The 576716-nt window shown below is 42.1% G+C and overlaps 3 protein-coding genes across 4 annotated transcripts; 1 reads left to right on the top strand and 2 right to left on the bottom strand.

The window, feature by feature from the left end:
- The first annotated feature begins 93867 nt into the window (after positions 1-93867).
- LOC126277046 (heat shock 70 kDa protein 12A-like) lies at positions 93868-312359 on the top strand. The gene is made up of 13 exons (XM_049977324.1): positions 93868-95015; positions 163443-163536; positions 175781-176010; positions 187007-187182; positions 189189-189413; positions 192756-192900; positions 194324-194449; positions 231108-231319; positions 237684-237806; positions 256932-257072; positions 267141-267273; positions 289016-289191; positions 311136-312359. The coding sequence occupies exons 1-13, from the start codon at positions 93920-93922 to the stop codon at positions 311319-311321; spliced, it is 3063 nt and encodes a 1020-aa protein (XP_049833281.1). The 5' UTR covers positions 93868-93919; the 3' UTR covers positions 311322-312359.
- Positions 312360-313249: 890 nt separating this feature from the next.
- LOC126277025 (Kazal peptide Pr13a-like) lies at positions 313250-387573 on the bottom strand. Of its 2 annotated transcripts, none has more exons than XR_007550610.1 (3): positions 387435-387573; positions 324079-324249; positions 313250-313381 (listed from the first exon to the last, which is right to left on the bottom strand). XR_007550610.1 is itself a non-coding variant. In XM_049977323.1 (3 exons), the coding sequence occupies exons 1-3, from the start codon at positions 351435-351437 to the stop codon at positions 313332-313334; spliced, it is 252 nt and encodes an 83-aa protein (XP_049833280.1). In that variant the 5' UTR covers positions 351438-351456; the 3' UTR covers positions 313250-313331. The 2 variants fall into 2 exon arrangements, 1 of the variants encoding a protein (XP_049833280.1); XM_049977323.1 differs by lacking the exon at positions 387435-387573 and adding an exon at positions 351407-351456.
- A 5635-nt stretch (positions 387574-393208) lies between these two features.
- Positions 393209-456164, bottom strand: LOC126277009 (uncharacterized). Its single transcript, XM_049977322.1, has 4 exons — positions 456007-456164; positions 430342-430515; positions 414961-415062; positions 393209-394022 (listed from the first exon to the last, which is right to left on the bottom strand). Exons 1-4 carry the CDS (start codon positions 456065-456067, stop codon positions 393892-393894), a joined length of 468 nt encoding a protein of 155 aa, XP_049833279.1. The 5' UTR covers positions 456068-456164; the 3' UTR covers positions 393209-393891.
- Positions 456165-576716: the final 120552 nt, after the last annotated feature.

The following is a 576716-nucleotide window of genomic DNA, read 5'->3' as shown; positions in this document are numbered from 1 at the left end:
AGAATATAGATAGGGAACATATAGAGTGATCCAGTTGCCCCTACTTATAGGTTTTATGCAACTCCTTAAACAACCACGAATAGGGTTTTCATATTCTATCATTCGTTACCTTCAAACTGTTAGTCCTACAGAAAAAATGAACGCGACCTTTTTTGTAATAAATTTAGTGAAATTAAAAGTTTGCACAGGAATACGTTTTCGCTGGAGGTCACGGTTTTCGAATTATTGCAGAGAAACGTATTTGAAGGCCGCTTTTTTGCGTTTTTTCTTGAATAACTCGAAAACCATGGTCTCTATCGCAAAGGTATCGCGGTACAAAATTTAACAACTTTAAATTTCTTACAAAAAGGACCTGTTCATTTTTACTGTAGGTCTACTAGTTAGCGCTTAGCGAGAGAGACATGTTCTGTCCGCCCCCACCGTCAGATTGACTGCCATCTGATTGTGTTGGGGGCACGTGACGCTGTAAGGTAAGTACATAAGTGGAGCAGAGACGAATGGAAGATTCATTCTAGCAACAATAAGGGCTGAAAATGTGGAAAGCCTCTGACGTAAGCGACTTTGTCAAAAGACAGATCACTGTAGTCAGGCACCCGGGAACGAGCATCTGGGAAACGGCGAAGCTGGTCAGCTGTTAGCATACTACTGTCGTCTACTTGTACGGAAGTATTTCAAGGATGGTAAAATCACGAACAGGCTACGAGGTACTGGACTTCCACGTCTCGTTACAGGACGCGAAGATCGGCGGCTTCTATGAAGCAGGGTAGGCAGCAATCTGTGGCAGATATGACGGCAAACTACAGTGCCGGTTCAGGCACAAGTGTTTCGGAACACACTGTTTAGCACACATTCTAAAACATGTGGCTCAGCAGCAAACGTCTGTTACGTTTTCTCATGTTGATCCAGCTACATCGTCAGTAACTATTGCAGTAGGCACGGTGTCGTCGAGACTGAACCGTGGATCGATGGAAACGTGTCGCCCGGTCAGATGAATCACGTTTTTCGTTACATCAGGCCGATGGTCTTTTCCAGATACGTTGTCTTCCAGGCGTCACATGCACCACGCGACAAACGCAGACCCTTCGTGTGCATCAACGCTAGCCTATGATATTCGGCCATCTGCTAGTTGCAGGTGACGTATCGTAGCATGGTTCATCTGAGATTTATTATCTTGGGCAAGTTTAATTATTTCCGCAGAATATAGATAGGGAACATATAGAGTGATCCAGTTGCCCCTACTTATAGGTTTTATGCAACTCCTTAAACAACCACAACAGATCGAGGCCAAGTATATCGGACAGTAGTTTTTGGATCACTTCTGGTACCTTACTTATAGGCTGGTTGACCTGTGTTTTCTTCCAACAACTAGGTTTTATGTTCGAGAGATGTACAACAGATTATAGTTAACGTAGGGACAAACTCAGGTACAAATTCAGTACAGAATATAACAGGGATTCCATCAAGCGCTGGGGCTTCGTTCAGTTTTAGAGAATTCGGGTGTTTTTCAACACCATTGAAATTACTATCTACATTGCTAATCTTTTCAGTGGTATTTGAATTAAATTGGGGCAACACTCCTGACTTTTATTTTGTACAAGAAAATGCGAAAACAGAGTTAAGCATTTATGCTTTTGTTTTGGTACTCTCAATTTCAGTTCCGGTTTCGTCCTTAAGTGACTGAATAGTGACTATGGTATTACTAACAGCGTTTACACGCGACCAGAAACTCTTTGGGGGTTTACTAAAGATATTTTGACAATATTATGCTATGGCTTTGTTTTATACCTGTTATGCAGTAGTCTTTGTTTCTTCACAAGTTTATTTACATTTACTGTATATCATGGAGGGTCCCTCCCATTATGAACTATTCTATTTGGTATATATTTATCTTCTGCATGTTCCACTATTCTTTTAAGCCTGAGCCAGTTTTCGCTGTGGGGTCATCTCCTTGGCTGTTGGTGACGCCAGAACCTGTTTCTTGAAACCAGCGAGGTAGGCTTTGTTCAGCCTGTGAGCAATGGGCCACTCTTTGCATATTCTGTCTAAATGGTTTGTGGCTAGAGTGTGCTAGACTGTTGTGCTGTGTGTGGTGTGTGTGCTGTGTGCCCCAGTATGTTAGGTGTTTTCCAGCCCCTGTTGGAAGTATATCTTCACAGCAAGCAGCACTTTGCAGAGGAGTATTATTAGTAGGTGCAAGAGATGGCTAATGAAAAAGTCGGTTTTACTAAATTTCACCCTTTGTAACGTTACCGTGAATGATCGAAATTGGAGAATGTCGACTTTCACCTGTGAATGTCAACAGATACTAAATACGTCGGTGAAAGATCGAATATTTCATTATTTCACAGAAGAGTAAAAAAAAAAACAAGCGACTGGCTCTCTCCCACCAAATCCTTTATTGTGCTCGAAGTCAATCAGCTTTGTCAGTCATATGCAAGCTTTGACAATGCGAGCAACGTTTTCTTAATTTTTTTTCCGATACTAAAGGAATACTGCAGTAAATCGTGATTTTTTTTCATGAAAAGTTAAATGCATTAATTGCGGGTGAACGAGAAAAGTATACTAAAATACTTTCTGTAGTTGTTCCTGCTAAAATTAAATACAACACACCTTTGGATTACAGACTATTAAAACGTTTTGATATTTTAAAAATTAATTGTACCATTAAAACCAGGGGAAACGAACAGTATTACGTTACCAATGAAGAATTGTACAGTATACTCCATGAAAGTCACATCAGAATAGACCACATAGGAAGATCACGTATGCTTAAAGAGTTGCAAGTTAAATACAAAAATATTACACATGAAGTTGTATGTTGTATTCAAATTTATGCAAACAGTGTCAAATGAAACACAGTGCACCTAAGAAAGGTATTGTTGTGAATCCAATGGTTAGATCTGAATTAAACTCAAGACGGCAAGTTGATCTGATAGATCTGCAGTCAAACAAAGACGGCGAATATAAGTTCATAATGTGTATCAAGATCATTTAACTAAGTTTGTCCAGCTACGACCTTGTAAAACTAAAAGAGCTGAAGAAGTAGCGCATCACGTTCTTTCAATATATTTAACATTCGGTGCACCAGCAATGTTGCAATCAGATAATGGTAGAGAAATTAGTAATGAAGTCATATCCGAAATATGCGCCATGTGGAAAGATGTTAGAACAGTTCATGGTAAGCCTCGTCACAGTCAAACACAAGGCTCAGTTGAAAGGGCCAATCAGGATATACAGAATATGCTAACTGCATGGATGAATGATAACGATACAAATAAATGGTCAAATGGTTTATCCTTTGTTCAATTTGCCAAGAACGTTATATACCACGAAGGAATACGCCAAAGTCCTTATGAAGCTATGTTTGGCGTTAAAGCAAAAAAAGGCATAGCATCGTCCTTTTTGTCTGGCGAACAAATCACAAATATTGAAACTGAAGGACAACTCGAAGAAATTGCCAATACTTCTGAAACCGAAGAACAGCTTGAAGAAACTGTTAATGCGGTGGTCATACCGAAAACCATATTCCAAAGAAAAATATTGAAGAGGACCTACAACCTACAACGTCTTCACATCAAATTCTGTCTGAAAACCACGAGTTGATTTCTAGAGCGACCGCGAAAGAAAAACTTCTACTACAAGCAACAAAGATGTTACGAACCTCACAAATCATTTTACTGCTGCACAAATTGGCGATAATGTACGACTACAAGTCCCTGATGTCTAACGTGGTCGTACAGATAGCCTAAATGTGTTAACGGTTGTTGTTGGAATAGAAGACTCAGACTTCTATGAACTGGCAAATAAAAATGGTACCCTCAAGCAGCTTTACATACGTTATCAGTTCGTAATTTGTAAAGAAAAGTTACTTTCCATAGATGAGATTTATTTTCAAGAAGCGGGGGACAAGACTATACACGCTGCCATTGCAAAAGGAAGTGTTCCAGAAATAAATGCAGTTGTAAAAGCAAGGGACTCTTGTGCAATTCAAAATGTCATAATAGTTTAAGTTGTTGCAATGAATAATATTTAAATCACATAAGTAAGTAATTTTTATAACTATTATTTTCTTTTCTCATGTAGAATGTAATGTGTATTTTAAATTCTTGATCATTCCTTTCAGAAAGAGAGGCTAAAAAGTTCCGTCACCCTTGTGACGTTTCATAGCGACTGAATTACGGAGAAGAAAATATAAATCTCCAACATGTTAAACATTCACCATTAGTGCATGCTGAATGTAAGCGTTTACCGGTGTTAATCAGAAATAAAGGTATTTAGCAAATATTTCGGACATACACCAAGCGACTATGTGAATGTTGACATTCACCGGTGAAAGTCGACATTCTCCAGATTTCGGTGTTTCACTGTAACTATACTACTTGCCTAACCCAGCACTGCCTGAGTATTGATATTGCCAATTTTCTACTAGAAACGTACAGTTTCTGAACACTAAGCGCAACTTTTTCGCGTATCTACAACGCGATTTTGCAAACGTCTCTATGGAAAAGTCTCTTCATTGTTCTGTAGACGGCTATCGATTTCTCCTACAGCCGCTCACTCTTTGAAGTTAAAGCTGCCAAAAGCGCTGTCACTTGTCAGGGATTTCCTTAAGCTGATTCGACTGTAGGAGTGTTTTGGTAGTAAAGAATAAAAATATTAGAACTTCATGCATAAAGTGTCACTTTTTTAAGGCATCTCAATATTTGTGACTTCTGATCTATGTGTCACACAATAACATAATTTAGTGGGTTCATTTAGCCGGTTTTGTGGATACTGTCTGCAAAAAGTATTGAGAGTACAGTTAAGAGCAAAGAAGTAATAAATTTTGAACGCCATGCACAATGTGGCAGTTTTTCACGCATTTCAGTGTTGATGACCTCACATCTTATGAACTATGTGTGGTACCACGATATAATTTTGTAAATGAATTAGTGGCATGTGTGATACTATCCGCGAAATTTATTGCACGTTATTAGCAATCTGAATGTGAACGCCATGCACGATGTGGCAGTCTCCAACGCATGTTACTGTTTATTACGTCACGTCTCCTGAACTATTATAAGAAGATGGTTCTTACCCCACAGCCACTGTTACCTGACAGTAAGGGATATGTGTACCAAGTTTTGTTGAAGTTGTCCCAGTGGTTCAGGAGGAGACGTGGAATACACACACACATACAAACAGAAACACACACACATCAAATTTTATAATACGAATGGATATATACAGTACACATCGATGAGCCCAAACATTGTGACCACCTGCTTAATAGCTTGCTTGTCCGTCTTTGGAACAAATACATCACTGATTTCGACAGTTTGTTGGCAGGTTTGCGGAGGTATGTGGCTTTAGATGTCTACAGACACGGGCACGTAATTCGCCTAAATAACGAACCAATGATGGCACCCGATAACAAGCCACTTGGATAGTGTTTTCATCAGGCAAATTTGGTCGCAGAGACATCAACATGAATTGATTACGACGCTCCTCAAACCACTGTAGCACGTTTGAAGGTCCGAGACAACGGCAACTATAGTGCTGAAAGATGATATCGCCTTCGGGGAAGACATCAAGCATGAAGAGGTGCAGGTGGTTCGCAGCTGTTCGCGTGTCTTAGATTTCTACCACAGGTTTAATTGACGATGTCGTTGGATCAACATGTGGACGCGTAGGGGTTGTCTGTTGAGGATCTCCATGTTCGATGTACGATGAACGGTGTGCTCCGAAACACTTGCACGTGTACCAGCATTGTGCTCTTTCGGCAGAGATGCCACAGCTCACCATCTATCCTACTCTAGAGAGTAGACAAGCCTCCGAATCTCACATTTTTGAAGAGCCGTGGACGTCAAACAACTTAGCGCCTAAGGGTAATTCCACTACTGTTCTACCTCTTTCCATACATGCTCACGACAGTAGCACGTGCACATTCGACCACCTTCGCCGTTTTCGATATACTCGTCCGCACGCTCTGCCATTTGTCAGAGTTTCTTATCTCGATGAATTTCCCCATCTTCAGCCTATATCTTCGCTAGGGTGATACCGCGTCCGTGTCTGCTCAGCTTACATACTTTTGTTACCGCGTCACGTTCTCGCAACGCCACTATGCGGCATCCAACCTCGCGGTGGGCACTGGTCGTAATGTTTTGGCTTACCAGTGTTTACATAGTTGCCGTCAAAAAGCTTAAGGCGTGTTCTGCTTCTAGGACGTTGAACTTTCGCAACAGTGGTAAATACATTCACGAGGATATCACCGAGGAACAATTTGTTGCATGCATTGTCGCATAATTTAGGTTTTAAATTGTATTTTCTACATCTACATCCATACTCTCCAAGCCACATGGTAGTGCGTGGAGGAGGGTACCCTGAGTACCTCTATCGGTTCTCCCTTCTATTCCAGTCTCGTATTGTTCGTGAAAAAAGGACAGTCGATATGCCTCTGTATTGGCTCTAATCTCTCTGATTTTATCCTCATGGTCTCCTCGAGAGATATACGTAGGAGGAAGCAATACACTGCTTGACTCATCGGTGAAGGTATGGTCTCGAAACTTCAACAAAAGCCCGTACCGAGCTACTGAGCGTCTCTCTTGCAGAGTCTTCCACTGGAGTTTATATACCATCTCCGTAACGCTTTCGCGATTACTAAATGATCCTGTAACGAAGCGCGCTGCCCTCCGTTGGATCTTGTCTATCTCTTCTATCAACCCTGTCTGGTACGAATCCCGCACCGGTGAGCAGTATTAAAGCAGTGGGCGAACAAGTGTACTGTAACCTACTTCCTTTGTTCTCGGACTGCATTTCCTTAGGATTCTTCCAATGAATCTCAATCTGGCATCTCCTTCACCGACGATTAATTTTATATGATATTTCCATTTTAAATCACTCTTAATGCCTACTCCCAGATAATTTATGGAATTAACTGCTTCCAGTTGCTGACCTGCTATACTGTAGCTAAATGATAAAGGATCTTTCTTTCTATGTATTCGCAGCACATTACACTTGTCTATATTGAGAGTCAATTGCCATTCCCTGCACCATGCGTCAATTCCTTGCAGATCCTCTTGCATTTCAGCACAATTTTCCATTGTTACAACCTCTCGATATACTACTGCATCATCCGCAAAAAGCCTCAGTGAACTTCCGATGTTATCCACAAGGTCATTTATATATATTGTGAAAAGCAACGGTCCTACGACACTCCCCTGCAGTACACGTGAAATCACTCTTACTTCGGAAGACTTCTCTCCCTTGAGAATGATATGCTGCGTTCTGTTATCTAGGAACTCTTCAATCCAATCACACAATTATTCTTGTAGTCCATATGCTCTTACTTTGTTCATTAAACGACTGTGGGAAACTGTATGAAACGCCTTGCGGAAGCCAAGAAACACGGCATCTACCTGGAAACGCGTGTTTGTGGCCCTCTGAGTCTCGTGGACGAATAGCGCGAGCTGGGTTTCACACGATCGTCTTTTTTGAAACCCATGCTGATTCCTACAGAGTAGATTTCTAGTCTCCGGAAAAGTCATTATCCTCGAACATAATACGTGTTCCAAAATGCTACAACTGATCGACATTAGAGATCTGTTCGACGTCCCTTCTTGAAAACTGCCCTTTACCAATCTTTTGGAACGCGACGCTCTTCTAGAGACCTACGGTACACTGCTGCAAGAAGGGGGGCACGTTCCTTCGAGTACTTTGTGTAAAATCGAACTGGTATCCCATCAGGTCCAGCGGCCTTTCCTCTTTTGAGCGATTTTAATTGTCTTTCTATGCGTCTGTCATCTATTTCGATATCTACCATTTTGTCACCTGTGCGACTATCTAGAGAAGGAACTACAGTGCAGTCTTCCTCTGCGAAACAGCTTTGAAAAAAGACATTTAGTATTTCAGCCTTTAGTCTGTCACGCTCTGTTTCAGTACCATTTTGGTCACGGAATGTCTGGACATTTTGTTTTGATCCACCTACCGCTTTGGCATAAGACCAAAACTTCTTAGAATTTTTTGCCAAGCCCAGTTAGTGCTTGAGCGTCCAGCAGCAGTATGGACAGCAGAAAAGAAAAACAACAGAAGAGTCACGGAGTGCATGTTACGGAGTGGTGGGTAGCAGGTGAGGCGTATGGGGAGAGAGAAGTCGTCCAGGTCGTGGTAGGAAAGTGTGAGAGATGCATGTACAATTAGACAGACTGCGTACCGGGGAAACGGCGGAAGTGTGACGCCTTGCACAACGGTACAGAGCACGCGCTGCTTAATGTGGCGGTGCGTACGCCACTCTAGACCTGAGAAATAGAGCTAGACGAGGCGAGCAAGCGTGCTGGAACGAAATGGCTGCTGGCTGTAAAGGCTCTGCAGTTCATATCTCTCTTCTAATCTTTGTAACTTCCGCGTTTTATTCTGTGCCAAGGATTATATAACAAAGGTAACCTCCGGGTAAATGCCTTGAATTTTCTCGTTAGTAAGCTAATTAAATGTAATGACTGCGAGTAGTTATAATAAAGAAGGCTCCTTACGTTTTCTAAGAAAAGTAAATTACGCACTGGTTTCGGAATGCCTTTGAGGCAAAAGAGTGCACTGGGACTTTTCGTACTGAGACCTTACTCTTAACGGTACATCTTTCGATATCACATACAAAGGCGACTGATACGGTTCTTTTTGGTTTTAGTGATCTCGTGGTGGGAATGCAGAATACTACAGGAGGATTGAAAACGTGGCCTTAGGTTCATACTTCCATATGTCAAGAACTTACTCGTAAGAGAATTTGAATATATGCGGTTCGAAAATTTATAAGTGTTCAATGTGTTCTCTGCAGACGGTAGTTGAATTCATTGAGCGTCCGCCGTATTGTTCCTGAGTATGCCTCCGAAGTGCTGGATTTTCTAATTCTTCTGGCGTTGCTGTTAGAGGTTACAAACCATTTCTGTGTACCCACAAAGACAATAATCACCGTGGGATGTTACCAGGAGACCTTAGGATGGTCGCCGAGAGTTTGCTTCCCCCTTCCGAACTAACAATTATACACTGTGCATTGGTAATTGGAAAACTGATGAACGTTGAAGCGGTCTCTCTTTAAAATTTAAACGCGTCCACGTTTAAATGATCTAAATGCGAGACAGAATTCAACTTATGGTCAAGTGCTGCAACCATTTGAAATTGACTGTACTGTAGAGCAATGCCTGTGTTGTATGCATGTCGGAAGGAACAGATACTATACAGACAATCGACAAACGCATTTCAATTAAAAATGAATCGCAAATAGGGGTTTGGTTCCGGATCAGCTGTAGAAAATTTCAGAAGAAATGAAAATTTGTGCCTGACGAGGACTCGAACCCGTATTTGCCGCTTATCGCCAGTGGTCGCCTTGATCACTTCGGCTATCCGAGCACAAATCCAGGAGCGACCCAAATCTCCATTTGTCCTGGTGTCTACACTCCCTAGCGCTCGCGCTGTACTACTGTGACACCCGCTCAGTTTGAGACACTGTTCCTCGATCGTTACATTGTCCTGCTATGGCGTGAAATACTGCACTGTAGTGCGGTGTATGGGATGTACCGTGCTTCCCGAAGCAAGATTCCTTTAGACAAGCAAGCGTGAATACATCTTTACGTGCCCAGAATTATCCCGTAAACGATTATAATTATTATTTTAAATCCGTCTGATCGCATAAATTAACAAACACCGTGGCAACCGTACTAAAGAAGCAGGGCCTCCCTATAGCACATAAAACTGCTCAAAGTCTACAAATAATCAAATCTAATTTATTCGTCAGTCTCAGTTGTACATTTTTAATTACTTGACCTGTTCCACTCGCTTCAGATCATCTTCAGATTTACGTTGTTATATGAGCAATCCGCCTTGTCTGTTCAGTACCTCATATCGGATTACTCTGACATGGGTGTCTGAACAGACAAGATGGGTTGCTAATACACTTACTTAGACGTGAAGATGATCCAGGATGATCGAAACAAGTCACGTAATTAAAACTGTGCAACTGATCCAGAAGAATAAATGAGATTTGTTTTATATATCGACACAGTTGCTGATTCTGTCAAGATGATTTGGCGTCTATAGTCTCCAAACAAACTTAAGCCAACCAACACTCAGGACAAATTCCTTGGATCGGGAATATACCAACTTGAATGTCAAAATAGTGATGCAGTGTACACAGACATGCCATATAGTAATTTTAAAACACAGAGCAAAGAACACATCAGGTTTCATAATTATGAAACAAATCATTACACGTTTTCACAACACTTAAAACACCATAACTATCATCCTACCAACTTAGAACAAGATACGAAAATCATTAGGTGAAACAACTACAACAAATGTATTATACCACTGAATGAACACTACTATATAAAGAAACCTGAAGCAGAGAACAAACATTTGATAAATGGTAAGACACACTGTAACGCCGGAAATACATATCCTCCTATTTCCATCTATTGTACTATAATTTTTTTTCCTTATTTTGTTACCTGAAGATATGACATTTCTGTGTCTTTATATATATAATTGGTATGTTTTGTAAATATTATTTGTATTTTTACGATGGGTCTGGCCTAGAGAAAACTATGGTATCGAACGATTACATCGATAGGTCGTGTGGAGAATCAAAGTGTTTAGGATCTTTGGTAGGGTTAACTCTGCCGCATGGAGTGCAGGCAGAGGGAGTCTGGCTGGAGTAGGGCGGTGGAGTAGGTGTGTTGTGTGACGCTCCCGAGAGTTTACGCGCTTTAGGGGTTTGGCAGCATATAATTGCGCTCGACTTGCTATGATAGTTTCTGACACAGTGTCGCGGACGGGAAGCATTAGCTAGCGCACATCAAGAGCCCGTTTCGCCTGGTGACCGTGTCGAGAAGAAGGCGCGCCAACATCCAGATTCTGCAACAGCGACGGCCGACAATGAGTGACTGTCGCAACCTCCCAAATCGTCGACTGCAAACCATCAATCAACCAACAAGGAAGACTAAAAGTACGTGAAGTTTTAGAACTGTATTGCAGACCTCAGCTTTTCAAACTGTTGCATCACAAAAAATACAGCAACTTAGGATGAACCTTTGTTACTCATTGTCCCAATTGCATTACCAAGCAGGGTCTCTTCCTTTTCTGGGATGAACCCGAGTGTCGTTGAAATTCATTCGCGAGCATTAAAGTAATATCATTCCATTTCACTGCTTTAATTTCAAAGTTCAGTTAAAGTATTCATAGCTGGCTACAATATTTAGATTACACAAACACAAATTAAGAGTGCAAGTTTTGTTACCACATTCTAGTTTACCTGTGGCTGCAGCTCAGCTTGGTACGTACTAAATTTTACTATTCTTAATTGTTCAGAATCATTTAATTCAAGTTCAAAGTTAAATCTCTTATTTCTAAATTGCGTAGATTCAAGTAGATTTTGAAATGATTGTTGAGGTAGCCCAAGACTAACCTTGTTTTATTGAATTTCGTAGTGCTTCAGTAACAAAGTTCACTATTAATTTCAGTCACTAAATTAACTTTCAATTTTCCGGTTTTATTAATTCTTTTGCTAAATTAAGTCAGAGTGTAACGAAATTTATTACTTCTGACACACATTCAGTTTTCACACAACACGTGTCAACCTTCAGTTGCCACGCTTTCAGTGCTAATTGTATGTGCATTAATCTTTCATTTTCAGTTATTATAGTAGTTCTCCATAGGACTAGCGACCGTAATTTTCCCCAAATCTCAAATATACAATTAACGCCAATTAATTGTTAACGTAACGAGCGCACATTTACTTTCTTTATTAATTTTACCCTTTTCTCAAAATTAATTTCCACCATTTCATTTGCATTTCTCCTTTCAGTTAGATGTAACCCTTTCAGCCCTCTTTACCGACAAATTAACTTCGGTGACGATTGCTTTTCCCAAATTTCCATTAGTTGCACGCCGTTTAATCTTTCACTGTCATTAAGGTCGATACGTGAGGGGGAGGTTACAACACCTAAACACAAACTCTCAGTTAAACTTAAACAAAGAATTGAAAAAGTAATTTAAAAATTCTTGCACACATGTTGTTGTTGTTGTGGTCTTCAGGCCTGAGACTGGTTTGATGCAGCTATCCATGCTACTCTATCCTGTGCAAGCTTCTTCATCTCCCAGTACCTACTGCAACCTATATCCTTCTGAATCTGCTTAGTGTATTCATCTCTTGGTCTCCCTCTACGATTTTTACCCTCCACGCTGCCCTCCAATAGGAAATTGGTAATCCATTGATACCTCAGAACATGTCCTACCAACCGATCCCTTCTTCTGGTCAAGTTGTGCCACAAACTTCGCTTCTCCCCAATCCTGTTCAATACTTCCTCATTAGTTATGTGATCTACCCATCTAATCTTCAGCATTCTTCTGTAGCACCACATTTCGAAAGCTTCTATTCTCTTCTTGTCCAAACTATTTATCGTCCATGTTTCACTTCCATACATGGCTACACTCCATACAAATACTTTCAGAAATGACTTCCTGACACTTAAATCTATACACGATGTTAACAAATTTCTCTTCTTCAGAAACGCTTTCCTTGCCATTTCTAGTCTACATTTTATATCCTTTCTACTTCGACCATCATCAGTTATTTTGCTCCCCAAATAGCAAAATTCCTTTACTACTTTAAGTGTCTCATTTCCTAATCTAATTCCCTCAGCATCACCCGACTTAATTCGACTACATTCCATTATCCTCGTTTTGCTTTTGAAGATGTTCATCTTATATCCTCCTTTCAAGACACTGTCCATTCCGTTCAACTGCTCTTCCAACTCCTTTGCTGTCTCTGTCAGAATTACAATGTCATCGGCAAATCTCACAGTTTTTATTTCTTCTCCATGGATTTTAATACCTACTCCAAATTTTTATTTTGTTTCCTTCACTGCTTGCTCAATATACAGATTGAATAACAACCCTGTCTCACTCCCTTCCCAACCTCTGCTTTCCTTTCGTGTCCCTCGACTCTTATAACTGCCATCTGGTTTCTGTACAAATTGTAAATAGCCTTTCGCTCCCTGTATTTTACCCCTGCCACCTTTAGAATTTGAAAGAGAGTATTCCAGTCAACATTGTCAAAAGCTTTCTCTAAGTCTACAAAGCTAGAAACGTAGGTTTGCCTTTTCTTAATCTTTCTTCTAAGATAAGTCGTAAGGTCTGTATTGCCTCACGTGTTCCAGTGTTTCTATGGAATCCAAACTGATCTTCCCCGAGGTCGGCTTCTACTAGTTTTTCCATTCGTCTGTAAAGAATTCGTGTTAGTATTTTGCAGCTTCGGCTTATTGAACTGATTGTTCTGTAATTTGCACATCTGTCAACACCTGCTTTCTTTGGGATTGGAATTATTATATTCTTCTTGAAGTCTGAGGGTATTTCGCCTGTTTCATACATTTTGCTCGCCAAATCGTAGAGTTTTGTCAAGACTGGCTCTCCCAAGGCCATCAGTAGTTCCAATGGAATGTTGTCTACTACGGGGGCCTTGTTTCGACTCAGGTCTTTCAGTGCTCTGTCAAACTCTTCACGCAGTATCGTATCTCCCATTTCGTCTTCACCTACATCCTCTTCCATTTCCATAATATTGTCCTCAAGTACATTGCCCTTGTACAGAATCTCTATATACTCCTTCCACCATTCTGCTTTCCCTTCTTTGCTTAGAACTGGGTTGCCATCTGAGCTCTTGATATTCATACACGTGGTTCTCTTCTCTCCAAAGGTCTCTTTAATTTTCCTGTAGGAAGTATCTATCTTACCGCTAGTGAGATAAGTTTCTACATCCTTACATTTGTCCTCTAGCCATCCCTGCTAAGCCATTTTGCACTTCCTGTGGATCTCATTTTTGAGACGTTTGTATTCCTTTTTGCCTGCTTCATTTACTACATTTTTATATTTTCTCCTTTCATCAATTAAATTCAATATTTCTTCTGTTACCCAAGGATTTCTACTAGCCCTCGGCTTTTTACCTACTTGATCCTCTGCTGCCTTCACTACTTTATCCCTTAAAGCTACCCATTCTGCTTCTACTGTAATTCTTTCCCCATTCCTGTCAATTGTTCCCTTATGCTCTTCCTATAACTCTGCACAACCTCTGGTTTAGTCAGTTTATCTAGGTCCCATCTCCTTAAAATCCCACCTTTTTGCAGTTTCTTCAGTTTTAATCTACAGGTCATCACCAATAGATTGTGGTCAGAGTCCACATCTGCCACTACAAATGTCTTACAATTTAAAACCTGGTTCCTAAATCTCTGTCTTACCATTATATAATCTATCTGATACCTTTTAGTATCTCCAGGGTTCTTCCATGTACACAAACTTCTTTCATGATTCTTAAGCCAAGTGTTAGCTATGATTATGTTGTGCTCTGTGCAAAATTCTACCAGGCGGCTTCCTCTTTCATTTCTTAGCCCCAATCCATATTCACCTACTACGTTCCCTTCTCTCCCTTTTCCTACTACCGAATTCCAGTTACCAATGACTATTAAATTTTCGTCTCTCTTCACTATCTGAATAATTTCTTTTATTTCATCATACATTTCTTCAATTTCTTCGTCCTCTGCAGGCATATTAACTTGTACTACTGTAGTAGATGTGGGCTTCGTATCTATCTTGGGCACAATAATGCGTTCACTATGCTGTTTGTAGTAGCTTACCCGCATTCCTATTTTGCTATTCATTATTAAACCTACTCCTGCACTATACTATTTGATTTTGTGTTTATAACCCTGTAGTCACCTGACCAAAAGTCTTGTTCCTCCTGCCACCTAACTTCACTAATTCCCACTATATCTAACTTTAACCTATCCATTTCCCTTTTTAAATTTTCTAACCTACCTGCCCGATTAAGGGATTTGACATTCCACGCTCCGATCCGTAGAATGCCAGTTTTCTTTCTCCTGATAACGTCATCTTCTTGAGTAATCTCCGCCCGGAGATCCGAATGGGAGACTATTTTACCTCCGGAATATTTTACCCAACAGGACGCCATCATCATTTAATCATACAGTAAAGCTGCATGCCCTCGGGAAGAATTACGGCTGTAGTTTCCCCTTGCTATCAGCCGTTCGCAGTACCAGCACAGCAAAGCCGTTTTGGTTGTTGTTACAAGGCCAGATCAGTCAATCATCCAGACTGTTGCCCTTGCAACTACTGAAAAGGCTGCTGCCCCTCTTCAGGAACCACACGTTTGTCTGGCCTCTCAACAGATAACCCTCCGTTGTGGTTGCACCTACGGTACAGCTATCTGTATCGCTGAGGCACGCTTGCCTCCCCACCAACGTCAAGGTCCATGGTTCATGGGGGGGGGGGGGGCTTGCACACATACCAGCATGTTAAAATGAACACACACACACACACATACATTCATACATACATAAACACAGGGATAGATCTCTGATATCACAAACACACATTCAAGAGTTAGTAATAACTTTCAACAGTTGCTAACACCATCCAAAACACACCATCAAGTAAGCAAACAATCATTTTATTTCCTAGCACCATGAAAAACGTATTTTGTATGGCAGTAAGCAGAAGAGGAACAACTCTAAAACCGTAAAAAGTACACACGTAAAGCAGCAGCTACGGAATTGCCTAGTACAAATAAGTGCCACAACTGTTGATAGCCTCAACAATGTGTCTAAAATGTACAGGAAAATAGTTTGTAACTACTGAAGATGCTCTGCAAATAGTAAAGGAGAAACGCGAATGGCAAGAAAAATTTGATTTATTCAGCTGTGATTACTCGGATGTAAAGTAATAATTATCAACATAGTACATGCAACTAAGGACGGGAGTACAACTAATAGTTCATGAAATTAAAATTAAAATGTTTAGCATCCTAGTAAAAGAATTTTGATTTTGTTCAACATCTTGCCGCATCAGCACTGAAGCGCCTGCAAAGACACTTTTCCACCTAAGATAGGTGCATATATTGATGATTACTAGAGGTCTTCACAACTCCGGCTTAGGGGTCCTCAGAATTCACTAACAGCGTGAATTCACGATAATGATATTTTCTCCTGTTCTGAACAGTACCAGAATTTAGGGTGAGTCTGCTATTTCCTACGTTTTTTATTCATAAGGGTCAGGGTCTGTGTTTTGGATTAATGTGCATTCAATTCCAGTTTCTGGTGTTTCCCGCTGAGCAATGTCGTCGAGGCAGTGATGGAAACATTAACATTCAGTGCAGGCACCAGGTGTTTCCCGCTGAGCAATGTCGTCGAGGCAGTGATGGAAACATTAACATTCAGTGCAGGCACCAATGATATGTTTCGACCCCGAGGCACAAATTATTTTGTTTTACCTTTACCATAGTCCTTCTATATACTTCCTGCACACGTCTCCATCCTTTTCCCATCAGTATATTACAAATTTGAGGAACTTGCTTAGCTCAAAGCGATATGTTAAGTTGCTAAAAAAATTATTTGTTTCTAAATAATATATACACAATGCCGTATGGCTATGTAGGTCAACCGGCAGGTCATCCTAAAGATTACGACGAAAACACTAGCGCTGCATTAGGCATAATGTGGAATTCATTTTTAGCCCCAGAGGTGTTATCGTTCCGTTACAGCTCGTACAAACAATCCGATATCAATTTGTAAACATTTGACATCATAATAATCATCAGCCATGTATCATCAACAGCCATTTATCATCCACTGCCGGATATAGAACTCTCCTAGAATTCTCCATACAGTCTTAATCTTTTCCGACACAAGTTTTTCCTGTTTCTTCCAAATTTTTTCGTTATCACGAGGATGGTTCAAATGGCTCTAAGCACTATGGGACTTAACATCTGAGGTCATCAGTCCCCTAGACTTGGAACCACCTAAACCTAACTAACCTATGGACATCACACACATCCATGCCCGAGGCAGGATTCGAACCTGCCGACCACAGCAGCAGCGCGGTTCCAGACTGAAGCGCCTAGAACCGCTCAACCACAGCTGCCGGCTCCTTACCACGAGGAATCCAGCACAGAGCTCTCTAGTCCATCCCCCACCATATCGATTACAGCTTCGTAACAGCCACTCTGACGTCCCTAACACACTTGTTTCTTGTTCTGTTCTTTCTTGATAGGCCCAACATTCGTCTTTCCATTGCTTATATGGAATTGCCGGGGTGAAGAGGCGACTGAATGGTGGTAACTGGTCGTGAAAGAAGTGTTGCCACGCATGTGAAACTAAATCACACGCAACGATGATTATTAAATAACTTATGAAATGCATATTTGACCATAGCTGTTTTACTGAAAACGTTAAGCATCAATGAGTTTAGGTCCTAACCATAATCAACACATATCAGGTTAAAATCAGTTCAAGTAAAAACAGCCCTCATGTCATTGTTTGACAGTCGATACTTCTCAGATATTATAATATGTAATAAATTCCAGTATGGTAAGCTCTGCACAGTAGTTCCTGTATAGAACTTACCTTACTGGAATGTAACATATTGTAACACCTGAGATACATCAACTCTCACATAATAACATGAGGGCTGTATTTACCTGGACTGATTTTAACCTTATATCCGTTGATGATAGTCTAAGATTGAAACTGGCTGATGCTTCAGGTTTTCAATAAAACAACTGATGATCAAGTACGCATTTCGTGAATTACTTAACTGCTGTTAACAGTCACCTAGCAAAAATGTTTAAATTGTTTACTCTTTGTCATGCTATGTAGGCTTCTTTAACTACTTTCAGGAGGGGTTAATATCCTATGATTTTGTTAATAGTATATTTCCTATTTACAGTATACGGAAAGCATAAAGAGACCTCCTTCCTTCCGTCGTTAATTGCCACTATAAAGCGATATATTCTTCAGTTAAAAACAAATACAAGGAGTTTATGAAGGAGCACGTCAATGGCCTACCAGAACCGTGTTCAAATATGTTTAAGTTAGCACCTACCGGAGGACAAAGGGTGCATTCAAATTAAATGAAACAATACGATCAAGCACTCACAAGGACGCACATTATACAGGAAACTTAGATACAGCACATTTCTCTACTGCAGCTAGCCACAGGGGCCACTTTATCAAGAGCCTAACCAGAGTGGAAACAATACAGTATGCAGCAAGAGAGAGTAATGGCAAGACGAGCTCGCCACACGGAAAGCTGTTCGCATGTCAGCGTGGCAGCAGTGACGTAGATGGACCGAGAACAGCTGCGTAACTGCACCGAGATTAAGCACTGAGTAGTGTGAGCTGGCCGACGGGGTATTGGCGGCTTACAGCCTCGCTATTCAAGTTTTTCCATAGAGTCCTGTAGGTCCCCAACCACCTGGCACTCGATGCCTGCTCAGTCAGGATGACCAGTAAAGAGCCACACTCGGGTCTTTTTTTCCCGCGTTCTGGGCGATCATCACCTGCGCTTGGTAAGACTTGGACACACAGTGTTTGGAACACTTGGCGCCAGGTTGTTGGGACTTCAGTTATCCCTCCGCTTAACGGTCAAAACTGGTGTTCTTTTTACCGTCCCAAGACTTTCGAGGCAGCTTTCGTGCCCTTACTTGCAATATTATGCTTTATTCAATTAAATGCCCTACCGATTTCGCATTTCACGGAATGAAGTAGGGGGGGGGGGGGGAGGGGGTGCGGTTTGGTGGGATGACTAGCTGTTCTGACAATTCAAGATTATTATGTTTCATTCACTGATTAAACATCGGTACTACAAAGATAAGCCTTTCGTAGTTGATTATTTTCCATAAATATATTGAGTGTATACCAATGATTTTATTTTCAAACTGACAATGCCGTCTCAATTTTTATATTTAAACTATGTCATTTTGAAGAGAGGACAACAGCTGCAGTCTATCGTACCTGTTTTGGATGTGAAGTGATACACTTGGTTAACACAAGCCTTCTTTCTTTTTAAAATTTTTGACAGATGATTTCTCAGAAGTACATGCTCCAGAATCAATACGTAATGCTAATTCTGTAAATTACTTTACATGAATTCCATAACATAAGGATTTTTCACAAAAAGATTTCACATGTTAAAAATTTAATTAATTAAAGCACAAATAACAATATAATTTCAGTCCTCATTTATATTTTTAAAAATTATTAAGACATGAAGGAATTATAGATATTGGCTGCGAATGGGAGTTGATTTAAACAACAGGGAAAGCTGAAAATTTGTGCCGGACCAAGGTTCGAACCCAGGTCTGCTGCTTACTGGGCAGAGACGCTGAACGAGGAGCCATCCGCACACAATGGTCATCCCAACTGCATGGCGTACCCTGGCACGTCTCGTCAGACCCAAATTTTCATCTTATTCACACACTACTGAAGTAGTGTCGCTTGAAAATTATGCTCGTTACTCGCTGCATTCCACCGACTGCAGTAAAAGGTGGAGCTTGGTGCGTATTTCCACCTAAAGGCTTAGTGGTCAGTGCATCCGCCTGGTAAGCGGGAGACCCAGGCTCGAGTCCCGGTCCAGCACAAATTTTCAACTTGCATCACTGAAATAAATCAATGCCAACTGGGAGCTAATGCATTTAATTGCCTTATGTCTTAATTCATAGTGGCTGCTGTATCAAAATGGTGTTTTTTCTTTCAGACATGTCTGAAGGAACAGAAACCATCTATACATATGATTTAGAATTAATGTTTTATATTTTTAGAAATATACTTAAAATTCTACAGACATCTCTCTCAGCTACACTATCACTACTCTGTCACATGTAATATTCAAATATTCTCTTTTCTGCTTTCCACATAGAACCTTCAGCTTCACTGTCCCTCTTCATCTACATCTACATCTACATCCATACTCCGCAACCCACCTGACGGTGCGTGGCGGAGGATAAAAGATCTTTTCTTCTATGCATTCGCAGCACATTACACTTGTCTACATTGAGATTCAATTGCCATTCCCTGCACCATGCATCAATTCGCTGCAGATTCTCCTGCTTTTCAGTACAATTTTCCATTGTTACAACCTCTCAATAGACCACAGCATCATCCGCAAAAAGCCTCAGTGAACTTCCGATATTATCCATAAGGTCATTTATGTATATTGTGAATAGCAATGGTCCTACGACACTCCCTCGCGGCACACCTGAAATCATTCTTACTTCGGAAGACTTCTCTCCATTGAGATTGACATGCTGTGTTCTGTTATCTATGAACTCTTCAATTCAATCACACAATTGGTCTGATAGTCCATATGCTCTTACTTTGTTCATTAAACGATTGTGAGGAACTATATCAAACGCCCTGCAGGAGTCAAGAAACACGGCATCTACCTGGCAACCTGTGTCTGTGGTCCTCTGAGTCTCGTGGACGAATAGCGCGATCTGGGTTTCACACGATCGTCTGTTTCGAAACCCTTGCTGATTCCTACAGAGTAGATTTCTAGTCTCCAGGAAAGTCATTATATTTGAACATAATACGTGTTGCAAAATTCCACAACTGATCGACGTTAGAGATAGTGGTCTATAGTTCTGCACATCTGTTCGATGTCCCTTCTTGAAAACGGGGGTGACCTGTGCCCTTTTCCAATATATTGGAACGCTACCCTCTTCTAGAGACCTACGGTACATCGCTTCAGGAAGGGGGGGGGGGGGGGGGCAAGTTCCTTCGAGTACTCTGTGTAAAATCGAACTGGTATCCCATCAGGTCCAGCGGCCTTTCCTCTTTTGAGCGATTTTAATTGTTTTTCTATCCCTCTGTCATCTATTTCGATGTCTACCATTTTGTCACCTGTGCGACAATTTAGAGAAGGAATTACAGTGCAGTCTTTCTCTGTGAAACAGCTTTGGAAAAATATATTTAGTATTTCGACCTTTAGTCTGTCATGCTCTGTTTCAGTACCATTTTAGTCACAGAGTGACTGGACATTTTGTTTTGATCCACCTACCGCTTTGACATAAGACCAAATTTCTTAGGATTTTCTGCCAGGACAGTACATAGAACTTTACTTTCGAATTCGTTGAACACCTCTCGCATAGCCCTCCTCACACTACATTTCGCTTCGGCCATAATCAGTTATTTAACTGTCAAAATAGCAAAACACATCTACCGCTTCAAGTGTCTCGTTTCCTGACCTAATTCCCTTAGCATCACCTGATTTAATTCGATTACATTCCACTATCCTTATTATTCTTCTACTCACCATTCGAGACATTGTCCATTCCGTTCACCTGCTCTTCCAAGTCCTTTGCTATCTCTGACAGAATCACAATGTCATCGGCAAACCTCGGAAGGTTTATTTCTTCCCCATGAATTTTAGTTCCTACTCCAAAATTTGCTTTGGTTTCCTTTATTGCTTGCTCAATCTAAAGATTGAATGATGTCGAAGACGGACTCAGAAGCCTGTTTCATTCCCTTCTCAACCACTGCTTCCCATTCACGTTCCTCGGCTCTTTTTAACTACCGTGTGGTTTCTGGAAAAGTTTTAAATAGCCCTTCGCTCCCTGTATTTGACCCTGCTACCTTCAGAATATGAAAGAGGATGTCCAGATCAACGCTGACAAAAGCGTTTTCTAAGTCTACAAATGCTGTAAACGCTGGTTTTCCTTTCTGTTACCTGTCTCCTAAGATACGTCGTAGGGTCAGTACTGCCTCGCGTGTTCGTACATTTCTCCAAACTGCTCTTCCCCGAGGTCGGTTGCTAACAGTTTTTCCATTCTTCTGTAAAGAATTCGTGCTAGTGTTTTGCAACGAACTATTAAACTGGTAATTCGGTAATATTCTCATCTGTCAGCGGCTGCTTTCTTTGGAATTGAATTATTAGATTCTTCTTGACGTCCGGTGGTATTTAGCTTGTTTTATGCATCCTGCACAGTAGATGGAATCGTTTTGGCATGGCTGGCCCTCCCAAGGCTGTCAGTGGGCTGACGGAATGTCGTCTACTCCCGGGGCCTTGTTTCGACTTAGGTCTTTCAGTGCTCTGACAAAATCTTAAGTCCTCTTCCAGTTCTATAATACTGCCCACAAATTCCTCTCCCTTATACGGACCCTCCATATACTCTTTCCACCTTTCAGCTTTCCCTTCTTTGCTTAGGATTATTTTTCCATCTGACGTCTTGATATTTATATGCAATTGCTTCTCCTTTCTGTTTTACTGTAGCTAGTATGTACCTTTGCCTAGCCATTTTGCGCTTCCTGTCAATCTCATTTTTCAGATGTTTGTATTTCTTTTCGCCTGCTTCATTTGTTGAAGTTTTATATGCTCTCCTTTCATCAGTTAAATTCAATATTTTCTGTGTTATCCAAGGGCTTTCACTCGGCCTTGCATTTTTATCTGTGTGATCCTCTGCTGCCTTCACTATTTCATCTCTCAAAGCTACCCAATCGTCTTTTACTGTATTCCTTTCCCCTGTTCTTGTCAATCATTGCTCCCTCTGAAACTGTCAACAGCCTCTGGTTATCTCAAATTATCCAGATCCCATCTCCTTGATTTCCGACAATTTTTCAGTTTCTTCAGTGTTAATCTACAGTTCATAAACAACAAATTGTGTACAGAATTCTCATCTGTCCACACAAATGTCTTACAATTGCAAATCTGGTTCCTAAATCTCTGTTGTACAGTTCTATAATTAGTCTGAAACCTTCCAGTGTCTCCAAGTCTCATCCACGTATACAACCTTCTTTCATGATTCTTAAACCATTTGTTTGCGACGTTTAATCCAACTCTGTGTGCAAAATTCTACCAGGTGGCTTCCTCTTTCATTCGTTTACCGCAGTCCATATACACCTACAATTTTCTTTCTCTTCCTTTCCCTACTATCGAATTCCAGTCCTCCATCACAATTAAATTTTCGTTTCCCTTAATTATCTGAATACTTTCTTTTATCTGATCTTACATTTCTCGAATCTCTTCATGGTGAGTGTCGGCTTCATGTGTATCTTGGCTACGATAATGCGTTCACTATGCTGTTCGTAGTAGATTACCCGAATTCCTATTTTTTATTCATTATTAAGCCTATTCATGCGTAACCTCTATTTGATTTTGTATTTATAAACCTATATTTAAATGACCAGAAGTCCTGTTACTGCTGCCTTCGGACTTCACCAATTACGTCTGTATCTATTGTTTTGTATGGAACTGGGGACCTAGAAACGACGGAGAGGCCTCGTCCCAGCCGCAACCCACGACACGCTACAGCAGTGCACTCACCCCTCACCCAACACCGCAGTGCACTTACCCCTCACCCAACACCGCAGTGCACTCACCCGTCACCCAACACCGCAGTGCACTCACCCCTCACCCAACACCGCAGTGCACTCACCCCTCACCCAACACTGCAGTGCACTCACCCCTCGCTCAACACCGAACCCAGGGTTATTCTGTTGTTTGGCCCCCTGTCGACCTCACCTCACCCCCCCCCCCCACCCCCCAAACCGTCTCACACCAGACTAGTGTAACCTCAATGTTTAATGTTTGGGCAGCAATCGTTGCCATAGTGTAACTGAGGCGTAATAAGGGGAACCAGTCCGCATTCGCCGAGGCAGATGGAAAACTGCCTAAAAACAATCCACAGACTGGCCGGCTCACCGGACCTCGACACTAATCCGCCGGGCGGATTCGTACCGGGAAACGGCACGCCATCCCGCCCGGAAAATAGTGCGTTAGACCGCAAGGCTAAACGGGCAGGCCCCGACTGTATCTAACATTAAGCTTTTCATTTCTCTTTTAAAATTTTCTAATCTACCTGCCAGGTTAGTGAATCTAAAATTCCACTTTTCGATCCGTAGAACGCCAGTTTTGTTTATCCTGATGTCGACATCCTCTTGAGTAGTCTCAGCCCAGAGATCCGAATGGAATACTATTTTACCTCCGGAATATTTTACCGAAGAGTATACAATCATCATTTAACCAGAGAGTAGAGCTACATACCCTTTTGAAAAGTTACGGCTGTAGTTTGTCTTTGCTTTTAGCCATTCGCAGTGCCAGAACAGCAAGGTCGTTTTGGTTGACGTTACAGGGCCAAATCAGTTAGTGATCCAGACTGTTGCCCCTGGGACTACTGAAAGGGCTGCTATCCCTCTTCAGTAACTGTAAGTTTCTCTGGTTTCTCGACAGATACTCCCCCATTGTTGTTACAGCTACGATAGATCTATATGTATCACTGAGACACTCAAGCCACCCCACCAGCGGCAAAGCCCATGGGTCATGTTCGACATGATTCCAGACACTCGGAATCATATTGGAAATCTTTCACTAGAACTAGTTTCTGAACTGAAATAGTTCTGTTCTGTTATTAACTCTATCATCTTGTCTGTTTCCTTAATGTATTCGTGTTGAAGTGTACTGCATGTCTTAAGATTGTGTCCTTTAGTTATTGCTTCAGTTACTGGTGTATTAGAAAACATGTTCTCCACATCAAATGAGAGTGGGGTGGCTATGTCCGGAAGCTAGATGTCTTTTATGTACTTTCTTTCCAGATGAAAATGCTCTCCGAACATGGCTCGACGAGTTCTACGTCTCAAAACGACGTGATTTCTACAGTCGCGAGTCGAGATGTTACATCAGCGTTGGCTGGCTGTTTTAAATACTGAAGAAGAATAAACTGTTAATGACTGAAGTCTCTGTTATGTGTGTCTGTTGTGTTTATTAAACTTACGTAAAAACTCTACAAATTTGTGCAGCAACCCAATACAACGAAGTTTCTTTCGATCTCAGCCTCCGCTGACAACGAATGAAAAAGCAATGGCTTGCAGAATATGTGAACAAGAAGCAGAGACACCTTGCTAAATTGCACACCAACTTAGTAAATACTGTTTTTAATCTGAAACAACCAAAATATAGAAACCTATGTATCTACATTTTCAGAAATGAAATGATCGTTGGGCATTACTGGCAGGTAGGCCAAATCTGGGAAGTTCGACCGCCGAGTGCAAATCTTATTTCAGTCGACCCCACATTGGGCAACTTGCGTGCCTGTGATGAGAGTGAAATGAAGAGGACAACACAACACCCAGTCCATGACCGGTGAAAATCTGCAACCTGGCTGGGAACCGAACCCGGGCGCAATGCATGGGAGCACGTTTCCACTGAGCCTTTTTTTTTTAATATTATTTTGTTCGGCATTGTTCGCTGCGTTTGTTTGGGGCGGATGTCCCGTTACACCCATTGAAGTTGATTGCTGATTCTTTTACTTAGTTTTTTTTTATCACAGGAAGCAGCTAACCCTCTGACAGAACACTCTAAGCTACCGTGCTGGCATCTAAGGAGATGGACTATGTTTCCAGAATGATCACAGAGAACATTTTGTAAATAAAAAAATAAATAAAAAATAAGAAAAGCAAGACGTGTCTGGTGTAAAATCCTCTTTAATTGACTGCAGTAAGCTTAAGACGTAGAAACCAATAACAATTGACTCTTGATGATGTTTCGGCACAGTAGTCGGTGTTTCGATTGGTTCAATGTCTCTGTTCCGCTAAATGTACTTCTATGTTAGGCACTTATTACACACACACATATGACTAGAATAATAATAAATGAAAGGCCTCTGCTGTGCGCAGTCCGTAACTGGTGCACCGCCTGTGTCCTCCGCTGTGCCACCTGACAGTCCCTACTGGTACTGTGTGGCCCAGTGCGTGTCTGGAGAGCACGAGCCACGCTGCTCCGTGTTGTGCGGGCCGTCTCGCTCCGGCGCGGACTGCGCATGCGTGCAGCCGCTTCCGCTCTCGAGCTGTCGAGTGAGCCTTCGGCTCTGCTGGCATGCATCTCGTAGCGAACAAGTCTTTGTCTTTAAACTATCCAGTAGAATATCTGTGAAACATCGAAAGCTACATTTTAGTTCAGTAAGCCGCTTTCGAAGAACCGCATCCAGCACAAAGCATGCGTATTCGTCTCTAGTCGAGAGTTTCAGCGACACAGAAGAAAACCGCAATTTTTTGAATTGTGCATGTAGATACTGACACCAAACAATATCGACAGTACAGAGAATTTCTTTGGTCACAACTTTCCGGCCAAGAGGCCACACTGGTCGATTTACAGCACTATTCACCGACATTTACATCTACGTCTACATCTACACTCCGCAAGCCATCTTACGCTGTGTGGCAGAGGACGCTTCTGGTATCACTGTCCTTTTCCTCCTTCCGTGTTCCACTCACGAATGGCGGGTGGGAAAAACGATTGTTGGTGAAACTTCGAATGAAATCCATTTTCTCGAATTTTCTCGTCGCAGTCATTTCGCGCGACTTTTGTGGGAGCACGTAATACGTTGTCTGACGCTCCTTGGAACGTAAGCACTCCAAATTTCCGCCATAAACCTCTCCATGACCCACAACGCCTCTCTTGTCGCGTCCCCCGGTGGAGTTTGTTGAGCATCTGCGTAACACACGGCCACCGAAAAAACGATCCCGCCGATTTTTGTTGGATTTGCTCTACTTTTCCCATCAATCCAATTTGGTAACAGTCCCAGGCAAATGAGCTATACTCACGAACTGGTCGACTGATTGTTTTGCAGGCACAATTTTTCGTGAATAAATTTCATTTCCTAAAGTTTCTCCCGATGAATCTTAGCCTGGCATCCGTTTTCCCTACTGCATGTTTTATACTGCCATTCCAGTTAAGGTCACTCCGTTGGTACCCCTTGGTAATTTACGGCAGTTGCTTTTTGCAGTGATTAGCTCCCTATAATGTATTTTAACAGCAGTGGCTCTCTTCTCCTGTCTATTCTACATAGAATGCGCTAAATTTGTTTATATTCGGAGTCAACTGTCTGACCGTCAATCAATAGCTGATCTTCGACGTTCCAGTCTTCCCATGGCAACAGTAGGGTCCGCGAATAGCGTTAGGGAGCTTCCGAGTTTATCCACTACGCCATTAACATAAACTGTAAATGGCAGCGACCCTGTAACACTCTCTTGGGGTACTCCCGAAATATTTGTCTATTTTGTTCCGTTAAAAACGACGTGTCGAGTTTGCCAGCAAGGAAGCCCTGTATCCAATAACAAATCTGGTCCGATATTCGGTAAGCTCATATTTCTTCACTACACGACAGTGTAGGATGCACCGAGTGCCTTCCAGAAATCAACGAACACGGCACGAATCGGAACGCCTTTGACTGCGGCGCTCTGGGCCTCAGGACTGTCAGGCCTAGCCGAGTTTCAAATGGTTCAAATGGCTCTAAGCACTATGGAACTTAACATCTGAGGTCATCAGTCCCCTAGAACTTAGAACCACTTAAACCTAACTAACCTAAGGACATCACACAAATCCGTACCTGAGGCAGGATTCGAACCTGCGACCGTAGCAGCAGCGCGGTTCGGAACTATAGCGCTTGGAACCGCTGGGCCACAGCGGCCGGCACAATAAAAGGAAACGCTCAAGTACGTCACATATTTTGATAGTCGCAAACTCACTTATCAAACCCTGTACATGAACTGTCGTAATACATGCTGGTCATGGTCGTCTAGCGGTAAAACGCGTGCGTGGGAACCGAGCGGCCTCGGGATCGAATCTTGGTTGGGCCGCAGATATTTTCCTAGTCTTCACGACTCAGCGATGTGAAGAGTCACCAGAAAGAATGCGTGGTACGGTTAAATAAACACTTATTATGCTTGCAGACACAGCCATGGAAGTTTAGAGTTTTTCAAATATGGTCGTAAAAATTTGTGACTTGTTATGCTATTTGCAAAATTTGATATAACATTGAAGAGTATTTTTACGGGTACATTTCACAAATTGTAAACGTTATTGTGTCGATAGCCCATGTTTTTGGTCTCTGATATCATCATCTGGCTCATTCTTGTGTTTACCACTTTCACGAGGTTGCTGCCGAGGACAATTTGGATAGCGACGTCTCATCTATAACAGATTTTTTGAATTTGCGCTTCACGCGTACATCTCACATAAGAGTCTATATTACTTGTACTGCTTGCTTTTGTAAGCATTTTCATCAATTTCTATGTACTTACTTTACAACATGATTTTCGTTCTTGCTACTACTTAATCTTTTCTTTGTCATATGTCCTAACACGTTCTGTTTACCAGTTTTGTATTTTCGTTTACTCATAGAGCTTTCTGAAGATGATACGTCCCAAAGTGTCACAATAAATAAATTTGTCCGTGACCATGATGTCTCGAAGAATTTATTACATATGGAGTCTGAATAGTCGCGTACCAAACATGGGTCAACTCATTTGTCAAATAGAATAAAATGGGACGGCTGCCTTTGTCTTGGGAATCGCATATGTATCGCACAGTGGATGAGGAGGGGTTAACAGCTTTAGACTGAGTACTACTGGAACAACAACAAAAACTAACCTCTCGTGAGGAAAGTCAAAGAAGAAGAAGAAGAAGATGCTCTTCCACCAGAAAAAAATGGGTCTTACAGCCCATGAAGAGGAACGCTGGGGCAAATAAACCTCTGTAACGCCACACTTGAGGCTAAGATAACTCGTCTCTGTATCTCAGAACGTTGAAAGTATTCGTCCGACCACAAAAGAAGATACAAAGTTCTGTTCTCTTTCAACGTGATGCCTCTCCGTCATTAATGTAATTTCGTTCTATTTCTGCTCCAGTTGTATGACAAGAATGTCTATGAAGAGCATTTTCCTACAACCACTTATGGTCCACTAGTTCACGAACGAGTGCGCAATTGCTCTGTCGTATCGGGTCACACACTACCCTACGCCTGGCACACAGACCAAGTGATCTGAGCCTTCGATACACAGTTTACTGATTAATTAAAAAGGTAGGAACAAGCACTGTGCACAACTGATGCGGCTACAGGCAAAAATCACATTCTCTGTGCTACCAAATACACTCCTGGAAATTGAAATAAGAACACCGTGAATTCATTGTCCCAGGAAGGGGAAACTTTATTGACACATTCCTGGGGTCAGATACATCACATGATCACACTGACAGAACCACAGGTACATAGACACAGGCAACAGAGCATGCACAATGTCGGCACTAGTACAGTGTATATCCACCTTTCGCAGCAATGCAGGCTGCTATTCTCCCATGGAGACGATCGTAGAGATGCTGGATGTAGTCCTGTGGAACGGCTTGCCATGCCATTTCCACCTGGCGCCTCAGTTGGACCAGCGTTCGTGCTGGACGTGCAGACCGCGTGAGACGACGCTTCATCCAGTCCCAAACATGCTCAATGGGGTACAGATCCGGAGATCTTGCTGGCCAGGGTAGTTGACTTACACCTTCTAGAGCACGTTGGGTGGCACGGGATACATGCGAACGTGCATTGTCCTGTTGAAACAGCAAGTTCCCTTGCCGGTCTAGGAATGGTAGAACGATGGGTTCGATGACGGTTTGGATGTACCGTGCACTATTCAGTGTCCCCTCGACGATCACCAGAGGTTATTTTTATGCAGATAAAAGTTTAAGGATCATTAAATATCAAGACATCGGCTCTGATAACGTATATTACATGAGTGTGAACTGACGTTACTAGTGCCTTTGTGTACTTTTTGCCACAAATGGGTTAGTTAGTGGTTTACAACTTTCAAGTAACAATGGAAACCAATTATGTGAATCCTGATATTGGAAACCTTCCAAACTATCACGCATTTATGAATTATGCAGCACCGTTTCACAACGAAGTCAGCCTACGTTCCTGTACACAATACTACAAGAATAGAGCAGTGCGTATCTGTTGTTTGGCGCGGCCAAGTGGTTAGCGCGCGGGAATGCGATACGAAAGGACACGGCTACGCGCATAGGTGGAGGCAAAAATTTTGTTTTCCTTTTCATATATCCAAAACGTTCTGAGACATTGTTATTCGTGTAAGTTAAGATTTTTCTGCAATGTTCGTTATTACTCACATGTAAGAGCGCACTTTCTCAGTAATAATTTCGTAATTTCTGTGTGTTTAAAATACGAAATATTCTTGGAGATGAAATTGCTGTTAGTGAAACAACCGACAGTGACCTTTATATTTTCTCTTGTCGGAAATAATTCACCATTTTTGCCGAATATGTAGCGATTTCCGAGTATGCGGTTAGACAGGAATCTAAGAAAAAATGGCTCTTAGCACTATGGGACTTAACATCTGAGGTCATCAGTCCCCTATAACTTAGAACTACTTAAACCTAACTAACCTAAGGACATCACACACATCCATGCCCGAGGCAGGATTCGAACCTGCGACCGTAGGAGTCGCGCGGTTCCGGACTGAGGGCCTTAACCGCGAAACCACCGCGGCCGGCAGGAATCTAAGACAACTTACATTACTGGGAATGTAACAAGCACCAGTCATCTTCATAATCTTGTTTGTCACAAGTATTTATCTATGATCGCATCCTCAACCACAGTAGACAGAGATGAAAGATCTTTGCCGTAATATTTTTAGACTGTAGCACCATATACGAAACATTTTCATTCATGAGATGCATGTCATAAACTTCGAAGAACTGCAGGAGCTCTCGAAAATGCGTTTTTTTTTAATTTGTTTTTAAGACCCAAATAGTTAACGTATCATATAGGGAAGTGGACTACTTAATCATTTGGATCCCTAGGAGCGAGTTATAGCCACATTCTGTTTATCTCCTTATTCTTTGAAACTCTCAGAATCAATTTTTCGGGTGTTTTTATAGATGTATTAGTATAATGTTGTACTACACACTATACCTAACTCATTTTACGAAACCTAAAATCCAAAACACGATGTCAATGTGAATGAGAAGAAGACCACATGATGCCGCATTTACGACAATCTGCAGAATACAGCCAAATACGCTATCTTTATTATGCATGCATGGAAACATGCGGTCAGAGAAACTGTAAAAAATTTTATGCATTTCGGTTGAGAATCATGGAAATGGATATACTGCGCCTGATACGGTTAAGGAGGAGGCAACGACGATGAAGGAGGGCACGTCGGCTCGATGGAATGCGGCGTCATGCGTTATGGCAAAGTAAACGCAATTTTCGGTAGTTGGAAGACTAGCGCGCCTGTGTCGTCTGTATCCGCTTTGTGTTGGTGGCGCTGTGCACGCTGCAGTGCGCATGCACGGATCTGCGGCCGCTTGCTTTTGATTGGCTTGCGCAACACAAACCGACAACAGCGATTCGGTTCTCTAGACACGAACGGTATCGTTACCGAAATGCTTATTGAGCAATGCAGGGACTCTAATTCGAGTACTAGACCATTCGGTGCTCTTAAGTACCGGAACTATCGGCACAATGGCGGAAAGATACATAATAGGCAACCAGGCAACATGTTTCCACTCATCAACAGTCCAATGTTGGGATTGACGGGCCCAGGAGAGGCGTAAAGCTTTGTGTTGTGCAGTCATCAAGTCTACACGTGTGGGCCTTCGGCTCCGAAAGCCCATGTCGACGATGTTTCGTTGAGTGGTTCACATACTGACACTTGTTGATGGCCCAGCATTGAAATCTGCAGACATTTGCGGAAGAGCAGCACTTCTGTCACACTGAACTATTGTCTTCAGTCGTCGTTGGTCCCGTTCTTGCAGGATCTTTTTCCAGCTGCAGTGATGTTGGAGATCTGATGTTTTGCCCCATTCCTGATATTCACAGTACGCTGGTAAAAAGGTCGTACAGGAAAATCCCCATTTCATCACTACAGCAGAGATGCTGTGTCCCATCGCTCCTGCGCCGACTGTAACACCACGTTCAAACTCACTTAAATCTTCATAACCTCCCACTGTAGCAGCAGTAATTGATCTAACAACTGCACCAGGCATTTGTTGTCTTATTTACGCGTTGCCGATCGCAGCACCGTGTTCTGCCTGTTTACATATCCATGTATTTCCGTATGCGTGCCTATACCAGTTTCTATGGCGCTTCAGTGTATTCTGACTGAGGTATAAAGCACGTTCGAAGTCACTGACCTCTCCTGACCAATTAATTTTCTGCTGCTGCTTCTCTACTGACATCACAATACTCCTCGCCTCCTGTTACATTGGGGGATTCGCCTTCGTGATATCTGGTGGTCAGTTTCGCTTTATGTAATGGTGTCCGGATACTTTTGATCTGATAATTGTATACAGCGCCAGAGGATTTTCACTAGATTTACACGCCAGAGGTTAGGTCACTAGGTAAGAGACATTCTCTTACCGGTGTGACTTAGCCCGCCTCGGTGGCGAAGCGGTTCTAGGCGCTACAGTCTGGAACCGCGCGACAGCTACGGTCGTAGATTCGAAACCTACCTCGGGCAAAGATGCGTGTGATGTCCTGAGGTTAGTTAGGTTTAAGTAGTTCTAAGTTCTAGGGGACTGATGACCTCAGAAGTTAAGTCCCATAGTGCTCAGAGCCATTTGAGCCATTTGAGCCGGCGTGACATAGTTCCTAGTAGTCAGAAAATCAGGAGACAGTGTTATCTATAGAGCCATTATCCAATGTAACTAGGAGGAGCACTGCGAAATCGGCGGCCAGCGGAAGCTGCTCGCGTGCGAAACGCTATGCAGATGGAAGCCCGCCCTATCGCTCTCCATCACGTTTGTCCCGTTTCTGTCAGTTGCTGCAACTGCTATCGGACTCAGAAATAGAAGGAAGGCAGCTACTGTCTGGCTGTCTGGGAGCAGAAGGGCGACCTAAGGCGCGGGGCGGCGCCTTTCGACACTTCCGGTCGGAACAATGGTAGCCAGCGTTACAGAACAATGCGTGTCGCGCCACTCCGCCTCATCGCTCTAGCGTCCTGTCCTCTCGTATCTCCAGTCTGTGCCTCTGCGATTTATTATGACGTCGCTACGAGAGAGCGCCTCAGCAGCCGAGAAAGTCCATAACAGACTGTGATGCAAAGGAAAATTTGTGAAGAAAACTTTTCTGTAAGCTAATTTCCTCGTGTCAGATGTAAGGTAATAGGCCTGGTACGCCACCTAACTTTGGCGTCTGCTACAACTATGTTAATTTTCATGTAAGCAAAAAAGATTCAGGCAAAAATTTGTTGATCCAGAATCCTTATTTGCTTACGCTACATTAAATCAAAAATGGTTCAAATGGCTCTGAGCACTATGGGACTTAACATCTGTGGTCATCAGTCCCCTAGAACTTAGAACCACTTAAACCTAACTAACCTAAGGACAACACACACATCCATACCCGCGGCAGGATTCGAACCACCGACCGTAGCAGTAGCGCGGTTCCGGACTGAAGCGCCTAGAACCGCTCGGCCACCGCTGCCGGCTACACTAAACCACTCGAACAACGTTTTACTGAAAAACACTATCCTCACTAGCGTTTTTTAGCAGGCAGTGTGGTTTTTATTCACTAGAACAGCAGATCCATATGAGACTAATTCAGTTCTCTCATTTGTTTATTTGGCAAGCAATCACATAGTTAAAATACAGGGTTACTCATAAGTACCTCTGAGGTTCCAGAAGACGGTCGAAAGACCGTTGCTATTCACAATATACATAAATGACCTTGTGGATAACATCGGAAGTTCACTGAGGCTTTTGAGGATGATGCTGTATATCGAGAGGTTCTAACAATGGAAAATTGTGCTGAAACGCAGGATGATCTGCAACGAATTGACGCATGGTGCAGGGAATGGCAATTGAATCACAATGTAAACAAGTGTAATGTGCTGCGAATACATGGGAAGAAAGATCCTTTATCATTTAGATACAATATAGCAGGTCAGCAACTGGAAGCAGTTAATTCCATAAATTATCTGGGAGTAGGCACTAGGAGTAATTCAAAATGGAATGATCATATAAAGTTGATCTTCGGCAAAACAGATGCCAGACTGAGATTCATTGGAAGAATCCTAAGGAAATGCAATCCGAAAACAAAAGGAAGTAGGTTACAGTACACTTGTTCACCCACTGCTTGAATATTTCTCACCAGTGTGGGGTCCGTAGCATATTGGATTGATAGAAGAGATAGAGAAGATCCAACGGAGAGCAACGCGCTTCGTTACAGGATCGTTTGGTAATCGCGGGAGCGTTACGGAGATGACAGATAAACTCCAGTGGAAGACTCTGCAGGAGAGACACTCAATAGCTCGGTACGGGCTTTTATTGAAGTTTCGAGAACATACCTTCACCCTGGAGTCAAGCAGTATATTGGTTCCTCCTACGTATATCTCGCGAAGAGACCACGAGGATAAAATCAGCCACACAGGGGCATACCGACAATCTTTCTTTCCACGAACAATACGAGACTGGAATAGAAGGGAGAATCGATAGAGGTACTCAAAATACCCTCCGCCACACGGCGTCGTGTGGCTTGCGGAGTGTGGATGTAGATGCGGACGTAGAGGAAAATGACACATGTCAGTGAACAGAACATCTCTCCAAGTTTCAATGCATAATCTGCCGTGGCGTAGTTGCAGTGCGCGCCAATAGGGACAGGCAAGTCAGAACATGTGGACATACGATCCACTTCTTGCATCGAATTAGTTCGCGCCTACAGGTAGGCAATCCAATGAACAGATTTGTAAAGCGGGCTGCTGCCGCGCCTTCCCATTCAGCCGCAGTAGCCGCTTCAATTAATTAGTCGCATGTGTTAACGTTTCCTGTGTCACAAACGCAGTCCATACTGTAATACGAGTTAAAAACTTAGAGAGGTGCTCTACCCACTGATCTGTGGATATTTTCAGTGTCTTTTGGTTTGCACGCAGTTACCGTCTGAAATCCTAGTGGTAAATATGAGTGATCCTGTGTATTGAATACGGTGATTTCTTTGCTGCTATTGTGGTTGTCTGCAAGTTGCCCCACCCGAAAATGGTGGAAACTCTCTAAAGAAAGCACTGCCGCTGAAGTAACCTCAAAAATTTCCTTTTTCAATGTGTATTTGCTCCGTAAATTCTTTGAGATTTACAAATAAGTTGTATGACAGAATTTGTCTCCTACATATCGGGTATTCTGCTGAAAAAATACCATAGTCACATTTAAAAAAATGCTAAGACGATTGTGTTCGTTTAGAATACACCATTCAAGTGATTTTCAGTAGCGTGTCTAAACTGAGGTTTTTGAACCAAATAGCCTTTACTAGAAAAATTTAGTTGCCACATCAAAATACTCCAGATGCCAGAGTAGGGAATACATCATCTTTGTTGTAAGTCAGGACGTTTGTGACACACTCCGAAGGAATACTACAGTTCGTTTATAGCTTTCTTCATATGAATAATTTTGGTTTTATGGATTTCTTAAGCGTATCATACAGGGTAGTTTTATGTCATAGAGTTTCTTGGCATTGTGTTACCCTATCTAGATATTTTGAGCTAACTTTATTGTGAAGTTATTTGCTAGCATGACCCTCAGCTGTTTGAAGCTCAGTTGCCGAAAATGCGTTAAAACTTATAATGATCGTAATCAGGACTAAAGTCTGAAGTCTTCCAATGAATAAGCGTCTGACTTTCGCCACATTTTATTTACTGTCGCTGCCGTTTTTGTACTGAGATTCAGTAAAGTTATAAGTGTTTGGCGCCATGTGTCTGATGCAGCGGTTAGCTGAGTTTTTACGCTTGTAGGAATCTGCGCATAAGACCTAGTGATTTCGAGATTTATACTGAAGGTGATGAATGCTATTAGTGCCACTGAGTCATGTGAACAAGTCTTACGCATCTGCCACGTACATTATCAAGTTATTTAATCTCAAAAGTGCTTTTACTTTATGAAAGGATCTCTCGCTATGAAGTTTCTTTTCGCTGTGAGTAAGATAAAGGAAACTTAATTTACTACAAGTTTTCATATTTGTCTACTTGTAATCTATTAGTATTAATAAAAGTATTACAAATTAAATTACTTAAGAAATGTTTCTTAATAGGATCGAGAGTAGTCGAATATATATGAAGTGTTCAACTATGAAAATACATACTGAAGCAAAAGTAGTTAGGCTCTATATGGCAATATGACTGATAAGCGACATGAGTCCATCAACAACTGTTCAATGATTTAACAGGACTAAAAATTTTAGCCTTGTTTTGATCACAATGTATGATGATATAATGGTATCTCTTATTTACTTGAAAAAGTCACGTAATTATACAAATAAAACTTCCAATGCTTCATCTACTGAACACTGAATAATGTGAAGATGTCAATACTTCTGTGGTTTTACTTATTTAATGACAGTATCACACGTCCACAAGACTCTTATTAAAACATAGTCATGTAAACTGTAATAAATACTTTAATCATAGGCAAAGCACTGCTGCCTCCTTAATATCAGCTATGCTTCGAACACGCAAAACAACTTGATAGCCATCGAACGAACAACACTGTCAATGACCATGTAACGAGACTGAACTTGCTCTTACCAAGAAAGAATAAACACACAACTAAACTTGAAACAAAACTACACAATACATTTTCTAAGAGCAGTAAAGAGGTTACAAACATAAAAAACAGTTTATAAGTACCTGTTACATAATACATTCGCTACGGAGAAGGATTACTGTGATAGATGTTTGATAAACAGTAATACAAGGAAATAACAGCAAAATAACTTTGTTATTTCACAACGTACTTCCGCATTGTTTGTTCACCTGGGAACCCTTACAGCAAAGCTGTGCAATGTGAACAGCAGCTTCTCCTTTCTGAGCTGAACGACTCATTCATTACTGAGGCTGGCTGACTCAGTTTTTCAGGTAAGCCGATGGGAACATGTAACACACAAAATGGAAACAGTACACTGTACACTTTCATGATTTCATCTAACAGTCTGTATACAGTGTGTCTGTAAAGGCTGGTATTGAGCAATCGATGAACAGAATAGCACTGTCTTTTTACGTTATAAAATGACACCTTTTCAAGAATGGATACTCAAAACATTGTTGTAAACTAGGTACGAGGATTGAATAAAATGTAATCCCTCCACTTTCGTTAATGGTTTGGATGGGAATATTTTAATAAATCAAAAGCAGAAATAATCCTTAGGTTGTGATCTTTAATTACCAATATTCACTTTTCCACATAGTCACCACCCAATTAGATACAATTCTGCCAACAGTGAACAAATTTTCTGAAGCCGTCACAGAAGAAGCCGACACTCTGTTTCTGCAACCACAGTCTCACAGTTCTCTCAATGTCTTCATCAGAAGTATAATGATGTCCCATGATTGAATGTAGAAAGATGTCACCTCCATTCTTGTAAGACGAGGGGAGTTCCTGGCAAATTTCCAGTCTGTGCTCTTACATTTCAGGAGTCAGCATTCGGAGAACCCATCGTGCACGGATCTTCAGATAGCCAAGCAAAGCGATAATGTGACCCACACGTTCTTATGAAACGCCGATTGTGCTTGCAATTTCTCTCTGAGTGATATGACGATCGTCGTGAATCAATTTGTCAACATTTTGCTTGTGAAACTCCGTGGTTGCTGTCACAGGGCGTCCAAGTCTTTGTTTGTCACGCAGGTCAGATATTCTCGCCTCAACATTTTCAAATTTACTCCCCCATCGACGCACAGTACTCCTATCAACACTGTCATCATAAACTGTTTTCATTCTATGATGAATCTACTTTGGGGTTACACCTTATACTGTCAAGAATTCAATGACTGCACGTTGCTTAAATTGCATTGACCGACCGTCTGCGCAGGGTTCCATACTTTACACTGCAACAACACTTCCCGCAAACTGGAGCTGTAGAGAAGAGGCTACGGAACAGGTCAGTACCTGCCACATACCAATGCTGCCAACTGTTGAAGAGTTACGAAGGTGGAGGCATTACTTTTCAGTCAATCCTCGTATAAACAGAACGATGCGTTGTTTTTAACAGACAGTCCTTTTATTCTGGAGGTTAAAATATCTAATCCCTACCTGACCATCGCGTTTGAAGTTCTCCTTGGTTTCCAACAACTGATTCAGCAAATATCGTAATGGTTCCTACTACAGCCCCATTTTAAAGTCCATGTCAAACTAGACCTCTAAGTATATAAATGCCTTTATATATGTGTTTTGCTGTAAAACTGTGACACCATGGTAGGCATTAACGGATAAATAAAACTACTTCCACTATTTCATTTCCATGTTCTGCGAAGAGGCTTGGTTCACAAGATAATGCTGTCGTATACGGGAAGAGTGGAGCACAAATCTAACAGAAGCGACATTCATATAGATTTCCTTCGGTTTCCTTTATCTGTTCGAGCCAGTGATGCGACGAGCCGGCCGGTGTGGCCTTGCGGTTCTAGCCGCTACAGTCTGGAGCCGAGCGAACGCTACGGTCCCAAGTTCGAATCCTGCCTCGGGCATGGATGTGTATGATGTCCTTAGGTTAGTTAGATTTAATTAGTTCTAAGTTCTAGTCGACTGATGACCTCAAAAGTTAAGTCGCATAGTGTTCAGAGCCATTTGAACCATCTGACGCGACGATAACTGCGAAAAGGCTACATGCAATCTTCTTCATCATCCTTGCCCATCTTAGTAGACGATGTCTAGGGACATCAGTGCCGACAAGACGTTAAATTTCCATGTTCCATTCTTCCTTCTTCCCTCCCTGGAATAGCTCACGCTTTCATAGAGAATAAAGCATTTCTGTACATATTATACTGAAATTACAAAGTGCCTACGAATCCGTTGATAACAGTAGCAATGATGTCGAGAAGTACTGACATAGATTTGAAAGGACAGTGTTAGTTGTCAGTGGTAATGAGCACAACAACAAAAAAGTTGGCTCCACCAGGAGACACCATGTAATATGACCTCAATTCGGGAAGAAACAAAGTCCATACGTTTCTTCAGGTACGCTGTATTTAGCTCAAACCAAACATTGGGGGCTGGATCCCGTAGAGCTAGTAAACTGCCAGGTGCTGATTGCTAAGTTTCACTCGCTATTCCAAACAGTTCTAGATATTTTCTATGGGAACAATGTCTAATGATTGAGGGGGGCAGTCGAGGTACGAGAAGGGTGCAGAGTATTCGTCAATCCAGGAGCGCATGCGTGCGACTCTGTGAACCCATCTGTTGTCATCTGGAGTGCGGGAGAACCCACACCACACTCGTTATGATGCAAAAGGAGAAAGGGTGCACATATTCACTGAGAACGTTGAACCGTACAACCTGATTCATCAACATTCCTGGCAGATTAAAACTGTGTGCTGGATCGTGACTCTAACCTCGGACTTTTATATTTCGTGGCCAAGTGCTGTTTCGACTGAGCTTTCCAAGCACATCTCACGACCCGCCCCCACAGTCCGACTTCCGGCAGTACAAACTTCACAGAAGCTTTTCTCGCCTAATTTCATGGACTAGCACATCTGCAGCAAAGGATATTCAGATATGTGACTTACAAGGTGGCCGCGCCTACTTTTCGCTACCGATTTCTTTTGAATATATAATACATACAAAGCTTGGCCAGAAATGAAAGTGACAAAAGTGGAAGATGGCCAAGCGTTTAGAAAAATAGTATTTTTGGCGCTGGTCGGGCAAGGCACGAGCCTTTTATTTTAGCATAGTTTCTAGGTAGCGCTTGGCGCAGCGGTAAGAATGAACAACGGTAATACGAAGGACGTGGGATCGAGTCCCTAACCGGAAACTTTTTTATTTTCAATTTTTGCGTTACGCATACCAAAAATGAATCGAGATAATGCTCAGTATACTGTATTTGATTGATAAAAGCCGTAGTATGGGAGAAGAAATTTCTTCTGTTAACTAACTCGTGGGGAGGACTAACAGGTCCACAATTGTACGACGTGATTTTTCAAGATGAAGAAGGATTGCTGTATTAAAGTGATTCCCCCCAGCCAAAATGTATTCTGCTAGTGCAATCCTGCGACGTCTCTTTTTATTGTCAGCTAAGGAATTTGATCCAAAGATTCAAAACTACTCTTATCTCGTACAGGGAGGAAAATAAATCACATCCCGAGAAGGCTGCATCAAAATACGTTCCATGTACACTCCTGGAAATTGAAATACGAACACCGTGAATTCATTGTCCCAGGAAGGGGAAACTTTATTGACACATTCCTGGGGTCAGATACATCACATGATCACACTGACAGAACCACAGGCACATAGACACAGGCAACAGAGCATGCACAATGTCGGCACTAGTACAGTGTATATCCACCTTTCGCACCAATGCAGGCTGCTATTCTCCCATGGAGACGACCGTAGAGATGCTGGATGTAGTCCTGTGGAACGGCTTGCCATGCCATTTCCACCTGGCGCCTCAGTTGGACCAGCGTTCGTGCTGGACGTGCAGACCGCGTGAGACGACGCTTCATCCAGTCCCAACATGCTCAATGGGGGACAGATCCGGAGATCTTGCTGGCCAGGGTAGCTGACTTACACCTTCTAGACCACGTTGGGTGGCACGGGATACATGCGGACGTGCATTGTCCTGTTGGAACAGCAAGTTCCCTTGCCGGTCTAGGAATGGTAGAACGATGGGTTCGATGACGGTTTGGATGTACCGTGCACTATTCAGTGTCCCCTCGACGATCACCAGAGGTGTACGGCCAGTGTAGGAGATCGCTCCCCACACCATGCTGCCGGGTGTTGGCCCTGTGTGCCTCGGTCGTATGCTGTCCTGATTGTGGCGCTCACCTGCACGGCGCCAAACACGCATACGACCATCAGTGGCACCAAGGCAGAAGCGACTCTCATCGCTGAAGACGACACGTCTCCATTCGTCCCTCCATTCACGCCTGTCGCGACACCACTGGAGGCGGGCTGCACGATGTTGGGGCGTGAGCGGAAGACGGCCTAACGGTGTGCGGGACCGTAGCCCAGTTTCATGGAGACGGTTGCGAATGGTCCTCGCCGATACCCCAGGAGCAACAGTGTCCCTAATTTGCTGGGAAGTGGCGGTGCGGTCTCCTACGGCACTGCGTAGGATCCTACGGTCTTGGCGTGCATCCGTGCGTCGCTGCGGTCCGGTCCCAGGTCGACGGGCACGTGCACCTTCCGCCGACCACTGGCGACAACATCGATGTACTGTGGAGACCTCACGCCCCACGTGTTGAGCAATTCGGCGGTACGTCCACCCGGCCTCCCGCATGCCCACTATACGCCCTCGCTCAAAGTCCGTCAACTGCACATACGGTTCACGTCCACGCTGTCGCGGCATGCTACCAGTGTTAAGGACTGCGATGGAGCTCCGTGTGCCACGGCAAACTGGCTGACACTGACGGCGGCGGTGCACAAATGCTGCGCAGCTAGCGCCATTCGACGGCCAACACCGCGGTTCCTGGTGTGTCCGCTGTGCCGTGCGTGTGATCATTGCTTGTACAGCCCTCTCGCAGTGTCCGGAGCAAGTATGGTGGGTCTGACACACCGGTGTCAATGTGTTCTTTTTTCCATATCCAGGAGTGTATATCATCAGGTATCTTCGCAAACATCTGGTGGAATGGTGTGTTACGTGTGGCTTGCTGCGAAACTGTGAGTACCTTTTATGAATGTAAACCACGTTTGTTTTTCTACAAAAGCTTTAAAACAATCATGTAACTATAAAAATGCAGTCTTTATAGCGTGTGCAAGATGCCGAGAAAATTTCTGCTTCCCCTCTTTCTAAGGTGAATATTACCCACGCACGTGTAAATCATCAGTTGTAAGATAATAAAACCATTTAATTTTATGATTCAAAATTCTCATGTATGCCTTACAATCCATTCCTGGAAATTTATTTGCAATTTCAAATTCTTCTTTTCTTTACTTTTCTTGCCTTTTATGGAATATTAATAAATACAGTATACTGAGTACTATTTAGTTTTCTTGCAGTGTAAGTAACGGGAAAATTGAAAATAAAAAAAATCCCACCTCGGTACTCGAAACCACGACCTTCACATTATCGTGCTGTACTCTTTCCGCTGCGCCAAACGCTAACTGCAATGTAACATCAATGGCTCCTGTTTGTTTTTCTACAGAAGCTTTAAAACAATCATGTAACTATAAAAATGCAGTCTTTACAGCGTGTTCAAGATGCCGAGAAAATTACTGCTTCCCTGTTTCTAAGGTGAATATTATCCACGCACGTCTAAATCATCAACTGTAAGAAAATAAAACCATTTAATTTTATGTACGAAATTCTCGTGTACGCACGTTCTGAAGAATTTACTCACGCACAGCTCTGCGAGCTTTAAAATCTCTCTTATTTCATTCTTGGGTAATCATCATTTTGTAGGCGTGTATGTGAAGATAGTCCTATCATCCAACCCCCAGGGCAGCCGTATGTTTGCTGTGATTAGCCTGAACATTGTGACTATCGATATAAACCCGTCCAGGCGATAGCAGCGTCACCTGGCGACGACTGACCGCTAATGAGACACACACCCGGTGCTTACAGTATGAGTGAGCGTGCTGTGCTGTCCGTGTGCAGAACGGGGAAGGCGTGCAAGCTATCTGAGTTTGGCTGAGGGGAAATTGTGATGGCAAGAGCATTTCGGAAATTTCTCGATTTGTTGGGTGTTCAAGGAGTGCGGTGGTGAGTGTCTTCAACTCGTGGCGAAATCAAGGTGAAACCATCTCCAGAAGTCGTGGGTTTGGCCGGTCACCCCTCATTACAAATGCTGTACGTCGTAGGCTGGGCAGACTGGTAAAACAGGACAGACGGCGAACTGTGGCGGAACTAATACCAGACTTCAATGTTGGGTAGAGTACAAGTGTGTCTCAACACACAGTGCACCAAACATTCCTAACGATGGCCTCCACAGCCCACGACATATGTATGTGCCAATATTAACACCACGATATCGGCAACTATTAATTGAAATGGACACGTGACCATCGGGATTGGACATTGGCGCATTGGCAGATGGTTGCTCGGTCTGATGAATACCGACACCTTCTTCATCATGCTGATAGGAGGGCGCGAATCTGTCGTCTTCCAAGAGAACAACTCATTGACACCTGTACTGCTGGACGGACACAAGCTGGTGGTGGCTCCATTGTTCTCTGGAGGAACATTTACGTGGGCGTCCCTGGGTCCAGTGGAGCTCGTGTGAGGTACCAGGACGACCAAGGAATCTCGTACACTGGTTGTAGACCACGTACACCCTGTCATGACGATCATGTTTCCCGAGGAAGTGGCATTTGTCAACAAGATAATGCGCCATATCACAAGGCCAGTAGTATGGTGGAGTGGTTCGAGGAACACAGTGGCGAGTACCAGCAGATGAGCTGTTCCCCCAACTCCCCAGATCTGAAACCAATCGAACACATCAGGGATTTGACTGAATGTGACGTCAGAGCTCACCGCCCTACCTCCCCGGAATTTACTGGGTTTACGTGACTTCTGTGCGCAGATGTGGTGTCGAATCCCTCCAGCGACCAACCAAGGCCTCATTTCTCCCATGTCACGACGTGACGCCGCTGTCATCCGTGCTAAAGGTGGACATATCGGCTATAAGGTAGGTGGTCATAATGTTCTCGCTGATCAGTGCTAGTTCTGAACGCTATGGAGATTTCTGTACCGACGCTGTCGCACGCGCCAGAATTTGCCGCGTCGTTATAGTCCGAGTTCGTCCAATAGATTTTCTTTTCAGTGCAGATCCGGTATCCTAGAGCTTGATATCCACGTTCGAATAATTTTGCTATCATGAACAGAATCATGCAGGCCAATTTAGAACTAATTGCGAAATACTCGCTGAACAGTAATCACAGAACTCCCATTACGAACACACTCCTCCACAACCAACGCATAATAATCACCTAGCCAAATCATTGAAAATGGTACGTACACCGCTGTCAAGATGTACCTCCTCCACTCCAGTGAACTCATCACAAATCACACAGAGGCCTCTCCAAACACGGGACGTCTTTTTGCCTCAAATGGCTCTGAACACTATGGGACTTAACATCGGAGGTCATCAGTCCCCTAGAACTACTTGAACCTAGCTAACATAAGGACTTCACACACATCCATGACCGACGCAGGATTCGAACCTGCGACCGTAGCTGTTGCGCGGTTCCAGACTGAAGCGCCTAGAACGCTCGGCCGGCGGTGGTCTTTTTGCCGGGTCATGTAGAAAGTGTGTAGTATCGACTGGCCGCAGATTACCGTAAGCAACGTTCGGCATTCGGCATCTGCCCGCCTGAATGCAATAACAGCCACATGTCTCACAGCCTGCGGAGCGCTAACAGAGAGACCAGTGATTAAAATATTGTTTGGTGAGCTTATCCAGATACCGAGTGATTTGTGGTACTGCCGGTAACAGTAGCTATGCCATCGAGAAGTGTTATTGCCTTGGACGGGCAGTGTTAGTTGTTAGTGATGACACCGCTAAGTGGAGCTAGCGAGAGACTAGTGGTGGTTAGCAGTGGTGGCAGTACCTGAGTCTCCGGCTGCGGGCTGGGGCTTTCGCCACTGTGACCGCACCATGCACGCCACATGTTGAAACGCGGGCCTACCAGCTAAAGAGCCGGCGGCGGCGGCGGCGGCGGCAGCGACCGCAGGGCGGAGTCGCTGTGGGCGTGCTCCCGGAAGCACGCTTCCCCTCGCCTCGCCGCCCCCACAGTGCTGCTCCGTTTCGAAACCAGATCGCTGGCTACGCCTGTCTTCATAGCTGCAGGCTGCTCTTCGTCAAATAGTGACTGCCAACGGTCCAAATCTATTCATTCCAGAGGTGCATCAGAATCTCTCTGCTCCTCTGTTTCCACCAAAACGCGAAAGACAGATTCTCATCATGCGAGAAGCGAAATTTATACTATTCAGTCAGCCTTGACTGGAGCATAATTACTTTGGGAGGTAAGGCATTCTCCCACTAATCGTTATACAAGTTCACAGGCTAATGTCGCTCATTATGGGAACCAGTTGACAGATTTTAAGTTCTTACGTCAGGATGGGGATTAACAGGAAAGCGTCAGAGGGATTGCAGGTCAGGTGTGCACAGACAGACTTAATACTAAGTGAAATTTTGTCAACTACATTGCTCAAAGTAGTAGGTGGAATCTAGATATGGCGCAGGAAGATGAAGGTAAGATGGGGAATTAGCTGTTCCATATGCTAAGATGGGGCACTGGGGTAAACAGTTTGCTTGGTTACGTCATCCTCTATTAGGCATGATGAAAAAGGTAGTTTCCCACATATTCGATTCGAGAAACAGTGCTTTTCTTGAACTGTATGGTATCACTAACTGAGCAGAAGTAAATGTTCAGGTTTGGAGACATATAAATTCAGCAAATCTTTTAGGGGCCTGGCTTTTCGCCAGAGGCCGTAGTTTTCGATTTATTAAAGAAATGCGTTCAAAAGTGACCTTAAAACGCACGCCCATTTCCACATTCAGTCCCCACCGCTCAGTATTTCTAGTATGTTGTTCATGGCACTCCTTCCCACCACTGTATAAAAATTTGTGACTTCACGATTTATTTCCCACATTCAACCTTTTTTGAGTTCATTGGCTGGCTTTATTACGCCACCATCTTAGTTGAGCACTTACAAATTGTAAAATTTTGAATTTTCACAGCATAAAATAAACAATTACATAGTTGTATTCGTCAAGCCTTCTCGTTACGAAGGTACTGTGCTTGTAAAGAGTTAAGTTTGGATCGAATTGTCCACGTAATTGGTTTTAGCCTAAAGTCGTTTCTCTTTCATTACACTCACGGGCAGGTTTAAATTAATAACGATAACAAACTAGCCGACTATGGTGGTCGCGTAATAGCCCCATCAAGAGAGACCAAAACAGGTCGAATATCGGGAATAGTTCCTGCTATCGGAAATTTTTGTGTAGTGGTAGAATGGAGTCCAACGTACTAAAAGTCCTGACTGGTGTCGAATGAACTGTAGGGTTGGTGTTTGAAGGTAACTTTTGCACGTTTTTCTTGAACAACTTGAATTCCATAGCATTTGGCGAAAATGTGTCCCAGTACAAAATTTAACGACATTTAATTTCCTACAAAGGTTCCTGTTCATTTTTTGTAGGTTCAGTAATCTACGCGTGGGTAGCATAAGCCGACATCAGTAGCGGCAGCTCAATCAACCTGTACACAGAGGAAGGGGTTGTAACGAACAGTAGAACGGTCGCTTATGATGTTTGCTCAACAGACCCAAACTTTAGAAACTCTTGAAGAAATGGCCTACAAAATCGAATGCATTATTTTGATAAAGATGGGAAAGGGGGGGCGGAGGTCGTCAAGAAGTGGGAAGGCTAGTGATCATAAAGGAAACGGATAGTAGTCTCAGGAGGTGAGGCCAAATGGTTGCGGTGAGCCAGGGCAGTTCAGGTGACATTTTCCACAGAAAAACGGAGATGGATGTATGTCTAGATGACAGTTTCTCGAGGGTGTGGCATGAGGTATTAGTTCACTCACTGCCTTAGGCGGTGCTGAGAATGGAGGCAACAGCAGAGTGCCAGGCCCATTGTCCCAGTTAAGCTGACACGTTTTATTTCGTTTCTTGGAGACAGGTAAGGATGTTTCTTATTGTTGTGTTCGTTACAGCGATCAGCCGGAACATTATGACCACCGACCTACTATCGATATAAACCCGTCCAGGCCATAGCAGCGTCACCTGGCGAACGATGACTGCTAGTCAGACACACGCACTGTGCATGTAGTACCAGTGAGGATGCTGTCCGTGTGTAGAATGGGGAAGGCGCGCGCTCTACCTGCGTTTGGCTCAAATGGCTCTGAGCGCTATGGGACTTAACATCTATGGTCATCAGTCCCCTATAACTTAGAACTACTTAAACGTAACTAACCTAAGGACATCACACAACACCCAGCCATCACGAGGCAGAGAAAATCCCTGACCCCGCCGGGAATCGAACCGGGAACCCGGGCGTGGGAAGCGAGAACGCTACCGCACGACCAGGAGATGCGGACTACCTGAGTTTGACTGAGGACAGATTGTGATGGCCCACAGGCTCGGCACGGACATTTTGAAAACTGCGCGACTTGTCGGATGTTCGAGGAGTGCTGTGGTCAGTGCCTTCAACACGTGGCGTACCCTAAGTGAAACTACTTCCAGACATCATGGGGTTCGGTGGCCACCCATCATTACAGTCGTCGAATGTCGTAGGCTGGGCAGATTGGTAAAACAGGAAAGGCGGTGAACTGTGGTGGAACTAATATCAGACTTTAATGCTGCGCAGAGTACAAGTTTGTCTGAACACACAGTGAACCGAACACTCCTAATGAGAGGCCTTCACAGCCGACGAGCCACGCATGTACTAATGTTAAGTTAACACCACGACATCGGCAACTGCGACTGAAATAAGCACGTCACCATCGGCACTGGACTTTGGCGCAGTGGCAGAGTGTTGCATGGTCTGATGAATGCTGGTCGCAGATAAGCTGGTGGTGGATCCATTATCCTCTGGAGAACATTCTCGTGGACAGCCATAGGTCCAGTGGAGTTCGCGCAAGACATCATGACGGCCGAGGATGATCGCGCACTGGTTGCAGACAACATACATCCCTCCACGACGATCATGGTTCTCGACAGCAGTGGTATTTTTCAGCAAGATAATCCGCCTTGTCACAGATCCACAAGTGTGAGTAAGTGGTTCCAATTAATGTGATGGCCCCCAAACTCGCCGTATCTGAACGCGATCGAATACGTCTGGGATGTTATTGGACGGGGCGTCAGGGATCATCGTCTCTATCCACGGACGGGACTGTGGTGCCAGCTCCCTCTAGCGACCTTCCAAGACCCCCATAGCTTCCGTGACACGTGCACATCACAGCTGTTACCGGTGGCAAAAGTGGACATACAAGCAATTAGGCAGGTAGCCATACTGTTCAGGCTGATCATTGTACGTGTGTATTGTATTTTAATTGTAGTAGCAGTACTGTGGTTTTCACTCTCTCCTGTGACATAGGGGATGGTGATTAGTTTGCACGGCATACTTTATGTCGTGTGTTGCTAATTCGGAGCACAGTTGATTTCCCTCCCCACCTATGGTTGAGTCGGCTAACACTGAACCCTGCAATGTGGCAATTGTGGCACTACAGATCACAAACGGTTGCAGGCGGAAACAATGTAAAATGGTGCAAGATGATCGAAATTCTGAGAAAAATAGAGCTAAGCTGTAGGGAAAGATGAGTAATATACATGTAGTACAAGAGTCAAGAGGGAATAATAAGAATGGATAACCAAGAATGAAGTGCTCTGATTAAGACAAGGATGTAGTCTTTCGTTCAATCTGTACATCGAAAAACCAGTGATGGAAATAAAAGAAAGTTTTAGGAGTGGAATTAAAATTCGAGATGAAAGGATATCAACCATACGATTCGCAGGTGACATTGCTGTCCTGAGTGAAAGTGAAGAAGAATTACATGAACTGCTGAATGAAATGAACAATTTAACGAGTACAGAATATGGACTGAGAGTAAATCGAAGGAAGACGAAAAAGAGAAGTAGCAGAAATGAGAAGAACGAGAAACTTAAGATCAGGATTGATGGTCACGAAGTAGATGAAGGAATTCTACTGCCTAAGCAGCAAAATAACCTGTCACGGACGGAGTAAGCGGGATATGAGACCAGCACTGGCGAAAAGGGCATTCCTTGTCAAGACAAATCTACTAGAATCAAACATAGACCTTAATTTGAGGAAGAAATTTTCGAGAATGTACGTGTGGAGCACAACATTGTATGGTAGTGAAACATGGACTTGGGAAAATCGGAACAGGAGAGAATGGAAATATTTGAGATGTGGTGCTACGCACAAATGTTAAAAATTAGGCGGATTGATAAGATAAGGAATGAGGAGGTTCTGTGCAGAATCGGAGTGGAAAGGAATATGTGGAAATCACTGACAAGGAGAAGGGACAGGATAACTGTTAGGACATCAGCGAATGGCTTTCACATTACTATAGGGAGCTGTAAAGGGTAAAAACTGTAGAGGAAGACAGAAATTGGAATACATTCAACAAATAATTGAGGGCGTAGGTTTCAAGTGATACTCTGAAATGAAGAGGTTGGCACAGGAGAGGAATTCGTGGCGGGCCGCATAAAACCAGCCAAAAAAAATGGTAATGTTTCCACATGAATAGAACATTTCACCCACTTCGTGGAGGAAGCAAATCATACACAGACTAGGGCCCTCAGCCATATGCTCTTCAGAACATGTGCCTCAAGTTTAATATTTAACACTTCATTTACTGTAACTATATTATTTTTCATTCGATAGATAATGCCCTTTACACGAATCAGAAACATACATCTGGAGAACCACTGGGCGTGTGCTATCCACGGATCACATTTTTCATGCTAATGATTCAACCCACCACCGCAACGAGAAAACACGGTTTCATCACCATTACACATGCTAATGTAGGCTCCTGAGTGCTGGGTTTAGGCCATGGTGGTCCTGGCACGGTTTCAACTGAACTGCATTGATGCGTTGATTCTGAATGGTTACATGATCGTTATCGATCTGCAACTGCTCTGCACTGGAATCGTAATGCACACTACTGCGCCATATGCAGCTCTACTGGAATTGCAGTAATGACGACTCAAGTCAGCCCTGCCATGCCCCTGGTGCAACCGGAGAGACAAATCAGGTCTGTAAGGCCAAAGCTGAGAGCCGACAACTTCGCCTGTTGCCTGTTGGTGCCTACTGTTGAAGCCGCACAACAGGCACGTCTCCCACTTAATAGCATGTTGTGCTGTGTCTGCTGAAGACACGAGGGCCAGGAAGCGAGTTCACTTTCCGGACCCTGGGTGCACATCAATTTACGTATTGGACGACTGAGATTTTACCACATACAGAGAGGCTCGCAAAAGACCCTGGATGCAAGTAGCAATCGACCGCTTTGATCGAGGTAGTGACGATGTCCCAAAATTATTTCGCCTAGTCTCCAGAAGCCTGTAAGGGGGGATGTGGAAAATGGGAAGTGAATAAATAAATACAAAGTACTGTTTCCAAAAAAGTTATTCGTGGACTACATGACGGTATTTTGCAGAAGCAACCAGTCCAGTGTATACGCCCACACCACAGCTGACCACGCCCATTTGCGCGCCCTCAGCACTCACTCAAAGCACAATACATAGAACGCCTAACGCCCGATGCCTGACGCCCGACGCCTGATGGCTGACGTCTGACGTAGGACGCCAGTTGCCTGTCACCTGAAGCCTACTACCAAATACAGTAGTTAAACATTAAAACCGTAAGGCACAGATAGATGTTTGTCGCCCGATAGATAACATATAACAGTTTGTAAGACTTGAGATATGGAGATATGGATGCAGGCAACTAACGATACTCAAGAAGCCTGTGGTTTTTTCATCAAGCATCTGCTTTAGAGAAGGCACGTATTTTTTCAATATTTATCCATGTTTTCCGTATTCCAAGCGTAAATATTCAAGTATACACGTGCCTTTATTGTTTACATAAGCTCCATTGTTACAACGTGTAGTACCTGTACGCCAGGAAGAGGTGTTGCCTTCCTAACTACTACTAATGGAATGCCACCGTTCCACTTCCAGCCATTTATATTCGGAATACTATACTGAACAAGTAGCAGCTTTGTGTAGATGACTATCGCCCTAGATGAGGTATACACATGTATATATATTTGTGTGTGTGTGTGTGTGTGTGTGTGTGTGTGTGTGTGTGTGTTGTGTGTGTGTGTGTGTGTGTGTTAGGTGATTCACACCTAAAATTTGCACCGCAAATATTGCGGAAATGAAAAGTGCTATTGATGTGCGGTTTTCACAGAATGCATTGGTAGTCAGGGATTGGTATCGTCAGCCAATAAACACATTGTGATAATACTTATAAAGTGCTTTTTTGTGCAAACATACACCTTTTTAAATAGAACAATGCCTGTTGACATTAACAAGCTATTTGCTGCGGGATTCTAGTGCGAGTCTTTTGCGAGATACCGTATTTTGAAAATTTCTGCAGTATTTGCGGTACAAGTTTTTGGTGATTCACCTTGTATGTACAAAACTTTGTCTGTGCTTCAAATTTATATAGGTACAAGTAATAAAAAGAGTTTTTCTTTTTAATAGAAAGAAACAGCCCACTGATGACATTGAAACTTCAGCGAAATGTATACGTGAAATAAACCAAAAGATAAAATTGTGAACTGTGTTTTGCTCAAGGGGGACCCCCTCCAAAAACAAATCTATTAGGAAGCAAACACAGACAGTGGAGCTTCAACCTCAGATTAGTGATTTTAGTGATTTATGTTGTCTAATAATTATGTAAAAGGAAATTTGTACATTTAGCATAACACCCTGAAGTCTTACATATAAAAATTTTCTCAGCAAATTTTGCGGCCTCAGTTATCAGTTGAGTAACAACTTCGGCATTCAGAGAAACGTCGGTAACTCATTGAAAACTGCGGCGACCGTTAAATTTGTTCTCCGCCGCTTGGGAGCGCAGAGATACAAGGACAACCGATTTTGACGGTTGGAAGTGAGGCAGAATGGGAAACCTATGTCTGCAAAAGACGTGGGTAGTTCCTTATGGCGCAACAGGTAGCCTTTGACGTACGTTCCACCCTGTGGTTATCAATGGGCCTATTTTGTAGGATCGAAAACCCAGTGAAGTGCAGTGTCTCCAATACCATTAAAGCAATCACCGCCCTCTTTCTCTCAGTCGTTATCCTGCATCCGTATCGTCTCGCGATAGAGGCTGCAGATGCGTACGCGCTTTACTCCAAACATTGCCGCCTTGCAGCTGTTCCTGTATTCCTCCTCATCACTTCGACGTCATTCGCGCTCAGGTGTCAACCGTTTTACTTTGCATGAAATATCGTCAGCGCCAGCCGTGTGATAAGAAATCACCGCAACCACTCTCTTTGTCGCCCTGAAGTCGATCTCCGGGTTTCAGTACTACCTCTCTGGCAGGGTATCAACAACTCATGCGCACTCTCTCAGGGCGAGTACTAAGGTTCCGTACGTTTTTTTGCTTTAGATCTCATTCGTGTGTTTTTAAGAAGATATTATCACTCTCTGGTTCACCTCCCTATTGATACACCTTGTGAATGTTATCTATCACTGGTCACAAGGCTGCTCTCCGTTCATGTTTATAACTCCATTCTCACAATATATCCCATCGTTATTCTTTTCCCCTGTCCAACACCTTCAGCGTCCATCCTGCAAGTACGTGAAGATACGATGCTATACACGGTCTGTAGCTAGAAAGTTGTCAGGTTAAATCCCAGTGGCGTGAAAATATTACCTGTCCGGGATGGCAGGGCAAGCTCTGTAGAAACTGTCGAGAGCGAGTACTACAAGGACTCTTCCATTGCCTTGATATGTTTCATATTTAAGATATAAAAACTTTTAGGCTTATTGTGACAGCAGATGACTAGCGTCCACAAGTACACAAGAAACCAAACGTCGAAACAGTAGAAATTAAGAACAATACTGAATCTGAATGCAGTCATGTATGGGCTATTTGTCTGTACTAGTACCCACATTTTACGCAGTGTATTATTCTGCTGAGACTTTTCGTCTTAAATGATTGAAATTTGACGTTTGAATTTGCTGAGATTTTTTGGCTCAGAAATGATAGCACTTTTATGTTGTTATCTGTAGTCGCAATTCCTGCAGTTACCTATTCCAAAAAAAAAATTACGCTCCAAGCTATCACTTCGCTGTGAACTTTATTCTTAAAAATATTATTGATACTGTATAGGCTTACCTTGAAAAGCAGCCAACAAGACTGCCTACATGACATAAATAATATACGAGGTGCGAGAATAAAGTAATGAGACTGATTTTATTTGGAAGATGTGGCAACCCTGCAGGCTTGCGTAGGCACAATATCTTTGACCTTGGTCTATAAGCTGCTTGTAGTCTAAACGGCACATAGATGCAACTGCTCAGTCGTGAGTTGTGCTGTAATAAGTTAAGACGTGTTTGTGTCTCTCGTCACGGAAATGGAACCGCATAATATTGAGCAACGGTATGCCATTTCTTTTTTCGTTTAATTGGGTGAAAACGTGACAACAACTTACAGTAAGCTTCAGAAGGCTTTTGGAGAGGAGGTTATGTCAAGAGCTCAAGTTTTTCGTTAGCATAAAATGTTTAGTGAAGGCAGAATGAATGTTGAAGATGAAGACCACAGTGGACGACCGTCAACCTCACAGACGAATGTCAACTTAGCCACTGTGCGTGAACTCCTACGATTTGATCGAAGATTATCCGTGAAAATGATTGCAGAAGCACTGAACATCAATTAAGTAACGGTTCGTCTAATAATAACTGAAGATCTTGGTATGAGAAAGATTTGTGCAAAAATGGTCCCCAAAAATGTCACACGACAACAGCGAGAAACACAGAAAAATGTAGCAGCCGATCTGTTAGACAGAGCAAACGGAAATCAATCCATAACTGTTGAGCCGTGTTAACACTAGTGATGAAAGTTGGTTTTTTCAGTACGATCCAGAGGCAAAACGCTAAACTTCGCAATGGTGCTCAAAGGGATCACCCAGACCAAAATATCCTCGCATGTCAAAGTCAAAAGTGAAATGCATGCTTGTGTGCTTCATTGATTCCAAGTGCATTGTTCGTAAAACGTGGGTGCCTTCTGTACAAACAGTTAACCAATATTACTGAAAACAAATTTTAAAAAGACTTCCTGAAAGAATTCTTCGTGTCCGTGCCAACATTGCTGATAATTGGATTCTGCATCACGATAATGCGCCATCCCGTACTGCACTGTCAGTACAGCAATTTGGAACCTCAAAACAAATTGCAGTACTACCGCAGCCATCTTATTCACCAGATATCGCTCTGTGCGACTTTTGTCTATTTCCAAGAGTCAAAACGGCGGTCAAGGGACACCATTTTCAAACAACACAAGATGTCCAAAAAGCTGTGACGAGGGTCTTGGAGGATATTACAGAAGATGAGTTCTAGAAATGTTACCATCAATAACAGAAGCCCTGGAAAAAGTGTGTGCAATCTGAACGAACTACTTTGAAGGAGACAACACTAAACTTGACTAAAACGGTAAGCAACATTTTTTTTCACATCAGTCTCATTAATTTATTGTCACATCTCGTATACTCCACGTTTTTGTTGTTGGGACAAAGTGTAGGGGAAAACAAAGCTTGGGTCACACCTATGTATACGTACAACCGTCCATAGCAGAGTATTACTTGCACCTATTTATGGGAACTGTTATGAATTCAAACTATGTCCGAGGAAAGGACAAATTTATACTTGAGGTTTCTTAACTTGTCACTAATACCTCCAACAGTGAAGTGTTGGTTTTAAGTGCACTGGTTTATACTATTTTACCATGTTATTTTGTGTTCTCTTAACGCTGCGTCCGTTTTCTTTGCTTCTACGGCACCGCGTGGTTCATACTTGTGTTTTTTGTTCCTTACTTGATGACAACCCACCTGTGTGGATCTCATTTTAACATGAAGTCAATCTTTCTTTGTATTTCAGTATAATAGGTACTTAACTTATATTTCCAGTGTAAGGATAGCTATAACCTTATTATCGTATTATTATATTTTTGTGACTTTCAGTGTCATTTTTTTACAAAAAAAAAGTAGTTTGCATGCAGGTAGAGTTGCTATATCATCAGTTTAGAGTATGCACCAACCCCTTGCGTCCATAATATTATCGCCTACATTATGACATAGCGATTACCCCACGTATCTCCCAGTGTAAAGATCTGCTGTAACTTTTTGTCTTAAATGGTTGTACTGTTTTTATAATGTCTGATACTTTTTGCACAAAAGTGAAAGTACTTCTATGTTGGACTTTAATTGCACTCCTGAAGATACCCACTGCAGAAATAATTTGCACTCGGAAGCTGCCACTTTGCTGAGACCTTTATTCTAAGAAATATTTTTCATCCTGAATAATCTAACCTTAAAATGCAGCCTTGTTACTATCTGCATAACATAAATAATATGTACTGCACAATTTTATTATGGTAGGTCACATACTGTGCAAATACTCTCTCATACATGTCTATACATTCTTCTATCTTGTAGTACAAGTTGTTTCACATCTATGTACGCACAGCCCGCCAAAGCAGAGTTTGACTTGAACCTATATACATCAAGTTTTATTAGGTAAATCTCTGTCCAGCTAAAGGACAGTTCTATACTTGTCAAGCCTGAAGTGCGCCTCTTTTTTAGTCTCATCAGACTCACCACGTAATGTTTGCATTCTATGCTATTATACACATATGTTATCAATAATTATACCTCAAGGCTTGAATAATCTACAAGAAAGGTTCGCACATATTTTGTAGTTTGGTGGCATCTACAGAACCTATACACTGCAAGTCCTACTTTGCCATTGTCCAGGGTACATGTTCCCAGTTCCTACCCCCTTCCCTCCTCTTCGCCATACCGCAATGCCTTATCATCTCTAAGATTGGACTCTGGATTTTGGTGGGTGCTGCTGTTTGGAGCGCGCGAACCATGCGGGACTGCAACACGAAAATGGGAAAGGGATACTGGTACATGAAGTACCCTCCACCACACACGGAAAGTCCGCTTGACAAGTATACATGGTGAAAATTATTTAAACCGACGAACCCAGGGAGGATGCGCGGGGCACCAAAGCAAACATTTTTCTCTGATGTCATAATTACCCGTTCGCAATTTTTAAATCCGATAGAGGACGTAATCGCTATCAGCACTCGTGCAATTGCGCGCAACATGGGTTCGAACCGGACAAATGTAAGAAACGTCCTTCATGAGGAGCTGTTAATCCGTGTCACTTTCAGCGTGTGCATAACCTGGAACAAGATGATTATCAACTCACAGCACAGTTTTCGCAGTAGCACCTGAAACAGTGTCAGAAGCATCCTACAATTCCGTCCTCTGTGCTGCTTACAGGTGAAGCAACATTCAGATACGATGGGGTCTTCAACATCCACCATTCGCATGCTTTGAGTGAGGTTAATACACATGCCACCGCCGGCCGGAGTTACCGTACGGTTCTAGGCGCTACAGTCTGGAGCCAAGCGACCACTACGGTCGCAGGTTCGAATCCTGCCACGGGCATTGATGTGTGTGATGTCCTTAGGTTAGTTAGGTTTAATTAGCTCTAAGTTCTAGGCGACTGATGACCTCAGGAGTTAAGTCGCATAGTGCTCAGAGCCATTTTTGAACACATGCCACATTTACTCTCGCTCATCAATTGCGGTTCTGTCTGAATGTGTGGGCAGGTGATGTTGGTGACCGCTTAATTAGGCCACATCTCCCACCCGGCCCATTAAATAACAGCCTTCATTACATCTTCCTCCCCAGAGCATTGCCAGTGTTGCTGGATGTCGTACCACTCGCTACAAGACAGCGCGTGTGGTTCCAGCACGACGGGGCGCCGGCACATTTCAGTCATCTTTCAAAAACCCCTATTGAATCAGAAGAGGATGTGGTTGCCCGGATAGTGGCAGCGTCAGTAGGAATTAAGAACATTTCTGCAGTCTTTCACCTGTGTTAGACGGTACATGACGCAACGGTGTAACCTCCGTTTACAAGTCAATGGAGCCATTCCTGAACCTCTACTGCAACTAAAATAATTGTATTCTGCTAATGTTGTTGTCTCTTGGTAATAAAGAATGAAACTTGTTCGTCTTATTCTTTGTTCTCGCAGCAAAACACATGAGAAAAAGGGTTTCCTTTGTGTCATAAACCTCTCAGAATTTGATAGATTAATTAATTTTCATAAAAAACTACCTCTACCGGTTTAAGAAATCCTTACAGTAAAATATGGACCCTTCAAGGCCATTTCTGAGGGACCGAAGCCGTCATAATCGCATAGGGGGAGAAGAAGACTATTGGGAGGGTGCTCGAACGTCTCCCACTTGATTTGGCGTAACTTCTGCATTACGACATTTGCGATATGGGGACGTGCGCTATCATGAAGCAACAACATCCTCTGTCGTGTACCAGTCCACAACAGTGGTTTTTCAGGCATCTTGCACTGTACACATTCTTCATTACCGGTTAGATACCTACTGGTGTTTGTCCTTCGGCAGCCAAGAAAATAATAACAGCACGGTGGTCCTATTTCGACGCATTTGGTAATAACGTTGCCTTACTTCACGTTACCGCACTTACCGTACGGACGTCGGAAAGACAGGAACGCCACACTAAACCCTTGCCTACATGTCGGTGCTTATATACCTGCATCGGAGTACGCGCTACGTTGCATATGCGCTACAGCAACTGAAATCACCCCTTGTGTGTTAAACAACGTAGGTTCCAAAAGAAAACCTTATGGTTCTCTGGAGCTTGTAGCCACCAGAGGCAGCATCACTAACGAATACACTTAAAGTTCGGCCTTTAACATACGAACTAACTACATACTGAAGGAATTTTAATTTTATTAACTGGTACAGAAAACCTACCCCCCACGAACCATGGACCTTGCCGTTGGTGGGGAAGCTTGCGTGCCTCAGCGATCAGATAGCCGTACCGTAGGTGCAACGACAACGGAGGGGTGTCTGTTGAGAGGCCAGACAAACGTGTGGTACCTGAAGAGTACCGGTAGCTTTTTCAGTAGTTGCGTGGCAGATCTGACCTTTTAGCATCGACCAAAACGGACTTCCTTGGCTGGTACTGCGTACGGTTGAAAGCAAGCGGAAACTATAGCCGTAATTTTTTTCCGTTGGGTCAAATATTCCGGAGGAAAGATAGTGCCCGATTCGAATCTCTGGACGGGGACTACTCAGGAGAAACGAAACTGGCGTTCTACGGATCGGGGCGTGGAATGTTAGATCCCTTAATTGGGCAGGCAGGTTAGAAAATCTTAAAAAGGGAAATGGATAGGTTAAACAAAAAAAAAACAGATAAAAAGACAAGCCAAAGTGGAAATCTTTGGATAACACAGGAGATATGGAATTTAACTGATGAAAGGAGAAAATATAAAACTGCCCTTCATGAAGGTGCAAGTAATGAAGCAAAGTGAAAATGAATACAAACATCTAAAAATGAGAGTGACAGTAAGTGCAAAGCGGCTAAGCAGGCACGGCTAGAGGACAAACGTAACGTAGATACTGCCTACGGGAAAGTTAAAGAGAACTCTGGAGAAAAGAGAAGCTGCTTCATGAATAACAAGAGCTCAGGAGGAAAACCAGTCTTAAACATAGAAGGAAGAGCTGAGAGCTGAAGAAGTATATGGAGGTTTCATACAAGGGAGATGTACTTAAGGGCAATATTATAGAAAAGGAAGAGGACGTAGGGGAAGATGAAATGGGAGATATGATACTGCGAGAAAAATTTGACAGAGCACTTAAAGGCCTAAATTGAAACTTGGCCCCAGGATTAGACAACATTCCGTCAGAGCTGCTGATAGCCTTGGGGCAGCCAGCCATGATAAAACTATTCCATATTGTGTGCAAGATGTACGAGACAGGCGAAATATTCTCATACTTCAAGATGCGTTTAATAATTCCAATTGCAAAGAAAGCAGGTGCTGACAGGTATGAATATTATCGAACTAGCAGTTTACTAAGTCATGGTTGCATAATATTAACACGAATTCTTTACAGAACAATGGAAAAACTATTAGAAGCAGACCTCGAGGAAGGTCAATTTGGATTCCTAAGAATTGTAGGAACACGTGAGGCAATACTGACCCTACGACTAATCTTAGGTGGCACAGAGGCAAAATAACGTTTATAGACTTAGAGAAAACTTTTGACAATGTTGACTGGTTACAGTCTTTTCTCTTTGAAATTCTTAAGGTATCAGAGATGAAATGAAATGAAATGAGAGCTTGGCGTCATTGGCCGAAAGGCCCCTTGCGAGGCAGGTTCGACCACCTTGTTGCAGGTCTTATTACATTCGACGCCACATAGGGCGACCAGCGCGCCGGATGGGGATAAAATGTTGATGAAGACAACAACACTCAGTCCCTGAGCGGAGAAAGATCTCCGACCCAGCCGGGAATTGAACCCGGGCCCGTAGGACAGCAATCGTCACGCCCGCCACTCACCTATCGGAGCGGACAAGGTATCAGAGATAAAACACAGAGAGTGAAAGGCTATTTACAGCTTGTAGAGAAACCAGACCGTAGTTATAAGAGTCGAGGGACATGAAAGGGAAGCAGTGGTTGACAAGGGAGTGAGACGGGAGTGTAGCCTATCCTCAGTATTATTCAGTATGTACGTTGAGCAAGTAGTAAAGGAAATCAAAGCAAAATTTGGGGTAGGAATTAAAATTCAGGGAAAAGAAATAAAACTGTGACGTTTGTCGATGATATGTTCATCCTCACAGAGACAGGAAAGTACTTGGCAGAGCAGCTGAACAGAATAGGCAGTGTCTTGAAATGAGGTTCAAATTGTTCAAATGGCTCTGAGCACTATGGGATTTAACTTCTGAAGTCATCAGTCCCCTAGAACGTAGAGCTACTTAAACCAAACTAACCTTAGGACATCACACACATCCATGCCCAAGGTTGGATTCGAACCTGGGACCGTAACGGTCGTGCGGTTCCAGACTGTATCGCCTAGAACCGCTCGGCCACCCCGGCCGGTTTGAAATGACGATATGAGATGAACAACAAAGCGAAACAAGGATAATGACACATAGTAGAGTTAAAGCAGGTGATGATGAAGGGCTCAGATTAGGAAACGAGACAGTTAATTGTAGATAAATTTTGTTATTTGGGCAGAAAAATAACTGAATGGCTGAAGTAGAGAGGATATAAAATATAAACTGGCAATGGCAAGAAAAGGGTTTCTGAAGAAAAGAAATTTGTTAACATTGAATATAGACTTAGGAGTGAGGAAGAGTCTTCTGAAAGTATTTGGATGGAGTGTAGCCATGTGTGGAAGTGAAACAAGGACGATAAACAGTTTAGACAAGAACAGAATAAAAGCTTTTGATATGTGGTGCTATAGTAGAGTGCTGAAGATTAGATGGGTAGATCACATAACTAATGAGGAAGTACTGAACAGAATTGGGGAGAAAAGAAATTTGTGTCACCACCTGACTAGACGGAGGGATCGGCTGGTAGGAGACATTCTGTGGCATCAAGGAAGCACCAATTTAGTTCTAGAGGGAAGAGCAGGGGATAAATCGTAGAGGGATATGGGTCAAATGGCTCTAAGCACTATAGCACTTAACATCTCAGGTCATCAGTCCCCTAGACTTAGAACTACTTAAACTAACTAACCTAAGGACATCACACACATCCATACCCAAGGCAGGATTCGAACCTGCGACCATAGCAGCAGCGCGGTTCCGAACTGAAGCGCCTAGAACCATTCGGCCACAGCGGCCGGCGTAGAGGGAGACCAAGAGGTGAATACAGTAAGCAGATTCAGAAGGCTGTTATGTTGCAGTAGTTATTAGAGGATGAAGAGGCTTGCACAGAGAAGAGTTGCATTGTGAGCTACATCAAACCAGTCTTCGGACAACAGTAAACGATTGTGGCTCACTCCTTCCAGGTATGCTGTGGATTTACCACCATGGCTACCTATGACTGCTCCCAACAGGCAAAACAACTGCAGTATAGTTCGAAGTTTTGTACGAAACTCGAACTGAGTATTTGGTAGAAATGTTGTTGAATAATTTTACCTTCAGGTAGTAGTAAATACCGTAAATTTCACTGCTAAATTAAATCTGACGATATGCGAATTCACTCTGACGGTGGACACGGGTGCCACCGAGACAGATTTCGTGCTCTACGTAAAAGCTAGGCAGCAGCGACTTGAGGGCTCCATCAGACGAGTCGTGGTGCCATGTTGCGGCCCACCTTCGACATATCGGAGCGTACGGAAGCGGCGACACCACATGCGGAAGGGAGCGCAGTACGGGGCAGAAGAGCGGGCTGCTGGCGTTTTGTTCGCGGGAGGTGGCGCGTGAAGATGCCCGGCGCGCCGCCCAAGGTGACCCGGCCACGTGCGAAGCCGCGTCGTCGATTTGCGCAACGTGTGGCCTCTGCTCTGCCTGTGCCTCTGCCGCCGCTGATGGCGTCGTGTCACGTCGCGTCGCCCAGCACCGCACAGTGCCGGGCTGATCGCCGTCCGGGCGACACGTACTGCAGTTGCTCACGCCGCCACACGCGAACTCGACCGCCAGCAAGGTAGGCACACCGGCGGACTCTTAGACATCAGAAAACGGAGCGAGCGCGGATCTCCTGTTGAGGGTTGCATACATCACAGATCAAGGAGCTATACTGGCTTCTGAGGGTTGCCTACCTTAGAATCAAGGCGCCGCTGTTACGGAAGTGCTATACTGGCCTCCTTCCTTCCCGCTGTAGTTCCAAGAATATGACGAGTCTGAGAATGATAGTGCTGCAGTTGATTCTCACTGATAAACTCTTCCTCTCTTACTGAAGCGTGCAAGAGTTTAAGGTTAGACGCGCCTAACTGTACGATCCTGCTCTTGTAAAGCAGCACTGACAGATTGAAATGATCGATAATCTAGATTAGATGGCCTCTAACAAATCTCTGTTCCGTGACTTGGAGGGTGTAAGTCGAAAATTAAGTGATTCAGTGTATACTATTGCAAATATGATCCACTAGAGGAAGCGTGATGTGTGGTAAGTTTGATGCTACAGTGCACGCTTCAGATGAAGAACAAACATTTTTCGTTCATTGTCAACAAAGAGGTTGAATTCTTCTTTATTGCACCTCCACCATGAGAGAACATAAAATGGTGTGCTCATTCAAATGAAAAATGGGTACAAAGAAACGTCAATGTTAGGTCCCTGGGACCAAAAAGTGCGTCACTTATGCATTCCTTCGATTATGGGATAATAGCGAGATGTGTAACTTTTTCGAAGTTTTCTGTAAATTCATTGTAATAATTTATCGCCATTTTAACAGTACTCTTCATTCTCATGTCCTGATTTCTTATACCATTAAACAATGAAATAAAATTACAGCAACGAAACTTCCTGGCAGAAAACACCTACGGGTCAAACCGAGATTCGAAGTCGGTATCTTTGCCTTGGTAGAGTACTTGCCTGCGAAAGGCAAAGGTCTCGAGTTCAAGTCTCGGTCCGGCACACAGTGTTAATCTGCCAGGAAGTTTCATATCAGCAAACACTCTGCTGCAGAGTGAAAATTTCATTCTACAAATTTAGAGCAATCTTCGAAAAAGTTATGCACATATATGTACTTACAGAGATATATAGATATACATACACACATACATATATAAAGGAAAGGGGAGATCAGAAAAAGGTTTACTGGCCCTCAGAATAATCACTATAATCTACAACACACTTCCGAGATCGGTTGTAAAGCTTTAGGAACCACCTTGATCACGTATTACTGGATATCAGCAACGTCTGCGAATGATCGTGGACAACAGTGCTTACACTGTCTATGCTTATCTCCATCCCATCCGCTCTCATTATCAAAGAAAGATGCCGAACATCGGCAGTCATGCGACTCACTCGTGTCATTGCAAAACGTAGCGCAAAACGAGCAATGCGTTAACATGAATTTTTGAATTAAACTGGGGTAACGGCGATGATACTACGAGAAGATAGTGCAGGTGTACGGCGTTGAAACATGAATAAGAAGCGTGTGTTTGTCCGGTTTAAACGCTTTCGAGACGGAAAGGGCTGTGTCGAGGATGAGCTGCGTACGGCGTAACACGCACGATCCCAAAGACCATCGAATGAGTGCGACATATGCTTACGGATGATCGGTGACTGTCTTTGAATTGTTGTTCACGAACATTCGCAGACGTTGCAGATATCCAACAATGCGTGACCACGATGCTTCGAGCGATTCTACAAGAAACGTTTGCTGACAGTTTCCAACAGCTTTAGAGTCACGTCAGAAGTGTGTTGTAGTTACTGGCGATTACTTTAAAGGCCAGTAAAGATATAAGAGGTAATCGTATGAAAACAACACACATGTAAAAAAGTAAGTAAACTATTTATTACTTCAAAAGGAATCGTGAAACTATTAACGTTTATCCCACAGTGAGACATGACGCTCAATAACTTCATGGAAAAACGTTTGCTGTTGCCTGCGGAACCATGATTGATGGTTCAGATAGTTTAAATGTCTCTGAGCACTATGAGAGTTAACTGCTGAGGTCATCATTCCCCTAGAACTTAGAACTATAACTAACCTAAGGACATCAAACGCATCCATGCCCGAGGCAGGATTCGAACCTGCGACCGTAGCGGTCGCGTGGCTCCAGACTGTAATGCCTAGAACCGCTCGGCCACTGCGGCCGGCAACCAGGATTGAACCCAGGCGTACACTGAAGTATATCGACGCCACGAATGTCTTTCTTCAGGGCTCCAAAAATATGGAAATCGTACGGGGAAAGATATGGAGGATGTGTGAGGGCTTCCCAGCGAAATTTTTGGAGTGTGGTTGATACAACGTTCGCAACAAGCGGGCTAGAATTATCCTGCAACAGAATGATGCCATCCGTCTATCAGCGGTTTTTTGACTTTCTGGAATATGGCGCCACAATTAACGCACGGCGGTACGTGGACGCTTTACAAAAATTGAAGCAAACCAACGAGCCCAAACGCCCAGGACTGTTAATGGATGGCATCAGTCTGTTACAGGATAACGCCCCTCCAGATGTTGCCAAAATTGTTTGTGCTACAATCCAAAAGTTTCGCTGGGAAGGCCTCACACGTCCTCCATGCAGTGCCGATCACTCCACACGCAATATCTATGTCTTTGGAGCACTGAATAAAGACTTTGGCGGTCGTCGACTTGCTTCTAACGATGAGGTGCACTGCTGGGTAGAATCATGGTTGCTTAAGCAACAGCAAACGTTTTTCCATTAAGATATTGATCGTCTTGTCTCACACTGGGATAAATGTATTAACTATGGCAATTACTTATGGAGTAATAAACAGTTTACTTACATTTGTTACTGCCGTCTCGTTTCCATTTGACTGACCCTTATATTTTGTTTGTAACTCTTGTTTCCTGTATTTTTTGAGACCATTTACCGAAGTTATCAAACGCGTCTTTGTATATATGTACAAACAGATACGCATACATCTGTATAAATGTATATATAAACAGAACACTACTCAATGCTAACCGATCGGTCTTTGTACTGGTACAGAAAAAAGCGCCATGCCCAATAGTTGCGCATGTAGTGGCAATGCAGCGAGTCCTCGGTTATACTTGCAAACTCGTGTACTCTCTCTCCTTTCTACGCTGGTTTTAGATCATTTGTACCCGACAATAGACTCAATTGACGAGTTTTCAGTGACTTTAGTCGCGTTAGTCGCCGAGCGTACGGAGACGTCGAATTATGTGATGACACCATAGGGTTCGCTGGCGAGTTTAAATCGAGAACACAGATCTCATTTCTGATCTCTACGGCAGATTCGCCTTCACTCACGCTCCATCCTGAAAAGGGTCACGAACTATCTATCTGCTCGTCAAAAAAGTCACATATTAATGGACATAACTTCTAGTTGTATATATAACATGCAAACCATTTAGCAATTTCCAGTTCATCTCCCTGTCACTTCACGTACATCCACACCCTACAGATCCTAAAACGCAGTATTCAAGCTCTGTCCTCATCTCCAGCGCAAGATCCGTAAATATCTGTAATTTTATACTAGCTGAATTTCAGGTGAAACGATGTAGTGCCTTGTATACCGATGATACAGCGACTCGTGTTTCCATTAACATTAATACAAGCAATACTTATTGTGCCTATTCTAAACGTACTTCTACACTCACCAAACTATCATTGGATGGATGCTTTATGTACCAGCAGCGTAACTCTCTTTGCGTATTGCACACGCAAGTGTGGCTTAGGAAAGTTACTGTAGGCTGATCTCTGTACGAGTTCTGATTGCTCTGATTTTACTATCATAATCATATCGAGAGATTTGTATTGAAGTAATGTGTAGCTTGAAATTTTTAGAGCATATGCTCCCTGACTGTTAACACCAACCACTACTTCATAATTCTTTGTTTCCTTTGTAATTTCAAAAAGTAAGCGAAGTCATATTTAATTATGACAAGTAACAGTGTAGTATATGATTTAACAATGGCTGAGTAGCGCATCTGTTTAAAAACTGCTCATTTCAAATTTGTTTCTCTGTGTATGTCACTCTACCCCATCAGTCCAAGAAGTTTCGGGACTAGATTGATAAAAGATAGAGAAAAGTTAACAGGGTGGTTTTAATACTTCAGCTATTCTACGAAGTGTTCTATTACTTGAGCACAACGCAAAGAACGTTCATACAACCAACTGAAACTATAAGAAAACTCCTTCTTAATGTTTTATTGCTCAATTCGCGTATCACAGTGTCTTGGATGTCAGCAGTTAGTTAGTTTCATGCTCCACAGACCATATGAACGACTCTTTTATCGAAATTATGTGGAACGTGTCAGTTTTCAGGATACGTATACATGATTAACATCAGTGGACACACGTTTCAGTTGTACTCATGAAAATACATTTAAAAACATTTTTTATGTTGTCAAAGTGCTGACCCGTCCTGTGAATTCCGCACTTTATCCTTTTTGTGGACCGTTCGTTCTGATAACACCAAGTCTCGTCACCCGGAACGTTTTTTTCCAGAAATGAACTGCCGCTATTTGCGTTTCAGTCAAGTCCCGCAAGAGTCCACGCGTTGTCGCTTTTGTTCGATAGTCGAGTGCATAGGACAAACTTTGCACACACTCTTGTATTTTTTTAAAACTTTCTGGATAATGTTCTTAGCACATGATTTAGAGATGTTGCTCCATTGCGATTTGTGACACAACAACGTTGACACACTACGGCCTAATACACCACTTAACATTACCTACTCATAACTGAGTGGTTGAATGCAGATCTGTTGTTTACAAGTGTTAGTCCAAGCCACTACCGTAGTTACCGCTCTGACGTCGCTTATACGGCAGGAGTAAAATCATTCTCCGAACATTTTGAAAGGGCTGTGTAAACAGCTCAGCTGTATCAGCGTAGGTTTGTGCCCACAGTGAAAAGATGATTCGGCTGCTCCTGGTAACAGCAGTTGCATCACCGGCAGTGAACTCTGAGTACAATTGCTCATCTATTCACGGAACTCGACACCCGGAAGCGAATGAATAGACTCGCCCTGTTGTATGCCTATGACGCCACTGCGTCCGCTAGCAACGTTCCCACCAACCGCGCAACGCCTTCTCCGAATACTTCACCATAGTATGATTTTTGAATTATTCCACTGGCTATGAATCACTATACTTTAATCCTTATCGACTGAATATCAAACAAATACAAAGAATTACGCCAGAACTACTCTTAGCTCCCTTTAGTTCCATTTCCTCTTTTTTAAATTTAATTAACAAAGATTTCATTGGTTTTCATCTTGTACTGTATTCCATCACCTGGTGTTGTAGCTTTTACTCTAAGATTATGGTGACTCTTTATTTTACGCATCTACTCAGCCTAAGAAAGTAATAGACATATACGGAAAACTCTTCCTCCTAACGAAGTTTTTTGTATGTGAGCAGCTACAGTTGCGTAACAGATCAGAGTCTGGACAACCTTTCTGAGATGAGTGGTATACCAGTTAGACCTCTGAATGAATACTTCATACTGGTTATAACTCCGGAATTCTGTATCAGTTAAATTCTGTTACATCGAAATTGTTGAAGATGCTAGCTCCACAGCATTATGAGACATTTTACGTGGAATTTAAAAGGGGTGAAGAACATTCAGAGGTAAGTTCAAGCTTTGAGGCAGTCAGTGAACGGTTTCCGTGGCGATCAACTAGCAGTAGACTGCTCTCGATTAGTAGGTGTCCAGCTTTGAGTTCTGGTACGGCGAATACCTTTTTATATGTCACGTGCTAGCCACAAGCAGACTGTTCATTTCTTTATCCTCTTTGACACAATTTCTTCTCCTTCTGAGTATTTACCCAACAGTGTTGGATCAGCGTTTCTGCGTTGTACCTCCCTGTTTGTAAGTTCCATTTCATCGAAAGAAAGGAAATAAGATAGGGTTACATCTGCCGTCAATGTCGAGGCCTTCACAGACGGAACCAAAACTCTATTTGGATAAGAGTGGGGAAAATCCATTTTTGAAAACATATGCTCGGGGTAGTTAACCTTAAATCTGGATGAACGATCAGTGAGTTGAATTCCACTTCTCCTAGACCCGACCCTGTGTCTTAACCAGTGAGCCGTGTCACCTGATTTCACCGAGTTTGTAAGTTGAACTTCCAAGCGTTTCGTGTCTGCCTCCGCGTTTACTACGAAGTGTTCCTGCACTCGACTTCGCCGTCGATTACCGGATGGCTGGGATTTAATACCCTGAGCCGTGGTAAAAAAACTGCTGTTTTGAAGAGCGCGCCGCAGCGCGTAGTGTGAAGCAGTCGCCCACCGTTTCTGGCGGTGGCGCCGCTGTGGAAATCGCACCTTTGATGTCTTTCTCTGGTGAGAAAGGGGAAAGGTTGCCTGTTCATGTGCATTTAAGGGGCACGTGAGCTCGCCAGTCGGTCAGTATGAGTGAGTCTGAGCCAGTCTGGGTCTGTCTCTCGTCTGCATTTGTTAGTGTCTTCCTGTCGTTCGGAGTGCTAGTATGTCTGTCGTTCGGATCAACCTTTATAGCCGGCAAAATGAGAGTCTTTCCACTCCGCCAGTAAGAGAACTCAGCGAGTGGTCGCCCGGTCGGGGCTGAGTTCCTGCATCTGAGTCTGCACGTTAGGCCGCCAGTCTGCTCGAGTTTGCTCAGGCAATGGTCATTGGCGGTTGGATCGATCGGTTGGTCGGTCGCGCACTGAGACACAAGATGATTGGTCCGTCTTGAGCGTCGGCGCATGTGAGGTCGCCACGTTAGTCCAGTGGGCCGCGGCGTATAGCGAGGGGTAGTGACTTCGCGGTCGACACGAGAGCAACAGGAGTCAACCCACGACATCAGTCTGGCCGGTGCGAGCTGCGACGCCGTGAGACGGGAGGTCGGCGGGCCTTCCTGCGTCCGTTGAAGCGGCTGGCAGCGGACAGTTCGGGAGAGTGATTTGGGGTGCTGCGCCAGATCTTCTCGAGAAATCGCAGTTTATTAGAAGTTAAGTGATACGTTATATGTTGTTTGATTTACACTTGTTAAATTCTAGTTGTTTTCTTTATGAGGCCACCAGCCGTTTTGCTTTGGGGTCGTCCCACCGTTCTTCTCCGTTTGCCCACCCGCGGGAAGATGTTTGTTTATAAATTGGGTGGTCCGTTTTTCCCTTGTGGGGTAGGGGCGGGTTAGAGCAACCTGCGGTTCGGGTTGTTCGGTAATCTCCATATCAATCTACCGTACGTTAGTAGCTGCCTCTGTCATGTTTGTCGGATTTGGTGTGTTAACGAATTTATTGCTTGGAGTGTAACGGCCTAATACCTGAAATATGTTCTGATCTTTGGAAACTTTGATATTATTGCCTATGATATTGAGAGGCGGTATCTGTGTACTGTAGAGCATCTTAACTATTGTTTGGCCAACCTTGTTGAATTTTATATAAGATTGCATTTCATGGGCTTTTATTTAAATAATCATTTTAGTATATAAAGTTGCCTCCCTTTCACCTTAAGACTTTTCTTAGAAGTTAAAATCAAGTTGCACCTTCGGTGGCAAGGTTAATATTTTAATTGTTAGTGTTTTGCACCATTTACATCCCTCCTACAGGGGGTGCATAGTTTGTGTGCTGGTGTAAATGGTTAAAACTCTTAGTTTAAAGTTATCTGGTGTGTTGCAGATTTGCACCAGTGTAGTCTTTCAGAGGCTGTTGTGAGCGGTCGTGACTACGGCTGTGTCAAAACGGAGCGGCAAGGTGCTCTGCCCGAAAGCTCATATAGTCAAAACGTGTTTCTTTGTGCCTCTGAATAAATTGTAACTTTGATATTTAGAGGGTGCTTTCTGACTATAATTTTAAATCTGTTTCTTTTCAAAATGCTTTTAGGCACTACTAAAGTGAATAAATTTCCATTTGTTAAAAGGAATTTGGTTATGATTTCATCAGTTACTCCCTGGAAACTACTTCCATGCATACATAGTGTGATTAAATGTGTTAATGTTCTTGATGAATAGCTAGTAAATAAAATAAATTCTTAAGAATATTCTTTGAAAATAAATCACGATTCATACCCACTTCACGGTAATGTATCAGCTGCGCCCTAAACTCGATACCAGGTCTCCTCGCTCATTATTTCGTACATTAGGGCGATTCGGTCGTGTTTCTTACTGTTTCGTTGCTGACACGGTCTTCGTGACGTATACTAAACCTGCATTATCCATATGCGTCTCCACAGTATGTGACGTCCAAAGTTGCTTGCAACATTTGTCAGCTTCCTTTTTCCCATATTTTCCACATCCGTAATTGGTGAGCAATTTTGCTGTGACATTGTGTGCCCACTAGTCGATATCTTTGGTGTAAGCAGTCATTTATTAGTTGTGATGGATATTCTTTACAGCGTTCTTTGGTGAGCGGTGTGGTTCGAAATCGACGCTGTCAGTGCGAGGGCAGCCGAACAGGGAACAAAGGTTCTCGTCTACTGTGTTTTGTGGTGTCTTCGGTGTAAGATGGAGAGTTGTGGTTGGTCTGATGCATTTGTGGAGTGAGCTATGGGCAGGCGGTTGCAACTTCGGTTTCTATGAAAAACTTACACTGAGAATTGCGTCTTGCGTTCTCTGTCCGTGAGCGACGAGTAATAACGCAACATTGCAATGCACAGCTTGTCGTGCCATATAGCTGCGAAGTATTCACATCTGTACTGCGTCACTGCTGACGCTATTATGCATGAAATGTACTGTGTCGTGTCCATCTGGATTAATGTGGGCCACAATGAATTTCCGTTATTGTATGCATTAGAATTGCATGCGAACTACACTCATGCTTATAATTAAGGATAATTGCAGAACGTGGTGCCACACAACGTGGCACTACACAAAATTGGCGCTAATAGCTTAGGCACACCGGGAACACACACAAAGACGTGCAGTGATACGTCAACCGCGAGCATCCCAGACGTGCTCGAGGGGGTTTAGGTCTGGAGAACAGGCAGGCCACTCCATTCGCCTGATATCTTCTGTTTCAAGGTACTCCTCCATAATGGCAACTCGGTGGGGCCATGCGTTATCATCCATCAGGAGGAAGGTGAGACCCACTGCACCCATGAAAAGGCGGACATACCGGTGCAAAATGACGTCCCGATAAACCTGACCTGTTACAGTTCCTCTGTCAAAGACATGCAGGGGTGTACGTGCACCAATCATAATCCCACCCCACACCGTCAAACCACGACCTCCATACAGATCCCTTTCAAGGACATTAAGGGGTTGGTATTTGGTTCCTGGTTCACGCCAGATGAAAACCCGGCGAGACTCAGTGTTCAGACTATACCTGGACTCGTCCGTGAACATAACCTGGAACCACTTTTCCAGTGACCATATACTGTGTTCTTGATACCAGGCTTTACGGGCTCTCCTATTACCAGGGGTCAGTGGAATGCACCTTGCAGGTCTCCGGTTGAATAAACCATGTCTGTTCAGTCGCCTGTGGACTGTGTCTGGAAATACCTCTTCGAGTGGCTGCAGTAAGGTCCCGAGCAAGGCTACCTGCAGTACTCCGTGGCCGTCTGCGGGCACTGATGGTGAGATATCGGGCTTCTTGTGGTGTTTTACACTGTGAACGTCCCGTACTGTTGCGCCTGAACTCGTTTCCTGTCTTCTGGAATCGTTGCCATAATCTTGAGATCACACTTTGTGGGACACTGAGGGCCCGTGCTACGACCTGCTGTGTTTGACCGGCCTCCAGTCGCCCTAGTATTCTACCCCTCATAACGTCATCAATATGTGTTCTTTGAACCACTTTCAACACACAGTCACAATTGTGACGTGTGAAAACGTCTGCACACTTACTCGCTGCACCGTACACTGACATGCACCAACACACCTCTGCGTACGTGGACCGCTGCCAGCGCCACCGTGCGACGACCTCAGGTCAAATGCACCGAATGGTCATACCCCGAGGTGATTTAAACCAGCAAATCGCCCAACAGAGCGTTGTTTCACCATGTATCAGCATTATCCTTAATTTATGAGCATGAGTGTATATAAATCCGTTTGTCATTCTTCTGACGAAACTCAGCATTTAATTAGTTTCACGAGTACTTTGTGAATTAAGTCTTTGTCGTCCAGTGGTATAGATACCATGCATTTCATGTAACTTTAACTACGTTCTTCCAAGCAAAATGAGATACGTTTTGAATTGAAATGATCAATAAGTGGTAAGCAATCTTTCTGGAAGCATTCATACTCCTCACTGCTGTGTACGAGCTGTACGCACTACAGACCGGCAACCCTTCTGACAGCGGTTGTGTACCAGTGGTCTAACCTCCAACGGATTTCATCAGCAGACGATAGAGGTTGGATAACGCACGCTGCCTCGGCCAGCGGGCGACAGCGCGAGCATCGCCAAAGATAGCTGGAGCTATTAGCGTCCGCGGTCCACGTGATCCCACATTGCTCCTCTAGTAGCTCTACGCTTCCTGGGCATTCAGAGCAGCGCAAAGACAATCCGAGGCCTCTTCCGTTGAGCTCTGGGCCACATGCCAACTGCACCTGTAGTTCCGTAGTCAACGTCTCGATCGGAACCTCTGCTTCATACGACGCCTTGTCGCGCCATCCACTGCTGTCCGAGGGAGGAGCCAGTGTGTACCTTCACCATCACCAGAACTTCGCATCCACATTATAGAGGACCAGGAACTCGATATCGGCCGTCGACTTTCATTACATTATTTTCTTCTACTTCGGGTAAGTATTAACCTCATTACAGCCTTCAGTCAAAGTTCCGACTTGTGTAAACTCAGCGCTAACCCCGAACGTTTACAAACTGTTTTATTGATAAGCTTCTCCAGCGTAGTATTTTGGTTTATGTACTATTCAATAAATCCGTTCTACACTCTTCATATGGACTGCAGTTTCATTGCGTCTCAACTGGCTAAAAACTTTGCAAGTGGTGATGTGAAATTTCTCTGTGAACCAACATTTTCACACGTGTTTTATGCCCTGGGTGCAGAGCGACAGTGTGCGTGTGACTCCTTCGTCACGAATACCTTGATAGTGAATTTTTGCTCCACCGTGTCTAACCTTTCGGACGTTACTACCCAAGAGTTACTGCTACCCCACAACATCCAACAGGCCTTCATACGATGGTGGACAAGGTGCTACCATCACCACATCCAACCCCGAGCTGTCCAACCGGCTACCTTGCATCGATCCACTGGTGAAATTATTCAGAGGAGCGCCACCGCCGTTCCAGATGTTTAACCAGAAGATAAAGCCCTTAGCGAACTACATAGCCACGATGGTGCAACATTTCCTGGCCCATGGTATCACATGTGGCACGCAGCAGCGCGCATTCTTCTTGGCCTATGCAGAACCGTCAATTTATCATTTACTGCAACAAGGTCATGGAGCCCTACGCCTTCTCTAGACGACCGCTTAAAGGCTTTAGTACTACAAAATTTCTAAGTGCACGTTGCGAGTTTTCTGACGCCTTTAAATAACCAGACCTTATCAGCTAATGGAGTTAACCCAGAGAACAAATCCTGATCTTCCTAGAAAAAGGGGTTGAGCAGACGGCTGGAAACCAGCTCTCGGAAAATACACACTACTCCTAGTACCTCGAAAACAGGGTGACCTCAAAGGTTAATGACGAAGCTGTGAAAAAGAACGAACAAAAATGAACAACGGATATACCAAAGTAGCAACATGGAATGTCACAGGAGTTTCCCAAAAAGAGATAGAACTAGAAAACATACCAGAAGACATGAATATTGACGCTGAAAATGAGAGGTAATAAATATGTAGGCGATTATATTATCCTCTATAGTGCAGCCGAACAAAACGAAAAAACAAGCAAAGGTATGGGGTTACTCCTCCGTAAGTGATGTGAAAAAGAGATCAAAGATTGCACATACATAAGCGAAAGATTCCTCATAGTGAGACTGAAACTGAAAAGAGGCAACGCCAGCGTTAGAAGCGTATAAGAACCAGAAAAAAGAAAAAAAATCGTGAGTCTAGAATCTTCTAAGGACAACTACGGAAGACACTGAATAAATACAATGCTAGTTCAAAAATGGCTCTGAGCACTATGAGACTTAACTTCTGAGCTCATCAGTCCCCTAGAGCTTAGAACTACTTAAACCTAACTAACCTGAGGACATCACACACATCCATGCCCGAGGCAGGATTCGAACCTGCGACCGTAGCGGTCGCGCGGTTCTAGACTGAAGCGCCTAGAAACGCTCGACACCCCGGCCGGCACATTGTTAGTGATAAGATTTTTTTGATGGGTGATTTCAAAGCCAGAATAGGAAATATCGCAGCAACATATGTTACAGGGCCGTGTGGAGAACCGATATGTAAGGAAATGGAAAAATATAGTAAGAAATTTCGCCACTTACAACATTCTAAAAATAACAATATGACTTTTTAAGAAAATAGTTACACATAAATATACATCGGCCAGAGAGGTCTTAGATCAATAATTGACTACATTTTAATAAATGATAAGTTAACGAGTCAACTAAGGGCTGCAAGTGCTTGTAGAGGACAAGATATACGATCAGAACTTTTTATAGTAATCTCCAGAATAGATCATTTTGCGAAATGGAAGAAAATGACAAAACAAATAAGTAACCGAAAAGATCAAAGCATTTTTTATTTATAATGGGTAAAGAGGAAACCGTCAAACATCTGTACCAAAGCAAGTAAATAAAGTGATAGAAAACTTGCAAACTAGAGATATTGTAGGCAGAGAATCGCAAAAATCTAAAGAATGTGATACATGTAGAGTAGCAGATAAAGCTCTCGGTAACAAGAAAAAGAAAGGAAAAGGAAGGGCCTAAAAATTTGGAACGGGAATGTAAGAAACGCTGTCAGAGACATACAGGATGCATACACAAAATATTTAAGCAACCCCACAGCTGAGAAGATGCAATCCTGTAAGGAGAAAAGAAATATAGGTAAATGTGTAGTACGAAAAGCAAATCAAGAACTTTGGGATAGATTTATTTCTGATGCCGAGAAGATGTTCACGAAGCACAGAAAATGACCTACAAGGTTGTAAAAATTTTAACAAAACGGAAAAACAGAAGATACAAATAAACAATACTGAAGGAGAACAATGATAAATTATTGCAAAGGAATATGTTATGAGGATGCCGCATAAGAAACTGAAACTGTAACAATTGATGACAAGGGATTGCATGAAATAGAGTCTAATGACATAGCACATGCCTTAGCATCACTTAAGAAAAAAAAAGCGACAAGAAGAGATGGTATTAACAATTAATTGTTAAATTATGGATTAATGATATTACATCCACGGCGGCTGCTCTTCTTAAATAAATATTGAAGAGTAAGCGTATCTCCTAAGACTGGAAGACTGCTAGAGTGATATCAATTTTTTAAAAAAGGGCACAAAAGCCTATGCAGCAGCTACAGAGGAATAGATTTATTTGATCAGTATACAGGATACATGCTACGATTTTAAACACAGGATGTAAAAACATAAAGGAAGTAGTATTGTATGAGAAATGAATGGGTTCTAGGAAAGGACGCTCTACGATAGATGCAGTCTTTATTTTACAACAGGTAATACAAAAACGAGGAGAATATAATTAAGAACACATATTACCTTTACTGATTTAAAAAAAGATTTTGACGGTGTCAATATGCAGAAAATTTGGAAGATAATGACGAATCGCGGATATCCATAACATCTAATAAATCCGATAAAAAGTTTGCACCAAAACACGACTAACACGCTAGACCTCAAAGGAAAAGTGACTAATGAGATGCCAACTAACAAAGGAGTACTACAAGGCTGCTGTATCTCATCAACATTGTTTAAGATTTACATACATGAAATAATATGTATATGGAAAACAGAATTTCTAAAAGGTATATACCTAGATAGGAGGACTCTTTTTAAACAACTTACTATATGCCGACGATGCATTGATCCTGGTAGATAAACAAGAGGACCGCCAGAAAGGAATTTAGTTACCAAAGCAAATAAGTGTGAAATATGATATGGAGGTCTCAGCAGAAAAAACTAAGACAATGGCCTTCACGGAGAAAGGACACATTATAACCAATATAGTGGTAGATCAGAAGATTTTAGAGCAAGTAAACCACTTCAGTTACCTAGGATGTGAGGTGGCATATGGCTACAGCAAAGATACAGAAAATAACTTGGTAAATTCATTCGGATATGTGAAACGATTGACAGTAACCTTAAAAACAAAATCAGGAAATATACTCAAATTAAATTCTAGAAAACAATTGCAGTCCCCAAGCTGTTCTATGGATGCGAGACCTGACGATTAGTAAAAAGCAAGAAAGCCGATTTCAGTCTCAAGAAATGAAATTCCTGAGAAGATTTGAAGGTTGAACGATAGCAGACACACCAAAGAATCACGATGTATTAGAGAAGATCTAAAAACTTTAGTTTAATTATAAAATTCTAGATTACAGGAGAAAATGGAATGAACACCTAGAAAGAATGGAGAGTTACAGACTCCCTTTAAAGACTAGACATTATAAGTGCCAAGGACGAAGAGATAGAGGAAGACCCAGACAACCTAGGGTACCATAACAGAAAAGAAGAAGAAGAAGTGCACGTTGCAGTCGCTAGAACCAATGCAAACTCTCCATCCTACGAGAACTCCGTCTCCCCATCCGCAGTTTTGACTACATCTTATTCCGTCAAAGATGATTCTGGGCGTTGTTTTTCTCCAAATTTTCTGCCTATTGACACCGTCAAAATCTTTTTTTAAAATCAGTAAAAGTTTCTGGTAAGGATCACCCATTTATTGGGACAGGCCATGGTGGATGTACGACGACACAAAAGCTCCATTCATCGCAAGCATGTCAACTAGGTGCGACTTGGTTCCTGAGTCAGACATCCCCTCTTCCGGGACTTTGCGCACACTATACAACAAACACAGCAGCCACAGGGCTCATATCCTTCGACCTCTGGCAAAAAAAAAAAAAGTTATCAATCCAGACACCATCTGCGATGGGCATCGACCTCAGTCCCTCAGGATCACCAGTTCCACTGGCGGTCAACGAAGCGGCGCCAGGTTCCTTGGATATCGATATGTGTCTCATCCACTCATTCTTCGAGGGCGGTGAGGGAGAGGGATGAGGGGAGGGGGGAGGGATGCTGTTTACAGGCTGTACCCTTACAGACCCTCAGCCTTTCTCAAAGCAATGGTGTGCCTGCGGCCTAACCTCGAAGTGGTTACATTAGCAGATGAGAGCTTCAATCATGCACACTGTCTAGGCCAGTAGAACGAGTGCCGCCAGAGGTTTGTGGCCAAGCAGAGTTGTTTGCGTTCAAAGGACATTTGACGACAAATAGTTGCTCTAGTATCTCTATGCAGCCTGGGTATTTAGGGCGCCACAAAGCCGCTCTGAGGCTTCTTCAGTCGAGCTGTGAGCTAGGCGCCAACTGCACCCGCAATTCTTCAATCAAAGTCTCGATCAGAACTTTAGCTACATATGACGTCGTGTCACGCCAGCCATTGCCGTCAGGCTGCCTTCACCTCACCAGGACTTGGCTTCTGCATTGGAGACAACCAAGAACTTGCTATGGCCTGGACATTCACAACATTATTTTCCTCTCCTTCCTAGGGAAAATTATCTTTCACTGTTCCGTCATTACAGCCCTCAGTCTAAGTTCCGACTTGTGTAAATTCAGTGCTAATCCAGAATTTTTACAAAGTATTGTGCTGGCCGTTGTGGGAGAGTGGTTCTAGGCGCTTCAGTCCGGAACCGCGCTGCTGCTACGGTCGAAGGTTCGAATCCTTGCCTCTGGCATGGCCGTGTGTAATGTCATTAGGTTAATTAGGTTTAAGTAGTTCTAAGTCTAGGGGACTGCTGACCTCAGATGTTAAGTCCCATAGTGCTCAGAGCCATTTGAACCATTTGAAACTATTGTAGTGATTAACTCTTCTCCAAAGGGGCTATAATTTGGTTTATGTACTTTTCAGTAAATCTTTTTCACATTGTTTACCTGGGTTGTGTTCTCATTGCGCCTCAAAAGGCCCAAGACTTACCAATCACTAGTATTAGGTTAAGAGCATTCATATGATTCTTTTCAATGACCCACGAGCAAGAGTTTTTCAGCAAGATTATCTATCGAGAGAAAATTGATTAGCATTGTCTACACTCATTCACTCAGCCTAATGTTACTAGCGGCATTTTCGTGCAGCTCATTGAGATTCCGGAAGCTAAGTCTGCGTCGAAATCGTAGGAGCAGCAAATGTTACACCATGTTCCGCTCAGTGTCTTTTGTTATTTAGTATTTTCATTCTTTTTGTATAAAAGTGTTCAAATTTCAATTGTGAGCCAAGCATGTTCAGAGCATTTCATAATGAAGTGATGGAGTCATGGACATGAAATAGGATAATTTCAGTGCGTTTAAACATTTTTAAGCAAATTAATTAACCACCGCACAAAGTAAGTTCAAATGGTTCAAATGGCTCTGAGCACTATGGGACTTAACATCTTAGGTCATCAGTCTCCTAGAACTCAGAACTACTTAAACCTAACTAACCTAAGGACATCACACACATCCATGCCCGAGGCAGGATTCGAACCTGCGACCGTAGCAGTTCCGCGGTTCCGGACTGCAGCGCCTAGAACCACAAGACCACCGCGGCCGGCACAAAGTAAGTGGTATGTATGTTAACGTATTCTTGAAATGAAGTCAGATCGCATCACAATAATACTTTCATGGGTCAATATTCATAGATCCAGAGGGTCATTTAAATCCGGACAATTTTCTTGTGCACACTCGGGTTAAACAACACATGGACCTCTTACAAAGCCTTTTCGTGGAGTGTCACTGAGTCACTCCAACCAACTCTTTCAATGAAAGCAGTGTTTTATGTGTAACTGAGTCCAAATGTGAGCAAGAATCGGTGATTTGCATCCCTTCTATCAGCACAGAGAGTGACGTGTGCTCCTTCCAGCAATGAACCATCAGTTAGGAAATGTGTGATCCGGAGTAACGAGTGATATCGATTGATACTGCTACAACAAATATTGTGCCACTGATATGAATACCTTCTTACAGGATATCTAGTTGTGTTCGCTACTGGATCGAAAATTTCGTGACAGTCAGGATGCAGGACGACATCCTGGGTGAAGAGTCATCTACAGGCAGTGGAGTAAATCTAGTGGGCCTCATGGGACTGTGAATAGACCGTTGATGTTCATATTAAACAGTAACCATCCGGCGGAATGTGTTAGTTACAATCTCGGGCTTCTCTCGGGTTCAAATGGTTCAAATGGCTCTGAGAACTATGGGACTTAACTTCCGAGGTCATCAATCCCCTAGAACTACTTAAACCTAACTAACCTAAGGACATCACACACATCCATGCCCGAGGCAGGATTCGAACCTGCGACCGTAGCGATCGCGGGGTTCCAGACTGAAGCGCCTAGAACCACTCGGCCACACGGGCAGGCCTTCTCTCAGGTACTGCAGGTATCTAAGAGAATATTCCATACGGTAAAAATTGTAGTGAACTCTAGTTAGGTGAAGCCGCAGGTGTAGATGCTGTAGAAATGAGAACTGTGTCTATCTTGCATCTTAATAACAGTTTGTCAACAGAAAGGAGGCGTATAACAAATTATTAATGGTCGCAATGCTCTTGCTAAACCTTTTGTAAACGACACAAATGGAGGAAGAAGCATTAATAGTGCAAGAAGCATAAAACTTGGACCGGAAAAACAATAAAGACATGTACTGTGATCTACGAGCTAATATTACTTTGTTCTCTACTGTTTCATATGTTTACTTACGGATAATACCAAAGGCTGCGTCTAATCCGTATTATGTTCTTCCCATTCAAATAAAAGGGGTCTATTGTTTTTGACAGTGTGGAGTAAACTTGCAGGTACTGGTCCACGATAGTAACTGCACACACGAAATGCTAAAATTGTGCAAGATTTGTTTCTTGAAAACGTCAATGAAAAGGCAATATTTCAGTACCCTCCATACTCTCTGAATTTGCTTGCTATCTGAGCATTACAGCCTGTGTTTTAAGGGCAATAAGGGTGAATTTGCCTGGTTTCCCTGCTTTAGTATCTCAGAAATATCACCATCCATCATTTTAATGCACCAACCGTCAAGATATTCAGCGTGTTTTAAAACGTGGTCGTACACCATATTACGGGGTCGTTCAAGTTATTTTCTCGTAGCGTCGTAAGAGAGTTTGAGAAGGGGGAGAGCAGAAATGGCCATGCTCTTATAAGAGGAACAATCTCCGCATTTAATTAACGTGTTTTAGGGAAACGCCCAAAAACTTAAATTCGGGTGGTGGGACGAGAATTTCAATGCAGCCTCTTCGAAATTCGAGTCTAATCCGTAGGACATAATGTGCTGCTTACTGGTGTCTTTCTTATTATGTGTTATTGCAATTTCAGCTTTTTATGTCATTCTGAAATACAATCACTTCGTGCCATTGAACGTCGTAAATGGCGAGTTCGACAGTATATAAAAACTGATATTACCAATAGAACTAATATAGTTAAGACAGTCGTGGCCACTGATACTCTACCTCAAATGCAAATACTCTCTAAGAAAAAAAAACAAAAAAACAAAAAAACGCACTACTGAGGGATTATCCGAATAGGACGGAAATCGATAGATGTGATGAACATGTACAAACAAACAAATGGTTCCAATTTGAGAAAAATTTGATTATTTATTCAAGAGAATGAGCTTCAGAAATTGAGCAAGTCAATAATGCGTTGATCCACCTCAGGTCCTGAGGCAAACAGTTCTTCGATTTGGCACTGAATGACAGAATTATTGGATGTCGCCCTGAGAGATACCGTGCCAAATTCTGTCCAACGTACGCGTTCGCGCGTCAAAATCCCGTGCTGGTTGTAAGGCCCTGCGCATAATCCTCGAAGCGGTCTCAACTGGGGAGAGATCCGGCGGCCTTCCTGGCCAAGTATGGTTTGGCAACTAAGAATACAAACAGAGTGCCGGCGGACATTATCTTGCTGAAATGTTAAGCTCAGGATGGCTTGCCACGAAGGGCAACAAAATGGGGAGCAGAATATCATCAACGTGCGGATGTAAGGGTGCAGCTGATGAAAACCAAAGGGGTCCTGCCGTGAAATGAAATGGCGCCCCAGACCATCACTCCTGGCTGTCTGGCCGTAGAAAGGGCGTCAGTCAGGTTGTAAGGTGGGCATGTTATTTTGAATTTGTAAGTTATCGGTGTACTTGTCAGAGAGGAAGATACGTTACTGTTGAACAGTCTTACGTCTTGTTGTAGCACAGTATTTGCGTCTGCGCAGTCTGTTACATCTTATTTGAAATGCGGTAGGTAACGGACGTATTCGAAAATGGTTCAAATGGTTCTGAGCACTATGGGACTTAACTTCTGAGGTCATCATACACCTAGATCTTAGAACTACTTAAACCTAACTAACCTAAGAACATCACACACACCCATGTCCGAGGCAGGATCCGAATCTGCGACCGTGACGGTCGCCCGGTTCCAGACTGTAGCGCCTAGAACCGCTCGGCCGGCACGGACGTATTTGGTAGTGTTGACTTGGGATTGTATTTGTTTGATGAAGAAAGATTTATTGTTAAGAACAGCAAGGATGAATATGATGTACAAAATGGAAAGTGAAGAGAATATAAATTTTGAATACTGTTGTTATTTTTGAAGAGGGGAAATCTGAGGTAAGACTGCAGCACTGCGCAGCTAGTTTCTCGAAATAATTATTGTCAGGGAGTTAACTTGCTCTGAGCTGAGAGAGAGACCACTCACATTGCTGAACCACACATTAAGATATCACTTGATTAAGCTGTTTGAATTTTATAGAAATCTCTGTTAAAAATTGTACCCGTTTCAAATCATTTTTTACTTCGTTTAGCATAATATAGTTCAGACCAACCTTATGTGTGAAGGTTAACCGAAGTTTACGGTGTCTTTTTAAACAGATACTTCACTGTAAAATCGTTGTCTTGGAATATCATTTCATAGTAATAGGTATGCCGATCATGTTTAAAGAAGGTTTATCACTACCCATTACCACCATGTGGTATGTAAAAGTTTGGGTATTGTTTGGAAATTATTTTTTTTTTTGAAATAGTGATCTTGCTTATCCACTGCCTGCCTGCTATTTGCTATGGTGCTTTCGAGAAATCTGCAACAATGTTGTCAAGACGCGAGGTAAGGAGAAATTTTCGCTAGGGTCAAATAATTACTTTACTTCAATTGCGCATTTAATATAAAGACAAGTTGTATTCAGACCGGTTATAATTCAATTAAAATTAGGTTCTCTTTAGTCAAAGTTTAGCATTCAAATTTAAATTGGATAACAGTTTGTGGGTACATAATTTTGGTAATATGTAGGTTTTTTTTATGGGAGGCAAATGTGAACTAAATTTCATACAGAAACGTAGAGTGGAGAGGTTACAAGATTGGCATTCCACCGCTATCTAAGATGTCCCCAGACACGTCTACAGCGTGGAAACTCATTGAATGGAGCAGAATTGTCTTCAGTGATGAGTCCCGGTATCGAAATGAGCACCGATCATCAGTGAAGACGTCTCTGCGTACGTGCCGGGCAGGGGTGGGATACCAAAATGACAGTCACCCGCCCTACGGCCAGACAGCCAGGAGTGACGGTCTGGGGCGCCATTTCATTTCACGGCAGGACCCCTTTGGTTTTCATCAGCTGCACCCTTACATCCGCACGTTGATGATATTCTGCTCCCCATTTTGTTGCCCTTCGTGGCAAGCCATCCTGAGCTTAACATTTCAGCAAGATAATGTCCGCCGGCACTCTGCTTGTATTCATAGTTGCCAAACCATACTTGGCCAGGAAGGTCGCCGGATCTCTCCCCAGTTGAGACCGCTTCGCAGGGCACTATAACCAGCTCGGGATTTTGACGGTGTAACGATCCAACTGGACAGAATTTGTTATGATATCCCGCAGGAGGATATCCAACAACTCTATTAACGAACACCCAGCCGAATAACTACTTGCATAAAGGCCAGAGGTGGACCAACCCGTTACTGACTTGCTCAGTTTGTGAAGCTCTTTCTCTTGAATCAATCATACAGTCTTTCTCAAACTGTAATGATTTGTTTGTACATGTACATCACATCCATCGATTTTCGTCCTATTCGGATAATTCCATCGTGGCGCGTCTTTTTTTCGTTTTTAGTGTGTGCGTGGTGATTCTGAATTCCACTGATAAAATTCTGGAGGGTGTTCGATTTCCTGAGTATTTTGGTCTAAAGGACCAGTTGTCTCCATAGGCTGATTAGAGTGATTTCATTTCGTTGATTTTTAACACTCTCCCCCCCCCCCCTCCGCCACCCCCGCCATCCACATTTATGTTAGTATTTCTATTATATTGATGACGATGTGTAAATGTCGACGACATACGTTGTGTGTCTTGTTTACAAGCAAACTTGTTGCAATCACTCACGTACTTACTGTTGACAACAGTAATGTCCACTTTACTCCTCGGCCTCAAGCTTGCATCCATTACCGTCCGGTTTCAGTCTCTGGATTGTGTTTTTTCCAGCGGTGTTAGTTGTACGTTAACAGTGATACATGGTAGTAAGATAGGTTCATTGACGAAGAGACGGCCGATATCACCTCGTCTACGGGTTCACTGAATGCACCGGCAGAATGACAGACCGATGGTATGATGAGCTGATCTCGCAGCGACGACAGTCACACTACTTTTGCACCTGAGGGTTGATGAGTTGCTCTGTGTTTGGTCGTGCTCGTTTGGTGAGTGCATATTAGAGGGCTTTTCATCGTATTTTCGCAGAAACAAAGGTTATTCGGGTAATGACCAAAATAAATCTATTTTACATCCTTACCCTGCAACAAGCCACCATCGACCATACACCGGTACCACAATGCTCAAAAAATATCTCTGAACAACCTCCGAATTTTTGTGGGTGCAGATGCGACTTGCCCCGTGTTTCACTCATCATGTATGTCAGTGATCACTGTTTAGTTACATTGTTAATGTCCGTAGCTTGACACTGTGCTCTGATTTGCGTTCACGGTTCTCATCATTTACGCCGCGAATTTATAACACGAAGCGGCAAAAACGGGTTATGTATAAGACTGTCATAAATGTTGCAATTACAATAGCAAGGACGAAAGGAAGATTGGAGAAGAACGGGTAAGGAAGACGGCCGAATCATTTTTGAAGAAACTATTCTAGCATCTGCTTTTACTGTTTTGGGAAACTACGGAAATACTACACTTCTGGCCATTAAAATTGCACTATCAAGAAGAAATGCAGATGATGAACGGGTATTCATTGGACAAATATATCATACTAGGACTGACATGTGATCACATTTTCACGCAGTTTTGGGGCATAGATCCTGAGAAATCAGTACCCAGAACAACCACCTCTGGCCGTAATAACGGACTTGATAGGCCTGGACATTGAGTCAAACAGAGCTTGGATGGCGTGCACAGGTACATCTGCCCATGCAGCTTCAACACGATACCACAGTACATCACGAGTAGTGACTGGCGTATTGTGACGAGCCAGTTGCTCGGCCACCACTGACCAGACTTTTCAGTTTGTGAGAGATCTGGAGAACGTGCTGGCCAGGGCAGCAGTCGAACATATTCTGTATCCAGAAAGGCCCGTACAGGAATTGCAACATGTGTCGTGCATTATCCTGCTGAAATGTAGGTTTTCGCAGGGATCGAATGAAGAGTAGAGCCACGTGTCGTAACACATCTGAAATGTAACGTGCGGTCAATGCGAACAAGAGGTGACCGAGACGTGTAACCAATGGCACCCCATACCATCACCCCGGCGATAGGACAGTATGGCGATGACGAATACACGCTTCCAATCTGCGTTCACCACGATGTCGTCAAACACGGGGACGTGTTACCAATGGCATCCCATACCATCAACCGGGTGATACGCCAGTACGTCGATACCGAATACACGCTTCCAATGTGCGTTCACCGCGACGTCGCCAAACACGGATGCGACCATCATAAGGCTGTAAACAAAACCTGGATTCATCCGACAAATTGACGGTTTGCCATTCGTGCACCCAGGTTCGTCGTTGAGTACACCACCGGAGGCGCTCCTGTCTGTGATGCAGCGTCAAGGGTAACCGCAGCCATGGTCTGCGAGCTGATAGTCCATGCTGCTGCAAACGTCGTCGAACTGTTCGTGCAGATGGTTGTTGTCTTGCAAACGTTCCCATCTGTTGACTCAGGGATCGAGACGTTGCTGCACGATCCGTTACATCCATGCGGATAAGATGCCTGTCATCTCGACTGATAGTGATACGTGGCCGTTGGGATCCAGCACGGCGTTCCGTATTACCCTGCTGAACCCACCGATTCCATATTCTGCTAACAGTCATTGGATCTCGACCAACGCGAGCAGCAATGTCGCGATAGGATAAACCGCAATCGCGATAGGCTACAATCCGACCTTTATCAAAGTCGGGAACGTGATGGTACGCATTTCTCATCCTTACACGAGGCATCACAACAACGTTTCAGCACGCAGTGCCGGTCAACTGCTGTTTGTGTATGAGAAATCGGTAGGAAACTTTCCTCATGTCAGGACGTTCTAGGTGTCGCCACCGGCGCCAACCCTGTGTGAATTCTCTGAAGATTTAATCATCTGTATATCACAGCATCTTCTTCCTGTCGGTTAAATTTCGCCCGTCATCTTCGTGGTGTAGCAATTTTAATGGCCAGTAGTGTAAATATGGTTTGTGACCTGGGATCTGAAACACTGCCATAACGAATGCAATTCCAGTGCGTTAACCACTGAGACTATTCGTAATACAATGCTGGAAAAAATTAGTACTCCTGGAAAGACGACTTCGATTTTGATCCGACGACGGCATACGCCACCTGGGGATAGCAGATGACCGGCGGAGGTGGCCGGGCTGTTCTAGGCGCTACAGTCTGGAGCCGCGTGAACCGGTGCGGTCGCAGGTTCGAATCCTGCTTCGGGCATGGATGTGTCTGATGTCCTTAGGTGAGTTCGATTTGCGTAGTTCTAAGTTCTAGGGGACTGATGATCTCAGAAGTTAAGTCACATAGTGCTCAGAGCCATTTGAAACATTTTTGATAGTAGATGTACTGATAATTGTTTCAACGTCGTCTTCCCTTTAATAGAAAGTGCTCACAGCCAGTGTGGTGCAAATGTGTGAAGCAAGCAGGCAATCATGCCACTGACACCCACTTGTGCTTGCGCTTCCTAGAGCCAACTGGGCGAGTCTGAAAGGGGTCAAATTCTGGTCTTCCGGGCAGCGACATGGTGCTTTCGGAGAACTGCCACAAAAGTTGGACGTGCCCATTAGTTGTGCAACAGTGCTGGTATCAGTGGTCACGTGAACATTCTCACACCCGTAGATAAGGATTTGGACGTCCATGCAGCACAGATGCCCACCACGATCGTTGTACTGTAAGGGCAGCAGTGGCAGGTCGTACAGCTACCACAGCACAGAAAAGAGGACTTGTGAGCCCAGGCGTGTCAACACGAACTTTTTCCGACCGGTTATTAACAGTGGAATGGAATGTAGTCGAATTAAGTCTTGTGATACTGAGGGAATTAGGTTAGGAAATGAGTCACTTAAAGTAGTAAAGGAGTTTTGCTATTTGGGGAGCAAAATAACTGATGATGGTCGAAGTAGAGAGGATATAAAATGTAGACTGGCAATGGCAAGGAAAGCGTTTCTGAAGAAGAGAAATTTGTTAACATCGAGTATAGATTTAAGGGTCAGGAAGTCATTTCTGAAAGTATTTGTATGGAGTGTAGCCATGTATGGATGTGAAACATGGACGATAAATAGTTTGGACAAGAAGAGAAGAGAAGCTTTCGAAATGTGGTGCTACAGAAGAATGTTGAAGATTAGGTGGGTAGATCACGTAACTAATGAGGAGGTATTGAATAGGATTGCGGAGAAGAGAAGTTTGTGGCACACCTTGACTAGAAGAAGGGATCGGTTGGTAGGACATGTTTTGAGGCATCAAGGGATCACAAATTTAGCATTGGAGGCCAGCGTGGAGGGTAAAAATCGTAGAGAGAGACCAAGAGATGAATACACTAAGCAGATTCAGAAGGATGTAGGTTGCAGTAGGTACTGGGAGATGAAGGAGCTTGCACAGGATAGATTAGCATGGAGAGCTGCATCAAACCAGTCTCAGGACTGAAGACCACAACAACAACATTAGCAGTGGGAGTACAGGAACACACACCTCTAGCCCGTCTTCCACTCACGCCACACCAACACCGTGCACGGTCGACTTGTGTTGTCAGAGGATCACTCGGAAGATGGAATGGCACGCCGTGGTCTTCAGCGATGGAAGCAGATTGTGCCTGCACGCAACTGACGGTTGACGTAGGCCTATTTAGCGTTGTCTCTTAGAGTGCATTCGACAAAGACACACTGGCCCCACCCTAGGCCTTATGGTGAGCTACAACTCTCGTACTAACCAGTGGTCGGTACGTGCAGAAAGTTGTTAGACCGGATCTTTTGCTGCCCTTGCAACAGGAAGGTGATGTGTTGTTCCAAAACAAAAATGGTCCCCACACACACTGCCCGTGAAACTCAACGTGCTGTGCAGGACCTGCAGAAACTTCCCTGGCCAACACGATCTCCAGACTTATCTCCAATCGAACACATGTGGGATACAATGGGACGAGAAACAACTCGTGCGACCCTTCAACCTGAACTCTTACAGAACTACGTGAACAGGTTGAGCAAGCGAGGCACGACATATCCAAGGACAGTATTTGCCATCTGTATGATCGACTGAATACTAGAGACAGCACCTGCATTGCCACCCGTGGAGGCCACACCACGTTCCAGTAGAGGTGTTGCAGCATGGGTCGATCGATACCTGGCACCTCAGAACTGCTTGTGCTATTGATGTGTAAGTGTAATCATTTCGTATACTCTACATGCACCGTTGCAACAATAAATCGTCAGTGAATTGGAAACCTCTAAATGTGTGTACTAATTTTTTACCGGTGGCGTATTTAATAAAGGAAAACACTTGTAAGCGTCACTTAGCACTCGTAAGCTGTGTAATCTTCCCTGACCCATTAACGCTTTAACTGCTAGCGACATGTATATCTGTCACTAACTTTAGCGCGCTCTGAGCTACCGACGTATACAGGGTTTCAAGAACGATTGCATGAAAACAACAAGACATTCAGAACATTCATGTCAGCGGATGGGACATCTCTCCAAGTTTCTAACTGACATTACAAGTGCGCAGTAGGGCACCGTTTATAATGCGGCAAACGTCAATACGTGCTGCAGTTCAATGAAGTCGTTGACATGAATTGCTCCAGAAAGGCCGACATCAGCGCACTTCGTAAATCTGTTTATTGGATTACCTATCTGCAGGCGTGCAATACAACATGGGACTGACGATACAGGGGTTGGGAAAAAAACCTGGAAAAACCGCGAGAAACGCGTGCTTGAATATAAATGTAGACGATAGCCAAGGCTGCAGGTAGCGCTGTTGTATTTCACCACGAAGGCACCTGTGCAATGTCCTCAATACGTTGCAAGTGTAGTGGTTTAAACTGCCTGGGCATTTACAAGTTGGTGCAAATGTCCGGAATAAATTCTTGGAAAAATGCCCCAAATTCATAAATGCCCGGGAATTTATGGATTTTAAAGATTAATTGATAAGTGGCTATTATAAAAAAAAACTTTAAGCTGATATTTTGTTTTCAACAAGGCGTTTTGCAACTCTGCTTCTTTAGTGTTTGGATAATCAAGTCACAAAAGCCGGTTGAGAGTCAGGGGAGAGTAATTAGGGGAAATGAACTGACCTGTAAACGTAACTTTTTACATCTATAATGGGGTCAATTTTATTTTCACAGCACTGCAGTCATATGAAAGTAGATAAATAAAGGAACAGAATAGGGAACTATGATCTGACTCAAATGTCGCTGCCTCTGACACTAAAGCTTTTTTTTTTTGCTGAAAACAGTTAAACATTTAAGAACACATTTATCATCAAGAAACATGTGCCAGATGTTTAATACACTCTGTAATAATTTTGTTATTAACCATCATTATTCAGTAATATTCAGAGATTTGGCACGGATTATAAAGAGATAACGGAAGGACAATGTTTATCTATTAGTAATAAAGGCAATGAATGATATACGTATGTATAAGTGTAAACATTTACTAATTTTCAGTATTAGGAGTATCATCCTATCCCTTATTTTAACTGGTAAATTACACACTGAAGACCCATAGAAACTGGTACATCTGCCTGATATCGTGTAGGACCCCGCGAGAACACACATGTGCCTCAAAACAACTTGGCATGGATTCGACTAATGTCTGAAGTAGTGCTGGAGGGAATTCACACCGTGAATCCTGGAGGGCTGTCCACGAATCCGAAAGAGTAAGAGGGGTTGAGATCTCTCCTGAACAGCACATTGAAAGACATCCCAGACATGCTCAATAGCGTTCATGTCTGAGGAGTTTGGTGGCCAGCGGAAGTGTTTAAACTCAGAAGAGTGTTCCTGGGGTCATTATGGTCGTCTGAGGTGTCGCATTGTCCTGCTGGAATTGCCCTAGTCCGTCGGAATGCACAAGAGACATGAATGGACGCAGGTGATCAGACAGGGTGCTTACGTAGGTGTCACTTTCAGAGTCGTGTCTAAACGTATCAGGGGTCCCATATCATTCTAACTGCACACGCCTCACTTTACAGAGCCTGTAACAGCTTGACATGCTGACATGCAGGGTCCATGGATTCGTGAGGTTGCCTCCATACCTGTACATGTCCATCCGCTCGATAGCATTTTAAAGGAAACTCGTACGACGAGGCAACATGTTTACAGTCATCTACAGTTCGCATCCTGATACTTGTTGATGGCCCAGCATTGAAATCTGCAGCAATTTGGGGAAGGGTTCCACTTCTGTCGTGTTGAACGATTCTCTTCGGTCGTCGTTGGTCCCGTTCTTGCAGGATCTTTCTCCAGCCGCAGCGATGTCGGAGATTTGGTGTTTTACCGGATTCCTGATATTCACGGTACACTCGTGAAATGGTCGTACGGAAAAATCCCCACTTCATTGTTACCTCGGAGAGGCTGTGTCCCATCACTCTTCCGCCGACTATAACACCACTTTCATACTCACTTAACCGATCTGACGACTGCATCAGACACTTACATGCGCATTGCTGACCGCAGCGCCGTATTCTGCCTGTTTACGTATCTCGGTATTTGACTTCGTTTGCGCTTCACTGTACATTCTAGCATTAAAAGATCTGGAAAGTACTTTTTTTGTAAATGTTTAGATTTTGGGCATTTAAGACTTCTTTGGGAGAATTCCCGTGCAAATTCCCCTTTTGGTAAGTGTCAGTAACTGCCAGAACAATGTCCCTCTAGTTTTGAGTTCATTATGTCGGAGGTAAGCGACTTCGAAAATGCAAGCTGTCTCATCGCCCAGGACTGGTTAAATGAGCAAGAGGATGAATTGTCGCATCTCCCCTTGACGAGTCACCAGTTTTCAATATTATTAAGTCCTTGTGGTCTACTTTGAAGAAATGGGTTCATGACCGCTATCCACTTTGATCATCGTTACCTTACCTTGGCACTGTTTTGTAGGAATAATGGTATGCGATTCCTTTGAAAACCATACAAGACCTGTATTTACCCATTCAGAGACGACTAGAAGTTGTTATGAAAGCCAATGACTCTCCTACACCGTATTAGACATGGAAATGTGTTGTGTTTTTGGTGTTTCTATACTTTTGTCCACCCCTTTAATGTAACTACTTGTTGGTGCGTACTCCAGATTGAAACTTGGGGTAATGCTCTACCCACTGACATGCGTCATTTTTCTGTATATCTTACAGTTTTCATCCAGCCTTCCTCTGAAACCTTGGAGATACTTATGAATGACAATTTATATTTGACAGAAACCAACAGCTCCAGGAGAGAGATTGTCTGATACGTATGTTTCGATGTTTTAAGGTAACATAAATATACGAAATGACCAACAGCACTTCATTGAGTTATTAATCATGCTAATAATAACATTAATAGTTTATTAGTTACATGTTTCATAGATCATTTGACCGATTCTTTTATTGAAATGCTGTGGAACGATTCAGTTTGCAGGGTATGTATACATGATAAGTGTCAAAATTAATGAACTGGAAGGGGATGTCTAATCCCTTGACCTACGCGCTCCGCAGACCTGACTCCTCTTGGCTTTATCCTTTGTGTAGTCAGCAACAGTAGGAATAGTACCTAAGAATCTTCTGCACATCTTTGAAGTGTTTGATACGACTGTGCAATCTTAAAGAGAACTGGACAAAACATGATTCGTCGTTGCATATAATATAATGAAGTACATGGTTGTCATATTGAATACTTACTCCACAGTAGTGTAGCTTAAATTATTAAATTGCACTCTACTGCCAATAAAATTTTTCAAACTACAGCGTTCTGGTGTTTCATTTAGTCTACTAAATGCGTAGAATTGGCGTAGTTCTGTTTAAACTTAACACACATAAGTTTCTTCCGTCCAATCATTTAAAATTTCATCCTCTACAACCTCCCAAATTATTTAAACGTCATTCTGTTATCCTCTTGTATAAAAGCAAGATGAGATTCTCGTCTCATTTCTATAACTTATTGTAGTTTAAAAACGTTGTCAATAGTAGATCGTCACATACTGGAACGTTATTGATCTTCAGACATTCGTAATTATATATAAATCTTATAAATGCGAAAGTCGTGTGTGAGGGGAAGAGGGTGGAGGTGTGAGTTAGTATGTTTGTTACTCATTCACTCTGAAACGGCAGAACGGATTTTGAAGAAATTTGGAATGGAGATAGCTTATTCCCTGAATTAAAACACTTGCTACCTTATATACACCTACCTATCAAAAGAATGGAAGTGAAGAAGAAGTGTAGCCCACGAGTTTATTCATCCAGTATTTGAGAATGAGAGCACTTTATGGAAAACCTTAAACGTTGTATCAGACTTTTTCTCTTTGACAGCCTCCACAAAATTATGAAAGGAAAAAAAGTTACCGCTTACTAAGTTTCTACAGTTCATGCAGTAAAACTGCCACATAAAGCTTCATGCAGTAAAATTGCCACATGAAGCATGGTACTCTATTTTAGTACTTCTTTACCACAAACTGTATTCGCAACAGATTCTGCAGACAGTAGTCACATATGCTGTTGAATTCATCAGCAAAATTACATCACTGTACGACAAATAATTCAAGAGGTATACCGTCATAAACACTGAAATGCTTGAAAACTTGCCGCATCATTTACGTCGTTCAAATTTATTTCTTGTTTGCTACTAACTCTATTCGCAACAAATTTTGCAGATAGTATGCGTATATGTCGCTCAATGTACTTACAAAAATATGACATTCTACTACACATAGTACCGGAGATATGGCATCAAATACTAAGACGCGTGAAAAGTTGCCACATCATGCATGAAATTTAAATTCGTTACTTCTTTAGAACTAACACTGTTCATGGCGAATTTCACAGTTTGTAGTCACCACTAGATATACCTGCAGAGTTATATCATTGTACGAGCCATAGTTCAGGAGGTATGACGTCATAGACGTTGAAATGCGAGAAAATGAAAGTGCAGGGCGGAATTCACTAGAGAGACAGGTCAAATATATGTACCAATACATGTGAAATAAGTTAAATACATGTGAAATATATCTGAAATGTGCGTGAGCCAGCAAAGCCATGGGTAGAAAACTCATCCTAAGCCCCTGGAATGATTTCAACCAAATTTGGTACAAATACTTGTTACGAAATACTGTGGTGTAGCAACCGCCAAACTACTATTAGGGTCGGGTGATAACGTGGAGAAAGAAGGGCGATGAGGAGATGGACAGACAGCGAGAGGAAGCAGGACATAGGCACAGATAGGAGGAGGAGAACATAGACAGAGATAGGGGAGGGTGAGATAGAGGAGAGAGAAGGAGATGGACAAAGTCAGGGGTGGGAAGAGATAGTAACAGAGATGGGAGAGAGGAGATGAACAGAGAAAGGGAAGAGGAGGAGATGGACAGAGAGAGGAGAGAATAGGAGGTGGATGAAAAAAGGAATGTGGAACAGATGAACAGGGACAGTGGGTTGGTTGGTGGGTTGTTTGGGGGAAGAGACCAAACAGTGAGGTCATCGGTCTCATTGGATCAGGGAACGATGGGGAAGGAACTCGGCCATGCCTGTTCAAAGGAACCATCCCAGCATTTGCCTGGAGCGATTTAGGGAAATCACGGAAAACCTAAATCAGGACGGCCAGACGCGGGATTGAACTGTCGTCCTCCCGAATGCGAGTTCAGTGTGCTACCACTGCGCCACCTCGCTCGGTGGAGAGTGGGAGGACATGCACAGAGGGGGAAGTAGCAAATGGACAATGGGGAGGAGCAGATTGACAGAGAGAGAGGAGAGGAGCAGCCACACAGAGAGGGAGGAGAAGGTTATGGACAGAGAGTGTGGGTGGAAGGGGCGGACAGAGAGAGGGGAGTGGGAAATAGACAGAGATAGGGGGAGGAGGAGTTTAGGCATGAAGATATGGGAGGAGGAGATGAACAGACAGATGGGAGGTTCAAAATGGTTCAAATGGCTCTGAGCAAAATGCGACTTAACTTTGGAGGTCATCAGTCGCCTGGAACTTAGAACTAATTAAACCTAACTAACCTAAGGACATCATACACATCCATGCCCGAGGCAGGATTCGAACCTGTGACCGTAACGGTACCTCGGCTCCAGACTGTAGCGTCTAGAACCGCACGGCCACTCCGGCTGGCTACAGATGGGAGGGGCAGGAAATTGACAGAGAAGGGGGAGAGGAGAAGATGGACAGAAAGAGGGGAGGAAAGGGCACATATATGAAAGTGGAGGAGATGTGTAGGGAGAGGAAATGGACAGAGATAGGGAGAGGAGGAGATTAAGCACAAAGGTATGGGAGGAGGAGATGAACAGACAGAAGGGGTTGTAGGAAATGGACAGAGAATGGGGAGAGGAGAAGATGGACAGAAAGAGAAAAGGAAAGGGCACAGATATGAAAGTGGAGGAGATGTGTAGGGAGAGGAAATGGACAGAGAGGCGTGAGAAAGTGGACGAAGAGAGGTGGAGGAGGTGATTGACGAAGAGGATGGAGGAGATTGACATTGACAGAGGAGTGGATGGTATTAAAGGAGTGAGAAAAGAGATGGGCAAAGAGGGGGAGCAAATTGACATAGAGGGGTTGGGAGAGAGGTGTAGATGGCCTAACAGGAGACTGGGATAAATACATACCAGCGCAACAGCAGGTAGTCAACTAGTTGCTTTATAAGTACCTGTTTAACTGCGGATAAGCCATGTATGGAAGTGAAACATGGACGATAAATAGTTTAGACAAGAAGAGAATAGAAGCTTTCGAAATGTGGTGCTACAGAAGAATGCCGAAGATTAGATGGGGAGATCACATAACTAATGGGTAGGTATTGAATAGGATTGGAGACAAGAGTAGTTTGTGGCACAACTTGACCAGAAGAAGGGATCGGTTGGTAGGACATGTTCTGAGGCATCAAGGGATCATCAATTTGGTACTAGAGGGTAACGTGGAGGGTAAAAATCGTAGAGGGAGACCAAGAGATGAATACACTAAGCAGGTTGAGAGGGATGTAAGCTGCAGTAGGTACTGGGAGATGAAGAAGCTTGCACAGGATAGAGTAGCATGGAGAGTTGCATCAAACCAGTTCAGGACTGAAGACCACAACAATAACAACAACAACAACGCGGGCGCACCTAATTCCGCGATATTCTTTTGTCTTGCGTTCTGGTTGTATCCTATTCACGGCTCGAGTCGCTAACCTCTACGCTACCCCTTCCAGTCTGTCATGTCGTCGAAGCTGAGGTAGAAGTAATGTCGTCGACCGCAGAAGGACTTGTCCCGTTGTCCTCCCTCCACAAAGCGTCACATGCGCAGAGACTTGGAGAAAGACTCGAATATTCCGGCAGTGCGCTACTGGTTGCGCTGCGCAGTAGCCTCGCGTGGCTCGGCGTGGCCAGGGCGGATGCGCGGACGGTCCAGCAAAACAACAGCAGGCAACAGAGCAGGCAGAGCGCGAAAGGCGGTCAGTTACATAAGGACGCTGCGGCGCCGTGGCGTGTGACGGTCGCCCGCGGGCGGCGAGGCCCACAGACCCAGTCAGTCGGCGCCTGGCCAGCCATGCCGCTGCAGACGCGCTGGCCCGAGGGCGCCGAAGAGGAGGAGGAGGGGCCGGCGCCGCTGGAGCACAAGGGGCTGTGCGTGGCCGCCGGCGCGCGCCCGCGCAGCCTCTACCTGCCGGGGGACGGCTCGCTCGAGGATATATTAGCCTCCGGGCACTGCGCACGCCAGTCGGTCGCCGCGTCGCCACTCGACGAATACACAGGCGTCCGGGCCGTGATGGAGGAGCTGTACAGCTACCCCAGGAACCACCACCCCTACCACCGCGCAGAGGCCACGACCGGCGGCGCGAGCAGCGGCAGCGACTCGCCACCCGGCGTCGAGGACTCCGATCACCGGAAACTCGGCACCGTGGCCGGCTTCTCCACCTGCTTCGCCGTCGGCAGTCTGTCAGACCCGACAGTGCGCGAATTCTACCCCGCCGCTGCTCGTCCCGGAAGAATCGCAGATGTGTCTGAATACACTCGACCAGCTACTGCCGACTACCGAGAGGCTTACGGCTACAACCTGTACGAGTCGCTGCAGTTTATAGACAAGGACCAGTCGTGGAAAGAAGCTCACGCGTATCCGGCCATAGCCGACGGTCGACGTGGGCCTCACTGCTACCTGGACGCGGCCGTGCAGACTTCCGACGAAGAGGGTTCCGTGCCGTCGGATGACTCGCGCAACCGATCGGATCGGTCTTCTTCGAACGGGTCGAACCAGTCACTGGACTTCCCAGAAAACGATCACTCCGGCGACACTGCTCCCCATGCGCTGCGTCCGTGGTTTCCCGACAACCCGATGATGAGCATAATACACGAGGAAGAAGGCGAGTCCAACGAAAAGCTCAGTTCAGATTCGAGTCACAGGTCGCATAGTTCTGTCGAAGTACCGGTGGGCGAAAAGCGGGAGACGGTGAAGCAAGAGTCCGCTGCGCTGTACGAAGAAGTGAAAAGTCCTCGAGTTTACGAGAACAACGTGCAATCTGAAACTCCAAACGACGAGAAGAGGTACCCGCTACCGCTGGATAAGCTCTCATCAACAGGAGATGCGGAAGCTGCCTCCAACGGCCGATACTTCTGCCTGGTGTCCACGCCACCTCCACAGGAGCCAGGTAAGGGGTGTCACTCATGTTCCATCGAGAAACTACGCACTGTACTTCGAAACAGTTTTGAGTGTATTTTGCCGAGATCCCAGTAAACGGCGAACTGAAAAAGCAAAAGAGTTATGGTATTTCACAGTTTTGTTCTCTTGACATTTCAGTGTTAGATGTACTTGAAGTATTGACTATATCCCCTGCATTGTGTCATCGCAAACTAGCGATTTTTTAAAAAAAAAAAAAAAAGAGGCAATTACGAAGGCCTGCTGGAAAGTAATCCTTGTTTCCGAATTTTTAAGGTCAAAACTCTGAAAGCTTTTTAAGTAAAACAACGTTATTACCATTCTACATGTTTATTCCTCACGTCTACATAGTGTAAGGTGGGGTAAATGCGACCTAGTTAAGTCTTGTGGCTATAAAACGCTTATCCGAGGTCAGATCTTAACGTTATATACGTTAAATTATACATAATACGAAGGAGCAACTGTTTGGAAAATATTATTGTTATTCCATCAATTGTTTTTGAAATATCCGTATTTTACGAAACGTCCATTTTTTGCCATTTGCAAAAATGGTGGGATAAATACGACCCCCTATTTTTTTGGCCGATTTTGCACGGAAATAGTTCTAAATGAACGGTTTCTTTGGGAAATAATCATAAGCAATTATGTTTTTTTACATAATCGAACAAAACGTATTCAAAAAATAATGTTTACAGTGCTAAATGTACTGAAAGTTAAATGCATGTAAATTTTATTCGATGAGATTTCGGGATTGCAGCCGGATCACGTTGACTTCTTGCCACGATATTTCGGCTGGCAATCGTCCAGCCATCTTCAGGTGAGTGTGCGTCACTGGAGACTGCAAGTTCCGGGAGTCAGCTTTATAGCAAAAAATTGGCGCGAAAACGCATGCGCATTGGCCACCGTCACAGGAGCGTCCTCTGTCGAAGTCCGCGCCCTCTGGAGCTACTGTTCTATCTTTGGAGCGCAGGCACATGCGTAAAGGTGAAAACTACATGTCCGCCCTCTGTCGGAATGCGCGCCCGCGTCGCTAAAAACAGACGTCAGTTGTCGCTAGACGTGTCATTTAGAATAAACCGTCTTCTCTCAGAGGAAATTAGAGAGATCACCGGGTCCCAAGCCTTGTCTAGTTGAAAACCGCCGTCACGATTTATAAGATTTTGCGCTAGGCGTATCTCCACAGATTCTTTAATAACGGAATCCCAAAAAGTTTTCGCTGGGGCCAAGATTTTCGTGGCCGAAAATTCCATAGCGTGTCCTGTGGTAATACAATGCTCAGCTACGGCCGACTTACTGGGCTGCAAAAGGCGAGTGTGGCGTTCGTGTTCAACGCACCTTTCATGTACTGTGCGCGTCGTCTGACCGATGTAAGCTTTGCCACACTGGCAAGGAATTTTATAGATTCCGGCCTTCCGCAGACCCAGATCGTCCTTTACCGAACCGAGAAGGGCACTAATCTTCGCCGGTGGCCGGAAGATTACTTTTACTTGATGTTTCCTTAGGATCCTGCCTATTTTAGATGAAAGGTTGCCGGCGTATGGAAGGAACGCCCTGGACCTGAAAAGCTCCTTATCTTCTTGATGTGAGTGGTCACGTTTCTTCCTTTTTAGCGCTGCTCTAATCTGATGTGGAGAGTAACCATTACCTCTGAACACCGACTCTAAATGTTCCAGCTCCTTTGTAAGGCTGTCTCCATCAGAAACAACATGAGCCCGGTGCACCAACGTTCTAAGGACACCAGTAGTTTGTGAAGGATGATGACAACTCGACGCTTGCAGGTAGAGGTCCGTATGTGTGGGCTTACGGTAGACAGAATGCCCTAATGACCCGTCCACTCTCTTGGTAACCAAGACGTCCAAAAACGGCAAGCAACCATCCTTCTCTATTTCCATCGTGAACTGGATGTTATTGTGGATTGCATTCAGATGCTGCAAGAACCGTGACAGTTCTTCTTCACCATGGGGCCACACTACAAAAGTGTCATCTACGTACCGCCAGAATACACTCGGTTTAAGTTCTGCCGAATCTAGTGCCCTTTCCTCAAAGTCTTCCATAAAAAAGTTTGCTACCAAAGGCGAGAGAGGACTTCCCATGGCAACACCGTCAGTCTGCTCAAAATACTCGTTATTAAATAAAAAGTAGGTTGAGGAAAGGACGTGATGGAAAAGTGCTGTTATGTCGGCCGTGAACTTATTGCTGATGAGAGACAAAGAGTCCATAAGAGGAACCTTAGTGAAAAGTGAGATGACGTCGAAGCTGACTAGTAAGTCAGTTTCACTGAGCCGAAGTGACTTTAGTCTACTAATAAAGTCAGCCGAATTGCGAACATGATGCGCACACTTCCCCACAAAAGGTCTCAGTAGAGAGGCGAGATGTGTCGCCAAATCATACGTGGGGGCGTCGATATTACTGACGATCGGCCGTAAAGGAACCTCTTTCTTATGGATCTTCGGAAGACCGTATAACCTGGGTGGCACAGAACTGTGAGGTCTTAGTCTTTTCGCCACTTCTTGCGGAATAGAAGAAGAATTCAGCAGTGCTGATGTTTTCCTTTCCACTTTCGCTGTGGGGTCTTTGCCAATCTTCCGATACATTGGTTCATTCAGCAAGTTGTAAATCTTCTGATTATAGACCTCACGTGGCAAAAGCACTGTAGCGTTTCCCTTATCCGCTGGTAAGATCACTGTATGAGGATCTTCTCGTAGCTTTCGTAATGCGGCCCTTTCCATGGCAGAAATGTTGCTCTTCTGACGTGGAGCTTTCGTGAGTGCACGGCAGGTTTCACGTCTAATTTCTTCTGCAGCATCACTAGGAAGAGGTCTTACAGCTTCCTCAACAGCACTAATAAAATCAGTTAAAGGCAGGGTCCTCGGCGTAGGAGCGAAGTTCAGGCCTTTCCCAAGCACAGACAGTGTTACGTTGTCCAAAACTTTATCCGTTAAATTGACCACGGAGCGTCGTAAAGCATCTTCTTGCGGTAACGTTGCTGACAGCCGGGTGAACTTCGAAACCTGTCTTGATGTAGATTCTTTATGAACCCAGTCCGATTTAGCCCAGGTCACGCCATCGACCCATGCCCAGGAAAGTGGACTGGGTTCATAAAGAATCTACATCAAGACAGGTTTCGAAGTTCACCCGGCTGTCAGCAACGTTACCGCAAGAAGATGCTTTACGACGCTCCGTGGTCAATTTAACGGATAAAGTTTTGGACAACGTAACACTGTCTGTGCTTGGGAAAGGCCTGAACTTCGCTCCTACGCCGAGGACCCTGCCTTTAACTGATTTTATTAGTGCTGTTGAGGAAGCTGTAAGACCTCTTCCTAGTGATGCTGCAGAAGAAATTAGACGTGAAACCTGCCGTGCACTCACGAAAGCTCCACGTCAGAAGAGCAACATTTCTGCCATGGAAAGGGCCGCATTACGAAAGCTACGAGAAGATCCTCATACAGTGATCTTACCAGCGGATAAGGGAAACGCTACAGTGCTTTTGCCACGTGAGGTCTATAATCAGAAGATTTACAACTTGCTGAATGAACCAATGTATCGGAAGATTGGCAAAGACCCCACAGCGAAAGTGGAAAGGAAAACATCAGCACTGCTGAATTCTTCTTCTATTCCGCAAGAAGTGGCGAAAAGACTAAGACCTCACAGTTCTGTGCCACCCAGGTTATACGGTCTTCCGAAGATCCATAAGAAAGAGGTTCCTTTACGGCCGATCGTCAGTAATATCGACGCCCCCACGTATGATTTGGCGACACATCTCGCCTCTCTACTGAGACCTTTTGTGGGGAAGTGTGCGCATCATGTTCGCAATTCGGCTGACTTTATTAGTAGACTAAAGTCACTTCGGCTCAGTGAAACTGACTTACTAGTCAGCTTCGACGTCATCTCACTTTTCACTAAGGTTCCTCTTATGGACTCTTTGTCTCTCATCAGCAATAAGTTCACGGCCGACATAACAGCACTTTTCCATCACGTCCTTTCCTCAACCTACTTTTTATTTAATAACGAGTATTTTGAGCAGACTGACGGTGTTGCCATGGGAAGTCCTCTCTCGCCTTTGGTAGCAAACTTTTTTATGGAAGACTTTGAGGAAAGGGCACTAGATTCGGCAGAACTTAAACCGAGTGTATTCTGGCGGTACGTAGATGACACTTTTGTAGTGTGGCCCCATGGTGAAGAAGAACTGTCACGGTTCTTGCAGCATCTGAATGCAATCCACAATAACATCCAGTTCACGATGGAAATAGAGAAGGATGGTTGCTTGCCGTTTTTGGACGTCTTGGTTACCAAGAGAGTGGACGGGTCATTAGGGCATTCTGTCTACCGTAAGCCCACACATACGGACCTCTACCTGCAAGCGTCGAGTTGTCATCATCCTTCACAAACTACTGGTGTCCTTAGAACGTTGGTGCACCGGGCTCATGTTGTTTCTGATGGAGACAGCCTTACAAAGGAGCTGGAACATTTAGAGTCGGTGTTCAGAGGTAATGGTTACTCTCCACATCAGATTAGAGCAGCGCTAAAAAGGAAGAAACGTGACCACTCACATCAAGAAGATAAGGAGCTTTTCAGGTCCAGGGCGTTCCTTCCATACGCCGGCAACCTTTCATCTAAAATAGGCAGGATCCTAAGGAAACATCAAGTAAAAGTAATCTTCCGGCCACCGGCGAAGATTAGTGCCCTTCTCGGTTCGGTAAAGGACGATCTGGGTCTGCGGAAGGCCGGAATCTATAAAATTCCTTGCCAGTGTGGCAAAGCTTACATCGGTCAGACGACGCGCACAGTACATGAAAGGTGCGTTGAACACGAACGCCACACTCGCCTTTTGCAGCCCAGTAAGTCGGCCGTAGCTGAGCATTGTATTACCACAGGACACGCTATGGAATTTTCGGCCACGAAAATCTTGGCCCCAGCGAAAACTTTTTGGGATTCCGTTATTAAAGAATCTGTGGAGATACGCCTAGCGCAAAATCTTATAAATCGTGACGGCGGTTTTCAACTGGACAAGGCTTGGGACCCGGTGATCTCTCTAATTTCCTCTGAGAGAAGACGGTTTATTCTAAATGACACGTCTAGCGACAACTGACGTCTGTTTTTAGCGACGCGGGCGCGCATTCCGACAGAGGGCGGACATGTAGTTTTCACCTTTACGCATGTGCCTGCGCTCCAAAGATAGAACAGTAGCTCCAGAGGGCGCGGACTTCGACAGAGGACGCTCCTGTGACGGTGGCCAATGCGCATGCGTTTTCGCGCCAATTTTTTGCTATAAAGCTGACTCCCGGAACTTGCAGTCTCCAGTGACGCACACTCACCTGAAGATGGCTGGACGATTGCCAGCCGAAATATCGTGGCAAGAAGTCAACGTGATCCGGCTGCAATCCCGAAATCTCATCGAATACTCAGTACGCCGGGAAAACTTCAAGAATCACATGTAAATTTTAATTTGAAAAAGACGATTTCATTGCACGGCGTTCCAACAGCGGTGTCGATCTCGGAATGTTAAAATCTCGAGCGACAGCTCGTAAAGACATCCCCAATTGCAGTGTAGCAACTGCTCGGCGAATATAATTTTGATTGAGTTTTGTCGTTTTTCATCTGTAATTTCGTACCATTTTCCTGAAAATAAACAAAAATTCACTGTTTTCCATAAAAAATAATTCCATATAGACAAACGATAAAAAATATGCGGTCGGATTCACTCCACCATTTAGCGATCGAATATACCCCAGCATGCCATTTTTCATTTAACACACATAGAAACAAGTTACAAGAAATTTCCAACAAATACGATACATACACTGAATAGGTCACTAAATGCATTACAAAATCACTTACCGTTTGTTTCGTGATCGTTTTATTTAGTAAGGTAAATCTAGTGATGCAATTTGCACAAAAATTAAATTGAAATAATCGAAAACACACTTGTTGTCTTTCGAGTGTGTGAATGTCAAATGCGGCAAAGCTGTCAAGGTGGCATTTTCGTTATTTCGAATACACTATATGGTAACAAAAAATGTTCAAATGTGTGTGAAATCTTATGGGACTTAACTGCTAAGGTCATCAGTCCCTAAGCTTAACACTACTTAACCTAAATTATCCTAAGGACAAAGACACACACCCATGCCCGAGGGAGGACTCGAACCTCCTCCGGGATCAGCCGCACAGTCCATGACTGCAGTGCCTCAAACCGCTCGGCTAATCCCGCGCGGCTATATGGTAACACTAATGTGAAATCGCTCCGCTTAGCCCTTTCTCACAAATAGAAGGCGGTCAGGTTTACCCACCCGGTCGGATTTACCCCACCTTACCCTATTTATTTCTCAACATAGTCACCATGGCAACAAACACATTTTTCCCAACGCGAGGGCAGCTTGTTGATACCCTCACCGTAGAACGTTTCACTACGATGACGGAGCCACAGCCTCACGTTTGCTTGCACCGCTTCACCACTGTCAAAGCGAACTCCACAAAGATGTTCTTTAAGTTTCGGGAATAGATGAAAATCGGACAGGGCCAAGTCGGCACTTTACAGAGGATGATCGATAACAGTGAACCAAAGGTGACGGAATGATGCAGATGTTGCAGCGCTCGTGTGTGGTCTGACATTGTCATTCTGAAGAACAGGATGCTCCAACCGTGGGCGAACGTTTTCTGTGGTTAGAAACTCAATTGCAGCACACTGTTTCTCACGCACCAGCATTGTTATCTTACACACCGTCATGTTACACGCTACGATACGGTGTCCTCTAACGTTAGAAGGCTGCTGTAGAACGTTAATAACGCTTGATTTATTTAAAAAGTTTTACAAATTTTCATGTAAAAAATTCGGAGGCGCCACTTTTCACCGCGCCCTCGTGCGTTGTCTGACAAAAGGCGAGCTAATAGTTCGGCTAAATATATTGACACTGGTTACGACTCTTTTTCTTTGTTGAGGTCCAGCTAAGTTTCGCGGTAACGATAGTTGGAGACGCAGTGCGTCCTCAGTTTGAAAAATAAGGAACTTAACTGTGTTTTCGTTGAAGTGATGAGGCGTTCAGTTATTAAAAAGTCGTTGTTTCTCATGTATCAACAATTCATATTCTCGGATTTCGTCGATACAACTAACTGTGGGTGTTTATCTTTACCTTGTTTGTTGCATGTTGGAATGTACACACAACCTCAGTACTGTACAAATATCGCATTCGTCAGCGAGTATTTTTTTGTTGTTGAGTTTATGTAAAGAAGTTTTTTTTTGTTCTTTAGGTTTAGTTTCGTTTCGATTTTGTTTAGGGTTACATACATCTGGCAATGTCATCTGGTTACACATTCTTTCCCCATCACCAGCATAATTCTACGTGACTCTTTCGCCATTGCTTCCTTGCAAGCAAGGAAAGATATGTTACCTTCTCTGTGTTATCTAGGCGGCTAGACAAAAGCGAGGGAGGAAATGAGCAACTTATTTTTAGGAGGAATCGCCCTCATTAAATTTTCAATTGTGTAAGGAAATTATGAGCAATTATACGAGAGTGGTCGAACCGTATTTGAAACGAATTTCAACGGAATACGAATTTACTGTTTCAACCATTATCATTAGTACTGTCATGTAGCACCACACATTTTGCGGGTTGTTAGCAGACATAGTTCAAGCACAAGATCAGTCAAAAGAAGAGGCTTGTGGGTTGAATACAGAGAAAAGTACAAGAAAAGTACAAAAGTATAAGAGATTTTATTTGTCAGTCTAAGATCGCTAGTTTCGTATTCATAATATTCTTGTTACGAAGTAACTCGTCAGCTCAGTAGCCACCACATGTGGATGAGTTGTTTAGTAGAGAGAATAGGTTTCCAGATGTATTGTTTAGAAATCGGAAAGCTGTACTATATGTAAGAGATCGGTAATTCCAAAGAAGTAAATACAAACAGTTTTTGCCACAGTGATCGCTGTTCTCCTTCCGACATAAAATGTGTAACTTTGTAGAGTGTACAAAAAGAGAGACAAGATGATAAGAGAGAAAAACACTCGTCGGTAAAAAAAAAAGACTATCAAGCGTTCTCAAGTTTTTGACGAAATACGTAGCAATGGAAATTCTGACAAGCAGATAATTTTACGAAAGGAACAGTTTGGGTTTCTCAGCAAACAACAATGTGAAAAAATTCTTACGTCTGGAAATTTTTACTCCAGTATCACTGGAAACAACTGTTGATCGTAAAATCGACAGAAATTGTACAGCTGATATAATGGAAAACAAAATGCGGATAGAAATCGAACTGTAGGCCTTCACAATCCCTTAGACTGCGTGCTGTCGCGCTAACCATGCGCTGGATGTACACACTGTATCGTCTTGCGGTGAAATTACATTCTCATTGCCGCAGAACATTATGTATTGAACGACCACATATTTTTCCCTACCGAATCGAAGTCGCATACCTGCCTTTCGCATATTTTCGCAAACTTTTATATCTAATGCGTTGTAAGTTAACAGAACTTCACTAGAAATATTGGGATGAAACAAAAATTTTCAGTCTGTCAATTCCGTTTGTAGAAATGACAGCGAGTTGCATTTCCTTGTGTGGAAATATTTCATTAAGGTTGATGTTACATCCTGCTTCATTGCAGAGGATATTGGAGCTCAGACGATAGCATTTCTCCGTGCGTAGATCTACAAGTTCACTTTAGAATGTTCTTGTCACTCAGATGGACCGTTGTCCTTTTCAAATCTGCTACTTGTAAGGTTACAGATCATCCGAAATCTGGATTTGCATTGTGCCTGCTGTTCTATTATGGATGTACAAGAGTATTTCTCTGTATTGTGCGTAGACACACTCAATTTCATAATATACTAACTTACTACTTCTAAGGCAGTGACTAAGCATTTCTAAAAGCCCGAAATATCATTTTTATCATCTATCACGCAAGCAAGAGTGTCAATTTTTTGTCTGTTTATACTTCACGATAACTTTCTCTGCGAGATAACACTATTCACCTAAGGTAACAAAAGACCAGCGTACTGCCGGCCACTGGTGGCCGACCGGTTCTAGGCGCTTCAGTTTAGTACCGAGCGACCGCTACGGTCGTAGGTTCGAATCCTGCCTCAGACATGGATGTGTGTGATGTCCTTAGGTTAGTTAGGTTTAAGTAGTTCTAAGTTCTGGGGGACTGATGACCTGAGATGTTAAGTCCCATAGTGCTCAGAGCCATTTGACCAGCGTACTGAAACACTGCTATCATAAGCCAATGCATCTGCGTGACGTCAAGAGAGAAGTTAATCTCCTTCGTAGGCACACTTTTGTCTCGTGTCCGACATTCTGATGACCTACGACGAAAATTTCCTGTGCTACAAAGCTTTGAAATGATTCTTCATAGCACATTAAATGCTTCAGAGGCCGATGCATGAGTCAGATCTGTATCAAAGAATTTGGGGATTCTCCGTCGCTCATCAGGACTTTACGAACTTAACCGACACTCTGTGCTCTTCTTTCAACTTGAGTGCAAGCAACACTGAGAAATTATGGGTGAAATGTATTGCATCTTTGTAAGTTTGAATCACACACTTATCCGAAGAAGGGAGTACTCATTTCCGAGGTCGCAGTGATTAGTATGCAGAACTTCTATTTTCTACATCTACATCTACATGCTTACTCTGCAATTCACACTTAAGTGCCTGGTAGAGAGATCATCGAACCATTTTCATACTACTTCACTACCATTCCACTCTCAAAAGGCGCGTGGGAAAAAGGAACACATAAATTTCTCCGTTCCATCTGTTATTTCTCTTATTTTATTATGATGATCATTTCTCCCAACGTAGGTGGGTGTCAACAAAATATTTACGCATCCAGAAGAGAAAGTTGGTGATTAAAATTTGGTAAATAGATCTCGCCACAAAGAAAACCGCCTTTGTTTCAGTGACTGCCACCCCAGCTCGCGTATCATATCAGTGACGCTCTCACCCCTTCTGCGCGATAACACGAAACGAGCTGTCCGTCTTCGCACTTTTTCGATGTCCTCCGTCAATCCTACCTCGTAAGGATCCCATACCGTGCAGCAATATTCCAGCAGAGGACGGACAAGTGTAATGTAGGCTGTCTCTTTAGTGGGTTTGTCGCACCTTCTAAGTGTTCTGCCAACGAAGCGCAGTCTTTGTTTCGCCTTCCCCATGATATTATCTGTGTGGTCTTTCCAATTTAAGTTGCTCGTAATTGTAATTCCTAGCTATTTAGTCGAATTGACAGCCCTTAGATTTGAGCGATATTTCGTATACCCAAAATTTATCGGATTCCTTTTAGCACCCATGTGGATGATCTCGCACTTAACTTTGTTTAGTGCTAATTGCCACTTTTCGTACTATACAGAAATTCTCTCTAGATCATTTTGTAACTGGAACTGATTGCCTGATGATTTTACTAGACGGTAAATTACAGCGTCATCTGCAAACAATCTAAGGGAGCTGCTCAGATTATCACCTAGATTATTTATATAAATCAGGAACAGCAGAGGGCCTATGACACTACCTTGCGGAACGCCAGATATAACTTCTATTCTAATCGACTTTACCGTCTATCACTACCTACTGTGACCTCTCTGAGAGGAAATCACGAATCCACGCACACAACTGAGACGATACTCCATATGTACGCGATTAGATTAATAGTCGCTTGTGAAGAAGGGTATCAAAAACATTCTGGAAATCTAGAAATATGAAATCGATATGACATCCCATGTCGACAGCACTCATTACTTCATCGGAATAAAGAGCTAACTGTGTTGCACAGGAACGATATTTTCGGTATCCGTGTTGGTTGTGTATCAATATCTCATTTTTTTCAAGGTGATTCATAATGTTCGAGTACGGTATATGATCCAAAGTCCTACTGCAAACTGAGGTCAGTGATATGGATGTGTATTTCAATGGGTTACTCCTGTTCCCTTTCTTCAATATTGGTGCGACCTGTGCTACTTTCCAGTCTTTAGGAACAGACCTTTCGTCAAGTGAGCGGTTCTATGTGACTGTTAAGAAAGGCGCTATTGTGTCTGCATACTCTGAGAGGAACATGATTGGTATACCATCTGGACCGGAAGACTTGCCTTTCTTAAGTAATTTGAGTTGTTTCGCAACACCTAAGATATCTACCCCTACCCCCCCCCCCATGAACCATGGACCTTGCGTTGGTGGCTAGGCTTGTGTGCATCAGCGATACAGATGGCCCTAACGTAGGTGCAACCACAACAGAGGGCTATCTGTTGAGAGACCAGACAAACGTGTGGATCCTGAAGATGGGCAGCAGCCTTTCCAGTTGTTGCAGGGCAACAGTCTGGATGACTGACTGATCTGGCCTTGTAACAGTAACCAAAGCGGTCTTGCTGTGCTGGTACTGCGAACGGCTGAAAGCAAGGGGAAACTACAGTCGTAATGCTTCCCGAGGGCATGTAGCTTTACTGTACGGTTAAATGATAATGGCGTCCTCTTGGGTAAAATATTAAGGAGGTAAAATAGTCCCCCATTCGGATTTCCGGGAGGGGACTACTCAGAAGGACGTCATTATCAGGAGAAAGAAAACTGGCGTTCTATGGATGAGAGCATGGAATGTCAGCTCCCTTAATCGGGAAGTTACGTTAGAAAATTTAAAAAGGGAAATGGGTAGGTTAAAGTTAGATATAGTGGGAATTAGTGAAGTTCGGTGGCAGGAGGAACAAGACTTTTGGTCAGGTGAATATAGGGTTATAAATACAAAATCAAATAGGGGTAATGGAAGAGAAGGTTTAATAATGAACAAAAAGATAGGAGTGCGGGTAAGCTACTACCAACAGCATTGTGAACGCATTATTGTGGCGAAGATAGACATGAAGCCCACGCCTACTACAGTAGTACAAGAGGAAGCCGCTGGTAGAGTTTTGCACAGAGCATAATTTAATCATAGCTAACACCTGCTTCAAGAATCATGAAAGAAGGTTGTATACATGGAAGAATCCTGGAGATGCTAGAAGGTATCAGATTATATAATGGTAAGACAGATATTTAGGAACCAGGTTCTAAATTGTAAGACATTTCCGGGGGCAGATGTGGACTCTGACCACAATCTATTGGTTATGAACTGTAGATTAAAACTAAAGAAACTGCAAAAAGATGGGAATTTAAGGAGATGGGATCTGGATAAACTGACTAAACCAGAGGTTGTGCAGAGTTTCATGGAGAGCACAAGGGAACAACTGACAGGAATGGAGGAAAGAAGTACAGTAGAAGAAGAATGGGTAGCTCTGAAGGATGAAATAGTGAAGGCAGCAGAGGATCAAGTAGGTAAAAAGACGAAGTCTAGTAGAAATCCATGGGTAACAGAAGAAATATTGAATTTAGCTGATGAAAGAAGAAAATATAAAAGTACAGTAAATGAAGCAAGCAAAAAAGAATACAAACGTCTCAAAAATGAGATCGACAGGAAGTGCAAAAGGGCTACGCAGGGATGGCTAGAGGACAAATGTAAGGATGTAGAGGCTTATCTCACTAGGGGTAAGATAGATACTGCTTACAGGATAATTATGGAGACCTTTGGAGAAAAGAGAACCACTTGTATGAATATCAAGAGCTCAGATGGAAACCCAGATCTAAGCAAAGAAGGGAAAGCGGAAAGGTAGAAGGAGTATATAGAGGGTCTATACAAGGGCGATGTACTTGAGGACAATATTATGGAAATGGCAGAGGATGTAGTTGCAGATGAAATGGGAGATACGATACTGCGTGAAGAGTTTGACACAGCACTGAAAGATATGAGTCGAAACAAGGCCCCAGGAGTAGACAACAATCCACTAGAATTACTGACGGCCTTGGGAGAGCCAGTCCTGACAAAACTCTACCATCTGGTGAGCAAGATGTATGAGACAGTCGAAATACTCTCAGACTCAATAAGAATGTAATAATTCCAATCCCAAAGAAAGCAGGTGTTGACAAATGTGAACATTACCGAACTATCAGTTTAATAAGTCACAGCTGCAAAATACTAACGCGAATTCCTTACAGACGAATGGAAAAACTAGTAGAAGCCGACCTCGGGGAAGATCAGTTTGGATTCCGTAGAAATGTTGGAACACGTGAGGCAATACTGACCCTACGACTTATCTTAGAAGGAAGATTAAGGAAAGGCAAACCTACATTTCTAGCATTTGTAAACTTAGAGAAAGTTTTTGACAATGTTGACTGGAATACTCTCTTTCAAATTGTAAAGGTGACATGGGTAAAATACAAGGAGCGAAAGGCTATTTACAAGTTGTACAGAAACCAGATGGCAGTTATAAGAGACGAGGGGCATGAAAGGGAAGTAGTGCTTGGGAAGGGAGTGAGACAGGTTTGTAGCCTCTCACCGATGTTATTCAATCTGTATATTGAGCAAGCAGTAAAGGAAACAAAAGAAAAATTCGGAGTAGGTATTAAAATCCAGGGAGAAGAAATAAAAACTTTGAGGTTCGCCGATGACATTGTAATTCTGTCACAGACAGCAAAGGACTTGGGAGAGCAGTCAATGGAATGGATAGTGTCTTGAAAGGAGGATACAAGATGAACATAAACAAAAGCAAAACGAGGATAATGGAATGTAGTCGAATTAAGTCGGGTGACGCTGAGGGAATTGGATTAGGAAATGAGACACTTAAAGTAGTAAAGGAGATTTGCTATTTGAGGAGCAAAATAACTGATGATGGTCAAAGTAGAGAGGATATAAAATGTAGACTGGCAATGCCAAGGAAAGCGTTTCTGAAGAAGAGAAATTTGTTAACATCGAGTATAGATTTAAGTGTCAGGAGGTCGTTTCTGAAAGTATTTGTATGGAGTGCAGCCATGTATGGAAGTGAAACATGGACGATAAATAGTTTGGACAAGAAGAGAATAGAAGCATTCGAAATGTGTTGCTACAGAAGAATGCTGGAGATTAGATGGGTAGATCACAGAACTAACGAGGAGGTAATGAATAGGATTGGGCAGAAGAGAAGTTTGTGGCACAACTCGACCAGAAGAAGGGATCGGTTGGTAGGACATGTTCTGAGGCATCAAGGGATCACAAATTTTCCATTGGAGGGCAGCATGGAGGGTAAAAATCGTAGAAGGAGAACAAGAGATGAATACACTAAGCAGATTCAGAAGGATGTAGGTTGCAATAAGTACTGGGAGATGAAGAAGCTTGCACAGGATAGAGTAGCATTGAGAGCTGCATCAAACCAGTCTCAGGACTGAAGACGACAACAACAAGATACCTACTTTAATGCCACTCATACTAACAGCTGTTCTGGTTCGTATTCTGGAATATTTACTTCGTCTTCTTTCGTGAAGGAATTACGGAAAACTGTATTTAGTAACTCCGCTTCAGTGGCGCCATCATCGGTAACATTTCCATCGCTCTCACGGAGTGACGGTATTGACTGTTTTTGCCACTGGTGTACTTTACGTATTACCAGAATCCCTTTGGGTGTTCTACCAAATTTTTAAGCAATATTCATTGTGGAAACTATTGAAAGCATCTCGCATTTTACAGAACAGCTGAAGAGATTTTCAGATGGTGAGAACGTTCACATGGCGGTTGTCGAATGGCACTGGACCCAATGAGTGGATTTCTATCGTCGAGGAATTGAAATATTTGTACATCGTTCTAACGGTAGATTACAAAGACTTGGCGACTCTGATGAAAAACAGTGTGATGTATCTGTGATACTTAGTAGTGTAATGCAGCGTTCAAAAAAAGTTGGTTGGCTTGCATAACACAGTAATGTGTAACTTACCTTACGAAGTCCACTCATATATCTTGAGCAGCCGCAACTTTCAAAGAATTTTCTTATTAAAAAGAAGTGAAATAAAAACCTGTCAAATGGAGGGTAATATGAAATTCTTGATCAATATTTAATAGTCGGTTAAAGAAATAATAAATAAACTACATTTGGTAAAAAAGATGTAATGAGGCTTAGACAATACACTACGTTTAGTTCCATATAATTTTGGTGTTTAGTAAGCCAGCCCTGTCTCTTTCATTGCAAATACCAAAAATATAGTCTTTCTTCACTGTGCCAGTAAAAACGGAATGGGCCTACAGAGAGCAAGCCAAACAGAGCACGTAGATATCTCCCCGTCCGAAAAATTTTCCGTCGCAGAAGAGTACTGGTTACAGTCTGTAGGTTTTAATGGTGTACATAAATTATAAATATGTCTTGCTGATGAAGATATTTCAGAATTGGTGTGAATTGTAAGCCAAGACACTTTTAATTATTTTCCAATTCAATTCAATTTTTAAAACATTATGTACAAAACTGTAACAGTTAAGCTTTTTGTTCTTGTAAATATGCATTTCTGTATTTGTTTATTCAATTTTGTGTACACTGTCACGATGTGTTGCCGATGGCTAAATTGAGCACACACTCAAAGGCCAAATAGACAAAAAAATATATTCCGCATAGTTGTCTCACAGTGCAATAATATACGATACGATCTGCAAAATTCAAAATGGAATGACTCATCATCACCTCTTCACTCATCCCCCCAAATAAACTGTGATTTATTAAACAGGTTTCTTTCTTATTTTGTTGAGTGGTTTCTGATTTCTTCCGTTTTAGATTGTAGCCGTTAGAACCTTTGTTGCCTTCGGGTTACTTAACTCTCAGCCAGATCTCTAATTGACTCTTCATGGACAATAGATTCATATAGATGATGTCCCACCTGGACAGCTTCTTTTTCGGTGATAGTTATTGAGAGTGGAATCAAAGCTTTCATTGTACAAGGAGCGAGCGCATAAGAACAATTAGAAGAAAGAAGAACAGTTGCCTCAGATCTCTTAGATGTTCCATGTAAACCGACACGCTACCTTGGCAAAATATAATTTCTGCTGATAAAGAGAAAGTTCCTAGCTAAAAAGTGGCCTGTGCGTAATTTACTAATACTCTCTGAATGCGCATTACACTTAATTATGGGATATAAGTTCCGCCTTGTGTGCAAAACTTTGTTTTTTCCTTGTTAGCCAAACATGCTTCAGTACCTCTATGCCATCCTCAGTGGGTTTTGTTTATTGGACAACTGTAAAAATGAACAGATTTTAGGTTGTAACTGATCCAACAGAATAATGCCTCAAGACAGTTTTTGTTCGTTTTTGTTCTTACATTGATTTTACATTATATTGTTTTGCAGGACTAACTGTATGAGTGCTGCACTGATAGCTTGTCATCTATAAATCAACAATTGTAAATGTGAATTGTATCAGCGAGTTAACCTAAGCCTTTATTTTTTTTTAAAAAAAACGTGATTTCGGTGTGGCAACATGTTTTGTGTACTTATTTGTTATTACTCACATTTTTTGTGACTGATCCTTCTTCTTTCTCGTTCCGAGGGCACTGCACACTCATATTACATGTACTTGGCATATTTTCAGTTTTGCAATCGTTTTTTCACTTCGCAAAACACTGTGTACACGATGTTGTTGTGTGTCCTAATCCCTCCAGCGTTCATTTGCTCCCGAGTGAGTTTGGCGTAGAATTTGAATTTTAGTTACTTTTTTCTCTCTCTCTTGTGTGTGTGTGTGTGTGTGTGTGTGTGTGTGTGTGTAAAATCTCCTTTAGCTGCTTATGTTGCCTTTTCTGTAAAGTTCCTTTAATCTTTTAAATAACGTGCCCTTACAGAGTGTAGTGTATTCATTTGAAATTTGTTTGCCTTCTTTATGTGAACGTTTTCTTCTATTGTTAGTTTGTGGTATAGGTTGTGATTGGGGAGACACAACATCGTGTGCAACGTGTCTTGCGAAGTGAAAAGGCGATTGCAAAACTCAAAATACGCAAAGTGCATTTAATATGTGTGTGCAGTGTTCTCGGAACGAGAAAGAAGAAGGGTCAGTAACAAAAAATGTGAGCAATAACAAATAAGTACACAAAACATGTTGCCACCCGACATCACGTTTTTAAACATATCAGAGCTTAGGTTAACTCACTAATAAAAATTCACAATTACATAGTTTGGTTTGCAGATGGCAAGCCATCAGTGCAGGACGTCATACAGATAGTCCTGCGAAACCATATAATCTAAAGTCAAGGTAAGAACAAAAACGAACAGGAATTGTCTTTAGGCTTTATTTTGTTAGAACAGTTTCAATCTAAAATCACTTTTAAGCTGACCAATAAAGAAGACCCACTGAAGATGGCACAGAGATGCTGAAACATGTTTTGGTAACAAGAAAAAAAACAGTGTTTTACATTAAAGGCTGATCCTATAGCCCATAATTTTAACTGCAAATGCGAAAGAATTACAAGAACCGCAAATCCAAAAGATGAACATTACACTTAATCTCAAAGTCTAAGACATACATCTGATAGTTGATATAAATTTTTGAAAACGTACCTGAGAAATTTCGCGAAAACAAAAACACAAACTTTCTTCAACAGCGTGGAAGCCAATGCTTGCAAGCAATCGACACTCATTACAGACATCATGGGACAACTGTGAAAAGGTGATTGATTCTCCTACGAGATAGCAACGCCTAATAGAGCAGAAACGTCGCTATTACAGATTGTTCGACTATTCCACAATAACTGAATATATCTTTAGGTGTGCCAAAAATAAAGACCACATTTTGATTCTCTTGTTCTCTTTTGCTACTGTACGACATGTACACGAGTGAAACTTCATTCAGTTCTATCTACGACGCTCAAGCAAGAATCATTGGCAGTTGCTGGGTTCACAATCTCTGCTTGTCAATACTCCATAACGGTTATGCCAGGCATGAATTTCATCTTCTGTTCGTAATCGTTTAATAAGGTCTGAATTAGCTCTAGTGTGCCGCATTCACTTTTGACGATAAGTTGTAGCTTCTTCTGCGTTTCTTTTTCTGCTGGACACTATCCCGATTCATCACGGAGTCGCATGTTAATTATTGGATTTGGCAATGTTAGTGGTAATGAAGTAGCCGGATGCCCTTCCTGTTGCCACATCTGATGAAAGCGAATCGTATTGTTTATATTGGCTTTTGCCAACAGGATAGTGGGTTGTCCACTAAATCGTAGAACTAACAAGAATATCATTTTTACGTTTCCTATTCCTGCTGGGTTAGCAGCTCTGAAAAACTTAATACGAAATAGTACCACACAATAGTTTCGTCAGAAGCCGGCTAGGCACATAAGTAGGAAATTGTATTATTATCAAGGGAAGAAAAACTTTTGCTGTTTACTTAACAATGAAAGGAAACCTTTTGTTCATCCCCTGCCTCCAATGGCTTTTTTCTGTCCTTTTCTCAGACGAAATTTAAGTATACGGTTGCTACGACATCTGCAAGTAGTCACGTTCTTCCCCGACTCCGCCTGTCTTTTAGCAATGTAACGAAAGTATATTGTTACTGTAATCAATGTGTGCTTCCGAGTGTACCTCCTAGATGATATTTCGACGACCGGCACAGCCGTCCTCTTCAGGTGCTGTGAGTTTTTCTATTATTTGTGGACCTATTCGTTTCCTGGACTCCAACCAGATTGTGAACTATTGTTGGTTTCGCGCCGCTATTAATAGCTGACAAGGAGACCACATAACAGTCGGATTTTTGTTTTTCTTTTTATACTTATGATACCTGAATTTGCCAACCGCTGTGGCCGAGCAGTTCTAGGCGCTTCAGTTCGGAACCGCCCTGTTGCTATGGTCGCAGGTTTGAATCCTGCCTCGGGCGTCGATGTGTGTGATGTCCCTAGCTTAGTTAGGTTCAATTAGTTCTAAGTCCAGGGGACTGATGACCTCAGATATTAAGTCCCATAATACTTAGAGCCTTTTGAACAATTTATTTAATACCTGAATTTCAGAACTCAAATATCGGTCTATTAAACCAAACCAATATTCTCCTTAAAATCGGCTGTGAAATTCCCGGGGCGCCCTTAACATCCTAAAGCCACGTTGTTATTTCCAGGAGCTGTGTGGCTCTGTGACAGAATGGCCTTCTTCCATGTGGGTAGCTGTGTTCGATGCGTGGCCATGATAGAGTTTTAAGCAAAAGTGTGTATTTCACGAGCATTTCCGTGAAGCATTAAATACACAAACATGAAAAAAGTATTTGTAAAATTTTTAATATAAAAAGTCCTTTGTTCCCATCTTTCATAAAAGATCAGTATTCAAGAATTTATATTTGCAGCTGAAACAGGAATTATGTCTGTGATATGTAATTAAAAATAAGAAGTCGTGCGTATTTCATAAAAATGACAATTACACATATGTTAATTAAAATATATTTGACGAATTTTACAGTAAGTGTAACGGATATAAGCGAAGATATTTTAGGGGTGGCCGAGCGGTTATAGGCGCTACAGTCTGGAACCGCGTGACCGCTACGGTAGCAGGTTCGAATCCTGCCTCGGGCATGGATGTGTGAAATGTCCTTAGGTTAGTTAGGTTTAAGTAGTTCTAAGTTCTAGGGGACTGATGACCTGAGTAGTTAAGTACCATAGTGCTCAGAGCCATTTGAAAAATTTTTTATGAAGATATTTTTATGTATGGTACCTTAATATGTACAAACATTACTGTATCGGTATTCCTCTGCATCAAACAGTCTTCTCACAAATACATCATAAACTTTATGACATTATGTTTTCTGCATGGCCATAACTGCACCACTAAGTAGGCTACGCCTATCAGTATAGACTAATGGTTTTGCTTCCAAGTGTCCACACTTCAGCATCTGACCTGCTGGCCAGGGAAAAATAAGCATTAATGTCATGCTCTTGCCACATGTGTTTGGAGATAGTAACTAACTTAAAATGCATGACTTTCAATATCTATAATTATTAGTTTGCAAATGCCCGCCAGGGTAGCCGAGCGCGCTAACGCGCTGCTTCCTGGACTCGGTTAGGCACACTGGCCCCGGATCGAATCCCACCGGCAGATTAACGACGACGGCCGGTGTGCCGGCCAGCCTGCATGTGGTTTTTAGGCCGTTTTCCACATCCCGCTAGGTGAATACCGGGCTGGTCCCCACGTTCCGCCTCAGTTACGAGCGTCGCAGACATTTGAAACACGCCCGCGCTATTTCACGCTTTACACTAGACGCAGATAGTTGGGGTACACTGATTCCGTCCTGGGAGGTATGGGGTGGCGGCAGGAAGGGCATCCGGCCATCCCTAAAACTAACATTGCCAAATCCGTTGTAACCACGACGACCCTGCAATCACTGCGGGACTATGGGGTAAGCGAAAGAAAGAAAGAAGGAATTATTAGTTTGTAAATGACATAGATACTGATGTATGTTGTTTAGTGCACCGTTCTCATTCACCAACTAAAATATCTGCAATTAGACCTATCACACCCTGTACTTAAATGTCATTGGTTTTCGAACTGAAGGAAATATAATGACTAAAACGAGACTCGAACCAACAATCCAGCGACTACCAGTCTCGACTGCTACAGATTTTTTTCTTCGTCTTTATGTGTATTACGCATCATTAAAATACTTGTATAACATAGACCTTTGTTCAAAAATTTGCATTTGCCAGGATTAGAACCCAGACTTTCTCCAGGGCAGCCGGTCACTTTACCACACATCCACGCTACCTGTCAAAATACCAAACTTACCATAGAGAATTTAAGTCGCCCTAAAAACTTCAAAGCCGATTTTCTCGAGGATTTTTGAGAGCTGCATCGAACTACTTTGGGCTATTGATATTTGAGTTCTGATCTTCACATACCGTAAATACACAGTGTAACGGATATGAGTACAGATATTTCTACTGGTGACTGAGGACTGTGTACAGAACAATATTACATCAGCATTTACGTCATCTGCAGACTAATAATTATAACTTTACAAGTTGCATATTTTTAGGTTGGTTAGTAGCTTCAAGTAAATGTGGCAACGACAACACATCAACACTTATTCTTCCTGGGCATCAGGTCAGGTGTTGAAGCGTGCACACGTTGACGCAAATCGTTTAGTCTACACTGACAGATGTAGTCCACTTTGTGGTGCAGTTATGAATGTGCAGAAAACATCTGGTAGCAAACTGAGACTTGTATGGGGAAGACTGTTCTACTCAGATGAATATGCATATTAAGGTAAGACGTATAAAAATATATGTACTTATATCAGTTACAACCTGTATAAAAATATTACAAAAACCCGATTTGGACTCCTTCTGAGTGCCAATCTCGATGCCCACTTTGTTCTTTGATGTTATTTTGTTTTTCAGAGCTCGTACTGATCTTCTCTGAAACGCACATTCTCTTTGCGGGCTCCTTGTTGTTGTTGTTGTGGTCTTCAGTCCTGAGACTGGTTTGATGCAGCTCTCCATGCTACTCTATCTTGTGCAAGCTTCTTCATCTCCCAGTACCTACTGCAACCTACATCCTTCTGGATCTGTTTGGTGTATTCATCTCTTGGTCTCCCTCTACGATTTTTACCCTCCACGCTGCCCTCCAATACTAAATGGGTGATCCCTTGATGCCTCAGAACATGTCCTACCAACCGATCCCTTCTTCTGGTCGAGTTGTGCCACAAACTTCTCTCCTCCCCAATCCTGTTCAATACTTCCTCATTAGTTATGCGATCTACTCATCTAATCTTCAGCATTCTTCTGTAGCATCACATTTCGAAAGCTTCTATTCTCTTCTTGTCCAAACTATTTATCGTCCATGTTTCACTTCTAGACATGGCTACACTCCATACAAATACTTTCAGAAAAGATTTCCTGACACTTAAATCTATACTCGATGTTAACAAATTTCTCTTCTTCAGAAACGCTTTCCTTGCCGTTGCCAGTCTACATTTTATATCCTCTCTACTTTGACCATCATCAGTTATTTTGCTCCCCAAATAGCAAAACTCCTTAACTACTTTAAGTGTCTCATTTCCTAATCTAATTCCCTCAGCATCACCCGACTTAATTCGACTACATTCCATTATCCTCGTTTTGCTTTTGTTGATGTTCATCTTATACACTCTTCTCAAGACACTGTCCATTCCATTCAACTGCTCTTCCAAGTCCTTTGCTGTCTCTGACTGAATTACAATGTCATCGGCGAGCCTCAAAGTTTTTATTTCTTCTCCATGGATTTCAATACCTACTCCTAATTTTTCTTTTGTTTCCTTTACTGCTTGCTCAATATACAGATTGAATAACATCGGTGAGTGGCTACAACCCTGTCTCACTCCCCTCCCAACCACAAAATTCCTTGTGAGAGCTAATCTCGATGCCCACTTTGTCTTTTGATGTTCTTTTGTTTTTCAGAGCTCGTACTGATCTTCTCTGAAATGCACATTCTCTTGGCATTTACTAGCTATAGCGGCTGTGGTGGCCAGCGACGTTTTAGAGTGCCGGTTCAAATTGTTTCAAACTGAAACCTCCATTCCAATTTATTAGATTTTCCTACAATTTACTTCTATATACTCCGTAACTACGATGTCCAAAAAACTTGGCATTTGCACCATACCGGTCTCCCTCTACTTTTTGTGGATTGTAGCGTCTACAAATGTCCGATTCACATCCTAGCTCGCTTGTAAAAAGTTCGTTTTCATGTGCGGCCGCGCAGAGGCGTCACGTCTCATGTAGTACTTCGTCCCTAAAACCGGCATTCTGTTGTCTGTAAAAGCCGTAGATAATTTTCTAAATCCGGCAATCTGGAGTCTGTACAAGCTCTAGATAGTTAACTTTCTGTTATTTGTATTTTACCCTTTCTACCTTCAGAATTTCACAGTATTTTCCTGTCAACATTGTCAAACTCTTTCTCTACATCTATAAATGCAATAAACGTAAGGTTGTCTTTCTTCAGTCTACTAAGTTATGTCGAAGGGCGTGTTCCCACATTTCTCCCGATACTCCGGAAAGCAAACGGATATTCCCCAAGGTCCTATTTGTTGTTCCTATTTTCTGCAAATAACTCATATCAGTATTTTGCAGTAATGACTTATTAAATTGACGGTTCGGTAATATTCACACCTGACAACATATGTCTTGTTTGAAATAGGACTTACTACATTCTTTTTGAAATTCAGAGGTGATTCGTCCGTCTGATGTATCTTGCGTATAAGTTGGAATAGTTTTACCACAGTTGGCTCTATCAAGGGTCTCAGGTCTCAATAATTCTGAGGTAATGTCGTCTACTCCAAAGGATTTGTTTCTACTTAGGTCTTTTGGAGCTCTGCAGTATCGTATCTCCCGTCTCATCGTCATTTACTTCCTCTTCTCCTTTTACAATATTATCTTCAAGTTTCTTTCCCTTATGCAGACTATCTATACAGACTACCTAATCTTCAGCAGGTAGTCTTTATAGATAGTCTGTATAAGGGAAACAGAAGATTAGACGGGTAGATCACATAACTAATGAGGAAGTATTGAATAGGATTGGGGAGAAGAGAAGTTTGTGGCACAACTTGACCAGAAGAAGGCATCGGTTGGTAGGACATGTTCTGAGGCATCAAGAGATCACCAATTTAGTATTGGAGGCCAGCGTTGAGAGTAAAAATCGTAGAGGGAGACCAAGAGATGAATACACGAAGCAGATTCAGAAGGATGTAGGTTGCAGTAGGTACTGGGAGATGAAGAAGCTTGCACAGGATAGAGTAGCATGGAGAGCTGCATCAAACCAGTCTCAGGACTGAAGACCACAACAACAACAACAACAACAACAACATACAGACTACCTATGTACACAGACCACCACTCAGTTATTCATTCTTTTGCTAATACGTTTTTGCCATCTGAAATATTAATATACGCAGATACTTCTCTTTCCTCCAAAAGTCTCACTGATTTCCCTGAACGTTGCGTCTATCTTTTCCCTAGTCATGTATGTTTCTACATCCATGCACTTCTCTTTTAGTCAGTCCTTGGTTTTCCACGTTGCAGTTCCTGTGAGTCTCATTTTTAGGCACTGTATCCCCTTTTGCCTGCTTCATTCGCTGGGATTTTATATTGTCTCGTTTCATCTATTAGACTCAGTATCTCTTGCGTTATCCAAGGAATTCTCCTTACCTTTTAGCTATTTCAGCCTCTGCTGCCTTCAGTATCGCATCTTTCAAGGCTTCCCATTCATCTTTTATTGTGTTCCTTATCCATTTTTCAGTCAATCGGTACCTAATACTCCGTTAGAAACTCTCAACAACCTCAACGTATTCGGGTCCAGTCTTCTTAATATTCTAATTTTGTGCAGTTTCTTCAGGTTTAGTAGGTCATAGCCAATAATTAATAGCTAGAGTCCACGTCTAACCCTGGAATTGATTTGAAGTTTAAAATTTGGTTCTGAAATCTTTGTCTTATTATTATGTAAAATATTTTAAATCTTCCTCTGCCCCCAAGTCTCTTTCACGTATACCACATTCTTCCATGAGTCTTAAAAAAGAAACGATTAAATTGTGCTCGTCACAAAATTCGATCAGGCGACTTCACCTTTCATTCCTTTATGCCAGTCCGTGTATTCCCACTATTTTTCCTTCTCGTCATTTTCTTCTTACTGAGTTCTAGAGGGCGCTCTCATCATGAAACCAGACAGTGGTGCTGCATGTCCACGGAAATAAGAACGGCTGTAGCTTTCCCTTGTTTTCACTCGTTTGCAAGCCCATGTCGGCTAACATAAGCTACGAGGCCAGAATAATCAATCACCCAGACCAGAGCCCCTGTAGTAACTGGGAAGGATGTGACCCCTCCTCGACAGTCTACTCCGACTTCTAGAATGTTATTGTTTGTTCGTTATTCTCTCTTTCCCTCGTTGTCACTTCTTGAGAGTCCTTTGCCACACATTCGACCGGGGGATTAGTCCAGAATATTTTGCTGATTGAGAAATCTTTATGACACATTCTTAAATTGTTGGCCACCTGTACTTGGGTATACATTACAGGCTTTGAATGCAAAGGTTTCCATTGATTTCTCCTCATTCTGTTGATCACTGCTTATTCTGCCACCTTTTAGGGGTAGTTTTCTACCCCAAGGACATGGGAGTGTCCCGCACCTCTTCCACCATTTTTGAAAAGGCTGTTAACAGAGCGAAGGTGTTTCATTACACCAAAAGTCTGCTGCTGCCATTGCCGATGACTTTATTCACAAATTAAGCAATGGCTGATTTCGAACCCAGGACCCAAACCGTTTTTATTACGAGTGGAAGACGCTACCCTTAGACCCTAGAGAAGATATTGGCTGCAAATGAGAGACCCCATGGAGATAAGCAACTTTGACAAAGGGCAGATTATTATCACGCAGAGCATGTGAGCGAGTATTTCGAAAACGATGAAGCTGGTCGAATGTTCACGTCTCTACTGTCATGAACATCTACGAAAATAGGGAGAATGACAGTCAAACTACCACTAGGCGTCCACGACTCTTTACAGAACATGGTGTCCGGAGGCTTTCCTACCCTGTAAAGTAGAATGCATGGTGATCTGTGGCATCTCTGCGGAAAGAGCACAATGCTGGTACACGCGCAAGTCTTTCGGAGCGCACCGTTCATCATACATGTTTGAACGTGGAGCTCCGCAGTAGACTACCCCTACGTGTTCGCATGTTGAACCAGCGACATCGTCGATTACGACTGCAGTGGGCTCAGGACCAACGGGATTCAACCATCGATCAATGGAAACATTTCGGCTCTTCGGGTGAACCATATTTTTGTTACGCTAGGTCGATGATCGCCTCCACAAACGCCTTCATCGAGATGAACGGCGGCTCGAAACGCGCTACGGGAGACATTCTCCTGTGCTTGCATGGGACCTGTGGTAGGAATCAAAGACACGCTGACTTAACCACCTGCATCCCTTCGTGCTTGATGTCTTCTCCGACGATGATGTCATCTTTCAGCAGTATAACTGTCCGTGTCTTCGAGCCATAATCGTGTTACAGTGGTTTGAGAAGCATTACAGTGAACTCATGTTGATGTCCCAGCGACCAAATTCGGATGATATGAATCCCATGGAACCCATCTGGGTCGTTATCAGGCACCACCGCAACGCAATCAAATCAGCGTTCGGTTATTTAAGAAAATTACGTTACCTGTGTAGATGCCTAATGCCACATACCTCCACAAACGTACCAACAAACTGTCCGATCCCTGATACGCGGAATCAGTGATGTATTTCGTTCCAAAGACAGACAAACATGCTATTAAGCAGGCTCTTCAGTGTATGTCGTAGATAATGACAATAATTTCGTTTGGCTCAATGACCTGGTGCACTTCAGCGACTTGCGAGTCGCTAAATTATCCCAGTTAACCAACCGGGGAACGGTGATCTGCAGCTTAATGTGGAATCTGAATCAGGTATCGTATCTGGAGACTCATCGCGTCGTTAAGAGGTGAAAGCTAGATTGAAACGAAAAACCCACGATCCGATTGAGATTCAGTCCCACGCTCTATCGGATGACAGGCACACCCATTACCTCTGGACCATCAGACCCGAAATATATATATACAGTTCATCTGTAACAGGGATGCGGCCCATTCCTTTAGCCTTCGTTCTCGTAAAGTGACTAACATTGAGCCAAACGTCACAGCAATTGTACAATACGTGGAGCGTCATGTCTCAAATTAATTGTCTAAATAATGTTTCCATACAATTCATGCTTGTAACTTCATTTGTTAAAGAAACTGAATATTTGTGAAACAAATAATGTGAACTATTTCTTTTTTTCTTCTTTTCTTTGTTTCCTGGGGCTCTTACATAGTCACAGTGCAGGGTTTGCGACCCGCAGCATTAGAAAGTCTGTACACCCTGACCTATAGGTTCTGATGAGTAAGTTTGCAAGTACCAAAATATGTGACATATATGTCCGTATATTTTGATTGCATTGACTTAGAAGCTGAAATTATTTACTCCGCCAAGGAACCATAGACCTCGGAGTTTGACATGAATTTCAGCTTACACCTCTACCCGTTCCTGGGAAAAAGTGTTCGTAACAGTCGGACAGAATAACAAACAGGCATCCGGACAACAAAGAGGTCCTAGACGGTTCAGTCACCTAAATGTGACCACTGCGTATGTTCGGCGTCAACGTACAGTAACCACTAACAGACGGCAGGTAATAGCGTTATGGTTTTAGGGCTTCAGGGCGGTATGTGACAGCGTGAGCAGTTTAGGGTATGCAGGGTATAACAAAAACGTGCGGCGAAAATTGCGGGACACATTCCCCACACGTAAACGAAGAAATTATGCTATGTAAAATGGGTCTGGAAACGCTTTGATTCCATGTTACATCTCATTTTCTCCAACTCCTTAATCGTGGGAAATTATGCTCATAAATTTTCACAATCGGCATATATAGGCAGACGTCAATCGTCACGCAACTGTTGAAGCAAGTCATCAACAAAAATTATCTGTCAATGCTTGAGCCGGCATTGTTGGTGACTGTCTGGTGGGGCCTCAGTTATCTTCCACCCAGGCTCAACGGACAAAGTTATCATAATATCGGAGACAATGTTCTACCTGAGCTGTTAGCAGATGTGCCTCAGGCTGTGCGACAATACATGTACTTCATACACGATGGAGCATTCCTCATTTTAGTGTTAGTATCCGTCGGCTTCTAAATATCAGACTCGGTGACAGATGGATAGGTAGTCATGGACCAATTGCCTGGCCTCCACGCTATCCGTAGCTAAACCCACTGGACTTTTATTTCTGGGGGCATTTAGAATCTCTTGTGTATGGAACCTCAGTACAAGATTCCAGGAAGTTTCAGGTCTCAGTACAAGATGTTCAGAGTCTCCGTGACGGTATCATGAATGGCTGCGAAACCATACGCAATACTCCAGGCATGTATCAGCACGTCCTGGATTGACGACGACGGAAGGTTGATGCGTGTATCAATACCCACGTAGGCCGTATTCAACATCTCCTTGTGCATGGAACACTTACAACTTACATAGGTAGGAATGATCATCAAAATAAAATAAGAGAAATCAGAGCTCGAACAGAAAGGTTAAGTGTTCGTTGTTTTCCGCGCGCTGTTCGGGAGCGGAATGTTAGAGAGATAGTATAATTGTGGTTCGATGAACCCTCTGCCAAGCACTTAAATGTGAATTGCAGAGTAGTCATGTAGATGTAGATGTAGATGTAGATCTCCTGTGAAAAAGAGGTGCTTGGGGTAGGCTGATGCGTTCTGTTCGTGTGTGTTCCCCAAGATTACGGAGATGGAGAAAATGAGTTGTAATATGGAATCAAAGCGTTTCCAGACCCATATTCATGTAACATAATTTGTTCGTCTGCGTATGAGGAACGTGTCGTGCGGTTTGTGCCCTAGATTTTTGTTCCACCTTGTATAAACCGTAACGGGGGACGCGGAAAACAGAACAGGTTTTGCTTAATATAGAAGCGGAGCGATTTATCCGAGGTCTAAAAGGGCATGCTCATTGGCTTTCCGGCCAAGGGTAGAGACATTTCCGAAACAGCTATGTTTATGAACTGTACGCATGCCGACGTGTTTAAAGTACACTGTGTACGGCAAAATGGCGCTATCCAAAACCGGCACCTTGGCAACTGTGGTGCACTAAAGGCAACAGATAACTGATGAACAACGGCTGCGAATGTTGCAGGGGCCAATAGCGTGCAACTATTGAGCAATCGACGGCCCACATGAATCAACGGGCTACCGTCGGTGTCTCCTCAACTACCGTTCAGCGAACGTTGCTGCGTATGGGCCTCCACAATAGGCACCTAGTTCATGCATCCATACTGACTGCTGTTCGTCGGCGACGAAGGCTGGAATTAGCACAGCAATACAACAGTACGTCCACTGAAGGCAACAAAAGGCCTTTCCGTATGAATCACGCTTCGGAATATGGCCGTTGGTGCGTACGTCGTGAAATACGAGTTTACGGAGTATCGGAGCAGACCTCGACTGGGTTCAAGACATTCTTGCAAGTAGAACTCAACACGTCGCTCTTAACGGAACTAAATCGACATTTGTAAAGGTCATATCCGGAGTAGCACGGGGAAGTGTGATAGGACCGTTGCTGTTTGTAATATACAAGGTGTTTCAAGACGAATGTAGAACATGTTACCAAAAAAAAAAAAAAAAAAAAAAAAAAAAAAAAAAATGGTTCTAATGGCTCTGAGCACTATGGACTTCTGAGATCATCAGTCACCTAAAACTCAGAACTACTTAAACCTAACTAACCTAAGGACAGCACACACATCCATGCCCGAGGCAGGATTCGAACCTGCGACCGTAGCGGTCGCGCAGTTTCGGACTGTAGCGCCTAGAACCGCTCAGCCACTCCGGCCATCAGAACATGTTACATTCACCTTAAAATTAAAAATAATACATCAAATGAAAGAGAAACACAAACAGTTTTTCTTACAAATATTCAGTGTGAACACCGCTAACAAAACGAGTCGATAGACGAGTTGTTCCGAAACCTTGATCAATGTGTCAGGAGTAACTGTTGCAATAACACTGTTTCTTAAGTCCGATAGATCAGCTGGTATCGGAGGCACAAACCCATGATCGCGTCAGATCGTGTGTGAACGTGGAGGTCATGCATAAAATGCTGTGTCAGCAGTCCCCTTGCGGCCAATCCACGGGTCGGATACAACATCGTTTAACCAGTCGCGCACTGAGTTCCCACATAAAGATGTGTCGTTCAGCTTCTTCCCATTGAGGCACGGGCCATAGCTGTACCACATCAAGATAAGAAACATCATTTACAGTTGATTCAACTAAAAAGAAAGGCCCATAAACTTTCCGCGGGGATAGTTCTAGGGACTAAGCGTGAAAGATTCGCACTCTTTCAACTCGTTTTTTAGTCACTCTTTGTCATTCCCATTGCGCACAGGTATACAAACAAAACTGTGTTGCTCTTTCATTCGGTGTATTATTTACAATTGTAAGTTGAACATAATAAATGCTACGGCATCTTAAAACCGGTATGTTCATTTTGAAACACACTGTATATAAATGAACTAGTAGAAAACGTCAGATGCTCTTTCAGACTATTCGCAGATGATGCAATTCTCTTCCGGCCGTTGTGGCCGAGCGGTACTGATGACCTCAGATATTAAGTCCCATAGTATTCAGAGCAATTTTTTTGCAACTGTCTATACTAAAGTAGCAACGCCAGAAGACAATAAGAATTTGCAGAACGACCTGCAGAGAATTGATGAATGGTGCACAATGTGGCAGTTGACCCTGAACGTAAATAAATGTAACACATTGCGCATACATAGGAAAACAAATCCACTACTGTCCAGCTACAGTATTGATAAGAAACAGCTGGAGACAGCGCTTGCCGTAAAATATCTAGGCGTAACTATCCTGAGCGACCTTACGTGGTATGACCATATACAACAGATTGTCGGGAAAGCAGACACCAGACTCAGATTCATCGGGGGAATCTTAAGGAAATGTGACTCATCCACCAAAGAAGTGGCTTATAAGCCTCTTTTTCGCCCGATTCTTGAGTGTTGTTCATCTACGAGGGTTGGAACTTTAATAGTGCCAACTATTTATTTACAGCTCGTACACAATAGATACGTGTTTCATACTTTTACTGACCTTCAAAGTAGTCACCAGCATTGTGCATAACCCGTTCCAACGGTGTGGAAGTCGCAGGATACTCTTAGCAGTACCAGTTGTGTTGACAGTTCGAGCGGCGCGGTCTATTGCCCGACGAATTTGTAGTAGTTCTAAAGCGAATGCCGTGAAGTGTTCCCTTCAGATTAGAAATCGAATTGAACTCACGAGAGCTTCAATGTTCAAATGTGTGTGAAATATTATGGGACTCAACTGCTAGGGTCATCAGTCCCTAAGCTTACACACTACTTAACCTAAATTAACCTAATGACAAACACACACACACACACACCCATGCGCAAGAGAGGACTCGAACTCACGAGAGCTTAAAACAGGGGAGTGCAGTAGGTGGTATAGCACTTAGCAGCCCATTCAGTAAAACAGATCAGTAACAGCTTGCACTGTACGTGCTTGAGCACTGTCCTGCAAAATGATGTCAGGTGCTGCAGAAAGTGTCATCACTTCTGTCTCTATGCTGTTCTATTTTGGAACACAAACTACGACCAGCTTAGAGAGAGTTCAGCTCTATTTCTAAACTGAAGGAAACACTTCACGACATTCGCTTCAAAACTGCTACAAAATTGTTCAAATGGCTCTGAGCACTATGGGACTTAACTTCTGAGGTCATCAGTCCCCTAGAACTTAGAACTACTTAAACCTAAATAACCTAAGGACATCACACACATCCATGCCCGAGGCAGGATTCGAACCTGCGACCGTAGCTGTCACCGGTTCCAGACTGCAGCGCCTAGAACCGCTCGGCCACGTCGGCCGGCGAACTGCTACAAATAGACCTCGCCGCTCGAACTGTCATCACAACTGGCCCTGCCAAGAGTATCCTACGACTTCCACATCGCTGGCAACGGGTTATACACAATGCTGGTGACTACTTTGAAGGTCAGTAAAACTTTGAAACACGTATCTATTTTGTACGAGCTGTAAATAAATAGTTGCCACTATTTAAGTTCCAACTCTCGTATCTGGGATCCCTACCAGATAGGACTGATAGAGTAGATAGAGAAAATCCAACGCAGAGCGGCGCGTTTCGTCACGGGATCGTTTAGCTGGCGAGAGAGCGTTGCGGTGTTGCTAAGCAAACTGCTTTGGCTGACGTTACAAGAGAGGCGTTGTACGTCATGGAGAGATTTACTATTGAAATTTCGGGACAGCACTTCTCTGGAGGAGTCGTACAACATATTACTTCCCCCTCACATGCATCTCGAGTATTGACCACGAGGAGAAATTCGAGAAATTAGAGGAAATACAGAGACTTACCGATAATCATTCTTCCCGTGCACTATTCGCGAATGGAACAGGGTTGGAGGCATCAGGTACCGAAAGTACCCTCCGCCACATACCATTAGGTGGCTTGCGGAGTATGATGTACACTCATGCTCGTAAATTAAGGATAATGCTGATACATGATGAAACAACGCTATAGTGGGCAGTTTGCTGTTCAAATCACCTTGGGGTATGACCACGCGGTGTATTTGACCTGTGGTCGTCGCACGGTGGCGCTGGCAGCAGTCCACATACGCAGAGGTGTGTTGGTGTATGTCAGTGTACGGTGCAGCGAGTCAGTGTGCAGACGTTTTAAGACGTGCTAATGGTGACTGTGTGTTGAAACTGGCTCAAAGAACACATATTGATGATGATATGAAGGGTAGAATACTAGGACGACTGGAGGCTGGTCAAACACAGCAGGTCGTAAAACGGGCCATCCATGTGCCACAAAGTGTGATCTCAAGATTATGGTAACAATTCCAGCAGACAAGAAAGGTGTCCAGGCGCTACAGTACGGGACGTCCACAGTGTAAAACACCACAAGAAGGCTGATATCTCACCATCAGCGCCGGTAGACAGCCACGGAGTACTGCAGGTGGAACAGTTGTCTCCAGACACACAGTCTACAGACGACTGAACAGACATAGTTTATTCTCCTGGAGACCTGCAAGGTGCATTCCAGTGACCCTGGTCACAGGAGAGCCCGTAAAGCCTGGTGTCAAGAACACAGTACATGGTCACTGGAACAATGGTCCCAGCTTATGTTCGCGGACGAGTCCAGGTGTAGTCTGAACAGTGATTCTCGCCGGGTTTTCATCTGGCGTGAACCAGGAACCAGATACCAATCCCTTAATGTCCTTGAATGGGACCTATATGGAGATCGTGGTTTGATGGTGTGGGGTGGGATTATGATTGGTGCACGTACATCCCTGCATGTCTTTGACAGAGGAACTGTAACATGTCACGTGTATTGGGACTTCATTTTGCACCAGGGGTGCAGTGGGTCCCACCTTTCTCCTGACGGATGATAACGCGCGGTGCCACCGCGCTGCCACCGTGGAGCAGTACCTTGAAACAGAGGATATCAGGCGAATGGAGTGGCCTGCCTGTTCTCCAGACGTAAACCCCATCGAGCACGCCTGGGATGCTCTCGGTCGACGTATCACTGCATGTCTTCAGACCCATAGGTCACTTCAGGAGCTACGACAGGCACTGGTGCGAGAATGGGAGGCTATACCCCAGCAGCTGCAGGACCACCTGGTTCAGAGTATGCCAACCGGTTGTGCGGCCTGTGCATGTGTGCATAGTGAACATATCCCATATTGGTGTCGGGGTACATGCGCAGGAAACATTGGCGGTTTGTAGCACATGTTTCGGGACGGTTTTCTCAACTTATCACCAATACCGTGTACTTACTGATATGTCAGATGAGAAGTTAATTACGAATTTGTGTCATGTGTGTTCCCTGTGTGCCTTTGCTATTAGCGCCAGTTTTGTGTAGTACCACGTTGCGTGGCACCGCATTCTGCAATTATCCTTAATTTATGAGCATGAGTGTAGATGATGTAGATGTAGATAAAACGTCTGAAAGCAAATACCCTGCAACAATCATCAGAAGGCTCCAGACTAGACGAAGGAGAGATATGGTCTGGGGAATTTTTTCGTGTCATTCCCTGAATGATCTCATCATTCTGAAAAGCCCAGTGGATCAACGTAAGTATGCATCTGTCCTTGTAGACCACATCGATCCCTTCATTCACTTCGTTTTTACTCGGCACGATGGCATCCACCAGCAGGACAATGCAAACTCACAGTGTACCTGCTTGTTTCGAAGAGCACCAGGATGAGCTTACTGCACTCCTTTGGCAGCCAAACTCCCCGGTTTTAAAACCATTCGAAAAACTGTTGGACCGTCTTGATCGGACTGAGCGTGCCATGTATCCTCAACCGAGAAACCTAGCACACCTGGCTTCAGCACTGGTGTCCCCATGGCTCCACATCCCTGTCAGTACCTTCCTGCAGGTCTGGAACAGCGGTCTGCGCTGCAGAAGGTGATTATTCAGGCTTTTGCCAAGTGGCCACATTAATATAACTGGACGGTGTGCGAGAGTTCCGTTTCTACCCACTGGGGTAAGGAACGATGAGAACAGCCCTCGTATCTTGGCGTAGACAGTGGCAGCTCCCTGCTGGAGGACAAAGGTGTCCCGTTCGCAGCTACCCAGCGTAGTGGCTGCTGAGGAGGAGCGGAGGCGCCCCAGAGCGGAGCAAAGTGTTGCAACCGGCGCCGAGTGCCGCGCCGCCCACCGACCGCACTTCCTGCCCGCGTCCTGTCCTGACACTCTCACCTAGCAGAGCTAACGCTTCCCGTCGGCGCATGTTATTCTGGCGCCGCTGGAGGAAAAATGTGGTTCCCCACACAGGCAGTACGAGTGCTACCGCGTGTGCGTGCCGAAACGTAGCATAGTGCAAACGTACGACAGTGGAAAATGAGATACACTACTGGCAATTAAAAATGCTACGCCAAGAAGATGTACAGATGATAAGTGGGTATTCATTGGACAAATATATTATACTATAAATGACATGTCATTACATTTTCACGCAATTTCTGTGCATAGATCATGGGAAATCAGTACCCATAACAAACACCTCTGGCCGTAATAACTGCCTTGATATGCCTGGGCGTTGAGCCAAACAGAGCTTGGATCGCGTGTACGGGTACAGCTGCCCATGCAGCTTCAACATGATACCACAGTTCATGAAGAGTAGTGACCACCGTATTGTGACGAGCCAGTTGCTCGGCCACCATTGATCAGAGGTTTTCAGTTGCTGAGATATCTGGAGAATGTGCTGGCCAGGGCAGCAGTCGAACATTTTCTGTATCCAGAAAGGACCGTACAGGACCTGCAACATGCGGTCGTGCATTATCCTGCTGAAATGTAGGGTTTCACAGGGATCGAATGAAGTGTAGAGCCACGGGTCGTAATACATCTGATCCACTGATTAAAATGCCGTCAATGCGAACAAGAGGTGACCGAGATGTGTAACCAATGGCACCCCATACCATCACGCCGGGCGATACGCCAGTATGGCGATGACGAATACACGCTTCTAATGTGCGTTCACCGCGATGTCACCAAATACGGATGCGACCATAATGATGCTGTAAACAGAACCCGGATTCATCCGAAACAATGACGTTTTGCCATTCGTGCACCGAGGTTCGTCGTTGAGTACACCATCGCAGGCGCTCCTGTCTGTGATGCAGCGTCAAGGGTAACCGCAGCCATGGTCTCCGAGATGATAGTCCATGCTGCTGCAAACGTCGTCGAACTGTTCGTGCACATGGTTGTTGTCTTGCAAACGTTCCCATCTGTTGACCCAGGGATCCAGACGTGGCTGCACGATCCGTTACAGCCATGCGGATAAGATGCCTGTCAACTCTAATGCTAGTGATACTAGGCCGTTGGGATCCAGCACAGCGTTCCGTATTACCCTCCTGAACCCACCGATTCCATATTCTGCTAAGAGTCATTGGATCTCGACCAACCCGAGCAGCAATGTCGCGATACGATAAACCACATTCGCGATAGGCTACAATCCGACCTTTATCAAAGTCGGAAGCGTGATGGCACACATTCCTCCTCCTTACATGAGGCATTACAACAACGTTTCGCCAGGCAACGCCAGTCAACTGCTGTTTGTGTATAAGAAATCGGTTGGAGACTTTCCTCGTGTCAGCACGTTGAAGGTGTCGCTACCGGCGCCAACTTTGTGTGAGTGCTCTGAAAAGCTAATCGTTTGCATATCACAGCATCTTCTTCCTGTCGGTTACATTTCGCGTCTGTAGCACGTCATCTTCGTGGTGTAGCAATTTTAATGGCCAGTAGTGCATGAACTCAGTATACCAATGTTCCCACGCAAATGAAGTTTTATTCGCTATTTGACATTGTGCAATTACTTATTCGTCGGCAGGAAGCCATTGGATATTATCTCTTGCACGTTTAGTTCATCTTTACTTTCCTACAAATTGTACTAGTTTCTATAAGTTTTCCGAAGATTACAAAGTTCTGGTCGTTCTGTCCCGTAGACCATACATAACCTGGACTCTGCATGACGTCATTTTAATGAAACCAATATCTAAGTCACGTGACACGGGGCATGAAGCCGAGCATGTCATTACGCTTTTATAGTGAACAATTTATGACATTTTTATTGCAGATCAAATGTTATGCTTTTTACTAGATGCAGAAGTAAAAACCTTCACGTATGCTCAGATTAGTCTTGTTTTGCATCCTACAGGTTCAGTAAAGTGACGAAAATCTCACTTGTGTAAGTGAATTACTTTAAAATACTTGCAGAGTTATTTCCATAAGGTTCGATGTCGGTTTTTGGATGTAAAACTTGGTGAATGACTAAGTTTTTGAGACGAAATATCGTTTACATCTAGCTCACTAACCAGTATAATCAACATTTTGTTACATGGTACAAATGGCTCTGAGCACTATGGGACTTAACTTTTGAGTTCATCAGTCCCCTATAACTTAGAACTACTTAAACCTAACTAACCTAAGGATATCACACACATCCATGCCCGAGGCAGGATTCGAAGTTTGCGACCGTAGCGGTCGCGCGGTTCCAGACTGTAGCGCCTAGAACCGCTCGGCCACCCCAGACGGCTTTTTGTTGTATGTTACGCTTCCTATCTTGATATCGTTTCGATGTCTGTAATGGATTAAGCAAAATACAGAAAATATACATGCTGATTTTGTGTAACTACCTGGCATTATGCTCGTAAACGAACAACCTTTCTTACAAAAGCTTACTAGAGCATTTCGCATACTTTCTTGTGGAATCGTTAGAAAACTAATGCTGCGTTCGAAATTGTAATTTTTTTCCCACTCCTGTGGAAGCGGCGAACTACAGGAATACACAGTGCAAAAAAGAAAGTAAATATTCACAAAATAACAGTCATTCTGTCGCTTGTTAAAAGAACTGTCAATGCGTTTCAACTTGGCCACATGTAAAACCGATAACCACGGCTTTGTTATCAGGAATTTCGGAGAAAATGTGTTACATACATACTACATGAGTAAGAGTAGTACTACAGTTCGTTGAATTGTCAAAATTAGTGCTTTATTTCAGCTGTAAATGAGAAGAACTGTAGTTGTCAGCTCCACGTCGCACTGTGCTTAACGATTGGAACTCAGCTTTCTACCCCGAGTCACGTGACTTAGATGTTCGTTTCAAGCGTTAACATGGCAGAGATAGGGACAGGCGCGGTCTATGTTATACACGGTACAGAAAAATTGGGTCACAATATTTTAACCCTTGATAACTAATGACAGTAGGAACCAAAATTACCAATGCTGTGTAGGTCGACATCGCGCCAGTTTTAAACTACGGAAACTTGGCGCCACGCGGTCCAATTGGCCATGGGATTGCCCTGTTGCCGTTCGTCAGTTGACGGACAGCGCTATGGTCGTCGTTTCACACATACAAACGTCCCTCTCCCCTTCACTGCCCCAATGTTGTACGCTCACGTATCCAATAGGCCATGCTGTTTGTCTCGACCCAATGTCAGAGGCATCCACACGTAAGCTCCGCTTCGGAGCACACACACTTTACCTGTGATTTAGTCATATAGTAAGCATGGTGGCACAGTATTAGTTTGAAGAACAACGAGATATGGTTTTTCTTTATGGACTAGCCGACGGTAATGCGTTTGAGTCTCGACGGTTGTATGAGGAACTGTACGCAGCAAGACGCCGCCCACGCCCGCAAACTTTTACAGCAATTCATCGGCGACTTGGCGAAACAGGCTCGTTAGCGGGATATTATGGTGACGCAGGAAAACCTCGAACACGACGGGATGCTACATTTGAAAAGACTGTTTTCGAGCAGTTCGAGGAAGCACCTACGACAAGTACTCGAGTAGTTGGACATGGAGGTCGCTCATCGGAGGTTTCGAGGGCCAGCACCCATTTAGCTTCCACCGTGTCCAAGATCTAAATCCTGTGGTGGAATATGAACACAGGCTATACTTTTGCCGGTGGTTTCTGCGACGTGTTGCTCGAGATCTACATCTACATCCATACTCCGCAAGCCACCTAACGGTGTGTGGCGGAGGGTACCCTGAGTACCTCTATCGGTTTTCCCTTCTATTCCAGTCTCGTATTGTTCGTGGAAAGAAGGTTTGTCGGTATGCTTCTGTGTGGGCTCTAGTCTCCTTGATTTTATCCTCATGGTCTCTTCGCGAGATATACGTAGGAGAGAGCAATATACCGCTTGACTCTTCGGTTAAGGTATGTTCTCGAAACTTTAACAAAAGCCCGTACCGAGCTACTGAGCGTGTCTCCTGCACAGTCTTCCACTGGAGTTTATCTATCATCTCCGTAACGCTTTCGCCATTACTAAATGATCCTGTAACAAAGCACGCTGCTCTCCGTTGGATCTTCTCTATCTCTTCTACATATCAACCCTATATGGTACGGATCCCACACTGCAGAGCAGTATTCAAGCAGTAGGCGAACAAGCGTACTATAACCTACTTTCTTTGTTTTCGTATTGCATTTCCTTAAGATTCTTCCAATGAATCTCAGTCTATCATCTGCTTTACCGACGATCAACTTTATATGGTCATTCCATTTTAAATCACTCCTAATGCGTACTCCCAGATAATTTATTGAATTAACTGCTTCCAATTGCTGACCTGCTATTTTGTAGCTAAATGATAAGGGATCTATCTTTCTATGTATTCGCAGCACTTTACACTTGTCCACATTGAGATTGAATTGCCATTCCCTGCACCATGCCTCAATTCACTGCAGAACCTCCTGCATTTCAGTACAATTTTCCGTTGTTACAACCTCTCGATACACCACAGCATCATCTGCAAAAGCGTCAGTGAACTTCCGATGTCATCCGCAAGGTCATTTATGTATATTGTGAATAGCAACGGTCCTACGACACTCCCCTGCGGCACACCTGAAATCACTCTTACTTCGGATGACTTCTCTCCATTGGGAATGGCATGCTGCGTTCTCTTATCTAGGAACTCTTCAATCCAATAACACAATTGGTCTGACAGTCCATATGCTCTTACTTTGTTCATTAAACGACTGTGGGGAATTGGATCGAACGCCTTGCGGAATTCAAGAAACATGGCATCTACCTGTGAACCCGTGTCTATGGGCCTCTGAGTCTCGTGGACGAATAGCGCGAGCTGGGTTTAACACGACCGTCTTTTTCGAAACCCATGCTGATTCCTACAGAGTAGATTTCTAGTCTCCAGAAAAGTCATTATATTCGAACATAACACGTGTTCCAAAATTCTACAACTGACCGACGTTAGAGATATAGTTCTATAGTCCTGACTTCCCCGCCATTGTGTTGTTTACCGACGAGTGTACCTTCGATCGGGGTGGCCTTTACAACACTTGAAAAGTGCATTAATGGGCAAGGGGAAATCCTCACGTCACGTACGTCCACGGACACCAGGAACGATTTTCGCTCAACATTTGAACAGGCGTTGTGGGTGACCATCTGACTGGGCCGATCCGTCTACCTCCTCGACTTATCAGGGCAACTTACCTTCACTTTTTGCAAGAAACTCTACCCGGCGTGCTGGAAGATGTTCCCTTGAGCATACGGCTACGCGTGTGGTTGCAGGATGATGGGGAGCGCATAACAGTCGTACTGTGCGAGTGTATTTAAATAAACTCTTCGACGGCTGGGCAATTGGCAGAGGTGCTCATAGAACATGGCCCCCGCGATCACCAGACCTCATGCTACCAGACTTTTTCCTGTGGAGATTCTTCAAGATTCTAGTTCACCCACCCGGACGCGAACAACCTAGAAACGAAGAGGAATTAATGGATCGCATTCAACAAGCCGCCAATCCCATCACGGAAATGCCAGGAACCTATGAAAGAGTTCGGCAAAACACCATGCTACGTTACCAAACGTATGTTGCCTCAGAGGGTTACCAGTTCGAGCACCTGCTTTAAGTAAACAATGCCCTAGCTGCAGAAAAAGGCCCTTTTCAGGGCCGACACAATTTGTAAAAGACTTTCTGTGCGCGAGATAACAGCTGTTGACAGGTTTGTTCTCGTTACGTCTTATCAAGAAACTAGAAACTACAGTGGACGTCCCCAGACCCCCAAAGTGGAAGGCTGGTGCGCTACCACCGAGCGTGCTGTCCGCCTTGGTTACATTACGATATCCGGCAGGCAAAGCATTCGCGGCCATGCGTTGTCCAGAGCATACAGCAACAGGGCTTTCCCGCGACCAAACGGAACACGTGGCGCCAAGTTTCCGTAGTTTAAAAGTTGTGCGTTGTCGACCTACACAACATTAGTAATTTTGGTTCCTACTACCATGAGCTATCCAGGGTTAAAATTTCGTGACACAATTTTTCTCCACCCTGTATATGGCCTATGTTCTCTCCGATTAACAGTGAACGTAAATGTGATCTTGACTGATACCAATGATTCAAGTGATCCTAGGAACTAGGGTTTCATCTTGTGTATCTCTTCATTTCGATACTTTTTGTTTATTTTAATTTTTTACTTTTTTATGACAACGCAGCATACCACTTCATCTGTACATGCTCTCAGTCATAACTGGAAAATTATAATATTTTATTTATTCCGCAGACGATTTTTCTTCCTCTTCAGAAGCATCTGTGAACGTAGCGATTGCCTTGTTAGCTACGGTTGTCTACTTCGAGCTCTCTGACTTTCTACCTTTGCATTGAAGGTCTGCAAGGAGTTAACGCTAGTTACACAGTAATTCCCGCAAATGTAACGTCGTTTCGACGCCACGTGGCAATATCGACAACCGCATGATAGGTTAGCATTCGATACGGGCCTCTCACAAGATTTCATGCGCGCATCCTGGAGATTATTCAAAATTTGTCATTCTTGGAATGATTTGTTGTAACTATTGCAGTGATAAAATGTCACGTAGTGATTTATCGACGATTAAGGCCTTCATATAAGAGAGCTCTCTTGGGACTGAGTCATTATCGTCAATAATTTACAAATTAACAATAAACATACATGTTTTATAATTTGCAGTATGCCGCTTCAATGTAATGGAGCATTAAAAATTTATCACTAACACATCACCGTTATCATTAAATGTCACTTAATAATACATCAACGATACAAGCCTTCAAGATAGCATACGATAACCAAGACCGGAGTCAAACATCGTATGGTTAATGAAGTATTGGTTTCTGGAGTCGAAAGTTGTTCGTTCGCATCCCGTTACGCGCAATTATTTTCTTTCATTTTAGCGTCGTTAACATGTTCTGTTACTTTCTTATGAATATAATAAAAGCATAGGCTGCAATGTTAGATGTTATTTACATTCAATCTAATCTGAGAACGAAGTATGAAACAAATATTTACCGATTTAGGAGTGCGTAGTTAGGCAGGAACCTAAGAGGACAGCTTAAATTTGTGCGACTGAAACGAACAACAATAAAATTCATATTCTTTCTTCTGACAAATATTTGAGTCTTTACTTCCAAATATGTGCCACCTTTCGATTGTGTGGCTAGGCAGGAACCTAAGAGGACAGTTTAATTTTCTGCAGGTGAAATGAGGAACATTAACGTTCATATTCTTCTTCTCGCAAACATTTCCCAGTTTATTTACGAATGTGTGATGTTTTCCAGTGCTATGGTTAGGCAAGAACCTAACGATACAGCTTTAAACACTGCGAATAAAACGAGCTGCAATAAAATTTTTCTTCTCACAGATATTTGTATCTTTACTTCCGAATATGTAGCCACTTCCGAGTGTATGGTTAGGCAGCAACCTAAGAGGACAGCTTAAATTGCTCCGAGTGAATCGAGGAGCAATAATATTCATATTCTTTCTTATCATAAAATCGAAAATGACGTCAGATTTGCGGGAACTGTTGCGAAACGACCATTATCCTCTGCAAGATCCACCTAAAGATTCTCTTTACCCACGATAGATCAGCTAGGACTACTCAATCAGACTGCCGTAATCTGAACTCGAATCGAGTAGTTTGTAACATCAGGACCACTGAGAGAGGAAACCGTGGACTCTTGCTGCACACAACTCCAGCTACCACCAGCAACGAGCTTTCTTTGTGGGGACCCTATGGGCTATTGCATAGAAAAGAGGCATGCAACACGGGAGAATCGGAGAGCATAAACTAAAATACCAAAGGTGAGGAGATCTTCACTCAAGCTGATGGAAATGGAAATGCCGTGTGGCTATAGCCTCCCGTCGGGTAGACCATTCGCCTGGTGAAAGTCTTTCGAGTTGACGCCACTTCGGCGATTTGCGTGTCGATGGGGATGAAATGATGATGATAAGGACAAAACTATACCCAATCCCTGAGCGGAGAAAATCTCCGACCCAGCCAGGGATCAAACCGGGGCCGTCGCGCTGACCACTCAGCTACCAGGGGCGGACAATTAAGCTAATGTTACGTTCAAAGATGCTACTGGACGAAAAGAATGGTTGGTAGAACAAAATACTATTATAATTTTAGTTTCTCGCGTGACAATGAGGGTGTATGGACAAAATGGACAACTTTCACACCTCATTTTCACTCCTGTTCCCAATCCTAGCGATGGAACTTAGTTTTAACTCTCACCAGTTAGTTACTGTAGCGACCTGACAACAATGGATTAGACACGCAGGTCTTTCTTGATTATCTATACTAATCTAGTTCATATCCATTCTCTAATGAAATGTTTCGTGACTGTCACCAATTACTCTCAGTATCCCGGAAACTAAGAGATGCTTATGTCAGTCCTTTTCGAAAGAGTTTTGACATACTATGCTTCCTTTTCCACTCCCTACTACCATTCCCGAGAATATCAGGGCTATTCAATCTCTACAGTAATTTATCCCCAAGTAGTGAGTTCTATTTGCATCAAGTTTATATATTCCTAAATTATTAGAGGTTACCACTTCTCTCTCGCACCTCCAGTCCTAGGAATATTGAAGGCATATTACGATACCTGCTTAGTATTTTTTCGCGGTTAGTAAACCACAACGTAACACTTGCCTTTCCACTTGAAGCAAGGGGACGTCAGACAGTGCCGCACTAGATGTCACGTGACCGGCGGAACACGTCCCTATAAAATGTTCACCGTGCCCTGTCCTGGTACGTTGGTAGACAAGCATTTGACATAAAGACCATCATTAAGTCTTTGAGAAAGTTCGGTGGACACTTTAAGCGTTCAACGGAGCGTCCAGAATCCCAAACATACGACGCTGTATGGTCTACCGGATGTCTTATCTTATTTGTCAAGTACTTCGCTACTCTTATATAAAATTTGCTGCCATCACTAAACAAAACTTCGTACCGTCCATTGCGTCTGTCTCTATACGATCACAGGTGGTTTGCACGATGATGTGTGAGTAAGCTCACCATGCGACACAGTTGCTCGAAGCAAAGCTTCCAATAAATGGTTCCTCATGGCCACAGCTCACACTAAGGTTACGGTACCGCCATAATCTGAGCTTTGGTCTCCTTGCGATCACCAAATGCTGCTCATCTATGCGGCGGTCCGGCTCCGAGCTGCATGCTGCCTGCGTACGAAAACAGGAAGACCAGCATGTGAACCTGACTTCCATTGGCGACACCGACACTGAGATAACTCATGTCGGATGATCTTGGCATTTTTTCAGAAGTATCGTACAATCTTGACAAAACCAAAAGAATTGTGCTCTTCTATGTCGTCCTGACGTGCGTACAACGATTCTAAAGCAGTTCATCTCCGCTCAGTTCGTCTGTTTAACTTTCCCACCCACCTCCACTTCGATTTCATTATTATTATTATTATAACAAACTCAGTTATTATTATACACTCACGTATTACACTAAAGAGCCAAAAAACTGGTACATCTGCATAATATCGAGTAGGGCTCCCGCGAGCACGCAGAAGTGCCGCAACGCGACGTGGCATGGACTCCACTAATGTCTGAAGTAATGCTGAAGGAAATTGACACCATGAATTCTGCAGGGCTGTCCGTAAATCAATAAGAAAACGAGGGGGTGGCGATCTCTTCTGAACAACACGTTGAAATGCATTCCAGACATGCTCAATAATGTTCATGACTCGTGAGTTTGGTGACCAGCTGAAGAGTTTAAAATCAGAAGAGTGTTTCCTGGAGCCACGATATGTCAATTTCGGACGTTTGGGGTGTCGCATTGTCCTGCTGGAATTGCCCAAGTCCGTCCGAATGCACAATGGTTCAAATGGCTCTGAGCACTATGGGACTCAACATCTATGGTCATCAGTCCCCCTAGAACTTAGAACTACTTAAACCTAACTAACCTAAGGACATCACACAACACCCAGTCATCACGAGGCAGAGAAAATCCCTGACCCCGCCGGGAATCGAATCCGGGAACCCGGGCGTGGGAAGCGAGAACGCTACCACACGACCACGAGCTGCGGACTCGGAATGCACAATGAACATGATTGGATGCAGGTGATCAGATAGGATGCTTGCATATGTGTCACCTGTCAGAGTCGTATCTAGTATCAGGGGTCTCATATCACTCCAAATGCACACGCCCCAAGCCACTACAGAGCCTCCACCCACTTGAACAGCCCCCTGCTGACATGCCAGACCCATGGATTCATGAGGCTGTCTCCATACCCGTACACGTCCATCCGCTCGATACAATTTGACAAGAGATTCGCCCAACCAGGCAACCTGTTTCCAGTCATAAACAGTCCAACGTCGGTGTTGACGAGTCCATGCGAGTCGTAAAGCTTTTCGTCTTGCAGTCATCAAGGGTACACGAGTGGGCCTTCGGCTCCGAAAGCCCAGATCGAAGATGTTTCGTTGAAAGGTTCGCGCGCTGACACTTGTTGACGGCCCAAAATTGAAATCTGCAGCAGTTTGCGGTAGGGTTGCACTTTTCTTACTTTGAACGATTCCCTTCAGTTGTCGTTGTTTCGGTTCTTGCAGGATGTTTCTCCGGCCGCATCGATGTCGGAGATCTGAAGTTTTACCGGATTCCTGATATTCGCGGTACACTCGTGCAATGGGCGTAAAGGAAAATCCCCACTTCATCCCTACCTCGGACATCATGAATCCCGTCGCTCGTGTGTCGACTATAACACCACGTTCAAACTCACTTGAATATTGATAACCCGCCATTGTAACAGCAGTTTTATATGTGCAACTATAGAAGAATGTAAAACAATAAATGGCCAGAAAAATATGTGGGATGAGAAGTGTATCAAAATCTATCAAATAGAAGAAAATATTGGAGTAAAATGTGTCAAGGCATCGAGGTAATAAGGACTAGGGACTGCAAGAAGCAGCGAATCGGAAAAGTTGTAGAGCAAGACTTTGTTCAAATATATCAAATTTTCAAAGTCGTATAACATGTTTTTGTTGTTGTGCTCTTCTTTGCGAAGAATGGTTTAATGCAGCTCTTCAAACTATTCTATCCTATTCAGATTTCTTCATCTTTGCATAACTATTGCAGTCCACATCCACTTGAGCCTGCTCACTGCAGTCACGCCTTTGTAACTTTATACAGTTTTACACCCCCACACTTTCCTCTATAACCAAATTGACTATTCCTTGATATCTCAGGATGTGTCCTTCTTTTAGTCGTGTCGTAAATATCTTTTCTTCCCAGATCGATTCGATTACGCACCACTTGATTTGTTATCCGACCTATCCATCTAATCTTCAGCATTCTTCCGTAGGACCACATTTCAATAGCTTCTATTCTCTTCTTGTCTGAACTATTTACCGTTGCTTCAGGCAAATGCCAGGATAGTTCCTTTGAAAGAGCACGGCCGACTTCCTTCCCCATCCTTCCTTAACCCGATGGGACCGATGACCTCGTCGTTTGGTCCCGTCCCCCAAATCTACTAACCAACCAACTATTTATCGTCAACATTTCACTTTCATACAAAGACATACTTCATATATATACCTTCGCAAAAGAATTCGTAACACTTAAATTTATACCAAGTGTGAAAAATTTATCTTTTTCGGAAACTGAGGAGGAGGAGATTAGTGTTTAACGTCCCGTCGACAACGAGGTCATTAGAGACGGAGCACAAGCTCGGATTAGGGGAGAATAGGGAAGAAAATCGGCTGTGTCCTTTCACAGGAACCATCCCAGCATTTGCCTGAAGCGATTTAAGGAAATCAGGGAAAACCTAAATCAAGATGGTCGGACGCGTGTTTGAACCGTCGGCCTCCAAATGCGTGTCCAGTGTGCTAACCACTGCGCCACCTAACCCGGTTGCAGAAGCGGTGTTCTTACTGTTGTCAATCTGCTTTTTATATCCTCTCTACTTGATGCATTGTTAGTTATTTTGCTCCCCAAATAACGAAATTCGTCTCCTTCTTTTAGTGTCTCATTTCCCAATCTAATTCCCTCAGCACCGCTCGATTTAATTTAACCACGCTCCATTGACCTTCTTTCACTTTCTTTGATGTCCCTCTTATAAAGTCTTTTCAATACACCGTCCATACAGTTCATCTACATCTACATCTACATCCATACTCCGCAAGCCACCTGACGGTGTGTGGCGGAGGGTACCCTGAGTACCTCTATCGGTTCTCCCTTCTATTCCAGTCTCGTATTGTACGTGGAAAGAAGGATTGTCGGTATGCTTCTGTGTGGGCTCTAATCTCTCTGATTTTATCCTCATGGTCTCTTCGCGAGATATACGTAGGAGGGAGCAATATACTGCTTGACTCTTCGGTGAAGGTATGTTCTCGAAACTTTAACAAAAGCCCGTACCGAGCTACTGAGCGTCTCTCCTGCAGAGTCTTCCACTGGAGTTTATCTATCATCTCCGTAACGCTTTCGCAATTACTAAATGATCCTGTAACGAAGCGCGCTGCTCTCCGTTGGATCTTCTCTATCTCTTCTATCAACCCTACCTGGTGCGGATCCCACACTGCTGAGCAGTATTCAAGCATTGGGCGAACAAGCGTACTGTAACCTACTTCCTTTGTTGTCGGATTGCATTTCCTTAGGATTCTTCCAATGAATCTCAGTCTGGCATCTGCTTTACCGACGATGAACTTTATATGATCATTCAATTTTAAATCACTCTTAATGAGTACTCCCAGATAATTTATGGAATTAACTTCTTCCAGTTGCTGACCTGCTATTTTGTAGCTAAATGATAAGGGACCTATCTTTCTATGTATTCGCATCACATTACACTTGTCAACATTGAGATTCAATTGCCATTCCGTGCACCATGCGTCAATTCGCTGCAGATCCTCCTGCATTTCAGTACAATTTTCCATTGTTGCAACCTCTCGATACACCACAGCATCATCTGCAAAAAGCCTCAGTGAACTTCCGATGTCATCCACCAGGTCAAGTGCTATTCCATGTCCTTTGACGTCTGCGGTAAATTTATAATATTCTCCCTGAACATTGGTTCCCTTTAATACTTGTCCAAAGTGGATGACGAGTAACACTCCCTTATTAAGTGCTACCTCCCTTCTATGTCCGCATGTTCCAGCAACTGCGGTCTGGTTCCTGTACAAGTTTTAAATAGCCTTTATCTCCCTTACTCTAATTCCCAAGACCTTCACAATTTCAAAAAGTGTAATCCAATGAACATTATCAAAAGATTTTACCTAAATTTATAAATGCTGTAAATTTACGTTGTCTCTCTTCAATCTGCCTTCAGATTTACGGCAAGTGTTTCTATTAGTCTCCGGTATCCAAACTGATCTCCCCAAAGTTCAGCCTCTGTCAGTCTTTCCGTTCTTCTTAAAATAAGATATGTTTTGTGTGTGCGGTGATAGACAGCTTTGATAAAGGTTACAAATTGCGACGTAGAATACACAGCTTTACTTCATTATTTTTATTGAAGACTATAGATTTCAGGCATGAATCTGACCATCTAGGGATCACAAAAGTCATTCAGCTATGCACTGCACAACTGAAATGCCCAATGAAACTCTTAAAATATTCCATTCTTAATATAGCAACCCATGTGTAACAGTTATGTCATGTAAACATTAAACAAGCTTGTGCAGCACTATTTTGTTCGAGGAGATCCTTATTTGGTTCGAGGTGCGTGAAAAGAGCTGGCGCAAGCATGTTCAGTGTTTACATGCCATGTTACACGCATGCAGCTACATTAAGAACGGAACATTTTAATTGTACAGTGCCTAGCTGTATACCTTTTTATGATGACCTATATCGATTGTCTTTAATAAAAATGAAAAAGTGCAGCTGTGTATAATACGAAGCAATTTTTAACCTTAAGAAAATAATGCGCGTTAGACAATCAGTTATTCACAAACGTCTTAATCGCATTTGGTGGGTTTATGACAGTTATGGACTCTAAAGAGTCATGAAAGTAGCACGTCGTCATCTAGCGCTCACCGCCGTCGGTCAACATCAACTGACCAGTGACGAAAATGAGTGCATGACGAGAACATGTTACTTCCGTAACAAGCTACTGTTTCTGAGGATGACTTATTATATTCAAAACCAGCCAACTGTCATAAAACCACCAATCACGGTCATTAAAAGGGTGTATTTCAAATAGATCACGTACTCTAGTTTTATGGTGTCAAATTTCTTCGGGTCGTGTTAATATTTTGCAGCCATGATCTACTAAATTGGTGTGTGAAAGGTATACAAGACCCATGAATAATGAAAACCATCTCAGCTGTATTATTAATGAGTAATAAGTAATGAATATTAACACGCTGCTAAAGTGGTTTCCACTAATCGTTAACATTAGTGACAGTTGAGGCACTCGACATGGTCGAAGTATAAGAGGGCTATTGTTTTTTTCTAGCTCCGATCGGCGGCAAATTTGAGACCACAGAGACGATCCCGTGAAGGTTTGCACAGAAGCGTTGTGCAGTGTGTCTCTAGCATGCCCATCTATCGCATCACGTCGCACTTTTCAACACTGAGCGCACAGTGAGCATGTAAAGATGCCTAGAAAATAATGTCTCCCGGGGAAGTGTGAAGTCGTGCTGACGGATTTCACCTAATTTCCTGCAGACCACGTAACGTACCTGCCATGCGTTTCTTTCTTCATGACATTTCTCTGCTGCATAATGCAGGGGCAACAAAGACGCTACTGCAACGTTTACAGTGGCAACTGTTTCATCACCCACCATACGGCTGATGCTTGGCACTCTCTGACTTTCATCTCTTCGCTCACATGAACTACAGCCTTTGAGGACAGCATTTTTACCCAGACAACAAGCTGCAGTTCAGCGTAGGGAATTGGCGGAAATCACAGGTGGCTGCCTTCTGTGAAAAAGGTGTTGGAAAGTGGGTACCACGCTACAACAGATGTCTAAGTCGGAGCGGCGACTATGTAGGGAAGTAGCCAGAAGGTGTAGCTAAATGTTGTAAATAAAACATTTTTGATTTTGACTGTGATTTCCATTTCGCTGCCGGTCGAAGGTTGAAAAAGAAAAAAAGAGCCCTCGTATAATGAAAAACGTCTATCACTAAACGAACAAAAGGTGGAAAAACGCATAAAATTTCCCGGAAGATTTGTGGCTATGTATAAGATGGAGCGAGATAATTGCAGCCGACAAACGACAGTGGATTCTAAAAATAAGTTTATAGGTCAGACATACATTAATCATTGCCAAGGTGTGCTATTAGGTGCATAATGGCCCACCTAGATTTCGATAAGCAGCACCAGATACGGGAAATGAACACAGACCTCTGTGTGGGAGTGGTGACGAGGCGCCAGCAGTCGTAACCGCTGCATCGCATGTCGCGGGCGCGCCGCGCGACCTTTGCGCCTGCAGCCGCGTCGGTCGATTGCCCCGCATCGCACGCTACAACTCCTACCCGCTGGTTCGACCTCGGTACTGCGCGAGGCACGCCAGCTCGCAGATACACACAGACAGCCAGATAAGACCTGGCGCTGCCCATGCTTGTATCTGACCCATCGCTAACAACGTGGTGTAGGTTCCAAAAACACGTAATACAACGGAAGTTCGTTAGCTTCACGTCTGTATGGTTCATGTAGGCGTCGGATGAATTTAGAAAAGCGCGACCATTCCTCAGTTCTTCTTGGCAGGAGAGATATGCAACCTGCAGTGCTTCGTATTTACGGAGAGTCCCAAAAGAATTTATCAACTTGCCCATGAAATAAAAGGATGAAAGCTCACCGGACAAAATATTATTCAACCCATGAATGAGCACAGCCGGCCGCTGTGGCCAAGCGGTTCTAGGCGCTTCAGTCAGGAACCGCGCGACCGCTACGGCTGCAGGTTCGAATCCTGCCTCGGGCGTGGATGTGTGTGATGTTCTTAGGTTAGTTAGGTTTAAGTAGTTCTAAGTTCTAGGGGAATGATGACTTTCCGATGTTACGTCCCATAGTGCACAGCGCCATTTGAACCATTTTTGAATGAGCACACTGGTTGCTTTGGAACTCTGTAGCTGGTACCGTGCTAGTACCAGGTGATCCTCCACTAAAAGTCATAGCAATGAAGCAGTGGTGTGCGAGGGCCAGTCGGCTGTATGGCACCAGTGCAGTAAGATGAAGCAACATGGGGAAGTGACAACATGCCAAAACATATATCGTATTTGGATGTGCCCATGACCACTGCGTGAATAAAGTCCCTCGACTTGTTGACATGTCAACGTGTACATTCTAACGTGACTACAAGAAATGATGTACAACTCGCAACCACGCCACATGGAGTAAGAACGGTGAGTCGTGTCCTGCCACAGGACAGAGGGAAGACAGGGGGTTTGAGATCAGTCTTCAATTTCCGAGCGGTGATGAACAAATGCTGAAAGACAAACTCCCAGTCAAGGCAGGCTGATGACTTGGATCAGCGCCAAGCACTGTCACAGGCATCTACGAGAGGCGCGGATTCTGGGACTCGACAGCATATTTTCAACAGGAGACTCATGGAATTCAGGGGTCTGATTAACACTACTTATTTGCGACCATACTAACTACTACGCTGAAAGCTAATTCTAAACATTAGAAAAAGCAAAGGGGCCGACTGGTTGCCACATCAAAGTCAGTGTCTGAAGCCAGGGGTTTGTTGCTAACAGCCGCGCGGGATTAGCCGTGCGGTCTTAGGCGCTAAGCGCTTCAGTCATGTACTGTGCGGCTGGTCCCGGCGGAGGTTCGAATCCTCCCTTGGACATGGGTGTGTGTTTGTCCTTAGGATAATTCAGGCTAAGTAGTGCGTAAGCTTAGGGACTGATGGCCTTAGCAGTTAAATCCCATAAGATTTCACACACATTTGAATTTTTTTTTTTTTTTTTTTTTTTTTTTTTTTTTTTTTTTTTTTTTTTTTAACAGAAGTAGCGAACACTAGCAGCACGTTCAGTAGTTCTGAGAGCAGCACTCCGGAGCTTACGGAGCGACACGGAGTCGACGCCTGAGCAATCTGACTGAGAACTCTTTCTTAATACAAAAATGTGGGTTTTTAAAGAACCTTCGTATAGTCGACCCACGTATCCACCTGCACGTAACAAGCTTCGGCCCATCTGGCGAGTCACTCTGCACCTCAAGGGCGCCTCTGGCCGACCACATTTAGATTCCTCCCCTTCTACTCGGTAGGTAGAGATGCTTCTGGATTTTGCATTAAAAAACTTCAACTTTGCTATCATCAGCGTTCAGTTGGAAACCTATTATGGCCAGCAACAGAAGTATTTTACGTCACTCGGCCCCGTCCTCCGTCCTTTTGTGAGTGGAGCCTACCGTAGAGTGCTCTACCTTGTGTAAACCCAGTGATGTTGCTGTTTTTAGGAGCAAGTATCATGCTTGTTGCCTCTGCTAAGACGTCCCCTTTTTTGGCCGTCTTCTACTGCGACGCCTTACAGCAGCGTTTAGGCGGTGGATGGAGTTACCAGTTAATTCTCTGAAGTGAAACTTCTCCCCTGAGACCACTGCCTAGAGCATCTGCAATTTCCAGGGCTCTAATGTTACTAATTAGCTCCGATAACCTAAAAGCTAAAACTTTTGCTGGTCTCTGCATTTGTCACTGATTTCCTATCGTGAAGCACCCTTGATGGCTCCCAACAGCCTTCAGCGTAACAACTTACAAGCAATTAAGTCATCAACATTTGACAGGTGGTCGTAAAAAGAACCTACGTAACTGTGACTGGAAACGAGTGTCATGCATTGTCAATGACAGTCGGTGTCAATAAAAGTAGGTCCCTCTTAACCAGTCTCCCAGTGAACATTACGAATGAAACTGCTTGCAATGGATATCTCATAGCGGTACAGAAAACTGCTCGTCTGCAAATTACACAGAAATTGGCCAGTAGTTGACTGTACGTTTATAGTGCAATCCGATGAGTCTCGATTTTTGCTTCTTTTCAAATCATACAAGCCGCTTAGTGCACCCATTGAGGAGTTTTTGCCTCAAACCACCATCTTATTATTTTTACTTTGAAATAGACGTGTCTTTTCCATGAAGCCATCGATATTATTGTGAGACAGACACATCTAGAGGTACATTGTGGTATTTCTACGAATGTAGTGAATTGTATCAGCCACTTACCAGCGTTCAAAGCAACAATCGGCACGGAGATGGTGCTACCTGACTGTGGGGTGAGGGTTTCTTTTTTTATACTGAACAATTTGAGGAGATCATTGGTAGTGACAGTAAGTACATCAAAAGTTACTAAAATGCAAATCTGAATTTGTACTACTGCTTTTATGAGAAGTTTCGAAATGGAACCACTTGGGCAGTATGTAAAATGGGTTGTCAAAAAGTTTTCGTTTCAGGGTGTTGCTGTAGCATATATGCAATGTTGCATAACTTCGATGCGGGTATATAAGCACCGACATGTGGGCAAGAGATTAGTGAGGCACTTGTGTCTTTCCGATATGTATGCGGTAAATGTGGAAATTAGAACTATGGTGAGGCTATTACCAAATGCGTCCAAACAGGACCAACGTGCTATCATCCTTTTCTTTGGTAGACATCCATCGGAGCATTAAGAAGTTGTATTGAGCAACATGTCTGTCGAAATTCATTGATGGAAATGGTGCGTCAAGGTCCGTGGTAGCTTACGTTCCCTTATCGCAAATGTCGTAACTCAGAAGTTAACGCAAACTCAACTGGGAGACTATCTGGCACCCTTCCTATAGGCCTGATAGTTTTCCATACGACTATCACGCCTCTGGTCTTTTAAAAAAGGGTCTTGATTCCTCTCATACGAGAATGTGCAGCAGGTTGTTACGGACTTAATCGCGAAACAGAACACAAAGTTTTATCAAACGGTTTATCTTCAGCGGGGTGCGGCGGTGGGATGACTTTCTCAATGCTCACGGTGATTTTGTCTGACTGGCATACCGAGTCTGGGCTGAACGGCCTTCGAACAGAAACTTTTTGATCGTCCCTTACATTGTTTATATAAATTATTAAATTTTAGAACCACTTTTGTTTGTTATTTAGGACCATAATTTATTTTAGGCATTATGAGTTTCACGGTAGTTCTGCAATGCAGGATTTCGTCTAGGAGAAATGGGAAATATTTCATATGAAATCATGGCTAGTTGAAAACTTTGTGTCCCAGTACTCCCAAAGTAAAACCCCCTCCACAAAGCCCACTCGGTAGCTGTTGGGTCAGTGCGGCAGTTCACTAACCGGAGGGGTCCGAATTCGATTCAAAATCGAGGCGAATATTTTCTCTGCTCCGGGAGTGGGTGATGTATCCTCTTCATTATCAGTTACACGCAAGTTGCGTAAATTGCTTCGCATAATAAGACTTGCATCCAACAGTGAGGCCTACATGCGACAGAGATAAAAAGTGAGAGAGAGCGAACCCTTCCTATAACAACTGATTGTTTTCTTTCTATCATCTTCGTCTTGTAATAGTTGCTTACTATGATAATAAAGGTTAAATTGTGAAAAAATTTTAAGTTGTATTTTTTCCTATTGTTGCCGGCCGCGGTGGTCTCGCGGTTCTAGGCGCGCAGTCCGGAGCCGTGCGACTGCTACGGTCGCAGGTTCGAATCCTGCCTCGGGCATGGATGTGTGTGATGTCCTTAGGTTAGTTACGTTTAAGTAGTTCTAAGTTCTAGGGGACTAATGACCACAGCAGTTGAGTCCCATAGTGCTCAGAGCCATTTGAACCATTTTTCCTATTGTTGGCACGCAACGAGTTAACCAGCAATGTACAAAGCGAGTAGTTCAGGGTGTTTCAGTACCACGACCCAGTCGCACTCGTTCAGTGAGCGTGAACGTGAATCATGGTGTTTATTTTTACATTCTCGTTGACCATCTGTTGCCCTTTCTACTGCGTCGTCATGATGGGTATTCTGTGACAACTGCCGCCTATCAAGGTGACAACAGCGGTGTTCAAGGGGATGCACACTTGCGTTCTTGACTTGACGAACGAATAGGCACCTAACGCGCTTCTACCGAAATGTCTCAGGCTGTTTGTAACAGCTACAGCAGCGTAGCAGTCAACATCCACGCAGTAAGTTAGCTCTCCTGGATATAATCATGAATAAGTGTGTTCACCTGGATGTGATATACCTGAACGAACTTATGGACTCTCTTCTTTACTGAATTGAAGCCATTATCAAGGCTGCTGGGGGTGCTATACCGTATTAGCGTGATGTCTGCTGGGACGATTAATTTCGTTCAGTGTGCTGGTAATGTATGTGTGGAAGAACGCACTGTGGTTGATCTGATGCATATACGGCGAGCTGATGTCTACGGCTAACAAGCCCGGCCGTGATCCCGCAAGATCCTTCCGATTTACTCTACCCCCAGCAGACAGACTACTCTTGGAGCAGCGCGCGCGCTTAAATGCCGCTCGAGGTGCCTCAAAGGCGCCATTTCAGGAGCCACCAGAAGAAATTGTAGCTAAGCAATGAACCCCCAGAGAGGTTCTGCAATCACAGGTCTCGATCGCGCTGGCTCAGTTGCTTTAAATGTCATTAATTCGGGCACCCGCTAATAACGTAGATTGCCAAACTCAACTTCCTTGGACGTACTTACCTTCTTGTCCAGAGTTGCAGGTTTGAGGCTCTATATGTTTGTTTGAGGTGGTCTTTTAACTTTAAAAATGACAAAGATAAACTTCGAATAACCTTAGTTTATTATTGTTCTGGACATAAACAGTGGAATCGATACACTGAAATATCTTTTTTCCTGAGTCAGTGTTGCCACCGCCACTATAAGAAAATGCATTGCTGTGCAACCTTGGAAACATAGGCACGTCTGGCGCATGCTAAAGCGTCTGCCAAGACCCTCACGACAATAACCGCCCACATAAGTGCTTCTGCCAAAAAGTGCCCCACTTTAGTTGAGGTTGTGCCATTTATTCTAGTTGATACTGACCTAATTCCCATGGCGGCAGACAAGCCCTACGTCAGAAGTACGATTTGGCTACTGATTCAAATGAAGCAATGTGTAAATTTAAGTTATATTGATGGCTAACTACACAAACAGTTCAGCGCATTCAGCTCACACTGGCAGTCCCTTACAAATTGTTGGTTCTGATCATATGAAAATCGTGTTTATAAAATGCTGATTGAGCTGGCTTGAAACGCGTGAAAATGGCTAAAAACGTACAAAGCAAAAAAACACTAGAAAAATTACAAATTAAACTTGATGTACGTTAAACTGTTCCGTTTGATCAGAGTATTACAAAAATGTAATCGAATTTCGTATAGGCAAGTTACTACCATGTCTTCATCGAGTTTTTAATTCAGTAACAGTGATTAAAACATCATCTTTTAAGTGATACTAGCTGTCGGAATCGAGGTATTTTGGCCTCCCCGAGCCGCGGTACCGTACCACGTCGCTAGAGGAGTGAAAACAACTTCGCACTGATCATTGATAAAGCTGGATACTATGCAGTAATTCGAATCCAAATGACTTCTTTAGTCATGTTTCCTCTTCACGAATAATCAAAAACGTAAAGAGGTCGGACAGAGCCAATAGACACTCGTGTTGTCTGCTAAGTCTGAAGAGGACCAGTCCAAGGGAGAGCAATGGACTGTGACGTCTTTCGGAAGAATCCTACCAGCATCTCGTCTGACGCTTCAGCTCCCAGACAGTTAGAGTCTTGACAGCAAGGCAGAGGGAAGGCATAGACTAACCTTATCGACAAAATGACCCGTACGCTGCAATGGATCCTCAAAGGGTTCGGAATACGTGGAGATTGACTAGTACCGTAAGCACTGGGAAACAATTGGCGGCTAGGTCTTTAACACACAGATTTTATAGTGATGTTTCTGTATTAGAAAATCTTTAGCCTCCGCCGGAACGTTATCTAAGTGGAAAGTAGCTAAAGGGGGTGTACATATATGCGTTAATGACACTCATTAAAGCTCACTTGTCCTAACTTGCAAGCAGTCTCTGCAATAGCCGACGTTGCAAAATATGCACACCTTTTCCATAATGGCACTATAGATAAAACGGATTATCCATCCTCTTCTGGGGGAACTTTGATGTTAACCAGTTATTAACTTCCGTTACCATCTGCCCCACGGGTCGATCTGTGGATGGCCTTGTAAATCTCTATGTTGAATTTTTCACTCTGCAGTGGAGTGTGCGCTTCTATGAAAGGTCCTAGCAGATTAAAACTGTGTGACTAACCGAGAATCGAACTAGGGACCTTTGCCTATCTTTGGAAGGTATGAGATGAAGTACTGGCAGAAGTAAAGCTGTCAATACGGTCTTCATCGTGCTCGGATAGGTTGGAATGTTATTAAAAGTGAAACAGGAGAACCAAGAGCACAGGAAGACTGTATTACCGTCTAATTGAATGAAAAGTTTACTACCAAAAAGACCGAGGTTGAAAATAATTTTAATAATCATTTTTAAAGGTGGAGGAAATAGGATCAAGCTTTCATTACAAAAATCAAAGACGTGTTTGGAAGAGACAATGCAATTTGATAAAGTTGAAAATCTACCCATCTCTCATTCTGAAGTTAGGAAAATAATAAACTCAGTCAAAAGTAAAAGCTCGCATAGAACTGATGGCATCTACAGCTACATAGATACTCCGCAAGCCACCGTACGATGTGTAGCGGAGGATCTCCTTTACCACTACTTGCCATTTCCCCTCCTGTTCCACTCGCAAATAGAGCGAGGGAAAAACAACTGCCTGTACGTCCTTGTGAGACCTAATTTCTCGTATCTTATTTTCGTAGTCCTTACGCGCGATGTATGTTGCCGGCAGTAGAATCTTTCGGCAGTCAGCATCAAATGCCGGCTCTCTAAATTTTCTCAATAGTATTTATTGAAAAGAACGTCGACTTCCCTCCAGTTTCCGAAACATCTCCGCGACGTTTACTGTTGTTCGAACATACCGGTAGCAAATCTAACAGCCCGCCTTTGAAATGCTTCGATGGAAACTCCAACAAAGTTCTAAAAATTTGTTCCCAACAAATAAACAGGATTATCAGCCACATATGTAATATCGCACGGAAACAGGACATTTTTCCCGATAGAATGAAATACACTATTGTTAAACCCTTGTATAAAAATGAAGATAGTCTAATGCCAACAGCTACCACCTAATTTCACTTCTGATAGCTTTATCCAAAATTCATGAAAAAGTAATATATTCAAGAGTAGTTTCACATATTTGTAAAAATAAAGTACTAACAAAATGCTGATTTGGTTTCCAGAAAGGCTTTTCAACATAAAATACTATCTAGATAAGCTTAAGTATTGTGGTATGAGCGAGACAGTGCACAAATGGCTTGATTCATATTTAACTGGGAGAGTACAGAAGGTTGAAATAAACAGTTCACATAATGCGAAAAAATTCAGCAGATTCCTCAGCCTAAGGAGGTATTAAGAAAGAGTTCCCACAAGGTTTATCTTAGGTCTAAATATGTATTAATGACTTGCCACTCTACAGTATATTCACGAAGATGTGAAGCTAGTTCTTTTTTCTGGTGACACAAGTACAATAATCATACCCAACAAGCAGGAATTAGCTGAGGAAATTGTAAGTAATGTTTTTTCAGAATATTATTAAGTGCTTCTCTGCAAATAGACTCTCATTAAATTTTGATAAAACACAGTATATACAGTTTGTGCAGTAAAAGGTACAACACCATTAATAAATATAGAGTTTGAACAGAAGTCTGTAGCCAAGGCAAAATATTCCAGATTTTTAGGCATGTGCATAGATCAGAGATTGAATTGGAAGGAACACATTGATGATCTGCTGATTCGTTAGAGTTCAGCTATTTTTGCTATTACAGTTATTGAAAATTTTGGCAATAAACATAGGACTAAATTACCTTACTATGCCTGTTTTCATTCACTGCTTTCGTATGGCATCATATTTCGGGGTAATTCCTCTTTAAGGAAAAAAGTACTCATTGGACAAAAGTGTGTAATCAGAATAATAGCTGGAGGCCAACCATAATCATCTTGTGAACATTTATTTATGGAACTAGGAATATTCACAGTACCTTCGAAATACATACATTCACCCATGAAATTTGTTATTAGTAACCCATCCCAAATCAACAGCAATAGCAATTTGCATAGCTTCGGCACTAGGAGGAAGGCTGGTCTTCTGTACTTCGGGTTAAATCTAGCTTTGGCACAGAAAGGTGTGAATCATGCTGCCACAAAAACCTTTGGTCACCTACTAAATAGCCTCAAAAGTCTGACAGACAGCCAATCATCATTTAAAAACAATTTAAAAGAATTTCCGAATAACAGCTCTTTCTACTCAATAGATGAAGTTTTAGGTATAAGTTAGTAATCTTATAACTCTAAAAGGGTAGGATACCAGTGTCAGGTGTGTCGTGCGTTTCGTTATGGATAATAATAGTATCCTATTTTCCAGTTGAGCTATATAGGTCAGCTGAAGTGCAGGATACTAATGTTAGACGTGTCGTTGTTTTCTACGCACTAGGTAATATATGTGTCAATTGAAACAAAGGATGCCAATGTTAGTGATGTCGCTTTCTCTGAATTAGGAAATATCCATGTCAACTGAAGCACAGGAGACCAATGTAAGAGTTGCAGTTTTTTCGCAACAGGTAATTACAGATCTACAGAAAAACAGAGACCAGTGTTAAGTATGTTGTTTTCTTCGACGTAGGTAAAACTAATATTCTGTTTTTTCAGTTGACCTACATAGCTCTCAATAGAAGACATAAAGACTCAAAATGAGTCCGTGACCGTGTCGTGGCACTTTATTTTAAGGTCTGTCTTGATCTCACAAACTTCTACACTTCACTATTACCAGTTTCGATTACTGTCTGCATAGGTCAACTGAAGTAGAGCATACTAATGTTAAAGTAGGCGTATGTTGTTCATATCCCTGTTGGTAATATAGAGTCCCGTTCAGTTGACCTATGTAGGTCATCTGAAGAAGAGGATACCGATGTTAGGTATGCTGTTCTTTTCACCGTTGGTGATGCCAATGTTTGGTCGGTTGCTTTTTCCTTCGTGGGCAACACTGACATTCTCTTCCTATTTGAAGAACAGTATACCAATGGATATCAATGTTAGGTGTGTCGTAATTTTCATGTACTGTAATATGTTTTCTTGATACTTTCGTTAGTATTTTCTTTTGTGTTCATGTTTGTGGTTCTGTTTTTAGGTCGAGCCCGCCTGAAACGTCCTAATTCCGAGGTCTGTCTAATTAATTTCGTTTATTTTTTGGATTTCGATAAATCGCGTTTCCTTATTTTTCCTTTGCATAAGTTCCTTTTAGAATTACACTGGCCAACTTCATGAGTCAGTTCTTGCTAATTTTGGGTCGAGAAAAACAAATATAACAATGAAAAATTTTCCTTGCTCTCGTTTCTGTGATACACACTAGGTGGAAATATTTCATATTAACGGATTAAGTCAAAAAGAAACATATTAATTACATATGCTAACAACATGGAAAGTGTATTTGAATTTTTCTAAATGGTAGTTTACATTTTAAGAGCTCTAAATTGCTAGTTGCATGAGAATGTCGTCTTTTAGCTTGCCTCTTGCAACGGAGTTCTGGAGCATTCCTGCACAAAGACCAACAGCAATCCGGAAGAATTGCTTAATTCCAATAGCTCTGATGTCTTTGTTCCATAACAGAAATGTCCTGATGGAATTTTCTCCATTTTCATCACTGACAGCTCCACAACTAGAAGGGAAAAAGCCCAGATGGGGAGGGGAGAAAATGGATTTCAAGGGACATGTTGCATCCAAGGTTACAGTATTTTTGCAGGAGCACTGCCACCAACTGAGTGTAGTTATCATCTCTTGTGTTGCCTAAACATTCACGAACAACTCCCTTGAAGTCTTCCCAAGCGCCCTTTTCTTTTTACCTCCAAAACTTGGTCAAATGCGGGATCCTTTACAAGTTCTCGAATTGTAGCCCAATAAACACCTTCCTTAACTTTTGTGTCACTTAATTTCGGGAATTTCTCTCATATGTACTTATTGGCCCGTCCTTCTTGGGTCATACCCTCGACAAAAGTTTTCATCAAACCCAGCTTGATATGCAGGGATGGAACAAGAACATCCTTAGGGTCCACGAAAGGCTAGGTTTAAGATTTCTTGCAGGCTATAGTCCGCGACAGCGTTAATGGCCTGTCGCCGCGCAGCTTTCAAGGTGTGCTGAGTTGTCAACTCGGCGCTGGCCGATTTGTCGGCAGCTATGCTAAGGACAACTGCTTTAGCCGATGTTTGACCTGTCTCGCTACTGTCAGGTTCATGGTGCTCTATTCCCCGTTCCGTGGTAAATTTATTAAATGTACCTAATAACTGCAACATACACATAACAGAGTGGAATGTCTATTCAATCTTTCCCAGCCATAACTACATTACGAAATAGTGATACATACTCTCTCACTGCAGAATGGACTCTATAATAAATTGCACCTTACAGAAAGATTATGCCTTCCGTTCCTCTTGCTTTATAAATAAAAAGACGAAAGAATCAAATCTAAAATACTCAACCCAGTACCCAGGACAAACAGCATTATCGTAAGACAGAATAGAGAGAGAAGTAAAATAAACAAATTTGTTTGAATGGCCATTATCAGCAGCAAGTATATAAATAATCGTTTTTTGAAGTAAACGCCTTTTCTAGCTGCAATTTGTTTTATTAGTCCAGACGCGTACCACTTCTTTTTAAGTCATTATCGGTGGACATCATCTGAAATAATACACTGTGGCTACATGCCGTCATTGTAGACTTAGGAACAGATCACGCCCTTATTTTTGCATATAATCGTAAGTAATAATTTATTTATGCAAAAACAAGGGCGTAAACTGTTTTCAAATCTACATGACGGCATATAATAGCTACAGTGTACTACATCAGATGACATCCATCGATGATGCCTTAAAATAAAATTCTAAACGCGTCTGGATTACTAAAACAGATTGCAGCATGAAAAGGCGATTAATTTAAAGAAAAAAACGAAGTAAAATAAAATTGTCATTACAGAGTAGATATTCCAGTGAACTACTTTCCACGGCACAGACAGCTTAGGAAAAAAGTAAATATTCATGATAATTGCAGAGTAAGTTTACATTCCATTCACATACCTTTTTACTCGGACCTTTCATTGTCGCTGCCTTCGGAACTGGAGTCCCTGCATGTGAGAGCTAGCCCGACGATTAACGAATCCATTATTTCGTCTTGACAACTTCTTTCTGGCAATCTTCTTCTTGCAGTTTGTCGGTGTGACGCACGCAAGCTTCCCAATCAACAACGATGATTTTCTCTATTGGTTCATGGGTGAGTTTTCCAGTGTCGGCTATTTTAAACGTAGTATTTTTGTCTGCCACGTATTTCTTCACCTGTACCCATACAAGTTCAGTGGGGTTATAACGGCAGTGATAAGGAGGTACTCGTATCACTCAGTGTCAATGTTGCTTAGCTATGGAGTCAATTTCGTAGTTTTTAACGCTGGTCTTTGACATCTTCACCAGTTCCAAAAGCTTTGCTCTTGTTTGTTTTTCACTGTGCGTTACATTATTATTTTGCAACCAAGAAACAATATCACTTTTCCTTGTGCTTGTAGTAGGAGGCCTGTTGAGAACAACAGAGTAATAGTTTGCATTATCCATAACAATGACAGAGTCTGGATGCAAATAAGGCAACAGCTGATTCTGAAACAATTCTCGAAATGTTTCTCCATTGATTTCGGTATGGTAGTCAGATGTGGTTTTTGATTTTGATTTGAAAATAAGTTTACTTTCAGGCACAAACCCGATAGCAGCAGAACCAGCGTGACATATTATAGGACGCCCTCCTTCTCCCACTGGAACTTTCAAACCACCTTGTCCATCTGTTGTTTGCCAAATAACATTTCTAGTATGGTTTTGATTTACCCAAGTCTCATCCAAGTAATAGAGAGTTGACGTTCCTTTTGATCTGATATCATGCATTTTTCTTACAAACGTAACCCTAGTAGCAGCAGTATCATTACGCTCCATTAAAAATTTGTGCCCATTATTGGACTTTACATATTTAAAACCGATGTTCTTCAACATTCTTTGCATTGATCTTGCACTTCCATCAAACCCAGCAGCTTCGTGCATAGCAGAGCACAATTCCGCTGCTATGGGGAACTCGCCTCTTTCATAAAATTCGAAAACCTTGCGACGTAACACATTGTGATCGAAGTCGTCGATTCCTGTTACCCTCTTTCGAACGCTATGATTCTTCCCTGGAGACCGAAACACCACATTGCCAACTGCCTGCTCTGACAGCTTCGCCTCCTGTATAGCTCGCCTGACAGTTCGTACACCAGTATCGCCACAGGCCGCTGCAGTGGGTCCCTGCACATTGGCAACCTCGCAGATCGGCTCGCCTGAAACTGACTCACGCTTGAAGAAAGAGTACACTCTAAAAATAAGGTCTCTTGCCTGTTTGTGAAACACTTGACGACGTTTAGGTGTTTCAGCCATTACGAAAAAAACTCGGAGAAGACCCCGTATACAGCAGAAATCGGCCAGCCGCACTTTTCTGCATGCAGAACACGGTAGAACTCTGAAATATGACGGAGATTCACACAGCACGAGGCGCAGAAACCGAATGAGCGTTCATTGTTCAGCTGCGCAGCTGTCTAGTGCGCATCGTCGGCCAAGAGGCCGTCAACGCTGTCGTGAAGTATAGTCTGCTTGAATACAATGAGATTTCCCATCCCTACTGTCCCATATACATAACTTGCATCCCAGTTGCATTCCTAAGAGTATGGCAACGACTTTTAGATCACCACAGATTTCCTGTTTGTGTTCATTATATTTGATTGAGTCCGAGAGTGATGTTGTATCTGCATTGTCTTATTCATGTGAACTGCATGACCAACAGGGCCGCGCAGGATTAGCCGAGCGGTCTAGGTAGTGCAGTCATGGACTGTGCGGCTGGTCCTGGTGGAAGTTTGAGACCTCCCACAGGCATGAATGTGTGTGTTCATCCTTAGAATAATTTAGGTTAAGTGGTGTATAAGCTTAGGGACTGATGACCTTAGCAGTTAAATCCCATAAGATTTCACACACATTTGTTTTTGACCAACAGGCGAACAGGAGTAGAAAGAAAACGATTGCCATTGTGAAGTAACACAGCTTCCAAACGGTTTATCATTCAGTTGGATCATGGTTCAGACTCAAAGATTTCATCAAGCCATTATGTCACAGCAAACAACAAGACTGTTTTCCTTCTCTAAAAAGGGAAGCAGTTCCAAGTGAAGTTTTCTATACTGTGAGACTGACACATCACTTTAGAGGAAATTCCATTGCCTTAGTCGAGGCCCAATAATTTCTGCCTTCTCCTTTGTAAAGTCAAGGTCTCTAATCAGACCACTCAATTCCGCTTGACTCAGTTTGTGAGGTTTATCATCTTTTCCCTAAAAATCAGAATCACGGGTTACGGAAGGCTTGTTTGGTTTTTCTTCTGCTTCTTTTCTTCTTTCACTCTACCTTCATTTTGTACTTCAAATACACAATTTTTGGGTGTAGTAGGAACTGGTAAACTACCTGAATTTGGAATGGGTCAATTAGCAGATCGAAGATTCGGGTACTGAACTGTTCCCCCCATCTTCATAGGGAATCCAGTCTTTGCAGGTGGAGTCAAGCTGAAATAGCAGTCATCTGTTAGTTTGTAGGCTCCCGTCAAACCACAGGCACAGCAAAAGCCATAGGTTGTTAGTTATTTTTCAGCCATTCTCACAGTGTAACTGGACATACGTTGCAACATACACTGAAGAGCCAAAGGAACAGGTACACCTGCTTAATATCGTGTAGGACCCCCGCGAGCATGCAGAAGTGACACAACAGAATGTGGCATGGACACGACTAATGTCGGAAGTACTGCTGGAGGGATTTGTCACCATGAGTCCTGCAGGACTATCCATAAATCCATAAAAGTATGAGGGGGTGGAGATATCTTGTGAACAGTGTGTTGCAAGGCATCCCAGGTATTGTATTGTATTGAAGTGGGGACCTAGAAACGATGCAAGGGTTTCATCCCCACTGTAGCCTCAGTGGTATACAACCCCACAACAAGCTACAGCAGTCCACTCACCCCTCCGCTGCCCCACACTGAACCCAGGGTTATTTTGCAGTTTGGCCCACATGGATACACCCCCCCTCCCCCCCCACCCACCCCCCACCCAATGGAAATGTCTCACACCAGACGAGTGTAACCCCAAAACCCCAATGTTTGCATGATAGGGTAATTATGGTGTACGTGTACATGGGGAAAGTAGGCAGTCGATATGTAGGCATGACTTTTAACATCCTCAGAGCTATGAAGTCTCACTGTCTATATAAATCCTGCAGGAGCCAGTAATTATCAAAAATCTTTCTTCTTTCCTCTCTGGTAAATTTTTCCCTATGTTTTAGTCTACATCTGTCAGGGCAAGCCTCTTTTAATTCACTGTCCCTTACTTATTTCTTAGTTCTGTGGGAAATGTATAGCTTACCAGTATTTGTAAGCTTCTTGCTAGAATGAGTTAACCAATTGTTCATATTTTTTGTTTTCTTTTTCTCCCTACTTTTATTGCAGTCAATGTTTCAGTGCTGTTACCATTCCTGTGCCTGAGATCATTATCAGATCCTGATGAACTTTCATTAGGGCTGCTGTACTTGTAGTTGGTATCAGTATTAAATATCAATTCTTAATGTTCCTCATTTGCCAAGTGTTTATCTGGGTTGCTTTCCTTGTTTACTTCTACCTTATTTACTCCTACATCCATTGGCCCCACTAAAAATGAAATAAACAATGTTAAAATTATTGTCACTTTGTGTTAAAATTCAAATAGTTGTTAACAAAATAGATATGTGGAAAAATTATCTTCTGGCATGTCATAATTACATTATTTTATCCTTGCCTATTTAGATAAATTACAGTTACCTGCCAGATTGTCATAATTAGATTATTTTATCCTTAACTATTTAGATAAATTACAGTTACATGCCAGATTGTTTTCACAAACATTTTCCCAGACTTCATTGATCTTTACATTGTCATCTCGTACATTCTTATTAGAGACTTTGCAAAGCTTTAATATCAGTGGAGTTCTTGCTTGGGAAGACTGGATGCTTTCAACATAAAAATATATAAAAAAGAAAAATAGTAAATGATTTAAACTCAAATTAATTGTTATATATAGGCACAACTCAAAAATGATCCTAACAAGACTTTCATTTAATCATTGGTAGAGGCACAGTTCTAAATAACATTTTATTAATGACAAAATATGATATAAGAAATAACAGAACTTACCATGAATGTTAGAACAACTTGAATTGTCTCATTTTCAAAGAAACAAATATAATGCAAACTCGTTCTAACAAGAATTGTGCCATATTCTAGTGGCACGTATGCCATGTAGTGGCATACCACAAACGACAGAAATATGATGGTTTATGTGATAAATCTTTGGTATGTAAGTACTTTATTCCTCTTTTTTTAATTTTTTTTATTTTTACAGAAAACACAAAAACGGTATTTTTAAGTTGTGGCACTATCAAAGCAAAGCAGTGAAATGTTTTCTAGCTTCCAGAGACATACTTACTTCATTTTTGTATTTGAATTATACAAAAACAAACTGCAATGGTTGCTATGTTTTTTTGACTTGTAAATTAGTTTATTTTATTTCAGTGTCTGACATGAGATGTAGTCAATAGAAGTTCTGAGTTGCTTCTCAGCTTAAATATAGCTGAAGATGGCTCGTGCACAGAAGTTGTTGGTTGTGACAAAAAATAACTATCATCATGTTAGGCTATTGCCACTCTTTGCTCTATGCTTAAACAAGCTGTCTCTGACAGTTAGTTCAAAATGAAATTTTATTAAATTCTGATTTTTTTCTAACTATACCTTTTGGCTGCTCTTCATGTACTTCTACATGTATAATAATTAGTGCAGCATAACTGCTATGTGATGACTAAAGGTGCCTTACCAGCCACACTGTTTCATAAGAAGATCTCAAGTGTGTGAAACAGTGAGTCGCTTTCTACAAGAATGTTGAAGCGAAACAATGGCAAAATCTCTAAAAATATGTCACTGACTGAAAAATAAGTTGTGTAGAAATGTACATAGAAAATTTTCCAACTGAAATAAGACTGAACAGTGTCCAAACAATAAATTTGGAGGAAAAGGAGAGAATTCTCTTGGAATTAAAGTAACAAACAAGTAACAGAAAAGGTGGCACAGAACCAAAAGAAAGTGATGATAGACATGTGAGGGTGGGGGAGGTGGCCACATGGGAGGGAGGGGGGAGGGTTAACATAAGTAAAATACTCAAATGGTTATCATCAGAGCTTAAATCAAGAGCTTCCCATAATTGCACAGTAGGGTGTGTGAGGCAGTGTGGAAAAGTTTCTGTGGAGTGGACTGAGGGAAGGCTGAAGAGAGATAGGTTGGTTATTTAGTTTCATGTTCCATAGATCATTTGCATGATAAATGATGTGTTACGAATCATTTTATATTCACATTGTAAATTAATTTGTAAAGGTGGCTCTAAAAGCACAACAAAGAACAAAACAGATAAGAAGAGAGAAGGTAATAGAAACATAAAGGGTATCCCAGGAATAATGGTCAGTATTTATGGATATACTCATTTGAAGCAAAAATCTTCATATAGACATATGCTCTGTTCTGAATGGTTTCCCAGATAGAACACATTTAATGTCACTTTTGTGCATTTTTCTTAAATAACTTAAAAACTGCCTCTAGTGAAAATGTCATATTACAAAATTAACCTACATTAAATTTTCTATGAGAAAGGTCCTATTCATTTTTTCTAGGATTTATAGTTTGCATGAATAGAGTGAGAGAATATTAAAAATCAAAAAATGGAAAATCCAGAATCCAACAATCAAGATATTATGAAAAGGATAGTTGTTACTCATCATATAGCGGAGATGCTGAGTTGCAGATAAGCGCAACAAAAAGGTTGTCAAATAAAGCTTTCGACTAAACAGGCTTTCATCAAAACTGGACAACATACACACTCACAGACATAAATACAACTCCCACACTCATGGCAGCAGTCGCTGGCTGCAAAGGCCAGACTCAGCCATTGCAATGAATGCCTTTCTGGCCAAAAGCTTACTTGTTTGACCACCTTTTTGTTATGCCTACCTGTAACTTGGCATCTCCACTGTGCAGTGAGTAGCAACTATCCTTTTCATAACTTTGTCAGAAAGTTGAAAACCTTGTGTGAGGTGCAAGCACTGTAGCTTAGGTAGTTTTTGTAGGCCAGTTTGATATAGTTTTCTGACTTAATATAACACAAATCCCCTGTATCTACATCTCCACCTACATAAAATTGTATGTCTCAACTTCCACTACACTAACGTGGTGTGTTGTAAAGAATGATAGTGTATTGAATAATACAGAAAATAAATGACAAAGTACATTAAATGTGTTCCATCTCTGAAACCATTGAGAATAGGGCACATGTCTATCAAGATTTCCCCTTCAAATGATGATTCCTGTCATACTTCTGAATACTGACCATTCACCCTGTGATACCTCTAGAAAAAAACAACCACTAATCATAGTGACTAAACTCATTCTTATCTGTCAGAACTACTATACAGTTTTATTTATTTATTCATCCTTTGATCACTGTTCAGAGCAATACTGGGTATATCAGCATATGTTTGCAATTACAGTTACAGGATAAATTACAGTTTTAACACATATATTATTATTTTACTATACGTGTACACATATATCTATAGTAATTAAAGAAAACATTGGCAAAAAAACTTTTTATGCTAATTGAATCTACTAGGTACAGGTCTTCAAATTTAATTTCTGCTGCGATGAAACACAAGAAAATTTTCATTTTTACTTTTCATTGACACAGTACTTACAGCACAGTTCTCAGGATATTGCTTTATTACTGCAAATTATTTCTAATTCTTTTGGACTAGTATCTGTGTATTATGGTTTATTTTTCATTTTTCTAGCAGTTACTCCATTACAATCTCAAAAATCATTTACCATTTTTATGTGGGCTTTTAACACTCTTCATGACAAATCTTCCAGAAAGATCAAACTTTTAAAGTGGTTAACTGGAGTGGCAAGTTTTTTAGAATTCATATTTACCTCCTCAGAAGAAAACTCACTCTTACAGGATGTGATAAACAGTTAGGTACTCTGTAATAATATTGAACAAATTATGTAAAAAAGCATAATTTAGTTTGCTCATGGGCTTATGAAAATCACTAACATTTAAGAGAAATCTCTGAAAGTGAAGACATAACATTTTTTCAGCCTGTGGTCCAGAAGACAGCTGTGCAGATGAAGTTTGCACATGTACAGATGAGTCTTTGGATTCAGGTGTTCAAGAAGATCTAACTCCTGTGAGGTAAGAACAATACTTTTAAATTATTTATATGGTGCAAAATGTAACTATTGTTTGGAAAAATGACAGGTTTTCATCATTAGAAGGTTAATGCCATTTACTGCAATCACCTGTAAGCATTTTAAAATCCATGTGTATTTTCAGCAAATTGCTAAATTCTGACACAAAATTAGTAAATTAATTTTACTCATATAGTTGATAACAACAATATATAGAATAGGCCATAACTAATGATAAAACTAGGTATCAGAAAAGAGTAGTTACAGCAAGTAATGATTGACAAGGCAGACCAGGACTCACTTTTAAAGTGAAGTGCTGTGTGTCAAACTGGTAAAATAATATCACAGCTCCTAAGTTTTTAAAATCTCTTTCTGCTGCATGCTACAGCTGCAAAGGTGAGGCTCATACTTCTGATTCCATCTCTGACACAAGTGATTACATAAGCAGTATGAGTTACTGGAGATGACAGAAGATTGTATAAAGCAAGGGAGGAGGTGTATCAGCACAGGGGGATGAGAATACCGTGACAGCTCACAGGTATAAATGAACACACATGAGCATTTTCTGACTGAATTTTTCCTTTTTGATTTCCAATAGTTATGTACCTCATGCTTTCAGCTGTCATCAGTTCCTCAGTTCACATGCCCAAGCATTTAAATTTGCAATATACCAACTAGCTAACCTGATATTTCCTAACTTTGTAAACCTCACTTGTATCTACCCTCATTTGCTACTATCCATTTTATTGCTGTTTTTTTCTTTATAATTGGGACAATAATGATCATAATAATAACAATTACTAACAGTAAAATTATACACAAGGAATTACTGGTTATTATTTCCTGAATTCCCCCTTTTCTCCATGTTTCTTACTCCTAAATCACATGCCTACTACCGCATCATTTATTTTCTTTTTTTTCTTCACAGGACACAGTTGCAATGTGATTGTGCTTCTAGGAGACTCAGGTGGCTTCTTGTTACTTTTAACTCTTTCTGAGCAGCTGCGCTATCTTGGCCCTAGATCCTGTGCCACATACTTTCCTATACTCTTTCGTCATTCTTTATGATGTAGGATTACTATACAAATTCACATGCCATGTTTAAATCTCTCATTTGATAAGAAACTAATTGTTCTGATTCAAAAAATTCAGAATTACTGTTAATTATATCCTGCAACTCATATGTTAAGACTGTGACGATATCCTTGCATTTCCTACACTCTGTATACCTTATGCAAGCTTCTACCCGTCTTTTCCCATTCTTCATTATTCCTGCCATCTACATCTCCTCATTCTAGATCACTGGCAAAAGCCAGTAATTCAGTGTTATTACAAGTGTGAGTACTGTAAAATTCCTCTTCTGAAGAGGCATGAAAGATTGGAGGAATGACGGTTACACTAATTTTTTATGCACCTATTGACCAAACACTACTTTGCCTTGAAAGTAATTGGTGATTGGCCTTCCAATTATTATTTGCATTATAATGAGAAGTTTCCATTTTTGGAGCAGTTATGAAACATATTCAGTCTAATTTGTATATGTATTGTGTACTTATGGCAGTATTTGGGTCTATGGCAGTAACATACCTGTTATTATTATTATTATTATTATTATTATTATTATTATCATAATCATATTTGTACCCTTCTCATATTGACAATGAAAATTAAATAAGTTACTCTTATGGACAGGGTGTTTTTAATGACTTGACTAAGTATCTTATCCCCCTAAACATTTGACTGATAACTGGATAATCTTTCTTTGAAATGACTCTGTTCACTAAATCTTTGAACACCATTTTCATAATTATCTTGATATATAAATAAAAACACCAAAATGCTCCTTGATTTCAGTGATATATACAGCAGGAAGTTGTAGCCATACTCACTATTTAGCACACCTATAGAAAACAATGGCAAACTTGTTCCATTTGATCTTTTTTTTAATTGAATTCATTCAGAAATACAAATACAAGAAAGATTAACTCAGAGGATTGACAGAAATATAAGCAGCCATGAACCAAAAACAACTGCTGGCCCTTGGGATTTTTGAAAATAGAACACTTACTGTCAAACTCGAAGTGAAATAATTTGCTGATAGCCAAAGGCTGCTGTGAGGACCATAGTGCTTCACCAGGTATAATCCTACTGTGTGTGTAAAACACTAATTTTCATAATCATAAACAGCACCTTGTTAAGCTATTCTGGGATGTTATGCTGTGATTAAATGATTTTCTTACAGGAATATATAGTTTTGTCATCATCTGTAGAGGACATTTTCAGTGGCAGTCAAATCATCTGTGAATGTGGGACAAACATCCTGACTCACTATCAACTTAGTTTTCTTCATGCTCCCATGCATTAATGTGATGAAACATGTTTTCAAAACTCTAGAGCAATTGCTGTTGTTGGTTGCTGTCATCTGCTATTGCTATTGTTTCACATCTGAACATTGGTACACATCTACATTCCATGACAAAAAAAGTGAAGCATCCAGAAGACATGGTTGAATGTCAATGTAACTTTGTACACACACACACCAGAGTGCACTAATGTTGCTCATGTTTTGTGTTGCTACCAGAGCTGATGGGGTATATAAGGGAAATGAACACTGTCAGATACTGAGTGATCACTCTGAAGGATGGGAAGAGGCTGTGTTCTACTGTGAAACAGTGTTATCATCATCTGACAGCATTTCAAAAGGACCTCATTGGGGTCTCCAGTTGGCTAGATGGTCAAATTGTGCAGTATCCAGATCTACAGGGCATTCAGATGTGACAGTGGCCTGATGTTGGACTGCATAGGAACATGGAGGCAGACAAACTTTTCAAGGTTCCAGCCGATTATGAATGAGCAACACGGGAGAGGTTTGCCATATTGTGCACCTCTTAACCTCTTCCTATCAGCACCTGCCATCCAAGAATGAGTAGTGGACTCCCTGGAACATTTTGTGTCATCCAACATCACTGGTTAGAGACTAGCAGTAGCCATACTAAGGAATTATGGTCCAGGCAGAGGATACCCTTATAACTACAGTACAAAAGGTGCATTCGGAGTGGTGCAATAGCTGGGAAGCATGTTTTGCTGAAGAATGGCATTGCATTTTGCTCAACAAATGAATCACAGTCCTGCACTGTCCTGTATGATCTGGAGAGAGAGAGAGATCTCACTTTACCAAGGTTTTGCAGAAGCACAATGTTGTTGCTTCTGGCTTCATAGTGTGGGGAGCCATTTAATATGACTTCAGGTTCAGGTGGTAGAGATTGAGGGAACTCTGACAGCACAACAATGTGTCACAGGCATCCTGCTCCCTTATGTATTACAACTCATATAGCAATATCTTGGTACCATTTATGAACAGGAAAATGTTTGTTCCCATGTCACATGTCTCTGTGGACTGTCTGTGTGATGTTGAGGTACTCCTGTGGCCATCAAGATGCCCAGATCTGTCCCCAACAAGACGTTTCCAAACAGATTGAACATCAACTCCATCCCAGTGCCAGTATCCTGGAAATCAAGAGGTAGTTGCAACAGCTGCGGACCAGCTTGCTTCAGAAGAGGATAAAATGGTTTTATAACATCCTTATTAACCAAATCAATGCTTGCATCCAAGCCAGAGAGGATGCAACATTATACTGATAAGCAGGCTCATACTGCTAAATTCTTTGCAAATTTAATTCGATTTTGTTAGCACTTAAGTAGTGTCACACATCCTCTGAAACTGCGAAGCTTAATTTTGTTTCTTCCTCCTCTTATGTATCTTTGCCTTTTTTTTCAGGCAGTTTATTTCAGCACTGAAGTCCTGATACCATTCAGCTGTTTTACACCCACTTCCATTCATGGTAGCCAGGACTTGAGTTTTATCTAATCAAATGTGATGGTCTCCAGGCTGCAAAGCATGTTTCGTAACACCTAATCTATCTCTTTTCCCCCTTCTGCAGTCTTCTGTACATTCTCTGGGCATTTCTGAGTGTTCTTTATTAAATGTATGCATGCAGGATCCCACAACTGCATGGTATCTTGAAAATTCTTGTTTTTGCAGCAGTTTGCAAGTGTCCTTCACCAACCTATCTTTCAGGTGGATTTGTGAACTGCAGTGATATTCCATTTCTCCAAGATCTACTCTGTCCAGTTACTAATGTATTTAATGAGTAGTAGTAAAATCTTTATTTTGCAGATGATTGTGTGACGAAGCAAGCTGGGATAATTTTAACTCCTCTCTTGTTTTGCCATCTGCCTCCTTAAATTCTTTTTTTCTTTTTTTTCTTTTTCTTTTGTGTAACTAATTACCACTAACATACATGAATATAATCTGCATTTTCATAACAGGGAAAGATTGGCCCATAGTTCTAAAGAATATAACACCAGATCTAATTTTGTGCTTAGTTTTAAGTATGAAATAGATTTTCTAATTTATTTTGGCTTTTCCTAGGTAGTATCTTTCATTATAGGATGAAATCAGTAATTGTTTCATAACTTCAATTCTGTGTTGACGTATAAACAAATATAAACTCTGCAATAGTTGTAAACATTTGGAAGACGATATGTTAGTAATCTTAAAGTATCTGTTTGACTTTATTCGAAAACATCTTAGCAAAACCAGCCCTTAATTAATTCCAAAGTAATTAACAATTTTGTCCAAAGTATGTTTTGTGTAACTATATATATATATATATATATATATATATATATATATATATATATATATATATATATATATATATATATATATTGATTTCACCATTTAAACAAATAATTGGGCCTAAACCTTGCAATAGAAGAAACTGTTAAAAAGACGGAATTTTTCAATGTATTCAGTTAATTTAATGAGTTTAATTTTTAATTGTAATTTCTGTAAATTTAACTTCAAAAAATTTGTAGTTTCAATACCTATTATTGTGATGATTTATAAGTGCCCAATGTTTGGTCACGAGACAGTCAGTCCATGGCCGAGTTTCAGACGAGGAATCTGTGTTGCTTGGAAAGACAACAATGCATCCACTTAACAGTGAAATATGGGTTACACTAACAGGCTATGTGCTAAAACACTGACAGTGTCTGCTCCATACATAGTTTCTATTCTTCAAGGACTGTGAACTTAGCGGTTAGGTTTTTACTGCTCATTGTGTTCAGTAGTTAACTACTGTAGCAGTATGTGAGGTTTGCCTGAAAACTACCAATGAGGCTCATCGAAAGTTAAACAATAGTGCACTGGCCATATGACTGTGTATTGTTGGGGAGCTCTGAACAGGGAAATCGAAGTACTGTGAAATGCAACTGTGCACCTATCGGCTACATTATTTACAGTATACAGTGTCAGAATTACAAACCCCATCTTTCAGCCAGCGTAGCAATGCACTATGTCGACACCGAGGACAGCAAATGAAATAAACAAAGCAGGTGGAACCACTACAACTGTACATCACTGATCTTTTATATGTTGATGTGAAGCTCTCTTTATTTCAGTGCAATAGACTTCTGCAGTAGACCGATGATGTATCCCAATTCAGCATCAAGCAACTCTGGTTGAAAAAATGTTTCACACTCTATCCACTGATGCTTTAATAACACCACAATTTTCCCAAAGTGTGAATCTCAATGTAGATAATAGTCTATAATTGTGATTTTTCAGAGTACTGTGTTGCTGAAGCCACCATTTTCCTTTTGTGACAAGAAGTTCATCCAAAAAATGTAATCTGCCACCAACCTCCTTCTACATCTTCAAGTTAAATTTATTGACATGCTAATGAAGATAAACTAGTTCCTCTCTGCCATGTCACCAAACCATGAACATATCATCCACGTAACAAAATCTAATTTTCAGTTATTCGGTATCACTTTCTAGTACTTGTTCTTTATATTTTTCCATAAAGAGATTTCCTACCATGGGCTTAAGGAGCTGCCCATGGACAAGCTATTTATCTGTTCTTACCTGATATTATAGTATGTCGATGCAATGACCCTTAAGCCCAGTGGCAGCAAGTTTCTTCATAGCCACTTTTTACTAAGAGGCGCAATTGTTAATTGCCATAGCCGTGTTGGGAAAGTACCAGAACTCCAAGTGCTAATAGAAAGCACTGATTCTCAAATCATTATAGGCACTGAAAGCTGGCTAAAGCCATAGATAAGCTCAGCCTAAATTTTTATGAAGAACCTAACTTTGTTCTGAAAGGATAGGATAAACATGGTTGGTGGTGGTGTGTTTGTTGCTGTTAGAAGTAGTTTATGTTGTCGTAAAGTTGAAGTAGATGTCTCCTGTGGGTTAGTATGGGCAGTGGTCATTGTTGGCAACTGGAAAAAAAATAATAACTGGATCCTTTTGCCAATCTCCCAATTCAGATGATACAGTTGTTGAAAGGTTCAAAGAAAACTTGAGTTTGATTTGAAACACATACCTCATTCATACAATTATAGTTTGTGGTGACTTTAATTTAGCCTCGATATGTTGGTAAAAATACATGTATAATTCTGGAGGTACACATAAAACATCATCCTAAATTGTGCTAAATGCATTCACTGAAAATTATTTCGAGCAGTTATTTCATGAGCCCACACAAATAGTAAATGGCTGTGAAAACACGCTTGACTTCTTAGCAACAAATAATCCTGAGTTAATAACAAGCATCCAGATGTATACAGGAATTTGTGAACATGGGATTGTCGTAGCGAGATTGGGTATTGTAACCCCAAATCATCCAAAAATAAACAAAAAATTTACCTATTCAAAAAAGCAGATAAAAATTCACTTGACACCGTCCTGAGAGACTATTTCACCTCCTTCAAAACTAATAATGTAAGTGTAGACCAGATGTGGCTTGAACTCAAAGAAATAGTATCAGCAGCAATTGAGAGTTTTATACCAAATAAATTATCAAACAATGGAGCCAATCCTCCTCGGTACACAAAACAGGTCAGAACACTGTTGAAGAAACAATGAAACCAACATACCAAACTTAAACAGAAGCAAAATCCCCAAGATTGTCAATCTTTAACAGAAGCTCGAAATTTAGCATGGACTTCAATGTGAGATGCTTATAAGTTTCCACAACAAAACTTTGTCTTGAAACCTGGCAGAAAATCCAAAGAGATTCTGGTAGTATGTGAAGTATGTTAGCAGCAAGACACAATCAATGCCTTCTCTGCATGACAGCAATGGAGATACTAAACTTCCTGGCAGATTTAAACTGTGTGCCAGTCCAAGACTCGAAATCGAGACCGTTGCCTTTCGCTGGCAAGTGCTCTACCAACTGAGCTACCCAAGCGTGACTCACACCCTGTCCTCACAGCTTTACTTCTGCCAGTACCTTGTCTCCTACCTTCCAAACTTTTCACAAGCTCTCCTGCTCATTCTGGAAACATCCCCAAGGCTGTGGCTAAGCCATGTCTCCGCTATATCCTTTCTTTCAGGAGTGCTAGTTCTGCAGGGTTCGCAGGAGAGGTTCTGCAAACTTTGGAAGGTAGGAGACAAGGTACTGGCGGAAGTAAAGCTGTGAGGATGGGACATGAGTCGTGCTTAGTTAGCTCAGTTGGTAGAGCACTTGCCCGCGAAAGGCAAAGGTCCCGCGTTTGAGTCTCGGTCCGGCACACAGTTTTAATCTGCCAGGAAGTTTAATATCAGTGCACACTCTGTGGCAGAGTGAAAATCTCATTCTGTTAATGGAGATACTATCTAAGACAGTGTTTCCAAAGCAGAGTTACTAAACATAGCCTTCTGAATTGCCTTCACAAAAGAAGATGAAGTAAATATTCCAGAATTTGAATCAAGAACAGCTGCCAACATGAGTACCATAGAAGAAAAATATCCTCAGAGTAGTGAAGCAACTTAAATCACTTAGTAAAAGCAAGTCTTCTGGTCCAGCCTGTACACCAATGAGGTTCCTTTCAGACTATGCTGTTGCATTAGCTCCATACTTAATAATAATATATAATCGCTCATTCAACAAAAGATCTGTACCCAAAGACTGGAAATTTACATAGTCACACCAACATTCAAGAAAGGTAGTGGGAGTAATTCACTTAATTATAGGCCCATATCATTGATGTCAATATGCAGCAGGATTTAGTAACATATATTGTGTTCAAACATTATGAATTATCTTGAAGAAAACGGTCTATTGACACACAGTCGACATGGGTTTAGAAAACATCATTCTTATGAAACACAACTGTCTCTTTATTTGCATGAAGTTTTTCATGCTATTGACAAAGGATTTCAGATCGAGTGTGTATTTCTGGATTTCTGGAAGGCTAGACACTGTACCACACAAGTGGCTTGTAGTGAAATTGCTTGCTTATTGAATATCATATCAGTTATGTGACTGGATTTGTGATTTCCTGTCGGAGAGGTCACAGCTCATAATAATTGACGGAAAGTCATCGAGTATAACAGAAGTGATTTCTGGTGTTCCCCAAGGTAGTGTTATAGGCCCTTTGCTGTTCATTATCTATATAAATGATTTGAGAGACAATCTGAGAAGCCATCTTAGGTTGTTTGCAAATGATGCAGTCATTTATTGACTAATAAAGTCATCAGAAGATAAAAACAAATTGCAAAACAATTTAGAAAAGATGTATGACTGGTGCGAAAATTGGCAGTTGACCCTAAATAATGAAAAGTGTGAGGTCATCCACATGAGTACTAAAAGGAATTCATTAAACTGTGGTTACATGATAAATCAGTCAAATCTAAAGGCCGTAAATTCAACTAAATACATAGGAATTACAATTTGAACAACTTAAATTGGAAGAAACACACAGAAAATGTTGTGGGGACGGCTAACCAAAGATTGCATTTTATTGGCAGGACACTTAGAAAATGTAACAGATCTACTAAGGAGACTGCCTACACTACACTTGTTCGTCCTCTTTTGGAATACTGTCGCGCAGTGTGGGACTCTTAGCAGATAGGACTGACAGAGATCATTGAAAAAGTTCAAAGAAGGGCAGAATGTTTGTTACTGTTGTGAAATATGGGAGAAACTGTCACTGAAATAATACAGGATTATTAAAAGAAAGGCATTTCTCATTGCAACAGAATCTTCTCACAAAATTCCAATCACCATCTTCCTCCTCCGAATGCAAAAATGTTTTCTTGACACCAACCTACATAGGGAGCAATGAGCACCATGATAAAATAAATGAAATCAGAGCTTGTCGGGAAGATATAGGTGTTCGTCCTCTCCGTGCAATATATGAGATATGAAGGTGGTTCGATGAACCTCCTGCCAGGCACTTAAATGTAATTTGCAGAGTATCCAAGTAGATGTAGAAGTGGAAACAGCAGCAAAAAACTGGAAATCTGGGGCTCTTCTATACAATCAAAATCATCTGTTTCAAATCATTTCTCACTTTCATAACTTTAATTATTTGTACTTGGTTCAATATATAACAGCTTATAAACTACAATGAAATACACTGGAATTGTCCTTTTCATGTTTTTTAATAGGAAAGAGTTTATAAATGTTATTTACAAATGTTTGTAATGTTTTCCTTTTTTGAAAAATATCAGTGTCAGTGTGCAACTACATTGCCAGACAAAAAGAGTGAAACATCTGGAAGGGAAGGGGAAACAAAATGAAACTTCATGGGTTGGGAAGACATGTGGTGTTATTTCAGTAATTACAAACTGTGTCAAATTTAGGAGGAACTTGGCAGTATGAGTCCACTTATAAGCCTGGAGCTCCACACCCCTGGCCTGGATACCTGCACTGATTTTGTTGGGAAGAGTCTCGTAAAACCATTGTATCCACCTCTGAAGGAAGCTGGTCCACAACTGTTGTAATTGGTCCTTTGTATCAAAGATACTGTCAATGAGACAGGTATGATGTCCGAACTGGTGCTGCACGTGTTTTATTGGGGACAGATCTGGTGATCTTTGTGTTACAGAAGTACCTCGACATCATGCAGACAGTTCATAGAGACACATGCCATATGTGGACAAGCATTGTCATGTTGAAAAATGGCACCATAATACTGTTATGTGAGAGGTAACACATGAGGATGCAGGATGTCTGTAATGTACCAGTGTGCCATCAGCCCATTACAGTCCCCTCAAACACTGCCAGCCATTAGCTGAAGTCATAATGATTGGCTCCCCACACCTAGACATGAGATGTAATAATGCTGTGCCTCTCCAAAACATTGGAAGAATGGTCTCTCTGCCCTAGTCACCCCATTCTCATCAATGATGGGCATCTAGGGTAGTGCAGAATTGTGATTCATCACTGAACACAATTGAGTGCCATTCAGTATAGTCAATGTTTCCCATTCAAGGCACCACTGTAAATACAGCTGTTTGTGTTGTGGTGTTAATGGCAGCCTATGCATGGGATGGTAATTCATTAGTCTATCTGCTACTAGTCTCTGACCAATGAGGTGGGTTGACACAGAATTTTCTTGGATGGCAGATGCAGATGTGAAGGGATATGGTGTGCCTCATGCACCATGTGGTGATCCTGCCTTATGGTAGTCAGATGCAGTCAACCAGAATCTTGACAATGAGTATGCCTGACCTCATGTTCTCAGGCAATCCAACATCAGGTCACTGTCACACCCAAATGCACCACAAATCTGGGTATTGCATGATTTAATCAGCCAGCTGTTGTAGACACACAATGTGACCCCTTGCAGATAACACTATCTCACAAGAGCATGTGGCATCTCTATGTCCTTCAAAATGATCACTCAACATCTGATGCTGTCCACTCCCTTTGTATGCCATACCCTGCCACATAATACCACTAAATACAAACAAAAGTACTGCACACTTGTGGCTATTCTACCTGTCACAAAGAATTGATACTGTAATCTTTTACATACCTGCTGCTGGTGTGAAGTTAGTTAGTTTCATGTTCCATGGATCATTTTGCATGATAAATCATAATGATGTGGAATGAATCATACATGTATGGAGTTACATTTACATACTACCATGTCTTTGGGTGCTTCACTTTCTGTGTCTGGCTGTATATTAATGTGACATGCATATTAACAGCAGCTATTTAATATAAATTATGAAGTAACAGCTTTTTTCTTCAGACTAGCAGTTTTTTTAACTAATTGATAGTTTTGGTTGTAAACAATGGTAAGGGACAAGTTGGTTGTTTTGAGGAGTTGTGCAGTAAAGTTTCAATAAAATCTCCTGAAAAAGTTACATCAAGAACATTCATTGTGATTTTTTTATTCAGATGAGTTTTTGTTTCTAATTATTCCTAGAGCAATGACATATTTTTAAAATCATAAATTCTGTTCAAAATTTTATTCTCAAAAATACATCAAAGGATACCTCATATTATTTTACTTGCAAACTGAGTGCTCTACTTGGGTTAGCATTAGCTTACCACTGTTTACTTGCTTGGAGAGTTAGTGAAACATTACCATAAAGACTCTAAAAATTCAAATTTAAATGGTCTGGAGTGTTTCAGTTTATCATGTTAATATTTGCTTAGTTAATTTTTGTGAAAATGAAGCATGACAGTCTCAAAAATTAATCTATGATGCAACACAATATAAAATTAATTTTACTGTCACCTTCCTATAATATGTAAATGTTAAGGCCATAACATATTTGCCATTACACTGTCACATAATTTTATGTAAATCTTGGTGAGGAACACAGTTTAACTTTGTTTACTTACTCAAATAATTAATCACATATGTTTGATTAGCAACAATTTTTAAACACATTTGTGTTTCATGATCTTTATCTGAGTCATAGTTATCTAAACCATCATTGGATATTTTTACTAATATTTCCTGAAAAGTTTTTACCTGGCATGACCAGTGCACATGTTACTACTATCGAAAGCCATGTTTTTGGCAGTTACCACTGTTTACATGCACACATAGTGACAGAGTTGCTATTGGTGAGAATATACCAGAGATAGCCCTGCCATTTTTCAGTTTATTGTTGAACTATCATATAATGTGAATAAAGCACACCACATATCACTTTTTACACACGATAACTTCATTTCTCATTGACTGCATGTTGTTTACATGGGAGATCTTCAGCTTTGGTATTTTAGTCTTAGCATGGGTAAGTGCAATCAGTGTAGAGCTGTGTAAAGACAATCTACCATTTTTACAGTGTGTAGACTTTTTTTTTACCTGTTTCTTTTCATTTTATGAGACATATTTTGAATTTTTCTACATGCCTGCAGATTTTCATGCTGGATGTGATCTATTAAACATGGTGAATGAATGAATAAATCTCGTTATTTAATGAATTGTGTTCATTATGTTATTAGGAAAAGCCCACATATGGTGCTCTCATCTGGCTCCTTCACACAGGAAGATGGACCTGAGGCTTTTAACCATGTTGAAGAGATGCTTATATCAGAAGGATGCTGCATGAGATTAGATTCTTGCCATGTACAAGTTATTATTGCTGTTGATTTGGGCACTGCATACAGTGGATATGCATTTAGCTTCAGGTCAGATCCCACCAAAAGAATCCACATCATGCGACGTCCACAAGGTAAGTCTAATTTATAGCTGTCCATTTTTATGAAAAATGATATATACAGAACCTGTATTGTCAGAGTGTTATACATAGTGTAGAACTTTCAGAGTATTGGCATTAAAGTGAGGTGTTATGGAATATTATCATTTATTTTTTCTAGTTTCTTTCATAGCTCCCTTTCCTGTTTATATTATTATTGACAGGTGCTCTCATTTATGACATTTTATTAAAGATTTTCCAAAAATATAACATGTTATCTAAATAAATGTACCTTACTGACATGAATATAAGCTGCACCTAAATACTAAATATGATTTGCACCCTTAACGTTGTTGAGGGAAGGGGGGCTAGGAGGAGGGGGCACTGAATGGATAAATTGTTCATGATAACCATTTTAAAAAAAACTGTTCACAGTATGGTCTCTCTTAATCCATTTTTAATGTTATAATGCAGATCAATAATACAGAAGTGCCAGCCTTCTGATCACAGTCTTCACTAATGTTTTCATCACTATCAGTGTTTTAGTCACTCTCTTCCCAAAGTGTGTTGTCCTTGATACCTGCCAGAGCACTGTACACACAAACTTCTGGAAGGCTTTGGTGACAGAATGTGGTGATACTGTAGCTGTGAAGAAAGAATCTGCATGACACCTAAGGTTGACTAATACTTTTTTAGTCATGCCATATGGAGTGAATGCATCCTCATCCCCTTCAAAACTCCAATCAGAAAACTGTTTTTGGATACCATTCTTAAAATTAAATCAATATCTGCAGTTTTGAAGTACTATCTCAAGATCAGCCTCCAGTATAGGAACTTCATTCTTACTTCAGGTCTGAGACAGCACTTGAAGGCGTCCAATACTTGTATAAATCTATAGCAATATAAAAACTGTGCAATGATCTCAGCAGAGTTGGTAAATGACATTATTGTGTTTACAGGTAGCCCAGCTCCTAATGGGGTAGGATTAACCTGTGACAGGACTGGAATAGGAAGGGCTGTATGGGAGGACTGGACAGGTTTTGCACCTGGGTCTCCCAGAGGGCTATGATCCTTGTGGAAAGGGGTTGGGATTGGTAATGGCATAGGGATGCACTAGGATGTTGTGGAGGTTGGTTGGGTGATGGAACACCTCTTTAGGAGGGGTAGAAGAATCTCGGGTAGGATGTCTCTCATTTCAGGAAATGATGATAGGTAATCAAAGCTCTAGTGAAGGATGTTGTTCCACTCTGTGGTGGTACTGGGTGACAAAGAGGATGCGCCTTTGTGGCTGGTTCCTGGGGGTTGTGAGAGGATTGGGGCTGTGAGAGGAAATGGCGTGGGAGATCTATTTATTGACTAGGTCAGGGGGATAGTGCCTGTCTGTGAAGGCCTTGGTGAGACCCTCAGAATACTGAGTAAGGGAGGTTTTATCACTGCAGATATGCCATCCCCAGATAGCCAGGCTATATGAAAAGGATTTTTTGGTGGCTGGTGATTTTAATGTTGACAAAGGTGTTGTGGATGGAGCCATCAGAGATGAGGAGGTCATCTCATCTCTCATCAGAAAGGGGGAGGTCATCTCATTGAGGAATGTGTCACACTGGCTGGGTTGAGGAGGACCATGTGAAGTGGATGGGAGAGCTGTTGAGGTTGTGAAGGAATGAAAATAGGGTCTCTTGGCCCTGGGTCCAGATCAAGAAGATATCATCAGTGAACCTGAACCAGACTAGCGGTTTGGTGTTTTGGGAGGCTAGGAAGGTCTCCTCTAGATGGCCCATAAAAAGATTGGAATAGGAGGGTAACATGTGAGTGCCCATGGCTGTGCTGCGGATTTGCTTATATACTTTCCCTTCAAATGAGAAGTAGTTGTGGGTTAGTAAGGTGTATGAGGAGTGAGGTAATGGGTTTGGAGTCTGAAGGACATTGGATAGGTAGCGTAGTGGTAAGACCATTGGCATGAAGGATGTTGGTATCTAGTGAGGTGGCAAGGACAATGAGAAGTAGGTATCCAGAAAGATAGTTGAGAGTTGAGAGTCAGTGAAGGAAGTGATTAGTGTCTTTGACATGGGAGGCTAGATTACAGGCAATTGGGTGGAGGTGGTGGGCAATGAGTGCAGAAATTCTTTCAGTGGGGACACAATAATCAGCCACAATGGCACATCCATGATCATTGGGTTTGTGGATTTTTGGGAGCATGTAGAAGGTGAGTGGGTGTATGGGGTGTCATAGGTGTGAGGAGGGAAATGGATTCGGTGGAGATGTCCTGGGAAGTGCCTAAGCCTTTAAGCAGGGAGTTTGTGTTGGATTTCTGGACTGAGATCACTCTGGCAAAGTGCAGGGTTTACATATGGAGAGTCAGACAATTGGCGGAGGTCTTCTGCCAGGTAGTCACTGTGATTCATGACAGCAGTGGTGGAACCTTTATGTGCAGGTAGGAGATTAGGTCAGGATTTGTTTTGAAGTTGTGTATGGCTGTTCTCTGAGCTACTGAAAGGTTGGTGTTCTGAGGAGGGGATTTGAGGAGGATGGTGAGGCTAATTTGGAGGTAAGGAATCCCTGGAAGGTGACCGGTGGGTTGTTAGGTGGGAGGGGGCAAGGATTATGGTTGTTTGGTAGTATGAACTGGAAAAGACAGGGTTCAATGTTGGAATGAGGGTGACTTTGGTGGAGGGACCTGGAGCAAAGAAGTGCTTCCATTGCAGGGATCAGGAGAAGGAGAGTAGATCTCTGACTAGTCCAGTGTGGTTAAATTACGGTGTAGGACTGAAACATCTATGAAGCTGAGAGCTTTGGTGGAAAGGTTAACAACAATGTTACAGGAATGTTTTGGCTCTGGTTTTGGTAGAGGGTTGGTAGGTAGTTTTGGGAGATGTGGCAAGTTGAAAAGGTCAACTAGGCAGTGTTTAGCTGCTGTGAAGGGTTGATGAGGAAGAACACTGTGGGTACCATAGGGGTCAGATGGTGGGGTCCTGAGGCAGCAGTAGGATGTCAGCAGATTGGGATTTATGGAGGTAGTGTCTGAAATGCTCCTGCAAGGATGATGGTTGTTTGGTAGTATGAACTGGAAAAGGCAGGGTTCAATGTTGGAATGAGGGTGAGTTTGGTGGAGGGACCTGGGGCGAAGAAGTGCTTCCGTTGCAGGGATCAGGAGAAGGAGAGTAGATCTCTGACTAGTCCAGTGTGGTTAAATTATGGTGTAGGACTGAAACATCTATGAAGCTGAGAGCTTTGGTGGAAAGGTTAACAACAATGTTACAGGAATGTTTTGGCTCTGGTTTTGGTAGAGGGTTGGTAGGTAGTTTTGGGAGATGTGGCAAGTTGAAAAGGTCAACTAGGCAGTGTTTAGCTGCTATGAAGGGTTGATGAGGAAGAACGCTGTGGGTACTATAGAGGTCAGATAGTGGGGCCCTGAGGCAGCAGTAGGATGTCAGCAGATTGGGATTTATGGAGGTAGTGTCTGAAATGCTCCTGCAAGGATGATGGTTGTTTGGTAGTATGAACTGGAAAAGGCAGGGTTCAATGTTGGAATGAGGGTGAGTTTGGTGGAGGGACCTGGGGCGAAGAAGTGCTTCCATTGCAGGGATCAGGAGAAGGAGAGTAGATCTCTGACTAGTCCAGCGTGGTTAAATTACGGTGTAGGACTGAAACATCTATGAAGCTGAGAGCTTTGGTGGAAAGGCTAACAACAATGTTACAGGAACGTTTTGGCTCTGGTTTTGGTAGAGGGTTGGTAGGAAGTTTTGGGGGATGTGGCAAGTTGAAAAGGTCAACTAGGCAGTGTTTAGCTGCTATGAAGGGTTGATGAGGAAGAACACTGTGGGTACTATAGGGGTCAAATAGTGGGGCCCTGAGGCAGCAGTAGGATGTCAGCAGATTGGGATTTATGGAGGTAGTGTCTGAAATGCTCCTCCAGGTGCTAGAGAGCAAGGTAATTGAGTTTCAGAAATGTGATGGATGGAGTAGGGGTTGCAGAGTTGTAGTATCTTGCAGAGGAAACAGAGGTGGTTGTGGGATGTTTGTACCATGAAGATGTGGTTTTTTGTATTAGGTTTGTGAGGGCCAGGTACTGGAGGAATCTGAAAACTTCCTGATCAACATCTAGCAGACACTGGTGCAGATCATCATTCTTCCAATGCTAAACATCCTTTATGTTCTGATTCTCTAAGTGCCCTTCACTTTCTCAAATGTTTGTAACTAGCAGATAAAGTAATCTAGAAGATCCAGGATGCCTTCATCCAACTACAATTACTGGGGAAGGAGAGCTCTTTCTACTGAGTACCAGGGCACATGGATATTGTTGAAAATGAAAGGGTGGATCTAGCAGCCAAGAAGACATGTCATGATCCTCAGATATTCCAGTGTGCCATCCCTCTGTATGCTATAACCTCACTTTCAGCTACAAAGTCATGCTCTGATGGAAAGATGAGTAGTTGGAAGTGACTGACAATAAACTCAGTGTACTAAAGCCCACAATTTGGTCATGATATACTTCCTTCCAGGCATGTCAATGGGGTGAGCTCCTTTTAATTCAACTTTGTGTAGGCCACAGCCCTATGCTGCATGGATTCTTACTTTAGCAAGAAGACCCTCCAATGTGTGATGCTTGTGGCGTGCAGATCACTGTGTATCACATTTTTTTGGACTGTGTTTTATTTTCTGACCAGCAGGCCATGGTTGATTTGCCAACAGATTTGCCCATTATTTTAAGTACTGTTCAAATGAATGTGGTTCAAATTGTAAAGTTTTATGAACTATCCAAAAGTTTCAACAAGATTTTAGGGAGTTATTTTAAATGTGTTAACAAGGTGACTGGTTCACCCACGTTTGTTGTAAGTGGTCAGCCACTCACATTTCCCTGCACTTTTCTTTTAGCTCTTTTGTGTTTCCTTTTCTTTGTGTTTGAATTTCAGCTATAGCTACTTTCCCTCTTTCTAATTTGTTTTAGAGCATGAGGTCATTTTGAGTGCACTAATGTGAAACAATTTTAGTGTTTATCTCCACATTCATTTGTTTTGATAAGTGTAAAGGCATTGCGACCTCTCTGTTGAAAGCCCATAAGATCCAAACACACACACACACACACACACACACACACACACACACACACACACACACACACACACACATACACTGAACAGCACACCTCGGCTGCCATTCCAAAAAGTATCTAGCTTGTTCATTATTAATTCTGTTGCATACAGTATTTCCTAGGACACAAATCACAGATCCCATACAGAAATTCTGTTGTCTCCAAGGCCTTTAATTGAGTTATTTGTTGAGAGGTAGGTATCCCACACCTTGTACAAGTAAACAAATTCATTTTGGGCTTCTGTAGCATTTCTTCAATAAAACTGCAGTTTGCAGCTTTCCCTACAATATGATCTATTGTGTCTAGGAATCCTGCATACTTGGTTCACAAGACAAACTATCAAACAACTCATATTAATGAGTTTTATTACAACAAGACAATTACAATTGATAGATATGTTGCAAGCAAAGGGCAACATACAAAATAATCAGTCTCCTTCAGAACAGATAAACACAAGTCTGTGCTATGTAGAGAGTACTCATGAAGTGGCTACGATGTGTCAGCTAATGAAGTGGCTAACTTTGAAGCTGCTATCAAAGTGGGCTGCCACCAGTCGGATGCAACACTTATGTCCTCTTCCCCTAGGGGCTGCTGCTGTCGCATTGTCATCCTGGAGGGAGGTGGATCAGTGTGCAATTGGCTGACCTCTTCTCACAGCCTCCTCTTCTCTGTTTTTCCTGACTGGCATACCGGCACTGACTTAACATCGTAACATTCCCGTCATCATATATGGAGCATGACAATGGGGAAGTGTGGATGAGGAGGCAGGAACGTGGATGCTCTGATGGACCAGAAGCTGTGGCTGCAGGGTATGTCAGACTTCTGATCATACTCCACCATCTGGCCTTTGATCTGGTGGAAACGTGACCCATAAAATGCCCAGAAGGGTACATGTCCACCTCTTGAGGCCCTTACTAAGATGTAAAAGATGTTGGACACTGCAGAATGGGTGGGTCCTGCTCTGTCGGTAGGACGAGAGGAAGTGGTGGCTCCTTCTCCATGGGGTCATCCTGTGGTGTCATGATGACACCCTCTGGCAGCTGCTGTGGCCATGCTGTCCTTGGGATCCATGAATCTGAGGTTACAGATACAGAAATTGATGAAGGATCCTGCCTCGCACCCACTGTCTGCTGTCTGGAAAAACACAATATCATGTGGCACAAAGCAATACTTGTGGCCTCCCTTCAGTGCCAGATGCTGAAGAGGGAGGAGCAGTGTCCGATGGTGGTGGCCATGAAACAATTGCACTAGTGCTGGTCAATCTTGTTGATGCAAACAATATGAGGTGAGAAACAGATGCTGTGCTTGATCCCTGATGTGGAGTGCATAGTTTGGCCATCTACTGCTGAAGGTTCTGAAAAACACTCCACTTCCCAGTTTCACTGTGGATGGAATGGCGCCCTAGTGAGATTATGTATGCCTTTGTGTTCACAGAATGTTTCAGATTCATTTGACATGTACTGAGGGCCATTCTCCAACACTATGACTTCAGGCAAACCTTCGAGACAAAAAAATAGAGGACAATGCCTGAACTGTGCTATGTGATGTTGAGTTCATTGGCACATCAAAAGGAAACTGTCTGTAAGAGTCTACCACAATCAGCCAACGAATGTTCCAAAATGGGCCACAGAGTCTATATGCCCGCGTTGTCATGGTGATTTTGACTTAGGCCATGCAGAGAATTTCTGTGGCAGAGTGGACTGATTTTCTGCACATGTGTGACACTGCGATGTCATCTGTTCTCTTTGGGTGTCCATACCCTGCCAAGTACAGTGTCGACGCGCTAACTGTTTTGTTCAAACAATCCCCCAGTGTCCTTGGTGAAGTAACTGCAACACTTATTTTTGCAAAGCTTTGGGGATCAATACAAGGGACTGTCCACTGTCATTCTAAACAAGAATCACACATTTCTGTACAGTGAGGCTACCCTGACATGTAAAGTATAGGCACACCACAGAGTACTTTATGCTATACAGTGAGCAAGACCAAGGTGTGTGAATGTATTTTAGTAACATCTTCAAATTTGAATCAGCTTCCATGGTCTACAATTTTCCTATAGTTCAGAGGAAAGTATTAAAGCAATTCAAAATTGTGAGCATCAATGTGACAACAAGATACAGCAGAAGCATCAAAGTCTGTATCAGGGCCAATCGGAAGATGTGAAAATGTGTCCGCATTACCATGTTGGGCTGTCAGACTGTACACAATACCATACTGGTATTGAGACGACAAAAAAGCCCATATGCAATTTTTGTGTGATTCATACAGGAGCCAGAGTCATTGGATGAAACAGACTGCAATGGCTTGTGATTCGTAACTAAGTTGAATTTTGTGCCATACAAATAGCGGGGGAATTTGTTGACACCATACACAATAGCCAATGGCTCTTCCCTATTAGATCTTATAATTAAATTTTTCCTGTGACAAGATCCTTTCTCTATTTGTGAATAGTTTCACTAAGCTTTGGATAACACTTTTGATGTAAAAACAATAGGCCTGCTTTATCACCAAATCTGTATGAAAGCATTGCACTGATTCCATAAGAGGAAGCGTCAACTTGCAACATAATTGGTTTGTCAGGATCACAGTCAACCAAGTATTGACCACTGAGCAATGCATCCTTAAGTTTTGAAAAGCTTCTTGGCACTCATCTGTACAAACAAAGGGAATGTTCTTGTGATGCAAGCAATGCAATGGAGCTGTGATTTGTCTAGCATTCACTATGAACCAAATATAATAGTTCATTTCCCATAAGGCTAACTGCAATTCTGTGACTCTGCAAGGAACTGATAGGTCACATATGGCTGACAAATGTGACTGAAGAGGATGTACACCTTGACTGTTTATGACATGACCAAGATACAGCACCTCATGTTGAAAAAAATCACACTTGTCTAGTCTACACTTTAGTCCTGCATCAGATAACACACAAAAGAAGTTCATATATTTGCAATGTGTTCCTCAGGTGTACGACCTGCTATGACAATATCATCCAAATAGTTTGAACAGTTTGCTACTTGAGCAGTCAGCTGTTCCACATACCATTGGAAATGGTGGGTGTGGAAGCACTGCCAAAAGGCAAATGCAAATATTTAAACAAGCCCAAATGAGTTTTCACAACACACATGGTTTGAGATTCTTCAAATGGTTTAAATGGCTCTGAGGACTATGGGACTTAACATCTGAGGTCATCAGTCCCCTAGAACTTAGAACTATTTAAACCAAACTAACCTAAGGACATAACACACATCCATGCCCGAGACAGGATTCGAACCTACGAGCATAGTGGTTGTGCCATTCCAGACTGAAGCACCTAGAACAGTGGCCGGCTTGAGATTCTTCATCTAGTGGTATTTGAAGATATGCATTGTGCAAATCAATTTTTTGAAAAGTAGCAACCAGCAGCTATTATGTCCATGAGATCCTCTGGGCATAGCAATGGATAAGTATCAGTAACAGTTTACAGATTGACTGTAAAGTCAACACAGAGGCAAATGCGACCTGAAGGTTTGATGAGCAAAGCCAGTGGACACGCCCACTGACTAGCTTTTATGGGCACAATAAGTCAGCTGTCTTGCAGAATTTTTTTAGTTCAGCAGCCACTTTGTCCAGTAATGCAATGGAACAGTTCTGGCCTGACAAAATTTTGGCTGAACATTGTCTTTCATAGTAAGATGTGCAACAAAATTGTTAGCCTTGCCTAAACCTTCAGAAAATAGTACAGGAAATTCTTTCACACTGTCTTTGACATTGAATGCATTCACTGACAGCACATTGTCCTGAATTTGAATCCCATACAAATCAAATGAATCAAGGCCAAATATGTACTCACAATTGTGTAGGCAAAGCACATTTTCTGGGAATGTTTGTTCATTAAAAGTCGTCAGCTGCATGCCGGTTTTAGACAGGCAGGGGAGCCTAATAGTTCATATGTGTCATGATTCAACAATGTAAAGAGTCACACATGTCCATGTGAAATTTCACACATTTTCCACTAAGATGCAAATGAAAAAAAAAAAAAAAAATGTTGGGCTGGCATAGCACCAAAGAAACTGTTTGCTTGCTAGTTTTGCTAATGTCTGCAGCAGGCTTTGAATGTACTGCATTGATTACATTGGCCTTGTGACTGGATTTTTGTGAATGAGTGGAATTCTTATGTCTGTTCAGTTGCAAACACGCATATTGTATGTGATCTTTCTTCCCACAAGTGTAACACTGTGCTTGTCTGAATGGGCAGTCTTGGCATTTGTGCCATAAATAGCACAATGAGCATGACTTAATTCTTTTCACTGATGTAGCCGCCTGTTTAGAGAGCTGTTTATGTGGCATGATGCATGTGTGATGTTTCTGCCTACTGGCCTGGTTGTGAGCAAAATATGACTCAACCTGACAAATTGGTGGTTCCTCACATTTATTGGCCGCTATGGCACCCAAATCATTCAGATCTAGGATTTGCACTACATGATGAAATGATGGATATGAATGTTCCAAAATCTGTTCTTTAAGGTTGACATCAGTTACACTGTAGACAATCACATCACACAACATAACATCTGAATATAAATCACCACAAACACATTTGCATTTCCTCATCATACCATGCAAATCTGTTACCCACTTGTATTAAGTTTGTTCTGACCATTTCTTGCAACAAAAGAATTGTTACCTAGCTGCCACCACATTCACTTGTTGGTAATAATAGCTCGTTATAGAACCTTCAACCTGACAATAGGAAAGTTCACTCAGAGTGGCGTTAGGGAACAATTTCTGAATGAGGTGAAATATTGCGCTTCTTACCATTGACAAAAAGTAACGTAGCTTCACGGTACCTGATACATTGTAAGCAATGATGTGGGCTTCACACTGTTGCAACCATTCAAACTGTCCCTCTTCTTTTTTGGGAATTATGGCACTGAGAGCTACAGTTGTGGCAAGTTGGTCAGTTAGGCATGTGGCGTTGGTCACTTGGTTGGTAACTACTGTACCGTATTTAGAAGGGTTGCAATATGCAACTCGTATTAATGAGTTTTATTACAACAAGACAATTACAATACTTAACTTTGATATATGTGTCGCAAGCAAAGGCGACATACAAATAATCTGTCTTCTTCAGAATAAACAAACACAAGTCTGTCCTACATAGAGAGTACTGATGAAGCAGCTATGATGAATCGACTAATGAAGTCGTTAACATTGAAGCTGCTATCAAAGTGGGCTGCCACCAGTCTGGTGTGGTGCTTATGTCCTCTTCACCTAGGGGCCGCTGCTGTCGCATTGTCATCCTGGAGGGAGGTCGGTCAGCGTGCGATTGGCTGACCTCTTCTCACAGCCTCCTCTTCTCTGTTGTTCCCGACTGGCATGCTGGCACTGAATTTATGCCATAACATGATCCAGCAGTAGACATTAGATTTGTCTGGACCATACTTTGTGCCAGGCTCTCTATTAGATGTACTTTTTGTGTAATAAATAACTGTGAGTTTCAAATTTGCATCATAACTGCAACAAATTCTGAAGTTTGGTGATGGTTTTCTTTCAATGTTACCACTCATTGGTCAAGACTAAATTTGACCCTTTACTTAGAGAAAACTGTGTCTTTCCTGTTGCACAAAATAATAGAACTGTAAGCACAATATTAGTCACAATCTAAATGAAATTTCAACAACACAGTTACATTGTTATCCTATATACAACTATTAATTTCCAAACTTTACAATATTTTTGCTTCATTTTGAGCTAAAGGGATGGTCACTATGGTTGAAGTTCCTATGGTATGTAACTGTAGTGGAATTTGTAGGGTCTCACAGATGCTGCACCTTATTTTTGTGATTGCATTTTAGGGATAAATGGTTTGTATTATAAATAAGTTATAAATTGGAAGAGAGACACAGAAAGTCAATTTCTGATAATCTTGAGAGATAATGCATTATAATTCTCATTTTGTAGGTGGTGATGCAGGAATTAGTAACCACAAGATACCAACAACACTTCTCCTTACTCCTAAGGAAGAATTTCATTCATTTGGTTTCATGGCAAGAGACTTCTTTCATGACCTAGATCCACAGGAAGCAAAAAGATGGTTATATTTTGATAAATTCAAGATGGTCCTTCACAACAATCAGGTAACATATTTGCAAAAACAGAAGCTCTACATACATTAATTAAATCATATTGTCAGGTGTAGACTATGTGAGATCATTAAAATATCCCCAAAATTTTAGTGTCAAAATGTTGAGAAATTTGATGAGTTCATTGCAGTAACATGATGTGGACAGATAATGAAAGTTGTGCCTTGGTGAAAAGTGATTTTCAAAAGGAAGCCTGAAACAATGCATTACAGTTAATTCAGATTTTTTTTTAAACTGTAAAGTAGAATAATGTAGGAATAGCCAGATTTAGATTTAAGTTAAATGAAGAAAACCAAATGTATGTCAACAATTCAATTCCCATTTGTTTTACATGTACTGTTGGAAAGCTTATGTGTGGATGAGTGAATAATTTGCTTTGAGAGTTATCTCAATCACTTAATGGTTATGTTGAGCAATTGGCCCATTGTGAAATATGTCTACTACCAGTAATCTCTTACTGATATGGACATTTGTTTCTATTTCTGACCATAATAGAGGTGAAGAAAGGGTGGTCTTTCATGTTATAATTATTATAAACAGTATCAAAAGGGAAATTAACTTCAAAAAAAGCCATAAAACCATTGAAAGACAATTGCTGGCCAGTATCAACCTTAGGTTAGAAAACTATTTAGAACTGCTGATATATAAGGGGCATTCAAATGACACCCAGTCACTAATTTAAAGTAATAGTAATGATTTTATTAACTCCAAAATGAGATTATATACAATATGCATACTCAAAAATTGTCACCAAAACTGTTGGCACATTTATTCCGTTGCGTCATTAGACAGTTGATTCCATCCTTGAATAAGCAAGTAGGTTGCTGTTGGATCCACACCTGGGCCCAGTCACGCACTTTGTTGTTCATTGTGAATCAATGTCCTTGAATAGCTTGTTTTAGAGGTCCAAACACATGAAAGTCACACGGTGAAAGGTTGGGACTGTATAGTGTATGTTCTATCATTTCCCTCCAAAACTGCTTCAATGTCATCTTCACCTCATTGGCCATGATGGGCAGGCATTATCATGCAGGAGGATAATGCCATTGGACAACACTCGAACGACTCAGGCTGTACTCACCATACACAGCCTCCGACTTCCTCTGCCCACCAAAAATTGAATCATTCCTCATTGTTCCTGCTTACTCTCCTGCATGTTGAGTAGTGGATGATAACTTGTGTGACTACCTTCTCTTTGGTGTGAAAGCACCCTAGCCCTATGCAACATCAAATTGTGCACACGCGTCAGTCTCTCTACCAATAGATGGCACCACCATACCCGCTGTTATGTGGTGTCACCTTATGTGTATGGCAAAGGTTGATGCACTGACCAGGTTTCATTTGAATGAACCTCATACACGTGTAACAGAGCACAACACTTTCCTAGCTTTTAGAACTATTAGTTCCTCCCTTAGGAAGGAGAAAAAGATATATTTTGAAATGTGGTGCTACAGACAGATTCTGAAGTTTTGGTGGGTAGCTTGGCTAATTAATGAAGAGATACTGAGTCAAACCAGGAAGGAACAAAATTTATGGTACAGGGTGGCTAATTGCTAGGACACATCCCCCTGAGGCATAAATGAATAAATTTAGTAATGGAAGGAAATGTGAAGGGTAAAAATTATAGGAGGCCTAGGCCAGAGTACAGCAAACAGGTTTAAGTGGAAGGAGGGTGCAGCAGTTACAGAGAAATGAAGAAACTAGCACAGGTTTTACTAGCATGGGGCAGCTGAATCAACCCATTCTTTTGACTGAAGACAACAACAACAACATTAACAAAAGAAAACTAACACAAAGCACAGGTTACCACACATATTTGTTCCATCTTGTTCTGTACCATTAACCCCAATGAACTACTGGCATTTTGACTGTGTGTTTGATATATTTTGGTGTCGCAGTTATTTTCCAATTTATGGCATAAGTGACTAGAATATTCCTTATAGTACATTTTACTTAGTAATATGAAATAACTGTTTGATACTGCAAATTTCTTTCTGCAGAAAATAGATCGCTCCACTATGGTGAAAGCTGCTAATGGAAGGTATGTATCTGCTCTGACTGTCTTATCACATGCCTTGCGTTATCTTGGAGGTGAGGCCCTGAGGGAGGTTGAACGACAGCAGCCAGGCATTGAAATGTCGCAACAGTCAGTTCGCTGGGTTCTCACAGTTCCTGCACTTTGGCAACCACCCGCAAGGCAGCTCCTCAGGGAAGCTGCTGGTCTGGTATGTCATTTCTGTGAATTGCACTTGTTGCTACATGTTATTTTAGCAAAATTTTCAAGGAAATATATGTAATCCCGACAGATGACAAATATTCCCAGCCACCAATATACGTTGATAGCTTGTGGACTGTAACCATATAAGCAACAACATGGTTAACTGTTAATACCCAAGAAATAAAACAGACTAAAATAGAGAAATTCTCAAGTGAAGGAGAGTTATTTGTTATGAGATGTTGTAAGGGTAAAATACCACCATATTTGTGCCATTTGTATATTTAAATTAGATAGTCAACTGACTCAAGGAAGTTGTAAATCTCTATTAAAAGATGCTATACTCTAATATTCTATGAGCTATAATGAACCAACAATGAATTATTGAGTACTCTTCCATCATGACAAACTGTACATTACTATCATCTGCATTAATAGAGATGTAGTAGTCATCACATTAAACACTAACTGTCAACAATTTCTTTGCTGATCTGCAACAGCCAATACATCACTGATAGAGTAGCAGTACAGAAATTGCTGAATCAGCACTCTACACTCAATCATATAATGATACTTGTTTAAAGTTGAGATGAGTACATGTAGGAAAGGGTCCAGAGCATACAGGATAAGGTGCTACAGGCTCATCCTGTGTGGTGGTGGGTCCTACATTTGACACATTCCGCCTATGCAGATTATACTGGTGACAATAGATACTCAGTATATAGAAGTGGCATCTGTGATACCACTGTGCTCCCACATCCTGGATCAGAGTTCAATTTTATGTGAAATTCATCCAGATGAGTTTAGATTTGCACAATTTTTCAGAACAACCTCAAATAAAAATGTTTAATAACAGCACAAAACTCATAACTCTTTTGTCTCCATCTTACATCTACATAATCTACATCTTTACTGTGCATGCCGTCTTGTGGTGAGCATCACTGTTACCCTTCCTCACTCACACCCACCCCCTCTCCCTCTATTACTGCCTAATTCTTCTGCTCCACTCATGAATGATGTGCAACAAGAACACTTCTGGTAAGGATCTATACAACCTCAGATATCTCTAATTTTATGTTTATGGTCTTTTCACAACATATATGTTGGAGGCAGAGTATGCTGATCTACTCTTCTAGGAACATACACTCTGCGAATTTTTACAGTAAACCACTTATTTCCTTTGTAACATACAGTAGTTTGCATCTGTCTGTCAACACCACTTGAAAGTGAAAATGACCTGTGCATTTTCCAATCTCTTGGAATGCTTCATACATCCAGTGACCCGTGATAGACTGCTGTGAGATGAGGAGTGTGTTCTTTTGCATACTCTATGTAAAACTGTGTAGATATCCCATCAGGTCCAGCTTTCTTTCATGCGGTGAAAAATTTTAACTGATTTTCTATCCTGATATTTAGTTGTGTGTTCGTGCAGCAAGTGAAAGGGGGGACCATAACACTTTCTTCCTCAGTGAAACATTTCCGGAAAATGGAATTCAGTGTTTAGCTCTATCTCTGTCATCATCTGTTTTGGTGTCAGTATCATCACTGAGTGACTGAATGGATGGGGTGGGCCCATTTACTAACTTAATGTAAGACTTAAATTTCTTAAGATTTTGCATCAGTTAGAAAGATAGAATTTCGTTTTTGGATTTTTTGGCCCACACTATTCTCATTTTGGTTCTGTTCAGCTTCTGTTTGTCAACAAGTCTTTGGTTCCAGTGAAGTTCTCATTGCTTTTGAAGCAACTTTATAACATAGTTGTTGAACCATGGCAAGTTTTTCCATCCCTTACAACTTTGTTCAGCTGTCTAACTTGTGTTGTTCAACACTTTTGCATTTTTTCATTTATACTAAAATCATTTTTAGTCTCAGAGGTGAATGACATTCAATGCTCAGATAATTTAAATACTGTTTGTTCTTGCACTTATTAATCAGAAATATTTTTCTTCCTTTGTTAACTTTCACACTTACACCCTTAGTCAGGGATGCTATTGCAGAGTTATGATCACCAATTTTCCACTGTAAGTTACCTGAATAAAAAGTCAGGTTCATTTGAAACAAGGGGATCCAAGTCATTACCCTGATGAGTCACCTCTCAGATTAATTGGGCAAGGTAATTTTTGGATAAAGCATTTAGAACATTGTAACATAAGTCCCTTTTCATTCCTCCCACTTTAATCAATTGAGTCTTCCAGTCTACAACTGGAAAGTTGAAATCTCCTCCTAACCCTATAACATGATCAGGAATTTTTCTGCAACCTTCTCCAAATTTGCCCAGTAGTGCTCCACTACAGCAGATGCTGAGATAACCAATTAGTATGTTTCATTCATCTTTAAAAATGTACCTCCATCCAAATTATTATGCAGTTGGAATTTGTGCTAACTTACTGGAAATTATTGTATTATTTCCATTTATAAATACCCCTCTACTATTGGCAACCAGACTATATTTGCAATATACACTCCAGTCAGAATTTAAATTCTCATTGCTCTTCATTTCCGGTTATAGCCAGTGTTATGTTCCTAAGTGGACATTATAGCTGTTCATAAGTGAAACTAGTTCTGGGATCTTTCCATTGATGTTCTTGCAGCTAATACTGTAGTAACATTTTCTTTATCTGATCTGCAATTATAACTGCTACTACATGGAATTAGTGGGGACAATATTGTTCTCTCTCCAAATCCAATACATAATTTATCAGACCTATGGAAGAGTTACTCCACATTAAAAAAAAAAACCATCCCTGCACATCATAGATTAAGAGGTCCTACAATGCTCCACTTGATAGTGGAGGTCAAGAAATCAATATCAGACATCATCACAACATTGTCTGCACCTCTTGATTAAGCCCTCCAGTCATCTCCAAACCAAAGGATGCTGTTTGGTTTTGGGAATGATGCAGTGAAACACCCAGCTTCCATCCCATGTGTGAGACTAGCTGATTTCATGGATTCTGCCAGTTGCCTGTAGGGGGTGAGGACGGTCTGTGAACACAGGTGGCAAGCATCATTTATGCAGACATGAGCTGCAGTTTACAGCCACCTGAAGCAGGTGCACTCAGTAGCCCACTCCACATCTAAGAAACATGAAAGAAAGAAACTAAACACTACTTTCAGATTAGACACTAACATTTGCAAAATACACAAACTCTTATAAACAACTCACAGTGAAGTCTTCAGATGATGGTAAACCAACAAGTGTACATCAAATTGATGCTGTCATTCAAATTTAATCAAGCTTACCTTTCATTTTTGTCAGCCACACTGTAATCACCACAACATTTAGCTAATGAGTCATTTTAGTTATTCATGACAAAGTAAAAACAATTGATATTTATTATTTTCCTTGCAGGCAAATATCTATGACAAAGAACATCCAGAGAGTCTTATCATTGCACTAGAACCAGAAGCAGCATCTATATATTGCAGGACGCAGAAACTGCATCATGTTGAAATTTCCTCGGATCTGCCTCTTTTTGAAGAACTTGAGGATTCAGGTTGGATTCATTATTTAATGGATTAGTATATGTAATATAATATAAATAATTTTCAACAGCATTACTTATTGAGAATGTTGATGGGTGAAGCATGTTTAAAAAAAGTATTCTATATTATGTTGGCTTATATCAAAGCTAGAAAAAAGATTGTGTGAACATGGTTTGTGTCATAACTGTGTTGAGATCATTTTAAATATGGAGAGTATTCAGTACTCAGTGGTATGGGCTGTGGTATGCTGTTGAGGTTCAGTGGTCATTTTGTATTGGTTATGTTCCTCAATGTACTTACTCCACTAACTGTTGATTCTGATGTCAGTCACTGCAGCTACAGCTGTCTCTTTCATCATCCATCTTATGCATGCTGTATGAATGTTGTGCTAGTAACATAAAAAGATTACTCATTCATGCAATGTGAACTGTGTAAACACTGAAATGGAGCCCTATTATTCCACTCATATTCTACTATGGCTTAGTTAATAGTATTAATCAAAAGGCAGTTGTCATGTACACTGATGCCATATATGTAATTGTAAGCAAAGATTCACTGAAATATCTAGAAAAGGATGATTTTGAGTGCATCAGAGGATGGAAATGTACTAATGTGAAAATAAAACAAGTTGTACTAAATTTCAAACAAAAAAAACCAACAACACAGAAAAAGTATTATTAATATTAAGAACAAAGGCTTATTTACCCAAACATATTGTACTGTATACCAATATGGTACACAGTAGTTCACTTGGGTACTCAAAGAGATTTAAAATTACAAAAGAAAGCCATCAGATACATAAGGAAATGCAACATAGAAGTCTGTCAAAATAAAATTAAAGAACTCAAAGTATTAATGGCACTTACATTGTACATAAGCCTCTTTCTTACTATAAAATGTACAGCTCTGTCAAACAACAAATTTCATACAGCAATATTTACTTTTGTAGTAAAAGACTTAAAGGACATGAAAGAACCTGATAAAAGTAAGAAGGATAAACTTCCACCCAGCACAGTTTAAAATGATACAATTTTCAAAAGTACATTTAAAAAGTTGTCCCATATCTACATAATGATATTGTGAGAATGTATATTTGCAGTAAAATTCGTAGGCTAAAAGTAAATTTAAAGGGGGGGGGGGGGGGGGGGGGAGGGTAGGTGGAGGAAGTGAATTAAGCACTTCCAAGTCATGACTGCTCTTAAAAGACAGGCGTCTGGAAATAAAAATTAGCTGAAACTTCGCACAGACAAATCCTGCCAGAAATGGACGTACTTGCACATATATAAGAAGATGTAATAGCTTAAACCAGCATCATTCAAAAAATGAGAAAATATGTATCCTTTCTTCAAGCTGTTTTATTTAGTACCATCAAGTGAAAGTGAATTTTATAATAACTAGTTTTTTAATGTAATAGTGCTTACTTATTATTTTAAGGCACCCGTTACATGGTGGTGGATTGTGGAGGGGGTACTGTGGACATCACCGTACATGAACTGTCTTCAAGCCGAGGGACTTTGCGTGAGCTGCACAGAGCTACTGGTGGTCCCTGGGGATCCATAGGTAAGCAAGGTCATCTCCATAAACAGAAGGATGTTGTTTATCTTAGCTTCAATAGTGGCAGGTATATTATTTATGAAATGAAATGAATGTCTAAGGGGATGAAACCACCAATTATGCAACAAGATAATGTGATATTAGTGCAAAGCATTCAGATTTATTTTATGTTCAACCTGCAATGTAAGGAATATGTACTAGATTAGATTAGATTAGTACTTGTTCCATAGCTCATGAATATGACACTTTGTAATGATGTGGAATGTGTCAGGTTAAGAAAAGGTGTCTACACAAGATATTGCATTGCACAAAATATTACATGACACTTGTTGTTGTTGTTGCAGTCTTCAGTCCTGAGACTGGTTTGATGCAGCTCTCCATGCTACTCTATCCTGTGCAAGCTTCTTCACCTCCCAGAACCCACTGCAACCCACATCCTTCTGAATCTGCTTAGTGTAGTCATCTCTTGGTCTCCCTCTACGATTTTTACTCTCCACACTGCCCTCCAGTATGAAATTAGTAATCCCTTGATGCCTCAGAACATGTCCTACCAACTGATCCCTTCTTCTGGTCAATTTGTGCCACAAACTTCTCTTCTCCCTAATCCTATTCAATACTTCCTCATTAGTTATGTGATCTACCCATCTAATCTTCAGCATTCTTCTGCAGCACCACATTTTGAAAGCTTCTATTCTCTTCTTGTCCAAACTATTTATCATCCATGTTTCACTTCCATACATGGCTACACTCCATACAAATACTTTCAGAAATGACTTCCTGACACTTAAATCTATGCTCGATGTTAACAAATTTCTCTTCTTCAGAAACGCTTTCCTTGCAATTGCCAGTCTACATTTTATATCCTCTCTACTTCGACCATCATCAGTTATTTTGCTCCCCAAATAGCAAAACTCCTTTACTACTTTAAGTGTCTCATTTCCTAATCTAATTCGCTCAGCATCACCCGACTTAATTCGACTACATTCCATTATCCTTGTTTTGCTTTTGTTGATGTTCATCTTATATCCTCCTTTCAAGACACTATCCATTCCGTTCAACTGCTCTTCCAAGTCCTTTGCTGTCTCTGACAGAATTACGATGTCATCGGCAAACCTCAAAGTTTTTATTTCTTCTCCATGGATTTTAATGCCTACTCCAAATTTTTCTTTTTTTCCTTTACTGCTTGCTCAATATACAGATTGAATAACATTGGGGAGAGGCTACACTTAATTTTTTAATTTTTATTTATTTATTTATTTATTTGTGGGGGTTGGGGAAATTACCTGCTTACTATATCCCAAAATTCATCTAATGAGTAGAAGGAGTTGCCATTAAGAAATTCTTTTAATTCCTTTTATATGCTATATGGGTATCTGTCAGACTTTTGATGCTATTAGGTAAGTGACCAACGACTTTTGTGGCAGCATAATTTACCCCCTTCTGTGCCAAAGTTAGATTTAAATAAAATAGAAAGAAACTTCCACATGGGAAAAATATATTAAAAACAAAGATTCCAAGACTTACCAAGCGGGAAAGCGCCGGCAGACAGGCACATTAACAAAACACACAAACACACACACAGAATTGCTAGCTTTCGCAACCGATGGTTGCTTCTTCAGGAAGGAGAGGGAAAGACGAAAGGATGTGGGTTTTAAGGGAGAGGGTAAGGAGTCATTCCAATCCCGGGAGCGGAAAGACTTCCCTTAGGGGAAAAAAAGCACAGGTGTACACTTGCACTCACATACACACACATATCCATCCGCACATACACAGACACAAGCAGACATATTTAAAGGCAAAGAGTAAGGGCAGAGATGTCAGTCGAGGCGGAAGTACAGAGGCAAAGAAGTTGTTGAAAGACAGGTGAGGTATGAGCGGCGGCAACTTGAAATTAGCGGAGGTTGAGGCCTGGCGGATATCGAGAAGAGAGGATATACTGAAGGGTGAGTTCCCATCTCCGGAGTTCGGATAGGTTGGTGTTGGTGGGAAGTATCCAGATAACTCGGATGGTGTAACACTGTGCCAAGCTGTGCTGGCCATGCATCAAGGCATGTTTATCCACAGGGTGATCCTCATTACCAACAAACACTGTCTGCCTGTGTCCATTCATGCGAATGGACAGTTTGTTGCTGGTCATTCCCACATAGAAAGCGTCACAGTGCAGGCAGGTCAGTTGGTAAATCACGTGGGTGCTTTCACACGTGGCTCTCCCTTTGATCGTGTACACCTTCCGGGTTACAAGACTGGAGTAGGTGGTGGTGGGAGGGTGCATGGGACAGGTTTTACACTGGGGGCGGTTGCAAGAGTAGGAGCCAGAGGGTAGGGAAGGTGGTTTGGGGATTTCATAGGGATGAACCAAGAGGTTACGAAGGTTAGGTGGATGGCGGAAAGACACTCTTGGTGGAGTGGGGAGGATTTCATGAAGGATGGATCTCATTTCGGGGCAGGATTTTAGGAAGTCGTATACCTGCTGGAGAGCCACATTCAAGGTCTGATCCAGTCCCGGGAAGTATTCTGTCACAAGTGGGGCACTTTTGGGGTTCTTCTGTGAGAGGTTCTGGGTTTGAGGGGATGAGGAAGTGGCTCTGGTTATCTGCTTCTGTACCAGGTTAGGAGGGTAGTTGCGGGATGCGAAAGCTGTTTTCAGGTTGTTGGTGTAATGGTCGAGGGATTCAGGACTGGAGCAGATTCGTTTGCCACGAAGGCCTAGGCTGTAGGGAAGGGACCGTTTGATATGGAATGGGTGGCAGCTGTCATAATGGAGGTACTGTTGCTTGTTGGTGGGTTTGATGTGGACGGATGTGTGCAGCTGGCCATTGGACAGATGGAGGTCAATGTCTAGGAAAGTGGCATGGGATTTGGAGTAGGACCAGGTGAATCTGATGGAACCAAAGGAGTTGAGGTTGGAGAGGAAATTCTGGAGTTGTTCTTCACTGTGAGTCCAGATCATGAAGATGTCATCAATAAATCTGTACCAAACTTTGGGTTGGCAGGCTTGGGTAACCAAGAAGGCTTCCTCTAAGCGACCCATAAATAGGTTGGCATACGAGGGGGCCATCCTGGTACCCATGGCTGTTCCCTTTAATTGTTGGTATGTCTGGCCTCCTCACCCCACCGACACCTCGCAATCCTACCTTCTACCTACTTCCTAAAATTCACAAACCCAAACATCCTGGCCACCCCATTGTAGCTGGTTACCAAGCCCCCACAGAACATATCTCTGCCTACGTAGATCAACACCTTCAACCCATTACATGCAGTCTCCCATCCTTCATCAAAGACACCAACCACTTTCTCGAACGCCTGGAATCCGTACCCAGTCTGTTACCCCCGGAAACCATCCTTGTAACCATTGATGCCACTTCCCTATACACGAATATCCCGCACGTCCAGGGCCTCGCTGCAATGGAGCACTTCCTTTCACGCCGATCACCTGCCACCCTACCTAAAACCTCTTTCCTCATCACCTTAGCCAGCTTCATCCTGACCCACAACTTCTTCACTTTTGAAGGCCAGACATACCAACAATTAAAGGGAACAGCCATGGGTACCAGGATGGCCCCCTCGTATGCCAACCTATTTATGGGTCGCTTAGAGGAAGCCTTCTTGGTTACCCAAGCCTGCCAACCCAAAGTTTGGTACAGATTTATTGATGACATCTTCATGATCTGGACTCACAGTGAAGAACAACTCCAGAATTTCCTCTCCAACCTCAACTCCTTTGGTTCCATCAGATTCACCTGGTTCTACTCCAAATCCCATGCCACTTTCCTAGACGCTGACCTCCATCTGTCCAATGGCCAGCTGCACACATCCGTCCACATCAAACCCACCAACAAGCAACAGTACCTCCATTATGACAGCTGCCACCCATTCCATATCAAACGGTCCCTTCCCTACAGCCTAGGCCTTCGTGGCAAACGAATCTGCTCCAGTCCTGAATCCCTCGACCATTACACCAACAACCTGAAAACAGCTTTCGCATCCCGCAACTACCCTCCTAACCTGGTACAGAAGCTGATAACCAGAGCCACTTCCTCATCCCCTCAAACCCAGAACCTCTCACAGAAGAACCCCAAAAGTGCCCCACTTGTGACAGAATACTTCCCGGGACTGGATCAGACCTTGAATGTGGCTCTCCAGCAGGGATACGACTTCCTAAAATCCTGCCCCGAAATGAGATACATCCTTCATGAAATCCTCCCCACTCCACCAAGAGTGTCTTTCCGCCATCCACCTAACCTTCGTAACCTCTTGGTTCATCCCTATGAAATCCCCAAACCACCTTCCCTACCCTCTGGCTCCTACTCTTGCAACCGCCCCCAGTGTAAAACCTGTCCCATGCACCCTCCCACCACCACCTACTCCAGTCCTGTAACCCGGAAGGTGTACACGATCAAAGGGAGAGCCACGTGTGAAAGCACCCACGTGATTTACCAACTGACCTGCCTGCACTGTGACGCTTTCTATGTGGGAATGACCAGCAACAAACTGTCCATTCGCATGAATGGACACAGGCAGACAGTGTTTGTTGGTAATGAGGATCACCCTGTGGCTAAACATGCCTTGATGCACGGCCAGCACAGCTTGGCACAGTGTTACACCGTCCGAGTTATCTGGATACTTCCCACCAACACCAACCTATCCGAACTCTGGAGATGGGAACTCGCCCTTCAGTATATCCTCTCTTCTCGATATCCGCCAGGCCTCAACCTCCGCTAATTTCAAGTTGCCGCCGCTCATACCTCACCTGTCTTTCAACAACTTCTTTGCCTCTGTACTTCCGCCTCGACTGACATCTCTGCCCTTACTCTTTGCCTTTAAATATGTCTGCTTGTGTCTGTGTATGTGCGGATGGATATGTGTGTGTATGTGTGTGCGAGTGTACACCTGTGCTTTTTTTCCCCTAAGGGAAGTCTTTCCGCTCCCGGGTTTGGAATGACTCCTTACCCTCTCCCTTAAAACCCACATCCTTTCGTCTTTCCCTCTCCTTCCTGAAGAAGCAACCATCGGTTGCGAAAGCTAGCAATTCTGTGTGTGTGTTTGTGTGTTTTGTTAATGTGCCTGTCTGCCGGCGCTTTCCCGCTTGGTAAGTCTTGGAATCTTTGTTTTTAATATAAAGTTAGATTTAACATTGAGTAGTGAAGATCATCCTTTCTCCATGTACACTGTTATTACTTTTGAATTCGTTCGGATTGTTAATAACAAATTTCATAAATGAATAAGGCTACAGTGAAGATCCCTAGCTCTAAATAAGTGTCTGCAGGATGTTCATGGATGAGCTCCAGCAATTGTTTTGATTACACACTTTTGTGCAATGAACACTCTTTTAGTCAATGGAGAGTTACCCCAGAATATGATGCCATACGAAAGCACAGAGAATGAAAATAGGTGTGGTAAGATAATTTACTGAGATGCATATCACCAAAATTTGCAATGACCAGCATAAGTAGCTGAACTTAAACGTTTCAGCAGATCTTTAGTGTGTTTTTTCCAGTTCAACCCCTCATCAATGCACACACCTAGAAGTTTTGTGTAGTCTACAGTTAGCTACGGATTCCTGATCGAAGTCTATATTTATTAATGGTGTCATTCCATTTACTGTGTGGAACTGTATGTACTGTGTTTTGTCAAAGTTTAATGAGAGCCCATTTGCAGTGAACCACTTACTGATTTTCTGAAAAACATCATTTACAATTTCACCAGTTAATTCTTGTCTGTTGGGTGTGATAGCTATACTTGTATCATCAGCAAAAAGTACCAGCTTTGCATCTTCATTAATCTATAATGGCAAGTCATTAATATATATTAAGAACAGCAGAGGAACCAAGACCAAACTTTGTGGCACCCCATTCTTGATTGTTCCTCAGTTTGAGAAATCACCAGTTTTTTGCATATTATGTGAACTGCTTATTTCAACTTTCTCCACTCTACCAATTAGGTATGATTTAAACCATTTGAGTGCTGTCCCATTCATACCACAGTACTTGAGCTTATCTAGAAGTATTCCGTGATTTACACAATCAAAAGCTTTTGAGAGATCACAAAAAATCCCAATGGGTGACTTCCGGTTACTCAGAGCATTTAATATTCCATTAGTGAAAGTATATACAGTATTTTCTGTTGAAAAACCTTTCTGGAAATCAAAATGACATTTTGTTTAAACTTTATTTTTACAAAGGTGTGATTCTACTCTACAATACATCACTTATTATAAGAATTTTGGATAAGGCAGTCAGAAGAGAGATTGGACAGTAGTTGTTGACATCAGATGTAGCCCCTTTTTATGCAGTGGTTTAACAATGGCATACTTCAGTCTATCTGGGAAAATACCCTGCTTCAGAGACCTATTACATATGTGGCTAAGAATCCCACTTGTCTCTTGGGAACAAGCTTTCATTATCCTGCTGAAAATGCCTTCAATTCCATGTGAGCTTTTATTCTTGAGAGAGTTTATTACCTTCCTAATTTCAAAAGGAGAGGTGGGTGGAATTTCAACTGTATCAAATGGTGTGGGTAAGGCCTCTTCCATTAACTGCCTTGCTTCTTCTAATGAACATTTAGATCCTATTTTCTCTACAACATTTAAAAAATGATTATTCAAAATGTTTTCGACTTCCGGCTTGTTGTTTGTCAAGTTTCCATTTGCTTTGATGGTAATGCCATCATCCTGTATTCTTGGTTACCCTGTCTCACTTGTAATAATATTCCAAATTGTTTTGATTTTGTTATCACAGGTATTAATCTCAGACATGATACACATGCTTCTGGAATTTTTAATAACCATTCTTAATGTAACACATTAGTTTTTATACTTTACTGGCCACTAAAATTGCTACACCAAGAAGAAATGCAGATGATAAACAGGTATTCATTCGACAAATATATTATACTAGAACTGACATGTGATTACATTTTCAAGCAATTTGGGTTCATAGATCCTGAGAAATCAGTACCCAGAACAACCACCTCTGGCCGTAATAATGGCCTTGATATGCCTGGTCATAGAGTCAAACAGAGCTTGGATGGTGTGTACAGGTACAGCTGCCAATGCAGTTTCAACACAAAACCACAGTTCATCAAGACTATTGACTGGCATATTGTGATGAGCCAGTTGCTTGGCCACCATTGACCGGACGTTTTCAGTTGATGAGAGATCTGGTGAATGTGCTGGCCAGGGCAGAAGTTGAACATTTTCTGTATCCAGAAAGGCCCGTACACAACCTGCAACAGGCGGTTGTGCATTATCCTGCTGAAATGTGTGATTTCGTAGGAATCGAATAGAGGGTAGAGCCATGAGTCGTAACACATCTGAAATGTAATGTCCACTGTTCAATGTGCTTTCAATGTGAACAATAGGTGACCGAGACATGTACCCAATGGCACCACATACCATCATGCCAGGTGATATGGCAGTATGGCGATGACGAATACACGCGTCCAATGTGCGTTCACCGCAATGTTGCCAAACACGGATGCGACCATCATGATGCTGTAAACAGAACCTCAATACATCTGAAAAAATGATGTTTTGCCATTCGTGCACCCAGGTTCGTCGTTGAGTACACCATTGCACGCGCTCCTGTCTGTGATGCAGTGTCAAGGGTAACCGCAGCCATGGTCTCCGATGAACTGATAGTCCATGCTGCTGAAAACATCATCGAACTGTTTGTGCAGATGGTTGTTGTCTTGCAAATGTCCCCATCTGTTGACTCAGGGATTGAGACGTGGCTGCACGATCTGTTACAGCCATGAGGATAAGATGCCTATCACCTCGACTGCTAGTGATACAAGGCCATTGCGATCCAGCACAGCATTCCGTATCATCCTTCTGAACTCACTGATTCCATATTCTGCTAACGGTCATTGGATCTTGACCAACGCAAGCAGCAATGTCATGATACGATAAACTGCAACTGCGATAGGCTACAATCGAACCTTTATCAAAGTCGGAAATCTGATGGGACACATTTATCTTCCTTACATGAGGCATCACTACAACGTTTCACCAGGCAACACCTGTCAACTGCTGTTTGTGTATGAGAAATCGGTTGGAAACTTTTGTCATGTCAGCACATTGTAGGTGTCACAACCGGTGCCAACCTTGTGTGAATGCTCTGAAAAGCTAATCATTTGCATATCATAGCATCTTCTTCCTGTCAGTTAAATTTCACGTCTGTAGCATGACATCTTCATGGTGTAGCAATTTTAATGGCCAGTAGTGTAATATTTGACTGTTTCTGGGTCATTACTCTTTTTTGTTGTTAGATACAGTTCCCTTTTGTGGTTACAAGATATTTTTATTCCTTTAGTAAGCCAAGGTTTCTTGCTTGGTTTCTTATAATTAGGTTTAAATACTTTCTTGGGGAAACAGTTTTCAAATTCTCTTACAAGTGTATCATGAAATAAGTTATATTTTAAATTAGCATCAGGTTCCTTGTACACCTCGTCTCAGGCTAACTGCTGAAGATTTTCTCTGAAATTTCTAATTGTTGAGTCATTAACTGAACGCACAACTTTGGAGAGTAGTTTTGAATTACTGAATGGAGCTATGTCATATACTGTAACTAGCTGAGCACCATGATCAGAAAGGCCATTCTCAACAGGACAAGAATTTATGTTTTTAAACTTATCTCGGCCTATAAAAGTGTATCTATCAATGTGCTGCTGTCCTGTACTACCCGGGTAGGAAAATTAATGACAGATGTCAAATTGAAAGAACCGAGCAAGACTTCCAGGTTATTCTTCCTATTACAATCTTTCAGAGAAGCAACATTGAAGTCCCCACAAATAATAATTAGCTTTCCCCTATTTGACAGATAACACAACAAGGCATCCAAGTTTTCCAGGAAAAAATGAGTTTCCTGAAGGGGACTCATATACTGTTACAATTATAAAAGAGCCTTCCTTCAGTTTAAGTTGACAGGCACATGCTTCTATATGTTGCTCTAGACAAAACTTTTTTGTACTTAAACTTTTTACACAGTGATAGCTTTCGACACATATGGCAACTCCTCCTCTCACCTTATTCTCTCATCTCATATGTGCAGCTAGTTCATAACCACTGATATATACCTTTTCCATATCAGAAACAATGTGACGCTCAGACAGGCATAGTATATCTATTACATTATCAGATTCAATGTCATCTAAACAATCCAAGAGCTCATCTACTTTATTCTTCAATCCCGGAATATTTTGGTGAAAAAGGGTAACATTATTTTTTACTTTACTTTTGTGAGAATCTACTTTTTTCTTTAATCCACCAATATTTTGGTTAAATATGGTAACATTATATTTACTTTCCACCCCCCATGAACCATGGACCTTGGCGTTGGTGGTGAGGCTTGCGTGCCTCAGCGATACAGATGTCCGTACCGTAGGTGAAACCACAACGGAGGGGTATCTGTTGAGAGGCCAGACAAACGTGTGGTTCCTGATGAGGGGCAGCAGCCTTTTCAGTAGTTGCAGGGGCAACAGTCTGGATGATTGACTGATCTGGCCTTGCAACATTAACCAAAACGGCCTTGCTGTGCTGGTACTGCGAACGGCTGAAAGCAAGGGGAAACTACAGCCGTAATTTTTCCTGAGGACACGCAGCTTTACTGTATGATTAAATGATGATGGCATCCTCTTGGGTAAAATATTCCGGAGGTAAAATAGTCCCCCATTCGGATCTCCGGGCGGGGACTACTCAGGAGGATGTCGTTATCAGGAGAAAGAAAACTGGCGTTCTACGGATCGGAGCGTGGAATGTCAGATCCCTTAATCGGGCAGGTAGGTTAGAAAATTTAAAAAGGGAGATGGATAGGTTAAAGTTAGATATAGTGGGAATTAGTGAAGTTCGGTGGCAGGAGGAACAAGACTTCTGGTCAGGTGACTACAGGTTTATAAACACAAAATCAAATAGGAGTAGTGCAGGAGTAGGTTTAATAATGAATAGGAAAATAGGAATGCGGGTAAGCTACTACAAACAGCATAGTGAACGCATTATTGTGGCCAAGATAGGTACGAAGCCCACACCTACTACAGTAGTACAAGTTTATATGCCAACTAGCTCTGCAGATGACGAAGAAATTGAAGAAATGTACGATGAAATAAAAGAAATTATTCAGATAGTGAAGGGAGACCAAAATTTAATAGTAATGGGTGACTGGAATTCGAGTGTAGGAAAAGGGAGAGAAGGAAACATAGTAGGTGAATATGGATTGGGGCTAAGAAATGAAAGAGGAAGCCGCCTAGTAGAGTTTTGCACAGAGCACAACTTAATCATAGGTAACACTTGGTTTAAGAATCATGAAAGAAGGTTGTATACGTGGAAGAACCCTGGAGATACTAAAAGGTATCAGATAGATTATATAATGGTAAGACAGAGATTTAGGAACCAGGTTTTAAGTTGTAAGACACTTCCAGGGGCAGATGTGGACTCTGACCGCAATCTATTGGTTATGACCTGTAGATTAAAGCTGAAGAAACTGCAAAAATGTGGGAAATTAAGGAGATGGGACCTGGATAAACGGAAAGAACCAGAGGTTGTACAGAGTTTCAGGGAGAGCATAAGGGAACAATTGACAGGAATAGGGGAAAGAAATACAGTAGAAGAAGAATGGGTAGCTCTGAGGGATGAAGTAGTGAAGGCAGCAGAGGATAAAGTAGGTAAAAAGACGAGGGCTGCTAGAAATCCTTGGGTAACAGAAGAAATATTGAATGTAATTGATGAAAGGAGAAAATATAAAAATGCAGTAAATGAAGCAGGCAAAAAGGAATACAAACGTCTCAAAAATGAGGTCGACAGGAAGTGCAAAATGGGTAAAAAGGGATGGCTAGAGGACAAATGTAAGGATGTAGAAGCTTATCTCAGTAGAGGTAAGATAGATACTGCCTACAGGAAAATTAAATAGACCTTTGGAGAGAAGAGAACCACGTGTATGAATATCAAGAGCTCAGATGGCAACCCAGTTCTAAGCAAAGAAGTAAAGGCAGAAAGGTGGAAGGAGTATATAGAAGGTTTATACAAGGGCGATGTACTTGAGGACAATATTATGGAAATGGAAGAGGATGTAGATGAAGACGAAATGGGAGATACGATACTGCGTGAAGAGTTTGACAGAGCACTGAAAGACCTGAGTCGAAACAAGGCCCCCGGAGTAGACAACATTCCATTACAACTACTGACGGCCTTGGGAGAGCCAGTCATGACAAAACTCTACCAGCTGGTGAGCAAGATGTATGAGACAGGCGAAATACCCTCAGACGTCAAGAAGAATATAATAATTCCAATCCCAAAGAAAGCAGGTGCTGACAGATGTGAAAATTACAGAACTATCAGTTTAATAAGTCACAGCAGCAAAATACTAACGCGAATTCTTTACAGACGAATGGAAAAACTGGTAGATGCGGAACTCGGGGAGGATCAGTTTGGATTTCGTCAAAATGTTGGAACACGTGAGGCAATACTGACCTTACGACTTATCTTAGAAGAAAGATTAAGAAAAGGCAAACCTACGTTTCTAGCATTTGTAGACTTAGAGAAAGCTTTTGACAATGTCGACTGGAATACTCTTTTTCAAATTCTAAAGGTGGCAGGGGTAAAATACAGGGAGTGAAAGGCTATTTACAATTTGTACAGAAACCAGATGGCAGTCATAAGAGTCGAGGGGCATGAAAGGGAAGCAGTGGTTGGGAAAGGAGTGAGACAGGGTTGTAGCCTCTCCCCGATGTTATTCAATCTGTATATTGAGCAAGCAGTAAAGGAAACAAAAGAAAAATTTGGAGTAGGTATTAAAATTCATGGAGACGAAGTAAAAACTTTGAGGTTCGCCGATGACATTGTAATTCTGTCAGAGACGGCAAAGGACTTGGAAGAGCAGTTGAACGGAATGGACATTGTCTTGAAAGGAGGATATAAGATGAACATCAACAAAAGCAAAACGAGGATAATGGATTGCAGTCAAATTAAATCGGGTGATGCTGAGGCAATTAGATTAGGAAATGAGACACTTAAAGTAGTAAAGGAGTTTTGCTATTTAGGAAGTAAAATAACTGATGATGGTCGAAGTAGAGAGGATATAAAATGTAGACTGGCAATGGCAAGGAAAGCGTTCTGAAGAAGAGAAATTTGTTAACATTGAATATAGATTTATGTATCAGGAAGTTGTTTCTGAAAATATTTGTTTGGAGTGTAGCCATGTATGGAAGTGAAACATGGGCGATAACTAGTTAGGACAGGAAGAGAATAGAAGCTTTCGAAATGTGGTGCTACAGAAGAATACTGAAGATAAGGTGGATAGATCACGTAACTAATGGGGAGGTATTGAATAGGATTGGGGAGAAGAGAAGTTTGTGGCACAACTTGACTAGAAGAAGGGATCGGTTGGTAGGACATGTTTTGAGGCATCAAGGGATCACAAATTTAGCATTGGAGGGCAGTGTGGAGGGTAAAAATCATAGAGGGAGACCGAGAGATGAGTACACTAAGCAGATTCAGAAGGATGTAGGTTGCAGTAGGTACTGGGAGATGAAGCAGCTTGCACAGGATAGAGTAGCATGGAGAGCTGCATCAAACCAGTCTCAGGACTGAAGACAACAACAACAACATATTTACTTTCCTGTACTGAGAATCTTGTGAGTTTTGTATCTCTGTAGCACCTGCCTGCCTGACCTTCTCATTGGACACTGGTATTAGTCTAAAAAAGAGGTACATCCATGAGTACTAGTGTCCCCCCTTATTGATTTCACTAACAACCCTGCCAATTTACCGTTCCATTTCCTATTGAGGTGTAGGCCATGTCTTGTGAAATCCCCCCTATCAATAGCCTCGTCAGGAGCCAATCCACCGTCTGGCAGAGTGGTCGCCCTATGCAACTGATCCAACTCCATATTTACCCTGCTGGTTCAACTGGGGCAGTTCTCATTACATTAAATGGTTTAATGTTGTTTTTTGTGTAAAATAAAACAAAACATTCTGTTAAAAATTTATGTCATTTTTAAACAAAATCTTGTTAATTTGCAGATCTTTAATTTTGTTTTGCTATAAGATAAAGATTTTCATACCATAGTATTTTACACATTTTTATTCCATCATGAAATTCTGTTTGTACTGTTTGACATCAGTATTTCTTTTTGTTTCATAATCATGGCACATCTTATTAACTTCATCATTCACAGTATTGTCAGCCACATAGAATCTTGATGAGTTAAGTATGTTGGAAATGGTAGCAACTAATGAAATTTCTTTCTTAGAAAAGATATGACTTTCATAAAACAGTAGTACTTAAGTGCAGGGAACGAAGCACAGGAGGAGCCAATGCACTGAGCGCAAAGAGAGACCGATAGTACATTAGAAGATTTTTGTCTTGTATATGTTTAATTTGGCCCATAACTTAATTCCATAATACATAACAGTAGTAACACCCAAAGTACTTGGACTTTGTTACTCTGACACAACAAGTAGTTGAAACTGTCCTACAGACAAATGTAGCTGAGGAGAACATTTTTGAATGTTGGAGGATATGATGTTCCTGATGAGCTTACTGTCTATAAGGATGCTTAAGAATAGGGTGCAGTAAACCCCTCACATCAGCTGACTGCCATGTAAAGTAGTAATCTGCTGTGGCATTGTACAACTAAAAGCTACTGCAATTAGTAAGTATTGATCATTTTTGCTGACAACTTACTTTAAATCAGGTCAGGAGCACTGACATCAAATTGTTGGCATAAGCCTCCAGTTTGGTGAAAGTAGAATAGGAAGAAAAATAGAAATATGAAGTAAAGAAGAAATCAAATAAAATAAGACTAAAATATCAAAATGCAAGTAACATGAATTCATGTTGAAGGATTGTTTGAGTGAATATGTAGATGAATACCTGCAGGTGGATGCAAATGTTGACTAATGTTTCGAAAGAGTATGTACAGGAGTAGGAGCACTGTAGATCTGAAAATGGAGCAAATTTTCAAGAAAAACTGTTTGTTCCATTAACCAGGGTGGATATAATATGGCTATTTGTGGTTATCATGTATAATATCAAACTTGTAGAGTTCTTGTTCAATACTAGAACGATTGCCTGATTGAGAAATTAACTAAAAATTACAGTTGGTTGAAAATACTAAAAAATCACTCAAAGTAATGTAGACAGCCTAATGGATAAGATGTGTTGATTTCCAAATACAGATGTGCACAAACTAATTGAACAAGATGGTTAAACCTGAACTGTGTACATTTATTACTACATGTATAATACAGTTAGTAGCTTACTGATTATCAATAACTAATGTGACTTCCCTTTGTTTTAATGAGCTTCTAAACATGTTGTGCCACAGATTTGACTTTTGTTGAACAGTCCATTTTATCAAGATGCCTTTTCACAATACTCCACAAATTCTCAATGGAATTTAAGTCTGGTGAATTACTGGGCCACTGGAACACACTAATAATGTTGTTTTCTTCCATTATTGTCCTGACTGCTTTAGAAGTGTGACATGGGGCCACATCATATTGAAATATTCCTCCATCATCTGCAAAGGTGTGTAGGAATGGCACAATCATGTATCTAAGAATTTACATGTATTTGGTAGAATTCATCATACCATCAACTGGAATTAGTGCTTCACTGCCACTTGCAATGAAGAAAGCCCAAAACATTTTTTTGGGAGGTCATTTTACAGTCTGTTCAAGATGTTCAGCTCTTACTGCACTATGGGTGTTTCATCTGACAGTTTTTGCTCTATATCCATGAACAACAAAAGATGACTCTTCACTGAAAATTACACATTTCGAGTCATTAGAGTTCGAAGATATATATTTTTGCCATGTCAACCATTTTTTCTTCATGGCAGCTGTTAACAACTGTTCCTTTATTAGCTTCTGTGTCTTCTGCCCACATTCAGGAATATTACAACATACCACTGAAGAGTCAGTTTCAACATCAATAGCCAATAACTCTCTCTGAAGGTCCTTAGGAGTCTTGTGAGGATTAATTCTATTGTTTATAAGGTGAGTTTTGCCAGTTCTAGGGGTGGCTTTTCATTTTTATCCATATCTGCCTTTTCGTTTTGGAGACAATGGAATAATATCAGTATATGCCCCAATAAGCCTTGAAACCCTCGGTTTTTCCACATTAACAACAGAGGCAATATCTCTTATAGTCATAGATGTGTGTTCATGAAGAGCAACTATTTTGTCTAGCTCTTAGGTGGAATGTCCATTTTAATAGAAATACAAAGTCTTCCTGCCAAGAACACAGAAATAATACTCACTGTTGCTACATGTACAAGCACTCAACTGAGCTGGAGAGGACCTATAATTGTTGATCACAGTCAAGGCAACAACAGTCCAGCAAGAGTCCAACAATTGGGCACATAAAAATGGTTAGAGCTAACCAACTTCAATTCCTTGTAAAATATGAACTTGCCCTAATTAATTTGCACACTGTTGTATTCTATAATAACTTTCAGTAAAGCTCTCTAGAAGATAATGGATCTGTTTAAGAAGTGTCAAGAATAATTGTCTAAGAGTGCTGTGCATCAAATACAGGAGGAGTGTAATGCGTTGTATGCAAAGGCAGACAGAGCCAATTCACTCTCAGTCTCTCATCATGATTTATCTGCTCTTTCCTGACTGTTACCAAAGCTCAGCCCTTCTTCACATGGTATCTCAGTTTTTGTGCCTGACTCTCTCTCTCTTGAAAAACTGATATTGCCAGAACACCACCACACTCTTGTGTTTGTGAACACCTGGCATGTTGATAACAATATAGTAAGTACCAGAATCATGTTGATTTGAAAATCATTACTAAATGTTAAACACACATAATAGTATCAATGAAGCAAGTTAAAAGAAATTCATTAAAGACGTGATGGAGAAACAAAAGAAACATGTGTTGACATTTAAAAAATTTAGAATTAATTGAAAGATTTGAGAATGAGGAAACTATGGCAAAACTAAGTGCTGATTATGGTATTGGAATGTACACTATTTGGTACATTAAAAAGAATAAGCAGAAAATACAGGATTTTGTCAGGAACTGTGATTCTAGTTCTGGAACGTCTGCATCAAAAAGCATGAAGAGAACAATATAATGAAAAAGGTAGTTGCTACTCACCATACAGCAGAGATATTGCGTCATGGAAAGGCACAACAGAAAAATTGTCGGAACAGAAAAATTGTCGGAAAGTTAGCTTTCGGCCAACAAGGCCTTTGTTAAAAATAGAAAACATACACACACACACACACACACACACACACACACACACACACACACACACACACACACACATATTCACGCAAATACAATTCACACACATATGACCACAGTCACTGGCAGCTGGAGCCAGACTGCAAGCAGCAGGGCATTATTGGAGAGGCAATTGGGTGGGGGTAAGGAGGAGGCTGGGGCAAGCAGAGGGAGGAATAGCTGGGTAGGAGTGGGGGTCAGTAAAGTGTTACTGGGAGTAGCCTTCTATTCCACCACTGCACCCAGTCTTTTTATTTCTCTCTGTTTCTGTTAACCCCCACTCTCACCCACGCCCTCTGCCTTACCTCCTGACTGAACCTAGCTGCCCCACTCTCTATCTCATCCCCAGCAGAAAAGAAGAGAAGTAAAAAAAGAAGAGAAATAAAAAGACTGGGTGCATTTGTGGAATAGAAGGCTGTGTGCTGGAATGGGAACAGGGAAGTGGCTGATGGGTAAGAACATATGATATATGGCAGGGTGATTGTCCATCTGCACAATTAATGAAGCTGGTGTTGGTAGGAAGGATCCAGATGGCACAGGCCAGAAGCAGTCATTGAAATGAAAGACGCCGTGTTAGGCAGCATGCTCAGAAGCAGGGTGGTCCTGTTGTTTCTTGGCCACAGTTTGTCGGTTTGTCGGTGGCCATTCATGTGGACAGACAGCTTGTTGGTTGTCATGCCTACATACAATGCAGCACAGTGGTTGCAGCTGAGTTTGTAAATTACATGACTGGTTTCACAGGTAGCCCTTACTTTGATAGGATAGGTGATGTTTGTGACAGGACTGGAGGTTGTATGGGACAGATCCTGCATCTAGGTCTATTACAGGAATATGAGGCATGAGGCAAGGGAGCATGGGTTGTTTAGAGATATTGTGAAGGTTTGGCGGGTGGTGGGATACCACTGTGGGAGGGGTGGGAAGGATAGCAGGTAGACCATTTCTCATTTCCGAGCATTCTCTGGCGGAGAATGTAATACAGTTGCTCCAGTCCTTGGTGGTACTGAAGAGAATGCTCATCTGTAGCCAGTTGGTGGGACTTTGGGAGATGTTGTGTCACTGGAAAGATAAGGGATGGGAGATCTGCTTTTGTACAAGGTTGGGAGGGTAATTATGATCTGTGAAAGCCTCAGTGAGACCCTCAGTATATTTCGAGAGGGCCCTCTCATCATTAGAGATGCGATGGCCATGGGTGGATAGGCTGTAAGGAAGGGACTTCTTGGTATGGGACAGGTGTCAGATGTCGAAGTGGAGGTATTTCTGGTGGTTGGTAGGTTTGATATGGACAGATGTACTGATGTAGCCATCTTTGAGGTGCACGTCAACATTGAGGAAGGTGGCTTGATGGGTTGAATAGGACCAGGTGAATGAAATGGAAGAGAATGAGTTGAGGTTCTGAGGGAATGTGGATAGGGTGTCGTCACTCTCAATCCATATCACAAAGATCATCAAAGAATGTGAATCTGGTGAGGAGTTGGGAATTCTGGGTGTTTAGGAAGGATTCCTATGGCTCACAAATAGGTTGGCAAGTGATGGTGCCATGTTAGTGTCCATAGCCACCACAGATTTGTTTGTAGGTAATGCCTTCAAAGGAGAAATAATTATGGGCGAAGATATAGTTGGTCGTGGTGGCTAGGAAGGAGGCGGTCAGTTTGGAATCCATCAGGTATTGGGAAAGGCAGTGTTCAATAGTGGTAAGGCCATGAGCATTGGGGATGTTAGTGCAAAAGTAGCTGCCATCAATAGTGACGTGTAAGGCACCTTGTGGTAAAGGAACTGAAACTGCAGAGAGTAGGTGGAGGAAATGGTTGGTATCTTTTATATAGGATGGTAAGTTGTGGGTAATAAACTGAAGGTGTTGGTCTACAAGAACAGAGATTCTCTCATTGGGGCAAAGTAACTGGCCAAAATGGATTGGCCTGGGTGGTTGGGTTTATGGACTTTAGGAAGCATATAGAAGGTAGATGTGTGGGAAATGATAGAGAAGAGGAGAGAGAGATGGACGCTGGGGAGAGATTCTGGGCTTGGCCTAAGGATTTCTGGAGAGACTGGAGACATAGAAACAGAAGTTTATTGTCTTGTAACATACAATTTCAAGCCATTGGCTTGAGGTACAGGAGACTCGTCAAACACAAAAACTGGTTTACAATTTTCCATATAATACTAGTAATATAATATACAGTACTGAATAATTACTTAATTAAGCAATTAATAATTTTTCTTCAAATATTAACAAACTTTTAAGATTAATAGTCTTAAGTATTTGCTCTATCCTACTCAAATTTCCAGGCTGTCATTTATGAATTCTTCTACTGAATAGTAACATTTCTGCATTAGTTTCTCATATAAGTATTTTTTCAGTGTTTCTTAATTTATGCTGAGCAGTTCTCTTCCTTTCACTTTGTTATAAATTTTCATACTCATATTATTTTGATTTCTGGTGTTTTAATCGTGTTGAAAATGATTTGCTGCAAATAAACCATGATTACTGTGTACAAAGATAATCAGCTCATATATTTATAGTGAGGGAACACTTAGTATCCTTAGATTTTTTAGGAGTGGGCGACATGATTTTCTTTGTCCTAGATTCTGCATATTTCTAATGATGTTTTCTGAAGTTTTAGTATTTGATACATATGGTTTGAGTCACCCCAAAATACAATTCCATACCTTGTTAGTGATTGCTGGATTTCTGGAATGGGGTCGTTGTAGCAGGGTTTGCAAGTGGATGAATACGACAACTGGTGGAGTCTTTCTGCCAGGTAATCCTTGAAGTTCAAAACAAAAGTGGTGGAGCCTTTGTCAGCAGGTAGTATTATAAGAGCAGGATCAGTTTTTAGGTGATGAATTGCGGATCTTTATGTGAATGTAAGGTTAGTTTGCATGTTAAGGGGTTTGGGGAATGATGATGAGGGAAGGTTCAATGTTAAGAAACTCTGCAAAGTTAACAATGGGTGATTTGAGGGCAGTGGGGGTGGATCATGGTTGGATGGAGGAGTGGACTGAGGCAGGCAGGGTTCAACATTGGTCTTTAGTTGAATCTGATTGGTAGGGTTAGTGGAGAAAAAGTGTTTCCACTGTTGTGACTAGGAAAAGGAGAGATGGTCTTTAACAAGTCCTGCATGACTGAATTTGAGGATGGTGGAAAGGTGAGGCCTTTGGAAAGGACTAATACTTCTGCAAGGCTAAGACTTTTGGAAGGAAGGTTCATGACTGTGCTTTGGGTCTGTTTTAGTTCTGAATTCTATGTGGTGGGGAGAGGGAGTGGTCCTCATCATGGATGTTGTCACGGCCATCTTCGAATTCTCATACCCACTTATGCACTTTTCTTTCACTCATAACAGTATCACCTTACACTTCGCAAATCTGTCGATGAACTTCTGAAGCAGACAGGTTCCTTCCTGACAAAAACTGTAACACTGAGCGAACCTCACACAACGCGGGCGAGTTGATACTTTTAACATTTTGAAAGCACAGCACAGAACTGTACTGGTTAGCTACAGAACTGAAACTGAACACAGTTGTTCCCAAAGCATGCGCTTGTTGTGGCAAGTGTGCAAACTACTAGTGTCTACATCAAAACGGACCTTACTTAAAAAACACACCTCGTAGTTACAGGTGTCATTTTTAACTGTTACAAAGGTTTCCAACTCTCTCTCCCCTCAGGGGAGACATCATAAACACTACAGTTATCTCCTATTAACTAATTCATTCATTTATTTATTATTCTTTGCCCATGGGCTTTAGCTATAAATTCTCAGCTGAGAGCACTGGATGTTTCACACATTTTATAGGCAGACAGACCAAGAGTGATGTAACCCCTGCATTGTAACTGCATTTACCATTTTACATTAAATCAAACATAAATACAATGTATACACAATAAATGTGCAATACAGAAAACATGTTTACACTTTATAGGCACATAAAAGGTAATTGCATATTTTCTGTAACTGTATAACTTCAATATTTTATTTTATTTTTAATGCTCACTCATACTGTCCATTTTGAAAAATTTTAATTTCTTTTATTCTATAATTTGGTATGGTAACTTGTCAAAAAATGGCCTGTTCCATCTGGAGCACTCATAGTCAGTCTGAGATTTTGTTGTCTTGTGTAATAGTTTTCGTTTCCTCTTGTTTCATGGTTACAAATTTCTTTATTTAAGACGTATTTATCACTCACTCTCACTGTCATGGTAACCTGATACATATACAGTGAATCCACCCCATGAACCATGGACTTTGCCATTGGTGGGGAGGCTTGCATGCCTGAGCGATATAGATAGCCATATTGTAAGTGCAACCACAATGGAGGGGTATCTGTTGAGAGACCGAACAAATGTGTGGTTCCTGAAGAGCACCATCAGTCTTTTCATTAGTTGCAAGACCAGTACTCTGGATAATTGAATCTGGCCTTGTAACATCAATCAAAATGGCCTAGCAGTGCTGGTACTGCGAACAGCTGAAAGCAAGGGGAAACTACAGCCATAATTTTTCCCGAGGGCATGCAGCCTTACTGTATGGTTAAATGATGATGGTGTTCTCTTGGGTAAAATATTACAGAGATAAAATAGTCCCCCATTTGGATCTCTTGGTGGGGAATACTCAGGAGAACATAGTTATCAGGAGAAAAAAAACAGGCGTTCTACAGATCGGAACATGCAGTGTCAGATCCCTCAATCAGGCAGGTAGGTTAGAAAATTTTAAAAGGGAAATGGATAGGTTAAACTTAGATATAGTGGGAATTAGTGAAGTTTGGTGTCAGGAGGAACAGGACTTCTGGTCAGGTGAATACAGGGTTATAAATACAAAATCAAGTAACCGTAACACAGGAGTGGGTTTAATAGTGAATAAAGAAATAAAAATGTGGATAAGCTTCTATGAACAGTGTAGTGAATGCATAATTGTAGCAAAGATAGACATGAAGCCCATGCCTACCATACTAGTGAAAGTCTATATGCCAACTAGCTCTGCAGATGATGAAGAGATTGAAGAAATGTATGGTGCGATAAAAGAAATTATTCAGATAGTGAAGGGAGATGAAAATTTAATAGTTATGGGGGACTGGAATTTGATAGTAAGAAAAGGAAGAAAATGGAAATTAGTAGATGAATATGAACTGGGGATAAGGAACGAATCTGCCTGATAGAGTTTTGCACAGAGCATAGCTTAATCATAGTTAACACTTGGCTTAAGAATCATGAAAATGGTTGTACTCATGGAAGAGGCCTGGAGACACTGGAAGGTTTCAGACAGATTATATAATGGTAAGACAGATATTCAGGAACCATCTTTTAAACTGTATGACATTTACAGGGGCATATGTGGACTCTGACCACAATTTATTGGTTATGAATTGTAGATTAAAACTGAAGGAATTTAAGGAGATAAACTGAAAGAACCAGAGGTTTTAGAGAGTTTCAGAGAGAGTATTATGGAATGACTGATAAGAACAGAGGAAAGAAATTCAGTAGAAGAAGAATAGGTAGCTTTGAGAGATGAAATAGTGAAGGCAACAGAGGATCAAGTAGGTAAAAAGATAAGGGGTTGTAGAAATCCTTGAGTAACAGGAGGGATATTGAATTTAATTGATGAAAGGAGAAAGTACAAAAATGCACTAAATGAAGCAGGTGAAAAGGAATACAAATGTCTCAAAAATGAGATTGACAGGAAGTGCAAAATGGCTAAGCAGGGGTGGCTAGAGGACAAATGTAAGGGTGTAGAAGTATGTATCATTAGGGGTAAGATAGACACAGCCTATTGGAAATTAAAGAGAACTTTGGAGAAAAGAGAACCACCTGTACAGATATCAAGAGCTCAGATGGAAAAACAGCCCTAAGCAAAGTAGGGAAAACAGAACGTTGGAAGGAGTATGTAGAGGGTCTCTACAAGGACGATGTACTGGAGGGCAATATTATGGAAATGGAAGAGAACATAGATGAAGACAAAATGGGAGATAAGATACTGCGTGAAGAGTTTGACAGAGCACTGAAAGACCTAAGTCGAAACAAGGCCCCTGGAGTAGACAATATTCCATTAGAACTACTGACGGCCTTGGGAGAGCCAGTCATGACAAACCTCTACCAGCTGGTGAGGAAGATGTATGAGACAGGCGAAATACCCTCAGACTTCAAGAAGAATATAATAATTCCAATCCCAAAGAAAGCAGGTGCTGACAGATGTGAAAATTACCGAACTATCAGTTTAATAAGTCACAGCTGCAAAATACTAATGCAAATCTTTTACAGACGAATGGAAAAACTGGTAGATGCTTACCTTGGGGAGGATCAGTTTGGATTCCGTAGAAATGTTGGAACACGTGAGGCAATACTGACCTTACGACTTATCTTAGAAGAAAGATTAAGAAAAGGCAAACATAATTTTCTAGCATTTGTAGACTTAGAGAAAGCTTTTGACAATGTTGACTGGAATACTCCCTTTCAAATTCTAATTATATGCTTCACTGGTATTTTCTGAATTTCCAGTATTCTTTTTAAGTAGCCAGCTTGTGCACTTCCTCATACATGAATTGATTAGGCCAGCTGTGGGAACACAAATCCATAGTACACTGTCATGAGAATATCATCATCCATAATTTTTGCTGTTTTCTGTATGAGGAAAAATCTGTATATTTATCTTTTTACACAGTTCAGTTATGTGCTCCCTCCATGTCAAATGCTTATCTGTGATAGCTCATTAAGTTTTTTGCTGCTTATTTCTTTAATTGCCTCATTATTTACTTTAATATTTGAATTATACATTTCACTCTATTTGGTTTGAGATGCTATGTACTTTGTTTTAAAATGATTTACAAAAAGTGTGCTGTATTTTAGATATTTACTTGCATTTTCAATATTCAGAAGTTCTTCCTTTTGAGCTCCTCCTCCATCTCAGAAGCACAGATAATTGTTGTCATCAGCATAAACTGTAAGTTTCTGATTTGTATAGCCTGGGAAACTATTTACATAGTGATTAACTAGTACTGGTCAGAGAACAGAATCTTGTGGCACACCACGTCTGACATTTTGCAACTCAGATCTCTAACTGATCATATTTCCCCCACTTGTATGTGATTTCCTATTCATAATGTATGATTTAATTTTGTTGTAGCATTTCCTGCAAATCCCATACTGATACAGTTTCTCCATTGGTTAGGAATGATTTGAGCAGTCAAACGCATTACACAGATCCCACAAGTCGTCTGTTGCTTGTGAAGTGAATTAAGAATACCTTCAGCAAAATCTGTTGATGCTGTTGTCATTGACCTTCTCTGCAGCAATGTTTTGATAAGTGTAATTCAGTTAAAAAAAACTTGCAATTCTATTATTTACAATCATTTCATATATTTTTACAAAAGTGAACTTAAAAGACATTGGCGCCTGTAGTTTCCTAATTCACTGCTGTTTCCTATCTTAAATACTGGCTTTACTTTACTTTGTTGTAGTTAATATAGAAATAATACATTCTTCTGTTGGAGCATTCAGTGCATTTGCTATGGGTTAGAGTACAAATCCTTTATGGTAGGTAATGTAATATTATCCAAGCCATGTGAATGTTTGATTTTTAGTTGCCTCATTAGATTTGAAACTTCTGTAACAGTTGCCGGGCATTGTAACATTGCACAGAGACAATATCAGAAGTAACTCAACTGAGTTTTATTTTGTTTCCACATGAAAAGATCTGTAGTAACACTAATTGAGATACAGAAGAGTAAAAAGTCTCATAACTATAGAACATGTCAATATATAGTCTCTCAGATGGGCGTACAGTAAGCAAGTAAATGTAAGTGTATGACTGATGGCTCAGGGTGCTGGGATTATATTGGGCTGTCCCTGTTGTGAGATGACTTCTCTAGGCTGACCATGGAGGCACGTGTATCATGTGCCATTTGATTATGCACACTCACACTATAGGGTCACAACTCGCCTTCTCTCTTGGGAAAAAGTATTCACCGTGGAGATGTCCATGTCTCATCGGCAGGTGATGACTGCTGGAGCAAGTGTCATTTTGTCACAGGAGAATATGGTCTGAAATGGTGCAGCACTGAACAGATATAGCACCCACTCCCCTGTGAGAGGCCACAAGGGAGCACTGGTAATGGTGCTGTAACCATGTCCACATATGGGCAGGCTCTTGATGATGAAGGCAGCAAAGAAGACAGCAGTGGCTGCAGAAACAGGGGCTGTGGAGATGGAGGCAGCCCAGTGCTGACTACTCTGCCTGGCAGTGGCACCTCCCAGAGTGAAGATGGTGCCAGAACTGGCAGAGGTGTGGCCATGCTGTCGGGGCCAGTGCAAATTGTGGAGGTGACTGCCTGTTGAGAGGGCTCTCTGGTGTGTCACATGTAGACGAAACTGGCCATAGTGTCATCAGACATGGATGCCCACTGGTATCCATTTAGGGTGCCGTCCAAACCCATGGCCCCAGATTTGAAATTTTATTTGCAATTTTGTAATCTATTTGCATGAAACATATAATTACATGCATAGCAATTCGTAGTACAATACAACAGTATACAATCTAATTTTAGTTTATAATAGGAACTTAAGAATGTAGTCCAAATTATTTGACATTATAATACTTTAGATATTAGTTTCTACAGTAGGCTATAGAAGCACTCCTCAATGATCCACGAGTTTAGATGTTTTTTGAATGTCTCTCCAGTTATTACCTTCAGTTCGTTTGTTAGTGCATTGAAGTCTTTTGCTCCATTAATATATGGACTGTTTGCAGTTTTTTTCAATATTCTGTGTATCATATGGTAATTTTGTACCTGTGTAGTATTGTGATCATGAATTTCTGCATTACGACAGGTATATTGCTTATCTTCTACAGTTAATACTATTGTTTCAAACATATACATTGAATAGATAGAATTGTAAATTCTATAAACAATTCCTTACATGATGTTCGAGCATCTTTTTTGCCTAATATTCTCAAAGCTCTTTTCTGTAGTTTAAATACTCAGTCTACATGAGTTTTGTAAGCCCCGCCCCACAATGCAAGACCATATGCTAGAAATGGATATATTAAATCAAAATACATCATCCTCATTGTTTGGGTATTGACATATGGAGCTATTCTTCTTAAAACATACAGGCTAGATGATAGCCTTGCACATACATTGTCAATTTGTTGTGTCCATAGTAGTTTGCTATCTATGCATATACCTAGGAATTTACAATCACTGCAGATTTTCCTTATGATATTGCTATCTTGAGAATCAATACAAGTTTGCAAATCACCAACATTGGAAGGGATTATATTTGTTTTTTGAAAGTTGACTTTTAGATTGTCATTTTCAAACTTTTCCTTTGCAATATCTATATATTTTTTTACCTCTATGCCAAGATTAAGAATATCATTTCCCCAACAAAGGCCTGAAGTGTCATCTGCATACACTGTAATGAAGGTATCGTTTTTTACTATCTTTGGGACTGCTACGGTCGCAGGTTCGAATCCTGCCTCGGGCATGGATGTGTGTGATGTCCTTAGGTTAGTTAGGTTTAATTAGTTCTAAGTTCTAGGCGACTGATGACCACAGATGTTAAGTCGCATAGTGCTCAGAGCCATTTGAACCATTTGAACTATCTTTGGGAAGTCATTGACGTATCATATAAAGAGGAAGGGAGCAATTATCGATCCCTAAGGCACACCAAATTTAATACTTCTGACCCTTTATGTATAACTTTTTAATGTTTCTCCACTATTGTGTGAGATTGAGGTACACTGTCTTCTGTTTTTTAAATATGATGTGATGAAGTGCAATAATTTTCCAATTAAGCCATCTCTGGCCAGTTTTGACAGGTCGAAACAAGGCCCCGGGAGTAGGTAACATTCCATTAGAACTACTGAAAGCCTTGGGAGAGCCAGTCCTGACAAAACTCTACCATCTGGTGAGCAAGATGTATGAGACAAGCGAAATACCCTCAGACTTCAAGAAGAATATAATAATTCCAATCCCAAAGAAAGCAGGTGTTGACAGATGTGAAAATTACCGAACTATAAGTTTAATAAGTCACAGATGGAAAATACTAACACGAATTCTTTACAGACAAATGGAAAAACTAGTAGAAGCAGACCTCGGGGAAGATCAGTTTGGATTCCGCAGAAATATCGGAACACGTGAGGCAATATTGACCCTACGATTTATCTTAGAAGCTAGATTAAGGAAAGGCAAACCTACATTTCTAGCATTTGTAGACTTAAAGAAAGCTTTTGACAATGTTGACTGGAATACTCCCTTTCAAATTCTAAAGGTGGCAGAGGTAAAATACAGGGAGCGAAAAACTATTTACAATTTGTACAGAAACCAGATGGCAGTTATAAGAGTCGAGGGACATCAAAGGGAAGCAGTGTTTGGGAAGGGAGTGAGACAGGGTTGTAGCCTCTCCCAAAAGTTATTCAATCTCTATATTGAGCAAGCACTGAAGAAAACAAAAGAAAAATTTGGTGTAGGTATTAAAATCCATGGAGAAGAAATAAAAACTCTGAGGTTCGCCGATGACATCGTAATTCTGTCAGAGACAGGAAACGACTTGCAAGAGCAGTTGAACAGAATGGACAGTGTCTTGAAAGGAGGATATAAGATGAACATCAACAAAAGCAAAATGAGGATAATGGAATGTAGTCGAATTGAATTGGGTGATGCTGAGGGAATTAGATTTGGAAATGAGACACTTAAAGTAGTAAAGGAGTTTTGCTATTTGGGGAGTAAAATAACTGATGATGGTCGAAGTAGAGGGGATATAAAATGTAGACTGGCAATGGCAAAGAAAGCATTTCTGAAGAAGAAAAATTTGTTAACATCAAGTATTGATTTAAGTGTTAGGAAGTCGTTTCTGAAAGTATTTGTATGGAGTGTAGCCATTTACGGAAGTGAAACATGGACAATAAATAGTTTGGACAAGAAGAGAAGAGAAGCTTTCGAAAAGTGGTGCTACAGAAGAATGCTGATGATTATATGGGTAGATCATATAATTAATGAGGAGGTATTAAATAGAATTGGGAAGAAGAGGAGTTTGTGGCACAACTTGACTAGAAGAAGGGATTGGTTGGTAGAACATGTTCTGAGGCATCAAGAGATCACCAATTTAGTATTGGAGGGCAGTGTGGAGGGTAAAAATCGTAGAGGAAGACCAAGAGATGAATACACTAGGCAGATTCAGAAGGATGTAGGTTGCTGTAGCTACTGGGAGATGAAGAAGCTTGCACAGAATAGAGTAGCATGGAGAGCTGCATCAAACCAGTCTCAGGGCTGAAGACCACAACAACAACACCTTATGATCAACCCTATCAAAAGCCTTTGATAGGTTTAGGAAAACTCACAGCTACTTGCATGCCTTCATCAATTTTGTCAAGGGCTTTTAGCATAAATTGAAGTGTTGCAGTCATGGTGCTACGACCAATTCTGAAACCGTGCTGAAAATCTCCCGGGATGTTGTGCTTATTATAATGCTCTAACATATATTTCAGAATTATTTTTTCAATTAACTTGCTAAAAACAAATGTTAAGCTTAGTGGTCTGTAAGTTTTTTATCACCTCTTTTGTAGAGTGGTTTAACAATAACTAATTTTAGTATGTCAGGGAACACTCCTTTTAAGACACTATTTATTGGATGCACCAAGGGATACACTAGATTGTTTTTGCACTGTATAAATAAAAATGGAGAAATTTCATCCCATCCAGCGGATTTTTTGTTTTTACATTCTCTGATGAGCTGCAAAATATCCTCGATTTCAAGTTCATGGAGTTGATTAGCTTCAGAATTGTCCTCAGCAAGACTTCCAACAGGTACTTTATCTGTGGTACAAAAGTCAGATTCTACAATATCTACGAAATAGTCATTAAAATGTTACTGATCTCTTGATGATAGGTTACATCAATATTGTTATTAGATATCTGTATGTTGATATTACCTTTTAGTTTTGTTTTACTGTCTCTTATTTCATTTACTATTGACTGGCAAGTCTTGGAGATACAATCTGAATTTTGTATTTTCGAGTTAATCTTTTCAGCCTTCAATCTATTGACTTGCTTGCAAAACTGATACTTGTATTGTTTATATTTATCCCTATGCTCATTGTTTCTGGTCTCTCTTTGTATCATATACATTTCTTCCATTTTTTCTTTCAGTTCTTTGGTAGATTATCAAATTCCATGGGCCTTGACTGTCTTGCATTTCTGATGGGAATAGTATTATTTAGATGATAAGATAATGTATCTAGAAAGGTGTCCCATTTATTATTCACTCCTTTGGCTTGAAATACTAGATGCCAAGATTCATGACCAAGGCTCTCTCTCAGTTTCCCAATGTTGATAACAGAGAGTTTCCTTTTGTATTCATATTTTCTTTGGTTTTATACAAGGATCTCCCTTTAGCACTAGATGGTCAGTGATGTGACCATTTACAACAGCAGCTGCGGCAATATTTTCACAATTAGTAATAACATGGTTTATAGAGCTTATACTAGTTGGAGTGATTCTAGTGGGTATGTCTTTTGCGCCATAAGAATAGATACAGTCTTTGAAGTGTTTGCTTTCTAGTGAATCTTGTAATATCCCCTAATAATATATCCCCTAATAATATAACATTTATATGCTCTTGCTTGGACATTAATTTACATAATACTGTATCAAGGGAATCAGAAATAATTCAAAATTTCCATTTGGTGATCTATACAATGCTGAGATAAAGTATACAGCAGACAAGAATTTTAACTTAATTGCTACAATTTCACAGTGCAAATCAGTGGAATACTCTTTTACCCAAGCGATATTTTCGTAAGATTCTACTAGGTTATTTGTTCTCAGGTAGATAGCCACTCCTCCACCTTTATGGTTAGGATGACAGTAAAAATCAGTTTATGAATAATTTTGGATTTTAAACGGGTGTATGTTATCTGCAGATTTTTGGTGTTCACTGACAACTAGTATCTGGGGCGTAATAACTGAAAGATAGTGGTCGAAAACATCAATCTTACTGCCTACATTTTAATGAAGGAAAGAAATATTGCTTTCTTCAGGCACATTTTGTGCATGATCATCCCCTCTTTTGCTTTTTAGTTTCCCTTATTATTTATAATGTTGCAAATATCAGTAATTATCTTATTGAAGATCTTGGAGCCTAACCTGTTTAAGTGAGTACCATCTTTCCCCAGACATTTGTTGCTTAAAAACTTATTTGGGTAGATAAATATTACTTCTAGATTATTACAGATCTCATGAATATCACAATTTATTCTCTCTATATAAGTATCACTCACAGACCTGTAGATTATTCTGCTGACTACAATTCTTGAAGACCTGTATACGTTTCTAGCTGATCGGATTAAGTTTCTAGTTTCACTGACAATTTCTTCCTCGGTGGTGCTGCATAGTGAATTTGTTCCTACATGAATGTAAACACCTTTGTAGATTCTTGTGGCTTAACTTGAAGATCTCGGATTTGAATTTCGAATATTGATTAAGTGGTTATTTAATTGATGGATCCTGATACCAGGGCAAACGTCAAGTCTTGATTTTGGCACATCAACATTTTTTTGTCGTGAGTCACCTATAATGAGAAAGTCTTCTTGATTTTCCTTTTCAGTACTGTGACAACTAATTGGGTTTTTTTCTGTATGTATTGTTGTTCCAGTGATATTTGTTTTTTGAATATATGTTTTCACTTTGCACTTTTTCACGAACAGTGGATATTAAAGGTTCAGAAAAATTAGTATCATCACTTTGTGAGCTTTCATTGTTAAGATTGCTTACAACACCTTTCCTGCTTTTGATAGAAGATTTTACAGTTTCAGTAAGACCATCACAAACCATGGCACTTAATGACTCAGTATACAGGATATGTTTCTGCATTGGGAGGAGGTTTCACTTTCATCTTCTACACATATAGCGCAGCTAGAAGATTCCGTCAACTGGGTGTAGTCTATTTGTGAGTTTTCTCTGTAATGTTTGTTTACAGATCTGTTTCCGCTTTTGAGATGGTGTTTTTCATATTCGCATTTTTCACAATTACTTTTTTCATGTCTCATAAGCTCACTATTTACTTGTTTAAATAATGCTATTTCTGATTTTAGATTGTCGATTTCAGTTTTAATAGATTTAATAACTCGTTCTTTTGTGTTAACTGATGTCGCTAACGTTACGTTTTCCATATGTAAACACTCAAAACATGACTACTGAAAATTGTAACAGATGAATTTTAAACACATTTTTGCACACTTTTCGTGTAGCCGGTAGTTGCACATCACACCCCTGATTCCTTTTATAACATGTTTTTGACATTTTTTACATGCATAAGTACACTCCTGGAAATTGAAATAAGGACACCGTGAATTCATTGTCCCAGGAAGGGGAAACTTTATTGACACATTCCTGGGGTCAGATACATCACATGATCACACTGACAGAACCACAGGCACATAGACACAGGCAACAGAGCATGCACAATGTCAGCACTAGTACAGTGTATATCCACCTTTCGCAGCAATGCAGGCTGCTATTCTCCCATGGAGACGATCGTAGAGATGCTGGATGTAGTCCTGTGGAATGGCTTGCCATGCCATTTCCACCTGGCGCCTCAGTTGGCCCAGCATTCGTGCTGGACGTGCAGACCGCGTGAGACGACGCTTCATCCAGTCCCAAACATGCTCAATGGGGGACAGATCCGGAGATCTTGCTGGCCAGGGTAGTTGACTTACACCTTCTAGAGCACGTTGGGTGGCACGGGATACATGCGGACATGCATTGTCCTGTTGGAACAGCAAGTTCCCTTGCCGGTCTAGGAATGGTAGAACGATGGGTTCGATGATGGTTTGGGTGTATGGAGCACTATTCAGTGTCCCCTCGACGATCACCAGAGGTGTACGGCCAGTGCAGGAGATCGCTCCCCACACCATGATGCCGGGTGTTGGCCCTGTGTGTCTCGGTCGTATGCAGTCCTGATTGTGGTGCTCACTTGCACGGCGCCAAACACGCATACGACCATCATTGGCACCAAGGCAGAAGCAACTTTCATCGCTGAAGACGACACGTCTCCATTCGTCCCTCCATTCACGCCTGTCGCGACACCACTGGAGGCGGGCTGCACGATGTTGGGGCGTGAGCGGAAGACGGCCTAACGGTGTGCGGGACCGTAGCCCAGCTTCATGGAGACGGTTGCGAATGGTCCTCGCCGATACCCCAGGAGCAACAGTGTCCCTAATTTGCTTGGAAGTGGCGGTGCGGTCCCCTATGGCACTGCATAGGATCCTACGGTCTTGGCGTGCATCTGTGCGTCGCTGCGGTCCGGTCCCAGGTCGACGGGCATGTGCACCTTCCGCCAACCACTGGCGACAACATCGATGTGCTGTGGAGACCTCACGCCCCACGTGTTGAGCAATTCGGCGGTACTTCCACCCGGCCTCCTGCATGCCCACTATACGCCCTCGCTCAAAGTCCGTCAACTGCACATACGGTTCACGTCCACGCTGTCGTGGCATGCTACCAGTGTTAAAGACTGCGATGGAGCTCCGTATGCCACGGCAAACTGGCTGACACTGACGGCGGCGGTGCACAAATGCTGCGCAGCTAGCGCCATTCGACGGCCAACACGGCGGTTCCTGGTGTGTCCGCTGTGCCGTGCATGTGATCATTGCTTGTACAGCCCTCTCGCAGTGTCCGGAGCAAGTATGGTGGGTCTGACACACCGGTGTCAATGTGTTCTTTTTTCCATTTCCAGGAGTGTATTTAACTTATTACTTTTAATGAGCACTGTGTCACTGCACATGTCTACTGCCACCATCTTGCCATCTTGCCATTGCCATGGCAGAGCTTGGCTGGAACTGTGGCAAGGAGTGTACTGGCTAGTGACTGGGCATTGGCTGAAGCAGATGAAGCAGTGTATAGAACTGGTGGCTGCGAAGCAGCTCTGCTGGGCTGTTGTTGCCAACTGGTGTGAACCTATATGAACTCAGTGTGAACTCAAGAACCTCAGGAGCAGATTGAGTGATATGTGTTTTTAAATATGGGTTTTGAATGTATGGACCAGTTGCTCTGCCTCCCCATTGACCTGAGGATGGAAGGGAGGAGCTGTAACACGCCGAATGCTATTCTTTGTTCAAAAATCTTCAAAATCTTGAGACACAAACTGTGAGCCATTGCCTGTCATTAATGTATAGAGCAACTCCTCTAGGGAAATGATTTTGAGAAGGCTGTGACCACAGTCACCGTGGATGTGGATGGGCAATGAACCACATAAGGGCATTTTGAGAAAGCATCAACTACTACAAGCCAAAATCAGCATGAATATGCTCTTATGGGTGCTGGGCTGCAGGCCACAGGAAAAGAGTGGGCTGTGGTGCCACTTTACAGGTGGTGCACTGCTGGCAGACTGTCACAATGCATGTGATCTCATTGTCAATACCCCCAAAACATGTGGTGGTGGGCCAGCATTTTTGTACAAGAAACACCCCATGGGTCAAGGTGGAGAAGGTGCATGATGTCCTGATTTATCCATTCAGCCGTGGCGGGTAAATTGAACACTGATGTAAGACAAGATTGACCAAATACCCATTTACTACGTATTGTAACACAATAGCTGACCAGATACAGGGCCAAACCAGAGATCCAAGATCCATATGGGTTGAGAATTTAACAAAGTCACTGCTGTATCCCTGTCCACTTGCATTAATCCACTTGCATTTTTAACATCTTGTCCATCATGTGTACCTCAATGTAGAGTTTGATTGGTTTGATTGGGGCTACCATAACTCGAGAAACACTGTTCACATTCATGTTCATGTCTGGTGAAAGAGGTTCAGAGTTGCACACAGATGCAATATGTCCCTTTTTTAAATAGGTTATATAGAGGGCCTATACAAGGGTGGTGTACTTGAGGACAATATTATGGAAATAGAAGAGGATGTAGATGAAGATGAAATGGGAGATACGATACTGCGTGAAGAGTTTGACAGACCACTGAAAGACCTGAGTTGGAACAAGGCCCCAGGAGTAGACAACATTCCATTATAACTACTGACGGCCTTGGGAGAGCCTGTCCTGACAAAACTCTACCATCTGGTGAGCAAGATGTATGAGACAGGCGAAATACCCTCAGACTTCAAGAAGAATATAATAATTCCAATCCCAAAGAAAGCAGGTGTTGACAGATGTGCAAATTACCGAACTATAAGTTTAATAAGTCACAGCAGCAAAATACTAACGCGAATTCATTACCTATGAATGGAAAAATTGGTAGAAGCCGACCTCGGGGAAGATCAGTTTGGATTCCATAGAAATGTTGGAACACGTGAGGCAATATTGACCTTACGACTTATCTTAAAAGAAAGATTAAGGAAAGGCAAACCTACGTTTCTGGCATTTGTAGACATAGAGAAAGCTTTTGACAATGTTGACTGGAATACTCTCTTTCAAATTCTAAAGGTGGCAGGGGTAAAATACAGGGAGCAAAAGGCTAATTACAATTTGTACAGAAACCAGATGGCAGTTATGAGAGACGAGGGGCATGAAAGGGAAGCAGTGGTTGGGAAGTGAGTGAGACAGGTTTGTAGCCTCTCCCCAATGGTATTTAATCTGTATATTGAGCAAGCAGTAAAGGAAAATGTGTTAAAATCCATTGAGAAGCAATAAAAACTTGGAGGTTCACCAATGACATTGTAATTCTGTCAGAGACAGCAAAGGACTTGGAAGAGCAGTGCAACAGAATGGACAGTGTCTTGAAAGGAGGATATAAGATGAACATCAACAAAAGCAAAACGAGCATAATGGAATGTAGTTGAATTAAGTCAGGTGATGCTGAGGGAATTAGATTAAGAAATGAGACACTTAAAGTAGTAAAGGGGTTTTGCTATTTGGGGAGCAAAACAACTGATGATGGTAGGAGTAGAGAGGATATAAAATGTAGACTGGCAATGGTAAGGGAAGCATATTTGAAGAACAGAAATTTGTTAATATCGAGTATAGATTTAAGTGTCAGGAAGTCATTTCTGAAAGTATTTGTATGGAGTGTAGCCATATATGGAAGTGAAACATGGACGATGAATAGTTTGTACTAGAAGAGACTAGAAGCCTTCAAAATGTGGTGCTACAGAAGAATGCTGAAGATTAGATGGGTAGATCACATAACTAATGAGGAGGTATTGAACGGAATTGGGGAGAAGAGGAGTTTGTGGCACAACTTTACTAGAAGAAGTGATCGGTTGGTAGGACATGTTCTGAGGCATCAAGGGATCGCCAATTTAGTACTAGAGGGTAAAAATCATAGAGGGAGACCAAGAGATGAATACACTATGCAGATTCAGAAGGATGTAGGTTGCAGTAAGTACTGGGAGATGAAGAAGCTTGCACAGGATAGAGTAGCATGGAGAGCTGCATCAAACCAGTCTCAGGACTGAAGAGCACAACAACAACAACAGATACTTCATTAGATTGTGCAACATTCATAAAATTTGTGAGAGAGGGATTTTCACATTGTAAAGCATGTTCATGAACTTCCTTATCAGGAGTTTTATAGTATCATTAACCACTGAATCAACAGATGAGTCCCAGCAGGCCACAGTGTGAAACTGACAATAATGGCTAAGCCCAAGAAGTTCCACTGTCCATGCTATGTAAAACTGTTGCAGTCACTTTTGACAATGGTAGAGCTCAATGCAAGTAGCAATAACATGAGTGTGTTTGCAGTTATAATTAGAGAGCAGGTGCCATATTTCATAAGAATAGAGATGGACAGGTTCCAGAAGAAGAGTTAGCTGACACAACATGTGATAAACACGAGGAGAAATCCATGACAAAAATAAAGCATTACTCAATTTGGGATCAGCGACAGCAAAAGCTTGAAAATGTTTCTGAAGATATTTTTCATATGCATCCTAATCTTCGACAGAATCATCACACAGAGGAAATGGTGGAGGTTGCGTCAATGGCAGTGGAACCTCCCACATCAACAAGACTGCCAAATTGTTTAGTGCCAAGGAGAAATCCTGCTGCTGGTTGGTGAGAGATCACTGTTGTTCAATAAGAAATTGAAGACCTTCTTCCACTGTCATTCTGGCTGTATATCAAATCAAAGAAACAAATCACACAGAGTAAAACACCACATTTGTCATCAAGTATGTTGTAACATTGTACAGACACATTATGAGAAGTAACCAAGCAAGTTTTATTCTCCTACCACATGAAAAGATCCACAATAACACTGAATGAAGTGTAGAACAGTAGAACACCTCATAATCATAGAACACATCAATAGACAGTCTTGTAGGTGAGAATACAATAAGCAAGTAAGTGTAAGTGAGACTGACAGACTAACATGCCAGCCTTTTATTGGGCTGTTGTGCGTAAGGCACAGCATTTGCTGTGCAATCTGTCCAGGTTTAAGGCAACCGCCCTAGGGCAATGTGGAGGCACTTGCATTGCACACTGTTTGATTATGAGTGTTCACACAACACGGTTTCAACACTGGGCTGAATGGTGTGTTTTATATGCAGATTTTTTTGGGACTTCTACTTACTTTTTTTTTTTTGTTTTATTGAGTCTTCTCAATTTGTCTGGTACAGCTATATAATACCTGTTAAACGTGTTTGTTATTTCTAGAAGTTCAACATCACTAATGAAACAGGGTGCTGCTTGAATGACATTCTCTGCTTTAGACAAGGTAGCACTGTGATTTTGTTCCAATTAAATATGACATTGATACAAATGTTCTCATTGACAGAAGCTCAACTTACCTTCAGGGAGGAAGAGAGGCAAAAGGTGAAACAAGATAGAGAGACTATGTGGGATCCACCAGAATTCCTCCAGCAATCTACAAAAAAATTTAAAACTCAGTAGCTAATTATATCTGCCTGACATTGTCAAACAGTAGCTAACTTAAACTATTGGCATGCTTCTTCAGGATTATGTGTCAAGCACCTTAATATAGTGCTGCTTAGTCAAATCAATGGCAGCTTTTTGGCGCAATGGACATAATTCAATTATCATAAATGAAGATCAGTATGAGAGATAAAATCTGCATGCTGGATCAGTTTTCAATATGGTTCTTTGCCTTTATGTGCAGAAATTTGATGAAAAACTTTATTCTCTGAAACTAATTTAGCTTAAACATACACAAAGGTAATATTTCATCAGAACTGAACATCCTCAAAAATAATTACTTGTCAAAGTACTCACTTATTTTTCTTCTCTAAATATGGAAAATCTACAATGAACTGTTACCATGTTACACAACATTGTATTTGAAGAAATCTGTTCTATTGTTAGCAAGTTAAATGTAAGAATTAGTTAGTTACATGTTATAGAAAATTTCATTCTATCTGTTGATCACATGTGTAACTAACAGAAAACATTTACTAATATCTATCATAGCTGATATTCTTTCCAACTTTTGTGTCAGTTTCTGTGTGCAGATCATTAAATAAATTCTCTTCCAGGAATTGATCGTGCATTTGAAGCTTTGTTGGATGACGTATTTGGTGAGGAGTTTATGGAACAGTTCAAACTGAAAAGGCCAGCAGCTTTTGTAGAACTGATGGTCAGTTTTGAAGCACGGAAGCGTGTGGCAAGCCCTTACAGAGAAACTCCATTTAACATATTCCCACCTTTCTCCTTTATTGATTATTACAGGAAGTACAAAGGAAAAGAGGTTTGTACAGATTTTCAATATTAATCAGTTAAATGTTGTGCTACATAAAGAGCACAGTACCTTCTATAACAAGTGTATCTTGTGCTTGGATCATAGAACTATACTTTATCTCTACACAGATTAACTTCTTAGACAGTTATCTTTGATAGTAAAGGAAAAGAAGGAGATGCCTAACCATAAGCAAAAATTAAGATTGCTCCCGTATGAATACTATGAAGTCCATCACATCACTTAGAAAACAGAAAGCATATGCATAAAAATAAAACAACACATCCAAGGATAAAGAGAAATTACATTCAGTCTTAGTGAACAGGTAACAATAATATAAATGAAACTCGCTGTCCTAATCAGTGAAAAAATTAAGCTTCATCATTCCGGCTACAAACAGGCCAACTGCAACTGACTGACCACCATGTCATCCTTTGCCATTCATGTCATTTGGATGTGGTATGGAGGCTTTGCAGACCTTGGAGCCAATATTTCTTCTTCAAGTACCTCCTCAGTTGACATCATGAGGATGAGTGGAATCTATTCCAGTCCTCTTACATGGAAAAATTCCAGGCAGTACTGTGAATTGAACTCAGATCCTCCACAGGAGAATCAGATGCATTGACCGCTCAGCTATAGAGGCAGAAAATGTCATGTCAATAGGAGCATAGTAACTGAAGACAGAGAAAAATCACTTGCTTTGAAATTAAATTCACTTATTTCTTTATGATGATGTCAGAAAGGATTGGGACTAAAACTAGTCTATTAAACATTAATATATTTCTCTTAGTTCTATAGATTCTATATGGGGCATGAAGGGCTATTTTCATGAGTAACATTACAGTCAATATTTTACCAACAACTTTATCTTGGTTATTGAAAATATTATCTATTGTTCAAAAGGTAATCTTTTATGCTTTCTGTTCATTGCATGGTATGGTTCAGGTGACGGATAAGTGCACTCTATGTTGAACCCATATTTTCTGCTTACCTAAGCATGATTTGCCATTGCAGTACAATATTAAATGGATTTTTCCCATTCGTTCTGAAACTAAGAATGGGCCTTATTATAATTTTTATGTATAGCATTATGTAATTGTTATTTCTCAGTTTCTGGTTAATATTTTGTGCCAGAATTAATATACAGTTTTGCATCTGAGACACTGCAAAGGAAAAATGGGTTATAACACAATGCAGGATGCTCTTCCATCTGTAAAGAGAATCACAACAAAAAATTTCCAGAATGAATCACTCTGGAGCAGAGTGTGTGCCAATATGAAACTTTCTGACAGATTAAAACTGTGTGCGAGGCTGAGACTCGAACTCAGGGCATTTGCCTTTCGTGAGCAAGTGGTCTTCCTACTGAACTACCCAAGCTTGACTTATGACTCATCCTCACAGCTTTAATTCTGCCAGTGACTGTGAGGACAGGTGGTGAGTTGTGCTTGGGTAGCTCAGATGGTACAGCACTTGCCCGCAAAAGGTGAAGATCCTGAGTTTGAGTCTTAGTCTGACACACAGTTTTAATCTGCCAGAAAGTTTCATATCAGTGCGCACTGCACTGTAGAGTGAAAATTCATTCTGGAAGCATCCCCCAGGCTGTGGCTAACTCATGTCTCTGGAATATCCTTTCTTCCAGGAGTGTCAGTTCTGCAAGGTCTGCAGGAGAGCTTCTGTGAAGTTTGGAGGATAGGAGATGAGGTACTGGTGGAAGTAAAGCTGTTAGAAGGGGTCATGAGTCATGCTTGAGTAGCTCAGATGGTAGAGCACTTGCCTGTGAAAGGCAAAGGTCCCAAGTTCAAGTCTCTGTCCAGTACACAGTTTTAATCTGCCAGAAAGTTTCAACAACAAATTTTTTTTGCAACATCTTTCAGCAGTGAAACAGTATTATGTTTCTGTTAGTTCTACTTTTTTGTCTCTCTCTGTATGAATTTTTATGTGCCCTCCTTTCTCTTGTAGCTGTAATATCTATGCAGAACACAGAACTGAGAACAGCAAAAGAAAATTACAAAGCGATAGAGTACGCTAACATTTTATGTATCTTCCCTGCTTTAATTAGCTTTATTATATTACTTACTGTTTCTTGAGGCAGTTATTTAATTAGACAGACTGTTTGTATTGTATCTAATTAGAGTGTAACATACACAGTAAATCTACCTATAATGTTAAATAACTTAATGTAATGCAGCACAGTGTGTATCCACAAGTTAGGCGTTGCTTAATGTGTGTGTGTGTGTGTGTGTGTGTGTGTGTGTGTGTGTGTGTGTGTGTGTGTCTGTATGTGAATAAGACCTGTAACCTTCTTTTTTATAAATTAATAACATATTGATCATTTGATTGCTGATCATATAATTATGAGGGATGATCAACAAAGATTGAGGCTGAGTTTTTTCTGTAGCTTCCATGATAGTTTCCTATCTATACCATGAATATTTGAAAACAACTGTTTTTTATGTATAATGTCCATAGGTGGCAGTATTTTGTAGATGATTTTTGCATTTCGCATACCAAAGAATGCAATACGCTGTATTCCAGTGAAAGTTTCAAAAAGCTGCAGCAAGTGTACAGTGAAGATGCACTACTGTATGCAACAATGTTTAGCTGGTTCAAAGACTTAAGAGAAGGCTGACTTGTCTGTGTTAATCAAGGTGGGCCTAGTATTTTTCCTTCTGATGTGACTGAAGTCAACATCAAGACAGCTGTTGTGATTGTCTGCAAGGATCAACAGATAACATTATGTAACCTCAGTGAAGTGTAGAGAACTTCATATGACAGTGTCTTCATGATTATGCATCGTCATCTGCATATGACTTTTGTTTGTGCCTGTAATGTGCTGTATCTGTTGACCCCCAAACAAAAGACTGTATAATTGGAGACAAGCCATGAGGTGTTGCTTCTCTTTGCTGATAAATGGGTTGCATTTCTCGGATTGATTACCACCAGTGATAAGTCGTGGCTGTGTTATTATGATCCTGGAGGAAAATGAGCCAGTGCAGTGTGGATATCGCAAGGTTCTCCAACACCAGAAAAGGGGAAAGTTGTTATATCCGCAAGTAAAGTGGTGGTGATCACATTTTTTGACTATCATGGAATGATTTACCAGCATGCAGTTCTCCCTCACACTACTGTTACAGCAGCATACTGCATGTCAGTATTGGCTTAACTGACAAAGCACACTGCAAGGAAGTGACCAGAACTGTGTCATACTGGGTGGCGACTTCATCATGACAATGCATGGCCTCATGTCACATATCAAGTCATGCATCTCCTGGCTCAGTTCAACTTTACCTGAGTACCATATCATCTGCCTTATAGCCCTGATCTTGCATCCTGTGCTTTATTTTATTCCTGTTATTGAAGGCAAATGTAACAAATAAGAGACAAATGACAGTTACAGCAGAGGTACCGTACACTGCAAATTGTTGGTCAAGTATGAAGGGAGGATATGTTTTTGTGTCTCTTTGCTGATAGAGGGGTAGCAGAGGCACTATAAAAGGTTTATTTAAGTAGGGGATGAGTGTTTTGGAAAGATCATGTAAACATTGAAATGAATAGTAAACATCTGTGAAAAACTCAGACTGTCTTTGTTGATCAGTCCTCATGTAGTACCTTTTTTTTCATAAAGGTTATTTTATTATTCATATCAATCAATTAGACAATTAAATTCCTGTTCATCCACACATACCCATTTTCTGCCCAATGAGATGTGGTGGAGGACACATCTGCTGCCCCTGTCATTTCCCACTTACTTGTTAAATTAGCAAATGGCTGTGAACTGGTAAACCTTCATATTAGTTTTAATTCCCATCAAGGTTATTCAGCGAAGGCACACATGGGAGGAAGCAATATGTTTTGCCTGGCTCTTCTTGGAATACACACTATGTGATCAAAAGTGTCTGGACACCTGGCTGAAAATGACTACAGGTTCATGGAGCCCTCCTTCGGTAATGCTGAAATTCAATATAGTGTTGGCCCACCCTTAGCCTTGATGACAGCTTCCACTCTTGCAGGGATATGTTCAATCAGGTGGTGGAAGGTCTCTTGGGGAATGGCACCCCATTCTTCATGGAGTGCTGCACTGGGGAGAGGTGTCAGTGTCAGTCAGTGAGGCCTGGCACAAAGTCAGCGTTCCAAGACATCCCAAAGGTGTTATATACGATTCAGGACAGGACTCTGTGCAGGCCAGGGATGTTATTGTCATGCAACCACTCTGCCACAGGCCGTGCATTATGAACAGGTGCTCTATTGTGTTGAAAGATGCAGTCAGCATTCCCAAATTGCTCTTCAACAGTGGGAAGTAAGAAGGTGCTTAAAACATCAATGTAGGCCTTTGCTGTGATAATGCCATGTGAAATAACAAGGGGTTCAAGCCCCCTCCATATAAACACAAATACAACATAACACCACCGCCTCTGAATTTTAGTATTGGCACTACACACACTGGGAGATGATGTTCATGAGGCATTCGCCATACCCACACCCTGCCATCAGATCGCCACATTGTGTACTGTGATTTGTCATTCCACACAACGTTTTTCCACTATTCATTCATCCAATGTTTACACTCCTTACACAAGCGAGGTGTCATTTGGCATTTACCGGCATGATGTGTGGCTTATGAGCAGCCACTCGACCATGAAATCCAAGTTTTCTCACCTCCCACCTAACTGACATAGTACTTACAGTGGATCCTGATGCAGTTTGGAATTCCTGTGTGATGGTCTGGATAGACATCTGCCTGTTACACATTATGACCCTCTTCAACTGTCGGCTGTCTCTGTTAGTCAACAGACAAGGTCGGCCTGTACGCTTTTGTGCTGTATGTGTCCCTTCACATTTCCACTTCACTATCACATCAGAAACAGCGGACCTAGGGATGTTTAGGAGTGTGGAAATCTTGCATACAGACGTATGACACAAGTGACCCCCAATCAGCTGACCGTGTTCGAAGTCCATGAGTTCCGTGGAGTGACACGTTCTGCTCTCTCACGATCTCTAATGACTACTGAGGTTGCTGATATGGAGTACCTGGCGGTAAGTGGCAGCACAATGCACCTAATATGAAAAACATATGTTTTTGGGGGTGTCCATATACTTTTGATCACATAGTGTATCTGCTCTTAGAGTTCTAACAGTAAACCTCTTCATCATTTACAGTAGTTCATGTAGTAACAGCCACTGGAATTTTTGATGGGTATCTCTGTAATGACATAATTTTAAAATGTTCATATTCCTTATGATTTGTAATATCTTAAATTATTAATATATATTTGATTTGCATTTCTGAGCAGTTGTCATAGCCCCAAACAAATTTATATGTGAAAACTCCCTAGGAAAGTGGGGTCTGTGTTTAAACTGAGTTGCTGTAACACTCAGTGGAATGTTGGCAGATGTCACAAAATCATTAGAAACAAGGAAAAATAATATGACCTGATGTGATTGATGAAATTTAATATTTGACCTAACATTTATTGATAACAGTGAATATTTTAGGTGATTGTCACATTAAAAAACATTGAGGGATGTGAGGAATCTGGTCCTGTGGAATTGTAGATGTCATATCTGTACAATATGAAACATATCAGCAAATTTTGGCACTAGACTAAACTCAGAGAATTGTGACAAAGTTTCTGCCACAGTGATGAGGTGCATAAGTAAAATACATGTACATATCCAGCAACTTCAGCAATAGTTTTAAGGGATATCACATATTTTTAAAAAACTGTTGACAGATGGGCTTATGACTATGACTCTCAAACTAAGTATCCATTTCCACACAAGAGTCCATATTCATGCCATCCAAAATAAAGCTTTTCAAATGAAGAGCAAAGATAAGACCATATCGATTTGGTTTTTTGAAAGTGAGGAGATGTTCATGATGATCTCTATTGATAGGTCAAACAGTAAGTAAAGAACTTAATGGTGAAGTTCTATGACATATCAGATACTCCATGACAATGAATATGTGTTTTCAGAGTAATCATATGAAAATTCTTGGCTAAAAATAAATAGTTCTCATAAACAGTACCCTCCAAACTAACTTTTCTCATAGATGAAATTCGTGTTGAAGGGGCAGCGATTTGATATAGTTGTGAACATTCAGGGAGCAAATTCATGAAGTCAGAACCTGTCCAGGGCGTCCAGAATGCATTTCAAAACTCAGAAAACTCACAGGAATCTACTCGCTGAAAATAGACCCAAATAAAATATGCATTTCAGAATAATTACCACTGTATCTTGCTTGCAGGTATTGGTGAGAACTTCTATCATGTTCATAATTTGTAACCACCACACCTTTTTTTATGATCTTAGTGTTGTACCTGCATGTTTATTAATAATATTGTGTAATAAAATTTAATACACTGACTTTTTACAGATTGATCATGCAATCAAGAAGTGTGGCAGGAAAGACATAAGCTGGTCATCACAAGGAATGCTAAGAATAAATGCTAGCCTCATGAGAGAGCTGTTTCAGCCAACTGTCTCTAATATTCTCAAGGTAGTCCATGCTCAACATCTTGTCTGTTTACATGGTCTAGAAAGTCAAAATAAAGTTTATGTGTTATGTCTGAGCACCTCATAAATATTTGAATCCATATGTTAAACATAGGGGATTATGAACTAGCAACCTATTTTTGTAGGGAAAAAATGCAGAAAGGAGGATTGCCATAAATGTCAACAATATCATCAAGTTCAAAAATGTTGAAACCAATAGTTTCCACTCAGATCAATAACTGCTTATGAACTGCCATTACTTGAAAGTTGTTCATAACTATTACAATATACAGATATCTGCTGGGAGTTTTTCAATTTATTTTGAAAAAAGGTACATAATTATACCAGTTAGCAGGATAAAGAAAGTAGATAATAGTCTTTGGGAACATTAATATCAATTTTATGAAAGATCCAGAGAAAAGAAATTATTTATAAATTACTTAACACTTTAACCACACTTGCTTTATTAATTTTCTTTGCATCTTCTAGGGAAACTGGACACTGGACATTAATAGACAACATATTTATAGGTGAACACTTAATCAGTGATATAAATGTTTATCCAGTAGTGAATTGCCTATCTGACCATAAAGCACAGGTATTATTAATAATTATAACTTTCCTGATTACAACAATGTGGTATCATGGAAAAATTAAGATTAATTAATGAGCAGGCAACAAAAATTTTCAAGTCAACTTTATAGGATACTGAATAGATGGATGTGTATAAAGTAATAGGTGTCAGTTCCAAATTTAATATATTTTTTGATGGTATGAACAGCAATTTTTAACAGCTGCTTTCCCAAGAAAACAATGACGTATGACACTAAAAAGAAACCTAAAAGCTCTTGGATTATCTAAAAGGTCTTGGATTAAAAAAGGAATTAAATATCATGTGCAAGGAAATGAAATCACAGTAAATCATTTAGGCAAACAAAGAAGTAGAACTGATTTCATATTACAAGAAAGACTGTTCTGTCTTAAAGCACAAAAATAAAACTGTATAATGAATGAATTTTTCACTCTGCAGTGGTGTGAGCACTATATGAAATTTCCTAGGACCTTTGTCTTCCATGGGCAAGTGTTCTGCTGACTAAGCTACTCAAGCATGAATCACAACCCGTCCTCACAGCTTTACTTCTGTCAGTACCCCACCTCCTACCTTACAAACTTCACAAAAGCTCGTCCATAAAACTTGCAAGATTGGTACTCCTAGAAGAATAGATAATGTGGATACATGCCTCAGCCACAGCTTGAGGCATGTTTGCAGAAATCATTCTTCCGTTCTTCCATAAGTGCTAGTCTCAAGAGTTTTGCTGGTGAACTTCTGTGAAGTTTGGAAGGTGTCAGATGAGGTATAGGCAGAAATAAAACTGTGATGACAGGTTGTGAGTCATTCTTAGACAGGTCAGTGGGTAGAACACTTGTCCTGAAAGGCAAAGATCCCTGGTTTGAGTCGTTATCTAGCACACAGTTTTAATCTGTCAGGAAGTTTCAGATCCATATAATATCTGAAATTAATAACCCAGACAAAACATTAAATAACATAAAGAAAAGCAGATTACTACTCATTATAAAGGTGACATGATGAGTAGCAGACAGGTACAACAAAAAGACACTTACAAATTAGCTTTCAACCAAAACCTCCTTCAGAAAAAGAAACACACACAGTTACGTAAGCAAGCAATCCCCTTGCACACATGATTACCACCTCTGGCAACTTGTACTGGAATTCATTCCAGTTCGAGCTGCTGGAGATAGCAGTCATGAGTGTGAGGTGTGCTTACTTGTGTATATGAACATGTCTGTGTGTTTCCTTTTCTGGAGAAGGCTTTGGATGTTAGCTAAATCGTACATGTCTTTTCATTGTGTCTGTCTGCAGCTCTACATGTCATCATTATGGTGAGTAGTGATCTATCTTTTCCAGACAAAAAATTAAATTTATATAGACTTCATGTAAAAGGGAAACCAGGAGATCAATTATGGAATGAAAGGACTTTGTTTCTAAGAAAACAGCCAAATAATAAATTATAGTCATGAAGGAAAACAGCCAAATAATAAATTATAGCCATGAGGCAGACAAAATGTTTAACAGCCAGTTCCTGGAAGTAGTTCAGAAGATAGCTGTGGACAGTACAAGGATAAAGCAGCAGACTACATGTAAGAAGCAATTCCAGTGTCATATATCATCATCATCATCATCATTTAAGACTGATTATGCCTTTCAGCATTCAGTCTGGAGCTTAACCCCCTTATAAAATTCCTCCATGTTCCCCTATTCAGTGCTAACATTGGTGCCTCTTCTGATGTTAAACCCATTACTTCAAAATCATTCTTAACCAAATCCAGGTACCTTCTCCTTGGTCTGCCCCGACTCCTCCTACCCTCTACTGCTGAACCCATGAGTCTCTAGGGTAACCTTGCTTCTCCCATGCGTGTAACATGACCCCACCATCTAAGCCTGTTCATCCTGACTGCTACATCTATAGAGTTCATTCCCAGTTTTTCTTTGATTTCCTAATTGTGGACACCCTCCTGCCATTGTTCCCATCTACTATTACCTGCAATCATCCTAGCTACTTTCATATCCATAACTTCAACCTTGTTGATAAGGTAACCTGAATCCACCCAGTTTTCGCTCCCATACAACAAAGTTGGTCGAAAGATTGAACGGTGCACAGATAACTTAGTCTTGGTACTGACTTCCTTCTTGCAGAAGAGAGTAGATCATAGCTGAGTGCTCACTGCATTGGCTTTGCTACACCTTGCTTCCAGTTCTTTCACTATGTTGCCATCCTGTGAGAATATGCATCCTAAGTACTTGAAACCGTCCACCTGTTCTAACTTTGTTCCTCCTATTTGGCACTCAATCCTTTTATATTTCTTTCCCACTGACATTACTTTCGTTTTGGAGATGCTAATCTTCATGCCATAGTCCTTACATTTCTGATCTAGCTCTGAAATATTACTTTGCAAACTTTCAATCGAATCTGCCATCACAAATAAGTCATCCGCATATGCAAGACTGCTTATTTTGTGTTACATATCTTAATCTCACCCAGCCAGTCTGTTGTTTTCAACATATGATCCATAAATAATATGAACAACAGTGGAGACAGGTTGTAGCCTTGTCTTACCCCTGAAACTACTCTGAACCATGAACTCAATTTACTGTCAACTCTAACTGCTGCCTGATTATCCATGTAAAGACCTTTAATTGCTTACAAAAGTTTGCTTCCTATTCCATAATCTCATAGAACAGACAATAACTTCTTCCTAGGAAACCAGTCATATGCCTTTTCTATATCTATAAAGCATAGATACAATTCCCTGTTCCACTCATAACACTTCTCCATTGTTTGCCGTAAGCTAAAGACCTGGTCCTGACAACCTCTAAGAGTCCTAACCCCACACTGATTTTCATCCAATTGGTCCTCAACTAATGCTCACACTTTCTTTTCAAGAATACCTGAGAAGATTTTACCCACAACGCTGATTAAAGAGATACCTCTGTAGTTGTTACAATCTTTTCTGTTTTCATGTTTAAAGATTGGTGTGATTACTGCTTTTGTCCAGTCTGATGGAACCTGTCCCAACTCCCAGGCAATTTCAGTTATCCTGTGTAGCCATTTAAGACCTGCCATTCCACTGTATTTGATGAGTTCTGACTTAATTTCATCCACCCCAGCTGCTTTATTGCATTGCAATCTACTGACCATTTTCTCCACTTCCTCAGATGTGATCCTATTTCCATCATCATTCCTATCCCATTCTACCTCGAAATCTGAAACATTACTAATCGTGTTTTCACCTACATTGAGCAACTCTTCAAAATATTCCCTCCATCTGCCCAAGGCATCCACAGGATTCATCAGCAGTTTTCCTGACCTGTCCAAAACACTTATCATTTCCTTCTTACCTCCCTTTCGAAGACTGCTAAATACACTCCAGAATGGTTTTCCAGCAGCTTGGCCCATAGTCTCCAACCTGTTTCCAAAGTCTTCCCAAGATTTCTTCTTGGATGCTGCAATTATCTGTTTGGCTTTGTTTCTTTCTTCAACATAACTTTCTCTGTCTACCTGAGTTTTAGTATCTAGCCATTTTTGATACGCCTTCTTTTTCATTTTACAGGCTTCCTTGACTGTGTCATTCCACCAAGCTGTTTGCTTCATCCTACTTTTACACACTACTGTTCCAAGACATTCTTTAGCCACTTCTAGTACTGTGTCCCTGTACCTTGTCCATTCCTTTTCCAATGACTGTAATTGACTACATTCAACTAAATGGTACCTTTCTGAGATCGCTGTCAGGTACTTGTGCCTCATTTCCTTGTCCTGAAGTTTCTCCACTCTTATCCTCCTACATATGGACCTGACCTCCTGCACTTTCGGTCTCACAATCCCAATTTCACTGCAGATTAAATAATGATTAGCGTCATCAAAGAATCCCCTGAATATACGTGTGTCCCTCACAGCCTTCCTGAATTCCTGATCTGTTATTATATAGTCAATGACAGATCTGGTTCCCCTGCCTTCCGAAGTATACCGGTGAATGTTCTTATGTTTAAAAAAGGAGTTTGGGATTACTAAGCCCATACTGGCACAGAAATCCAGGAGTTGTTTCCCATTCCTGTTGCCCTCCATATCCTCTCCAAATTTACCCATAACCTTTTCATACCCTTTTGTTTGATTTCCAATCCTGGCATTAAAATCCCCCATGAGCAGAACACTGTCCTTGTCCTTTACTCTAACAACTACATCACTGAGTGCCTCATAAAAACTATCCATCTTATCTTGATCTGTCGCTTCACAATGCGAATATACTGACACAATCCTAATTTTCTTGCTAGACACTGTCAAATCTATCCACATCAGTTGTTCATTTACATACCTTATTGCAACTATGCTGGGTTCCATTTCTTTCCTTATGTAAAGCCCGACACCCCATTGTGCTATTCCTGCTTTGACTCCTGACAGGTAGACCTTGTATTCTCCCACTTCCTCTTCTTTCTCACCACTTACCCGAATGTCACTAACAGCTAAAATGTCCAGCCCCATCTTACTTGCAGCCTCTGCCAGCTCTACCTTCTTCCCTGAATAGCCCCCATTGATATTAATAGCTCCCCATCTCATTACCATTTGCTTGCCAAGTCGTATCTTAGGAGTCACTGGTTTGTCAGTTAGAAGTGGGACTCCATCAACTCCAAAGGTCCGAGGCATTTTGCTCTGATTGTTGCCAGCATCATATTTAAAGTACCAGGGGAGCAGGTTGCTAGCCTTACTTGCCCCGAGTCCCACTGGGTTTTACCCCTAACGGTTGAGGGAATAACCGGTGGATTTGGTAGTCTTTGCCGTATGAGCACAAAGGTGACCACGACTCAGAATATGTCCGAGATGCCCAGCCTACTTCCAAAGTAACTGGTATCCCGACTGTCAGGACCACTTACTTGGCCACTGATACGTTGCCCATGGTTCATGAACTAGAACATGACTACAGGAACCCACACCATGAACCACCAAAGATGATGTAACTTACCAACCGAAAGTGTTGGCATGTTGATAGACACGCAAACAAACACAAACACACACACAAAATTCAAGCTTTCACAACCACCAGTTGCTTCATCAGGAAAGAGGGAAGGAGAGGGGAAGATGAACGGATATGGTTTTTAAGGAAGAGGTTAAGGAGTTATTCCAATCCCGGGAGCGGAAAGACTTACCTTAAGGGGAAAAAAGGACAGGTATACACTCACACACACACACACATATCCATCCTCACATACATAGATACAAGCAGACATTTGCAAAGGCAAAGAGTTTGGGAAGAGATGTCAGTCGAGGTGGAAGTACAGAGGAAAAGATGTTGTTGAATGACAGGTGAGGTATGAGCGGCGGCAACTTGAAATTAGCAGAGATTGAGGCCTGGGGTGTAATAGGATATACTGAAGGGCAAGTTCCCATCTCCAGAGTTCTGATAGGTTGGTGTTAGTGGGAAGTATCCAGATAACCTGGACAGTGTAACACTGTGCGAAGATGTGCTGGCTGTGCACCAAGGCATGTTTAGCCACAGGGTGATCCTCATTACCAACAAACACTGTCTGCCTGTGTCAATTCATGCAAATGGACAGTTTGTTGCTGGTCATTCCCACATAGAAAGCTTCACAGTGTAGGCAGGTCAGTTGGTAAATCACGTGGGTGCTTTCACACGTAGCTCTGCTTTTGATAGTGTATACCTTCTGGGTTACAGGACTGGAGAAGGTGGTGGTAGGAGGGTGCATGGGACAGATTTTACACAGGGGGCAGTTACAAGGGTAGGAGCCAGAGGGTAGGGAAGGTGGTTTGGGGATTTCATAGGGATGAACCAAGAAGTTACGAAGGTTGGGAGTGTACACAACAGAAAGGCATCTCCAGTGTGAGGAATTATCACCGCAAGGTACTATTTATTTATGTATTTATTTACTTTATTCATAATCCAAAAGAACACCCATGTGGTACAGGATTTGTCATTAGAATGTTACATGTAACAATGATAACGATGCATAACATAGTAAACAAGCAAAGAAAATTATGTATCCATAGTACACAGATGGAGAACAACACTTAGTACACAAAAAAACACAAACTCATGACAAACATATGTAGAGCATTAACTAAACCTCAAATAAAAATGTATTGAGGGAATTTAACAGAATTTTTATAAGTATTTCATAATTTGAAAATAAATCTAACTTCATTTAAATTATTGTCTGCAAACAAAGGTTTCAATTTATTGTCTCAGACAGATATTCATTGACACTGTAGATGCACTTATCTATCAGCTATTTTTTGCTTCAAGCTTGAATTTACTTTTGTCTTGCAGCTCTTTAATTTGGGATGGAAGTGCTGGTAAAAGCTTTATTCCTAAGTGGCTCACATCATTCTGCCTTCTCGTTTTTGCTACATGGGAAGTGTGGACTTCTTTACAATGCCTTGTATTGTTATTATAGTAGCTAGAGTTGATTTGAAGAGTACAGCGATTTTTATTGATCATTTACAGGCATTTAAAAATATACAGGGTGGTCCATTGATAGTGACCAGGTCAAATATCTCACGAAATAAGAATCAAACAAAAAAACTACAAAGAACAAAACTTATATAACTTGAAGAGGGAAATCCGATGGCAAATTGGTTGGCCTGCTAGATGGCGCTGCCATAGGTCAGATGGGTATCAACTGCATTTTTTAAAATGGGAACCCCAATTTTTTTATCACATATTCGTGTAGTACATAAAGAAATATGAATGTTTTAGTTGGACCATTTTTTTTTTGCTTTGTGATAGATGGCACTGTAATGGCCACAAACATATAAGTATGTGGTATCACATAACATTCCATCAGTGCGGATGGTATTTGCTTCATGATACATTACCCATAGTAAAATGGACTGTTTACCAATTGCGGAAAAGGTCAATATCGTGTTGATGTGTGGCTATTGTGATCAAAATGCCCAATGGGCATGTGCTATGTATGCTGTTCGGTATCTTGGATGACATCATCCAAGTGTCGGGACCGTTCACCAGATAGTTATGTTATTTAAGGAAACAGGAAGTGTTCAGCCACATGTGAAACATCAACCATGACCTGCAACAAATGATGATGCCCAAGTAGGTGTTTTAGCTGCTGTTGTGTCTAATCTGCACATCAGTATCAGACAAATTGCGTGAGAATCAGGAATCTCAAAAACTTTGGTGTTGGGAAAGCTACATCAACATTGATTGCATCCGTACTATATTTCTATGCACCAGGAATTGCATGGCGATGACTTTGAACGTCATGTACAGTTCTGCCACTGGGAACAAGATAAATTATGGGACAATGACAGATTTTTTGTACGCATTCTATTTAGCTTCAATGACCAATCCACCTGTCATGAAATATGCTATTCAGTAGTGCTTCAACTGCACGTGAGCTATGTGCCAGACATCCATCACGTTGGAAGTACATTGCCATTCTGTCATGCAGTGAAACTTCTTGTAGAAACATTGATAGAACATTACGTAGGAAACCAGCATGTATGGCACCATTTAGATTGCCATCGACAAAATGGGGGCCAATTATACTTTGTCCCATAATGCCACACCATACATTAACCAGCCAAGGTCGCTGATGTTCCACTTGTCGCAGCCATCATGGATTTTCCATTGCGCAATAGTGCATATTATGCTGGTTTATGTTCTATCAATGTTTCTACAAAATGTTTCACTGCATGACAGAATGGCAATGTACTTCCAACATGATGGATGTCTGGCACATAGCTCGCATGCAGTCGAAGCGGTACTGAATAGCATATTTCATGACAGGTGGATTTGTCATTGAAGCTCCATATCATGGCTCGCACATTCACTGGATCTGACGTCCCCAGATTTTTTTCTGTGGGGAAAGTTGAAGAATATTTGCTATAGTGATCCACTGACAATGCCTGACAACATGCGTCAGCGCATTGTCAATGCATGTGCGAACTTTACGGAAGGAAAACTACTCGCTATTGAGAGGAATGTCATTACACTTATTACCAAATGCATTGAGGTTGATGGACATCATTTTGAGCATTTATTGCATCAGTATGGTATTTACAGGTAATCACGCTGAAACAGCATGCGTTCTCAGAAATGATAATTTTACAAAAGTACATGTATCACATTGGAACAACCAAAATAAGATGTTCAAGCATACCTACATTCTCTATTTTAATTTAAAAAACCTACCTGTTATGTTAGTGACTATACAGCACCATCTATCACAAAGCAAAAAATGTGATCCAACTAAAACATTCATATTTCTTTACGTACAACACGAATATGTAATTAAAAAAAAAAATGGGCATTCCCATTTAAAAAAACGCAGTTGATATCCATTTGACCTCTGGCAGTGTCATCTAGCGATCCAACAATAGCACCATCTGGTTTCCCCCTTCAAGCTAGACAAGTCTTGTTCTTTGTAGTCTTTTTGTTTGATGCTTATTTTGTGAGATATTTGGTTTGGTCCACTCTGTATATAGATGGTATTGTTAGTATCTTTAGTTGTTTAAATAAGGGTCTACAGTGTGTTTGTGGTGTGCTAGATTGGGTCTGCTGTTGTTCTTGAAAGTGTGGATAATATTTTCTTGAAAATTAATAACTGGTTCTCTGCAAATGTACTGACACTCAATTTAGATAAAATACAGTACATGCAGGTTTCTACTGCATAAGGCCAGACCAAAACCATTACATTAACGCATTAGGATAAATCAATAAATTAAACAGAATATTAAAATTCTTGGATGTTTATATTAATAATAACCTGAACTGGAAGTTTATGTTACACATTTTAAACTCTGAAAACAATCAATTTTTGACAGTGTAAGGTAACTGGATAGTTAAAAAATCTACTCACCAAGCAGTGGCAGAACACACATATAAAAGAAGGTTATAATTATGCAAGCTTTCAGAGCCAGTGGCTCCTTCTTCCAACAGAAGTGTTGAAGGGGAAGGAAGAGTGGTGGAGGAAAAGGACTGGAGAGGTCCAGGAAAAGGGGTAGGGTTTGAAGACTTCACCCAGAACCACATGTCAGGGGACACTTACCAGATGGGATGCAAAGGAAACACTTTTCCTAGACCTCTCCAGTCCTTTTCCTTCACCCCTCGTCCTTCCCCTTCAAACCTTCTGCCAGAAAAATGGCCACAGGCTCTGAAAGTGGGCATAATTATAACTTTATTTTACATGTGTGTTCTGCTGCTGCTTGATTAGTAGATTTTTTATCCATCAAATTACATGTTAAAGTCTGCAACTTTTCATGTTACACATAATATCAGATTTTTGAAATGAAAATGTCATCAAAAGATGACTTACTGCTCCCATTTTCATTCACTAACATCTTACGGCATTATATTTTGGAGACTGGCCACTGAGAACAAAAATCTCTGTTGCACAGATGCATCTAATAAGGATAATATGTGATATCCACTCTATAACCTCTTGTAGACAACCCAATAAACAGCTGGGTGTACAGACTGTGTCACTCTTGAGTGACATAGCAAAATCTATATGAAATGTTCTGTTGAACACACAAATGCAAAGCTTCATGAATTTTCAATAGATTAGGGAGGTCAGTTATGGTTCTGATTGATATGTTGCCCCTTACATAGTCACACCATACATGGTGTGGTCTGCGCATGAATCTTCACATTGCAGTGTCATACAGCTAATGTCCACAAGCATTCGGTGTAACCAGAATGCTCTCCATACAATTATTGTTATTTTAAGTCTATTCACTTTGCCTTTTTTAAAGTCTATGTATCTGAAAGACAGGGCTGCCAAATAACCATAGGCACAGTTGCAGCAATCAAAGGAGAAACAAAAAATATTAGCTTGATCAGTACAAGTAGTAATAGGCAAAATACACGTGGAATTTTCCATTAAAACATGAGAAAAGTGTTGAATAAGAAAAATGGGCTTCCAGTATCAAGACAGGACAGGGAAAGATCAAAATGTATTTCCACAGACGTTCTATCCATAACAGAACATCATTTGGAAGTCACAGAAATTGAACAGAAGAACCTATTTGGCCACAGGTTGGCATCACATTGTTGTAGGCATTATATGAGGAAAAGGGGAGCGGCTATTTACAAAAATAGTTTTCCACACTGTAGATGTTAATGATTACTGCCATGGCCAGCTCCTGGAGCGCTGTACTTCATTAATAGACTCAGAAACATAAAAGCTAACAGTTCAGACAGTCTATAGGGTCCCAAAAGAAAATTTTTAAACTTCATTAAACAATTAGATGGGGTGCTCATAAAATTTAGTTTGATAAACTGTGTACTTAAACGTGGCCTCCAGTGTATTCAGCTCACTTCAACCAATATAAAAAGTTTTCTTTGTAATGTTGAACATGAGCTAGGTCTCAAAAAGCTGGTATGTATTGCATTCCAAATGAATATAAAATGTCTTATGAGTGACAGGCTACTGGAACAGTTGAGGAGAGCTGCTTGGAACATCAAGGACACACCACTGAATCAGCCAAGCAAATCAGCTGTCAGTGAGCACTGACTCAAATATAATCATGAAATGAAATGTGATAAGATCAGTATCATAACGCAGATGCCAAATTTCTGGGACAGTGTACTTAAAGAATCTATGGAAATAAAGATCTACATCTACATCTACATCTACATCTACATCCACATCTACATCCATACTCCGTAAGCCACCTGACAGTGTGTGGTGGAGGGTACCCTGAGTACCTCTATCGGTTCTCCCTTCTATTCCAGTCTCGTATTGTTCATGGAAAGAAGGATTGTCGGTATGCTTCTGTGTGGGCTCTAATCTCTAAAGATGACAGAACACCTACCATCACACCAATCTGAACTGGAAAACACTAAGAGAATCCACATTTTGTCAAATGTCAGTGCAAGTTCTGAAAAACAAAAGAGTATCAAAGGGCATACTGGGTTCTGGGAGTCCAACTCAGCCATAAATAGTGACTTGGGACCAACAATAGTTTACATTCTGGTTGGAGTCCAAACAGTGAGTATATATAACAGAAAAACCCGCTGCACCTGAAGAAGGTGGGTGACTGGGTCATTGAAATAGTGGGAAGAAACTGGAAACAACTTGGCAGAACACCCAGAAGCATACTATTAATTTGAGCTGAGAAAACTTGAGAGCTCACAACAAATAGCTAATGTGTAACATTTAAAACTGAATGTATTATAGAAGACTCTTCTCATGTGGGGATTCTTAAGTAAACATCAGTACCTAAACTCCCTAACATTATTTTTGGTTAACAGAAGGAGTGAGTTTAGGAGGAACACAGCAATTAACAACCCCAATACCAGAAGTAGAAATAATTCCCCTGTAGAACTACGCATCTGTCTACAGGATTCAGAATAAAGATTCTTGTGCAAAAACCCAAAACAAGTTACTGATGGATATCAGGCAGGAAATTGAAAATCTCCAAAAACATCCTAAAAGAATACATTACTGACTCCTGCAGTTTATCAGAATATGTGAACTCAGCAATTTAAATTCTGCATAATTCTACATTTGACTTTTCCAGTACACAGACACCTGACAGTAGTCTGTGTAAAGATGCACAGTTACTTAGTTTGAAGTATTAGATAAAAACAGCAACTGAGTAGTCCAGGAGAAGGTGCAGTGGCCTTTCTCAAAGTGGTTGCTTTTTTTTAACATTGCTACTCTATATAAAGTAATTTAGAAGTAATTACTACAGTTATCACTTAGAGTAGATTAGCACTAGTCATAATTTCTTGTTAGTGCAGTAACATTGGTAGCACTACACGTGTTTCACTGCTTAACCCACATCTCATCTAAATCATGATGAAAATTAAAGGGAAACAAATTACTACATATTACTTTAAATAAATATGAATGGAAAGACATGATTGAATGTAACTAAGGCGCTATTTGTACAGCAATAGTTGTCAGTTCATCATTTCTGGTACAGGAACAGTGACATGTTATGTTCATGGGTGGGAGCCTTCACAATGATTTAAACAAGTTTGAAAGTTTAATGTAAACACTAAAACTTTGGCCCCAGCAGAGATCCTGGGGAACAATGAATAAAAGTAAAAGAGACACAGTGATGAGGCACCATCATGCATGAAGGAAGAACCAAGAGTGTGGGAGAATTGAATGGGATGGTCCACGTGGGCACTTGGAACTCACGTAAAGCAATACTATGTATACTGTGTGGCCACCACATGCTGTGTAGCACATATCAGAGTGTGCAGCCACTGGTGAGTGCTTCTGCTGCTGTTGTTGCTGCTGTCTACCAGACACCATAGTAAGGTGCTGCTGTGAAGTCATGGTCTGGTGTCAACTCTGGCAGGCTGGAGGTTGTCTTAGCAATTGTAGTTGTGACCATGGTCTGCTAGAAGAATGGTGACTGTGACTTCATTGGTTTATGGTGGTGACATAATGGGCTCAATGTTGGTCACTGCAGGCTCAGTGTTAGTCTCTGTGTGCTGAGAAGCTTGAGCAGGAGGTAAAGTGAAGGGTAGTGTGTTGGCTGTGATTGGGTCCCAGGTGTTGACCAGTATGTTAGGAGCACTGCTGAGGGCAACATCAAGGGTGGCACCAGTGGTGTCAGGGATAGGGGCTGCATCAGCAGTCTTGACAGTGTATGGCCATTGTTGAGGGTGTTTTTGTAAGCTGGCTTTAACTTGTCAATGGACATGAATGAAAGAGGACTGTGGAGATGCACTGAAAATGTTTTGCCATTTTGTTGCAAAATGAGGTCCTCACATCATTTTACAACAAAATGTATTGTGAGTGTAGTTGTGGCTGGCAGGTACTGTGTAATGTCACGTGAGTGCATTATGCGAGCTCATGGTGCACAAAAGTCTTGTACTTGCTATGGTGCTGTGGAGGCATAGGAGTGTAATTCAGGCTTGAAGCTGCTGGATGTAAGCTGGGCACAGGTAATTGTGGGAAGAGGCTGTGGCTTAATAAAATTGGATGGGAGGAATAGGGGCTGCCTGTGTACCATATCAGCAGCAGATGCCTCCAAGTCAGCCTCGTGGGCCACCTGAAAACCTAACAGGACCAGTAGCAGAGTGGTGGACCATTCTGTGACGTATCAGATAAGGGTGAATTGTAATATACTCTGGAGACATTCTACCACTCCATTGTCTGCAGGGTGGTAGCTAGTAGTAAAATGAACAATAGTGTTACAAGTCTCAGACACAGTTCTGAATAAACAGGAAGTGAATTGGTACACGTGGGGTGATGTTATGTAGCGGGAGCCACTGAAACCCAAAATCCAGGCTTTGATGAATGCCATGGAAACCATTTTGGCTGAATGGGATTGGGGTGGCTTCTGGCCAGTGCTTAAATGGGTCTGTAAGCATGTGACAATAGCAGCAGCTGGCAAGGTGCTGATGTTGTCAACATAATCATGAGAGAACCAGTACCCAACAGGGAGAAATGGGGCAGTGGACATGATAACATGACAGCCTACTTTACCATACTGGCATGGGGTGCAGGTGCAACAGTTCTGTTGGATGCCAGGCCAGAACTAAGATTACTGGACAAGGGCAGAGGATGTCCTGGGGTGTTCCAGGCCTTGTGGGCAGTCAAAAGCTTGTTTTGCAGAAGGCAGGGGGGAAGGTAGGCATTGATGCAGTCTTTGGACCCATCTTTATTTGTGGGATCAGAAATGATTTTGCACCAAAAGTGCAGGTCTGTGCCAGAGTCATTATTTGGGCCCTGAAGTAATTGAGCTAGTATGGTATCAGTGAACAGGGTGTCTGTGAGGCCTTCACAATTTAATGGAGGGTTGAGGGCACAAGAGTATTTGAGGCAGTCACCACTACACCCTGGCATGGAGGAGGCACTTGCACTGTTTCACTACTTCCCACTTACTTTTACTTTGAACTATTGCAAATATGATGTGGCAAAAAGTCAGTGGCAGTTAACATCCATCTTAATTATAACTGAATAAAACTGAGTGTTAAAACTAGCCATGCTTGTGAAAAAAGAATTAAATGATATCACAAAATTTTCTACCAATATTTGAAATTTTCTTCCTTATCCTTCGCTTAGTTAAAAATTGCACTTCCCATGCACACAGAATATATACATTCATGCCCACATAAGATAGTCATTAAGTGATAATAATATAAAGTATAATAAACATAAAAAAGTGTTACATTCAGTCCATTGATTATGGCACTCTACTCACTCAATACAATGAAATGGTCCATCTGGCACACAAAAGTCCTCTGTTGTCTCCCCCGCGTAAGTAGTATTGTGTTGGTAGCTTCTTCACCACTGAATTTCAGCCTCGTACCATATCCATTGTTCCAAGAATGTGAACCACAACCAGTGCGATTGTCATTTGTATCTGTCGCACACATCAATCCACTGGCACAGATATATAGAAACCTCCCTTGCCCTAACCGGACATTTCTTAAAACAGTGTTAATAAATTGGATCTCTTTAACCACACAGGTAGAGTGTAAATTCCCTTCAAATGAACAAATAAGTAAGTCTTCCCAATGACAATTACCCATGAAATCGCCCCCCCCCCCCAAAAAAAAAAAAAAAAAAAAAAGCCTTACAATTTACTAAACGAAATTTAGGTATTTATGTGTGAGAATATGAAACATACAAAACAAATACAGGGTGTATAAAAAATAATCATCCAATTTGGCAAGTCTATATTTCTGAAACTAATAAACATACACAATGAATCTTGTTGTTTGCTGAACAGGAAACTCAAAACTTTTTTTTTCATATCTTTTCATAGGTGTTCAATATGCCCCCCCTTGAGATGCATGGCATATGTTGACACAGTATTCAAATTTTTCCTATGCTGCAGCGAGTATGTCTTGAGTTACAGCTTCTACATCTGCTGTTATGTGATGTCTCAGTTCATTCATAGTTGTTGGTTACAGAGGCACATAAACAGAATCCTTTATAGACTACACAAGAAATAAACACATGCAGTCAGGTCCAGTGACCTTGGAGGCCTGTAATGTAAGACTGAATCATTTGGTCCAGTGCAAGCAATCCGTCATTCAGTAATCCTTTGATTTAAAAATTTCCGCACTGCCAGTGTGGCAGTGCCCCATCCTGTTGGCAAACGAAGTCATTTGAATCAGTCTCCAAGTGTGGGAAAAGAAAGTTCTCAAGGATATCTAGATAGGTGATAGACAAAGCTGTCATTATTACAAATATCCTCTACTATTGGTTCTTGTGTAATAAGTTCCTATCCTTGGTCTATGTCATCCAAACAACAATTTCCATTTTTCACATTCATACTGACCAATCTTTGCATTCCTGGAGCAACTACACACTGGTATGCTGCACTGCACCTCACTTGTTATTTATTTTCTGCCAACACATCACCCTGTATGTCAAAACAGCTCTGTGCATACCATGAGAAGCCAATGAAGACATGTTCTTCTGCAGGTGTGATTCTGCTGGACAGTACACTGGAACCACTGTCTCCATGTATGCAAGTAGACTAAGACTGCCTGGATTCAAAGATGATGGAGTTGTGCCATGTTTTTCATGTTTAAATACCTTAGTTTATTAACCCAAACTGCTTTGATCCTGGTCGTGGGACCAATTTTGAACTAGCCAGTTAGTACCAAAGCTAGTTTACTCCCCTTCAGATATAATTTCACCATTCCACGTTCACTCCACACTTGATGATGATATTGAAGATGTTTAATTTAAACTCAAGATATTTATGAACCACAATTCTTTAACGCAGAGTTAGCACCAAATTATACCTTGAAAAACATTACTTTCCAATTGTCCTTGCCATGTATGCACTTCAGCTCCATACCTTCCCTGTTAGAACCTCCTGAAGACTATGATAACAATTTGGAAGTGTAGAAAGTGTGGGAAGTCAAGGATCATCTTTAAACTTATCAGCTACTCACAGTGATTTTACAAAAAGCATCATAGTTAATATATGCAAAGATTATTATTTGGGAGAGGGGGTGGATGAGGGAGGGAGGGGGGGGGGGGGCTCTTACAATGATTTAAGAGGTCATATTTTTAAGGAAGCAGTGAAGAAAATTAGTTATATCTAGGATGCTGCAAAGATGCTTCTATGCCATGAGATGTGGAATTTCAGAGATAGTGCGGACTTGTTTGGGCAGTGGTTTCGAGCCAGAAGCATAAATGATGCTCCCTAAGAATTCAGTTTCGGTTACCCTGAGAATGCATTTTACTAGGTTGAGAATTACCCCTCCTTTTTCCAATTAGGTGGAAATTTCCCTGAGGTGCTCATGGTGTTTGGCCATGCCTCGAGAGTAAATAATAATATTGTCCAAGCACCAGGGAGGACATTGACTAAGAAACGTTGTCAGCCCTGTACAGCATTACAAAGGGCAAAGATCATGAAGAGGCTTTCAAAGGGGCCAAAAGGTATGATGATAGCCGTTTTATCAATATAGTATTGTGATACCATTGTGTGTCTGAAAGCTTTTGTGCAGTCTTTCTTACTAATGACAGCAGAGGCAGAAATTTTGGCACTATAGCTATGCAAGAGTGGGTTCAGACAATGGTCTGGAACAATTCTTGCATTGAGCCTCTGATAATCACGACAACTATGCTAAATCCTATCCTTCTTAGGTGCTAAATGAAGTGTGGAGGACCAGCAGCAGTGGAGGGCTTGGTTTCTGTCTGTGTAAACCTGTTCTTGTCCAGCAGAAGAGCATGGGTGTGGCAGTGAATTGATGGGCCTGAAGTTGTTGAAGTTTATTGCATCATATCATAGTGCACCTTGCAGTGGATGCTAGGAGGGGGACAAGAGGGGGTGAGGAGCAGGAATTGGGAAAAGAAAGTGGTAAAAGTGCTGGATTAAAGCCCATCACTGACTGCATTTTGGTGTCAAGAGCGTGGTGGCCCGCAGTTGGTGGCATCACTGCCAAAGCGCTTGTGATACCAGCACATGTACTTGGCATTAGGTGGTTTCTCCAGCCTCTTGGATGGTTTGGTGGGGAGTTATTAATGTGCCTGCATGGGCGTGCATGTTGGTAGTTGTCCTTGGGCTGTATAGAGCTGGGGCAAATGTGCTAGGTCTAACTGCGCGTCCTTGGACACAGGGTATGGGGGCTCCACTACAAGCTGCAGCACTTCATATATGAAGTTCGTAGGTGGGAGCCTTCACTAAGATTTACACAAGTTCAAAAATAATGTTAATAAACATTTCGTCCCAGCAGAGGAAATCGTAAATGATGAATAAAAATAAAAGAGGCTCAGTGGTGAGACAATGTAGCACATGAAGCAAGATCCAAACCTTTGCGAAAACTGAACAGAATGATACATGAGGACACTCAGTGCTGACACAAAGCAGTACAATGTACAGAGTGTGAAACATTTCTGAGTCTCATGCTGTGTTTTAATAAAACATTGGTTTGTCCAGTATAGGTCTTTGCATTATTGCATGGTACAATACTCTGAAAACTTTTATGTTAACTGACTCTGGCCGCAGAAGCCTACACAAAACTATACAAACAAGGTGTTTACTTTTGTCATTGCATATGGAATTATGGCCAGCTATCTGTCCTAAGCAATGCACAAGGCCAACTCACCAGATTAGTCCTCAAATAACCATCAAACAACAACCCTTGTGTCCTCATTCAAGGCTCTGGTCCACAAATGAAATCTCTGGTTCACAAGCAAAAGCACTGGTTCATAAACAAAAGATGGAGCATTCATTCATATGCTGCACTGACCATTTACTACTTGCACTTAAGGATGCCTGCCTTCCATGCTGACAGGAATTTTAGATAGAAGCCCCAGTAGGCAGACTGCAATAGTGGGGGGAAAGATATTCCTGTCAGTAGGTGTCCACTATGGAGAGGGTGCTTTGGAGAGTATCTAGGTGTGATTGCGGGAGGAGAGTCGTCTGCTGGAGCAGAATGTGGGACGTGTGAATTTTTAGAATTCAGGGAGGTGCCACAGTAGTAATCAGCAGTGGTTGCATCAGCCTGTTAGTGTATAACTTGACACAGTGTATGGATACATGAGCAGAGCTTAACAGAATATCTCATACCTCTTTACTTTGCTATCAACAATCAATCACAGTTTATGTATACTATCATTCACTCCACCTTAGTGTGGCACAGAAATCTTTGCCCATCTATGTACACAGTGATGTACAGTTTTAATAGATAATTAAATTAACTTTGAATGTAAACTGAAATCACACTTGCTTGACAATCCTTCTGATACACAGAAGGATTTCTGAATGTGTAATAATATACTCTGCATGTGTGTATGTGTATGTGTGTCTGTGTGCGTGTATTTGTGTGTGTGTGTGTGTGTGTCAGAGAGAGAGAAAGAGAGAGAGAGAGAGAGAGAGAGAGAGAGAGAGAGAGAGAGAGAGAGAGAGAGAGAGAGAAACACACTGAAGTATTAATCAAAAAGAAAGAATATGGTTTAAGACAATGTTGTAAATGGTCAGCACATTTCCACATATTTAGAATTATAAAACTTACTTATTCTACATCATAGCCTGAGATTGTAATTAGCATCTGTGACAGGTATAAGTGACAAAACTGCAAATAACATGGTATTTGTTATCAGCTAGATATTGGTGGTTAATTGTCAGTTTCTTTTTACTTACAGTACATTCAAGATGTATTTGACAAGTCAACTGTGAATGAAATAAAATATTTATTTCTTGTTGGAGGATTTGCTGAATCACCAATTTTGCAGAATGAAGTGCAACAGTCTTTTGGACGCAAAGTTCATATCATCATACCTCAGGTATGTAAACATGAGAAGTAAAAACAATGGAATGAGTAGAGGTAGCCAGTCATGATAGAAAGGGAGCATTCACTGAGAGATAGATGTACAAACAAGATCTTATAAGCACTTCATACCAGTAAAAAAAAAAAAAAAAAAAAAAAAAAAAAAAAACTCAGTTGCTTCACAGCTTCTAATATTTGAAACTTTAAGGTGCATCAAAGCAGCATACTTATGTTGTCTTCATTTCATCATTTATTCTTCTTATTATTTTAACTGTGCCACTGCTTTTCTCAAAGTGTTTTAGCTGATCTGTTTTGTCACTACAATTAATTATTGTAGATATGGCATCAACATTCTCTTGGTGAAGTTTTGAGTGAATTTAGGGACTGGAAGGAGCAAGCCCTTCATTTTACAAACCCTGTTAAAATTGAAGTCACTGTACCACTGATATTTTGTACATTATACTGTACGCTGAGGTGACAAAAGTCTGGGGATAGCAATATGCATGTACACAGATGTTGGTAAGTGCCATGTACATGAGATATAAATAGGCAGTGCATTGGCAGAGCTGTCATTTTTACTCAGATGATACATGTGAAAATGTTTCCAATATGATTATGACTGCACAGTGGAAATTAACAGACTCTGAATGTGTAGAGGTAGTTGGAGCTAGATGCATGGGACATTCAATTTCAGGGATCATTAGGGAATTCAGTATTCCACACCCACGGTGTCAAGAGTGTGCTGAGAATACCAAATTTCAAGGCACAACCTCTCTCTGCGGACAACACAGTGGTCAACTCCCTTCACTTAATGACCGAGAGCAGCAGCCTCGGCGTAGAGTTGTTAGTGCTAACAGACAAGCAACACAAAGTGAAATAATTTCAGAAATCAATGTGGGACATATGAAAAACTTATCCATTAGGAAGTGCAGTGAAACTTGGCATTAATGGACTATTGGACTATGGCATCACCTGGGGCATCTCTTCTTGCCTTGTGACCATATTAGTTGGACCCTAGACAACTGGAAAAGCATGGTGTGGTCAGATGAGTGCCAGTTTCAGTTTGTAAGAGCTGATGATAGTGTTCCAATGTGACATAGACCCCACAACATCAGGGACCCAACTTGTCAACAAAACACTGTACAAGCTGGTGGTGGTGCCATAATGGTGTGGGATGTCTTTAGAAGGACTGTATTGGGTCCTCTGGTCCAACTAAACTGATCATTGACTGGAAATTCAGCTACCTGGAGACCATTTACAGCCATTCATGGACTTCATGTTCCCAAACAACAATGGAAAGCTTATAGATGACAATGTGCCAAATCAGCAGGCCACAACTGTTCATGATTGGTTTTAAGAACAGTCTGGACAACTTGAGTGAATGATTTGACCATCCAGATTGCTGAACATGAATCCCATCAAACATTTGTGGGACATAATTGAGAGGTCAGTTCATGCAAAAAATCCTGCACTGGCATCATTTTCACAATTTTGGATGGCTGTAGATGCAATATGGCTCAGTATTTCTGCATGGGACTTCCAACAACTTGTTGTGTCCATGTCATGTTGAGTTGCAGCAAGATGCCATGGAGGAGGAGGTCCAACATGATACTAAGAGGTATCCTATGACTTTTGTCACATCTGTGTATATCTGCAAAGTACATCACACAGACTGAATGAGTCAAAGTATAATAATTGGAGACACAATCGCTAATGTACTCCACACATTTTTCTTTTCCTTTGTTAACTCCTCCAGAAGTAGGCTCATTGTCCAACTGGATACATGAAGATGGGAGATGCTGAGTGGGAGGTTATTAAGAGAAAGGTGAATAAAACTAAGTTTAGTGAGTTGTCTTGTGAGAAGTTAGAAAGTTTAAATTATTGGGCAAATAGAAACTGAAGATGTAGGTAGGTTAGCTAACATTACTTGCAATATAAAATTATGAGATAGAACTGCTTCTTGAGGCAAAATATTGAGATCAGCCAATAGACACATATAAAAGTACACAAAACTATACTAGCTTTCAGAGGTATTAGTTCCTTCTTTGATAAAGAAAGAATGGTCAATTGGCAAAGGTTAAGAAGGCAGAGCAGGTAACTCAGATCCTGGGATGAGAGGGACCCTCTTGTTTTGAGGGAGAGGACTCCCATCACCTGCACAACAGATGGATCCCTCATATCCCTGTGTTTATGTAAACTGGGAAGTGTGTCGCAATATCACTGGCTGCTGGTGTAATGTGAAGGAATACACACAGACAAATTTACAGCAAAAATGTTTATTAAAATTAGGAAACTGAATAAACATTTCCTTGTCACAGGCTTTGGGTGCTGTTCAAGAGGTACTATGTTTTTATTTTTGTTTATTGTGAAGCTTTTTTGATTCGGTATGAAAATATTTCTGTTGGCTTTCTGCTTGATGCACATGTGTGAACCAGCATCCTAAGTTGTGTTGAAAGCAAGATCAATATGGTACTGAAAAGATAGAAGAAAAGAATGTACAGTTCAGTGTAAAACTGAATATTGGACATTTGATATTTAGTGCTAATTCACTTAAAAATAGTGTATCTTCAGTTTATGTAAATTGTGCTTCTTAGTGTATCATGTAGTAGGGCATATACTTGTTAATGTCTGTAAGATATATATTGTTCTATATGTTGATTCCATTGCTTATCCATCTACATTTATAGTCATTTTATTATTACAAGAGCTATTTCTTCTGTGTGTTTGTTGAACTAGCAAACAATCTACACATTTTTCCTAGTACTCTGTACACATGATCTAATATCATTATAAAACATCCATGGAAAAAATCAACAAACATTCTGCTTGATGAAAGACTGAATTATTACATACTAACTTCAGTGTCTCATGCCTGAATGCTGTTTAACAGAATAATACCCCTAGGAATAGAAAGAAAAATGGATGTGGCATTGGATTGTAATCATTTCAACTTCATTAAGTGGCTCCTCCTGCCATTTTTTATCTTTGAGGAAGCCTTTGTTTATTCAAATTGAGATATAACAAAAGCACAAAGGAAAGTGATACCAGTGTTGGGATTCAATAATCATTCCTCTCTGTTGTTCATGGAGTTCGGATCTAGAAACTAGTGTTTAAATACATCTGAACTGTAGTTTGTGCCATGTCTGTTGCTGTTCCTTGGTAAGCATAAATCTTTTCTCCCGACATTTTATCAACACACAGTGTTATTCAGGAATGTAAAAATTAATGCATGGAGTGGCTACTGATATCTAGTAATTCAATTCTTCAGATACATATGACTTGGTTGTCACAGCTTGAATTCCTTTAAAAATTAAATAAAGATTTATGGGAAATGTACTGCAGAATAATTTAAGTAAAAACAGATCTTTATAATTAGCTATAAACAACTGAAAGTACAAATGAGGTATGCTGTTTTCATTATATGCACTGTGCACCCCCTATCCTAATTGTTGACATACATGGTCTCAACCAGATCCACACATTGTAGACTGCTAGCCCACAGCAGCCCACTACAGGAGCAGACTGGCTGCTCTTTGTCTGACTCAATCTCAGTCAGTCCTTCATGGCACCAGGCTAGCCCAGACCAGGGTAGCCATTGCTCATTAGCCGCACTCATTAGCCGGGACCAGATGCAGGCCGCATTGCTCACTCCATGAATTACATCTGCAGTGCCAATCTAACCTACACCTTGAAACTTCAAAATGTTCCATGCAGTCTTCCCTAGTGTGTAGGATAAACTAAAGCTGCAAGGGCTGTTTTGACACAGCATAAATAGTCACTTGTACATTTACATGTCATTGCAAGAGATTTTACAAATTACAGTGGAGCATTGCTATAGCAACATCCAAAGGACATTGAAAATTATGTTGATATAAATGAGTGTAGTTGTAAATGAGATTTGTATTTTCAGTCTATTGTGATAGCAAATGGAAAAGAACAAATTTATTTAACCTTATTTTATTTTATGTACAGTATTCACTCTTAAGCTTACATGAACACAGTACATGCAACAGTATGTCAAATATTCACCAAATTACATTCTATGTTCATTATTTCATTTTCAGTTTCACTGATTCCTCCCCTCACTTCATAGAATATGTTTACAATTCTAATGGCTTCTAAAGTGTCCCTCCCAGTAGGGATAGGAACTTCATTTCTTTCTTCTTCCTCTTCTTCTTCATCTCCCTCACTTATTTCAAGGTCACTGTGGCCCTGAATCTTCACTTCATTTGCAATTTTGTCTTCAGTTTGCACTTTGGTTGTAACAATGTCATCATACTGTTGCATATGTTTAATAGTTGCACTGACTGAGAATATCACAGCTGATTTCTGGCAGCAATGCAGATCGCAGCAAACATCAGAGTCATTGAACATGTCTTCAGTTTTGGCAGCATTTATTCCTTCAGTTGTGATTCCTTCCATGACAGAAACAGTTCTTGATGGTTTGGGCTGTGATCCAGCTCCAGACTGTGGTAATGCATCTGATTCCAGACACCAGTGTGATAGAATAATTCTGCTTTTTCACTATGCCTTGTATCATTTTCAATAATATGAGCTCATGATAGGGCATTTAAGACTCCTAATTACTCCTTGGTCTATGGTCTGCAATAAGCTTGTCGTATTTGTAGGAAGAAAAACAAGCTTAATATTCTCCAAACCAGAGGGTACAGGATGTGCTGGACAGTTGTCAACAAAAGCCAGTATTTTCCTCATCTGAATTGTGAGCTCCCGATCCCAGCACCTTATTTTGGGTTCAAAAAGCTCAAAGGTCATCCAGCACTTTTTACTAAACTTGTAGTGTACTGGCAGATTTTTTACATGCTTAAAACACCTAGGATTTTTTTGATTTATGTATCACAAAACAATTTTTTCTTTCCAGTTCCATATGTGTCAGCACAAACCAGAATTGTTATTCTTCCATTAGACAGCTTGCCACCAAAACATTTTTCATTCTTGAATTTCAGAGTTGTGTTAGGTGTCAATTTAAAGAAAATGCCAGTCTCATCTGCATTAAAGATGTCACAGTCTTCATGAATTGTATGCCACATGGTAGTGAGCCATTGTTGGATTGTTTCAGTATTCACACTGTTGGTTTCACCACTCATTTTGCCGAAAGTAATGTGCTGACATTGCTTGAATCTTTCAATCCAGTATCTGATGCACACAAAATTCCTCATCTTTTAATTTACTGGTAAATTCCTCTGCTTTCACCATAAGGAGAGGTCCACTAATGTTATTTAAACCACTTAAGCAGCACTTCATCCATATTCCTCTGTTCAGCTTTTTGGACCACTTAATTTTGGGTCCATTTTCTTCAAATGCAGTAACAATTTTATCCTTGTTCTTCCAAATTTTTGGGCTGTGGAATTTACAAGGCCAAATTGATGACACACGTCAACATTTTTAACTCCATTCTCGATTTCGTGAATCACTTTCACTTTTTCTTCCACCATTAAAATTTATCTTTTATAGGCTGTACTGTTTTAAAATGTGTGCATTTCATAACAAATTGCTATGGTAACTGACATCACTTGCACTGTTTATGAGTTCTATAATTGTCACCACTACTGTAGTATGAATGTGCTAGGGTAACAATGAGATAAGGAATCTATAGTACGCCGATTGTTGATAGAAGGGAGGAGAGACTAATACACCAGGTTGCCATATTACAACAACAGATTTCATTCTACAATATACTAATTCTTGGAAAATCTTGTTCCTAACTCAGGCTGAAAATTATGTTATATATGAGGTACATGCATATACATTTGTTGTATTAAGCAGGAAAGAGAAGTATGTTCCTTATGAGGAATGTGCCATACCACAGAAATAGCCAAGTTGTCATTGTAACTGATGTTGTTATAAGAAAGTTCAACTATATAATTGAAAAATACTTGCATTGCAAATGTTGCTATCACAGAATATCTCATCAAGTGATTAGTCTCAACAAACAAGAATCAGGAAGCTTATGTTTCTTGTAAGTTCTGTGCATCAGCCTAAAAATAAATAATAATAATAAAATAAAAATAAAAAGTTATGTATGCATTTTCTAATATGATAGAAATCTACACAGTTATACAGTGAACAATTTCATTGAGAATCTAACCAAATAATTATATCTAAAAACAAAGATGATGTGATTTACCAAACAAAAGTACTGGCACGTCAATAGACACACAAACATACACACAAAATTCAAGCTTTCGCAACCAACGGTTGCTTCTTCAGGAAAGAGGGAAGGAGAGGGAAAGACGAAAGGATGTGGGTTTTAAGGGAGAGGTTAAGGAGTCATTCCAATCCCAGAAGCGGAAAGACTTACCTTAAGGATAAAAAAGGACAGGTATATACTCTCACACACACACATATCCATCAGCACATACACAGGCACAAGCAGACATCTGTAAAGGCTTGATATTGCACTGGAAAATTTTAATAAGTCAGTTAAGAAGGCTAGGAGAGTGTTTCTGTTAGAAAGAGCAGATAAGCAGTTGTTAGCATTTTACTTAGACAGTGAAGTGACATCACTTAGTTCCAGTAAGGTCAACATAGAGGAATTATGGACAAAGTTAAAGCAGATTGTAAATCATGGTCTGGAAGATTATTTGCTTAGTAAGTGGATTAAGAACAGAAAAGACCAACCATAGTTTAACAACATGATTTGGAAAATGCTGAGGAAACAGGGGCTGTTGTACTCTCAGTTCAAAAGAGAATATGCAGATCACAGCAAGCAAAGGTTAGTAGAGATTTGTGAATCTGAGAAAAGATCTGTGTGTGAAACATACAATTACTACCACCATCAAACCTTAGCAAAAGATATGGCAGAGAACCCGAGAAAATTCTGATCCTATGTAAAATTGCTAAGTGGGTCTAAGGCTTCCATACTGCCACTTGATGAACAGTGTAGTGTGTCAGTTGAAGACACCAAAGGAAAAGGATACAAACATGTTGTCATTTGAACATCAGACTCCGGTATGAGTGACATGTTAGTAAGTATCCCTAGTGTAAAGAAACAGCTGCAGGAGCTGAAATCAAATAAGTCACCAAGTCCAGATGGAATACCAATTCAGTTTTTCAAAGAGCACTCAACAGCATTGACCCTTTCTTAGCTTGCATTTATGGTGGCTCTCTCATCCTTCACAAAGTCCCAAGCAACTGGAAAAAAGTGCAGGTGACTCCTGTGTATAAAATGACCAAAGAATGGATCTGCAGAATTACAGAACAGTATCCCTAACATCAGTTTGCTGCAGAATCCTTGAACGTATTTTCAGTTCAAATATAATAAATTTTCTTCAGACTGACAAGCTTATGTTAATGAATCAGCATGGTTTTAGAAAGCATCACTCATGTGAAGCTCTGCTTGCCCCTTTCTCAAATGATATAATGTGAAGGGCAACAGGCAGGTTCCATATGTCTAGATTTTTGGAAAGCATTTGAGATGGTGCTCCATTGCAGGCTGTTAAAGAAGGTACAAGCATATGGAATAGGCTCACAGATATGTGAGGGGATCAAAGACTTATTAAGTTATGAAATCCAGCATGGTTTTGTTGCTGGCGAGTGTTCGTCAGAAACAAGGATATCATTAGGAGTGCCCAAGGGAAGTTGATAGGACCATTGTTATTATCTATATACATAAGTGATTTGGTGGACAGGGTGGGCAGCATTCTGTGGTTATTTGCTGATAATGCAGTGGTGTATCGTAAGATGTCAAAGTTGAGTGATTTCAGAAGGATACAAGATGACTTAGACAAAATTTCTAGTTGGTATGATGAATGGCAGCTGTCTAAATGTAGAAAAATGTATGTCAATGTGGATGAGCAGAAAAAACAAACCCGAAATATTCAGATACAGCATTAATAGTGTCCCTCTTGACACAGCCACGTCTGAGTACTGCTTGAGTGTTGGAATCCATACCAGGTTCGATTAAAGGAAGGCACTGAAGCATCTCATATGTGGGCTGCTAGATTGGTTTTCAGTATATTTGAACAGCATGAAAGTGTTAACGAAAATGTTTGGGGAACTCAAATCGGAATTACTGGAGGGAAGGTGATGAACGTTTTGAGAAGCGCTATTGAGAAAATTTAGAGAACTGGCAAATGAAGCTAACTGCAGAACAATTCTGATGCCTCCAACATACATTGTGCATAAGGACCACGAAGATAACATATGTGAAATTAGGGCTCATATGGAGGCATATAAAGAGTCAGTTTTCCCTTGTTCTATTTGCAAGTGGAACAGGGAAGGAAATGACTATTAATGGTAAGGGGTACCTTCCACTAAGCACTGTAAGGTGGACTGTAGAGCATTGATGCAGATGTAGAATGCAAGTTTTCTGCTCACAAAAAAGTGAAGTAAGTTTTGCTAAGGTGTCTAATTGTCAACACAATCATTTACATTTTGTGTGGGCTCCTGAACTTATTTCTCAAAATAAAGTAGCAGCAGTAATGGCTAAAATCTTTCATGCCTACCAATAAATTTTTGGAAGGAATGATTTCCAGCAGAAAATCTGTCTGGCTTACTTGCCTTTCGGTGCAGTCTCACCTTATCTTCAAAACACATACTGACATTCTCAAGTGTGCCATTCTCAGATGCCCAGTCGCCAAATATGGTATTCTTTGATTACAGGCTTTTATTCTTTGGTGTAGGTAACTATATTTATAAGAAGTCATTGTAAAATGACTGGTACAAGAATTAAAACATCAAAGCTTGAGATTTTATTCTAATCTGACATGAAAAGTTAACCGAGAACATTTTATCCAAAAACATGTCTCCCTCCTGACCTCGTTCCTCTGAGTAGTTTTTCCATTCACTATCTAAAAGTTCACATGTTGACACATTAAGATAGACCCAGCAGCTTCCCATTATTTTATTTGAGATGGAGGCATGTTCACAGCATTCATACAGTACCATCCTGTAACTCTAGTGGCTCTCACAAGATTATATCCACATCAAAATAGTTCAGATTAAACAATACTAATTAAAAGAACACAATGAAGGGTAGTTCTTTTCGTGCAGTGATATTGTATCCACAACTGTAATGATACTTGTCCTTCTGTTCATTTACCATATTATTAATCTGACATGGATAAAAAGCTAAGTGGATGTACTATTTTCTCTGTGACTCAGAAAAAACCATTTCCACCCCTGTGCTGATCATTAAAGTGCTCTTCTACCATGCTGGACCAAATTGCAATTGCATCTGAGGAACTGTGTGATAAGTTCTTTTGTCAGAAAACAAAACAAAACAAAACACTTAATTATGATGATGAATAACTTTAATTTCAAGTTAGCAAAACTACAAGCCAGTGTACACATAAGGTGATGTGTGGTGTTAGCTTTATAAGCTAACAAGTCAATCAGTTATTTCAGCCAAAGCCAGCCTGGTAAAGTGAAGCCAGATGGGCCAACAAGGGTAGAGTAAGACCTGGTAAACTGAACCAGACTAAGTCTACACGTGCTACATGAACCAGTGTGGCTGAGGAAGGCTAATATGGGCTGGTCCCAACAGGCTTACCAGCAATTCATATAACGTATTTGTAATACCATTCCATGATGAGCACTGCATGAACATTCTAAGTGTTATGTGAAAATCATAGGCAATGGTGCCATTTACCAATACACCATTAGATCTTGACAATACCAAAGGAAAACTTCTGTTTGCAATTATAGCATCAGTTACTTTAAACAATGTATTTTCAGAACACCTTGCAGAAACTGCTGTACAGTGGCAGAATTCATCATTTTTATAACAGTTGTGCTGGCAGCATACATCAAGAAAGATGAAACAATGTAGTAACTTGCAATAAATGTAACATGCATCAAGTATAATGCCACAAGTGATTTCATTACACAATGTGATATTATTACCATCACCAGAGTTTATTCTATCACTTAATGCACTATTTTGTGCCATAAGTGATGTTCCATTTATGCTGAAGTCAAATGATGATCTACTTTCTATTTTTGTTCAACAAAAATGAGTGTTTTGAAACTAGATTATTGATGTATGAAGTTTCTTAATTATAAGTGTTGATTAAACTAAGAAATTAATTGCTTTATTATTAATTGCTATGTTATTTTATTTAAGGAAATGGGACTTTCGATTTTGAAAGGAGCTGTTTTGTTTGGGATGAATCCAGAAGTAATTACAGTCAGATACTCAAAGCAGACATATGCAATAGGTGTGCTGAAGCCATTTATACCAGGAGTACATCGGAAAGGTAAATATTTCCTAGTGGTGATATGTTTACATAATTTGAGGCTAAAAGCTACTATAACCAGAAACATAGTTACAGAATCTGTGCCTACATTAATGATTTCAGCATTTTTGTCTCATTTGTGATCTTTCATTCACACACACACACACACACACACACAGACACAGACACAGACACAGCACAGACACACACAAACACACACACACACACACACACACACACACACACACACACACACACACACACATATAATTTTTTGATGATGTAAAAACTAATCTTGCGTGCAAAATGTGATTCACCTAAAACTATCACAGTGAACATTTCCTGAATGACATGAGTAACTGATAAGCAAATTTCACAGAATAAAAGTATAAACAAACAGCCTCATAAAGTTAGCATATGCTGTGACTCCAGAAGTAATGAAAAATATATTATTTTGGTTGCAGAATGTGCTCATTTCTTAAATTGAACAATGACTATTTTTGCTATGAAGCTGAGTGCATAGTGATTTGAACTGGAATTATGTTTGTTACATGGTTCTAGTGTCATTAATTCAAAAGAAACTGTCATTATGCCCTATAGGTGTTGGCCAACAGTTAGAACCACTCATAGCATGGTGTAGTAGAAGTAGAAGTAGAAATTTATTGTCTTGTAACATACAATTCAAGCCATTGACTTAAAGTACAGGAGACTCGTCAAAACACAAAAACTGGTTTACAATTTTAAACAATCCCTAGTAGCTTAGATAATTGAAATTTTGATTATTTATGTGTGTATTCCTTGGGCCATATCCATGATATCTTACGATGAAGCTGAATGTGTTGGTTGGATTACAAATATAATATACTTTCTCAGCAAAATGATTGCTGCATCCTGACACATTAGAGGTCATTCTATTTCATACAAAAAGGAACATGTTCATTCACTCACTCACTCACTCATTGATTCATAAGCATACCATTTTCCATAAATCCCTTCATGAAGGAAAGCCTTCAGGGATGTAATGAGACAAGCTATGGGTTAATAGGCAAAAACAGCCACTGCAGTCTGTTTCTGTAAAGCAAGTTTGATATTGTAACAGCCAGACCAGTACTTAGATCAAATCTCAGGAATTCTACAGCTGGTCTTAAACAAATGTTCTCCCACAATAGGAAAGGCCGAAGTGGATTTTTAAACTGGCAGGTTCATTCCTCTGATCTGCAAGCAATAAATATTTATCTATGAGGAAATTTACTTGATGTCATTTGTAAGGAGACCTAAATAATATGAAATGTTAGATTAGATTAGCCTAATCATAAATCAAACACAGTACCCAACAGTGTGCATAGCTTGAGGGATGTGTTGCAACTGATGGCCATCAGTTTGGACTTTCTTGGTAAAAGGACTCTTATGGCTGTGGCAGGCACAGGCAATAAGATTGTCAAAATTTAAAAAAAATTATCTAAAGGACATCTTAGTAGTATATAGTTCAGAGTACTGCATTAATCCAAAAACAGTTCAGCTCAAAAAAATAATGAATTTCATTCTGTGTTCTTGCCACTGGAAAAAGTAGCAAACTGGCTCACATATTATGTTATGAAAATCCCATCATGGAAGAAACCATTCATGTATGGGGAATGAGTCACTTTATACATTAACAGTCTACTTCTACAAAGTACAGGCTACTATAGTCGAGACAATTAAGTAGATCCCCAACAGTTCATAGCACTGTTGCCAGCTTTTAACAGCAAAGCATTAATGACTGCGGGTGGAAACAGTAGCCATCTAAATAACTGCAACAACACTGAGGCATTGCCATAAAGGTGTTTACAAAATCACTCTACATTATCAGTTGAGGTAGACCCGTCAAGCTGCTGCATCCAGCCCATTGCAGCTATCGAGACTCAACTCACTCTGACTCAACTATAACAACAAATTATGGCTAGCATTAATCTAGTCACACTGATAATTATGGTAACTGCTTATATATTACTTTATGTATGCATATATTATACAGATGTATGCTTAAAAAAATCCCAGTGCTCCTCTTCCTGTACTACTTAGCTGCTATCTTTATCTAATACTTCAAATAAAACATTTATGTAACTTTACACAGACCACTATCAGCTGTCTATATTCTGGGGGAGGGGAGTGGGTGTGATATGTCTAATACAAATATTTGAGCTTAGCAGAACTTACATTTCTGAGTCCAAGTTTTCTGATAAATTGCAGATGGAGTGGGGAAGGTTGTTCTTGAAAATTTTTGGGTTTTTCAATTTCCTGCCTGTTATCCTCTGGCAATCTGTTGTAGACTTGTGGAACAAAGTATAAAACTCCATTCTGAGACCTAGAGATGGATGCATTCTCTATATGGGAATTATTTCTATGTCTGGTATTGTGGTTGTGAACTGCAGAGTTGATTCCTAAATTCACTTTCATTATTAACACTTAGGAGACAAGCATCATACTCCTACATTGCATGGATTATATTCCAAAAAGGTAAGTGATGTGGCCTATGTGAGCCATTTCTCAGCTTTGTGTGTTACAACGTTTGTCTAAGATCTGTCATCTGTATAAAGATACTCTGTGGGGGAGGCAGGTGGGAGGGTGAACACACAGTTGTCCCTCATTTTGGCCATGAAGGAATACAGAAAATATTGTGTGTTACTTGCTTTGTAGCTATCACATTCCCCGTATCACCACACACAATGCCTCTCAAGGTCACATGAAGTGCAAAGGGCCTTGGTTGTTACCTGATACTTATTTATATTTATTTTCAAGATGACTTTGTGATTCATTAATGAAAAATATCTAATTCTCCAAAAGCTAAAAACAATGGATATTCATTTTGCAGATGAGACCTTTTGCTTTTGTGAAATCTAAAGGCATCACAGATGTATTTCTTTTGATGCCAAAACACAGAATGAATGCATCCTATATCACTGTCAGTACTATGTCAGGAATTATGAAAACACAGGAACATTACAGTATTTTGAATTATGATAAAAACAAGGCTGGTGTGGACTACAGTAACAAGCTAATGGGTTACTACCATTTTGAGAGGAAGAAAATAGCAGGACTGAAGAAACTTTTTTCAAATTTTGTGATGATAATTGTAAATTCATTTGTTTTATATAAAAAAAGTTGAGAGCCACTAGTAAACATCCTCTTGAATTCATTACCAAATTGGCAGAGACAAGAGGACCTACTTGAGTTATATTAGGAAAAGGATAGATTGCTACTCACTGTAAAGAGGATATGCTGAGTTAGTTACAGACGGGCACAACAAAAAGACTGGAATACAATCTGGTCTGAGCTGCCAGACATATTGCTCATGTGTGTGTGTGTGAGGTGTACTTGCTTGTACAAATCTTTTTATAGTTTCCATACAGCAGAGATGATGAGTCACAGATAGGCACAACAAAAAGAGTGTCACAAAATGAACTTTCATCCAACAAAGCCTTGTTGAAAATAGACAACAGACACACATACACCTACACTCACGCAAACATTCCATCATGGATTTTCCATTGTTGTTTGTGTATTTTGTCTGAAGAAGACTTTGGCCAAAAGCTAGATGTGTAACAGTCTTTGTGTTGTGTCTGTCTGTAATTCAGTGTGCCTTTTTTATGAAGTGTATCAGTCTATCCCTTCCCTAATATTGTTAAATAAATTGAAACGCATTTTGAAACTTTATGGACTTTAAAATTTACTTCGTTTTTAATATAGAGATGTCATTCTAAACTTTTCATCAATATGCAACATAAAAGCAGAAGCAGATGTTTCTATCTTAGTAACATGCAATACTGTAATATCTTTACATAAATTCCAAGTTATGAAAGCTTCATTCAACACATCACTAAAGATTTTCAATGTGGTATTCATTACCAACGAGTTCAAGTGCTAAGCACAAATGTAAAAGGAAGTATTGGGAATGGAATTTATTTAAGAACTTTAACCAAATGCTGTAGTTAGAATAACATAATTTATGTCAATAACATGTTAAATAAAAGAAAAATTGCCAAACTTTTTCAAGCATTAAAAATCTAACAAAAAATTCAACACTTTTATTGATAACCCTCCTCTTTCAAATTGCATTTCCACTGAAAAGTGTTAACATAAGGAGCAATTTGTTTTTTATTTGATTTTCATTGAACCCCAAAATGTGTTGTTACACTTGAATATGGCACAAGCTACCAACACAATCTGTATCGATATTATAGTTAACCCATAAAAGGAGAAAACATCTGTAGAATGAAACAAATCGATGGAACACTTACAGTATTCAATAAAAAGATTAACTTCATTGTTTTAGACTCATGATAAGAAAACATTTAACTCAGTTTTTTTAGACTCATGTTGTTCTTGTGGTCTTCAGTCCAGAGACTGGTTTGATGCAGCTCTCCATGCCACCCCATTCTGTTCAAGCTTCATCTCGAAGTATCTACTGCAACCTACATCCTTCTGAATCTGCTTAGTGTATTCATCTCTTGGTCTCCCCCTATGATTTTTACCCTCCATGCTGCCCTCCAATGCTAAACTGGTGATCCATTGATGTCTCAGAACATGGCCTACCAACTGATCCCTTCTTCTAGTCAAGTTATGCCACATATTCCTCTTCTCCCCAATTCTATTCAGTATCTCCTCATTAGTTACATGATCTACCCATCTAATATTCAGCATTCTTCTGTAGCACCACATTTTGAAAGCTTCTATTCTCTTCTTGTCTAAACTATTTATTGTCCATGTTTCACTTCCATACATGGCTACACTCCATACAAATACTTTCCGAAAAGACTTCCTGACACTTAAATCTATACTTGATGCTAACAAATTTCTCTTCTTCAAAAACGCTTTCCTTGCTATTGCAAGTCTGCATTTTGTAACCTCTCTACTTTGACCATAATCAGTTATTTTGCTCCCCGAGTAGCAAAACTCATCTACTAATTTAAGTGTCTCATTTCCTAATCTAATTCCCTCAGCATCGCCTGATTTAATTTGACTACATTCTCTTATCCTTGTTTTGCTTTTGTTGATGTTCATTTTATATCCTCCTTTCAAAACACAGTTGATTCCTTTCAATTGCTCTTCCAGGTCCTTTGCTGCCTCTGACAGAATTACAAAGTCATCAGTGAACCTCAGAGTTTCTCTTTCTTCTCCATGGATTTTAATTCATGCTCCAATTTTTTTTCATTTCCTTTACTGCTTGCTCACTACATAGATTGAATAACATCAGGGATAAGCTACAACCCTTTCTTACTCCCTTCCCAACCACTGCTTCTCTTTCGTGCCCTTCGACTCTTATAACTGCCATCTAGTTTCTGTATAAATTGTAAATAGCCTTTTGTTCCCTGTATTTGATCCCTGCTACCTTCAGAATTTGATGGTGAATTTTCCAGTCAACATTGTCAAAACCTTTCTCTAAGTCTACAAATGCTAGAAATGTAGGTTTGCCTTTCCTTAATCTATCTTCTAAGATAAGTCGTTGGGTCAGTATTGTCTCACATGTTCCAACATTTCTGTAGAATCCAAACTAATCTTCCCCAAGGTTGGATTCTACCAGTTTTTCCTGTAAAGAATTGTTAGTATTTTGCAGACATGACTTATTAAACTGATATTATGGTAATTTTCACACCTGTCAACACCTGCTGTTTTTTGGGATTGGAATTATTATATTTTTCTTGAAGTCTGAGGGTATTTCATCTGTCTCATACATCTTGCTCTCCAGATTGAAGAGTTTTGTCATAGTTGGCTCTCCCAAGGCTATCAGTAGATCTAATGTAATGTTGTCTACTCCTGGGGCCTTGTTTCGACTCAGGTCTTTCAGTTCTTCATCAAACTCCTCATAAGGTATCATATCCCACATTTCATCTTCATCTACATCTTCTTCCATTTCCATAATGTTTCCCTTCAGTACATCACCCTTGTATATAACCTCTATGTACTCCTTCCACCTTTCTGCTTTCCCTTCTTTGCTTAGAACTGGTTTTGGTCTGAGCTCTTGATATTCATACAAGTGGTTCTCTTTTCTCCAAAGGTCTCCTTAATTTTCCTGTAGGCAGTATCTATCTTACCCCTAGCTTCTATATCCTTACATTTGTCCCCAAGCCACCCCAAATTAGCAATATTTCACTTCCTATCGATCTCATTTTTGAGAAATTTGTATTACTTTTTGCCTGCTTCACATACTGCATTTTTATATTTTCTCCTTTCATCAATTAAATTCAATATCTCTCCTGTTACCCAAGGATTTCTACTAACCCTTGTCTTCTTACCTACTTGATCCTCTGCTGCCTTCACTATTTCACCCCTCAAAGCTACCCATTCTTCTTCTACTGTATTTTTTCCCCCATTCTTGTCAATTGTTCCCTAATTCTCTCTCTGAAACTCTCTACAATCTCTGGTTAATTCAGTTTATACAGGTCCCATCTCCTTAAAGTCTTACCATTTTGCAGTTTCTTCAGTTTTAGTGCACAGTTCATAATCAGTGAATTGTGGTCAGAGTCCACATCTGTCCCTGGAAAATTCAGAATTAAGAAGCCCACCATAATGGTGTTAATGTTGACTAAGGCTGACAGACAGTAAACAGCTGTCAACAGTAATATTTACGGGTCTGTCAAAAGCCTTTGACATGGTGGATCATATGAGCTTCTTCTTTCAAAGCTTTAACTGTATATAGTATTCAAGGCCTGTCTAACAGCTGGACTGGTTTCTTCCACAGTAATTGTAAACAAGCAGCCAGTATCACACACACTAACAAAAAACTTAAAACTATTACACATCAGGCTATAACTTAATTTAATATGTCTTCTTGACACAAGCATCACTAAAGGGGCCACGTCTCTTCCTTCTATACATCATTGATATAAAGTGAAATGTGGATGTTTATAAAACTATCATGTTTGCTGGTGACATCATAATTTTTCTAAGTGAAAAATCAAGTAAACTCAATCAATAGGTAAACAATGCCACTACTGTATCATTGATGAACCAGTTGATATCAGCAAAGAGACTAAATTCTTAGGCATATGGCTGAAAATCAATAAAATGAAATCAGCATAGAATATTTGAATGTAAAATTAAGCAAAATCTGCCACCACTCTGGACACTTAAATTATGCTGTAGTGAATCAACAGTGTCAGAGCAGATATGGAAATAAGTGCCTGAACTACTAATGTGCACGTTTAGCTACATCAGCCATGATAGCACTCAAATTATTCAAACTCATATAACTCCCGAACAATAAACATTTATTTATAGATACTCATGAAAGATACATATGACATTGAGCCTACCCCCATGAACCATGGACCTTGTCGTTGGTGGGGAGGCTTGCGTGCCTCAGCGATACAGATGGCCGTACCGTAGGTGCAACTACAACGGAGGGGTATCTGTTGAGAGGCCAGACAAATGTGTGATTCCTGAAGAGGGGCAGCAGCCTTTTCAGTAGTTGAAGGTGCAACAGTCTGGATGATTGACTGATATGGCCTTGCAACACTAACCAAAACGGCCTTGCTGTGCTGGTACTGCGAACGGCTGAAAGCAAGGGGAAACTACAGCCATAATTTTTCCCGAGGGCATGCAGCTTTACTGTATGGTTAAATGATGATGGTGTCCTCTTGGGTAAAATATTCCAGAGGTAAAAAAGTTTCTCATTCGGATCTCCGGGCGGGAACTACTCAAGAGGACGTCATTATGAGGAGAAAGAAAACTGGCGTTCTATGGATCAGAGTGTGGAATGTCAGCTCCCTTAATCGGACAGGTAGGTTAGAAAATTTAAAAAGTGAAATGGATAAGTTGAAGTTAGATATAGTGGGAATTAGTGAAGTTGAGTGGCAGGAGGAACAAGACTTTTGGTCAGGTGAATACAAAGTTATAAATACAAAATCAAATAGGGGTAATGCAGGAGTAGGTTTAATAATGAATAAAAAAAATAGGAGTGCAGGTAAGCTACTACCAAAAGCATAGTGAACACATCATTGTGGCCAAGATAGACACAATGCCCATGCCCACTATAGTAGTACAAGTGTATATGCCAACTATCTCTGCAGATGATGAAGAAATTGATGAAATGTATTATGAAATAAAAGAAATTATTCAGGTAGTCAAGGGAGACAAAATTTTAATAGTCATGGGTGACTGGAATTCGAGAGTAGGAAAAGGTAGAGAAGGAAACATAGTGGGTGAATATGGATTGGGTGAGAGAAATGATAGAGGAAGCCATCTGGTAGAATTTTGCACAGAGCATAACTTAATTATAGCTAACACTTGGTTCAAGAATCATAAAAGAAGGTTGTATACATGGAAGAATCCTGGAGATACTAAATGATACCAGACAGATTATATAATGGTAAGACAGAAATTTAGGGACCAGGTTTTAAATTGTAAGTCATTTCCAGGGGCAGATGTGGACTCTGACCACAATCTATTGGTTATGAACTGTAGATTAAAACTGAAAAAATTGGAAAAAGATGGGAATTTAAGGAGATGGGACCTGGATAAACTGACTAAACCAGAGGTTGTACAAAGTTTCAGGGAGAGGATAAGGGAACAATTGACAGGAATGGGGGAAAGAAATACAGTAGAAGAAGAATGGGTAGCTCTTAGGGATGAAGTAGTGAAGGCAACAGAGAATCAAGTAGGTAAAAAGATGATGGCTATTAGAAATCCTTGGGTAACAGAAGAAATATTGAATTTAACTGATGAAAGGAGAAAATATAAAAATGCACTAAATGAAGCAGGCAAAAGTGAATACAAACGTCTCAAAAATGAGATCGACAGGAAGTGCAAAATGGCTAAGCAGGGATGGCTAAAGGACAAATGTAAGGATGTAGAGGCTTATCTCACTAGGGGTGAGATAGATACTGCCTACAGTAAAATTAAAGAGACCTTTGGAGAAAAGAGAGCCACTTGTATGAATATCAAGAGATCAGATGGAAACCCAGTTCTAAGCAAAGAAGGGAAAGCAGAAAGGTGTAAGGAGTATACAGAGGGTCTATACAAGGGTGATGTACTTGAGGAGAATATTATGGAATTGGAAGAGGATGTAGATGAAGATGAAATGGGAGAAACGATACTGCGTGGAGAGTTTGACAGAGCACTGAAAGACCTGAGTCGAAACAAGGTCTCGGGAGTAGATAACGTTCCATTGGAACTACTGACGGCCTTGGGAGAGCCAGTCCTGACAAAACTCTACCATCTGGTGAGAAAGATGAATCAGACAGGCGAAATACCCTCAGACTTCAAGAAGAATACAATAATTCCAATCCCAAAGAAAGCAGATGTTGACAGATTTGAAAATTACCGAACTGTCAGTTTAATAAGTCACAGCTGCAAAATACTAATGCGAATTCTTTACAGATGAATGTAAAAACTGGTAGAAGCTGACCTCGGCGAAGATCAGTTTGGATTCCGCAGAAATGTTGGAACACATGAGGCAATACTGACCCTATGACTTATCTTAGAAAATAGATAAAGAAAAGGCAAACTTACATTTCTAGCATTTGTAGACTTAGAGAAAGGTTTTGACAATGTTGACTGCAATACACTCTTTCAAATTCTAAAAGTGGCAAGGGTAAAATACAGGGAGCGAAAGACTATTTACAATTTGTACAGAAACCAGATGGCAGTTATATGAGTCGAGGGGCATGAAAGGGAAGCAGCAGTTGGGAAGGGAGTGGAACAGGGTTGTAGCCTGTCCCCGATGTTATTCAATCTGTGTATTGAGCAAGCAGTAAAGGAAACAAAAGAAAAATTTGGAGTAGGTATTAAGATCCATGGAGAAGAAATAAAAACTTTGAGGTTCGCCGATGACTTTGTAATTCTATCAGAGGCAACAAAGGACTTGGAAGAGCAGTTGAACGGAATGGACAGTGTCGAAAGAAGGATATAAGATGAACATGAACAAAAGCAAAATGAGGATAATGGTTGTTGTTGTTGTTGTTGTTGTTGTCTTCAGTCCTGAGACTGGTTTGATGCAGCTCTCCATGCTACTCTATCCTGTGCAAGCTTCTTCATCTCCCAGTACCTACTGCAACCTACATCCTTCTGAATCTGCTTAGTGTACTCATCTCTCGGTCTCCCTCTACGATTTTTACCCTCCACACTGCCCTCCAATGCTAAATTTGTGATCCCTTGTTGCCTCAAAACATGTCCTACCAACCGATCCCTTCTTCTAGTCAAGTTGTGCCACAAACTTCTCTTCTCCCCAATCCTATTCAATACCTCCTCATTAGTTACGTGATCTATCCACCTTATCTTCAGTATTCTTCTGTAGCACCACATTTCGAAAGCTTCTATTCTCTTCTTGTCCAAACTAGTTATCGTCCATGTTTCACTTCCATACATGGCTACACTCCAAACAAATATTTTCAGAAATGACTTCCTGACACTTAAATCTATATTCGATGTTAACAAATTTCTCTTCTTCAGAAACGCTTTCCTTGCCATTGCCAGTCTACATTTTATATCCTCTCTACTTCGACCATCATCAGTAATTTTGCTCCCCAAATAGCAAAACTCCTTTACTACTTTAAGTGTCTCATTTCCTAATCTAATTCCCTCAGCATCACCCGATTTAATTGGACTACATTCCATTATCCTCGTTTTGCTTTTGTTAATGTTCATCTTATATCCTCCTTTCAAGACACTGTCCATTCCGTTCAACTGCTCTTCCAAGTCCTTTGCCGTCTGTGACAGAATTAGAATGTCATCGGCGAACCTCAAAGTTTTTACTTCGTCTCCATGAATTTTAATACCTACTCCAAATTTTTCTTTTGTTTCCTTTACTGCTTGCTCAATATACAGATCGAATAACATCGGGGAGAGGCTACAACCCTGTCTCACTCCTTTCCCAACCACTGCTTCCCTTTCATGCCCCTCGACTCTTATGACTGCCATCTGGTTTCTGTACAAATTGTAAATAGCCTTTCGCTCCCTGTATTTTACCCCTGCCACCTTTAGAATTTGAAAAAGAGTATTCCAGTCAACATTGTCAAAAGCTTTCTCTAAGTCTACAAATGCTAGAAACGTAGGTTTGCCTTTTCTTAATCTTTCTTCTAAGATAAGTCGTAAGGTCAGTATTGCCTCACGTGTTCCAACATTTCGACGGAATCCAAACTGATCCTCCCCGAGGTCCGCATCTATCAGTTTTTCCATTCGTCTGTAAAGAATTCGCGTTAGTATTTTGCAGCTGTGACTTATTAAACTGATAGTTCGGTAATTTTCACATCTGTCAGCACCTGCTTTCTTTGGGATTGGAATTATTATATTCTTCTTGAAGTCTGAGGGTATTTGGCCTGTCTCATACATCTTGCTCACCAGGTATGTAGTCAAATTAAGTCAGGTGATGCTGAGGGAATTAGATTAGGAAATGAGACACTTAAAGTGGTAAAGGAGTTTTGCTATTTGGGGAGCAAAATAACTGATGATGGCCGAAGTAGAGAGGATGTAAAATGTAGACTGGCAATGGCAAGGAAAGCGTTTCTGAAGAAGAGAAATTTGTTAACATCGAGTATAGATTTAAGTGTCAGGAAGTCATTTCTGAAAGTATTTGTATGGAGCGTAGCCATATATGGAAGTGAAACATGGACGATGAATAGTTTGTACAAGAAGAGACTAGAAGCCTTCAAAATGTGGTGCTACAGAAGAATGCTGAAGATTAAATGGGTAGATCACATAACTAATGAGGAGGTATTGAATAGAATTGGGGAGAAGAGGAGTTTGTGGCACAACCATGGATCGGTTGGTAGGACATATTCTGAGGCACTATGCAGATTCAGAAGGATGTAGGTTGCAGTAAGTACTGGGAGATGAAGAAGCTTGCACAGGATAGAGTAGCATGGAGAGCTGCATCAAACCAGTCTCAGGACTGAAGACAACAACAACAACAACATGACATTGAGATTTATACATTGCAATAAATTAATGCTAGGCATGATGTGTCTCTGTTTTAACAAAGAAGTTCGCATTGCCTACCCCCCACTGTCTACCATCAATAACTGAAACATGTACTGATGCTGAACAAACAGTGCCTCTGGTCGCTGGCATGTTAACTCACTGTTGGCTACGAACTACAGTGGACAACAATTTTGTTCACTACACCACCCCTCTAGGGAGAAGTGGATTGCCATCTGTGTACCTTGCTGGAAGATGAACTTGACAAAACGAATGCATCTTCACTCAGACTGTACATCTGTTTTTGGTGGCAGTACTTCTGCTTGAGGCTGAGGATGGTTTGGAGGCTCAAGTGTAGGTAGCATTTCTGGAAATAAGTACACTACTTTTACTGTCAATTGAAAGAGCAGTAGTTTTATAATTTTGTGCTATATTCAGTGTTCAATCTCCTTCACTGATAACCAGATGTGGGCTCATATATGAAGTTTGTGAAGATGGTTTGAACTATCTGTATGCAACATAACTTCACACGTTGTGATGCACAAAAGTAGGTACTGTTCCATATCAGGAGGCTTCATGTGAATGGACGTGAGCCATGTGGTTCCTCAGGTTATAAATGAAATCTGATGGATCATAATCTTGTAGTTGTGCAGAGCTCATATCAATGAATTCACTGGGCAGGGTTTCACCATATATAAGCTCCACTGACAATCGATCTAAGTCCATTTTGTAAGTAGTGCAAAATATGAGAAAGATCATAGGCAATACAGTTGTTCAGCTGATGGAGTGACACATTTATGCAGCCTTTAAACAACAGTGCCATCATTCTTCCCTGTCATTGCTTGATGAGGAGTAACTGACTGTCTGGTAATGGAGAGCTTACAGAATTTGCTTAGTTGGTTAAATAATACTGATCCAAATTGTCAGCTGTCGTCCATATTAATATGTACTGGACAACCAAAGTAAGAAACCCAATTTGAAATGAAGGCACTTCTATAGCTTCTGGCCAATGGATAAAACAGTGGATGGCAGTCAGTAGATAACATTAACTGTTAGAAACAGGATGTGGACCCAAAACATCACTGATGACAATTCTTCTGCAAACAAAGCAAGACAAAAAGTTTTGACACCGTGTGTGTCAATGATCTAATGACAAGATGGCATGGGTTGTGAAGGCTGTTAAAAGATGTATGCAGAGTGCAGGTGGCAGAAACAAGGGAGATCTTCCAATGGAAAGAATCAGAATCAGAATTTTTACTATCCCATAACATACAAAGTCAAATCACAGATCTGATGTACTGGGGACTCATCAACATTATGTTTACATTACACTTCCAATTTGTATATACAGGAAATGTCATATATAGTTTAACATCAGAGCTAGGAATGTCAGAAACTTGTAATTGAAGACTTGACAGTACATTGTGCAGCAGATTTGTGAGTTCATCAGATTATTGTGTGTCTGTCTGCTGAACAAAATCAGTAAAATTTGTTATGCTATTAACTCACAACAGACAGTTGTTTATTATTTTGTTTTGACTCACAATGTGGCAGATATCAGTACTGCATTGAGCAAAATAAATTCCAAGTGCTTGTACTATAATGGTGAACATTTGTAGTTTTTATGTCTGAAGCCACAGATAAGCAGCTTGGGTGATTGGTACATATTGTAAATTCTCTGGCCTCCAACTGTGGTTGAAAGTACTTGATTCCTTCATATACAGAGAGAAACTCATGACCATAACTCTGGGGAGCTTATACAAGAAGAAGGCAAATGGTTGTCAATCACCATTGACCTGTTGTTGCATCACTGTACCAATAGCATCAACTATTAACACGAATGGTGCGTTAACTGGACGGTGCACCAGGAGTGCAGCATTTGCTATACTTTGTATCACTGCATTTAAAGCAGACTTCATTTCATCTTCCAATTGAATAGGCGGATTCCCTTTAGTCTTGGCAGTAAGTGCTGAAGTTGGTGATTCTTGCAAGCCAGCTTAGTGGAGCAGATGTCAATGGTAAACATTCATCATCTCCAAGAAACGACATTGCTCCTTGAAGGTTTCCAACCATGGGATCTTCACTTTCACTGGTAGCAGTCATCACCCAGCAGATGATCTGAGGTTTACTGGAAACATTAGTAGTGGTTAACACCACAATGTGTTACTCATCTCCTCCAGGCATTGCTAATGATGTAATGCTGTGGCTGAAAAGACAGATATATCATCCGAATATGCAAGGCAGGATGACAGTGCCTGCAGCAAAGAATCAGTGAACCTCTGCCATGACTGACTGGCACTGCCCCCCAAAAAAAGTCATTTAAAGACTTTCAATTAAGGTGAATGGAGTAATTATAGCAGTCTTTGAAATGCCTTTGTTTGCTACAGGAGTTTGTGTAAAAGCCTTTGCACAGTCCAGAATGCTAAACACAGTTGCACTGTAGAGAGCAGAACTGTAGTAACTCAGTATTGGCTCTGGACATCTGTCCAGAACTGCTGTTGCATTCAGTGCATGGTAATTACCACACAGGTGCTACGCACCACCCTTTTTGGGTACTGGGGTCATCAGTAGTTTTGATAAAATGGACAGTGTTCTGACTTATCGCACTAGGTTGGCACTGTGAATCACTGCACTTCATTGAAATCCAGCCTAGAAAGTCGGGTGACACTGATGATGAGTCATTCATTTGCTGCATGAGGTAAAGATGGCATTGAACCAGGAAGTTGGCCCTAATTATAGGCTCTGTGGCATTCACAACAAATTCCAGACAAAGGCACAATGCAGCCCCAAGTCCAGCTCAATATGATCCGTTCCATAAGTGGCTATTGATTGACTGTTAGTGGCAGAATGAAGCTGGTTGGCAATTATACAGAAAAATCCCTCGAAAAATGCACAGATCTGAGCCATGTTCAAAAGAAATTTCCATCTGGTCTTCCACCCACTAGCATACAGATGTAGGATGCATGTATGTGTTTGTGTAGATTCAAGGTGAGGAGAATGTGTGCACCTTATCCCCAAATTTTTAGTGATACTAACATATTGTAGTTGATTACTCTGCGTAAATTAGAACTGATGAATTCATTCTGGAACAAATGCATGACTTCCTGCAGTAACAACCTCTAGTCTTTCAGTAACTGCATTGAGTGAGCAATTGAGTCATTTGACTAGCCAGAGCATCTGCTTTATCTGACAGCCAAACATAGTCCACCCGCCTCAGTGCCAATGATGAGGTATTGTTGCACAGTGCCATTAGTGTACTGACTGATGGCAAAATTATTGGGTTTTAAATCCTATCAGCCAGATCTGTGATGGCATCCAATGGAATTTCTGCCTGAGATGTTACCATGGCTTTAACCAAAGCTGGAAGATGGCTACCACAGAGGTTACAATGTAATGTGTCAGGTACAGTTCCTGCATTGACTTCACAGTACAGGTGCTAAAGGTACTGCAATAACTTCCTGTCTACAACATCTTCTTGTGTTAACACTTAATGCATACAGTCCTCTTGTGATGCAGACACTCAGAAAATTAACTCCATCTGCAGCTTACTGTACAAATCCGGTGCTGTGCTTGCATCTTCTGCTTTGGCCATATAGTGGTGGTTGAGCAGACTGACCACTAGAGAAAGCTTCATAGAATCTGTGGTTATTCCTGCATAATGAAAACTAACTTCCACCTGCACGAACCAGAGTGCCAGATTGTGAGTCTAGAATGACAGTAAATCATCAGCAAGTCGTAACACTGTCAAACCTTCAGTGCCAATGGTGTCTTCATTTTAATTTCTTAAAATTCTGTGGCTGGTCACAACAGTTTATTCTTCTTTCTCTAGTTTCTGTAGGCTGAATATCTTGAAGTGCCTTTTTCAGTAACTATACAGACTACTTCTGTATATGTTCAGGTATATCAGCCATAACAGCACTCAAATTATTGATACTTGTATAATTCTGAACAGTAAACATTTACTTACAGATACATGTTGAAAATAAGCAAGAGCTTGAGACTTATTAACTACACTGAATTAGCTCTAGGCATGATGTGCCTATTAGCAAATGCATTCTGTCTACTCCCATGGAGCGTCAATAAACAAAACTACTGCTGGTGCTAATCAAAGAGTGCCTCTAGTGGCAAAAACTCATTGATGGCTATGAAATGATGGGTGACTGTTTTATGTGATACAACAGTAAAAAGTGCTTATCATGCATAGTTTCATTGTTGTCCAAAATATAAGGTCTTATTTTAGGGAAATAGAGCAATCAGAACTTTCAGCTTGTAAAACAGGCCATTAGAATTATAAGAAGATGCAAACCTGAAGTTTCATATAAACCACTATTTAAAATCTCAATTATTTCTCCTTTATCATGTATCTACATTATGGAGACTCTTGCATTATAAAATTAAATGTGTAGTTAAGGACAGAAGATTGTAAAGTTCATTATTGTAACATCAGACACAACAAAAATCTACATTTGACTTATATTAAAACATCCCAGTGCCAGAAAGGCACTTCCATCTGGAACTTAAACATTTTTTACAAAATGTCTGAAAATATAAAGCTAATTACTGAGGTAAAATACTTTGAAAAATTTTAGCACTGTGTTTATAGCACTGCTTTCATTCTAATGATGAATATTTGAATGTATAAAGTGTATTCAACAATGCCAACTCTAACTGCATACCTCTGTAACTGCACTTGGATTAATTTGTAATGATATATTCATAACATTGCGTATTAGTGTTTCTGTGTGGTTTTCACTGATGCCATATCACGTCATTGCATCTTCCTTGGTTTTATCCCCAGTGGCTCACATCATTTCACTACAGCAATTTTAATTCAAGTCATATATCCCCTGTGGGAAGGTAGCTACAATCCTCTGCCAGATCTGTTTCCCCATTGATGATACTCCCACATAGGAAATAAGTGGATTGTATGATTTTCACCTTTAAGATGACTGTATAATTAGCAGCTGAAAGATCAGAAAATAAAATGTTGCTGTCACAGATGCACACCCAAATGGTGAAATATTTGGATATAGTGTTTGTATACTGTAGGGTGACAAAAGTCATTGAATAGTGGTATAGACATATACAGATGGTGGTAGTGTCATGTACACAAGGTATAAAAGAGCAGTTCACTGGTGGAGCTGTCATTTGTACTCAGGTGGTTCACGTGAAAAGATTTATGATGTGATTATGGCCACATGACAGGAATTAACAGACTTTGAATGTGGAATGGTAGTTGGAACTAGACACTTAGGACATTCCATTTCGAAAAGCATTAGGGAGTTTAGGATTTCAAGATCCTGTGTTAAGAGTGTGTCTCTCAACATGGACAATTCATGGCTGACAGCCTTCACTTAACGATGAGAGCAGTGGCGTTTGTTGCATAGAATTTCAGTGCTAACAGACAAGCAACACTTAATTACATACCACAGAAATCAATGTGGGATTCACAATGAACATATCCATTAGGACAGTGTGGTGAAATGTGGCATTAATGGGCTATAGCAGCAGATGACTGATTGAGTTCCTTTGCTAACAGCACGACATCACCTGCAGCACCTCTACTGAGCTTGTGTCAATATCAGCTGGATCGCAGAGACTGTAAAACCATGGCCTTGTGAGATGAGCCCCAGTTTCAGTTGGTAAGAGCTGATGGTAGTGTTTGAGTGTGGTGCAGACCCTATGAGCCACTGACCCAACATGGCACTGTGCAAGCTGGTGGTGGCTCTATAATGGTGTGGGCTGTGTTTACGTGTAATGGACTTGGTCCTCTGATACAGATGAATTGATCATTGACTGGAAATGTTTATGGGCTACTTGGAGATCATTTTCAGCCATTCATGGACTTCATGTCCCCATGGCAATGCACCCTGTCACCTGGCCACAATAATTATGGTTGGTTTGAAGAACATTCTCAACAATTTGAGTGAATGATTTGGCCCTCCAGATTACCACATGAATCCCACTGAATATTTATGGTACATAACTGAGAAGTCAGTTTGTGCACACAATCCTGCACTGATAACTCTGTTGCAATTATGGACAGCTACAGATACAGAATGGCTCAATATTTCTGCAGGGGACTCCCAACGACTTGTTGAGTCCATGCCACATAGAGTTCCTGCACTACACCGGGTGAAAGGAGGTCTAGCACAATATAATGAGGTATCCCATGACTTTTATCACCTCAGTGTAAATTATAGCCTGTCAGTGACAATGAAAGCTTGAGGTTGACTTATACTTCTGCTCCAACAGCCAAACAGTTACAGTGACTGCTTACAAAATGTAGAAAATCCAGGTTTCAGATTCAACCTGGCCAAATTTTGACAGATCATGACATATTCTTACTTTATGAACTGTGTCTTCTCATGTACATCCAATGCATTTGTATTTAGTCATTGGGCTGCCATTGTTAAGAAGTAATCATTGACATTGATATCCACTGATTTAATTATTTTCTCATTTGCTTCTTGCCTTAACAGTTTTGTTTGTTTCTTGTCTCTTAACCCTCCATGTTGTTTTTGCATTGTTCTGTGAGTGTTTTATTTTTGTATGTATTGTATGTGTTTTATTGGTTTGATAATAGACTGAAGGATTTTACAATATTTATGGCAACAGTATTAAATTTTGCTTATAACTTTCCCTCTGCATTAGGAAGAATTTTCTTGATAGCAAAGTAAACTTGAATACCACAGGGTATCAGTTCCTTGTCTCTGGTTACACTTTATCCTTTAGTGGAAAACACATCTGGAAATGTTGAACTAATATGTTCAAGAAACAGTTGAATTACTCATCAACACTGTCTACTTTGTAAATCTCTTCCCAATGTTCTCCCTATAAATTAGTTCTAAATACTCTAACCCAGCCACTGGTTATGTTTCCTTTGCACTTATTTCGTATTATAAGACTCAATCTGCTTGACATGATTTATTGTTAACCCTTTAACTGCTCTGGACGTGTTAATGCACACGCCTTTGTACCTGTCGCTTTGTACTCTGAACGTGTTTACGTGCTCCATCAGTCCTTCTACCTGGAACTCTGGATGTGTCTACACATAGACACATTCAGAGTACCAGGTAGAGGGACTGGTGATGCACGTAAACATGTTCAGAGTTCACAGGGACTGGTACAATGGCATGTGCATTAACACGTCCAGAGCAGTTAAAGGGTTATGAACTGACCATCATGGTCAGAAAAATCATTTATTGTTACTGAGTCATGATAAAAAGATTCACACAATTAAAGCTTTCACCCATTAAGGCCATTGTCAGCAGTAGACCCACACATACACACACACACACACACACACACACACACACACACACACACACACACACACACACACATAAATGCAACTTGCACACACATCTGCAGTCTAAGCTGTGTGTGCATGTGTGTATGTGTGTCTACTGCTGACAAATGCCTTAATGGCTGAAAGCTTTAATTGTGTGAATCTTTTTATTGTGCCAATCGCGACTCAGCATCTCCGCTATATGGTGAGTAGCAACTTTCCTTCTTTGGTATTGTTATAGTCCATCCTGGATTTTCCATTGTTTGATTTATTATTGCTTTTACTTATAAATCAGCAAAGCTCTCCGGGTATTAGGAGCAACTTATTCTACATCTATACTCTTCAGTCCACCACTAGGTGAATGTCAGAGGGTACATTCCATTGTACCAGTTATTAGGCTTTCTTCCTGTTCCATTAATGTATGGAACATGGGAAGAATTATTGTTTTGAATGCCTCTGTGTTTGCAGTAATTATTCTAATCTTATCCTCACAATCCCTTTGTGAACAAAATGATTGTATATATCCCTAGAGTAACCATTTACAGCTGGTTCCTGTTGACTATGGCCTTCTAAACTTACTGTGAATTTTATTGAAAGAACTAATGCAAAGCTGGTCATCTACAACTTTAGATGCCCTTGAACAGGCACAAATGCAATGTTAAAGTCATTCGTAGCAAAGAGTTTCCAATCAGGCCCCTGTAATCTTTTTAATTCTTTCTCTCTCTCTCTCTCTCTCTCTCTCTCTCTCTCTGTTTCTGGACCAATATTATATATATGTTGCCTACAAACACAGTATATAATTTTTGTCTACTTTGTTTTTGATCAGCCTGATTATTTATTTGTAATAATTTTTATTGCATTAACTCTTTGAATGAGTGAAAACTATCTTTATTAAATATACTATAAAAATTTATGTAGTTCGTTTATGTTTTTGAGCTCTTTTTGCATTTTATCATACAATTTGACTCATTAATAAAACATAATGGTTTGGGTCAAAACCTTATACTTTCCGTCAAGGAAACGGCAAATTCTGTATTTGGTTTGGTGATAATGTATGGAGCTGTTTGTTGTATATTGATCCATGTTTTTCTTTATAAAAAGTGTAGTTTAATAAAATGTTTCCACCTGATGTCAGAACACCCAATTTTTTTAATGCAGTGGAGCCTTTTGTGACTTTCTCATCATTCTGATGCCCTGTTTCTGCAGTTTGAACTGCTAAGTACTTTTGTAATGGTAATTTTATTAATCCTGTAGATCACACATTGTGTGCAGAGAAGCACATGATGATATAGGACAAGTCAAAAATGGAGATGAGATGATACATGGTTAAAATGATTAAGGCAGTGATCTTATAATGATACAAGTGTTCACATAATACATGTGTAATGCCAAGAAAAGAAAAGTGTATAGGTGCATATTTTGTGAAAAATTCAGAATTACACACTATTTCTAAATAAGTTCACATTATAAAGGGAAAGAAACATATAAGCAAATAACAATGGAAATTCAAAAGTACTATATCCATTACTGAAGTAAAACAGAAAATGTGACGAACTTCCGTGTTAAGATGTTCTAGTTTATATACAAAGTACAGAACATTAACAGAACAAATTTTTATGTTTCAGGATATTCATCTATACTATAACAACACTTTTGCAATAAATATTTATGGACAGCAGTTTTAAATTTTGAAGTGTCTTTTATTGTTTTAATGTTATTAGGCAGCTTATTGTACAGTCTGTTTCCTGTTTGCCGTGGTCCATTCTGTTTTAGTCTTGTGTATGCATGTTGAACATGTATATTCTGCTTTCTCCTTGTCTTATACAGATGGATACTCTGGTTAATTGATACAAGACTGTTGCTATTTTCTAAGATTTTCCTAGCAAGTATTATTACTTGTAAGATATATAGACATGCTAATGAAATGATGTGATGTTTCTTAAGTAATGACTTGCATTATCTTATTGCAGCAGCATTTTCTATGGTTCTTACAATTCTCTTTTGGCAAATAAAACAACTTTTGCTGGCAGGTGCATTTCCCCTAAAGATTGTGCCATATTGCAATAACGATTCCACCTGGGTGAAGTATACATTTTTTAGTGTCTCTTTTGATGTGCAACCAGAAAGAATTTTGATAGTGTATAATATGGTATTAAATTTACTTGTAATTTATTTTGCATGTTGGATCCATCTTAGATCTTTGTGGATCCATATTCCAAAAATTTTTGTAGAGCTTACATTTTCAAGGGTTCTGGTAAATAACTGTATATCTGGCGTTAGTGAGCATTTATTTTGCAGTGTGTGTAAGTATATTGTAATTGTTTTTCCTGTGTTCATTATTGAATTGTTTCCAGAAAATTAGTCTATATTGTGAGTGGTACACTTTTTAATCTCATTACAAACCCATGTATGCTTTTATTTTGTTCAAAAATTGTTGTAGCATATTATTTTGTGCTTGGTCTCTACAGAATATGATCATTAATGACAATTTTGCAACATTTGTAATATGTCTGTTCTTTATTTAGTAATAAATACAGCTGTGATTTTCATTTGCTTAAATATAACTGCTTTTTCTGATAGAAAAACTCATTGAGAAGGATGGTGTCCGTTGGTGTGCTGATGTACTGGACAAGTTTGTTGAAGCAGAGCAGCCCCTCAATGTTGGAGAAGCAGTTGTTCGACGCTATACTCCTGCTAAATCTGACCAGTCTTCAGCAGTAATTAATATTTATTGTGTAGATTCAGAAGATGCAAAGGTAAATCATTTTGTTAGTACTATTTAATAGTAAAGATAAAAAGAATAATCTCTGCCTTTCCAAGCCAATATAATTTATGCATTTCATAAATTAAAAGCAATATTATGAAAATGCAAAAATAATGACATATTGAGTTGCAGATAGGCACACTGAAAAGACTGTTAAACATTTAGCTTTTAGCCAAAGCCTTTTTCAGAAAAGAAAACGCATACATGTTCACACAAGCTAGCACACAACATGCACACATGTCACTATCTCTCACCACTCAGGCCAAAATGCAGCAATGCCTTGAAGGAAAGCAGTAATCTGAAGTGGGGCAGAGAACAGAGGGGGACAGCAGGGTATAATAGGGGAGAGAGAAGAGTGCTGTCTGGTAGAGTGTGTAGGTATTAGATTGTGGCAGCACTTGTAAGGATGACTCCTATCCACAGAGTATATTTAAAAGACGGTGGCAGAGGTGAGGATCCAGATGGGCCTGGTTATGAAGCAGCCATTGAAACTGAACATGTTATATTCAGCTGTAGGTTCTTCCACAGCATGGTCCACTTTCCTCTTGGTCACAGCTTGGTGGTGACCATTCATCCTCTAAACAACTAGTTGGTAGTCATAAGAGTTGTGCAATGATTCCAGGACTAGAAAAGGAAGTGCTGGTTGGTGGATTGGACAGGTCTTGCACCTGGATCTTCCACAGGGATATGATCCCTCTTGCAACAGGTTGAGATTGGGAATGACATAGAAGTGGACTAGAATGTTGTGGAAGTTGGACAATGGAACACCACTTTAGGGGGGATGGGAAGGACCTTTGGCAGAATGTCCTCCATTTCAGGGCATGATAATGGTACATCAAAGCCCTGACAAAGGATGTTGTTTCAGTCTGGGTGGTACTCAGTGATGAAGGGGTACCTCTTTGTACCTGGTTCTTGGGGGTGGTGGGCTGTTTGGGGGTGTGGAGGTATATGGCATGAGAAATCTATTTGTGGACTAAGTCTGCGGGATGTTGCCTATCTGTGAATTGCCTTTGTGAGAATTATGAGACAGACTTCATGTCCACTACTTACCTTCAGGATGCACAATGTGTAGTTTTGCTAATAAGACATAAAAAAGTCAAAGGATCATACTACCTAGTTCTTGGAACTGATAGTTCTTTCATTGGGGAGAAGAGAGGGATAGGATGGGGAAGGTTAAAAAGGAAAGGCAGGTCAATTGGACCCCTGAAAGAAGGAGATCCACCTGCAGTGAGGACAAGAAGAAGTGAGAGATGTAAGAGAGAGGTCAGAGATGGTTCATTGGTAAGCACTGTGCCAACTGTAGTCTTGAGATAAGAACTGTGTTTATCTCTGGACTGAAGCTGGCGAAGTGCACATGTATATAGTATATAAAATAAGGGAAAGACAACCACTCACCAAAGCACAGAGGTTCCCAAACTTAGCCTCTGACGGAACACTTTGAAACATGGTACTTCAAAAAACACCTTGTTTATTTTGAGGGTTAATGAAATAAATAACATTTTTTTAAAATGCGAAAAATGTTTTAGTAAGTGATTATTTCAGTTTTAAATCGTAAATAATAGCAGTGAGACCATGATGGCTCTGGTGATTATGGGTCCTTAAATTGCAAATATTCTTGATATCATGTACAATAGTAGAAAGTTGAATTCTAATACATCGTGCAGTGTCAGGCCTGTTCCTGAACTTTGTTTTTATTGGAGCAAAATAAGAAAATACTGCTTCACATAAATATTTAGTGATAAACAGAATAAAACAATAATAGATTGTTTTGATAAACTTAGTTATTCGTCTGATAAATTCACCCAGAAATTACATTATGGCTGATCTCTGTGCTTTTGCTATAAATCAGAGTCACCTACTAAGTCAATTATTTTTGATAATCTCTTGTACTTAATCCTACTGGCATAGTTATTATGGAAAATGGATTTTGAACCAAGGAATTATCCTGATTAATCTTCGGAAAATATTGCAAAAGAATTTTTTCCAAGTCATGTAAATGCTCTACATGTGTATTAAAATTTTCACATAAACTTTAACTTGTCCTTACAGGGAAAGAGTGTTACAATTCTTTATACAAGAGAAAAAACTGAATCTTTTGAGAGAAAATTGAAATTTTGGCTTTCTTCAGAAAATTGATTTCCTGATTTATGCGAAAATTTTAAAATACATCAAGAGCATTTACATGACTTGGAAAAAATTTGTTTGTAATTTTTTCTGAAGATTGATCAGAATAATTCCTAGGTTCAAAATCCATTTTCCATAATAACTATGCCAGATATGTGAGTTTTATCAACCACAGAGGATTTATTAAAACTTCAATAAAATATTATACTTAGTTATTTTGCATATTAAAGAATGTAAATAACACAGTACAAAGCCCATAAGGTCTCACTAGTAGTTTTCCTTTGGATAGCCATTGCACTTCTGTATGTACTAAAAGTGTTTTGTGTTCACTTCCCATTTCATCGCACAAAATTTTAAACAATCTACCCTGCAGTGGTTGAGATTTTACATAATTTACGAGATACTATCAAAAATTTTTGGGACTGGTGCTGCCATCTGTTGAAAACCTTACCTTTCGACTAATGGTCACCATCACCCTCGAAGTAGTTCCCATCTGCACATACACACTGGTCCCAGTACTTCTCCCACTGGACAAACGTTTTCTGGAAGTACCGTTCTTTGATGGTGTTTATCACCACCAGCAAAGCTTTTTGAATCCCCACTAGAGTGTCGAACCACTGGTCTTTCAATGAGTTTCAGTTTTGGGAATAGTGCGAAGTCACAAGGTGCCCTGGTGAGTATCGTGAGCGGGGTACAACTGCCATGCTGTTTTTTACCAAAAAGATCCTGGTGAGCAAGGACATGTGACAGGGCACATTGTCGTGATGCAGCAGCCAGTTCTCTTGACACCAAAGTTTGGGCCGTCGTCGCCATACATTTTCACAGAGTTGTCGCAAAATGTCACAGCAGTATGTGGAATTCACTGTTTGGTTGGGTGGCACGAATTCTTTGTGCACAGTTCCCTTGGTATCTAAGAAAATGATGAGCATGCTCTTCACTTTGCTCTTCACCTGTCTCACATTATTGGGTCTTCAAGAGCCCGGGCTCTTCTACTGTGATGATTGTTGCTTTGTCTCTGGATCATAACCATAAATCCAGCTCTCGTCACTGGTGATAACCCGTGACCAGAAGGTTGGAACATCAGATGTGGTCTGATGAAGGTCCGTGCCCACTTCAACATGCTGTGCCTTCCATCATAAATCACCACACACCAAACACAGAGTATTATGCAAATGACGGTGGACATGCAACATGTCCTCCCAGCTGAACGTCACTCTACACACTGACTCATTAGATATGTAGCTCTCGCCACCTGGCAGTGCAAAGATCTACTACTCCTACTTTCCAGATGGCAGCACAAGTCCCAAAAATTTTGGATTCCACCTTGTATCATTTTGACCACTTCATCCGTAACATAATTTAAATCAGTGGTCATTTTTTTGATACTAGAGTTTGCTCATGCAAAGAACAATGGCTGCTGGCAGCTCTTGTAGCTACCTGCAGTATAAGTGATACAGCTCTCTTGGTTTTTTGGATCATGGTTGTAGCACCATCTGAGCAAATATCAGAACACTTCTTTTATTAATCATTAACATAGTTCAATATATCTTCTCTTGTTGTTTTTCCATATAAATATGCACTCATGAATAAATCTTCCACAATACTTTTATCCGATGTGTAGTGTACAAATACTAGTGGTAGAGCTAGTCCTGCAACTTCTGTGGATTCATTTGTTTGCTGTACAAACTCACTGCAAAGCCGAAGTTAGTAAATCAACTCCTTCACTATAGCAGCCAAAAGATTTTTGATGCATCGTGAAACAGTATTGTTATATAAATGTACCATGCTTTTTTTTCCCTTCCTCTCATTAATAACCAATGGTAATATGTCTTCTACATTTACCTTAATAAGGTTTTCTCCAATTGAAGGAGCTTCTTCATTAGGTGCAGTACTGTAACTTACACAGTAAGATACTTTGGTCACATCTTAGGTTTTTGAAAAAGTAATTGTTTGATGTTTAGACTTTTCTGTTGAGTCGCATTATGTTTTTAAAAAGTGAATATCTTTTTCCCTTGTGATCAGCACAATTTGTTTCTTAGTGCCCTTGAAGTTTGGCTAGGATCATAGAACTGTTCACAACTTTAGTTTGACACAAAACACACAGAGCAACAAGAGCATCTGACTTGCCAGTACACATGAATCCAGATTTCAAATAGCTTTCATCAGATTTTTTTTGTATTTTTTTGCACGTCTTCTTTATTATTATATTTTGAAGGAATACCAGTTTGTGTATCCTTTTCTTCTTAAATAGTAGATGTATCAGTTGAATTACCACAACTTCCTTCCCTCAAAGTTTCCCTCTTTAATCATGAATCCAAGAATACTTTTTGTGAGGTACAAATTCTGTAAAGGGAAAAACAATTTTGTTGAAATGCCTTCTTTGCACTTTAAATTACGTATTTAAAAAACAGGTAGTCCTCTAACTTTTCACTGCTAAGAGAAGGTTCAGCCTTAATGGAGTGCAGTAAATGGAGAAGGAAGATAGGCACTATATGGTGCTCAGTTGTGCCAGAGGAACATTGCTATGTTTGTCTTTCAGTGGTGGCCATTCAGACATGCAGTTGCCTCATAAACTGTGGTATGAGTTACATATGAAAATAGCAAATTTTGTGAAAGCCTATCACAAAGGTGTTAATATTTAAACACACCCATTACATTATTTATTCCTCAATTGACACATACAACATGATTTCAGCATCATAATGCCATCTGTTAAATCACTGAGGTTGACAGCAGTTAGAAATTAAGATGATGAATGCTGGAATACTGACTTGTACTGACATGTGCTATGTTAGAATTCAGAACATCACACACCACTGATAACTTTCTCACCTTGTAAGGCTAATCACTAGCATGAGCAATCCTGTGTGAAAACCCAGTTGCAAGACACATAATTTGATCATATATTGTTACGTGTGTTATCACTTTAAAACTAAATCCATTTCTCAGCTGAATCTAAATGTTTAATTGAATTTGGGAAAGAAAATAGGAACCAGTCTATTATGCAGTTCAAGTTATAAATAAAGATGATCAGAAACAGCCTGGAAAGCTTGTAAGATCATTGCAGGGCAGGTTGTGCAGAGAAATAACTGTTAAGAAAAGCAGAAATGCACAGACATCTTTGGGTCCATGAGTTACAACTTATTGGAATGCTTATTACCAGTTAAAATGTGCCTTTTTGGAAACAATACATTAAATTTAAGATAGGTGAGCAAAAGTCATGTTTGTTCAGTTTGAGGAAGCCAAATTAAGAACACATTTGGCAACATCACCTCTGGCAGGCTGTTTCTTGAACTTGTGTGCACATTGATGTGATTGGCTAATTTCACTGCTAAATAACTCAAAAGCAGTGCATTATATTGACTATTGTGTTATTTACTGAAGCACACTCAAAACAATAAGCTGTTTAGCAACTTGCACAAGGAATTTTGTTTAAGTGTTTGGTGCTTTATTTCTTTCTGGTTTTCATTTAGTCAATATTCAGTTTGTTTCCAAAATTAATGAGCTTAGACTTGGGGATGTTAATCTTAGCACAAATTACTTTATTTTAAAAAAAAGCTGTTGAAAGCATCATTCCAAGTACAAGTGTATGTGGGTTTAATTAAAGTTGCCAAACTTGATTTAAACGTATCGGTACATATTCCACCAACTTCTACAATGAAGTCACAAGCAAACAAAAATTAATTAATACTAAAAATTGAAGATGTTCTGCTTTGCTTCTCCGCATTGGCTGACCAACCAAAAGTTAATTTTCATTATTTCATAGCATTTATTCAGAGTGATATGGTAGTAGTTTGCTATATTTTAATTGTATATGTTGCCATTTATACTGAGTGATGAAAATTCTCTGTTCGCAACCATAATCTCATACTGCTGTGACAGACACAATAAAAAATAGGAAGTGTCTCCTAATGGCATGTATGTATTAAAGCAAAAATATATGTAGCAAACATACATGTCTCCTGCCCATCCTACTCCATGTATAAAAGAAAAATAAAGTGTGTAGCAAAAATTATTACTGCCTCTCCAATGTTAATTTATTTTGGTTCAGATGAGTTTATCAGCTCAGTCATTTCACATGTATCATTCACAATCATTTTTGTAAGGAACTTAAACTGGAAGAGATGCCTGATGTTATTGGAAATGATTCACACATGATGGCTATGAAGTTTTTCAAGGCAGCGTCCTTGCATAAAAGTTTCTCAGTTCACTTGTTGTGTCAAATTCAGATAACATTCCAAGCTTTTGATTATGCGCACTGTTATCTTCATCAGGGACTAATACTGACTGTCTCGAACTGGCAAGTTTCCCTTGTTTATACCCACAGGATGACACCTTGAGGGGTTGGATTATGTCGTGATTGTGCTTCCAACGATGGTGCTCTTTACGTCCATAGATTTTGATAGCACTCTCTATCTAGCATTGCTTGCAGCACTATCCATCATGTTGGGCAGTGAAATGTGAGAAGTATTCCTCTGTGTTTTTTTCTTGTCATGTGCATGCTTCTGTGCATTGCTAAGTGCATAGCTGATGTCTCTATTTAAGTTTTCACAAAGTTTAATTTCAACATCTTCTCTCATCACAGTTGAACTTAGACTTTGTGACAACAGCTTCAATAGAAAACACCATCTGTGCACTTACAAATGCATGTACGCATGCACATGACAAGCAAAAAACACAGAGGAACACTTTTCACAGTTCACCATCTAATGTGATGGATGGTGCTGCGAGCAATGCTAGACAGAGACCGCAAGCAAAATCTACAGACGTAGTGGACACCACCCTTGAATGTGCTGTGGATATAAAATAGGATACCTCGCCAGTTCATGATCCTAAGTTTTAGTCCCTGATGATGATGATGATGATGATGGAGGATGTCATCAAAAGCTTGGAATTTTATCTGAATTTGATGCAGTATACTCACATAAAAACTGTGCATGTGTATCAAGAAAGTATGATGATGGTCACTACTGTTGGTGATGTATATTACACCATAATGTATCAGACATTGGCAGTTATACTGCCTTTAAATGTAGGAAGTTTAAAGTTCACACGTGATTATCGGGGGAAAAAACAAGTTTTCTAGTGAAAACTACAGGATTAGCATTCAGTCAAACTGGGCTTACACTGTCTGGTGAAAATAATTTAGAAATCCCTATCTAATGCATAATTGACCACTAGATGTCATGAGAAGTGGAGCCAGCAGTATAAAAGGAGGCAAGGAATATTGTTTAGTCTCTAGAAAAGTAGCAGCAACAGAATGGGTCACGAGAAGAACTCAATGACTTCAAACATGGACTAGTCACTGGCTGTTCCTTGAGTAATGGACTCTTCTGAAATTGCCAAAGTTGACTGTTGGTTATGTGACTGTGATATGGAAATATGAAGCAACAACCACAGCTAAACCAAAACGAGGCAGACCTTATGTACTGGATGCACAGGAAGCATTGTGGAGGGTGGTTGTAAAAAATCACATGAAATCAGTGGAAGGAATCACTCATGATTTCCACAATGTTACCATAATCCAGCTGGCACATTGACTGTGTGTAGGAAGTTAAAAGGAATGATGTACTATGGTCAAGCAGCTACTCATAAGGTACACATTTCTGTAAACAATACTAAATGACCCTTAGGTGGTGTAAAGAGGAATATCACCATACAATGGGTAAAATGAAGCAAGTGATTTGGAGTGATGAAGCACACTGTATGCAGGGGCAGTGCTACCAAAGGGTTTGGGCTTGGTGAATGGCTAGAGAATGTCCCTGCCACCATGTGTAGCACCAAGAGTGAGGTACAAAGGAGGTCGTGTTATAGTGTGGGGGTGTTTTTCATAGTTAAGGTGTAATCCCCTGATTGCACTTAATAAAACATCAAATGTGGGATAATATGAAGGTACTTTACAGCATTTTGTACCCTATACAGTACAAGAACAGTTTAGAGATGATGACTGTATCAGCCTGATAATGCACCCTGTCATAAAGCAGCAGCTGTGAGGCAACAAGTTATGGACAATAACATTTCTGAAATGGACTGGTCTGTCCATTGTCCTGACCTGTACCCAGTGGAACACCTTTGGGTTGATTTACGGCATTGACTTCATCTCCGTCATCAGTTTCCAACATCCCTGCCTTCTCTGGTTTTGAATCATATGGAAGAATATGCTGTCATTCCTCCACAGACAATCAGACACCTTATTAAAAGTGTGCTCAGCAGAGTTCAGGATTCCATATTAATTTCCAATAACAGGTGTCTGGATAATTTTGATCAGATAGTCATACCCTGAACTAATAATAACACACATTGCATGGCCGAAAGCTTCAATTGTGAGAGTCTTTTCGTTGTGCCTATCTGCTACCAGCATCTCCGCTATATGGTGAGTAGGAGATTCCCTTCCCATAATACTGTTACATTCCATCCAGGATTTTTCATTGTTTAATAACATATAAAATATGATATAGTGCTACCCACCACACAGAGAAGGTATTGATTAACAGACAGGCATACTGAATTGCAACAGTAGATATTATCAACTATCAGATTAAGTCCTTCATCAGTTGTAGACAAAACACTCACACATTCACATGTGTGTAACTCATACTCACACAAGGCTACTGTCATCTCCAGGTGCCAGAGCTTTCTGACACTGTACCAAGCAGTAAACTATCCTGAGCCAGCCACATCCCTGTACGTCCTACAAGCAACATCACCGCATCTTCCCCATACCTACCCAGCTGTTTCTCTCCATTCCCACCCCACAGTTTTTCTGTACTCAAACTATCCACTGCAGCCAAGATTTCTGCCTTCTGCAGTTTTTTTTTTTTTTTTTTTTTTTTTTTTTTTTTTTTTTTTTTTTTTTTTTTTTTTTTTTTTTTGCCCCCTACATCTGATGAAGGACTGAGTCCGATAATATTTAGCAATCTTCTCTCTGCATGGTGCCACTCAAGGCCACCTCTATGTAGTGAGTAGCAGTCTATCATACCTTATATTGCTCTTATTCCATCTAGTATTTCCTATTATTTGAACTAGTAATACATGGATATATGGTCAGGAGTGATCATGAATATTTAGTTACACAAGTAGTGAACTTTGGTTTACTGAGGAAAACTACAGTACACTTATTGAGATATGGCCCTTAGGGAAAGGCTTTCCCATGTACACTTTATTTGGAACCAATTGCAAATGAGGTTGACAATAAGGAACTACTAACAGAGTTGACTGTTAAGACACAATGTCTAATAAAAAAATTCTTAAGCAAGTTGCACTCACGGCTGAAGGCCTTATTGACCAGAAATTCAAATTATTTCTTGGCTGAAGGCCCCAATAGTAATAGCTCAAAAAACAATTTAACGGCTGAAGGCATGGATAGCAAATTCTTAAAAACAGTTCAACTTCTCCAAGAGATACTGAAATATTTAAAAAAAAAAAACAGTCATCAAATTTCACTATTAAGAGAAAATACCTAATTAAAAATTCTTAAGACAAATTGCATTCACATCTTAAGGCCTTATTGACCAGAAATTCAAATTATTGTCAGCTGAAGGCCCCAATAGCAATAATTCAAAAAACAATTTAATGGTTGAAGACCTGGATAGTAAATTGTTAAGAAGAGTTAACTTCTACAAGAGATCCCAAAATATTTTTCTAAAAAACACGATAATCATAATTTCACTATTACGAGACAATAACTAATTGAAAATTCTTTAGACAAATAGCATTTATGGCTGAAGGCATTAGTAACCAGAAATTCAAATTATTTGTCAGCTGAAGGCCCTAATAGTAATAACTCAAAAAACAATTTAAAGGCTGAAGGCATGGATAGCAAATTCTTAAAAACAGTTAAACTTCTCCAAGACATACTAAAATATTTTTTAAAAAAATACAATCATCACAATCTGATCAAACCAAGAGAGAAGTGGGCCTCAGACAGTGCTCCAAGGATCAGCCTGTGAAAGTTGCTCAACTTCATAACGGATGAGACAGGCAGCCAAGAGTTGTATTCACTTAACCAGATGGCAACTCAAACTAGTGACAGTTAAAATGCAGACTAGCACTCTTGCAAATTCTACCTAACATTTGCGTCTTCAGGATCTTGTGTTTACAACATCCACAAGCAGAAGTAACCACTATGACCAAGGTAGTCCAAAAGAACATAATGTCTGAACCACAATCAAGGAGGCTGACAAACTACATGCCTTACTGGACAGCAGCAGGAAGGTGAGGAAAGGTACACTGCCGTGAAAATATGTTTACCTCCAGAGCAGGTAACTGGGGCATTAGTGGCCACTAAGAGAAAATAAACACAAGGAATTCAATGGTTAATAATAATAAGAAGAGGATGGCTAATTAATTTTGCCAACTCCAATCACTCCACTTGTTGCTCTTCGTCTCAGCAACCCTGAGAGCATCAACGTGCGAACAAATGGGATGATCTCAAAATAGTAAAGGTTTCACTGCTGGTAAAATGTTCACTCAACTCAAACGTCCTGGGTCCGGTGGACAATGAGGTTGTAGCCCTTGCAACTACAGCCCCTCGATCCGCCAGTTCCTGCATGCCGCCAGCGGTCCTGGCATGTCCTCGTGCTGCCGGACCTCACTGCTGCTCTGTCCCAACCAAACGAATGACACACCCAACCTGGAAAACACTAGATGTCCTTACAAAGATAGTACCACAGTACTAGATATTGATAACCGCTGCTGCTGCCACTTGCAGACAGACAACGCTAACAAACATAGTGGCACCAGTAAACACAAGAAGAAAACAAGATGCCATTATCCCTATTACACAATGCCAACCTAACAACGGCACCAACGCAAGCCGCAACACAGCTCGTTTATGAAAAAGATTTCTGTCTGACATGTGCTGGAATGTTGCTCTAGTATGAAATTTATATCAGTTTATAGTGGAGATACTGAGTCGTAGATAGGCACAACAAAAAGATTGTCACAAATATAGCTTTTGGCCAGTAAGGCCTTTGTCAGAATTGGACAGCAAACACACACATACACACTCACGCAAATGCAACTCACACACACATGTGTGAGTTGTCTTAGGCAACTGAGGCCACACTGTGGCATCAAGATATATGAGCAGTTTCTAAATTCACAAGCTGGTTTTTCATGCATCTCAATGTCTATGGCACCATTTCTCCTAAGCTATGTGCCATAGAATGATATAATTTGTCAGATACTTTCACTATTATTTATGGATAGTGTCTGCAAAATGCATTGAGAATACATTCAGTAGTAAATAAGTAACAGGTTAAAACAATGTGGGAAAAGACAGATTGCTACTAACTGCAAAGAAGATACAAGTTGCCAACAGGCACAATTAAAAGACACAGTCTTCATCAGTGAAAGAGATAGACACACACCATCCATATATACAAGCAAGCACGCCTCATGCACACACGACAGCTAACCCCAGCATGTCAGACCGGAATGCAAATATCACATGGGATACACACAGCAATTTAAAGGGGGTGAAGAAGGGGAAGGGATAGTAGTGTATGGGTGGGGAGAGAGACGAAAACTGTCTGGTAGAGTGTGCTTGGAACAGGATCCTGACAGGCACAGCATCAGGGGTTGTGGGACAGGAAGTTGGCAAAAAAAGGAGCAAAAACCAGAAGAGTGGGGAAAGCCAGGTGGATGCATTGGCAGAGGGCAGAAAATAAACAGGGTGGGAGATGAGAATGGGGAGGAGATGATAGGACAGAGGGGGTGGAAACCATTGGGTGTAGGGTGTGGGAAAGTATGTTACTGTAGGTTGAAGCCGGAATAATTATGAAAGTGGAGAATGTGTTGTAAAGATAACTCACCTATGCACAGTTCAGAAAAACTGATGGTGGAGGGAAGGATTCGGATTACTCAGGTAGTGAAGCAGCCATTAAAATCAAGTGTATTATGTTCAGCTGCATGTTGTGCCACAGGTTGGTCTACTTTGCTCTTGGCCACAGTTTGGCTGTGGCCATTCATCCTGTTGGACAAATGGTTGGTCATCATACCAATATAAAAAGGTGTGCAATGATTGCAGCAGAGCTAGGAAATGACATGGCTGGTTTGACAATTGGCCTGACCCCTGGTGGGGTAGGATATACCTGTGACAGGACTGGAATAGGAACTGCTGGGTGGGTGAGTTGGGAAGGTTTTGCAGCTGGGTCGCAGCCCCATCTCACGAGGATCATATCCTTGTGGCAAGGGGCTGGGAATGAGAGTGGGATAATGATTGACTAGGATGTTGTAGAGATTGGGTGAGCAGTGGAACTTCACTTTAGGAGTGTGGGAAATGGAAATCTTGTGTAGGATGTCACTCGTTTCTGGGCATGATGATAGGTGATCAAATGTGTTTTTGCATATTTGTGCATTTTTTTTACGTGGATTCATGCATTTTTGCATATTTTTACATATCTGTGCGAATTTTTATGCATTTGTGCGTATTTTGTGCATCTGTACCTGTCTTCACATATTTTTGTACATTTTTACGCTTCTTTTCGCTTATCCAGCTCCTCTCACATCCATTGACACCTACTTGGTCATTTCTGTGTTATTCACATTTCCTTTACACAATTCCGGCCACAATTGACTCTTGCTCCATCTTTCTCCACCAGATCAGAAAAGTATTCACTCCCTGACTAAAACCAAATCTTACTTCCTGTCTCTCAAATGCTGCCCATACCATGGAATCACCCGAAATGGTCTCACCCTCACCCTCACATACCTGGTACTGCAAAACCGCATCTGCATGGTACAGGCATCCCAGAACCACCTCTGTTCCCTCTGCAAGATACTATTACTCTGCAATCTCTACTCCACACATTACATCTCTGAAATTGAATTCCTTGCTCTTCAGCACCTGGAAGAGCACTCCAGACACAGCCTCCATAAGTTATCCAATCTTCTGACATCCTATTGCAACCTCAGGCCACTGCTATCTAATCGCTATCATACCCACAGTGTGCCTCCTCGTCCACCCCTCCCAGCAGCTAAACCATGGATGGTTGACCTTTTCAGCTTGCCCATATCCCCAAAAAATCCCTACCAACTCTCCGCTAAATCCAGAGTCAAAATATTCCCGTAACACTGGTGTTAACATTTCCACCACAACCCTATGTTGTTAATGTTCCCACCAAACCCCTCAGCTCCACAGAAGTGCCAGTCCTATCCAATAGCCTCACCTTCAGCCCCACACCCAAATTTAACCTTGCTGGATTTGTCAAACACCTACTATCCTTCTCCCAGTCCCTGCAATGGAAGCATTTCTTTGCCGCCAATCTATCTGCCAGAACTACCCTACATATGTTTTTGTTTGGGGTCTGCCTTTAGCAAAACACATTTTGTTTTCTATCCCAAACATGTTTCACTGTAGCAAGGAGCATCACCAGTGGGCTTTTATTTTGTGGCTGTTAAACATAAAGAATGTTCTTTACTGTTTGTACATATGTAAATATTAGTTTATGAAACAGTAATTACTAATTTTTTGAAGAACACATTAAGTTATCTGTTCATATCTTTTTACCAAAAAGGTAAAAATCCTGCCTTAAAAACCCCACCTCTAGACAAAGGTTCCACCACTGTTGTTATGAATCACAGTGACTACCTGGCAGATATCCTCCACTAATTATCCGACTCCTCCACATACAAATTCTGCCAGATTGATCCCAATCCAGAAGTCCAACACAATATCCAATCCCTGCTTAAAGACTTAGGCTCTTCTCAGAACATCTCCCTAATCCATCTCCCTCCTCATCCCTGTGATACCCTATACACCCACGATGTCAAGGGCATAGCGGTGAATTGCCAAAACCAACACATAAACAGCTATGAATGACAACAACAACCACAAACGGATATGGCAAATGATGACAGCAACAACAACCATGAATGGATATGTCAGTAGACGAGTCCATGGAGTAAACTGGGTTATTAGTCAAGACGTAGCGAGATTCAAGAACCAACAATAATGCGTACAGTATAGAACACAAGATCACAGTCAGATTGGAACATGACTGACATGGAGCCCCTTCACTGCCAGGTTTATAGGGCCCCTAAGAGTGCTGTTAGGTTGATACGGCAGGTGTGGCCCATGCACAGTGCTGTGATGTGACAGCAGTGCTCACAGGTTGTATGGGCACCACCTAGCAGCTGTTGTTTATATCCACACCTTCTGGTGGGCTGTCCAAATTATTGGACCAAGACCCCATATCCCTTCCTCCCCCCTGAAATAGGCACATAGGGCATGAAACGCTTGGGTCGATGCTTAGGGTGGTGAACATGTGGTGTCCCACCAATGGAAGCTGCCAGCTGGGAGAAGAAACACAGGACATCAGGCACTGCACTGGAGAACCGCAGTATGGTGGATGACCATGGAGCAGATGGAGGTAGTGGTGATGTTTCAACCTACATACATGCACCTATCAGCTATAGGAGCACAAATAGTACTCTTGAGCAGGAGGGATGTGTGAGAGCATGGTCGCCAACTGAGAAACTGAGAGTAATCCTTTGCTGGAGGGATAGGCTGGAGGCGGGGACGGAATTGCTTTGTGTTCCAACACTCCAAACCTCTTGGGGTATCAACCATGATAAGGCACCGCCCATGAGTGGCTACCACCATAACTGGCATCAATGAGGGTTTTACCCCATGGGAACATGCCCAAATGAGTGAACCAGGAGGGTATCGTCCAATGTGTTGGGTCTGGGATTCCTTGGGTTGGGGTGCCAGGAGATGGAGAAGGGTACGAGGCTGTCAGCCATGGAGTTCTGCTGGGCTGTGGTCACGGACAGGGGTGGACCTGTAGGTGCTCAGGAACATCATGAGAGCTGCTATCTTAATAGATAAACCCACAGCCTTCAACATTTATTGTGCACCATTCACTCTTCTTCTTCATCGGTGGAGGGGTGAAATGGAGGGCTACACACGTGTTTGAAGCCATTAGCAGTACAAAATTGTTTAAAGGCTATAGAAATGAATTGGGGTGCATTATCAGTGATGATGGAAAGGGGGAGACCTTCAATGGTGAGAATCTGTAAAAGTGCATCGAGCATGAATGCAGTGGTGGTGGACGCCATGCTGGCCACGGAGAGGTAGTTTGAATAAGCGTCCACAACAATAAGCCACATCGAGCTGAGGAAACGGCCACCAAAATCTAGATGGATGCAATCCCAAGGAGGATGGGGAGTAGGCCAGGAGGCAAAAGACTGGGGTGGAGCAGCCTGATGTTGAGTACAGGCAGAACAGTGGTGCACTGAGCCTCCACATCCTTTTTCAGTCCTGGCCAGGAGACATGTTGCCTGGCAAGGGCTTTCATCTGAGATGTACCCCAGTACCCGCGATGGAGTGGTTCCAAGACGTGAGTGCATAAGGTAATTGAGACGACAACTAGGTGGGTACCCATCCCTGCATCCAGCAGAAGCACATTGGAGATAACAGACACATAATGAGAGAGGCGAGACCAGGCCCAGAGCTCGGGAGCAGCGAACTTGGAAATATAAGCCGGCCACCCTTGGAGGACATAGTGTGCAATGGCCAATGATAGATTAGTGGCACATCTGTCACCAAGTGAGTAGCAGTAATGGGAAACCCATCCAAGGTGTGCTGTCGTTTCATGTCAATGTGAAAACGGGAGAGCTCTAGAGGGTCAAACACTGGCCCTGAGGGCAAACAGGAGAAGGTATCGACATTTGTGTGTTGTGCAGTAGGCTTGTACTTGATGGTGCAGTTGTAGGAGCTAAGATAAAGAGCCCCATGCTGGATTCTCTAAGCCATCCACTCGGAAAGCCAAGAGTGTGGCCCAAAGAGTACTACGAGTGTTTTATGGTCTGTAATGAGTGCAAACTAAGACCAAAATAGGTACACATAGTATTTATTCACAGTAAAGATGATCACCAATGCTTCTTTCTTGATCTGGGAGTATTTTCACTGGGCAGGTGTCATTGTTTTGGATACATAGCTGATGGGTTGCTCCATACTATAATCATAATGGTGTGCCAGCACTTCAGCCATGGCACAGAGAGAAGTGTCCACAGCCAAAGCAAGGGGGCATGATGGGGATAAGGGGGAAAGGCAAGGTGCAGAACATAATGTGCATTTCAGCTGTGTGAATGCCTGCTCGCAGGCCTCCAACCACTGAAACGGAACACGCTTTCTTCTGCAATTGGTTGAGAGAATGCAAAATGTGTGGTGCTTGCAGAAGAATCTTAGAATCATAATTTACTTTCCACCCAAAAAAAGTCCTGCAAAGTCCTAGAGGTTAAGGGGATGTGGGAGAGAGTCAGTAGCAGAAAAATTATGGTGAGTGGGCTAAATCCCATCTTTGATGAGCAAGTGGCCCAGGTAGAGCACTTGTTCCTGGAAAAACTGGCATTTGTGCAAGCTGCACTTGAGCTCTGCATCACGCAACTTAGTAAATAGAGTACAGAGGTTACACAGGTGGTCTTTGCGCATAGCACCAGTAGCAATTAAGTCATCCAAGTAATTGGTATAAGCTGGGATGGACATTGTTATCTGTTCCAGGTATCGATGGAAGATTGCTGGAGCAGGTCCCAAATGACAAACGCTTGTATTTGTATAAGCCAAAAGGCATATTAATAACAACAATGCATTGCGATTCCTCATCAAGTAGAATCTATAAGTAAGCACCAGCAAGTTCTATTGTAGAAAAACATTTGCCTCCAACAGGTTATGAGAGGAGGTCTTGACGAGGTAGGGGATAGGTTCCACCAGAGATTGGGCATCGATCATCGACTTAAAATCTCCACAAAGCAGGAGGGAATATTTGGCTTCTAGACTATGACCAGAGGCATGGCCCAAGCACTAGTTTTGACTGGTAATATGACCCCAGCATCTGAAGGTGATCAGGTTCGAACTTAATGGTCGTCCGTAAGGCGACTGGAAAAGGACGTGCATGACAAAACAGGGACACTGCATCTGGACATATGGAAAAATGTGCCTCAAAATCAGTGGCACAGCCCAAGCCTGGCTCAAAAATATGTGAAAGAGGCACAAAGGTCACCAATTTCCTGGAAGGGAACCCTGTCAGAGAAGACTTGAACTTTGTCCATGATGGAGAACCCAAACAGTGAGAAATCATCCAGGCCAAAAATGTCAACTTGGAAACGAATGTCCTGACAAACAATCATGAGATGAATAAATAACTTGGGGGAACAAAGATTGCCCTGGGGAACTATGGCCTGAAGCTCATGCACCATCCCATGACACAAGTTAGGAATAGGGTTACTCTGACCTTACGGCTGATGGTAGACAGTTCGGAGATGTTCATCCTTGCCACAATGGGTGCAGTGTGCCCTTGATCAGGGCAGTCTGCCCATTGTTGCCTCATGAAGCAGTCAGGACAAGATGGCAGATACCACTGGTTGTGCCGACATGGCTAGGCTAGCTGCTCAGAGGTCATTTTCTGCCTGTGCAATCTCGAAAGGGTGCACAATTTTCAGTATGTCATACAAGGAGGGATTATAGAGCTTGAGGGCTGCAGAGGAACATCTGGATCAGGAGGCAATTGGACCACTACATTGCAACAATGGCTCAGACCTTGCAAATCCATCACCCACAATTGATAAGACTGGCCTGCTTGCTTGTATTACTGGTGGAACTCAAGACATGATGCAAACTGCATGGAACCATTGTAAATTGTAGGTCGACAGCAATAAACACATTTCCTCAAAAGTGAGGGCAACCAGGGGAGCCAACCATCTCTGGGGAAGCCCATGACAGGAAGATTGACCATTGGAGAGAGTCATCTGAAATCCAAAAAGTGGCAAAAGTGCTGTTTCAGCCACTGCAAATGCATGCCCCAAATCTCCTTCCTGTTGTTAAACGATTGGAATGTGGGTGTACAGAACCCTGTCTGGGAGGTGACCACAATCGGGTCAGGTTGTGAACTTTGTACCTGCAATCGGTCAGATAGTAGCTAAATTTCCTGACACAAAAGGCCCATTTGCTGCTGGAACTGCTGATGGAATTGCTGTTGCAATTGTTGCTCCAGGAGTGGCTGTTGCTGTTCCGTGAGCTGTACAAGTTCCGCACCTATAATGCACTATTAATCTTTTACCTCATCACCAATTCTAGTAACTGGAATCAGATTGGGAGCTACAGGCCGACCAGCCGAGGGCATTGACGGTGAGCTGCCCAAACCCACAGAAAGACAGTGAAGGATGACAACAACAAGCATAAATGGATATGGCAAATGATGAAAACAACAACAACCATGAACAGATATGGCAGTAGAAAAGTCCATAGAGTAAACCAGATTGAGGACTGAGACATATCAAGATTCAAGAATCAACAACAATGCATATGGTATAGAGGATAAGAGCACAGTCGGAACATGACTGACTCGGAGCCCATGCACTGGTGGCTTTATAGGGCCCCTTGAGTGCCAATACATTGGAATGGCAGGAGTGCCCCGCATATTGCACTGTGGTGGTGACAGTAGCACTCACAGATTATAGGGGGCTCACCTAGTGGCTGTCATCTTCATTCATGTCTTGTGGTGAGCCATCATGATTGTTGGACTGAGACACCAGAGAGTGTCTCCTTCATTACCCAGTACCATCCTGGACTGGAACAATTGAACCAATCCTTTGCTAGGGCTTTGATTACCAGTCATCATGACCTGAAATGAGGGACATCCTACCTGATATATTTCCCACCCCTCCTAAAACAGTGTTCTGTTACCCACCCAACCTCCACAACATCCTAGTCCACCTCTATGTCATTCCCAATCCCAAACTCTAACCACAAGGATCATATCTCTGAGGATGACACAGGTGCAAAACCAGCCCAATCCACCCACCCAGGACTTCTTGTACTGTCGCAGGTTTATCCTACCCCCATCAGGGGCTGGGCCAACTGTCAAAGCAGCCATGTCATTTACCGGCTCTGATGCAATCATTGCACAGTTTTCATATTGGTATGTCTACTAAACAGCTGTCCACCAGGATTAATGGCCATCACCAAACTGGGGCCAAGAACAAAGTAGACAACACTGTGGTACAACATGTAGCTGATCATAACACACTTGATTTCAATGGCTGCTTTACTACCCAAGCCATCTGGATCCTTCCCTCACCCACCAGCTTCTCTGAACTGTGCATATGTGAGTCATCCTTATAACAACTTCTCCTCTCCCATAATTATCCTGGCCACAACATACAGTGAGATACTGTTCCCACATCCTCCATCTAACAGTTTCCACCCCCACTGTTGTCTCATCTCCTCCCCATTGTCATCTCTCAGCCTGTTTATTTGGCACTCTCTACCGATGCATCTGCTCATCTTTCCCTGCTCCTCTCCTCTTTTGCTCCTTGTTTCCTCCGCTCCCTGCCCCACACCCTCTTGACAATGCTGCACCTGTTGGGATTCTAGTCCCTGCACACACCACCAGACAGCGTTCATCTCTCTCCAAAGCCGTACACTACTATTTCTTCCCCTTCTTCCCCTTCCCCACCCCCACTGGCCCGAGATGCTGGGGTCGGCAGTCATGTTTGCCCGAGGTGTGTTTGCTTATGTACATGGATGGCGTGTGTGCCTCTTTTACTGATGAAGGCTTTTGCTAAAAGCTTTATGTAAGTGTCATTTAATTGTTCCTGTCCGCAACTTAACGTGTCTTCTTTATGGAATGTAGCAATCTGTACTTTCGTACATTGATGATATTCCTATCTAGAGTGTCCATTGTTTAATACATTAAAACATCTGTGTAATTGTGGTGAAAAGGGTATTTGATGGATCTGGATTTTGTTTGTAATGATCTTGATAAAGACGATGAGCTGTTTTCCCATTAGTGTGAGCTTTGCCATGCAGAAAGGTCATGTTGCTTTATTCTGCAAACATATATTCTACCATGTTGCTCTAAGCTCGCAGACATGTAAATACATGTGAATGAGGCTCAAACCAGGTCATAGAAGTTGGATAGATGTCAGATGGCATAAGGTGATCTGACATAAGCAGCCGCCTACCATGACTACCCTGTTGCATGCCTATCTAGCAAACATGTTTTCAAATGGCTGCTGCACAGAAATGTTACATTTCTGGACATGAATTCCAATTCAAAATATTCTCTGCACAGTCCCCACTACAAGTTGTAGAAGTTCGTAAGGGCAATTTTAGAGCTCCCTGTATAATCAACTGTAATATGTGTTCATTTATATACATATATAATATCCCTCTTTATGTTAGATGTGATTAAAAACTGTACTTTTCTGAAAAAGCTCATTCACTAAGAGAGAAAAACTACTATCTTTACCTCTGGATCTGAAGCAGGTGTAATGCTTACCCATGTACCATCTCTGACTAATTCTCTCCAATGCCTCCCCTTCCATCTTATTGATGATAAGATTTGGTACTGACACGTTAAATGGAATGAAGAGTCCAATGAGCACAGAATATGGACTCAGTAAACCGAAGATAGAAAGTGGAGTTGCAGAAATTGCAGTAACCATAAAGGTAACATAAAACTCGAGGAGAAAGTGGTTGATGAAGTGGAGCAGTTGTGCTATCTTGGAAGCAAAATAATGCAAAATAATGCATAGCTAGAGATACGAAGTAGGCTAGCACAGGAACTAAAAGAAGTCTACTTGTATCAAATGTAGGCCTCAATTTGAGAAATACTCTTCTGAGGAAGTACATCTGGAGCACAACATTATATAGAAATGAATTATAGGCTGTGGAAAAACCAGAAGAAGATAATCAAAGTGTTTGCAGTGTTGCAGAACAATACTGAAAATTAAGTTAAATTATAAGACATGAAATGAGAAGATACTTCACAAAATTGACAAGAAAGGAATATATGCAAAACACTGACTGTAATCTGATTAAAATTACTTTGTTTTGAAGTTTCAGTGAGTCAAGTGGTAGGGGCCACCTGCCTTTCCTGAGTCGCACGTGTTTGTTGTGTTCCCTGTTTTTGTAGGTATGAGCAGTGCCTTGTAGAGTGTGGCTGGCTACACAATGGCAACACTGCCCCCTGCTGCTGCAATCTGTCTGTCACAAAGTAATTTTAATCAGCGTATAAAAGAAGGGACAGGGAGATAGGATGTGTGTTAAGGCACCAGAAAATAATTTTCATGTTACTACGGGGAGCAATAGAGAGCAAAACCTGTAGGTAAAGATAGAGATTGTAATACACCAAGTGAATAATTGAAGTCATTGTGTGTTATTTCTACTGTTAAATGAAGAGGTTGGCACAAGAGGGGAATTCTTGCAAGGCGATATCAAACCAGACCAAAGACCTCGCCTGCATCTCGTGGTCGTGCGGTAGCATTCTCGCTTCCCACGCCCGGGTTCCTGGGTTTGATTCCCAGCGGGGTCAGGGATTTTCTCTGCCTTGTGATGGCTGGGTGTTGTGTGCTGTCCTTAGGTTAGTTAGGTTTAAGTAGTTCTTAGTTCTAGGGGACTGATGACCATAGATTTAAGTCCCATAGTGCTCAGAGCCATTTTCGAACCAATGACCTCTGTGCCCGTCCCTCCTTCCCAAAAAGGTAATTGTGTTCTCCTGTTTTTGGAGGCAAGGGGGGAGGGGGGGGATTCCTCTGATTTTTGTAGCTGGTGTTCCAAAATACATGTTATTTCTGTTGACACAGTGTTACAGAGTGGATTACTTTGATGAGTGTAATTAAAACACCAGTGCTTCTACTGTTTATTGCTACAATAACTTATATGTGGATCATTTTCATTATGAGAGGTGCTGCCTTAAGCAGAAAAAAGCATATAAGTAGATTGTTTCTCAGCCAATTTTATTGTAGTGCAAGCATTTGCAGTGTATTGTAATTTTTTTTTTTTTTTTTTTTTTTTTTTTTGTCCAGTATGTGACAGAGCCAGGTGTGAGACGATGTGGAACACTGAAACTTGATCTTTCACACACGGAGAGACCTGCAAGAGAAATTCAGATTTGCATGGTGTTTGGAGGAACTGAAGTAACTGCTAGTGCAACAGATATTGCTTCTGGGAATCGTGTTGACATTCAGGTTGACTTTCTGTCAAGCAGCTGATAGCTTTTCTCACTCTGTTATACAAGACTGTTTTTGAGTCAGTGTTTTTGCCTGTAATTATTATGATTGCACTGTGTGAAGGTAGTCACATAATGTGGATGTACTTCCATGTAATCCTGCCATGAAAGTTTGCTATTGATCTCATGTGACAATACCTTTAACAGCAAAAATGTACTAACTCCTATTACAATGTAAATAATTTAATTTTCATGCCTGAATCTTCAGTGTAGTTCTATTCAGGCATATATTCATAGTACAAAGTAACAGAAGTGTATATAAAAGAATTTGTTTTGTATATATATAAAAAAATAAACATAGCTGCACATATTTATAAAACTTTTATTATTGCATTCAAATAATTTGAAATCATTTATTGTTTCAAGAGTTTATTCAATAAAACTGTGAGTTCTCTATTATGCTGAAATATATTAAAAAGTTTCAATGAATTACAAATGCTATAAAAGGAGAGAGTGAAAGGAAGATGAGAAAAATGAAAAATTATGGAGAGGCAGAAAGAGGTTTTCTCTAGTAGTAGACAGATAATAATTTGTATTACTAGCTAATTGCCTCTTACCATTTAACACATATATAATGTGACAAAAGTGTAAGATTTGTTTTTGAGTTTAATTACTTGTGTTCCATGCTTTAAGAAGCCATACATTAGTGTTTATATTGGTGCTTTCAAGTGGCTTCTACTCAATGCTATATTTCTAGCCCTTCCATACCATTTTCCTAACACATTTCATTTTTGAATTAAGGAGCTTTGAGTATGGATGCCAAACATTCTCTACCCATTCCACTTTTTATCATTCATTCTGCAGTACAGTTTTCAATATTAGCATGATAATGTTTTCACCAACAGTTCAATTATTTCATTTGGGTACTTAATTCAAAATTTGTACTTCCTATGACTATTATTGTCAAAACGTAACTGAGTGTAGTAAAATAATGTTATCCAAGTGATAATGATTACTAAGGTTTATGGTTAATTTAGAGGACATATGGTATAACAGTCTATAAATTAAAGACATTGGGTATTAAGTTTGTGTTCCTGAATTTATAAATGTGATTGTAATTCATGCTACAATTATTAGTTATTGTAGCTGAGATAAGGGACATTGGGCCCAGCCAACTCTGAGAGTAAATGATTCCATTGTATTTACTTTTTGTCCGTAGCTCCAATTTTGCAACAAATTGATACCACCTCTTTACAGCCATTTCAGTTTGGAATCTTATGAAAGTATCCTGGACTTATGTCTCAAATTAGAGACTTATTTTTCACAATCATTAATAAATAAACCATACTCACTTCATCAGCCTGTAGTTAACAAGAAACCTGAAAACCTTTTCACTCATCAAGGGCTCTAAAGAAGCACAACTAAATACAACAAATTTTGCCCATCAGTTGATTACACAGTGGAAACATTTACATTTCAAAGTGTCTCTCAGTACCATTTACGCCTCCCCTCCCCACACACACACAGTGATACACAGTATCCATTTTATATTAATAAGATTACTGAAAAAGCAGCATGCATTTCGATGACACATTTCGACCATACTTTTTTCCGTGCACCCAATAACAAAATGCTGACCTCATTACAGACTAGCTACTGTCATAAAGTGAATACATTTTCTTTTACCGCCAACCTGACACCAATTGTCTCCCAAGAACCATTTCTTTATGTTGTAGTATGTTTCTGTTGATTTAAGAATTGTAGCCCATAATAATTTGACAAAAAGAAATGTTGATGTCTATGATGTTCTGGTGATAGTTTTTACTGCCTGGACTCCAACCATCAATCAGTCATACTGTGAAAACCTAATAAACAGTTCAAATGTCAAATTTAGCTTCATATTGCGGCAGTTATAGATGCCCATTGAATAAGAGAGAAAAAAACACTCAGTTTTTAAATATAGTGCTTTATTTCAATTACAATTACTTATTACAAAATTTTGTTTCATGCTGCATGATGAAATAGGAAAGAAGATATAGAAAGACAAATTCTGTTACTGTTTTTTTAATGCAGGGCAGAGGTCTCGACTAGTGGTCACAAAACCTGGAAACAGAAAAATTTTTACCATAAGAAAAAGCGTGTGTTTAAGCCTATACAAACCTGTGAAAGTACTTGTGTTTTCAATATTATTGTGTATATTAATACTGTTATAGGTTGTGACATGACATCATAGAAACAGTTAGATGAGCTTTGGATGTTTGATGAACCTTTCACTATCATCACACTTTTGAGTTTTTAGAATAATTCTGTTAACATCATAGCAGAGCACAGCTGGTAAAGTTTGCAGCAGTACAATGTTACAGTCGTCATTGGTCTGGATGATAACTTGATGTTATAGAAGTACAAAAGATGGGGCAGTGGCAGACAAAAAGTAAAAAATTAAAAACTGGCTGGTGAAGAAAGTGGGAAAAACTAGCAAATTATAATAAACACAGTCTTAGAATGTAAGGAATTTTGATGTCATTAGTGATGAGTGTATTAAACCAGGAGCACATTCTAAGAATTAGAAAACCAGTCTTGCTGCACGGAAGGAAGATATTGGGAAAGCAAATAAATGCCTAATTTAGTTCCTTGACATCAAGCCACCATCTTGACACCAGAGATATTTTGATCAAACTGCATAAGATTTATGATGTTCACTGGGAGAAAAGCATTGGTTTCTTTTGACATAAATTTCATAATATTTTGTGGATGAAAGTAATCAATTTCTGAAACTATACAGTGTAATTCAACAGGTAAAAAACCCACTGTGCAAGCAGTGACAGGAGGACACACATGGAAAAGGTATCAAAATTTGTAAGCTTTCGGACTCAGAGGCTTCTTCTTCTGGCAGAAGGGTTGAGGGCTGTTGAAATCTAGGAAATTGGGGGAGTTCCTAAAATCATGACATGAAATGAGGTCCACTCTGTCCAACATTTTGTCCACGAGACCTAGAAAAGCTTCTTGTCGACCTCCCTATCTCCACAATATCCTTGTCAGATCCTGTGCTCCCTCTGCATTCATTTTCCTGCCCTATGGCACCTACCCCTGAGGATCGCTGCTGTAAGATGTGCCCTACGCATCCTCCTACCACCTCGTTTACCAGTTCTGTAACTGGCAATATGTATTCCATCAAACAGAGAGCCACCTGTGAAACGACACACCATATACCAGCTATTATATTGGTGGCATGATTACCACCAAGTTATAATTAAGGATGAATGGGTACAGGCAGAGAGTGTGCATACTGGCAACAAACGATATCCTGTTGCAGGGCATGCCCTACAGAATGACAGTCGTGACCTTGGTGTTTGTTGTACCACACTTGCCATTTGGATTCTTCTGCTAGACACCAGTTTCTCAGAACTCTGGGTGGGAACTGGTATTGCAACATGTCCTTGGTTCCCACCACCCACCTGGTCTTAATTCATGCTAATTTCTTCTGTTCCAGCATTTTTTGTTAGTAACTATTCCTTTCTTCATGCCCTGTTAGTTTTATATATCTTTTACTTTATGACCTGTCTATTCCCCCCCTCTTCTCCCCCCCCCCCCCCCCCGCCCCCTCAATCTCTTACCACATACAATTCCTGTACCTTGCCACTCTTATTAACTTGCGCATGATGTTTAGTCAGTAATTTCTGTCTTACATATTACCCTACCTTCCTTGTATAAGCTCTCAGTTTTTTCAAATCTCATTTGGAGCATTCTTCCACAATCAGCCTCTCCTTCTTGTCACGTCCAGTAAGTCTCCCATGACATGGTGTTCTGGGTGAGTTTCCTGAACTCTCCCCATTTCCTAGGCCTCATCAACCTTTTTCCTTCACCCCTCTTCCTTCCTCTTTAACCCTTCCTCCCCCTGTCTTCTCCTTAACATGTGTTACTATTATCAATGGTGTAGTGCCTATTGATGTGCAGAACACAATATGTTGTGTCATTTTAAATCTGAGTGTGATACTATTCAAAGAAAGCTGTCAATGATAGTTTCAAGAATCTTTTTTTACGAATTATTCTGCTGCTGTATGTGTGCTTGAACTGATTACAACAGTCATGTCGTCTGCAAAAAGAACAAGATCTGCTTGTTGCATATTAGACAGACAATCATTTACATAGATGAGGTACAATAGTGGACCTAAGATTGAGCCTTGGGGAATCCCATATATGATTCCACCCCAGTTAGAATAATATCCTGTTTTATGGGATTGATGGTACAGCAACCAATGGATAATGTCATATATCATCAAAACATGCAGAAAATTGTGCTTAGTAATTCAACCATGTAGCCACTTGGTTGAATTACTAAGCACAACTTTCTGCATTTTTTTGGTGAGATATGGCATTATCCGTTGGTTGCTGTACCATAAATCCCATAAAACTTTTGTTTATCTTGGAGAATATTGTTATTCCCACAGTCAGAGGCCTTAGATAAATAACTGAAAATACCAACTGGCTCTGTTTTGTTATTTAATGCTTGTAACATTTGGTGAGTGAACATGTAAATGGTGTCATCAGTAGAGCAACTCTTCTGAAATCTAAACTGTGATTTGCTGAGTATACTATTGTTGCTCAGGTGAGATACTATTCAAGAATATGTCAGCTTCTCAAAAATTTTGGAAAATGATGTCAGTAAGGAATTGGTTTGGTAGTTGACATCTCTCCAATCACATATCTTAAAGAGGTTTTTAACAATGACAGATTTTAGTTTCTCTGACCCAGGGCTGGTCATGGTGCTCTAGGACCTCCACAAAATTCATGTTAGTGTGTGTAGTTGCTACTCCTATTTCATCCAGGTCACCCCTAATGCTGCAATTACCATTCTTGTTCCTTGCTCCATCTACAACAGTAATCTGATCCTTTGTCAAAATCTTTGCACATATTCCAATTTCCCTCTGTCACCTGGGCTAAGGCTAGCATTGGGATTCACAATATTTGTGACCTGGCACCATGTTCCTAATCCATCCTGCACCAGCTGGGCTACACCCTTCCCATGGCTACTACCTAGCAGCAATACTCTTTCCTTCCTATTCTTTTTTGGTACTGACATACATTTAGTTTCTTTTGTCTTTGCTAAAACTCTGATACCCACTACTGAGGCTCTACCCTTCTACTATGAGGTAACAAGTCCAATTTATTTGATATTGTAAGCTCAAATTTAGATGAAGAATTCCCTTTTTACTTTTACACAGTTCCATTGATTTTTTTCCCTTCAACATATCTAGTTCCAAATTCACATGTTTGAATTCAGCCTGGAGAACACAAATCTTTGCCTCCTCTTCAGTGATTCACTTTACTTTCTTGCAGAGCATACTGTTCCATGGGAGAGCCTCACTGAGTCCCCCAAACAGTTCCCCATAATCATCAACCAAGTGAAGCTCCAACCCACAATTAACATATACTACTCCCTCTCTGACTATCCTACATCATCATCCACACTTATCACACATTACCACAGAGGTTACATACTTAAAAGTAGAATTAACACTGTACACTACACAAATTTATGTTATTTATGAGCCTCAAAAATTAGATTACAGGTTTGCACTTCAGGTGTGTGAGTTGAGAATAACACGTCGTGATGATGAAAGTGTTGCCATAAGAGTGATGTTGAAAATGGAAGTTAGTAAAAAACAATGAAGGCCTAATAAAACTGCAGCTGAAGTAAATATCACAAAAACCTCATTATGAAAGGAATGAAGATAGAAAATGCTCTGCACGTGGCAAATTTTGTTACTTATGAAAACAATGAAACACAGGATAGGTTTCTTTTAAATGTAAGAAAAAGGGCTTATGATCAAATGAGTGCATAGCATGGATGAAAGAAAAGACTGCTATGTTGCCAACTTGTGACACCTGAACAGAAAGTTCAAGAAATGATCACCATATGCTCATTTTAAAAACTTAGAAGAAACTTTGAATCTTGGGATGCACCAATTTTTCTGTAGGTATAAACAAACTGGACTGTGACGAGTCGCATTTTGACAGTAGTGCAACACATCATGTAACAAATGGACGTGATTGGTACACAACATGTTAGCCAATTGTAATGCCAGTGAAGATGGATAGTGCCAAAAATGATGTGTAACGGCGGCATTTGATAAAGGTCAGAACTGATTTGCCACTATTCAATGGACAGAAATAAATAAAGCAATATTTTGAAGATGATTGATTTTGTTCAGATGGATCTTGTAACTTATTTTCTGTTGAAAAAGCTGCACAAAAGGAAATAGTTCTAGTAACTGATGGCAAATTGTGACTATTTTTAAAATAAAACAACGGAAAATCCAGGATGTAATGTAACAATATTCTGAAAAGGAAAGTTGCCACTCACCATATAGCAGAGACACTGAGCAGCAGTGAGTCATGCATGCATGAGTGTCTGTATGTGTGTGTCTGTCACCTATTTTTGACTACAGTCTTAGTGGCCAAAAGCTTTATTTGTGGCAGTCTTTTTGTTGTGCATATCTGCAATTCAGCATCTCCCCCTGTATGGTGAATGGCAACTTTCCTTCACAATATTGAGTATTTTTAAAAGTAATATTGCACTTTCTGTATCCTGTGATGAAAATGAGGTTTAAAGTTGGGCTTTGAAGAGTGTTCATCAAGAAAAATCTTGTACTGTTGCTGAGGCAGATGACATCTTACATAGCCGACATGGAAGTTGAATTATCAAAATAAATGCTATGTGCCCCAGTTTTTGGAATACCGTGGTATAGGGACAACTGATGGTGTCTTTAGTGAGGAGTGCTTCTATGGTAAACATAATTGGCTAGTGTTTGGTGAAAGACTGCAGAAAACTGCTACCTGGAGAATTAGTTTATATAGATGTTTGAAAACAAATGGAAGAAAATGATACATATCTTCACTGATGCTTTGCTGTTTTTGAAGATGATTTTTTTCAGCTTCATGATAAAATAACTTTTGTGACACAAAGTTACAATTAAAGAAAAGTTGCCACTGCTTATTAAAAAGATAACTCGGGCTAAAGTTACTGTGGAAGAATTATGTACAGATGATGTGAATGAGTTCCATAAAAAAGATGTACATGTACATTTACATCTATTCTCTGAAAACCAGTGCAAAGTGCATGGCAGATGACACTTTACACTGTGCCATTTAATACACCTTTTTCTCTTTCTATTCACATATGGAGTATTGGGAAAACGATTGCATAAATGTTTCTGTGCATGGTGTAGTTAGTCTAATTTTGTCTTCAGATATGAGCAGTACATAGTGGATTGTAGTATATTTCTAGATTCATCACTTAAAGCTAGTTTTAGAAACTTTACAAGTTTCACTGAATTGTTTTCATTTATTTTCAAGCATATACCAATTCCATTCATTCAACATCTTTGTGATACTCTCCATTGGGTCAAATAAACCTGTGAACATTTTTACTGCCCTTCTTTATATCTGTTCAGTATCCCCATACACTTGCACAATATTTTAGAATGGGTTTCACAAGAGTTTTGTATGTAAACACCTTTGTAGACTGATTGAATTTCCTTAGTATTCTACCAACAAGCCACAGTCTACCACCTGCTTTACTATCACTGAGACTATGTGATCATTCCGTTTCATGTCCTTACAAATTGTTACACCCAGATATTTGTATAGGTTGACTGATTACAAATGTGCCTCCCTGATTTTGTAGTTGTAGGATACTATTCTTTTTTATTGTTTTCATTTTATGAAATGCACAATTTTATATCTTGAAACATTTACAATCAGCTGCCAATCTTTGCATCACTTTGAAAATGTATCAAGATCTGAATATTTTTAGAGATACTTCCTGACAGTAGTTCATTACACATAACTGCATCATCTGCAAAAAGTCTGAGGTTATTATTACCATTGTCTGTAAGGTAATTAACATATGACATGAATAGGAAGGGTCCCAACACACTTCCATAGGATGAACCTGAAGAAAAGTTTACATCTGTCAATGACTCTCTGTCTGCGATAACATTATGTGTTCTCCCCACCAACAAATCATTAATCTAGCCACAAATCTCACTTGACACCATGTATGATTGTACTTAAGATAACAATCATATGTTTGGTACTGACTTAAATGCTTTTTGGAAATAAAGAAATACTGCATCTACCTGACTGCCTTGAGCCTTAGCTTTCAGGATGTTATCTGAGAAAAGTGCAAGTTGGGTTTCACATGATCGATGTTTTCGGAGTCCATGCTGGTTGACATGGCAGTGGTGATACTGTGTGAGCTGCCTCATTCATTTGAACTAAGTGTTCTAAAATTCTACATCAAATGGAAGTCAAGGATGGTGGATAGGAGTTATGTGGGTCATTTCTGCTGCATTTTTTTGTAGATTGGTATAAGAATTCCATCAGCCCCTAGAGCTTTGTTTAATTTAAATGACCCCGACTGTTTTTCAATGGCACTGACACTGATATCTATTTCACTCATCTCTGCAGTGGCACAAGAGTTAAATTGAGGCATTACTCTTGGATTTTCCTTTTTCTGTTCTTGCATTGATACCTTCAATTTCAGTTCCTATCTCATCAGTGAGTGACTGGACACTAACTTTGCTGCAACTAACAGCCTTTACGTACAACCAGAATTTGTTCAGATTTTGCTAAAGATCCATCAATAATTTTCTGCTACAAAAGTCTTTGAAGGCTGCATGCACTGCCATCTTGACAACCAAATACATTTCTTTCAACATTTCTCTATCCACAGCCCTATGCTTTGTTTCACACTTTTTCTTTAGTGTCTTTAGAACTTTCTTCACAGTGGCTACATAAAATGGAGAATCCCTCACATCATGAACTGTCCTACTAGGTGTATCATTCTTTTGAACTTGTTCCATAGTTCCTTACATGCTCCTGCCTGAGCTAAAAGTTTCTGGTTCCTCATTATCTAGTTTACTGAATATATAAATCTTTGTACTTGTTTTAGTTGCCCTTTGTACTTTGGTAATCATTGTTACCACAACTGCATCATGGTCACTGATACAAGTTTCTGTGTCAACATCTTCAAATAGGTCAGGTCTATTTGTTACCATTTGCTCCAATACATTTCCAACATGAGTCATTTCTGAGGTATCTGTTCTAGGTAATTTTGAGATAGGGTATGTTGTCACACCTACCCTAACATGGGAGATGAGTAACATCCTGAGCTCTCCCTGGTCCCTGTCTCCCCTGTGCAGTGCATGAGATCTAGCATTGACATGCTACTCACAGTCCAGCAGATGAATGGTGAGATTCCATATTTCTTATAGATGAGACAAGAGCCACAGAAGATAATACTATCTGGGATAACTATGTGTCTCTGGTACATGGCTCTTGGTAGCCCTTCCAACAACACATTTGCAGCTGCTTCCAGTTGTTTGTGGGTAGCCAGGGTGATTTCCAATTGCTTACGAACAGCAACTAACTCATCTCACATCTAAGAGCAGCATTGTGACAGGTGCAATATTTTATAGAACAGGTTATATAGATTGGACTGAAACAATTACTGCCCCAATACTCCTCAGTAGAATGGATTTACTGAATGGGAAAATAGACTCCTGTGTGAGATGGCAAGTTTTTTGCTTTGCTTGGCTGAATATCTACCAAAAGCATTGTTGGGTGACACAACATTTGTTGCAGCATACAATCAGTTTGGTCCCAAAGAAATTAAATGGAAAACTCCAGTCAAGATATTTTTGAAGAAGGAAGATTATTTTGATAATTTGCTGATATTTGGAAGGGAATGGTAAGCAAAGATTCCAGAGCAAAGAAAAAGTAGTTTGATGCCAAGTCTTCAAATGGGTATGTGGTTACCTATGATATGATGGGTATCATATTTATTTTCCTCAAATAAAGGCGTATCTTTGTATGCAGAGATGTGAAATACAAATGCAAACAATTATAGAAATACTGAATCAAAAGATGAAAAGAGTTGTTGAAATGTCACATGAAGGTGAAAAGGAAGAGGTTATAGAAAATGACTGTAAAAATATTGATTTTGAGGACGATAATCAATAGAATGAATGAACCATGGTGTGGGTATAAGTTAGAAAGAGGTTAGAAAACATTTCTATGACATGGATGAGCATGCCAAAAAAATATTCATTGCCCAAAAGAGAGTCATTAGGATAATGAGCAGAGTCCAGCCTAGACATTCTTGTAGGAAAAATTTCAGAAAATTAGAGATACTGACAAATATATGCCAATATATCTACTCCCTGTTATGTTTCATTGGTAAAAAATGGACAATCGTACAAAACCAATGATTCATACCATATCCACAACTCCAGGAGAAAGATGGACCTCCATTATGGATCAAAAAACCTTACTATTGTACAAAAAGGAGTCCATTACATGAGCTGCAAGGTGTTCAATGAAATTACCTATCCACGAGCTTCTCAAATTTAAACAACAGCTCAAACAGTATTTATTAGATAATTCCTTCTATTTGGTAGAAGAATATTTCAGTAGAGTTAACTGTAATTGATTTTTTCATTTACTAATTTGATGTGCTATTGTGCATTATGATACTCACAATCACTGTTAACATTACTGTGTCTTTCATTTAGCTATTAAGATCTACCATTTTTAATGTAATTTTTTCTATACCTATTAATGTGTATTTTATCTTATACCAGATATCCTCTTGCAAGAGGTACTTCTATGTATTCGTTTTGTATTATTTGTAATAATTCTGACACGTCCTACATCCATGCGAATGCCTCACAGTATTGGATTTATGGGATATAAATAAATAAATAAATAAAGTCAAGAGCAACTTAGAAGCAAAGAATGAAGACAAGGATGTTACAATTAATGTCAAAAGCAAAATTTGAAGAAACCATCAGATTCTGCCCATGAGTCATGACTGCTGCTTCTTGTGGGACACCAAGAAATTACAAAGAAGCAATGCGGTCAAAACTTTCTGAAGAACCAGAAAAAAAATGGAGGAAGAAATGAACTCTCTGAAGAAAAATAACACATGGTAATTAATCTATAAATCTAAAACAAATAAGCTGATTGAAAAATGATGGATTTTTGCTACAGTAACATTCTGACAAAAGGATTACCATTTACAAAATTACAGGTGATGAAGGAACCATCTGGTATTATCTGCTTAAAGATAAATATAAATATTCTGGGAGATGAAGAAGGTTCTTGTGGTTTCAGTGTTATTATGCATATTAATTTGGGACATTGTAGAAATTCTTAGTTAGGTGCACATTAGATGTTTTACAGACTTTTTAGTGATGTACCTTTGATGATTTAAAATAATTCTCTTTTTTGGAAAAGTGGCCTAAGGAATTTTATCAACAACAGTTATGGGAGTTTAACACAGAAAGCTAATATAAAATCACTGTGCACACATTTTAAAAAGTTCAATCCATTTGTCTGAGAAGTGTGTTATGGTCAGCAGAAATAATTAGATGCTAACACTGAAGCTTGAGGTTTCTGAGGTAATTGTTTCCTTCTCAGGTTACGTTAATAAATGAGTGAAGGTGAAACTTATTTCTAGTTATAGGTCTACCTCATCACACTTGGCAACTTAAAATATATTTTAAAAAATATTGGATAGACTGTCTGAAGAAACAGTAACTTTTACAGTCATCTTTATTTTCATGCACAAGTAGTCTTGTACTGAGAATCCTGAATTGGATCACTTGGAAATTGTGTGTTGGTAAAACATAAAATTGGTTATGGAAGTTCCAGTGCTAGAGGATTAATTGTATCTGTTTCCCATTCTTCGTAGTCAGAGTTGAATTGGACAACAGAATTGAAAGATACGTATTAGCAGGATGAGGGAACAGAAACTATATTATCAGCTGAGAATAAGTGTTTCACAGTTTCCTCATTGTTTCATTTTTTTCTGCATATAAACTGTCATTAACACAGACAAAAATTTGTCTATACCTGTAACTTTGGTAATGATATGAAAATTGTTAGAATGTGATTTGTGCCAGCAGGGATATAAGTAACTAATACATTTCAACTCAATGCTTTCTGTGGTGAAATAAATATCTACTTCATCCTCCTCAGATCTACTGCCATGGACAGCATCCCGTATTCATCAGTGAAACTATCTGAGATCTATTGGTATGTGCATGTTAGCAAAGTAAGACATAACTAAGCACAAAATAGACTGAAAATATTATTTGGTTACCTTTTTTAAATATTAGATTTGGTTAAATCATAAGCTTATTCACTCATTGTTTTTGATACATACTGTCAAGAAGGATATTCTAGGGATATGTCAAATGATGTTCAAAATTATGAATTAACCAAGAGAAGCAGCTGCTAAAAATGGCATTAATAATTAAATAGAGTTTGTCCCCTTGCTGCTATTTTCCATTAATAGTTAAATACCTACAATGAGTAGTTATCATAAACTAATTTTTACATGTGTCATAAGGACAGATTTTTCTTATCTTCACGTTCACAGATGGATGTCAGTATTGTGTACCTACAAATGTTAGCAAATATGGCTTGAGTGACTGACTGATTACAAATGGAGTTCAAGGAAGATGCTACAGTCCAGATCAGGATTTTAATATTGTTTTAGAAACACCGCCAAAGAGAGAAAAAGTAGCACTTTTGTAGTCATTTGATAATTTTTTCAATCTACTGGGGCTTGCATTTTTGGAAGGAAATGCCATCTATGGTGAAACAAAGTATCTGAAATTGTAAATCTAACTCAGACATAGTTAACCTTGAGAATGAATTGAAAACATTTAGAAGATGGAAAATCTTGGGACTTTGTTTCAGCATGAATAAATCACCCTTACTGTACTCACTTTTATTGTTTCTGCAGTTGAAACGCTGCATTTCACAATAATTGATGAAAGCAGATGTGGTACCAGTACCATAAGAGTCCCTTCCACATATAGGTGATACGTATTGTGGACAGTTATAGTCACAGGCACAATTGGCTTCTTTGAGGCATGCCAGCACAGCCAGAACTGTCACTACAAAGAAAATCACAATTGCTTCACAGTGCTAAGAATTTGTTCTGTAATGTGGCAGGAAAACATGATGAATAAATTACCAGTTCATAGTAATACTTTGACTAATACAGCATTTATTTTGGGAATTATTTCTCATTTGTGCAACTTAATTGTGAATAATACTTGATTTACTTTGATAATAACCATTATTTATATAAGAAACCAAAAGTTATCAAAACTATTACAGAATAAAAACTGATACATTATCTGACAAAACACTTAGCTTCAAAATTTACATGTTTATAAAAAGTAATAACCATCAAGAATATATAGCTCATTAGAAAACTTAAGAGAACAGAATACTCACAATACACTTTGAATTGGTCAAATTTGACATGCATACTCTGCAAGCTACCATATGGTGCTTGGCGGAGGATACTCTGTACCACCACTTGTTATTTCCCTTCCTGTTCCACTAGCAGAAAGATTGAGGGAAAAATGACTATCCATAGGCATCTGCATGAGCCCCGATTTGCCCCATTTGAGATAAACATGGATAAAATGGTTGAATGCACACTAAAAACACCTGGCATAACCTTCTGTACTATTGTTGTAATTTAGCTAAGTTACCCAACACAATACTGAACAGAAACATCTTGTAAATTTGGGCATAATACCTAAAAAAAATTATACAAAAATAATACTTTGTTTTCCACAGATGGAGAATTAGTAGGGCAGTTACTAAGACTAAGATAGATTTCAAGCAACCTGTTATAATTCTGCAGGTTTCATTGAGAGCTACATCCACCTGTTCGGCATTAGTTGAATTGTACCAAACAGGCCAGGCATACTCTGCTGCAGAATAGCATCGTGCCATTGCAGATGTTCGGATTGCATCAGGTTGACTACCCACACTGTGATCCAGCCAGTTTCTGCGGAGATTGTTCCTGGAGGAAACTTTTGACTTTTATTTCATGCAGTGCTTTTTGAAAGTGGGATATCTGTTAAGTGTCACTCCTAGGTACTTTGGAGTCTTGTAGTGTTCAAGTTGGACTCCAGACAATACTATTTTCAACTTGTGAGTGTCTTCCTTGTTTCTCAAATGAAAGGCACACACTTGAGTCTTTGAAGGGTTTGGTTTAACTTGGTTCGTGTTGTAGTATCTGGATAAATCTTCAAGGACATTTGTGGAGTTGTTCTCCACTGATTCAGTATCTTTACTCTGGGGGCCTAGAATGAGGATGTCAACATATAAGAAGCTCCTGGGTGTTTGGGGCTATAGGTTGGTAGTTCTTGTATATATTAAACAGAATTGCAAGCAAAACACTTTCTTCCGGGAGGCCATTCTTCCATTATCTCCATCAACTACAATGTCCTTGAAAGTCAACAAAGAACCTGCGATTCTGCAGAAGGGAGGCAATGAATCTGTTTAGACCTAAATCTTTGGTCAGACTGTAGACCTTCTTGACTAGTAGTACTGGTGATTGACTATATCATACACTGCTGATAAGTTGACAAATGCCGCTCCTGTCTTCTGAGATTCGGAGCCATCTTCTATAAACTATGTGAGATATAGAAATTGTCCAGTACAGCATTTACCTGGGCGAAATCCAGATTGCTGAGGTATGAGTGAGGGGTCAATTGTAGGTGATAGGCGATTTAAACTCAGTCTTTCGAGCAATTTGTTGAGATGCCAAGGTAGTGCAACTGGTCTAAAATTCTTTGGATCATTTCCTTTTTCGCCAGGTTCCAGTAAAGCAATCATTCAACTCTTCCGCTGCTTACACAGTTATCGAAAAGTTGGAGGTCCATTTCTTTGTATTTAAGCCAAAGTGTTTATTTTCTCGGTTCGTTATCATCCAAGCCAGCTGATTTGCCATTTTTACTTTGTTTGATATCCTTCTGTAGTTCTTCCATGCTAAATGATGATGTAAGGTTATTATTCTTTATTCTCCTCTTCCTCTTCTTTTTGCAATCTCAGTTTTTGTGATTTGTGTGTTGGCCTCCTTTTCATCAGTAACTGATGTGCTATTTGAGTGGCAGTGATATTATGATGTGTAATGGTCTTAGTCGGATCATTGTTTAGGGGTCCCGATAGTCTCTTTTCAGATCCAAGTTTTTTTAGTTTTTATCCACTTAACCCTTTTTGTCTCCCTTATAGAGGAAATAAGCTTGTTCTCTGCTTCCACAGTTGCTTCACTGAAGGGGTTTTCATCAAATAAGTAGCTGTATTCCACTAGTAATATAGCTTGGTCTAAAGTAAGCCTGGGGATATAAGATGTTCAACAGCTGCGAGGGATAGAGATTCTCGAATATCTCATTACAGCCGCCGTGAAGGTGTCATAGCATTCGGACATTAGTTATATATAAGATACTTCGATGTCCAGTAGTTCCGCAAATCTTGACCAGTCAGCCTTCTTAAAATTAAACCTCGTCCGAAAAAGGTACTTTCTGTGGTCTTAACGGCAGCAAATAACTGAAGCGTTATTGGTCTATGCTGCGAGTTGGGTATTGGGGAGCAGACAGATTTTACACACTGTTGGCTGATACTGTTGCTACCAAAAATTAGGTCAGGATTGTAAGCTCGCCTGCACCTGCCGCTGTTAAAAGATCCAGGCAGTTTTGCATCATGGATTGAAGTCAGGTGGCTTGCTTCTGCCCATACTTGTACTGCTGTCCCATTCTAACCTTCATGATCCTGGCCCCAAGCGGTACTATGGCAGTTAAAATTGCCGATCACAACCTGCACATGTTTATTTAGAAAATGAGGTATGGTTTGTTAACGATGAATTCAGCACCATGTGGTTTATAAAGCGATGTACTGGTGCAATTAACTGTTTCTAGAGTAAGAATTTCAATGTTGTTTTCCTCGACGAAAGCTGTGGATAAGATCTGGACGAACAAAGCTAGCACTTTCATATTTATCATGAAGTTTTTCGATGGCGAGACGCATTCCGTCTATTTTTGGTCTGCGCGTGTCATAACTTCTATGTGTCTCCTGTATGCACAGTATATGGCACCGGTGCTGACTGCATAGTTCTCGCAGAAGTTCATTTTTGGCTGGTGTTATGCCTTCTATGTTAATAGATATCATCGTTAACTGTGGCCCTGAAAAGGGCTCAGGTATATGTGTTTCTGGCGTGATAGATAAAACAGAAAACCATATATACAACCAAGAACCAATAAGACGAGTTAGGAGTGGTCTTTGAAAGAAGACTGAGAAAACCGTTGCTTCCTTTAGCGCTTCGCATTGCTGTGCCAGTAGCTCCTACCTACAGATATTGGCATGAACTTAAAAGTGAAATCTTACATAGTAGCGGTAGTTCATTGGTTGACCCAGATAGATACAGTTGCCGGACATCAATTCTCCTACTGGTTCAAAGAACGTAGCCAGGATTTTGTAAAGGGGGAGGTTCCGATTTGTTGGAGACGATCTTACAAAGACTCATGTTTTTCATTTATTCTGAAAATTTCCAGAATGACCCATTTGATTCGAAACTGATCACGGACTTTCCACTAAGCGAAGATATAATCTCTTTACTTAGGGGTGCTGTATATTGGCAAACCACTAGGAAGCGGACATTCTCTTATCTCCTTTCACCATCGAAGGTCATTTTACACTCGTTTTCTTTCAGTCTGGATCTGAGCTGAAGAAGTGATTAGGAATGCACGAGCGCAAATTTTTTTGGGACACTGTGGTTATCATCAAAAATGGTTCAAATGGCTCTGAGCACTATGGGACTTAACATCTATGGTCATCAGTCGCCTAGAACTTAGAACTACTTAAACCTAACTAACCTAAGGACATCACACACATCCATGCCCGGGGCAGGATTCGAACCTGCGACCGTAGCAGTCGCGCGGCTCCGGGCTGAGCGCCTAGAACCGCTAGACCACCGCGGCCGGCGATTATCATCGACAGGGGTTTTGGAAGGGAGAGATCTCTGTTCGACAGAGAAGCTAGAATAACTTATGGTGCCGAAAATGCGAAGGATCTGGAATTATTCAGCCCTACACTTTTCCAAATTTCCTCATTTAGGTATGCATCTGTCACATCTTGCAATGTAAGAAAGATCATTTTCTGCATTAAAGACTATCCCAGCAGACATATACAGGAGCCTAAATGAAGAGCATTTGAAATATTATTTATTTATCATATGGCTTTCAGTGCTGCGTGTCTCCGAAGAAATGCTCGACTCGCCTTCAAGGCAGCTCTTTGCGTTTAAGCAAAGGGAATTGGAATCTGTCAAGAAAGAAAGGTGTGCGGAAGGAATTGGCTGTGGCTTACAATAAGGGATCAACCTCGGTATTTGCCTAAACTGAAAAAGGGGAACCACTGAAAATCGTTTTCACGGTTACCGGCGGATGGATTCAAAGCACCTCGCCTCCCGAATCCAGGGATAGCTAGCTCAGCTGCTCAAGACACAGAGCTACCTGAAGTCGGTGGAGAATTTGGAATAAGAGGTTGTTGTCCACTGCTTTAAATAAGGTAAAATAAAATGGATCGCAACGAAAGATTGAGTTCCGACATTGCATGTTTTTCCTTTAATGATGCATTTTTACTCATTTGATAGTGCATGAATGCGTGCAAATTTTAAGATTTAATTCACCTACATCTACATGACTACTCTGCAATTCACATTTAAGTGCTTGGCAGAGGGTTCATCGAACCACAATCATACTATCTCTCTACTATTCCACTCCCTAACAGCGCGCGGGAAAAACGAACACCTAAACCTTTCTGTTCGAGCTCTGATTTCTCTTATTTTATTTTGATGATCATTCCTATCTATGTAAGTTGGGCTCAACAAAATATTTTCGCATTGGGAAGAGAAAGTTGGTGACTGAAATTTCGTAAAAAGATCTCGCCGCGACGAAAAAAGTCTTTTCTGTAATGACTTCCATCTCAATTCGCGTATCATATCTGCCACACTCTCTCCCCTATTACGTGATAATACAAAACGAGCTGCCCTTTTTTGCACCCTTTCGATGTTCTCCGTCCATCCCACCTGGTAAGGATCCCACACCGCGCAGCAATATTCTAACAGAGGACGAACGAGTGTCGTGTAAGCTGTCTCTTTAGTGGACTTATTGCATCTTCTAAGTGTCCTGCCAATGAAACGCAACCTTTGGCTCGCCTTCCACACAATATTATCTATGTGGTCTTTTCAACTGAAGTTGTTCGTAATTTTAACACCCAGGTACTTAGTTGAATTGACAGCCTTGAGAATTGTACTATTTATCGAGTAATCGAATTCAAACGGATTTCTTTTGGAACTCATGTGGATCACCTCACACTTTTCGTTATTTAGCGTCAACTGCCACCTGGCACACCATACAGCAATCTTTTCTAAATCGCTTTGCAACAGATACTGGTCTTCGGATGACCTTACTAGACGGTAAATTACAGCACCATCTGCGAACAACCTAAGAGAACTGCTCAGATTGTCACCCAGGTCATTTATATAGATCAGGAACAGCAGAGGTCTATTACTACGAACTTCGACCTTCCTGACAGGAAATCACGAATCCAGTCGCACAACTGAGACGATACCCCATAGGCCCGCAGCTTGATTAGAAGTCGCTTGTGAGGAACGGTGTCAAAAGCTTTCCGGAAATCTAGAAATACAGAATCAACTTGAGATCCCCTGTCGATAGCGGCCATTACTTCGTGCGAATAAAGAGCGTTGCACAAGAGCGATGTTTTCTGAAGCCATGCTGATTACGTATCAATAGATCGTTCCCTTCGAGGTGATTCATAATGTTTGAATACAGTATATGCTCCAAAACCCTACTGCAAACCGACGTCAATGATATAGGTCTGTAGTTAGATGGATTACTCCTACTACCCTTCTTAAACACTGGTGCGACCTGCGCAATTTTCCAATCTGTAGGTACAGATCTATCGGTGAGCGAGCAGTTGTATATGAGTGCTAAGTAGGGAGCTATTGTATCAGCGTAATCTGAAAGGAAGCTAATCGGTATACAATCTGGACCTGAAGACTTGCCCGTATCAAGCGATTTGAGTTGCTTTGCAACCCCTAAGGTATCTACTCCTAAGAAACTCATGCTAGCAGATGTTCGTGTTTCAAATTCTGGAATATTCCATTCGTCTTCCCTGGTGAAGTAATTTCGGAAAACTGCGTTCAATAACTCAGCTTTAGCGGCACAGTCGTCGGTAACAGTACCATCGGCACTGCGCAGCGAAGATATTGACTGTGTCTTGCCGGTTGTGTACTTTACATACGACCAGAATTTCTTCGGATTTTCTACCAAATTCCGAGACAATGTTTCGTTGTGGAACCTATTCAAGGCATCTCGCATCGAAGTCCGTGCCAAATTTCGCGCGTCTGTAAATTTTAGCCAATCTTCGGGATTTCGCGTTCTTCTGAACTTCGCATGCTTTTTCCGTTGCCTCTGCAACAGCGTTCGGACCTGTTTTGTGTACCATGGGGGATCCGTTCCATCTCTTACCAATTTATGAGGTATGAATCTCTCAATTGCTGTTGCTACTATATCTTTGAATTTGAGCCACATCTCGTCTACATTTGCATAGTCAGTTCGGAAGGAATGGAGATTGTCTTTTAGGAAGGCTTCTAGTGACACTTTATTATCCGCTTTTTTAAATAAAATTATTTTGCGCTTGTTTCTGATGGATTTGGAAGAAACGATATTGAACCTAGCTACAACGACCTTGTGATGACTAATCCCTGTATCAGTCATGATGCTCTCTGTCAGCTCTGGATTGTATGTGGCTAAGAGGTCAAGTGTGTTTTCGCAACCATTTACAATTCTCGTGGATTCGTGGACTCTCTGTCAGCTCTGGATTGTTTGTGGCTAAGAGGTCAAGTGTGTTTTCGCAACCATTTACAATTCTCGTGGGTTCGTGGACTAACTGATCGAAATAGTTTTCGGAGAAAGCATTTAGGACAATCTCGGAAGATGTTTTCTGCCTACCACCGGTTTTGAACAAGTATTTTTGCCAACATATAGAGGGAAGGTTGAAGTCCCCACCAACTACTGCCGTATGAGTGGGGTATATATTTGCTACGAGACTCAAACTTTCTCTGAACTGTTCCGCAACTGTATCATCGGAGTCTGGGGGTCGGTAAAAGGAGCCAATTATTAACTTAGTTCGGCTGTTAAGTATAACCTCCACCCATACCAATTCGCACGGAGTATCTACTTCGACTTCACTACAAGATAAACCACTACTAACAGACACAAACACTCCACCACCAATTCTGCCTAATCTCTCTTTCCTGAACACCGTCTGAGACTACGTAAAAATTTCTGCAGAACTTATTTCAAGCTTTAGCCAGATTTCTGTACCCATAACGATATCAGCTTCTGTGCTTTCTATTAGCGCTTGAAGCTCAGGGACTTTCCCAGCACAACTACAACAATTTACAGCTATAATTCCGACTGTTCCTTGATCCAAGCACGTCCTGTATTTGCCATGCACCCTTTGATATTGCAGCCCACCCTGTACTTTCCCGAAGCCTTCTAACCTAAAAAAAACCGCCCAGTCCACGCCACACAGCCTCCGCTACCCGTGTAGCCGCCAGCTGAGTGTAGTGAACTCCTGACCTATTCAGCGGAGCCCGAAATCCCACCACCCTATGGCGCAAGTCAAGGAATCTGCAGCCAACACGGTCGCAAAACCGTCTGAGCCTCTCATTCAGACCCTCCACCCGGCTCTGCACCAAAGGTCCGCAGTCGGTTCTGTCGACGATGCTGCAGATGGTGAGCTCTGCCTTCATCTCGTAAGCAAGACCGGCAGCCTTCACCAAATCAGATAGCCGCTGGAATCCAGAGAGAATTTCCTCAGATCCAAAGCGACACACGTCATTAGTGCTGACATGTGCCACCACCTGCAGCTGGCTGCACCCTGTGCTCTTCATGGCATCCGGAAGGACCCTCTCCACATCAGGAATGACTCCTCCCGGAATGCACACAGAGTGCACACAGGATTTCTTCCCCTCCTTAGCCGCCATATCCCTAAGGGGCCCCATTACGCGCCTAACATTGGAGCTCCCAACTACCAATAAGCCCACCCTCTGCGATTGCCCGGACCTTTAAGGATGAGAATGATCCTCTGAAACAGGGCAGGCAGCTGCATCTGGCTCAGCCAGAGACAGTGCCTGAAATATGTTTGTCAGACGCACCGGGGAGGCTTTCTGATCAGCCTCCAAGGACGTCTTTCGCTGCCTGCCACGCCTTGGAACGACCTCCCAATAAACCACAGGCGAGGGCTCAGCTCCACTGCGGGCTGTAACCGGGGCAACCACAGCGGCAGACCGATCTGGGGACAGACGGGACGAGGTTGACATCCCCGTGATACCCAAGTCCGGCTCCCCACAGTGGTGCCCATTGGCAACAGCCTCAAGCTGCGCGACCGAAGTCAGCGCCGCTTGCAGCTATGAGCGAAGGGATGCCAACTCAACCCTCATCCGAACACAGCAATCGCAGTCCCTTTCCATTCTAATCGATGTTGAACAACAGTTACTAAAACACGAGTCCGTGCCTAGATAACGCAAGCGAAACACGCAAAGAATGTATCAACTAACCTGTACAAATGCCTAACGACTGCGCTACAATCTGCCTGAATTTACGATTACAATAACTAAAACTCGAAATTACACATCCTATACGAAACTCACACGCAATTTAAATAAGAATCTACCAAGTAAACACTAAAGCGCCATGCTACAACTCTCAAATACTATAATACGCCCGAAATATATGAATTAAACAATGCAAGTACCCAAAAACAAGCAAAGAAATTAAGAATTAAACTATGTAACAAATAAGTAAGCCAGGGGTATACGACTTGCTGCTGCACCTGCTTATCCAACGGCGGCAGGGAATTGCTGGCTTCAGTTATACACACCTGGAAATTGAAATAAGAACACCGTGAATTCATTGTCCCAGAAAGGGGAAACTTTATTGACACATTCCTGGGGTCAGATACATCACACGATCACACTGACAGAACCACAGGCACATAGACACAGGCAACAGAGCATGCACAATGTCGGCACTAGTACAGTGTATATCCACCTTTCGCAGCAATGCAGGCTGCTATTCTCCCATGGAGACGATCGTAGAGATGCTGGATGTAGTCCTGTGGAACGGCTTGCCATGCCATTTCCACCTGGCGCCTCAGTTGGACTAGCGTTCGTGCTGGACGTGCAGACCGCGTGAGACGACGCTTCATCCAGTCCCAAACATGCTCAATGGGGGACAGATCCGGAGATCTTGCTTGCCAGGGTAGTTGACTTACACCTTCTAGAGCACGTTGGGTGGCACGGGATACATGCGGACGTGCGTTGTCCTGTTGGAGCAGCAAGTTCCCTTGCCGGTCTAGGAATGGTAGAACGATGGGTTCGATGACGGTTTGGATGTACCGTGTACTATTCAGTGTCCCCTCAACGATCACCAGAGGTATACGGCGAGTGTAGGAGATCGCTCCCCACACCATGATACCGGGTGTTGGCTCTGTGTGCCTCGGTCGTATGCAGTCCTGATTGTGGAGCTCACCTGCACGGCGCCAAACACGCATACGACCATCATTGGCACCAAGGCAGAAGCGACTCTCATCGCTGAAGACGACACGTCTCCATTCGTCCCTCCATTCACGCCTGTCGCGACACCACTGGAGGCGGGCTGCACGATGTTGGGGCGTGAGCGGAAGACGGCCTAACGGTGTGCGGGACCGTAGCCCAGCTTCATGGAGACGGTTGCGAATGGTCCTCGCCGATACCCCAGGAGCAACAGTGTCCCCAATTTGCTACGAAGTGGCGGTGCGGTCCCCTACGGCACTGCGTAGAATCCTACGGTTTTGGCGTGCATCCGTGCGTCGCTGCGGTCCGGTCCCAGGTCGACGGGCACGTGCACCTTCCGCCGACCACTGGCGACAACATCGATGTACTGTGGAGACCTCACGCCCCACGTGTTGAGCAATTCGGCGGTACGTCCACCCGGCCTCCCGCATGCCCACTATACGCCCTCGCTCAAAGTCCGTCAACTGCACATACGGTTCACGTCTACGCTGTCGCGGCATGCTACCAGTGTTAAAGACTGCGATGGAGCTCCGTATGCCACGGCAAACTGGCTGACACTGACGGCGGCGGTGCACAAATGCTGCGCAGCTAGCGCCATTCGACGGCCAACACCGCGGTTCCTGGTGTGTCCGCTGTGCCGTGCGTGTGATCGTTGCTTGTACAGCCCTCTCGCAGTGTCCGGAGCAAGTATGGTGGGTCTCACACACCGGTGTCAATGTGTTCTTTTTTCCATTTCCAGGAGTGTATATTGTTACAAGAGCGTAAACAGATTTTGGACGAAAAGGGGAGGGAGGAATGAAGGTCGCTGTCGGATCGGACGAATACAAGCAGCCCACCGAAAAAATCTTTTAGAACGCACCATTGAATCTGCTGTCATTACATATCTCATTCGCTCTTCACAAATATCTCCGCATCGGAGCTCCGGCTACTAATGATAGAATACTGAGCAAATTTTTAAAGAAACGCAACTATCGTCATTTGGGCGATATTTTTGTTGATCAACGCATCCAAATTTCAAGTGTATTTTTATGCACTGCTTTTAATTAATGTGATTTGTTGTGATATTTACCGCTTCGATGCCTTGTGAAATACTAAAATATTGCAACCTCGAAGTTCTACCAGCCTCCAAATAACGACCCCAGTGCTAACATCAAACTTCTATATATATGTAATTAGACTAGAATAGTAGCGCGTACATATTTTTAATTTACAATGACGGTGGCGGACGAATCAAAACTGGTTTTCTTTTTCTTTCTTGTTAGAAATTTGTCCATAATTAGAAACTATTACAACAGCACACAACACATATATTAAATTCAACTGCAAGTAAGAACGGAACTGATCTGAAAAGAAACAACTGAGCTCAAACAAGGCCAACAATTCGTCTTGGGGAAAATAGGGATGGGTGATAGTTGATACTGCTATGGATGAATAATAGTTCAGATCTATCGCTAGCCTTGTTGGCTATTTGATAGTGAATATCCCGTTTTCGTCGTGTGATTGAAAATCAAAATATCTTTCAGTTTCACTACACTGCAACTAGGTTGTGTGTAATTTCATTTAGGTGAGTGAGGGGGGGGGGGGAGGTCCGCACCCCCTGGAGCTTTTCCCTCCCCCTCTGGCAACGTCCTTGCTGCTTGTACAATCTGTGCATTTTTGAGAGGTCGATCCTGAAAAACTTATTTTTTTCTGATGAAGAATAGCCCCATTTATTGCGATAAATGAACTCGCAGGCAGGGCCGCTTTCAGGCCCTTATGACCTCATTGGGCTCCAGGCTGAGAAGGGTGCTAAATGTGCACAAGCCCAAGATTTCTGGACAGGATGCATCATAAGTAGTAGCGAAAATCGCATGGGTGCAGGTATAAGATAATAGAAGCAACGCTCCAGTAAATATGGGTCTGCAAACAAATCATTTGTGAGATAATTGCGAATGTATGGTTACAAGCCGGTGATAACTTGATCATCAAATATTGTCCTAACTAGTAGGAAATGATTTGAAGTCTAAACTCTTCACTCAACTCACCATCTCACTGGACTCATATCTCATCCAAGACCTACCTTAACAAGAAATGCAGTACTACTCCAGTGCTTTACGTTTTACAGTTTGTTTTCCATAAGGAATTCGTTTCTTGTACCAACCTCTTCATATCAGAATACCGCTTGCGCCTAGTATTCTGAATTATTTGTTGAATATATTTCAATCTCTGTCGTCCCCTGCAGTATTTGCCCTTTTTCAGATCCAATTACATCACCACCTGATTGTTAAGGCATGTTGTATCATCCTGTCTCTTTATTCTTGTCATTTTTTCCACATTTTCCTTTCTATATCTTTTCTGACGTTTCGCCGTTTTTAATTGTCTCATTCCTACTATTCCTCATTCCTTTAATCTTTCTTCAGGATACTGTCAATCCAGATTCTGTACCACCAGACTATTCATTCCATTCAAAATGTCCTGCATTTCTTCTTCACTTTCACTGACGACAGTAATGTCATCTGCGTGTCATGTCATTGATATACTTTTACACTGAATTTTAATCTCACTCTTAAAACTTTTATTTTCGTCATTCACTCTTAGATGTATGGATTGAACGAAAGACTGAATTCCTGTCTTACATTAGTTTTAATCCGAGCACTTCATTCTTCGTCTTCTACTCTTACTGTTCCCTCTTGGCTCTTGTACATGTTGTATATTACTCTTCCATTCCCTTTTTTTTCTCAGAATTTCAAACATCTTGTACCATTCTACGTTGTCGAATACTTTGTAGGTCGGCAAACCCTATTAATGTGTCTTGAGTTTTCTTAAGCCTTACTTCCGCTATCAAGTGCAGCGTCAGAGATACTTCTGTGGTGTCTTAATCTTTTCGAAAGCCAAAGTGATCGTCATCCAGCACATCCTCAGTTTTCTTTTAAACTTTTGTGTATGTTATTTTTGTTACAACTTGGATACATTAGCTGCTGATCTGACAATGTGATACACTCCTGGAAATGAAAAAAAGAACACATTAAAACCGGTGTGTCAGACCCACCATACTTGCTCCGGACACTGCGAGAGGGCTGTACAAGCAATGATCACACGCACGGCACAGCGGACACACCAGGAACCGCGGTGTTGGCCTCGAATGGCGCTAGCTGCGCAGCATTTGTGCACCGCCGCCTACAGTGTCAGCCAGTTTGCCGTGGCATACGGAGCTCCATCGCAGTCTTTAACACTGGTAGCATGCCGCGACAGCGTGGACGTGAACCGTATGTGCAGTTGACGGACTTTGAGCGAGGGCGTATAGTGGGCATGCGGGAGGCCGGGTGGACGTACCGCCGAATTGCTCAACACGTGGGGCGTGAGGTCTCCACGGTACATTGATGTTGTCGCCAGTGGTCGGCGGAAGGTGCACGTGCCCGTCGACCTGGGACCGGACCGCAGCGACGCACGGATGCACGCCAAGACCGTAGGATCCTACGCAGTGCCGTAGGGGACCGCACCACCACTTCCCAGCAAATTAGGGACACTGTTGCTCCTGGGGTATCGGCGAGGACCATTCGCAACCGTCTCCATGAAGCTGGGCTACGGTCCCGCACACCGTTAGGCCGTCTTCCGCTCACGCCCCAACATCGTGCAGCCCGCCTCCAGTGGTGTCGCGACAGGCGTGAATGGAGGGACGAATGGAGACGTGTCGTCTTCAGCGATGAGAGTCGCTTCTGCCTTAGTGCCAATGATGCGTGTTTGGCGCCGTGCAGGTGAGCTCCACAATCAGGACTGCATACGACCGAGGCACACAGGGCCAACACCCGGCATCATGGTGTGGGGAGCGATCTCCTACACTGGCCGTACACCTCTGGTGATCGTCGAAGGGACACTGAATAGTGCACGGTACATCCAAACCGTCATCGAACCCATCGTTCTACCATTCCTAGACCGGCAAGGGAACTTGCTGTTCCAACAGGACAACGCACGTCCGCATGTATCCCGTGCCACCCAACGTGCTCTAGAAGGTGTAAGTCAACTACCCTGGCCAGCAAGATCTCCGGATCTGTCCCCCATTGAGCATGTTTAGGATTGGATGAAGGGTCGTCTCACGCGGTCTGCACGTCCAGCACGAACGCTGGTCCAACTGAGGCGCCAGGTGGAAATGGCATGGCAAGCCGTTCCACAGGACTACATCCAGCATCTCTACGATCGTCTCCATGGGAGAATAGCAGCCTGCATTGCTGCGAAAGGTGGATATACACTGTACTAGTGCCGACATTGTGCATGCTCTGTTGCCTGTGTCTATGCGCCTGTGGTTCTGTCAGTGTGATCATGTGATGTATCTGACCCCAGGAATGTGTCAATAAAGTTTCCCCTTCCTGGGACAATGAATTCATGGTGTTCTTATTTCAATTTCCAGGAGTGTAGTTCTCGCACTTATCCGCCCTTGCTATCTTCGGAATTATGCAGATCCCCTGTCTTCCATATCTACTCCCATATTTTCTTCTATCACAACAAGACCTCCTACCCCTCACAGAGGTCTTCGATATACTCTTTCCACCTATCCACTCTCCCATCTGCATTTAAAAATGAAATTTTCTATGCACTCTTACAGGATTTGTATCCATTGAATTACGATGAGCAATAATTTTATTTATTGCATCAGAAGTTTTATTCTTTGTATCATTTTTCTGATTTCTTTAGTAGAAAACTGCCACCAGCAATTGGTTTTAATTTCACACAAGGTTGTTTTGACTTTTCTATATGCAGAATTAGTCCCTCCGATCAAAATTTTTTTCTTTCTACATTTCTCTCATTTTTCCTGCAATTATTTCCCCTAGGCTTCTGTGCACTTCCTGTTTCTGTCGTTTCTAACTGACTTATTTGTATATTGATGTGTTCCTGACTTCTCCTGATATTTTTGTATTTTCTTCTTTCGGAATCCCAATGAAGTATTTCTTCCGATACCCAAGGTATCGTCGCAAATTCTTTCCTTGTAGTTAAATTTATGTGTCCGGCTCCTGTGATTGCCACTTTTAGAGATGTACATTCATCTTCTAATGGACTATTTATTGTGGTATTCATATCTATAGCCTTAGAGTTTTATACATGGAAGAATCCTGGAGATACTAAAAGGTATCAGATAGATTATATAATGGTAAGACACAGATTTAGGAATCAGGTTTTAAATTGTAGGACATTTCCAGGGGCAGATGTGAACTCTGACCATAATCTATTGGTTATGACCTGTAGATTAAAACTGAAGAAACTGCAAAAAGGTGGGAATTTAAGGACATGGGATCTGGACAAGCTGAAAGAACCAGAGGTTGTAGAGAGTTTCAGGGAGAGCATAAGGGAACAATTGACAGGAATGGGGGAAAGAAACACAGTAGAAGAAGAATGGGTAACTCTGAGGGATGAAGTAGTGAAGGCAGCAGAGGATAAAGTAGGTAAAAAGACTAGGGCTGCTGGAAATCCTTGGGTAACAGAAGAAATATTGAATTTAATTGATGAAAGGAGAAAATATAAAAATGCAGTAAATGAAGCAGCCAAAAGTGAATACAAACGTCTAAAAATGAGATCGACAGGAAGTGCAGAATGGGTAAGCAGGGATGGCTAGAGGACAAATGTAAGGATATAGAAGCTTATCTCACTAGGGGTAAGATAGATACTGCCTACAGGAAAATTAAAGAAACCTTTGGAGAGAAGAGAAGCACTTGTATGAATATCAAGAGCTCAGATGGCAACCCAGTTCTAAGCAAAGAAGAGAAGGCAGAGAGGTGGAAGGAGTATATAGAGGGTTTATACAAGGGCGATGTACTTGAGGACAATATTATTGAAAGGGAAGAGGATGTAGATGAAGACGAAATAGGAGATAAGATACTGTGTGAATAGTTTGACAGAGCACTGAAAGACCTGAGTCGAAACACGGCCCCGGGAGTAGACAACATTCCGTTAGAACTACTGACGGCCTTGGGAGAGCCAGTCATGACAAAACTCTACCATCTGGTGAGCAAGATGTATGTGACAGGCGAAATACAGTCAGACTTCAAGAAGAATATAATAATTCCAATCCCAAAGAAAGCAGGTGCTGACAGATGTGAAAATTACCGAACTATCAGTTTAATAAGTCACAGCTGCAAAATACTAACGCAAATTCTTTACAGACGAATGGAAAAACTGGTAGATGCGGACCTCGGGGACGATCAGTTTGGATTCCGTAGAAATGTTGGAACACGTGAGGCAATACTGACCTTACGACTTATCTTAGAAGAAAAATTAATGAAAAGGAAACCTACGTTTCTAGCATTTGTAGACTTGGAGAAAGCTTTTGACAATGTTGATCGGAATACTCTCTTTCAAATTATGAAGGTGGCAGGGGTAAAGTACAGGGAGCGAAAGGCTAGTTACAATTTGTACAGAAACCAGATGGCAGTCATAAGAGTCGAGGAGCATGAAAGGGTAGCAGCGGTTGGGAAAGGAGTGAGACAGGGTTGTAGCCTCTCCCCGATGTTATTCAATCTATATATTGAGCAAGCAGTAAAGGAAACAAAAGAAAAATTCAGAGTAGGTATTAAAATTCATGGAGAAGAAGTAAAAACTTTGAGGTTCGCCGATGACATTGTAATTCTGTCAGAGGCAGCAAAGGACTTGGAAGAGCAGTTGAACGGAATGGACAGTGTCGAAAGGAGAATATAAGATGAACATCAATAAAAGCAAAATGAGGATAATGGTATGTAGTCGAATTAAGTCGGGTGATGCTGAGGGAATTAGATTAGGAAATGAGACACTTAAAGTAGTAAAGGAGTTTTGCTATTTGGGGAGCAAAATAACTGATGATGGTCGAAATAGAGAGGATATCAAATGTAGACTGGGAATGGCAAGGAAAGCGTTTCTGAAGAAGAGAAATTTGTTAACATCGAGTATAGATTTATGTATCAGGAAGTCGTTTCTTAAAGTATTTGTATGGACTGTAGCCATGTATGGAAGTGAAACATGGTCGATAACTAGTTTGGACAAGAAGAGAATAGAAGCTTTCGAAATGTGGTGTTACAGAAGAATGCCGAAGATAAGGTGGATAGATCAGGTAACTAATGAGGAGGTATTGAATAGGATTGGGGAGAAGAGAAGTTTGTGGCACAACTTGACTAGAAGAAGGGATTTAGCATTGGAGGGCAGCGTGGAGGGTAAAAATCGTAAAGGGAGATCAAGAGATGAATACACTAAGCAGTTTCAGAAGGATGTAGGTTGCAGTAGGTACTGGGAGATGAAGAAGCTTGCACAGGACAGAGTAGCGTGCAGGGCTGCATCAAACCAGTCTCCGGACTGAAGACCACAACAACAGCCTTAGAGAACTTCAAACCCATCTCATCGTTCCTGAGTGCTTCAGTATTCCATTTCTTTTAACTGTTTTCTTAAACTACAGTATACTGTTCATCATTACTAACTGGTGATTCGAGCCTGTGTATGCCCCTGAGTATGCCTTAGTCTAACTCACTGCTTCTCGAGCGATGAAGTCGTGCCAGTCCCCGGCACGAATCCGCTCAGCGAACCCTTGGTTCGGTGTGGGGCGGCGGGGGGTTCAGCGGAATGCTGTATCCTGTTGTGGGGTTTTGAACCACTGAGAGCTACGGCAGGTACGAAGCCTCTCAGTCGTTTCTAGCTCCCCGATTCAATACACAGTGCCTTACAGTTCAATATCCGATTTCGGAATCTCTGACTATAATGTAATGTAATCCAACTGGAATCTTCTTGTATCTCCAGGCCTTTTCCAAGTATACGTCCTCTTCTTGTGATTTTAAAAATTTGAGTATACATCGAAAGGACAGACTAATGGGAAACTGAGGTCTTGCATTTGTGATAGTAGAGAAGAAACTCAAACCTACCGAGTTAGAAACTGAAGCTGCATACCAGATTGTTTGGGCACGATTAAGTATCAAGGGTGGGCATAACACTATAACTGGATCCTCCTATCGGCCACCAGACTCACCTGATGTAAGCGGAAACTTTAGAGAAAACCCAGTTTACTTGTATGAATGTTCCCTAATGATTCTGTAATCATCGAATGACACTTTAACCCTCTATCAGTCCATTAGGGTAATTACAGTTTTGTTAGTGGTGGGTGTGACAAGACACCACATGAAAAATTACGAAATTCCTTCTCTGAAAACTACTGAGAACAGACAGTTCGGGACCCCACTCAAGAAGCAAGTACATTACAGCTAATGGCAACAAACAGACCTGATCTCTTTGAGGATGTCTACATCGAAACTGGTATCAGTGAGCATGACTTGGTTGTGACAGCAGTGATTAGCAAAATACAAGGGGCAACTAAAACAAGTATGTTCAGTAAATTAGATAAAGAAACAGTAGTATTATGTTTAGTGAATAACTTGAAACTTTTAGCTCAGAACAGGAGCATGTAGAGGAACTACGTCTCAAGTTAAAAAGAACAGTTGACAATTAGCTAGACAGATATGTAGTCCTGTCCAGTACAACAGGTCGTGATGGGAGAGAACATCCATGGTCTGCAGTCACTATAAAGAAATTTCTAAAGACACAGATCGTACTGCTTTAGAGCTGAGAAACAAAGCTTATGGCTGTAGATAGAGAGACGCTGAATGACACGCGTTTAGCTGTCAAGAGAGCAATGCCTGAAGCCTCCAATGACTGCCGCAGCAGAATATTTCGAATGAAGTTTCTCAAACGCCAAAGGAATTCTGGTCTTATGTAAAGGCTGCTAGCGGCACCAAAGGTAGTGTCCAGACACACACAGACGAGACAGGAACCGAATTTGTGGATACCAAAACAAAAGCAGAAATTCTTAACTCTGTTTTCAAATTCTACTTTGCAAAGGAAAACCTAGAAGTACAGCCGCAGATTACTTCTCGTACTACGGAGAAAATAAATTAAATGGATATTAGTGTCAATGGCGTTGAAAACAACTGAAATCGTAAAAACTGAGCAAAGCCGCGGGGACCATGAAGCTCCTATCATATTCTATACCTAATTTACGGCTACGTTAGCCCTTTTCTTAACTATAATTTATCGTCGACCTCTTCAACAAAAAACTGTGTCCAGTATTTGGAAAAAAGCACAGGTCACAGCCGTATACAATGAATGATCCACAGAACAGCCGCCCAATTTCCACTGTTGTAGGATCTTGAACATATCATGATCTCAATCATAACGGTGTATCTAGCGCAGAACAACTCCTTCATACCAACCAGCATGGATTTTAAAAACATACATCATGTGAAACGCAGCTCGCACTTTTCTCGCATTACATCTGAAATCCAAGGATCAATGCAGTCAGGTAGATGCAGTATTTCTTGATTTCCCAAAGGCATTGACTCAGTACCACACCTAGGCTTGTCATCAAAAATACTATAATATGGCGTATCAGACGAAATATGACTGGATTAAGGATTTCTTGGCAGAAAGGACGCAGCACGTTATCTTGCATGGAGAGTCATCGACAGATGTGGAAGTAACATCAGGTGTTCCTCAGGGAAATGTGTTAGGTCCTTTGCTGTTCACGTTGTATATTATTGATCATGTGGGCAATATTGATAGTAACCTCCGACTTTTCACAGATGAAGTAGTTATTTCCAACGAAGTACAGTCTGAGCAAAACTGTGCAAATATTCAGTCAGACATTGATGAGATTACAATGTGGTATAACGACTGGCATCTTGCTTTAAATGTTCAAAGACGAAAAATTGTGCACTTCACAAAAAGAAGACCATAGTATCCTATGAAATAACACTAGTGAGTCGCATTTGGAATCTGTAAGTGTTTCTCACTGTTGGACACTGCCATTTTTCGTACCTATATTGCCCACAAAGAACTTCTTCACGTTTGAGGAAATGATCAGGGACAACCGGAAATCAAAACGAAAAACCTAAATAAGAAAATACTGATGTGTATTCATTCACTTCTGTGTGCTGCCGACGTATTCATTCCTCTCTGCCCTGATACACTTTCCTCCCTTGCTTTATGCAATCTTCTGCCATCTTCCTGAACCGGTACTTTGTACTTTCTGCTTGTTGCAGCTACTTCTACATCGACACTCTGCAAACCACTTTGAAGCGTATGGCAGAGGGTACGTCCCATTGTACCAGATTGTGGCTTCTTCCCGTCCCATTCACTTATGCAGTGCGGCAAGAATGATTGTTTAAATGCCTGCATGCGTGCTGTCAGTAGTCTTATCTTGTCCTCACAATCAATAAGTGAGCGAGATGTAAGGAATTTGAGTATATCCGTAGAGCCATCGTTCCTGAAATAGTAGGCTTTCTCGAGATGGTTCACGTCTGTCTTCAAGAGTCTGACATTTCAGTTTTTTCAACATATCTGTGACATTCTTACGTGGGTAAAACAAACCCGTGACAATTCGTGCTACCCTTATCTGCATATGTTCAGTATCCTTTCAGTTCAAAAATGGTTCAAATGGCTCTGAGCACTATGGGACTTAACGTCTGTCGTCATCAGTCCGCTAGAACTTAGAACCACTTAAACCTAACTAACCTAAGGACATCACACACATCCATGCTCGAGACAGGATTCGAGCCAGCGACCGTAGCGGTCACGCGGTTCCAGACTGAAGCACCTAGAACCGCACGGCCACACCGGCCGGCAGCTGAGTGGAGCAAACAGTCACTACAGTTATCTGGAATTTGCAGCTATTCACATGACATGCCATCAACAGTCTGGTGGGGGCCAGAGGCAAACTACTTCCTCTACGGTCTTCCCAAAAAGCCTCCACGTACAATAACTTGCAGCCTCTCTCTTGTCATCCATTGTCACCAACGAAAACGCAATATTCAGGAAGTATTCGTTTCAGTAGTTTATACAGGCCAGCGACAAGAAGCAAACGAGTGAATACGCACAAATAAATCAGCTCTTTATATGTTGTCAGCTGAACTCTCTCTCTCAATCTATAAGCCCAACGACATATGCCTTAATTTCTAGAATGAATTTTCTTTTTACAGTGTCGTGTACTCTGTACTGGAACTTTCCGCTAGGCGGAAAGGCTGTACCAGATTGAAGCCAGACGTGGGAAAGCTTCAATGAGAATGTACCTATCTCCTACTTTCCGAAATCGACAGCGGCTCTACTAGTGCTAGTATTTGTAGCAGGCACCTCATCTACCAGCAATGGATAATTTCCGGAACGAATCTTTGTTTCTGCAGCAGAGTGTGCGCTGCAGTGAAATTTTGTGATTGATTAAAACTGCGCCCAGGAGAGCTTCCCTGGTGTTTGAAATAGTAGTTTATAAGGACTGGAAAACTGAAGCCTTGAGACTGATCTTACCTATTCACCAAGTTATTGTAAGGTGCACAGAGGAGGGTAATTCCTAACAATACTGGAGAGTTTGCCTATTTCCCTTGACGTGTGGAGCGAGAAAAATATGACTGTCTATATGTCTCGATAGGTTCCCTAATACATTGCGTGTTATCCTCTTGGTCTTAACACGAAATACATGATGGAGGCAGCTGAAATGTTACATAGTCTTTCTCAAATAGCAATTCTCCAAATTTCCCCGAGAGTGTTTCACGTGAACAAAGTCGCATTCTTTTCAAACATTTTCGTTTGGAGTTAATCTCCGTTACACTTCCGCATGGACTCGCTGACCCATTACCATCAAATCAGAGCGTCTCTGAATTCCTACGATTGAATCTTGGACTTCACGAGTTGCCGACTGACGCTTACCTATTTGGTTAGCGAGCTACTGCCAAAAAACAAAGATCTAGAGAAAACGTTAATTACGAAGAATATTCTTTTTAAAATCGGACAGAAAAATGGTTCAAATGGCTCTGAGCACTATGGGACTTAACATCTATGGTCATCAGTCCCCTAGAACTTAGAACTACTGAAACCTAACTAACCTAAGGACATCACACAACACCCAGTCATTACGAGGCAGAGAAAATCCCTGACCCCGCCGGGAATCGAACCCGGGCGCGGGAAGCGAGAACGCTACCGCACGACCCCGAGCTGCGGACAAAATCGGACAGAAACTGCACCAGGACCGCTGGCTTATTCGATTGGAGCAGTTTCAGTTGTTTTTCGATACTGACAATTCTTACTCCAATTTCGCGCATTTGTAGTTGTATGCGACTCTAAAAAATTGGCACGGTAGTTCGATCCTGGACGGAAGGTTCCGGACCATTCGCTGGTTTTGTATAGTATCAAAATATCCTTGGATTTTATGATGGATCTACTGCCAAGAACCGACGGCGGCAGATGTTGTACGTATCACGCAGAGTCCTACTTACGGACCCGCAGGCTAACATTCAGTTTTCTCTGTCAGTTACCTATATTTTCCTTTGTAGCGGGAATGTACCAATTTCTGTTTTCGTCGTTGCAACGTACTCCGAACAGCACCATTAAACCAGTGTGGGTTTTTCGCTGTCTTTTACTACCTTATTTGATACGTATTTAGAACGCAATATATGTTGGGTTTGAACTTCGGCCACATTTTTTAAAATGTAGTTAGAGGTTGTTCTAATTTTTTTAAATTCATCCTTTAAGTAGAATGTTATTGGCCGTATATCTCTTCTACTATACATAAGCGTGTGCGCTAATGAACTAGTTGTTCGAAACAAGTCTGGCTACTTCGGATGAGCAAATCTCTTTAACGCTGATAATGTATACATATTCGTACGGAAAATAAGTTCTTAGAATAAATCTGCAGTCATTATGAACTTAAACGAATAATACTGCCTAGACAGCGGAATGAATTTTTTAATTACATTTTATCATGATATGTTCTAGGCGCGCAGTCCGGAACCGTGCGACTGCTACGGTCGCAGGTTCGAATCCTGCCTCGGGCATGGATGTGTGTGATGTCCTTAGGTTAGTTAGGTTTAAGTAGTTCTAAGTTCTAGGGGACTAATGACCACAGCAGTTGAGTCCCATAGTGCTCAGAGCCATTTGAACCATTTTTTTTATCATGATATATTTAGGCTACTGTCATCTTCAGAGCCAGACTAAGAACTTCTGGAACTCAATGCGCAGTAAAACCTGTGTCAAAGGTGGTCTTCCCTCTCTGACTGCTTAGAAGACAATAAACTCAGAGGCACTAGTGTACGATTATGTCCTAATCTACTATGAGATGACGGAAGAAATTACAATCTGGAGAGCGGTAAGACAAGGATATCGTCTTTCACTTTTTCTTCTCTGTCTAATATCTATTTATATGATGTAAGTAAAAATTTCGTTTCAACACACGAACGACGTGATAATACGAGGAAGATTAATCAATTCCACAAGATTTGCTGATGACTTGGTAAAACTAAGTGAAAATTAAAAGGCAGTTTTCAATTTGTTGAAAGATCTGAACACCAGCAGTGAGTAATATAGAATGAAGATAAATTTGAAGAAGACTACAGCGGTGGTTTTTGCAAGGCAAGGGAGACAGGAGTGAGATAGTGGAATAAGTCGAAAACTTCAGGACCGTGGGCCGCAAAATAACCAGTCATATGATGTATTCAGTATATGCAAAGAAAGGTAACTATTGCATAATAAATGTTTTACAGATGGAGAATCATTTTCTGCTGTATATTGAATAAACAATTTAGCAAAAGCGCAGTGAAGTGTTTTGTACAGTATCGCTCTGTATGATACCGATACATGGACGCTTGAGATAGGACAAATGCTTAGAGGATTTTGAGATATAGGCTTAGAGAAGAGTGTAAGGCGCGAAATGAACGGGTAAACCAAGGAATAGAGTTATGTTACATACGGTGAACGAGAAGAGAGAGATACTGGAAACAAATAAGAGTCGAAATAGATATTGGATGAAAAGAGGCTACAAAATTAAGGACGCACTAGAAGGTACGGGCCACATGATTATCGGATTTTTGTAATTTTTATATTCATGGTTTTGAAAATCATAACTCAAGTATCAATCTCCAAAGAAGTTAGCTGCAATTCTCCAAAATTCTCGAGAAAATAGACTTTGATGTTTTTCTGAGCGTCTTTAATAACATAACGTAAATTCGATTTTTCGACAGGGTGTGAGATTCTGTGGTAGAAGTCTGACATGCCGAGTGGGGGGCCTGGGTTCGCTTTCTGATGCATGCAAATTTTGTAAACAAAGATGCATGATCTACGAACATTTCTTTCGTACCGAGGACGCACCAATTTCTGTTTTTGAAACATACTGCCAACAGCACCATTAAACCAACGTGGGTTTTCACCGAGCGAGGTGGCGCATTGGTTAGCACAGTGGACTCGCATTCGGGAGGACGACGGTTCAATCCCGTCTCCGGGCATCCTGATTTAGGTTTTCCGTGATTTCCCTAAATCGCTTCAGGCAAATACCGGGATGGTTCCTTTGAAAGGGCACGGCCGATTTCCTTCCCCATCCTTCACTCCCCGAGCTTGCGCTCCGTCTCTAATGACCTCGTTGTCGACGGGACGTTAAACACTAATCTCCTCCTCCTCCAACGTGGGTTTTTGCTGTATTTTACTACCTTACTTGATTCATATTTAGAGCGCAATTTATGTTTTGTTTGAACTTCGGCCACAATTCTTTCGTGTAGTTAGGGTTTGATCAAAATTTTGTTAATTCAGTTTTTAAGTAGCGTGTTAGTGATGACTGCATATCGCTTCTACCATGCACAACCAGTGTGGACTGACGGGATAGTTGTTCGAAGGAAGTCTGATTATTTTGGAAGACCGTAACTGCTTAACGCCGGTAACGTGAAAAAAACCTAATCTGTCATGCTTTTTCAATTAAAACAATCTTTATTAACAATCTTTTATAAGAGAGCGTAATTAAGAATTTATATTTAGATAGAACATTGGATTTTTTTTGTGCGATATGCTATTTGAAAGAGGAAGACGTACATTTTTTGCGAAAATGACATTTACATATGTATTAATTACTATATATTTGACGAATTTCATATTTGAATGATGTAGCTATCAGAACTGAATGGAAAAAACGAAAAAAGTCCTAATTGAGTATCGAACCAGCGAGCCAGTGAATACTAGTCTCGAGCGCTACGGTTTTTTTCCTTATCTTGGGATGTTTTACGCTTTCATAGTACATGTTGAATCCTGCCTTGACGTCAAATATGTAGGGTCTATGAAACCTGCCTTCTCGGATCGCTGGACAACATTCAAACAAATCGTATTAATGAGTTTTAATACGAAATGAACAATGATAATTTTTAACTTTGACAGTAACACATAAGTTCGCAAGCAAATAAGAAATTTCTTCAGTATATACAATTCCTCATAAAAGTGAAGTACGACAGTTCACTCATCTATTCAGGTTACTAGTCATGATGCTTCTGCAGAACTTGGGCGCGGCCACTCGGGACCGGCGCCTATGTCCTTTTCGTATATAGGCCGCAGGCGTCGCGCTGTCGTCCTGGAAAGGGGTCGCTCAGCGAGCAATTAGCTGACGTCCTCTTCACAACCCTCTCTGCTCTCTCTTTCCCGACTGGCGTGTCGGCGCTGGACTTTACGCCGTAACAGTATATGCACCTTTGCTTAAAAGAATTGAATCAACCATTCATCGAACTTTTCGTCCCCCATGTGGCAGGCGAGCATTCTACCACAGAGCCACGCTGTCTGTCGAAAAAGTGATCATACTGTAGGGAGATAAAAACACGTGGAAAACTTCGAAGTTGATGTACTCGCGAAATTTTGAATGTTGCGTCGAATTGCTGGGAATGACTGAGTTCTGAACTTTACGTACCTAAAATATAAAATACTTAAAAAAAATCGGTTGCCATGTGGTCACATTAGGAGAAAAGGACCAGAGGAGGGAGAAGGTACCAGCTGAATGAATCACACGCACCTGCAGGAAGGATGGCGCAAAAGCGGGAGGATTGGGGACGGCTGAACTTGCGGTCTTGGACTTGGCTAATGGGCAGGGCAGAACACATCATCATCATCGCCATGATCATCATCATCATTTCATGATATGCTGTCATCAGAAGCAAACGAAGGTCCAAGTTTTTGAGGTAATTCATGTGCGTTTTAACGAGTAACTTTTTCGACCGAAGCGGTGTTGCAATGACTAGCGGCGCAGCTTAACACTTTTGCTCCATGTCTTCGAAATCAGATTTTTATTTTTATCTTTTCATTTATCTACCCATGTCCGCAGAAAAGTACTACACGAATGTTTTCCAATGTACAGTGTAATAACGTTCTCCTTATTCGTCTAATAATTTTTTTGTAAATTAATAAAAACACAATAAATGAATGGAAAACTAGTTTGAAATTCCAGAATGAGATTTTCACTCTGCAGCGGAGCGTGCGCTGATGTGAAACTTCTTGGTAGATTAAAACTGTGTGCCCGACCGAGACTCGAGCTCGGGACCTTTGCCTTTCGCGGGCAAGTGCTGTGAGGAAGGGACGTGAGTCGTGCTTGGGTAGCTCAGTTGGTAGAGCACTTGCCCGCGAAAGGCAAAGGTCCCGAATTCGAGTCTCGGTCCAGCACACAGTTTTAATCCGCCAGGAAGTATCATATCAGCGCACACTCCCTTGCAGAGTGAAAATCTCATTCTGGAAACATTTCCGAGGCTGTGGCTAAGCCATGTCTCCGCAACATCTTTTCTTTCAGGAGTGCTAGATCTGCAAGGTTCGCAGGAGAGCTTCTGTAAAGTTTGGAAGGTAGGAGACGAGGTACTGGCATAAGTAAAGCTGTGAGGACGGGGCGTGAGTCGTGCTTGGGTTTCTCAGTTGGTAGAGCACTTCCCCGCGAAAGGCAAAGGTCCCGAGTTAGTTTGAAATTGTTTTAGGTGAAATTCCTGTAGGGCAACTTTATTCATAATCAGCTGTGATCGCCAGTTTTCTGAAAAGTGATCTATTATGCGTGATTTGCCGCGAAATTATTGCCAATGCTAGAAATTTTCAGCAGTGTTAACGACGTTTCTTTCGCGAGTGAGAGCCATATGAAGAAATGCATCTGTGGCAAACGTGCCTTTGTGCGATGCTTGTGCTGTTCGTAATTTCTATGTTTCGAATGTTTCTACGACTGCTACCATCTGAGGGAACGCACCAAGTCTTCCTGAAGAATAAACCTACGAATAAAATACGTTAAGTTAAGAATTGAAATAGGAATGAAATACAAGAATATGAGAATTGAAAAAGATTGTAAACCTTGAAAACGCCGTACGCACATATACTGTGTAATAAATGTATGACACTGTAGTGAAACCCAATTGTAATTTTACATTTAATATAACGCCGTTGTACCCCCCAACGTCATAAGAAGCATTCATGTACTAACCTTCAAGGGACATACGTAGATGAATGAAAAAAATTAAAACAGTAATTGGATTTCGAACACAAGACGCGAAACTGAGAGAGCCCGATGCTAGCCACTGTGCTACCAGTTTGGCTGATCTTACTGCCCTCTAAAAGGCATATTAAACTGCGTCGAAAACTTTGACGACCGTTTTCTCAGAAATTGTCGAGTGCCTACGGATAAAACGAGAGACTTGGTCGCCTATTTCAGTCCTCTTCCACGGAGCGAAGTTTCTGGGAAATCAGGTTGTAGCACTTGTGATATTCTCCTCGTTAGAGTACACACTAGTGTATTTCCAGTGGCACGTATCGAACTTCAGACTGTGTTCATCAGAAATTTCTTTAACTGAGTTGAAGATGTGCTAACGATGACTCACCTGCCGAAAGGAACGCCACTTTCCCTGCCATGATGACTGCCGAGCCCTGATCCTTGCCGACTGCCTGCAGCCCAACGCTCTGTCCCCCATATATTGCGGCGTCCACAAGGACACCTGCGCACCCGGCAGCTATACATCTTCCGGGAGCGGCGCAACAAAATCGCTAATAGTCGCAACTACTTGTCAAAGCGTGATGGCGACGTTAAAGCGAGAAGAAGGGCGGCAGAAATGGAGAATTAATGGCAGTGCTCCTCCGATAGCGGATGCTGCGTAGTCAAGGTCGTTCGTACTCGTAAACATTTATCAGTCAAATCAAACGAAAGAGGTAGCAACTTCCATCATCAAATTCATTTGCATCTCCAGTTTCCTTGGTGTGGTGAACAAGCACTCACCTTCTTTTGGCGATATTACACTACTGGCCCTTAAAATTGCTACACCACGAAGATGACGTGCTACAGACGCGAAATTTAACCGACAAGAAGAAGATGCTGTGATATGCAAATGATTAGCTTTTCAGAGCGTTCACACAAGGTTGGAGCCGGTGGCGACACCTACAACGTGCTGACATGAGGAAAGTTTCCAACCGATTTCTCATACACAAACAGCAGTTGACCGGCGTTGCCTGGTGAAACGTTGTTGTGATGCCACGTGTAAGGAGCAGAAGTGCGTACCATCACATTTCCGACTTTGATAAAGGTCGGATTGTAGCCTATCGCTATTGCGGTTTATCGTATCGCGACATTGCTGCTCGCGTTTGTCGAGATCCAATGACTGTTAGCAGAATAAGGAATCGGTGGGTTCAGGAGGATAATACGGAACGCCGTGCTGGATCCCAACGGCCTCGTATCACTAGCAGTCGAGATGACAAGCATCTTATCCGCATGGCTGTAACGGATCGTGCAGCCACGTCTCGATCACTGAGTCAACAAATGGGGACGTTTCAAGACAACAACCATCTGCACGAACAGATCACCGACGTTTGCAGCAGCATGGACTATCAGCTCCGAGACCATGGCTTCGGTTACCATTGATGCTGCATCACAGACAGGAGCGCCTGCGATGGTGTACTCAACGACGAACCTGGGTGCACAAATGGCAAAACGTCATTTTTGCGGATGAATCCAATTTCTGTTTACAGCATCATGATGGTCGCATTCGTATTTGGCGACATCGCGTTGAACGCACATTGGAAGAGTTTATTCGTCACCGCCATACTGGCGAATCACCCGGCGTGATGGTATTGGGTGCCATTGGTTACACGTCTCGGTCACCTCTTGTTCGCATTGACGGCACTTTGAACAGTAGACGTTACATTTCAAATGTGTTACAACCCGTGGCTCTACCCTTCATTCGATTCCTGCGAAACCATACATTTCAGCAGGATAATGCACGACCGCATGTTGCAGGTCCTGTACGGGCCTATCTGGATACAGAAAATATTCGACTGCTGCCCTGGCCAGCACATTCACCAGATCTCTCACCATTGAAAACGTCTGGTCAATGGTGGCCGAGCAATTGGCTTGTCACAATTCACCAGTCACTACTCTTGATGAACTGTGGTATCGTGTTGTAGCTACAAGGGCAGCTGCACCTGTACACGCCATCCAAGCTCTGTTTGACTAAATGGCCAAGCGTATCAAGGCCCTTATTACGGCCAGAGGTGGTTGTTCTGGGTACTGATTTCTCAGGATCTATGCACCCAAATTGAGTGAAAATGTAATCACATGTCAGTTCTAGTTGTTGCTCTCCTGCAACAGTTTCAGTGGAACATAAGCACCCAGTCACCCTACAGTCCTGACTTGGCGCCCAGTGACTATCACCTGTTCCGTAGGTTGAAAGAACATTTGGCCGGAAAGCGATTCAGCTCCAACGACGAGGCGAAAGATGAGGTCCATAATTATCTGAGCAGCATGGCGGCGAGTTGGTATGACATGGGCATACAAAAACTGCCACAGCGTCTACAAAAATGCTTCGACAGAAATGATGGTTATGACGAAAAATTGCAAAATGTTCAAGCTGTAAACTGGTGTAAACCACTGTAGAAATAAACAGGCCTATGTGCTCATAAAAAATAGGAGACCTTACTTTTGGGATTACCCACGTATTAATGTACAATGAAAAAACCAGAAATGAAGTTTTGGGATGGACATTGATAACAAGTCGAGTGTGAGATAAGGCATTAAACTTTTTTTAAGCATTCATCTCCAATACTTTTATTTTATGAGTAATAGTATACATTGTATGTGGCAGGAGGGTAACTTATTTTCCTGATTTTCGTCAACAACGTCTTAAGTTGCAATATTTTGCCACAAAGTCTTCGTCAACAAAGGAAACACTTGTTGTACAAAAACCTGAAATCAGCACAATATCCTATATCTATTCTTTAAATTTTTGTAGACAGACCTGCAGACAGGTGAACGTACTGATGCAAGCCTGTATCTCGAAGATCAATCATCTTTCAAAAACAAAGCTATTGTTCATTGACAGAATGTTACAAAAAAACTACTAATTAGATTTAGAAAGGCGCAGAAAGGAGCTAAATTAATGAGAGTAATTTTTGACCATTTACGTGGTGTACTCGTAGGGAAAATTGTTTTAAATATAAGGTAAAAATCAAAGCTGCTGGAACATGTGTGTTACTCGATGGGATAAAAATACATCCCACACTGTATCAACTGCCTATGCTACAGAGGAAAAGTAAGCCACTTATATCCACCATCCTGTTCCCATTTCTGTTCCCGTGATATGTAGCCATCGCTTAATGTAGAAACATTTTGTCAGATGGCTAAATCTAATTACATGCCACGAGCTGCGGACTTGGTCAATATAGGGACGGTTAATGTTGTTTGTGGATGACACTGCAGTTTTCTTCCATTGGAGACAGATCTGGTGATTGAGCTGGCCACGGCAACACGTCGACACTCTGTAGAGCACGTTGGGTTGCAACAACGGTATGTGGGCGAGCGTTACCTTGTCGGAAAACATTTCCTGGGATGCTGCTCATGAATGGCACTTCAACAGGACGTATAAATCTGGAGTCAGGGGGTAAGAGATAACGACGAAAGTGCTCCTGGTGTCATACGAAATTTTACTCCAGATCACAACTCCAGGTGTAGGTTCAGTTGTCTAGCCTACAGATAGGTTGGTTCGATGTCCTCAGCTGGTTTCCTCGGTTGACTGGTTGATATGGGGGATGGGATCGAACAGCGATGACTTCGGTCCCATTAGGGAAGGATGTGGAAGGAAGTCGGCCGTGCCATTTCAAAGGAACCACCCCGGCATTTGCTTGAAGCGATATATGATAATCATGGAAAACCTAAAACAGGATGGCCGGACGCGGGTTTGAACCATTTTTAACCACTTATTTGTTGCGTTCAGCGTTACAAAATTTAATAAATTTAGGGGTCATGTGACATAGGAAACGATGTAAATTACAGTACACCCTAACCCAGGATTGAGCCCTCAACCACATGCATGTCAACCCAAAACTCTAACCACTGCTCCAACTTTTTTTTATTGGCATTCTATTTGGATACAAAATTAGGCAGTTCACAAACACTAAATAAATCTGCACCAAAAAATCATTGTAAAACAAATCACAAATTTAAAGGAACAGGAATGTTTTGTTTATTTATTTATTTTCAATAAAGATCACTCTGTTAAAAAGAACATGTAGATCATTTCATGGTATAGTATGTGCATTACATATTGAGTGGTGAGAGAAGCGTGAGGTTCATTATTAGCTGTCAAATGTGGACATTGACTGCACCTGGCGCATCCCAGCTGCGTGGTGGGTCGAGGAAGACTGCCTGAAGATAGTTGGCAAAGGTTTTCCGATAGTGTGACCATCTATGAACTTCACTGTGGGCTTGCTGCAAGAAATACCAAAACTCAAGTCGCGACTTGGCAGCATCCACATAGAGGTACGCTATCGTCCAACCTTTGACCCAGATGATCGACTGTGATTTAGTCACCAGAAAATAGTCACTCTCCGGATGTAAGAAGGAAGCAGGTGTAACATGTTGCGGGGTCACACGGAGGTAGTAAGCCACCATCTGTCTTCCTAGGAGCCAGACGTCCTCCACCGCGATACAAGTTAAGCGGTGATGGTCGTCATCCACTTGGCGACATTTCGGGCATAGTGCAGTGTCCACTAGTCCAACTGCATGGAGCCGTTGGTTGGTGTTTAACGTGCCACAGGCTACAGAGAACCACAGTACCAGAACGAAGGTAGGAAGGAATTTTTGATGCACATGTCTCCAAATCTTCGGCCAATGCAACCTGGGGTGTTTGAATTCAATGACAATCCGTCGTAGCAGCCAAACATAAAAATCCTTCGTACATGGCAGTCTCGTGCGCGGAAGCTCGTCTCTGATATAATTAAGTTCCACGATAAATGCTGATACAAGCGCAAAATGTGGCGTAATGTTGCCCACCGCCACCGGAGTGTGAGGGACGCTGGAACCTGGAGATCCAGTAGGCGGGATGTAAGGGAATCACCCCCGCTTCGCCATTGCTAGTACATCGTGGCTAGAAGGAGCGCCGTCGCTCGGCAGTGAACATTCGTAAGTCCGAGTCCCCCCTTGTCCTTAGGGAGCGAGCGTTGCGTATCGCACCTTGAGGGGCGATCCAATCATCACAAAATAGCCTAGTGCTGATTGAAGTCGACGTCCGAGCGCGAGTGGTAGGGGCAGGATATGCAAAATATGCACCATTCGAAAAACCACATAAGTGTTCAGATACTCGACTCGCTGCAAAGGATCAAGGCGCCGTAGGAGATGTTGTCTGTAAAATAGGTCGGTAGTTAACTGTCGCAGTATATTTTACAGATGAGGGAAAGTCTATGCCGAGATAGCGGAATCGTTGCACATAAGGAAACGGACTGATTTCTTCCTGCGTAAGGCCCTTTGCAACCGGCATTGCCGCCGATTTGTTCATGTTCACTGCACTACCCGCCGTCACACTGTGGTGCAATAGCCATCGTCCTCCCGAATGCGAGTCCAGTGCGCTAATCACTACGCCACCTCGCTCGGTCTGGTTTCCTTCTAACCAAGAGAAAGCTGACACTGGCACCCAGGCAGAAACAACTTTCATCAGAAAACACAAGAGAACTCCACCCTGCCCTCGAATGAGCTCTCGTTTGACACCACTGAAGTAAAAAATGGCGGTGGTTTGGGGTCACTGGAAATGCACGCTAAGGGGTCTCTGACTCGGAGGTGTCCTTGAAGTAACTGATGTGTAACAGTTCGTTATGTCACTGTGGTGCCAACTGCTGCTCACATTGCTGCTGCAGATGCAGTACGATGCGCCAGAGCAATACCCCAAACATGATGGTTTTCCCTCTCGGTAGTGCCACGTCGCCGTCTGTGCTTGCGACCGCATGTTCTCGTGACCACCACTGCCAGCAGTCATGTACAGTGGTTACATTCCTGCCAAGTCTTTCTACAACACCGCAGAAGGAACATCCAGCTTCTCATACCCCTATTACACGACCTCGTTAAAACTGAGTGGGATGCTGATAACGTCGTCTTTGTCGCCTTAAAGCCATTCTTAAGTAACATCAGCGCACAACGTCCACTCTCAAAGGTAACTAACGCTCACGACCGTTACACTGTTTATTTAAACCAAACCTTATTTGCATCCTCATAGTGGCACTACGTGCGCCACTTTTGCCGTTGATGGAAATTTGAATACACACCTTCTTTCGGATGGAGAAACACGCCTACCAACTTCCGTTTGATGTGGCACACCTCCTTTTTGGTGTTGCGATTTTTTTTTCCGTGAGTATACTTCCAACTCATCTTAAAGTCTGGTCACATTAAAACTAACGGATTTTAGTAGAGTAAAAATACACTATCACAAAAAGCACCTTAGGGTTCCTGCATGATTTGATGTGTCTCAGTAAAGGTTTTCCCGAGTTTCGCTCAAAATTTAATGCAGACGCGTTGCTTCTTTAGCTCCGCCATCTCGAACTTCCCAGACTGTACGACACTACGTTCTCCTCAATACAGCACTGAACAATACCTGACAAGACATACAACAATGAAACTTCCGGCAGTTACACATTAAATACATGCGTGTACAGGCGTAGGAACCGCATTTCGCTCCAACACACCACTGGCGCGAAATTACGGATTTTCCGGAATTTTTAGAACAGACTTCGTTATTTTCGAACTTCTACCTTACACTACAAAAATTAGTTGGAAAATAATCAAAAGCAAATATTCCCAAAACAAATCTACATTGAAACTTCCTGGAAGATTAAAACTGTGTGCCCGACCGAGACTCGAACTCGGGACCTTTGCCTTTCGCGGGAAAGTGCTCTACCATCTTTTTTTTTCTTTTTTGTAAATTTTTCTCTTTCAAACGTTTGTTTTTATATGGAAAAAGGCGTCGTTCAGTTGCGACAAACAAAAGTAGAATGTACATCCGTAGCAACAACAGAACAAGAGTTCCTTCTCAACTATGAAATAGAATTCGAAACTAATAGTATGATGATAGATAATAAAGAAAGAAAAATGTAACCAAATCCCCTGTGCATGGCTCATCTGCGTACAGATTCCATGTTCCAATTTGATAAAACATTTCGCAGCGTGTGGAGCTCCATGGCGGCGGTCATCCTCTGCCCGGTACTCCCCAACTGTGAGGGGGGTTATCGAACACACTGCGCAAATAATTCGCAAATAGTTGTCGGTATCTGGGTGTACACTCAAGTGTGCTATGACTGTCCTGGAGAAATTGCCAGTAATCAAGTACCATTTTCTCATCATCTCGAAAGAGGTAGTATATGGACATGCCTTTAAGCCATGTGAGAGCGTGAGTCTTCGCAGGTAGGAACTAAGTATCCTCTGGACAAAGAAGGAGCCGTGGCTCAATTGTGCGAGGCGCGATACGGTGGTAGCAGGCGAGGATCTTCTGCTCTAGCAGCCATACCTCTAACGCCGATCCACATGTTGAACGGTGTTCGTCAGTATCCACGAGGTGGCAACGTGGGCAAAGAGGGGAATCCGACATCCCAATAGCGTGCAGCCTTTGTCGTGTTACAACCTTCCTGTTCACCACCTGGTACCACGCTGCTAGTACCCGCATGGGGAGAAACGGCTTCTGGACCGCTCTCCACACTGCAGGCTATAGGGTGGTCGGGCTTTTCCTCTCAATCGTATTGCGAGGGATGGACCTTAGCAGCAGCAGGTAAACGTCTCTCGCCTTGGGAGTGCGAGTGTTGGGGAGGTCTGGGTGCACGTAACTATACTCAAGAATAAATGCCGAGAGGTGCGAGAGTGAGGGTGTAATGTGCGCAATCGTGACAGGTGGCAGAAGAGACGCCGGCAGCAATTCCTCTAACAGATGTCCCGTAAGGGAAGCATCTTTGTGGGTCCACAGTTTCATCATTGTGCACAAGTATAACGCTGTAGCTCTCGCTCGTACATTTATAAGTCCCAGTCCGCCATCACGCGGGGGGAGGGTGAGTGTTTCGTAGCGGACTTTGAATAGGTGTCCGGTGGTAAGGTAATATCCAAACGCTGCTTGCAGTCTGTGTGCCATCGCTGTCGATATCGGTAGGACCAGAGCCATGTGGATCGTCTTAGTCGCCCCGTGAAGGTTGAGGTATTCCACACGCTGTAGGAAGTCCATCTGTCGAAGTAGGTTCCGGCGAACTACTCTGCGTATTGCCTGTAGTAATCGTGCATAGTTCATGGCAGCCGTGCGGCGCACATCCTGTGTAAATGTTATGCCCAAGAACCGGATCTTGTTGACTAGTGGGAGTGGGGCTAAAGCGTCCTCCTGTAGACCTCTCCCAATGGGCATCGCTGCCGACTTGGCCACATTCATGAGGCTGCCCGCTGCCAATCCATAGCGATTGATCCATTGTATCACCGAGCGTACCTCGTCACCAGATCGGACAACTAACAGAAGGTCATCAGCATATATCCTGCAGTGAAATGTGTGATCCCTCAATGACATGCCCGAGAGCCTGTTTTTCAACCCTCCGACAAGTGGTTCGAGTGCGATCGCGTAAAGGATCATGGAGAGTGGGCATCCTTGGCGAACTGACCGTCGGATCGGAAAGGGACCCGAAATCCGTCCATTCACCAGTACACGGGATGCAGCTCCACGGAAAAGGCGCTGAAAGATGTCGAGAAAGTCAGGCGGGAAGCCCATGCGGGCCATAACGGACAGGAGGAACTTGTGGTGAACTTTGTCGAAGGCGTAGTCGAAATCAATGGAGATCAGAGCAGCTCGAAGGCGACAGGATGTGGCGATAGCTATTAAATCCCTGCATTCGCTGGTTGCCGTTTGCATGTTGGTCACTTCGCCATGTGTCGTTTGCTCCATGGAGAGGAGTAGGGGCAGAACCTTCTTTATGCGGCTGGCGAGTAGTCGGGCGAAGATTTTATAGTCCGCGTTGAGCATTGTAATTGGCCTGTAGTCCTCGACCGTCCGACCTCGGGAAGGTTTGTGTATCGGTATGAGGAGACCTTCCACGAATCCAGGTGGCACGTGGGAACCGGGGGTCATCAGTTCTTGGTACATGGTGATCCATCGGGGCATCATTAGATCGCAGAAAACCCGATAAAACTCGAGCGGCAGTCCGTCTGGCCCGGGAGATTTGTTAAGTGCCCCCTTGTTAATCGCGTCCTCGATGTCGTCCCTCTAAGTCCAGCTAACAGCGTCATCGCTGCTGCATCGTCGAGGGTGTGCGACACGTGCTGCAGTATGTCGCGCCCATCCGCTTCCTCTGTATTCACCTCGTCGTAAAACCGGCGGAAGTGATCTACTGTAACTGCCGCCTGAGTCATTACGACCCTACCACCTGGCAATGTGAAGTCCGTGATCAGCTGCTGTCGGCGTCGGCGGCTGTCGAGCACGATGTGATGCATAGACGGGTTTTCTCCTTCCTCTCGGTCTTGACGTCGCGATCGCACGACGACCCCCTCGAAACGTTTTCTCGTAAGCGACAATATTTTACCTTTAATCCGGCGGCTTTCCATATGTCGGTTTGGAGATGGTGGTTGGCTGGCGAGTTCGCGGAGCATCGTGTAATCAAAGTCCAATGTGTGACGATGCCACGCTGCGATATCTTTTCCGAACAGTGTTAGCACACGCCGAAACGCTGGTTTAGCACATTCCACCCACCATGCTAGAGCCGAAGCGTATCGGGGAAGACGACGTTCGTAATGCATCCATGTGTTGGCAATAATCTGACGGCATTCCGGGTCTTGAAGATGTGCCACATTCAGCTTCCAGGGTCCTCGGCTGCGCCATATCCGCTGCTGCTGTAGAGTGAGTGTGCATATGAAAGCGCTATGATCGGAGAAGGAGAGCGGCCAAAGTTCGGCGTCCAATACTCCTGGCGCCAGAGCTCGTGAGACATAAATGCGGTCTAGGCGACACGGTGTAGTGTCTCCCACGTGTCGGTGAGAAGCATATCACGAACCAGGAGCCGAAGTTCTTGACAAGTCGAGAAATGAGGGACTTGGTCTTTGGGGTGGAGCACACAGTTTAAGTCGCCGCCGAAGACATATTGATCGAAGCGACTGATAAAGAGAAGGGCGATATCCTCGGAGTAGAACAGCGATCGTTCGCGGCGTTGGTCAGTTCCCGATGGAGCATAAATGTTAATGATGCGCGTGCCCAGTGCTGTGATTGCCAGCCCCCTTCCTGACAGAAGGTAAGTCACTTCTTCGATGGCAATTCCGTCGCACACTAGTATTGCCGTACCGCTGCCATTTCGGTCCGCCGGTGACATACACTCCTGGAAATTGAAATAAGAACACCGTGAATTCATTGTCCCAGGAAGGGGAAACTTTATTGACACATTCCTGGGGTCAGATACATCACATGATCACACTGACAGAACCACAGGCACATAGACACAGGCAACAGAGCATGCACAATGTCGGCACTAGTACAGTGTATATCCACCTTTCGCAGCAATGCAGGCTGCTATTCTCCCATGGAGACGATCGTAGAGATGCTGGATGTAGTCCTGTGGAACGGCTTGCCATGCCATTTCCACCTGGCGCCTCAGTTGGACCAGCGTTCGTGCTGGACGTGCAGACCGCGTGAGACGACGCTTTTCCAGTCCCAAACATGCTCAATGGGGGACAGATCCGGAGATCTTGCTGGCCAGGGTAGTTGACTTACACCTTCTAGAGCACGTTGGGTGGCACGGGATACATGCGGACGTGCATTGTCCTGTTGGAATAGCAAGTTCCCTTGCCGGTCTAGGAATGGTAGAACGATGGGTTCGATGACGGTTTGGATGTACCGTGCACTATTCAGTGTCCCCTCGACGATCACCAGAGGTGTACGGCCAGTGTAGGAGATCGCTCCCCACACCATGATGCCGGGTGTTGGCCCTGTGTGCCTCGGTCGTATGCAGTCCTGATTGTGGCGCTCACCTGCACGGCGCCAAACACGCATACGACCATCATTGGCACTAAGGCAGAAGCGACTCTCATCGCTGAAGACGACACGTCTCCATTCGTCCCTCCATTCACACCTGTCGCGACACCACTGGAGGCGGGCTGCACGATGTTGGGGCGTGAGCGGAAGACGGCCTAACGGTGTGCGGGACCGTAGCCCAGCTTCATGGAGACGGTTGCGAATGGTCCTCGCCGATACCCCAGGAGCAACAGTGTCCCTAATTTGCTGGGAAGTGGCGGTGCGGTCCCCTACGGCACTGCGTAGGATCCTACGGTCTTGGCGTGCATCCGTGCGTCGCTGCGGTCCGGTCCCAGGTCGACGGGCACGTGCACCTTCCGCCGACCACTGGCGACAACATCGATGTACTGTGGAGACCTCACGCCCCACGTGTTGAGCAATACGTCCACCCGGCCTCCCGCATGCCCACTATACGCCCTCGCTCAAAGTCCGTCAACTGCACATACGGTTCACGTCTACGCTGTCGCGGCATGCTACCAGTGTTAAAGACTGCGATGGAGCTCCGTATGCCGCGGCAAACTGGCTGACACTGACGGCGGCGGTGCACAAATGCTGCGCAGCTAGCGCCATTCGACGGCCAACACCGCGGTTCCTGGTGTGTCCGCTGTGCCGTGCGTGTGATCATTGCTTGTACAGCCCTCTCGCAGTGTCCGGAGCAAGTACGGTGGGTCTGACACACCGGTGTCAATGTGTTCTTTTTTCCATTTCCAGGAGTGTATATGTCACATAACCGTAGAAAGCAGGGAGGGCCGCTATATACACTTCTTGCAACAGGGCAATGTCAACGTCCGAAGAACGAAGAATCTCACGCAGAAACTGGATCTTCACTGCCGTTCGCATCGTGTTGAGATTAATCGTGGCGATACGATAAGCCTGTTGCCGAACCGCATGTGCTAAGTTATCCATTAAGACTGGAATTACGCTTCGGACTGTATTAACACTTCCGCATCCCCCCAAACCTCACCTGCAGTCCTTTCTAGAGAGCTGGCGCCAATGGCGTGGGCCCTGTTGGCGTAACTTGCATGGTGGCGTCGTCGTCGTCGTCATCCGCCCACGTCGAGGAACTCAAAGCCAGATTGGTTTCCCTAGCTTCCTCAGGACACGGCATGGGTGCTTGCACTCTTGAAGGTGGTGGGCAGCATCTGTCCGGCGTATCGGCATCCGATTTTGCCACTGTAGATACGTGTGGTTTGTCCTCAGTTCCGTTCGCTGGTGCCACACTGCAGCAAATGGCGGCTGCCTCTGTGGTAGCGTCGTCATTGAAGGTGGAGTCGTCGTCCTCTGGAGGCTGTATCGCATCTCGTTCGGAAGGTGCTCTACGCCTCCGCTTCCGTTGCTTCGGAGACCGTTGCTTCTTGGTGTGTCTTTCTGTGTCAGACGATGGCAAAGATTCACGACGTTCCGGAACAAAGGCAGCCGTAGGCACAATAAGCGAGTCTACAGCCATGCTGTCGTCATGTATCTTGTTATCCGTCGACGGGGGCGGCTGCATCGGAGTTGCATCCGTAGCTTGTGGAACTGGTGTGTCGTCATCACACTGTATTGGCGGATGGAGCCGCGACCCAGCAGTGGATGTCGGCTGTAGTGGTGAAGTGGTAGCTATCGTGAGGGCTGCTGCATAAGTCACGGGAAGCAGCGTCGGCTGCGACGGCGGGTCCTCGGCAGCCGGCGGCAGTTGTGATTCGACGTTGGATACATTCGGATCTGAGGTGTTCCTCCTTCCCACAACCAGAGCAGGTCTTCGGTTGCCCATCGTAGATGACGATGGCACGGCAGCCACTGATATTCAGATATGAAGGTACATGTCTTTTAAGTTCTATTCGGACCTGACGGACTCCGTTCAGCACAGGATACGTCTGGAATTGCGTCCAGTTTTCCGCAATATGATCATGCACCGTGCCGTAGGGGCGCAGCTGTCACGACGTCCTCCGCCGGTAGTTCGAAAGGAAGTTCGAAAAGTCTGATCGTTCGAAGTCCCATGCTAGAATAATCGACGTGCACAGTCCCCACATTGCCATCAGCATGGCAGAAACGGAGGCCCTGTTTCGTTTCCCGAAAGATCCGTTCACATGTTGCGTAGCTGATGATCTTGACATATACGATACTGCTCACAATGGACAAGTGAATGCCGAGAACGTCGGTCGCCGGGATTCTAACTTCTTCTCGTAGAAATCTTTCGACTTCGAGTGCTTTGGGCCGTGCAAATTCGTTGCGGAACGTAAATTTGAGCGTCGATTTTCTGTACTGTTGCGCCATAGTGATCTATATGCTGAGTACGGCACGCGCGAAACGGCTGAGTACGATGTAAACAACACAAGCGGCAGGAACACAAACAGCGCGTCCTCACCACAGCACAGCCAAAGGCCAACAACCGCGTCTGAGCTACCGAAGTACGACTGACGCCCGGTCCTCACAGCTTTACTACTGCCAGTATCTCGTCTCCTACCTTCCAGACTTTACAGAAGCTCTCCTGCGAACACCACAGCACAAACGGCTCCGTTTGGAGAGATGCCGTGACTGGGACTGCCAGTGTCTCGTCTCCTACCTTCCAGACTTTACACAAGCTCTCCTGCGAACACCACAGCACAAACGGCTCCGTTTGGAGAGATGACGTGACTGGGAAGCATGGACTGCTGCAGCACGGTGTCACAACCAGTTCAGCGAAGAATCGCAGTTCTACACTTCAGTGGATGAGCGCTGTCGGCGAGTATGGCGGCGACCTGCAGAGTGGTCCTTTCTTCCAGTGTTACTCCTGGCGTCTCGGTGCGGGAACGGGTGTGACTTAGCGCCATGGCTCGAAAAAAAAATGGTTCAAATGGCTCTGAGCACTATGGGACTCAACATCTTAGGTCATAAGTCCCCTAGAACTTAGAACTACTTAAACCTAACTAACCTAAGGACATCACACACACCCATGCCCGAGGCAGGATTCGACCCTGCGACCGTAGCAGTCGCGCGGTTCCTCACTGAAGCGCCTAGAACCGCTCGGCCACCGTGGCCGACTCTCAACCCGTGAAGTTCCATTTTATTTCAGTCTTCTCTTCCGGATGTTTTACCTTTTTTTGTCCGCAGTGTATTACGAACTGTTTCAGTACTCTAAGGTCACAGCAAAGAACTACTTAAAAGCCCATTGCCCCGAATTACCTTGCACAACCAAATACTTCCTCTGTATTTACAGACTGATTCTAAAATAATTTTTTGGCATAAGGAAAAAGGAAGGAAGTTTACGATTAAATTTCGCATCGACAACTATGACACTAGAGACTGAACTCAAGCTCAATTTGCGGAAGGAAATCTACCACGTCCTCTTCAAACAAAACCAGCTGGGCATATGGCTGTAGGGATTTAGGAGAACCACGGAAAACCTAAATAATCGTGATGACTGGACGGGGATCTGAACCACCATCCTCCGGAATGCGACTGTAGAGTACTAACCACTGTGACACTCGCTCGATGCTATTGTGTTCGCACGTATGTACTTCGAGGTGTTCTGATGATGACACTGTTTGGAGCGTAACGTACGTTCCTCGTACTACGTGCTAGCAAAAGTCGTAAGGTTGAATTGCATTGCCGACTTCTAGACACTGAGAGGTAAACTATCTGATCAAAAGTATTTGGACACCTGTTAGTGGACATTAATATGCAGTGCGTCCATCCTTCATCTTTATGACGACTTTAGCTCTGCAGGGAACACTTCCAGCGATGTACACTACGTGATCAGAAGTATCCAGACACTCTACAAAACATACGTTTCTCATATTAGGTGCATTGCCTGCCACCTACTGCCAGGTACTCCATACCAGCGCCCTCAGTAATCATTAGACATCGTGAGAGAGCAGAATCGGGCCCTCCGCGGAACTCACGGGCTTCGAATGTGGTCAGGTGATTGGGTGTCACTTGCATCATACGTCCGTACGCGAGACTTTCACGCTCCTAAAAATCCCTAGGTCCACCGTTTCCGACGCTATAGTGAAGTGGAAACGTGAAAGGACACGTGCACCACAAAAGCGTACAGGCCGATCTCGTCTGTCGACTGACAGAAACCGCCGACAGTTGAAGAGGGTCGTAATATGTAATAGGCAGACATCTACCAAGATGCATTATTATCCACTTCAAGTACTATGACAGTTAGGCGGGAGGTGAGAAAACTTGGATTTCATGGTCGAACGGCTGCTCATAAGCCACACCTCATGCCGGTAAATGCCAAACGACACGTGCTTGGTGTAAGGAGCGTAAACATTGGACGATTGAACAGTGGAAAAACATTGTTTGGAGTGACGAATCACGGTACACAATGTGGCGATCCGATGGCTGGTTGTGGGTAAGGCGAATGCCCGGCGAACGTCATCTGCCAGTGTGTGTAGTGCCGACTGTAAAATTCAGAGGCGGTGGTGTTATGGTATGATCGAGTTTTTCATGGAGGAGGATAGCAACCCTTGCTGTTTTGGGTGGCAGTATCACAGCACAGGCCTACATTGATGTGCTGGAGAGCAGTTCAGCGATGGCAATTGCATCTTTCAACACGATCGATCACCTGTTCATAATGCACGGCCTGTGGCGGAGTGGTTACACGACAATAACGTACGAGTCCTGACCTGAATCCTATAGAACAACTATGGGATGGTTTGGAACGTCGAATTCGTGGCAGGCCTCACCGACCGACATCGATACCTCTCCTCAGTGCAGCACTCCGTGAAGAATGGGCTGCTATTCTCCAAGAAACCTTCCAGCACCTGATTGAACATATGCCTGCGAGAGTGGAAGCTGTTATCAAGGCTAAGGGTGGGCCAACACCCTATTGAATTCCACCAGTTCCGATGGAGGGCGCCACAAACTTGTAAGTCATTTTCAGACAGGTGTCCGGATACTTATGATCACATAGTATATCTGCAAGTCTGTGGAGGAACGGCAGTCCATTCTTCCTTTCGAGCCGAAACCAGGGAAGATACTGATGGTGGACGCTGGTGTCTGCAGCGAAATCGACGTTCTAATTCATCCCGAAGGTGTTCAGTTGGGCTCAGTTCGAGACTCTGGGCACACCAGTCCGTTTCAGAAATATTATTGTCCACGAACCATTGCCTCACATTTGATCTTTTATGGCTGGGTGCATTGTCATACTGATACAATCCTCGTCCCCGAACTGTTCTTATACTGCACGCAGCACACATTGCTGTAAAATACATCCATATCCTTTGGCATTTAGCGGTACCTAAGGCGCAGTAAGGGAACAACATCCTACCGATGGAAACATCCCCAAACTGTTATACAGCCTCCTACGTTCTTTACTGTTGGCACTACACAGAATGGTAGGTAAAGTTCTACAGGTATTCCCCAAGCCCATAACCATCCATCAGATTGAATAAGTGTATAGTGTGAATCATGGCCCCAGATCACTCGCTTCCATTCATACACTGCACAGTGGTGTCGCGTTTTATACCACCTCAAGCGTCTCTTAACACAGATTACAGAAAAACGTGTAGGATGAGAACTTGTATCACAGTTGTCTTAAAATATCTGCGGACAGTCGTGCTAGATGGACTACTGGTAGCACTTTGCAACTCACAAGTCATTCTTTCCGCTAATTTCATGCGCTTTCTTACAGACACCCTCTGCAAAGCTCGGAGGCCCCTGTGCGCTAGTCCATGAGGTCTGTCTGGTCTAGGTTCATCTGTGGTTGTTTTCGCTTTGTAGTCGCACAGCCAACAGTCAACTTGGGCAGATTTAAAATGGTTGCAATGTTCCTGATGGAGTTGTTAAATGGTTCAAATGGCTCTGAGCACTATGGGGCTTAACTTCTGAGGCCATCAGTCCCGTAGAACTTAGAACTAGTAAAACCTAACTAACCTAAGGATATCACACACATCCATGCCCGAGGCACGATTCGAACCTGCGACCGTAGCGGTCGCGCGGTTCCAGACTGTAGCGCCTAGAACCGCTCGGCCACCTCGGCGGGCTGGAGTCGTTACTCAGGTCACATTCTATGAATAGTCCAATTCGAAACCGCTGATCTCTCCCGACCGACCAGTTCTGCTGTTACTGCCTCTGCACTGACAACATATCAATCCCCACCTCATTATACAGGGTGTTACAAAAAGGTATGGCCAAACTTTCAGGAAGCATTCCTCACACACAAATAAAGAAAATATGTTGTGTGGACATGTGTCCGGAAACGCTTAAGTTCCATGTTAGAGCTCATTTTAGTTTCGTTCTTCCACCTACGCTCAATGGAGCACGTTATCATGATTTCATGCGGGATACTCTACCTGTGCTGCTAGAACATGTGCCTTTACAAGTACGACACAACATGTGGTTCATGCACGATGGAGCTCCTGCACATTTCAGTCGAAGTGTCCGTACGCTTCTCAACTACAGATTCGGTGACCGATGGATTGGTAGAGGCGGACCAATTCCATGGCCTCCACGCTCTCCTGACCTCAACCCTCTTGACTTTCATTTATGGGGGCATTTGAAAGCTCCTCTGTACCAAATGTAGAGACTCTTCGTGCTCGTATTGTGGACGGCTGTGATACAATACCCCGTTCTCTAGGGCTGCATCAGCGCATCAGGGATTCCATGCAACGGAGGATGGATGCATGTGTCCTCGCTAACGGAGGACATTTTGAAGATTTCCTGTAACAAAGTGTTTGAAGTCACGCTGGTACGTTCTGTTTCTGTGTGTTTCCATTCCATGATTAATGTGATTTGAAGAGAAGTGATAAAATGAGCTCTGACGTGGAAAGTAAGCATTTCCGGACACATGCCCACATAACACATTTTCTTTCTTTGTGTGTGTGGAATGTTTCCTGAAAGTTTAGCCGTACCTTTTTGTAACACTCTGTATACTAGCGGGTTCTCCTCTCATGTTATCTAGTGGTTAATTCCACATTACAAAAGGGTGCCCAGATAGTTGAGCCACATGACTGGAACGATTATATGTCACGTGCACTTGATTGCGTATAACGTTCATTATATAAGGGCCACTTAAATTAAAACGGATCAATTTGGAAAAAAATAAGCAAATTGTTTATTATTTCAAAAGCAATCGCCCTACGTGTTAATACATTTACCCCAATGTGAGGCCGTCTGGTGTGGCCGTAGGTTCTAGGCGCTTCAGTCTGGAACCGATTGACCGCTACGATCGCAGATTCTAATCCTGCCTCGGGCATGGATGTGTGTGATGTCCTTAGGTTAGTTAGGTTTAAGTAGATCTTTCACGCGTCTAGCAATATGGGGTTGAGCGCCATCCTGCATAAAAATCGTACGTTCCAGCAGGTGTTTATCAGCCAGGCTGGGGATGATGCGATTCTGTAACATATCGGCGTACCTCTCACCCGTCACGGTAGCAGTTACAAAACCAGAATCACGCATTTGCTCGAAGAAAAAAAGCCCTATAACGGTAGACTTGGTAAATCCAAGCCATTCTCGTCGTGCAATGGAGTTTCCACGACAGTTCTAGGATTTTCGGTAGCCCTACTTCTGCAGTTGTGGCCGTTGACAGGCCCTCTGAGCGTGAAATGAGATTCGTCGGTCCACAACACGTTACTCAACCAATCGTCATCTTCCTCCATCTTTTGAAACGCCCACACCGCTAATGCCGTCCGCTTCACTAAATCGCCAAGTAGCAACAGTTCATGATGCCGATGGATTTTGTACGGATAGCATCGGAGGGTACGCCTCAGTGCCAACCAAACAGTAGTGTATGGAATGCCGGTGCGACGTGCGACTGCACGAGCGCTGACTTCCCCATCCACAGACGAACCCGCTACAGTCTCCATTTCTTTCTGAACTGTCTCAGCAGCATTACGACTTGTGCTAGGTCGGCCACTACGGGTCTATCGTCTAAACAACCCGTGGCTTCGAACTTCGAAATAATTCTCGCCACAGCTGCATTTGTCAACGGACCTTTACCCGTTCGGTTCCCCTCCGTATGGCTATAGGATCGTAACGCTGAACTAGCACATTCCCCATTATGATAACACAGCTTCAATAAAAGCGCCTTTTCAGGTAACGTCAATATGCTGCGACTGCTGGCGCATCTGATTCTCTCTCTCATTACAACTATTTTTATACACGATTGTCATGGCCAGTCACTGACGTTTTGCTGTCCAACGCCATCTGTCGGCCTATTGTGAACTATGTTTTTTTTTGGTTCTAATAAAACCTCATGTCATTCCAAGCATGTGTGTCAATTTTTACCCCTCTATCTACAGTATTCCGTGGTTTATTAAGTTCTCAAATTTATCATTATTGACATATTTGATTTTTATGAATTTTGCAACTAATAAATTGTCTTTTCTTTTAATTCATATATTTTGCAAATCGTGAGCCAATGGTGTCCTGAACTTAAGGGGAATCTGGTATCCTTGGTTATATTCGTCTTCTGCCACCTAAAGTTTTTCTCTTTCTTCACCGTGTATATAATATTAATTCTTAATCGGACTTTCTCTTACGGTGCAGGCAACTTATTGACATGACACTGGGGTAATGCGCGGAAGAAAAGAAAACTTTCGTGGTTTTGCACAAAAACGAACTCTCAGACTTCATATTTTCATAGGAGTATTATTCAGTCAACACATTGTATTACAAGGAATACGTCTTCTCGCCACGAGAACTAAAGACAGAATCTCTCTAACGATTGACAAAAAATTGAATGGAGTTTTTATCATTTGTTATTTGTCTTCCGGCGTAGCAAATGACATCTTTTCCGGGGCTTACAGCGGCCGCGCTAATGATTATCATCATTCGTTTTAAATTTTTGTCGTAGCTTGTTGGGGCTTTTCCTTATGTACCTATACAATAATCAATGGCTTTATGGAAGAATACTTGCGGTTGCATAATTGTAACCAACCTTGCAGCTCTACGTACGAAGCAAATCGACGGCCACGAATGTCTTTCTTTAGGTTTCCAACATTACGGAAATCACATGGGGCGAGGTTGGAACTGTATGAAGGATATGTAAGGGCTTCCTAGCGAAATTTCTGGAGCGTAATCGAAGCAACCTTGGTAAGATGTGAGCCCCGATCTCTCCCCATGAGATTTCTATATTTTTGAAGCTCTGAAGCTTTCGTGGTCGTCGATTTGTTGTGGACGAAAAGGTACATGTCAGGATGAAATCGTGGTTCCACAGGTAACTGCAGATTTTTTCTAGAAGGTACTGACCATCTGTCTCACAGTGGCAAAAATGTGTCAAACGTTATGGCGATAATAAATAGTTTATTTACTTTTTTTTTCATCATTCTCGTTTTCATTTGACTGCCCCTTATAGCGCATCAGGAATTCCATGCGACGGAGGGTGGATGCATGTATCATCGCTAACGGAGGACATTTTCAACATTTCCTGTAAGAAAGTGTTTGAAGTCACGCTGGTACGTTCTGTTGCTGTGTGTTTCCATACCATGATTAATGTGATTTGAAGAGAAGTAATAAAATGAGCTCTAAGATGGAAAGTAAGCGTTTCCATACACATGTCCACATAACATATTTTCTTCCTTTGTGTGTGAGGAATGTTTCCTGAAAGTTTGGCCGTACCTTTTTGTAGCACCCTCTATACTAGCGGGTTCTCCTCTCATGTTATATTCCACATTACAAAGGGGTGCCCAGATAGTTGAGCCACATGACTATAAGGATTGTATGCCACGTGCTGGTGATTGCGTATAACGTTCATTGTATAAGGGCCAGTTATATGAAAACGAATCAGTTGGGAAAAAAGTAAGCAAATTGTTTGTTATTTCAAAAGCAATCGCCCTACATGTTAATACATTTATCCCAATGTGAGGCCAGCCGGTGTGGCCGTGCGGTTCTAGGCGCTTCAGTCTGGAACCGCGTGACCGCTACAGTCGCAGGTTCTAATCCTGCCTCGGGCATGGATGTGTGTGATGTCCTAAGGTTAGTTACGTTTAAGAAGTTCTAACTTCTAGGGGACTGATGCCCACAGATGTTAAGTCCCATAGTGCTTAGAGCCATTTGAACCATTTTGAACCCAATGTGAGACAAGATGTTGTGCAATATATATATATATATATATATATATATATATATATATATATATATATATATATATATATATACACCGGGTGATCAAAAAGTCAGCATAAATTTGAAAACTGAATAAATCACGGAATACTGTCGATACAGAGGTACAAATTGACACTCATTCTTGGAATGACTGGGGTTTTATTAGAACCAAAAAAATACAAAAGTCCACAAAATGTCCGACAGATGGCGCTTCATTTGATCAGAATAGAAATAATTAGCATAACAAAGTAAGACAAAGCAAAGATGATGTTCTTTACAGGGAATGCTCAATATGTCCACGATCGTTCCTTAACCATAGCTGTAGTCGAGGAATAATGTTGTGAACAGCACACTAAAGCATGTCCGGGGTTATGGTGAGGCATTAGCGTCGGACGTTGTCTTTCAGCATCCCTAGAGATGTCGGCCGATCACGATACACTTGCGACTTCCGGTAACCCCAAAGCAAATAATCGCACGGACTGAGGTCTGGGGACCTGGGAGGCCAAGCGGCTGAGCACACGATCATCACCAAACGACGCGCACAAGAGATCTTTCACGCGTCTAGCAATATGGTGTGGATCGCCATCCTGCATAAAAATCGTACGTTCCAGCAGGTGTTTATCAGCCAGGCTGGGGATTATGCGATTCTGTGACATATCGGCGTACCTCTCACCCGTCACGGTAGCAGTTACAAAACCAGAATCACGCATTTCCTCGAAGAAAAATGGCCCGGTAACGGTAGATGTGGTAAATTCAATCCATTCTCGTCGTGCAATGGAGTTTCCAAGACAGTTCTCGGATTTTCGGTCGCCCAAATTCTGCAGTTGTGGGCGTTGACAGACCCTCGGAGAGTGAAATGAACTTCGTCGGTCCACAACACGTTACACAACCAATCGTCATCTTCCGCCATCTTTTGATACCCCCACACCGCAAATGCCCTCCGCTTCACTAAATCGCTAGATAATAACAGATCATGATGCCGATGGATTTTATACGGATAGCATCGGAGGGTACGCCTCAGTGCCAACCAAACAGTAGTGTATGGAATGCCGGTGCGACGTGCGACTGCACGAGCGCTGACTTCCCCGTGCATAGACGAACTCGTTACAATATCCATTTCTTCCTGAACTGTCTGAGCAGCATTACGCCTTGTGCTCGGTTGGCCACTACGGGGTTTATCGTCTAAGCAACCCGTGGCTTCGAACTTCGAAATAATTCTCGCCACAGCTGCATTTATCAACGGACCTTTACCCGTTCGGTTCCCCTCCGTATGGCTATAGGATCGTAACGCTGAACTAGCACATTCCCCTCTATGATAATACAGCTTCACTAAAAGCGCCTTTTCAGGTAACGTCAACATGCTGTGACTGCTGGCGCATCTGATTCTCTCTCTCATTACAGCTCCTTTTATACACGATTGTCATGGGCAGTCACTAACGTTTTGCTGTCCAGCGTCATCTGTCGGACATTTTGTGAACTTTGTTTTTTTTTTTTTTGGTTCTAATAAAACCCCATGTCATCCAAGCATATGTGTCAATTTTTACCTCTCTATCTGCATTATTGCGCGGTTTATTAAGTTTTCAAATTTATATTGACTTTATATATAAAATTAATTATACTTTTGACATATTTGATTTTTATGAATTTTGCAACGAATAAATTGTATTTTCTTTTAATTCACACATTTCGTAAATCGTGAGCCAGTGGTGTCGTGAACTTACGGCGAATCTGGTATCCTTGGTTATATTCGTCTTCTTCCGCCATAAGTTTTTCTCTTTATTGACCGTGTGTATAACATTAATTCTTAACCGGACTTCCTCTTCTGATGCAGGCAGCTTGTTGACATGACAATGGGACAATGCGCAGAAGAAAGGAAAACTTTCGTGGTTTTGCACAAAAACGAACTTTCAGAGTTTATATTTTCATAAGATTATTATTCAGACAACACATTGTAATACAAGGAATTCCTCTTCTCGCCACGAGAACTAAAGACAGAATCTCTCTAACGATTGACAAAAAATTGAATGGAGTTTTTATCATTTGTTATTTGTCTTCCGGCGTAGCAAATGACATCTTTTCCGGGGCTTACAGCGGTCGCGCTAATAATTATCATCATTCGTTTTAAACTTTTGTCGTAGCTTGTTGGGGCTTTTCCTTATGTACCTATACAATAATCAATGGCTTCATGGAAGAATACTTGCGGTTGCCTACGGAAACATAATTGTAACCAACCTTGCAGCTCTACGTACGAAGCAAATCGACGGCCACGAATGTCTGTCTTTAGGTTTCCAAAATTATGGAAATCACATGGGGCGAGATAGGAACTGTATGAAGGATATGTAAGGGCTTTCTAGCGAAACTCCTGCAGCGTAATCGAAGCAACCTAGGTAAGATGTCAGCCCCGATCTCTCCCCATGAGATTTCTATATTTTTGAAGCTCTGAAGCTTTCGTGGTCGTCGATTTGTTGTGGACGAAAAGGTACATGTCAGGATGAAATCGTGGTTCCACAGGTAACTGCAGATTTTTTCTAGAAGGTACCGACCATCTGTCTCACAGTGGCATAAATGTGTCAACCGTTATGGCGATAATAAATAGTTTATTTACTTTTTTTTCATCAGTCTCGTTTTCATTTGACTGCCCCTTATAGATGCTTCTGATGTAAGCCAATAGACCATAAGCGATGTGATTGTGTCAATGGTGCTAATAGTAAGGAAGAAGTGTTAAGGTGAAGCCATATGCTGTCAAATGCCCTTCTCCTTTCGAATACCACAGTAACCAAGTCTAATGTGTACTCCGACATCTGGATCATTATTAATAGTGTCACCTGCTTTCACTATGGGAGACACAGAAGAGATGTTTGTAATTCTTCCCCGGATATCAGCATACACTTTATAATTACGAAGGACACACCCCATCCGACCTAGTTTTGATAGGACACCGAACGGCTACAACTACGATGACTGTCATTTCATTAATTTGTCTGAGCCATCGAGGAGGATACATGTTACAACTCACCTTGGACCAAATGACAATCGAGGGCATTCTTTTCTAGAACGATGGACGAAATAACAGCAATCGTGAGTTTTAGCCATTGAGGTTCACATTCCGTTCGTCACTAGATCAGGGTGAAGTCCATATCATTACGAAATGATCAGAATCTGTGAATTTGGCACTGTTTCTTTTTGTGTTAACTGTATTGTGAAATGTAGATTTTGGATCGAATAAAGATTTAACCATAAATTCGATGAAACGCATGTATATAATGCCGCGGAGTTTTGGATTCCATGACTCGAAACGTATTACTGGTTACATCACACTTTCCTAATGTTGGAGACGACGATACTGTTTGAAATACGCAATAATGACTTGCTAAGAGACTGGTATAAAAAATTTGGTGTTAGGCAACTGCGCGTTACGAAAGTGGGCGATGGGATTTCTCGAACACAGGCGACGTAGACTCAGTGAAATGAGGTGAAACGTGAAATGAGTACGATAAAGTGTTCTTGTCGGCGAGTGAAGCCACTGATATGATGCAGAGTTTCGATGAGTTGCTCAATCGTCATCTTGGGGTCTCGAAATGATGAGCAAGCAACTCTCTCAGAAGTTGCATCATGTGGACGGCTTGGGTCGGCTAGCGAACTTAACCATATCAACTGCTGAGAAAGCTTTCGAACGAATCTTTTATCGACTCTTGACAACTTAGACATTGTTATTTCACAGACCTATTACTCTACTGAGGAAGTAGACAGTTTAAGAAGTTCTCCTGCTTGCAATCAAATTCTTTAAAAATGGTTAATTTGTAAATTGGCTAAATAATTACGTCGAACTGCGAAGTAGTTTTCACTTTTATTATAATGCTGATAATGACGTAGTTATCCATGAGAAAGCAATGTTATGTCACAAGTCAGGATTTATCACAATTTTTTATGCTGAAGGATTTAATCAATATTATAAAGGAATCACATGTTAAAGATCTTAGTTTACGTGGCAGAGTTTAGGCAACCTGACCAAAGAAGTTAATGTTACGATGATGCAATAGCAAGAAACTACAAGCACATAAACTTAGCACGTTGGTAGCTCAGTACAGCTATACGTCAAATAGCGTCACTATAATTATACTAACAAAAAGTTCAATATTCTTCCCTTTTGCATCCGTTTATCTCGCACTTATTACGGCTTGAATACTTCTTCCTTGTTCAGCAAATTAACGCCATTCGGTTAATTTCTCATTATTATCTCCTTTGTTTCTTTTACTTACCTTTTCTTCTTCATTCTTTTTTTTCTTCAGTACAATTTTGTTTTGCTTTTGTTAATCATATTTTATCTTATTCTTTCAATTTCATTCCCTTAAAGATTATTCTCAATTCTCGTTGTCAGATGATCTTTTTTTACTGTAGTAAAGCGGACATAATTTAATCACAACATGTACAAGTTCTCTCTTTGGTCCTGGTGGAGTTACGTCTATAGTAGCCCATGTTTTTGACTATGTTCTGCAAAATTAAGTACTTGCCTGATAACCTTCTGTCCGATCCGTGATAATAAAGCATCAAAATCCTCTTACCACCAGTAGAGTGAAATTAAGTGCAGTTTTCTTCACAATCACATCTGGCATGATTAAAGCAACATAATATTATAAAACTGGGGGGGGGGGGGGAGAGGGGGCAAACACTGGTCAGATGAAACTCGTATTTAGAGACGAATATTATGGCTCTCAAACAGCACACTGATTGAATGATACGATTAACACTAAAGATGTGGCAAAGAGTGCTTAAATTATTAAGTAAGGACAAATGCAGTATACATTGATTGGATAACTGAATGAACGAAATGATAGTAATGTGTAGTAAGAAGTATTAGATAATGAGGCGAGTAAGGTAGTGACGAGTAATGATTCACTCGTGTTACCACCGCGACTCGTAAGTATCAAAACGACAGAAATAGTTGCCCCTCATAGTAATTCCTTTCATTCTTCTTCCGAAACATCAGCATTCGTTAAAAACATCTACTAAAATGGTCCTTTGACCTGAGATCCATCCGGCCCGTGGCTCCACACAGTAACAATGGCATATCTGCGTTTTGTCTACTCAAAGCCCAGGTAAAAAGTGACAGTGGCTGTTATGATTATGTCCTATTTATAGACTCGTATCCAGATAAAAATAGTTAGCTGTGCAGATAGAACTAATTTTTGTGACCAACCTAATTCGGTCTTTTGGCAGGAAATTGCGAAGGGATCACTCTGTGCCATTTGGTTGCCAGTGTGTGGCGAATTTTTACTAATAATTTCATCTTCCGGGAATATGCAAACAAAGGCTCCTCTGCCATGGGACTCATCATTTGGCGATAATTTGTAAGTTATTAATGCCAATATTTACAGGAACACAAAAATACGGGAAAATATCTCTATTTGTATGGAAGATCATTACGTCATCGTAATCTCCCGGGAAGATAAAAAATTAATATTCAAATTACATTAATAAATAATAAAATACGCCAGTTAAAATTAAGCTTTGATCAGTTCTGTCTATTTTAGCTATACATGCTTTTAAATATTAAAATGGTATCGTCGCTCCTCGAGGATATGGCGTCATCACTGCACACACTGGTTTGTATTAATTGCAACACAAACCAACGATCTGAAATCCCCAGATGTCTGTAGTGGCAGTAAGTATATCGGTCAATGCGCTCGTGGAGCAGTGATTTCATAACTGTGCGACCTGCCGCGTAAACAGCTAGCCTCTATGTAAGCTACATGCAATTTATGGAATGTTTTCGGAACCTGTGCAATTGTACTACACAGAACACCGAGTACAGCGTTCCTTGCCAGACCAACTTGCTCAGTAAAGACGTACAACAGCCGCAGGTTACGCTTTCTCGCGTATACTAATGCAACACGGCGCTGCAGCCTCCTTCACAGTGTCGTGATTTTGAATCATCTCCGTAAATGGTATATCACAACACTGAACTTCTCTCACTACAAGGGGCTATGCAACATTGATATGGATGATAAAACAGATTTTACCGTAAGCGTTTGCCAATTTTATTACATCGTTCAGCATCGTTTAGACAGTGACAGCAGTTTGACGATAATCATTACTATCCAACATAAAAGCTACTGCCAGGATACGTTCTCTGGCTTGTGTTACTACACATCTGAGAATTCTGTTGCTTTGGTGTCGTTTGCAGTTATTGACGCTACGGCACCAAACGCTTAGGTTAGCCATGACAAATTTTACGTTCGTAGCATTGCGATATCTGACTCAAAGGAATATTCCTTACGAGTAAGTTCTGTAGCTACTTGTAACAAGACAAATTTTGGAAGTGGAATTTTTTGAAGGAGAAGTCCTCATATCACTTCTCCATCCACCGTAAAACTTTGCATTAGCAATCATATACAGCTTTCCAACAATGGATGTGTCTCCCAAATGCCATAATTTCACTTTAACCTTTAGGTGCGTGGTTACCTGTACTCGTGAAAACGCATGTGAGAGGTCCCGTATCTTACAACAAATACAAAAATCTATTTATTCTAGCAACATTATCAATCTATTGTGAGTTTTGATGATACAGAATGAAAAAGGAAGTATTTATTATGACATTGTGACCTTCGGTTTAGTTCTTGAAGTGCAATATGATAAATTACGTTATTATTTTTCCAACATTAAACAACAAGCTCTCAATTTTTCTGGTCATGCACCAGATGTTCTGCTCCTAGAAAATACCCGCTTTACAAATAATTAGATTATGTTTTTGTAAATATTTTCGTTGCAGTTGCCGTATGTTTGATCACATTTTCTCTGTAATCTATGTGCGCTCATGGAATACGATCTTTTCGGTAATCTTCCAGTTCGTAGAATCTTTGGCTGTTGGCGAGTGATACCACAACGTGCCATGGCTTGTAGAACATTTTTTGTAGGTGTGGGATATTGACTGTTCCCCAATGAGTATGTACCATTTTGTGTCCTAATACTCGAGAAAAATTCTGTTTTAGTCAGATTTCCCTTCCGGTTAGTTGGGATGTTGCTGTGAAAATAAAACTAGAGCATTTATGGATGCTACACCCATTACTTTTGTCCATATGTCAAAAGCCTATCTTCTTGACTGTCTTGTGCATTTATGTCTACGTGCCCTTTATCCAGAATATGGGTCCTGCCTTAGTTTATTATTTAACAAAACTATCCTTGGTTTCTTTTTGCGTCCATCATCTACTGTGGCACTGTGCTGCAGAGAACGGCACGCAACCTAGAGTTGTTAAATAGACTTTAATACTACATGACGAACATGAAGCTTCTCTGGGCTTGCAAGCCTTCGTTTCGGGAGGAATTCCCTTCTTGTTTTGCCTTCAAGTTACCATTGCTGTATGCTTTTTCTGTAACAATTCTTCAAATGGCGGAACATTTTCGAAAACATTACCTGTTGTAATATTTGTTGAGGTTTTTCTCTGCGTGTTTCTTAGTTCTTGTAGTGTAATAGATACAACACCGCTTTGTTTTGTCTGATGAGGGCCCAAAAATGCATTTGTTTCCTCGGACGCAGGATTCTGCCAGTTTTGATCTTCATGTTGGCAATGTATCTACCTTCTAAGTTAGTACATCTCACGGTCTCCTACAATATTCTTTGCGAGATATAGAATTCCATGCGTTCTCAGAGTACTAGTTATACTACCTTTGACCGGTTTAGATACAATTTTCATGATACTTGAGTTTTGCTGCATCGTGATAGTGTTTTCCATCAAGACTATTTTGCAATGTTTCCAAATTTATAAGGAAGAGGTGGTTTATTTGTTACGGAAAAGCCCGCAGAGTATTTGGATAAGTGGTGTTGCGTCCTGTCGATCAGTCTCCCAATTTTAATTTCTCTCGGGAATTGCAAGATTTAGTTCGTTACTGAAACCGCCAACGTTTGGGTTTGTAAATATCAGACTCCTGTCAAATGTACCTACGTCACAGCTACTTTTTATTTGACAGGATGCGTGATAGTATGTTGGTTGTTGACGTCATCCCCCCTAGCTTCGCGGACCACTGCACAGTGCCTGGTACTCTAAATCATGCGCGACAGTCGGTGAAATTGTTTCGATTGCCTTGGATGGTGAATATGGTGCACTTGCAGGATCCCTCACAAGATGAGATGGTCAGGGAAGAGTGGGAATGTGGTCTCTGTTCAACTGCGCGATAAGCTTCCATTTTGGAATGATGGGTTCAACTGACAAAGCCGAGGCTCTGGCAAATGTTGATACGATTCTTCGTTGACACAGACCGGGAATTACGGACGACGGAAGAATTTTACTGCTCTCATACATGACCTTCATGATAGCGGTCATCAAGCTCCCATACGGTCTGCGGACGTCAGGCCTGTAAAGTCATGAGTGTTACAGTTGAAGTGGCGTCAAACGGAAGGATCTGATTCGATATCAGACTCATCGTAGACGTGCGTATGTATCTCAAGACGGAGAACGGCACCGAATGACATATTGAATGCCATCAATTCTATGTTTGACGAAATGAGTTACTGTTTCCTGTCGACATATCATCAGATTTGCTTGTTGGGACTCTGGATCATAGACTTACCTCAGCACATAATTCTGCGTTTTTAGACGTTTCCCAATATGACGATGTTTGTGATGTTATTGTCATATCGCCTGTTCGTAAATCGTCGGGGCTGGATGGCTTGCCAAAACAGTTTTGTTTTGACCTTTGATACGTATTATTTTTACGTTGCTTTTGAAAGAAATGTTGAAAGGGGGGTTGGTATCCGGCAATAATATGTTAATTCCTAAAAGTTCTGGTCAAGCAGCAACTGATAACTTTCATACTATTACCTTATTAAATTCTGGTTATGCGACTGTGGTGAAGGTGTTGAGTAGCCGGCAGTCTGCGTTGCTGGAAAAAGTTGTTGCTGACCATCAAAGTTGTATTCCTCGTCGTGCTATTGTGATACCGGTAGCTGAATGTCGTGATGATTTATCGGTGACCGCTGTTGCTTCTGCTCCTTGTGATCCCTCTCTTTAGGATTTTGGGAAGTCATTTATCCGTGCCAGTGATGGCTTCGTGTTGTAGGCACTGGAAACCACTGGGTTCACTGCAGACGCACTAAGGATCTTGCCTAATTTGTTTACGGTATCTAAGCTTCTGTGGCTGTCAGTGGTCAGCTGACACGCCCGATTAATACCCGGAGGCGTTTTGCTGAGGGAAATCCGCTTTCAATGTCTTTGTATATTCTATCACTTGAGCCCCTTCTTCGAAGGATCGCCGCTCAAGTACCAGGATGGACACTCTTAAGCAAGACGATTTCGTATCTGGCGCCTGCTTCAACGAACGCAAATGTAGTTTGCTGAAGTTACGAGGTTTTGATAACGCTGTCGTTTCATCTGCGACTGTGGTCGATGGACATAAGTCTTTGGCAGTCTTAATTAACATTCTCCAATTAAAATATTACATTTAATTGGTTATGGGGAAGATACAATTCCCTTAACCTGCTTCAGAAAATCCGGATCCTGGGTACCTATGTCTAGCGCAAAGGATACTATATCACACAGATCTTTTCCCTTCCTGCAATGGTGCTAAGTAACTAAAACAGCTGTATAGTAGTTTTTTTATGGAAGGACAACATTTTTCGATTACGATACGAGGTAGTCGAGAGTGCGCGTTCTCTAGCGGTTTGGGACTTTCCGATATTAAAAGAAAATCATTTGTGTAATTTCTTCGGCTCACCGTGTTGACTAGTTCGCACGCAGTCCACGCATTCACATCTCGGTTGTTTTACTGTCTGAGGCCAGGCAGGTCTGATGTGCTTGTCGGTGCAGTTGACTGAATTTCCAGTAGATACAGTCCGTGAATTTTATATTGCTATCAGTTACTTAGGGGCTGATATTCTACAGGAGCTACATCCCACTGAAAAATTTTTGTCAATACGTGGGGAGTGAGGGAGGGTTGACTGTATGGTGCCTGTTGAAAGAGCATCGCCACAAACTTCTTGGAAGACAGTATGGGTTCGTCTTAGCCTTCCTGTTCTACCAATGGCGGTGGCGTTTTCGTGGTATCAAGTGGTCCACAACCTGTTATCAACCATAAAAATGCCTATTTTGTACTGGACTTGGTGGCCGGACCAACGCAGTTGCTGTCCCGCCAAATATATACAACGACATACACTCCTGGAAATTGAAATAAGAACACCGTGAATTCATTGTCCCAGGAAGGGGAAACTTTATTGAAACATTCCTGGGGTCAGATACATCACTTGATCACACTGACAGAACCACAGGCACATAGACACAGGCAACAGAGCATGCACAATGTCGGCACTAGTACAGTGTATATCCACCTTTCGCAGCAATGCAGGCTGCTATTCTCCCATGGAGACGATCGTAGAGATGCTGGATGTAGTCCTGTGGAACGGCTTGCCATGCCATTTCCACCTGGCGCCTCAGTTGGACCAGCGTTCGTGCTGGACGTGCAGACCGCGTGAGACGACGCTTTTCCAGTCCCAAACATGCTCAATGGGGGACAGATCCGGAGATCTTGCTGGCCAGGGTAGTTGACTTACACCTTCTAGAGCACGTTGGGTGGCACGGGATACATGCGGACGTGCATTGTCCTGTTGGAACAGCAAGTTCCCTTGCCGGTCTAGGAATGGTAGAACGATGGGTTCGATGACGGTTTGGATGTACCGTGCACTATTCAGTGTCCCCTCGACGATCACCAGAGGTGTACGGCCAGTGTAGGAGATCGCTCCCCACACCGTGATGCCGGGTGTTGGCCCTGTGTGCCTCGGTCGTATGCAGTCCTGATTGTGGCGCTCACCTGCACGGCGCCAAACACGCATACGACCATCATTGGCACCAAGGCAGAAGCGACTCTCATCGCTGAAGACGACACGTCTCCATTCGTCCCTCCATTCACACCTGTCGCGACACCACTGGAGGCGGGCTGCACGATGTTGGGGCGTGAGCGGAAGACGGCCTAACGGTGTGCGGGACCGTAGCCCAGCTTCATGGAGACGGTTGCGAATGGTCCTCGCCGATACCCCAGGAGCAACAGTGTCCCTAATTTGCTGGGAAGTGGCGGTGCGGTCCCCTACGGCACTGCATAGGATCCTACGGTCTTGGCGTGCATCCGTGCGTCGCTGCGGTCCGGTCCCAGGTCGACGGGCACGTGCACCTTCCGCCGACCACTGGCGACAACATCGATGTACTGTGGAGACCTCACGCCCCACGTGTTGAGCAATTCGGCGGTATGTCCACCCGGCCTCCCGCATGCCCACTATACGCCCTCGCTCAAAGTCCGTCAACTGCACATACGGTTCACGTCCACGCTGTCGCGGCATACTACCAGTGTTAAAGACTGCGATGGAGCTCCGTATGCCACGGCAAACTGGCTGACACTGACGGCGGCGGTGCACAAATGCTGCGCAGCTAGCGCCATTCGACGGCCAACACCGCGGTTCCTGGTGTGTCCGCTGTGCCGTGCGTGTGATCATTGCTTGTACAGCACTCTCGCAGTGTCCGGAGCAAGTATGGTGGGTCTGACACACCGGTGTCAATGTGTTCTTTTTTCCATTTCCAGGAGTGTAGATTAACTTGTCAAGGCCACTAAGCGAACTAACACTGACTTTAAAGGCAATTAGCGCTTCTAAATCGATCGGTTGCGACTGCCTTTTCGGCTGATATCCTGTTGCGTCCAGACTCCTCCTAGTTAACGAAGACAGTGTTAAATGTAATTGACAATCGCGTGGCCGTTGGTTACCGTGATCATTACATAGTAGATGGAGGGAACGATACGGACCCACTCGCTTTCCGCCACTGCATGATGGAACCGTCTGGGCCTGCCACGGTATCGCGACTTATATGCCGATATGTTGAACCTCGTAATTCGTGTAATTCGTCAAGGTATAGGTTGAGTTAGCTGGTCCTTGTGGCTTTTTAGTCACGACCCATTTCCAGACAAATCGTTCTGCTGTTTATTTAATTTTTGGAGCCCAGTTGGTATTGCTAAATAAAATAAAATAATTAAAAAAGCGAGTAAGCGTCTGGTTTCGTGGGCAAGTGGTCCCTGGATCAAATCTCGCTGGCAGTACTTTTTATTGTCTTTATCGTTTACTCTCCCCATGAATCGAGGAGCAAAGGAAAATGACTTCTACTTTCGGTTCGAAAATTCTTATGTAATGCTATAATGGTTTGGGACCCACGTTAAATTGTAGGTCCACCTGTAACTGGCTGGATAAGTCAGTTCAAAGATCAGGAGAAGGCAAGAGCATACTACCTCCAATAGGACCCTGCCTGGTAAAGCAATGTGGTGTTCAGAACTATTTTCTGATTGATGAAGTTTTCCTTTAGGGAAGTAAGGAAGCACTCTATCTTACACCCTTTTTAATACTGTTGCACTACGACTCCTTCGGGTGCGATGAACTGCTTTTGCGGCGCTCAGCCTAACATCACAGAGACGGAAGTGAGCGTCAACCCGAAATACAGACGTCATTTCATAACTAAGTGTACGCAGAAGAAAAGAGCGGTTATTCAGGAAAGTGACGAATCAGAAGGATCTAATCAGCGCCTCTGAAGGCTTAAGTCGGACCACACTATAACTTCCTATAGCTCCAGCTAAGCTCCTTCAGCTGCTGATTAAACTAGTAAATCTGAAGGAATGAAGTCATCGCCACCCAATGGTGACGGTCAGCCACCACAGCCTATTGCCCCTTCCGGGGCTGGGGGTGCTGCTGTTATAGAAGTACTGGCCAACAGAATCTCAAAAATCCCCCCCTCCCCCACCCACAAAATCAGACCAACATTCTCAGATGTTCTCAAATGTTGTGTGTACTTAATTTCACCTGCCAGGCTTGGAAACAGTTTTTAAGGGAGCAGCAGATGCAGCAAATTTTGATATAAAAATATAGCCCGCAATCTAATCCCATTAAAAGAATGTTCCGTGAGCTAAATAGATTCATGAGAACGTATGAAGCCGGCAATCAATCAAAATGGATCGAGTAATTAAATGTCTTTTAGCAGGTGGTAAACAATCTACCGATTTCCGAGACAACAGTTACACCGTTGGATCTAATTCGTAGCGAGCAGGAGGACAAAGAGTGGGTAAATCCCATCCCATCTGTTCCAATAGAACAAGTAAATTTAGATGATAAGGTGAGACAAGTGCTAGTTTAGCAGAGAATGCCAATCGTAGGACGAAACATTTTGATAGCAAAGTACCAGATTTGTCATTGGAGAGAAGATATTGCTTAAAACTCATGTTAAATCATAGTGTATTAGATAAGAGAAAAGTTAAGTGTCAAATTAAATGTACTGGCCCTTACACCATTGTACATTTTCCATACGACAGATGTTATGTAATTGAGTACCCTCACAAAGGCAAATTCGAAGGACCTTACGCACACCGAGACTTAAAGAAGTTCTACCATGTTTAGAATCACACGCTACATTTGTTTATGGACATAAATAAACTATGTAAGCTACTATAAGAGAAAGAAAAATCTGGCCAAGGCAAGTTATGTTTATATTATGCAGCAAAGCGACCTGTCAGACTAATGCCAATTTTGTTTTCACCGAAAATGAATGTGGACACGACACGTACTTCAAATGGTTCAAATGGCTCAGAGCACTATGGGATTTAACTGCTCTGGCCATCAGTCCCCTAGAACTTAGAACTACGTAAACCTAACTAACCTAAGGACATCACACACATCCATGCCCGAGGCAGGATTTGAACCTGCGACCGTAGCAGTCGCGCGGTTCCGGACACGTAATTAAACTAGGACACGCAGACACGAATCAGTGACTAGTGAAATAAGCACAGAAGGTGCTTGTAAGGATTTCTTAGATTTTTTTGATCACGGTGGTTTTAGTTTTAAGTTTATGAATACAGGTAACTGGAGTGAACAATTAGCGCAGACCTGCTATTAAAATAAAGTGGTTGTAAGTTTTTTTTCACCACTTGTATATCAGGCTAATAAATTCGGACTCCCTAAGGCACGGTATTAGAATATGGTTACGCAAGTACCTGTCATGGTGCATAGAAACTCTAACGACGTATCCACACCGCTACGCAATTTCGACGCAACTTTGATTAGAACTGAATTAATTATAGTATGTTTCACGAGGGTGAATTGATTTCGAGCTGCTGAAGAAAGTCTCTCGCATCATCTACTATTTACTCTGCAACCTAGTCTAAGTTATGCGCATCAAGAGAGAAAGAATTAGTGTGAACTGGCAAGAATACATTTATCTTTATCTATATATGTGAGAGGATAACTAGGCTAATGAGGTACGATTTGTAAAGATGAAATAAGGTAAATACGACACAGTCTACAAATAAGTGCAAGGTAAGTTACAAACGCAATAATGGTGAGAAATGCTAGCTAAACCGAGTCATACAAAATTATTTACGGGTCGTACCTGTCGAAATTCTACAAGACTTCATTCATTGATATAAACTGTAAAGCTGTACAAACGTCACAACTATTTCAGGCAATGTTATAAACTTTATCACGAACATTGGCCGCACACAATCTGCTGCTCAGCAACGCCAGTGGAAACATGTGTTTTACGTCATGAAAATATTATATGATTACTGTTAATTTTAAAATAATGTACATACTTTGAATTTCCTTATATTTATAATATTTTACTAAACATAGGTGGGAGATATTTTATATGTGATGAAAGTTGAGAGGTGACAGAGGTCACGATGATTATTAAAACATGCACATACTAGTGCAGCGAAGAAGCAAACACAACATGAGACGTGTAGCAAGCACACTGACACACACTCAGAAGCAGTCTAGCGAACAGCGACCAACATTCATTATTACTAATGTTATTCGTATTACTTGTCAGGTTATTCTTGTTTGTTTTGTATTTATATGTGATCTTAGGTACAGAGATTTGTTCTATTTGTGTGTCATTTATTATTTTCTTTCTTTGGTGCTTGTATCATGCGTTGTTACATAGGTTTGGGTAACGTAAACAGGAGACTCTTCCCCCCACAGTAACTCGCTGGTAGTTAAATCACAGATTTTTGCTTCATTTAGAGACAATTTCTATAAGCACTTTTGGTGCATTCATCTTTTGTATAGTCGTTTCGATGTACAAGTACATCTGTAGCACAATCCTAAGGTAGGGAAATGTTGTTGTTACCAAAAACATATTCTCTTATGCCTGTGAGATGTAAGATAGTATCGCGATCGCGAACTACAGCACTAGAGGCACGTACTTTCTAAGAGTACATTCACTACCAACTTGTGAAACGAACTATTTTGAGCACTATGTACATAGGTCAAGTTTTGAAAGATGATACAGGAACAAATAATGAACATAGGTATAAACTACCAAAATTTAGCCCGTGATCTCGTGAGCTACAATTTTTTGAACGGTTAAAATAAACGGAACAGTGTACAGTTACCCAATGACAGTGAGTTATTCAGTGACTGTAATTTATTCAGTGACATGGGAGTTATATGCATAGAGGCAAGTCGGAACAAGTTTTATACCACGAGCCTTCTACTTCGAAATATATGGACAGTATGGCGTTGTTAAGCTAAATAATAAAGTGCAGTACTTACCTCCATGCAGTGAACGTTGGAGGTGCCCTCTGGCCCCTTCTCACAGCCAAGGTGTACGACGAGTTGAAGCAGGTGCAGCAATTTCATAAATGCTGCGAGCGAAGCACAAAGAACTTCATAAAGAGGCACTGACCGGCACGCGCGGTATTGCTACCTGGCGGTGGGTGCTGCTACTGGAAGCCAAACAGTGCGTAGCTTGCTCTCAGACTAATTGTTGCGTGAGTGATTACTTGTAACTGGCGCATTATTGACTGACGGCGTGATGCAGGGGACAATTTGAATGGAAAGAAAAATCTACCTTCAAATGGACAGTCACCATAGTGCAAAGAGATATAGAGGCACGATTTCCTGACCCACTAAATAAAGTCTTACTACTACAGCTCATGATTTACGTCCCACGTTACAAAATAAAAACGACACCCATGTTCACTGAACAGCACCTATGTTTATGTATATGTTAAGAGTTAAGCTAGACTAAGTACTAATCTCTGTGAATTTGGTTACATGTTTATCTTACCCATGAAGAGACAATTACAAAACCCAGAAAGGAGATATATTGGGACGTAACCAAATATATCTTGGTACAAAAGAGGGAGGCAGGGGTAGCATAAGTAACTATAAGGAAGAATTTATCAAACTTACCACATCAGATACCGTTGCTAACCCTACAGCCCTGATCAGCACACAAAAAATATACGACGTTCTTGTGATTTTTAAAAAAATTTCAAGTAAAATGTAATTATAGAATCATAGAAAAGACTTGTGAAATGTAATTTTGTTGTCAAAGTGCTACTGAAAATGTTATTTGTACGCAGGAACAATGACGCTACAAACCAATCATAAAGAACTGAACTATAGACTTGTATAAAATGTAATATTCGTGTATCTGATGTAAGGACGATGCACTAATTTTTGTGTGTAGTATGTAAGTTAATGCTTTATATATGCTTTCATTGCCAAAAACCATAAATGTACAGTATACGAGGATAACGAATGTTACAAGTGATTAGCCGGCAGTAGAACTATAGCAGCAAAGTGGTAATGAGAAATCACTTAAAAGACAGGAACAGTGCAATTCAAGAATGTGTGTAAAGGAGCGAAAGACCTATAATCCGTTCGGAATAAGAATAAACCTGATGTAAACATTGTACTTTGTATTCTTCCGCGTTTGCTGGAACCTCATTGGATTTCCGTTTCACATGGGACTGCAGCCAAGTTGTCTCGAGTACTGTCAAGTACAATAATAAGGGCACGTTTTGTGCTGTGTGTTACGCGCACTTCGACTTAGCGATAATTCGGGACAACAGCTTTACCGGCGCATCTAAATTGGACTGCATCCGCCGGCTAGCTGGTACAGCCAGCCTGCAGTGACGCGGCCACCTGTAGTTCACACGTAAAAAGAGCGAGCAGAGAAGCAATACAGTTTCGAATGTCATTTAATTTTTAATGAAATAATACTCTGCAAATCTCTCACAATACTCTTCTAAGACGACTAGCCGAAAACTGAACAAGTTATCGATTTTCGCTAACGTACTATTGTATTTAAAAACAAGAATGATGAAAATTCCTGCCTTAACCACAGGGTAATTTATCTGCATAACTGTTTATGTAACGTAAGAGAGCATTGAAGGATTTCTCCGTGTAGTTAAATATTGAACCACTGAAGGTATTACTTCCAGTCAGTCATCTCGTAATCTCTTAGCTCCTTCCTTATCCGAATCCGAGGAATAAATTTCAGTTCTGGAAGTGCTGCCTGCTGCGTTGATAACGAGCCTATCAACAACAGAGTCGAGGAAGCCAACCAGACGCAGAATTTTCTCATCTTATTTCATAACAATTCGTTCTATATCCCGCCAGCGTTCGGCAGTGGCGTGTGAAAAAGCTGCGTGCGTTAATTCCAGTACGTCTGCCAGCTTAACAGTCTTTTTACTTCTCGCGCCAAATCCCGCAGCTTGGCTCCAGATCAGTTCTGTTGGGCTCATATTGTGGTGGTACAGGTGGTACAGTATCAAATGTAAAGCTGCAGCGTTTGTATGATGTATTCGATGCTGTGAAAATGATTGTTTTTCATGTTTCTACGATATTTATCTACCTCTGTGGTATAAAACGATGGACACAATCTTTCATAAAACATCGATAATTTAGAATTTGTATTTGAAATGGAAACAGAAATTTCGTGTCCAAGTGTAAATGTAAAGCTGCAGCGTTTGTATGATGTATTCGATGCTGTGAAAATGATTGTCTTTCATGTTTCTACGATATTTATCTACCTCTGTGGTATAAAACGACGACACAGTCATTCATAAAACATCGATAATTTAGAATTTGTATTTGAAATAGAAACAGGAATTTCGCGTCCAATTGTAATTAGAACCATAAGACGCGCATTATTCATGAAAAATGATGATGAGTTTTATAATTACGAGATGTAGGTATTTACGAAATGTAGGTATTTCAAATTGAACGAGGAAAAAATGATACTAGGGAGATTTTAACCAAGGCACCACTATCCGCATTTTGTTCACGTTCCATTACACTACCGGCTGCGCAAGAAGTACAATGAGGACTTCTCAATCAACTGCATTATTTACAAAGCTGGGAAAACTTCAAAGCCGATTATCTCCGTAAGTTTAAGAAAAACATTAAGAACAGCATATATTTCTCGGTACTTTTTAACCGTGTTCCACTCGAGTGTTTCACTATTGAACGGAAAGCAGCCTCAGCCATTTTCATATTGCGTATTAACAGCGCGTCTATCAGAGCACAACGCTGCAGAAACTGTGACTGTACACGATTTTTGAAATAAAAACTTCGTAGCTAAAGAGTGATTAAGAAAAACGTTGATGGCTGTTAATACATTTGAGTATTATAAAGTTTCATGTAATGTAACTTAGTAATAAGATATCTAATATATAAGTAGGACCTACTTCCAAGAGCATAACAACGCCAGCGTAGGTATGCGGCGGCTTGTGACCAATCATCGCATTGTGTTTGTTTATATCAGGTTCATTCTTGTGATGAACGAATTATACCAGTGTGTAAAGTTTACTCATTCCCCGGACTCTGACATTTATTCAGACACTTCGCCCAAGGGGGAAATGTAAAGAAAGTTAATAATGTTTTCACATTGATCAATGTATAGATAATTATTCGACTCTCATGCCAAATATTCATTTGAAAAGTATTTAACACTGACGAACAAAAGAAAATTTACGCTCTTCCTTTTATTACAATAGTTTTAGTAACAGTTACCTTTCGTTGTTCTCATTTCCTGGTGATAAGACGCATAAACAAAGTGCTCTGCAATTTCATGTCAAATTGTGCTAAATAATGAAAGCAACTTTCGAAGCAACACGATTTTCTCATTCATGATACAATGGATCCCAGCTCCAGTTATTTCGGAAGATTATTATTATTTTACTTTTGTATGGAGAATTTAGACGGAGGACGGAGGCAACGATCTTCACGACGGCGCGGCTCAACATCTCTTTCCCTTCGTGGCCGCCAATGTCAATTTCCATTGTTTGGGTCATATTTGCCGCGACATTCAAAAACTGCAATCTTTCTTTTCATTTAATTGTGAAGTCTGATTATTTTCTTTCTTAGATAAATAAATGCACTTTAACCGCAATTCTTTTTACCCAGGCCACGGGGAATGATAGAACCTAGAATGTACGTGCCTCTATCCCGATCGTACGTTTGCATAAACTGAATGTGTACCGACGTAACTATACTTACGACCCATTTCCCTTACGCTATTAATTCTTGTTTTGAACCACTCACTCGCGAATGTACGTGCCGTCTTATTTTGTGTAGCCAGTTGTGTGTGTTCCTTAATAACGCTACTTTTAATACGCAGTACCTTAGTTTATACAATTGACCTTTGCCTCTGTCGCAACGGCGCTTCACGCGAGATACTCATTACGGGACGTTCTACTAACTCTCATTTCAAAATTACGACACCGGCCGACTATGTTTTTAACTATTTAACAGGGCGGTTAAATTTACCTTAACATCTCTCTTCATTGCCTCTAGATATTCTTTACTTCTCCTAATTGCCTGAACATAGTATAGACAACAAAACACAAGTAAACAGGCACTGCAAACGTAAGTATAACAACTACTTGCAATCACACTTGAACAAAAATAAACGCGTGTTTGAATGCGTGTTGTTTACAAACAGCAGAAACAAAAGAATACAGACCGTTGCATTCCAAGGATAGCCAACACACTCGGTAGTAAAAATAATCCCTAACGTGCAACGTAAGGGATATAAAGATCAAAAATATATGCAGAAAAGTGGGCGAGGCACATTAACACACGTGGCAGGAAAATGCTCTTTAAATGTTCGAAAAAAGTGTTTTCAGTAAAATCCTTTTCAGAGTACTTAAATAAAACCTTAATCTATCGAAATATGATGAAAACCGAAAATCGTATTTTTTTAGACCTGAACCACGGTGTGGTCCCCTTAATGCGTCGATAATCGCGAAGTGCAGCAGCACTATTGCTGTTGTTTTGATAATTTAGCCTTACGAGTAAAGCTCTCATCACCTTGTCCAGGCTCCTGTTGAGTGTCTGCAACAGTAATTCATACTGATGCTTGTGTTCCAATTCTACACCGCTGTACCAGTACCACCGGCTAACGGAATGTCATGACACTAACACTGGTAACAAAGCAAATCCTGCAGCACACAATGAAGGTACCGACAAGATAAATAGTTTTCGGCCTACACTTGCTCAAGTAGCGAAAATTTTACTGTAACCACTCTGTACTACGTTCCTCATAGACTGGTTAAAAGGATTACGTGGAAATTGCTATTACCGTGGTTTGGGAGGAACCAAGAGGCCACCCAACGGACTCTTATTTTCGCCTGACAAAAACGGATAGTCGTTTTGAAAACAAGGAAAACTGTGCGATACCAGAATTTATCTTCTGCCTATAATGCGCGTATCTCACAATGAAGAGCTGCCAATATTAGTGACTCCTGAGAATGTGACAGTGAGAGAAGGCGAATACAGCGACGAAAAAGCAAAAGACAAGAGTGTTACACGTGTGCCTATTGTTGACACCGAAATTTGTATCTTTTCGGGGTCCACTCAGCCTCGTGATGCCAATTGACGAGCTACTCGACCGAATAGTAGCGGCTTCGGTCAAGAATACCATCTTACGACCGGGAGAGCGGTGTGCTGACCCCACGCCCCTCCTATCCGCATCCTCCACCGAGGATGACACGGCGGTCGGATGGTCCAGGTAGGCCACTAGTGGCCTGAAGACAGAGTGCTTTGTTTTGTTTTTTTTTTTCGCTTACCTCTGTGGAGGCCACGGACAAAACGTCAAGTGGATTCATGTATCTGCGAGAGAAGTTTCCAAGGATCAGTGAAACAAAAATAAAGGAAGGAATATTTGGAGTACTTCAAATTAGGGAACATGTCCTTACTTATTGAGTAATGACGAAAGAATAATATGGTTGTATTTCACAAGGGTTTAAGACTATCTTGGCCATCCACATGGCAGAGAACTATCGCTATGTTTTACAAGAACTACTGAGGTCACACCATCTTATGGAATTGTACTTAAAGCACATTTCTTGAACTTCTTCCCGGATAATCTTGGCGCCGCTGGTGACGAACATAGAGAACGGTTTCAACGGGTCATTTCTCAATTGGGAAAGCTTTATCAAGGCAGATGGTGTATTGAAATGTTGTCCAGCCAATGCTGCTCCTTAAGAAGCGACATTCCCGAGGTAAAGAACAGCAGGAAATCGGAAAGGAAATATTCTTATACACGACTTTTTATTTTTCTTCACTCCTGTGTTACCCATTTCTTTGATTCCTTTGTGTAGTTACATATTTTTGTTGTTTGAAGTCTTGCTTCGAGAAACTGTAATTTTTCCAGATACATCTGATACATAGTCTGCTTGCTGTAAGCATGTACAAAAACCATTATTACATGACAACTGAGGCCGGTAAAGAGAGTATGAAATTAGACCTATATTTAGCAGCGAATTATTTTGCAGAAAAAGGCTAACTGAAAATATTGCTTTATTAAAATTCCTGTTTTGGACCAGAATGTTTATTTGTAATGAGGTTATTAATTTCGGTTGGTAATGGCCTTGTTCAGAACTGAGTAGAAACGTGTTGCACTACACATATCACGTCATTACGTGTGATATGTGTAATGTAACACATTTTTACTCAGGCTTGACGATGGTCATTGCCCATCATAGTTAATAAATTGACTACAAATAAACAAGACTGGATTTATAAAGCAGCAAATATTTTCTTGTATCATTTTTTGAGACTATGTCACATTTTGTAAAAAAATTGACCAATGTTATTAATATAGTACGGGAACAGCATCTGGGATGTGAACTGAGTGGAAATGTCGTCTGAAGTGGAGCGAGCAGCATAGCCGCAGAGAAGCGGCGACGCTAAAAGTCTCGGCCACAAGTCGCCGCTACAAGTCGCCGGCTGCCACCAGCGTCGCGACGACCGCCGCCACTGCCAGGACGGCGCCGGGCGCGAGACCCGCCCCCGTAGCTGCCGTCGCCTTCGTGGCGTTCAGTATCCGGATCTCAGGGCCATCGTCTGCAAACCATTGTACACAGTAGCATCCTAGTCCTCAGTCTTCGTTTTAGGTTACTGCCCAATATTCTCCACAATGGGAAACTTCTTGCAACGTTTCCTAAATTTCAGAATTTCTGTATTTCTACAAATCTTCAAAAACTTGAACAACTAGTGCTCCTCTCTCAGGCCACGAAGTCGATCCCAGTATCTACCAAACTTGCCCAATCTAACAGACTATTTTCTTCTCAACACATAGAGGACTAGTCCCAGTAGCTTTCACATTCAAAACTGTCTGTTGGGAACCTTTTTTCAAATTATTCAACTCCTGCTCTATCTGTTCTATCTATCTATCTATCGCTTGCGCCTTGGCCCTCGGTTGCATAGTGTCGGCCATGGTTAACCGGATTTGGCATGTTAATTTTAAGGGGTGCCCGGATGCCCTTCCTGCCGCCACTCCGCAACCCCTGGCGGAATTAGTGTACCCCAACTGTCTGCGTCTAGTGTAAATCGTGAAATAGTGTAAATGTGTTTCAAATGTCTGAGAGTCGTGTAACTGAGGAGGGACGTGGGGACCAGCCAGGTATTCACGTAGTAGGATGTGGAAAACCGCCTAAAAACCACATCCAGGCACTTTGTTAATCCGCCGGACGGATTCGATCTAGGATCGGCGCGCCTACCCGAGTCCAGGAAGCAGCGTGTTAGCGCTCTCGGCTATCATGGTGGGTTATTCAACTCCTACTCTATTCCTAGTAATTCATATAATAGAATCCACAACCAAGATCATCATAGCTATTTCACTCATTATTTTTGGAACATACGTATTTCCACTCTTTCTTCAATTATCACCAATTGAAGGGTTAAAATAGCGTGACCAGTGTCCACAGCGAGGATTAATGCCACCTGGTGGCGTTGTGGGCACATGATGCGGCGAGAGAAGACTAGAAGTGGACGAGAGACGATTGGAGAATTTTTTTAGCGACGACAGGGGCCGAAAAAGTGAAAATCCGTCGACATAAGCGCCATTTTGAACAGTTCTCCGGTATCCGACCGGATAGCGTCGTAATTTCTCCAAAATATTTCGGCAGACTTACAAGGTGCCATCTTCAGGTGGTTCCTGCCGAAATATTGTGGAGAAATTACGACGCTACCCGGTTGGATACCCAAGAACTGTTCAAATTGGAAATACGCCGGGAAAACTTCAGATCCCATTGACAAAGGGAAGTGTGTTATGGCAGGTGCCTGGGAAGGTGTATCTCGGGAACGGCGAAGCTGGTCGACTGTTAGCGTGCTACTGTAATGAGCACCCACAGGAAGTATTAGAAGGACGGTGAAACTACGGGTGGGCGACAAGGTGTTAAACATCTGCACCTCACGTAAAGGACGTGGAGGTTACAGGTTCGTCCACTCTGTAAAACAGGATAGGCAACGATCTATGGTAGATCTGAAGACAGAGTACTATGGAGATGTAGATACAAGTGTTTCTCGGCACACAGCTCAGCGCACATAGTTGAACGCGGGGCTCTGCAGCAGACTATCTCCTCCGCGTTCGCATTTTGACCGAATGGGATCGTCAGTCGCGTTAGCAGTGGGCACACTATCATCGAGAGGGCCGTAAATCAAAGGAATTGCTTGCCTGGTAGGATGAATGACGTGTACACTACGTCTGGACATGCCACCATCCACGCGAACAGCTGCGCGAACGAGCGGTCTAAGGCGCTGCAGTCATGGGCTGTGCGACTGATCCCGGCAGAGGTTCGAGTCCTCCCTCGGGCATGGGTGTGTATGTTTGTCCTTAGGATAATTTAGGTTAAGTAGTGTGTAAGGTTAGGGACTGGTGACCTTAGCAGTTAAGTCCCATAAGATTTCACACACATTTGAACATTTGAGCACACCTGCGCGAAACATGCATAGCGCCAAGGACGCCTGCTGGTAGGTAGGGGTATGGGGGATATTCACCTGAACTTCTATGGGACCTATGGCGTTATGCGATGGGACTATGACAGTGGTGGACGTAGAGAACATTACTGTGGACCGCCTGTATCCCTTCACAGTTGGTGTCTTCCCCAACAACGATGGAATTTTCCAGCAGGATAACGATCCACGTCACCAGGCCAGGCACGTGTAGCAGAGGACTCTCATTGATGTGTTGGCCACCAAATTCGTCTTATCCTAACTCCATGGAACATATCTGGGATGCTATCGGGTGCAAGATCCGCACCCAAGAACCACCAGCCTGTAATTTATGGGAGTTGTTTAAATGCTTTGATACCGCCTACAGCTGTCATTTTTCCCTATTCGTTGTGCTATTGTACAATTTTTGTTTTACATCATTTTCAAGTATCTGTAAAGGATTTCAACTATGGAACGTTATTGCACACAAGTCTCCGCACATATTAACGTTTGAATGACGTCCACTTCATTGTGCTTCTAAGTGCAGGTGTTGTTATCACAAAACCAGTATCACTGGCACCGTTAGACGTGTGGATATCGGAGTTTAAAAATTACAAATGTTTCCTTGTGCCATCGCACTAGACTTACACTTTATGACACCACATTAGTTAATGTAGGCATGGGACTACAGAAATTCTGTTACTAAGACCTTACGCCGAAGTGTATGATGCACACGGGTGTCATGAATAACTTATGTCTACCAACTTCCTTAATGTAGAATTACAAGTGATGCATTATGTTATAAAATAACCGAAGCATATATTATGCCAGCTGAGCAGAATGAAATACAATAAATACACACCTGGAAATGGAAAAAAGAACACATTGACACCGGTGTGTCAGACCCACCATACTTGCTCCGGACACTGCGAGAGGGCTGTACAAGCAATGATCACACACACGGCACAGCGGACGGACCAGGAACAGCGGTGTTGGCCGTCGAATGGCGCTAGCTGCGCAGCATTTGTGCACCGCCGCCGTCAGTGTCAGCCAGTTTGCCGTGGCATACGGAGCTCCATCGCAGTCTTTAACACTGGTAGCATGCCGCGACAGCGTGGACGTGAACCGTATGTGCAGTTGACGGATTTTGAGCGAGGGCGTATAGTGGGACGTACCGCCGAATTGCTCAACACGTGGGGCGTGAGGTCTCCACAATACATCGATGTCGCCAGTGATCGGCGGAAGGTGCACGTGCCCGTCGACCTGGGACCGGACCGCAGCGACGCACGGATGCACGCCAAGACCGTAGGATCCTACGCACTGCCTTAGGGGACCGCACCGCCACTTCCCAGCAAATTAGGGACACTGTTGCTCCTGGGGTATCGGCGAGGACCATTCGCAACCGTCTCCATGAAGCTGGGCTACGGTCCCGCACACCGTTAGGCCGTCTCCCGCTCACGCCCCAACAACGTGCAGCCCGCCTCCAGTGGTGTCGCGACAGGCGTGAATGGAGGGACGAATGGAGACGTGTCGTCTTCAGCGATGAGAGTCGCTTCTGCCTTGGTGCCAATGATGGTCGTATGCGTGTTTGGCGCCGTGCAGGTGAGCGCCACAATCAGGACTGCATACGACCGAGGCACACAGGGCCAACACCCGGCATCATGGTGTGGGGAGCGATCTCCTACACTGGCCGTACACCTCTGGTGATCGTCGAGGGGACACTGAATAGTGCACGGTACATCCAAACCGTCATCGAACCCATCGTTCTACCATTCCTAGACCGGCAAGGGAACTTGCTGTTCCAACAGGACAATGCACGTCCGCATGTATCACGTGCCACCCAACGTGCTCTAGAAGGTGTAAGTCAACTACCCTGGCCAGCAAGATCTCCGGATCTGTCCCCCATTGAGCATGTTTGGGACTGGATGAAGCGTCCTCTCACGCGGTCTGCACGTCCAGCACGAACGGTGGTCCAACTGAGGCGCCAGGTGGAAATGGCATGGCAAGCCGTTCCACAGGACTACATCCAGCATCTCTACGATCGTCTCCATGGGAGAATAGCAGCCTGCATTGCTGCGAAAGGTGGATATACACTGTACTAGTGCCGACATTGTGCATGCTCTGTTGCCTGTGTCTATGTGCCTGTGGTTCTGTCAGTGTGATCATGTGATGTATCTGACCCCAGGAATGTGTCAATAAAGTTTCCTCTTCCTGGGACAATGAATTCACGGTGTTCTTATTTCAATTTCCAGGAGTGTAGTTACTGTTAGGCTTATGACGACTACGACACCGACACTCACTAGCGCATTCGCAGCGGAGACCATTCAAATCTGACATTTGCAGACATTTGTATAGTACACTGCGCCATCACTGGTTTTTTTTATGGGTATTTGAAATAAGGTCTAAGACAGAACTTTTTCAATGGTGCAGCGAATAAAGAAAAATCAAAGTTGTAGGCGATATCGAATGACTTAAGCAATTCATCGCAGCTGTGGACCCGATTTCAACGAAGATTACGGAAATTTCTTGACGTTTGGTTGGGCATCCAATGCTACATACATCCTGAAACCTACCAGGGACTTGTTCAATCCATGTCACACACAGTCGCTGACATGCTGCGTGCCGATGGTGGACTGTTACGCCGTCAAGGAGGTAGGAGTAATGCTTCGGCTCTTCACTGTGTGGTGCAGGGCCTTTTCATAAAAAAGACACCGTCTGCGTAGCAATGATGATCTCTTCGTGATAACTAAAACACCATCTGGGAGACGTTCATTGTCAGGGACAGCCATGTACACACTAGCAGCCTAGCATCCTACCTGTTTTTAGGTTACTTCTCAGTATTCTTCACAATGAGAAACGATATTCCAACTTCACCTGGACATGAGTACTCCCGTAATTCTACAGATATTGAAATTTTTTATCAATTAACGCTCCGTTGCGCTTACCACATGTACCGAAACATTTGTTTTCGTCCCATATAGGTAACGAAATATTTTTCGATGTATAACCAACTTACTAAATGTAGCAGACTGACCTCTTCCCTTCAGACACCTACCCCCGTTCCCCCTCCCACTTTCCCTTACGATTCTTTTATTTAGGAAACTTTTCCAAGCTAATCAGCTTCTATCCTATTCCCAACAATTTATGTCCTAAAATTTTTAACCCAGGTCGCCATAGCTTCTTCGTCACTCATCTTCCAAATGTACATATTCCTACTCCTTTTACCATTCTAATCACCACACACTGGTACAAGGTATTATCATAAAGACATTAAAATACTCACTTACGTGAAAGTCACAGTCAACGTGTATTAACAAACTCATCATTGTATTTAAAATAATGTATCTTAACACATTATTTAAATGTTTATCACAATTGCATCTATTTTTATGTAAAGTTTTTGCTGAAAAATGGCTATAACTTAAACCACTGACATCCCAGCCAACACCCATGTGTGACAAACGGGATTAATGACAATAAGGAGAGCAAGCTTACTGAAAAAAAGCTGGTGCGATCTCTTTGCATGTAGAGAAAATTATCTGCAACTTGTAATGTTAATGTAAACACTTATATTTTTCATGATCATATAATCGATTCAGAGGTTAAGATATGTATTAGCAAGTGATATTAAATGATAAACTTAGACTAGTGTAAATCATACTATATAATAATAATCAGTATAAAAAATATAGAAGGCGAATGTATCGATGGGTCATAGCTGGAACGCAATACAGCAGTCTGTTGGAGCATTCGGTTCGATAGGAACTTGGGTCGGTAGTTACACGAAGCTGCCAATGCATATCAAAAAAATACGTCAGTTACCAAGCGATGTGTATCAAGTGAAGATAAGGACATGTAGGGCGGCTTCCTGATTTCTGTGAATGGAGACTTTTTTTAAGGCAATGAATGCGGAGATGAGTAGAATATCAAAAACTTCACTCACATTCCAGGCCAGAGAGGAGTAGAAGTTCTGGGGTAACAAGTATTAGTCATATGCTAAACATAAGATGGATAAAATCTCAGTACGTTTCATTTTTATATAAAAATTTCCTACGGTGTCCAATGCTGTTAGAAGTTGACTGTGTGTTGGACATCTCCCACATTCACATATCTGGTAAACAATTGATTTAGTTGATAAGTTTCGGCTATTGTACAATGCATCTAAAATTTTAGGGTGTCTTAGGGTAGTGCTTATTTTACATCACTTCATACATTAAAACAAAAAACCATCGATTTCATACATACTGTCAGCGTGCCTTTGTAGCTCCGAGTTTTGTCCACTCTGCTGTTATAAATGTTTAACCCTTGTGAAACATGGAATCTTCATTTCCTTCGCTGGTCTGCCAAGACCATCTGGAGCTTGTAGAGATATAATATGTCTACTGGATAATCTCAACTACTGAGACAAAGGCCTGAATAGATCTTAAACTGATGTGAGTGCATAGGCTTCCGGAGCCAGCGTTAGTTAACGTAAAATTTTTCTGGCTGTTGAGCCATGTCATGTAAACAATAATCGTTAGCAATAAAAGATCGCAAAACAACTGGGACATACATAAGCAGTGTTCTTACCGCACGTGAAGAGATCATTGATCGAATAAGAAAACATCTTAAACAGGTTGGTGTCCAGTCCGTCTTCTGCAGGACATGTTCACCAACGACAAGACAGATGCCCTGCACACTGCAGACCCGTACAGAGAGGTCTGTCAGAGTGGAGAAGTCTACATTGGTGAAACCAGCAGGTCAGTGGTAACACACATCTAGGAGCACGAGCACCACATTCAACTTGGGCAGGCCAGAAATGGGCGGTGACCAGAGAGAATCCCACGAGAAAATAAAAATAAAATTGATCTAAACTTGTGCATTTGCCATGAATCCAGGGATGGCGAAGCGAAAGATCACAGACTCCACCGGAATACTGAAACATCCTAATAATGTGAATAGAAGACGTGAGTGTTGCACCATCCCGGCGGCCAGTCATCTGAGGCTGCAGGCCTACACCACAACTTGAGACACGAGCGTTGCCAACGAGAAACTGGGACTGCACGACCACGTGAAGAACACCCCATTCACCCGTGATTGCCAATCATCGCTGATAATATGTGGAGCGATAGGAAACAGCAGTCCTTCTACACTTTTTGCGAAAAGAAACTAATATTATAAAGTTTTTCACTCCTTTCACCGTAGGAGACCTATAATGTCATCCGTTATTGAAATTGTGAGGTAATGTAATGTTCAGTAAAGGGCTCATAACGATATTTGCAAAAGGTATATCCTAATTAATGCGAAAACCGTCACGGCTGAAAGATAGGGATAACGGAAACAGAAAAGTTCCAGTGAAGATGTGTCCACAAATAAGCGGCCATGAGCTACTCCTAATTCAATATGACACATTTTACCAGTTTGTACAAATGTATTTGAAATGTAGATTGAGATGACTAAAGTGATGGGATAGCGACATGCACGTATCGCGTTCACAAGGCATAAAAGGGCTGTGCATTGGCGGAACTGTTATTTGTAGTCAATTAATTCATGTGGAAATGTTTCCGACATGAGTATGGACGCACGACAGTCTATTTCGGAAATCATTAGGGAATTCAGTATTCCTAGATCCAAATGTCAAGAATTAACTAGAATACTACGTTTCAGGCATTACATTTCGCCAGGGATAACGCAGTGGCCGACGGCTTTAGCTTAATGACCAATAACAGCGGCGTAGTGTTGTCAGTGCTAACAGACAAGCAACACTGCGTGAAATAACAGCAGAAATCAATGTGGGACGTGCGACTAACGTATCCGTGTGGACATAGCGGCGAACTTCGGCGTTAATGGGCTATTGCAAGAGGCGAACTACGTGAGTGGCTTTGCTAGTAACACGAAATCGTCTGCATCCCCTCTCTTGGGCTCGTGACCATATTGGTTGGGCCTTAGACAACTGGAAAACCGTGACCTGGTCAGATGAGTCCAGATTTCTGTTGGTGAGAACTGTTGGTGGGGGGAGGGGGAAGGAGGGGTTTTCGAGTGTCGCACAGACCCAAGTTGTCAACAAGGCAATGGTGGTGGCTCCTTAATGGTAGAGACTGTGTTTACATGGAATGGACTGGGTCCTATGGATGTTCAGCTACTTGGAAACCATTTGCAACCATTTATGGACGTCATGTTCTCAAGCAATGATGGGATTTTTATGGATGGAAGTGCACTGTGTCACTGGGCGACAATTGTTCGCGATTTGTTTGAAGAACATTCTGGACAGTTCGAACGAACGATTTTGCCATCCAGATCACTCAACATGATTCCTATCGTAGATTTAGGGGACGTAAGCGAGAGGTCAATCCGTGCATAACATCCTGCACTGGGAACACTTTAGCAATTATGGACGCTTTAGGGGCAGTATGGTTCAATATTTCTGCAGGGGACTTCGCATGACTTATTGAATCCAATGCCTCGTCGAGGTGGTGCTCTGCGCCGGGATAAAGGAGGTCGGATACGATATTAAAGGTTATCCCTTGACTTTTGTCACATCGCTGTAAACTTTCCAAGTAAGTCCTCGTCCAACAGAATTTCAGTTTTGTACAATGTTTGGGAAATTTGGTAGACTCATTATAGGGATGTAGCACATTTTGGTCCTAATTTAAGGCGACGTCTAATAGACCAGTATGGTCCCAGAGAGACAGGTCGATTAGGGCTTGTGCAGTGGCATCCAAGATCAGCTGACTTAAATCCTCATTTAGCCCTGTGGGGTCATTTCCAGAATGAAGTCTACAACGCTCTCGTTCATAAGGTCGGAGGACTGGAGCAGCTAATTCTATAGCCTTGTCAAGATTTAAGAAATGATTCGACGATTATTATTTTTATCTCAATGCAGAAATTAGAGCATTACTGCATTGAAATGCGAGGACAACACGTGGAACACTTCCTGTGATACCACGAGCCTGCAGTAAATTGTGACAAGCAACGCTCTGTAGCGGTGTTGGTAGTGCAATGCGCACCTGATCTCTTTGTTGCTACCGATTCTGCCCGGGCTAGCTTTAGCTCTGGTGGTTCGGCGAGGCGACGACGCTTGGCCGGGAGTGTAGGCATGTGGGCGGCGCCGCGGAAGGGATATGTTCCGCTGCTCGGCTTCCTGTGGGGGGGGGGGGGGGCGGGGGCGGCGGGGGTGGCGAATTGTTGGCTCGCAGTAATGGTAGTTTAATGTCTGTTTTGATGGGGGAAATGTGAGTGCTATGCCTAGCTCCAGCATTGGTCGAAGGCGGCGGCCACGACTATGAAGAGTTATCGGCTCCGTCACACTGGCTGGGTACTTCTGACCGTTGAAGGAAGCAAGCTTGCTTGGGAATTATAATAAGTTTCGTTCAGACCGAGAAGCTTATGTTCATGAACCAGTACGGGCTTAGAAAGTATCGCTCATAAGAAACTCAGCTTGCCCTTTCGTCATATGATGTACTGAGACCTGTGGATGAAGCGCAACAAGCAAATTCTATATTTCTAGATTCCGAAAAGCATCTGAACGGTGCCCCGCAGAAGGGTGTTAACGAAGGTACGATCATGTTGAATAGTTTACAAGATAAGTGAGTAGATAGAAGACTTCGTAAGTATGAGAACTCAGTATACTGCTCTCGACGGCGAGTGTTGGTCAGATACAAAGGTGTCATCCGGAGAGGCTCAGAGAAAAAGGACCGCTACTACTTTCTGTGCACATAAATAAACTGACGGACAGGAAGGGCGGCGATCTGCAATTCTTTGCTGACGATGCTGTAGCGTCAAAGTTGAGTGAATGTGAAAGGTTACAAGATGACTTAGACAAATTGTCTTGTTGGGATGATGAATGGCAGCTAGTTCTACATGCAGAAAAATGTAAGTTGCTGCCAATTAGTATTAAAAAAAGTCACAATGTCAGGATACAGCACTAATAGTTTACAGCTTGACACAGTCACCTCGTTTAAATATCTGGGCGTAACGTTGCAAAGCGATATGACATGGAGCGAGTATGTGAGGACTGTGACAGAAAGGCGAAGTGTCGAGTTCTGTTTATTGCGAGAATTTTAGGAGACAACATATGGGACGCTAGTGTGACCTATTGTTAAGTACTGCTCGAGTGTTTGGCATACGTATCAGGTCGGATTAAAGGAAGACATCGAAGCAGTTCAGAGGCGGGCTGCTAGATTTGTTACCAGTAGGCTCCAATAGCACGCTAAGTATTACGGGGACGATTCGGGAACTCAAATGGGAATCCCTGACAAGAAAGCGACGTTCTTCTCGAGGAACACTATGGAGAAAGTTTAGATAACCGGCATTTGTAACTGACTACAGAACGATTCTACTGCCGCCAACCACATTTCGCCTATGGACCACGAAGATACGAGGAACTAAGGCTCATACGGAGACTTTGGAAACCTGTTTTTAACATTTTCTGTTTGTGAGTGGAGTAGGAAGAGAACTGACTAGTAATATTGCAGGGTACCTCCCGCCACGCATCGTATGGTGGCTTGCGATGTATGTGTGTAGATGTAGAACTGTTGCCTGCAGATATTGTGGACTGTGGTCAGGTACGTGATAACTGGATTTAAATTCATGTATCCTGGAGTAGTGGAGAAACAAGGACGTCGCCCAAAAGTAGGTCACCCTAAGGCCGGCATCATCCCAAATCCAATATGGCGGCCATGACGCAAGTACGTGACGTCATGTGACGTCAGCTGTGATGCGAGTACCGTCTTCCAAAATGGCGGGAAGATAGGTCAACTGGGCTACCTCCACTAACCTAAGTCACCCCATCGTATGAACTCGCCAGAAGTTTGAATTTTTGTCAGGGAGATAGGTTAATTGAAGCACATATACTAACCTACGAAAATGGTGAAAAGATAGGGCAGTTGGACTACCTCCACTAACTTGAGAAAATGAAGGCAAAGAGAAGGTACTCAGGTTACCTCCACTAATCTAAGTCACCTCTTCCTGGAAACTGGATAGGTCTTTATTTAAACAATTACAAGCAGTACCACCATCAATTTTGTTAGCCATCCTCTTGGAAAATTTTGTGTAACAGAGTTGGTATGGTGTCGCTCTCCACTAGAGGCTGCTCATTTAATTCGAATATAATTTCTATAAATTTGCTTAAATTTGTATAAATTTCATTAAATTTCTTTAAATGTCTATAAATTTGTTTAAATTTATTTAAATTTGTTTAAATTTATTATCCACCTACAGCATCAGTATTGCGTTACCACCACAGGAGATTGAGATATCAGTTTCTCAGTCTTTTAATATCTTTATTACATGAACTCATTCAGCTCTGGACATAAGTCTTTATTTAAACAATTACAAACAGTCCCGCCATCAAGTGTGTTCACAATCCTCCTCGAGTTTCGAATTTTTCTTTCTAATACCATACATTCAATTGGAATATAATTGTTTATAAACTTCTTTAAATTTGTTTAAATTTATTTAAATGTATGTAAATTTGTTTAAATTTCTTTAAATGATGTAAATTTATTTAAATTTATTATCTACCTACAGCATTAGTTTCGTGTTACCGTCACAAGAGGCTGAGATATCGATAGCTGTGTTACATACACTGGAAATAAGTCTTTTTTAAACAATTATACGCAGTACCACAATCAAGTGTGCTCGCCACATCTTAGAAAATGTTCACCAATTTTACTCTTAGAGCTTACACTCAGTTCGAATATAATGTATTTAAATTTATCACCTGCAGCATTAGTATCATATTACCGCCACAGGAGGCTGCGCTTCACGATATGTCACGTTGTCGTCAGGCTGTATGTGTGTGTCGCGCGCTGATAATACGATGTGCAGCCGACTGGCCTACTTTCACACCCACCAACGTCAGCCAAACACAAACATTCTCACTTTCTCTAACAAAAAGTCAGGTCCGCCTGGGCCAGCCTTACGTGAGGCCGAAGTCCCACAAAGCTTTACGTAGGTAAGAAAAGGGTTCACTACGCTTTCAGCTACCTAGTTTCAGCTACTTTTCAAGGTCATCCAACCACATTTCCTACATCCATTGAGGGACGTATGTCACCTAGTTTATTACGCTGATGCAAAACACTCACTCTGACGGCGGTCTGTATCGAGGAAAAGTAGGTATGAAAAACGAATCAATCTGTTCTGGGCTGCTGGAGAGTGGAAGGAGTATACTTTATTTATTTTTTGGACAGTTTATTTAGTTACGGATTTCACCTAATTTATTTATTACGCTGATGCAAAACACTCACCCTAATGTGCTTGGAGTCACAATATACAGTTTAAAGATCTCGAAAGTACTGCTAAATAATGCATTACCCTGATGTGCAGAGACGAAACCATCTCGTAAGTTACGAGGTCGCACAGTGGCTAGCACACTAGACTCGCATTCGGTAGGACGACGGTTCAATCCCGTGTCCGGTCCCCATCCTAATTTACGTTATCCGTGATTTCCATAAATCGCTTAAATGCCAGGAGGGTTCCTTTGAAAGGACACGACCGACTTCCTTCCCCGTCCCTCCCTAATCCGACAAGACTGATGACCTTGCTGTCCGGTCTCCTCCCTCAAACAAACCAACCCAAAGAATTCAGTAAACACCATGCACATCATTGAAATAATGCTTGAATACACGCTCACAACGTTTAAACACATGAAAATAATTCAATGCACAAACACTCAGTGCAAGTAAAACTTATCAACCACTCGAAGCCTGATTCTACTGGATGGAAAGCCTACGTGCACCCCCCTAACGCATTGGAAACTCTCCAGATGGGGGAAACTGACCCAAATATCCATCCTAATTACATAATTAATCACAAAGATAGGCCCTAATTACACAACTACATGCATAGCGCTGCGTAAGGACGGCTAAAATCGCAAAAACTACAAGGTTAGTTGAGGTACCCTGAGTACCGCTTCTTTGCCGCCATTTTCACAGGTTAGTGGAGGTAACCCAACTGACCTATATCCGCACCAAAATTCAAACTTCCGGCCAGTTCCTAGGACTATGTGACTTAGGTTAGTGGAGGTAGGCCAACTGCCCTTTCTTTCGACCATTTTCTTAGGTTGGTATAGGTACCTCAATTGACATATTTTCCTACCAAAAACTCAAACTTCTCGCGAGTTCGTAGGATGGGGTGACTTAGATTAGTGGAGGTAACCCAATTGACCTATTTTTCCGCCATTTTTGGATAACTGTACTAGCATCATCATCTGACGTCAATCGCGTCATCAACTGGCGTCACGTGACGTCACGTGCTTGCGTCATGGCCCCCATATTGGATTTGGGGTGGCCTACTTTGGGGCGACGTCCTTGTTGCTCCACTACTTCCTGGTTCATTATGCGCATTCTTGGTAGTTGTGACATCGCTTCCGTGTGATACTGTGGGCAAAAGGTACTTGTTTGTTCTTGATATCTAATAAGGGTGGACTCGCGGTTTGTGGCAAATGTGTGAAATTAAATGTGGAAAATTCAGTTTGTGGCAGCCATGAGAACGTAAATATGTAAAACTGTTATTTATTGAGCAACGTGGCTGCCTTGTGGTGTGTATGAAGGACGGCTTTCTTGTTACATACTTTGGTAGATTACCTGCACTGTTCTTTGCCTCAAATTGTTTTAAGGTGTTTACTATTCTTTTAAACTGTGTTCTAGGAGGCTACTGTCAAGCTTACCCACAGTTTGCTTGCCTCACATGTTATCTAAAGTTCGTTTTATGAAATCAGGTTTTATTCAGTTTATTTTCCTGGTGCACTTACTTTACGCACTGGCTTTGCAACTGATACTGTGTAATTATGTGTGTATCCAGCAGGACACGAAAATCATTATTTAAAGCTTTTTTTATTAGGGACTTCACTTTATGCACTAGTTTCCTAGATGCTTGGCCCTGAGAAGGGCTTTTGATGTGTTTACGAGTCATTTCGTCTCGGTTAGTAGTTCTCGTATAGCCAGGAGATCTAGGAAGATTGTCTGGCTGCCAGTTTTGTCGCCTTCTTAGCACCATCCAGGGGTCACGTGTGGGCAAATTTCAGGTTTACACCCACGGACGTGAAGCAATAACGAGAAGCAGCCTTGGTCAGGGAATACAATAAGATCAAAGCAAACCCGAACTACCGGTACACGTCAATATACCTGCTCTGATTACCAAGAAGCTTCGTTCAAGACATCCTCCTCTTGCTCTTGACAGCCTCACTGGGTCTGACATCAACTCTTGTTGAAGAAAATGGCTCCAGAGTGCCCCAACAACTTGCCACGTAATGCCTTGTATTACCGAGGCAGTATCTGGTTTTGATCAGCCCCGCATGATCTGGTCAACTCTGAACCGATTAAGAACTGGGAATGGAAGATGTGCTAACTCACACTTCAAATGGGGACTGCTGTCTTCGCCAGTGTGTGATTGCGGCGCGCCTAAGCAGACCATCTAGCACATCAGAGAAGAATGCAGTGCTAGAACGTTCAGTGGGGACTTTGAAGAATTCCTCGTGGCATCCCAAAGATCCATCGAATATATACAAGGGCTAGATGTTTGTCTGTGAATATATGTAAATTATGTAATTTAGAATAACGTGATCCAATACTGAATTGCACTTAAATGCCATTCGCTAAATAAATAAAATGTATGCACTAGTGCTGTGACCGACGTCAAGCAGAACTGGTAAAACTTTCATTAATAGTGGTCTCTTTTTCTAAGATAGCTGGCTAATTGAATACCTTAGACCCATATTACTTGCTGTTTATTATTTTTATGAACAAGTTCTCTGCCTTTTAATAACTTGTCAGTTGTTTATTTGATAGTGCTGCGTGGACCTTGCCCAGTCTGTCGGTAGATTTGAGCGGCTGCTGCCTTTGTTTGTTGTCCTGATGTTCAAAAATGGTTCAAATGGCTCTGAGCACTATGCGACTTAACTTCTGAGGTCATCAGTCGCCTAGAACTTTAATTAAACCTAACTAACCTAAGGACATCCCACACATCCATGCCCGAGGCAGGATTCGAACCTGCGACCGGAGCGGTCGCTCGGTTCCAGACTGTAGCGCCTAGAACCGCACGACCACTCCGGCCGGCTCCTGATGTTAAGTGTTGGTTTTGCCTAAAGGTGTCTTGTAATAAGAACTTATTGTTTAATGATTTGTGGAATTCTTGTGTTTTCATCAAATTTCAAGGCAAATCCTAAGGTACCTCCGCAAACCGTAAAGCTTGTATAAGGACCCGCCGATTGTTAACACTGAGTTAACGCCCTGCGGGCGTTTCTTTTAAACTACTATTAAAATTCTTAGTAAATCTTAAAATCTGCTTCTGGTTATAATTTTAGTTTTAGTATTCATCTTCTTAAGCTGTAACTGTTCTTGCTACTCTCACTACTACAGGTACCTCACTTGAATTTTTCAATTATCGAAATACTAGGTGAGTATATGAAAACTTTTAGAAAATATGTTTCAGTAAAGAAAAACCTGCGATACAAGCTTCGGGTACTGTTTGGTTCGCAATTGTGCTGTAAATCTCACAGCAGTTGGTTACTAATGGGTTTCTTATATTTTACGCGAATTCCAAGCAAACCTTAAAACGCGTTCACTGATTGTAAACTTATTTCCGCGACCATATGCCGCTAGTTCAGTTAATCTGTACATGTTTACTACTAAAGCTCATTGTTTGTAAGGTTTGTAGTCGCTTTAAAATTTGGTGTTGGCTGCATCGTGATTTGTAAGTTCAATGAGCCATACGCTCATTTGATGAAACTGCCAAGTGTTAATCAATTGTTTCAGCTTTTAAGTCTTTAATCTCCAATTTTCTTCGTATTTGCTATCTTACTATAATGCGCTTTTGTTATTTGGCCTTAAGCCGTGCTGGCCGGAGTGACAGAGCGGTTCTAGGCGCTACAGTCTGGAACCGTGCGACTGCTACGGTCGCAGGTTCGAATCCTGCCTCGGGCATGGATGTGTGTGATGTCCTTAGGTTAGTTAGGTTTAAGTAGTTCTAAGTTCTAGGGAAATGATGACCTCAGAAGTTAAGTCCCATAGTGCTCAGAGGCATTTGAACCATTTTTTCAACCCTAAGCCGTTGGTGACGTTGTTAAGAATAATTTTTGGATTTAGTACCTGCTAATAACAGTTTTTTTGGCTTTCCTACGAAACTACCATTAATTGGACCTTAAGCCAATGTTGCAGATGGTAAGTTTGTCATTTGGTTTCTTTTATCTCCCACAAGCCACAAGGCGATTAACTGTTTAGCAGCAGTTTGATTTGTGCTTCTCTGTTTGTCACTACAACAATTCAGAATTAAAGTTTTGTTGTGCGAGGCACTTGTTATTTACCCTTGAGACATTTATTTGATTGTAGTCGGTTTAATATCATGTTAACTACTTGTGATGGGGATTCCCTTATTGGTGTACTTTTTACTTCATGCTTTTAATTGTTTTAAATAAACTATTGTTTGATTGTACTTTATTTGGAGGCCCCAGTACCTTTCCACTCAGCAGCCAGCTCCATGCCGCTTCAACTGCATTTCTTGTTACAGTAGACAACGGCTGATATCTGAGGCAAATTCATCGACTTACCGAAAATTTTTGTTTCAGATACACTGATCTGCAAAACTTAGGGACGAGATAAATTAACGTAATTTGTTAACGAACGGAATTGCGGAGCATGTTGACAGAGGTCTCCCAGTCGTGCACAGAAAGTTGAACGTCGCAAGACGTGATGTCAGCGTGACCGTAACGCTAAATGGGGCTGGCCCCACAGCAGGAGGCAGTTGAAGGAACGGAAAAAGACAGTTTGTGTCAATCATCAAGCAGTTACTGTGCACTTTGGTGGCGTTCTGTATCACGAAGCGGCTCGGAGACACCTTTTGGATGATTTTACACCAGGAACAATCATCGGCAAACAGGAAGATGGACGGAGTGTGACGAATGTAGCCCAGGAGTTTGGTATTGGTTACAGAACTGTTTTACCTGCATGGGGAGCGTTCAGAACCACAGGCACTGCTGCAGGCACGTTATATCACGCAGCATGGCGATTGCATGGGGATGGTCTCTCTGCCCGACTAGTGCTCTATGGATCATCAGCAAATCTGCTTCTCCGCGTTTGCAATGGTGCTAAGAGGACAGGGACTGGACTAAGGATAAGGTGAGCCCGCCCGGTTAGCCGTGTGGCCTAACACACGGTTCTCCGGGCGGGAAGGAGCGCCTGGTCCCCGGCACGAATCCGCCCGGTGGACTGTGTCGAGGTCCGGTGAACCGGCCAGTCTGTGGATGGTTTTTAGGCAGTTTTCTATCTGCCTCAACGAATGCGGCCTGGTTCCCCTTATTCCGCCTCAGTTACACTATGTCTGCGATTGCTGCGCAAACAAGTTCTCCACGTACGCGCACACCACCATTACTCCACCACACAAACGTAGGGGTTACACTTGTCTGGTGTGAGACATTCCCTGGGGGGGTCTACTGGGGGCCGAACCGCACAATAACCCTAGGTTCGGTGTGGGGCGGCGGAGGGGTAAAGTGGACTGCGGTAGTCGTCGTGGGGTTGTGGACCACCGCGGCTGCGGCGGGGACGGAGCCTCTCCGTCGTTTCTAGGTCCTCGGTTAAAATACAATACAATACAAAGGAGAAGGTGGGTCGCCTGCTCTTCTCGGATGAGAACAGATTCAGTTTGAGTGGTGAACCTAGACGTACCCACAGATGGCGAGAGGTGGGATCATGTAATGCACCCAGAAACATGTCGAACATGATCGTTTTGATGGTCCAAATATTACGGTGTGGGGGGAGGGGGCATAATGTTGGATGTCAGTACTGACCTCGAAATCTTCGAACATGGATGGACATTCACAGTTCAGTGTTATTGTGGCTCTGTACTCCTTCCTCATGTGCATCTTTTCAGGGGTGCATTCGGCCCTGACGTCATTTTTATGGACGACAAGTGCGTCCGCATCGAACAGCGCAGGTGTAGAAGTTCTTGGAACGAGCGGATATTCGGTGAAGGGACTGGCCTGCCCGTTTTCCCGACTGAAGTCCCACCAAACAGGTGTACGATGAGTGTACATTTCTACTTAATAGGTCAGTAGTTCAAAGTCAGTAGCGACTAGGAGCCACCCATTGTCGAACGGTTCGTTTGCGAAACCCTATTTGCTGGAACGTTTCTGCTTCTACCAGTGTATGTCTTCTACTGTGTCAGTTTTCGCTGTGGATTATGATACACCTTCTGAATGTGGACCCTGGGTAACACAGAACATCAGCAGACCCACAGGAATGCAGCTGTAACCGTGGCTGAAACCTATTCTTTTGGAGGGGGAGGGGGCGCAGGATAATGTGGTTCATCTGTGTTCTGACCGGTCTGATGCGGTCCACCATGACTTTCTCTCTGGTGACAACTCTTCATCCCAGATTAACACTTGCTGCCAACGTCTTCAGTTACTTATTCGATATTACCCTCTACAGCTGCGTCTAGGATTCTCTAAAAGTCATAACACATGTCCTATTACTATATTCCTTCTTCTTTTTGATGTTTTCCAAATGTTTCTTTCCTCGCCCATACTTCGGAGGACATCCTTATTTCCTGTATTATCAGTCCATCTAATTTTCAAGGTCATTCTATAACACCACATCTCATACGCTTCTATTCTATTCTTTCCCTGTTTTTCCACAGTGAACGATTAGCTTCCATAAAATGATGTGCTTGAAACGTACATTCTCAGAAATTTCGTTCTCAAATTAAGGCTTAAGGCTGACACAAATAGACTTCTTTCGGCCAGGAATGTTCTCTTCGTCTGTGATAGTTTGCTTTTTGTGTTCTCCTTGCTGCACCCGTCATGTGTTATTTTCCTTTATTCTCCCCAATTTTGATGTTAAGTTTATCGCTATTCTTATTTTCGCTAGTTCGCGCTGCTTTCGCCTTCCTATGGTTTACTCTCAACCCAAGGCGTGATCTCATTACATTGTTCATTCCATTCAATAGGCCCTGTAATTCTTCTTCACTTTCACTGAGGATCGCAGTTTGATTGGTGAACCTTATAATTTATATCCTTTCAGCCTGAACCATACTCTTATTTCTTTCATTACTGCTTCTATAATTGAACAATAGCAACGAAACACTGCATCTCTGACTTGCACTCTCTTTAATCCGAGTTTACCGCATTTTCTGGGTCAACAGAAATCTATATATGTACTTCGACTCTGGTGAAGTCTTGCTTCCATTAGCAAACGCAACGTAATGTCTTACTTTCTGGTGCCTCCACCTCTCCTAAAGGTGACCTGATGCACATATACACTGAAGCACCAAAGAAACCGGTATAGGTATGCATATTCAAATGCAGAGATATGCAAATAGGCAGAATACGGCGCTGCGGTCGGCAACACCTATATAAGATAAGTGTCTGGCGCAGTTGTTAGATCGGTTACTGCTGCTACAATGGCAGGTTATTAAGATTTAAGTGAGTTTGAACGTGGTGTCAGAGACGGCGCACAAGCGATGGGACACAACATCTCCGGCGTAGCGATGAAGTGGGGATTTCCCAGTACTACCATTTCACGACTGCACCGTGAATATCAGGAATCTGGTAAAACATCTAACCTCCGACATCGCTGCGGCCGGGAAAACGATCCTGCAAGAACGGGACCAACGACGACTGAAGAGAATCGTTCAAAGTGACAGAAGTGCAACCCTTTCGCAAATTGCTGCAGATTTCAATGCTGGGCCATCAACAAGTGTCAGCATGTGAATCATTCAATGACACATCTTCGATATAAGCTTTCGGAGCCGAAGGCCCACTCGTGTACTCTTGATGAACTGCCCGACACAAAGTATCATCTTCGCCTGGTTGATGACTAGAAACATGTCGCCTGGTCGGACGAATCTCGTTTCAATTGGTATCGAGCGGGTGGACGTGTACGGGTATGGAGACAACCTCTTGAAGCCATGGACCCTGCATGTCAGCAGGGTACTGTTTAAGCCGGCGGAGGCTCTGTACTGGAGTGGGGCGTGTCCAGTTGGAGTGATATTGGACCCCTGATACGTGTAGATACGACTCTGACAGTTGAAACGTACGTAAGCATCCTGTCTGAGCACCTGCATCCATTCATGTCCATTGTGAATTCCGACAGACTTGGGCAAATTCAGCAAGACAGTGTGATACTCCGCACGTTCAGAATTGCTACAGAGTGGCTCCAGGAACATTCTTCTGAGTTTAAACACTTCCCCTTGTCTCCAGGCTCCGCAGACATGAACATTATTGGGCATATCTGGGATGCCTTGGAAAGGTGCTGTTCATAAGAGACTTCCACTCCTCGTACTCTTACGGGTTTATGGACAGCCCTGCAGGATTCATGGAGTCAGTTTCTTGCAGCACTACTTCAGACATTAGTCGAGTCCATGCCACGTCGTGTTGTGGCACTTCTTCGTGCTCGGGGTGGCCCTACACGATATTCGGCACCTGTACCAGTTTCTCTGGCTTTTTAGAGTAATAGTTCCTTAATTTTCTGTTCCATTGTAATGTATACTATTGTTTTCTGCAACTTAGATGTATGAGCAGTTACGCTGATTGTGCGATAGTCCTCTTACTTATCTCCCCTCGCTATCTTCGGGACTTTGTGGATATTCTTCCGAAAGTCTCATAGATTCCGCTCACCAACTTAAATAATTTTTTGATTGTCACTTCCCCCAATGATTTTAGAAAAGCAGACGGAATGTTATCTACCCCTTTTGCCTTATTCGATCACATGTCTTCTAAAGCTCTGTTAAACATGAATGGCATGACTCGATTCTACACCTAGAAAAATTTTACGTTAAGATCGGACACTTTCTCTCATGGGACTTCGAACACTCCTACGGGGACGAAATCGTAGCGTGTTTAGCGCTTCCTAGCATATTCACGACAGAGTTGGTATGAAGGCTAGTCTCAGCCTCGAGAAGTTTTCCTGCATTCTCCGACGGACAGCCTGCATGTCGGCCGTGATCGTGCGGCGCAGCTGGCGGTCTATGGCGACCAGAGACAGCCGCGCGCTCCTCCTCGCCTGCGACAGTTCCACCAGCACAGGGGTGGCCCAAGGTCCGTGACCAGGGTGCACCTGCGCGCAGGCAGAACCCGGCACGCAGCCGCCGCCGTACACACCTGTCGACTCGGTGGTCGTCTCCATCTCTGGGAAGCACTCTGGTATTTCCGTCTCGTTAGACGGGCTTCCTTCGCAGCTGCCGGACTTCAGCTCCTTGAATTCTGAAACAAGGAAAACGACTAGCTCACCAAACAAGAAACTACTCATCATGTTGAATGGACACTCTGGCCTCAGGAATGAAGCTAAATATTTGGCCAAATTATAGGTAGGGCCGCCCAAGTTGCTGACAATGGGACGCAAACGAATTCCACTCTTATGAATCTTGGGTAAACCATAGAATCATACAAAAGAAAGGACGATGGGACTTTCGGACACAGTGTGTATTGGAAACCTACTCATACTCACTGCTTTCTTCATGCGACCAGCTGTCATCCACCACACCAGCGTAGTGGAGTTTTGCGGACTCTGGTAAAAAGAGCTAATGCCGTTTCTGACGAGGAACATTTGAAAGAAGAACTTGATCATTTGAAGATAGTTTTTAATCAGAATGGATTTACAGAAGAACAAAGATACCGTGCTTTTCAGTTTGGTCCGTCACGCGAGCCAATAGAAGATACTTTTGAAGCTCTTGCTTATTTATCTTTTGTGGGAAATATATCATACAAACTTTCAAGAATTTTAAGAAAATATGACATGAAAAGTGTTTTTACGCCGGTGGCAAAGACTAGAGCCCTCCTTGGCTCAGTTAAAGATAATTTGGGCTTGAGGAAGCCCGGGGTTTATGAAATTCCGTGTCACTGTGGAAAGAAGTATATTGGTCAAACTATTCGAACAATTCAGGACCGGTGTCTGGAACGTCATCGGCGCACTCGATTGTTCCAGCCTGAGAAGTCGGCTGTGGCGGAACACTGCTTTAACAAAGGACACAGGATGATGTATGACAAGACACAATTGATCTCTCCTGCTTCTCACTATTGGGAATGTGTTCTTAAAGAATCCATTGAAATTAGGTTATAAAGTGATATTATTAACAGGGACAAAGGTAAGTAAGACATGGAATCCGATTTTATCAGACAATAAACAACAACGGTCTTCTTTTCGATCATTGGATTCTTCCAACTAGTGCTGTTGCGATTTATTGTTTCTGCGTCTTCTGCCCCCGGCGCGCTGCGTGTCTACTTGCCGCTAGAAGGCGCTGCACATAATCTCGCGCACGCGCGGTGCTCTGTCCGTGCTATATAAAGGTTTCCGTCGTTCGGGCTGGAATTCAGTTCCGTCGAGGCAGTGCACTAGCATTAACTCACCTGAAGATGGAGGCCAGCTGGTCTGCCGAAATATTGTGTCTGGACGACGACATGATCGGGCTGCAAACCCGTGTAGAATACCACGGTATAGGAAAACCGATGAAATTCAAAACAGCTTCCAGTTTTTTCGGAATGTATAAACACAGGTACTGTACGGTTTTCAAGTTACATTTATGCCACTCTTTCTGCAAAATAGTGACGTTTGCAAGTAACGATGATGGAGTCGGATATCGATTACTCACCCTCCTCTCCAATGTAGGCCACAAAGGGTCTGTACAGGGAGAAAATTAATAAAACTAGCAAACTGCAGAGACGGGTTCCTGGCTGGGAATGTAGGAAAAAAGACCCTGTGAACATGAGTCCGGAAAAGCATCGATGCCACGGTAGATGGCGCTAACGAATGGAAGTTCCTCTGACCACATATCGTGTCTGTAGCCCCAGATGACGATTATTAAGCAGTTTCATGTTGCCAGTTCTGGTAAAAGTTGCTTCGTCGGTAAAAACGACTGATGACAGAAATCCTATAGTCGTGGTGGTCTGGTGCAAAAACCGTCGGCAAAATTCTTCCCGTGGAGGAAAAAAACGCTGCTGATTACCATTGCACTCGTTACAAAATGGTTCAAGTGGCTCTGAGCACTACGGAACTTAACAACTGAGGTCATCATTCCCCTAGAACTTAGAGCTGCTTAAACCTAACTAACCTAAGGACAACACACACATCCATGCTCGAGGCAGGATTTGAACCTCCGACTGTAACGGTTGCCCGGTTCCTGACTGAAGCGTCTAGAACCGCTAGGACACAGCGGCCGGTGCACTCATTGCAGGTGACAGGGATAGTAGCAGTTGTCACGCAAGATACACATGATCGGACTTTGGCGGGCGACTTGCCTGGAGCTTGTACTAGAGTTCGTCTCAATATCCTGTAGAAATTGGTCCTCCAAATCTTATGTACGCACAGTTTGCCGTATTCGTGCACGTTCGTCTTTCTGGAAGACCCACGATCACACAAAAGCTCAGAAAGGGATTGAAATGTTGTGTAACGTGGCTGGTGTCTGAAGATACTTGTTTTGGTCAAACATGCTGCATCTCCACTGTTTCCATCTGCTTGGCTGTGCACAAACACCATCTCGGCTTGTTTCCAACGAGAATACCAGACCATCTTGCTGCTTACAGTAGGCTTCGACAATCAAACAGTCTGCAACCCAAAAGGAACACACGGCACGTGGGCAGAGGAACTTTTATTCGTCAGCGCCATCTACCGTGGCAGCGATGCATTTCTGGACAATATTAATAGTACCCTTTTTCATCAATTCCCAGTCAGGAAACTGCCCCTGCAGTTTGTCAGTTTTATTAATGTTCGCCCTAAGAATCGAGATCAGGTGACTTTGGTGGCCAGGGGAGATGCGAAAATTCATCCAGATTCTGACAAAAGCAGTCCTAGACGGCGTGAGTCATGTCATCAGGGGTCCTGTCGTCTTGGAATGTAGCATCACCATTTGGCATCAAACATTGTACTATTGGTTGGATGTGATCAGTCAAAATGGTCACATAATACTTGGCAGTAATGCGACCTTGTAGAGTAATCATGGTGGCCATGGAGTACAATGACACGGTTGCCCAAATCATCACCAGACATCACAATGTTTCATTCGTGGTACATACAGTCTACTGAGCGAGGTGGCGCAGTGGTTAGCACACTGGACTCGCATTCGGGAGGGCGACGGTTCAATCCCGTCTCCAACCATCCTGATTTAGGTTTTCCGTGATTTCCCTAAATCGTTTCAGGCAAATGCCGGGATGGTTCCTTTGAAAGGGCACGGCCGATTTGCTTCCCAATCCTTCCCTCACCCGAGCTAGCGCTCCGTCTCTAATGACCTCGTTGTCGACGGGACGTTAAACACTAACCACCTACCTACCCTACATACACTCTGCCAGAAGTTGTAACCAATGTGAAGCAAAACTCATCGGACCAAATGACTTTCTTCTGTTGCTCCACGTTCCAGGTTTTTTGGGTTGGACACCACTTTTCCTGTTACATGCATTTGCCTGACCGATGAGTGGTTGAGGAATTCCAGCTCGCCCTGCAGTTCCCAGCGTATGGTGCTTCCTTCGTGTTGTTTTGGTGCTGACATGGTTAGAGCGTGTGACATTTAATTGTGCAGTGATTTTTGCAACTGTCGTCGTCTTATTTTGCGTCAGAATACTCTCAAATTAACGCCCACACACTTGCATCCACCCTGTGAAGCGGCTGATGATATTTTTTCCCTCTATTCTGTACAAACCTTCGACACAGTGCCTCTTGAAACACTCTACACTTTGGCTACGTTGTTTACGGATGCATCCAACATACGCCCAAGTTCGAATTCACTCAGCTCCGACATAATGCGTTCACGACTGCACGACCGCGATTGATACCTAAAACTTACTGAGGATATTTCATAAGTGCTGGTCGTGGTAAAAAACAACAGCACAGCCTGCAGGCTTGGCTACCATCTTCATTTATATTCAAGCATGCATTTCTCGCTGTGTTTCAATACTTTATCCCAACCCCTGTCGCTTTATAGGGCTTTAGATAATGAGAAATGGTACCGGGTGGTCAGGTGACTGTCCACTGCTGACGCCAGTCACGGCACTGAAGTGTGAGGTTGTTTGGCACGAGTGCAATAAGACGCGTCAAAGTGAAGACAAATGGCAAAAATGAGCTATATTGCTTTGTCATGCCCATGACCAAAACGCGAAAGAAGCCGCCCGATTTCTTAGTTGATCAACGTGAACTTTCTATACGTGTCTGCAGGGACTGGTGCCCCATTCCCAACCATACAGACCGGCTGCTCGTAAAACGATACTTACCGACAGAGGCCAGAGACGAATGTCACGTCTAGTGAATGACAATCGGTTTCATGAATTTCTGCTGTCAGTGAATATAGGCCCATCTCAGCCATTTTCCGACCGAAAACTGTAAAGGGAGTCTGATAACTTGCAAGATGTCATTTCTTGTGGCAGCAGAGAAAACTGTACGTCTCCGGTGTTCAAATCAATTAAGAAACTAGAAAGTAGATGACTGGAGTCGTGTGGTCCTACCAGTAACTGTTTTAAAACGCCGCAGGGCATCGAGTGCACCGATGTCTCATTGATGCTTTTAAATTGCAGTATGTGGACAGTGTACAGAGTGGGCACTAGTCACAATCATAAAATATTCGAGTAACTTAACATACAGAGTGTCTCAAACCTTGGGGCTAGTTGAAACAGGTGATAGACGGTCCACAATCGATTATATTGAGATGGGGAATCAATGGTCGGAAATGCATATTTATTGTGTTATGGACATACACAGCGCACACTGCACAACAAGAAAGTAGCTCGTAGTAATTTACATGCATGGCAATGGCGAATGAAGTTCTGTCACGCTCCCCAAAGATCCCTGGTGTCTGTTGTACCAGGAGACAGCCACCTTGGACCCAATCATGTATCTCTTCAGTTGCTTGCTTGGGGGTTCCACACAAAACCCCAAAGTCCAGACGCGTAAGATCCGACGATCGCGCTGGCTATAGGACAGGACGTCCCTATCCAGTTCAACGTGAGGCTACGTGTCGTTCAGGTGCTCGCAGACATTAACACTGAGGTGGGCTGGTGTACTGTTATGTTGAAACAACATCCTTTCTTGGATAAAACTGTGGCAGCACATCTCGGAGAAACACCAGGTAACGTGGACCAGTCAAACGGGGAGGCAGTAAATAAGGTCCTGTAAGGCGATCTTGGACAATTCCAGCCTATACACTGACAGAGAACCGTTGCTGGTGGCCACTGATGCAATTGTCCTCACTCCTGACGTGGCTGTTGCGGCAGTCGAAAATATCATCACTGATGTACGAAATTCGCCAATGCAGCACTGGGGTGTATAATCATTTTATAGAAGTGAACACGGGGCTCAAAATCCATTGTTACCAGTGCTTGCGAATGTTCTTTATGTTACGTTTGTAATACCTATTCTACTGGTAGTATCACAGGGCTGAAATGCATGTTCCACCAGTACTCTCAACACTGTACCATTCGAAGTGTGCATTTCATGGGCGAGTTGACGGATGCTGGGTGGTTGGACACACTATTTACTCAAAATCTAGTGTCCGGTCAAGTCTCAACTGGGAACCTTGGCCGGCTCTCTGTGGCGTTAATCATCCTCTCTCTCGTAAGTTGGTATCCACAGAGGTAAACTTCCTCCAGTTAAGATGACGCCTGGTGGGAAAGTGTTCTCTGTTGATTCATGCTGCTTTGTTGTTGTTGTTGTGGTCTTCAGTCCAGAGACTGGTCTGATGCAGCTCTTCATGCTACTCCATCCTGTGTAAGCTTCTTCATCTCCCAGTACCTACTGCAACCTACATTCTTTGATCCCCTGATGCCTCAGAACATGTCCTACCAACGGATCGCTTCTTCTAGTCAAGTTGTACCACAGATTTCTCTTTTCCCCAATTCTGTTCAACACTTCCTCATTAGTTATGTGATCTACCCATCTAATCTTCAGCATTCTTCTGTTTCACCACATTTCGAAAGCTTCTGTTCTCTTCTTGTCTAAACTATTTATCGTCTATTTATCTGTTTGTTTATCTATCTATTTATTTATTTATTTATCTATTTATCTTGTCTGAACTATTTATCGTCCATTTATTGTGCTGCTTTACGGGCATTATATCCTGCCACATCAAACCCTAAATGCTTGTCTGCCAACTCTCGTCACGAGCAACGTTCCATCTTTGACTGCACGTCATGCACTGCACACAGTAGCACACCTAACCATGGATACATCACAAGCTGTCTGATGCAATGAACAACTGATCCCAGTGATACTGGTGTGCTTGCGGCACAGATTAATACGCCGATGCGATGCATGCGGTCGTAACATAACACACGTGCTATGAGCTAAGCTGTGTTCAGTGTGTCTGTTTGGCGGTCAGGGGTGTATGCTGTTTACCACCTGGGGCCTGTTCCAGTGTACAACAGAAACCCTGGATCTTTGCGAAAGTGCGGCAGAATTGCTTTCGTGTTTGCAATACCTGCACTGAAACTGGTGGTCATCGCTTTGAAAAATTACTGAGCGCTACGCTATTGTTATGCAGTGCACACTGTGTGCAAATATGCATTTCCGACCATTTGTTCCCTATTTGAATGAAATCTGTTGTGCACCGATTATCACCTGTTTCGGTCTGATTCAAAAGATTTGGCGCCCTGTATAGTTTGCTGGATCGTGAAATGTATTCTAGGTTCAGAATAATATTTAAAAAAAAATGGTTCAAATGGCTGTGAGTACTATGGACTTAACATCTGAGGTCATCAGTCCCTTAGAACTAAGAACTACTTAAACCCAACTAAGCTAAGGACAACACACACATCCATGCCCGAAGCAGGAATCGAACGGTTCCAGACTGAAGCGCCTAGAACTGCTCGGCCACACCGGCCGGCTGAATAATGTCCCCTGCTTGTGGTATGTCAGCCTGAGGTCACTCACACGACAACAGCGCAGGCGATAACTTGTATGGGTCAGATTACAACAATGTAGACGCTACTCCGCGAAAAAAAAGGCATGTGCTTGTGGTCCTGGCAAATGTTACGACATGTGATCGTGTTCTGTATTGATACCAAACTGACATTATGGTGAACGTTTGTGTTATAATGACGGATACAAATAGATTCACAACTGAAGAACGTCTTTTTCTTAGCGAGTAAGTGTGGAAAGAAAGGCCTTTGCAACCAGGTCTGTGACAGATGGCCTACGCAAGACACAAGAAATATGACAACGACAGTGAAGTCACTGAATGATTAAATACATCACTGCTTCGTCCACCATTAAAATCGACAAGGAAGCGGTCAGCGGAGAACATTTCCAGAATATCCATGCATCACTGGATGAAGAAAGAGGGTTCCCGTTCATTTCGGCCTGGCAACATCAGTTAATTGACTCCGATATGAATACGCGACGTGATTCTTGCGCGTTGCAACATTAGCGGCTTGTCGTATGGTTATGAAGACAGATGAACGTGCTATGTATCCTAGAGCCCTATCTCGAAATGTGTATAGTAGTAGCTGGGCAAAAGACAACTCTTATTATTGTAAAGAAATTAAACAACGCTGCACCGAGAATAGTGGTCAGGTCATAGGGAACGTGAGATATATGTAAGACGTATGTTAGAAAATTCGTTTCTGTGTTATTGCATTGTTGCAAGTACCTTTTTTTGTTGAATGCAATTTCTGCTAGAGTCAATGAGTATTTCACGTTCCTGTTTGTCTTTCACGTAGCTTCTTGTTTCAATACATTTCCGCTGTCTTCACAGGGCTTTATGCAGAAGTTCCTAGATTGACGGATACTCGAGCACTCAATTGCGCCGTGACTAGCCCGCTAAATTACCCGGTCTTAGTCTCCTAGAAAAATGTCTGAGTCTGTTTCGAACAGCGGATAAAAAGTAGCAGTCAACATTTCCATAGGTTATTATACAAGGTAAAGGCGCAGTGTGTGTTATTCGTTGGTAAATGTAGAGTACCAATAAAAAGTATTATAACAAAAAAGTGGTTCCCTTAATTCTAACGTAGTGTCTCCTTCCAAAATTAATTTTGGAGATAACTCGCCTCATACCAGTGTCTCCGCGCAGAGCTTTAATTTGGGCGTTAATAAAAGCATACAAACCAGAATTCCTAGAAGTATGTAAGAGCAGTTTTGTATATTTAACTAGAACATGGACATTAACGATTCTGATGGAGATGGACATGACATTCTAAACTTAGTCGAGCTGAGACAAACATAAAGCAAAAGGAAGGAAAGTGTGTCGTTACGTAACAGCATTCGAGAGCTATTCGTTTATTAGGGTCCGGTCGGTCGCGAAATGGAAAAACATGGTGTAAATCAAATATGTTTTCTTTTCCAACAGTTAGGTACACCTTGTAGCTTCTTCTCTACGTAGTCTCCTCTCCGACTTTGACGCCGGCCGCGGTGGTCTCGCGGTTCTAGGCGCGCAGTCCGGAACCGTGCGACTGCTACGGTCGCAGGTTCGAATCCTGTCTCGGGCATGGATGTGTGTGATGTCCTTAGGTTAGTTAGGTTTAAGCAGTTCTAAGTTCTAGGGGACTAATGACCACAGCAGTTGAGTCCCATAGTGCTCAGAGCCATTTGAACCATTTGAACCGACTTTGACATTTGTCGTAAGTTTGTACCAACTCTCTAATACGCTCGTCATAGAAGACAGCCGCCTGTGCTTTGTGCCAACTCCCTATGCTGGCCTGCATCTCGTTTTCTGTGTCGAAATGCTGTCTTCTCAGCCGGGGGTTCGTGTGAGCAGAGATGAAACTCAGAGGGAGCCAAGCCGGGCTGTATGTTGGGGGATCAAGAACTTCCCATCGAAAACGCTGCAGGAGGACTTTCATTGCCCTTGCAGCGTGCGGCCGAGAATTGTCACGAAGAAGGAAACGCATAACAGTTACGTCATGTGGGCTGCATGAAATCAGGCGAATTCTTTAAGCAGGCACTCGTAGTTGACGGGAGACACTGTTTTATACGCATCTTTATGTGCACACTGTGCACCAAAACCGAAAATGACGTGACGCGATCGATCGGCATACTAGAGACACTGCTCAACACACCTGCATAAAGCCTCATTGGGTTTTCACTGTGGTTTCCATTTCGCGACCAATTGGACTTTAATAAACGAACAGCCCTGTATAGCTAGAATGTCAGTGAAAAAATAGTTACGGTTGAAAATAAAAAAAGTGTATAGCATAATGAGCTAGAAGTGCATATACGAGGATTAATTAAATTTCTCGAAATTGGAAGCAAACCAACACAATCAGACATCGTACATTAGACCCTAATCATCTTAAACACAAAAATATCATAAAATAGAAAAACAAGAAAATATTCAACAGGTTAAGATACGCTGTGTGATCAAAAGTATCCGGAAACGCCCAAATCATACGTTCTTCATTTTAGGTGCATTGTGCTGGCAGGTGCTCCATATTAGTGACCTCAGTAATCATTAGATATTGTGAGAGAGCAGAATGGGGCGCTCCGCAGAACTCGCGGATTTCGAAGGTGGTCAGGTGATCGTGTGTCACTTGTGTCATACGTTTGTACGCGAGGTTTCCCACTTCTGAACATACCTAGGTCCACTGTTTCCGATGTGATAGTGAAGTGGAAACGTGAAGGGACACGTACAGGACAAAAGCGTACATGCCGATCTTGACTGTTAACTGACAAGAGACCGCTGACAGTTGAAGAGGGTCGTAATGTGTAATGGGCAGACATATATCCGGACCATCACACAGGATTTCCAAACTGCATCAGGATCCACTGCAATTACTATGACAGGCGGGAGGTGAGAAAACTTGGATTTCATGGTCGAGCGGCTGCTCATAAGCCACACATCACGCCGGTTAATGCCAAACGATGCCTCGCTTGGTGTTAGGAGCGTAAACGTTGGACGACTGAAGAGTGGAAAAACGTTGTCTGGAGTGACGAATCACGGTACACGATGTGGCGATACGATAGGAGGGAGTGGGTGTGGCGAATGCCTGGTGAACGTCGTCTGCGAGCGTGTGTAGTGCCAACTGTAGAATTCGGAAGCGGTAGTGTTTTTCATGGTGGAGGCTTGCACCCCTTATTATTTTGCGTGGCACTACCATAGCACAGGTCTACATTGATGTTTTAAGCACAGTCTTACTTCCCACTGTTGAAGAGAAATTCGGGGTAGGCGATTGAATCTTCTAACACGATCGAGCACCTGTTCATAGAGCACGGTCTGTGGCGGACTGGTTACACGACACCAACATTCCTGTAATGGACTCGTCTGGACAGAGTCCTGGCCTGAATCCTATAGACCGCCTTCGGAATGTTTTGGAACGCCGGCTTCGTGCCAGGCCTCACCGACCGACATCGATACCTCTCTTCAGTGCAGCACTTCGTGTAGAATGGGCTGCCATTCACCAAGAGACCTTCCAGCACCTGACTGAACGTATGCCTGCGAGAGTGGAAGCTGTCATCAAGGCTACGGGTGGCCCAACACAATACTGAATTCCAGCACTACCGATTACCCTCAAGAAATTGTAAGTCATTTTCATCGTGGTGTCCGGATAGTTTTAATCTGATAGAGTATATGTCAAAAGTAGCGAAAACCTTAGCAACAATCGCAACTTGGATATCGGACCTAGGGGAGGAATAAGTGGGCCGGCCGTTGTGGCCGAGTGGTCCTAAGCGCTTCAGTCTGCAACCGCGCGACCGCTACGGTCGCATGTTCGAATCCTGTCTCCGGCATGGATGTGTGTGATGTCCTTAGGTTAGTTAGGTTTAAGTAGTTCTAAGTTCTAGAGGACTCGTGACCTCAGATGTTAAGTCCCATAGTGCTCAGAGCCACTTTGAGGAATGAGTACCAGGAATAATCAAGTGTCAAAACTAACGTGTGTCATATTGTCACTTGAGAGGGAATTTTCCTGACGTGTATGTATATTTCTTCCGTTTTCTTAATTAATATTATCTTTTTATCAGAAATGTACTGGCTGACAAAACAAATGAAGCATTCTGATGACATGGTCAGATATCAAGGTAACTTCGTACAGGTGGGCACCAGCGTATGGTAATGACCCCATGTTGGACTGCATGGCAAAGTGATGACTGGAATACTCGTCGTCAAGGTTACAGTCGACTACATCTGAGCACAAGAAGAGGATCGCCGTACTGTGCACCAAGCTCAGTATAACACCCTCACATCTGCGCCTACCTTTGTTCGGAGGCTAGCAGCAGCTAGTCTAGGGAATTATCGTCGCATGTGTAGGCTGCCGTTACCACACAACACAAATAGCTGCGTTGGAGTGGTACCGAGACCTGGAAGCATGGACTGCTGATGAATGGCCTCGCATTGTGTTCAGTGATGAATGACACCCTGGATGACTGTCGTCGGCGCGTATGGTGGCGACCCGGAGAGAGGTTACATTCTAGAATGAGATTTTCACTCTGCAGGGGAGAGTGCGCTGATATGAAACTTTCCTGGCAGATTAAAAACGGTGTGCCGGACCGAGACTCAAATTCGGGACCTTTGCCTTTCACGGGAATTTGCTCTACCAAATGAACTACTCAAGCACGACCATGCCCCGTCCTCACAGCTTTAGGAAGTTTCATATCAGTGCACACTCCGCTGCAGAGTGAAAAATCTCATTCTGGAAGCACCCCCCAGACTGTGGCTAAGCCATGTCTCTGCAATATCCTTTTTTCCAGGAGTGCTAGTTCTGCAAGCTTCTTAGGAGAGCTTCTGTGATGTGTGAAAAGTAGGAGACGAGGTACTGGCGGAAGTAAAGCTGTGAGGACGGCGCGTGAGTCGTGCTTGGGTAGCTCAGTTCATGCCGGCATAGTAGCTCAGCGCGTTCGCTCAGAAAAAAAAAGAAAGAAAACCTGAGTGAATGGATCAACAACGAACTTGAACGGATGTCAACTGACGCCCGCAAAGACCAAACACAACGATAAAAAAAGAAAACACAAAAGCTGGTACAGCACTTGCCCGCGAAAGGCAAAGGTCCCGAGCTCGAGTCTCGATCCGGCACACAGTTTTAATCTGCCATGAAGTTTCAGGTCCCACTGTTTCAATATTTGGAGAGAGAAACGATGATGTTACTCCTGGAGCCTTGGCGTAGGTGTTGTAAAACCAAGAATCGTAATTCGTAGTTCGCGTGACACCATGTAATTAATGCTACGTTAAAAGATAAAGTCAAATGAAACTATTTGGTTCCAGAGACCTTTTCAAGTCTCAAACATTTATGATGTGTATATGCAGCCTGAAGCGACGAATGGAAACGTCTACCAGGGCCAGGATTGGAACCTGGCCCTCCCGGGCTAACCGTTACGCCAGCATGCCACGGGGGCTTTGCGTAACTGCGCGGTTTACTCAGCACACCTCCCTTGTCAACATAAATTTCCACCGACACCTCAGCGCACTTGGTATTCCCCCTAAAATCGAACAGCATCTCAGAAATGAAATTATTTCGTTATAAGTAAAGGAGGGCTTTTCATCAAGTAAGTACAATGTATAGAGCATATATAACTGCAAAAGTATGTGACAACAAAAACTTTGTTATGTTTTAGGATGCAAATGTGAATCATTTTGTAAACCATACATCACAAAAACTTTGTTATTTCTAGGGCACAAATGTAAAACTTGCAAGGACGTCAACCCTACCATTTGACGATAGGCTCTGGCCCGAAACTACTAATGATACAATAAAATCATTTTAAAAAAAATTGTGGGAACTTTCTGTATTTCCTACGGTGTAAAATAGAAGAATGTTTATACCACAATTCATACCGAGTAATCAAGACCATCTTAAATGATTGTAGGTCCCCAGTTTTCTGTATTATCGCTCCGTTAAATGACGGGGAAGTTATTAACATCTATTCAGGAACCTAGAGTTCGTTTCTTACAAGTATGAGCGGAAATGCTTCAAGTTTTAGATTGGATATAATTGCATGATACGTATGAAATAGCAGATAGTGAGATTAATTTACCATTCAATAGGTTTTTCTCCTTTGGTACTTGTTTAATATCTCCTGGCACACATTCTGCGTCTGCCTTTTGCGACTATTTTTCGCCCTTTAGTTTATTTTCGTATGGCATAATTTTATCTGTCTTAACTTTCCACAAATTTGTCGTACTTTTCATTCAGCTAGCTTGCAATTGACTAATTGTAATCGCCAATATACCTTGAACTAGCCACTTCATTCTCACAGTTTTTTTCTAATAACAGCGATACAAAGTCGTTATGAACAATATTTTCATCTCTGAAGGCATTGTGCAGGCAACGTTTTATCATATATTCGACATCATTTAATAGTGCAAACACAGCATTGCCCTGCAAATATCGGCTTCAGTATGGGAGAGCTAAACTAGCGCCAGTGAGCGGTCTAGTTATTTTTAGTAAGTCTGTGACTCATGCGAGTAGAGATTGCACTTCCCAAGCGATTGTCGCTCAGAGTCAGTGTTGGAAATGGCTCAGTGTAAAGAAGCAAACCCGCATTCAGGGAGACGCCCTTTGAATTCCCCGTCACATTAACTAGGATTTAGGTTTTCCACGGTTTTCACCCTGCGAGGTGCCACATGTGTAAACCACCGGACCCGCATTCAGAGTTTTCGGTGATCTCTTTAAATCGCTTAATGTGAATACAGGGATAGTCTATTTGAAATGGTGCGTTAAATATTCTTCTATACCCCCCCCCCCCCCCCCCCACCGGCAGTTCGAGAGCGCGCTCCGACTCTAATGATCTCGTCGACGGGACTTTAAACACCAATCTTCCTCCCAAGGTTTCCCTGAATCACTTAAGGGGAGGTTTACTATCTTTTGGTTAAAAAAATCGATTTTTTAAAAATTGTAATTCTGGATCCATAAAAGTGTTTAGAATCCACCTCTGAAACGGTTTTTCCGAATACGGAACGGAAATGTTTGTTATTCGCGATTGAACAAAAAAAATGCACCTGCCTGAAATCGGCCTTTTTCACGCACCAATTTTTTTCTCTCGGAGGACGAGTTATTGTACCGGTGTTTGGGAGGAAACACACAAAATTCAAATGAAAGTTTGAACACGTGTGTTTGGAAGTTAGCCCCCAAGCATTTGCATTCTGGTGCGAAGACTGTGGAGATTGCGACTTTCCTGGCAGTGAGCAGCTTCAACGAAGGGTATTCAGCAAATCTGAAGGCCATGACAACGATGGACGTCACCCTGGGACTCTATTAGACGCAGTTCGCCAAGTATTCGGACGACCACCGGATTCAAGCCGCCGAAAACCGCTTGTCACCGGCCGTACGAGCGTCTCTGGAGCAGCGCAGGATGGCCCAGGTCGAGCAGAACGCCCTCTATGAGGAAGAGGAAGGACTAGTTTATGGTCCCGGGATAGCAGATTGAACGTAAGTTGCAGAATAAATGAAAATTTATGCGTTGTCAAAACTTCAAACGCGTTTTCCTAGAAATGACTTTTTTTTTATCGCGCGGTATGCTAACTTCAAATCTACTTAATGTTTCCGACGAAGCTAACTAAATTGTCCAGGAGTTGTACCACTTCTATTGCGATCCATCTACTATAAATATTTTTGCTTGGCCGACGAAGTCGAAAAATCGATGAAAAAATCTCTCTTTTTTCGAATGGCCGCCATTTTGTTTCCAATGGTCTAAATAACTTAAGAAAGGTACAACTCCTAAAGAATCTTACATACTTCGCTTACGTCAACTCAGTTTTGATTTCAGACGAGCCACCTGACCTGTGACACACCGCGCGTGGAGGTCTACATCGAAATTTTGTTTCTCTCCGACGGCACTTCCGCCTTTGCTCTTCGACATTTCCGGTAGAGAAAAAAAAAATCAGTTTTTTTTACCAAATTTGACATTGGTATCTATAACATACCTAGAGAAAAAAATTCTCAAAGAAAGATAGTAGCCGGCCGCGGTGGTCTCGCGGTTCTAGGCGCGCAGTCCGGAACCGTGCGACTGTTACGGTCGCAGGCTCGAATCCTGCCTCGGGCATGGATGTGTGTGATGTCCTTAGGTTAGTTAGGTTTAAGTAGTTCTGGGTTCTAGGGGACTGATGACCACAGCAGTTGAGTCTCATAGTGCTCAGAGCCATTTGAACCATTTTTGAAAGATAGTAAACCTCCCCTTAAGGCAAATATCTCGATAATTCCTCGTATGCTTCCTCGATATTGTAAGGATGCCATTTCTTTCAGGCAATAGTTCGCTGGTTTTAAAGGGTACGGTCACCGATATTGGAGCTCCTGGATTTCCCATAGGTTTTATGAGGCCAAACCTCTGACATGAAGTACCTTTTTGGTAGAGATTATGCTTCAAACTAGCGCTGTGTCAACCATGTTATAATCATAGAGAACTTAACCGAAGGCTACCCATTAGCATCGACTGTATCCTCAACACAAGCAGGACACAAAGGTAACGTGACACACTTCGACGCGAAATAACGACTTGTGAGTGATAAATGTCTTGTCAAACCTGTCTTATCTCCTAGCTAGAGATAGTTACGCCCGCGCACACGAAGCCCGAAGTCACGTTGCGCAAAAGTCCTCGGTGCGCTTTGCGAGCCGCGACGGGGTCTTTTGCCTTTCGCAAGTACGTACTTCTGTCGGAATCGGCGACACGCAGCATGCAGTTGCACCAGACCATGGTGCAGCTGTTGGGGAACGTCCAGATCTCCCCATCCTCGTCGACGCCGCACACGGGCAGCCGGATCTTGGAGCAGGGAGGGCAGTGTGTCGTCGCAGGGGACTGTGCGCCTGCCATCACAATCACACCTGTAACAAAGGAAAACAGCCGCTTCTGTAACGCTTGCTGACCGACTTGCCGTCTCCGCAGAGCCTTCGCGCTGCTTTCTTTGGGAAACGATATCGTCTATTCCTGCTCCTTACCGACCGCCTGTTGACTGGAGGTAGCAAACACCTAAAAGTGTGACCGGCCAAAAAGCAAACTTTTTAACAATAAAATTTTGTTACGAGAATCGATAGAAAGGCAAATACACAGGTGGTAATGGACAGTGATACGCCATTACACACCACTCTGTCTTTATCAAACTTTCGGGAGCACAAAAAAGGCGATTGCGCTCCTCTTTAAAAGACTGCCAGAAAAGCGAGGAAACAGCTATCACATTCCTCATTCCGCCTTCCACGACTAAAATTCTTGCATGCGACCATAGTCGCGCTCTTTTGACACAGAATCCTTTTACCCAGTCTCAAAAATGGTTCAAATGGCTCTGAGCACTATGGGACTTAATTGCTGAGGTCATCAGTCGCCTAGAAATTAGAACTACTTAAACCTAACTAACCTAAGGACATTACACACATCCGTGCCTGAGGCAGGATTAGAAACTGCGACCGTAGCAGTCGCGCGGTTCCTCACTGAAGCGCCTAGAACCGCTCGGCCACCGTGGCCGACTCTCAACCCGTGAAGTTCCATTTTATTTCAGTCAGCCTAGAAGCGCTCGGTCACTCCAGCCGGCTACCCAGTATCCCTTTGTTGTTAGTCTTCATAAGTACCTACATCTAAATCTACATACATACTCCGTATGCCACGCAGACTACATTGCGATGGGAACCACGTACCGCTTCTAATCATTTTCTTTTCCGTTCCACTTGCAAACAGACCGAAGGAAAAATGACTCTATAAAAGCCTCCGTGTGAGGCGTAATTTCTCGCATTTTATCTTCATGGTCGTCACGTGAAATTCACGTTGGCGGCAATAGAATCTTTTTGCAGTCGGCCTCAAATTTCCGCAACAGTGCCTTGCGAAAAGAGGGTCGTCTTTCTTCCAGGGATTCACATTTGAGTTCACAACGCATGTCAATAATACTACCGCGTTGATCGAACCTACCAACAACACATATAGCAGCATGTCTCTGAACTGCTTCGATGTCTTCCTTTAATCCGACCTCATGGGAATCCCAAACATTCAAACAGTACTCGAGACTGGGTTATATTAGTGTTATATACGCCGTCTCCTTTACAGATCAGTTACACTTTCTAAAAATTCTCTTAATGAAACGAAATCGAGCATTCACTTTCCCTACTACAAAACTGACGTGCTCATTCGATTTCATATCGCTATGCAACGTTACGTCTACAGATAAACTGGTGTCTAAAATTAAAGCAACAAAAGAAAACTGTGCAAGGTTGCGTTTATTTTGTCCCAAAATAGCATAAATAGGAGGTATCAAAGTAGAAAATATGTAGTGAATACAGAACGTAAAAAATTGCAACATGCGTAACAGTAGACAAAAATGTTCTTCGTTTTTTTCCCCAGCTCAACACATTTACACACACACAATGCGACAACCGGTCAATGTGCTCAGTATTGGGCGTGACCACCTGCGGCACCAATACAGGCCTAATGATGACGGGACATACTGTGAATGATGTCATCAATCTCATGCTGAGGCAACAAAGCCCATTCTTCTTGCAGAGCTGCTGGCAATCTTGGAGAGTGGTTGGTGGCCGCTGGCGTGATACAAGCTATCTCCCTAGAGCATCCCAGACAGGCTCTATGGGATTCAATCGGGAGAGCGAGCAGGCCACGCCATGCGGGCAATATCTTCCGTTTCCAGGAAAACATCAACCACCCGTGCTATATAAGGTCGAACATTATCGTCCACCAATACAAAGTATGGGCCCTCAGTACCTTGCAACAACCGCGCATGAGATTCCAAGATATCCGCACGCTACCTGGCAGCGGTTAAGTCTTGCTGATTCACCCATACAATTTCATGAAGAGATGTACCAGTGGTCAACACATTCCTTGCGCACACCATTAGGGATCCTCCTCGATATCGGTCGCTTTCCACAATGTTTGGGTCCAGATATCGTGTTCCACGTGCCCTCCAGATGCGAACCCGCCGAAAATTAATTCTGCAGACAAAATCGGGACGTATCTGTGGAAAGAACATTGGTCCACTGTCCGGGTGGTACGTTGACGGCTCCGCTCTAGCCTTACCCTTCTGTGAAGACACGCCAGAGGCAAACAAACAGCAGGTCCTTAACAATAAAGGCCACTCTTGTTAAGCCTTCCGTACACCGTTTGCCTCGATACAACACATCCAGGGGATGCTGCGAGGTCACATGCCAGTTGCAGTGCAGTAATAAGACGGTACCGTGGGACCCTTACGGCAAAATAACGGTCCACTCTTTCTGATGTCACACGTGGTCGGACCTGTCCAGGTCTCCGGGATATAGTTTCTGTTTCTGCAAACTGTCATCTCATCCGAGAAACAACAAAACGATTCAAAATGGTTCAAATGGCTCTGAGCACTGTGGCACTCAACATCTGAGGTCATCCGTCCCCTGGTCATAGAACTACGTAAACCTAACTAAGCTAAGGACATCACACACAGCCGTGCCCGAGGCAGGATTCGAACCTGCGACCGTAGCAGCAGCGCGGTTCCGGACTGAAGCGCCTAGAACTAAAAGCATTCACATTGGTCCATTGGACCACATCCGTTTGCGACTCTCGTGCTTCCATTCTTCCTGTGGCCCTCTACAACAGAGTCTGTAGGCGTCTGATCTGAACCATACAGCACCGTCTGTAATGCACCGTCTGTAACTGTGTGTATAGCGATTGTGGCTGTGGGACTACCCTGCAAACACTACCCCGCTTGATAGGTGCATCATAGTTATGGTGCATCATAGTTATGGTGAGTTCGAACGTTACAGGATTGGTTTTCCTACTCATTAATTTACATTTTTATACATTTAGAGCAGGCTGTCGTTTGTTATACCAAATAGTGATTCGACCTAAGTCGTATACTTCTACAACACTCCCGTGTACCCAGTCACCGTTGGGTGGTGGTACGGGACTCCGAGTCCCACCGCCACATCTACACCTACATGGTTACTCTGCAATTCACACTTAAGTGCCTGGCAGAGGGTTCATTGAACCATTTTCATACTACTTCTACATCTACATCTACATCTACATCGACATGACTACTCTGCAATTCACATTTAAGTGCTTGGCAGAGGGTTCATCGAACCACCATCATACTACCTCTCTACTATTCCACTCCCGAACAGCGAACGGGAAAAACGAACACCTAAACCTTTCTGTTCGAGCTCTGATTTCTCTCATTTTATTTTGATGATCATTCCTACCTATGTAGGTTGGGCTCAACAAAATATTTTCGCATTCGGAAGAGAAAGTTGGTGACTGAAATTTCGTAAAAAGGTCTCGCCGCGACGAAAAACGTCTATGCTGTAATGACTTCCATCCCAACTCGTGTATCATATCTGCCACACTGTCTCCCCTATAACGTGATAATACAAAACGAGCTGCCCTTTTTTGCACCCTTTCGATGTCCTCCGTCAATCCCACCTGGTAAGGATCCCACACCGCGCAGCAATATTCTAACAGAGGACGAACGAATGTAGTGTAAGCTGTCTCTTTAGTGGACTTCTTCTAAGTGTCCTGCCAATGAAACGCAACCTTTGGCTCGCCTTCCACACAATATTATCTATGTGATCTTTTCAACTGAAGTTGTTCGTAATTTTAACACCTAGGTACTTAGTTGAATTGACAGCCTTGACAATTGTACTATTTATCGAGTAATCGAATTCCAACGGATTTCTTTTGGAACTCATGTGGATCATCTCACACTTTTCGTTATTTAGCGTCAACTGCCACCTGCCACACCATACAGCAATCTTTTCTAAATCGCTTTGCAACTGATACTGGTCTTCAGATGACCTTACTAGACGGTAAATTACAGCATCATCTGCGAACAATCTAAGAGAACTGCTCAGATTGTCACCCAGGTCATTTATATAGATCAGGAACAGCAGAGGTCCCAGGACGCTTCCCTGGGGAACACCTGATATCAGTTCCACTCTTGAATGGCGCGTGGGAAAAAGGAACACCTAAATCTTTCCGTTCGAACTCTCATTTCTCTCATTTTATTAAAAAAAATCAAATGGCTCTGAGCACTATGCGACTCAACTGCTGTGGTCATTAGTCCCCTAGAACTTACAACTACTTAAACCTAACTAACCTAAGGACATCACACACATCCATGCCCGAGGCAGGATTCGAACCTGCGACCGTAGCAGTCGCACGGTTCCGGACTGCGCGCCTAGAACTGCGAGACCACCGCGGCCGGCTCTCATTTTATGATGATGATCATTTCTCCCTACGTAGGAGGCTGTCAGCAAAATATTTTCACATTCGGAAGAGAAACCTGGTGATTCAAAATTTCGTAAACAGATCTCGCAGTAAAGAAAACCGCCTTTGTTTCAGTGACTGCCACCCCAGCTCTCGTACTATAACAGTGACACTCTTACCCTTATTGCGCGATAATACGAAACGAGCTGCCCTTCTTTACACTTTTTCAATGTCCTCCGTCAATCCTACCTGGTAAGAATCCCATACCGCGCAGCAAAATTCCGGCAGAGGATGGACAAGTGTAATGTAGGCTGTCTCTTTAGTGGGTTTGTCGCATATTCTAAGTGTTCTGCCAAAAAAGCGCAGTCTTTGTTTCGCCTTCCGCACAGTATTATCTATGTGGTCATTTCAATTTCAGTTGCTCGTAATTGTAATTCCTAGGTATTTAGTCGAATTGGCAGCTCTTAGATTTGTGCGATTTTTCGTATACCCAAAATTTATTGGATTTCTTTTAGTACCCATGTGGAAGACCTCGATCTTTTCTTTGTTTAGTGCCAATTGCCACTTTTCGAACTATAAAGAAATTCTCTCTAGATAATTTTGTAACTGGAGTTGATCGTCTGATGATTTTACTGTTCGGTAAATTACAGCGTCATCTGAAAACAATATAACGGGGCTCCTCACATTATCACCTAGATCATTTATGTAAATCAGGAACAGCAGAGGGCCTATGACAATACCTTGCTGAACGCCAGATATCACTTTTATTCTACTCGATGATTTACCGTCTATCACTACGAACTGTGACCTCCCTGAGAGGAAATAACGAATCCAGTCACACAACTGAGATTATACTCCATATGCACTCAGTTTGATTAATAGTCGCTTGTGAGGAACAGTATCAAAACTCTTCTAGAAATCTAGGAATATGGAATCGATCTGGGATCCCTTATCGACAGCACTCTTTATTTCATGGGAATAAAGAGCTAGCCGTATTGCACAAGAACGCTATTTTCTGAGTCCGTGTTGGTTATGTATCAATACGTCGTTTTCTTCAAGGTGATTAATATTGTTCGAGTACAGTATATGCTCCAGACTCCTACTGCAAATTGAGGTCAGTGATATGGGTCTGTAATTCAGTGGATTACTACTGTCTCCTTTCTTGAATATTGGTGTGACCTGTGCTACTTTCTAGTCCTTAGGAACAGACCTTTCGTCAAATGAGTGGTTGTATATGATTGCTAAGAAAGGCGCTATTGTGTCTGCATACCCTGAAAGGAACCTGATTTGTATACCATCTGGACAGGAAGACTTGCTTTCCTTAAGTGTCTTGAGTAGTTTTAAATGGTTCAAATGGATCTGAGCACTATGGGACTTAACATGTGAGGTCATCAGTCCTCTAGAACGTAGAACTACTTAAACCTAACTAACCGAAGGACATCACATACATCAGGATTCGAACCTGAGACCGTAGCCGCCGCTCGGTTCCGGAGTGAAGTGCGTAGAACCGCTCGGCCACAGCGACCGGCTTTAGTTGTTTCGCAGCATCAAAGATATCTACTTTTATGTCACTCATGCTAACAGCTGTTATGGTTTCGAATTCTGGAATATTTACTTCGTCATCGTTCACGAAGCAATTACGGAAAACTGTATTTAGTAACTCCGCTTTAGTGGCACCATCATCGGTAACATTTCCATCGCTATCGTGCAGTGACAGTATTGCCTTTTTTAGCCACTGGTATACGAACAGAATGTCTTTGGGTTTTCTACCATCTTTTGAAACAATGTTTCATTGTGGAAACTATTAAACGCATCTCGCATTGACGTCCGCACTAAATTTCGAGCTTCCGTGAAACTTAGGCAGTCACGCGGATTTTGCTTTCTTCTGATTTTGGCATCCTTTTTTCGTTGCTTCTAAAACAGTGTTCTAACGTGTTATGTGTACCATGGTGGATCAGTCCCGTCTCTTGTTGTGTTATGCGGTATGAATCTATGTACTGCTGTCGATACTGTATTTTTTAATTTGCGCCATATCTGGTCTACACTTACATAATTAGCTTGGTGGGAATGGAGAATCTCTCTTAGGAAGGCATCAAGCGAATTTTTATCTGCTGTTTTAAATAGATATATTATGCGTTTATTTTTATGGTTTTGGTTGATATGGTTTTGAGCCTCGGTACAATGACCTTGTGTTCACTAATCATGTATCCGTCATGACGCTCTCCATTAGATCAAGATTATTTGGGGCTAAGAGGTCAAGTGTGTTTTCGCAACCATTTACAATTCGTCTGGGCTCATGAACTACTTGTTCAAAGTAATTTTCAGAGAAAGCAAACAGTACAATTCCGGAAGATGTTTTCTGTCGACCACTGGGTTTGAACATGTATTTTCGCCAACAAATCGAGGGTAGATTGAAGTCTCCACCAATTATAACTGTATACCCTCCAAAGTGTATTGCAGTGACGCAGCGACACTGCCCTGTGGTTAAATTTACTGCCGCACCAACATAGTTAGACCTGGAAACACCGGTGATGCTGTATTGTACCGTATAACATTAAAAAAAATTCCGTATACCATAGCATCATCAGTAAACAGCTGTAAATTGCTGCTTACTCTGTTTGTGATACCAATTACCTATATAGAGAATAAAAGCTGTCCTGCCGCACTTCCCTGGGATTCTTCTGAATAAACCTCTGTCTCTGATGAACATTCGTCATCGAGGACAAAGAACGGGATTCTATTACTTAAAAAGTCTTCGAGCCACTCAGAAATTTAGCAACCTAAACCGTATGCTCGGACCTTCGTCAGCAGTCTGCAGTGGGGCATCGTGTCAGCCGCTTTCCAGAAATCTAGGAATACGGAATCCGCCTGTTGCTTTCTATTCACGATTTGTAGGATATCGCCTCCCTCTCAGTGCCACTATCTATACAGGGTGTTACAAAAAGGTACGGCCAAACTTTCAGGAAACATTCCTCACACACAGAGAAGGAAAATATGTTATGTGGACATGTGTCCGGAAACGCTTACTTTCCATGTTAGAGCTCATTTTATTACTTCTCTTCAAATCACATTAACCATGGAATGAAAACACACAGCAACAGAACGTACCAGCGTGACTTCAAATACTTTGTTACAGAAATTGTTCAAAATGTCCTCCGTTAGCGAGGATACATGCATCCACCCTCCGTCGCATGGAATCCCTGATGCGCTGATGCAACCCTGGAGTATGGCGTATTGTATCACAGCCGCCCACAATACGAGCACGAAGAGTCTCTACATTTGGCACAGGGGTTGCGTAGACAAGAGCTTTCAAATGCCCCCATAAATGAAAGTCAAGAGGGTTGAGGTCAGGAGAGCGTGGAGGCCATGGAATTGGTCCGCCTCTACCAATCAATCGGTCACCGAATCTGTTGTTGAGAAGCGTACGAACACTTCGACTGAAATGTGCAGGAGCTCCATCGTGCACGAACCACATGTTGCGTCGTACTTGTAAAGGCACATGTTCTAGCAGTACAGGTAGAGTATCCCGTATGAAATCATTATAATGTGCTCCATTGAGCGTAGGTAGAAGAACATGGGGCCCAATCAAGACATCACCAACAATGCCTGCCCAAACGTTCACAGAAAATCTGTGTTGATGACGTGATTGCACAATTGCGTGCGGATTCTCGTGAGCCCACACATGTTGATTGTGAAAATGTACAATTTGATCACGTTGGAATGAAGCCTCATCCGTAAACAGAACATTTGCATTGAAATGAGGATTGACACATTGTTGGATGAACCGTTCGCAGAAGTGTACCCGTGGAGGCAAATCAGCTGCTGATAGTGCCTGCACACGCTGTACATGGTACGGAAACAACTGGTTCTCCCGTAGCACTCTCCATACAGTGAAGTGGTCAGCGTTACCCTGTACAGCAGCAACTTCTCTGACGCTGACATTAGGGTTGTCGTCAACTGCACGAAGAATTGCCTCGTCCATTGCAGGTGTCCTCGTCGTTCTAGGTCTTCCACAGTCGCGAGTCATAGGCTGGAATGTTCCGTGCTCCCTAAGACGCTGGTCAATTGCTTCGAACGTCTTCCTGACGGGACACCTTCGTTTTGGAAATCTGTCTCGATACAAATGTACCGCGCCACGGCTATTGCCCCGTGCTAATCCATACATCAAAAGGGCATCTGCCAAGTCTGCATTTGTAAACATTGCACTGACTGCAAAACCACGTTCGTGATGAACACTAACCTGTTGATGCTACGTACTGATGTGCTTGATGCTAGTACTGTAGAGCAATGAATCGCATGTCAACACAAGCACCGAAGCCAATATTACCTTCCTTCAATTGGGCCAACTGGCGGTGAATCGAGGAAGTACAGTTCATACTGACGAAATTAAAATGAGCTCTAACATGGAAATTAAGCGTTTCCGGACACATGTCCACATAACATCTTCTCTTTATTTGTGTGTGAGGAATGTTACCTGAAAGTTTGGCCGTACATTCTTGTAACACCCTGTATAAGTCTCTGTCCCACTGTCTCCTTTTTCTCCCTTTGCCTCATCCTTCTGTGTCTTTCCGATTATCGTTTCTTTCATCCCTTTCTCTCTCTCTCGTCCGTACCACCGTCTCTTTCTCTTCCACTTTCACTGTCTTTTTGTTCCGCTGCCATTGTCGTTGTCCCATTCTTTTTCTTTTGCATTAGCAGTCTTTCGTTCTTGATTACAGTCTGCTGTATTTTGCTTAAAATACCGTTGTCTTCTCTCCAGAAACGTGCTTAGAGAGCGTTTGCCCAGATTTAGACTAATAGAGCGGGAAGCCTTAACGCATGGGTAGAGGGGACGAGACAAACTGAGTAATTTTTTTGACAAGTGGGTGTAGGGCGATGGAGGAGAACTGGCCGTCGGTATCTCCTCTTTCTTTAGCTGCCACCGCTATTGCCTTCACCCATCTCTGTATCTCTTCCACTGCCGCTTTCTCTCTCCACAATCACTGTCTCCTCTCTCTTTTTCTCCCACTGGCAATCTCTTCTCTCTCTTTCACCGTTACTGTCTCTCTTCTTCTCTCTTTCAGCACAAAAAAGCGGGAATATATTCGCATGCTAAAATTTTTGTTAAGGAACGTGGAATGAGGACGATGGCTGCTTGTTTCCCTCTTTTCTGTCAGAGGCTTTCAAACTGGAACATATTCGTCTTTTTTGTGCTCCTTTCTTTTCCCACTAGAGTAAGGTGTGCTGTTCATATAAAACGAATTTATAAGTCAGCAAACATTTGACAGTTTATTTACGCGGTCCAACTCATATTTCCTTTGGCGCATATGAACCACAAATAAGCACGCATAATAAAAGGTTAACACAAAATTATTTGCTTTAGATTTTTTTCTTCATACTTTGCTTAGCTATGGCAACTCAGCGAAAGCGCCCGGCTTATGATTTGTATCTTAAATGGGAATCGCTGTTCGTTCCTTTCAAACACAAATTGGGTCCTACATTAAATTAACATCCAAAACCATCACGCGAACAATAAAAACAAAAGGTTTTAAAGCGATACTACAAATGTACTTTGAACAGCATAGAGAACGCACAAACACCACACGACGAAATAGAGGTTTCCTATCGTTTAAAGTGAGTGCGTGACACCCATCCAACTTAAGTTCAGAAGAATACACAATATATACAGAAGAATGCACTCTTTTTTGGCTACTCGTTCAGTATACGGAAAAATGTGGTGTTTCATTTGCAAGTACAAAGAATTTTACGTTAGTTAAAACTACATTTACGCCTCAGATAGTACATTAAATGCATATTTTAATCGAATAAGTGCGGTAACTCTTCACCTCTGTGTCTCGTAAGGTATAATGATAATCAAAAAAATATCAATTTTCGCGAGAACGTCATCTCAAGAATATACGGTAGCAATTTCGACGGTTTCCTAGGCATAGAAATTGAAGAAGTGGGCACCCCACAACTGATACTTTTGGTACCCAAGAATCGTAGTTTTCCGTGTATATCTTGATAATGGATAAAGATTTTCGAAAATGGAAAATAGCGTTTCTAGATAAATGTCTGAATAACATTTAGTTACAGTTTGAGCCGTTCGTTATGGTTAGTTATTTAGATAACTGCGGCACACGGTGCAATAAACGGCTAAAACCGGTTTTTGATGTTTTCCCACGAATCATCCATGAACAAATGTTGCTCATATAAGCCGCCTAAGGCCACCCTCGGCCACACCTAATGAAAAAGAACCAACAGATTTGCTTAATTTGCCTGGGCTGGAGGAACGGTGTAATGTTTAAATTTTGACCCTGTACCGTTGGACCCCATTTTTATGAGAGATGTACCGACGGTCAGTAGGCCGAGGGCTGTCCAAAAACACTTGAATCCTTGTCTCCGTGATCAAGAGGACCAGAGATAAGGCCCCCTCAAAAATCGTACTTCTGTGCGCGGTTTTTGGAACATGTTGATTCCGTGCAGTGTCGTGTACGCACCAACTGAACTTCCATCATCAACACCAGTACGGAATGCTGACACGAAAGTTGCATTCGTTGTAGCATGGGGGCAAACAGGCTCTGAATGTGAACTTCAGGTATTTTTTTTTACAATATTTGAAACTCGTAATTCAACGCTTCTCAAACTACACTACTGACCATTAAAATTGCTACACCAAGAAGAAATGCAGATGATAAACGGTTATTCATTGGACAATATATTATACTAGAACTGATATGCGATTGCACTTTCACGTAATTTGGGTGCATAGACCCTGAGAAATCAGTACCCAGAACAACCACCTCTGGCCATAATAACGGCCTTGATACGCCTGGGCATTGAGTCAAACAGAGCTTCGATGGCGTGTACAGGTACAGCTGCCCATGTGTCTTCAACACGATACCACAGTTCATCAAGAGTAGTGCCTGGCGTATTGTGACGAGCCAGTTGCTCGGCCACCATTAACCAGACTTTTCTATTGGTGGGAGATCTGGAGACTGTGGTGGCCAGGGCAGCAGTCGAACATTTTCTGTATCCAAAAAAGTCCGTTCAGGACATGCAACCGGCGGTCGTGGATTATCCTACAGAAATGTAGGGTTTCGCAGGGATCTAATGAAGGGTCGAGCCACGGGTCGTAACACATGAAATGTAACGCCCACTGTTCAAAGTGCCGTCAATGCGAACAAATGGTGACCGAGACGTGTAACCAATGGCACCCCATACCATCACGACGGGTGATACGCCAGTATGGCGATGACGATTACACGCTTCCACTGTGCGTTCACCACGATGTCGCCAAACACGGTTGCGACCATCATGATGTTGTAAACAGAACCTGGATTCATTCGAAAAAAATGACGTTTTGCCATTCGTGCACCCAGGTTCGTCGTTGAGTATATCATCGCAGGCGCTCCTGTCTGTGATGCAGCCTCAAGGGTAACCGCAGGAGGTGATAGTCCATGCTAATGCAAAGGTCGTCGAACTGTTCTTGCAGATGGTTGTTGTCTTGCAAACGTCCCCATGTGTTGACTCAGTGATCGAGACGTGGCTGCACGATCTGTTACAGCCATGCGGATAAGATGCCTAGTGATACGAGGCCGCTGGGATCCGGCACGGCGTTCCGTATTACCCTCCTGAACCCACCGATTCCATATTCTGCTAACAGTCATTGGATCTCGAGCAACACGAGCAGCAATGTCGCGATACGATAAACCGCAATCGCGATAGGCTACAATCCGACCTTTATCAAAGTCGGAAACCTGATGGTACGCATTTCTCCTCCTTATACGAGGCATCATAACAACGTTTCACCAGGCGACGCCTGTTCCACTCTCCAAGTTTTTCCTGTGACTCTGTGTCCATCGTGCCGTACCGTCCAGGAATCACTCCCAGTGTTCTGTGATTACCCCTCGTGCCAAACTGTTCAGAGCGTGTCCTCTCTCCAAACTATCCTCATCCCTCACTTCCATACAGCCTCTCCACGTGTCCGTTTTGGAACGAATGATCGCTCTGATTGGCTAGAGCGTTCCCTCCCTGTCTCCAAGCCAACGCACACTCACAAACATAATAAACCAACTCCGAAATACGGGATTTACATTTAAATAACCTAAAATTAAATAAATGTTCCTGCAGCTGAACCATAAACACTCTCTGACACACATTATTAAATTAAATAAACACATATCAAAGGAATAGAACAGAACTAAGCCAGCAGCCTAATGTCTCTGTGCTTTCTAAAACATAGTAAATAATTGACCAATTTCTTCATGAATAGTATGTATCTGATATAAACCAATATATATATGAATAACTATATTTATAAGCATGCTGCTACCGTTTTTTCGTGTAACTGTGGAGTACTTGTGGCCTGCCGCAATCGATAGTAATCGGCCGTTTTGACCTCCAGTAACTCATGTACTATTCAAGTTGCACGCCTGTGATTTATACCAATTTAGGTTTACACTAATAACTTTCTAAAGACACATCGATCGACAAAATCGGATGAACCGTTTAGATTTTGGAAATTCGTTGCTGGGTGTTACTTGTGTAATTTTTTCGTCAGATACTAAACTTTAAACTAATAAATATATTGAAAATCTGATTACACCATCAGAATCTTAGTGCAGAATCGTCGTCAGCGGTCATTAGTTCCGCTGTTTGTTTAACGAATTGATTACAAAGTCGTTACTGCTTAGTCAAACGCCTGCTAGGCATTGTTATGTCCTCCCCAGTGTCTCTTGCATAGCGTTACGAAGGCTGTCGCTCTGCATTCTTCTCGCGATTTTATGCTGAGATCACTCGCAGTCTCAATTTAAAGTGCGAGGTCACTGTTTTCGTGGCCAAATAACTGTGCTGAAATGTCTGCGCTTCCCGGCTGGCCCCTGTTGATACTTTCCCCTGATTGAGTAATGCCTTCCGAACTTAGAAAATTTTCCTCTCCCGCTTCCTTACTAATTTGTGGCATAACAGTGCTGAAATTTAATCACTTGCAAATGGTTGGTTGCTTTGGAGAGGGGGGCCAACAGCAACGTCATTGGCCACATCGGATTAGGGGAGGATGGAGAAGGAAGTCGGCCGTGCCCTTTCAAAGGAACCGCCGGTTATTGTGGCCGAGCGGTTCTAGGCACTTCAGTCCCGAACCGCGCTGCTGCTACGGTCGCAGGTTCGAGTCCTACCTCGGGCATTGATATGTGTGATGTCCTTAGGTAAGTTAGGTTTAAGTAGTTCTAAGTCTAGGGGACTGATGGCCTCAGATGTTAAGTCCCATAGTGCTTAGAGCCATTTGAACCATTTGAATCAAAGGAACCATGCCGGCATTAGCCTGAGGCGATTTAGGGAAATCATGGGAAATCTAAATCAGGACGTCCGGACGCAGGTTGGAACCGTCGTCCTACCGAATGCATTTGCATATGTATGTAGTACACTTAACGCCAATTTGGGTTTCTTTGTGCACCGCCTTCGTGATGTTGTAGGTTTAATGACCATCAGTCTATTTTTGTTCATTTTCTAATCGTATTTTATGTAGTCTTTTCGCTAATACAGTTCGCAAAATTGTAGCAACAGGTAATAGGAGGTCATCTAACAGTGTTTTAGATTGAGAATTCAGGTACAGGTAAGATAGTTGTAGTGAGGCAAAATTTGAAAGAATCACTAACATTTTAACAAACACATTTGGCAACATTTATTTTTCTAAGGCTTTTTAACGCTGACCTTAGGCTGAGTTTGTTGACATTTGGAGTGAATATCGGACTCCGAGGGATAATGGCGCATGATGAGAATATGCACAGTGAAAACAAGAGAAAATGTCAAATTCTGTAGAAAGACGGGCAGTGAGTTTGACATATATATAGGTATACAGCGAGGCGGTATTAGTGGCTGATAGTGGGTAACGTAGTACCTGCGAATGTCTTGCGTTAAATAAACAGGTGGGGAAAGCACCACCTTGAGTGAGAAAAACGTTATGGAACAGTACTCAGATGAAAACGTAGTCGGAAGCGGTATGAAGATAGAGAAATAAAAGCAATGTTAGTCTGAAAATCACTGCTGAGAAGACGGAACTCAGCTGCGTTGGAAAGAATCGTCATAATGTTTCCTGCTGCAAATAGGATTTTTGAGATTGATTAGTTCAAGAACAACTGCATAAAGCTGTAGATAGAACAACGTGTTTATAACGGACCCAGAACCCAACCTGAGTTAATCTGTGTATGAGTTAACGCAGTCACATTCTTACTGTAGTAGGTGTGAATAATTCAATAATAGTTCCAAAGGAGCTATACACGTCAGAGACGTTGGATGACACAAGTCTTTAGCTTAGTCGCAGATGTAGATGGTTGGAATAGAGGGGACCAAGAATTGTTTGTATGACTTGGTGCGACAACTAACAATGTGTGGTTAATGCAGTAATTGTACTAAAAGTTCCAGGAAGATTTACAGCGTTGGCAATTGGTTCCAAGGAATGTTATTCATTTACTTAAACTACCAAGCTAACAATCGTTTTGCACGATATCTGTCGTTCTCAGCGATTTCCAGAATTTTTCATCTAAGCTGAAACCTCACAACGTTTGATGAAACGAACATTACCTGTACCTGGGTGGCGTCGAAGAGTTCTCGTTGAACCACTGCTAAAATAAGTCGCAAAGTGGTAGAGGAATGCTTGGTACGTCTTCTTCCCGTTTTCTACAAGCCATAATTATAGGCACGTATTGCCGACGTTCTACCCGTTATCCAACTATGGAACCTCTTTACTCTCGCGTGTTGTAACATTCAGTTTATTTAAACTTTTTACCATTTATTTCAAACATTAATTTCGTTGCTGAATTCCTTGCGACAAATATGTCGGCAGTAGTGACATTTAGTTTAACTTGCGACAAACACTCGAGTAGGAGGCTTGTGACCGTTATATGACTAACTCGGTACGATGTTAAAACTGCTTCACGTCGCTAAATAAGATGAATCCACTGGTTATAAAATCTTTATTGACGCATTTAGGGCATGATGCACCATCAGAATATCATAAAAACTTAATGCAAAATACAGCGTCAAGTACAGACTCTGTTAACTTTAGTCTGTACAATGTCATCACATTCTTCTTGAACGAAAATATCCCCTTTAGGCACCAACATGCATTACGTGGGCAAAGATCTTATAAAACTCAGTTTCCTCTCTCCATCCAAGAGTACTAGAGGTCATTAAACACATGCCCCCAGGTTGACTCCATGCTCCTTAATATCCTGAAGACAATCAATGAAGCTCCAAACTCATGACCAGTAAACAAAGCATGACCCTGCGGAACATCAGCCCAAGTTTGTGACTAGGTTCAGAACTTCTTAGCTGATAGAACTCAACACAGTGTTCTTAACGCATCGTAATCAAGAACTATAAACCAGATTTTCCGGGTACCATGAGGAAATGACTTGAAGGCAATATCATAGGAAGGAAAGACAAGACCCTGCAGTCATGGACTGTGCGGCTGGTCCCGGCGGAGGTTCGAGTCCTCCCTCGGGCATGGGTGGGAGTGTTGTTCCTTAGGGTAATTTAGGTTAAGTGGTATGTAAGCTTAGGGACTGATGACCTTAGCAGTTAAGTCCCATAAAATTTCACACACATTTGAAGATTTTTTTTTATTTGAAAGGGAAAGTAGACGAGTATGAGAAAGGAAATACGATACAGCGGGAAGAACTTGGCAGACCATTGAAAGTCTTAAACAAGACCCCTGGAGTAAACGACATCCCGTCAGAACAACAGATATCCTTGGGAGAGCCAGGAATGAAAAAGCTGTTTTTCCTGGTGTGCAAAAAGTATGAGACAGGGGAAATAACCTCAGACTTGAAGAAAAATGTAATAACTCAAATTCCAAAGAAAGATGCTTACAAGTGTGAATATTGCCGAACTATCAATTTAATAAGTCGTGGTTGCAAAACGCTATCACGAAAAATAACTGGTAGAAGCTGACATCAGTGAAGATCAATTTGGATTTCGGAGAAATGTAAGAACACGCAAGAAATTCTCACTCTACGGCTTACCTTAGAAGACAGATAAAGGAATGGTAAACGTTCGTTTATAGCTTTTGTATAATTAGAGAAAGCTTTTGACAGTGTCAACTGGAATACATTTTTGACGTTCTAGAGGTAGGAGGGATACAATACAGGGACCGAAAGGCTATTTACAACTAGTACAGAAACCAGACAAAAGTCCTTAGGGTAGAGTAGAGTGCTTTCAGGTGTGAATATTAATAAGTCATAGTTGCAAAACGCTAACACGAAAAATAACTGGTAGAAGCAGACATCAGTGAAGATCAATTTGGATTTCGGAGAAATGTAAGAACACGCAAGAAATTCTCACTCTACGACTTACCTTAGAAGACAGGTAAAGAAAAGGTAAACCTACGTTTATAGCTTTTGTATAATTAGAGAAAGCTTTTGACAGTGTCAACTGGAATACATTTTTTGAGGTTCTAGAGGTAGGAGGGATAAAATACAGGGAGCGAAAGGCTATTTATAACTTGTACAGAAACCAGACAAAAGTCCTTAGAGTCGAGGGGCACAAAAGGGAAAGCAGTTAATCAAAGAGAGTGAGACAGTGTTGTAACCTATTCCTGATGTTATTCAATCTGTATAGTGAGCAGGCTGTAAAGGAAACGAAAGAAAAACATGGTTCAAATGGCTCTGAGCACTATGAGACTATCTGAGGTCATCAGTCCCCTAGAACTTAGAACTACTTAAACCTAACTAACCTAAGGACATCACACACATCCATGCCTGAGGCAGGATTCGAACCTGCGACCGTAGCGGTCGCGCGGTTCCAGACTGTAGCGCCTAGAACCGCAAGGCCAACCCGGCCGGCCAGAAAAGTATGGAGAAGGAAATAAAGTTCATGGAGAAGAAATACAAACTTTGAGGTTTGCCGATGACGTGGTAGTTCTATCAGAGACAGCGTAGGCGTTGGCAGGGCAGTTCAACGTAACGGACAGTATCTTGAAAGGAGGACATAAGATGAACATCACAAAAGCAAAAGACGTGTAATGGAATGTAGTCGAATTAAATCAGGCGTTGCTGCGGAAATTAGATTACGAAACTAGACACAAGAAGTGGCAGTTAAATAACTGATAATGGAAGAAGTAAGAACGTAAAATGTAGACTGGCAATGGCAAGAGAAAGAGTTTCTGAAGAAGAGAAATTTGTTAACATTAAACGTGAATTTAAGTGTTAGGAAGCCTTTTCTACAGGCATTTGTCTGAAGTGTTGCCTTACGCGGAAGTGAGACGTGGATGACGTAAATCTCAGAGAAAAGAAAGTAGAAGCTTTTGGTTTTGTTACATAAGAATGTTAAAGATTAGATGGGTAGACAGTGTAACCAATGAGGAGGCACTCAATTGCAATGGGAAGAAAAGAAAGTTCTGGCATAACTTGACTAAGAAAATGGTTGTTAGGACACATTCTGAGACATCAAGGGATCGCGGGCTTACTGTTGGAAGGAAGAGTCGAGGGTGAAAACATAGCCGGCCGATGTGGCCCAGCTCTACAGTCTGGAACTGTGCGACATCTACGGTCGCAGGTTCGAATCCTGCCTCGGGCGTGGATGTGTTATGCCCTTAGGTTAGCCAGGGTTAAGTAGTTCTAAGTTCTGGGGGACTGATGACCTTAGAAGTTAAGTCCCATAGTGCTCAGAGTCATTTTTGTAAAAACATTAGGTGGGGGCCAAGACATCAATGCAGTAAGTAGGTTCAAAACGATGCAGTTTGCAGCAGCTTTTCGGAGATGAAGAGGCTTGCACAGGACAGGGTAGCATGGAGAGTTGCTTTGAAGCGGTAGTGTTAGTACACTTCACCACAATTTCCGATGTGCAAATGATATCAGAATGCCAATCAGGTAATGTTTACAGTCGTCTATGACATGAAAAGAGTGTTTCTTCTCTTGTAATCATAAACCTAGGCCATTGGACCTGGAAATGTGCACCACTGTGTTTTATTCCGACAAGTACTCCTATGTGTCACACTTCCTCGTCCTGTCCATATCCTACTGTGTACAAGGGCATGAAACTCCGCGATCAGGTACTGAAGACTACGCTCTAGTTGACCGACCGCCATGTCATCCTTCATTCATATTCGGATGTGGTATGGAGGGGCATAGGGTCAAAACACCACAGGCCCAATCGTTGGCGACGTTTCGGCGTTGGAGCCCCTACCTCTTAACCGGGTAGCTTCCCAATTGACATCACGAGGCTGAGTGAACCCAATTCAGTCCTCTCACCAAAGAAAAATCCCTTGCAGTACCAGGAGCCGAGCCGGCCGCTGTGGCCGAGTGGTCCTAGGCTCTTCAGTCTGGAAACTTGCGACCGCTACGGTATCAGGTTTAAATCCTGCCTTGGAGATGGCTGTGTGTGATGTCCTTAGGTTAGTTATGTTTAAGTAATTCTAAGTTTTAGGGGACTGATGACCTCATATGTTAAGTCCCATAGTGCTCAGAGCCATATGAACCATCTGAACACGGTATTATGCGTGTGTACCAGTTTCTTTGGCTTTTCAGTGTATTTGCTGAAGGAGAAAGAGGGAATTTGAGAAACAATGGTTTGAAAGACATTGACGAACGCGGAAGCGAACCAGGAGCCGAAACGGGGCCCCGACATGAGGGTCTGTCGTGTTGACCACTCAGCTATCGAGGCTGACATTAATATTACGGGAATGTAATGGGATGCAGGTAGGTGATGTACTAACTCAAAAATAGATAGCAAGCAGTAGGCTTGTCAAAGCTTAGCACGAGAAAGTTAAGCACAGAGTTTGCTTCAGAGGGCTGTAGAAAGATCGATTCGGACGAGAGTAGAGGGTGTAGGTTGGTCTTCAGCCAGTGGAGACCAGCGGTTTAATAAGGGACAGTTGTCGTCGGAAAGAGGGCATGTTCTGACACTGCTGCTATGGGGTCGCGCTAAAGTCGTCCGCCTGCTGAGCTCCAGTTGGTATGTGATAAGAATTGAAAATGAGTTGCAGCGTTGTGGACTGGACTCATATTGCGTTATTAAGGGTTGATTTGATTAGTGAAGAGTCAAATGTCGAGGTCATTGATGAGTGGTGGTCATTGCCACTGTCTTCGAACAAGCGCTGACCATCAGTCTTGCACCTTACAGGACGTGCTCCAGACTTTTACGTGGTGGTATTTACAAAATCAGGTGAAGATATTTCTTCGCTAGCATAGTTTTGTGCAATGGAGATAACTGTTGAAGTGGTCTTCTTTGTAATGGAGTCTTGGCGGTCAGGTAACGTCATTGCTGGTGTGGCACAGTAACTGCGGAAAATACATAGGTGTGAACTCTATCAATGGTAGCGAACTTTCAAGAAAGTTAATAGAAAGTGGGATAGAATGTTTTTAGTTAATTTTTGGATGAATTTGCGGCTCTTTCTTTGTAGTCTGTATCCGCGCCATGTGTCATTGCGACTTTCGAAAGAAAGCAGTAACGGTCAGGATATTGTTATTGGTGGGTGTTTAACTGTGATCAGTGATTATTAGAGGTAGCATGAATTGCGGATAGACATTTTACTCGATTAATTTGAGTGTTCGGTTGATTGTCTTTGTGGTTCGTGATGGGGACGTTGTGCTGCCCTCGTGTATGCAGGTGGTAGCAGTGTCTTGACCACGGTAGCCAGCTACTGACTCAGTATCCTAACGCGTACTAAAAGTAATTTGGGACGTTTTGATACTAATTTTGAATATGTTTCATTGTGAGTGGGAGCGAGCCATGTGGTTAGCAAACATTCACCTGGTGCCTGTGCTCGTAGTTTTTCATTTGCTGTCGCACACTTTCGATTTCAATATCAGGATTATAGCTCCTTCAGCCACGTAGACGGCAACATTCATGCAAATTTTGCGTGAGTGATAGCAGTTATGAGTATTACCACCAAAAGCGCATAGTCCCCTCTGTCAGTTCATGTCATTAGATACAGTGATAAAATATTTTCTGTATTATTTATTGTAATCAAAGCCTCCCCTCTGAACGTGTGTTTGCTCATTAATTCAATCTTTCCCACTTGCTTCACGAACTTACGTAAATAATGTACCCTGGGGCATCTTTGATGTAGAGCTTTCGCATGACGTACGCTAATGCAATTAGATTAATCAGGAGGGCACTGCTGCTTACTGTGCGTGTTATCTGTGAGTGTCATTGCATGAAAATGGTATGTTGTTCGGAGAGTGTTTGCCCCTTATGCCTTTCTGATAGTGTGATCAAGGGATAATTCATGGATAAGAGATCGATTAAGAGAAGTTCATTTACTACTAATTTCTTATAATTAGAGCTTACGTTATTCCAAGTAAGAAATAATGTAGTTCATATACAGAGAGAATGTTGTTTGATACAACATTCATGGTAATTATGTGCTACTGATGAAGTTCCTAACCCCTCTTTGTTAACGACACAAATAAAATATAAACCCCATAAGAGAAAAAAGTGGCAACGCTATTAAACGAAATTAAATCAAATAATTAATAAAATTCCGATAATTGAATTTACTGTCAGTTTTGTTACGGTAACGTTTCAAGTAATGCATTGGCTGAAGCTCAGAGTTATCCGTTGCACTTCTTAAGTTATTAGTTCCAAAGATCATAAAAAGGAATTTAAACTCTGCCCATTGTGAATCGTTAAACAGAATTTCAGCACCGGAACATCACCATACGGCAAGAGGTAAAAAACTTCTCTTCAAAAGTATTACAGAGTAATACAAAGGTAATAATGACTACACAAACATAGCTTCAACCAAACCAAAAGGAAAATAAAAAAACAATTACAGACCATTATGGTAACCATGCAGCATCAAACTAGTCATCAAACTGAAGACTAAAACAATAAAGGAAGCGTTATACGTTCATCACCATTCACTATTATTGTAAATGATCTGGTGAAAGTACGAATTTGCTTCCCTCTTCACCCGTAGCAAACAATTCTTCGGATACTGAACTCACATTTGGTCCCATCAGACAGACAAACTTATCGATTCAGAACATGTAAGGCATACTTACAAGTAAAGCGCACGCAAAATAACTTGGCCAGTACCTGTGCAGACTGTGTGGCAATTGAGTGAATAACGGAAGTGGTAGAGGCTCCGTTCTTAACGGCCATACGGGAGGCACAGTTCGTCAGTTGAAGACTACTCATGAACAGATATCTGTTATAACCTGTAAGCTACAGACAAAGAATGCACACAAAAAACACCAACGAAAACAGAACAAGCCCGGTCGAGTGCCTGTAGAAGGAAATATCACGAATAGAAAATGAGGTAAAAATGTGGTATAGTGGACAATATTGCTTACTACGATACTGACAACGTAAAAGGAAGATCATGTGCCACGTGGAAATTATGTATCAGTCCCATTCAACATTACCTGCATATAAAATTTCTTCTACGCTCGGTGCAGGAATTGGCAGTTGACAAGCAGCTTAAATAAGTGAAACGTATTGCTCAAAAATAGTTCGAGAGACCTTTTACACTTCCGTAACAGGAATATTTTAGCAACAGTAAAATCTCTAGAAGTATCCATTTGAAGCGACTTAAAATGATAGTAGGACATAAAACCACCAGGGGCGTTTAATTAGTAATGCAATACATTTTTTCCTTGGCTGATTTCGGGTGAAAAAATTCAGAATTTGTTGTACGGTATCATAAAATGTTCCCGCTTCAGCACCCACAGTTTCACGAGGTTCCGATGGGTGGCGCCGTTATATGTACACTCATGCTCATAAATTAAGGATAGTGCTGATACATACTGAAACAACGCTCTGGTGGGCAGTTTGCGGGTTTAAATCACCTCGGGGTATGACCATGCGGTGCATTTGACCTGCGGTCGTCGCACGGTGGCGCTGGCAGCAGTCCACATAGTCAGAAGTGTGTTGGTGCATGTCAGAGTACTGTGCAGCGAGTAAGTGTGCAGACGTTTTCAGATGTGCTAATGGTGACTGTGTGTTGAAAATGGCTCAAAGAACACACGTTGATGGCGTTATGAGGGGTAGAATACTAGGGCGACTGGAGGCTGGTCAAACACAGCAGGTCGTAGCACGTGTCCTCTGTGTGCCTTAAAGTGTGATCTCAAGATTGTGGCAACGATTCCAGCAGACAGGAAATGTGTTCAGGCGCTACAGTACGGGACGTTCACAGCGTACAACACCACAGGAAGACCGATATCTCACCATCAGTGCCCGCAGACTGCCATGGAGTACTGCAGGTAGCCTTGCTCGGGACCTTACCGCAGCCACTAGAACAGTTTTCTCCAGACACACAGTCTACAGACGACTAAAGAGACATGCTTTATTCGTCCGGAGACCTGGAAGGGGCATTCCACTGACCCCTGGTCACAGGTGAGCCCGTAAAGCCTGGTGTCAATAACACAGTACATGGTCATTGGGACAGTGGTCCCAGGTTTTGTTCACGGCCGAGTCCAGGTATAGTCTGAACAGTGATTCTTGGGGGGTTTTCATGTGGCGTGAACAAGGAACCAGATACCAACCCCTCAATGTCCTTGAAAGGGACCTAAAGGGACCTGTATGGAGGTCGTGGTTTGATGGCGTGAGGTGGGATTATCATTGGTGTATGTGCATCCCTGCATATCTTTGACAAAGGAACTGTAACAGGTCAGGAGTATCGGGAAGTCATTTTGCATCAGTGTGTCCGCCTTTTCAGGGGTGCAGTGGGTCCCACCTTCTTCCTGATGGATGATAACGCACGGCCACACCGAGGTGCCATCGTGGAGGAGTACCTTGAAACAGAAGATACCAGGCGAATGTAGTGGCCTGCCTGTTCTCCAGACCTAAGCCCCATCGAGCACGTCTGGATTGCTCTCGGTCGACGTATCGCTGCACGTCTTTAAACCGCTACGACACTTCAGGTTCTCCGACAGGCACTGGTGCAAGAATGGGAGACTGTACCCCAACAGCTACTCGATCACCTGATCCAGAGCATGCCAACCCGTTGTGTGGACTGTGTTCGTGTACGTGGTGATCATATTGATGTCGGGGTACATGCGCAGGAAACAGTGACGTTTTGTAGCACATGTGTTTCGGGACTGTTTTCTCAGCTTATCACCAATACCATGTAGTTACAGATCTGTGTCGTGTGTGTTCCCTATGTCACTATGCTATTAGCGCCAGTTTTGTGTAGTGCCACATTGTGTGGCACTACATTCTGCAATTATCCTTAATTTATAAGCACGAGTGTAGCAGCGGAGAAGCGTTCCAAGCAGACAGCCGTCACTTAGTTTCTTTTGGCGGGAAACCAGAGTATCGTAGATATTCACAGAGTCTTGCAGAATGTGCGCGGAGACCTGTAAGTGAACAAAAGCGCGATGAGTTGTTGGCCGTCTGTCATCATCGCAACATGGTGGGGCAAAACTGCTCCATCTTCCGGTTGCCGGTCGGCCGCAGACAGTTGTCTCTCCTACAATGTAGGAACGTGTGGACACTCTCATTCGAGGCGATCGACACGTCAGAAACAAACAACTCGCTGCACAACTGGACGTCTCTGTTGGTAGTGTTGACACAGTCAAAGGTATGTGGCCGCTGGAACCTCGACGCCTAACAGGAGAAAATAAAGAAGAAGGAAGGACCATACGTGTCGATACGCTTGCACATTACGAGGCTAATCGTGATAATTTTTTGTCGATCATCGTCACAGGCGATGAAGCATGGGTTCATCACTTCCACCCGGAAAGAAAAGGCGAAACCCTGGAGTGGCTCCATACCGTCTCTCCTGCGAATGAAAAGCTCAAAGCCACACCCTCAACCGGTAGAGTAATGGCGACGGTCTTCTGGGGCTCTGAAGAGGCTATTCTGTTCGACGTCCTCCCTCATGGTGCAACGATCAACTCTGAAGTGCATTATACTACTCTCAGCAAGTTAAAGAAACGACTTCAGCGTGTTCGTCGTCACAAAATTGCAAACGAGCTTGTCCTTTCCCATGACAAAGCAAGACCTCACACCAGTCTCCGCACCCGAGAGAAGCTCACGAAACTTCATTGGAGTGTTCTTTCTCATCCTTCCTACAGCGTGGATCTCACACCTCCCGACATTCACATGTCTGGCCCAATGAAAGATACACTCTGCGGGAAGCAGAACGTGGATGATGGGGAGGTCATTGAAGTAAGACGTTGGTTCAGACGTCGACCAGTCGATTGGTATCATGCGGGCATACAGGCCTTCCTAGTAAGGTGGCGTAAGGCCATCGCAATGAACGGAGATTATGTTGTAAAATAGGATTTTGTAGGATTTTGTAGCCGAAAGAGTGGGGAATAATATGGTATATAGGAATCATGAATAAAAAAAACATGCTTTCAGAAAAAAATGTGTTGCGCTAGTTACTGGGCGCCCCTCTTAGTTAAAGTAGAAAGGCAGACTGAGATTCAGTACAAGAATCCTAATCAAATGGCCACACAGGATTAGCTGAGCGGTATAAGGCGCTGCAGTCATGGACTGTGCAGCTGGTCCCAGGGGAGGTTCGAGTCCTTCCTCGGGCATGGGTGTATGTGTTTGTCCTTAGGATAATTTAGGTTAAGTAGTGTGTACGCTTAGGGACTGATGACCTTAGCAGTTAAGTCCTATAAGATTTCACACACATTCGAACATTTTTTTTCCTAAGCAAATGTAATTAATTAAGTAAAGAAATGGCTTACAAAATACTAGTCGATCGATTCTTGAATACTACTCGTCTGTGACCAGGTAGGATTAACAGAACAGGCAGAGAAGATCGAAGGAAGAGTGGCGCGTTAATTAGGTCTTATTTTAGTAAACGCATGAGCGTTATGGAGCAACAAGCTCCACTGGCAGACGCTACAAGAATAGCGCCGTGCACAGTGGAAAGAGCAGCCGTTAAAATGCCGAGAGTATGCGTTCCAAGAAGAGTCGGGAAACGTGTTACTTCCTGCCACCTGCCACCGTGAAGGGAAAATGAAATTTGAGCTCCCTTGAGGACTTTAGATAGTAGTTCTTCTTGTACACCATTCCCGGGTGCAACAGGAAAGGGTAAAGTGACGGTGGTAGGGACCTTCTCTAGGCAACGCACCAGAAAATGGCTTGAGTAGTATAGTTGTAGATGCACAGATCAATGATGTGTGTGTGCTGTCCTCCGTGGCAATGCGAGTGTGGTGCGAAAGCAATGGCATAGTGCGTGGTCAGATACGGAGGAGCTACTTTACCGAGTGCGATGAGCGCGGAGAGAAACTTTGCTGGCCCCATGGCTGTGGCGGCGGGTCTCATACTAAACGACACACAAGTAAGCGCTCGCGCGACCCGGCTGGTACCAGCGCCGTGGCCCTGCGATAGCGGCACCGCGCATATCGCCCGTCGTGCAGCCTGCCACAAGTTTCATGCGTCACGAGACCCCTACAGTACGGGCTTGTTCAAGGCTTCACAATGTAACGCTGTTCTCTACTAACTAAGTAAGTCAGGGTCTGCAGTGTCTGTCTGTGTCTCTGAGAACTGGCACTTCCATAGTGAAAACTGATACAAAATAGACACGTGTTTCAAAGTTTTACTGTAGTTCAGAGTAGTCAGCACCATTATACAGGGTAGATCATTGATCGTGACCTGGCCAAATATCTCACGAAATAAGCGTCAAACGAAAAAACTACAAGGAACGAAAGTCGTCTAGCTTGAAGGGGAAAACAGATGGCGCTATGGTTGACCCGCTAGATGGCGCTGCCATAGGTTAAAAGGATATCAAATGCGTTTTTTTAAAATAGGAACCCACATTTTTTTATTACATATTCGTGTAGTACGTAAAGAAATATGAATGTTTTAGTTGGACCACTTTTTTCACTTTGTGATAGATGGCGCTGTAATAGTCACAAACATATGGCTCACAATTTTAGACGAACAGTTGGTAACAGGTAGGATTGTTAAATTAAAATACAGAACGTAGGTACGTTTGAACATTTTATTACGGTTGTTCCAATGTAATACATGTGCATTTGTGAACTTATCATTTCTGAGAACGCATGCTGTTACAGCGCATTACCTGTAAATACCACATTAATGCAATAAATGCTCAAAATGATGTCCGTCAGCGTCAGTGCATTTGACAATACGTGTAACGACATTCCTCTCAACAGCGAGTAGTTTGCCTTCCGTAAAGTTCGCACATGCATTGACAATGTGCTGACGCATGTTGTCAGGCGTTGTCGGTGGATTACGATAGGAAATACTCTTCAACTTTCCCCACAGAAAGAAATCCGGGGACCTCAGATCCGGTGAACGTGCGGACCATGGGATGGTGCTTCGACGACCAATCCACCTGTCATGAAATATGCTATTCAATACCGCTTCAACCGCACGCGAGCTATGTGCCGGACATCCATCATGTTGGAAGTACATCGTCATTCTGTCATGCAGTGAAACATCTTGTAGTAACATCGGTAGAACATTACGTAGGAAATCAGCATACATTGCACCATTTAGATTACCATCGATAAAATGAGGGCCAATTATCCTTCTTCCCATAATGCCACACCATACATTAACACGCCAAGGTCACTGATGTTCCATTTGTCACAGCCACCGTGGATTTTCCGTTGCCCAATAGTGCATATTATGCCGGTTAACGTTACCGATGTTACTGAATGACGCTTCGTCGCTAAATAGAACGCTTGAAAAAAAAAAAAAAACTGTCATCGTCCCGTAATTTCTCTTGTGCCCAGTGGCAGAACTGTACACGACGTTCAAAGTCGTCGCCATGCAATTGCAGGTGCACTGAAATATGGTACGGGTGCAATCGATGTTGATATCGCATTCTCAACACCGCCGTTTTTGAGATTCACGATTCTCGCGCAATTTGCCTGCTACTGATGCCCGGATTAGCCGCGACAGCAGCTAAAACACCCACTTGGGTATCATCATTTCTTGCAGGTCGTGGTTGACGTTTCACATATGGCTGAACAATTGCTGTTTCCTTAAATAACGTAACTATCCAGTTCGGACACTTGGATGATGTCGTCCAGGATACCGAGCAGCGTACATAGCACACGCCCGTTGGGCATTTTGATCACAATAGTCATACATCAACACGATATCGACCTTTTCCGCAATTGGTAAACGGTCCATTTTAACACGGGTAATGTATCACGAAGCAAATACCGTCGGCACCGGTGAAATGTTACGTGAGACCCGTACTTATACGGTTGTGACTATTACAGCGCCATCTATCACAAAGCGAAAAAAGTGGTCCAACTAAAAAATTCATTTTTCTTTACGTACTACACGAATATGTAATGAAAAGGGGGTTCCTATTTAAGAAAACGCTTTTGATATCCGTGGACCTATGGCAGCGCCATCTAGCGGACCAACCATAGCGCCATCTGGTTTCCCCCTTCAAGCTAGACGAGTTTCGTTCCTTGTAGTTCTTTCTTTTGATGATTATTTCGAGAGATATTTGGTCCGGTCACAATCAATGGACCACCCTGTATATATCCCATTGCCAGCGATGTGAAACTCGCGGGACACCGTTTGCAGCTTTGTTGATAGTTCGAATAGAGCAGTCTTTGGTTCGAAGAATCTCTCTAACCGTTCTGGAACGAATACCACAAAATTCTCCGTTCGTTTTAGGGATCCAGTCGAAGTCACAACGGCTTAAATCCGGGGAGTGCGATGGGTGGTCTGTATTTCCCAGTCCAACTACTAGAATAAATCAGTCACAAATTGCGCCATATGTGCCCGAGCATTGTCCTGTAAAATGATTGGTTCGTTCTGCAGAGAGTGTTGGCGCACCTTTTTCAAAGCTGGTCGCAGGCTGCGTTCCAAAAATGAACAGTAATACAGCAATATTCTTTGACACTGTGAATGGGGGGGAGAATGACGATTCGTTAGTTTTAAAATTGTATCGATAAAAATCGTACCTCAAGATCGGAAATTTTCAGTTGACTACCCATTTCGGCTCATTACCGAGCCATCTTCGGATCAATCTAAAATGATGTTCAGTGTATGACACTCATTACAAATCGGCGTATTTTAGAGAACTCAGTCGTCCTGATTAAATACAAAATCTTAATTGGTTATGTAAACTGATTAGTGATTAACGTTATAAGTTTACATAACCAACCAAGAGGTTCACTTTAGGATTTTTTAATTAACTAGGGCGACGTACCTCTAAAAATATGACGATCTGTAATGTGTCTTACACACTACACACTTTAAATTCATCTGAAGATATCTCGATAACGGGCCGAAACCGGTAATCAGTAAACAAAATTCGCGATCTTGACGTAGGATAGGATTTTCATCCACACATGTTATAAATACAGCTTATTGACATTGACATTCTGCTGCGAGGGGGGGGGGGTGGAAACGCATGTGTTTAGGTAACAGCATCACAGTTATACTCAAGAACCACCATAACTTTCACTTCACATTGCTCGTGTCCTAAGCCTACGTCTACATAACTATTCTGCAATTCACACTTAAGTATCTGGCAGAGGGTTCTTTCAGTCACCTTTAGATTATTCCTCTACCGTTCCATTCTCTAATAGCGCGTGGGAAAAACGAAACACTTAAATCTTTCTGTACGAGCTCAGATTTCTCTTATTTTATTATGATGATCATTTCTCCTTATGTACGATGGCGACAATAGCACATTTTCACATTCAGATGAGAAAGCTGGTGATTGAAATTTTCTGAAAAGATCTCACCGCTACGAGAATTGCCATGAGAAAGCTGGTGATTGAAATTTTCTGAAAAGATCTCACCACAACGAGAATTGTCTTTTTTTTTCATGATTCCCATCTCATCATATCAGTAACTCCCCCTCCCTTATTGCGCGGTTATACAAAACGAGTTGCCATTCTTTGAACTTTTTCGATGCCTTCCCATCAATCCAATGAGGTAAGGATCGCATGTAGCACAGCAATACTGTAGCTAGGACAAACAAGCATAGTGCAGACCGTTTTTTGCCAATAAAACGTAGCCTTTCGTTACAGCGTAAGTTGTTCGCAGTTGTTTCTTGTTAGGAAAAAAATTCGGTATTCGTAATGATCTGTAATGAGACCATTCGTTCGACTAGCGTTTCAGTTATGGCTGTTACGTGTCGGCCCACGTCTCATCAATCGTAATGCTACGGCGTATGACAGCCTCTTTGTCGAGTCCATATCGTTCCAACTGGGTATAAGCTGCGCCGTATAGTAGCCATTTCTGCAGTTCTGCGCAGTCCATCCTTATGAAATTTTTCTCATGCCCAGACGTTACTTCAGCATGCGAAGCACAGCTGTATGTGCTAACCTTGTCTCTTGGTTCAGTTCAAGAATCGTTTAGCACTGATCACTATCTAGTATTGCGGTAAGAGCAGACGACCCTTGATGACACCGCTCTGCTGCATGTCTTCTAGCACATTTTTTATCCAACCCCCCTTTTTCTTATTTCGAAAACATCGTAACAGCAATACATTACACAGTGTGCAACAGGAGTTTCTGGTTTTCTTGTCACAGACCATGCGCATAGTAGGGGAAGAGAAAGTCCATTTCCGCTGGGGTAAAGTAGTTGTATGTAACTAACTGTAAGCGGCATTATTTCATTCTGGTGCACTGAGGCTCTACGGCAATGTTGCTGCTATTAAAGGTCCAATCCTGATAATGTAGACACCTTGTATTAGGTCGTCGTCTCCTGCGCTTTCCGTATTAATCCGATTGTGGTCTGTTATGGTTCCCATACTTTTCTCGGTCCGCCAAGATCTCTTTTCTCTTTTAGTTTAAAGTTCCTTATCTGATTTGGCAGTCTCTCTAGTTCCATTCTTATGTATTCATTCCATTTCTTTTTGTTTTCATTCAGTTTTCCTTTTACGCTCCAAATTTTCAATTTCTTTCGAATATCTTCATTTCATATTTCATCTATTATTTTACATTCTTTTATTGCTCTAAGAAATCTCATTTATGTTTTTGTACTTGTTTCTCTTGGGTTTTATTCAAATACCCACGATTCACTTCCGTATAACCGGGGTGGTAATGCGATTGTTTTATAAAATTTCAGTCGTGTTTCTTTCCGTGTTTAATGTTTGAAATTCTATTGATTGTTCCGTCAATACTTCAAAATATATTCAAGTTAATATGCATATCTTCTTCGTATTCTTACGATATTTTACATACAAGGTAATTAAAATATTTTAACTCTTCAATTGTTTTTCATTAACTACTAGCTTAGTTCTCACTGAATATTTTCACAAAATGCCATTGACCTATATATATATATATATATATATATATATATATATATATTTTCTGTACATATTTTGTCTAGTTCAATAATTCCTTTTTGAAAATGATCATCTCTTGAAAACAGCACTGTAACACCATCAGCTGTACCGTTTTTCCGGTTTTTTTTTTTTTTTTTTTTTTTTTTTTTTTTTTTTTTTTTTTTTTTTTTTTTTTTTGCCGGCCGCGGTGGTCTCGCGGTTCTAGGCGCTCAGTCCGGAGCCGCGTGACTGCTACGGTCGCAGGTTCGAATCCTACCTCGGGCATGGATGTGTGTGATGTCCTTAGGTTAGTTAGGTTTAAGTAGTTCTAGGGGACTGATGACCACAGATGTTAAGTCCCATAGTGCTCAGAGCCATTTAAACCATTTTAAACCGAATTTTTTTAGCTGTATCACGGGGTTTATCCTAGAATTACATCTGTAAACTGCATCATCTGTGTCGTCAGTGTACATATTGAACAACGCTGGGAAAAGCAGTCTTGCCTCACCCCTTTACTTATTTGTATCAGTTATGTATACACGTCTTCTACATTTAAGACTAGCTGACAAATCTTGCATTGCCGTGTATTACTATCCCAATTTTCTAAGAAACGAAACCAAAAAGTTATCTATGTTTGCAGTGTAAGATTGCAAACATACTATGTACTCTTGCAATAGGCTCGCTATGAGATGGTCTCGGACAGTTTCTCTACGCTGGGTGAAGCTCGTTCGCATGTCTATAACGCGATTTTCTCAACGTCTTTATAGGAACGGCTTTTCATAGCTCTATAGACGTCTATTGTTTTCGCATACAGCCGTTTGCCCTTCGCAGTCCAAAGCTGCCAGCTATTTCCATAAGTTGACCCAATTGTAGGAGTGTCTTAGAAGTAAAGAATAAATGATTAAAATTTCATGCATGATACGGCAGTTATTACGCATGTCAGTGTTTATTATGTCATATCTCCTGTACTATGTGTGGTACCACGACATAATCTTGTATGTACATTTAGCGGCATATGTGGATACTGTCCGCGAAATTTATTGCGAATAGAATTAGTAGCAAAGTAGTAATGAATTTAAACTTCACCTATGATGCGGCAGTTGTTTTCGCTAATGCCATTGTTTCTGACGTCATATCTCCTGAACTGTGATAGGTAAGTGGCTCTTACCCTAACAGTGATTGTTGACTGACAGCGAGGTATATGAGCACCAAGTTTGGCTGTAATCGAACCATTGGTTTAAGAGGAGATGTGGGGCGAACATACACAGACACATATATTCCTCCATTTTTATAATATGTATGGACAACTCATGTTTCTATACCCCTGGAAATGGAAAAGGGAACACATTGAGACCGGTGTGTCAGACCCACCATACTTGCTCCGGACACTGCGAGAGGGCTGTACAAGCAATGATCACACGCACGGCACAGCGGACACACCAGGAACCACGGTGTTGGCCGTCGAATGGCGCTAGCTGCGCAGCATTTGTGCACCGCCGCCGTCAGTGTCAGCCAGTTTGCCGTGGCATACGGAGCTCCATCGCAGTCTTTAACACTGATAACATGCCGCGACAGCGTGGACGTAAACCGTATGAGCAGTTGACGGACTTTGAGCGAGGGTGTATAGTGGGCATGCGGGAGGCCGGGTGGACGTACCGCTGAATTGCTCAACACGTGGGGCGTGAGGTCTCCACAGTACATCGATGTTATCGCCAGTGGTCGGCGGAAGGTGCACGTGCCCGTCGACCTGGGACCGGACCACAGCGACGCACGGATGCACGCCAAGGCCGTAGGATCCTACGCAGTGCCGTAGGGGACCGCACCGCCACTTCCCAGCAAATTAGGGACACTGTTGCTCCTGGGGTATCGGCGAGGACCATTCGCAACCGTCTCCATGAAGCTGGGCTACGGTCCCGCACACCGTTAGGCCGTCTTCCGCTCACGCCCCAACATCGTGCAGCCCGCCTCCAGTGGTGTCGCGACAGGTGTGAATGGAGGCACGAATGGAGACGTGTCGTCTTCAGCGATGAGAGTCGCTTCTGCCTTGGTGCCAATGATGGTCGTATGCGTGTTTGGCGCCGTGCAGGTGAGCGCCACAATCAGGACTGCATACGACCGAGGCACACAGGGCCAACACCCGGCATCATGGTGTGGGGAGCGATCTCCTACACTGGCCGTACACCTCTGGTGATCGTCGAGGGGACACTGAATAGTGCACGGTACATCCAAACTGTCATCGAACCCATCGTTCTACCATTCCTAGACCGGCAAGGGAACTTGCTGTTCCAACAGGACAATGCACGTCCGCATGTATCCCGTGCCACCCAACGTGCTCTAGAAGGTGTAAGCCAACTACCCTGGCCAGCAAGATCTCCGGATCTGTCCCCCATTGAGCATGTTTGGGACTGGAGAAGCGTCGTCTCACGCGGTCTGCACGTCCAGCACGAATGCTGGTCCAACTGAGGCGCCAGGTGGAAATGGCATGGCAAACCGCTCCACAGGACTACATCCAGCATCTCTACGATCGTCTCCATTGGAGAGTAGCAGCCTGCATTGCTGCGAAAGGTGGATATACACTGTACTAGTGCCGACATTGTGCATGCTCTGTTGCCTGTGTCTATGTGCCTGTGGTTCTGTCAGTGTGATCATGTGATGTATCTGACCCCAGGAATGTGTCAATAAAGTTTCCCCTTCCTGGGACAATGAATTCACGGTGTTCTTATTTCTAATTCCAGGAGTATATATATAGTCTTTTGATAGCTGTTATAGGCTGTACAGGGTAACTTCTGTGCTCCGTTATTCTCCATAACTTTCCTCTAGTCACGTTATGGAAAGCGTAAAAATATTTTCTTGTTTGCTACAATCCAGTGAAGCACATCCATGATTTTTTTAAAGCTAGGGTAAGGTGTTGTTGGAGCACTGTTAACAGGGGGAGAGTCGAAGAGTGAGCAAATCCACTTGTCTCTTGGTTAAGAATGTTGACAAGGTAAAATGTATCTATTGAACAATTTTCTGTGACTTACAGAACAAGGCCTTAGAAAATGACGGAATGTCGAAATGCGTAAGGCAGTTTAGGAAATAATAAAATGTGTGGTCAAGACATCTGAAAGTTATTAAAGTGCAGATGTTAACAGCAACTAAAATGTGAATTGTGACTCGAATGTATGTCGCAACGACAGATTAAACGCAGATGAAAAAGGGGTGCGTATAGCCAGAAATAATGCGGTAGTAACTAGTGAGGTTGATTAGGATTCTGAATGCGAAATTATTTGGATTCAAATAAGTGTTAAGATATCATTGATAAGGTGGGATAATGAAATTAATATCCATACTGAAAGTGCATTAGGAGTTGACCTTTTGAAAGGAATGAACAGTCAAGTGAGTAAACAATGTAAATCGAGAGTAAGCCACGAAAAGCGAAAGTATTGAGGATTAGTAGAAATTAGATTAGCGATTAGCTTGACAGCAAAACGGAGGACCATGAAGTAGTCAGAGTTAAGTAATTCTACTGCCTTGGAGGGAAAATAACACGTGGTGGACGAAGCAAAGAGGACATAAAAATCATATTAGCGCAAGGCAAAGAAGGCATTCCTGGCCAACAGACGTCTGTTAGGATCAAACATTGGCCTAATTTGAGACGAAATTACTGAGTATGTACAATCAGAGACAGAGACCTTTTCCTTATTCTAACTGTAAAGCATTACTGTCTGTTGCACAGTACAACAGACAAGGAGATACAATGCTACCGGCATATGTGTCCCTAATTGACTTACAGTAAACAATGTTTGAGATACGAACTGGACAGAAGTTCGAAGAAAGTGAGATTTTAGATTTAATGGAAGAGCAGCTAAATTTCAAGATCAGTTTTCTTATGCTACAAAACATGGGGGGAAAATAGTCGTCGACAAACATCATAGCCACTAATATCAACACTTTTGTGACGCACCCTGTTTTGTGTAATGTGATGTAGAGCTCGTAACAGATTTACTAACTGGTTTTCAGTTCACACTGAGACTTCCTTTTCTACATCCCTGTCATCGTAGTTTCAGTGAAAAGAGACAACAATAATATGAGATGCTAGAATTTGAACATACTCTGCCATTTCTGACCCATTAGGTTAAATCGGTGCCTACGTTATATGGAATCCCATGAATTAGATTGCGAACGGCACACATTCGACAGTAGCTAGTACCTCACTTGATGACAGCAGACCTACGAGGTCGTCATTCGGTGGGTATCTAATTCACTGACAGTGGCAACTTCAAAGGATGATGATACGAAACCAGTATGTATATTTCTTTATCGGTATTAACTTGATTTTATGTCTGTATGGAATCAAGTTATGTCTAAAGGTATTTGTTACAATAGTAGTAAGAACCAGGTGAACTTTTCCTGTTGTTTCTGATTGTCCGTTAACTGAAGTAAAAGCCAGTAAAAAGCTCAAAGTGTACTTGGGTGAGTATGAGCTAATGATTAAGACGCACATTCGGGCTGGCTGGCATACGTGGATACAGAATCCCAGACGGATTTCACCTTCACAGCCCTACAGAGTGCCACATTAAATGACGTGACGACACCAGCATGTTTCCGTAACTGTGGTTCTCCATTTTTGATCGCAACACATGGCCAGTTAACTAGCATGTGCTGCATTAGCACCTTTGCTGGATGAGTGTTAAGAACACTAATCATAGCGGAACAGACAGGAGCGATCCAGCTATATATAACATCTGTCTCGAATCACTGAGGACGCAGAATCCCACCATTTTGGGACTGGCACGTGGCAGTTTGCACCCACCTACTCTCTCAAGCACTAGGACGGGACAGCTGTTTGGTGTGTCAGGACACTAGGGGTTTTTTCTAAAGTGAAAATTTCATTCTAACTGTTGTAACCACTATTTGCAACACTTGCTGTAGACATAGCAACTGAAATACTAATTTCAATGTAATTCAAGTTCATCTAGAGTAATGACAATTTACTTTATCGATACACTAACCTTTTCCCCATATCTTCATTCATGTACACATTCGACTCACATATTGCATGCATCTCCTCGTCCCCTTTCTCTGTATCTACCTCTACCTCTCCCCCGTGTAACTGGCCACCTCATCCTCCATCTACCTGTCCATCTCTTCCTAACCTACTCTTTCATCTATCCATCTCCTCCTTCACCCTTTGTTTGTCCATCTTCTCCACCACCTCCCTCAAACCATATATTTCACCTTCTCTGTCCATCTAAATCCTCCTCTCCTTCTCTGTGCTCATCTCCTCCTCCTCTTTCTTTTCCACCTGCCGATTTCCAATCTACACCTTCCACTTGCCCCTCTCTATCCAACCCCTACTACCCTCCCCACTGCCTAACCATCCCCTCTAGCCCCCTCTCTCACTCTTCATCATCTGCTCTATCAATCTCATCTGCTCCCAGGTGGTACCAATCTGCACATGTGGCATCTGCAAAACAGGTTACCGACTGAGGTGGCGCAGTGGCTAGCACTCTCGATTGGTATTCTGGAGGACGACATCCAGTTCCACGTCTGGCCATCCTGATTTAGGTTTTCTATGAGTTCCCTAAATCGCTCCAGGCAAATGCCAGGATGGTTCCCTTGAAAGGGCATGGCCGACTTCCTTCCCCATCCTTCACTAATCCGATAAGACTGATGACGTCAATGTCTGGTCTCCTCTCACAAACAACCCAACCCAACCCAAAATGGGTTGATACAGCAGGCCAATACTACTCCCAAAATACACCTGTTTTGCTGGGCACCCTACATGTTAGGGGCCTGAAAACCCTTTTTATCTGTGGTGATGCTTATGAGCCCCCATAAAGCAGGTCGACAAGGCAGGCCAATAATACTCAACACAACGTGTCTGGTGTGCAGGGGAGCCCACGCTTCAAGGGCTGGAAAACCATTTCTTGTCACTGACATGCTGGCAGACCTGCAAAGTAGGTCGATAAGGCAGATATAGTAATAACTGCTATGACCTGCAACTCAATGAGCTATGTTACTTTGGTTATTATTGGAACTATCTACTCCACATTGTCAGATGGGTCAGGTGTGGAAAAAAATTGGTTGCTGTTAGAACTATGTTGTCCACATCACGATATATAAAAAGGAAAAGTATACTGTGAGGAAACGGAAGTACTGAGTAACAGGCAAAAATAGCGTCTCTAGAAAGCGCACATAATGAGGAAACAAATTTTCTAATTCCTGAAGTGAGAGTTGTAAACTTAAGCTCGCAGCTCATTTGTAAATGCTATTCATAATTATCGACTACTAGATTGTTAGTCGGCGATTGTGTATCTTCGCAATCACAGATAATTAATCCAAAATCGGTATTTTTTAAAAAAGTCAATGGTAAGCATATGACAGTATACTGAGACCTAATACCATCACATACAATTATTTGAAATGACAACTCAAAGCAACGAGATAAGTTTATGTACTGATTCTGTCTAGCTGTCATAACATTGTCAACAAACGCAATCTTTAGTGGCTCGTGTTCTGCCCTTAACATGTTTTTTTCATTTCTGTAGACTGTTACTTACGTTTTTGTCATCACAAAGGAAACTGCATATTTGATTTTAATAATACTGAAGGATCGCAAATACGATGAAGAAATTATTCAGGTCATTCACAGTCTCGTTCCGCAACCTTCAAAAACCTGGAGTATAAGAAAGTAAAGAGCGAACTGCTTAACTGCAAACGAATTTCTCAGCGTAATTTGTTTGCTACTGGATCAAGACAATTTTTCTTATTTTTCTATAACGTTTTTGTGTGTAAGTAACAAACAGAGTGTTCATTTGCTGTGCACCCTGTCATCTCCCCCTCCTTCTATCTACTATCTACATGAAACAATGCCCAGTCGAAGTAACTAATAAGCAGAGTCTTTTATGAAGATATGAGAGGAGCGAAGATTACAATAAACTTTCAAGTTTACTTAGTTTGTCATGTTTAGATGGCTCCAGTTCTTCCTGTCTAGAGGTCTGATTCTTGAGGCTGAAACACTAACATCAGGCTCTCACGGTTGGCTTGAACTAAATAAATTGGAAGATTGTAGTTGCAGAATTTCTTTTACTTAAATACACTCCTGGAAATGGAAAAAAGAACACATTGACACCGGTGTGTCAGACCCACCATACTTGCTCCGGACACTGCGAGAGGGCTGTACAAGCAATGATCACACGCACGGCACAGCGGACACACCAGGAACCGCGGTGTTGGCCGTCGAATGGCGATAGCTGCGCAGCATTTGTGCACCGCCGCCGTCAGTGTCAGCCATTTTGCCGTGGCATACGGAGCTCCATCGCAGTCTTTAACACTGGTAGCATGCCGCGACAGCGTGGACGTGAACCGTATGTGCAGTTGACAGACTTTGAGCGAGGGCGTATAGCGGGCATGCGGGAGGCCGGGTGGACGTACCGCCGAATTGCTCAACACGTGGGGCGTGAGGTCTCCACAGTACATCGATGTTGTCGCCAGTGGTCGGCGGAAGGTGCACGTGCCCGTCGACCTGGGACCGGACCGCAGCGACGCACGGATGCACGCCAAGACCGTAGGATCCTACGCAGTGCCGTAGGGGACCGCACCGCCACTTCCCAGCAAATTAGGGACACTGTTGCTCCTGGGGTATCGGCGAGGACCATTCGCAACAATCTCCATGAAGCTGGGCTACGGTCCTGCACACCGTTAGGCCGTCTTCCGCTCACGCCCCAACATCGTGCAGCCCGCCTCCAGTGGTGTCGCGACAGGCGTGAATGGAGGCACGAATGGAGACGTGTCGTCTTCAGCGATGAGAGTCGCTTCTGCCTTGGTGCCAATGATGGTCGTATGCGTGTTTGGCGCCGTGCAGGTGAGCGCCACAATCAGGACTGCATATGACCGAGGCACACAGGGCCAACACCCGGCATCATGGTGTGGGGAGCGATCTCCTACACTGGCTGTACACCTCTGGTGATCGTCGAGGGGACACTGAATAGTGCACGGTACATCCAAACCGTCATCGAACACATCGTTCTACCATTCCTAGACCGGCAAGGGAACTTGCTGTTCCAACAGGACAATGCACGTCCGCATGTATCCCGTGCCACCCAACGTGCTCTAGAAGGTGTAAGTCAAATACCCTGGCCAGCAAGATCTCCGGATCTGTCCCCCATTGAGCATGTTTGGGACTGGATGAAGCGTCCTCTCACGCGGTCTGCACGTCCAGCACGAACGGTGGTCCAACTGAGGCGCCAGGTGGAAATGGCATGGCAAGCCGTTCCACAGGACTACATCCAGCATCTCTACGATCGCCTCCATGGAAGAATAGCAGCCTGCATTGCTGCGAAAGGTGGATATACACTGTACTAGTGCCGACATTGTGCATGCTCTGTTGCCTGTGTCTATGTTCCTGTGGTTCTGTCAGTGTGATCATGTGATGTATCTGACCCCAGGAATGTGTCAATAAAGTTTCCCCTTCCTGGGACAATGAATTCACGCTGTTCTTATTTCAATTTCCAGGAGTGTATATTTTCCACTGATTTTCTTGCATTTTATTATATCATACAGTATTTTCATTTTTCACATTAACAAAGCCGAAATTACATTGTTCGCACCTGTTATACAAAATTACGTCCGATCACATCAGACGCAAGTTTACGACTCTCTCACTCTGCGGAAATAACAACATTCCAAAGTTAATAAATGAATTTCTTATAGCTTTCCTTACATTATTAATTTCGATTATTATTTCATATATGAATTCAGAAATAAACATAGTAAACAGTACAGGATTTCAGAATTAATAATAGAAATTTGAAATGTGCAAATAATTCGTAATCTCAAATATTTCTATAAAAATGAATTTAACAGTACATTCAGAACTAGTGCTTATCAATTATAACATCGATACTAATAAAATTCCTTTTAATAAATTTTAACTTGAAATATAAAATACTGTGTACAAAATTATATGAAAATTTTCAAAAAAGCACCTGAGGTAATACTGACCGCTCCAAAATTAGAAAAATAATACAGGTGTCGACAACTACTGTTGAGCAAAAGTAAAGCTATAGGAGGACGTCCAGTTACAACCCTCTTATGTCATTGTCGAATCTAAACTGCCTACATTCAAATAGGTAGTTGGAGACATCACCTTGAAATGTGCCTATTACCGCTTTCATAGTAAATTTTGCGTTTGTATGTGTCCTATCGTGATATTTATATTTTCTCTGCTGATCTATGAGATCTTTATGTAATCAGTTTCAAAAGATCTCTTTGGCAACCTCTTCGCTTGATCTCTGCGACAAAAATATGTCATCGTTGAAACGGTTGTGCTGTTGATCGAATGTATTCTGTCAGTAATTCGCCATAACTCTTGATCGCTTTTTGTCTGGACTTGGAATGGTTAACGGGAAAAAGGTAGAGTATGCCGCCTTTTTTATGCTGAGAAGGAAACTGTTTTTTATTAAAAAGTATGGTAAAAGCAGTCCAGACCATATACAATAGTTTTATTTTTTTTTTCAAAACCGGCCTGTTTCGTTAAGTGTTTGAGCAGTTTTTCACGTCGTCCTAGAGCTGTTCATGTTCCGTACCATTAAGCATGGAGCAGCGGTGTGAAGATGATCAAACGCTGGTCGAACTGATCGAAACCAGTCACCTTCTCTAAAAATAAAATTATTGTATGCGGTCTAGACTGTTCTTGTTATAAAAGTATGCAAGGATTGGGCGTGACTAACTCAATTTATTTACCATGATGAAGGTTAGCTGGAAATGCTTTTCTTATTAGCCGGCATGTAGATGTCCGATGGCATGTCTCCGCACACTGCACAAGGTCTTCAAAATTTGCTGTTAGAAACTGTTTGGGTGTTCGTTATTGCGTCATATATTGCTTTATTTCATTCGGTGTTAGTATAAATTCAAAGATGTTAACCACTTTTAAAACATAAGATTAATTTTTCAAGGAATAAGAGCCACGTATTTCAGTCGATGATGTTTTTTTATAAAGTTGAATCTTCGAATTGTTTGGATATCCCTACGCGGCTGCAAAGTTTTGTCTTGTCTTTAAAGTCAATATACTGGGTGTTACAAAAAGGTTCGACCAAACTTTCAGGAAACATTCATCACACACAAATAAAGAAAATATGTTATGTGGACATGTGTCCGGAGACGCTTAATTTCCATGTTAGAGCTCATTTTAGTTTCGTCAGTTTGTACTGTACTTCCTCGATTCTGATGATCAAATTGTAAATTTTCACAATCAGCCGGCCGCGGTGGTCTCGCGGTTCTAGGCGCGCAGTCCGGAACCGTGTGACTGCTACGGTCGCAGGTTCGAATCCTGCCTCGGGCATGGATGTGTGTGATGTCCTTAGGATAGTTAGGTTTAAGTAGTTCTAAGTTCTAGGGGACTAATAACCACAGCAGTTGAGTCCCATAGTGCTCAGAGCCATTTGAACCATTTTTTTTCACAATCAACATGTGTGGGCTGACGAGAATCCGCACGGAATTGTGCAATCACGTCATCAACACAGATTTTCTGTGAACGTTTGGGCAGGCATTGTTGGTGATGTCTTGATTGGTCCCCATGTTCTTCCACGTAGGCTCAATGGAGCACGTTATCGTGATTTCATACGGGATACTCTACCTGTGCTGCTAGAACATATGCCTTTACAAGTACGACACAACATGTTGTTCATGCACGATGGAGCTCCTGCACATTTCAGTCGAAGTGTTCGTACGCTTCTCAACAACAGATTCGGTGACCGATGGATTGGTAGAGGCGGACCAATTCCATGGCCTCCACGCTCTCCTGACCTCAACCCTCTTGACTTTCATTTATGGGGGCATTTGAAAGCTCTTGTCTACGCAGCCCCGGTACCAAATGTAGAGACTCTTCGTGCTCGTATTGTGGACGGCTGTGATACAATACGCCATTATCCCAGGGCTGCATCAGCGCGTCAGGGATTCCTTGCGACGGAGGGTGGATGCATGTATCCTCGCTAACGGAGGAGATTTTGAACATTTCCTGTAACAAAGTGTTTGAAGTCACGCTGGTACGTTCTGTTGCTGTGTGTTTCCATTCCATGATTAATGTGATTTGAAGTAATAAAATTAGCTCTAACATGGAAAGTAAGCGTTTCCGGACACATGTTCACATAACATATTTTCTTTCTTTGTGTGTGAGGAATGTTTCCTGAAAGTTTGGCCGAACCTTTCTGTAACACCCTGTATTGCTTGTTAAACTTATGTCCGTCAATACTCTAAGCAGATTCAGAAGGATGTAGGTTGCAGTAGGTACTGGGAGGTGAAGAAGCTTGCACAGGATAGAGTAGCATGGAGAGCTGCATCAAACCAGTCTCAGGGATGAATACCGCAACAACAAACTTACGTCTTTTTATTTGATCTACGAGGGTTGGAACTTAAAGCGTGGCAACTATGTATTCACAACCGATACAAAAGAGTTACATGTCTGCACCTATTACTGTCCTTCAAAGTAGTCACCAGCATTGCGTAGAAACCGTTGCCAGCGATGTGGAAGGCGTAGTAGACCGTTAGCAGAGCCTGTTCTGTTGATGCTGCTAATGGGGCGGTCTACTGTCTGTCGACTCTCGGGAACATTTCTGAAGCGAATGCCACGAAGTGGTTCCTTCATATTCGGAATGAAATCAAAGTCACAAGGACAAGTCGTATTACTGTTCGTTTTTGGAGCATCACCTGCGACCAGCGATGCGAAAGAAGCGGCGACAATTTCTGCGCAACCCGCCCATAATTTTGTACGACAATGCGCGGGCGAATACAGCGCAAGCTGTGGCTGATCTGTTTGGTGGATGGGACTGGAAAGTACTGTACCATCCGCCATACTCCCCGGACTTAAGTCCTTGTGGTAAATATAACATTTCTCTTCATGCTGAGGAGGTTCCAAGCTCTGATAGAAGGTAGATTGAGCTGTGCTGGGCTGCTGTCTGCCGCTATGAGCCAAGTTGTGTCGCCTCGCTTATCTAATGCAAAGTTAAGTAGAAAGCGAGTTAGAACTGCAATTGATCACTCTGACAATTATTTTCTGAATTCGTGTATACACAAAAGAGGTGATAGCCTCATTGGACAGCTGGATACTGTTAGCGGAAAGTTAACACACGTTCATAGTAATATATTGCATACACGGATCTATTCGTTTACGTGCTACTTACGGATGAAAGTTTCTCCTTTGTGACTATTTTCTACTTATTTTCGAGTCAGGTCGCAATGCTAAGTTTGTTCTCTTCGTCATTAAAAATGCGCATTCTGCGTATCTTCGAAGTATAAGGGTTTCTCTTTTAGTACCTACGAGGGTAGTCTATGCTTCATTAGACTAACACAGAAACACACACACACACACTTTTCAGAGTTTATATTGGATTCCGAACAGCATTGGCGCTCGGCGTATTTCACTTGGATTACCAGAGGTGGAGGACATCATCTGGTTAAATTATTTGACTCGTGTGAAAAGCGGACATGTGACCTTCGGTGTACCTACCCATCAGACCATACGAAGCAGCAGAAATGATATGGAGAATCACTGACTTCGCGACATTCGACGTTTTTCGAATTTCATCTGGCGAACAATTTGGAAATTTGTGGTAGGTCCTATGGGACCATACTGCTGAGGTCATTTGTCCCTAAGCTTATACACTACTTAATCCAACTTTAACTTACACTAAGGACAACACACACACACACACACCCACACGTGCCCGAGGGAGGACTCGAACCTCCGACGGGGGGAGCCGTGCGAACCGTGACAAGGCGCCCCCTAAACCGCGCGGCTCTCACGCGCGGAAATTAATCTAGAGTTGGAGGCCACCACTTCCTTTATATTTTAAACTGCGTTTCGTTTGACATAAGTATCAATCTGATGGTACTACGAAGACAAATTAGTTCAATTTATAACCCACCAGTAATAACAAAACCTTTCAAATATATTTGCACACAACAGCTCGTACGTGCCTGCCTCTCCTCGTTATAACTATTTTTGCGCGGGATTTTCCTGTCAATATAACAAAAGAAGCTTCCCAGATACGCACCACCGGATGCCAACCGGCGTCCACCTAACGGATCGCATAACTTCACGTGTTACGTACAGTGCACATTCCTGCATTCACATTCGCTTGCGTAAAATTATTTATTATTTTTGTTTGTACTACTAAAAATAGATTACAATATTTCAACATAATCTTAACATGATATCCTATTTTTGAAAAGCAGAGTATCCGTAATAAAAGGGTGCATACAGTGACAATTATTGAACTATATGAAACAAAACGTAAATTATTTATAAACTACGACGTGCACACGTTTTATTCAACAGGTAAACGTCACTTCAGATATTCGCATTTAGGTTATGACGTTTTTGATATGGCTGCCATCACTGGTGATGTTGTGGCGCAGACGAATTGCTAAGTTCTGCTTGAAGCACTGAAGTGTTGGAACATCGATGCTGTCGATGACTTCCTGAATGGCTCTTTTCAACTCAGCAATGCTTTTGGGACTATTGCTGTACACCTTGAGTTTAATATAGCTCCACAAAAAGAAGACGCTTGTGTACAGATCCGGGGACTATGGCGTTCCTTCGAGGCCCACGCCATTACCTTCTGGGTACCACAGAGCCAGAATGCGGTCCCCCAGTGCTCCTCCTCCAGGACATCAAACACTCTCCTGCTTCGATGGGATTGAGCTCCGTCCTGCATGAACCAGTCTTGTCAAAATCAGGGTCACTTTGGATAATGGGGTGAAATCACCTTCAAGTCCTACACGTACATTGTCATCAAGGAACGTTGCACCGATTGTTCCGTGGCTGGACATTAGACACCACCCGAGTCACCGTTCAGGGTGAAGAGACTGCCCCGCGGCCAACCGTGCAGTTTGAACGCAAACCGTTCAGAAGTTATGACGATTCTACTTCATATAGTTTAATAACTGCCACCCTGTAAATTGTCATGAATTAGAAATATGGCACTTTTAGCCTGAAAACAATCTGTGTCTACGTGCAGTACACCGTTATACTTAAATACGTTTACGGGACTACCACAAAATTACGGAAATGAGGCAGTGACAGTATATACATAACGAAACCGAGTTAACAAATTATTCATTGATATAATTCAGATTATTCAGTGATATAATTTAGTTCATGAAATTGTGTATCCACAAAAAACTAAATACTATCTTATTAGAAGCAGAAATACATGGGCACTAACAGCTGTGCAGCTCGGCCTTTTCATATTTGTATCCACTGGGAACTTCATCAAGTTAGCGAGAAGACTTATGAAAGATACGTTTTCTTACAATTTCATTACTAATTACTGATATGGCTGGTTGTAGCTCTGTCACAGAATAGGTGAAGTTCTCGTCTCCAGTGAGATTGCAACCGGCAGCAAATGCAGTCTTCACTTTGAAGCATTGCCACTATATCACTGAGCTAGCAAACAACAGAAAGTTACCCTTAAGTCAGAATCATTCAGAATAGATCATCGAAATTTTTTTTGTTATCATTCTTCTGATAGGTTTGATGCAAACGGCCACGAATTCCTGTCCTGTGCCAACATTTTCACCTCAGTGTGGTACTTGCAACCTACATCCTCGATAATTTGCTGGTTGTAATCCAATCTCTGTCTTCCTCTACAATTTGTATTCTCTACGCCTCCATTTAGCATAATGGAAGTTATTCCCTGATGTCTTAACAGATGTCCTGTCATCTTGTCCCTTCTGCTTGTCTATTCTGCGGACAAAGTCTTCATTTCTTACCTTGCCTTATTTTCAACATTCTTCTGTAACACCATATCGCAAACGCTTTGATTCTATTCTGTTCCGGCTTTCCCACAGTCCTTGATTCACTACCATACAATGCTGCACACAAAACGTACATTCTCAGAATTTCGTCCTCAAATTAAGGCACATGTTTGATACCAGTACATTCTCTCGTTGAGAAATGCTAGTCTGCTATTCATGTTCTCCTTGATCCTTCCGTCATAAGTAAATTTGCCGCCCAAATAGGAGAATTCCTTGACTTCGTCTATTTCGTGATCTCTAATACCGATTATAAGTTTCTTGTTGTTCTCATTTCTGCTACTTCTCATTACTTTCGTCTTTTTTGAATTTACTATCAATCAATATTCTGTACTCATCAGATAGTTCATTCCATTCAACGGGTCTTATAATTCTTCTTCATTTTCACTGTGGATAGCAATGTCATTAGCACATCTTATCATTGATATCCTTTCACCTTGAAATATCCTTTCGCCTTGGATTTTAGTCCCACTGTTGAACCTTCCTTTATTGCCATAATTGATTCTTTCATGCATAGATAGGGGCGAAAAACTACATCCCTGTCTTGACCCTTTTTAATCCGAGCATTTCGTTCTTGGTTTTCCAGTCGTGTTGTTCCCTCTTGGTTCTTGTACATTTTATGTTGTATATTATTCGTCTTTCCCAGTAACGTACCCCTATTTTTTTCAGAATTTCGGACATACTGATTTTTCTTCAGTCTAGCTTCCATTGTCAACAGCAGTGTCGGAACTGCCTGTCTGGTGCCTTTACCTTTCTTAAAGCCAAACTGATAGTCGTCTAACAGCGCTTCATTTTCTTTCCGATTCTTCTGTTATTATTCTTCCCAGAAACTTGGATGCATGAGAACTTGTCGGCTCCCGCAGTCTTCGGAATAGAGCGGATGATGTTTTTTCGAAAGTCAGATTTTATACCGCCAGACTCATACATTCTACACATCAACGTGAATAGTTTTGTTTCCACTTTCCCCAATAATTTTAGAAATACCGATGATCAATCCCTACTGCCTTATTTGATCATAAGTCTTCCAAAGTTCTTTTAATTCTGTTTCAAATTCTCTCTCTTTTCCCTCTTGACATCATTTAATAGAGGATTCCCATTTCACTCTTAATGTTGCCACCCTTGCTTTTAATTTCACCGATGGTTGTTTTGTCTTTTCATAAACTCAGTCAGTTCTCCCAACAATCAATTCTTTTTCGATTTCTTCACCTTAGACTCCCCTCACATTCTATTTATTTCATTGCTAAGTGAATAGTATTTATGTATTTCTGAATTTCCTTGAATATTTTTGTTCTATCTTCTTACGTTGGTGAACCAGAGTATTTCTTCCTTGTACCTATGTTTTTCGCTCCAACTTCTATGACTGACTTTTTTAGAGATGTCCATTCCTCTTTAATTGAACTGCTTACTGAGCTATTCATTATCGCAATATCTATACCCTCAGTGAACTTCAAACACAACTGTTCATTTCTTGGTATTTCCATATCCCACTTTTTTGCCCACTGATTCTTGCTGATAAGTCTCTTAAACTTTAGGTTATTCTTAGTCGTTACAAAATTATTATCTGAGTCTTTATCTGCTCCTTGGTACAATATCCGATTATTGAATCCGTGTCTGACAATGATGTTACGTAACTGAAATATTCCCGTGTCTCCCAACGTTTTCCAAGTATACCTCCCCCTCTTGTGATTATTGAACAGAGTATTCGCTATTACTGACAGATATTTATTGCATAAATCAGTTAGTCTTTCTTCTCTAAAAAAATGGCTCTGAGCACTATGGGACTTAACTTCTAAGGTCATCAGTCCCCTAGAACTTAGAACTACTTAAACCTAACTAACCGAAGGACAACACACACATCCATGCCCGAGGCAGGATACGAACCTGCGACCGTAGCGGTCGCGCGGTTCCAGACTGTAGCGCCTAGAACCGCTCGGCCACCCCGGCCAATAGTCTTTCTTCCTTTTTCGTTCCTGCTACCAAGCTTATATTCTCCCGTAACACTTTCTTCTGCTCCTTCTCCTGCAACAGCGTTCCAGTGTACTACGATTATTAGATTTCCGTCTCCCTTTACGTACTGAATTACCAGTTCAGTGTCCCCACATACTTTCTGAAGTGTTCACAGTAGCTCACTCTCTGGTCTCCTTTCCTATTCACAAAGAATTCTACTTCCATTATACTATTTTCTACTGCTTTTGATATTACCCTACACTCATCTGAGCAGAAATTCTTGTCTTCTTTCCATTTCGCTGACACCCACCATATCTTAATTGAGACTTAGCATTTCCCTTTTCATATCTTCCAGCTTGCTTACCATATTCAAACTTCTGACATTCATCGTCCCAGTTCGCAAAATGTTATACTTTCCTTGGTTATTCAATCTTTTTCCAACGTCATCTACCGGAGAGCCGAATGGGTGACTAGTCCCGGCCCTTTCGCCAATGGAGAGACCACATGACCCTTCTTCAATTGCAGTCCACTTATCCTGTGGATAAACATTTATTTAATGCAGTGGTTTCCATTGCCTCCTGCATCCTCAGGCCGTTGATCATGCTGATTCTTTTGCGTTTTTGGAGCGGTTTCCCACCCCAACGGCAAGAGAGTGCCGTGAACCTTTGTCCACTTCTCCGCTCTCTTTGATAGGGCCGTTAGCAGAATAATATTGACTTCCTATGCCGTAAGTCTTCGGCAGCCATTGCTGATGATTTTTATTCACAATGTAAGTAGTGGGCGATTCGAACCCGAGCCCGAACGCCTTTTCACTACTAATCAGAGACGCTACCACTATACCACGGGTGCCAGTGAATGCAGCAGAACAATTCTCAGAGGCCCCACGAAGTAAGCAGGCAATCATGCCCGGCCGGCTAGCCACGCGGTCAAACGCGCTGCTTCCCGAGCGCGAACGCGTGCTGGTCCCTGGCACGAATCCGTCCGGCGGATTAGCATCGTTACCTGATGTGCCGGCCAGCCTGTAGATGATTTTTAAGGCGGTTTTCCATCTACCTCCCTCAATGGGGGCTGGTTCCCCTTATTCCGCCTCAGTTACACTATGTCGGTGATTGCTGCGCCAACACTGTCTCCATGCATGCGTATACCATAATTACTCTACAACACAAACATTTGCGATTAACCCGCCAGCATAGCCGAGAGAGCTTACTAGCTGCTTTCTGGACTCGGGTGGGCGCGCCGGCCCCGGATCGAATCCGCCCGGCGAATTAACGGCGAGAGCCGGTGTGCCAGCCAGCCTGGATGTGGTTTTTAGGCAGTTTCCCACATCCCGCTAGGTGAATACCGGGCTAGTCCTCATGTTCCGCCTCAGTTACACGACTTGCCGACATCTGAACACGTTCACACTATTGCATGAACTACAATAGACGGAGACAGCTGGGGTACACTAATTCCATCTCGGGAGGTATGCGGTGGCGGCAGGAACGGCATCCGGCCACCCCTTCATCCTAACATTGCAAAATCCGTTCCTAACAATGCCGACCCTGCCCTAGTGGGGGACATGGCAGCAGTGAAAGAAAGAAAGACAAACATTTCGGATTGCTCCATCTGGGGGGGGGGGGGGGGGGGGAGTGTCCGTTGGTGCTCGAACCTCACAATAACCCTGGGTTTGGTGTGAGGCGGCGGTGGGGTTGGTGGACTGCTGTGACCTGTTGTGGATTTGTGAGCCACTGAGGGCTACGGCAGGGTGAAGCCTCTCCATCGTTTCTAGGTCCCCGGTTTAATACACACACACACACACACACACACACACACACACACACACACACACACATGCTGACAATCAAAGAGGTGTCAAGCATGTTCTATGATGTTGCCTCATCTGAGTTACGCCGATGAGAGGGAGAATAAATTTTGCACAGGTGGGCTGTTCCTTGAGCATCTTGTACTCACATTTTGAAGATGCGACCAAATGATTACGCCAGTGAGTTTCATTCGTACTTCTGGCGCTAATGTGCAGCTGTAAATAAGAGTTAGATTCGCCGACTGCATCATGCGACCGTAAATTAAGAGCGTGGGGGGGGGGGGGGGGACTATCTGGAATCTGGGTGGTCGTTCTCTCCAGCAGCCTTAAACAGAAAAGTTCATTCAGCCTGCGCGATTTGATTTTTTTTATTTTCCGGCATCATTAGTAGTTGCACTCTAAACATTGTGAGTAGATAGTTCTTTTCCTTCCTTAAACCACTATAAACTTAAGAACAAATTTTCTTTAGAATGATTTCATTGACGCTATGGTGAACATTATGAATAACCCAAAGTTTCAAATCAAGAAAGTAAAGTGGGGTAAAATATTGCAATGTAATGAATGGAGCGAGTACGTGTATTACAAATTCGATTCCAGCCTCTTCTAACTTGAAGAGAGATACAACTGTCAACAGAACTTGTCAAAAGGAACAGAAAGCGCTGACAGTATTGTCTAAAAAATGTCGTAACGAAACGAAAGTACTACTCGGTCTGTTGTTGTGGTCTTCAGTCCGAAGACTGGTTTGATGCAGCTCTCCACGGTACTCTATTTCGTGCATGCTTCGTCCTCTCCAACCCACATCGATGTGGACCTGCTTACTGTATTCAAGTCTTGCTCTCGCTCTACAATTTTTACTCCCCACACTTCCCCCTGTACCACACTGATGATTTTTTGACGTCCCTTCTTTTAGTCAAATTGTACCGCAAATTTATTTTCCCTCATTTCGATTCAGCAACAACTCATTAGTTCTGCGATCTACCCCTCTAATCTTCAACATTCTTCTGTAGCACAACATTTTAAAAGCTTCTGTTCCCTTTCTTTTCTGAAATTTTTGTCGTCAGTTTCTCACATCCGTACAAGACTATACTCTAGACAAATACCTTCAGGAAACCCTTCCGAACACTTAAACTCATATTCGATGCTAACAAACTTCTCTTTGTCATAAATGCTTTTCTTGCCATTGCCAGTCTCCATTTTATATCCTCTCCACTTCAGCCATCATCAGTTACTGCCTGCCAAATAACAAAACACATCTGTTTAAGTGCCTCGTTTCCTAATCTAATTCTCTCGAAATCACCACAGACCGGCATGATTGTCTGCTTACTTCGTGGGGTCTCTGAGAATTATTCTGCTGCATTCACTGGCACCCGTGGTATAGTGGTAGCGTCTCTGATTCGGCTACATTCCATTATCCGTGTTTTGCTTTCGTTGATATTAATTTTATATCCTCCTTCGAAGACGCTTTCTATTCCATTCAACTGCTTTCCCAAGTCCTTTGATGACTCCGAACAACTCCATTCATTTTTTTTTCAGTCATCAGTCTCCTGACAGGTTTGACGCGGCCCGCCACAAATCCCTCTCCTGTGCCAACCTCATCTTACAGTTATACTTGCAACCTACGTCCTCATTCATTTGTTGGATGTGTTTCAATCTCTGCCTTCCTCTAGATTTTTTGTCTTCTACAGCTCCCTCTGGTTCCATGGAAGTAATTCCCCGATGTATTAACAGATGTCCTACCATACCGTCCCTTCTTCTTCTCTATGTTTTCTATATATTCCTTTCCTGTCAGATTCTGTGCAGAACCTCCTCGTTATCTGTACACCTAATTTTCAACATTCTTCTGTAGCACAACATCTCAAATGTTTCGATTCTCTTCTGTTCCGGTTTCCCCACAGACCATGTTTGACCACCATATAGCGCAGTGCTCAAAACGTACACTCGCAGAAATCTCTTTCTCAAATTAAGGCCTGTGTTTGATACTAGTAGACTTCTTTTGGCTAAGAATGTCATTTTTACCATTGTTAATCTGCTTTTGATGCCCTCCTTGTTCCGTCAGTCATTGGATATTTTGCTGCCTAGGTAGTAGAATTCCTTAAGTTTATCATCTTCGTGACCGTCAAATCCTGATGCTAAGTTTCTCTCTGTCCTTATTTTCTGCTACTTCTCATTACTTTCGTCTTTCTTCGATTTACTCTCAATCCATATTCTGTACACATTGCACTGTTCATGTCACAGAACCTTTTCTTCTGCTCCTTCCCCTAGAACTGCATTCCATTCCGCCATGACTATTAGATTTTCATCTTCCTTCACATACTGTATTACCCTTTCAATATCCTCATATACATTCTCTATCTCTTCATCTTCAGCTTGCGACGTTGGCATGTATACCTGAACTATAGTTGTCGGTGTTGGTTTTGCACTCGTTTCTGATAAGAACAACCCCAGAACTGAACTATTCACAGTGACACACTCTCTGCCCTACCTCCCTATTCATAATGAATCCTACTCCAGCTACACCATTTTCTGCTGCTGTTAATATTATCCTATACTCATTTGACCAGAAATCCTTGTCTTCTTTCCATTTCACTTCACTGAGCCCTACGATATCTATATTGAGCCCTTTCATTTCCCTTTTCAGATTTTATAGCTTCCCTAACACGTTAAAATTTCTGATATTCAACGCTCCGACACGATAACGTTGTCCTTTCGTTTGTTATTCAGTCTCTTTCTTATGGTCACCTCCCCCATGGTAGTCCCCTCCCGAAGATGCGAATGGGGGACTATTCCGGAATCTTTTACCAACGGAGAGTTCATCACGACACTTTTTCAATTACGGGTCACGTGTCCTGTGGATACATCCTGTGGATACACGTTATGTGTCTTTAATGCAGTTGTTTCCATTGCCTTCTGCATCCTCATGCCGTTGATCATAGTTGATTCTTCCGCCTTGAGTGGCAGTTTCCCACCCCAAGGACTAGACAGCGCCCTGAACCTCTGTCCACTCTTCCACCCTCTTTGACAAGGCCGCTGGCACAATGAGGGTGATTTGTCATGCCGCAATTCTTCGGCCCCCAATGCTGATTATTAATAAAAATTTAAGCGGTGGTGGGTTTCGAACCCGGCACCGAGGACGTTCTGATTACTAATAAAAGTCGCTACCCTTTTTTCCTGCAGTCTGCTCAGTTTCTTTTTTTCTTTAAAATGAAGGGAGACTTTCTGGTGAGGGGAGAGGGCAAAGTGGGCAGGGGTCGCTGCCCGAGGCCCTGCCTCTATGTCCCGTTCCAACTCTCAAGGAACCAAGGAAAGCGTAGTGAACGTGGAGCAGAAGTGCACTGAACATCGTTTATTTATTTATTTACCTTTTCCTTCTTTTTTATTGTTTTTAACATTAATACCACCGAAAATAGCAGGAAACGAGCATCGCGCGGAGGAGGGCGCAGCAAGACATCAGACTCATTGAGACTATCAACGTATCCGAGAAGAACATTCCCATGACCACAAATATATCGATTCAAAGTGTGGAAGAGGTGGGGATCAACTCTTCATCACGGGAGAACCCCAGATGTGGGGTAGGTTAAGAAAAACAACTGCACAATGGTGTTCATTAAGGATATGTCAAAAATCAAAGATACTTTTCTCGCCATCAGCAAACAAGTAGTGAGCTGCTTGTCCACAAATCGACTTCACAGAGTTCGCCTTTGCTTGCGGGAGGTGTCCCACGTCTGGAAAGAGGAGCAGTTGAGTAGGTATCTGATGAGGAGTCGTACGGGTGATAACGGACAACATTCGACCTCTAGACCACAGGTGCTGCATTCATTATACAGTGATCAAAAGAAGAGAAAATGTCATCTACTCGTGATGACTCCAATAAAACCACTGCCACTGATTTATCAATAGTACCGAAATGCAGCTGATAAAGGAGCTTCTCAACCTGCGGTAAGATTAAGACGGAGAGAAATCACGGTAACAGTAAGATTATGTAAATCCGCGTTACCTGTTTTTTCTCTCTCGGAGACGTCACATTGGTCAAAGCTGGTTTGCTTGATTGCTTTAGTCGGGTGTGTTGCTGATATTTCTTGCAGCTTTCCTCGACTGTTCTGATAGCCCATCTCACGTAAGACACTTCACATTCGCATAGAATGGAGTACATACCCTGCTTCCGGATCCTTTGATCGTAGATACTTTAAATAAAATGTTGTAACGCTAATGACTTACGACACACACAGAAGACAGCTTTGGAAACATCTGGAACCTTACCGTTCGAAGACCACAGCACAATATAAGTTGACATAGACTGTGGGGTATTCAGTCGAGTGCTACAGACATGAAAGATTTATCGCCTTCTGAAAGATAATTTGTCATCGAAAGGATTGTATGTTATGTTATGTTATGTCGTTATTAAATGATATTTGGGAAACTACAAGTTGTACAACTTTGCTTCCACCGACATTTGAGGCTTTAATAAAACAAATTGGTTACACATGTATCATTCAAAGTATTTTCTATCGCTGGCCACTACTTTCTTCCATCTTTCGGGCAGTGTGCGAATCCTGCGTAGAAAAAATTGTTTATCTTTTGAAGCGATCCACGAATCGATCCAATTTGTGACTTCTTCATGAGATCGTAAGTGTTGGTCAGCCAGGCCCGGCAACAGGTGGTAGTCAGAGGGAGCAATGTCTGGAGAATACGGCGGATGGGGTAGGACTTCCCATTTTAACGTTTCCAAGTACGTTTTGAGCTCTTTCGCAACGTGGGGTTGCGCGTTGCCATGCTGCAAAATCACTTTATCGTGCCTCTAGCTGTATTGCGGCCGTTTGTCTTTTAATGCTCTGCTCAAACGCACTAATTGCGTTCTATATCAAGCACCTGTTTCACTTGGTTTTAACACCTCATAGTACACGACGCAGAGCTGGTTACACCAAATGCAGAGCATGATCTTCGAGTCGTGAATATTCGGTTTGGCCGTCGACGTCGAAGCATGGCCGGGATATCCCCATGATATTTCGCCTTTTGGGTTATCGCTATGAACTCATTTTTCGTCCCCGGTCACAATGCGATGCAGAAATTCCTTCCGTTTTTGCCTCTGAAGCAACTCCTCACCAACACACAAACGCCATTCAGCGTCTCTTGGTTTCAGATCACAGTGGACCCACGTTCCTTCTTTCTGAGTCATGCCCATAGCCTTGAGACGTTTTGAAGTTTGACGCTAGTCTTTACTCAGCAGTGTCTCCAATTCTGCAACTTCGTAAACATTCTCTTTTCCACCACTATACCGGTCTGCGACTTTAAAGTCACCGTTCTTGAAGCGTTGAAACCACTCACGACACGTTCTTTCACTAATAGCGTCCTTACCATAAATACTTGAGAGCATTCGATGAGACTCGGCCTATGTTTTCTTCATATTGAAACAAAACAGTAACACCTCCCGCAAATAATGAGAATTGAGCTCGTAAACTGACATTTTCAATCAAGAACAACTTTGTGATGCAGACACAAATCGACTAATGTTTGAATGAGGTTATGTTGACCGGGGTCCAAGCTAACAAACTACCTGACGTCTGTGATCTGTTTCTTTCGACCGCTACTTACCGTTGTCGCCATCTATCGGCAAACGGCGGAAACAAAGTTGTACACCTTATACATAAAAAAATTTCGTCTGATTTCTTCGACTTGGGCACCTTCACGAAATTCCTTCGAGTCGCTTTCGTTGGATGTTTTCTTTTTCTTTTTCATTAAACGTGTAAAGGAGTAAGTCAGTGATCTCTGGCAATTCTGACACCGAGGAAAGAATATCGCGTACTGTCAATTACGTTCCACTAAGCAACTGTCACGGAAATGTATTCTAGTATGTTCTTTTGTGGCAATGCCTTCCATTCTTAGCTATTAATCAGTCATTCGGCACGAAAGAGAAGGCTAAGCGAAAATTTGAACAATGAGGAGTGTCATTTAGGTTGGTGCGAGTCGGTTTTATCGTAGTATGTTCTAGTAAAGCTATCTTCTTACCTTGAGCTCATAAACAAGGAGATAACAAACATGTGTCGCCCACGTCGCCATGCAGGTTTAGTTCCTCATCCTCTCTGCATGTACATACCGCCACATAAGAAAGTTTCACTGCATTCTAACACGAACGCAACTAAAAACTTCTTACATCGACTTTTGAGACAGTGACTCAGGCAGTCCCATACTAGACTTTTTTATTTAGTTTTGTTTATATATTTAGTTAGTTTTATGAGGTTATTGAATGATCATTTATTAGTGTCGCTGAATAGTAGGATACTGTGGAAAGACTTTGGTTACGGGCTATCAACACAATTGAGTTTCATTCACGATTTCTGCACAGTTGCAGAAACTCCTGTACGTAGAATTGAAACATATACTGTTTGCTGCCTGGCAGGGCTTTCTTCTTTTCATTATTAAGTGTTCAAAGATTTTTCTTATGCGTAACTCACACTTTTTTCAGCTATAAGCAAATCTGGAGAAAATTATATTGGCAATTTTTGACGGCAACTACATTTAATGTATTTATTTATGTGAACAGTTACGCATTGTTTAGAAGAAATTTCATTTAGATCGTGTGTTGCTGTGGTTAAAATGTTTAATGGTTCGAAGTGATTTCTTAACGATAATTCTGAATGAAGCCAACAGTTTATTTTTATGGTAATCGGGCAGCAAAATCAGCTTTCTAAAATATACGTTATCGCAAAAGTACTGTTACGTGTAATTTAATCACAATTCTACTCACTAAAATACTTCTCCCGGGGACTTGTAACATAACGATGTGCGAAAGATTATGAACACAGCTGGTCAATATGGCACATAAGATTCCATTTAAAAATCTCGTGTGAGCAGCGAGAATGAAATACTGCAGGTAGGTTTTGTGAAGCTTTGTGGAGCCAACGGCTTTGCCGTAGTGGTAACACCGCTACCCGTCCGATCACCGCAGTTAAGCACTGTGGGGCTAGGTTTGCACTTGGATGGGTGACCTTCCGGTCTACCGTGAGCTGTTGGCAACCGGGGTGTACTCAGCCTTTATAAGGCAAACTGAGGAGCTACTTGATTGAGAAGTAGCCGCTCCGGTCTCGTAAACTCACTGTGATTTTTGTGTTGTGCTCCACAAACCATGTAAACAGTAAGATGTAACATAAAATACAAAAAACTACGTCTCTTATTTATAATTTTTTTTCAATTGGTTCAAATAAACTTTGGAAGCAACGGAAACAGAAGAGCATTTCAAACTGAAGTACAAGCAAATTATGATGTAGTAAAGAAAGAGCACCTAGTAGTTTTCAGACACTATCTTTGTTTACAAAATGTGACAGTTTATATGTAATTTATTACGACAGAGAAAGGAGTCTATGACCATTGAAGTCAGTGCCGCACGTTACCACAAAGTTGTAACACAACACACACATGTCGCATTAACATATGTAAATCCACCTAATGATGGAGGTTTAAAGCTTTGATACGCGTCGCGGGTATAAATGAACAGTCACTATTAACAGTAAACCTGTCACTTCATTTGATATTAATAACAGTCACAAAAAAAGCCAAAATTAAAATGTTCGCCTTCAAAGAAAAAAACTGATAAATATTCAGATCTTTATTTTTGAAAATGTAATGTCTTGATAAGGTAAACTGAAGAAAAGTACATTGCTACTTATACCAGCTCTAATCGACAATTACTAGAGTAATTAGCTAAAAGGTGAAAGTGGGGGTTGTAATCTTTCCTCTTCCGCCCTTCAGTAGCAGCCTCACAGCTGGTTTCTTACATTTGTGCATGTGCATCCTGCCCTCCAGGTAACGCACTCTGCCAGTAGAAGTTAGAACTCAAAGAGACTTTAACCGAACATTTACAAGCTTGAAAGATGCTACAAAGGAAGCCAGCCTTTGCTCTGGGCAGACAGTGGTTGAAACGGCTCTAAGCACTTTGGGGCCTAACATCAGAGGTCATCAGTCCCCTAGACATAGAACTACTTAAACCTGACTAACCTAAAGTCATCACACCCATCCATGCGCGAGACAGGATTCGACCCTGCGACCGTAGCAGCAGCGCGGTTCCAGAGTGAATCGCCTAGAACCGCTCGGTCACAGCGGCCGGCTGCAGACAGTTATCTAATGACGAAGAAGATGGTGAGCAGTCTCGCGTCATTTTCCAGCATCATATTATTCGAAATTATGTGTTTCCTTCTTATTGTACTCTAAGCTGTATCAGTTACATTGCCTTAGAGATGATTTTCCACTTATCGATAATAACCGTCCAGCGTATGGAGGAATTCGTAGTCGCTGTCTGTTAATGCAAATGTTTTCCAAAACTTATATTTTAGGGATTTCCTCTGGTGTTTGACCTGCAGACATTAAACACATATAAAGTCTTTTCCTGAAGCGTTTCTGACGAAGATTGGGAAAAGTGTATAAATACGAATCAAGAAAAAATTTCAAAGTACTTAATGTCAATTCAATGTTAACAATTTAAAACTGGAATTGAACACGATGAAGTCAAGGAGTACTTGGATACAGTGGACTACCCTCGGTTATGGGTGTGTGTGTTGTTCTTAGCATAAGTCTGTTTAAGCAGTGTGTAAGTCTAGGTAGGGACCGATGACCTCAGCAGTTTGGTCCCTTGAGAAGTCACACCCACTTTTTTCTTTTTCTTTTTTTTTTCATAGGTCGCTGTCAGTCGGGGTACGACCAAATTTATTGGCTCAGCTCGTTGTTATCAAAGGGGCAGGTCGTACCTCGTCACTTGAAGCCCATACATTTAACCAGTGGAAAAATGCTCTTATTGGAACACAAATAATTCGAATGTTACTTCCTACTTAAAAGACTCTGAAAATGGGGTACCACCTGCCTCATTTTATATTACTCAGAACCTCTAAATATTTTCCGAAAAATTATAATAAAGAGACGTGGTTTTTGGTATTTTATCTTACCTTTTACTGGCACGAGACCATGTTGTTGTCTTTTTTTTTTTTTTAACATTCGACTCACCTCAAACTTCCGAACGCTCCCCTAACTCTAGCTCACTCACACCCACTTATCCATCGCCGTAAGTCTCTCATACTCATCCATCCCAAGTTTCCATTTCTCAGTCACTCATTCTGCCCAACTACAAGTCATCAACTCTTTGTTTCTCTTTGTTATTGTCTCCCTGCCCTGTCACAGCCACAGCTCCCTTCGTTCGGTCCTTCTATTACAGCCTTGTCTCAGTATCACTGTCTCCCTCTTGCTCTCTCTTTCTGCTAACGCCTCATTCCTTCCTTCCACTGGTGCTGTCTCTTCTCATTGTCACTATCTGTCTCTTCCTCGTTGTCACTTTCGTATAATCTGCGTCTCATTATGACTGGATCTCACTCACTTCCACTTCCTTTTTCTCTTATATTTTTCTCTGTCTGGCAATGTTGCCATTACTTTTTTCCTGGCACTATTTTGCCACTGTCAACTGTGTTTCGCTCCCACTGTGTTCCACTCCCACTGCGTCCCTCTCTCTCACACTGCTGTTGTCTCCTTAACTCTTCCTATGACGCAATCACCGTCTACTGCCTTCAAGTGTTTATTACTTTTCGGTCTTTTTGCCAACGCCTCTCTCTTCTTCCCTCTCAGCAGAGAAAAGCATGGATATGTTTACAGGCCAAAATTTTTGGGAGAATTTTTAAAGATGCTGAGGAAGGTAGAGAGGCAGCTGGGACCCTACTTTTCAGTCAGAGTCATTTGAGTAAACAAAAATATATTCGCATTTCTTTCTTTCGGTAGGAGCATTTTTCTGCTAGTTCTCCTCTTTTCCCTGCTGCAGCAGGGCATACAACTAATATGATAAGAAATGTATCGGTCAGTAAAATTTAGACAGTTTAATTCTGTGAAAGTGAAATGACGTAAAGCTAATTTTACATTTCAGATCTGATTTCACGAAAAAAAATGTGGTTCAGTGACAAATATGGGGTTTTCCAGATAATAACGAAGACGCTTTACAGCATATTTATCCGTGGTACGTCAATTTACAAACTATGTTTTCGACTCACATCTCATTATAAGTATTTTACGTGTGCAAAGAGGATAACTTTGAACATCTGTATCACGGAAACGTATAAAGATATGAAGAAAATTTTCAAAGTTATTTGAGTTCTGGATCTTAGGAGTACGTCGTAAAAATTACAACCATTTACTTTTCATAGCCGCCTTGGGGTCCATGGCTGGGTTTTACACCTGAAAAAACAAGTTTCTATGGTGTTTCTCGATAACGGATAAAATTTTTTGAAAACGGGGAGATGCCTCTTTTAGATAAATGCCTGGAAAATACACCGTTAAAAACCGAGCAGTTTTCTGTGGTTATTTATTATTTAGATTCTGCCTCACTCCGAATTTAACGTATAGAAGTGGGGTAAATTTGAACCTCTGCATCTTGGAAACGAGTAAAGATATCAAGAAAATTATCAAGGTTGTTCGAAATCAGGATACAATACATCGTAAAAATTTCAGCCATTTTTGTGCATAGACATCTTGGAATCCTCTGCTGGGGTGTGATCCGCTGGTGACGGGGAAAATATAGTAAAAAACCTTTTTATGGGGTTTTCTGAAGAAACCGTCAATGGACTAGTTATGCCTCCATAAGTACCATCGAGATCTCTGTAGACCACATCAAACACAAAAAGAACTAAGGGATTTACTCCATTTCCATAAGCAGGAGGAAGTGTTTGTGTCGGTAAAAAAAAGTGTGTGAAATCTTACGGGACTTAACTGGTAAGGTCATCAGTCTCTAAGCGTACACACTACTTAACCTACATTATCTTAAGGACAAACACACACACACATGCCCGAGGGAGGACTCGAACCTCCGCCAGGATCGGCCGCACAGTCCATGACTGCAGCGCTTTAGACCGCTCAGCTAATCCCGCGCGAGTGATGTCGTTACTTTGACTCCATACTTTAGGACAGTAACGATAAGACGATCCTTCTGTTTGGTACACAAATGGTCCGTAGCCCAAGGGCTATCTAAAAGACCTTGACCCCACCTCTTTATCACCAATAGAATCCGAGGTACGAGCACCGTAAAATCCTGTTTTTATGCGCGGCGCTTTGGAACATATTATGTACGCGTGCTGTAGCAAGCATACCGATACAGAATTAATCCTTAGGATGGAGGAAAATCGATTATCCACACTGGCAAGATCTTGCGTACCAGGAGGTATAAAAGACTTTATTCGATGAAACAAAAGATAGAAGAAAACCGGTATGGAGCAAAGGCCCAATTCTTGAAAGATGAAATGAAGGGATATAGTTGAAGCCAAATAAATGTTATGTAATATGTAAATGGTGAGCTCAGATAAACTACGTATTTGAGTTAATAAAAGAAACATTAAACAATAATTATAGTACCAGTATGTAATCTGAGCAGATCATCGAACAAAGCATAGAATACAGTAAAACGTGCGAACAAAGTTCATGTAACTGCACATAAACTCAGGAGAATCAACAGCAAACATTCGAAGACCAAAAGTGCAGTTTCTCGCTGTCAATTGTGACGTAAACTTAAGTTCGTTATCCCGAATAATCATTGCGAATAGTAAGCAGTGACTCTGTTATAATGAAAATAGTCTCAACTGCCGCAAATAATTATGGTTCACAGCTGTTGCGTGGGGGCTTAATTAAATAAAATGCTAATAATTTTAATTTTAGTCGCTGTTCGTCCGGTTACGCAGTCTCATAACCGGTTGGCCCTGAATAATATTAAAACGCAGTCTGATTGCATAGAATAGCAACAGAGAATCAAAGGAAATTTCTGTTAACACAATTAATTAATTAAGTCCCCAGCAACTATAAAAGCTACGAAACAACAAAGCACAAGTGTAACTGTTCTGTGAGTGGAAGTGTGATTCAACGTACACATCTGGCACGGTTCTTCCTCAATACGACAAGATGCTTTAAATACCATTTACAGTGGAGTAATTAAAAAAAAACAGAAATACTATGATTGCACCTAGAAACCAGAATTACACTCTAATACGTGAACACAAGCCAGATGCTATGTTGACTGAACCTGTGACCAAGAGGCATTGTTATTTAGGAAATTTCAAGTACAATTTTTTTTATTACCTCATATATATTGACGAAAAATACACTCTGGTAATTCCCTAATCAAACAGCATCGGCTGTCTAGCCCATCAGAACAACTGCACACGACATGCTCACAACTAGTACTGCAACTGCAGCTACCTCAGAACTACAACTGCCCACAGCAACTTCTCAACAAGTACTGCCAGTGGAGGCGGCTGAATAAAACTGTTTGGCGTAATCTCTGGCGCTGTGACTCAGTGAAGCCACCTTTCATATGCCCCTCCTCCACGGGCTAGAATTTGATGGTATTTTTGCCAGCATTGGTGGTGAAAATACCACCAAATTCGTCCAAAAAAGTACAGACAAAAATAAAAGATAATATTAAATAAGTAAATACCAAATAACTAAGTAAATTTTGACTTTCCACTGACCCTTCAATGACCTAATATATAAGATACAGTAAGGACTACAAATGCTTTCATACATGTGATTTTACACGATAGTTTACACAAGTATAATTCAATCAATGGCACCAGCAATGACGAATTGGTATAGGTAAGAGTCTCATAACATTTCATACACAGTAAATACACAAAAAAATCAGTTTATGCAAATATTCACATAAATTCCTTTCAATAGTTGAATAAACAAGTAGGACTCCTCAGAGTAGTTGACAGTTCCAGCAGTAGCAACCAGCAACGGTAAACAGTCGCAAAAAGCAGTCTCATAACATTTCATCAGCAGTATTGAAACAGCTCCAACAGTGGCACCCAGAAATGGCGAGCAGGCGCAGACACCAACAAGTGACATCATCTCAGTAGAAGCAGTTCCATCAGTGGCACCCAGCAATGCCGAACAGGTGCAGACAGCAACAAGCGATGTTATCTCAGTAGAAGCAGTTCCATCAGTGGCACCCAGTAATGTTGAACATGTGCAGACACCAACAAGTGACATCACCTCAGTAGGAGCAGATCCTTCAGTGGCACCCAGCAACGTTGAGCAGGAGCAGACACCAACAAGTGACATCATTTCAGTAGAAGTAGTCCATCAGTGGCACCCAGTAATGTTGAGCTGGTGCAGACACCAACAAGTAACATCATTTCAGTAGAAGCAGTTCCATCAGTGGCAACCAGTAATGTTGAACAGGAGCAGACACCAACAAGTGACATCATTTCAGTAGAAGCAGTTCCATCAGTGGCACCCGCTAATGTTCAGCAAGTGCAGACACCAACAAGTGACATAATTTCAGTACAAGCAGTTCCATCAGTGGCACCCAGCAATGTTGAACAGGAGCAGACACCAACAAGTGACATCATTCCAGTAGAAGTAGTCAATCAGTGGCACCCAGTAATGTTGAGCAGGTGCAGACACCAACAAGTGACATCATTTCAGTAGAAGCAGTTCCATCAGTGGCACCCAGCAATGTTGAACAGGAGCAGACACCAACAAGTGACATCATTCCAGTAGAAGTAGTCCATCAGTGGCACCCAGTAATGTTGAACAGGAGCAGACACCAACAAGTGACATCATTTCAGTAGAAGCAGTTCCATCAGTGGCACCCAGTAATGTTGAATAGGTGCAGACACCAACATGTGACATTATCTCAGTAGAAGCAGTTCCATTAGTGACACCCAGCACCTGTTGAACAGGTGCAGACACCACCAAGAGACATCATTTCAGTAGAAGCAGTTCCATCAGTGGCACCCAGCAATGTTGAACAGGAGCAGACACCAACAAGTGACATCATTTCAGTAGAAGTAGTCCATCAGTGGCACCCAGTAATGTTGAGCTGGTGCAGACACCAACAAGTAATATCATTTCACTAGAAGCAGTTCTATCAATGGCGCCCAGTAATGTTGAGCACATGCAGACAACAACAAGTAACATTATTTCAGTAGAAGCAGTTCCATCAGTGACACCCAGTAATGTTGAATAGGTGCAGACACCAACATGTGACATTATCTCAGTAGAAGCAGATCCATTAGTGACACCCAGCACTGTTGAACAGGTGCAGACACCACCAAGTGACATCATTTCAGTAGAAGCAGTTCCATCAGTGGCACCCAGCAATGTTGAACAGGAGCAGACACCAACAAGTGAATCATTTCAGTAGAAGCAGTTCATTCAGTGACACCCAGTAATGTTGAACAGGAGCAGACACCAACAAGTGACATCATTTAAGTAGAAGCAGTTCCATCAGTGGCACCCAGTAATGTTGAGCACGTGCAGACAACAACAAGTAACATTATTTCAGTAGAAGCAGTTCCATCAGTAACACCCAGTAATGTTGAATAGGTGCAGACACCAACATGTGACAATATTTCAGTAGAAGCAGATCCATTAGTGACACCCAGCACTGTTGAACAGGTGCAGACACCACCAAGTGACATCATTTCAGTAGAAGCAGTTCCATCAGTGGCACACAGCAATGTTGAACAGGAGCAGACACCAACAAGTGACATCATTTCAGTAGAAGTAGTCCATCAGTGGCACCCAGTAATGTTGAGCTGGTGCAGACACCAACAAGTAACATCATTTCAGTAGAAGCAGTTCTATCAATGGCGCCCAGTAATGTTGAGCACGTGCAGACAACAACAAGTAACATTATTTCAGTAGAAGCAGTTCCATCAGTGACACCCAGTAATGTTGAATAGGTGCAGACACCAACATGTGACATTATTTCAGTAGAAACAGTTCCATTAGTGTCACCCAGCAATGTTGAGCAGGTGCAGACATCAACAAGTGAGATCATTTCAGTAGAAGCAGTTCCATCAGTGACACCCAGTAATGTTGAACAGGTGCAGACACCAACAAGTGACCTCATTTTAGTAGAAGCAGTTCCATCAGTGACACCCAGTAATGTTGAACAGGAGCAGACACCACCAAGTGACATTATTTCAGTAGAAATAGTTCCATCAGTGACACCCAGTAATGTTGAACAGGTGCAGACACCATCAAGTGACATCATTTCAGTAGAAGCAGTTCCATCTGTGGCACCCAGCAATGTTGAACAGGAGCAGACACCAACAAGTGACATCATTTCAGTAGAAGTAGTCCATCAGTGGCACCCAGTAATGTTGAGCAGGTGCAGACACCAACAAGTGACATCATTTCACTAGAAGCAGTTCCATCAGTGGCACCCAGAAATGTTGAGCAGGTGCAGACACCAACAAGTGACATCATTCCAGTAGAAGCAATCCATCAGTGGCACCCAGTAATGTTGAATAGGTGCAGACACCAACTAGTGACATTATCTCAGTAGAAGCAGTTCCATCAGTGGCACCCAGCAATGTTGGAGTGGTGCAGACACCAACAAGTGACATTATTTCAGTAGAAGCAGTTCCTTCGATGGCACCCATCTTGTTGAACAAGTGCAGATAACAGTCCATAATATTCATTATCACTAATCAGACAGTTCATCAGAGTTTATCAGCAGAAATTAAACATTTTCAAGTGGCACCCATCATGTTGAACAAGAGCAGGTAACAGTCCATAATATTCACTATTATTAATTAGACAGTTCATCAGAGTTCATTAGCACAAATTAAACATTTCCAAGTGGCACCCACCAATGTTAATACGTGTAAGCACGAACAACAGTTTGAATGCACACACAATTGTTTTTACAAAACTATCATCAATACTCTTACACTAAACATACAAATTATAATAAATACACAAATGGTATCAGATAATTGTCATATTAACTATTGCAAATACACAAGTAACAGTAAACCTATAATATTTATGGGTGTCAGTGCAAGCCACAACAAACAAGTAAAATAATATTTAGGAGATTGGTTGGTACAAACTATTTGGGATTAGGAAAGGAAAACACACAAAACACATTCAATCATCTTTCATCCACATTTAAGTACTACTGTGTAATTGATTAGTGTTAACTGTGTAAATGCAATTCTGTCAAAATTTGATGTTAAACATGTGTATCAAGGAATAGTGGCACAGTGTATAACAGTCTATAATAGTTAGTCAACGTCATAGTCATCATGTCAAGACCAATGCTTGCCAAGCCAAATCAAAATGTACGGTTGCTGAACAACTGTCAGTGTGCCAAGATATGCAAATACTTCCTTCCTCCAATAAAAAGTACATGCTGCTTATTGATTTAACAAAGTGTGTGGGTAGACAATCTTCCTTCCACTTGAGTGTTCTAGTCTGCCATCTTCATCCTCCTTGTTCCATATAAACCAACAAAAAAAAAAAAAAAAAAAAAAAAAATATGCTCCTCACTTACTTTACCTCTTACCCACCAAAACTCCAATAATCATCAGCATCACATAATCTTAATACTTCAATAATACCTCTTACGTCGATACATATAAACCTTATCATCAATATCATTTACCTTACCTCTTGTCCACCAAAACTCCAATAATCATCAACTTTACACAATCTCAATACCTCAATAATACCTCTTCAATACGTCGATACGTATAAACCTTATCGCCAATATCATTTCACTTCCATAACAACTCTTTCCTCTAGTCAGTCTCCTCGAGCAAGTACAGATAAAATCCTAGTGCAAACTTCAATTCATCATCCTATACAATCCGAAGACATAATGTCCACACACAACCTCTGTGTAATCCATCTGACCCAAATCTTCTACCCATTATGAATCATAAAATACATTTTGGTTACCTTGTCCATCATTAAATAAAAGAAATGCATACATGACCTCTAACTGCCTTTAGTTTGAACAACTATCAGTAAGTAGGTACGAGTACGGAGTGTGAATTGTCATATAAGACTTAGAATGAATAACTCGTAGTATTTCACAGTGTGTACATCACTTCAAGGATCAGGGCAAAACAGAAGCAAACATGTGGAGTATTTCTTGTATCAAGTGTCACTTGCTATTTCAATTCCTCACGAAGAATGCGGTGTAATAACTGTCAATGGTCTAAACCTAGTGTTGGTATGTCATGTCGTTAGTTTCCTTCCTATTAGCATAAGTTTACACAGTTTCCATAAAACCTCCAGCTCATGTAACTTCAATGAAGTTTCTTGTACCAATGTCGTTCGTAGAATCATAGCACTTCATTTTCTTATCTTAAAATATAAAGCACTGAGCGTAAGCAAAACATGCAATAGCTAGTAAATATACCAGTAGAGAACATTATGTCAACAAGTGAATGTAGCACAATCCCTATAACGAGGCTTTGCCAAGCGAACAATCTATAATTAATACAATAGTGTGACCCAACTCCATGTTCGTACACAGCATATCAGCATTTCTATATACCAAATTAAAGAGTAGTTATGACAACAACACATAAATGTGTAAATATGCAATCCATACGCAAAGCAGCAAATATATATCTTGCATAATACAGGTCATTAGCATCATATCAGCATAAGCAAATAAATGTTCATATGTAATCTTAATAAGTAAACATGAAGGCGCAAGCAGATTAATCACAAATTTAAATAAATAAGCACAGCAGGCACATAATAAAAAAATGTGTCATCAGTAAAAAAGCAGTGCACCCAAACGATGCACAATATACATAATTAACAACTCTTTTCTTTAATCAGTCATTGTCAAAATCAGTTAACACTAAGTATAAATCACGTAATCGCGAGCAACAAATTACGTCTAAAGTACGCACCGAAGTGGAAATATGTTTCCTAGTAAAAAATAATTTCAATTAATAGTTACCTTTTTAGTTTATTACTTTCTTCTTCGAAATGACATTCTTCCTGAAATTTTCTCGATGGCAAGTCGTCTTAACGTCGGACACACAGAATTTACCTGAAGTTCTTAAATATTTTATACAACTCTATCCTGAAAAACACTGAACGTTAATAACATAATTTATCAAGTCACTATAGCTTTATACTGAATTTAATCAGAGAAATTAGACTGTGTATTTGTTTACGGCTGTGAGTGCATTTGCACTGAGCGCTCGATCAGCTGTAGGTACGCGTGACGTAGGAAGTAATTGTTTGCGGTCAAGGACTGCCTTGTGCGGCGCGCAGACTTCACTGTTGCTTTGAGTATGTGCCGCCGCTAGAACACGGCGCGGTATCCTTGTACTCTCCGTGTGTTCAGGTATAACTGTTAGTTTCTCAAAAGTATGTCATTCCACAAAAATTTTAACCTTCGATATATGATGTATTCCCTTAGAGCGCCGCGATTCAAGAGTTTCTACTTCGACAGCGTTATCATGAATAATTTTGCGAACTCTATATGGACCATTATAAAGCAGAAAAAATTTGCGACACAAGCCCTTTACTTTGTGAGACAAACGATGAGACCTTTGGACCAACTGACAAGGTTTTTAAACGACGAGGACGTTTAGCTGATTTCTCTCTTCTAGCAGCCGCAGATGCAATATTTTGTAGAGCCAGATTGACAACTTCAGAATGCCGCAGTTTCCGTGAAGGCGGAAAAGGAACGATTCCAGAAATGCGATTTGTCGGTGCTTTATTTTTTAATATCAATATAGGCGGTAAAGAAGTTGAATCATTAGGGAGTTCATTCAGAATGTTTTGAAAAATATGAAAATACTGATTCCACGTTCTGTGATTCTGATGACAACAAAGTCGACACAATTTATTGATCTTCATCCATCTCTCTGAAGCGTTAGATTGAGGGTGAAAAAGTGAAATGAAAATTGGTTTAATCTTACGACGCCGTAGAGTACGAAGCCAAATTATACAGGGAAACTGTGATCCATTATCTGATATAACATTATCAACATGACTCACTTCTTTAAGAAAATGTTTGATTAAAGCATTAGATACTGAAAGAGCTGTTGCTTTGCGTAAAGGTGTAAAACACACATATTTTGATGTCAGTTCCACTGCTGCCAAAATGTAAGCAAAACCATTAGTAGAACGAACCACTGGACCGACAAATCGACTGCAGCCATCTCCTTTAATTTCACTGGAATGATAGGAAACAACGGTGCTCTATTAGAAATAGTTGGCGGCTTAGCCTTTTGACATAATTTGCATTTGGCAAGAACAGATCGAATACGTTTCTCCATATTACTGAAGTAGCAATTTTCTCGTAATTTATGAAAGCATTTTCTGGGACCAAAGTGTGCATAACTGAAATCTGTATACCAAATCAATTTATTAACCCACTCATGAGGAATGCAAACTAACCAAACAGAGTTGTCGACCGATTTTCGTTTAAAAAGAATATCATAAAGAACTAAATAATACTGTCTAATCGCTACACTTTCCTTTCTCCTCCACTTCTCCTTAATGTCCTTCCAGATTGGATCCTTGTTTTGCTCCTTAGCGATGTCCTGAAGCGAAGACGAAATAAAAGTTTCAAACACAACACCTTAAATATACATCAAACAATAATTGTTTTCTTTGCAGTCCTCCTCAGCACTTTGTTTCAAACCCATAGGTGCACGTGATAAAGCATCAGCAATAATATTTGAAGAACCCTGGATGTAAACAATACTAAAATCAAATTCCTGTACATGCAGCGCCCATCGTGACAATCTTACATGTGTTAATTTTGCTGACATAAGAAATTCCAGAGCTCGATGATCGGTGTAAACCTTAGTATATCTGCCATACAAAAGATGTGAAATTTTGTGAAACCCCAAACAACAGCCAAAGCTTCAAGTTCCGTAATCGAATAATTCTTTTCTGATTTAAAGAGAACACGACTTCCAAATGCAATAGTTTTCTGTACTGCAACGCCGTTTTCTTCTATCTCTTGAAATAAGTGTGCACATAGGCCTTTGTATGATGAGTCCGTTGCCAAACAAAAGTCTTTAGATAAATATGGATGTGAAAGAAGTGTAGCAGCAACTAAAGCATCACGAAGTTGTTCAAATTCTGATTGAGCTTCCTCATCCCAACACCAATTAGAATTCTTTCCAGATAGTTCACACAAACGAGGTGTGGCCAAATTATCCAATCTAACAAAGCGTCTAAGAAAATTACAGACACCAAGGAAACTACGAACATCACGTTTTGTAGTAGGAACAGCATAATCACGAATAGCGTGTAGTTTCTCTGGATCAGGAAGAATACCTTCTGTAGAAATAATATGACCAAGAAATTTCACCTGAGAACGACCAAATTCAGATTTCTTCAAGTTCACTGTAATGCCAACTCTTGCAAAAATACGTAATAATAAATCCAAAATTTTATTATGCTCACTCCAAGAACGTTTAGCAATAAGAATATCGTCAACATATGAAGTAATATTGTCACGAAGATAAACAGGTAAAATTTCGTTTAAACTACGAATGAATGCTGCAGAAATATAGTAAGACCAAACGGTAATTTCCGAAATCACTTTTGGGTAAAATAATCATATCTGGTTATTCTTTACCTACTCTCTAGATGGATTGATAGTTGAAGAGTTGTTTTGATAGATACAAAGAATAGTAAAAGGGTAGGCAGCGGTGCAGAAAACTAAAAGGGAAATAGCACCACTACAGCTCGGGGCCCTGTGCGCGCTACGGCACATATTCACTTAGTGTAGCGAATCCTCTGAGGACATAAATAGCCGCACATAAATTCCAGTTTGTGACTTAGTGGCCAATTTGGTGGAAATGCGTACATAAATTGATCTAACCATGAACATGGATGTATGTCATTCTTAGAATTGCGAAAGATCTTAAATTTCCGAACAGTTAAGAAGTGTTTATAGTCAAAGTTTTCGCCTCGTGGCGACAAAGACCTACCGCGTCTGCCCCCGTCCCAATGTCGATTATTGTCAAGTTCGTGCGTCTGGCGCTCTCTTGTTGCTTCTCGTAAATGAAATAAATTATTTTCTTCAAAGACCTCTGGTTCTAAATTTCTTCTGCTGTCTTTTCCTACGATTTTGCTTTCAATTTGTTTGACTTGCTTTCGTAACGCTTCAAATTCCCTTTTAACGCGTTCATTAAATTTTCCTTGATTTTCAACATGTTTATTTATATTCTGGTACTCTTCTGTTTCTACAAATGGCAATGGAGCTGTATCATCTGAATCTCTGTCCCCATTTAAATTGAGACTTGTCAATTTATCTGAAATATCCTCAGCTCTTTCCAATAAGTCACCTATTTTTTCTTTTTGTTTATTTACGTCTTCCGTAAGTGTCGCGACTCGGGTTTCAGTATTGACACATTCAGTAATTAACTGTTCATACTATTGTGTTAGGTTATTTATTCTGTTATTTGGTACCGATTCCTCGATTCTTTTAAATATTTCTTCCTTATCGTGTGCATGTTGTAAATTTAACTCTGAAAATTTTTGTACTATCACGCGATCGCTTTCTTCCTGTTCTCTATCCTGTTCCTTTTGTCTGATTTCTATTGAAATTAATCTGTTAATGTGAGCATTCAAAATCGGTTGTACTTCTTCTCTAATTTCTTTCTTTAATTGATCTTTCATGTTTTTGAAACATGTCCCTATTCGTGAGTCTAACCGTGTTTCCATTGTTCCCATATCAGTTTTAATTGTTCCTATTTGTGATCCCACTGTTTGTAATTCAGATCCTCACTGTGATCCCAGTGAGTCTAACCGTGTTTCCATTGTTCCCATATCAGTTTCTAACCGTGTTGCCACTGCTTTTAATTCAGATCCCAAATTTAATATTGCACTCATCAACTGCTCCATATTAACTGGTTAGAAATTCTTTATGCCCCTAACATTTCCTGCAAAACCAACCTCCTTTGTCATAGCTGTAAAGCTATGTGTGTTCGATACTATTCCAGAATCTTCTGTCGTTAATCTCGAATTCTTAAAATTTTTTGATTGTGAAAAATTTTGAACTGGTTCCAGACTATTTTCCCGACTTATTAAATTGTTTTGTAAATAGGGTGTTTAGGTTTTTTTATTGGTAACACCACGTAGAACTCTGTAGGAAAATCACTGGCTGTGCTGTGTGCAGTCTGTGGCTGGTTTGCATTGTTGTCTGCCATTGTAGTGTTGGGCAGCGGCAGCTGGATGTGAACAGCACATAGCGGTGCGCAGTTGGAGGTGAGCCGCCAGCAGTGGTGGATGTGGGGAGAGAGATGGTGGAGTTTTGAAATTTGTAACACTGGATGTCATGAACAGCTATATATATTATGACTATTAAGGTAAATATATTGTTTGTTCTCTATTAAAATCTTTCATTCGCTAACTATGCCTATCAGTAGTTAGTGCCTTCCATAGTTTGAATCTTTTATTTAGCTGGCAGTAGTGGCGCTCGCTGTATTGCAGTAGTTCGAGTAATGAAGATTTTTGGTGAGGTAAGTGATTTGTGAAAGGTATAGGTAAATGTTAGTCAGGACCATTCTTTTGTAGGAATTTTGAAAGTCAGACTGCGTTACGCTAAAAATACTGTGTGTCAATTTAAGCACAGTTATGTATAATTGTTCGAAGGGGACGTTTCATATAGCGACCCTGCCAGGATACCTCACTGGAATCTTCTGATTTTTTTCTTGTAGTTTGTGTAATTAGTGTAGCTTTTGTTTGTTGCTACCGCATAATCATAGAGAGCTTCAAAAGTTAGACACAATGGAATAAAATTAGAGACAAACACAGCAAAAGCTACAAAAGTTAGACACAATGTAACAAAATCAGAGACAAACACAGCAAAAGTTAGACGCAATGGAACAAAAGCTTGAAAAGTTAGACTCAGTGGAACATATGCTTGAACAAACATGTGAAGATTTAACTACTGAATTACATACAATCGAATCGAAATGTCAAAAAGTCTGTGATGACGTAAAAACACAAATTTGTGAGCATTTTCAATCTATTTTTTCGCGGTATGAAAATGCATTACAGAATCACAAAGCAGCCATAAAAGAACTGCAAACTATTGAGACCTTGGAAGCTATAATTGACTCAGTTGCATCTACCGATTCGGTTACGCAACTTGCAAAAACTCAAGAGAACTTAAAGGACAGAGTAGATACTCTAATAATTGGTTCAGAAGGACACATGGAGGAAATTAGTTCATTATCAGAGAAAGTAGTTGAACTTTCGGATCAGCTAAATAATTTGTCTAAGAAGGTAGATGATAATCTGAATGACACAAAACCGGTAGTCTTTAATGACACAGAAGAGTGCGAACAAATTAGGAAATTCAAACAAAATGTGAATCAAATTAATAGCAACACCAAAGAGAAATCCGTTAAGTACAAGATCAGCTGACACAGGTAATACAAGAATTACGTATTTCAGAGGACACTCGCGCTCCAATACGGGAAGAGGGACATAGAAATACGGAACTGCCACGAAATAATAACACAGGGCACTTCGTAGATTATGAAAGAAATTGGCAAGGTACACCGAATTTTGAGATGGAACCGCCGAAACGACGTAACAATGACCGATATGCTACTCGCCGACACGATGATTTTGACTGTAAGCTGTTCATTACTGCACGTAAGTTCAAAACATTTAAGAATTCTGACAACGACATTCATCCACAAGCATAGCTTCATCAGTTCTCTCATTGTCCCCCCCCCCCCCCCCAACTGGTCATTAGAGCACAGATTAGAATTTATGTGTGGCTGCTTAGAGAATGAACCAGCTGTAAGAATGCGATCGGTCATTCACGATTGCCACAGTGAAGGAGAATTTGACCATGCCTTCCTCTCAGCATATTGGTCTCAAGCCACACAAGACCGAGTAAAACATAGCATCATAATGATGAAACATTTCTAACAATCTGAATTTTCCAGTCTTGTGAAATATTTTGAAGACATGTTGCACAAGAATCAGTACCTCTCAAACCCATACAGCCCCTCAGAACTCATCCGCATTTGCTTAATCAAATTGCCTGAACATTTACGGCATATTATTTTAGCAAGACGATTGCAAAGACGACATTGAAGCTTTTCAGGGACTGTTACAAGAATTAGAAATTGACACTGAGAATCGCGGAACGCGAAAACAGGAACACAACAATTACAGGTCACATCCCTCGCAATTCCGCGATGAAAGAAATAATAACTGGACACGACAACGTTATTCTTACAACGTAAATCGTGACCAAAACAGACACCACCCGTATGAGAACCGTTGGCAGAGTAGTAATAATTACGGGGAAAGATCACCTCTCCGCGGTAATGACTATCACAGAGACAATCAGAGAAACAGACAATATGGAAACCAAAATAATTGTTATCAGGGAAGACAGAATAACTTTAGACGCAACGGTCCTGCGCGCAGTTACGATTCAGGGAGAAATTCTCCACCTTGTGACTGACAAGAAAGAAACTATGGAATCTACCGACATGACGACAGACGATATGATCGTAACGGCAGACCTGAATTACAGCAGAACTGGCGAGATTCAAACAGAGCAGGGCCCTCTCGACAAGGTGAATTTGTAGTAGTTAGGTCTCCTAATCCCTATAACGACGAGCGCCAACAAAGAAACAGACTATGACTCGAATCGCAGGCAGCCACCTGCGCCTGCTGGCTCAGAAAAAAATAACAGAGACGCTAACCTTAAGAAAAGATTTAGCATTCGTTACCGACGTATAAAACATGATAATTGCTTTTCAGTTGACAGTCTGCGTACTAGGAAGAGTAAAGGTTTACACCACATTTCACATGTAAACCGTTTATTGACTGATAATCTGCTGTTTAACTTAGTCTTTGCCATAAAACTTTTTACTTCACATTTGTAGTATGCTTTGTCAGACTTATAATCTGTTAACATGCAGCAATGTTTGAAGATAAATATCCAATCAAGAACCAAGAGAACTTATTTAAACAGAAATTACAAATGCATTGTTATAGTGAACAGATGACACAGTGTTATTGTGTGTGTGTATATTCTTGCTTGTTAGTGGCACGATTACGTAACGACCATAAGGCTCACATACTTAGAACATTTACCAGTACTGCTAATGAGATTTTAATGCAACATTTTGGTTTACTTGAAAATACATTCTGGATTTAAAGTACTTGCTGTGAGATACCAGATGACACAGTGGTTAGTTTATGTGACAGCTACACGATTTTATCCCGACGCTACTAATGAGTGACAATTTACAATGTTGCTTTTGCGGTTTATCTGTTTTATATTTGCACAGTTTTTCTGAATTACTCTGGAAAGTAAAACATGTTTTAGTTGTAACTTTTGTGGTATAGCTACAATGAGACAGCCTTTTCCATAGCACAACAATACGTTACAGCACAGCACTTCCTTCATCACGACAATAAGCGTAATAACTAAGATATCTAAAAGCAAAGCAATTCACTTTGTTTATTACAAGGGAAGTACATTGACTTCAGCAGAACTTTTCTTACAGAGGATGATAACTACGACACTTCCACAGAGATTATCTTACAACAAGATGCACAGTTTAGTGCTACAGTATATGTATTTGAGTGATTACTTTTGTACTTAAAACATTTATTTTTAAAGATATTTGAAGTACATTGATACAAAGGTTTTCCGTGATACATTTCATTCCATTGTTGTAACCTGTAAACACCTGAGGGTATAATTACATTAATCCTAAGGGGTGTACACGCTTACTTTGTGTACCATGTGTTTGGCAAGCACAAAGAGCCCTAGCTAATATGGTATTTGCTTATACAACTTTACATAACGGTACCATATTTCTCTAACACATAAATTACACAGCTATCTGATCTTTTAACTGAGAGAAACAAACATTTATTATACTACATCAGTGACAGATGTTTACGTATTTACACCGTAGGATAACTTCACACTTATGAAATTGTATTTTGTCTGTACTTTGTGAACAGTTCATATTTTTTCGGAACCATTGTTATGCTATGAGAGCTTTGAATGATGTATTTGGTATGGGATCAGGATTTTTAAAGTACGTTTGAGGTAGATGACACTATTGAAATGAGCAGAGAATATTTTTTAGGTTTTGAAGTAATTGCAGAAAGCTACGATGATTTTGAGGTTTGGCTGAGATTTTATGATGTTATGATGACGATATGTATAATGCTGTTGAGGCATGTTTATGATCAGTAAGCTGATGCTATATGAGTTATTTGATTATGCTACGTATCTATTATGATGAAATATTGAAGAAGTGTCGACGAATATGTATATGTGTAATAAGGTAAGAAATAATGAGTAGTGGTTAGGGACTCTGGTTTGTGAAAAAGGTTGTTGGAAACCAAGAATCGTACTTTGAGAGTTATGAAATGCATGTAAATGTGTGAATGTATTACAATGCCGACGAAAATTTTTTGGACACTGTTATATCAATAGGATTTTGTTTCTACAGATTTGTAACGCAAATTCTTGACCTGTGAAATTTTTTGTATCAGACTGCCACTGTATCGGAAACTGGTGTCGTAAATATTTCGGTAAGAAAGTTAAGTGACCACCTGCACGTAATGCGTCGCGTGTACCCATCTGCGTGGCAGCCACCTGGAAACAAGCCATTAGTGTGTGCCTTTCAGAGGCACAGGTAAAAAAAAAAGAGCCCATTATCCTCGCTATTGACATTCCTTTGTAGAAAGCATCGTAAATACGACACCCTCAAACTTGAAAACATGATTACACTGTAGAGTTCTTAATTTATGATATTTACTGAAATGAAATGATGAGAAACATTTCATGTCTATTGTCTTGCTAGTTGGAAGATTGTTTACTGCATTATGAAATGTCATATGGCTAGTGAATGACGTTTCAAGCCTTGCTTTGCCTATTTTGTTTAATATCTAGTTTCTAGCTGCACTGCAACATTGGTTAAAATAAAATTTTATAGATGTACTAATATAAATATTTTCTGTCTACAGATCCAGTAAATAATTATTTTGTGATGTACTTCCAATAAAATGGGGTAGCACAAAGAGACATTTCCCTTCACAGGAACTGCATACATAATTTTCTTTTCAAGTACTTGGTAATTTATTTCATAGAAAACGTTTTTGTGGTGCACCACTTTGATTACAAAGACATTAAGATGTGAATATACACTTCCCTTATCTGCATTGTTGTCTTTAGTGTACTATTTTTTCTGCTTGTGGGTTTGTCATATTTAGATATAAGTTACTACATTAACCGCTGCTGGCTTTGCCAATTTGCATTTTTTTGTCATTGCTGTTTGCGTTATTTGTTTTGTGCTGCTGCATTGCTTCGTTCCTTAGTTTAGTATCTGAGTTCAGTAGATTTAAGTTAGCTTAAGAGGGGGTAGACTATATAAGAGAATGAGTTGCGATGAATTGGAAGGAATGCATTGAGAAGCTATAAGAAAATGGTTTGGCCAAAGAAGTATTTTGAAAGAGGATAGGAACAAAAAAATAGGGTTTAGGGACAGTAGGTTTAGGTAGGATTTTCTTGGAAATAAATGATGAGGTAAAATGATGGAAAATAAATAATGAAATAAGAAATATGTGAGCATATAAATAATGAAAGCAGGCTTGGATAGGATTTTTTTTGGCTGGAGCAAATGTTGAAATAAGAGGGACGATCTATGGAATGAAGTTTTGGGTTGGACTGGAGTAACAAATGTTACACTGAAAACAAACCCTGTCCTTTCCTTTTGTGTTATCCCACTATGTGTTTGTGTATCCTTGGAGATTCGTTTTCTTCCTGTCTCTGTGCACTGTATCATAGAATTTTTTCTCTTCTAATACTAAGCTACATTCACTATGATGAGGTATACTGTTATCCTGAAATATAATTTGCATTAATAATATGTTATTTACTTCATAAAGATATTTAGCCATTATTTGTTCTGTTTTGTTTTAATGCTCACGTGTGAAGTTGATGTTTCAAAAGTTATTCTGATCTTTTATGTATTTACTTATGTCATAATTCCTGTAACACTGATGTATCTGTTTATTTCTATTCTTTTGTAAAGCCTGTACTACTAAAAATTTATCTGCATTGTTATGTTCTTTAATAATGTATTTTGTACCTTTGCTATTGTATTCTTATGTTATAAAATTGTAATTGACACCAGTTCATCAAATCAAGTAACTTGTAAGTTACATTTCACTGCACACTCTTCTGATGGTCATAGTATATGGACAAAATGTGATAAGTAGGGACTGATAATTTTTTGCACGTGTGTTAGTAATTCAGCAAGGGACTGGATAACAGCATTGCTGGTTCTAAGGACATTTAAAAAAATTTTTTTTGTGACTGGACAAGTGGTGGTTTATGGACTTGCTACATTCTCCACAAGACTCTTCGATGGTGGTTGTGCACCTGCACAGTCACAGCAGATGGCTGCTGGCCATCTCTACGAGGAGTGAAGTGGGTCTGCACCTTTGATGACCCACCAATACCATTATTTCTACAAGGACTGCAGTATGCACCTCTGGTGGCCCACCAATACCATAATCTCTACCAGGACTACAGTGGGTCTACTCTGTGATGACCTACCTACCAATATTCTTCAAAACTTCGACTGACTCTGCTGTGGGTTTGCTCTGTTGTGGCCCATTCCCTGTCTACATGTCAAGAGTCAGCAATGTCTGTCCATTGGAAGGACAACACTACGTCTTCAAGATAGCATAGAAATACACTACTTCCGTGTGCATTTTCATTTACTGCTGAGACTTTGAGAAGAAAAAAAATCTGCAATTTAACTGTGATGAGTGATCAGGACTGTCTTTATGGACTGTGAGAAAATTTTAGCTTTTGACCAACATTGTATCAATAAGTGTGTGCATTTGATATCTTTGTTATTGTAATTATGAAAAATTTTATCAAATCATTATTGGCCACTACCCAAAACAATTTGTAAACTTTTTTGTGGGGAACATGGGGGCTATGTAAGTAGGCTGTTTAGGTTTTTTTATTGATAACGCCAAGTAGCGCTCTGTAGGAAAATCACTGGCTGTGCTGTGTGCAGTCTGTGGCTGGTTTGCATTGTTGTTTGCCATTGTAGTGTTGGGCAGTGGCAGCTGGATGTGAACAGCGCATAGCATTGCACGATTGGAGGTGAGCCGCCAGCAGTGGTGGATGTGGGGTGAGAGATGGCGGAGTTTTGAAATTTGTAAGACTGGATGTCATGAACTGCTATATATATTATGACTATTAAGGTAAATACGTTGTTTGTTCTCTATTAAAATCTTTCATTCGCTTACTCTGCCTATCAGTAGTTAGTGCCTTCCGTAGTTTGAATCTTTTATTTAGCTGGCAGTAGTGGCGCTCGCTGTATTGCAGTAGTTCGAGTAACGAAGATTTTTGGTGAGGTAAGTGATTTGTGAAAGGTATAGGTAAATGTTAGTCAGAGCCATTCTTTTGTAGGAATTTTTGAAAGTCAGACTGCGTTACGCTAAAAATACTGTGTGTCAATTTAAGCACAGTAATGTATAATTGTTCGAAGGGGACGTTTCAGTTTTCTGCTTCGTTATTCGTCATACTGTTCTCCTGTGTTGGCGAGTTCGTCCTGTTAACATTTTCTTTATTCTCCCTATCCATTACTTTTGCCTTTTTCAGCGATCGCGTAATCATTTACAAAACATACAAAACTCGTCACAATACGAAAATTACACAGAATATATCACTTTATCAATAACAATACCATTCACACGAAATGCTACCCGACAAACACTCCTAATGAACAGTTAAAATCTTCTTAGTTGCACAAAATTGTCAAACCCGTAGACAAGACATCAAAAATTAAATTCTGCCAAAATACCATTAAAAGAATGACAAGACAACTACAAATGTTCAGTTACCAAATCTTCACATGCAATATAGACTACAATTACTAAACTACAAATTACTACAACAATACTACTCTCTGCTATTTTTAAAAGGGACGATCCGAAGCAGCGTTCGAGACGTGCATGCGGGCATAATTAAATAAAATGCTAATATTTTTAAATTTAGTCGCTGTTTGTCCAGTTACGCAGTCTCGTAACCAGTTGGCCCTGAATAATATTAGTACGCAATCTGACTGCATAGAATAACAACAAAGAATGAAAGGAAATTTCCGTTAACACAATTAATTAATTAAGTCCCCAGCAACTATAAAAGCTACGAAACAACAAAGCACAAGTGTAACTGTTCAGTGTGTGGAAGTCTGATTCAACGTACACATTTGGCACAGTTCTTCCTGAATACAACAAGACGCTTTAAACGCCATTTACAATGCAGTAATACTATGATTGCACCTAGAAACCAGAATTACACTCTAATACATAAACACGAGCCAGATGCTTTGTTGACTGAACCTGTGACAAAGAGGCATTGTTGTTGTTGTTGTGGTCTTCAATCCGGAGACTGGTTTGATGCAGCTCTCCATGCTACTCTATTCTGTGCAAGCTTCTTCATCTCCCAGTACCTTCTGCAACCCACATCCTTCTCAATCTGTTTAGTATATTCATCTCTTGGTGTCCCTCTACGATTTCTACTCTCCACGCTGCCCTCCAATACTAAATTGGTGATCCCTTGATGCCTCAGAACATGTCCTACCAACCGATCCCTTCTTCTAGTCAAGTTGTGCCACAAACGTCTCTTCTCCCCAATCCTATTCAATACTTCTTCATTAGTTATGTGATCTACCCGTCTAATCATCAACATTCTTCTGTAGCACCACATTTCGAAAGCTTCTATTCTCTTCATGTCCAAACTATTTATCGTCCATGTTTCACTTCCATACATGGCTACACTCCATACAAATACTTTCAGAAAAGACTTCGTGACACTTAAATCAATACTCGATGTTAACAAATTTCTCTTCTTCAGAAACATTTTCCTTGCCATTGCCAGTCTACATTTTACATCCTCTCTACTTCGACCACCATCAGTTATTTTGCTCCCCAAATAGCAAAACTCCTTTAAATGTGTCTCATTTCCTAATCTAATTCCCTGAGCATCACCCGACTTAATTCTACTACTTTCCATTATCCTCATTTTGCTTTTGTTGATGTTCTTCTTATACCCTCCTTATCCTCATTTTGATTTTGGCAAGAGGCATTGTTATTTAGGAAATTTAAAATACAATTTTTTCTATTACCTCACATATATTGACGAAAAATACACTCTGGTCATTACAACATCCCCAATCGAACAGCATCGGCTATCTAACCCATCAGAACAACCGCACACAACATGCTCACAACTAGTACTGCAACTACAGCTACCTCAGAACTACAACTGCCCTCAGCAACTTCTCAACAAGCAATGCCAGTGGAAGCGGCTGAGTAATATTCTTTGCTGCAATCTCTGGCGCTGTGACTCAGTGTAGCCACTTTTCACTGTCTCAAATTCCGCATGCAACGTTAAAGCTCTTACAGTCACGTAAAATCCGTCATCGAAAACACAGTCCAGTAATCTAAATCTGTTGATAAGTGAAGGTCTGTAACTCACCCCCGCAGAATTATTCATGGTCCAGTGAAAAGTTTAAGTAACTCACGTGGCTGCTCGGTCGCACAGACACACAACGGTCTGCCCACTGATGACTGACAAACACACAAAAGACCACGCACAATCTTCCACTCTCCGTTAAATCCTTTCTGTGACTTCACACACTACTGAACCCAAGATAGACACTTAATGGCTACCATACAAATTTAAAATTAATTCAATATGTTTGTAAGGTACCAGAAATTATTGCACTTGCTTCATGACCTTTTATCAAAATATCGACACAGTACTAAACAAGTTATTAAAGTCCACAAAGTATGCCTACATTCATAATTACAATGTGACAAAATCTACGTAAAATTATTAACGCATTTTAAACAGAAAACTGTGGCTACTCATCCACTAGGGAGGTTAAGAAGAATACAGAAAACTCATGTTGCCTTCATATTACGTGTAACTCTGCAGGATATATGGTATTGCAATGTTTGTATATCAATTTTTAACAAACTAATATACCTATGCAAAAATGGAAGGAAATGTTTAAAGAGATTTTACACAGATGTTTGAGCGAGGGTGAGGTAACAGGAGATTTTAAGATATCAAAACCCTTCCAATCTTCAAACTAGGGAAACAGAAAGATTATCATCAGTGTCTGTTATAAGCTGCTAGGACGGCTTATCTACAACAGAATTTACCGATCAGTTGAAGTAATGTACCTTACTATCAAGTAGGTCTCAGGCAAAACTGCAGCTACTGTGAGCAAGTACTGGCGCTCACATTTTACATCGAAGCTTGTTTCCAGAAATGATTTTGGATGGCTTCAGAGAAGAGACTGCAAAATATATCCTTTGAAGAAGGCGACTACATCGTGTTAAGATGTCTCCACAACCCTTGCAATTTTGTATTAAAGTTGCAATTGTGACTTCTTATTGCTTTGTTTCACACTATCATTGACTGTATAAATCCATTTTTGCCACAGTAACGTCTCTAACTGTTTAATTCTCCATCTGACACATCAAATTCAGTTCGTTCTGTTTCTGTCTCAGAAATACTCACACCTAACCTGGAAATCGTTGCTATGTTACTATTGTCCATGTCCTGACCACTGGCTCATTCGTGTTCACTTTCAGCTACAAGTTCACTTTCATAGTCGTCAATATCACTTGCTAATTTCTTTTAAGTGTTAGCTACAAAATCAAGGAAACGAGTGTCATTCACACATTTTTCAAATGTTCTCCAAACTGGTCATTGTAGCCTAAAATAATGTAAATTAAGGCATTATAATATTCATTTGTGTTATTAAAAATTGAATAATGTTATATAAACCACAAGAATATATAATTAGGTTATTTACAAATATGGAAACTGAAAACTTACATAATTAGAGGATCTGGATCCTCAGTTACCTTTCCACAAACCGACAGTGACGTAACAGTTTTCAACAACGATTAACATAGTGGTCTTAACGGTCACATAAGATGCTGGAGCTACTGATAAACACATAGTGCTAATAGTATGGGCAATGAATACATTATTTGTAATCTGAATGTCAGGTCCTCTTTATCCGGACTGCTATAGTGAAGACTTAGGTTACTTTTTGACAAGGTAGCACGTTTATGAATGCCGTACTAGGGTTCACACTAATTTGTTACAAAATCTTGTTTTTACACGTCTGCATCGGAGTTTGAAAGTTTAGTGTGGAACATTTGCTATCTTCAGTATGTATGTTTTCGTGTGTGTGTGTGTGTGTGTGTGTGTGTGTGTGTGTGTGTGTGTGTGTGTGTGTATTTGTGTGTATTCGTGTTTGTGTGTGTATATGTGTGTGTTTTTGGAATATTTTTCTGTTTCCCCTGCTCGTAAATACTGATACATACAGAACTGAAGTGCTGTGGAACAATAAGTTTGGCACACTTAATTGAAATACTGAGGGCTTCGTCTGATACAGCAAGAGGCGAGCAAAGCAGGTCAGATGCAACAGCTGGTGGAATGCCATCAAGAAAAAACCACTGATGCATGAAAAACGACAGCAGGACAGAGTTAATTGCTACACACTCGAAGACCTGTGTGTTTAGGACACCACTGCAGCAAAACATCATAGGGGGAGAGGGGCGAAATTATTGTGATGAATACACAGAGTGGAGTGTGGAAGCGTAAATCCGACCCAAAAGTGGCTACTGACTCCACAAATAAAGTGCACCACTGTTACTGAAATGCAGAGTTGCGACACTTTTCAGTTCCAACCCAGGTGACCAGAAAAGCTGACTGGACAAGGAAAGCAGGCCAAGTGATATTATCGCCACCTCATCTCACAATTGCAGAACGAATGGGACAGTCATTCTCACTTTTCTTCTTTTATTCATCAGTCTTCTGACTGGTTGATGCACGCTATCACAAAAGCCTCTCCTGTGCCAATCTTTTCATCTCAGAGTAGTACTTGCACTCTGCATCCTCAGTTTTTAGGCTCTACAGCTTCCTCTAATGACGTGGAAGCTATTCCCTGATGCCTTAATAGATATCTTATCATCCTGCCTCTGCTTCATCTCAGTGTTTTCCATACATTCCTTTCGAAGCTGATTCTGTGGAAAACCTACTCGTTCCTTACCCTACTAGACCACGTAATTTTCAACATTTCTCTGTAGCACCGCATGTCAAATGCTTTTATTCTCTTCTGTTTTGTTACAGTCCTTGTCTCACTGTCATACAATGATAAGCTACAATAGTGCATTCTCAGAAATTTCTTCCTCAAATTAAGACATATTTTTGGTACTAGTATACTTCCCTCGGCAAGGAATGCCCTTTTTACCAGTGCTAATCTGATTTGTATTTCCCCCTTGCTCTGTTCGTCATGAATTGTTTTGCTGCCTAGGTAGAAGAATTCGTTAACTTCATCTCTTTCGTGATCACCAATACTGATGTTAAGTTCCTCATAGTTCTTATTTCTGCTACTTCTCATTACTTTCGTCTTTCTTCGATTTACTTTCAATCCAAGATTCTGTACTCATTAGACTCATCATTCTATTTAACAGGTCCTGTAATCCTTCTTCACTTTATTGAGAATGGCAATATCATCGGCAAATCTTAACAGTGATATATTTTCACTTGAATTTTAATTCCACTGTCGAAACTTTCTTTGATTCCTGTCATTGGTTCTTCGTCGTAAAGATTGAACAGCAAGGGCGAAAGACTACATGCGTGCCTCTTTAATGTGTGTACTTCGTTCTTGATTTTCCGCTCTTATTGTTCCTTCTTGGTTCTTGTACATATTGTATAGTACCGTCCTTCCCCTATAGCTTACCCTATTTTTCTAATGATTTAAAACATCTTGCATCGTTTTATATTATCGGAAGCTTTTTCCAGGTCGACAAATCACATGAACGTGTCTTGATTTTTCTTCAGTCTTACTTTCTTTATCAACTTGTAATGCGGGAAATGCATATCCCTCTATTTCCATCTATTGTATTATAAATCTTTTACTTATTTTGTTACCTGAAGATATGACATTTCTGTGTCTTTATATATTGTAATTGTTATATATATTGTGTGTGTATGTTTATGTCGTTGTTTTACTATATATATATATATATATATATATATATATATATATATATATATATAGTAAAACAACGACATAAATATATATGTATTTATGTCTATGTATAATTGGTTTGTTTTGTAAATACTATTTGTATCTTTACGCTGGGTCTTGCCTAGGGAAAACTATGCTATCGAACGATTACATCGATCGATAGGTCGTGTGGAGAACCCAAGTGTTTAGGATCTTTGGCAGTGTTCACTCTGTCGCGTGGAGCGCGGGCAGAGCGGAGTCTGGCTGGAGGAGAGCGATGGAACAGGTATGTTAAGTGACGCTGTCGCGAGTTGCCACGCTTCGGGGTTTGGCAATATGTAACTGCGCTCGACGTGCTATGATAGTTTCTGGCACGGGGTTGCGGTGGGAAACATTAACAGGCACACATCAAGAGTCCGTCTCTCCTGGTGACTGTGTCGAGAAGAAGGCGCGCCAACATTCAGCTTCTGTAACAGCTACGGCAGACAATGAGTGATTGTTGCCACCTCCGATCAACGAATTCAAACCTTCAATCAGCCAACAAGGGAGACTGAAAGCACGTAATGTTTTAGAACTGTGTGGCAGAGCTCAGCTTTTCAAACTATTCCGTTAGCATCACTAAAATACAGCAACTTAGCATGAACCTTTGTTGCTCATTGTCCCAATTGCATTACCAAGCAGGGTCCCTTCCTTTTCCGAAATGAACTCGAGTGTCGTTGATATTCAAACGCCACTTCAAATGCCAGCATTAAAGTAATATTATTCCATTTCACTGCTTTAATTTCAAACTTCAGTTAAGGTATTCATAGCTGGCTACAATACTTAGATTACACAAGCTTAAATTAAGAGTGCGAGTTTTGTTACCAATTATAGCTTACCTGTGACTGCAGCTTAGCATGGTACGTACTAAATTTTTACTATTGTTAATTGTTCAGAATCATTTAATTCAAGTTCAAAGTTAAATCTCTTATTTCTAAATTTCTTAGATTCAAGTAACTTTTGAAATGATTGTTGAGGTAGCCGAAGGTTAACCTTATTTTATTGAATTTCTTAGTGCTTCAGAAACAAAGTTCACTATTAATTTCAGTCAGTAAATTAACTTTCAATTTTCTGGTTTTATTAATTCTTTTGCTAAATTAAGTCAGAGTGTAGCGAAATTTATTGCTTCTGACAAACATTCAGTTTTCACACAACACGTGTCGACCTTCAGTTACCACGCTTTTAGTGCTAATTATATGTGCAATAACCTTTCTTTTTCAGTTATTATAGTAGTTGTCCATAGGACTGGCGACTGTAATTTTCCCCAAATCTCAAACATCTAATTAGCGCCAGTTAACTGTTAACGTAACGACCGCACATTTACTTTCTTTATTAACTTTACCCCTTTTCAAAATAAACTTCCACCAGTTTCATTTGCATTTTTCCTTTCATTTAGATGTAACCCTTTCCTCCCTCTTTACCGACAGATTAACTTCGGTGACGATTGCTTTTCCCCAATTTCCATTAGGTACACGCTGTTTAATTTTTACTGTCATTAAGGTCGATAAGTGAGGGGGAGGTTACAAACTGCAACGACAAAACTACCTCTCTGTTGCCTTTACCTTTCCTAAAGCCAAACTAGTCGTCATCTAACAGATCCTATGGATCCTCTGTTATCTTTTCTATTCTTCTCTGTATTATTCTTGTAAGCAACTTGGATGCATGAGCTATTAAGTGGACTCTGCGATACTTCTCGCACTTGACGGCTCTTGCAATCTTGGGAATTGTGTGGATGATGGTCTTGTGAAAATCAGGTGGTATGATGCCAGACTCATACTTTCTACACATCAGCTTGATTACGGATTTTGTTGCCACATCCCCCAACGATGGAATGTTATCTATTCCTTCTGTCTTATCTGGTTTTAAATCTTCCATAGCTTTTCTAAAATCTTAAAAGAAATTAGCAAGTGCCCTATGAAAGTGAATTTGCAGCTGACAGTGACCGGACAGTGACTAACATGCTGAAAGATCTGAATGAAGCTTGTGTGGAATATGGGATGCAAATAAACACAGCAAAAACAAAGAGTATGGTCATCAGTACAAGACGCAGACTGTCCAATATTGAAATAGGAGAGCCTACCATTAGCCAAGTACGTGCATTTAAACATCTTTGAAGCACAATAACTGAATACTTGAGATGTCACCAGAAGGTACAAACCTGGAATTTCCATAGCGAATGAGGCATTCAACAGGAAGAGGAGACTCTTATGTGGCAAATTAGATAAAGGTCTAAGGAAAAGGCTTGGCAAATGATGTCTGGAGTGTGGCACTATATGGGCCAGAAACACGGACGCTGAGACGAGAGGATGAAACAACGTTATAAGCATTTGAGATGTGGATGTGGAGGAGAATGGAGAAAATGAGCTCGATGGAAAGAGTGAGTAATGAAAGAGTGTTGGAAAGGTTTGGTGAGAGAAGATATCTGCTGAAGGTTGTAAGAGAAAGGAAAGAGAACTGGTTGGGACATTCAACGAGAAGGGAGTGCTTACTAGCTGATGCTTTGGAAGGATTGGTTTGTGGGAGAAGACTGAGAGGAGGAAGGAGATACAAGATGATAGACAACATAAAGGGAAGAGGAAATTATGCAGACCTGAAGAGGACAGCAGAAGACCAGACAGCCTGGAGAACTATCATGTGAAAACCTGCTTTTTGGCAGGTGGATCCCCTATCTCTCACCTTTCAACATCAGTTTCTTCTATCGCAACGTCAAATAAGTCCTCCCCCTCACAGGGGCCCTCAGAGTACACTTTCCACCTATCCGCTCTCTCCTTTGCATTTAACAGTAGAACTACCATTGCACTCTTAATGTTACCGCTCTTCCTGTTACTTTCACCGAAGGCTGATTTGACTTTCCTATGCTGAGTCAAACCTTCTGACAATCATTTCTTTTTGAATTTCTTCACATTCTTCATTTAGCCATTTCGCCATAGCTTCTCTGCACTTCCAATTCATTTCATTCCTATGTGATGTATATTTCTCTATTCCTTAACTTTCCTGAACATTTTGCGGCGTCCTCTTTCGTTGGTCAACTGAAGTGTTACCTATGATTTCTTCACAGTTACCTTCCACGTTTTCCTCTCCAACGTCTGTGATTTCCTGTTTTAGAGATGTCCATTCCTCTTCAACTGAACTGCCAAGTGATCTATTCATTACCACATTATTTATGGATTCAGAGAACTTCAAGCATATCTCTTCATTCCTTAGTACTTCCGTATCCTACTTCTTGGCGTATTGATTCTTTGCGACTAGTCTCTTAAAATTCAGCCTACTCTTCATCATTATCAGATTTTGATCTGAGTCTATATTTGCCTAAAAGAACGCCTTATAATCTAATACCTGATTTCAGAATCTCTACTTGACCATTCTAACTATCTATCTATCTATTGCATGAGCCTTGTCCCGCAGTGCCGCAGGATCAGCCATCGTTAATCGGATTTGGTATGTTAATGGTTAACGAGTGGTCGGATGCCCTTCCTGCCGCCATATCGTATCCCCCCCCCCCCACCTCCGAGGACGTAATTAGTGTACCCCAACTGTCGGCGTTAAGTGTAATCCATGGAATAGTGCGAAAGTGTTCAGATGTCTGTGAGCCGTGTAACTGAGGCGGGACATGGGGACCAGCCTGGTATGCACATAGCGAGATGTGGAAAACCGCCTAAAACCCACATCCAGGCTGGCCAGCACATCGGCCCTCGTCGTAAATCCGCCGGGCGGATTCGATCCAGGGCCAGCGCCCCTACCCGAGTCCAGGAACAGGCACGTTAGCGCTCTTGGCTACACTGGTGTGCGGAATCTCTACTTGATCATGTCATTATATAATTGAAAATTTACAGCGTCTCCCGGCCTTTTCCACCTGTTATGATTCGTTATTACCATGTGAAATTTATTTCAGAACTCAGTCATTCTCCTCTCTCATTCCTAGTATCAAGCTTATATTCTTCAGTAACTCTTTTCCTGCTCCTTCCCCTGCAATCCGTCTTCCATTCCCAAATGACAGCTACATTTTTATCTCTTTTAACACGCTGAAATACTCTTTATCTTCTCCTTGCGACATCGGCATGTATACCTGAAGTATTATTGTCGGTGTTGGCTTGGCGTAGATGCTGATGAGAAGATCCCTATCACTGAAGTATTCATAATAACGCGCTCTCTACCCGAACTTCCTATTCATAACGAACCCTACGCCCATTATACCATTTTATCCTGCTATTGACATTACGTTATATTCGCCTGAGCAGAAATTGTTGTCTTTTTTCCACTTTACTTCAGTGACCCACACCATATCTAGATTGAGACTTTCAATTTCCCTTTCCATATTTTCTAGCTTCACTGCGACGTTGAAACTTCTGACATTCCATGCCCCGACTTGTAGAACGTTATACTTTCGTTGGTTATTCAATCTTATTCTCATGGTCATCTCTCCCTTGGCAGCCCCTCCCAGATATCCAAATGGGGGACTAGTCTGGAATCTTTTGCCAATGGAGAGATCATCATGACACTTTTTCAGTTACAGAGTTACAGGAAACATATCGTGTGAATATACGTTACGTGTCTTTTTCATTGCCTTCGGCATCCTCGTGCCATTGATCATTGCCTTTTAGAGGCGGTTACCAACCCGAAGTGCAAGAGAGTGCCCTGAACCTCTGTCCGCTGCTCTGTCCTCTTTGACAAGTCTGTTGGTGGAATAATGATGACTTCTTATACCAGAAGTCTTTAGCTACCATGGCTACTGTAAGTGTAAGTAGTGGCTGCAATCGAACCCAGGACTGAGGACGTCTTGTTTACTAATCAAAGTTGCTATTCCTAGACCACAGGTATATCCAGTATAAATATAGGTGGGGCTCTCTATTTACTCTGCAGTTGTCCAATCTGGAGGCTGGATCTACGTCGGTCCACCCTTTGCTCGTCTAACCGTCTTAACTCTTAAATGCAGTAGCAAGTTTTATGTGGGTGGCGGGAGGGGTGGGGGTGGGGGGGTGTAACTGCTGTGTGCCGCAAAGCCGCTACCAGTGTCTGATGGGAAACGGTGGGCACCAACATCCAGGCCTAACCAGCGGGTTTACGGAGCAGACCATCATCCATTATCATGTTGGCATGCAGCTGCCACTGTCTGCCTTCTGTTCGTGTGGGGAGACTTCGATGCTGCCAGCTATTTTTCTGTCGACTGACCACAGCGTGGCTCCTTAGGACTGCAAGGATTTCGTGCAGAACTGGTGGTACCTTTCCAGCAGGCAGTCTACAATATGATCAACTATGCTCTGGTCACCTACTTTCAGAAGCTGGTAGCGATGGTAGGCAGCATGGAGATCGGCACCTACTCATCATGGCCAGTTCCTCCTTGAGGTAACTGGGCACTGACGCTTCTGCTTGTGCCGAAGCTGCAAGCTGCACAATGGTTTCGGGAGTTCGTGGTACGGTCCACATCCCGTTTGCTGCAGGTAGCATAAGAATCAAGATAACTGTTTATCTTTGAGAAATAATGGGTTACTTTGTTAATGGGGTTTCACTAGCGCCTTTGGTTCACTCAACGGACATCAACCCATTCCAAGCTGAACCACTGAAATCCACAACGGAAGAGGTCATAGCCCTCGTCTCTACAGAACAGTGCATTACACGTGTAAGTTATTGTATCAGAGCAGAACATAACACAGTGCTACAGATACATTACAGCTGAGGTGGACCGCAATCTCGGCTGAGTATGACGTGCCAGAAAGTTCCATTACAAGACTTAGGGACGATTGCGAGGTGCAGGAGGAAATGCTTGTTGTGCTGCCAGCCAGGCACTGGTTACGGCAGCATGTCAGTTCTTAGATTTAATTTTACAGTTTACTATCTATTAAAAAGATTATGATCAAATGTTCAGTGTTTAGTTTGGAAGTGTCTAATACCTATTCTCGTGTGGTGGCAGGGGAAGATACCATAAAGATGATGAGCACTAGGTGCTGTCTGACGTATGTCCAACATATGGCAGCAAGAGAGGGGAAGAAAACCAATGTGCACTCCGTGTGCATACCGGGGGGAGTCATTCCAGATGTGAAAAGGGTCCTTCCGGATGCCATGAAGGGTACAGGGTGCACTCATCTGCAGGTGGTCGCTCATGTCGGCACCAATTATGTGTGTCGCTATGGATCGGAGGAAATCCTCTCTGGCTTCCGGCTGCTAACTGATTTGGTGAAGACTGCCAGTCACGCTAGCGGGATGAAAGCAGAGCTCACCATCTGCAGCATCGTCCACAGGACTGACAACGGACCTTTGGTACGGAGCCGAGTGGAGGGTCTGAATCAGAGGCTGAGACGGTTCTGCGACCGTGTAGGCTACAAATTCCCCGACTTGCGCCATAGGGTGATGGGGTTTCGGGTTCCGCTGGATAGGTCAGGAGTCCACTACAAGCAACAAGCGGCTACACGGGTAGCAGGGATTGTGTGGCGGGGGCTGGGCGGTTTTTTTAAGGTTGGATGGCCTTGGGCAAGTACAGAAAGGGCAACAGCCTCAACAGGTGCGGGGCAAAGTCAGGACATGCGGGGACCAAGCAGCAATCGGTATTGTAATTGTAAACTGTCGAAGCTGCGTTGGTAAAGTACCGGAACTTCAAGTGCTGATAGAAAGCACCGAAGCTGAAATCGTTATAGGTACAGAAAGCTGGCTGAGGCCAGAGATAAATTCTGCCGAAAGTTTTACAGAGAAATTGTTCAGAGATTTTATTAACTTCCATGCCTCTCTGCTGTTTTTTGACATGTCCAGTTCTTCCATCAGCTTAACCCAGCGTTCTCTCTTTATTTCGTCCATAGATTAAATTAGTTGTCAGCCAGTTTTAATAGTGTCTTCGCTAAATGGGTTGTCTTCATAGACGGAGATATATTCGTTTAACTTATCTGCTGTACTGAGGAGGTCTAAGCCCTATATATACTGAGACCTACAGACTCTTGGAATTGACTTACGAGAGCATTCTTGCACAGCAGTAGGAAAAATATCATATTTCTCTGGGGCAGATTGGATGTGTGCCATCATTTCATCTAAGTATTTTGTGAATTTCGTCCAATTGAGACAGATTGTGGGCGTACTGCTGATACAACTTGGCACATGTGCTGTGTATTGGGTAAAGGTTCACAGACATTCTTGACACACTGCTGTGATATAGCCGCACTGACAAAGATTAAGTCTGGATTGTATCTGCGTCTCCATCGGCGCTGCTGAAATATGCAGGTAGTTTGCTGTCGTGTATTAGAGATAGTTCGTAAGATTCTACCCATGCAGCCACGGCCTCACCATCTTCGTTGTCTTCACTGTATCCCCACTGGCAGCTATGGCTGTTGAAGTCGCCCACAATGACATGGATTTTCTCCTCTCGCCCTGCGTCTGGTTGGGGAAAGTGGAAGAGAAAAGTCGGTGGTTTGTATACAGATGTTATTATACATTTAGATGGTTCAACTGATAATATTTCGATGTCGTTGTTGTCTGTGTTAGTGGTAGATATTACTTGTCGTTCTAGCTTTATGAAAATAGCGCTTCCATATTTATCATGAGGTCTTTCAGCTGCAAAGCGCATTCCTGGGACTCTTGGTCGCCTATGGTTAGCATTTCTATGAGGCTCTGAAACACAGAGAACATCGCGCTTATTGGTTTGACACAGTTTTTGTAGCAAGGTTTCCTTGTTTGAAGTTATGCCTTCTATGTTAATTGATATGAGTGTCAGCTTTGGCCCCGAGAGGGCGGTTGCACATCATGGCAGGTTTCCTCCGACTATGTACCTAACCCTACGTGATGCTTTAAATGCCAGCAATTTGGCCATACAACGCTAAGATTGAGAGGCGAAGCGACTTGTGGGAAGTGTGGAAAGGCAGCCAATGAATCTGGGACTGACTGTCTACAGCAGTCTGCATTAACTGCTCTGGGAGCCACCCAGTCTGGAGCCGAGTCTGCCCTGTTTTTGCAGAGGAACGCAAAATTCAGGAAAAGTGACCAAGCGGATCCCCTACGCAGAAGCCAAAAAGGACTATCAGGCAATGAAATCCCCTTGTCTTTGCGGCTCATTATGCCTCCTTGTTGCAGAAATCTGTCATTAAGGTCGACAATTCGACTCAGAGGACGTCCAGTGTTCCATTATCTACCACTAGCACCCGTACTTGCACCTGTATGTGTCAAAGCCGAGTGAAAGACATAGCGATCCAGGCAGCTACGATGGAAGAAACCAATAGTGCATCTGCAGCGCACAGCTCAAAGGCAACCCAAAAGCAGAGTGACTCTCAACGCCAACTTTCTTCAAAGAAAGGTGGCTCTCACCGCCCTACTTTCCCCTCATCCTTGTTGGGAAAGGGGGAAAGGAACCCAACATTCGAGTCGAAAGCTGACCTGGGCACCATCAGACGTCATTCTGGCACGTCTGACTGATGATGAGAACATCATGGACTTTGACGCCTCATCACCACATCCAGTCAGCCCCATCACTCCACCTTGCTCTATAAGCGCCTCATCTCGTCAGCAGAAAGACAGGGGTAAATCAAGGCAACATTGATGAAATGGCTCCCGTGGGTCAATGGAATATCAATGGATACTGGACTCATCTGGAGGAATTGAGACTCCTTGTACAGGACAGACCCCTTTTTCCTTTGCCTTCAAAAGATTCATTTTAAAGAGACTGACACACCTTTACAGAAACTACGACCTTACTGGTGATAGGGCAAAAAGTGTAGTTGCACCTATTCCCTTAACAACCAAACTACAAGCGGTTGCTGTTCAGATAGTGGCCCATGTTGACTTCACTGTGTGTTCTTCGTACATACCACCTCATGGGCCTATTAACAGTGCGACCCTCACTCATCTTCTTGATGAACCTCCCCGCCCCTTCCTCCTTTTGGGGGACTTAAATGCACACAGTGCACTATGGGATTCTCACACCATTTGCCCAAAGGGTCGGCCACTTGAGGATCTACTGCGCACAACACATCTAATACTTTTGAACATGCGTCAAGCTACACATTTTAGCACCATTACAGGTTCGTCTACTGCCATAGACCTCTCCTTCTGCTCACCTGCTCTTGGTGAAACTGCTCAGTGGGCAGTGGACAATGACCTTCATGGTAGTGACCATTTCCATCTCTTGATCCATCTGTCTGATGGATTAGAAACTGAAAGAACGCCACCGAGATGGTTGCTCATAAAGGCTAACTGGGTGCTTTACAGACAGTTAGCCGCTTTAGAGCAATGTCGCTGATGCATCCATTCTAAAGTCTGTGGAAATGCCTAGGAAGCGACCTGTCCCTTGGTGGAACGATGAGGGTCGCTTGGCAATCAGACACAGAAAGGGCAGCAATGCGCAGATTCAATCGATGCCCTACAGATGAGAATCTTGCAAACTTTCGCAAGGCGCGTGTAAAGGGATATAGGTCAGACAATGGTTGAATCATATAAATCCATTACGGCCGATTCCAGCCAGGATCCCGCCGTCTGTCATTATTGGGAAGCACAGGAGGTGGCTGATCTTGATTTCCGTTCCACCAACATGGAAGAGTACAACCAGCCTTTCTCTCTGTGGGAGCTGGATTGTGCATTGTCAGTTGCTTGTGATACGACCTCTGGAAACACTGGAAACGACCTGATAACCAACAGCATGTTGCAACATTTGAACCGGCGGTCGAAGGAAGTCCTCCTTCAGATCATGAATAAAATTTGGATAACTGGCGACTTCCCCAACCCGTGGAAGGAATCTATTTTAATCTCAATTTTAAAACCAGGAAAGGGTCGGACAGACCCTGGTAGTTATCGTGGTATTAGCCTGATAAGCTGCATAGCTGGATCGTATGGTCAATCGGCGCCTAGTGTGGGTTCTGGAAACCAGATCCCTACTTAGTAAGTCCCAGTGTGGGTTCAGGATGTATTGCTCCACTCTAGATGACCTGACCCTGCTTGAAGCTGCAATTCAACAAGCTTTCCTTCGTAAGCAACACCTTATCGGTGTTTTCTTTGATTTGGAAAAGGCCTACGACCCTACCTGGAGGCATAGTATTTTGTCACAGCATAATATTTTTTCCGTGAAACCTTCATACAGTCCTTTCTCTTGGACATATAGGTTAGATACAGGATCGGGAATGTCCTGTCTGACCGTTTTAAGCAGGAGAATGTTGTCCCTCAAGGGGGTGTTTTAAGTGTCACGGCTTTCGCCATCGCAATCTATAGTTTTACAACCACAGTGCGACGTCGAGTACCATTCCTTGTTTGTGGACGACTTCTCCATCTTCTGCGCATCCTACAGCCTCGCCACAGCTACTCGGCAATTGCAACTGACAGTCAGGCGGTTGGAGGAATGGTCTTGCACCACCGGTTTTAAATTCTCATTAGCGAAAACAGTTTATGTTGATTTTAATCGTTCCCGCTGTCTGTTTAATTTGTCCTTTTTGAAACTGGAGGGACACCGACCTCACTTTTAAGGAAAAGGTGAAGTATCTGAGTCTTATCTTTGATGAGACGTTAACATGGTTGCCACACCTTAAAGAGCTGAAACTGACATGTCTCAAGGCCTTAAACATCCTAAAATGTGTCAGTCATAGGTCTTGGGGAGTCGACAGAGCGCTTCTGCCCCAACTTTATAAGGCCTTTGTGCGACCCCGGCTTGAATACGGATGCCAGATTTATGGGTCAGCAAGGCCTTCATACCTACATGCTGGCTGGTCGGCACACTGACCCTCGCTGTTAATCCGATTGGCCGATGGCACCCAGAGGCAGGGACGGCTCACCTCCCTGCCCCGAAAGCGACACTTCAACACGCACGGCTATTTGAAACTTTCCGCTGTCTCCTGGTCTTCACGTACATAATCTTCTTTTCTAAGTCCTAGCTTGTTTCCTCCTTCATCTTCGCTACATCTCTAACGAGTTCGGCGTCAATGTGAATTTAAACTTTACTTCACTTTTTCGCGTTATGTCTTTTACCGAGACCGCTGTATATTCTAAAGCTGGTTCAGCGATTGCCCATTAACGTCGTACTCGTTATCGGTGTTACGACGTTACAGATAAAAACTGACTTGTGAATAGTATAACGACTGAGCGAACTATTGTTTTTAACAGTAAATCACAGCACATCTACATTTATACTCCGCAAGCCACCCAACGGTGTGTGGCGGAGGGCACTTTACGTGCCACTGTTATTCCCTCCCTTACCTGTTCCAGTCGCGTATGGTTCGCGGGAAGAAGACTGCCGGAAGCCTCCGTGCGCGCTCGAATCTCTCTGATTTTACATTCGTGATCTCCTCTGAAGGTATAAGTAGGGAGAAGCAATATATTCGATACCTCATCCAGAAATGCACACTCTCGAAACCTGGATAGTAAGCTACACCGCGATGCAGAGCGCCTCTCTTGCAGAGTCTGCCACTTGAGTTTGCTTAACATCTCTGTAACGCTATCACGCTTACCAAATAACCCTGTGACGAAACGCGCCGCTCTTCTTTGGATCTTCTCTATCTCCTCCGTCAACCCGATCTGGTACGGATCCCACACTGATGAGCAATACTCAAGTATAGGTGGAACGAGTGTTTTCTAAGCCACTTCCTTTTTTGATGGACTAAATTTTCTAAGGACTCTCCCAATGAATTTCAACCTGGTACCCGCGCATTAGTACCTGAATAGTGCAAATTCGCGTAGTCGTCTGTCTTCTGTTTTTGTTTTGAACAGCCAGTGTCGGTTGGTCACAGTCATTGTGCTCCCTGCCGCCGTTGGGTAAGCAGCTGCAGCAGCAAGTCGTATAACCCTAGCTTAACTATTTGTTAGATAGTTTAATTAATTTCTTTGCGTGTTTTTTGGGTACTTGCATTGTTTAATTCATATATTTAGGGCGTATTATAGTATTTGACAGTTGTAGCATCGCGCTTTAGTGTTTACTTCGTAGATTCTTATTTAAATTGCGTGTGAGTTTCGTATAGGAGGTGCAATTTCGAGTTTTAGTTACTGTAATCGTAAATTCAGCAGATTGTAGCGCAGTCGTTAGGCATTTGTACAGGTTAGTTGATACATTCTTTGCGTGTTCCGCTTGCGTTATCTAGGCACGGGCTCGTGTTTCGGTAACTGTTGTTGAACATCGATTAGAATGGACAGGGACTGCGATTGCTGTGTTCGGATGAGGGCTGACTTGGCATCCCTTCGCTCACAGCTGCAATCGGCGCTGACTTCGGTCGCGCAGCTTGAGGCTGTTGCCAATGGGAACCACTGTGGGGATCCGGACTCGGGTATCACGGGGATGTCAACCTCGCCCCGTCTGTCCCCAGATCGGTCTGCCGCTGTGGTTGCCCCGGTTGCTGCCCGCAGTGGGGCTGAGCCCTCGCCTGTGGTTGATTGGGAGGTCGTTCCAAAGCGTGGCAGGCAGCGAAAGGCGTCCCCGGAGGCTGATCAGAAAGCCTCCCCGGTGCGTCTGACAAACCGGTTTCAGGCACTGTCTCTGGCTGAGCCAGATGCAGCTGCCTGCCCTGTTTCAGAGGATCATTCTCAGCCTTCAAGGTCCGGGCAATCGCAGAGGGTGGGCTTACTGGTAGTTGGGAGCTCCAATGTTAGGCGCGTTATGGGGCCCCTTAGGGATACGGCGGCTAAGGAGGGGAAGAAATCCAGTGTGCACTACGTGTGCATTCCGGGAGGAGTCATTCCTGATGTGGAAAGGGTCCTTCCGGATGCCATGAAGGGCACAGGGTGCAGCCAGCTGCAGGTGGTGGCACATGTCGGCACTAATGACGTGTGTCGCTTTGGATCTGAGGAAATTTTCTCCGGATTCCAGCGGCTATCTGATTTGGTGAAGGCTGCCGGTCTTGCTTACGAGATGAAGGCAGAGCTCACCATCTGCATCATCGTTGACAGAACCGACTGCGGACCTTTGGTGCAGAGCCGGGTGGAGGGTCTGAATCAGAGGCTCAGACGGTTTTGCGACCGTATTGGCTGCAGATTCCTTGACTTGCGCCATAGGGTGGTGGGGTTTCGGGTTCCGCTGAATAGGTCAGGAGTTCACTACACTCAGCTGGCGGCTACACGGGTAGCGGAGGCTGTGTGGCGTGGACTGGGCGGTTTTTTAGGTTAGAAGGCCTCGGGAAAGTGCGTGATGGGCTGCAATGTCAAAGGGTGCTTGGCAATTACAGGACGTGCTTGGATCAAGGAACAGTCGGAATTATAGTTGTAAATTGTTGTAGTTGCGCTGGAAAAGTTCCTGAGCTTCAAGCGCTAATAGAAAGCACAGAAGCTGATATCGTTATGGGTACAGAAAGCTGGCTAAAGCCTGAAATAAGTTCTGCAGAAATTTTTACGAAGTCTCAGACGGTGTTCAGGAAAGACAGATTAGGCAGAATTGGTGGTGGAGTGTTTGTGTCTGTCAGTAGTGGTTTATCTTGTAGTGAAGTCGAAGTAGATACTCCGTGCGAATTGGTGTGGGTGGAGGTTATACTTAACAGCCGAATTAAGTTAATAATTGGCTCCTTCTACCGACCCCCAGACTCCGATGATACAGTTGCGGAACAGTTCAGAGAAAGTTTGAGTCTCGTAACAAATAAATACCCCACTCATACGGTTATAGTTGGTGGGGACTTCAACCTACCCTCGGTATGTTGGCAAAAATACTTGTTCGAAACCGGTGGTAGGCAGAAAACGTCTTCAGAGATTGTCCTAAATGCATTCTCCGAAAATTATTTCGAGCAGTTAGTCCATGAACCCACGCGAATTGTAAATGGTTGCGAAAACACACTTGACCTCTTGGCCACAAACAATCCAGAGCTGATAGAGAGCATCATGACTGATACAGGGATTAGTGATCACAAGGTCATTGTAGCTAGGCTCAATACCATTTCTTCCAAATCCATCAGAAACAAACGCAAAATAATTTTATTTAAAAAAGCGGATAAAGTGCCACTAGAAGCCTTCCTAAAAGACAATTTCCATTCCTTCCGAACTGACTATGCGAATGTAGACGACATGTGGCTCAAATTCAAAGATATAGTAGCAACAGCAATTGAGATATTCATACCTCATAAATTGGTAAGAGATGGAACGGATCCCCCGTGGTACACAAAAAAGGTCCGAACGCTGTTGCAGAGGCAACGGAAAAAGCATGCGAAGTTCAGAAGAACGCGAAATCCCGAAGATGGGCTAAAATTTACAGACGCGCGAAATTTGGCACGTACTTCGATGCGAGATGCCTTTAATAGGTTCCACAACGAAACATTGTCTCGAAATTTGGTAGAAAATCCGAAGAAATTCTGGTCGTATGTAAAGTACACAAGCGGCAAGACGCAGTCAATACCTTCGCTGCGCAGTGCCGATGGTACTGTTATCGACGACTGCGCCGCTAAAGCGGAGTTATTGAACGCAGTTTTCCGAAATTCCTTCACCAGGGAAGACGAATGGAATATTCCAGAATTTGAAACACGAACATCTGCCACCATGAGTTTCTTAGAAGTAGATACCTTAGGCGTTGCGAAGCAACTCAAATCGCTTGATACGGGCAAGTCTTCAGGTCCAGATTGTATACCGATTAGGTTCCTTTCAGATTACGCTGATACTATAGCTCCCTACTTAGCACTCATATACAACCGCTCGCTCACCGATAGATCTGTACCTACAGATTGGAAAATTGCGCAGGTCGCACCAGTGTTCAAGAAGGGTAGTAGGAGTAATCCATTTAACTACAGACCTATATCATTGACGTCGGTTTGCAGTAGGGTTTTGGAGCATATACTGTATTCAAACATTATGAATCACCTCGAAGGGAACGATCTATTGACACGTAATCAGCATGGCTTCAGAAAACATCGCTCTTGTGCAACGCAGCTAGCTCTTTATTCGCACGAAGTAATGGCCGCTATCGACAGGGGATCTCAAGTTGATTCCGTATTTCTAGATTTCCGGAAAGCTTTTAACACCGTTCCTCACAAGCGACTTCTAATCAAGCTGCGGAGCTATGGGGTATCGTCTCAGTTGTGCGACTGGATTCGTGATTTCCTGTCAGGAAGGTCGCAGTTCGTAGTAATAGACGGCAAATCATCGAGTAAAACTGAAGTGATATCAGGTGTTCCCCAGGGAAGCGTCCTGGGACCTCTACTGTTCCTGATCTATATAAATGACCTGGGTGACAATCTGAGCAGTTCTCTTAGATTGTTCGCAGATGATGCTGTAATTTACCGTCTAGTAAGGTCATCCGAAGACCAGTATCAGCTGCAAAGCGATTTAGAAAAGATTGCTGCATGGTGTGTCAGGTGGCAGTTGAAGCTAAATAACGAAAAGTGTGAAATGATCCACATGAGTTCCAAAAGAAATCCGTTGGAATTCGATTACTCGATAAATAGTACAATTCTCAAGGCTGTCAATTCAACTAGGTACTTGGGTGTTAAAATTACGAACAACTTCAGTTGGAAGGACCACATAGATAATATTGTCGGGAAGGCGAGCCAAAGGTTGCGTTTCATTGGCAGGACACTTAGAAGATGCAACAAGTCCACTAAAGAGACAGCTTACACTACACTCGTTCGTCCTCTGTTAGAATATTGCTGCGCGGTGTGGGATCCTTACCAGGTGGGATTGACGGAGGACATCGAAAGGGTGCAAAAAAGGGCAGCTCGTTTTGTATTATCGCGTTATAGGGGAGAGAGTGTGGCAGATATGATACACGAGTTGGGATGGAAGTCATTACAGCATAGACGTTTTTCGTCGCGGCGAGACCTTTTTACGAAATTTCAGTCACCAACTTTCTCTTCCGAATGCGAAAATATTTTGTTGAGCCCAACCTACATAGGTAGGAATGATCATCAAAATAAAATAAGAGAAATCAGAGCTCGAACAGAAAGGTTTAGGTGTTCGTTTTTCCCGCTCGCTGTTCGGGAGTGGAATAGTAGAGAAATAGTATGATTGTGGTTCGATGAACCCTCTGCCAAGCACTTAAATGTGAATTGCAGAGTAGTCATGTAGATGTAGATGATCATTCCAATTCAAATCGTTCCGCACGCATACTCCCAGATATTTTCTGGAAGTAACTGCTACCAATGTTTGTTCCGCTATCATATAATCATACAATAAAGGATCCTCTATGAATTCTTAATACATTGCATTTGTCTATGTTAAGAGTCAGTTGCCACTCCCTGCACAAAGTGCCTGTCCGCTGCAGACCTTCCTGCATTTCGCTGCAATTTTCTACTGCTGCAACTTCTCTGTATACTACAGCAACATCCGTGAAAAGCCGCATGGAACTTCCAACACTATCTACTAGGTCATTTATATATATTTTGAAAAGCAATGGTTTCATAACACTCCCCTGTGGCACGCCAGAGGTGACTTTAACGTCTGTAGACGTCTCTCCATTGAGAACAACATGCTGTGTTCTGTTTGCTAAAAACTCTTCAATCCAGCCACAAAGCTGGTCTGATATTCCGTAGGCTCTTACTTTGTTTATCAGGTGACAGTGTGGAACTGTATCGAACGCCTTCCGCAAGTAAGGAAAATGGCGTCTACATGGGAACCTGTATCTGAAATTTTCTGGCTCTCATGAACAAATAAAGCGACTTGGGTCTCACACGATCGCTGTTTCCGGAATCCATGTTGATTCCTACAGAGTAGATTCTGGGTTTCCAGAAATGACATGATAAGCGAGCAAAAAACATGTTCTAAAATTCTACAAAAGATCGATGTCAGAGATATAGGCCTATAGTTTTACGGATCTGCTTGACCACCCTTCTTGAAAACTGGAACTACCTGTGCTCTTTTCCAATCATGTGGAACCTTCCGTTCCTCTAGAGACTTGCAGTACACGGCTGTTAGAAGGGGTCAAGTTCTTTCACGTACTCTGTGTAGAATCGAACTGGTATTCAGTCAGGTCCAGCGGACTTTCCTCTGTTCAGTGATTTCAGTTGCTTTTCTATTGCTTGGACACTTATTCCGATGTCAGCCATTTTTTCGTTCGTGCGAGGATTTAGAGAAGGAACTGCAGTGCGGTGTTCCTCTGTGAAACAGCTTTGGAAAAAGGTGTATAGTATTTCAGCTTTACGCGTGTCATCCTCTGCTTCAATGCCATTATCATCCCAGAGTGTCTGGATATGCTGATTCGATCCACTTATTGATTTAACGTAAGACCAGAACTTCCTAGGTTTTTCTGTGAAGTCGGTGCAAAGAACTTTACTTTCGAATTCACTGAACGCTTCACGCGTTACAAATTCAAAACGCTCTAGAACCGCGTTTCCTGCTATGTTGGGGTGATAAACAGCGTAACTGCAAGGGAAATGCAAGAGAAGCGGCAGTTGCAGCAGATTTACTGCCTGCGCCGTGGGCGGCGCATGACGTCATGGGACACAGTGGCTGTCCCCGAGGGCCCGTTGCGGTCTCTCCTTACCCGCTTCACCGCCGCCGATGACGCAGCCGGCGCTGTATGTACGACACCCGAGGGGCACCAGCAGACGCCAGCTGCGCAGAGCCCGGCGGGGCACTGCCGACCAGCGCATTTACTGAGTGATTAACGTGATGCGATGTACCGCTTCTCGAGCAAACAGCTGCCGCGTATGAGGTCACCGCGAGACACTTGGCCGGCTTGTGTGTTAAAGTGCGCGAGCAGTCTACCTCCATGACTGAGGTCACTACATCTCCGGTGGTCGCTATAGTCCACCACCCGCAGCTGGCTACTGTGAACGCTAGCATTTATGCAGTGTATCTCTTTCAAATATCTCTCTCATGTCATACTCGACACTTCTTTATTGCAAAAATACAAGCACTGCTGAGATGTGACAGACAGGTACAGTAGACTGAGGCGGCAAAAGTCATACGCACCTACTAACATAGGTGTAGTGCAGCATCTCGACGTGGCATGGGCTCAAGTCCAGAAATATTGAGCCACGCTGCCTCAATAGCCGTCCATAATTGCGAATGTGCTGCCAGCGCAGGGTTTTGTACACGAACGGACCTCTAGATTATGTCCCATAAATGTTCAAAGGATGGCCAAATCATTCGTTCGAACCGTCGTGAATGTTTTTCAAACCAATCGCGAACTGTTGTGGCCTGGTGAGATGGCGCATTGTCATCCACGTATGGTTACAAATGGTCTCTATGTTGTTGTTGTGGTCTTCAGTCCGGAGACTGGTTTGATGCAGATCTCCATGCTACTCTATCCTGTGCAAGCTTCTTCATCTCCAAGTACCTACTGCAACCTACATCCTTCTGAATCTGCTTAGTGTATTCATCCCTTGGTCTCCCTCTACGATTTTTACCCTCCACACTGCCCTCCAGTACTAAATTGGTGATCCCTTGATGCCTCAGAACGTGTCCTACCAATCGATCCATTCTTCTGGTCAAGTTGGGCCACAAACTCCTCTTTTCCCAAATTCTATTCAATACCTCCTCATTACTTATGTGATCTACCCATCTAATCTTCAGCATTCTTCTGTAGCACCACATTTCGAAAGCTTCTATTCTCTTCTTGTCCAAACTATTTGTCGTCTATGTTTCACTTCCATACATGGCTACACTCCATACAAATACTTTCAGAAACGACTTCGTGACACTTAAATCAATACTCGATGTTAACAAATTTCTCTCCTTCAGAAACGATTTCCTTGCCATTGCCAGTCTACATTTTATATCCTCTCTACTTCGACCATCATCAGTTATTTTGCTCCCCCAATAGCAAAACTCCTTTACTACTTTATGTGTCTCATTTCCTAATCTAATTCCCTCAGCATCACCCGACTTAATTCGACTACATTCCATTATCCTCATTTTGCTTTTGTTGATGTTCTTCTTATACCCTCCTTTCAAGACACTGTCCATTCCGTTCAACTGCTCTTCCAAGTCCTTTGCTGTCTCTGACAGAATTACAATGTCAACCTCAAAGTTTTTACTTCTTCTCAATGGAGTTTAATACCTACTCCGAACTTTTCTTTTCTTTCCTTTACTGCTTGCTCAATATACAGATTGAATAGCATCGGGGAGAGGCTAAAACCCTGTCTCACTCTCTTCCCAACCACTGCTTCCCTTTCATGCCCCTCGATTCTTATAGCTGCCATATGCTTTCTGTACGAATTGTAAATAGCCTTTCGCTCCCTGTATTTTACCCCTGCCACCTTCAGAATTTGAAGGAGAGTATTCCAGTCAACACTGTCAATGGCTTTCTCTAGGTATATAAATGCTAGAAACGTAGGTTTGCCTTTCCTTAATCTTTCTTCTAAGATAAGTCGTAGGGTCAGTATTGCCTCACATGTTCCAACATTTCTACGGAATCCAAACTGATCTTCCCCAAGGTCGGCTTCTACTAGTTTTTGCATTCGTCTGTAAAGAATTCATATTAGTATTTTGCAGCTGTGACTTGTTAAACTGATAGTTCGGTAATTTTCACATCTGTCAACACCTGCTTTCTTTGGGTTTGGAATTATTATATTCTTCTTGAAGTCTGAGGGATTCTCGCCTGTCTCATACATCTCGCTCACCAGATGGTAGAGTTTTGTCAGGACTGACTCTCCCAATGCTGTCAGTAGTTATAATGGAATGTTGTCTACTCCCAGGGCCTTGTTTCGACTTAGATCTCCATGTAGCCAAACATATCTCCAGTCAATGATAGGTTCAGTGTGTCCAGGAGATACAGTACATACCATGTAAATACAGCCCATACCGTTATGGAGCGACACAGTGCCTTTATAACACTATACTGCATCGCGTATTATATCAAAATATACTGTGTATTATCAAATATGGTATTACGATGCAGTAAATGTTACCCTATGGGAGGATTTAAGTAAAAATGAGCTTCATTTACCTAATGGTATTGGCTTATCGAACCTGAATTCAGTGCTACAGAAGAAACCGGAAAGCTAAAGATTGAAATTTGGAAAATGTTTAAAGTAACCAAGTTTACTTAAATCAAATAAAATACAGTCGCCAGCCTAATTAGGCATAGTAACATGAATCACTACTTTTAAAGAATCTGTACTGAATTTTGGTAAAGGAAAGCTGCCATTACTTCTTTTCCAGAGAAGTACAATGAAACTCTACTATAATAAGGTAAGTGATACAGTGAATACTAGCAGTCATAAATAGTATGTACAAGCTCTCACAGGAACAACTGCCACTTTATCTCTTCAAAACAGTAATACTTTGTCATATATAAATTATGTCATCATCAAATTTTGTTAAAGACACTGCTAAACCAAAAATGGACATAGTCCTGTTTCAATAGGTACTTTTCATATGGAAGAAATATAATTAAAAGTCACTGGAAATAAGATTTTTACACTCACTATGCAGCAATCTTGTTACTATTTTTATGAAAAAAAGCAATTACTGTAACTTTAGCTTTTATAGGCCAAGACTTAGGTGGTCCTCAAATTGTCTTTCCAATTTTTACTACACAAAGCACACAAAACTCAAAATTTACTTCAACTGCAATTAATATACTCATTATTAAAGTAGGTTTATTCATTTTAAGGAACCCCAAACTGGGGACTCTTAAAACGTTCATTACCATAAAGTAAACTAAACACACTTTCTGAGGCAATTTGTAAGGTGTAAATTTTGGTATTATTCTTTTACTCAAATTTCACTCACCTTGCAGGACTTTTAAAACAGTTAATCCCAGTGATTTTTCATACAGGTTCTTAAGTACGACTTTAAATGTATTTTACTCTAACTAACCTCAAAATATCTTGCTTCCTTTTGCCATTAGCACAACCAGTAAGCACAAATACTTTGAATTAAAAACAAGTCAAACATTATAGAAGTTTTCATAAATGCAATACTAACTACCTCACTTGATTTCAATGAAAGACACGGAATATCTATATCTCTTGTTGCATTCAGGATTGTGCAAATAATCAACCATTTATTTTCATTATATTTTAACAGACAGGATACTCGGATGTCAGTATTTGTGTGGAGTGGATACTAAGAGGTATCATGGGAGGAACCAAATCCAGGATCGGACACAAGTTTCCCAGAATTTGCCTCATTATTGGAAATTAAACAACACTTATATGAACTGGTTCATATTTTACCAAAATTCTGACTTCTTATAACTGCCGAAGTGATTGCGCAATATCGGTGGCGATAACATAACGGGTACTGGTCTCTCCTCTGGATGTAATTGGCTGTATTATCTTCTTCTTGGCGACGACATTTCCGACATTAGAGCCTTTTCCATTAATAGAGCGCCATTTTATAGCCGTACACACATCCGAGGCCTTTCCGTATTCCATCCAGGTACTGGAAGCCTCACTTGACACTTGCGCAGTTCACTCTGTTGCTGCTCAGACCAAACTGTCCGCTTGGCGCCCTGACTGAGGGTCACATCCACCTTTTCCTAGAGCGCCAGCTCACTTCCGTCGCAAATTGGAAGTACTGTTGCTTTCCATTTCATGCAGTGCAAGTCCCTAGGTATGAACCAGCTTATACGTAGTTGTAAACAAACTTCTTTTAAAAAATCTTAAAAGTTAAATACATTAACATGTAGAAACTTCCTGGCAGATTAAAACTGTGTGCCCGACCGAGACTCGAACTCGGGACCTTTGCCTTCCGCGGGCAAGTACTCTACCATCTGAGCTACCGAAGCACGACTCTCGCCCGGTACTCACAGCTTTACCTCTGCCAGTATCCGTCTCCTACCTTCCAAACTTTACAGAAGCTCTCCTGTGAAACTTGCAGAACTAGCACTCCTGAAAGAAAGGATATTGTGGAGACATGGCTTAGCCACAGCCTGGGGGATGTTTCCAGAATGAGATTTTCACTCTGCAGCGGAGTGTGCGCTGATATGAAACTTCCTGGCAAAGGTCCCGAGTTCGAGTCTCGGTCGGGCACACAGTTTTAATCTGCCAGGAAGTTTCATATCAGCGCACACTCCGCTGCAGAGTGAAAATCTCATTCTGGAGACATTAACATGTAGTTACAAAAGCCACATAATTACATAAAATTTTCCTCCAAGTAATACAAAGAATTTAAATAGTAAAGAGAAAACATTTTACACAACTTTCCACTTCATTACAATAGGCCAAAGAGATTACATAGTGAAAAATACATACTTGACTTTAAAGAGAATTAATCAGTAAATAACGTTTACTATATTAATTATGGTGTTACACCTTGTTGGCAACTTGGGCCCCTGTCTTCGTACGGTCTGTGCCACACTCGAACCCTACTATCAGCTCTTGCCAACTAAAATCGGGACTCATCTGACCGGGCCACAGTTTTCCAGTCGTCCAGGACCCTACCGATATGGTCATGAGCCAAGGAGAGGCGCTGCAGGCGATGTCATGCTGTTAGGAAAGGCACCCGTGTTGGTCGCCTGCTGCCATAGCCCATTAACGCCAGATTTCGCTGTACTGTCCTAACCGATACGGTCGTCGTCCGTCCCACATTGTTTCCTGCGGTTATTGCACGCAGTGTTGTTTGTGTGTCAGCAATGACCACTCTAGGCAAACGCCGCTGCTCTCGGTCGTTAAGTGAAGGCCGTCGGTCACTACGTTGTCCTTCGCGGGCGGTAAAGCCTGAAATTTGGTATTCTCGGCACACATTTTGACACTGTGGACCTTGGAATATCGAATTCCCTAACAATTTCCCAATGGAATGTCCTGTGCTTCTAGCTCCCAACTACCATTCTGCGCTCAAACTCTGTTTATTTCCATCGTGCGGCCATAATAAGGTCGGAAACCTTTCCATATGAGCCACCTGAGTACAAATGACAGCTCCGACAATGCACTACCCTTTTATACACTGTCACATGAGTGTAGGTACAAAGCATTGTCGTCGTAATCACAGAAACTATCCACCAAATAGCTGTCCCCAGTAGCATACCCCAGGGTATGGCAACCGATGCACGTGCCCTCGGCTTGTATTTTTTTTTTAAGACTTCTGTTATGTGTGGGAAAGAAAATGAGGAAGGCTACATTTAAGGGAAGAGGCAATACGAAGGAGGAGAAGAAAATGTAACGTACTAACAGTTCGGGTTCCTTAAGAACTCAAGATGACACATTTTCTGATGGCGCCCCTATGCTCGTACCTTCTCTAATGTGCAGGGTGACCCGTGATGCTGTTATAAATCTTCAGAAAAGATGGAGAAGCTTGAATGTATCAACTGGGGGAAGGGAATATGGTCCGGAAACGACCAAATCGAAAATTGTTGTTATAGCTCTGAAAGGGAATAGATGTATGAGATAGTCGGGCAAAGTGGCCTTTGCGCTACCGGGAGCTTATGAGTTGCCGGCAGTGCACGGGAAATGCCTCAACTTATTTAACCGGCGGGGCCCAATCACCCCGTGAAGTCTGACCTGTCTGCTGTGCCGCTCCTTGGGGTTACAACAATTTTTGTGGATTTTTGTTTTCCCAGTGTAAGATGAGTGGTCTCTTCGTGCATTTATTGTTGAGAGGAAATGCAACTTATGCCTTTTTAATGAAACTGTCTTTGTACGTATGAAATCTTAACTCCATAATCCTACTTAGTGATTGAAAGTTCGTTCATCCTTTAGAATGTGTACAGAATTTGTGTAGAGGCGTTACTGCGGCAAAATAACCATCTCGACGGTGGCTTCTGAGCACTTTGTGTATGGGGAAAATTAAAAGCAACGACCGATAGAAAGTTTCCGCGGCCTGTAAGAGGCAAGTAAAGAGGCGTAAAAATAAAGAAAAACCGAAAGCAGCCGAAGAAAAGACACATAGTAAAAAGAAAATTACGAAGAGCAGAAACCAATACTAAAAGACCTCTTTTTGACGACAACGATGAAGACACAAAATACATGTACTGCAAAGAAAAATATTCAAATTAAAGACCAGTAGAACAGTGGGTCAAGTATCATTTGTACGCCCTCTGTACTCAAGAGCGCTGTACTAAAGCTGAGGCACACATTTTGACTTTTATTTGCAGAAGAATGTAATCCGAATCATGTTTTACAGGTTTTTTTCCTTTGTTGGGACAGTTTTTCCCTTATTTTTGGATGTAAAGCTAAGTGGCTACTTCGCCCCCTCATTCCGTGCGAAGTTGCCGTTTTTTCACTTTGTGAAAATCAAATTGTTTAAAGTACTTAATTTGATCTTAAGGTGATTCATCCGTTCTATATTGCACTTGAATAATTGTAGACTGTAATCACTGATTTCAAAGCATTTTAGTCTATTCCTACTCAACTTACAGTAGGAGTACATTAGCCTGGCCACTTTTGCCCGACTCCCCCTTACCAGTATTGTTGCTGCAAAGATTGTAGGGTAGTCATCTTCAGATATGGTATTATGGACCAAAACAAGGAGAACAATGCCTGGGTGTGGTATCGATGCCACGGCGTAGGTTGGCAGTAAGTCACAGACACCGACGACAGCGCCCTCAAGTAGGAGCTGTTGAGGCCTACGAGCGCCGCTGCAGATTCAGCCAAGAGCACACGGCTGGGACACTTCGCTTCAGCTTGAGACTGTGCTCATCTGTACAAAGTTATGTATGACTCTGTGTATATTCAGGCTCCAGTAAACCACTTTTACTTACTTACAGTACCGACGTGTTTTACCTCACCTGCTCCTACTCGCTTCCTTCGTTCGGTCAACCTTTCAGTTTTCAGGAGCAGATCCACGCGCCACCTTCCAGGCGGGATACAAAACTGGAAAATAAGGGCATTAAAATGCGTACCTTAAGGGCTATGAGCACTTATTCACAGTCTGGGCGACGTCTCTTCCCCTGCGACCTCTTTGGGTCCCTTGGTTCCCTTATTTTTGGAGGAGCTAGAATGGACCAAAACAAGAAAAAAAGTCCAGTAAATATAGACTCTAAAATGCAATACCTTGAGAGCTATGGGCCCATTGTTCGGTGGAAGATATGTTTCACAGTAGCGAAGATGAACAAGTGCTTATAGCTCTTAAGGTAAGCATTTTAGCGCCCTTATTTCCAACGCAGTTTTTCCTTGTTTTGGCCCATACTACCACACCTGAAGATGCCTATCCTACAATCTTAGCAGCAACAGTATCGGTAAGGGAGAGTCGGGCAATGTGACCAGACTAAGGTGCTCCTATTTTAAGTTGAGTAGGAATAGACTAAAATGCGTAGAAATCAGTGATTACAGTCTACAAATAATCAAGTGCTCATAGAGCTTAAGGTTGCCGGAAATCGGTTGTGTCATGAACACCACCACTTGGTAATCAGACGCTCCGTGGATGTGCAGATTAGACTGCCGCTAATTTGTCAAGCAGAACGAATAAAATAATAGATAACCCCCATGAAATCAATAGGCTACTTGAAAAACCAACTGTCATGCCCACTGGAAACGTTGTTTCATAAGATCCTGAACTCGCCCTCTATACAAGTTCTTTCATAATGTTTTAACCCATTTTACTTAGTTCCAAATCCTGAGGATCTCACATATAATAAATCATGTAGAGAGAAAGAGTGAGCAGCTGGATGTGGCCTTGTCAGTCACAATTTATTCATTTACACGTTCATGTCTGTTTCCCATCTAGTTTTTTTATACACAGGTATATGTAGGTTATTAAGAATCTGTGCTTTCTTTAACTGCCATACCTTATTTATAACGTTTTGATGTTGCATTACTATTTTCCTTTCCTGTTCCTTCCCTCTTCAAACGCCAGAGTCAGTGAATTTGCCTGTATTGTGCTCCTAAAGTGTTTGGCCTTGGTCTCATATATGTCAGCTGGAAGTGCAGTTTAACCAGGTAGTCTTAGGGTCAGGCAAAGAGGTTTGCGTTTCCCTGGTCGGGACGCTATTCTGGTAGGCAGGAAGCGGTGCGCTACGTGGGTGGATCCAGCTTGGATTGGGGGCTGAAAGGGTTACTTCTCGACTGGGGTTAGGAATTTGAAGACGGTAAGAACTCGTAGTACATTCGGTACGCTGTTAAGACTGACCAAGAAGTTCGAGCCTAGTTGAAGTTTTAATCTGCTTCTTGTCCAGGTTTATGCTTTCATTATCATGTTAGATCAGTCATTTAGTATAGGAAGCACTAGGACTTTTATTATCATTCGGTTCTTGTAGGGAGTTCGCTTTTTTGAGCCACATCTTGGAGTGTGGAAGGGTGGTGGACAAACGTTCCTTGCTCTGGTCTAGTACTCGTGTTTTCTAGTGTGAATGTGGGTGTGTTTCTTATGTTATATTTTCTTTCTTTTCGTCATTTTTATTTTTATCTCATTTCTGCAACGTGAATCACATGCTTAGTAAATCGGATGAGCTTTCAGCCTCTAGTTTCTCAGTTTCCTCTGCCCTTAGATATTGTTTAATTGCATTCACGAGTGCATTAATTTTGAGTTGTATCCATTTCAATCAGTTGTAATTTATGTGTTATTTCTTTGTGTAGTTCTGCAACCGATGTGGCTAGTGCATGCTTGAATCTGCTATAAATTTTTGTACTCCATGTTTCGCTATGTTTTTGATTTCTTCTCGGTATTACTGACGTTTTTTTGACTGTGGAGTTTTCGTGTCTGCGTGCCAGTCTGTTCGGCTGCGTGGTTACTTTGTGGTCTGTTCGGTTGAACCCCGCATTGCTGTCAGTTTGAATTATTATTCCGATCTAAATTCTGTCCGAAGCCGTGCTTCCTTATTCAGTTTTAATCTGTGAATTTTATATGTTCTACTAATGATGCGACTGGCTGCAGGAGCAGGTCCTCGTTGCCTATTGTGTATGCTTAAGGTGCAGATTTCTATTCTCATCCTTCCTGTATTGTCTAGTGTGAATGTCGAAATGCGTGCGTGTTCCTATTAATTCCGCTATCCTCATTTTGCCAACTATTCCTGTCCACGAGCTATAAGGTTAGATATTTCGTCTTAATTCTGTTACTCGTGTATAAGGAAGCAAGCATGAGCAACTAAATATAACTACGTGTTAATGTTCTTGCATCTCGTGAACTTACCCCATAAATAGAGTGTTCAGCTCAGATGGTTCAAATGGCTCTGAGCACTATGGGACTTAACATCTGAGGTCATCAGCCCCTAGAACTTAGAACCACTTAAACCTAACTAACTTAAGGACATCACACACATCCATGCCCGAGGCAGGATTAGAACCTGACACCGTAGTGATCGCGCAGTTCCAGACTGAATCGCCTAGAACCGCTCTGTCACGGCTGTTCAATTAGTATTGATTGAATGTGAATTGTGGTTTAGAAATATCCCCAAATTTTATGAGTTACATGCGCACATCGGAAGGCTGTTTCCATGCGCAGGTTAAACAAGACCTTCCATTCTTTTTTTATTAAATTATCCACTCTCTGTTAGTGTCCATAGCCGATTGACGACGCATTGCAATCCTACACACTCTCAAATGTACACTGTGTCGAATTATGTTAACCAAGTGGTTTATTAATGCTTATTAATCTTATAAAATTCGTCTTACCAGTGGGTCAAATTTATTTATTTACATATCTCAATTTAAAATAGTCACATTTTATTGTATTTGTTATACGCAATAAACCTTTCCAACTCCAACCTCATTCAACCACCTTCCAAATTTCCATTGATATCCTTCATTTCATCGCTGAAAATCTTTCAATATTACGTAGAGGACCTTCATTACTTTAGGACATAAAGAAGGTCAGCATCGGTTTTTTATTGCGTTGCAGATCTAGATTTCGGCTGAAAGTGCTACTATCATCAGTGCGTTATAAGTAGTCATGTAGACTGAACGTAATTATAACGATACGTATTCCTGTCCAACTCACGCATGTACAAGCATGAGTTCATGACGAGATCAAACTTTAATGGTTGCTGAATGATAGAGTTTGTTCTCGTAAACATAATGTTTACTGAAACAATAAGCAATTTATTCAAAACACATCAACTTAGAGATTACAAAAAACTTGATAATGATTATTACACAAGTAACAAAAAACAATGATAAGAAAAATTAATGCTTATTAGCAGAGCCGTTTCTACTAATAGGCAAGACTAGGCGACCTCCTAGGGCGGCAAAATTTTAGGGGCGGCAAAGGGCGGAAAAAAATAATTTCAAATCAGACAGCGAAGAAATTGAGCAAAAGAGGAGAAAAAAGGAAAAAGAGGGGAAATTAAAATACTGAATTATTTTGGAAAGCTTACTTCACAGTTGCTTAATAAGTTCAGGATAAAATTTTCACTCTGCCTCGGAGTGTGCGCTGATATGAAACTTCCTGGCAGATCAAAACTGTATCTCGACCGAGACTCGAACTCGGATCTTTGCCTTTCGCAGGCAAGTGGTCTACCCAGGAAAGTCTCAAGACTCGTCCTCACAGCTGTGGCTAAGCCATGTCTCCGCTGTACTCTTTCTTGCAGGAATGCTAGTCTTGCAAATTTCGCAGGAGAGCTTCAGTGAAGTATCGAAAGTAGAAGACGAGATACCGGCTGAAGTAAAGCTGTGAGGAAGGGTCGTGAGTCGTGCTTGGGTAGAGCATTTGCACGTGGAAGGAAAAGGTCCCGAGATAGAGTCTTAGCCTGGAACACAGTTTTAATGTGCCAGGAAGTTCCTTTACGTAATAACTCTTTACTTACTTTACGAAAGTAAACACCTCAAAACTAAAGCAGCCTTTAGTGATTACGAAAAGAGAGCAAACCTTTTTAAATTAAGGTTTAACGACGACTGTGAGTAACTCAATGGGCTATAAGCAGTCGCCTGTCACAAATTTAGAGGTACTGACTCCAGGGAAGAGAAAGAGCCAGTACCTCTAGACTAACGTAACATTCATACGTCATCGGGATTCGTAACCTGACCCATCTCGGATGAATAATCCCAACCCAGTCTCTTAGATCGCTGTCCATCAGGGCGGCTAATAAAAGTTGTAGAACTCTTAACTGAAAATGCAAACAAGGCATCATTTATTTAATAGATATTTCAAAAATATTGGGAAATTTTAAAAAGTGAGGTAAAAATAAGAAACTGAGGACATTAGTTGTCTTCAATTAGTTTAAAGGAAATGAGGACAAAACATGAGAACTGAGGATTGTCCCAAGGAAATGAGGACGACTGGCCACCTTAGATTAGCGATTAAAAGTGTAATAGGAAACTTGCATTGTTGTGCCGTTGAGTGGTGGTGGTGGTGGTGGTGGAGATGGAGGGAGGGGGAATATCGGGGAGACCGATGGTAGTAAAAAAGAGGGGGCGTCATTTTTCAACTCTCGCTTAGGCTGGCAAGACACCTTGCAACAGCCTGGTATTTTGGACCGTCACCAGCACGATGTTATTAGGATCGCTACCATCATGATGCTAGACAAGTACAGCTGACATGGTATACAGACGCCTAAGTTTTCAGCCAAGGTTGTAAGACTTTATAATTATGTAAAAAAGAGAACGAATCTCATCAGAGCATAAAACAGATCAAAAGATAAATAAAGGAACAGAAAGAATCATCACCACAGGGGTGAATTGTAATGAAGTAACTCAATATTGAAGTGAAACGTGAGTGGTGATGGAGATAGATCTCCTTTAAAATAGGGCTTAGATTGCAGGAAACATGCAGACTAGCATGTGAAGCGTTTAGAACAAATTACCAAAGCTGAAAGTAGAAAAACCAGGATGAACTTCTCTCCTTTCATTATGACGCCATCACCGAAGTCGGGAGTGCGTATTACAGATGCGGCCTTACCGTGCCTGCGGTTGAGATGGCTCAAGACGAGTCACCGTGTCCTGTGCTCCAGTGGCTGCCAACTGTTGCTGGCCCGGGCCGATGAGGTGTGATCGCGAGTGGTGAATTCCATCATCTTCCTGATTACTGATCGCGGATGTCAGTAATTCAGGGAAGAACTTCGAAAACTTGGCAGAGAACCGAAGTCAAGAAAACGTGTGCAAGCACGGAATCCGATACAGAATGAGCATCCTAATGAGAATCTGAAAGAAAATAATTTCTCTAATTCTGATAGCCTCCCACCATACATCGGAAAGGTGTCCAGTAGAGACTTTCTATCTAATCCTAGAAAGAGCCTAGCGCTTCTCCAATGAGGGATCTGGAACTCCATTCGCTAGCTCCCACCATCACATAAAAGTGTATATGCCAGTGAGATTCGTGTTTATGTAAGCGAGAACAGAGCGTCAACCCGTTCCATCGGCCTGATTTGTTTGTTGGAAATTCTGAAAATTTTGTAGAGCTTCGCACACAGAGAGGGCAGAGATTGAATATTTCGCAGACCCACGTGTGACCACATACTTAGCTTGTGGAAACAGTGTCAGAAAACCAAAACACGTAAGATAACGGTAAGAGGACAGCGGAGAACCCCACCGACAGTTCGATAACAAATGGAGTCCTCACATCTCTCACCAAGGGTTTCTTGTTCAACTACAGTTCGACTGTTCCATCATCCATTGTTCGAGGTACCTGCAGAAAAAATCCTTAAAGGCTGTCCACACCGTCCGCTGACGTGAATCCTCCACTTTGAGTGAAAGGCAACTCCTCCAGAACAGGCAAAATGTTAACTTCTTCCTTTCCTCGGTGAAAAGGAGCATCCTTGACCAGGGCCAGCCAGATACATTAAACAGAGAAACCATGGCAGGAATGAAATGTCGGTTTAGGTACAAGATACTCCCTAACCACTCATGTAACCAGCGTGCATAACAAGTGAGGAGTCGATAAGTAAAAACGGAAATGGAACTCACAAGTAAATGTGGCAAGAAACTATTGCATGCAAATTAAGTACGCCAACAGGACAAAGTGTGAGGCGAAGGCCTGAAACTGCCTGCCACCTCACAAGATACGCATTTTAGAGCCCATGTTTTTGTTTCTTGCTTTGGTCTGTACTAACATGTCTGAAAGTTGCCTACCGTCCAATCGCAGCAACAACACCACAGTTACATTTAGTCCATTGTCAGATGTATCAGAACGGTTTTCACTTATGACTAGCGACTTGGACCTTTCTGGACCAGGGTTCCTTATCGCATGGTGATACATTGGCTCTCCCCATCATTAGTGAAAGTTTCTAACATCACGACCACGAAATCTCTCTATATGTGATACAGCCATTTCCCACTATCTAGGGAAAATGGTTTCCTCCAGTCTGAAGGGAAGGGGCCAGTACTTCCCTAGTACTCCTAAATGGCAAACTATTTTATGAATAGGACGTCCACAGCTAAAATAATAATACATTCAGAAAGGAACATTCAAACATCCTATGTAGTTAGGTTTTTTAATTGTTACATCATTCCCTGCCCCATATGGGCAGCAGAGGGCTGTCAGCGGCACAATCCGCCGCTCTTCAGCCGAGAGATAGTGCAGGTATTAAAAAAGATGACACAAAACATAAAATAAGGCGATAAATGGGGAATATATGAACATAATAGGTAGGCAGAGAATGGGTGTTAAAAACGCATTCTTGGAGACGTTAACTGTGGAAAAAAGTTAAAAAAGGTCCACATAAAGATAAAAACATAGTTGACGATGTGTGTAACATGTCAAATAAATTGGCCACACTTTTAAAAATCCGATCCAGAACGATGGCACTTTAAAAACGCTGCACAAGACAGAGCATACATAACAAAGAGTAAAACTGCCCAGAGGGACCTGTGGAGGAAGGGGAGGCCTGAGAGGAGGTGAGAGAAGAGAGAGGAGGGGACAGCAAGGAAGGGGGTTGGACAGGGTGGGATGAAAAAATGGGGTTAGGTGGCATACCTAGGGGCAGGAGACAGGCAGGGTGAGAGAAGGAGATCAAACCGATGAGAAAGGGGTTCACTGGAAAAGCAGGGGGCTCAGGAGGGAGGAAACATCGCTCGGGGGAAAGGGAAAGGAGGTAAAAGGGAGTTGTGAGAAGGGAAGGGGGGTTAGAGTTGGTAGGAGGGGTAGATAGCAGGGGGAAACTCGCCATCTGGGAGGGTATGGAAGCTGTATTGGTGAAGGAGGAGGAGGGTGTTGAGATGGAGAGAGGGTCAGACACAATCATAAAGGCACAGCAACAGGCAGGGGGTAGAGAGGATAGGAAACATCAGGGGTTGAGGGGGATCTGGTCTGCAGATGATGTACAGGATTTGGATGCATTTGAGGAAAAGGATAAGACATGGCAAGAGGATGAGATCATATAGGATCCGTGTGAGGGATGGGAGGCAGATACAAAAGAGAGGCAGAGTGCATGGAATTCAGGGATTTGGAGGGTGTTACAGAATCTGGGTGCGGCAGAAATACAGGAGATGCTGGCATAGCAAAGGATAAGAGGGATCAAGAATTTACAGATATGAAGGATGGTGGGAGGATGCAGTCCTCATATCTGGCCATACAGGAGCTTCAGGAAGCAGAGTATATTGTGGGCTTTGTGTTGGATCATAAGGAGATGAGGTGTATAGGTGAGATATTTCAGAGTAGGGGTGAGTTGAATAGGATGACGATGAAAAGTAAGATAAAAAATTGTGGAGCCAGATGGAAGGGTTGGTACAACCTATAATGATTGCCTGGGTCTAGGAAGGGTTGATGTGGAGGAGCCACTGGTTGCACTAAACGGTGAACTGGTGGAGGTGGGTTTAGAGAATGTTGGGATCATTGAAGGGTAGGATAGCCAGGAATGTAGTGTCATCAGCGAATTGGAGGGGATGAACAGGGGGGGGGGGGAGGTTTGGGCATATCTGCAGTATATGGGAGACAGAGGAGAGAGGAAAAAATGCAGCCAGAGGACATGCCCACAGTGGGATAAAATGTATGGGAGTTGGTATAGTGACATAGGAAGGACGATGTGATAGGAAGGAAGTGATGAGATGGACCAAATTGATAGGAAGAACGTAGGTCTGGAGTTAAGAGAGGAGCCCTGGACATGGTCATAGGCGTTCTGAAGGTTGGGGAAACAAAGATAGCAAAACAACAGGAGTTCAGTTGGAGGGAAAGAAGTTTGGTAACGTTAAGTAACTGGTTGTGAGCAGAGAAAGAGGGCTGGAATCTGCACTGGGTAAGGGGAATGAGGTGATGTTGGGTGAGGTGGTGATGAATAGGATAGACTCAGAGACCTTATTAAGCATAGAGGTGAGGGCGAGGAGACAATAGGAAGAGGTGTTGGAGGGTTTGTTGGGTTTAAGGGACAACAGGCTGCAGGAAGTCTTCCACAGGTCAGGATAAAAGCCAGTGGAGAGAATGACATTACACAAGGTAGCAAAGACAGCCAGGAAGGAGGAGGGCGGGATTCCTTGAGGTGATGGTAGGTGACACATTAGTGACCAGAGGAAGTGTTATGTTTGGAGAAGAGTATGAGTTTGATGTTGTGTACTGTAATGGGACTGTTTAAATCTGAGGGGGTAACTGATCCAAGCACTGGAAACTGGAGGCAATTGGCAGGATGTAGGTATCAGAAATGTCATGGACTGTGGGGAAGAGGGAGTAATCAAAGTCGGAAATGTCAGAAATGGAGAAGACCTAGGAGAGGTGGGAAGCAAAATGATTAGTCTTACTGAGGTTGTCAGGGAGAGGGTGGTCATCATGGAGAAGGGGATAATGTGGGGCGGGATGGCTACCAGTAAGTTGGTGCAAGGCAGACTGGTACTTAGAGGGGTTGACAGGGAGGGTGGCATCGAGTCATATACATGTCTGGCACCAGTCCAAGATTTTCTTTGCTCTTAGGAGGTTACGTATGTGTCATTGCTGTAATGGCCTGTGGTGAAGGAAGGAGTCGTAGAGCCTTCAGGATTTGGAGAGAAGAATGTGGCCTGTGGGGGGAAGAGTAGGACTGCGAGGGTGGAAATTTTGGTAGGAACATGTACCTCCATGGCGTCACTGATGGTTTTCTAGAGGGACAAGGCATGGGTGATGTCAGCAGGATGATGAAAGGTAAGTAGGTGGCTTTCGACCTGGATGGCAATGGATTCTTGGTAGGCGTCCCAGTCAGCTGAATGGCAGTCATGGACAAACTTCGGAAGAGCACCAAGGCAGCGTGCAGGAGGTGGCCAATGGGCTGAGGAGATGGTGAGAAAGACTGCGAGGTGTTCGCTGCCAATAGGGTCAAGAACTTCCATGCCAATATGACTAAGGAGGTTGGGGAAAGTGAGGACATCAGGGCTGGTTTCACTTTCTGGATAGGTGTGGTGTGGGTGGAGAACAAGCTAACCTTGGAGGGTAGCAAGGAACTGATGCCCCTGTCAAAGGGTGGTAGGGTCTCACATAGGTGGAGAAAGTGCATTCGACAAGGGAGATGAAGTCTTAGGGGAGAGGAACTGCTGGACAGATGTAGATTGTGGCGCAGGTGGCGGTGAAGGAAGAAAAAAAAGATGCTGAGGATGAGGCGTTCAGTCAGGTTATTGAGCAGCAGTCATTACTGGACAGGAAATGCTTGAGGTGGCCAATAGCGACTCCACCTCATGCTAGGGATGTGGATTGTCAGTGAAGTAAAGGAGGTAGGAAGAGGTGTGGACAACATTGTGAGGTTCGGTTGTAGAAACCTTTCATTAGGGATGAAAGAGTTGTGCTGGTGCTGGGACAGGGTCTGCATGAAGACGTATTTGTTGGGTAAGAAGGAGTAATGTTTTGCTAGAGGAGATGACACTGTTGGTGTGCCATGGTGGGGAGGGCGGAAGGGAGTGGAGAGAGGAGGAGAGAGGGTTAAATGAGGGTGTTGAGGTAGGTAAAGGCCTGACTGTGGGAGTAGGTGGTATGGGTGTTCAAATGGAAAATAAGGCAGGCAGCAAGGATGATCTTCTGGAGGGTATGGGGACTTTGGAAGGGGTGGGTGTTCAGTGGATGATGGTGGGGAAACAGATGATGATTTCACCTTTAGGGAGCAGACAGAGGGAATTGTTAGGGTAGATGGGTTGATCGATGGGCAAATGGTAACGGTAAGCTCGGCGTTGGTCGCGAGGGGTTTAGGCCTTGTATTTGTAGGATAATGTGGGATAGGATTCATTGCAGGTATTGCACTAAGGAGGAGAGGCAAGGTTAGGACAATGTTTTAGGAAGTGGGAGGCCTTACAGTGGGGGCAGGTGGGGGTGTTTCTGTAGTTTTAGGTGAGGTGATCATAAGTAGAGGAATTATTGTTGGCAGTGATAGGACTGAGGATGGGAATGGGAGGGGTCAACAGGGCAGTAATGATTAAAAATCAGGGCTCCATGAGTGACTAGGTGATCAGTAGGCGAGATGAACTCAGTAAATATGTTCATCAGAATTCGCTGGGCTGAGGGTATTTCCACAGAGGGGTGGGTGCTCAAATCCGCCAACACCTCTGTCTCTGTGACCACAGGGCTAAGCTTTGTGATCATTGGGGTGACAGTTGGGGGATGACGAGGGGACTGGCACTGAGTAGGAGGTAAGGAAAGGTGTGAGTGACACATGGGAGCCAAAGGTGACACAGGGGAATGTCCAGAGTAGGTCAGTGTGGAATGAGAGAGAGGGAGGTTGATAAGGACGGAGTTTCTATACTGATAAGCTGAACAATGGGGCACTGGGGATAAACTTGCATATTTCTAGTGTGAGGGTGTGGGCATCAAGGAATTTAGGATTGGGGTTGGAAAGGATGAATGTATGCAGCATGGGGGCTGGGGAAGCGGGTGAAGGGGTGGTGTCCATGAGGGGATTGGAAGGAAGAGGACTGGGTGGTGGTTTCTTGGAGGAGGGATTCGAGGCGAGGTCAACATTTTGAGATTTGGGCAGCATTTTGGTGGGAATGGCCTGGAAGGAGGGATGAGGGACTAGAGGGAGTTGGAGGTGACAGCAGGCAGGCCCCTCGTGTGATGTGGAGGCTCTTGGAAGTGAAGGTGAGTGCTTTGTGGTGGCGACTGTGCCAAAGGAGGACACAGGTGGAGAAGGAGGGGCGTTTGTGGCAGGGCGAGTGGGTGTGGGGAAAATCATCCCGATGGGTAGTGGTGGCAGAAGCGGGGGCAGGAGCATGAGCAAGAGCTGGAGTAAGAGTGGAAGGGTGAGCACGAGACCGAGCAGGAGCAGCAGTAGTAGCAGTATCAGGGATATAGCACAGGTGAGGAGATGGAAGGGGAGGAGACTGTGGGGGTCAGGTAGAGCATAGGAGAGAAACCCAGAGGAGGCACTCCAGGAAGTAATGTGGGGGTAGGTGAAGGGGAGGTGTAGATGATAAAGCTTGTCGGGTTGTCCATAGTGGACAGTGGGGAAGCCTGCCAGCGACAGGTCCCTGAGGTAGGAAGACAAAACGAAGGTGCGGATAACAAAGAGACAGGGATGGGAGGACGCGATGTCGACGACAGTGGCAGGTACCAGCAGGCGGCGACGGACAGCAGCAGAAGACGACAGGGGACAGCTTCCAAAACGTCGATTTTTGTCCTTGAGTGTAGCCCCAGCAGCGAAAACCTGGCTTGGAAAGGGTGCAAATCCATTCCACAGGCTGGAGACTGCTAGTTCATGGTGTCGGCTTTGTATCAAAAATTGTCGCAGAGATGCATAAACATTGGTGTTCGTCACAGGTGCATCCTCTGTAGAAATCCGTGGCATCAGCTCGGCTGCGCAACGTTCATTGAACATGAGCGTCACACTCACCATTAGCGGCGCAATAAGTTGGTCATAGGTGAGCATTACATCAGGATACTCTACGGACTATTCTACCACAAAAATCTTCGTCCCGGCGAGATCCTTTTGGGTTTCAGTAATTAAAGAATTTGTGGACATAAGTCTAGCACGAGATCTTACAAATCTGATAAAATTTGATGTTGGAAGGCACATACTGAAAACACCAATCAGAAATAACTGCTCTCAAATCCACACAAGATGATGAAGTCTCCAATGTTACAGATAAGTAAAACCAGTTTTACTAAAGAACATTAACAATATTTGAGAACCTCACTCGCATTGTCTAGTGTAATGATACAATACATTTCCACTAACACAAGCTATTAAAGATGGACAGATAACCAATAAAACAGACCAACTAAGAGGGGCTAGGGAAATAACAAATACACAATGAGGGCGGCTAGCCCACCACCAGTGTTTGACACCATGGGTTCACTTTTCATTCAGGGACAACCATCAATGTTCAAGATAACAAGCACAGCAAAAACATGCTTACAAGGTGAGACAGTAAATCAGATGGGCACCAAACAACTCACATGATCGCTCTCACCCGTTCTCACCTTCAAGAAGCAGCCGTCAGGAAGGCCAGGAGTAAGAAAATATCATACCAATGGAACAAACTAGATGTTTGCAGGAACCACTCGGATGGGTCACGCTGGGCATCCACGGCGTAGTCCAAGCAACTCAGCCACGCAAGAATTCTCCACCGGCTTAAGTTTTCCTCGCAGCCACTCTGCTCAGAATCAACACCCACACTTCCTAACCACCTGTGATCCAGGGGGTGTAGGGCTTTACATCAGGAAAGAAATGGAACCCAGCGTAGTTGCAATAAGATATGTAATCGAGCGACTGATTTGGATAGATTTGAGAGTGTCTAGCAAGAAAATTAGGATTGTGTCAGTATATTCGCATTGTGAAGGGACAGATCAAGATAATATGGATAGTTTTTATGAGGCACTCAGTGATGTAGTTGTTAGAGTAAAGCGCAAGGACAGTGTTCTGCTCATGGGTGATTTTAATGCCAGGACTGGAAATCGAACAGAAGGGTATGGAAAGGTTATGGGTAAATTTGGAGAGGATATGGAGGCCAACAGGAACGGGAAACAACTCTTGGATTTCTGTGCCAGTATGGGCTTAGTAATCACAAACTCCTTTTTTTAAACATAAGAACATTCACCGGTATACTTGGGAAGGCAGGGGAACCAGATCTGTCATTGACTATATAATAACAGATTAGGAATTCGGGAAGGGACACTCGTGTACTCAGGGGATTCTTTGATGACACTGATCATTATTTAATCTCCAGTGAAATTGGGATTGTGAGGCCGAAAGTGCTGGAGGTCAGGTCCATATGAAGGAGGATAAGAGTGGAGAAACTTCAGGATAAGGAAATCAGGCACAAGTACATAACAGCGATCTCAGAAAGGTACCAGTTAGTTGAATGTAGTCAATTACAATCATTGGAAAAGGGATGGACAAGGCACAGGGACACAGTACTAGAAGTGGCTAAAGAATGTCTTGGAACAGTACTGTGTAAAAGAAGGATGAAGCAAACAGCTTGGTGGAATGACACAGTCAAGGCAGCCTGTAAAAGGAAAAAGAAGGCGTATCAAAAATGGCTACATACTAGAACTCAGGTAGACAGAGAAAGTTATGTTGAAGAAAGAAACAAAGCCAAACAGATAATTGCAGCATTGGAAACAGTTTGGAGACTATGGGTCAAGCTGCTGGAAAACCATTCTGGAGTGTAATTAGCAGTCTTCGAAAGGGAGGTAAGAAGGAAATGACAAGTATTTTGGGCAGGTCAGGAAAACTGCTGGTGAACCTGTGGATGCCTTGGGCAGATGGAGGGAATATTTTGAAGAGTTGCTCAATGTAGGTGAAAATACGATTAGTAATGTTTCAGATTTCGAGGTAGAATGGGATAGGAATGATGATGCAAATAGGATCACATTTGAGGAAGTGGAGAAAATGGTCAGTAGATTGCAGTGCAATAAAGCAGCTGGGGTGGATGAAATTAAGTCGGAACTCATCAAATACAGTGGAACGTCAGGTCTTAACTGGCTACACCGGATAATTGAAATGACCTGGGAGTCGTGACAGGTTCCATCAGACTGGACAAAATCATTAATCGCACCAATGTTTAAACATGGAAACAGAAAAGACTGTAACAACTACAGAGGTATCTCTTTAATCAGCGTTGTGGGTAAAATCTCCTCAGGTGCTGTTGAAAGGAAAGTGCGAGTATTAGTTGGGGACCAATTGGATGAAAATCAGTGTGGGTTTAGGCCTCTTAGAGGTTGTCAAGACCTGATCTTTAGCTTACGGCAAATAATGGAGAAGTGTTATGAGTGGAACAGGGAATTGTATCTATGCTTTATAGATCTAGAAAAGGCATATGACTGGTTTCCTAGGAGGAAGTTATTGTCTGTTCTATGAGATTATGGAATAGGAGGCAAACTTTTGCAAGCAATTAAAGGTCTTTACATGGATAGTCAGGCAGCAGTTAGAGTTGACGGTAAATTGAGTTCATTGTTCAGAGTAGTTTCAGGGGTAAGACAAGGGTGCAACCTGTCTCCATTGTTGTTCATATTTTTTATGGATCATATGTTGAAAACAATAGACTGGCTGGGTGAGATCAAGATATGTGAACACAAAATAAGCAGTCTTGCATATGCGGATGACTTAGTTGTGATGGCAGATTCGATTGAAAGTTTGCTAAGTAATATTTCAGAACTAGATCAGAAATGTAAGGACTATGATATGAAGATTAGCATCTCCAAAACGAAAGTAATGTCAGTGGGAAAGAAATATAAACGGATTGAGTGCCAAATAGGAGGAACAAAGTTAGAACAGGTGGACAGTTTCAAGTACTTAGGATGCATATTCTCACAGGATGGCAATATAGTGAAAGAACTGGAAGCGAGGTGTAGCAAAGCTAATGCAGTGACCGCTCAGCTACGATATACTCTCTTCTGCAAGAAGGAAATCAGTACCAAGACTAAGTTATCTGTGCACCGTTCAATCTTTCGACCAACTTTGTTGTATGGGAGCGAAAGCTGGGTGGATTCAGGTTACCTTATCAACAAGGTTGAGGTTACGGATATGAAAGTAGCTAGGATGATTGCAGGTACTAGTAGACGGGAACAATGGCAGGAGGGTGTCCAAAATGAGGAAATCAAAGAAAAACTGGGAATGAACTCTATAGATGTAGCAGTCAGGATGAACAGGCTTAGTTGGTGGGGTCATGTTACACACATGGGAGAAGCAAGGTTACCCACGAGGCTCATGGGTTCAGCAGTAGAGGGTAGAAGGAGTCGGGGCAGACCAAGGAGAAGGTACCTGGATTCGGTTAAGAAAGATTTTGAAGTAATAGATTTAACATCAGAAGAGGCACCAATGTTAGCACTGAATAGGGGAACAAGGAGGAATTTTATAAGAGGGCTATGCTTCAGACTGAACGCTGAAAGGCATAATCAGTCTTAAATGATGATGATGATGTTTTTTTCTTAAGCTATTGTCTCATTGCTATGGAATTGTTGTGCTGGTATGCTGTGAGATACAGATATACTCTTTGATTCATTTTTTGTAGGATTGGGTCGTAATAAGAAAATATTTTGAAGTTCACTTCTGAGCTAATGAAGTGAACATTTGCACTTCAATGAAATAGTCTTTCATGAGTAGTCGTTGATTTAGTCATTTATCAAACTATTTATTGATGTAGTCCACACCAGGTATTTAACTGGTAACGAACAGTTTATTATTATTTTGTTACTAAATACTTATAACGCCTGCACCACACGCACACGGTATAGTTTAGTTAAGTCAGTCCGATTGAGTTATAGTTTCTTGGCAATTACCACAACTCAACGCTTTAGCGTAATTGCTTTATCTTCATGATGTCGTGTACTTGGGTCCTACTCAAGACTAATTGCGTGTATTCTTTTATAGAATGTTCACTTCTCCTCAAGGTCCAACTAATTTAAAGTCAAGTCCAATGTTGACTATCTCCGTTATTAGATTTCAATTAACCCATAGTGCTCGGTTAAATGTGTCTATCTGTTCCTGTCTCAGTTCATAAAATCAGTTTCTTAAGTCGTGAATCCCGTCATGCAACAAACACTTCTAAACTCGAAAACGATCTCGTCACGATTCGCAATCTCATTAATTCAGATCAGAACTGCTCTCATGCGTCTGCACTGGATGAGTTCTAGCAAGCGACTTCTTTTGTGGAAGAGCATTGTAGGCGCATTGAATTTCTACGTTGCGCTTACAACTCTCTTCCGCATAAAAGTTATCTCTGATGACACTACTTTGGATTTAATTTTTGAGATATTAATTTCACACTTGTCACATTCATATTTGTCCATTGCTGAAATACGATGTTTCTTCTTTCTCTTTCGCTAACAAGTGGCTCTGAGCACTATGGGACTTAACATCTATGATCATCAGTCCCCTAGAACTTAGATCTACTTAAACCTAACTAACCTAAGGACATCACACAACACCCAGTTATCATGAGGCAGAGAAAATCCCTGACCCCGCCGGGAATCTAACCCGGTACCCGGGCGCGGGGAGCGAAAACGCTACCGCACGACCCTTTCGCTAACAAATATGCTTAGTGGTGTACAATGTAATTGTTGACAAAACTCTTTCGTGTTAGCTCATCGGCAAATTTGTCGTAACTACCAAGATAGCTTTCCCTACTTCTTTCTTAATTGAGATTAAGGTGGTCGTTGGGACGTTACAATATTAAAGTGATTAACAGTGCAAGATCACATGTTAATGTAAGCGCGAAGCAAGCCATTCTAAATGTGAAATGCTGGTACATTGATAACCGGTGTCACCGCCAGACTGTTGAATGCAAGCATGCAAACGTGCATGGAGAGTGTCGTACAGGCGGCGGATGTCAGTTTGTGGAATGGAGTCCTGTCCATGTTACAGTTGGTCCGTGTCTACAGGGACGGTTAATGCTGTATGTGGATGGAGCTGGAGTTGTCGTCCGATGATGTCCCATATGTGTTCGACTGGAGACAAATCTGGTGCGTTTGAGATGTCATCTAACTTCGCACGGCTGAGGGACGGCTGACTGACTTTAGCACCAATATGCGTGAATGTAAATTAATATGTATACTGATGCATTATTTATCGACCAACACCGCACCAGATTATTATATAATAATTTTTCTACTCCTGTTGTTGTAAATATGTGAGTTCAGACTGAGGAGTACTGTTTCACGCTGGGAATGTAGAGGGTAAAGTTCCCTACCACTAAATTATTACCTTACGAAATTCTTCAGTTGCTGACAATATTCTTTCTTGCCTCATAGATTGTATTTTGTATCTTTCCGTTTCGCCTGCTTCTTTTGTCTTTATTGAGATCTACACTATGTAATCAAAAGTATCCGGAGACCGGGCTGAAAAATGACTTACAGGTTCGTGGCGCCCTCCATCGGGAATGCTGGAATTCAGTATGGTGTTGGGCCACCCTTAACCTTGATGACAGCCTCCACTCTCGCAGTGATACGTTAAATCAGGTGCTGGAAGGTTTCTTGGGGAGTGTCAGCCCATTCTTCACGACATGCTGCAATGAGAAGAGGTACTGATGTGGGTCAGTGAGGCCTGGCACGAAGTCGGCGTTACAAAACATCCCAAAGGTGTTCTGTAGGATTCAGGTCAGGACTCTGTGCAGGCCAGTCCATTACAGGGACGTTATTGTCGTGTAACCACTCCTCCACAAGCCGTGCATTATGAACAGGTGCCAGATCGTGCTGAAAGATGCAATCACCATCCCCGAATTGCTCTTCAACAGTGGGAAGCAAGAAGGTGCTTAAAACGTCAGTGTAGGCCTGTGCTGTGATGGTGCCACGCTAAACAACAAGAGATGCTAGCCCCCTCCATGAAAAACATGACCACACCATAACACCACCGACTTCGAATTTTACTGTTGGTACTACACACGCTGGCAGATGACGTTCGCCGGGAATTCGACACACCCACACTCTGCCATCGAATGGCCACATGGTGTACCGTGATTGGTCACTCGACACAACGTTTCTCCACTGTTAGGTCGTCCAATGTTTACGCTCTTTACACCAAGCAATGCGTCTTTTGACATTTACCGGCGTAATGTGTGGCTTATGAGCAGCCGCTCGACCATGAAATTCAACTTTTCTCACCTCCCACCTGTCACAGTATTTGCAGTGGATTCTGATGGAGTTTTGAATTCCTGTGTGATTGGATAGATGTCTGCCTATTACACATTACTACTCTCTTCAACTGTCGGCGGTCTCTGTCAGTCAAGAGACGAGGTCGGCCTTTTGTGCTGTACGTGTCCCTTCACGTTTCCCCTTCACTATCACACCAGAAACAGTGGGCCTAGGGATGTTTAGAAGTGTGTAAATCTCACGCACAGACGTATGACACATGTGACGCCCGATCACCTGACCACGTTCGAAGTCCGTGAGTTCCGTGGAGTGCCCCATTGTGCTTTCTCACGATACTAATGACTACTGAGGTCGCTGATATGGAATACCTGGCAGTAGGTGGCAGCACAATGTACCTAATATGAAAAACAAATGTTTTTGGAGGTGTCCGGATACTTTTGATCACCTAGTTTACTATTTCAGTATACCATTGATTAGTTCCACACTTGTTACCTTATAATAATAATAGCAACAGTAAAAATCGTAGAAGTATTCCTATTCGTTAGCTTGAATAAGACGGTTGCGTTATTCACCTAAACGGTAGTTATTTCTATTTCTTTTCTTATTGTTAACAGGAAAGGTTCCCTTTTACTTCTTCTTTTTCTTCAAAGTTGAGTGACTGTAGGAGGATACTAGATGACTTAGACAACTTTTCTAGTTGGTGTGATGAATGGTAGATATTTCTAAATATAGAAAAATGTAAGTTAATGCAGGTGACTACCAAAAACAAATACGTAGTGTTCGGATGCAGTGTTATTAGTGTATCACCTGACACAGTCATATCGTTTATACACCACTGGCCATTAAAATAGCTACACCAAGAAGAAATGTAGATGATAAACAGGTATTCATTGGACAAATATATTATACTAGAACTGACATGTGATTACATTTTCACGCAGTTTGGGGATCCTGAGAAATCAGAACCCGGAACAACCACCTCTGGCCATAATAGCGGCCTTGATAGGCCTGGGCATTGAGTCAAACAGAGCTTGGATGGAGTGTTCAGATACAGCTGCCCATGCAGATTCAACACGATATCATAGTTCATCAAGAGTAGTGCCTGGCGTATTGTGATGAGCCAGTTGCTCGGCCACCATTGACCGGTCGTTTTCAATTGGTAAGATATCTGGAGAATGTGCTGGCCATTGCAGCAGTCAAACATTTTCTGTATCCAGAAAGACCTGTACAGGACCTGCAACATGCGGTCGTGCATTATCCAGCTGAAATGTAGGGTTTAGTAGGGATCGAATGAAGGGTGGAGCCACGGGTCGTAACACACCTTAAATGTAACTTCCACTGTTCAAAGTGCCGTCAATGCGAACAAGAGGTGACCGAGATGTGTAACCAATGGCACCCCATACCATCACGCGGGGTCATGTGCCAGTATGGCGACGACGAATACACTTTTCCAATGTGTGTTCACTGCGATGTCGCCAAACACGGATGTGACCATCATGATGCTGTAAACAGAACCTGGATTCATCCGAAAAAATTACGTTTTGCCATTCGTGTACCCAGGTTCGTCATTGAGTACACCATCGCAGGCGCTCCTGCCTGTGTTGCAGCATCAAAGGTAACGGCAGCCACGGTATCCCAGCTGGAAGTTCATGCTGCTGTAAACGACGTCGAACTGTTCGTGCAGATTGTTTTTGTCTTGCAAACATCCCCATCTGTTGACTCAGGGATCGAGACGTGGCTGCACGATCGATTACAGCCATGCGGATAAGATGCCTGTCATCTCGACTGCTAGTGATACGAGGCCGTTGAGATCCAGCACGGCGTTCCGTATTACCCTCCTGAACCCACCGATTCAATATTCCAACGCGAGCAGAAATGTCGCGATACGATAAACCGGTCCTTTCCTCTTGTCAAGTTGTGCCACAAACTCCTCATCTCCTCAATTCTATTCAATACCTCCTCATTTGTTATGTGAACTACCCATCTAATCTTCAGCATTTTCATGTAACACCACATTTCGAAAGCTTCTATTCTCTTTTTTTCCAAACTATTTATAGACAATGTTTCACTTGCATACATGCTTACACTCCATACAAACACTTTCAGAAACGACTTCCTGACACTTAAGCCAATACTTGATGTTAGCAAATTTCTCTTCTTCAGAAACGTTTTCCTTGCCATTGCCAGTCTACCTTTTTTATCCTCGTTACTTCGACCATCATCAGTTATTTTGCTCCCCAAATAGGTAAATTCCGTTACTACTTTAAGTGCCTCATTTTCTAATTTAATTCCCTCAGAATCACCCGACTTAATTCGACTACATTATTCCATTATCCTCGTTTTGCTTTTGTTGATGTTCATATTATATCCTCCTTTCAATACACTGTCCATTCCGTTCAACTGCTCTTCCAAGTCCTTTGCTGTCTCTGACAGAATTACAATGTCATCGGCGAACCTCAAAGTTTTTATTTCTTCTCTTGGATTTTAATACCTACTCCGAATTTTTCTTTTGTTTCCTTTAATGCTTGCTCAATATACAGATTGAATAACATCGGGGAGAAGCTACAACTTGTCTCACTCCCTTCCCAACCGCTGCTTCCCTTTCATGCCCCTCGACCCTTATAACTGCCATCTGGTTTCTGTACAAATTGTAAATAGCCTTTCGCTCCCTGTATTTTACCCCTGCCACCTTTAGAATTTGAAAGAGAGTATTCCAGTGAACATTGTCAAAAGCTTTCTCTAAGTCTACAAATGATAGAAACGTAGGTTTGCCTTTCCTTAATCTTTCTTCTAAGATAGGTCGTAGGGTCAGTATTGCCTCAAGTGCTCTAACATTTCTACGGAATCCAAACTGATCTTCCCAGAGGTCGGTTTCTACCAGTTTTTCCATTCGTCTGTAAGGAATTCGCGTTTGTATTTTGCAGCTGTGTCTTTTTAAACTGATAGTTTGGTAATTTTCACACCTGTCAACACCTACTTTCTTTGGGATTGGAATTATTATATTTTTCTTGAATTCTGAGGGTATTTCGCCTGTTTCATACATCTTGCTCACCACATGGTAGAGTTTTGTGAGGACTGGCTCTCCCAAGGCCGTCAGTAGTTCAAATGGAATGTTGTCTACTCCCAGGGCCTTGTTTCGACTCAGGTCTTTCAGTGCTCTGTCAAACTCTTTACGCAGTATTGTATCTTCCATTTCATCTTCATCTACATCCTCTTCCATTTCCATAATATTGTCCTCAAGAACATCGCCCTTTATAGACTCTCTATACACTCCTTCCAACTTTCTGCTTTCCCTTCTTTGCTTAGAACCTGGTTTCCATCTGAGATTTTGATATTCATGCAAGTGGTTCTCTTTTCTCCAAAGGTCTCTTTAATTTTCCTGTAGGTAGTATCTATCTTACCCCTAGTGATATGCGCCTCTACATCCTTACATTAGTCCTCTAGCCATCCCTGCTTAGCCATTTTGCACTTCCTGTCGATCTCATTTTTGAGGTGTTTGTATTCCTTTTTGCCTGCTTCATTTACTGCGTTTTTATATTTTCTCCTTTCATCAATTAAATTCAATATTTCTTCTGTTACCCAAGGTTTACTAATAGCCTCTCTTCAGGAACCACAGTTTTGTCTGGCCTCTCAACAGATAACCCTCCGTTGAGGTTGCACCTACGGCACGGTCATCTGAGGCACGCAAGCCTCCCCACCAACGGCAAGGTCCATTGTTTATGGGGTGGGGGGCGGGGTGGGGGGTGCTGGGTATTAGTGTAACCTGCACAGGTCGAGTTTCCTGGACTTTATACTGGCTGGGCATAGCTTTCTGAGGATGGGTGAGAAGACGTATAACGTACAACTGTGGTCCACAAATTTTCACTTTTCATTTTGTGCATGAACGAAAGTAGCCGTGCTTTATAGATTTAGATGTCCTAAACAGAAGTATCATAGTTAAAATTGTCTCCTGGCTCAGGGTTACAAATAGTCTAATGAGACATTATGAGAGCTACATGCAAAAGGCATAGTGACAAGAAATCGTCTGGAATAAGTGAGAGAAATGAAGGCTTCCAGTACAATTTGGCAACTTTGCTTATATTACGACTTAAGTGCACACAATTCAGTCACTTGAGCACTGTCGAATGTAGAAGCCAGACGACTTTCATTTACACCAATAACGTCATCTGGATAACCACAGAAAATCACACGGTGTGAACTCAGTGATCTGATTAGAAATTTAAATCTTCCAAAGCTCAAAGACGAACTGGAACGTCCTCGCTGCCACAGTCACAAGTGTTCCGGAGTACGAAAGAAAAAATAAAATAAAAAAAACCTTCAGCGTCATTTCGTCATTTCGTTACTGAAGATGACACTACATTCTACACTGACACTGACGTGTTGGAAGACCTAAAATTACAAACGAACCAGATGATTAGGGACTGGTCATAGATGGCTAAAAAAAAAGAGGGATGTACTGTTGCACAATAGTAGTGAACGATCATCCATCCGTGTTGCATACCCTACACTGGCTAAAGAAGGCTGCACCATGCTGAAATCCATAGTAAACGTATCAATTACAACAAACATGAATTATGGCTGGTATGTGGAGATTTCAAAGTCATTGTTATGCTGTTAGATTTGCAAGGGGATTACACTACTACTTCTGTGAGTGGGACAGTTGTAAAAGATAAAAACAATGCACACGCATGGAGTGATGTCCACGAGAAGCTCTGGTACCTGTGTCAAAAAGTATTTCCGACGAACAAAACTGTTCTCCCATTACTTCACATTAGGTTGGGACTCTTGATAGTAGTTTTTTAGAGCTGTGCCCTGGAAAGGAGCAGCACTTCAGTATTTATGGAAGAAGTTTCCACGACTCAGCACAGAGATCACAAATCGAATATTCATTGGTTCACAGATACATCAGCTGCCGGGGAACACACACTTGGAGTCTACTGTAACCCCTGATCAGGTACATGTGCGGCATTGTTTTCTTAACATGACAACATTGTTCTCAGAAAACAGGAGAGTAAGAAGTTACAGGGACCTTGTGGATGAAATCATTCGTGCCTATAAGGTCACTGGCTACAACATCGCCATGAACATGAAATTCCTTTTTTTCCACCTCGACGTGTTTCCAGAGAACTGTGGTGCATCCAGTGAAGAACACGGCGAGCTGTTCCACCAAGATGTTTCTCCCAAGGGACAGCGGTACGCAGGACTTTGGACTATGATGTGTTGGCTGATTTCTGCTGGACGCTACATACAGATGCCCCAGACACCACGCATAAGAGGAAGTCAAAGAAACTGCACGAATAAACTAGGTAAGTTCAGTTAATGTATATGTACTATTGATTACGGCACCAATACAGGGTGAAAAGTATTTAAATCGACAAACTCTGGGAGTTTGTAGGGGACATCAAAACAAATATTTTTCCCTAATATTTTTTCCTATGATGAGTATTTAAACCGGTAGAGGAATATTTCTCTGGTGATAAACTAATTAAACCAACAAAAAAGTCCAGAGGGGACATATATGGGGATCGAGCAGGCCATGGTACAGGACCACCTCTGCCAGTACACGTTTCTGGAAACCGTCGGTCCAGGAATCAACGCACACGACGACTGAAATGCGCCGGCGCCCCGTCATGCTGGAACCACACGCATTGTCTTGTAGGGAGCGGGGCGTTTTCCAGCAATTCTGGCAATTCTCTGGCGAGAAAATTGTAATAGGTAGCAGATACGGCCCAGTTAAACAGACCCCAGCAACACCGACCCAAACATGAACGAAGAACCGCACTTGATGAGCGAAATGGGTCTGGGCACTATGGGACTTAACTTCTGAGGTCATCAGTGCACTAGAACTTAGAACTACTTAAACCTAACTAACCTAAGGACATCACACACATCCATGCCCGAGGCAGGATTCGAACCTGCGGCTGTAACTTTCGCGCGGTTCCAGACTGTAGCGCCTAGAACCGATCGACCATCCCGGCCGGCGCACTTGATGAGCGCTAGTAACTGTGGCATGTGGGTTATCCGCACTCCAAACATGCAAATTGTGCATTTTGAAGACTCCATCATGCCCGAACGTTGCTTCATCGTTAAACAACACAGAGGATGGAAATGTAGGATGCATTTCCAGTGTCCCAGGTACCACTGCGAAGACTGTGCTCTGGGTGGATAATCAACTGGTTCCAGGTTGTGGACACGCTGAAGGTGAAATGGACGTAACAATTGCTCTCGAAGGACTGTTTTTACATTCGTCTGATTCGTCCCCATGTTAAGTGCAATTGCACGAGTGCTGATTGAAGGATCCCGCTCAAAATGCTGCAAGACAGCTTCCTCAAATTGTCAAATTGCAACGTTCTTATCGTGCGACGGCGTCACTGTCCAGTTAATCTGCTAAATCACCCGGTCTCACGCAGACGTTGGTACACAGCAGCAAAGGTCATATGATACGGGATACGGCGATTAGGATATTGATGTTGATAATATATATAGCACGTAGTACGCACCAAACATGTCATTGTTCTCAAAAAATGGCTCTGAGCACTATGGGACTCAACTGCTGTGGCCATTAGTTCCCTAGAACTTAGAACTACTTAAACCTAACTAACCTAAGGACATCACACACATCCATGCCCGAGGAAGGATTCGAACCTGCGACCGTAGCAGTCGCACGGTTCCGGACTGCGCGCCTAGAACCGCGAGACCACCGCGGCCGGCATTGTTCTCACTTCAGGGGTATCGCTCCATTAGTAAACAGAGACAATGCACTACTACACTGGTGGACAGCAGTTGCCTACAACTGAAGTGCGTAATACGGCCTCCACCGGTTTAAATACTCCTCAAAGGAAAAAATGACATTAGGGAAAAGTATTTGTTTTGATGTCCCCTGCAACCTCCCAGAGTTTTTCGGTTTGAATACTTTTCACCCTCTATATGCGAAACGGAAAACCCCAATTTACTTGTGACCTTGAGCTAGGAGGCAATTTTTACGTGTTATGCGTGTTCAGCTCATCGAAATCTATAAATACCACCTACATCAGTTTCTGCAAAAAGTCGAAGGTAGACCAGTGTAATCAGACGTAAAAGTGACGTGAAATTAGAACTCCTACTCCGACAGAGGAATATAATTTCATTTTATCACCACGATCGCCTTTAGATGGCTGCAGTAAGTATGCTACCGGAATGCGTAGCCTCACCTGATAAGCCTGTAGGTGGAACTTTCGAATCCGACATTAATAATCATAGACTTTCTATAAGGGAAAGACTGAAGACTCATTTTTTTAAAACTGTCGTATGACACGTTAGAGGGAGATCAGACTCCGTAGTGACTGAACGTTCTTCGCGGAAAAGACTTAATTTTTAGTCCCTGAGCGCACCTATGGCGGCATCCACACAACGGCCTTTCTGAATGTGAACAACGTACCTTCAGAGGCCGGCCGAGTCGGCACCTCTTTGAGATTTCCATCGCACACGCCGTCTGCGTCGCCGTCTTTTCTGCAATCTCTAGTTATTAAAAATACGGCGTTTCAAGAGCGGGATGTGGTAGCCGGTTTGAGACATCCTCCCAGCCTTATTGCACAAAGGGGACACACAGACTGAAAGTAATGGCGGCGCCGATTAGAGGAGTTTGCAGCTGCTACGATCGGCCGCCGTCCACGTCTCGCCGCGCTTATAAATAAGGTCCCCCAGGCCTTCTTTGTCACCCGCCGGCACCGAGCTCAAAGGCTCCGCGAGCGACAGCAGATAAAGTGCAAGTTTTATGTTGCTCGAAGGTCCGGGCGACGCGATCACAGACAGCTGCTGCAGAGGACGCAAGCGGGCACTGTTCTAAATCCATAGATCTCTTCTATTTGACGGTTTCTAAGGAAAGGGGCAAAGAGCTAGGTTAGTCACCGGAAACCATGCCGCAGCTGGAATGCTGGGCTGTAGAGAGCAAGGACGAAAAAAGGATATTTCAAAACTTGACATGGATGAGCCAAGAGAGCTCCTTGCTGCGAAGAAGCAATAATTAGCAGAAGAAAGAAGTGTGACTGGTGTTTATCATCGGCTCATAGAAGTATCGAAAACCCACAAGGAGTAAAAAAATTCCATCACCGGAATAATACGAGTAATGGGACGAGCATTGATCATCAGTCAGTGCGCCAACTTCACAGATTAAAGTGTGATCGTTTACACCGTTTTCTTCTGGGGTGATGGCCGGTGACTCTGAGATCCTTGCTTCAGCTGGGGTCATACTTGTCGTCGCATTGTAGGTAGGCTGTTTAGGTTTTTATGTTGGTAACGCCACGTAGCGCTCTATATGAAAATCACTTACTGTGCTGTGTGAAGGCTGTGGTTGGTTTGAATTGTTGGAGTATATGCTATTGTAGTGTTGGGCAGTTGGCTGTTAACAGCGTGTAGCGTTGCGCAGCAGTGGTGGATGTGGGGAGAGAAATGGTGGAGTTTTGAGAGCGGATGGTCTGGACGTGTGTCCATCAGAGACAGTAAATTTGGAAGACTGGATGTCATGAACTGCTATAGATATTATGACATTTGAACACTATTAAGGTAAATACATTGTTTGTTCTCTATCAAAATCTTTCATTTGCTAACTATGCGGATCAGTAGTTAGTGCCTTCATTAGTTTGAATCTTTTATTTAGCTGGCAGTAGTGGCGCTAGCTGTATTACAGTAGTTCGAGTAACGAAGATTTTTGTGAGGTAAGTGGTTTGTGAAAGGTATAGGTTAATGTTAGTCAGAGCCACTCTTTGTAGGGATTTTTGAAAGTCAGGTTGCGTTGCGCTAAAAATATTGTGTGTCATTTTAGTGTTGATCGGAATAGGTAAAGAGCGAAATGTCTGAGAACGTTCAGTTCTGCTCAGCTGTTTGAAAATCAAATAATGTAAGAGGTTTATCAGCACAGTAATTCACAAAGTTTTCTAAGGGGACGTTTCAGCTTAAGTGGACAGTACTGTGGCTCGGCATTCTTTTCCTTCGTTTTACAATTGCCGGCAACACACCAATATATAGAGTCCCATAATTAATAGTGAAAACTGATATGGGTAAAAGTATACGAAGGTAGGTAGGGAATTCAGAAAGTAAGTTACACATGTCGTGCCACGCTATCACCGTTGTGGAACAAGGGTGGTGTGTTTACAGAAGTGTTTCCTGCAGACACATTTCGGCTGCGTTGCAGCAATTGCATCACAGAGACCATCTCGAAACGCATTCCAAAGTTGACGTACACAGTAAAGTACGTTTCTTGTGGGCAAAATGTTCAAACTGCCCACAGATTAATTACGAAATTCTGGCAGTTTATGTGCCAAATACAATGTCGTGTCGAGCCGTAGTGAAATGGTAACAAGAGTATCACCCACTAAATCGGTCATTTCAAATAGGCCATTAGTCACAAATGTAAAATTTTTCAGGTATGTATTGTTATTTCGATGTCAGTGGTTACTGTGCCTTCAAGGACTGTGTAGCGATGTGTATGTTTGTTTTGTATTTCATAGTTTCATATAAAAGTAAGTGTAGAAATTGCTAACTCATGATCTTTTCTGCAGTAAACAACTATTCATCAAAATAAATTAAATCTATACTTCCAAAAATATGTTGATTACAAGAACAGTAAATATGACAACTACAAACTCATATGCGACTATTACCACTTTATTCACACTTTTGCCTGTGGCTGAACTTCTTGTAACAACGCCGAAGCGAAACATAATGAAACGAGTCAATCTTCTGGTTCATCATCGTCATTGTTTGTTGCCCTTGATATTGGCTATTTTTGCAATTACTCGTAAAAATTCTCATACTCAGTTGTAATATATATTTTCACTTTCAATATATATTGTATTTTCTGACGTTGATGGGTATCTTATTGGGATCCTTAGTGAAGCTGTAAAGGAGCTGAAATATCTCTGTGACAGTACCATAAACTGCTTGGTTTATACTTGCCCAGGATAATACACATCATACTCAAAATTCATCCATTTACAAAGGGGAAAAAGGAATTTTATGTTCCTTAGGAAATTTCCCTCCATGTGATCCAGAGAGGCAAGACTTTTTATAATAGACAGGCACCAATTTATTAATGCTAATATTTCAACATCGTCAACAGGTTACACTGATATTTTACTTGATACCTTTTTGATCATTGCGGTACGTTCTTCAAGTATACAGGTTCTGTCATTATGGCTCACTAACATCTTCATAGGCCAATCTCTATCATTTAGGAGAAAATTATGCCCGTGTATAGGGAAGCAATGTTCCATCCTCCCAGTTGATAGAAGTGTTAAAAAAAAGTGAATCGTTGTGTTGTTCTTATTATAATCGGCACACTAGTTTGAGAACAGCTGAAGCTCATTCACATCATTTGGGATTTGTTTCTGGATACAATGGAACACAAATGAGTATACTTCATTTTCACCTTTCTTGGCTTCGTCTTCATGGAACCCGTAAAAGTGTGAGTGCTTACTTTTCATATTACGTACGTGAAAAACAATGACCTGTATTTTTGTCCAAATAAAATATATCCTGAACAGCAATATTTAGTAATGGGAAGTTTTGCATGCAGTCAGGCTTCAGCCTACAGACATTGTTTTTCTTTTCACTATCTTTACAAACTTCATTAATTTTACTGTAAATTTTTTGGATCTTCCATGATGAAACACTAACCGGATTGTTGCAGTTGATCAAACTTAAGAAGAAAAAATAGACATGAAGGTAGCAAGATGCCATCAACGTCATTTTCTTTCAGTTAAACACTCTTCCATACAGCCGTTGTAAAAAGGGCGAGGGTGAATGATTGGCGACCTTTCTTCATGGAGTGAGGATTTCCATCTCAGATAGTGATGCCATTTGATGGTTGACTACTGCCTTTCTTGCAAGTACTAATCTGGCTTCCCTTCGTCACACATTTCCAATAGATAACTCATTTATGTAAGAAAAGTTCATTCGTTGCATTTCTGCAATAATCAATCAAATGGTGCACAGACGTGGATGACGGTGGCCGGAAATTCCAGATATTGCTCTTAGCGATTTACATTTTTTCGACAAGCTGAAAGAACATCTGAGGAGGAAGGGAAGTTGAAGACGACGAAGAAGTTCTCAAATGGCTCCGTGACCAAGGAATGGATTTCTGTCATCGAGGGAGTGAACGATTGGTAGGACATTCCAGCCGTTATTTACAGACGCTTGGTGACACTGTTAAAAAATGGTGTCAGGTTCTGTGTCAGTTTAAAGTGTAATGCAGCATTCAATAAAAGTTACTTGGGCTGTCCTAATAGTGCGCAAATTACCTTTAAAAGTCCCCTCGTAGAAGCAAAAGCGTTCCAGCTGTTTCCGAGATACTTTAGAATTTGTGATTACCAGTGACCACTAACTGTACTATGAAGGATTGCCCTAGTTAGTACATATGTAGCTGAACTGTAAAATTTTCGGTTAAATTTCCAGTTAACTGGAGTCAAATTTCTGTTTTTAATGGTCTGGTGGCATGTATGCATTAAAGTTCATTACTCTTGGAGGGCACTGTAAAGTTGCAGAAACCGCTAAATACACTCCTGGAAATGGAAAAAAGAACACATTGATACCGGTGTGTCAGACCCACCATACTTGCTCCAGACACCGCGAGAGGGCTGTACAAGCAATGATCACACGCACGGCACAGCGGACACACCAGGAACCGCGGTGTTGGCCGTCGAATGGCGCTAGCTGCGCAGCATTTGTGCACCGCCGCCGTCAGTGTCAGCCAGTTTGCCGTGGCATACGGAGCTCCATCGCAGTCTTTAACACTGGTAGCATGCCGCGACAGCGTGGACGTGAACCGTATGTGCAGCTGACGGACTTTGAGCGAGGGCGTATAGTGGGCATGCGGGAGGCCGGGTGGACGTACCGCCGAATTGCTCAACACGTGGGGCGTGAGGTCTCCACAGTACATTGATGTTGTTGCCAGTGGTCGGCGGAAGGTGCACATGCCCGTCGACCTGCGACCGGACCGCAGCGAAGCAAGGATGCACGCCAAGACCGTAGGATCCTACACAGTGCCGTAGGGGACCGCACCGCCACTACCCAGCAAATTAGGGACACTGTTGCTCCTGGGGTATCGGCAAGGACCATTCGCAACCGTCTCCATGAAGCTGGGCTACGGTCCCGCACACCGTTAGGCCGTCTTCCGCTCACGCACCAACATCGTGCAGCCCGCCTCCAGTGGTGTCGCGACAGGCGTGAATGGAGGGACGAATGGAGACGTGTCGTCTTCAGCGATGAGAGTCGCTTCTGCCTTGGTGCCAATGATGGTCGTATGCGTGTTTGGCGCCGTGCAGGTGAGCGCCACAATCAGGACTGCATACGACCGAATGGTGATCGTCGAGGGGACACTGAATAGTGCACGGTACATCCAAACCGTCATCGAACCCATCGTTCTACCATTCCTAGACCGGCAAGGGAACTTGCTGTTCCAACAGGACAATGCACGTCCGCATGTATCCCGTGCCACCCAACGTGCTCTAGAAGGTGTAAGTCAACTACCCTGGCCAGCAAGATCTCCGGATCTGTCCCCCATTGAGCATGTTTGGGACTGGATGAAGCGTCGTCTCACGCGGTCTGCACGTCCAGCACGAACGCTGGTCCAACTGAGGCGCCAGGTGGAAATGGCATGGCAAGCCGTTCCACAGGACTACATCCAGCATTTCTACGATCGTCTCCATGGGAGAATAGCAGCCTGCATTGCTGCGAAAGGTGGATATACACTGTACTAGTGCCGACATTGTGCATGCTCTGTTGCCTGTGTCTATGTGCCTGTGGTTCTGTCAGTGTGATCGTGTGATGTATCTGACCCCAGGAATGTGTCAATAAGGTTTTCCCTTCCTGGGACAATGAATTCACGGTGTTCTTATTTCAATTTCCAGGACTGTAATAGCAGAAAATTCTTAGGAAAGTATATGAGCCCAGACACGAAATTGGAGTTTGGATGAAGAGCAGAACATCTGATATCCACACGGCAATACGTAAGTACACAAACACCGTGTGCAAGAGACACCTGAATTTTTGATGACCATATTTGTAGAATGGACAACGATTCGCGAAGCAGAAGAATGAACATTATTGTTTCGAAGAAGATCAAAATAAGGTGGTTAAAATAAACTAGAAAAGTCTTACAAGACACGAACATTACAGGAAAAAATAATGACAAATTGTGCAGCTTTTCGAGAAACTTAAAGAGTAACAAGAAAAGTGTAAAGAAAGGAAGAAAAAGTTCGTGAAATCATGAAGAGAATTTTGGTGGATGTGAAGGTACAAAACCATTAAACCAATTATCAAGTTCAAACGCATTCCTTAAGTCAGCAATAAATAAATAAATAAATAAACACGAGCGGTTCTAGGCGCTTCAGTTCGGAACCTCGCTGTTGCTACGGTCGCAGTTTCGAACCCTGCCTCGGGCATGGATGTGAGTGATGTCCTTAGGTTAGTTAGGTTTAAGTAGTTCTACGTTGTAGGGGACTGATGACCTCAGATGTTAAGTCCCATAGTGCTTAGAGCCATTTGAACCATTTGTAAAATGTGCCCATATCCAACTGCATTTAGTGTTTTCTTAAGTACAATACGGAATTCACACCATAATTACGACAAAGCCCCCATACTGTAACTGCACCTCCTCTGTGCTCCACTGTTGGTGCTACACATGATGGCCGGTAACGTTATCCACGCATTACCCCAAAACCCAGACACTTCCATCGGACAGTCGCAGGCTGTAGCGTGATTCATCACTCCAAATCACTCTTTACACCACCTCAAGTGTCGCCTAACACTGGCTATAGACATATGTGGCTTATGAAGAGTAGTTGGATCATTGTACATCAGTCTTTTAAACTCCCTTCGCACTGTCGTTCTGCTACCTGGACTTCTGGCAGCACTCTGAAACCCACAAGTGGTTCCTTCTGTTGTTTTAGTGCAATTTTTTACAAACACCGTCCACAATGCTCGCTGGTCCCTGTCCATCAGTACACGAGGTCTCGAGTTAGATGCGGTCGTTGCTTAGCGTCTCCACGTAACACTCACATCATTAACAATCAACGTGGGAGGCTTTATAAGGCTTTAAATAACACTGATGGATTTATTAGTAGATGTTGTCCAGCGATAAGTCCATGTTCGTAGTCACTGAGGTGCGCTAACTGGCCCATTCTGCTTCTACTGATTCTCTATTAACAACACAGTACTTCTCGCCTCCTCCCACATTAGCGGCTCCACCTCTCGCGAAATCTGGTGGTCAATTCCGCATTACAGAGAGGAGTCTGGATACGTGTGATCAGAGGGTGTACGTTCTTGTACACGAGGTCATACCTCTGTCTGAATTCGAGATTGGGGAGAGGCAATAGAGCTCTGAACTGCATTGACAGTAGCGGACACCATATGTCAATGGAACTGTTTTTTTGTTTTTTACGATTACGCCTCTCACACCATTTTGCACGAATTTGCACTTCCGTGCAGATATTTGAATGTAACAATGTAGGGTAACGAATTATAATAACACGAGACATGGAATACAAAACATTCAGCAAAGCCCAACGCTCAGTAAACAGTTGTGACCCTGTCTCAAACTGAGTTCCTACCCATACCATATACGCACCATATATGTGGGAGAGGCTGATGAATCTTATCCTTTAATCAACCCCGTATTGAAAAGTCACGAGGTGGCAGGTCTAGAGTGTATGCTATTTATAGCTCCTCTTCAACTTATCTACTGCCTATGGAGCGCACATTCTGACATCTTGATTGTTTAAGGCGGTAATCCAACTTGTTATAGGTCAGAATCTCTCATCTCTAAAACTCTCGAAAGGCAGAGAAAACAGGCATTTGAAGACTATGCAGATACGCCAGACAATTTACGTAATCTTCGACCAAGAACGGATTGATCAAACCATAGCGTGACGGGCGAAACTTAATATTAACGGCAGTTAGATTTTTATTTTATTTTATTTATTTATTTATTTTATTTTTTTGAGAACGTGTGAATTTACAGGAACCTTAACACAAAACTTACTGTTTAAAGCAGAGTTCAGCTTGAATTGCATCTCGTACGTTTGGATAACTTCCCTGTGAACACCACATTCTCGCAAACCTTATATCCGAACAACACGGTAGTACACATGCATAGCGGGCAACAGTCTTGGGATTTACGTTTTTCACTTTTTAGCTTTCACAGTCCGTTGACTGATCGGCTTTGTGTCCCAATTTATTTACAGAATTTCTGTGATGATCATTTAACGAGAATGCATCACCGTTACGAGAACAGCTGGACTACGATGTCTTCCAGTCCTTCGCTTATACCCACCATACCACCAATATCTATTTCATGCTGAATACGAGCTACTGATCAATACGCTCGTGGTCAGAATTGAAATTCATTGTGCCACTGTCATCGTATCTTTGTGATATATTGTCCATTTTCTCATCTAATTTATTATAGAATTATAGTGCACAAACATTAATTAGAGTAAGTTTTTGAATACCATCTTTTGATCGCAAAAGGCCTGCAAATTTCGGTAGCGTTTGAGAAAATGAGACAATATACACACTGAAGATTGTGAAAACTTCAGTGTGCTGAACAACTGTTCTGAATCAATTAAAACTCGGAGATTATGCACAACAGTGTGTTAGAAGTTTGTATAGATACATGTCTGAGCATCAAACAAGGTGTTTATGTAGGTCTCTAACTATCTTCTTTCCTACTGGTCTTAGCAGTTTTTAACTGGTACAGTTAGGCTTACAACAAAGTTACTAACAGCAATAGTGTTGTGTATGACTGATGCGTCTGGTATGTGCTTTGAACGGTTCTCGTTGGTCCATGTCAATGTGAAGTGACGTCAGAGAGAGAGAGTCGCCGTTCTCATAAGAATGAACTTTTCTTTTGGAACACAGCAGCAAGAAGATCTGTATGTGAGAAATAAATAATTTGTGGTAGCACTGTTTTATGTTAGTCCGGTATCCGTCTACTGTGCTTATTCTACACCAATCCAGTATTTATGGCTGGTTGCTCCTTAGTTGGGCAATAAAGACATCTCTATTTTCCTTTTCCTTGAAATAGAGTAGTGCTGCTTCGTAATTCTTGGTGATTAAGTGGTTTACTTTCTTTTCTTGGTTTATCTGGCGCTGCGTGCAGGGCAAGTGTATTAGGTCAGTATTGACAGACGCCTGTCTCGTAGTCTGTGTTAGTCGTGCTGTCTCTGTCTTTCAGTTTCTTGTCCTTTTTGTCTGCAGTCTGGCCTGGTTATCTAGACGCGAGTAGATGGACTGTTTCACATGGGCTGAGAGATCCTTGCTACCGTACCATAGGATATTTAAACATATTTATACATAGGCTATTGCCCATGTTATTAGATAGCGTAAGCATTCAGCTCCTGCTTTATCAGGCCTTTTGATACTACAGTATGTCTTGGGTTGGTACGTATCATTTTTCCATAAACTTAATAAACACAACAGGTACACATAACGAAGACTTTAGTCATCAGTAATATATTCTCTTTCACTATTTACAACTGTCTACCAACGCTTGGATGACTTTTCGATTCCGCCCTGCAGAAGTCATGTGGTTTTGAAACGAAGAATTTCTCGAGCCATGTTCGGAGCGCATTTTCATCTGGAAATGAAGTTTCTTGAAGGTTGTTCGACAGAGATCGGAAAAGGTGAAAATCTGAGGGCGCGATATCAGGTGAATAAGGTGGGTGCAGGAGAGTTGCCAGCCCACCTCTTGTATAGAGTTTTCTGTCAGTCTAGCAGAATGCGGCCGGGCGTATTCGTGGATTAGCATCACTTCACGCAGTATTCCTGGTCGTTGTTCCTGGACTGCAGCTGTAAGACGTCTCAGTTGTTGGCAATAAATGTCAACAGTGATGATTACATCTCAAGGAAGCAATTAATAGCACACCAAAACGTCGTTGTTCCAGCAAATGCATGACGTTATCTTTTGTGGATGGGCGCGAGTTTTTGTACGGACAGTTGTTGCTTTGTTTGGACTGAGTCATTCCTTTCTTCTCCTTATATTAGCATAAAGACACAATTTCTCATCATCAGTAACGATACAGGATAGGAATGGTCGGTGTTCTTCAAGAGCCAGTTGTTGACGACCAAGCAGATATCCACATATGGGCACCCTCTGAATTTTTGTGATTTTGGCATAGAGCATGTGGTACCCATACACGCGATTTCTGAACCTTCCCCACTGCATGCAAATGTCAGACGATGGTGGAATGATCACAGTTCATCACATTTTACAGTTCTCGGGTATATAGAGGTGGATCATTGTGGATTAAAGGGTTTAAACTATCTTCATAAAACTCCGAAGGTGTTCATGAATGTGGAGTGACTAATGTCAAAACGATGCTGCTTAAAACGAGAAACCCATTTTCTTGGCGTGCTCTGCCCAGTGGCATTATCCCCATACAGGGCTGCCTCCGCTGATGTCACTCCTCTATTGGTCTCATATGTCGGAAATGCTCAGATTTTTCCACTTGGCACTTCATTTTCTAGCGCCTACTTACTTACAAATACAGAAAATGGACCCCAATTGAATAATAATGAAGCTACAAATTTGACGAGTGACTTTAATGAAGGTTCTTTCTGTTCCGGTTCCATTAAGACTAAACACAATATTTTATATATGAAAATTTAGACATATATTATTAAAACGTGGGTCTATTGCACATGCGCTTATGACAAATAACAAATAAACGTATGTTAAAAGTTAGCCTGCTCACTTGATGTGTCTTTTCACATTCAATCTGACGATGTTATCAAATCTTACGAACCATTTATGATCTTTAAATTACAGGCGCTCTTAAGACTGGACGAATTAACTTTTAGTTATATAAATCAGAAAACAATTAATAATCTAGACAAATATGGTTATGTGGGGAGTGCTATGATAAATGCCATAATGCACTCATTTGTTGTGTGACTTTGGAGAATACGCTGCTCTGTCACATTCACATAACTAAAAATACTTAAAAAACGTAATAGTGGAATAAGTAAAGTGTATACAATGTCTGACTTTTAGTGATGATAGTTGTAGTGCTAGGTTGTCATTCAAAACCTTATTTGTCACAATCGTATGAATTGTTCAGTAGTTAATAATTTTCAGTGATATTCTCGTGAGAGCATTCATTTACTGTGATCACATAACTTCTGTAGTTTTTGTGATAACTGTAATATTAATGTCCATTATAATTATCCGGGCTGTTATGCCGTGGCCGGTTGATGAATTTTGTCGCAATTCCCAACGTTTCGTCTCCGACTGCGGGAGACATCTTCAAGGGGGTCCGTAGGTGGATGGAATGTCTGGCTCGCTACTGACTGCCGCTAAATTCCGTGTCCGCGGAACTGTTTAAGTGTTGTTTGACGAGCACATACTTCAAGCGGAATGAACAGTTTTATGAGCAAACGGATAGCGTGGCTATGGGAAGCCCCCTAAGTCCCGTAATTGCAAACTTCTTTATGGAGAAATTCGAAGAACAGGCCTTAGGTACTGCCAGCAAAAAACCAAATGTATTGTTCCGATACGTGGATGACACGTTTGTGCTGTGGAGACATGGTAGGGAGGAACTAAGCCGGTTCCACGAACATCAGAATAGTACTGGAGGAGGAGGTAGACGGCAAATTACATTTCCTCGATGTGCTTGTTTTTAGAAACGAAAATGGTACTTTGGGCCACTGACTATACCGCAAACCCACGCACACGGACCGTTATTTGCACCGGGATTCGAACCACCACCCACAACAGAAGCGGGGTGTTATCAAAACGTTAGCGGACTGAGCTAGAAATATTTGTGAACCTGAGTTGTTCGACGCTGAGATGGAACATCTTCACAGTGCACTAATGAAGAACGGATATTCGTCAGCCGAAATAAAACGTGCGTTGAGGCAGCCACGCAGAAATCATACTGACGTACAGACTACTGCAAAGTCTAAGAATAGGGAGGATCTTGACGAAGCGGAATATTACAGTAATTTACAAGCCCACCAGGAAGATACAAGAATATCTGAAGCCTGCCAAGGACGCTCGCAACCTTTTGGAAAAAGGAGACTGTATAGGAGCCCATGCAGCTGTGGTGATGTTTATGTGGGTACTACTAAAAGAACTGTTCCTAACGTTTGGAAGAGCACAAGGGAAATTGTAGAAGAGGAGAAACGGAACGATCAGCTGTTGCGGAGCATGCTTTCCAGCCAGGGAACCACAATATTCGTTTCGTGGAGACGCAAGTACTAGCGGCCACAAGCGGATATTACGAAAGGCTCTACAGGGAGGCAATCGAAATCGCTAAACACCCAAATAATTTCAAACGAAACGAGGAGGGCGTGAAATTAAACGGTATATGGATGCCGGTGTTAAAGAAGATGTTTACCACCCGTCCACTACTGGGTGATGGCAACGGCGATCGAGGCGACGGGCACGGCCAATTGCACTGACGTTTTCAAAACACGTGACGTCACACCGCGGCGCGGGAGCGCGCGGACACGGAATTTAGCGGCAGTCAGTAGCGAGCCAGTGGGTGTGTTGGACCTTCCATCGACCTACGGACCCGCTTGAAGATATCTCCCGCAGTCGGAGACGAAACGTTGGGAATTGCGACAAAATTCATCAACCGACCACGGCATAACAGCCCGGATAATTATAATGGACATGATATTTCCGCCAGTGAAAGACTGTTGTTGTTGTTGTTGTTGTCTTCAGTCCTGAGACTGGTTTGATGC

The sequence above is a fragment of the Schistocerca gregaria genome, chromosome 1 (genome assembly GCF_023897955.1).
Source record: "Schistocerca gregaria isolate iqSchGreg1 chromosome 1, iqSchGreg1.2, whole genome shotgun sequence".
Classification (NCBI taxonomy): Eukaryota; Metazoa; Arthropoda; class Insecta; order Orthoptera; family Acrididae; genus Schistocerca; species Schistocerca gregaria.
The sequence above is the reverse complement of the archived record's forward strand: the minus strand, read 5'-3'. Positions and strand labels throughout refer to the sequence as shown.

Bases quoted from the DNA above. Each gene is read 5' to 3' on its own strand.
- LOC126277046 (XM_049977324.1), top strand. From the start codon at position 93,920: ATGCCGCTGCAGACGCGCTGGCCCGAGGGCGCCGAAGAGGAGGAGGAG. The intron at 194,450-231,107 runs GTAAGCAAGGTC...ATTCTCTTCCAG, and splicing joins TGGTCCCTGGGGATCCATAG to GAATTGATCGTGCATTTGAA. The intron at 237,807-256,931 runs GTAGTCCATGCT...TTTTACTTACAG, and splicing joins CTGTCTCTAATATTCTCAAG to TACATTCAAGATGTATTTGA.
- LOC126277025 (XM_049977323.1), bottom strand. From the start codon at position 351,437: ATGGCAGGGAAAGTGGCGTTCCTTTCGGCAG. The intron at 324,250-351,406 runs GTGAGTCATCGT...TTTTCTTTGTAG, and splicing joins AGTGGCGTTCCTTTCGGCAG to TGACAGTTCTGGCTGTGCTG. The intron at 313,382-324,078 runs GTGAGTACAGTA...TTCTGTTTCCAG, and splicing joins CAACTGCAGAAACAATAAAA to GTTTTGTGACCACTAGTCGA.
- LOC126277009 (XM_049977322.1), bottom strand. From the start codon at position 456,067: ATGAGACCCGCCGCCACAGCCATGGGGCCAGCAAAGTTTCTCTCCGCG. The intron at 415,063-430,341 runs GTACGTACTTGC...TCCTTGTTTCAG, and splicing joins TGTCGCCGATTCCGACAGAA to AATTCAAGGAGCTGAAGTCC. The intron at 394,023-414,960 runs GTGTGTACGGCG...AATGGTTTGCAG, and splicing joins GACGACCACCGAGTCGACAG to ACGATGGCCCTGAGATCCGG.